The sequence below is a fragment of the Macaca nemestrina genome, chromosome 14 (genome assembly GCF_043159975.1).
Source record: "Macaca nemestrina isolate mMacNem1 chromosome 14, mMacNem.hap1, whole genome shotgun sequence".
Taxonomy (NCBI): domain Eukaryota; kingdom Metazoa; phylum Chordata; class Mammalia; order Primates; family Cercopithecidae; genus Macaca; species Macaca nemestrina.
In genome coordinates this window covers 66,778,100-67,298,509 of record NC_092138.1, presented here as the reverse complement: position 1 = coordinate 67,298,509, position 520,410 = coordinate 66,778,100, and the positions used below count along the sequence as shown (strand labels likewise).

The 520,410-nt window shown below is 44.1% G+C and overlaps 10 protein-coding genes, 1 long non-coding RNA gene and 3 pseudogenes across 38 annotated transcripts; 6 read left to right on the top strand and 8 right to left on the bottom strand.

Annotated features, from left to right (window-relative positions):
• The first annotated feature begins 14,739 nt into the window (after nt 1-14,739).
• On the top strand, nt 14,740-41,896 carry LOC105477173 (solute carrier family 25 member 51). 5 transcript variants are annotated; one of them, XM_011733557.2, is made up of 4 exons: nt 14,740-14,875; nt 15,386-15,412; nt 19,729-19,853; nt 29,699-41,896. In XM_011733557.2, exon 4 carries the CDS (start codon nt 29,741-29,743, stop codon nt 30,632-30,634), a length of 894 nt encoding a protein of 297 aa, XP_011731859.1. In that variant the 5' UTR covers nt 14,740-14,875; nt 15,386-15,412; nt 19,729-19,853; nt 29,699-29,740; the 3' UTR covers nt 30,635-41,896. The 5 variants fall into 5 exon arrangements, with proteins under 5 accessions (XP_011731859.1, XP_011731860.1, XP_011731861.1 ...); XM_011733559.3 differs by lacking the exon at nt 14,740-14,875 and adding an exon at nt 25,296-25,337 and having other exon boundaries at nt 14,908-15,412; XM_071078037.1 differs by lacking the exon at nt 14,740-14,875 and adding an exon at nt 25,224-25,337 and having other exon boundaries at nt 14,908-15,412.
• LOC139358169 (bifunctional phosphoribosylaminoimidazole carboxylase/phosphoribosylaminoimidazole succinocarboxamide synthetase pseudogene) lies at nt 32,836-37,448 on the bottom strand (annotated as a pseudogene).
• LOC105477174 (bifunctional phosphoribosylaminoimidazole carboxylase/phosphoribosylaminoimidazole succinocarboxamide synthetase pseudogene) lies at nt 37,463-38,181 on the bottom strand (annotated as a pseudogene).
• A 12,739-nt stretch (nt 41,897-54,635) lies between the features above and the next one.
• Nucleotides 54,636-120,552, bottom strand: LOC105477169 (DDB1 and CUL4 associated factor 10). 2 transcript variants are annotated; one of them, XM_011733545.3, is made up of 7 exons: nt 120,014-120,552; nt 101,915-102,028; nt 74,484-74,681; nt 61,776-61,978; nt 59,367-59,477; nt 56,395-56,540; nt 54,636-55,448 (listed from the first exon to the last, which is right to left on the bottom strand). In XM_011733545.3, the coding sequence occupies exons 1-7, from the start codon at nt 120,550-120,552 to the stop codon at nt 55,080-55,082; spliced, it is 1,680 nt and encodes a 559-aa protein (XP_011731847.1). In that variant the 3' UTR covers nt 54,636-55,079. The 2 variants fall into 2 exon arrangements, with proteins under 2 accessions (XP_011731847.1, XP_011731848.1); XM_011733546.3 differs by lacking the exon at nt 74,484-74,681.
• On the top strand, nt 120,551-157,278 carry LOC105477170 (exosome component 3). 8 transcript variants are annotated; one of them, XR_011612709.1, is made up of 6 exons: nt 136,003-137,169; nt 137,853-138,002; nt 139,783-139,934; nt 141,042-141,264; nt 141,578-141,661; nt 156,469-156,812. XR_011612709.1 is itself a non-coding variant. In XM_071078038.1 (5 exons), exons 1-4 carry the CDS (start codon nt 136,846-136,848, stop codon nt 141,241-141,243), a joined length of 828 nt encoding a protein of 275 aa, XP_070934139.1. In that variant the 5' UTR covers nt 136,003-136,845; the 3' UTR covers nt 141,244-141,264; nt 148,723-150,856. The 8 variants fall into 8 exon arrangements, 5 of the variants coding, with proteins under 5 accessions (XP_011731852.2, XP_011731853.1, XP_070934139.1 ...); XR_011612710.1 differs by lacking the exons at nt 141,578-141,661; nt 156,469-156,812 and adding an exon at nt 140,209-140,401 and having other exon boundaries at nt 135,993-137,169; nt 141,042-141,176; XM_071078038.1 differs by lacking the exons at nt 141,578-141,661; nt 156,469-156,812 and adding an exon at nt 148,723-150,856.
• LOC105477171 (tRNA methyltransferase 10B) lies at nt 143,324-167,002 on the bottom strand. Of its 2 annotated transcripts, XM_011733552.3 has the most exons (10): nt 166,929-167,002; nt 164,953-165,065; nt 158,280-158,494; nt 157,694-157,802; nt 156,635-156,759; nt 153,954-154,106; nt 152,157-152,235; nt 151,422-151,489; nt 145,708-145,831; nt 143,324-144,423 (listed from the first exon to the last, which is right to left on the bottom strand). In XM_011733552.3, the coding sequence occupies exons 2-10, from the start codon at nt 164,963-164,965 to the stop codon at nt 144,317-144,319; spliced, it is 993 nt and encodes a 330-aa protein (XP_011731854.2). In that variant the 5' UTR covers nt 164,966-165,065; nt 166,929-167,002; the 3' UTR covers nt 143,324-144,316. The 2 variants fall into 2 exon arrangements, with proteins under 2 accessions (XP_011731854.2, XP_070934136.1); XM_071078035.1 differs by lacking the exons at nt 157,694-157,802; nt 164,953-165,065; nt 166,929-167,002 and having other exon boundaries at nt 158,280-158,386.
• Nucleotides 167,003-172,433: 5,431 nt separating this feature from the next.
• LOC105477167 (FERM and PDZ domain containing 1) lies at nt 172,434-317,082 on the bottom strand. 4 transcript variants are annotated; one of them, XM_011733543.3, is made up of 16 exons: nt 316,862-317,082; nt 226,135-226,239; nt 211,194-211,351; nt 210,265-210,367; nt 207,360-207,405; nt 199,424-199,531; nt 194,862-194,957; nt 189,448-189,573; nt 188,200-188,319; nt 186,866-187,002; nt 185,710-185,836; nt 185,474-185,569; nt 183,564-183,746; nt 182,084-182,231; nt 178,454-179,260; nt 172,434-174,949 (listed from the first exon to the last, which is right to left on the bottom strand). In XM_011733543.3, the coding sequence occupies exons 2-16, from the start codon at nt 226,233-226,235 to the stop codon at nt 172,569-172,571; spliced, it is 4,737 nt and encodes a 1,578-aa protein (XP_011731845.2). In that variant the 5' UTR covers nt 226,236-226,239; nt 316,862-317,082; the 3' UTR covers nt 172,434-172,568. The 4 variants fall into 4 exon arrangements, with proteins under 4 accessions (XP_011731845.2, XP_024647174.2, XP_011731843.2 ...); XM_024791406.2 differs by lacking the exon at nt 316,862-317,082 and adding an exon at nt 279,727-279,825; XM_011733541.3 differs by lacking the exon at nt 316,862-317,082 and adding an exon at nt 270,895-271,035.
• Nucleotides 184,302-200,145, top strand: LOC139358168 (uncharacterized). The gene is made up of 3 exons (XR_011612707.1): nt 184,302-184,371; nt 191,288-191,388; nt 200,063-200,145. It is a non-coding gene; the product is annotated as an uncharacterized lncRNA (long non-coding RNA).
• A 12,299-nt stretch (nt 317,083-329,381) lies between the features above and the next one.
• LOC105477166 (translocase of outer mitochondrial membrane 5) lies at nt 329,382-333,696 on the top strand. The gene is made up of 2 exons (XM_011733540.3): nt 329,382-329,579; nt 333,181-333,696. The coding sequence occupies exons 1-2, from the start codon at nt 329,459-329,461 to the stop codon at nt 333,213-333,215; spliced, it is 156 nt and encodes a 51-aa protein (XP_011731842.2). The 5' UTR covers nt 329,382-329,458; the 3' UTR covers nt 333,216-333,696.
• Nucleotides 333,697-347,543: 13,847 nt separating this feature from the next.
• On the top strand, nt 347,544-415,254 carry LOC105477165 (F-box protein 10). Of its 5 annotated transcripts, XM_071078028.1 has the most exons (12): nt 347,566-347,714; nt 348,213-348,347; nt 382,577-383,167; nt 386,756-387,589; nt 393,291-393,440; nt 396,385-396,521; nt 400,462-400,532; nt 402,784-402,936; nt 403,918-404,187; nt 407,569-407,882; nt 410,084-410,265; nt 413,431-415,254. In XM_071078028.1, the coding sequence occupies exons 3-12, from the start codon at nt 382,583-382,585 to the stop codon at nt 413,603-413,605; spliced, it is 2,871 nt and encodes a 956-aa protein (XP_070934129.1). In that variant the 5' UTR covers nt 347,566-347,714; nt 348,213-348,347; nt 382,577-382,582; the 3' UTR covers nt 413,606-415,254. The 5 variants fall into 5 exon arrangements, with proteins under 5 accessions (XP_011731841.2, XP_070934129.1, XP_070934132.1 ...); XM_011733539.3 differs by lacking the exon at nt 348,213-348,347 and having other exon boundaries at nt 347,544-347,714; XM_071078031.1 differs by lacking the exons at nt 347,566-347,714; nt 348,213-348,347 and adding an exon at nt 347,795-348,032.
• Nucleotides 415,255-419,538: 4,284 nt separating this feature from the next.
• Nucleotides 419,539-440,177, bottom strand: LOC105477375 (RNA polymerase I subunit E). Its single transcript, XM_071078033.1, has 12 exons — nt 439,994-440,177; nt 439,320-439,423; nt 438,144-438,220; nt 436,371-436,456; nt 433,235-433,293; nt 432,248-432,392; nt 430,667-430,774; nt 429,948-430,044; nt 427,732-427,865; nt 425,082-425,163; nt 424,185-424,316; nt 419,539-422,988 (listed from the first exon to the last, which is right to left on the bottom strand). The coding sequence occupies exons 1-12, from the start codon at nt 440,067-440,069 to the stop codon at nt 422,829-422,831; spliced, it is 1,260 nt and encodes a 419-aa protein (XP_070934134.1). The 5' UTR covers nt 440,070-440,177; the 3' UTR covers nt 419,539-422,828.
• An 8,441-nt stretch (nt 440,178-448,618) lies between these two features.
• LOC105477160 (zinc finger and BTB domain containing 5) lies at nt 448,619-498,854 on the top strand. Of its 5 annotated transcripts, none has more exons than XM_071078024.1 (3): nt 448,893-449,037; nt 489,126-491,218; nt 492,765-498,854. In XM_071078024.1, the coding sequence occupies exon 2, from the start codon at nt 489,130-489,132 to the stop codon at nt 491,161-491,163; it is 2,034 nt and encodes a 677-aa protein (XP_070934125.1). In that variant the 5' UTR covers nt 448,893-449,037; nt 489,126-489,129; the 3' UTR covers nt 491,164-491,218; nt 492,765-498,854. The 5 variants fall into 5 exon arrangements, with proteins under 5 accessions (XP_011731838.1, XP_070934125.1, XP_070934124.1 ...); XM_071078023.1 differs by having other exon boundaries at nt 492,725-498,854; XM_071078020.1 differs by adding an exon at nt 450,283-450,321 and having other exon boundaries at nt 489,126-498,854.
• LOC105477163 (glyoxylate and hydroxypyruvate reductase) lies at nt 494,108-508,734 on the bottom strand. 4 transcript variants are annotated; one of them, XM_071078027.1, is made up of 10 exons: nt 508,581-508,701; nt 506,892-506,995; nt 506,487-506,617; nt 505,469-505,541; nt 504,814-504,930; nt 502,938-503,026; nt 501,669-501,773; nt 500,862-500,997; nt 499,394-499,524; nt 494,108-494,229 (listed from the first exon to the last, which is right to left on the bottom strand). In XM_071078027.1, the coding sequence occupies exons 2-10, from the start codon at nt 506,987-506,989 to the stop codon at nt 494,165-494,167; spliced, it is 945 nt and encodes a 314-aa protein (XP_070934128.1). In that variant the 5' UTR covers nt 506,990-506,995; nt 508,581-508,701; the 3' UTR covers nt 494,108-494,164. The 4 variants fall into 4 exon arrangements, with proteins under 4 accessions (XP_070934128.1, XP_070934126.1, XP_011731839.2 ...); XM_071078025.1 differs by lacking the exon at nt 494,108-494,229 and adding an exon at nt 494,576-494,885; XM_011733537.3 differs by lacking the exons at nt 494,108-494,229; nt 506,892-506,995 and adding an exon at nt 494,576-494,885 and having other exon boundaries at nt 508,581-508,734.
• On the bottom strand, nt 496,816-497,601 carry LOC139358167 (mitochondrial intermembrane space import and assembly protein 40 pseudogene; annotated as a pseudogene).
• Nucleotides 508,735-520,410: the final 11,676 nt, after the last annotated feature.

Here is a 520,410-nt window from a genome sequence, read left to right as displayed (position 1 = left end):
TCAGCACTGCTCATGTCTTTAGAGACTGTTTGGAGGTGATTCCAGCTCACTGTTGAGATGCAGAGACACAGGAGGACTTGCCAAGGCCACGTGTTGAGCTGGGACAGAGCCCTGCCCCTTTAGGTAGCTGCACAGACTTCAGCGGTTTGTGCAAAGCCCTGCCCTTGGCGACCCGTCTTTAGGGACCAGCCGCCTCTTGGGTCGTCCTCCCGGGTCCTGTCTGGCAGTCCATGTGGCCCAGCCCTCATGGAGACCATGCTGGCTGTGGCCTGGGTCTAGTCTCCTAAAGAAGCCAATCCTTTCCTTGCGTGTTTGGCATTTCCTAGAGCATCCCTCAATGAGGGAGGATGGCGGGAATGCCCTGGAAGGATTCATGCTTTCCTTTTGGGGAGTGGGAGGGTAGGTGGGAAATGACAAGATTAGTGAGGAGTTGGCACTTGTCCAAACAGAGGAGCCTGGACCCCAAGGCTTGTCCTCAGAGGAGGTCCATGAGAGGCTGAGGAAGTGGGGGGACAACCCTCCGGCAGGGCAGGAGGGTGAGACCTCTCACCCTGGCAAGTTCAGGTCCGGCCACTTCCTGAGGCTGCTGGGTGGGGCCGCACCTCATGGTCCTTCTCTGTGGACAGTCTTCCCGGGCAGATCGCTCCTCAGGAAAGGCTCTGGGAGGCTCTCAGTGGAAGCTGGCAGCTGTACCCTCTGGCCCTGACTTGGCCTCTTAGGGTATTCCTGGGACCCTCCCTCTGTCCCCAGCCTTCATCTTCCTGAAGTTTCCCTGGGAGGCCCAACCTTCTGAGCCCCTCAGGGACAGAGGCCAGCAGAGGAGCCAGCTTACAGGATGGGAGCTGCTGAAAAGAATTTTTTTTCCTTAATTTTATGAACCTCTCCCTCTTCTTCCTCTAATTGTGACCGTTTCCTCTGTCAGCCTGTATTCATGTTTTCTTGGACATCTAACAATTGAAACAGCTTTTCCCTTTCAGAAACACTCACATTCAGGTTACTGGCGTTGGTTTGGTTTTTGTTTTGGGTTTTTTTTTTTTTTTTTTTTTTTCATCTGCTGCCAATTAATGGGGGAAAAAATTGAGCTGGATTTCTTTGAGAGAAAAGAAAAGCTCCTGCCACACAACGTCGCGCCCTCGGCATTTTGTCTGAGAACCTCCAGCACTAGCGGCTGTTTCTGTATCTCCCTTCTTTGCTGGCTTTATTATTGACCATAATGCCTGACCACTTGAGTAGCTCTGTCCTTGAGCGCTGAGGAGTCAAGGGCCCTTCTGGCAGTCCCCCAAACAGGATGGCGCCCGCAGAAAGAAAGGAGGCTTTGTAGGGGAAGAGGGCCCCACTGCCTGCCAGTCCTGTCCTGAAGTCAGAAGAATGGCCCAGGCTGACACGCTCTCCTTGAGAGAGGCTCACAGCGCAGCCCTTCGCAGGAAAGGGGTGCAAAGGCTCCACGCCTCAGGAGGCAGGCCCTGTCCTCACAGGGCGGCTGTGGGCCGGGGCGCCTCTGTGGCCTGAGTGTGAGCAGGAGGGAAACCTGAAGCAGCTTCCCACAAGGCGTCCAGTCCACAGGGTGGAGCCCGCAGGCTCGCTCTGCCCATTTCCAGAACCAGCGGCCCCCTTTGTAAGATTTTGAACATGAAGTTCCAGTAGCTCCCCAGACGCTCTCTCAGAAGTGGTGATGTCATTGACCAAGGGCCTGGCAAGGACCAGCAGCCAGGGTCACCATTTGCTGTTGCAGCCCTCGGGACAGTGCAGGTAGAAGCCCTGCCAGCAGAGCAGGCTGGCATTTGGTGTTGGCTCACAGACACCTGTGAAGGGTCCTGGCTGAATCAGGCAGCTGTCCAGCCAACTCTCTCTCCACCCTTCTGGAATTGGTGAACAGCAAAGACCAAATTCGGCAAGCTGTCCGGAGGGAGTGCAGGGCCCACAGTCTTCGATGTGGGCGCACCTCCCAGAACCCCACAGGGACCTGTTCACAGGCGCCCTCAGGACACAGGTGCCCTTCAGCCTTTCCACCTCCCTCCTTAGGGCTGTTTGCGTCCCCGCCAGGAGGCTCAAACCAGCCACCTACTTCTGAAGTCTCTTGTAACATTCCAATTCTATGTGACACACTGTATAATGATGAATATTTAATGTGAAGCTCTTAATATACTACAAGTGTCTTGTTTACCATTGGTCTTTTTTTTTCTCTCTCTTTGAGATAGGGTCTTGCTATGTTTCCCAGGCTGGGATGCAGTGGCACAATCTCCACTCACTGCAACTTCTGCCTTCCAGGTTCTAGTGATCCTCCTACCTCAACCTCCCACATAGCTGAGACTACAGGCATGCACCACCACGCCCAGCTAATATTTCCATTTTTATTAGAGGTGGGGTTGTGCCATGTTGACCAGCCTACTGGTCTCAAACTCCTGGGCTTAAGGGATCCTCCCACCTTGGCCTCCCAAAGTGCTGGGATTACAGGTGTTTGCCTGGCCACACAATGTCATTTAAATGCACCTCCTTAGGCATGCATGATTTTTGTTTGTTTGTTTGTTTTTAATGCAGCCATGTGCCCCAGGAATCTAGCTGAGCTCTTGCCATCAGCTTCCAAAGGTGGATCGTTAAAGGTAAAAGCAACCTTTCTGCTTCCTAATTATGAGGAAGAAAGAGGCCTGATGAGCTCAATGGAAATAAATGAATTTGTTCAGCAGACATTCCTTGAGTACCTACTGGTCCTCAGGTCTAGTGGATATAGGGGTGAATGGGACTCAGCCCCTGCTCTCAAGAAGTTTCCAGTGTGTAAAAACAGCCCAAGGAGCTGTGGGATCCCAGATGAGAGAGGCTTCAATCTGTCTGCAGCAGTCAGGGAAAAGCTGGGCCTTGGGAGATGGTAGGAGTTCAGCAGGGAGCCTGGTGGGGTGCATGGTCTGTGCAGAGGTAACAGGGTGGTAGAATCATCAGGGTGAGTGCATCAGAGCCTGATGTGGCGCAGCCGGCCTTGAGGGGAGGTGGCCAGACTCCTGGGACTCCAGAGGCCTCATCCCGCAGAGGCAAATGAACAGGGCAGGGCAGGGAGGATCTCCCTAAAGACGGGGAGATGCTGGCCACCTGTTTCCTAGAGGAGTCGAATTCTTAAGGAGAGAAGGGCAGGACATGAGTCTTGGCACAAAGTCTGCCATTGTTTGCCTGCCACCATCGCCATGATGCCACCATGATGACAGCATTAGGCAGCCCAGGTCCACCGGGAAGGTCTGCGCCCAAGCCCCTCCTCACCTACACCTGAGGGGGCACAGCCTTCCCCAGCATGTTGGGGACCTGCTCTGGAGTGATTCCCCGCCCCGCCCCCGCCGTCCCCACAGGAACTTACCTGCCACTCTCCTCCCTCCTTTCCTTCTCCTTTTCAAGAATGTGACTGTCTGTCTCCCCTGCTGCCCCCCTTCCTCCCCAACTCCCCAGGACTCTTGGGCTTTGGTTCACCTCTTCTCCCTCTCTCCCCCACCTCCCCAACACATCCCAGTGTCCCCGAATCCACACCTCTGACTGTGAGACTCCCTCAGAACATTGACACCAACACCCCCATGTCCCAACATATGCACGCACACACACATGCCTGGGGAACACCTGTGCTCGGGGAGGGCAAAGCCCTGGCACATGGTCCTGGTGACAGAAAACATTCATGAGCTTGGTCAGGACCAAGCGGTCACAGGCAGTGCCAGTGCTCAGCCACCAGGAATTTCCTGAAGGGAGGGAGGAAAGGTCACCTCTAGACTGCGTTATGCGTGGTGGTGGGTGGTGGTGGTGATGGGTATTTCTCTTTCAGTTCAATTTAACACACGTTGAGCATGAAACAGACGGGACAAGCTGGTGACCAGGAGCAGGAGACTGAGCACAGGAAACCCCTTCCTCATCAGAGTCCGCAGGAAGCGGTGGGCCGTCAGATGCCTTCATCCCTGCACAGAGAGCCAGCAGGGTGGGCCAGAAATAGAGGCCTAGACAGGGACAGAGGCACGCTCAAGGCCACACAGCAAGTCCCTCTCCATATGCCTTGGGGTGCTTGAGAGCGACCAGCTCCAAGGGTCACCTCAGCCAGTGCAGCTCTGGGAAGACTAGGGTAAGGCTGGGGGATTCTTCTCAGACAGAGTTAATGAGCCATTTCTTTCCTCATTGGCTCCCCGGGTGGCAGCATCCCAGGCCTGTAGTGACTGGTGTCATCTCTGGCTTGGGAGACAGTTTCCAAAGCCTGATCATACCAGGATGGCAGGAAGTCACCAGTGTGGCTCTAGTGCCCTCGTGTGGTTTTCTTTAGTATTGCAGCCAGTCCCAGGGAGTGGAAATGCCGCCTCCAAGTCACCGTGTCGGTTACAGAAGGAGAAACTGAGGCCCAGAGAAGGAAGAAGCAGGCATGTAAACAGATAAATGGCAGGCAGTGCAGAGTGATGAATGATGGGTGCTCCAGCAGAAGGGACAGTAGAAGTGGCATCTGAGCAAGGCCTCCTCACCTGCAGGAAGCAGGGACATCCTAGGCAGAGGAAACAACTTCAGCAAGAGCTGGGAGGCTCCCTCTGACTCCCGATCCGGGCTTTTCCCACTACAGTCTACTCTAAAGCCGCGTCCATTCATGCCCACTGGGAAGGGAGGTCAGGCCAAATCAGAAAGGCTCAGTACAGAACAATTTTATGCAATATTATTTCAAAGTTACTGACTTCCAATTATAAAATTAACATGTACTTTGTGGTCTGGCACAGTGGTTCACACATGTAATCCCAGCACTTTGGGAGGCCAAGGCAGGCGGATCACTTGAGGTCAGGAGTTCGAGACCAGCCTGGCCAACATGGCAAAACCCTGTCTCTACTAAAATTACAAAAATTAGCCGGCCATGGTGGCTGGTGCCCATAATCCCAGCTACTCAGGAAGCTGAGGCCAGAGAATCGCTTGACCCCAGGAGGCAGAGGTTGCAGTGAGCCAAGATTGCACCACTGCACTCCAGCCTGGGCAACAGAGCAAGACTCCATCTCAAAAAAAAGAAAAAATACAGTTTGTGCTTGTGGCCGGGCACGGTGGCTCATACCTGTAATCCCAACTCTTTGGGAGGCTGAGGCAGGCGGATCACTTAAGGCCAGGAGTTCAAGACCAGCCTGGCCAACATGGCAAAACCCCATCTCTACTAAAAGTACAAAAATCAGCTGGGTGTGGTGACAGGCACCTGTAGTCCCAGTTACTTGGGAGCCTGAGGTAGGAGAATCGCTTGAACCCGGGAGGCAGAGGAGCCAAGATTAGGCCACTGCACTCCAGCCTGGGTGACAGAGCAAGACTCTGTCTCAAAAAAAAAAAAAAAAAAAAAAGTATTAGTAATGGAAATTTGTATTTCAGGAAAATATAAAGAAGAAAATAAAAATTACCCGAAACTCAAAGAACAGTACATTCACGTTCTGAAGTATCGCCTCAGTCTTTTTTTCTATGCACGTATATAATTATTTTAAATAAAAGCGGGCTCAAGCCATGTTTACATAGTTCTATAGCCTCCATCTTCCGCTTAACATAGTATCATGTCCCTTTTTTTTTTCTGTTATTAAATCTCCTATAATATGATCTTTTTTTATAGCTGTATGGTATTTTCTACCTTAATTTTTTTTTTTTTTTTTTTTTTAAGAAAGTTTCACTCTTACTGCCCAGGCCGGAGTGCAATGGCATGATCTCAGCTCACTGCAACCTCTGCCTCCTGGGTTCAAGTGATTCTCCTGTCCCAGCTTCCCAAGTAGCTGGGATTACCGGCGCCCACCACCATGCCCAGCTAATTTTTGTATTTTTAGTAGAGATGGGATTTCACCATGTTGGCCAGGCTGGTCTGGAACTCCTGACCTCAAATGATCCACCTGCCTCGGCCTCCCAAAATGCTGGGATTACAGGCGTGAGCCACCGCACACGGCCTCTACCTTAATTTAACTTATTCCAATTTTTGTATAACCAGCTCTGCAGGGAATTGTTCAGAAATCTTTGTTTCTGGGTTTTTGTAAGGAGAAATTCATAGATGGGGCATTATGAGGTCAAAGGCTAGGTAACATGTTCAAGACTTCCCGTCCTCCAGAGATGCATCAGTTCCTCTTCTGCTGCTATGTCTGGGAGTGCCCCCACAGAAAAGCCGTTCTTTTACCTTTAAAGACTTTTAGCGGCCGGGCGCGGTGGCTCAAGCCTGTAATCCCAGCACTTTGGGAGGCCGAGACCGGCGGATCACGAGGTCAGGAGATCGAGACCATCCTGGCTAACCCAGTGAAACCCCGTCTCTACTAAAAAATACAAAAAACTAGCCGGGCGAGGCGGCGGGCACCTGTAGTCCCAGCTACTCGGGAGGCTGAGGCAGGAGAATGGCGTGAACCCGGGAGGCGGAGCTTGCAGTGAGCTGAGATCCGGCCACTGCACTCCAGCCTGGGCGACAGACCGAGACTCCGTCTCAAAAAAAAAAAAAAAAAAAAAAAAAAGACTTTTAGCAACTTGGACCTTGCCTAAAACATGAGGCACACTGTAAGTAGTTTTTCTTCATCAGGGACAGCATGAGTTCAGGCTACCCATGGGGTTGGACAGGAGACGGGGCTCTGCATGTAGGGTGAGTAGTTGTCCCTCTAAGAGAAGCTTTTCAGGGTACAGGACTCTGAGGGCTAACACCAGGATGGTCCCAGCAAGCTGGAACAGTTGTCCTGTTACCCCAGGGGCAAGTCCCTTACCTCCCATTCAGTAGACCCTCCCTCTGCCCCTGTGAGAGAACCAGGGTCTGGGGCTGGAGCTGGGGCTGGGGAAACCCAGAGAAGCTCAGAAGGAGCCCTGCCCTCCTCAGGTCCAGGACGTGGGTAAGCAGAGAAACAGCCATCACCCAGGGGGAACCCAGTCTAATTCTATCCCTTTCCAGCTGTGCAACCTGGGTAAACTGCAAAAGCTTCCACTTCTTCTGCTGCAAAGTGACACAAAACCAGCAGCCTCACGGGGTTGCTGCAAAGATTACACACAGTGTTGAATGACTGCCCTTAGCAAGGCTTAGCGTTGTCAACCTTCAGAGGTCAGCTAGGATGAGAACAAGGTGTGATGGCAGAGGCCAGTGTAGCCACAGGATTTCAAAGCAAAGAGGGACTAGGGCGCCAGAAAGGCTTCCTGTGGGAGGTGAGAAGTGGAGTCTATTTTATAAATAAAAAATGCTCCAGCCCCACTGGACATCTCCTGAAGTTAGGACCACAGCTCTTAAGATCCTCTTCCTCTCCAGCTGGACGTCCCAGAGCAGTGCTCACAGAGTTCTCTCCATCCCCTCACTCAGCATCCTCTAACATTCCATCTTTCTCTGTTATTTACATTAATTCTAACACACTATAATTATTATCTAAATAATAAGCATCTGTTGGCCAGGAGCGGTGGCTCATACCTGTAATCCCAACACTTTGGGAGGCCGAGGCGGGTGGATCACATGAGGTCAGGAGTTTGAGACCAGCCTGGCCAACATGGCGAAACCCCATTTCTACTAAAAATAGACAAATTAGCCAGGCATGGTGGCAGATGCCTGTAATCCCAGCTACTTGGGAGGCTGAGGCAGGAGCATTGCTTGAACCTGGGAGATGGAGGTTGTGGTAAGTCGAGATGGGGCCAGTGCACTCCAACCCGGGCAATAAGAGCAAAACTCCGTCTCAAAAAAAAAAAAAAAATAGCCAGGCGTGGTGGCATGCACCTGTAATCCCAGCTACTTGGGAGGCTGAGGCAGAAGAATTGCTTAAATCTGGGAGGCAGAGATTGCAGTAAGCCGACATGGCACCACTGCACCCCAGCCTCAGCAACAGAAAAAAAAAAAAAAAAAAGCATTTGTTGTGTTTACTATTTAAATAATTACGTTTATTATGTCAATATTAAATCTATTGTCTTTATTGTTTAAATGTTAAATCTGTGCAGCAGCTTTATTCTTTAAATATTAAACAGGTATTGTATTCATTATCTATTGCCTGTCTCCACGCACTAGAACGGAACCAGAATGCAGACTCCACACAAGCAGGGATCTAGGACAGTTTCTGGCATACAGTAGGTGCTCAATAAGTATTTGTTAGCTGAAGTAACAGTGATAAAAGATCCTATCTGTGGCGGGTTTACTCTATGTGTGCCTCACATTGTGCTTGCATTGGTCTCCCACAATGGGAGCCCTGCTATGCAGATGAGAAACTGAAGTTCAGGCCTGGTATGGTGGCTCGTGTCTGTAATCCAAGTACTTTAGGAGGCCAAGGAGGGAGGAGCACTTGAGTTCAGGAGTTCAAGACCAGCCTGGGCAACATGGAGAAAACCCATCTCTACAAAAAAAATACAAAAATTAGCCAGGTGTCATACTGCACACCTGTAGTCCCAGCCTCTTGGGAGGCTAAGGTGGGAAGATCACTTGAGCCCATGAGGTGGAGACTGCAGTGAACTGAGATCTTGCCACTGCACTTCAGCCTGGGCAACACAGGAGGCCCTGTCTCAAAATAAACGGGCCGGGCATGGTGGCTCACATCTGTAATCCCAGCATTTTGGGAGGCCGAGGCGGGTGGATCACTTGAGGTCAGGAGTTCGAGACCAGCCTGGCCAATGTGGTGAAACCCTCCCCCCTACTAAAAATACAAAAATTAGCCAGGCGTGGTTGCAGGTGCCTGTAGTCCCAGCTACCTGGGAGACTCAGGCAGGAGAAGTGCTTGAACCCAGGAGGTGGAGGTTGCAGTGGGCAGAGATTTTGCCACTGCACTCCAGCCTGGGCAATTGAGCGAGACTCTGTCTCAAAAAAATAAAACAAAATAAAAATAAAAAATAAAAGAAGTAAACAAAAGTATCAGAAAAGTACAAAGAAACTGAGGTTCAGAAAGGTGAAGCGATGCTAGGAAACAGAAGTTGGATTTAGTGGTGGAGGCTCAGAGGGAGGTCACGCCTGGAGGTGAATGGGATCTAGAGAGAAATTCCATGGTCCCTTCTGCCCCAAGAACAAGAGACAAGGGTGGCATTTTGAGTCCTTGAACACCACTGCTCCTCCATACCTGAAGGAGAATGAGCTTCCATCACACTGGATGTGCTGTCATGGAGAACCTCCCTCAGGGTCTTGGAACATGGTCACCAGGAAGGACCCTCTTCCTGTAGATGGAGATATTGAGGCTGGTGGGGGGCTCCCCAGTAACATCACTAGGAAGTGGTGGATCAAGGATGCAAACCCAAGTATTCTGACCTTGCAGCATACTACATCGAGTTCAGGGTTTCCCAGCTTGCCTGACCTAAGGTTTACACAGGTTCTTATAAAAATACAAATTCCTAGGACCTCTGCTTGGAGATTTTTACTCAGGAGGTCTTGGGTCAGCCCTGGAAGCCGATATTTTTCACAAACTCCCCAGGGGTGTCTTATGATGAGGGAGCTCAGGAGATACTCCCCTGGGGTCAAGGCCAGGCTCCCCACCACCCTGCAGCTCACCATCCACCTGGGCCTTTGAACAAGTGCCAGGAAAGAGGAAAGCATCAACCATCACACTGCGCATCTGTGGCTAGCTCCATCCCCCGAAACAATAGGAGTGGCAGAGTCCCAGCCTCATCTCTTACTAGGCACGTAACTCAGATAGGTCATGGGACTTCTTTGAGGACACAAAGTATGTGAAAATCAGAGGAAATGACATATTGTGTGACTGCTTGGGAAACCCACACAGTATTGTGCAACTGCTTCTTGTTACATTGACTTGGCCCTTGGTAGGTAAAAATGTGTTTGTATTTCACAAGTATGTGTCACTCAGACAACAAGGAAGGTGTCCCTGATCTTACCCAGAGGTCACCAACCTTTCCGAGCTCTGAGATCTGTCAGGGGGCATAAACTTTGCCTGTTGGTGTGCTGGGAGAAAAAGCTGGGGTACAGAAATGATGTTAGGGAGAAAGCCACCTGGTGTCTTCCTCCTTATACACTTTTTCTCCTCCCATGCGTTTTCTGGAACCTACCTTGTTTGAATCCTAGTTTTCCTTTACGGATCACCTTTTCCAAGTAGCCTTCCCTTATTGCAGCTGGTACAACTTCCCTGTCCTATTAACACTCATAGCACTTGGTACGTGCGGATCTCAAGAATGCTGATCATTTTTCCTTAGGACTGGTTCCCCTCTGGGCTGCAGGCTCATTCATTTACACATTCCTGAGCCCTGCAGGACCCTGTGTTTCAAACCACAGGTCACTATTATGGGTCAGGATGTCAATTTAAAGCTATAATTTCCCGAAGTTGCCTGAGAAGAATCAGCTGGGGCTAGTGTTAAATATGCACAGGCCAACTGGCCTCTCTCCTGGGGATTCTGATTTAGACTGTCTTGGAACTGATTTTATATATATATATATCTCATATGTATATATCTATATATGTCTATATTATATATACATGTATATCATGTATCATATATCATGTGTATATATTGTGTGTATGATACGTGTATCACATGTGTATATGATACATGTATATGTGTGTGATACATGTATCATGTGTGATGCATGTATCGTGTGTGTGATACATGTATCATCTATGTGTATATATGATTATATATATGTGTTGGGTTTTTTTGAGACAGGGTCTGTCTCCCAGGCTGGAGTGCAGTGGTATGATCACAGCTCACTGCAGCCTCAACCTCCAGACTTAAGCAATCCTCCCACCTCAGCCTCCCAGGTAGCTAGGACTACAGATGTGTGCCACCACGCCTGGCTAATTATGTTATTGTTTATAGACAGGGTCTCACTGTGTTGCCCACACTGATCTCAAACTCAAATGATCCTCCTGCCTCAGCCTCCCAAAGTTCTGGGATTACAGGCATGAGACACTATGCCCAGCCTGGTGATCTATTTTTTAACCAGACTTCTAGGACCTAGGATCTAGGTCAACGCTTTTCGATCTGTAATGTGCACACAGCACACCTGGTGAACTTGTTAAATACCAATCCTGGTTTCCTGGGGACAGAATTCTGCATTCCTAACAAACTTCTGGGTGACTCAATGCTGGTGCTGTAAGCATAGGGCCCATAGGTAGTTTGCCCAAATTCAAGAGATTCTTATCTTCAGGCACATTAGGGAAGCAAGTATTGAGTGCTATTGTTCTCAACCTCAGCAAACCCAGAAAGCTTTTATACTAAGGTTCAGGTCCCACTGCAAACCAATTAAATCAGAACCTCTGGGGCAGAGGAGTGGGGCGGGGATGGGGGGTGTTGTTTTGTTGTCAAAGCTTCCCAGATGATTCTAATGTGAAGCAGGGCTAAGAATCACTGATTCACTGGGTCCCCACCAGTATTAAAATAAATGAATGAATAAATTGAAGAGAACAAACCATCTCACAGGCTTGCAGGGTAAACCCTGGGTCTCCATTGTACGTTATAAATACAGATGCACGTGAGTTGCTGGATCAGAGCAGGTTTGGACATGAGTGAAGCAGAAAGGGAGAAGGTCCTAGTGTTCACAGACCAGCCATGGGGACAAACCGCAAGGACATGGGGTGGGGGCCAGGGAGGGTGGGGCTGACAGCACCGAGGGGCTCTGCAGCAGGAGGCAGTGAGGTCAGATGGGGCAGCAGTGACCAGAAGCCTCTGAACTGAGCCATGCAGGAGGAGCAGGACATTGTCATGAAGCAAGCAAGACCTTTTAGGCACAGAGGACAAAAAATACGCAAGCATGGGGCGGGGGGCGTGAAAAGAATGCAGCAAGTTCAGGGAAGGGAACACGAAGTGGCTGACTGGCCCTTGGCCATTTGGTACTGGGGGTGTGAAGGGGAGTGGCAGAGATAGGCAGGGGCCTGATTGCAGAGGCCTAGGAAATGTGAGCTGAAGAGAAAGGAAGGTCAATGACCCCTTGTTAGGGAATGACCTCAGGTGATCTTGTCTGGGCAGAGCCACTCAGTTTCTGAGACTCCACTGACAGCTTGCATAAGGCTGTTTTCATGCACCATGAAGAGCCCATGAAGTCTGAGGGCACCAGACAACTTTTTAGAAAGCATTTTGAGAGAAGGAGTGGAGGGTGATTAAGCAAAGATCCACCAGCAACCTTCCTATGGCCCCTTCCCCCAAGAACCCAGGCCCTCCCTTCCAACAGCTCTGCTCTCCACCCGCATTTCATTTCAGCAAACATCTCCTAGGCACCCTTTTTGCCAAGCACTGAGTGGGAGAGCCAGGAAAAATCCAGACAGCTCTGCCCTCATGAGCTGGAGGTGGGAAAGATCATATTTTCATGAGTGACTACAACATAGGACAGGACATCAGAAGCGCCCCAAACTTTGAGCCATGGGAAGGCAGGGGAAAGAACAGTCAATTTTGCCTGAGATGATCAGGGAAGGCTGCTAGGAGGGAAAGGCGGCAAAAGGACCTTGAAGGGCTGTTTGGTGAAGGGCTAACACGTATCAATGGTGAAAGGGGGAAACAGGCTTAAGGAACACAGGTTTTGCAAAACACTGAGACTGCATATGGCAAAGGCACAGAATATAGTTGGGGTTGAGGTAGACAGACTGGCAAAAGGGCCAGGACAGGACAGCCCCGTGCACCAAGTTAAGGAGTTTGGATTTACTGGGGGAAGCAAGAGGGAACCATTGGAGATTTTTAAGCTGGAGGATGACATGATCACAGCTGGGTTAGAGGATATCTGGCAGCTGACCTAGTGGCTGGAGGTATGGAATGCAGCAATGGGTGGATAAGGACAGAAATGAAGGACTAACTTTAAGATGGATCCGGGCCGGGCGCGGTGGCTCAAGCCTGTAATCCCAGCACTTTGGGAGGCCGAGACAGGCGGATCACGAGGTCAGGAGATCGAGACCATCCTGGCTAACACGGTGAAACCCCGTCTCTACTAAAAAATACAAAAAACTAGCCGGGCGAGCTGGCGGGCGCCTGTAGTCCCAGCTACTCGGGAGGCTGAGGCAGGAGAATGGCGTGAACCCGGGAGGCGGAGCTTGCAGTGAGCTGAGATCCGGCCACTGCACTCCAGCCTGGGCGACAGAGCAAGACTCCGTCTCAAAAAAAAAAAAAGATGGATCCGGAATCCAAAAATAGAGGGTTTTCATCCCCAACATTCATATGCCCAAGAAGAGCCAATGAAGGGCCTGGGGGTTTCTGACAAGGAACAGAGAGCTGGAGGCGCAGAGGCCTGTGCTGTGACTGCAGCATAAAAGAAACAGACTGGCTCAGCTCCAGACCTGAGCTTTCCCGTTAGCCCGGGATTTTCTGAGTCTGGTGTGCCCCAATTGTGTGTTTCAGTCTTTTCCTTCTTGTTCAGGTTTTACCACAGGAGAATAACCTCTCCATTCTAATCTGAAATTAATTATTTATGCTTATGAACACGCTGGATGCCTGCCTGGTTTATTTATTTTTCGAATAATACATCTGAATAGGCATTCACACAAGACAGGGCAAACATAATTTTGAGGCAAAGGCCCTTTCCAACTGTTGCCCGATTAATTGTTCTAAGCCATTGTATAGCCTTATCCTTATCCTGTGGAGTCCAAAATTTATCCCTTGCATACTAATTAGATGGCAGGTGCCTGTGTCTGACAGTCAAGATTCGCACTATCCAGCCCCACCACCTGACCCTTACGGTCTTATCTCCTGCTGCTATGAGTTTCTCCACTGGGCCAAACTCCACCCATCCACCCTCCAAGGCCCAGTTCAAACGTCTACTCTGTGAAGCCATCTCTGGATCTCCCTCGAGGGGGGAGGCCCCCCATGCTTCTGAATTTCCACTCTTTTGTTTTTGTAGCCTTCATCAGACGCTAAGCTCCCCAGGACCTTGCACGCAGTAGGTTCCTCAATGGAGCGTTTGCTGGAATAGGGGAGCCTGGTCTCCAGCTTCCCGAGAGGCAGCTAAGTACGGCAGCCAAAGCGGAGCTGGGCAAAGACCAGACCCGCTTTTGGAGTCAGTGTCTACAAAGTGCTCTCGGGGGAAGGGGGCACGCGGCGAACGTCGCCCACCCGGAGCCGATCCCCCCAAGAACGCTTCACTGGGGTGGGGTTACTGCTTGGGCTGTCCCCAAGCACAGTGCACACACTTCACACATCCACAAGCCTCCTGAAACGCCTCTCCCCTCAGACCGACCTTTCCGTTTCCTTCAACGCCTCCCATCTGTTGTGTGGGTTCCAGTTTCCAACTCAGAGTCAGAACCCTCATTTCCAGAGTCTCCTACAACAGCCCGGGGACGCACACAAAGCACGGGTTACTTTTCAGACGGGGATTTGGGGCTCAGGGTCCAGCGACTCGTCCAAGGTCACTCTCAAGAAGTATGAGGGCTATGACTTTGACCCAGGCCTTCTAACTCCCCGGGCAGCGCTCCTTCCAAGCCCCCCGCAAGCGGTCTGAGCTTCGAAGGAAAAAGAGTTAAAACGTTTAAAAGTGATTCGTATGTTCCAAAGCACGCACAAAGTGTGTTCTTCTGTGAACTGCGGAATGGGTCGCTGATAAAAGATCCCTCTGAAGGTTTGAAGATACCCAACAAGGCTCCACAGAGGGCACTTTGGAGTCTTCCGCGAAGGCGCTAGCCCCCTAAAACCGACAATGCCCCTAAAACCGACAATGCCCAGACGCCCCCTGCAGGCAGCGCGCTAGAGAACGCGCGTTGGCTGTTTCTGGCACGCTGAGGCCACCGTACGGCATTAAGGGTGAAGCATCGAGGCTAGCAGAGCCCGCAACCTGACAGGTGTGCTGGCGTGGCCCTCTACCTGCCCCGCCGCGGCGGCCTGCGGCCAGGAAAAGCAGGCTGGCGACATCTGGCGGGCCGCGGGCCGAGGGAGAGGAGGCGGGGCGGCGTCTCCCTCACGTGACCCCAACGGCGCCTGGCGCGTAGTTCTGCGCCTCAGCCCCTGGGTCGGTCACGGTCTGCGCCTGCGCGGGCGCCGGCTCGCTATCGGTCCTGCGGGACGCGGGTGGCGATGGGTGAGTGCGGGGCGGGCGTGGGGAAGCACCGGGTTCCCGTAGCAAGAGGTTGGAGGGAGGGGAAATGCGCCGAAGGCCCCGTTGGGGTAGCCTGCCGCCCTGGGGGCCCATCCCCGTCTTCTGCGCGCTCCAGCTGCGCTGGCTCGGCCCCTGCGGGCCCCACCCAGGCGGCGCGCACTGAATCAGTTCTGAGCCTCCTCGGCTCCCGGCTCCCCCGCCTGCCCCGGGTGTTTGTCCGGCTGCTGGGCGACCTTTCCCGCGAAGGCGTTGTCCCTTCATTCGGGCGCGCCCGGGGCTGGGGAGTCACCTCCCTAGTGCACAGGAACCGCAGGGGTGGGGAGGAGCCAGGCGCTACCTGCACCCGGGGGAAAGCGGGGCTGGCACCGCGCAAGGGCCCTTGCCTCCCGGGAGACTGGGATTTCTGCCTCACCTCGGGACCCCTGGCTGTGGAGTGTCAGAGACGGAAGAGGACTTAGTGATCTTGTCCATCCCCCTCCCCGCTTTTCACAGGTTGGGGAAATGGACGCCTGGAGAACGGTAAGTTCAGCTACATAACCTGGCAGTGCTTGTTCTGCGACACCATGTTGCATCGCGTTGTAGGAAGCTCACTTGTACAAGGATTTTCGGGGACGATGGTGGTGGTGGTGTTAGTCTCCATCCATTATTTGGTGTTCAGTTTAGCTAGATGGAGTATGTCAGCACCTCAACTTTCTGCATAACCTTTGTTTTGCACCTCACAGCTCTACCTAGCTGATCTTAATTCCCACCTTCTGTTTCTCTCTACTTGTAATCTGTGAAACAGAAGCCCTTGAAATGTGTAGTGACCTTGCCATTTTGAGCCTCCTCTGCCTGTGCTTTGAAAGGATTCCGTAGGATCAAAAGATGCTTGGACTCTTGAGGTCCCATAGTGGTTCAGAGCACAGGTTACCGCTTTGGAACTGGGGTCACCCTTAGCGTATCTCAGGGGAAAATAAGCTAGGAGTTGATTTGTCTGATCTCTCATTTGGTAAAGGAAAGCAAACTCAGATTAGTGGATTTTAAAATCAGATATTGCTTTGTCTTTGTATTGGCAAGATAGTGTCATAACTAGGGCTAGACCCAGGCTGTTCTTGTTCTGAATGCTGACTCAGACCTGCTGACTAGTGGAAATTCACATCCTTTGAGAATTGGAGTCACCCTCTCCCCAGTTTTTGCAGAGACCTTTGTATTTGAATCATATCTGGATCATGCTGATCCATGTAGGCTGTACATTACAGTAAGGTTTTAGAGTTTACACTGTTTTCTTAGTCACAGGAGCTTGACACTTGTAGTTGCTTGAAAGTCAAGTTCATTAACCGCTCCCTTATGATGAGATAGTTTTACGTAGCACACAAGCGTAAAGTTATGGTAAATAAATTTTGCAATAAATTGCAAAGAATTATCCACATTAATGAATAAAAGTATAAAGATCAATTTAGCAAAGAAATTTAACTATGTTCACAGTATAGGTAAACATGCAAAATTCTAAACTGCACTACCAAATAATGCTGTGCACATTATCCTTCTATTGCTAAATTAAGAACCTGTTCACACTATCCTGGTGTGTAGGATTAAACTAGAGAAAAAGCTTTAAATCTGTGAAGTCCGAGAGGGTTTCATAACATTTTTTTTCCCCCATCTAGGCCTGTTTTTTAAATCTGAGAATCTTAATGTACAGTAATGTTCTTAAAATAGTTTGATATGGTGGTCAATAAATGGTTAACTTCTGTTAGCTGTAATTTTCCGCTTGTTTAATAACAGTCCCCATTCTCAGAGTCATAAATAAACTAACCTTTATTTGCAAAATTTCAGAAAGTAATACAAGTAACATTCCAGTAAAAGTGAACATGGACAAGATTTTTATTGTTGTTCATATACACAAATAACTTGGCTTGTCCTGTCAAGGAGCGTATGTAAACAGCTTGTAGGTGGTGACTTTAGAATGTAAAATATTTCGTGTGCTCAGTATGTAAAAATAAAATGGTTTTGACATTCATAAATTGTCACAATATCATGTAATCATGTACATTAATCTAAATATTCTTGTTGATTTAACATTGTTTAATTCTGAAACTGAAGAAGTGCAAAGCATTACATGGGTATCAGGCATTTCTAGACTAAGTGTTAGGACTTCAAATATTGATTAATCTTAGCTTGTAAGTGTACTACTAAGAGTTTTTAACTCATGCCTATCAGCTGAAACAGTAAAAAGTAAGGATGTAGTAGACTAGTAATTATCAAACTCAATACCCGGACAAACTTCAGTGTCTAGAACATATCTTGAAGTTAATCCTATTAAGCCCCAAAACTGCGTATATTAAGAAAGGGAGAGGAGAGAGGGAACAGATGATGTTCTGGAACCTTTTTGTTTTCCTTTTAATCCTACTTTTACTGTGAATAACAGCACTAAACTGACTAACTGAAGATTTTGGGACACTTATAAGCAAGTAGAGTTAAGACGAAATGCCAGCTCTCTTAAGTAGTAGTAAAAGTTTTGCTCAAAGGAAAGTACATAGCCTTAAACAGTCAAGTTATGAAACAAAGGATAGAAATAGTTGTCTCACTTAAGAATTACAAGAAAAAAAGCTGGGCACGGTGGCTCACGCCTGTAATCCCAGCACTTTGGGAGGCCAAGGCAGTTTGGATCACTTGAGCTCAGGAGTTCAAGACCAGTCTGGCCAACATAGTGAAACCCCATCACCACTAAAAATACAGAAATTAGCCAAGTGCAGTGGCACGCCTGTAATCCCAGCTACTCGGGAGGCTGAGGCGGGAGAATCACTTGAACCCGGGAGGCAGAGGTTGCAGTGAATCAGGATCATGCCACTGCACTCCAGCCTGGGTGACATAATGAGACTCAGTCTCAACAAACAAACAAACAAAAAAACAGTACAAGAAAATAAACCCAGACCAAGTAGGAGAAAGATAATAAAGAGGAAAAGCGGCCGGGCGCGGTGGCTTAAGCCTGTAATCCCAGCACTTTGGGAGGCCGAGGCGGGCGGATCACGAGGTCAGGAGATCGAGACCATCCTGGCTAACACGGTGAAACCCCGTCTCTACTAAAAATACAAAAAAAAAAAAAAAAAAAAACTAGCCGGGCGCGGTGGCGGGCGCCTGTAGTCCCAGCTACTCGGGAGGCTGAGGCAGGAGAATGGCGTGAACCTGGGAGGCGGAGCTTGCAGTGAGCTGAGATCCGGCCACTGCACTCCAGCCTGGGTGACAGAGCAAGACTCCGTCTCAAAAAAAATAAATAAATAAATAAAAATAAAGAGGAAAAGCAATTAAAAAATGTTTAAACTGCTGGGTGCGGTGGCTCACACCTGTAACCCCAGCACTTTGGGAGTCCGAGGCAGGTGGATCACCTGAGGTCAGGGGTTCGAGACCAGCCTGACCAGTGTAGTGAAACCCTGTCTCTACTCAAAATAGAAAAATTACCGACGCGTGGTGGTGTGCACCCATAGTCCTAGCTACTTGAGGGGCTGAGACTGGAGAATCGCTTGAACCCGGGAGGCAGAGGTTGCGGTGAGCCGAGATTGCGCCACTGCACTCCAGCCTGGGCAACAGAGTGAGACTCTGTCTCAAAAAAAAAAAAAAATTTTTTTTAAACTAGGTGGGCACAGTGGCTGATGCCTATAGTCCCCTTTGGGAGGCCAAGGCCAGCAGATGGCGTGAGCCCAAGGAGTTTGAGACCAACCTGGGCAACGTGGCGAAACCCTGTCTCCACAGAACGTACAAAAATTAGCTGGGCTTGGTGGTGTGGGCCTGTGGTCCCAGGTACTCAGATGGCTGAGGAGGGAGGATTGCTTGAGCCCAGGAGGTCAAGGCTGCAGTGAGCACACAGAGCTGTGAGGTAGCCACTGCACTTCAGCTCAGGCGACAGAGCAAAACTCTGTCTCAAAAAAAAAAAAAAGAAAACAAAACAAAACAAAACTGAGAAATAGTAAAATTGGTAATTCACAAGCTGCTTCTTTGCTAGGAGTGGGAAGGTTATCAATTAGATAAACTGATAACTCTGCTCAAGAAAAAAGGGAACATATGTACACAGATTAGAAATAATTTTTTAAAACAGCAAGTGTTGGATGGGTGCAGTGGCTTGTAAATCTCAGCATTTTGGGAGGCCAAGGCAGGAGGATCACTTGAGCCCAGGAGTTCAAGACCAGCCTAGGCAACATAGCGAGACCTCCTCTCTACTAAAAATTATTTTTAAAAGTTAGCCAAGCATGGTGGCATGCGCCTGTGGTCCTGGCTACTCAGGAGACTGAGGCCCCGAGGGTCCAGGCTGCAGTGAGCCATGATCGTACCACCGTACTCCAGTCTGGGTGACAGAACAAGACCTTGTTATTTTCTTTTTCTTTTTGGATGGAGTCTCGCTCTGTCGCCCAGGCTGGAGTGCAGTGGCGCAGTCTTGGCTCCCTGCAACCTCCACCTCCGGGGTTCAAGCGATTCTCCTGCCTCAGCCTCCCAGGTAGCTGGGACTACAGGTGCGTGCCACCACGCCTGGCGAATTTTTTGTATTTTTAGTAGAGATGTCGTTTCACCATGTTAGCCAGGATGGTCTCAATCTCCTGACCTCATTCATGATCCACCTGCCTCGGCCTCCCAAAGTGGTGGGATTACGGGTGTGAGCCACCACATGTGGCCAGGACCCTGTCTTTAAAAATAAAAATAGGCTGGGAGCAGTGGCTCATGCCTGTAATCCCAACACTTTGGGAGGCCAAGGCGGGTGAAACACTTGAGCCCAAGAGTTTGAGACCACTGTGGACAACATAGTGAGACCCTGTCTCTACAAAAAAAAAAAGGCTATATGAATTAAACCAGAATTTTTTTTTTTAAAGGAAATCCAGTTATCAAAATTGACTCGAGAAGAGAGAACCTAACAGAACAATAACAATGGAAGAAATTGGGAACATTATCACAAAGCTGTCATCCTGCCAAACTCCAGGCTCAGGTGATGTCACAGGTGAATTCTTTTAAACTTCAAGGAACAGATCATTTTGATAAGGTTTAAATTGTTCTACAGTATGATGGGGGGGTCGGGGAATCACATACTCTTCTTACAAAGCCAGTGGAACATTGATACTGGCACTTAATGTGAAGATAGCATTAAAACTGGAAACTTATCTGAGTGCTAAGGCTTATGCCCATAATCCCAACACCTTGGGAGGCTGAGACAGAAGGATTGCTTGAGCCAAGGAGCTTCAGACCAGCCTGGGCAACACAGAGTGACCCTGTCTCTACAAAAAAGTGAAAAATTAGCCAGGCATGGTGATGCACGTGTGTGGTCCCAGCTGGGAGAACTGCTTGAGTCTGGGAGCTTGAGGCGGCAGTGAGCCATGATTGTACCACTGCACCCCAGCCTGGGTGACAGAGGAAGACCCTGTCTTGTAAAAGAAGAAAAAAAAAATGACAACATGATCTGTTATGAACAATAATATGAAATTTTAAAATATTACCAAATGGAAGTTAGCAGTATGATAAAAGAATATTTCACCACAGCCAAGTAGCATTTATCTACATATTACAAGGGTGAGTAATCACCAAGAAATACACTAACATAATACACCAAATGAATAAGTCAGAAAAGACTAATAAATTAGCTTGCCTTTGTTGAGTACCTACTGTACACTAGACTGTTCTCCTGGGCACTTTACATGTTATTAGCTCAGTTAATTGAGCTAGTCTATGAGGTAGTTAACAGCCGTGTTTTATAAAGAGAGTAAGCTATAGAGTGACTTGTCAAAGGTCACACAGTACGTGTGTGGTGGAGCTAGGATTTAAACCCAGGTAATTAGTAGGTTCCGGAGGCTGTACTCTTAAATATTGCACTGGCTCTATCTCCAGTGTTTGTATGATCATCTCAGGAGCTTCCTAAAAGCATTTGACCAAAGTTTAAGATAGACTTTTGAGTTATTGGTGGTGGGAAGGTGTGGAGGTGATTGAACTTCAGTACAACAATAATAAATGTATATTTCCTTCCCACGTTTGAAAATTCTCTCAGTTTGACTTATCAGTTGACTAGAAAAATGGAATCCTTTTTTATTTTTTTTATTTATTTATTTTTGAGACGGAGTCTCGCTGTGTTGCCCAGACTGGAGTGCAGTGGTGCAATCTTGGCTCACTGCACCTTGCCTCCTGGGTTCAGGCAGTTCTCTTGCCTCAGCCTCCTGAGTAGCTGAGATTACAGATGCCTGGCTAAATTTTGTATTTTTAGTACAGATAGCGTTTCTCCATGTTGGCCAGGCTGGTCTCGAACTTCTGACCTCAAGTGATCTGCCTGCTTCGGCCTCCCAAAGTGCTGGGATTACAGGTGTAAACTACCGCGTCTGGCCTGGAATCCATTTTTAATGGGAAGCACAATTTCATAGTTAATAGTTAGGGGCAGAAGCTGAAGTTATAATTGCAGCTCTCCTAATTCTTAGAATGAATATAGATTGAAGACTTGGGGTTTTTGGCATAATTTGTGAGATGAAATTATGTGATAGCAGTAGGAAGGCCTCTTTCACTTCACGTTTACAGTACAGTCCTACAGATGGGCGGGGGTGGATGATAAACAGGGAGGAGGGATACTTGAGTGAAAATAAATCTTATATAACTCAGCTGATCAGTGAACGTTTTTGTGTCTTGATGATTTGTTTCCCTGTATAAACTTGAAAACTGCTAGGACCTGGATTATGAACACTGAGATGACAAGAACTTCCTGTTTAAAACCAAAAGCCAACTAATGATAATCCCTAGGGAGTTCCCACAAGTGTCAAGAAAAATATAAGAACTATGATTATATATATATGTAATTGGGGATTATAATGATTATAATTTATTATAATCCTTTATTATAATTTAACTTTGTTCAGGAAGTATTTGTCCAATAAGAAGAAAGAATTACACATAAAAGAGAAGGCAAAATTTTTTGCAAGTGATCTTTTACATTGTGGAAACTAAAACAAATTCACCAAAAAACTGAGACATAGTAAGAATTCAGTAAGTTAGCTGGTTCTAACCTTAATACCCAAGAATTGTTAGTTTTTTTCTTATGCAAACAAAAACTAATTAGAAAATTGATGGAAATAAATAGCCTATGAATAATAATAATCAGGCAGGGCAAAGTGGCTCATGTCAGTAATCCCTCTTTGGGATACTGAGGCAGCAGGATCGCTTGAGCCCAGAAGTTGAAGACGAACCTGGGCAACATAGTGAAATCCCATCTCAAAAAGAAAAAAAAAAAAAAAAAAAAAAAAAAAAGATCTATGTGAAGAAAATCTTAATGCTTTAAGGTTTGCAAAAAGTTGTAAGTAAATAGGAAGATACCAAGTTCTTGCAAAGTTAACATTCAATTTTGAAAAGATGATCAGTATTTAAAATTAAAATAGACTTGCCATGTCGTGTCTGTCATTCCCTCCAGACAGCTAGTCAATGACCTCCTGCTGTACGTGGCCTTGATACCTTCTGTGATTGTACTTATCTCCCTATAGTGGCCAGACTGGTCTTGAACTCCTGACTTCAAGTGATCCGCCCACCTCGGCCTCCCAAAGTACTGGGATTACAGGCATGAGCCACTGTGCCCGGCTACCTGGCCTATTTTTACTATATATGCATCATTTTGTGGATACATCTTCCGCCATAGAACACCAACAGGATTTTGGGAAAGAGTACACGGAAGTTTACCTGAGAAAAGTGAGAGGACCAGAAAAACTGTAATAATTCTCTTTGGAGGGGAAGCCCTACTAGGTGATGAACTGTATTCTGATGCTGCAATAGGTTAAAACAGGTTAGGACTAGAGAAGAAGTACTAGGCTCTTTGTGGAAAAGAATGGAGTGCAGAAATAAACGCGAATGCCCATGGGTATTTAGATTATGCTGCGACTACTGGAAACAAAGTTCATCAGTGATGTTGGCAGTCTCTTGTCTTTGCCTCACTTCTTATACTGATATGCCAGAGAGATTACAGTGTATGTGATAAATGAAACCATAAAAATTATGGAAGGGCCTGTAATCTGAGCACTTTGGGAGGCTGAGGCTGGCAGGTCACTTGAGGCCAGGAGTTTGAGACCAGCCTGGCCAATGTGGCAAAACCTTGTCTCTACTAAAAATATAAAAATTAGCAGGGCATGGTGGCACACACCTATCATCCCAGCTACTTGGGAGGCTGAGGCAGAAGAATCACTTGAACCAGAAAGGCAGAGGTTGCAGTGAGCCGAGATCATACCACTGCACTGCATCCTAGATGATAGAGTGAGACTCTCTCAAAAAAAAAAAAAAAGGTTGTGGAAGGAAGCCTGGATTACTTGTTTATAGTTTTGGAGTAATGAAGACCTTCTGAGGAGAACAGGAAATCTAGAAGTTGAGATATTTAATATCCAAATTAAGAACTTTAGTGTATAAAAATGATATAGACATGGAAAAATTATTTGCCATAATTTGACTAATATAACTAGATTCATTTTCTTCATATCCAAAAGGTATTTTACAAATCAGTAAGACAACCAAAGCGCCAGCAGAAAAATGGGCAACATATATGAAAAATATAGAGTAAAGAAATGGTCAGTAGAAATGAAAGATGCTGAATCATATTCAGAATTTTAAATGGCAGGCAAGGTGGCTCACTCCTTGTAATCCCAGCACCTTGGGAAGCTGAGGCATGAGGATCACTTGAGGCTAGAGGTTGGAGACCAGGCTGGCTAACGTAAGACCTCTTCTCTACAAAAAAAAAAAGTAAAAAAAAAAAAAAAAAAAAAAGGTGGAATGTGGTGCTGTGTGCCTGTAGTTCCAGCTACTCAGGAGGCTGAGGCAGGAGGGTCATTTGAACCTAGGAGTTCAAGGTTATGGTAAACCATGATTGTTCTACTGCATCCTGGCCTGGGCAACAGAATGAGACATTGTCTCAAAAAAAAAAAAAAGTTTTTAATGGCAAAAGAATTCACATGGTTTAGGTACAAGGTTGCCCATTGCTGTGTTGTTTAAAGGCAAAATAGAAAAAAATAATACCCAAAGGAATAGTTCTACTATAAGGACACATGCACATCCATGTTCACTGCAGCACTATTCACAGTAGCAAAGACATGGAATCAACCTAAATGCCCATCAGTAGTATAAGGATAAAGAAAACGTGGTATACATACACTATGGAATACTATGCAGCCATAAAAAGAACAAGATCGTGTCCTTTGCCGGAACGTGGATGGAGCTGGAAGCCATTATTCTTAGCAAACTAACTCAGGAACAGAAAACCAAATACCACACGTTCTCACTTATAAGTGGAAGCTAAATGATGTGAACTCACGGACACATAGAGGGGAACAACGCACACTGGGGCCTATAGGAGGGTGAAGGGTGGGAGGAGGGAGAAGATCAGGAAAAATAACTAATGGGTACTAGGCTTAATACCTGGGTGACAAAATAAACTGTACAACAAACCCCATGGCACAAGTTTATCTACATAACAAACTTTCACATGTACCTCTGAACTTAAAATAAAAAATTTTTTAAAAGGCCAGGCCAGTGGCTCATGCCTGTAATCCCAGCACTTTGGGAGGCCGAGGCGGATGGATCGCTTGAGGCCAGGAGTTCCAAAACCAGACTGGCCAACATGTTGATACCCTGTCTTTACTAAAAATACAAAAATTAGCCAGGCATGGTGGCAGGCGCCTGTAATCCCAGCTACTCGGGAGGCTGAGGCAAGAGAATCACTTGAACCCAGGAGATGGAGGTTGCGGTGAGCCGAGATCGTGCCACTGCATTCCAGCCTGGGCAGGAAAGCAAGACTCTGCCTCAAAAAAAAAAAAAAAAAAAAAATTAAAAAAAGAAAAGGTGGGTGGGGGCAGGTTTAATTAGACCTTTCCTCTAGATACTTCTGGAAGGTCTTGGAATTAAAAACATACAGCTTTTATAAACCCACTCACACACTTGGCAAGCTGAATTGTCCACAGACTTTTCCAAACCTTAATAATACAAAATAAAACCATAAAAAATAGTAATAAAAAAAAGCAACCATAAATAGGAGATAGAATAAATTGTATGCAGTGCAGTCATTTCAGAGTACGGTGCAACCATTCTAAACCCTGAGGTATCTCTGTGCTGATGTTAGATTCCAAAATGCATTGTTACACACCTCACTTTTTTCGCTTGGTAGTGTGTGTGTTTCTTTTGAAAATGATGAGTAGGTTGGAAGAGGGCAGGGAATAGGGGTGGGTGAAGGTGAACAGAGTCCAGCTGATTGCTGCAGAGTCCCTGGCATTAGTTCAGGTGAGATGAGACCCGAGTAGGCCAGTGAGCCTGGAGGAGAGGCTTTCTGTGTGTTTAATTGATTTCCAGCTTTTTTTCTCTATTCATTTAGGTAATACACATTTCTTTTGTGAATTTTTATTTAAATTTTTGTTGTTGTTGTTGTTACTGGATCTACAAACAGCCCAACTCCAAGGAATCTGGCGTCTCTCAATGGAGCATACAGGTGACTTCATAATCTAACCGCACTAGTAACTGGCAAAATTGGAAGTAATTTCTCTCTGTTTAAATGGCAGTGAAACAAATTTTCAGAGCAGGTTTCTTCAACTGAACAAAATATTTTGAACCTTAGAGGTGGTATGGCTCTCCTGATCAGGGAGGGACTGTGAAAGGTTTGAGCTCTGACACTGCCCAGCTCTCTGGATACAACCAAGTGACTTTCTTTGAGTGGGGAGAAGTTTCCTGACTCCTCATATTACCTTCCTTAGGGTAGACTTTGGGCCTGCAGTGATATTAGTCCTAACTTGCTCTTAGTTAAGAAGAGTTCATCTTTAGAAACATGACAGCAAAGCAACTCAAACTCCAAAGAGGCATTAGGCCATAGATTGTACAGATACCTACATTTTCTTAATAATAGTCTATATGCTTAGAAAAGGACATACAGATCTTAGTGTAACATACTTAAATAAAATAGTTTCTTTCATCTGCTTCACAAGAGAAAGCAAAATATTTTGGCCGGGCACAGTGACTTACGCCTATAATCCCAGCACCTTGAGAGGCTGAGGCAGTTGAATCACTTAAGCCCAGAAGCTCGAGACCAGCCTGGGCAACATGGTGAAACCCCATCTCTACAAAAAATACAAAAATTGGGCCGGGCGCTGTGGCCCACACCTGTAATCCTAGCACTTTGGGAGGCCAAGGCAGGCGAATCACCTGAGGTAAGGAGTTCGAGACCAGCCTGGCCAACACGGCAAAACTCCGTCTCTACTGAAAATACAAAAACTAGCCGGGCATGGGTGGTGTGCACCTGTAATCCCAGCTATTCAGGAGACTGAGGCAGTAAAATCGCTTGAACCCAGGAGGCAGAGGTTGCATTGAGCCAAGACTGTGCTACTATACTGCAGCCTGGGCGACAGAGTGAGACTCCATCTCAAAAAAAAAAAATTAACCAGGTGTAGTGGCACGTGCCTGTAGTCCCAGGTAGTCAGAGGGCTGAGATGGGAGGATTGCTTGACCCCAGGAGGTTGAGGTTGCAGGTGAGCCAAGATTGCACCACTGCATTCCAGCCTGGGCAACAAAGTGAGACACTGTCTCAAAAAAAAGAAAAAAAAAATTATATATATATATAATGTAGTATTATATATATATAATGTAGTATTGTTCAGAGGGTCTTGGGATTTTCCTGAGGGTCCTAACCTGCTTCTCTGTCCTCATCAGCTACCCATCCTTCTCCACCTACGTTGTGCCCCTGCAGGCACACTCAGGTAACCTCCAAGAATGCAGTGCCGGTGCTCCTTTAGCCCAACACCTATGCCTTAGCCTGTGCTGCTCCACTGGCTAAAATGTGCTTCACCTTTACATGCATAGTGACACTTATTCAGCTTTCAGAGTCGAGCCCAGGGGTCATGTTCTGCCTGTCATTCTCTCCAGACAGCTGATGAATGACCTCCTGCTCTACGGGGCCTTGATACCTTACATGATTTCATTTATCTCCCTGTTGTCTAATTATTTGCATGTTTTATCTCCCCTGACATAGGTACCTGACATAACTATTTAATTTTTACTTTCCATCTAAATACCACTAAAAATTCAAAATTAATCCTACACTGAACCTTAAACACTTCTTTATTTTTAATAACTATATGTCTCATCCTGTGGATACATCTTCACTTACACATTATGTCCTTTACTGTTGAGCATTTGTGTTCAGTATTTGCTGTTAAAAGCCTGGCTGTGACTATCTTATGGCTGAATCTTTGTGTACATGTTGTGTGAATTGTTTTCTTAATCTGCCGTCTTAGAAGGAAAATTATGGTTGTGTATGTGTTCCATATTCGTTACACATCGGTGGCTCCGGCAGATACATGCCCCTTAGGAACTAATGCTTTCTGATTCTTTCTGTGCCTCAGCTCTGTGCTTTTTACTTTGAGAGTGATCATGGTTTTCCTTAACATCTTTTGTCCTGAATGTTGAGCAGTTCACCACAGCATGTGTGTAGTATGAGGAGGAAAAAAAACATAAGGAACTTGGCAATTTTTTGTTCCAAGTGAAAGACCTAGACAGTTTTTTGTTGTTTTTATTATTTCCCATTGCAACCCTTAAATATGGTTTGGATTGCTTCCACCTCGTGGCTGTTGTGAATAGTACTTCTGTGAACGTGGGTGTGCAACGTCTTTGAGGCTGCGCTTTCAATTATTTTGGTTATATCCCCAGAAGTAGGATAGTAGGATTGTTGGATCGTATGTTCTTTTTTTGTTGTTGTTGTTGTTGTTGTTGTTAGCAGGGTATTACTCTTTCACCCAGGCTAGAACACAGTGACATGAACACAGCTCACTGCAGCCTCAACTTCCTGGGCTCAAGAGGTCCTTCTGCCTCCACCTTCCCAGTAGCTGGGACTGCAGGTGCACGCCACCATGCCCTGCGAATTTATTTTGATTTTTGTAGAGGCAGAGTCTCACCATGTTGCCTAGGCTGGGCACAGATTTGTGGCCTCATGCAATCCTCCCGCCTTGGTCTTCCAAAGTGCTGGGATGACAGGTGTGAGCCACTGCGCCTGACTACTATTTTTAATTTTTAAATTACTGTTATTTTTAAAAACAAGAGTCTTGCTCTGTTGCCCAGGCTAGAGTGCAGTGGTGCAATCATGGCTCACTGCAGCCTTGACCTCCCTGGCTCAACTGATCCTCCCACCTCAGCATCCCACATAGCTGGGGCTACAGGCATGTGCTACCATGCCCAGCTAATTTTTAACTTTTTTGTAGGCATGGGATCTCTCTATGTTGCCCACGCTGATCTCAAGCTCATGATTCAAGCAATCCTCCCGCCCCAGCCTCCCAAAGTGCTGGGATTACAGGCATGAGCCACCATGCCTGGCCAGTCTCTTACTGTTAAGGAATTAAAATCCAGTTAAAAAATATTTAGCCTCATATATATATTTCTAATATATAGAAGTTTGTATATATTTCTATTATATCTAAAATATAATACAATTGTCATGTTATCCCCCAAATAAAGGTGATCTCCAAGATCAGCACTGGAAGGTCGGAATTGTTCGGTATGACCCAACTATTTGGATCTGGATTTTTTCAGGGAGGAGGAATCAGATTTAGCAGACTGGCAAGGAAAGATCGTACATTTTACAGAAGGAGGTGTTTTATAGGGGTGGAACTTTGGCTTAGTTCCTATCATTTTCAGCAGTATCTAGTATAGCTACCTCTTATCTCAGGGCAGCCTCACAAAGTCATTGCCATCTGTGATATGGTAGCAGAGATATGAGCCCTGGAGTCAGTCAGACTTCATTTCAGAATGCTGACCCCACCAGTTACTAGCTGTGCCTTGAACAGAACAAAAGAGAATACTGGTTTTGTTCATTTGTAAAACTGGAAAAATACTTTATGGAGTTGCTTTGAGAATTCATATATGAAAATAGAGTGCATGGTACATACCTGCAGGCCCTCCTTGCACCCATCATCCCACACCTCCACCTTCCAAGGTGCATGTTCAGTGTCCCTTACCTGTGTTCCCGCAATGGTTGGTTATCATAGAAGCTGTCACATTGGTGTACTTGTCCACGTTGGCACATTCTATTAGTTTGTGAGTTCCTTATCTTTGAATCTCTAGCAACTTAGCAGAGGACCTAGCTCATAGTAGGTACCAAAGAAGTGTAAATATTAATAGAATGAATGCATGTCTTGCTGTTTTACTTCTCATGGGAGGAATGTGTGCCTATTTCAGCAGGACGATAGATACCGTTATATAGTGTAGTCAGTAATTACGAACTAGTCTAGTGGCTCTGAAAATTATTGCTGTTAGGACTCCTTTATACTCTTAAAAATTATTGTGGGCCCCAAACAGCCTTTGTTTATGTGGACTGATATTCAGGGTCTTTAGGAATTTAAAATTAAAATATGAATTTTGAGGTAATGATAAACATGTTAATCATTTGAGGTAATGATTACATGTTAACACATTTTCATGAAAAATAACACTCATGCCTCCCATTTTTTTCTAATGATTTTACAGTCATTAGAAAATATTTTACAGTTTTCTAAGCCTCTTGCATGTCTAATTTAAAAGACAGATGGAGTTTACTGTTTACTGCAGTCTGTTGTGATAAGTCGTTTTGATTAAAGTATATGCAAAAAATCGAGCCTCACATAGATATGTAGTTTGAAAAAGGAAAACCTCCTGGACTCCCAAAAGGATCTCAGGGACTTCCAGGGGTCTTCTGAGAACGCTTGAAGAATCCCTGATCTAGTCTGAAAAGGAAAGTGTGGTGTCCAGATATTAGAGGATGGATTAGGGAGAAATCCCATGTGTTTAGCTCTCTATAAAACGGGTTTACCCGTTGTCATTTATTATTTGTAGGTTAAAAAAAGTCCTTCATGAAAAAGAAAGATCTTAAGCAACATGATGGATTCAGAAGCTCATGAAAAGAGGCCACCAATACTAACATCTTCAAAACAAGATATATCACCTCATATTACAAATGTTGGTGAGATGAAGCATTACTTGTGTGGCTGCTGTGCAGCCTTCAACAATGTCGCTATCACATTTCCCATTCAGAAGGTCCTCTTTCGACAACAGCTGTATGGCATCAAAACACGGGATGCAATACTTCAGTTGAGAAGGGATGGATTTCGAAATTTGTATCGTGGAATCCTTCCCCCATTGATGCAGAAGACAACTACACTTGCACTTATGTTTGGTCTCTATGAAGATTTATCCTGCCTTCTCCACAAGCATGTCAGTGCTCCAGAGTTTGCAACCTGTGGCGTGGCGGCAGTGCTTGCAGGGACCACAGAAGCAATTTTCACTCCACTGGAAAGAGTTCAGACATTGCTTCAAGACCACAAGCATCATGACAAATTTACCAACACTTATCAGGCTTTCAAGGCACTGAAATGTCATGGAATTGGAGAGTATTATCGGGGCTTGGTGCCCATTCTTTTCCGGAATGGACTCAGCAATGTCTTGTTTTTTGGCCTTCGAGGTCCCATTAAGGAGCATCTGCCTACCGCGACGACTCACAGTGCTCATTTGGTCAATGATTTTATCTGTGGAGGTCTATTGGGTGCCATGTTGGGATTCTTGTTTTTTCCAATTAATGTTGTAAAAACTCGCATACAGTCTCAGATTGGTGGGGAATTTCAGTCTTTCCCCAAGGTTTTCCAAAAAATCTGGCTGGAACGGGACAGAAAACTGATAAATCTTTTCAGAGGTGCCCATCTGAATTACCATCGGTCCCTTATTTCTTGGGGCATAATCAATGCAACTTATGAGTTCTTGTTAAAGGTTATATGAAAAATACCATCAGTTAAGTGCCATTTATCAACTGAATAGACCTTCTAAGAAGAATGCAGTTTGACCTCTTTCTTAATTGGCCGAATACAAGTTGGTGTCATGACTCCAGGGCACAGTGAGTTATGGGCAAAGCTATTTTCCTTCAGCATCAACAAAACAGAATAAAAGGTTCCAGTAGGAAAATACAAAGTTTTTTGTTTTGTTTTCTGTTTTGTTTTGTTTGGGTTTTTTTTTTTTTTTTTTTTTATCATTACCTAAGAGCTTTAGGCTAATTGCCTGGAAAATAGCTGTCCATCTGATGGCCTTTGACAGGGAACCTAATCCCCAAGATAGGATTCTTTTTCTCAAACCGGTCTTGAAGTCTCCTGCATTGAAACATAAGTGGCTGTGACTGGCCAGAGAGAAGGTCCTCAGGGGCCAGGGGCTCCTCAAGCTTCCTTTGTTACTCCATTGCTTGCTTCTCTGCCCTCAGGAGCAGCTGCAGAGGACTTTCTTCATTAGGCTCAAGCATATGACAAAGGGGCAGAACAGAGAAGACAAACAGCTTATTAGGTATAGCCTTTTCATGATAAATTGCTTGTATTATTTTTGAAACTAAGCACCTGTTGGATAGTCATTGTACTGTCTCTGTTTAGATATGGTAGATCAAGGAGCTATGAAAGTTCCCGTTTTGCTTTCTAGGTTTGGAAGTTTTCTGTTTGATTCTGACTGTGACCTTCAACCCTTCCAAAATGTCCTTATAATTTCACTTATTTCATTGCCAAAAGATGGAGGGACTTAAATTTTGTTATAGGTGTTCCATCCTGTTAACAAGTTTTCATTTTGTGTATAGATCAAATTCTGTTTAGCTTGGTTCCTTTCAGTTACTGGTGCCATCTCAGCAAAGGTCTGTGGTAATTTTTCCCCTTGAGTAGGAGTTGGTCATATTCAAACATCCTGTTCTCTTAAAACTCTCCTTTTAAAAAGTAAACGCTTCCATAACATTTTGTTTTGGAAGTCTATTAATGGAATCCCACTTACTTCCCCCTAGTTTCTAAATGTTACAGAGGGGGGAAAAGACTCAGGATAGTTTTAACTACCGCCCCCCCCCTCCCCCGAGTGTTTGCTGTCTTTTATTTTACTCTTGGAAATAGAGACTCCATTAGGGTTTTGACACTTTGGGAACCCCGTTTTACCATTGTGTCAGTAAAACAGTAAGATAATTTGAGAGCATACAATCTAAATAAAGACATTTGAAGGGTTAGTTTGAATTCTAAAAGTAGGTAATAGCCAAATAGCATTCTCATCCCTTAACAGACGAAAACTTTGTCAAAGGAATTAGAAAATGTGAAAATATTTTTTCCAGATGAAACTCATATGCCACTTCCAATTGACTAATGAAATACAAGAGACAGACTGAAAAAGTGGATTATGAATCTTAAAACCCTTTCTGTAAATATTATGTAGCTAAAGATTGATTTCCAGCTTCTGACATGACGGTAGGTTTCTTGTTAACCAGTTTTTCTTCTTTCTGGGTAATTGCATGTGAATATATGCACATACTGACCAAAATAAAATCGGGGCCGCAACTTGGTAGTTTACTGAAAGTTCCTGGGCAAATAGTCCATAAAAGCTGTTTACCTCTAAATGCACTATGGCTGGTTAAATACAGTGAACATCCTTCTTCCAGCTGTAAAGGATGAAGTGTATTAAGCATTGGCCAGGCAGTAATAAAGGTAAATAGCTCTACAGCAGCTCTGTCTGACAATGTTGTGCTGGATATTGCAGTTTGTTTTCAAGGTGCAGATGTAAGGATTTAAAAAAAATAATAATTTGGCACCAAATAAATATGAGTAGCGTCCTTTGGCCTATTAAATAGAGTCAGGATTTGAAGGGAATTGAGTTTGAGAAATGAATAAATAAAGGCACCTTGGTGCCTGACCCCCTCGTTCATGTGTGTGACTCTGTCAGTAGGTGTGTCCAGCTCCTCAGCCCAGGGCAGGTGGGTTAGCCTGGGAATAGACACCATTGGGCCTTTGGTTTTGTTGGGCTTCCTTTTGACTTTACACTCCATACAGGTGGTAGAAATCTGAGTTCTAAAGCACTTTTGTGAAATACAAGCAAAGTGAGAATTCTAAGGAAAATGCTTTGGTTTCTGCTGTCTCAAATAAGTGGCGTTTAAAAACAATTATTAATAAATATTTTTAATAGTTTTAACTCAGTTTTTTTTTTTTTTTTTTTTTTTTAATTTCTTTGTCACTCTTTACAGCTTTTGAAGACCAAACTGCAAATACATTACCAGGGATGGTTTTGTGTTGTCCTATAGGCTTCTTAAATTTGACAAAAAATTTAGCAGAACTTGTAACCAACAGCTTTGAACTTGAAGTCAAAATGTATTGGTAATAAGAGATTCTAACTATTGCTTTTACCTTCAGTGTGAACTAGTGTGGTAACAACTTTGAAAAGGCAGGCCAGGCGTGGTGGCCCATGCCTGTAATCCCAGCACTTTGGGAGGCCAAGGCGGGTGGATCACTTGAGGTCAGGAGTTTGAGAACAGCCTGGTCAACACGGCGAAACCCCATCTCTACTAAAAATACAAAAAATTAGCCGGGTATGGTGGCACATGCCTGTGATCCCAGCTACTCGGGAGGCTGAGGCAGGAGAATCGCTTGAACCTGGGAGGTGGAGGTTGCAGTGAGCTGAGATTGCACCACTGCACTCCAGCCTGGACGACAGAGCAAGACTCTGTCTCAAAAAAAAAAAAAAAAAAATTGAAAAGACAAACATGATTGAATATCTGAAAAGCTTTAAAAGTGGCCTTTCTGTTACGTATGTGGCACAAATGGCTCATGAGTACAGGACACTTATGGTCTTGTGTTCTATACTTCATGTGTGATGCCACCAGAAATGTTATGGATTCTGTATTGAACACACTGAGAGTGGTATGAGCCCTCAGGACTGCACCACAGAGTAAACACAACCTTGATATGGTGACGAATATGTGTGTCTTTCTTGTTTCATTTGTGCTTGGGGACAAAATCGATGTCTTTGTCTAAATAGTCGATATTCATCTTAACATGGTTGGCTGTATAATCACCGGCTATATTGTGAACTGTGCAATAAAACAGAATCGTGTGTATATAATTACCTTTGGATACCTGAAATTCCCAAGCTTGGTTACAATGTAATCCTCAGTATAAGGCTGTGCAAACATGTAAGGGAATAATGGTGGTCGATGGGATATATGAAATGGGATCTAGAGGGCTTCGAGTGAAGCCAATCATGTTGAACTAACACTGTTTCAGTGTAGATGAAGTGGAGTGAGGCGTATGCAGTCATAAAATGAAGGGTGGGCAGGAGTTTACATTTGAAGAAAGGGTAAGCACTCAGACTTGGTTTCTTTTAAATTAAAATATTTCTTTTATCATGTGCAAATGCATATCAAAAACGAACAGGTATTCTCTTGAAATTTGAGGAGTTTTAGTTTTTAATGCTGTCTTTGCTTAATATTAAATATGTGTTGTGTGGGAGTCTCTAAATGTTTCCTCTTGAAGGTTCATTACTGAAAGTGGTTAAGCGCACAATGCTATTTTTGATAGTTTGAGTTTTATGACCATATGAGTTTAAATGAAATATGTTAAATGTTTCAGAGTTAACAATTTTTTTTTTTATAATTTGGAATAAAGTTTGTTTTTGTTTTAAACAAACAAAGTTTGTTTCACTCTTTTTGGTCTTCTCTTATGGTTGAGTAGTTCCTTAATACTAGTACGTTCCTTTTTTGTGGTATTAATAGATTAACCTGTTAGTCTTTTTATTGAGAAAACAGCACACTACCTTGGCTTTTAGCAACTTAACCTGGGAATGTGGCAGGTAAAACATTCCTTTGTCTATCCATCTTATTTGGTCAAGAGGGTTTCATGTAAGTTTTTTTCCAGGTAGTTTAACTGCAAAGCTTTTTTTTTTTTTTTTTTTTGACAGGGTTTCTGTTGCCCAGGCTGGAGTGTAGTTGCACGATCATGGCTCACTGTAGCCTTGACTTCCTGGGCTCAAGCGATCCTTCCGCCTCAGCATCCTGAGTAGCTGGGACTACAGGCACGTGCCACCAAACCCAGCTAATTTTTGTAGAGATGGGGTTTCACCATGTTGCCCAGGCTGGTCTTGAACTCCTGGGCTCAAGCAGTCCGCCCACCTTGGCCTCCCAAAGGTCTGGGATTACAGGCGTGAGCCACCGTACCCGGCCACACATTTTATTTCTTAACGGTCTTCCTCATATAATAAACTTCCCTACTGAGTTTAAACTTTCTTGGTTTAGCTTCTCAGTACAATGTTTACTCCCAAGTTAAATAGTCTGGATGTTTGTCCTTTTCAGTTTTTTGTTTGTTTGTTTGTTTGGTTTTTTTAAATACCTACTTTTGCTTTCAGAGCTGGTTAGGAGAGTGTGAAGCTTTAGCCACATTGTGAATTTGCTTGTTAAGTTTTAGGTTGTTTCCTGGCTTTAGAGATCGTTGGGATTGCCTGATAAGGACAGCAAGGTAAAGGAGCAGTCGCTTCTAAAAGTCCTGTTTTGGATGGAAATCCATCATAAAGAGAAAGTGCAATATCCTGAACTTGTAAATTTAGATTTGATAAAAAGGGTGTTTAATCATCATATCATCTGGTGAAATCTGTTAACCCACCTGTAGCAGCCTCTATAGAGTTCTAGCAGCCACTGTAGAGTTCTAGACCTCCAGAGTGAGGAGTAGGTGTGACCAGGAACGGCCCTGGGGGATCTCTGCTTAGCTACAGAGCTCTCCCAATCCCCAAGAGACTGGCTTCCATCTTAAATCTTTTTATTTATTTATTTATTTACTTATTTATTTAGAGATGGGGTTTCACTCTTGTTGACCGGGCTGGAGTGCAATGGTGTGATCTTGGCTCACTGCAACCTCCGACCCCTGGGTTCAAGCGATTCTCCTGCCTCAGCCTCCTGAGTAGCTGGGATTTCAGGCATGCGCCACCACGCCTGGCTAATTTTATATTTTTAGTAGAGACTGGGTTTCTCCATGTTGGTCAGGCTGGTCTCGAACTCCTGACCTCAGGTGATCTGCCTGCCTTGACCTCCCAAAGTGCTGGGATTACAGGCATGAGCCACCGCGCCTGGCTACCTTAAATCTATCTGACGTTCCCAACTAGGAAATTTTTTCTCCAAATGATTGTATCTGATTTTAAAGTAGAAATTGAAGGTAAAATAGGATTTATCTCAGTTCTTACCTCCCTTCAATCTATTCTTCATATTGTCAATTTTTTTTTTTTTTTTTTTAAAGATGGTCTCTGTCGCCCAGGCTGGAGTGCAGTGGCAAAATCTCGGCTCACTGCAACCTCCACCTCCTGTGTTCAAGCAGTTCTCCTGCCTCAGCCTCCTGAGTAGCTGGGATTGCAGGCATCCGCCACCACACCCGGCTAAATTTTTATTTTTTCAGGAGACAGGGTTTTGCGCCGGGCTGGTCTCACACTCCTGACCTCAAGTGATCCACCTGCCGTGGCCTCCCAAAGTGCTGGGATTACAGGCATGAGCCACCATGCCCGGCCGTCAGTAATTTTTTAAAATGTCACTTCAATAAGTGCCTTTCCTCTGTCATAAAGACCAGACACCTTGCTGTGGCCTACAGGAGACAGGATGATCCAGCCCTTGCCTCCCTTGCTCTCATCTCTAGCTAAAACTGCACTGCTGTCTCTGCACTCCAGCCACTGGCACTTCCTGATTACTTGGGGCATGCTGTACTCATCTTGCTCCCAGCTTCTGCCCATGTAGGTGCCCTCTGCCCTCAGCACTACCTTTCTCTACTTGGTTTATAGACTGCTGTCCTTCAGATCTCGCTTGAAATGTCACTTCCTTGGGGAAGCTGGCTTACACTCTCAGGACTCGGTTAGGTTCCCCTGTCGGACTCCTCCTATGTCACCATGTTTCTATTTTTCACAGCACTTAACCTGTTTTAATTACATCGTGAATAGTTTTTGTTTGGATCTTGGGGAGCATGTATTCACTAGTACATTTTATTTGTGTTCTCTAATTTAAAATTTTTTCATCTTGCTTGATTTTTCTGCAGCTAAATTAGAAATTTGTAGTTTTCCCCCTAAAAAATGCAATGATGTTCTTTCTGTGATTTTCTGGTCACCTTTCTTCCAAGAAATCCATGTGCTCAAAGTGCTTGCTTGCAGTTTGCCCCATAATAAGTCATTGTTTAATCCAAAGATCTGAGCAGCAAACTGAGCTGATCCTTCTGGAGAAAGTATGGTTGAACAGCCGAGACCACTGGGTAGTTGAAGAGGAAACCACATATCCTGAACTCCTCAGTCTGGTGTGAGGGGAGGACAGCAGATAACTGAATGTGCAGTGTTCCCAAACATCACTGATCCCAAACCATTGCTTCTGCCTGCCACTGCCACAAATACAGTACGACTGCCACCCCTTCATACTCAGCTTTAATCCTCAGAGTTTCATCTCGTCCTTTATGTGCAGATGTTACTCGAAGTCCACATGGAATGCCAAAATTTCCACAGGCCTTGATTTTTTTCATGGTGACTAAGGTCAGAAGTAGAACCCATCAGTACTATAACACTGCACTGACTTTCTGATTTCAAAAGCAACTGTAATCTCTACAACCCATGCAAAGTTTTTCTGTACCATTTGGAACCCTTCAGGAGTTACACTGAAGCCTTGATACGACTGTTTATCTTTTGGCCAGAAGTGGTGGCTCACGCCTGTAATCTCAGCACTTTGGGAGGCTAAGGCAGGAGGATTGCTTGAGCCTGGGCAACATGGCAAGACTCTGTCTCTATTTTTTTTTAATAACATTTTTAAAAGGATGATTAAAAGACTGTCTTTCTGTATTGGCTTTGATCTCCTGATGGTCACTGTCTCTAGGAATCATTATCAATAACATCAGTGAGAACAATTTCTTTGCTGGTCACATCAACACCAAATTCATTCTTCATATCAACCAGTGTACAGTTCTAGGGGGCAACCAGGATGTCTCCAGTATTTCAAAACAACCTATGTGGCATGACTCAGGATACCCACTTCAGTTTTATACCAAGTGCAGCAAAGCCAAATTTTGCTGCAGTTAGCTGTTCCCTAGACCACTGTGGGTCATGATTGGTATCATCCTTGAAAAACATCTCCATTTTAGGTGGGTAAAACTCATAGCCTTTCTTGGCACCAGGATTTCTTTTGAGTAAAGAACCAGTTGCTATTCTTCCGCAAACCATTCAGTTGGAATTATTTCACACTGGGGCACAATGAAAGCTGTCTCCTCACATTTTCTGGTAAAAGCAGTTTTAATACCTGCTTCCTGTAACAACAGAAAAATGCAACTGGTAATTTTATTTGAGGTTGCAACTTTTCCTTCCAGGTGATTCTGACTGCATTTCCTGCTGTCATCTGGCCCTTAGACTGCAGGAGGACTTTTCCTGGCCTATTTAACAAACAATTCATAGACCTCTTTTGTTTTACCTTCACACAGTTTTTTAGCAATGTTCAGTACCTCAGCCATCACCGTTATCCTGAGTGGGATGAGAGTTGCACCCATGCTGAGAGGCAGAAATCTCTGTTGTGAATATTTGATACCTGTTGCTTTATTTATTTATTTATTGACACAGATTCTCACTGTCACCTAGGCTGGAGTGCATTGGTGCAGTCTTGGCCCACTGCAGCCTCAGCCTCCTAGGGTCAAGCGATCCTCCCATCTCTTGCCAGTACCTGGGACCACAGGTTTGTGCCACCACACCCAGCTAAATTTTGTAATTTTTTGTAGAGACAGGGTTTCACCATGTTGCCTAGGCTGGTCTCAAACTTCTCAGCTCAAGTGATCCACCCACCTCACCCTCCCAAAGTGCTGGGATTATAGGTGTGAGCCACCGTGCCTGGCTCTGTTGCCTCTTTAAAAAGCTAGTCCTGGCAGGGCACAGTGGCTCACGCCTGCAATCTCAGCATTTTGGGTGGCCAAGACAGGAGGATCTCTTGAACCCAGGAGTTTGAGGGTTCAAGTCCAGCCTGGGCAATGTAGTAAGACCTTGTCTCAAAAAAAAAAAAAAAAAAATCAAGAATGATGGGACACATGGATATTCAGTATCACAGCATTCTGGAATATCCTATGAAATGACCAAATGAAGGTCAGCTTTCATTTGTTAATGGGTCATGGAGGTCATCTAAGGAAAAGGTACTTTTTACAATACATCTCAAAGTACTGAATTGTTTTAGCTTGGGCTTCTGTAACAAAGTACCATAGACTGGATGACTTAAATCAGGGTTCCCCAACCCCCTGGGCTATGGACAGGTACACATCTGTTCAGAGCCAGGCCACACAGCAGGAGGTGAGCAGTGGGTGAGCGAGCAGCCTGAGCTCTGCCTCCTGACAGATCAGTGGCAGCATTAGATTCTCATTGGAATGCAAACCCTATTGTGAACTGCAAGCAAGAGATCTAGATTGTGTACTCCTTATGAAAATCTAATGCCTGATGATCTGAGGTGGAACAGTTTCATCCCAAAACCATTGCCTCGCTCCACCTATCTGTGGAAATACTGTCTTCCATAAAACCAGCCCCTGGTGCCAAAAAGGTTGGGGACCACTGGCTTAAACAACATTTATTTTTCACAGTTCTGGAGGTTGGGAAGTCCAAGATAAGGAGCCAGCAGATTTGGTTCCTGGTGAGGGCCCTCTCTCTGGTTTGCAGAGGGCTGTCTTCTTGCTATCTCCTCACATAACGGAGAGAAAGTTCTATAAATTAGTTATCTTTATAAGATTACTGATCCCATCATGGGGCACCTCTCTCATGACCTCTTTAACCCTAATTACCACCCACAGGCCTCACTTCCATACACTATCACATTGGAAGTTAGGGCTTAAATATATGAGTTCAGTCTACAACATAAGCTGCATGATTGATGAGACTGTTCTTTATTCTCCTTTAGTTTCCAAACACTGCCAGCGATCCCTGACTCAGAAATGTCTAGCCAATTTGAGCTAAAACACTTGTGCATGAGTCAGGATTCAGAGGTACAGGCACTCCATTTTTCTTATCCCTCCTGTCACTGTTTCTGAATTGTGGAACTCAGTTGAATGAAATGGACTAGGAAAAGCAAGAAGAAAGTATTGTTTAGAATAGTTTGTCGTGGGCCCCTGCTTTGTTACTGTTAGAAGCACCTTTAAGGCAGTGACTGTTTACACTATATTAGGGCAGCTCGCCTCTATAGCTGCTCTGCCTTTCATCAACAGAAACAAACTCAGTTCAGGTACTCTTTATTAAGCAATTCCTTCCTTCTGATGTACACTAAAAAATGCATTTAGTTACACTGAGAAGCTCTCTATTTGTTTCAGATAATATGAAGAAAAACTATTTCTCTTTCAAGGGTCATCATGTCTATAATAGGTGGTTTATAGTAAGTAGCTTTCTCGCTTCCTTGGGCAAAAGAAGCTTCAGAATTTTTCTTAACCCTCTCAGTTTTCTGGGGAAAGTGGCTAAACAAATTTCCAGCTTTTCTCGGGCTTCCCCTCCTCACTAAATAACAATGAGTTCTGAGATGGACCAAGAGTAGGAAAAAGTGGGTACAGTTGGAAACTGAGGATCTTTCATTTGTAATCTGTGTGTAAAATATGGAAGTAAAGAGTAAAAAAAATTAGGAGATGAGGGCCTCAGTTTGAAGATACAGTTGATTTGGTTTTTGGTAGAGATGGGGTCTTGCTATGTTGCCTAGGCTGGTCTCAAACTCCTGGCCTCAAGTGATCCTCCCGCCTCAGCCTCCCAAAGTGCTGGGATTATAGGCCTGAGCCACCATGCCCAACCAGCAACAGGTTTTATATACCTTGAGAAAGTTAAAGGGGAGTCCAAGAAGATTAAAGTTTTGCTGTTGCTATCTAGAGCTCTTGAAAGCTTCTGCCACTTGTGATCAAAGAACAGGAATGCATGTTGTTTGTGTCTGGGAGCAATACCACACCTATTTGAGTCTATTTCAACTCAAACTAGAGGAAAGCAGAATCCCCAAATTTCAATTTGTGCCTTTTACAGTTTTTTCCTCATTTATTTAGCGAATTTGTATTACACCTACTCAGTATTGTAAAACTGCCATTTCAGGACAAATCATTTTTAGTTAAGAGGTTCTAAAATTATGGAAAATAAAGAGCATTGGCTGCCCCAGACAAGTTCCAAAGTAAAAATTAAATATCCCTTGATTGCTCCATTACCTCCCAGGCTGGATTAGGTCCCTTCTGTGCCAAGTGATAACTGTTTCTTGCCTGTCTCTAACTGCATGTTTGTACTGTATCTCCCAGGACAGTGTGATCTCCTGTTTTTCAGATTTCTGTATCCACAGATTAGAGGTTCTCATAATAAATGTATTTAATGAAGTAATGAATCTGATCTCTGATATTTTCTTTATCAATTATTCTCCTTGTTTCAGAAACACTTTTAATTTCTTAAGAATTTCTTTTAGAAATCATCAAGAGGAATACATAATGGATAATTTCACTTATATGGAGTTCTAGAAGAGGAAAATCTATAGCAGGAAAAAAAAAGAACAGTGGTTCCCTCTGGGAGGATAGGGGCAGAAGTTCACCTGGAGGAGGCAGGAGAGAACTTGCTGGGATGGTGCTCGTGGTCTATATGTTGACAGGAGTTTGGATCACACAGGTGTATACATTTATATAAATTTAAGTAATGTAGAGTTAATCTGTGTACTTCATTGTATGTAAATTTTATAACAAAAAAATTTTAAACTCTAGTCAATGATGTGCATGTGAGGACTTTTAGAAGGATGAGTACAGGTGTCAGCAATCTAAAATGCATCAAAAAATAAGATGGATTAGGCTGAGCGCAGTGGCTCGTGCCTGTAAATCCCAGCACTTGGAGGCCGAGACAGGTGGATCACCTGAGGTCAGGAATTCGAAACCAGGCTGGTCAACATGGTGAAACCCCATCTCTACTAAAAATACAAAAATTAGCCAGGCATGATGGTGGGTGCCTATAATCGCAGCTACTTGGGAGGCTGAATCAGGAGAATCACTTGAACCTGGGAGACAGAGGTTGCAGTGAGCCAAGATTGCACCACTGCACTCCAGCCTGAGTGACAGAGAGAGACTCCGTCTCAAAAAAAAAAAAAAAAAAAAATTAAGATGGACTGATGGATCTAGTTAGTTAAGGGATAAAATAAGTAAAATATTAATGGTAAAACCTTGGTAAACAATGTTCACTGTAAAATTCTTTTAACTTTGCTATTTGGATATTTTCATAATAAAATGTTGTGAAAAAGCATTAGGGGATTTATCATTATTGCTGAATACTTGAGAAACTCAGTTTAACTCTTTTAGTATGCTATTCTTAGATTGCTATGAAGTTATAAGATACCACTGAAATACTTGCAGGAAGGGAATATAAGCCTGTGGCCTAGCAATTTACTTGTCTTCCCCACTAATGATAATAATACAGCAGTTCCCTCCCACTCAGGTCTGGACTATCCCCCTCCCCCCCCCCCCCCCCCCCCCCCGCCGCCGCCGCCGATTGTGACAGGGCTGGTGGCTAAAACAGAGGCTAATCTTTCAAACATTCTTTCCTGCCGGGCGTGGTGGCTCCCGCCTGTAATCCCAGCACTTTGGGAGGCTGAGGCAGCTGGTGAGGTCAGGAGAGTGAAACCATCCTGGGTAACATGGTGAAATCCCGCCTCTACTAAAAATACAAAAAAATTAGCTGGGCGAGGTGGCGGGCGCCTGTAGTCCCAGCTACTCAGGAGGCTGAGGCAGGAGAATGGCGTGAACCCGGGAGGCGGAGCTTGCGGTGAGCCGAGATAGCGCCACTGCACTCCAGCCTAGGTGACAGAGTGAGACTAGGTCCCCCAAAAAAAAAAATCTTTCCTAAGACTGCCCAGCGATAAGGGTAAGTCTACCCACCTCCTGACTAGCAGGGACCAGGCTGACCAGGAAAATTATGATTTTCCTGCAATACACTGCAACTTTCAATAAATGCCAGGAAATCTTTCTTTTAAGTACATACATTTATTAAGTACGCAAGAAAAAAACCATTTAGGTAATAACTGCTTAAGAATAAATGCAATGTGTCCAGAACAAATCTGATGCTCTGTATTTTAACTTTTAAAAAAATCACAGTTAAACTTGTATCCTTCATTTTACCCCAACAAAAACTAACTTTTTTATAGAGAAGGACTTTAACAAGTAATGTCAACAAGGCATTCTAAAATACTCATAATTTAAACAGCTTGCAAGGAGACAACTATTTTTTTTTGAGACAGGGTCTTGCTCTGTCGCCCAGGCTGTAGTGCAGTGGCGTGATCTCAGCTTACTGCAACCTCTACCTCCCAGGTTCAAGTGATTCTCCTACCTCAGCCTCCTGAGTAGCTGGGACTACAGGCATGTACCACCACGCCCGGCTAATTTTTTGTATTTTTAGTAGAGACAGGGTTTTGCCCTGTTGGCCAGGCTAGTCTCGAACTCCTGACCTCAGGTGATCTGCCTGCCTCAGCCTCCCAAAGTACTGGGATTATAGGTGTGAGCTACTGCACCCGGCTCCTTGGAAACAACTACTTAAAAAAACAAAACAAAACTTTTTTTTAAGGCTAAAAAGTGTTTTGAGTTGTGTATGCCCTGCTTAAAGTTTCAGTTGTTCCTTTTCTGGATTTATTGCTATTGTTAGCAACAGTTGCAGCTATTTACAGTTCATACCAGGGAGTGTTAATTTCTGTAGCTGCTCTCTCATTTTGAGTTAAAAGATAAACTACACAGTACCAGGTCTGTTCCTGAGAAGGTAAGAAATCTGAGCTTAGTTAACTGCCCAGTAATGTAAATATCATGTTTTTGTTTTGTTTTTTTTTTCTGAGATGGAGTTTCGCTCTTGTTGCCCAGGCTGGAGTGCAATGGCGCGATCTCGGCTCTCTGCAACTTCCACCCCTCAGGTTCAAACAATTCTGCCTCAGCCTTCTGAGTAGCTGGGATTACAGGCATGCGCCACTACACCCGGCTAATTTTTGTACTTTTAGCAGAGATGGGGTTTCAACATTTTGACCAGGCTGGTCTCGAACTCCTGACCTCAGTTGATCCGCCTGCCTTGGCCTCTCAAAGTGCTAGGATTACAGGCATGAGCCACTGCACCCGGCCAATATCATGTTTTAATCAGGGAACTCTTAGCTCCAGTTCAAGAAGTGTAAACCTGATAATGTACTGACAATGATGTAGCTGAAGGGACATACTGTTGTTCTTCTATACTGGCCTCAAAAAGGTAAGAGGTTCTCTAAATGGACTTCTGTTATCTACACAGAGATCCATGGCATCTGTCATCCATGGAAGCTCTAAACCTTAACTGCATTTTCTATATCAGTGGTTCTCACATTGTGGTCCCTAAGATCTATAGCATCAGTGGAGGACTAATTAGAAATGCAAAACTAGGGTTCCCACTCCAGACCTACAGAATCAGAAACTCTGGATGTGGACCCAGCAATCTGTATTTTAACACATTTTCCAGGTGATTCTAATGCACGATAAAATTTGAGGACCACTTTTTTTGTTCTCTGCCAAAAGGGAGGAGCCTGGAGGAGAACTCAGTGGACAGGCCCAGTGGTTGTTGTACAAAAATTGGACTTTCCCAAGAGGGGATGAAATGCCATGAGGTAGGAGATAGCATGAAGTCTCTCCAAAGAATGAGAATGACACTCCCTGACTAGAACAAAGTCAGAGCTAATTTAATGCGGTATTACAGCAGATGCTTCTAACACTTGGTGAGAGGACAATGATAAAGCTCCCAAGAGTGCCTGCCCGTTGTCTTGAGTTCTCCTGTAGGGTGGGGGAGTCAGGGATAAGAACCTGATTCTAAGGCCTAAGATGGCAGTCTATTTCTGCCCAGCATACTCACTGGGACACACTGCCAAATAGAGATGATGCATAGTTTCCTTATCCTAGACACCAGATCACCACTGATGACTGATAACATCTCTGTTAATACATCTACCTTTACCCCATCAGGAACCAGGCAATCCTATAATTATCCCATTATTGTGGGAAAAAAAAATATGTGATTGAAGCCACACAGATCAAGAGAGAAACTTCTAAGATTATGGCTCTGGAAGCCATAAACCTTAAGTTTTAAGCTTGCTTATCTTTGTCCTTTAATAATATTGTGGATGTTTTTTTCCACCTGGTATGTAGTTTTTGCAATGCAGCAACCAACTGTACATAATGTTCCATAAATGTACATTGTCATGATTTAAATACCTGTTTCAAGTTGATATCCTAAATAGTTACTAGCTTTTATTTAGTTAGTTAGAGACAGGGTCTCACTCTGTCACCCAGGCTGGAGTACAGTGGCATGATCAAGGCTCACTGCTGCCTCAACCTCTTGGGCTCAGGTGATCCGCCCACCTCACTGCCCGCCCCTCCCCCAACCTTCCCCAATAGCTGGAACTACAGGCTCGTGCCACCATGCCCAGCTAATTTTTTGTATTTTTTGTAGAGATGGGGTTTCACCACGTTGCCCAGGCTGTTCTCAAACTCCTGGGCCCAAGCAGTCTGCCCGCCTTGGCCTCCTAAAGTGCTAGGATTACAGGCATGAGCCACTGCGTCCAGCATTATTTGTTTTAAAAGTAGCATATGACAGCTATAAACCACAACAGCTAAGCCCTAGTAGATGAAGGTCTGGGGAATAAATGTACTTATGTGTTACAAGACAACTCTGAAAATGTTACTGGCCCTATACATGTAAGCAGCAGCTTTTCAACTTTTTCACAATGATATTAGAATAATTTTACCTAATTACAGAATACAGCTGCAATACATTTCTCTTACAGTATGACACCTGTATTCACAATGTTCTACATAGTTTGTAAGCAGGAAACATTTTCTCACTGAATTATCAAAGCTGTATAGCAACTGAAGTTAGGCTATGAAGTCAGACAGAACCAGGTAGGAGTCTGACTCTGAAACTTACTAGGTATATGACTTTAGGTAAACTAAGCCTCAGTTTCTTCCTCTGTAAAATGGGAATAACTGTACCCACTTCATAAGAATGCCTTAAGGATTAAATAGTGCCTGTGAAGCACTAAGGCTAGTACCCAACACTAGCACACAGTAAGCAAACAGAACAATAGCCCCTAAAGATGTCTATATCCTTAATACTCAGAACTTGTATGTAATGTTAAGGGCAAGTGTTAGTTAAGGTTATAAATGGAATTAAGTTTGCTAATCAGCTGGCCTTAAAATGGAGAGATTATCCTGCATTATGCAGTGGGCCCAATGTAATCACAAAAAGTGAAAGAGGGAGGCTAGAGAATAAATGTCAGTGTCAGAGAAAGAGATCAGAATATGCTATGTTTGGCTAGGCACGGTGGCTCACACCTATAATCCCAGCACTTTGGGAGGCTGAGGCAGGAGGATCACTTGAGCCCAGGAGTTTGTGCCCAGTCTGGGCAACATAGTGAGACCCTGTCTCTACAAGAATAAAAAAAATTAAGTAAATTTTTTAAAAAAAATAATATGCTTTTCTGCTGGCTTTGAAGGAAGAAGGGGCAATGAACCAAGGAATGCAGGTGGACTCTAGATGCTGGAAAAGGCAAGGAAATGAATTCTCCCCTTAAGCTCCCAGAGGAAACACAGCCCCACCAACACCTTGATTTCAGCCCAGTGAGATCCATTTCTGACCTCCAGAACTGTAACATAAATTTTTGTTGTTTTAAATAACTGAGTTTGGTAATTTGTTACAGCTGCAATAGAAAACAGATATATATTGTTGATTCATTATTATTAATGCATGCCAAATAATTATTTCCCTTTCAATTAAAAATATATTTCTAAATAGCCCAAAATATGACAGTCATAAAGATAACAAAATGGTGATAATTAGTGCTATAGTTAGTTAAATCAGTTTATCTGAATGATTAATTTCACAAAATAATTTGAGTTCAAAGGGATTCACTCTTTTTTTAATCTCCAATGATTTACCAAAAAGAGTGTCCCAGATATGATTATAATATTCTGGTGAATGAAAATAATCTGGCAAAATTAACCATCAATCACACTGTTAAGTAATACAACAAGAAAATGAAATTCTCCGGAACACTGTGAAAAATAGCATGTTCTAAGTTTATATAAGATTCAGTCACTGTAAACAGCTTGACAAAAGTAAAAATCTAAGAATGATGCTTCCTATTGATAAGAATACAATTTTCACTGAATAAAGAACTAATTTTTAAAACTCTACAAAACATATTCATACCAAATAAACTTGTAAATGGCTAGAACATTAGTGAACATATGTGAAAAATGCAATCTTAGTAAATGTGTTTTTAGTGTAAAATGCCAATTCTACATTTTAGATAGTAGCCTTCCCAAGATGAAATGTCTGTATACCAGCTGAGGCACAGTTTATCCCTGGAAGTACAGGAAGAAATTTAGAACTTTAATTTTTAAAAACCATATCCTTTTAAACTTTCAATTTTCCTCTGTGTATGTTTTAAAATGTACTTAACAGATCAGTACGATAGTATACCCATCATTTATAGATAATCAGAATTTGGATCTTAAATATTTTCTGATGGAGAGTGCATGATTGAAAAAGTCCGGGATATCACTAACAAGAATTACCAAGCCACTTCCTTTGTCATAGCCTTGTACTTGATTTTGGTCTAAAAATGCACATATAGGGAGTTCAAACAAAAAAATCTCCAGCAATTACTAAATCAAGTTTGCCGTCAACCTTTTAAACAGGTTAGCCACACACAAAGTGTGTCAAATGTTTCAAAGTAGCATTTATTTTTTAAAAAGCATGTTATGAGGTAGACTTATATCACATATTCACTGCATGTATAATATAAAGGTTTTTTTAAATTAAAACCTTATATTTTTATGTAGGTATGTATATAGATAAAATAAACTCATCTATAACTCTACATTCATCCATTTGAAAGACTCAAAACAATTCAATTAAAAAGGTAAAAATGATAGTTTTAGAAAGCTTTTGTAATTCTGAAATGAAGAACATTTGATCTGTCCAAAAATTTGTGGGAGCAAGGTGGTTTTAATTTTAGAAGTTATTTTACTAAATTATACATTTTATAGCTAATTCTCAATGAATGTGAATATCTTTATTAGAAGGTAAGTGAAAGATACTATAATTCTTTTATTATTTTGTACCCATCATGTCAAAATGATTACATCTAGGTAGGACCAGCTACATAACTTGTGAGCACAGTACAAAATAAAAATGCAGTGCCTTTGTTCAAAAAGTTGAGAATTTCAAGATGGCTATAGCAGACCATTAAAGTAAGCATGAGGCCTTTCAACTTTTTTTTTTTTTTTTTTTTTTCCAGACAATCTCAGTCTCACTCTGTTGCCCAGGCTGGAGCGCAGTGATGTGCTCTCAGCTTACTGCAGTCTCAACTTCCTGGGCTCAGGTGATCCTCCCACCTCAGTTTCCCAAGTAGCTGGGAGTATAGGTGCATGCCACCATGCCTGGCTAATTGTGCGTTCATTTTTTGTAGAAATGGGGTCTCATTATATTCCCCAGGCTGGTCTCAAACTCCCGGGCTCAAGCGATCTTCCTGCCTCGGCTTCCCAAAGTGCTGGGATTACAGGCGTGAGCCACTGCACCCGGCCTACATGGAACCTTTCTAAGTATGGGGCACTATGTAACTGCACATGTGCAACCCCTTTAAAGCCAGCCCTGAACAGAAGTCTCTTTCAGCGACAGCTATGGAATACAAGACGATAGTTATCTTTGTCCCTTGAGTTCCCAGTACTAAACTAGGCATATAATAGCTATTCAAATGTTTGTGGAATGAAAAACTGAGTCTTAACTTGCAGTTTGCCACGTCAATGAGAAATGTTTGGTTGCTTATGGTTAGAACAAATCTTACCCTGATGAATATAGTCTGTTAATTATAATAATAAATGATGGATTCATCTATTACTGAATAATCTGCACACTGCATTCTGCTGGCTTCATGAGAGCTTGAAGCCACACATGGTGAAGGTTCATTTGATTAATTCAACAAATATTTATTGAATAACTACTATGTGTCAAGTCCTGTACCAGGCACTGAGAATACAAGAATAAATAAAACAGTCTGCCCTCAAGGAGCTTACAGTCTAGCATAGGAACTTAAAACACCTCAGAACCTACTGAGAAAACTCTGGTTATCTAGTATATTATCTAGAATACTCCAAATTTCCTAAAAATGTGAATCTAAAATTTATCAGAAAACACAGTTGGGCAATTGAAGATGCAGTGAAATTTAAAAGAAAATTCAAATATTCACCCTTTAATGTAAAAACCATGACATCTAAATGAGGGAGAAACTTAAGAAAGCTGAAAATTCTACCTATTTTAAAGACTTTGGACCAGATTTAAACTTCAAAAATTATTTTATTATCTCTGGGTGACATTTTCATTTATAATGGCATTTATATACACATACATATAGGAGGTGTATGTGAGATATATTCCTTGGGGCTTTTGATAAAACCCATATCTTTATCTCTAGTTCATTTACAACTAAAGAGAGCAGCATAATGGTAACTTTGAGATTTTCCTTTTGATAGTAATTTCCATTAACATTTGGGAGAAATTCTTAGGACATGATTTAGAATCATTTCTAGAATATAAATTTCAGTATAATCTTATTCTATAATGAGATAAAACTGTGTCTTTGTAACAATATTTGATAATTTAAGCCTATGTTTTTATGGTTATTGAAAAAGTTTAATGGCATCCAAAATACTCTTTTGTCTATCTGAATTTTTTTCCTGTACTCTTCTTCTTTTTTCTTAAAAGCATGATAGACCCCTCTGCAAATACAGAGCCTTTGTTGTTGCTTTGCTGTACTTTGGTACATTGCTGTTTATTCCTTAATCTAGCAGCATCCTTAGTTTGTAGTATATCTTACTTAGTTGCAACTAAAAAAAATTGGTGGCCTGGGCTTTAACTGGGAGTTTCTATTATCTAGAAGGTTACTGGGAACCTTTCAGAAAAGTGGAAAGCAACCAAAAGAGCTGTCTCAAAGACGTGTGCCCCCCAGAGTTTTTCCAGCTCTTACTGTAGACACTCTGGACAGGCACAGTTATCTCAAGTCCAAGCTCATAACAGCATATTAGAAGAAAGTGGGGAGCCTGTTAGAGGCAGGCATATTGATAGTGTGGGAGGAGACATAGCAAATTACTTAGCAGATATTTAAAAAATTTTTAAATCCAACAGCAGTCTGAGGCAAATGATTCTGTATACCTCAGGGCTGAGAGAATCACTTTATAGCATATTTGTTATAGCCCTTTACATTTTACGAAGTGTTTTACATACATCAGAGCTGGATACTTATAATAATACATTATGAATATAACTTCAACTTTTCATTATGAAAATGTGAATTATACTGAGCATGATGTTTAAGAAGAAGGCAGGAAGGTATACTAACATACCTAAAATACTCACATCAAAAATAATTACAAGTTTTTAATTTTGGCACTTAAGAGATATACATTAGCTATCCAAAAATTAATATGTACGGTTTCCTTCAAGACCAACACGGGGTATCACTGAGTGAATTTTCACAGCACTCAGTGACTGCTGGTCATTAAATGGGGATGATTGTCATCAGTATAAGTATCACACTATTTGTCCTGCTAAATACAAGTTTAACAGATACTTATGGATGCCAGTACCACATATTCTGACAAATAAGGGAAACACTAGGCTTTTAAAAGATTCTCAGAGTGTTTTCCCTATATTGCACTTTCTAGATAACACAATTTTAACAATGATATAATGTGATCTTGGTTCTAGACACAGGAGTGGGGAACACATGAATTACCTTTTTCTTGTTCCTTTTCTTAAAATTTTTAGTATAGTCTCAGGAATATAGCAAGGAGAAATAACAAAATGTACATGTGCTTTGGGCCTCTGAGGAAAAAAGACCACCCACACACATTTTTAAAAGACTAAAATAGATGTCTCTTCTGCTTTAGCCATTTCATTTTCACAACTGAAAATAAGGAACTACTATATATTTGATGTCCCTAACTCATTAAACATAGCATTGCCATAAATGCACTGTTCTGCAGAAAACTTTTTAAAACAGGAGCACAATTTGTACTACATTTACTAACAATTATACTACATTACCAATTATAAATTATGAATAAAACTGAATAAAATTCAGAGTAAAAAACATCAGATTAGATTTTACACTCAAGTGAAATGGGGCTTTGAAATGTTAAGTAATTTCCTCCAATACTATAGCATTCCTGATGCCGTTTAATTCCTTGATTAATATTCCTTGATAACTTTTTGATCGTCCCCATACCTCAGGGAGGACAAAGGTTCTTTTGAGTTTGCTGGCTGTTAATTTTTAATTCTCATCTGTGTGGCTCTGTTTTTTTCACAAGGCCATTTATCCTTCATTTTTTTTTTTCTATTTTACAGCTGCTTATTCTGCTTGAAGTTTTTTAGTTAGGAATGGCCAGAATGTGTGCCCTGAGTTTATGATAGTCTCATGGAAACTGTTAATCTTACAGTTTTTTTTTACATGATACAAATGGTAAGCTAGCTCTATAATTAAAAAAAAAAAAAATACTTCCAGAAGATACTAAACAAATAACAGGCAGGCTTACCGTACTTTACAAATTAAAGAGCACAATGGTAAAGCAGTAAGCACAGGCTTTGGAAAAAGAAACAAACCTGGGTTTGAATCCCAGTGCTGCCTCTCACTGCCTACTCCATGACTTAAGGCAAGTCATTTAATCTTTCTGACCCACTATTCCCTCCAAAGTAAACTGGGGCTCATTCCACCTACCCTGCAAGTTTTTGTGAGGGTTAGTAGTGAAGTCTGTACATTATTTGACACATGACAGGTACTCTCTATAGTAGTTAAAGAATCATTGGCTGAATTTTGAGTTGGGCAACTTTGCTGGTCTAGCATCTGATATGGAACTCTTTCCAGAGTTGATACAATTTATGAAATTTCTTTTGAATATCAATATGACCACTGTACTTGGTAGGTTATTTTTAAATAATAACATAGTTTGGGCCGGGCGCGGTGGCTCAAGCCTGTAATCCCAGCACTTTGGGAGGCCGAGGCGGGCGGATCACAAGGTCAGGAGATCGAGACCACAGTGAAACCCCGTCTCTACTAAAAATACAAAAAATTAGCCGGGCGCGGTGGCGGGCGCCTGTAGTCCCAGCTACTCAGGAGGCTGAGGCAGGAGAACGGCGGGAACCCGGGAGGCGGAGCTTGCAGTGAGCCGAGATCGCGCCACTGCACTCCAGCCTGGGCAACAGCGTGAGACTCCGTCTCAAAAAAAAAAAAAAAAAAAAAAAAAAAAAAAAAAAAAACATAGTTTGGGTGTTTTCACCTCCAAAACTAATTTTATTTTATCTATTTTTTTTTTTTTTTTTTGAGGCAGAGTCTTGCTCTGTTGACCAGGCTAGAGTGCAGTGGTGCCATCTCGGCTCACTGCAACCTCTGCCTCCCAGGTTCATGCGATTCTCCTGCCTCAGCCTTCTGAGTAGCTGGGATTACAGGCGCCCGCCACCACGCTTGGCTATGATTTTTGTATTTTTGGTAGAGACAGGGTTTCACCATGTTGGCCAGGCTGTTCTCAAACTCCTGACCTCAAGTGATCCACCCACCCCAGCCTCCCAAAGTGCTGGGATTACAGGCATGAGCCACCATGCCCAGCCTATTTTTATTTTTTGAGACAGGGTCTGGGCCCACGGTGGAGTGCAATAGTGCAATCTGGGCTCACTGCAGCTTCCGCCTCCCAGGCTCAAACCATCCTCCCACCTCAGCCTCCTGAGTAGCTGGGACTATAGGCGTTTACCAACATGCCCATCTAATTTTTGTATTTTGGGTAGAGACGGGGTTTTGCCATGTTGCCCAGACTGGTCTGGAACTCCTGGACTCAAGCGATCCTCCCACCTTGGCCTCCCAAAGTGCTGGGATTACAGACGTGAGCCACCGTGCCCATCCCTATTTTCTTTAAAAAATGTGTTTTTTACAAAATGTATGGCAAGTCTATGTATTTACTGTGCTTTTGTGGTAACTTTCTCAATGATAAAAAATTTCCGGTTTTGTTAACATCCATGGTAAAATGATCTAATTTCAAAAATTTGTTTTAGAGCCAAGATCCTTTTAACCTCTATAAATGTGTGTGAATAGTTAGTTGGTAGGTCCTACAAAGAAATGTCATTTTTATTCATGTATTTTGGGTTGTTTAAACATTTATGTAAGATTTAAAATACTTTTCTTCTTATGGCTAGAAGTCTCAGCTTCTACTCCCATGCCTGCCTTTTTAAAATCTATTGGCCAGTTTAAGGGTATTAACAATAATACAACTTAAAGACAAAATGTCCATAAGTCATTGTTTCTAACAGACAGCATAACACAGTAGAAATTGCCCTGAGCAAGGAATTAGAAGACTGGAATTCAAGTCCCAACTCTGCCACTAACTTTGTGGGATGACCTTAGGCAAGTCACGTCACTTCTCTCATTTGTCAATTAATGCAAATGATTCCATTCTAAGTTATTTTCCACCTCTAAAATTACTTTCATTTACTGTTATTGTTTATTAAATAATGAAAACAGTTTCTGGGAATTGTCTTAAGCACCAAATGGGTAGAGAATAATTTTTTTTTTTTTTTTTTGAGACGAGTCTCACTCTGTTGCCCAGGCTGGAGTGCAGTGGCGCAATCTTGGCTCACTGCAACCTCCACCTCCCAGGTTCAAGCGATTCTCTTGCCTCAGCCTCCTCGGTAGCTGGGATTATAGGTGTATGCCGCCACGCCCGGCTAATTTTTGTATTTTCAGTAGAGATGGGGTCACCATGTTGGTCAGGCTGGTCTCGAACTCCTGACCTCGTGATCTACCCGCCTCGGCTTCCCAAAGTGCTGGGATTACAGGCATAAGCCACCGTGCCTGGCCAGGTAGAGAAGAATTTACTGCTAATTAAGGTTATGTTTTTCAACCTGCAATCCAGAGACCCTCAGAATAAAGATTACTTGAGGTTCCTATGAAAAACGCAAATTCCTGTCTTCCCCCTGGCTGAATCAGAATCTCATAAGGTCAGGCTCAGGTTTCTGCATTTTTCACAAGCTCTGTAATGGGTACAATACACCCTAATGTTTGAGAACCAGTGGCCTAGAGAGAATGCAACCTAAGAGGGCAAGGCTAGTGCATAGCTTAAATTGCTCCAGCCTTTGGTAATCCCTTCTAAACACAGTGCCACCCATGTGGAGGAGACTGCAAGAAAGCTGTTATTCAAAGAAGAACAGTCAGCCTTGTGCTTGAGTCCTGCTTTATACTTATGTATTTCATAAGAAAACACAAGGCAAGTCTTCATATCAGCACTTAGTCTTGATATCCAAGTCACTGACTACCATACTTATGGTAACAGTTTGAAGAGGACTGCAACTCTCCCCTCACTAATGGTGACAGAGTTGGCTTGTGACACCTGGCTCAGGGAAGAAAAATGAGTAAACCCCTACCTCTACTCTTAATTCCTCTTCCACCCCAATACTGTTAACACATCATCCTGTGTGATTCAAATAATCTGGCAGATGAAATACAGAAAATCTAAGTCACATTGTTCTTATCACTCTATGACCAAATATTGTACTAATCTAATTTTAAAAATCCTTTTCTGTGCAATAGAAATAACTAAAGCCCATTCTGTCTCCTTTCCTTTCTAATGCTGTTGATAGGAACAAAATATCAAGTAAGGATACATGCTAGAGATGTTAAATTCATACAAGTAAAGTAAATTACAAAGAGAGGTGGTAATATTTGCTTCTAGAATTTCACAATAAAATCCCTCTCGCCATGAAAATCTTTTTATAATTTTAACAGGAAACTTAAAAGACATTTTGTTGCAAGATTATCTTAACAATTATAAGAATAATGCCATTATCTGTGCTCAATATGGATAAACATAACAGCAACTTTAAAAGACCAAGTATACTCATAAGTGAAGATGAAATTTCTTTTTCAACAACCAATATGCCAATATCCAGTTTCTAGGTTTTATTCAATTCTAATGTCATGGGTTTCTCCTACTCCAATCAAAACTCCTGCCAAATTCCACAAAATTGACACCAAAATCAACACAAAGAAAGAGAGGGACAGGGAGAGGAAAAGAGAGAAATAGTGAGGAAGAAAGGAACTTGACAAGAGCTACCATGCAAAATGACCAGAAGAACTGGAGTTCAGTGGCACAGATCAGCAGGAGCAGAGGAATGCTGAAAAAGATGATGCTGCATAGAGTCTAACTTGGAGATGCCTGTATGATGCTGGATGACCAAGTACTAAGGTCACAAGTGTGTTCATGGACCCATAAGAACCAGGATCTTGACCCAAACTTATAAGATCTTCTAAAAAGAAAATACTTCATCTAAATTGAAGTAATTCCTAAGTCAAACACCAGAAGAGTTCCTTATTTGATGTAAGTTGTGCCTAAAACTTTGGCTGATACAAAGAAACCCGTCCACTAAGGCACCCTGAGGCAATCTGACAATGTGTTGGAGAGAACTTTGTTGTCAGTACCACATCATTATGAGAGTACAGAGAACGGATCACCCGCAAGGGACTGGCTTCTTTGGGCAAGCAGTCAACAAGTTCACTGCACTGTTTGTCAAATCCCAACAAACGAATCCCATAGCCATGTGGGGAAGAAATCATTCGCCCATCGGGGCTGAAGCAAAGTTCTTTGATGTAACCCCTGCCTACATTGGCTTCTTCAATGTAATGAGTCAGTCGTAGAGAACAGCGAGGTGAGACAGGTCGCACTGGAGCTCCTTCTTGGAATTCATAGACACAAGTACACTAGGGGGAGAGAAGGGAGACAAACCAAGGTTACAGAGCCCAAATAGTTCTACAGATATTCCTTATTTTTAAAAAGCTCAACAGATTGCCAAAGCCACAGAATTGTTACAAGAAATCACTCAGAATAATGCTATCCCCCTCCCAACTAACAAAACTTGTAGGCCCCGTACTTTATTATCTTCATAAGCTAAGGTTATTCTGTGTTATGATGCTTTAAAGCCTTTTGTTCCCTGAGGCTGCCTGTGACTTCTGTAGTAATACATTCTCTTTTCTAAGGGCAACAACAATGTTGATATTTTAAAAATTCCTGGAGTACATCCAAGCCCTAGAGTATCTTACCTCTTCCCCTACACAATTCAAAGGCTCTTCTCTTCTCTCCTTTCAGTTGTGGCCTCTAGGACCAGTGAGATCCTTGGAAGACTCTTGCTTTCCAGAGTGATGAGAATCATAAAGTCATTTAACACCTTTCCCCCTAGTCATCAGTATAGTCCCTTCCTTTCCCAGAGTTTCCCCTGGTTTTTAAAAAAAGAAAATTATGATACTCAATTGGCTTAGTAAAATCTCACATTTAGCCAGCTTAGCTGAAACATTTCAGACCTATGTTTATTATACAAGGGTTTTTTTTTTTTTTTTTTTTTTTTTGCGGGGGGGTGAGATGAAGGAGGCAAGATTTAAGAAGCTGGGCAAAATCTGAGCTGATGCTGGCCTTTAAAGTACGTCCCACCTTGTTCAACTCCAGCAGGAGAGGAATAAGAAGAGTTTGGAAGGGATAATGATACCATATGAAGCAAGAGAGGACAGAAAAAGGAGAGTCGAGAAGCAGGATCTCTAGCAGTATGCCCTTGAAGGCAGAGACTGCAGTCAGTGATCGGCCTAAGGTCTGCACACACGGCAATGGCAATTTGTCCAATGAGCCCTGTTGAAGGTGGAGTGCTGCTGCCTGTACCTCCTCATCATCACTGTTGCTTGAGCACCGAAGAAGAGTGGCCCAGCCTTTTGGGTGCAGCTGTAAGGATGTGATGCAGTTTCCGTGGTCACTCTCACCAAGAACTTCAGGGGTTACGACTTCAAGACTGTTTCGTGGTGAAACTCCTGAGATACAAGAAAAGGAGGATGTGGAATTTGTATTATCAAAAAACTAAGGCAGTTCATCAAAGCTTTTATTTCTGGCAGCCACCTCCCATGCCATCATTCCTTAGTCTGCCCCTTATGCTACCATATGTTAAAGAGCATGGTACTCCCCAGTGTATGGTGTGTGAGTTTTGGCAGGGTGAAGGTGTGGGGAAATGGTATAAATAGAACGAAAGAATCCAAGTTCCCACAGCAGTAATCATCGCCGACCTAAGGCTAAGGCATAGAAGCTGACTAGGGGTTCTTACATCTCAGAAAGCTCTTTATTTAAGTAAGAACCAAAGTTATGTGACATGAAAGGACTCTAGAAAGGTAAAAGGTAACAATTCTCATCTTATTGGACCTGGTGCTTTCTGGTCCAGAGAAGGAAATACCTGGAAGCCACGAGAATTGCCTTTAAGCAAATAAAAAGATCAGGAATTATGCCCCCGCAACAACAACACTATAAACAAAACAAATTTTGGAGGTGAGGAAGGACACCTCACATAAAGGCATGTCAAAACAAGGGACGGGAGACATTGCCAATCATACATCTTCCTGGTGATTCTACTATGCCTCATCATTTCCTTCTGCCTAACTCCCAGTGAAAATGACTGCTGGAGTAAGGCACTGTTACTAATGGGAGTGTGTTATGTCCTTCAGGTGCATGAAAAACCACTTTCATAGACACTGTAAGGAAGCAACTTAGAAACTTAATAGCAAGAGAAATATTTCAACACTTCTCTGACTGCAGAAGGAGTTACTTTGAAGGTAATGAGCTCCCTCTGTCAGATCCTTTGTGAATTGCTTGTCAAGAAGATGTGTTAACTTCTTTTTAAAGATTCCCTTTAGATTACTACATCATTAACAGAAACCTGTGAAGCTCTCAATTACACTGCTATAACAAAACTCTACTGAAATGACTATTTCACATGTGATTGAACTTTAACAATTTTAGAGAAAAACGCTTAAGAATTAATTTGGAAAACCTATAATAAAAGCAGACAAAAAATGCATTCTAAGTAGGTGGTTTGCTAACTGTGCCCCTTGGGGTTCCTCAGGAGCTGGCAAAAGTGGGAAACCACGTGTGAGCTAAGGTGGAGATGGGGTGAGGAAGACTGGAGGGTCAAGAGCCTCCCTAATTTTTCTTGAACCAGAGCTACTTTGATTTTATTTGTGCTACATCTCTAAGAATCCACAGCAGATTTCATGTCACAAATAGAGTTCTAATGCTGAAATGTATTTGAAAGCCTCTGCTCTATACAGCTGTTATATCTGCCAAAGGATGGTGTTAACATACTCTGACATCTGAAGATGCAGGATTTCCAACATTTAGAGCAACTTCACCTATAAGCCCCACCTTCTCCCATGTTTTCCCTCTCTTTCCACCCTCTCATTTTCCTCTTCTTTCCAGCCTTCTCATATATCATCTCTTCCCTCATTCTCAACTCTCTGTGGCATAGAACTGCTGTATATTTGTGTTTGTGTGTTTACCACTGGTCAATAACAAGCAAGCATGTTAACTATTCTTTTCTTCTTAAATTAAGTTTCTTTTTCTTGTGGATGGTGTAGTCAATCAATAAAGATTTTTCTCAATGATTATTAGAAGCCTTGACTTGTTTCCCATAGCACAAGGAGAAGGAGAACAGGAAGAATCTGCAAAAGATGTTTGTGTTACAAATCAAAGGAAAAATGTTATACTTCTGGGCATAAATCTTTACATTTAAGATGAGGAGCCTTTAACCTTAAAGTGAAATATCACAGACTTCAATATCCAGAGGCAAGTGGATAGGCCATAGGTTAGGTTAGAAAGAGCTCTTAAACCATTCTACTGACATAAGTAGCCATGCAAGATAACCAGCATCTTCCAGGCAAAGCTACCCAGTGAAAACACAAATTAGAAGCCTGAGATTCAGTCTCTGCCCAAAATACCAAGGTAGAGAAATCTCTATTTCCAAAAGTGACTCAAAATGACAAAAAACAAAAAAAGCCATATCTGGCTGTTAATACTCAGTTCACGAAGAGAAGAACAAACAATAAATAATGTAAGAGCTTAGATGTGGATTAGTATGAAGAGGAATAGTATGTGGAATTTGTATAGGTAGAAACCATTTCAATTGGGGGGTGGAAGGTATAGGGCACAGCACCTAGTTCTGCCAGAATGGCTAGGAAAAAACTGGGAAATACAGAGTGGAGCCAGATGGTATCTTTATCCTACAAACCCTTTGAAGCTGTCAGGCATTGCACAAAGAAATGGCAGAGCAAAAAGTCTGAGGGTAGCCAGGTGACTTTCACAATTACCTGAAAATTCATGCCTTATATTTATACAGAACTTTCACATGCATAATCTCATTTAATTTTCACAACAATCTTGATTGAAATCTACATTTCTGAACTACTTGCTCTCCAAACTAGACCAAACTAAGTCCAGCTAATAAAACCAAAACTCATATTCCATTAAGATTTAACTAGGCCGGGCGCGGTGGCTCAAGCCTGTAATCCCAGCACTTTGGGAGGCCGAGACGGGCGGATCACGAGGTCAGGAGATCGAGACCATCCTGGCGAACACGGTGAAACCCCGTCTCTACTAAAAAAAAAAAAAAAAAAAAAAGATTTAACTCAAGATATTCAACCCCAGAGACTCTCGGTTAGCTTTTTGAAGATGATGACTGAGGGATTAAATCACCTCATCTCCATTGCTTTTATTTTTATGGATCAAAACCATAAAGTTGATTTTAATCAATCAATAATTAATCAGATTGGCAGAATCTGTTGTTACAAGATTATAAAATCCAACTTTTAACCTACCTTCTCTTTGAGAGGCTCGTGACATGTGTTTCTCAGAAGAATTAGAATCACTATGATGACAAGGTGAGCCAGAAACTCTAGGACCAGATGAACTTGATGAAGTGGTCAAATCTTAAAAATATAAAAAATTCTGACAATAAACCTAGCATAACTCTGGTAGTGGCTTTTCACTTTTTAATTATTCTGCTCGAACCATAGTTTTAACATTTTAAAAAAATGGTCATATATAACTGGCCTATAAGACTGAGGAAGGCAAGACAGCTCTTTGAAGTGTTCTAAGATCTAGTCCCTTTCTGAATCTTTTATATCAAAGACTTGACTATGTGAAATAAAAATGAAAAACAAAATAATCATAGGAGCATCTTTGGATCCTCATCATTTCTGTACTAAAATGAAACCCAAAAATTCAATGCAAATGAAAACTAAGCTCTTAAGCCTATTGTTTTTATGTTAAAATAGGGTCCAAACATCAGGCCCATTACCAGAAACATGAAGAGATTCTTCTTTAAAGTATACCAAAAACTTCCATTATCATTATTGAAATTATGTGAATAGTCTTTTTTTTTTTGAGACAAGGATCTTGCTATGTTGCCCAGGCTGGACTCCTAATTCCTGGGTTCAAGTGATCCTGCCACCTCAGGCTCAGCATCCTGAGTAGCTGGGCCTACAGGCATGCACTACTGTGCCAAGTTTATGTGAATACTCTGAAATGTGACACAAAGTTTACATTGAAAAAAATAAAATGAGGATCAGGTAGTGGAGTCTGATATATTACTCCAAATAGCAATGTCTATTTCATCATCACATTTTGATAGTGGTCCCACACCTATGTTAAGAATTCTTACTAGTCTAATATCCTGTGATGTTATTATCAGAATTACCGTTAGAAAACTGAAAACTTTGTTGGTTTTTGAGTTGAAATAGGCCAACTAGACATTCAAAATCACTATTTCTCACTAAGTTAGAGTTGCTTATCATGTTTAACTTAAAAGGCAAATTTGAATCTAAAAGGATTATACTCGTATATTTATGAAATCCCTTGTTTGCAAGTAAGTTGGTAAAACTTAAATTTCTAGTTTTAGCAATTACACCAGGCACTGTAGTACAATGATGTCTGTACTTTCCCAAAGGAATCTTCGGAAGTGGTCCTGTGCACATGGAGAAAGATTCCTTTTTTTTTTTTTTCATTTTCTTTTCTTTTTCTTTTTTTTCTTTTCTTTTTTTTTTTTTTTTTTTTTTGGACACAGGGTCTCTCTCTGTTGCCCAGGCTGGAGTGCAGTGGGGCGCAATCATGGCTCACTGCTGCCTCAACCTGCCAGGCTCAGGTGATCCTCCTGCCCCAGCTTCCCCAGTAGATGGGACTACAGATGCATGCTAGCATATCTGGCTAATTTTTGTATTTTTCGTACAGACAGGGTTTCACCATGTTGTGCAGGCTGGTCACAAACTCCCAGGCTCAAGCGATCCGCCCACCTCAGTCTCCCAAAGTGCTAGGATTACAAGCGTGAGCCACTGCGCCTGGCTAAATTTTTAAGTTATTTGTAGAGATGAGGTCTCCCTATGTTGCCCAGGCTACTCTTGAACTCCTGGGCTCAAGCGATCCTCCCACCTTGGCCTCCCAAAGTCATGGGATTACAGGTGTGAGCCCCTGTACCTGGTCCCAACCATTCGAAGCTGCCTTTTAATAGCAATTTATTAGCATTCTATGTTCCAAATGCTTACGTCTTTTTTCCCCTGGATTTTGTTTATAACGTAAATTATATAAATTTGTTCATAATGTAAACCACTCACCTCTTTCCCAAAGGTAGATGAAATATAGTCTTTTTTAAATCACATAATGTTGATAAAATACAATACTTAAGTTTTTCTGAACCCTAAATTCACTTAAGTCTAACAAAATCAGCAATGGGAGAAGAGACAGAGTTTTAGCAAGAGAGTGTTTAGAGAGTAATGAGATAAGATGGCACCAACTATCTGTGTCTGGACATCTATAAGTCTAGGACACAGATAGACTTAAAACTAAAACTCTGTATTGACCATAACTTAATAAAAGCTCTGCTTGATTCCAGAAGGACTTAAGACCTTGTGCCATCACTAATTTTTGAGATAGTGATGATTTAAAATTACTGATGAAAAGATCCTGTGGCTAGCATAAAGCTAAAAGAAAATACGTTAGGGTTGGCAGTTATTCCTCCTAGTCCATTTGTGATTCAGAGGTACATATGAATGATATGTCAGAGATACATACAAATCATTACACTTGCTTGGATAAAAACCCATCACTGAGCTTTCTAAAGAATGCCTTTTGTCTTCCCCTTTCCTGCTATCATTCTCAGAAAAGAAACATATATTATCTCTCTGTTTGAGATTCTTGAGAAAAATCTTTTTGACTAAAAAAGAAAAGCTTACCTGAACTTGAAGTAGTTCTTCTTGCTCTTAAAATGGGATAGCTGCCTACTTCTAAAGACTTAGTTAAGTCAAGATCATGCAAAATTAAGAGATATCCAGAGGACGTTGAAATCAACATTTTGGAACAATCTGGTGTTAACCTCATTCGCATAAGAAAACGTGTGTGAAAGAATTTCTTATGTGGACACCCATCTTCTGTATACCTACAGGAGAAACCAAGCCAACAAAATCTAGAGTTATCATAAATATAACGGTTCAGTAATAATCATATTTTTGCCCTTCAAAATAAAATTTAGGGAGGATGACGTGAGCTTGGTCAGTGGGCTCAAAGTTACAATTAGGAGGAATAAGTTCTAGGGTATTATATTTCACAGTAGGGTGATGATGGTTAGTAGTAAGATATAGTATATTATAAAATAGCTAGAAGAGTGACTGTTACATGTCCTTACTGCAAAGGAATGATAAGTGCATGCTAATACTGATTTGCTCATTATACAACATACATGTATCAAGACATCAAATTGTACCCTATAAATGCATACAGTTACAATGTGTCAATTAAAAAATATTTGAGGCCAGGCATGGTGGCTCATGCCTGTAACCCCAGCACTTTGGGAGGCCAAGGCAGGAGGATTGCTTGAGCCTAGGAGTTCAAGACCATCCTGGGCAAGATGGTGACCCCATCTCTACAAAAATTTAAAAAATTAAAATAAATTAGCTGAGTGTGGTGGTGTGCACTCACAGTTCCAACTACTCAGGAGGCTGAGGTGGGAGGATCACTTGAGCCTAGGAGTTTGAGGCTGCAGTGAGCTATGATCACACCACTGCACTCCAGCCTGGGTGACAGATAGATAGACGCTATCTCTATTCAAAAAAAAAAAAAAAAAGGAAACTTCAAAAATGAGATGTCTTTCCAATAAATTTTATTTTATGTTAATAATTATTATTTAAAATAATATATGTTGTTTTAATCAATTGTAGGCTAATAATATTGTAATGATCATTAAATCCAGAAGAAATGTAACACTAATAGCCCTGTGGTCACAGAAAACAATTTTAAAAATTAATGTCAGTTTACATGCATATTTTTGATACCGATAAGAATGATCAGTAGGCTGGGGGTGGTGACTCACGCCTGTAATCCCAACACTTTGGGAGGCTGAGGCGGGAGGACAGATGGAGCCCAGGAGTTCAAGACCAACCTGGGCAACATAGCAAGACCCCGTCTCTACAAAATATTAAAAATTAGCTGGAGACTGAGGTGGGAGGATGGTTTGAGCCTGGAATGTGGAGGGTGCAGTGAGCTATGATTGCGCCACTGTACACCAGCCTGAGCATATAACAGGATATAATTCTATGAGAAAATATAGTGAAAATGAGTACCAGAAGAAAAAGTTGTAAAACTTCAGGCTGTTAAAAAAATAGAATTTACAGTCAATGTATCTTTAGATTTACACACATGCTTAATAATGTTTTTGCTCATTATTCCTTCATTCATCTCCAACATTCCTTTTTGATCCTTTCTTTCTGAAGTGCATTCCTCAGAATTTTTTTTTTTTGTTTTGAGATGGAGTTTTGCTCTTGTTGCTCAGGCTGGAGTGCAATGGTACTCTCTCGGCTCACTGCAACCTCTGCCTGCTGGGTTCAAGTGATTCTCCTGCCTCAGCCTCCCAAGTAGCTGGGATTACAGGCACATGCCACCACACCCATGCCTGGGATTACAGGCATGAACCACTGCACCCGGCCAGAATTTTTTAAAGTTAGACTTTGTTGAGGTAAATTCTCTCATTTTTTATTGTTCTGAAAATCTTTTTTATTTTATTTTATTTTTTTTGAGACAGAGTTTCACTCTTGTTGCCCAGGCTGAAGTGCAATGGCACAATCTTGGCTCACTGCGACCTCCGCCTCCCGGGTTTAAGCGATTCTCCTGCCTCAGCCTTTAAAAAAAGATAAATTTTTTTAATGGTGTACATGATGTTTGAAATATATATATATTGTGGAATGGCTAAATCAAGCTAATTTTTATATATATATATATATATATATATATATATATATATCCTCACATACCTAGCATTTATGATGATAACACTTAAAATCTACTTTTAACAAATTTCAATTATATATAATAACAGTAAATTGTTATTAACAGTGGTCATGTTGTACAATATAAATCTCCCGAGTAGCTGGGATTACAGGCATCTGCCACCACATCCAGCTAATTTTTCATATTTTTAGTAGAGACAGGGTTTCACCATGTTAGCCAGGGTGGTCTCAAACTACTGACCTCTGGTGATCCACTGCCTTGGCCTCCCAAAGTGCTGGGATTACAGGCGTGAGCACCATGCCCGGCCTGTTCTGAAAATCTTTATTTCACTCTTTTTTAAGAGACTGGGTCTTCCTCTGTTGCCCAGGCTGGGGTGCAGTGGCACAATCATAGCTCACTATAACCTCAAATTCCCAGGCTCAAGGGATCTTCCCACTTCAGCCTTCCACGTAGCTGGAACTACAGGTGTGCACCACCACTCCTGACTCATTTTTAAATTTTCTGAAGAGATGGGGTCTTGCTATGTTGCCCAGGCTAGTCTTGAATTCCTGGTCTCAAGTGATCCTCCCACTTGAGAGCCACTATGCCCAGCTCAACTCATCTTATTGAATAAAGGTTTAGCTGAGCATATAATTTTAGGTCGTTGTTGCTTTCTGAATATTTAGGATAATTTTCCACAGAGTTCTATCTTCCATTGTTACTATTTGTGAGTCTGCTATTAGTCTGACTGTTACTTTGAGTAATTTATCTTTTTTCCCCCTCTGGTTAATCTTCTCTCTGTCTTTAGACATATTTGCATATGTCTAAATTACATATGAAATTTACATACACTGCAATTTCACCAGTATATGTAAATTTGGATCTTTTTTTATTTATCTTTATTGGGATTTGTTTGACTTTCCAAGTCTTAAGATTCATATTATTCATATATTCTGAAAGTTTCTCAGGCATTATTCCAATATTGTCTATCGCTGATTTTCTCTATTCTTTTGGAGCTCCAAATATATGTATGAAACATTCAGGTTTGACTCTCCTTTTCTTATAACTTGCTCCTTTATATTTTCTATCTTTTCATTTCCATATGTTATATTCTGGGTAACTTTTCAATATCTATTTTCTCATATATATATATATATATATATATATGTCTTTTTCTCATATATATATGTGTCTTTTTTTTTTTTTGAGACAGAGTCTCACTCTGTCGCCCAATGCAGTGGCATGATCTTGGCTCACTGCAACCTCCACCTCCCAGGTTCAAGCGATTCTCCCACCTCAGCCTCCCAAGTAACTGGGATTACAAGCACCTGCCACCACGCCCAGCTAATTTTTGTGTTTTTAGTAAAGACGGGGTTTTACCATGTTGGCCAGGCTGATCTCAAACTCCTGACCTCAAGTGATCCACCTGCCTCGGCTTCCCAAAGTGCTGGGATTACAGGCATGAGCCACTGTGCCCAGGCAGTTTATGCCCTTTATTTTAAAATTTCCTTGTTGGCTAGGTGCAGTGGCTCATGCCTGTAATCCCAGCACTTTGGGAGGCCAAGGTGGGAGGATCACTCGAGCCAGGAGTTACAGACCAGCATGGGCAACATAATGAGATGCTGTCTCTATGAAAAAATGTAAAAGTAGCCAGGCAGAGTATCGCACACCTGGGGTCCCAGGTACTTGAGAGGCTGAGGTAGGAGGATGGCTTGAGCCCAGGAGGTCAAGGTGGTAGTAAACTATGATTGTGCCACTGTATTCCAGCCTGTTGCCCAGGCTGGAGTGCAGTGGCACAATCTCGGTTCACTGCAGCCTCCTCTTCCCAGGTTCAAGCAATGCTCCTGCCTTAGCCTCCCGAGTAGCTGGGATTACAGGTGTGCGGCACCACACCCGGCTAATCTTTGTATTTTTAGTACAGACAGGGTTTCACCATGTTGGCCAGGCTGCTCTCAAACTCCTGACCTCAAGTGATGCACCTGCCTTGGCCTCCCAAAATGCTGGAATTATAGGTGTGAGGCACCGTGCCAGGCCTAAAAAATAAATTTTTTTAATGGTGTACATGATGTTTGAAATATGTATATATTGTGGAATGGCTAAATCAAGCTAATTTATATATATATATATATATATATCTCCTCGCATACTTAGCATTTATGATAACACTTAAAATCTACTTTTAACAAATTTCAATTATATATAATAACAACAGTAAATTGTCATTAACAGTGGTCGTGATATTGTACAATATAAATCTCTTGAACTTATTCCTCCTAATTGAAATGTTGTATTTTCAAAATTTCCCTCCACTGTACTTCACCTACCTGTCCCAGTCCCTGGTAACCACCATTCTACTATCTGCTTCTATGAGTTTTTGACTTTTTTATATTCTACATGTAAGTGATATTTGTCTTTCTGAGCCTGGCTTATTTTGCTTAATATAATGTCCTCCAGGCTCATTCATGTTGTTGCAAATGACAATTTTTCCTTCTTTTTTAAGGCTGAATAGCATTTTGCTGTGTATATTACAACATTTTAAATCCATTCATTCATTGATGGACGTTTAGGTTAACTCCATATCTTGGCTACTATGAATAGTGCTGCAGTGAACATGGGAATGCAGATATCTTTTCGACATAGTAATTTAATTTCCTTTGGATATATACCTAGTAGAAGGATTGTTGGATTTATATGGCAGTTCTATTTTTAAGTTTTTGAGGAACCTCCCTACTCTCTTCCATAATTTATATCTAATGACCTTTGTTAATTCTTACTAATTCTGGTAATTTATCTGAGAAATTTCTAAGATTTTCTATATAGATCAAGGATTAGAAAACTTTGGCCTATGGGCCAAATTTGGCCCACTTACTGGTTTTATTTATTTTATGTTTTAAAGACAGGGTGTCCATCTGTTGCCCAGGCTAGAGTGCAGTGGTGCAATCATGGCTCACTGCAACATTGAACTCCAGGGCTCAGGAGTCCTCCTGTCTCGCCCTCCTGAGTACCTGGGACTACAGGTGCACACAGCCACATCTGGCTAATGTTTTAAGTTTTTTGTTGTTGTTGAGACGGGGTCTTGCACTGTTGCCCAGGCTGGAATGCAGTGGTGCGATCTCAGCTCACTGCAACCTCTGCCTCTCAGGTTCAAGCAATTCTGCCTTAGCCTCCCGAGTAGCTGGGATTACAGGCACCCGCCACCATACCCAGCTAATTTTTTTTTGTATTTTTAGTAGAGATGGGGGTTTCACTATGTTGATCAGGCTGGTCTTGAACTCCTGACCTTGTGATCTGCCTGCCTCAGCCTCCCAAAGTGCTGGGATTACAGGCGTGAGCCACCGCACCTGGCCATGTTTTAAAATTTTTTTGGAGATGAGGTCTCACTACGTTGCCTAGGCTGGTCTCAAACTCCTGGGCTTACACAATCCTCCCACCTTGGCCTCCCAAAGTGATGAGATTATAGGCATGAACCACTGTGCCTGACCACTGCCTGGTTTTATAAAGTTTTTATGAACGCAGCCACATGTATTCATTTATGTACATCTATGATGGCTCAGAGACTGTGTATCATACAAAGCCTAAAATATGTACTACCTGGTCCTTTACAGAAATAGTTTGCCAACCCCTGATATATCATCTGTGAATAATATTGTTTTCTTCTTTCTAATCCATATATAATTGTTTTCTTCCTTCTTTTATTGCACCAACTAGTACCCTCCCCCACTTCACCCACCCCATGACACTGATGAACAGTAGTGGTAACAGTGAGCAAGTTCTTCTTCCAGATTTTAGGGAGAAAACTTCTTAAGGTTCACCATTTTAAAATGTGCTGTAATTTTTTAGTATATACGTTTGGTAAATTTCCTTCTATCTCTAGTTAATTAATGATTCAGGAGTTTCATTGAGGTATAACTTACATGCCATAAAACTCACTCATTTTAGGTATAAATTAAGTAATTATTTATTTATTTTTATTTATTATTTATTTATTTATTTTTGAGACGGAGTCTCGCTCTGTCGCCCAGGCTGGAGTGTAGTGGTGCAATCTTGGCTCACTGGAACCTCTGCCTTCCAGATCAAGCAATTCTCCTGCCTTAGCCTTCCGAGTAGCTGGGATTACAGGCGCCCACCACCATGCCCTGCTAATTTTTGTATTTTTAGTAGAGACGGGGTTTCACCATGTTGGCCAGGCCGGTCTCAAACTCTTGACCTCAGGTGATCCACCCATCTCGGCCTCCCAAAGTGCTGGGATTACAGGCGTAAGCCACCATGCCAGGCCACAATTAAGTAATTTTTTAGTAAATTTACAGGGATGTGCAATCATCAACACAATCCAGTTTCAGAACATTTTCATCACCTTAAGAGATTCCTCCTGCCCATTAGCAATCATGTTCCCACTCTAGCTCTGGGCAACCACTAATCAACTTTCTATCTCTATAGATTTACCTGTTCTGGATATTTCATATAAATAGAATCGTACAGTAAGTAGTCTTTTGCAAATTGGCTTTTTTCACCCAGCATACTTTTTTGAGGTTCATCCATGTCGTAGCATGTATCAATTCTTTGTTTTCATTGCCAAATAGTATTCTGTTGCATACATATACCACATTTTGTTTATCTATTTACCACTTGCTGGATATTTGGATTGGTTCCATTTTTTGCTTATTATGAGTGCTACTATAAACATTCATGTATAAGTCTTTGTGTGGCCATATATGTTCATTTCTCTTGAGTAGATATCTAGGAGTGGAATTGGTGGATCATATGGTAACTCCATGTTTAACATTTTATGAAACTGCCAAATTGTTTTCTAAAGTGGCTATTCTATTTTACATTCCCACCAGCAATGTGGGTTTCAGCAATGAGGGTTCCAGTTTCCCCACATTCTTGCCAATACTTGTTATTAATTAATAATATGGAGTCTTCCAATCCACGAACATGGACTATCTCCCCATTTATTTACAACTTCTTATATTCCCTTCAGCAATGTTTTATAGTTTTCAGTGTGCAAATCTCATACCTCTTTTGTTAAATTTATTCCTATGTATTTTACCCTTTTTGATGCTATTGCGAATGAAATTATTTTCTTCATTCAATTTTGGATTGTTCATTGCTTATAAGTAGAAATACAATTGATTGTATATCCTGTGAATTTACTAAACTTGTTTATTAGGTCTAGTGGATTTCTTGGTAGATTCCTTACTATTTTCTATATACAGAAACATACCTCCTGCATATGAAGACAGTTTTACTTCTTCCTTTTCAATATGAATGCCTTTTCTTCTTTTTTTTTTTTTTTCACCTGATTGCACTTCCAGTGCAATGTTGTACCTCCAGTATAATTTCAAATAAAAGTGGTGAGAGCCTTGCTTCCAATCTTAGGGGGAATGCATTCAGTCTTTCAATGTTAAGCAAGATTCTTAGCTGTTGAATACATTCCCTTTTATGCCTAGTTTTATCACAAGGAGATTTTGTCAAGTGCTTTTCTGTCTTGATGATCATATGGGTTTTGAACTTGATTAGTATGATGTATTACATTAACTGATTTTGGGAGTTAAACCAACCCTGTATTCCTGGGATAAATTCCACTTGGTGATGACATAAAAATGTTTATATATATTGTTAGATTTGCTAATATTTTGTTGAGGATTTTCCATGAGTTTTTTTTTTTTTTAAGGAATATTTGTGGCTTCTATTCCTTTTTTTTTTTTTTTTTGAGACGGAGTTTCGCTCTTGTCCCCCAGGCTGGAGTGCAATGGTGTGATCTTGGCTCACTGCAACTTCCACCTTCTGGGTTCACGGGATTCTCCTGCCTCAGCCTCCCGAGTAGCTGGGATTACAGGCATGCACCACCACGCCCGGCTAATTTTTGTATTTTTAGTAGAGATGGGGTTTCACCATGTTGGCCAGGCTGGTCTTGAACTCCTGACCTCAAGTGATCAGCCTGCCTTGGTCTCTCAAAATGCTAGGATTACAAGCATAAGCCACGACACCCAGCCCTGTAGTTTCTATTCGTATGGTATCTGTCTGGTTTTAGTATCAGAATAATACTAGACTCAAAGAATGAGTTGGAAAGTATCCTGTCTCCTCTATATTCTGGAAGAGTTTGTGAAGGATTGTTATTATTTACTATGTAAATATTTGGTAGAATTAATCAGTGAAGCCATTTGATTCTGGGCTTTTCACTGTGGGAGTATTTTTAAATTACCAATTCAGGCCAGTCACAGTGGCTCACACCTGTAGTCTCAGCACTTTGGGAGGCCAAGGCGGGCAGATCACTGAGGTCAGGAGTTTGAGACCAGCCTGACCAACATGGTGAAACCCTGTCTCTAACTTTTGTAAAAATACAAAAGTTAGCCGGGGTGGTGGCGGATGCCTGTAATCCCAGCTACTTAGGAGGCTGAGGCAGGAGGATCACTTGAACCCGGGAAGCAGAGGTTGCAATGATTCCATCTTAAAAAAATAAAAAAAAATTACCAATTTGATTTCTTTACTTGCTGTAGGTCTATAAGTCTATAGATTTTCTATTTATCTTAAGTCAGTTTCAGTAATTTGTGACTACCTAGGTGTCTACCTGTTCATCTATGTTGCCGAATTTGTTGCTATAAAGTTGCTCATAGTACTCCTTATTAATCCTTTTAATTTTTGTAAGGTTGGTTATGATGTCTCCTCTCTTGTTTTTAATTATGACTGAATGTTGAATTTTATTCCTCATTTGAAACAATCATACAAATTTACCCATTTTATCTGTTAATGGGGATAATTATATTAATACAGTTTCTATTGATAAACCATCTTTTCATTCCTTGAGTAAGCCCGACTTGGTCATGATATTTTCTATAATGTAGGGTTCAATTTCCTTGCATTTAGAATATTTGTATTTACATTCATAATGCAGATTTGCCTTTCTTTTTTTAAAATATTATCTTTGTTAAGTTCAAGTATCATGGTCATACTAGTTTTATACATGATGTAAGAATTCCCTTTTTCAATAATCTGATCAGTTTAATAAAATTAGAATGTTCTCTTATTTGCAGTATTTGGTAGAAGTCACCTGTAAAATGTACAGAACTGCTCTTTTATTAGTACTGTAGGTAGGTTTTAATTCATTTTTTCCATTTCTTTAATGGCTGTGGCAGAGGTGATATTCAGAATATTTAAATAACAAGCACTGCACAAACACTTGCCAGTCAGAATAGATGCAGATGGCTGTGCTGGAACAGGGTCCTGGAATCGCCATATTGTGTAACGGGGGCTTTTGCTACTGAATCATGGGAAGGTTTTGAGGGAGGTATTTCTAGAAGAGGGGCCTGGGTAGTCAGAGGGTGTCAGAGGGTAACTCAGGGCACTGCCTATTTACGAATTAGTATGGAAGAAGTTCAATCTTTTCACAGTGCTTCAGCTGAACCAGTACATATTGGCTAAATATTAGTCCTAGTAATAGGTGTATTTCAGGTTTTCTATTTCTTCCTTTGCCAGTTTTGCTAAGGTGTATTTTTTAGTAAACTGCCTATTTCATCAAAGTTTTCAAGTATATAGGGAATAAAGCTCATCTATCGTCTTATTCTATACTGTTGTCTCCTTTTTTGTTGCTGATATTAGTTATTTTTGTCTTTTTTTTCTTGATGAATCTTGCCAGAGAATTGCCTATTCAATTAGCTTTTTTAAAAGAGCAGGCTTTAAAAAATCCTCTATTATATTTTCATTTTTAATATCATCAGTTTTGTGCTTTTACACTTATCATTTCCATACATCTACTTTCATTGGGTTTATCCTTTTACTTTTTTCCAGTTTTTTGAGGAAGATGCTTAGTTCATCAGTTTTCAACCTATCTTCAGTATGATTTCTTCTTTGATTCATAAATTATTTAAAAGCGAGTTTATAAGTCTCTAAACATGAGACTTTTTAATTAATAACTAAATGATACTAAGAACAGGGAAAATGGTTTGTATAATAATAGTTCTTTGGTACCAGCTGAAACCTACTTTGTAGTTCAGTACATGCTCAATTTTTGTACCTGTTCTAAGTGTGCTTCAGAGGATATTTTTACTAGTTGTTGGGAGCGGAATTCTAAATATGTGTAATACATCAAGCTTATTAATAATATTTAAATCTTCCACAGCCTTATCCATTTTTCTTTGTTTGTTGTTGTTGCTGTTTAGACGGAATCTCACTCTGTCACCCAGGCTGCCTCACTGCAACCTCTGCCTCCCAGGTTCAAGCGATTCTCCTGCCTCAGTCTCCCAAGTAGCTGGGATTACAGGCGTGTGCCACTAGGCCCTGCTAATTTTTGTGGTTTTTTTTTTTGTTGTTGTTGTTGTTGTTATTGTTTTGAGACGGAGTCTCATTCTGTGGCCCAGGCTGGAGTACAGTGGTGCAATCTCAGCTCACTGCAACCTCCACCTCTTGGGTTCAAGTGATTCTCCTGCCTCAGCCTCCCAAGTAGCTGGGATTACAGGCGCCAGCCACCACGCCTGGCTTTTTTTGTATGTTTAGTAGAGATGGGGTTTTGCCATGCTGGCCAGGCTGGTCTCGAACTCCTGACCTCAGGTGATCCACCCACCTTGGCCTTCCGAAGTGCTGGGATTACAGGTGTGAGCCACCACACCTGGCCTAAATTTTGTATTCTTAGTAGAGACAGAGTTTCACCATGTTGGCCAGGCTGGTCTCCTGACCTCACGTCATCTGCCCACCTCAGCCTCCCAAAGTGCTGGGATTACAGGCGTGAGCCACCACACCCGGCCCATTTTTGTCTATCTTATCTATTAGTAAATGAGAGAATGCTGTTAATATTTTCCACTGAGATGGAGATTTCTCACTTCTTTCTTGTAATTCTCTCCACTTTTGCTTTTTATATTTTTATGCTATGTTTTTAGGTGCATATAAGCTTTTATATTTTAGTGAAATTAATCTTTTGTTATAGTACCTTTTTATCAATAATGCTTTTTGCCTTAAACTTTATTTTGTCTGCTATTAATGTAGCTACAACTGTTTTGTCTTTGATGTGTAATTCTGTTTTTTCTCATCCTTTTACTTTCAACTTTTCTGGGTTTGTATGTTTTAACTATGTCCCTTACAAAGAAAATACAGCTCTGTTTTATTTTTAATCTAATCTAACACTGTCTATTTTTAACTGGACAGTTTAGTCCATATACGTTTATCACAATTATTAATATTTGGATTGAAGCTTAGGTTATCTGCCTACCAGTTTTATGCTTTGTGAAATAACAAAAAATATTTTTCCTGAAATTAAGGAAATTTATTTTATAAGCCAGTTTTCATCATGAACTATACAACTTGGTCTCCTTCCTGTATAATTTTCTCCAACATTTTTAGTTGCAGTATATGACAGTTTTGTGCTTCTTAACTTATCTTTTCTTTTAAATAATTCTCTTTTTTCCTTCCCTTCTCTGCTTCTATGGGATTCATCATGTTTTATTAGTTTTTTACCCTCTACTAATTTGGAAGTTATCATTTATATTTCTATTCAAATTTTATTTCTAAATTTTAGTAAACAAATTCATTTAGTAGGTATGCTTGTCTTTGTCTAAAGATAACCAATAGTTTTGTCTTCCACTCAAAAGTATGGGTAGCTACAAGTCTCTAAGAATAGCCCCTCTCTTTTTACATATGACCTCTAAAAAGAATATTCCAAACATGATGGCCACACACAGTGGCTCATGCCTGTAATCCTTGTACTTTGGGAGCTGAGGCAGGAGGATCACTAGAGCCCAGGAGTTCAAGACCAGCCTGGGCAGCATAGGGAGACCCCGTCTCTACAAAAATTAAAAAATTAGGTGGGCACGGTGGCACATGCCTATAGTCCAAGCTACTCAGGAGTCTGAGGCAGGAGGATCACTTAAGCCTAGGAGATCCAGGCTGCAGTGAGCTGTGACTGCACCACTGCACTACAGCCTGGGTGACAATGCGAGACCCTGTCTCAGAACAACAACAAAAACAAATACACATAGAAATGATCATGGTGTGTTTACTGTATTATCATTTCACCATGGCTAGCAAAACAGGCATGTTTCAATTATTTTTCAAACTTCAACTCTGTAAGTATCAATTTCTTTAAAAGGAGACATTTTGTTGGAATGTTTCACAACAGAGGCATAACTGGCATTTTAGGTGGGACAACTAGTCCACTCTGCACACTGACCTGTGTACTGCAGGATGTTTAGAAACTCTGGTCCTTGCCGACTAAATGCTAGTAGATAGCTGTCTTTCCCCGTAGTGACAACCAAAACTGCCCCACGCTTTATTTCTAAACACTCCCTTTGAGATCAGTACCACTCCAAATGAGAACTACTCTTTTAATGCATGAAAACAAAAGAACAAAAATTGCAAAATAAATATATGTAGAATTGAAGGAAGAAAAAGTGAGAAACAGTTTAGTTTCGCAGGAGAAATAACAAAAATATTTTTCCTTAAATTCAGGAAACTCTTTTTATAAGACAGTTTTCATCACTAACTATACTACTTGGTCTCCTTCCTGTATCATTTTCTCCTAAAATTTTCAGTTGCAATATATGAGTAAGTACAATTAACGATATCATCACTTTTTGGTTGTTTTTCCTAAAGCCAGTTTCTTTCTTGAGGCTAGGACAGAACACTGAATTTGTTCATCATCTTTAAAAAAATGTTTTTGTTCATAATCCTAACATGGTCTCCTATTCACAAACCTGTTAGTGTCCCAAATAATGACATTTCCATCAAATCCTGATGTTACTAAGAGTCTTGTATTAGTATCATATTCGATGTTCTTCACCCAGCTAGTGTGACCATGTAAAGTGCATACTTTGGTGTTCAATTTTCTCAGATCCCATAGTGCTATTGTAGTGTCATCAGAGCAGGTAGCAAACAGCCGGTTATCAAGAAATCTATAAAAGCAGAAAAACAAAACCCTGGTTCATTTAGTCTCTTTTTAAAGGAAAATTGATTTCAGAAACAGTCACTATATTACCTAGTCAAGAAAGAAAGAAAAAAAGGACTACACACTCACTATATAAACCCAATGACTCTGATATACTATAAAAAGTATACTTTGCATAATCACAGAGCCAGGATACTATGATTTAATGGCAGTCACATTGCAATTGGATCCATTTGCTTTAAATTACTGATTTTTATTTGAAATTGGAAATAGGGGTAAGTGTTTGGAAAACAGTGACAGAAGGGAAAAAAAGAACTTCAGAATCTCTATAGGAAACAAAAATGATGAGAGAGAATTTAATAGGAGATAGAGAAAGTTTTGAAGACTTGATTGCCGAGAGGGACACATTACACATAATCAAAATCATGAGAAATATTTGCTCTGCTATAAGTAACATCTTTTTCTATTTAAAACACATTTACACACAAAAATTGATGTAAAAATTGCCATTTTTAAAAATCTTTTAACTCAAAGGTATTTCCCACATAATCTTTTAGCAACATTTTATTAGGACCAGTCAAGATTACAAAATAAGACTTAAAATACTATATAATTCAGACTTTTTATTATTTTACACTAACTTCTCAATCCTTAGTGAGAATATATTTAATACAAATGCTTAAAAAATAAACTACTATTCACACTTGAATTTTTGTTCAACATTAGGATGCCTTCTGTAATACATGCTGTTACCCTAATCTCTTACCAAAGAAATGAATTCTGGTGCTTCTTCCAAGATAAATTTACATATAATTGTCAGAAATCAACCTCAATATCCACAAATACCATAACGACTTTCCTAAAATTGATCATGGTTTTCAAATACCAGGCGTTTACACAGGTTGTTTCTGCTACCTGAAACAACCTTCCTCCTGCCCCTGGATGTGGCTAATTCTTGCTTTCTTTTTAATACCATCATGTGTCGCTTAATGATGGAATACATTCTGAGAAATGTGTCCTTAGGTGATTTTGTTGTTGTGTGAACATCATACAATGAACTTACACAAACCTAGATGGTACGCACTGAGGTTATATGGTATATATGGTATGTAGCCTATCACTCATAGGCTACAAATGTGCACAGCATGTTACCGTACTAAATACTGTAGGCAACTGTAACACAATTGTAAGTATTTGTATATTGAAAGATAGAAAAAAATACAGTAAAAGTACTGTATAAAAGATTTAAAATGTTACACCTGTATAGGGCACTTACCATGAATGGAGCTTGCAGGAGCAGGAGTTGCTCTGGGTGGGTCAGTGAGTGAGGGGTGAGTCAGTGTGAAGGCCTAGGGCATTGCTGTCCATTACTGTAGACATTATAAACACTGTACACTTAGGCTACACTAAATTAATTTAAAACTTTTTCTTCAGTAATAAATTAACCTTAGATTACTATAACTTTTTTTACTTAATGAATTTTTAATTTTTTAAACTTTTGACTCTTTTGTAATAACAGCTTAAACACAAACACATTGTACAACTGTACAAAACTATGTTCTTTCTTTATATCCTTATTTTATAAACTTTTTTCTATTAAAATGTTTACTTTTTAAACTTTTTTGTTAAAAACAAAGACACACATTAGCCTAGTCCTACACAGGGTAAAAATCATCAGTATCACTGTCTTCCACCTCCACATCTTGTCCCACTGGGCAATAACAGGAACAGAGCTGTCATCTCCTGATAACAATGGCTTCTTCTGGAGTACCTCCTGAAGAACCTCCCTAAGGCTGTTTTACAGTTTACTTTTTTTTTTTTAAGTAGGAGTACATTCTAAAATAATAATAAAAAGTATAACACAGTAAGTATTAGGCAATAGGAATTTTTCAGCTCCATTATAATCTTCTGGAACCACTGTTGTATATGATGTCACTCACTGAAACGTTGTTATGTGGCATATAACTGTATTCAGCTGTTATCCCCTCCAGGAAGCCTTTCCTGTTTAACCAGCCTGGTAGACCTACCAATTCTCTGAGCTCCCAAAGCATTCTGGGAGCTTCTATCATAATACTTAATATTATACTGTTGGTGAAACCCCGTCTCTACTAAAACTACAAAAAATTAGCCGGGCGTCGTGGTGAGCACCTGTAATCCCAGCCACTGGAAGGCTGAGGCAGGAGAATGGCGTGAACCCAGGAGGCAGAGCTTGCAGTGAGCCCAGATGGCACCACTGCACTCCTGCCTGGGCAACAGGGCGAGACTCCGTCTCAAAAAAAAAAAAAAAGGCCGGGCGCGGTGGCTCAAGCCTGTAATCCCAGCACTTTGGGAGACCGAGGCGGGTGGATCACGAGGTCAGGAGATCGAGATCATCCTGGCTAACATGGTGAAACCCCGTCTCTACTAAAAATAGAAAAAACTAGCCGGGTGTGGTAGCGGGCGCCTGTAGTCCCAGCTACTCGGAGGCTGAGGCGGGAGAATGGCGTGAATCCGGGAGGCGGAGCTTGCAGTGAGCCGAGATCCCGCCACTGCACTCCAGCCTGGGAGACACAGCGAGACTCCGTCTCAAAAAAAAAAAAAAAAAAAATTATACTGTAAGGAACAACTTTACTATAAACTCCTTGAAGGCAGAAGGAACCTGTCTGCCTCGGGTCATGGTTAGATCTGCAGTATACAATACACATGGTGCCAGACACATACGCACTCAACAAATACTTATAAAATAAACAAAAGAGGAGTTCACTGCCTAGCAGAAAAGACAATGTAACTACATAATTACACAAAATAATTGTGTGGAATAAGCAAAGAGGGTGGTTGGGAAGGACTTCATGATGTTATCATTTGAACTGAATAAAAGACGAGCAGGAACTACCTAAGTGGCCGGGGGTAAGCAAAGGTACACAGGCATGTGAGCGGATGGTGCCCTCTGAGAAGCGGTGTTAGGAATGCTGTGTATGGGAAAGTAGAGATGACTAGGGATTACATTATGGATTTATTCTATGGTGATTCCCAGTAACTATTTTTTAATTATAAAAATACATTTCTTGGCCAGGCGTGGTTGCTCATGCCTATAATTCCACTTTGGAAGGCCAAGATGGATGGATCGCTTGAGCTCAGGAGTTTGAGACCAGCCTGGGCAACATGACGAAACCCCATCTCTTATTTTAAAAATAACAATAACAAAAAACATTTCTATTGAAAATATTTTTGGGCCGGGCGCGGTGGCTCAAGCCTGTAATCCCAGCACTTTGGGAGGCCGAGGCGGGCGGATCACAAGGTCAGGAGATCGAGACCACAGTGAAACCCCGTCTCTACTAAAAATACAAAAAATTAGCCGGGCGCGGTGGCGGGCGCCTGTAGTCCCAGCTACTCAGGAGGCTGAGGCAGGAGAATGGCGGGAACCCGGGAGGCAGAGCTTGCAGTGAGCCGAGATCGCGCCACTGCACTTCAGCCTGGGCAACAGCGTGAGACTCCGTCTCAAAAAAAAAAAAAAAAAAAAAAAAAAAAAAAAAAAGAAAAGAAAATATTTTTAATGAAAAAAAATCCATCACCAAAAATAACCACTTTATTGATGTTTAGCTTAATTTCTATGTTTTAAACCTAATATTATCTCAAAAACATATTGCCATGTTATTAAAGATTTATTGACAAAATCATTTTTAATGGCTGAATAGTGTTCACTGTATGAAGAAACCGAAATCTTTTTTCTTTAAAAAAAATTTTTTTTTTTTGGAGACAGAGTCACGCTCTATCCCCCAGGTGCTCACTGCAACCTCTACCTCCTGGATTCAAGTGATTCTCATGCCTCAGCTTCCAGAGTAGCTGGGATTACAGGAACCTGCCACGACGCCCCGCTAATTTTTGTATTTTTAGTAGAGACGGGTTTCGTCAGGTTGGCCAGGCTGGTCACGAATTCCTGACCTCAGGTGATCTGCCTGACCTCAGGTGATCTGCCTGCCTCAGCCTCGCAAAGTGCTGGGATTACAGGCATGAGCCACCGTGCCCGGCTTCTTTTTAAAATGAATATGCAATTTTTGGGTGTTTGGATTGCTTACAATTTTTTACTACTAAAAAACACTAAGATGAGCATACTTACAGCCAAATATTAATCACATCCCTATTTATTTCTCTAAGTATATTCCCAGAAAAACATATTGCTAAGTAAAATGGGATTTTTTTTAATGTAAGTTTTTTTTAATATAGCCAAATTGTCCTCCAGAAAAACATACCAATATAGAGATCCATCAGCAGTTAGGAGAGTGTCCATTTTCCCAAATCCTTGCCACATAGGTCTTTAAAAAAACTTTCTCCTAAGTGCTAGGAAAAAATATCACTTGTTTTAAGTTGAAACTTTTATTTTTAGTAAAGTTGAAACTTTTTCACATTTATTAGAAAGATATATTTCTTTGCTGTTCATGTTCCTTGCTGATTTTACAACTGCAGTATTAATTACTGTGTTGTAAAAAAAATCTTTAAAGATAATATATCAGTTTTTCAAATACTATGCATTGTATATATTTTCCACATATTTCTTTTTTTTTTTTTTTTTTTTTTTTTTGAGACGGAGTCTCCCTCTGTCCCCCAGGTTGGAGTGCAGTGGCGCGATCTCGGCTCACTGCAAGCTCCACCTCCCGGGTTCACGCCATTCTCCTGCCTCAGCCTCCTGAGTAGGTGGGACTACAGGCGCCCGCCACCGCGCCCGGCTAATTTTTTGTATTTTTAGTAGAGACGGGGTTTCATTGTGGTCTCGATCTCCTGACCTTGTGATCCGCCCGCCTCAGCCTCCCAAAGTGCTGGGATTACAGGCGTGAGCCACCGCGCCCAGCCTACATATTTCTTTTATATGGTTTATATTTTCTTACCATATCAAAATTTTAATTTTTTTTTCTTGAGACAAGGTCTTGCTCTGTTGCCCAGGCTGGAGTGCAGTGATGATTATGGCTCACCGCAGCCTTGACCTCCCAGGCTCAAGCAACCCTCCTTGTCTCAGTCTCCTGAGTAGCTGGGACTATGGGCACACGCCACCATGCCCAGCTAATCAAAATTTTAATTCTTATATTGTCAAGTCCATTTTTCCCTTATAGGTTTACCTTTACTGATAATGTGTTGTTGTTGTTGTTGTTGTTGTTTTGAGACTGAGTTTAGCTGCTGTTGCCCAGGCTGGAGTGCAATGGCGTGATCTCAGCTCACTGCAACCTCCGGCTCCTGGGTTCAAGCGATTCTCCTGCTTGAGCCTCCTGAGTAGCTGAGATTACAGGCACCCGCCACCACACCCAGGTAATCTTTTTTTGGGGGGCGGAGTCTCACTCTTGTCTCCCAGGCTGGAGTGCGGTGGCGCGATCTGGGCTCACTGCAACCTCCACCTTCCGGGTTCATGCCATTCTTCTGCTTCAGCCTCCCGAGTAGCTAAGATTACAGGCACCCGCCATCACGCCCAGCTAATTTTTGTATTTTCAGTAGAGACGGGGTTTCACCATTTTGGCCAGGCTGGTCTCAAACTCCTGGCATCAAATGATCTGCCTGCCTCAGCCTCCCGAAGTGCTGGGATTACAGGAGTGAGCCACCACGCCCGGTTCCTGCTAATTTTCTTTACATTTTTAGTAGAGACAGGGTTTCAACATGTTGGCCAAGCTGGTTTTGAACTCTTGACCTCAACTGATCTGCCCCTTCGACCTCCCAAAGTGCTAGGATTACAGGTGTGAGCCACTGTGCCCAGCCCTGATGATGCTTTCTAAAGTAAAACTAGTTAAATGACTTCCATACTTGACAGAAATTACGTGACTGAGACTGGGCACAGTGGCTCACACCCATAATCCCAGCACTTTGGGAGGCCGAGGCCAGCTGATCACTTGAATTCAAGAGTTTTGAGACCAGCCTGAGCAACATGGTGAGAACTCGTCTCTACGAAAAATACAAAAATTAGCCAGGTGTGGTGGCACGTGCCTATAGTCCCATCTGCTCAGGAGGCTGAGGCAAGAGAATCGCTTGAGCCAGGGAGGCAGAGGTTGCAGTGAGTCGAGATAGCACCACTGCACTCCAGCCTGGGCGACATGAGTGAAACCCTGTCTCAAAAAAAAAAAAAAAAAAATTACATGATTGAGAAAAATACATGCAAAAAATATTTTCTAAAAGACTACTGGAAAGTTAAAGTTTTAAAATAAATTGAGCATATTCATACTTTTGAAAAGTTTTTAAAAAATAACAAAGATATTTTATTCAGTCTACAGAAAATACTTAATGCACTGATGGATTTAAAACCCCAATGGGGTTATATTGCTGCAGGCCACAGTGGTCTGAGAGTCTTAAGGAAGAGAGATTATTAGAATGAGAGTTTCAGAAAGGTCTCTGAACTGGCTAGATTTCCAGACTGTTGGACTTTCATAAAAAATAAAAAGGGGGATTAGCTTTTTAATTTTTGTTAATAAGGTCATTTAAAAAACGATAATTGTTGCATGAAAGGATATTTTAATACCAAAAGTATAGAAAAATATAAAGTTGGAATAAAAGCAAATAATTTTGAAATGAATAAGTTTAATGAGAAATTTAATACTTTGACTTTAATTGGCTCATTTTCACCTCAAAATATTACTTGTTAAAAACTTTGATATTGGAAGTTGCTGTTTAGTAAAATATAAATTTAAAAAAAGATGGCTGGGCACAGTGGCTCACGCCTGTAATTCCAGCACTTTGGGAGGCCAACAAGAGTGGATCTCCTGAGCTCGAGTTTGAGACTAGACTGGGCAACATGATGTAACCCGTCTCTACTAAAAATACAAAAGCTAGCCAGGTGTGATGATGCATGCCTGTAATATCAGCTACTCGGGAGGCTGACGCAGGAGAATCGCTTGAGCTGGCGGGGCGGAGGCTGCAGTGAGCCGAGATGGTGCCACTGCACTCCAGCCTGGGCAGCAAAGCAAACAAAAAAAAACTTTGGTATTGGAAAATCACTGATAAAGAGAAAAAAAAATGTAGAATATTAAGAATGTACACTAGGAGATAAATTAAAGCACCTAGAACAATTTTTATCCCAAAATCAACAGATGCAGAGAATGTAGCGTTAGACAAATCCTTGGATATGTGGGCCTCGTCCTCTCAAAATAAAACTTAGTCTAGCTTAATAAGTTAATAATTGTAAAATATTTATAACTCCACAGACCCCAATAAATAGGAGACAACCCTTCAAACACACTGAAATCTATGTCTCTGAATCACAGAACTCCAAATGTCCCCATCAAACCCCAACATACATGACTGTAACAGCTATGGGTAAGATGATATCTGGACAAATTCAAGGTCTTCATTGTCAGAGGATATGGTAAAGGATAAAAGAAACTGAAAGTGAATTATATTAAAACACGTACCAACATTTCATTGTATAAATGAAAGTGTTGTTGAGTCTATATCTTAAAAAAAATTAAACAAAAACTCATGAAAATAAACATTTTCCTGTTTATTTAACTACAGATGATCCCCGACTTATAATTGTTCAACTAACAAGTTTTTGACTTTATGATGTTTATCTGGGTATTAAATGCATTTTGACTTCCAATATTTTCAACTTACAATGGGTTTATTGGGAGATAATCCCATCAGAAGTTGAAGAGCATCTGCATATGCAAATTCTCAGAACAAGAATAAATTAAATGTTTGGCATTTTTTACATAATCTCCCCAATGAAATTATGATAGCAAAATATGACATCTTTACTTCATATTTGAATTTGTAGTATAATCAAAAAGAGGGTCATTTCAGCTCACGCCTGTAGTCCCAACACTGGGAGGGTGAGCCAGGTGGATTGCTTGAGGTCAGGAGTTCAAGACCAGCCCTGGCAGCATAGAGAAACCCTGTCTCTACAAAAGATTAGCCAAGCCTGTAGTCCCAGCTATTGAGAGGCTGAGGCAGGAGAACTGCTTGAGCCCCGGAGGCGGAAGTTGCACTGAGCCATGATCGTGCCACTGCACACCAGCCTAGCCTGGGTAACAGAGCAAGACCCTGTCTCAAAACAAAACAAAACAAAACAAAACCCAAAACAGAGAGTCATTTCTATATAAACATTCAAGGGCCTCATCAATTTTGCCAAGAGCCTTTTTCCTTAGTCCTGTGAGATATTCACATAATGCTTTGAGGTCTCTATCATGTCATAATTGATGTCATTTTCTTTTATCTAATTGATCACTACTCTAACTCTATGATATCATTATCTGCCAGTGATTTTATATTACTTGACCAGTTCTCTAACATACTTTTCAGGGTTTTGCAAAATTCTATATCCTTTGTAAGATAAGAAATTTCATGTTCCCACTGATGCAGCACTACATTTGCATGATATAGTTTGACATTTAACAATAAGCAGCAAACCAACAAAGACAGTGGGAGGGAGAAATAGATCCTGGGATATATTTAAATGGGTATTAATTTTTTTTTTTTTTTTTTTTTTTTGAGACGGAGTCTCGCTCTTGTTACCCAGGCTGGCGTGCAATGGCGTGATCTCGGCTCACTGCAGCCTCTACCTCCTGGGTTCAAGCGATTCTCCTGCCTCAGCCTCCCGAGTAGCTGGGATTACAGGTGTCTGCCACCATGCCCTGCTAATTTTTGTATTTTTAGTAGAGATGGGCTTTCAACATGTTGGCCAGGATGGTCTCGAACTCCTGACTTTAGGTGATCTGCCCACCTTGGCGTCCCAAAGTGCTGGGATTGCAGACGTGAGCTACCGTGCCCAGCCTAAATGGGTACTAATTATTATTATTTTTTTTCATATGGAGTTTTGCTCTTGTTGCCCAAGCTGGAGTGCAATGGCGCGATCTCGGCTCACTGCAATCTCCACCTCCCGGGTTCAAGTGATTCTCCTGCCTCAGCCTCCCCAGTAGCTGAGATTACAGGTGCCCGCCACCATGCCCAGCTAAATGGGTACTAATTTTTTTAAATGTAATATCACTAAATAAATATTCTTATGATAACCTCGGGGCTTCTCCCTGCAACTTCATAATGTGGGGGGGACCTATATCTTTTTTTTGAGATGGAGTCTCGCTCTGTCGCCCAGGCTGGAGTGCAGTGGCATGATCTCGAGTCACTGCAACCTCCGCCTCCCGGGTTCAAGCAATTATCTGCATCAGGCTCCTGAGTAGCTGGGATTACAGGCGCCCACCACCAGACCAGGCTAATGATTATTAAATGAGCTCTGAATCCACATACAGATCCCTCAGGAATGAGAAGTAAGCCTGTATAATGGTGTAAGTATTTAAATTACAGACTTTTCCCACTACTTTCCCAAAATATGAACAGAAAATATTCTCCATAACTATCAATGTTATTTTTTTATTTTACAAGATAATAAGCAAACTACAAAACTAAGAAATGAACTAGAAGATATTACCAAGTATGTACAAAATGACTAGAACCAAACCAGAAAATGCATGCCCATATCTCTGAACAATACAGTGAGGTGATCTAATGGAACTGAGTATGAATTCCAGCTCTACCACTTACTATATCTAAGAACTTGGGCAAATCTCTTTATTTGAGTTATAGTTTCTTTATTCCTTAAATAGCTACAATATGTGTCTCACAGAGGGATACTGTAAGGATTAAGTAATATATAAAAAGTGCTTCACAGAAGGTTTGGCACATAGAAAGCATTCAAACAATAGAAGTTAGTATTATTAATAAATAATGCAGGCCGGGCACGGTGGCTCACGCCTGTAATCCCAGCACTTTGGAAGGCCAAGGAGGGCGGATCACGAGGTCAGGAGATCGAGACCATCCTGGCTAACATGGTGAAACCCCGTCTCTACTAAAAATACAAAAAATTAGCCGGGTGTGGTGGTGGGCACTTGTAGTCCCAGCTACTCCGGAGGCTGACGCAGGAGAATGGCATGAACCCGGGAGGTGGAGATTGCAGTGAGCCGAGATCGCGCCACTGCACTCCAGCCTGAGTGACTGAGCCAGACTCCGTCTCAAAAATAAATAAATAAATAAATAAATAAACAAATAATGCACACTTAAGCTCATGCACCAAAGACTCTTCAGATTCTCACTCAAAACTCTTTTTTTTTTTTTTTTTTCCTGAGACAGAGTCTGGCTCTATTGCCCAGGCTGGAGTGCAGTGTTGCAATCTCGGCTCACTGCAACATCTGCCTCCTGGGTTCAAGCAAGTCTCCTGCCTCGAGAGTAGCTGGGACTACAGGCATGTGCCACCACGCCCGGCTAATTTTTGTATTTTTAGTAGAGACCGGGTTTCACCATGTTAGCCAGGCTGGTCTGGAACTGCTGACCTCAGGCAATCTGCCCACCTCGACCTCCCAAAATGCTGGGATTATAGGCGTGAGCCACTGCACCCAGCCAAAACTCTTAAGTTATGTATACTTCTAAACGAGCTTCAAAATCGATTTCTCTAATCAACAGATCAGAAGAAGCAGATTCAAATTTGTAGGTATGAGTTGCTATGGCAGGCACACTGGCAGCAGCAAATGAAGGCTAACATTGATAAAGAATACATTCTAATAGCGGATTAGTCAAAGGTCATTTTGAGTAAAGGCAAACAACTTTGCACAAGTCTTATCTTTCTAAGAAATTTTTAAATTATAAAATATTAGCAACATAGAGAAAACTATGAAAAATGTAACAAACATCTGGGATACCACTCAGCTTTATCAATTTTAACATTTTATCTTTCACATATTTTTGAACATTACAAACACAGTTGAAGTGCCTTGTGTATCCCTCCCCAATCCCTTCCCTTCTCTTCCTCCCCAGGGGGAACCACTATCCAAAATTTGTTGTTATTCTATATAAATTTTTAATACCATGAATTCATATGTATATAACCACAAACACTTTATAGTATTGTTTTGCATTCAGTTTTTTCTCTGTAAATGTTGAATAAGCACCCACCATATGCTAGGCACAATTCTAGATGCTGGAATAGAGCACAGAACAAATACATGCCCTCACCAAGCTTATGTTTGTAATGTTTTCAAATTTTATGTAAATGGTATCACACTATAAAGCTCATTCTACATTTTTTTCTTTTCTACTTCAACTTTAAATTTCTGAGATGTGTAGCAGATGCTGATGCTTTTAGTTCATTTATCTTAACTGATGTATAGTATTTCATTGTATAAATACACCAGAATTTATCTATTAATTTCCTCTTGATAGACATTCCAGTTGTTTCCAACTTCTATCACAAACAATGCTATAATGAATCTTCTTTATATACCTCCATGTCCACATTTGCATTAATTTCTTTCTTCTTCTTCTTTATTCTTTTTTTAAGAGACAGGGTCTTGCTCTGTCACCCAGACTGGAATGCAGTGGTGCAATCATGGCTCCCTAAAACCTCGAACTCCTGGGCTGAAGCAATCCTCCTAAGCTTTCCAAGTAGTTGGGACTATAGGCACATGCAACCACACCTGGCTATTTTAAAATTTTTTGTAGAGACGGAGTCTCACTATGTTGCCCAGGCTGGTCTTGAACTCCTGCCCTCCAGTGATTCTCCCACCTCAGCCTCCCAAAATGCTTGGATTATAGGTATGAGCCACCATGCCCAGCCTGCATTAATTATTTAAAAAAACATTAATCTTCAACTTTACCATATATGGCTAAACTGCCCTTCAAAATAATGTTACAAATTTATACTTCATCAGTAATATCTAAGAGTGCCTATTTCTCAACATTTTGCTGCCAAGAGAAATACCAAGTATTTTTCTGCCAATTCTTGGTATTTATTGTTATTTTTATTTGCACATCCATAATAAATAAGCTTGAACATCTTTCTGTAGTTATTGTTCATTATAGTTTTTTACTTTTTGTTTTTTTTGAGATGGAGTTTTGCTCTTGTTGCCTAGGGTGCAGTGCAATGGCGCTGCCTCGGCTCACTGTAACCTCCGCCTCCCGGGTTCAAGCAATTCTCCTGTCTCAGCCTCCTGAGTAGCTGGGACTACAGGCATGCGCCACCATGCCTGGCTAATTTTTGTATTTTTAGTAGAGACGGGGTTTCTCCATGTTGGTCAGGCTGATCTCGAACTCCCAACCTCAGGTGAACCGCCCACCTTGGCCTCCCAAAGTGCTGGGATTACAGGCGTGAACCACCGTGCCCGGCCTGTTCATTGTAGTTTATCTTACGTGATTCTCTGCCGCTTTTGCTAAAATATAATAAATATTATTATCTTATATACTAATACTTTTCTGGTTATGTACATTGAAAGTACCTTCTCCCACCAATTATAGCCTATCTTCTCACATTGTTATGATGCATTTGGTTACAATGAAGTTTAAAATTTTTATGCAGTTGAACTGATCAATCCTTAATGATTTATGCTTTTTGTATCTAAAAAACATCTTTTCTTACACTTAGATCACAAGTATAATCTATACTTTCTCCTAAAACTTTAAAGGTTTGGTTTTATAATTAGATCTTTAATATAACTGGAAGTTATTTTCACTTATGGTGTGAAGTAGAGATCTAATTTTATTCTATTTTTTCATATATATAGCCAAACCTCTCTTTTCCATTTCCCCCCCACACTGATTCATAATGCCCCTGCTATCATATACAACATTTTTATAGATACATAGGTCTGTTTCTGGGATACTCCACTATCACTTAATCTACTCCTGTTTTAAGACTACATACTATAGGCATGCACCACCATGCCTGGCTCTTGCTGTTCTATATAAGTTTTTAAATCAATTTTTTTTTTTTTTTTTTTTTGAGACGGAGTCTCGCTCTGTCGCCCAGGCTGGAGTGCAGTGGCGCGATCTCGGCTCACTGCAAGCTCCGCCTCCTGGGTTCACGCCATTCTCCTGCCTCAGCCTCCGGAGTAGCTGGGACCACAGGCGCCACCACGCCCGACTAATTTTTTTGTATTTTTAATACAGATGGGGTTTCACCGTGTTAGCCAGGATGGTCTCGATCTCCTGACCTCGTGATCCGCCCGCCTCGGCCTCCCAAAGTGCTGGGATTACAGGCGTGAGCCACCATGCCCGGCTAAAATCAAATTTTATGAAAAACTCTGTTGGTATTTTAACTAAAACTACACTGAATTTATAGAATAATTTGGGGAGAATCAACTTCTTTATGATACTGACTTTTTGCCTCCAGAGAAGATTTGAATTTGTTTGGTTTCCTTTTTTTTTTTTTCTTTTTTTCTGAGAGGGGGCCTTGCTATTTTGCTCAGGCTGGCCATGAACTCCTGGGCTGAGCCTTGGCCTCCCAAGTATCTGGGACTACAGGTGTGTGCTACTGCACCTGGCAGACTTACATTTGCTTTTACAGGTACATGACAGCACTTCCAACCTGAATCCAATTGAAAATTGTTGGCTGGAGATTTTGAACTATACAGTAGTGTGAATTTGGGTCCCACACATGCATGAGTGCTGGATTGTGGTTAGATATTCAGAGGAGGGCCAGGCACAGTGGCTCATGCCTGTAATTCCAGCACTTAGGGAGGCTGAGGTGGGAGGATCACTTGAGGTCAGCAGTGTCAGGCCAGCCTGGGCAACATAGCAAGACCCTGTCTCTACAAAAAGAAAAGGTATTGTGGTATTTGGGTGTATGTTTTATTTGCATAAATGATAATGATAGTGTATTACATATTCTGCTTCTTACTATTTCTTCTCTCTAAAAAACTACTAGGTTCTGAAATCTCATACATGTGGCACAGGCATATCTAATCTGGGTTCCCGTTGCCTGGCATCATGTGCCACATTTCACCTGTGCATTCTCTCATTGATGGTGGACACTCAGCTGGCTCCAGTGCTCTCCCACATACATACACCACACCAAACAACCTCAAACCTGTGGGCTCTTGTGGATCCTGTGAGAGTGTCTCTGGACTGTATATTCAGTAGCATAACTGCTGGGTCATAGCATTAGTAGCCCCAGATCCTTCCAGAAAGGCGATAGCATCCACACCCCATCAGCCATCATGATACAGAACCCATCCATGCCAACATTTGGCTTATCCAGCTTTTAAATTTTTGCAGTCCAGTAGATGTAAAGTGGCATTTTGTTCTAATTCTCATTTGTGTGATTACTAATAACTTTAAGCTTCTCTTTACATGCATAATAGCTGTAGGGGTTTCCTTTTTATCAATTGTTCGTCCATATCCTTTGCCCATTTTTCTACTGGGGTTGCCCTCCTGACTTTTATTTGCAGGAATCCCTTGTATATTCTGGGTATTAGTCTCTTGTCAGCTTTTAACATTGAAATACCTTTTCTCATTTGTTCAGCTATGCATTAACTCTGTTCATATTGCCTTTTTTTTTTTTTTAAGAAATATTCCACTTTTTAAAACTTTTTTCTTTCTCTTTTTTTTAAGACGAAGTCTTGCTCTGTCACTCAGGCTGGTGTGCAGTGACACGATCTCAGCTCACTATAGCCGCCACCTTCTGGGTTCCAGCGATTTTCCTGCCTCAGCCTCCGGGTAGCTGGGACTACAGGCACTCACCACCAAGTCCGGCTTCTTTTTTTTTTTTTTTTTTTTGTATTTTTGTAGACATGGGGTTTCACTATGTTGGCCAGGCTGGTCTCAAACTCCTGACTTCAGGTGATCCACCTGCCTCTGCCTCCCAAAGTGCTAGGATTATAGGCATGAGCCACTGTGCCCAGCCACTTTTTAAAATTTTTAAGTTCAGGGGTACATGTGTAGGTTTGTTATATAGCTAAACTTGCGTCATAGAGGTTTGCTGTACAGATTATTTTGTCACTCAGGTATTAAGCATATAGTACTCTAGTTATTTTACCTGATCCTCTCCCTCCTCCCACCCTCCACTCTCTGGAAGGCCCCAGTGTCTGTTGTTCCCCTCTATGTGTCCATGTTTTCTCATCATCTATCTCCTACTTCTAAGTAAGAACATGCAGTATTTGGTTTTCTGTTCCTGCATTAGTTTGCTAAAGATAATGGCCTCCAGCTTTACCCATGTTCCTGCAAAGGACATGATCTCATTCTTTTTTACAGCTGCTTAGTATTCCATGGTGTATATGTACCACATTTTCTTTATTCAGTTTGCCATTGATGGGCATTTAGGTGGATTCCATGTCTTTGCTATTATGAATAGTGCTGCAATGAACATATGCATGCATGTGTCTTTATTCCTTTGGGTATATACCCAGTAATGGGACTGCTGGGTCGAATGGTAGTTGTTTTTAGGTCTTTGAGGAACCAACACACTATTTTCCACAATGGTTGAACTAATTTACACTCTCACCAATGGTGTATAAGTGTTCCTTTTTCTCCATAAGCTCGCCAACATCTGTGTGTGTGTGTTTTTGGTTTTTTTTTTTTTTTTTGACTTTTTAATAACAGCCATTTGTTCAGGATATTTTTAAATCTTCTACTGTCTAATTTTTATCTGCTTGATTTATCAGTTTTGGACAGAACTGTATTAAAATATCTCACTATAATTGTAGACTTCTAATTCTTTATAATTATATTTTTGCTTTGTGTATTTTAAGGCTATATTTAAGATGCATTCAAGTTCATAATTATTTTATCTTCTTGGTAGACTTTTCCTTTTATTAATGTGTACTGTTTCATTTTATCTTTATTAAAGGCCTTGGTCTTTCATCTGTCTGATATTGACAATTTCTCTGTTTTCTTTTCCCATTTCTCAGTGGTTTTATTTTTGGTATTGCTAAACATCTATTGACAGATCAACAGATAAATCATTTAGTTTTTTATTCAAATTGTTGACTCAATAAAGAAAATTAATCTATTTATATTACTTTGAATTACTCATATATTTGAAACTTTTTCTACTTCTCTTTTTCTGTATTCTATTTATCATCCCTTTTCTTTAGTTAATTTTTTTTTACTTTTTTAAACTCTCCTGTCTTTTACTGAACTGATTTAAGTTTCCAGTATTCTCTTTTGCCCTTCTGCAGCTTTGAGAGCGATAATGGTTTGTATTTCCATTATTTTAGTTAAATCTTTTCAGTTTTTTCATCGCATATATTTAATTATACAGTTTTCTAGAAGAGTCTGAATTACTTACTATTTTTATCTTCCTCTCGAACATGAAGAGGGCCTTAACATATTATACCTTTCCACTTAACAAAACTCTCCTATGCATACAACCTATTTGTAGTTACTGTCTAGAACCACACTGTCCAATTTGGTAATGTAGCCATTACCTGCATCTGCTTTTGAGTCCTTGATAGGCAAGCAGTCTGAATTAAGATGTGCTCTAATGACTGGGTGCGGTGCCTGACGCCTATAATCCCAGCACTTTGGGAGGCTGAGGCAGGTGGATCGTTTGAGGTCATGAGTTCAACACCAGCCTGGTCAACATGGAAAAACCCCATCTCTACTAAAAATATGAAAATTAGCTGAGTGTGGTGGCACATGCCTGTAATCCCAGCTACTCGGGAGGCTGAGGCAAGTGTATCATTTGAGGTCAGGAATTCGAGACCAGCCTGGCCAACGTGGTGAAACCCCCTCTCTACTAAAAATACAAAAATCAGCTGAGTGTGGTGGCACATGCCTGTAATCCCAGCTACCCGGGAGGCTGAGACATGAGAATTGCTTCAGTGCAGGAGACAGAGGTTGCAGTGAGCCGAGATCATGCCACTGCACTCTAGCCTGGGCAATATAGCAAGACTCTGTCTCAAAAAAAAAAAAAAAAAAAAAAAGAAAGAAAGATGTGCTGTAAGTATAAAATACAAACTGGATTTTGGATTTTGAAGACTTAGCATGAAAAAAATGAAAGTAAAATAGCTCAATAATTTTTATATTGATTACATGTTGAAATGATAGTATTTTGGACATACTGGGTTAAATAAATTATTAAAAATTAATTTCACCTCTTTTTTCTTTTCTAATGTGACTACCATAAAATTAAAAATTACATATGTGACTAGCATTACATTTTTATTGGATAGTGCTAATCTAGAGTTTTAGTTTTTATTTTGTTTTACATGTACCCCCCCCAAAAAAAAACCTCATAAATTCTTTTCTTTATGTTAATAACAGTTAACATTTTACCTAATAAAAATTCTTTAGTCTGGATTAACAGTTTCCCTGGACATAACATGGTATTGAACATTATTTTGCCTTCATACTGAAGATATTAATATTACTCCATTTCCTCCTGATATCAACTATTGCTAATGAGAAACCTGTTTCTGTAACTATTTTACTTCTGTGGGTAATCTGGCTTCTAACTTTGGTGGCTTCTAAGATTTTCTCTTAATTTTTGGTATTCTAGAGTTTCACCACAACCTGTCTAGATTGGATTTATGTTTATTTAAACTGCTTACACTATAAAGTTCGCTTTTGATTTGATGTCTCAGGCCCTTCAGTGCTAAAAATTCTCAGCCATTGTTATCTTCAAAAATTAGTTTTCTACCAATATTTTTCTATAACTCTATATACACTGTAATCTCTCAATTAATCCTGTCTTTCAACTACTTTTTCATATTCTAACTTTTTTTATGTGTTCTGTGTGAATTTTTAGTCCTATATTCTAACTCATTAATTAATTTATCAGTGGTGTAAAAGGTAAAGTTCATCCCATCTATTGAGTTTTTTATATACCAGCTACATAATTTCTTTTTCTTTCTTTTTATAAAGATAAGAGTCTTGCTCTGTCTCACCTAGGCTGAGAGCAGTGGTGCAATCATAGCTCACTGCAGCCTTGAACTCCTGGGCTTAAGTGATCCTCCTGCCTCAGTCTCTCAAGCTGCTGAGATTACAGGTGCAAGACACCAAGCCCAGCTTGAATTTTTAATTTTTTTTTAATTTTATTTTTCCATAAGTTATTGGAATACAGGTGGTGTTTCGTTACATGAGTAAGTTCTTTTTTTTTTTTTTTTTAATTATTATACTTTAAGTTCTAGGGTACATGTGCATAACGTGCAGGTTTGTTACATATGTATACTTGTGCCATGTTGGCGTGCTGCACCCATCAACTCGTCAGCACCCATCAACTCGTCATTTACATCAGGTATAACTCCCAGTGCAATCCCTCCCCCCCCCCCATCCCCGTGATAGGCCCCAGTGTGTGATGTTCCCCTTCCTGAGTCCAAGTGATCTCATTGTTCAGTTCCCACCTATGAGTGAGAACATGCGGTGTTTGGTTTTCTGTTCTTGTGATAGTTTGCTGAGAATGATGGTTTCCAGCTGCATCCATGTCCCTACAAAGGACACAAACTCATCCTTTTTTATGGCTGCATAGTATTCCATGGTGTATATGTGCCACATTTTCTTAATCCAGTCTGTCACTGATGGACATTTGGGTTGATTCCAAGTCTTTGCTATTGTGAATAGTGCCGCAAGAAACATACGTGTGCATGTGTCTTTATAGCAGCATGATGTATAATCCTTTGGGTATATACCCAGTAATGGGATGGCTGGGTCATATGGTTCTTCTAGTTCTAGATCCTTGAGGAATCGCCACACTGTCTTCCACAATGGTTGAACTAGTTTACAATCCCACCAACAGTGTAAAAGTGTTCCTATTTCTCCACATCCTCTCCAGCACCTGTTGTTTCCTGACTTTTTAATGATCGCCATTCTAACTGGTGTGAGATAGTATCTCATTGTAGTTTTGATTTGCATTTCTCTGATGGCCAGTGATGATGAGCATTTTTTCATGTGTCTGTTGGCTGTATGAATGTCTTCTTTTGAGAAATGTCTGTTCATATCCTTTGCCCACTTTTTGATGGGGTTGTTTGTTTTTTTCTTGCAAATTTGTTTGAGTTCTTTGTAGGTTCTGGATATTAGTCCTTTGTCTGATGAGTAGATTGCAAAAATTTTCTCCCATTCTGTAGGTTGCCTGTTCACTCTGATGGTAGTTTCTTTTGCTGTGCAGAAGCTCTTTAGTTTAATGAGATCCCATTTGTCAATTTTGGCTTTTGTTGCCATTGCTTTTGGTGTTTTAGACATGAAGTCTTTGCCCATGCCTATATCCTGAATGGTATTACCTATGTTTTCTTCTAGGGTTTTTATGGTATTAGGTGTAACATTTAAGTCTCTAATCCATCTTGAATTAATTTTCGTATAAGGAGTAAGGAAAGGATCCAGTTTCAGCTTTCTACTTATGGCTAGCCAATTTTCCCAGCACCATTTATTAAATAGGGAATCCTTTCCCCATTTCTTGTTTTTCTGAGGTTTATCAAAGATCAGATGGCTGTAGATGTGTGGTATTATTTCTGAGGGCTCTGTTCTGTTCCATTGGTCTATATCTCTGTTTTGGTACCAGTACCATGCTGTTTTGGTTACTGTAGCCTTGTAGTATAGTTTGAAGTCAGGTAGCGTGATGCCTCCAGCTTTGTTCTTTTGACTTAGGATTGTCTTGGAGATGTGGGCTCTTTTTTGGTTCCATATGAACTTTAAAGCAGTTTTTTCCAATTCTGTGAAGAAACTCATTGGTAGCTTGATGGGGATGGCATTGAATCTGTAAATTACCTTGGGCAGTATGGCCATTTTCACGATATTGATTCTTCCTATCCATGAGCATGGTATGTTCTTCCATTTATTTGTGTCCTCTTTTATTTCACTGAGCAGTGGTTTGTAGTTCTCCTTGAAGAGGTCCTTTACATCCCTTGTAAGTTGGATTCCTAGGTATTTTATTCTCTTTGAAGTAATTGTGAATGGAAGTTCATTCCTGATTTGGCTCTCTGTTTGTCTGTTACTGGTGTATAAGAATGCTTGTGATTTTTGCACATTAATTTTGTATCCTGAGACTTTGCTGAAGTTTCTTATCAGCTTAAGGAGATTTTGGGCTGAGACAATGGGATTTTCTAAATATACAATCATGTCATCTGCAAACAGGGACAATTTGACTTCTTCTTTTCCTAACTGAATACCCTTGATTTCTTTCTCTTGCCTGATTGCCCTAGCCAGAACTTCCAACACTATGTTGAATAGGAGTGGTGAGAGAGGGCATCCCTGTCTTGTGCCAGTTTTCAAAGGGAATTTTTCCAGTTTTTGCCCATTCAGTATGATATTGGCTGTGGGTTTGTCATAAATAGCTCTTATTATTTTGAGATACGTTCCATTAATACCAAATTTATTGAGCGTTTGTAGCATGAAGGCTTTTCTGCATCTATTGAGATAATCATGTGGTTTTTGTCTTTGGTTCTGTTTATATGCTGGATTATGTTTATTGATTTGCGTATGTTGAACCAGCCTTGCATCCCAGGGGTGAAGCCCACATGATCATGGTGGATAAGCTTTTTGATGTGCTGCTGGATCCGGTTTGCCAGTATTTTATTGAGGATTTTTGCATCGATGTTCATCAGGGATATTGGTCTAAAATTCTCTTTTTTTGTTGTGTCTCTGCCAGGCTTTGGTATCAGGATGATGTTGGCCTCATAAAACGAGTTAGGGAGGATTCCCTCTTTTTCTATTGATTGGAATAGTTTCAGAAGGAATGGTACCAGCTCCTCCTTGTACCTCTGGTAGAATTCAGCTGTGAATCCATCTGGTCCTGGACTTTTTTTGGTTGGTAGGCTATTAATTATTGCCTCAATTTCAGAGCCTGCTATTGGTCTATTCAGGGATTCAGCTTCTTCCTGGTTTAGTCTTGGGAGAGTGTAAGTGTCCAGGAAATTATCCATTTCTTCTAGATTTTCTAGTTTATTTGCGTAGAGGTGTTTATAGTATTCTCTGATGGTAGTTTGTATTTCTGTGAGGTCGGTGGTGATATCCCCTTTATCATTTTTTATTGTGTCTATTTGATTCTTCTCTCTTTTCTTATTAGTCTTGCTAGCGGTCTATCAATTTTGATCTTTTCAAAAAACCAACTCCTGGATTCATTGATTTTTTTGGAGGGTTTTTTGTGTCTCTATCTCCTTCAGTTCTGCTCTGATCTTAGTTATTTCTTGCCTTCTGCTAGCTTTTGAATGTGTTTGCTCTTGCTTCTCTAGTTCTTTTAATTGTGATGTTAGAGTGTCAATTTTAGATCTTTCCAGCTTTCTCTTGTGGGCATTTAGTGCTATAAATTTCCCTCTACACACTGCTTTAAATGTGTCCCAGAGATTCTGGTATGTTGTATCTTTGTTCTCACTGGTTTCAAAGAACATCTTTATTTCTGCCTTCATTTCGTTATGTACCCAGTAGTCATTCAGGAGCAGGTTATTCAGTTTCCATGTAGTTGAGCGGTTTTGATTGAGTTTCTTAGTCCTGAGTTCTAGTTTGATTGCACTGTGGTCTGAGAGACAGTTTGTTATAATTTCTGTTCTTGTACATTTGCTGAGGAGTGCTTTACTTCCAATTATGTGGTCAATTTTGGAATAAGTGTGATGTGGTGCTGAGAAGAATGTATATTCTCTTGATTTGGGGTGGAGAGTTCTGTAGATGTCTATTAGGTCTGCTTGCTGCAGAGATGAGTTCAATTCCTGGATATCCTTGTTAACTTTCTGTCTCGTTGATCTGTCTAATGTTGACAGTGGGGTGTTGAAGTCTCCCATTATTATTGTATGGGAGTCTAAGTCTCTTTGTAAGTCTCTAAGGACTTGCTTTATGAATCTGGATGCTCCTGTATTGGGTGCATATATATTTAGGATAGTTAGCTCTTCCTGTTGAATTGATCCCTTTACCATTATGTAATGGCCTTCTTTGTCTCTTCTGATCTTTGATGGTTTAAAGTCTGTTTTATCAGAGACTAGGATTGCAACCCCTGCTTTCTTTTTTCTCCATTTGCTTGGTAGATCTTCCTCCATCCCTTTATTTTGAGCCTATGTATGTCTCTGCATGTGAGATGGATCTCCTGAATACAGCAGACTGATGGGTTTGACTCTTTATCCAGTTTGCCTGTCTGTGTCTTTTAATTGGAGCATTTAGTCCATTTACATTTAAGGTTAATATTGTTATGTGTGAACTTGATCCTGCCATTATAATATTAACTGGTTATTTTGCTCATTAGTTGATGCAGTTTCTTCCTAGCCTCGATGGTCTTTACATTTTGGCATGTTTTTGCAATGGCTGGTACTGGTTGTTCCTTTCCATGTTTAGTGCTTCCTTCAGGGTCTCTTGTAAGGCAGGCCTGGTGGTGACAAAATCTCTAAACATTTGCTTATCTGTAAAGGATTTTATTTCTCCTTCACTTATGAAACTTAGTTTGGCTGGATATGAAATTCTGGGTTTAAAATTCTTTTCTTTAAGAATGTTGAATATTGGCCCCCACTCTCTTCTGGCTTGGAGAGTTTCTGCCAAGAGATCTGCTGTTAGTCTGATGGGCTTTCCTTTGTGGGTAACCCGACCTTTCTCTCTGGCTGCCCTTGAGATTTTTTCCTTCATTTCAACTTTGGTGAATCTGGCAATTATGTGTCTTGGAGTTGCTCTTCTTGAGGAGTATCTTTGTGGCGTTCTCTGTATTTCCTGAATTTGAATGTAGGTTGGGGAAGTTCTCCTGGATGATATCCTGAAGAGTGTTTTCCAACTTGGTTCCATTTTCCCCCTCACTTTCAGGCACCCCAATCAGACGTAGATTTGGCCTTTTTACATAATCCCATACTTCTTGCAGGCTTTGTTCATTTCTTTTTCTTTTTTCTTTAGATTTCTCTTCTCGCTTCATTTCATTCATTTGATCCTCAATCGCTGATACTCTTTCTTCCAGTTGATCGAGTTGGTTACTGAAGCTTGTGTATTTGTCACGTATTTCTTGTGTCATGGTTTTCATCTCTGTCAGTTCGTTTATGGCCTTCTCTGCATTAATTATTCTGGTTATCAATTCTTCCACTCTTTTTTCAAGATTTTTAGTTTCTCTGCACTGGGTACGTAATTCCTCCTTTAGCTCTGAGAAGTTTGATGGACTGAAGCCTTCTTCTCTCATCTCGTCAAAGTCATTCTCCATCCAGCTTTGATTCGTTGCTGGCGATGAGCTGCGTTCCTTTGGAGGGGGAGAAGAGCTCTTATTTTTTGAATTTCCAGCTTTTCTGCCCTACTTTTTCCCCATCTTTGTGGTTTTATCTGCCACTGGTCTTTGATGATGGTGACGTACTGATGGGGTTTTGGTGTGGGTGTCCTTCCTGTTTGTTAGTTTTCCTTCTAACAGTCAGGACCCTCAGCTGTAGGTCTGTTGGAGATTGCTTGAGGTCCACTCCAGACCCTGTTTGCCTGGGTGTCAGCAGCAGAGGCTGCAGGAGATAGAATACTGCTGAACAGCGAGTGTACCTGTCTGATTCTTGCTTTGGAAGCTTCCTCTCAGGGGTGTACTCCACTGTGTGAGGTGTGGGGTGTCGGTCTGCCCCTAGTGGAGGATGTCTCCCAGTTAGGCTACTCAGGGGTCAGGGACCCACTTGAGCAGGCAGTCTGTCCGTTCTCAGATCTCAACCTCAGTGTTGGGAGATCCGCTGCTCTCTTCAAAGCTGTCAGACAGAGTCGTTTGCATCTGCAGAGGTTTCTGCTGCTTTTTGTTGTTGTTGTTGTTGTTTAGCTGTGCCCTGTCCCCAGAGGTGGAGTCTACAGAGACTGGCAGGCCTCCTTGAGCTGCTGTGAGCTCCACCCAGTTCGATCTTCCCAGGGCTTTGTTTACCTACTTAAGCCTCAGCAATGGTGGGCACCCCTCCCCCAGCCTCGCTGCTGCCTTGCAGTTAGATCACAGACTGCTGTGCTAGCAATGAGGAAGGCTCCATGGGCGTGGGACCCTCCTGGCCAGGTGTGGGATATAATCTCCTGGTGTGCCTGTTTGCTTAAAGCGCAGTATTGGGGTGGGAGTTACCCAATTTTCCAGGTGTTGTGTGTCTGAGTTCCCCTGGCTAGGAAAAGGGATTCCCTTCTCCCTTGTGCTTCCCAGGTGAGGCGATGCCTCACCCTGCTTCACCTCTCGCTGGTCGGGCTGCAACAGCTGACCAGCACCGATTGTCCGGCACTCCCTAGTGAGATGATCCCAGTACCTCAGTTGAAAATGCAGAAATCACCTGTCTTCTGTGTCGCTCGCGCTGGGAGCTGGAGACTGGAGCTGTTCCTATTTGGCCATCTTGCTCCGCCCCCCCATGAGTAAGTTCTTTAGTGGGGATCTGTGAGACCCTGGTGCAACCATCACCCAAGCAGTATACACTGCGCCATATTTGTTGTCTTTTATCACTTGCCCAACCCCCCACTCTTCCCCTCAAGTCCCCAAAGTCTATTGTATCATTCTTATGCCTTTATGTCCTCATAGCTTAGGTTCCACTTATCAGTGGAAACCTGTGATGTTTGGTTTTCCATTTCTGAGTTACTTCACTTAAAATAATAGTCTCCAGTCTCATCCAGGTCATTGCAAATGCTGTTAACTCATTCCTTTTTATGGCTGAGTAGTATTCCAACGTGTATATATATACCACAGTTTCTTTATCCACTCATTGATTAACAGGCATTTGGGTTGGTTCCATGATTTTGCTATTGTGACTTGTGCTGCTATAAACATGTGTGTATAAGGAACTTTTTCAAATAATGACTTCTTTTCCTCTGGGTAGATACCCAGGAGTGAAATTGCTGGATCAAATGGTAGTTCTACTTTTAGTTCTTTAAGGAATCTCCCCACTGTTTTCCATAGTGGCTGTACTAGTTTACATTCCCACCAGCATTGTAGAAGTGTTCCCTGATCACTGCATCCCCACCAACATCTACTGTTTTTTGATTCTTTGATTATGGCCATTCTCACAGGAGTAAGGTGGTATCGCATTGTGGTTTTGATTTGCATATTCCTGATCATTAGTGATGTTGAACATTTTTTCCTATGTTTGTTGGCCATATGAAGAATTCTTCTTCTAAGAATTGTCTATTCATTTCCTTGGCCCACTTTTTGATGGGATTGTTTTTTTTCTTACTCATTTGAGTTTGTTGTAGATTCTGGATATTAGTCCTTTGTCAGATGTATAGATTGTGAAGATTTTCTCCCACCCTTGTCTGTTTACTTTGCCAACTGTTCCTTTCGCCATGCAAAAGCTCTTTAGTTTAATTAGGTCCCAGTTATTTATCTTTATTTTTATTGCAATTGCTTTTGGGGTTTTGGTCATGAAATCCTTGCCTAAGCCAATGTCTAGAAGGGGTTTTTCAATGTTATCTTCTATAATTTTTATAGTTTCAGGTCTTAGGTTTAAGTCCTTAATCCATCTTGAGTTGATTTTTGTATAAAGTGAGAGATGAGAATCCAGTTACATTCTCCTACTTGTGGCTAGCCAGTTATCCCAGCACCATTTGTTGAAAAGGGTGTCCTTTCCCCACTTTATGTTTTTGTTTGCTTTGTCGAAGATCAGTTGGCTGTAAATATTTGGGTTTATTTCTGGGCAGCCTGACATTTTTAATTTCTAAGAGTTCTAGCTAGTTCTTTACTACATTGACTTTTTCTTGTTCAATCTCTTTTATTTGTTTCAGTCTTTAAGCTCTCTTTAATTGGAAAGTATCTCTTAATTTATTTCTCTGAGCATCCTAAAAAGGCTTAAAAGTTTCTCCCAATCATTGGAATACCATGCAGCTGTTAAAAATAATAAGGTAGTCCCATGGGTATTAATATCAAATGATCTCTAAACATGTTATTAAGTGAAAAAGGCAAGGTAAATAATAGCATGTGTAAATAGCATATATAAATTTATATAAAAATGTACATATGTGTGAATGTGTGTGTGTGTATATATATGTTTGTATATGCAACAATTATCTAGAAAAGACAGCAAGAAATGGGTAACAGTGGTTGCCTCTGGGGAGGGAAACTGGGTGGCTAGGTGAAAGAGGTGGAGATAGACTTACTTTTCACTGTTTACCCTTTTTGTACCTTTGAATTTTGTACTACATGCATCTATTACCTAGTCAAAAATAAATACATAACATAATTTATTTTTAAAAATAAAGTCTTTGTTGAACTGCTCCATAAAATTAATTTCATCCAGAGAAATTAATGTTTTTGGTGGTTGATTTTATGATGTTAACATTATATGTCTTTATAAATTTTAGAATTTGAGTCATAGGTTTCTTTTGAGTAGAAAAGGTTTTTAATTTCTCTCTCCTCCTATTTAATGGTTTCAGAGTTTCTCCCACTTGGCCATCTGGGCCCCCAGTCCACAACTAGGCCTTATAATGACATTTCGGGGCTCCAGTTTAATAATGATATTGGAAATATCATACATACACATTCAGTTACTGATTCAGCAAGTGGCTTCATTCGGTAGCTATTGATGAGGCTGTGTCTTTATCAGCTGAAACCTATAGTCTCTGGTAGTGAATAGCTTTTTTCTCTTTTCAGCCTCTCATAAATAAGACGTATATTTTAACCAAACCCGGGCTTCATGTAGTGATTCTGGCTCTGGTTCCTGCCTCGCATGAAACAGTTAAGCACTTTTTAATCCTTTTACCTGACAGGAGCAAAACTACTAGATTTCAGTGCTAGACCGAAAGCCAGCTGTGGTTTCAGCCCTATTTAAAACTTGGTGTCCGTGTTTCATTTCTGGCCCACAAAGATGTTTATGTTGTTCAGAATCTGGCTATATTTTTTGTGCTATTTAACTTATTGTTCTATGTGTTTGGAGCATAGGAGTTACATCACAACACCCAGTATGTTACTTTGGCTAGTAATTTCCATATTTCTTTTTTGAGAAAATTAAAAGTAATAATTATAAAAGTAATATCTCATTACATAGAAAAAATAGAAAATTACTCATATTCCATCCGTTCTAATACTGTTAGAATTTTAAAATATTTCCTTTTAATCTTTTTCTCCTGTATCATCTCCTATTTGTATAATTTGTATAACAATTTTAAACTGTGTCATGCCAAGCATTTGTCTGTGTTGCTATGTAGTCTCTATGACCATCATTTTAATAACTGAATACTAATCACCAAACTACTCAATTATAATTCACTTCCCACATTATTAAAAATTAAGGAGCTTCCAATGATGCTACAAAGAAATTGTCTATGCATGTACTTTTTCCTCTTAACAGTCTGTATTTGGAGGGTGGAGGGTTGGAAGTGAGAGGTGCTAAGCAATGGGACTGCCATCATTCTGCAAAGATGATTAGCACAAAGGCATTACAGGACTAGCATAATACATGGCTGAGGTTCATAATGATGACCCTAATATATGAAAAGGTAAAATTATATAGAAGTTAAAAATGTATTTCAGAAACATTCCAAACCAACATAGCTAAGAGTAAGTTTTGTAATTAAAGGATTAGTTTTACAAGGGATTAGATTCACAGTTCACAATGTGGATCATCTAACACTGCTGGGTAAGGCATCACATCTTCACTAACTTCCAGAACAGAACATTTTGGGCCACACTGATAAAGTTCACTTTTTCACTATAATACTAACCTGATATTATTTACACAGTCTTCATGAGCTTCAGAAAGTGTTTTTATGTGCTTTGAAGATATAGGGTCAAAAAGCAGAACTTCAGTTTGTTCACAAGCAACTGTCAGCACTGACCTGAAAGTAAATGACACATTTATCTTGTTTAGTTTTCTAGCATTCACTGGTTATTGATGTTCACTCATTTATAACGACACAAGCTATAGGTAAATGACTTTTTTTTTTTTTGCCCATGTTAGCAAATGTTTAAAAGATTGATACTGTCTGTGGTTGGCAATAGTAGTAGGAAATGGTACTCTCATACATTATGGTGGAGTGTAATCTGGTACAGCTTATGTTTGGACAGCACCTCTAAAGTATCAGAATTTAAAATGGGCATATGTTTTGACTCAGCAATTTTTTCTGGTAATTTAATCTAGAGAACTAATCACTTACAAATACCAAGAGACATATAAAGATATGCTTCATTGTAAAAAGGAGAAATTTCAAGTATCTTCAATGTACATGACAGAGGGAATGACTGATTATACAAGCCATGGTACACAATACTTTGAAATACTGTAGAGAAGTTAAAAAGAAAGGGGTGGCTTTATATGAATATGAAAGAACTCAAAAACATATTTTTAAATAAAAAAGGTGGTTGCCAAAAAATGTGCATTGATGAGACAACTTAGGGGAAAAATCATATACAACCAAATTATATATTTCTTCATCACTATCAATAAAATGCACTGGAAAATAGTTGGCATATAACCTATCAGACCAGTTAAACATAGTGAAATTTATCGGTCTTTTCATTCATGGTTTTTTAGGTTTGTCTCTTGTTTCAGGCCTTCCCCACTGCAAAGTTATATTTTTATAAAACTTGTATAAACCTCATTTTGATTTGTGAAAGTCTATTGTATTTTATTTATTTTGATTAAGTATTAGTGTTTTGTGGGTGCTGCTCTTTCAGATTCATTTCATTTCTAGCAAATGAAATCCTGAGTATTTTATACAACTAAGATGAATGTACATAAGATAGAATTTTAAATAGCCAAAAACTTTTCTATTAGGAACAAACTTTTTAGGTAAAGTGGGAGATTAAAAAACAACTGTTAAACTGAAATCTTGGCTGGGTGCAGTGGCTCACGCCTGTAATCCCAGCACTTTGGGAGGCCGAGGTGGGTGGATCACAAGGTCAAGAGTTCGAGACCAGCCTGGCCAACACAGTGAAACCCTGTCGCTACTAAAAATTCAAAAAAAGTTAGTCGGGCGTGGTGGTGGGCGCCTGTAGTCCCAGCTACTTGGGAGGCTGAGGCAGGAGAATCACTTGAACCCAGGAGGTGGAGGTTGCAGTGAGCCAAGATCATGCTACTGCGCTCCAGCCTAAGTGACAGAGTAAGACTCTGTCTCAAAAAAACAAAAACGTTGAAATCTTTTCTCTATTTAGTAATCATGGACTTGTCTGCATAAACCCTTTTTTAAGACATTTGAACTTCAAAGTTTAATAATATCTGAAATTTTTTATGCTAGTCATTGGGAGTAAAAATATTCAAATTAATATTTGTAATTTTTGAAGACATATAAATAGCTATTTCTTTTTGTAAGTCAGAAGAACCCTGAAATGAAATTTTTCCCTTTTGTGCATAGTAGTGAATCAATGATTCTGGGAGACTTTTTTTTTTTTTTTGGTGGAGATGGGATCGCACTACCGTTGCTCAGGCTGGTCTCAAATTCCTGGCCTCTAGTGATCCTCCCACATCAGCCTCCAAAACTCTGGGATTACAGGCGTGAGCCACCAGTCCCAGACTCTGGGAGATTCTTTTTTTCTGAGACGAAGTCTTGCTCTGTCACCCAGGCTGAAGTGCAGTGGCACGATATCAGTTCACTGCAACCTCTGCCTCCCTGGTTCAAGCGATTCTCCTACCTCAGCCTCCTGAGTAACTGGGATTACAAGCACCGCCACCATACCCAACTAATTTTTGTATTTTTAATGGAGACAGGGTTTCACCATGTTGCCCTGGCTGGTCTCAAACCTCAAGTGATCCTCCTGCCTCAGCCTTCCAAAGTGCTGGGATTATAGACGTGAGCCACCACACAAAGCCAACCTCTGGGAGATTCTTAATCTTGAACATTGTATAAAAGGGATCTATAAAATTGTTAGTTATTGTTTTGCTTGAATCAAACTATAGTATATTTTTGTACATGGTATGATATGTATCTTTTAAAAGATATGTTTTTGTTTAAAAGATACATACTGCTTTGTTTATTGCTGGTATACAATTTGTCCCAATATCAAGGCTGATCTTATTTACATTGGTTTGTAATGCCATCTTTACTACATACAAGTTTTGTTCTTGGACTCCATATTGGTATTCTATGCAACACCACACTATCTTAATTTCTACAAGGTTTATGGTATATTTGTTATGTGGCAAAGCAAGACTCCCTCATTTGCTTTACAAACACTTTTTCTTGGCTAATGCTATGCTTTCTCTTCAAGTAAATTTTATATATACCATGTCAAGTTCTGCTAAAATGTTTTGTTGAAATTTTATTGAAATGCACTGACTTTATAGATTACTTGGGTAGAATTTATATGATACAAGTTTGATTTACCTTATACAGCAGTATGCACATTTTCCCACACATTAAAGATTTTCTTAGAGTATCTGAGCAAATCTTGGACCTTTGACCATCCTTATACGCTTAGAATCAATGTATCAATTTATGTATACATACACACACACACACATACACACAGAGACACACACACCAGGTGCAGATGTTAATTGAGATTATATTAAATCTATTAATACCAAAAAGTTGTGTTGTTTTTTTTTGAGACGGAGTTTTGCTCTTGTTGCCCAAGCTGCAGTGCAGTGGCATGATCTCAGCTCACTGCAGCCTCTGCCTCCTGGGTTCAAGCCATTCTCCTGCCTCAGCCTCCCAAGTAGCTGGGATTACAGGCGTGTGCCACCATGCCCAGCTAATTTTTTGTATTTTTAGTAGAAATGGGGTTTCACCATGTTAGCCAGGCTGGTCTCGAACTCCTTACCTCAGGTGATCCACCCACCTCGGCCTCCCAAAGTGCTGGGATTACAGGCGTGAGCCACCGCGCCTGGTCCAAAAAGTTGTAATGTAACTGCTATCTTGACAATATGGAATCTTCCAATCCATGAACTTAATATATCTCCATTTATTTAAATCTTCTGTAATTCTCTCAATAAAATTGTATAGTTTCCTCCATATAGCCCATGCCTACCTTCTGTTGAACTTATTTCTGGGAACTTGATTTTTTAAAAATATATTTGAATAAATGTTCTTTTAAACTTTTTGCTGATGCTGGACACAGTGGCTTATTCTTGTTATCCCAGAATTTTGGGAGACCAAGGAGGAAAGATTACTTGAGCTCAGGAGTTTGAGACCAGCCTGTGCAACACAGTGAGACCTCGTCTCTACAAAAAATTTAAAAATTAGCCAGGCATGGTGGTGCACACCTGTAGTCCCAGCTATTTGGGTGGCTGAGGTGGGAGGATCAGCTGAGTCAGGGAGGTTGAGGATGTAGTGAGCTATGATCATGCCACTGCACCCCTGCCTGGCTGACCAAGACCCTGTCTCAAAAAAAAATTTTTTTTGACTTTGCTTATTGCTGGTATACAGAAATGTAACTGATTTTTTAATACTGATTATTTATCCATCAGTCATACTATTCTATTATTTGGGGGTTTTGATTGATAATACCATCTAAAAATAATTGCTTTGTTCTTCGTTTTGTTTGTTTGTTTGTTTGTTTGGAGACGGCGTTCCACGCTTGTTGCCCAGGCTGGAGTGCAGTGGCGTGATCTCAGCGCACTGCAACCTCTGCCTCCCAGGTTCAAGTGATTCTCCTGCCACAGCCTCCTGAGTAGCTGGGACTACAGGCGTGTGCCACGATGCCCAGCTAATTTTTGTATTATTAGTAGAGACAGGTTTCACCATGTTGGCCAGGCTGGTCTCGAACTGCTGACCTCAGGTGATCCACCCGCCTCGGCCTCCCAAAGTGCTGCGATTACAGGCATAAGCCACCATGCCCAGCCTGTTCTTTTTAAAAACCTGTTTCCTTCTCTTTTTCCTTGTTATACTGACTAGGACTTTCAGAACAATGTTGAATAGAAATGTTAATAGCAGGCATTCATCTTTTTCGTGATCTTTAAGAATACAATATTTCATCATTAAGTACAATGTTTGCTGTAGGGTTTTTGGGCAGATTCCTACTATTAGATTAAGGAAAGGTCTGTTTCAATTTTGCTAAGCTTTCTTTTCATGAATATATGTCAAACTGTATAAGAGATTTTTCAGCATTTATTGAGATATTCCTATATTTTTCCTTTCATATATTAATGTAGTTGTTTACATTACTTTACTTTCTAATTTCAAATCAGTCTTTTATTTTTACCTCATTGCTAGATTCAGTTGACTAATACTTTGTTTATGATTTTTCTATCTTTATTCTTCAGTGAAATTGTATGGTAATTTTGCTTTCTTGTGCTATTCATGTCAGATTTTGGTATAACGTGTATGCTAACATCACAGAATGAGTTAAGACTGGCCCTTGTTATTTTATACACTGGAATAGTTTACGTAAATTGGGATTATTTATTTCTTGTAAATTTGGTGGTACTAGTCTGTAAAGCCATATAGACCTAACTACTGATGCAGTATTATTGGTTACAGTACTACTTGGGCTTTCTAATCTTTTACTAATGTCAGTTTTGGTAATTTCTACTTTTCTAGGAATTAGCCTATTTCATTGAACTTTAGAATTTTATTGGCATGAGGTTGTTCACAATATCTTGTTTCTATTTTTAAACTTTAATGGCCAGACACAGGGGCTCTCACCTATAATTCCAGCACTTTGGGTGGCTGAGGCAGGAGGATCACTTGAGCCCAGGAGTTTGAGACCAGCCTGGCAACACTGCAAGACCCTGTCTCTTAAAAAAAAAAAAAACTGAAGGCTGGGCACGGTGGCTCACGCCTGTAACCCCAACACTTTGGGAGGCCGAGGCAGGCGGATCACAAGGTCAGGAGTTTGAGACCAGGCTGGCCAACATGGTGAAACCCCATATCTACTAAAAATACAAAAAAAAAAAAAAAAAAAAAAAAAGCTGGTGTGGTGGCACACACCTGTAAGTCCAGCTACTTGGGAGGCTGAGGCAGGAGAATCGCTTGAACCTGGGAGGCGGAGGTTACAGTAACCCAAGATCGTGCCATTGCACTTCAGCCTGGGTGACAGAGTGAGCCTCTGTCTCAAAAAAAAAAAAAAAAAAAGAAAAAGAAAAAAGAAAAAAAGATAGTGACAAACAGTTTCAAAGTGGTTCAATTGCACTCTGATCTCTATTCCTTCTTTTTACCTTCTTTGGGTATAATCTGTTGTTCTGTTTCAGCGTTCTTGAGATGGATGCTTACTTAGCTTATTGACTTTCAGCCTTTCTTCTTTTCTAATATCTGCATTTAGGGATCTAAGATTTTCCTCTATACATGGCTTTAGCTGCAATTGCATAAATTTTGATAGTGTTTTCGTCATTCAGTTTCAACTATTTTATAATTTATACTGTGATTTCTTCTTTGACTCACAAGTTATTTAAAAGAGCATTTCCAAAAATAAAGAGATTTTCTAGTTATTTATTTCCTGAATTTTCACTGAAAAACAAATTGCTCAATCTCAATGCTTGGAAATTGTATGAATTTGCTTTCTGTGCTGTCTGATATTAACACAGCACACCAACTTTCATTTAGTTAATGCTAGCAATGGTATGCCTTGACATCGTTTTACTTTAAAACTTTGTGTATCCTTACATTTCAGTTATGTCTTTTGTAAGCAGTTTTCAAAAATCTGATCTGACAATCATTGTCTCAAATTACATTTAATGTAACTACTAGCAATCTTTGAGTTGAAATCTGTCACCTTACAATTTACTTTCCATTTGTCCTGTCTGTTCTATGTCCCTTTTCAGTTGCTTTAAACATTTTTTTGGCCAGGCACATTGGCCCATACCTGTAATCCTAGTGTTTTAGGAGTCCAAGGCAGGAGGATAGCTTGTGGTCATGAGTTGGAGATCAGCCTGCACAACACATGGAGACCCTATCTCTATAAAAAAATAAAATGGCCAGGCATAGTGGCTTATGGCTGCAGTCCTAGCTACCCAGGAGACGGCGGGAGGATTGCTTGAGCCCAGGAGTTGGAGGTTGCCGTGAGCTGTGACAGCACCAATGAACTCCAGCCTGGGCAACAGTGCAATATCCCATCTCTAAGAATATATATTTGCTATTGATATCTCCCCATACACTATGTAGTATGTTAAATATATTCTTTTACTATTCTTTTAGCGAATATCTAAAGAGCTAACGTCATGCATCAACTTTTTAAAGTGAAGTACAAAATTATTACTTCCTGGATGATGCAAGAACCTTAGCTCAGTTCACCTTCCTTTAACCCTTCCTAATATTTAATTTTTTAGGTATAATTATATATAAATTTAATACTCTACTAAAAGTTCTCATTGTTTTATACCATTCCCAGCCTGGACAACAAACTGAGACCCCTTGTCTCTACAAAAAATAAAAAAATTAACCAGGCATGCGGCCGTGTGCCTGTGGTCCCAGCTACACAAATGGCAGACGCAAGAGGATTACTTGAGCCCGGGAAGTCAAGGCTGCAGTGAGCAGTGTTCATGCCACTGCACTCCAGCTTGGATGACAGAGAAAGACTCTGTCTAAAAAAAAGAAAAAAAAAGTTAACATTCATTTTGATTTACAAGCATATTTACTTTTTGTTCTTTTCATTATTTCCTGTACCTCTGGTCTTCCACCTTTTTCCTTCCTCCTAAAGAATAATTTTGTTATCTGTTTCTGTGTAGACCTGATAGTGGCAAATTATCTCAATATTTGTCTGGAAATATCTTTGTCTCTTGACTTCCATTGTTCTGCAGTGAAATTAACTGTCTTTTTGAGCCTCCTTTGAAAGTAATCCATCTCTTTCCTCTAGCTGCTTTTAAGATTGTCTTTGTGCATGTATATGTATTATTTTGGTTTTAACAGCTTTACGCTTGTAGCTAAGTGTAGCTTTATCTTTCTTTCTTTTTTTTTTTTTTTTTTTGTTTTCGAAGCAGTTGGGAGGGATTTTTGTTTTTGTTTTTAAAGCAGTTGGAAGGTTTTTTTGTTTTTGAAGCAGTTGTTTCAGAAGGTTTGGAGTGTGGTGGCGCTGCAAAGAAGTGGTGCAATCCCAGCTCACTGCAGCCTCAACCTCCCAGATTCAAATGATCCTCCTTCTTCAGCCTCCTGAGTAGCTGGAACCACAGGCGCATGCCACCACACCCGGCTAATTTTTTTGTTTGTATTTTTTTGTAGAGTCAGGGTTTTCCTATGTTGGCCGGGCTGGTCTCAAACTCCCAAGCTCAAGAGATCCAACCACCTCAGCCTCCGCAAGTGCTGGGATTACAGGGGTGCACCACCATGCCTGGCCTACTTTTTTTGTCTTTCTCTTGCTTGAGATATATAGCCCTTCTTTAATCTACAGTGTGTTTTGTTAATTTTTAAAACTTATCCATTATCTGTTCAAATATTGATTTATCTCCATTCTCTTTAATATCTTTCTAAACTCCATTTATATTTATAAGATCTTTTCCCTGTATTTTACGACATGTCTCAGTCTGTGTCCCATTTTGGTAAATCTAAGCTTTATTCTGTATATTTTTTTCTCATCTATTCTCAAGTTCACAAATCCTTCAGCTGTGTCCAGTTTGCTGTTAAATCATCCAGAGTTTTTATCAGTTACTGTACTTTTTAGTTCTAGGGTTTTCTTTTTATAGCTTCTAGTTCTCTGCTAAATTTCTCCATCTAATAATTGTCCCACCTGAGTAGCTGGGACAAAGGGGCACGTCACCACAACCAGCTAATTTTTGTACTTTTTTTGAACATATTAAATAGTTTTAATGTCAGATCTCCTGTGGGTCTATTTCTATTGTTTGCTGATTTTCTTGGCTTTTCAGACAACGAATCTCCTTGTATGAGTGCTCGTCACTGTATACAAAAATTACAGGGATAATTTAAAGCACTGAATGATATATTATCTTTTTTTAAAATTTCTTTAGAGACAGGGTCTTGCTCTGTCACCCAGGCTGAAGTATAGTGGTGTGATTATAGCTCACTGTAACCTCAAACACCTGGGCTTAAACAATCCTCCCACCTCTGCCTCCAGAGTAGCTAGGATGGCCGGCGCACACCATATTGCCCAGCTAATTTTTAAATTTTTTGCAGAGATGGGATCTCTGGCTGTGTTGCTTAGACTGGTCTTCAACTCCTGGCCTCAATCAATCTTCCCTCCTCAGCCTCCCAAAGAACTCGGATTAAAGGTGTAAGACAGGGCACTCAGCTGCATATTTTCTTCTTGCATAGAAGATTCCTATTTAATTGTGGCAAGTAAGCTAGAGTACAGGTGCCGGCAATCTGAGGTCTTCTTAATCTACCTAGGGAATGAGATGATTCAAAGCTGACCTTTAGTCTTGATTCACCTTTACTCCTAGGGTATATTGGGTGGGGGGAGAGGAGTTTCAATGCCAAACCTAAATTGCGATTCTTGTAATCTCATCTATCCCACCCATAAATCCATTTGAAATACCATTCAGAGGCCAGGCGCAGTGGCTCACGCCTATAATCCCAGCACTTTGGGAGGCCGAGGCGGGCGGATCACCTGAGGTCGGGAGGTCGAGACCAGCCTGACCAACATGGAGAAAGCCCGTCTCTACTAAAAATACAAAAATCAGCCGGGCGTGGTGGCTCAAGCCTGTAATCCCAGCACTTTGGGAGGCCGAGGCGGGTGGATCACAAGGTCAGGAGATCGAGACTATCCTGGCTAACATGGTGAAACCCCGTCTCTACTAAAAATACAAAAAACTAGCCGGGCGTGGTGGCGGGCGCCTGTAGTCTCAGCTACTTGGGAGGCTGAGGCGGGAGAATGGCGTGAACCCCGGAGGCGGAGCTTGCAGTGAGCCGAGATCAGGCCACTGCACTCCAGCCTGGGAGACACAGCGAGACTCCGTCTCAAAAAAAAAAAAAAAAAAAAAAAAAAAAAAAAAATCAGCCGGGCGTGGTGGCGGGCGCCTGTAATCCCAGCTAATCCGGAGGCTGAGGCAGGAGAATCTCTTGAACCCGGAAGGTGGAGGTTGCCATGAGCCGAGATCGCGCCACTGCCCTCCAGCCTGGGCAACAAGACTGAAACTCCGTCTCAAAAAAAAAAAAAGAAAGAAAGAAAAAAGAAAAAGAAAAAAGAAATACCATTCAGCCTCATTGCTGCTGCTGCTGCTTTTGAGATTGACAGATGCCTCTCAGAAAAGTGAGCTCAAATGCTGGGCTCACATCACTGGCTTTCCTATTTTGTAGAACTTGACCCTGCAATATCTTCATTGCCCTGATAATGCTCTAATCCCCTCAAACATAAGCTTTCTATATCTTACATTAAATATTTAATATTTCCTCTAGCTTTTCTGATTATTCTCAGTTGGAAGTTTGGTCCAAACCATCTACCTCTTGCATATAAAATTGTCCCCCCAACTTTTTGTTTTTTTAAGACGGAGTTTTGCTCTTGTTGCCCAGTCTGGAGTATAGTGTTGCAATCTCGGCTCACTGCAACCTCCGCCTCCCGGGTTCAAGCAGTTCTCCTGCCTCAGCCTCCCGAGTGGCTGGGATTACAGACGTTTGCCACCACGCCCAGCTAATTTTTTTGTATTTTTAGTAGAGACGGAGTTTCACCATGTTGGCCAGGCTGGTCTCAAACTCCTGACTTCAGGTGATCCAGCCGCCTCGGCCTCCCAAAGTGCTGGGATTACAGGCATGAGCCAACGTGCCTGGCCGCCCCGCCCCCCACTACCCTTTTTTTTTTTTTTTTTTTGAGACAGTTTCGCTCTTGTCGCCCAAGCTGGAAGTGAAGTGGGGCAATCTCGGCTCACTGCAACCTCCGCCTCCTGGATTCAAGCGATTCTGCTGCCTCAGCCTCCCGAGTAGCTGGGATTATAGGCGCCCACCACCACGCCTGACTAATTTTTGTATTTTTAGTAGAGTCAGGGCTTCGCCATTGTAGCCAGGCTGGTCTGGAACTCCTGACCTAAGGTGATCCACCTGCCACGGCCTCCCAAAGTGCTAGGATTACAGGTGTGAGTCACAGTGGCGATCTATGTCCCCCTTTTTATTCTGAATATTGTCTGTGCATTTTCTCAGTATCATGAATGTTTTTCATTTTTATAAGTGTTTTCAAAGACAAAACTTTGTCCCTATTCAGTATTTCTATTGGTTTTTAAAATTTCACTAATTTCTATTTTTTTTTTTTACTGTATTTCCTTCTGCTCTCTTTAGATTGATTTTCCTATTATTTGCAGATAACTTTGCTATTCTCTTTCTTGAGATGAATACTCTTAGCTCATTAATTTTTCTTATCTTCCTTTCAGTTTATTAAAGACTATAATTTTCCTACTAAGTACAGCTTTGCTTGTATCCCACAAGTTTTGAGACATATGATTTCATTATCATTTCGTTCTGAACATTTCTAGTTTCCATTATAATTTCCCCTTTGACCCATGAATTTATCAAATTTTTTGAAAATGTATGACACTTTTCTAGTTTTTTTGTGTGTGTTTTTTTGGTTTTTTTTGAGACAGAGTCTCAATTTGTCACCCAGGCTGGAATGCAGTGGCAACCTCAGACTCCCAAGCTTGAGCAGTCCTGCCTCAGCTTCCTGGGTAGCTAGGACTACAAGCACATGCCACCACACCAGGCTAATTTTTAAACTTTTGTAGAGACAGTCTCTCTTCCTTGCCCAGCCTGGTCTTGAACTCCTGGCAGATCCTCCCACCTCAGTCTTCCAAAGTGCTGGGATTACAAGTGGGAGCCACTGTGCCAGGCCTCTGGTTATCTTTTTAATTATACTTGTCTCTTGACTAACAAAAATATATTATAATATATTTTTATATAATATATATTATATTTTTAAATATATATTATATATTATATTTTTATATAATATATATTATATTAAATATATTTTTATATAATATATTATATGCTTTATATAATATATATAATATTTTTCTTGAGACAGGATCTCATTCTGTCACCCAGGCTGGAGTACAGTGGCATGATTTTGGCTCACTGCAACCTCTGCTTCCGGGGTTCAAGTTATCCTCCCACCTCAGCCTCCCAAGTAGCTGAGACTATAGGCATGAGCCACCACAAATGGCTAATTTTTGTATTTTTTGTAGGGATGGTCTTGAACTCGCGGGCTCAAGTGATCCACCTGCCCCAGCCTCCCAAAGTGCTGGTAACACTGGTATGAACCACCATGCCAGCTAGTTATCTTTTTATTTACTTCTAGTGATCACATTGTAGTGAGAAACTGTATTCAGTATGATACTAATCTTTTGAAACTTGTGGTCTCATATGTGAAAATTTTATAAATGTTCCTTTTGTGTTTGAAAAAAATAAGGATGAAGCAGCTGTTATGTACAGTGAAGTGTGATATTCAAAAAGGTTAAAAATTCAGGCCAGGCACAGTGGTTCACACTTATAATCCCAGCTCTTTGGGAGGCTGAGGCGGGTGGGTCACCTGAGGTCAGGAGTTCAAGACCGGCCTGACCAACATGGTGAAACCCCATCTCTACTAAAAATACAAAATTAGCCAAGCGTGGTGGTGCATGCCTGTAATCCCGGCTACTTGGGAGGCTGAGGCAGGAGAATTGCTTGAACCCGAGAGCTGGAGGTTGCAGGGAGCCAAGATTGCACCATTGTACTCCAGCCTGGACGACAAGAGTGAAACTCTGTCTCAAAAAAAAAAAAAGAAAATTCGATGGTAATATAAATTAACATGAATAAAATTTAAAAACATTTTCTAAATAAATTAACCTATATAGATTATTAAAATGCTCACCAAGTGATAACCATTGTAGCTCAAATTGTTCATTAAATAATTCTAGTAATTTTCAATCATTTATTAATTTTTCAAATTGTAGGCATAATCTTTTATTTGACACAGATACCCTTGTCTGAACCATATTGACATAGGAAACTAGATAAAGCCCTTCTAAGAATATCCACGTTAAATTTATAGTCATTAAGTAACTTGTAGTCATGATAACATTTTAAAAAATCACTCTTTTTAAAAATTTTTTGTAGAGACAAGGTCTCCCTATGTTGCCCCAGCTGGTCTCGAACTCGAGCTAAAGCAGTCCTCCACCTTCAACCTCCCAAAGTGCTAGGATTACAGGCGTGAGCGGCCACACCTGGCCTAAAAAAAAGAAATCACTCTTAACATCAACAGAATTATTTATGGGAGCTGAATCCTCTTTTTGGCTTTTGCTGAAGTAACAATAAGTATATTTAAAAATGTTTTTAGCCCTTCAAATGCTTGCTGTTAGTTTCATGTATTCAATATTTGTTTAAATGTATTAATAACTAAGTCACAAAAATAATTTATTGATATACTTAATTATATTAAACCTAATCCCTCAGTCCAGGTGAGAGGTAATGTAACATGGCAGTTAAGAGCATACACCAGGGTATAGAACCTTCATTTAATAAACTTTCTGCTTCTTAATTCCCCCAACTAAATTTGTCTGGTAGAGAGAAAAAGATGCACTTTGGTAGTCATTTTCATTTATAACGTGAGTGTCATTAATGCCTACTGTAGGCAGGTATTCATTGGGTGTTGGCACACTTATCCTATCTAAATAATAGGGAAATTAAACAAGAATGATTAAACTAAGGATGTGCATCCCAGAAGTTATTCATCCATAAACCATCCCCATAGGCCTCGATCATCTGCTGTAGATTCTATCCTGCCATGGGAGTGTATACCGTGCCAAGAGAATTAATATATTTTGATGATAACTGCCGTAGTACAATACTATTACTCTCATTTGACTGCTCTCTTCTTTCTGGATCTCCCAAGGCTGCAGTTCCCAAAGGGGCCATGTGAGAGTAACATGAGAAAAGTAGGCAACCCTACTCTTAGGAAAGCCAGATGGTCACTGGGCCTATGGATTTTTTTGTGTGTGTTGGAGGGTGCCAGGCATGGGTCAGTAATAATTAGAATAGGTGCTGCCCTGTAGTTCTCCAGTAAGATGTTTGTTGACAGCCTCTTGCTGTCCCAGTTCTTAACTCTTTAGTTGCTATATAATTGGTTACTAAAGGAAGTCCCAAGGAAGGCAATGAAGCATTAAGATGACACTTAACAGGCTTGGGGCAGTAACTATTCGACCACTATGGATATATCAATATTTTAACAACCGTTACAGCTGAACCAGTATCAGCTGAATAGCAGGCCTGAATGTAGTCTATAAATGCCATTAAGAGTAAGATTTTAAGAGGTACTGTTCTTTTATTTATTTATTTATTTATTTATTTTATTTTTTGCAAGACAGGGTCTCTGTTGCCCAGGCTGGAGTGCAGAGGCACAATCCTGGCTCACTGCAGCCTCTACCTTCCGAGCTCAAATGATCCTCCTGCCTCAGCCACCTGAGTAGCTGGGACAAAGGGGCACGTCACCACAACCAGCTAATTTTTGTACTTTTTGTACAGACAGGGTCTCCCTATGTTGCCCAGGCTGGTCTCAAACTCCTGGGCTCAAGCAATCTGCCTTGGCCTCCCAAAATGCTGGGATTATAGGCATGAGCCACTGCACCAAGCTACTCTTTGTCTTTTATTGGAATATTTAGTACCTTATAGTTATTGTAACTAGTAATGTTTGGATTTATTTTCAGCTATTCTTTGTGCTTTTTATTTATTATACCTTGTCTTTTTTTATTTTCCTTTCTTGCCTTCCTTTGGAATTTTTTTTCTCATTCCGTACTTTTTCTTGTACTAGTCTGGAAATTATAATCTTTCTTGTCTTTTGGTTCCTTGAAAATTTTAAATACCTATTAAAGCCTAAAGTTAACATATATAATTATCCCCCCAAAAACATAAAAACTTAGAATATCACCTCATCCTTTATTTTTATTTTACTTTGAGACAGAGTCTCGCTCTGTCACCCAGGCTGGCGTGCGGTGATGTGATCTCCACTCACTGCAACCTCTGCCTCCCAGGTTCAAGCAATTCTCCTGCCTCAGCCTCCCAAGTAGCTGAGTTTACAGGCGCATGCCACCACGCCTGGCTAATTTTTTTGTGTTTTTAGTAGAGACAGGGTTTCACCAGGTTGGCCAGGCTGGTCTCACACTCCTGACCTCAAGTGATCGCCCACCTCGGCCTCCCAAAGTACTGGGATTACAGGCATAAGCCACCACACCCGGCCTCACTTCATAATTTATATGCTATTATTGTCTTCTATTTTTGTTCCATCTCTGTTAATCCCAAAAGACATTATCAGATTAACATGTGCATACATATTTAACACTTTTTGTTCTTCATTCCTGCTAGCTTCTCAGACCTTCCGTTTGAAAACAATTTCCTTCTCTCTGAACTTAGAATTCCTTTATTGAAGGTCTGCTGGCAAACTTACTCAGCTTTGCTTGTCTGAATATGTATTTATTTCATCTTTGTTCTTGGCAAGGACAAAGAACCTGTGTTTGCTGGGTATAAATCTAGACTGAGGTTTTTTTCCTGGCATATTGAAAATAATTACCACTGTCTCTAGATTTCTATTATGGTTGATGACTAATTGGCTATCACTCTCATAGTTACTCCTTTGAGGACTTTTTCTCTCTTTTTTTTTTCTAGACGGAGTTTTGCTCTTGTTTCCCAGGCTGGAGTGCAGTGGCGCGATCTCGGCTCACCGCAACCTCCACCTCCCAGGTTCAAGCGATGCTCCTGCCTCAGCCTCCTGAGTAGCTGGGATTACAGGCATGCACCACCATGCCCAGCTAGTTTTGTATTTTTAGTAGAGACAGGGTTTCTCCATGTTGGTCAGGCTGGTCTCGAACTCCTGACCTCAGGTGATCCGCCCACCTTGGCCTCCCAAAGTGCTGGGATTACAGGTGTGAGCCACCGCACCCTGCCCCTTTTTTCTCTATCTTTTAAGATTTTATATTTATTGTCCCACAGTTTCACTACAATAGGTCTAGAAAGAATTCTTGCTTGGGTTTGTTGGGCTTCTTAAATCATGGCTTGGTGCCGTTCTTCAATTCTGGAAAGTTCTCAGCTATTATGTCTTCAAATAGTCTCCCTTATACCATATGATACGCTTATATGGTATAAGCGTACCATATAGTTTGCCAGAGTTCCTGAAGAAAGTGGGACTATTTTCTTTAGGAACTCTGGCTAACTATATGGTACGCTTTTTCTCTCTATGCTCTATGTTACTAAATCTTTTCATATTTTCAATGTCTGTGTTTTCCAGGTCTGTATTCTAGTTAGTTTCTTTGCTTCTATTTTCCAATATGTGAATTATCTCTACAGCTGTGCCTAATGTGTTCTCATGGAGGACAGCTTGACAGGGTCTGACATACTATAATTTATTAACATTATCAATTTTACTTTTTCAAAATGTCATTTTAGAAGGTGATACACTTATTTTGACAATGTTTCTATCACTTAAAACATTTTTTGAATTCTTTAGAAAATACCTTCTAGTCCTTTTATCTTTTTTATTGCCAAATTCCTTATATTCTGGTCTCTATTAAATTCATAATTTTAATTTTTACATTCTGTGTCACCCCCTCCTTCTCTGTATTGAGAAGTCCTTGTAGGTAACAGTGGTTAAGCTACCCGGTAAGCTGATTTAACTCTTATTTAACTGAAGGATATGATAAATTATCTCCTTTAACACAGATATGTCATCTATCTGTAAAATTACTTTCAGTCCTGCACAAATGTAGGGCATACTAGATGAAGTAAGAAGACTGAAAAATTAAAACACTGAAGTATTTCCACTCATCACCCTGATAAAGATGAAAAAGAACGGCAGTATGCAGTGTTGCCAAGGGTATGAGGAGACAGGCACTTCCATATGTGTCTAGAATGTAGGAATCAGAATATAGTAATGAGAATTAGTATGATCTTTGCAGAGGGCAATTTAACAATAGGTATAAAAATCTTCATAACAATAACTCATTCTAGGGATTTATCCTAAAGATATAAATACAAAATATTTGTTCAAAGAGGTTTTATTTAAACTAATGAAAAATGTTAAATAATGTTGTAGGAATATATTTATTAACATAAGCAGTTCACAATATACTGTAAGGAAAAAAGCAAGCTACAAAACACTGATTCCATGTTTATATTAAAATAAACATACACAAAGTAAAAATTTCCTTAAATATCCATTTAATCTCTGGGATCATAAGCGATGTTTAGGGTATTTTTTGCTCATTTATTGTCTAGGTTTTACACAATGAGCATATATGTTAATTGTGTAATTTAAAATTATTGAATTAAGTGCAAGAGTTCCTAACCAACTTTTACAAAACTGTTATGAGAAAATGCATTCTAGATTCAAACAAAAACTTTAAGCAATATATCCCTTATTCTTACAGCTCTAAAATCTGTTCTTCTCATTATACTCCCACCTAAAATCCCACATCCAAAAAGTAGAAATAGCTACCTCTGAATTCCTGAAAGTATCGGTAGGAGGCTGGGAGGAAAGGGGCCGGGATATGAAGAGAGAAATTCAATATTTGAGAACAGACTGTTAGTGTTTTGAGGGAAACTTTAGGAATAGGGCTTGGCTGAAGGAAGGAGGCTGCGAGGTTCCATGAATAAGTTTCAGCAAAATAGTTTCTCCTCTCACCAGTTTTCCACCTTATTCAGGTGTGCATCCACTACTACATGCTCCAACCAATTGCTGTTGAGACCCCCGAGATCCCAGCACCACATGTGATTAGGAAGCACTTGCATCACTGAAATGGAAGAGAGTCTACTTGTGCACAGTAATTCCTGCTTCTATTCCTTTGCTCCTTCCTTAGCAACTTTAGGTCTTTCTTCAGTAAACTTTTTTTGCTTTGTAAACCTATTCTTTTAACCTTCTGTAACATGACATGCTGCCCTTCTACGACCTTTGACATACCAATCATCTCCATTTGAAATACTGTATCCCTTTACCAACCCTATCTTGACTAATTTATTTCCTACTCATTTTTTTGATTTTGATTTAGGTGTCACTTCCTCAGGGAATCCGTGAACACAGAGTCCTTAACAGGTTCCTTCAAGACTTTATCTCAATTAACAAATATATTTTATGCATTATTTAGTAAGGCTGTCTACTATCTAGTTGAACCATTAAGTCCCAGGCTCAATGAAAACAGTGCCATTAGCTGGTTTTGCTCAGCACGGTTACTCCCGCATTTGGAACACAGCAAGTGCTCAACAAATACACGCCGAATGAGAGAATGAATGAATGAACACCTGGGTAAACAACCAGCAACCGAGAGGCTTTGATGGGATAAGAATTACATTAACTATGTCACCTCATGGTGGAACTGTGCAAATTTTTTCTTTTGATGGCGGACTTGTGTACTGACAAGAAAGTTTTAAATAGATACGATTTTGGAAACTTCCTGTTAAACCAAAGCCATACAATAAATATTTAATCAGCCAAGAAAAAGGCTGTAGTCTAGCCTGGAGACTTCACAAATGACCCAAATCATGAGAGCCACGTCTCTACAGTGTCTTAGTACTGTATCTTCCTTGAGCAAACGACGCACTTGTCCCATCATGGCAAGTTCAGGTACAGAGTGCAAGGAATCTACAGCCTTCCTACCCCGACAGAGGTTTAGGTGGGAAAACGCGAGCCTAGGATGGGGAGAACGTGGACATTTATTCAAAATGTATGTACTGAGCACCTACTGTGTCCCAGAATGCCCTAGTTGTGGGTTGGCTCTGACAGGTCCGCTGTGTGGCTTCGGGCATTTCTCCTTCACGGAGCCCACGTCCTGAAGGCGAGCAAGTGGGGCCCCGCCTTCCTGCCTCAAAAAGCTGGGCTGGGGGTTCCAAGGGGCGAGAATGCGCTTCAGAAAGTGCCAGGAGGCACGAAGGCCAGTGGCTCCAAACGGCCTTGCTAACCTCGGCCCGGGCCGGGGGAGCGAGCCCAGGACTGCCGTCCGCTGGCAGCTGAGCCGGGCGGAGGCGGGCGCCCGCCCTCCGAGGGGCCGCGCTTACCCGTCGGGCGAGTACTCCAGGTTGAAGACGGCGCCGTGGGTGCGGGTGCTGAGGTACACCGAGTCCGCGGGGTGGATGGAACCGTAGAGGCTAGTCATGGTGCGAAAATTGTCCCGCGCCGGGTCCACGAACAGCCCGCGGCCCAGGCTGCGCTCTTTCAGCCACCCGAACAGCCTGGCGCCAGGGCCGCCCAGGCCCGCGCAGAGGCCGTGTCGGCCCCGGCTCTCGGCCTTGCAGTCTGGCCCGGGCCGCCGGCGCGGAGGGGAGGGCGGTGACGGCTCTCCCTGGGCGGAGGCAGCCGAGGAATCAGGAGCTCCGGGCAGCCCGAGCTCTCCGGAGCGCGGGGCCGGGGACAGCGATGGGGCGCCGGGGCGGCGAGGGCTCCGGGCGGGTGGAGGGGGATGGGTCGCATCAGCCCCGGGATGTAGCGGCGAGGGCGGCCTAGTGGCTGCTGCCTGCCCCTCGTGGGGCGCCGGCTCCTCAGCCCCGGCTCCGGCCGATCCGTCCCCTCCAGGGCTATGAGGCCCGAAGGGAAACATGACCAACGCCCCCGCCCCCCACTCCGGGCCACTGCCCCGCCGGCCGACACCTCAGTGCCCCCGTTCAGCTGCCACTTCCGGCGTGCAGCGGCCTAACGTCACCGGCTGGAAACCCGCGCCGCCCCCCCACCCCCCGGCCACCGTCTGCCGGGGACCGGGAAAGCTGAGACACCGCCGGGCTTGGGGCGCCGCAGCCCCGGGAACGGAGGTAGGGAGCGAGCGGTTTCCTGTGTGAGCGACTGAGGATGCCGGGGGCTGGGCTATATGGGGCGTTAGCATCTGGGCACCTGAACTGGGTGGCAGAGAGTCGGTCTGTAGTTGTCAGTGAGTGGTGGCCGTGAGCCTGGAAATGAGTGACCTGACCAGTCAGTCCTGTGAGGCTGAATATGTACTGGTGTCTCCACTTTACACTGGGATCAGGGAGGGATTAAGAATTAGTGCATTATGTGCAGGCCACACAGAATAGGTGGCATGCCATTCTTTTTTTTTTTTTTTTTTTGAGATGGAATCTTGCTGTGTCGCCCAGGCTGGAGTGCAGTGGCTGATCTGGCTTCACTGCAACCTCCGTCTCCTGGGTTCAGGCAGTTCTCTGCCTCAGCCTCCCGAGTAGCTGGGATTACAGGCGCCGGCCACCACACCCAGCTAATTTTTTTTTTTTTTTTTTTGTACTTTTAGTAGAGACGAGGTTTCACCATCTTGGCCTGGCTGGTCTTGAACTCCTGACCTCGTGATCCACCCGCCTCAGCCTCCCCAAGTGCTAGGATTACAGGCATGAGCCACTGCACCTGGCCAGTGTGCCCAACTCTTAAAGGCACAAGTTCAGGGTGACCACAGGCAACTTCTTCCAAAACCTATTTGTCACAAGACAGAGAGACTCAGAGGAAACAGGTTTGGATGTGCTACCCAAGGAATGGCTGAGATAGCCAGTCTGTGTATCTGGGCTTAAATGAAAGATGGCAAATAGGTGATGGTTACTTTTATGGATCAACTTTACTGGGCTAAGTGATGCCCAGATAGCTTGGAAAAACATTATTTCTGTGTGTGCCTGTGAGGGCATTTCCAGGACAGATTAGCATTTGAATCAATAGAAGATCTGCCCTCACCGATGTGGACAGGCACCATCCTATTCATTAGAGACTGAAAAGGAACAAAAAGGCAGAAGAAGGGTGATTTTACTTTCTCTTCTTAAGTTGGGACATATCCATCTTCTGCCCTTAGACATCAGAACTCTTGGTGCTCCTGGCTTTGGACTTGGGGACTCATCGTCAGTTTTCGGGCCTTCAGTCTTGGACTGGGAGTTTTATACCATTAGCTCCTCTGATTCTCACACCTTCAGACTCGGACTGAATTACACCACCAGATTTCCTGGTTCTCCAGCTTGCAGACCGAAGGTCATGGGACTCTGCTACAACGATATGAACCAATTCCCATACTAAATGTTCTCTTGTATGTATATCTCCTATTGCTTCCACTTCTCTGGAAAACCCCTGGATGGGTCCTATCTACTGTAGCAGCCTACTTGCCTGGCGTTCACTCTCTTCATATGTATGCCAGCACGTGTGTCCTACTGAACCCATCCTAGAAGGCCTAGGCTGTCGAATTTTGTAGCTGTTACCTAGCTTTCCTTGCCTACTAGCCAGAGTAGGACAACTATTTGAGTAACCAGTCTATAGATTAGCCACTGGTCCAGGAGGCTGCCAGACCAAAAGTCTTTGCCGATACAGACTCATGCTTTTGGGAATTTGAATTGGGAAATCAGAAGTGAGGCAGTTGGCCATGATGGTTGGGACTGAAAAGTCATAAGGCAGAGTGAGGCCACTGGAGTCCTGAGCAAACCAAAGGAATAAGAGAAATCATGAGAAAGCAGCAGCCATGAGAGAGAACAGACTCGGGGTAGAGGGTGAGGAAGAAAGTTGATGGCAGGAGGAGATACAGATACATAAAAAGAGACAGACTCAGAACAGGCTAGACTTGTTCTTGGCAGAGTCCCCTAGGGTCTTCCTGCAGAGTCCTTGAGGTACCAGAATGATGGCTCAGTTTCAGTTTCAGTTTCCTGTGGGATGATCACTTGATTTCACAATACCTGAACCAGGACTCATGCACTGACAAGAAGAATCAAGGGCCAGGCACAGTAGCTCACACCTGTAATCTCAGTGCTTTGGGAGGCCAAGGTAGGAGGATCTTTTTTTTTTTCCCAGGGTCTCACTCTGTTGACCATTGTAGAGTGTAGTAATACAGTCGTGGCTCACTGCAGCCTCAACCTCCCAAGCTCAAGCGGCAGGAAGATCCTTTGAGGGCAAGGAGTTTGAGACCAGCCTGGGCAACATCATGAAACTCTGTCTGTCTATGAAAAATAACAAAATCATTCCATTGTGGTGATGCATGCTTGTAGTCCTAGTTGCTCGTAAGGCTGAGCCAGGAGGATCCCTTGAGCCCAGGAGTTCAAGGTTAAACGAGCTATGATCACCCCACTGCACTTCAGCCTGAGCAACAGAGTGAGACCCCATTTCAAAAAAAAAAAGAATCGGAATGACAACCAGGAAAACAAATGTGTCCTTTCAACCAGGGAGCCTTCTGTAGCCCAAAGAAAACAATGTACTCAAGGAGTAAGTGATCCTATCATATAAGCTTATTGAAAAATAAAAAGCAAACATTCATATAATGTTTAGTATGTGCCTAATATTATGCTGAGTAAAGAGATCCTATCATATTAACTTATTGAAAAATAATAAGCAAACATTCATATAATGTTTAGTATGTGCCTAATACTATGCTAAGCTGGTTCATATATATTAACTCAAAACTCAAGATATGTTGGTACGATTATTATCCTCATTTAGAGATGAGAAAACACAGACACAAAAAAGTCAGCCTGAGAGTGATAAAGCCAGTAGTCAAATCCAGGCAACCTAGGTCCAGGTTCCATGCTCATAACCAGGTGCTATACACATATTTGTAGACTGGCTTGGATCTACAGCGATCACTGTACATACAAGCTCCTTGCCAAGGATGGCAACTCAATAGTATTAAAAAAAAAAAAATTCAAGCCAATCTACAAATATCAGCTCTAGCTCCCCTTTTCTTCTGAACACTTTTAAATTCTGAACCTTTGAATAACTGTAATCCCATAAAAAAGAACAACTTCTATTTGTTGAGTAAGTGCTTCACCAGGCTTATTGGTAGGAACTTTGCAAGCATTGTCTCTAAATCTCCCTTTACTGGGGGCAGCCATAACTTGGCTACTATGAGGAAATGCAAGCTCAGTATTGCCACAGCTACAGATTTTTCAAAAAATGCCACATGTGGAAGTTCAAAATGAGGCCTGCTGTAGGCTCAATGATGCCACAAGAAATAGGACATAGGATGATATACCTAACACAGCAAGGAGATGCCTTGTGTGGCCATGAGTAGATCTTTGAGAAAAGACAGAGTCACTCTGTTTTACAGGCGTGAGCCACTGTGCCTGGCCTCATATTCTCTTTATTTAAGAAGATACTTGAGGTTATGGACCTCTACCAAAATGGACAGGCAAAGCAAGAAAGTGGAATAAAAGTGATCTAAGTGGATCTAAGAAGGAGAGCAGTGCAGGAAGGTACAAAAGACAGGTGTACAAAAAGGGAGGGAAATATGACACATGCTGCAACATGTATGAACCTTGAGAACATTATGCCACGTGAAATCAGTCAGTCACAAAAGGACATATATACTGCATGGTTCCACTTCTATGCAGTACCTAGAGTTGTCAAATTCACAGAGACAGAAAGAAGAATGGTGGATGCCGGGAACTAGGGTGAGGTGGGGATGGGGAATTATTGTTTCATGGGTACAGAATTTCAGTTTTGCAAGATGAGAAGAGTTCTGGAGATGGATGGTGGTGATGGTTGCACAACAGTATGAATGTACTTAACACTATGTATGTACTGAATGTACAAGTAAAAATGGTTAAGATAAATGTTGTTAGGCATATTTTACCACAATTAACAAAAAGACAGCTGTGCAGCAGGCCTGAAGAGCAGCGCCCCCAAAGTGGGAGGAGCACAGAGTGGGAAGTCTCCAGAGGAAAAATGGAAATGGAAGTTTGGAATCTATTAAGGTGAGGCAAAAGACTCCGATGCCAGAGTAGTAGAAAAAATTAACAAAGTATATAGAATAACAAGCAACGAACTGAAATAAGGCAATCACCAACTCCATGAACAATAAAGGATTGTGTAAAATGTACAATCTGTCAAGGCAGATAACAATATTTGCACTGGTAATATTGTAAAAAATGGCTTCTGATTTAACCAGAAATTATGCTGTAACTATGCCATGTGTTAGCAAAGCGTAGAAAGGGAAGGATGAAGAGTGTGGAAATAGGAAGAGCCAAAACCACATCTACCTTGTCAGGAAGTCAACACATTCTCTTAAAATTAAGAAATCAAGCAGTATCAGTGTATTATATTTAAACACTGAGGTAAAATATCAGATAAGGCTGGGCGCGGTGGCTCAAGCCTGTAATCCCAGCACTTTGGGAGGCCAAGACGGGCGGATCACGAGGTCAGGAGATGGAGACCATCCTGGCTAACCCGATGAAACCTCGTCTCTACTAAAAAAATACAAAAAAAAACTAGCCGGGCGAGGTGGCGGCGCCTGTAGTCCCAGCTACTCCGGAGGCTAAGGCAGGAGAATGGCGTGAACCCGGGAGGCGGAGCTTGCAGTGAGCTCAGATCCGGCCACTGCACTCCAGCCTGGGCGACACAGCGAGACTCCGTCTCAAAAAAAAAAAAAAAAAAATCGGATAAAATTGCTGTAGATGAAGGTAGTTGTCTTTTCGGATGGGAACTGGAGGGTGGCAATGGGTAGGAATTTTCTCGTCTTCTCAGACTGAAACTTCGTATCCTTAGGCATGAAGTCCCGTTTCCACCCCCATTCCCCACCCCCAAGCACCTGGCATCCACTGCTGTTTTTCAGAAGCCTTGTAGACTCAAAATTACCTGCACTATTTAGGTGAAAACTAAAAGTGGATATTTTCAAAGGTGTAAGTCATGTTACTGTTTTTCCTCAAGTATACTGTTTTCAGCCTAGAGCAAAAGTAAACTTTTAAGTGGTCTCTGCAGGGATATGTGACATTAAATGTTCATAAAGCTGGAGAAACACCTAGCAAGTTTAAGTTAGTGGAGCTTTTCCTGGTACAGAAACTCCTTCACAGAGTTCACAGAATGCCTTTGATATACTGGTTTCTAGGTTCTCGGGATCTGAGTGTGTATGTGCATTTGCACAAATTTGGTTGTTTCAATCTGGTGTGTTTGATGCTATGATAAATTATGGACAGTGAGCTATGGAAACACAGATGAGGGACAGTTCAACAGAGGGTCAGAAGATACTCCTTGGAGGAGCTGGTGATCAAGCCAGTTTTTAAGGAGAGGTTAAGCAGAGGGAGGGAGACTGGATTGTTAAGCAGGGTGCATACAAGGCATGAAGAATGGCACAGATCAGGGCATGTTTGGTAAATTTACAAGGGATTTGGTGTTGCTCAAGAAATGGAAGTCAGGGAGAAACAGAATGAGGTGCAAGGTGAGCAGAGGAGAGGGTCACAGAGTCTTAGTTTTTTCCCTGTAGGTGATATGATGCTCTTGGAGGGCGTTCAGGCAGGAGAAAGGCATGGTCGAAGCTGTGTTTGTTGTTTACTTTGCAACAAGTTTTTCCATACATTTGCCCCATCAGGCTGAATTGTCATCAAGAAGGTATCTATTTTAACTGTCTCCATATTATGTTTTTAGTTATGAAAAATTTTCAAACAAAATTAGAGAGAAGAGTATTAAAAACGTAACTATATGCCCATCATCCAGATTCCATTATTAGGATTTTGCCACATTCAATTCATCTCTTTCTCTCTCTCTCCCCTTTTTCTGTGAAAATAATTCTTTATTATGGTAAAATATATATAAACATAAAATTTACCATTTTAATCATTTTAAGGTATACAGTTCAGTGATATTAGGTACATTCACATTGTTGTGCATCCATCACCACCATCCATATCCAGAACGTTTCGTCTTCCCAAACTGAAACTCTGTACCCATGAAACAATAACTCCCATTGCCCCGTCTCTCCAGCCTCTGGCAACTAAATAGCAACTTTGTGTCTCTATGGTTTGAAGGCATTTCATATAAATGGAATAATACAATATGTGGCCTTTTACTTAGCATATTTTTAGATCAATTTTACATTGTAGTACATATTAGCATTTAGTTCCTTTTAGGTTTAAATAATATTCTGTTGTATGATATACCATGCTTTGTTTATTCACTTATCAGTTGCTGGACATTTGCATTATTTATACTTTTGGCTATTAATCATTATGCTATGAACATTCATGTCTAAGGTTTTGTGGAAACATAAGCTTTCAGTTTTCTTGGGTATATCCTAGAAGTGGAATTGTCTGCCTGCCTTTCTTTCTTTCTCCCTCCCCTCCGCCCCCCTCCCCTCCGCTCCCCTCCCCTCCCACCTCCCTTCTGCCCTCCCCTCCCCTCTCTTCCCCTCCCTTCCCCTCCCTTCCCCTCTCTTCCCTTCTCTTTTCAGAGATGGGGTCTCTGTTACTCAGGTTGGTCTCAAACTCCTGGGCTCAAGTGATCATCCTGCCCAGCCTTCTACAGTGCTGGGATTACAGGCATGAGCCACCAGGCCCCTGGCTGGAATTGCCATGTTATATGGTAACTTTATGTTTGCATTATTTATACTTTTGGCTATTAGGAAGTGAGCTATGGGAAGGGAAGGGAAGGGAAAAAGAAAGAAAGGTAGGCAGACAATTCCACTTCTAGGATATACCCAAGAAAACTGAAAGCTTATGTTTACACAAAAATTTAGACATGAATGTTCATAGCATAATGATTAATAGCCAGAAGTATAAATAATGCAAACTTTATGTTTAAGAAGCTGCAAAACTGTTTTTCAGTTTTCAAAGTGGCTGTACCATTTTACAATTCTACCAGCAAGATGAGTGTTCTGAAATTTCTATATCCACAACAATACTGGTTATAATCTGTCTTTTTTATTGTAGCCATCCTAGTGGAGGTGAAGTGATATCTCATTGTAATTTAATTTGAATTTCCCAGATGACTAATGAGACTGAGTATCTTTGCATATGCTTATTGGTTGTTCATATATCTTCTTTGAATAAATGTCTATTTGGATCCTTGGCCCACCTTTAAATTGGGTCATCTATCTTTTTATTATTGAGTTGTAAAGTTCTTTATATATTCTAGATACATGTCCCTTATCAGACATATAATTTTAAAATCTTTTCTCCTGAATAGTGAGTTATCTGTTCTAATTTTGATAAAGTCAGATTTTTCTATTTTTTCCTGAATGTGATTTTGGTGGTATAACATCTAAGAAGCCACTGTCAAATCCAAGGTCACAAAGATTTGCCTCTGTATTTTCTTCTAAGAGTTTTATAATTTTAGTTCTGAGATTTAGGCCTTTCAATCATTTAATGTTTGTATATAGTTTAAGATAGGGGTCCAACTTCATTCTTTTGCATGTGTATATCCAGTTGTGCCTACACCATTTATTGAAAACATTGTTCTTTCCCCATTGAATTGTCTTGGCACCTCTCTCAAAAATCAGCTAATCATAAGCATGAAGGGTTTTTTAAAAATATTTTTTCCCATCTCTCAACTTTTAGCTGAAGATGATGGGTTATTTCTGTATCTCAATTCCATTTCATTAATCTGTGTCTATCCTTACACCTATACAACATTGTCTTGATTACTGTAGCCTTGTAGCAAGTTTTGCAATCAGAAATGTAAGTTCTTTTGTTCTGACAAAAGAAGAACTTTGTTCTTCTTCAAGATTGTTTTGGCTATTCTGAGTCTCTTGAATTTCCATACAAACTTTAGGAGCAATTTGTCATTTTTTGCAAGGAAGGCAGTTGGAATTCTGAGAAAAATTGGATTGAATCTGTATTTCAATTTTGGGAATAGTGCTATCTTAGCAATATTTTTTAAAATTATTATTTTTTGTGGAGATGTAGTCTCACTTTGTTGCCTAGGGTGGTCAGGAACTCCTGGGCTCAAACAGTCATCCTGCCATGACCTCCCATTAATAATATGAAATCATCTGAACCATGAAAATGGGGTGGGGTGCCTTTTCAATTATTTAGATCTTTGTTAATTTCTTTTAACAATACTTTGTAGTTTTCAGAGTTTAAGTTTCTGACCAGGCACAATGGCTCACGCCTGTAATCCCAACACTTTGGGAGGCTGAATGTGAGGATTGCTTGAGCCCAAAAGTTCAAAATCAGGCTGAGCAACATAGTGAGACCTCCATCTCTACAAAACTAAAAAAAAAAAAAAAAAAGTTTGACATTTCTTTTGTTGAATTAATTCCCAAATATTTTCTTTTCTTTGATGCTATATAGTGGAATTATTTTTAAAGTTTTATTTTGGGGTTGTTCATTTCAAGGGTACAGAAATATAATTAATTTTTGTATATCCTGCAAGCTTGCTGAACTTGTTAGTGTTAGTTCCAATGTTTGCGTGTGGGGGGGGTTGGAGGGGTGGGTGTCTTAGGATTTTCTATATACCAGATCACATCACGTGCAAATATAGATGGTTTTAATTTTTCTTTTCCTATCTAGATATCTTTATTGCTTTTACTTACCAAATTACCCTGGACAGAACCCCCAGTATAATGTTGAATGGAAATGGCAAGAGCAGACTTCCTTGTCTTATTCCCGATCTTAAGTGCAAAGCTTTCAGTCTTTCACTATTAAGTGTCATCTGTGGGTTTTTCATAGACGTCTTTTATCGAATGGAGGAGGTTCCTTTCTAATCCTAGTTATTGAGGTTTGGTTTTGTTTTTGTTTTTAAATCATGACAGGGTGTTAGACTTTCTCAAATGCTTTTTCTGCATCCTTTGAGATGCCATAATACATTAATTGATTTCAGATGTTAAAAGACCTTGCATACTTGGGATTAATTCTACTTGGTCACAGTATACAGTCCTTTCTATATGTTGCTGGATTCAGTTTGCTAGTGTTTTATTGAAGATTTCTGTGTCTGTATTCATAAAGGATATTGATCTGTAGTTTCCTTTTCCTATGATGTCTTTAGTTTTGATATCAGGGTAATACTGGCCTCATCAAGTGAATTGGGATATGTTCCCCCCTCTTCTGTTTTTTGTAAGAGTTTGTGATAACTGGTATTGATTCTTATTTAAATGTTCGGTATAATTCACCAGCGAAGCCATCTGGGAATGGGCAGACTCTACCTTATTGCTATTACTGATGAGTTTGATATTACCACCTGATCTGGTTTGGTTGTGACCCCACATAAATCTCATCTTGAATTTTAACTCCCACAATTCCCGTCTGTCATGGGAGGAACCTGGTAGGAGGTGATTGAATTATGGGGTAGATCTTTCCTGTGCTGTTCTCAGAACGCTGAATAAGTCTCACAAGATCGGATGGTTTTAAAAACAGGAGTCTCCCTGCACAAGCTCTCTTTGCCTGCCACCATAAGATGTGACTTGCTCTTCCTTGCCTTCCACCATGATTGTGAGGCCTCCCCTGCCATGTGGAACTGTAAGCCCATTAAACCTCTTTTTCTTCCCAGTCTTGGATATGTCTTTATCAACAGCATGAAAATGGACTAATACACAACCTCATGAGATCTTGTGCCAGTTATCCATGTATTGTCTCTCAGGTCCAAATTCATCCTTCACTGCCTGCTCTGAGAAAATGGATCTGAGCCTTACATTTTTTTTTCCTTTATTCTCTTTTGTGATGATATGCTTTATAGGTAGAAGGCCCTGAAGAGCCATTTCAGGAGGAATGGGTTTTGCTTCCTGGTCTCATTGTGCTCACTGGCACACTTCTGCAGCACAGCACCTTCTCCAGCATCTGTTCCTGCTTTGATTGGTGGCCACAAACACTTGCCAGCCAGCAATATTCCTTAGCACCCTATTGGGCAGTTTTATAGCAGAGGCTTCCAGGAGACTCCTCCCCATGAATACGTTTCCTCAGCAACCTAAAAGTGCCAGAAAATTCTAGAGGGTGGATTTATGGGAAGTTCCACTGGCAGATTCCCAATGACTTCTTGCCATTTAATGAGCCATAGCCGTACTCTCTTCAAAAGGGTCTCAATCAGCCCTGGCTGGAGGCGAGAGGCTCCTCCTTGGGAACTCTATCACAGCATTAGAGTAGCAGCTGTTCCTTATATCTGCTATTGCCATACTCTTTAAAGCTCTCTAGTTCTTATTAGCCAGTGCTTCTTTATTCCAATACCCTGTTATAGCTAATAATTCCTCATATATTAAACTGTCTCTATTCAAATGAGCATGGTTTGTCTCCTGATGAGACTTTGACTGATAAAGATATATCAAGCTTTTCCATGGATCCATCTATGCCTGGTCCTTGTATATAGAAGGCATTCAATGAATATAGTCCCTTAATAACATCATGACACACAGTTTTCTTATGTAGTTGTCACAATTTCAGGCCCTTTCAGCCTTATATTTATTGAGGAGTTACTGTCTGTGCTCAGGAATTTTACTGTGTGGCAGGAGATAAGAGGAGAGAATCAGTAGCTAGAAGAATACAACAGCTAAAGTGGCCTTGGTGAATAGTCCAAAATGATAAAAAAAAAAAAAAAAAAAAAAAAAAACTTAGAGCATTAAAAAAAATTGCATGAGATGACACTGCAGAGATAAGCTAGAATCAGATGATGACAGGCCTTGACTTCTATTGGGAAAGGCAGTCTGCTGTGGCCTTGAGCATCTCTGCATGTGCTTGCTAAGTATACCAAACACAAGGCCTAACTTTCCTCTAATACTGAACCATTTCTAGCTAGTCACATTGGCATTTAAGTAGGTTAAGATGACCACAGCATAACTACCATGCAACAGCTCACTCCCTCAGGGAAGGAGGCTGGTTTGTTTGCCACTTGCTACAAAAGATGCTAGGCCCTTGGCCCTGGATCCCTCAGTTGTGGTGCAAATTGCTACATGTGCAACCACTGTCTGGGCCCATTGCATTTACTCCATAGGACTTGAGGACAGGCCAACCAGTGCTATACCATGCTGATACTTCCACTGTATGCTGTATTGAATAATAAATTTCTTCATCTGATCCACCAAATTTCATCTACATTGTTACCAATGGAGTTGTGGCAGGTGAACCTGCTTTCTTGCTTAGTCATCTCCTTTGGAGTCTTGCTATTTCTTGCTATTCTCTAGGAGGTTGGGGCTCTTCTCTAACAAAGGGTGCCATGACACAGGCACACACACACTACAAAATGAAAATAAACATGAACTAGAAAGATGTTTCCTTACTTGAGAAATGCAGATAAATGTCAAAGCTATTGGAAACCAGAAAACCAAGTAATTTTGAGTATTTAAAATCAGTCCTGTATTGTGATACACCAAGACCAAACTTGAATGTTATTCCACATAGGAATCTAACCAACAGAATGTAGTTCAGATTTGGGGAATGATGGTGAGGAAACTATATTTTATGGAATTGCTAACACATTTAAAACTGTAGTTGGTAAGAAAAAGTGTGTTCTGGGCTGGGAGTGGCAGCTCACGCCTGTAATCCCAGCACTTTCGGAGGCCGAGGTGGGCAGATCACCTGAGGTCAGGAGTTCAAGACCATGCTGACCAATGCGGCAAAACCCCATCTCTACTAAAAATACAAAAATTTAGCCAGGTGTGGTGGTGCATGCCTGTAGTCCCAACTACTTGGGAGGCTGAGGCAGGAGAATTGCTTGAACCCGGGAGGTGGAGGTTTTCTGTGAGCCAAGATCGCATCACTGCACTCCAGCCTGAGCAACAGACCAAGACTCCATCTCAAAAAAAAACAAAAGTGTTCTTTTACTTTTTACAATAAATCCTGTTTGAGAAGTTATGATCCTTGTGTAAAAACATCTGTAGCAAGTAGTCTCTCATTTGTGCAGTGATAACTGTGGGCATTTATGTTTTTAGATTAAATCCTGTATTTGAGTAAAGATGTTAACAATACTTTCATGGACTTTTATGGTTAATTTCAGTATGTAAATTAGCATGTAGTTCATTTATAATTTTAGAAACTAGTAAACTAAAAAAAAATTTCACTCAAATTATCACTTCCTTTGTAACACCTATCCTGACCCCTGCCTTCCTTCCTTGTAGAGATAACTATTTCATCCTCTGTACCCTCAGGGCTGACACTCTATTCAGGTTGTTGCATCCACCTTAACACTTGCTATCTTCATGTGGAGACAGTGAACTCCCCCAAGGGCAGGGACCAGGACTCAGCCGCCTCCCCAGCTCAATTCCTGGCTGAAAGCAAATGCTCAACTAGTGTTGTTGGTTAAAAGGAACACATGCCCAACCTCACTAGTCTGTAAAGAAAAGCAACCATGAGATGCCACCTTTCCAACTTCTAAACTAACAAAGATTAGTTATAAAGAGGAAGTTCTGGGAGGGGTCCAGAAAGCTACATTCTGGTCCAACCTTTCCAAAGGTCAATTTGGCAATTTCCCCAAGTGTCATACTAATGTTATGTAACCCCAAATTCAGGCTCATGTACCTGATGCAAAGCTGAAGCCAAACACTAAGACACAGGTGCTTGGAGATAGAGAAAGGATTGTTCAATTGGGCCAAAGCAAGAAGGCAGAAGAGAAAGATCTCTCAACTGTAGCTTAACAAAGAGATGACAGCAGGCGTTTTTATGGGGTAGGGTGTAAAGGAGGGAGAGTTGCCAGGAAGATAGGGGAAAAGTCTGTGCCTCTACAGTCTCAGATAAAACTTTGAGCAACCAGACTTATAGGTGCCAGCAGCTGGTCGAAAAGTCCTTAATGGCATTCATTCCTTCTGCAAAATATTTTCATGATCCTGAAAGTTATCTCTCCTGCTAGACAAAGAAACAGGACATCAGCAGTTTATAATTATATCGTGGGAACAAGAGATATTGGGCAAAACGCGAGCACTTACTATGTGCATGCAAGCAAGGGCCTGATCAGAATTTTCACTATGGCCGGGTGCGGTGGCTCACGTCTGGATTTCCAGCACTTTGGGAGGCCGAGGCCCGCAGATCATTTTGAGGTCAGGAGTTGGAGACCAGTCTGGCCAACATGGTGAAACCCCGACTCTACTAAAAATACAAAAATTAGCCAGTCGTGGTGGTGCATGCCTGTAATCCTAGCTACTTGGGAGGTTGAGCCAAGAGAATCACTTGAACTTGGAAGGTGGAGATTGCAGTAAGCCGAGATCATACCACTGCACTCCATTCTGGGCGGCAGAGCGAGACTTGGCCTCAAAAAACAAAGCAAAACAGAAAAAAAAAACAAAAACAAACAACAACAACAAAAAAACACCAAACGGAATTTTCAATACCTCAGTTACTAAAAATGCCAGAGAAAAATGCCAGAGTACTTAAATCTCAAGGAGCCTGGTTACACTCTGAATGGGGAGACGTAGGCCAGAGGCACTGGAAAGGTGAGCAGTGCTTTGGCTGGAAACCCGTCAGCCTGACAGAGAACTGGCATAATCTACCTCGCGATCTGCAAGGAAACACACGGGCCGGCAGAGGGCAAATCGCGCACGCCGCCTGCACCGGGCTCCGGCCTCCTCCGCATTCCACAGTTGTTGCACTTTTCCCACTTTTATAACCGAGAGAGGAAGTACGCGCTGCTCGAAAACGCGAAACGCGCATGGGACCCTAGGACCGACTCGCGCGCCCTCGACGGCTTGAAACCGGGTTCCAGACACTCGTTCGCGCCCTAGGGCTCCCGTCGCCCAGGTCCGGGTGCTCACTCTCTCCAGGGCGCAAGACCGCGAGGTGGCGAAGCACCTACTTGGCTGCGCGTAACGTGGCGGGGATGCTGCAGGCGGCCCCACCCGCTCTGGGCGTGTCAGGGTAGGCGGTGTTCAGGAGTAGAGCCCCGCCCAGCCACCGCCTTCGGGTCCTGAGAAGACTCTCCTCCCGGCCTCCCTGTTTCAGGTGTTGACCTGCGAGAGAGCTACACCGCTCGCCACGTGCGGTCCCCTCAGGGTAGTGGGCCTCATAGGGCTCCGCCGCCAGATCTGGGCCAAGTTTCTTCCAGAGACTTCACTACCGACATGGGGTGTATGAAGGACGGTCCAGAGAACATTTCCCGACCTGCCTGTTTGCCTGACCTGAATGTGAGGTCCTTGAGCGCCCTTGAGCCGTGGCCTTGGGCCTGCCAAGATTGAGGCAGGCGTGGTCACCGAATACTTCTGGAGTGGGGAAGCGGGCACAATTTACACTGTCCCTGCCACAGGAGCTTCCACTTTTGCCAGGGAAACTAACCTGGAGGTGGGAGCTCCACCTTTTATTATATTGTTGGCCTTTTATTATACCCAGGGGAAAATAGTTTATATTTATAAATATAAAATATTATATTTTATATAATATATATTTTATATAATATTTTACATTATATATAAAATATTATATAGCTATAAAAATATTTATATAGCTATTATATAGCTATATAAAATAGCTTATATTGTTTATATATATTGTTCGCCTTTTATTATACCCAGGGGAAAATAGTTTGCCAAATTTGGAGGGTGTGTTAAAAATGATCTGTCTTAATCATCCTGAAAAATCTAAAAATTTGGCTGGGCATGGTTGCTCATGCCTGTAATCCCAGTACTTTGGGAGGCCAAAGTGGGCCGATCACTTGAGGTCAGGCGTTCAAGACCAGCCTGGCCAGCATGGTGAAGCGCTGTCTCTACTAAAAATACAAAAATTAGCCAGGTGTGGTGGTGCACTCCTGTAATCCTAGCTACTCGGGAGCCTGAGGTAGGAGAATCGCTTGAACCTGGGAGGCAGAGGTTGCAGTCAGCTGAGATGGTGCCACTGCAGTCCAGCCTGGGTGACAGAGCAAGACTCTGTCTAAAGAAATATATTTATATATTATATATATTTATATGTTATATATTTCATATATTTTTTATATATATAACATTGGAAGCAAGTGCCTCAAAGAGGTGAGCAGCAGAAAGGGAGGACAGTTAAAGGCCATCAGTCAGTCATGGCCTCCCAGACCCTGGGAACTCTACCACTGCTGGAGAATCTGATCAAGCACTAATTGAAGGTTCCAGTTGACAGAGAAAACGGTGATTTCAAATAAGAACCTCAAAAGTCAGATGATTGGAAGCTCTGTGGATTTGGAATTCAACTGCTTCTCACCTGGGCAACTAAGTGTGCTCCAGGGAAATTTGAGTTACTTATATTCCAGGCCATGCAGGACTATCGCAAGCATGTGAAATATGTATATTTGCAGGAGGAAAAAGTCTAGGGAGAAATACACACCAAAGGAATACATTCGTTCATTCATCAGGCATTACCTATTTCATGCCACACCTTGGGCTCTAAAGAATCAGAACTACCACGTAGCAAGGGAGAAAAACGGGTAAGAATAAAACATCATTTATTTCCTTATTTTATTTTTGTCTGTGTTTTCTAAATGTGACTAGATCTCTAACAACCAAGAAGGTTTTATTTATTTTGAAAAAATATACTTTCCCTGTTAAAAGGTGAGCCACTCTTCTGAGGGCAGAGTCGGAAAGAAGGGTCCAGAAGCCCACCTAGCGTCCAATTTCCTTTTTTTTTGTTTGTTTGTTTGTTTGTTTGTTTGTTTAACAGAGTCTCGCTCTGTCGTCCATACTGGAGTGCAGTGGCGCCATCTCGGCTCACTGCAACCTCCGCCTCCTAGGTTCAAGTGATCTCCTGCCTCAGCCTCCCGAGTAGCTGGGATTACAGGTGCATGCCATCACGCCCGACTAATTTTTGTATTTTTAGTAGAGACAGGGTTTCACCATGGTGGCCAGGCTGGTCTTGAACTCCTGACCTCAAATGATCCACCCGCCTTGGCCTCCCAAACTGCTGGGATTACAGGCGTGAGCCACTGCACCCGGCCCCAGCGTCCAGTTTTCAAAGCCCCTCTGCTCAGCTTCCAGAGATCCCAGGAAACTCTAAGTGGGAGCATCTCGTATCCCCACGATGCGACCGGTCACAAAACACGGGACCCGAGACACTGAAAGTGGAGGCTTCTTGATGGATCAAGCTGCGCAGTTCTCATACCGACCCGCGGCCAGGCTGTAAGACAGGTGGTCGGCTACAGACACAATCACAGCCACCTTGGACAAGAACCCGTGAGCTGACAGCCATTAAGCTTCATAAACTTGTCCAAATCTTAACGGACCGCTACTGCCGGAAACGGAAAGTCCTCAAGGGCGGGTGTTGGAAGCAGAGCGGAAGCGGAAGGAGAGTACCGGAAACGGTGTTTGGTGGCGCACGCGATGGCCGAACCTGTGTCTGTTGCGGCTGAATATCTCGCGGGCAGCAGGGCGCGCGCTGCACGCACAGTACTAGGTCAGGTGGTGCTGCCGGGTGAGGAGCTGCTCCTGCCGGAACAGGAGGACGCGGAAGGCCCTGGCGGTGCTGGGGAGCGACCGTTGAGCCTGAATGCTGGAGCGCGCTCGCGGGTGCGCGTTGTATGCGGCCCGGGCTTGCGGCGCTGTGGGGACCGCCTGCTGGTCACCAAGTGCGGCCGCCTCCGTCACAAGGAGCCCGGCAGTGGCAGCGGCGGCGGTGTTTACTGGGTGGACTCTCAGCAGAAGCGGGTGAGCTGGGACTGCGGAGGGGTGGTGCGGCCGTGAGAGTGATAGCCCTGGTTTGAGAAGACCTCCCAAAAGAAGAAGGGATGAGATCCTGAGGCCCTCTTGTTCAGGCAAACCTAGAGCCACCGTAGTCTTGTGCCCACTTCTGCATGTCCTTTAGAGGGACCGTGAACAATAGGAACATAGCCTGAGAAGGGCGACCAGGAGAGAAAAACGTTTGGAGACCGTGAGTCATGATTATAAAGTCTTCAAAACTCCAAACGTCAGGGAGCAGCAGGCTTGCCCATTCAAGTCTCAGAGGGCAAGACCAGGCTCAATGAGTGGATGTCATAGGGAGTTAATTTCTCCTAGAACAGGTAAGAACTTTCATACAGAAAAAAATTGTCTAACTATGGAATGGGCTTCCTTGGTTGTAAGGATTCCTTTGCCACTGAACTTATGCCACAAAGCTAGGAACTTACTGGTTGGGGTGCTGAAGAGATAATGGGGTTTGGACTCAATTAACAGACTACCAGAAGCTGCACACCTGACACTTTATGATGTGATTTTCTTTTACCGAAAGTGGCATATGATCAGATTTCTTTCTCTTTAATGACAATAAAGTAACCACGAAGGACGTGCTGAAGGTATCTTCCAATGGTATCTTCTCATTTATGGCTGTTTTCTCATTCTATTTCCTTTTGTAGTATGTTCCAGTGAAAGGAGACCATGTGATTGGCATAGTGACAGCTAAATCTGGAGATATATTCAAAGTTGATGTTGGAGGGAGTGAGCCAGCTTCTTTGTCTTACTTGTCATTTGAAGGTGCAACTAAAAGAAACAGACCAAATGTGCAGGTAATTATGGGAGCCTTTGGCTTCAAAGTAAGAAACATCCCTTCCCTAGAACACTCAGATATCCAGAAGGCTACCTGAATTGTCTCCGAAGTATGACCTAGATCTTTGAGCATGTATATAATTGCCCCAGGCTCCAAGAGTTTCTTCAGATGCTGCAGGATCAGAGCCACATAATTTTTTTTTTTTTTAACATTTACAATTTATTTTACATTGGCTACATTTGTTCTTGGGATGTTTCATTTCTACTGAGTTGAAAGGTTGTATCTGTCATCACCATTATTTGTTATGTCCATATCCTCGGGACAAGGATGTCTGCTGTAGGCTTAGAGGAGTGACAGGTGGTGCAAATTGACATTATCAGCTATCCATCCATCCTGGCTGTAGGTCCTAGAAGCTGATAGAGGAGTAATACTGTTACCTTGGGTTTTCAGGTTGGGCTTTTCAGGTAGCATAGCCACACGCTTCTTGTCTATCCAGCCCGAAATCTAGTGATGTCTTTGCCTCTTCACATTTACTTCTCATGCAAATTTATTTGCTTAATCTTATTTGATTCTGTCTCTGATTTTTGGCATGTCTATCCCTTTATCTCCACTTTGCAAGTTCAGGCTTTAGCTCCCTCTTGACTGGTCTCAGTCACTTCTTCATTAATCCTTGCCTCCACGCTTTTACCTCACCATCCAGGGTTTTGAGAGCTGACATCCTAACACAGTTACTTTCTCGAAAAGGAAAAACAAGATTCTCCAAAATCCACAGAATTCCTTGGCATTACACTCCAGGTGTCTTTCCTCATCCCTAATTATATCCTTCATACAGCCATACTCTAATCACACCAAACGCCATTAGACTCAATTTCCTGCCCTTATTCCTTTACACATGCTGTTCCCTCTGTCTTGATTGCACTATCCCTTCGCAGCCTGTGGAACACATTCTCATCCTTTGAGACCTAGGCTAAACACGACCGCCTTTGTAAAGCCATCCCCAGTTGTGACTTTTCTCATATTTTTGCTCTAGCACTTACTGGATTTAGCCTCGACTGAGGTTTGTTTATATGTACCTCCCCACTGCCCTCCAAGACCAAATGCTTCTGAAAAGCAGAGAATGTTTTGTTCCTCTCTAGTTTACATAGTCACCAACAAACAGTGGGTACTTAATATGTTTTGAGTGAACAGAATTGAGTTCACTCTCCATTTCCTCAGTTTCATCCCTTTAAAGTTTAGCTCTATGAGGTTTTTAAGTAAATCTTGCAGGGAGAAGTGTCAGTGAATTATTGTTTTGTTTTGCTTTGAATAATTTGCATGCCGGAGTTCCTCTCTGTAAATTGTAATTCTCTAGGGTAGTGCCACCTAACATAACTTTCTACAGTGATGCTGTTTTGTATCTGCACTGATTAGTATGGTAGCCACTAGCTGTTGAGCACTTGAAATGTGGCTAATGCAACTCAGGAAATTGATTTTAAATATCTAATTTTAATTAATTTAAATATAAGTTTAAACAATTGGCTACCTACCATATTGGATAGTGCAATCCTAGAGGTGTTCTCTGGCCTTGAGATGGGCTCCTTGTCTGTGATTTCCTGGTTTGTGAAAGGGAATGATACATGTGTTCCTTTTTTTCCCCAAGACTCAACTTCAAAGTGACTGTGGGAATCCTGTAGTACAGTCAGTCCCTTAGCCACAGAACTGTAGGTGGCTGGCATTGATGCCTGTGAGAAAGAACCAATAGCAGCACCTGTAGAGTAGTTTGCTGAGAGGAAATGAACTGGTTTTTAATATCATTGTAGGTTGGAGATCTCATCTATGGCCAATTTGTGGTTGCTAATAAAGACATGGAACCAGAGATGGTCTGTATTGACAGCTGTGGACGAGCCAATGGAATGGGTGTCATTGGACAGGATGGTCTGCTTTTTAAAGTGACTCTGGGCTTAATTAGAAAGTAAGTCCTGATGTCTGCTGCCTTGCCTGCCTTCTTTTATAATTACACATTCTTGGAAAGTTGGTTAATCTTCAGGATTCAGATTATTTGTAACATTTAAATTTCTCCTCAAAGTTAAAAATCAATATCCATTTTAACACATTTGGAAACTCATGAATTTAATCCTATCTTCTTGGAAACGTATCAAATTCAGATGTGTTTGGCTGTGTAGTTTCTGGTGGGCTAATACTTCATGCTTTAAGCTCTTACTCTGTATTCATGTCTTCCCTCCCAGGCCTGTTCCTTAGTTGACTCAGCCCAAATGTGAAAACTGGCCTTTCCCCTGTTCTGAGTCACTTGAATACAGATGCAGTCTGCAGTTGTACAGAATTATCAAATTTTTCTAATTATGGGGGTCACACGCAGCTTAGATCGTGATGTTCAAGGTTATGTAGCCATTCACAGAAGGCTTCTGACACTTGGTCCTGGTAAGTTTAACAGTTCCCACTGAGGCAGATTCTTTTTTTGGTGTTTACAAATTTACCCACCCAAAGCTGTGCCATATTCAGGGGCTTTACTCCTAGAGCCCGTGAAGTTCAGAGCTATCTTGTATGCCTCTCCTTGCTCCGTATCCTAAAGATCTGGAGAATTAAGTTTGGACATCAGAGAAGCATGTTATTAACCAAGAAACATGTTATTAACCAAGCACCACCCTTATGGTTTGAAAGAGCCAATGTTCCTCTCCAAGTACTGTATTTAATGCAAGAGAATAATATGGTCAGGAAAGTAAGTTTAAAGTGTCTTTTAGCACTGTAGGTAACAAAAAAAGTTATGATTCTCAGTCTAGAATTAAAGTGCTCTAACAATCTAGTGGAATGACTTTTACATTTTTTGCAAAGTTGGTAACCTAGGGAGTTTGACTTCTTCGTAAGGGATAGCTCACCTCTGTGATCTCTAATATACCTTTGAACATTATAAAGTTTCTTGGAAGGAGGCAGCAAATGTCATCATGTGCCTTGTTCTTGTTGAACAACTACGGAGAACTCAGAAAAGGAATCACATTCTAAAGGAGACTCTGGACACCTTCGCCGCTTTATTAAATTTCATTTCCTTTTCTCTTCCCACCAGGCTATTAGCTCCAGACTGTGAAATCATACAGGAAGTGGGAAAACTCTATCCACTGGAGATAGTATTTGGAATGAATGGAAGAATATGGGTTAAGGCAAAAACCATCCAGCAGACTTTAATTTTGGCAAACATTTTAGAAGCTTGTGAACACATGACGTCAGATCAAAGAAAACAGATCTTCTCCAGATTGGCAGAAAGTTGATATAGGTGGACTTTTTTACAGGTCAGTTGATGCAAAAAACTATGGGTTTCCTGGGGAATACTTTCTTCACGTGAACCTCTCCCCATTTAAATACTCAGAAGATAAGGTGTGAATGTATATTATCAGAGTCCTAAAATATTTTTATAAGTAAGTTACTGGTTTTCACCCACGCTTTAGAGAGAAAATCATTGCAAAATCATATTTTCTGTTTCTGTACAATAAAGTTTACTAAAAAACAGTATTATGGTATATTTGGAGTTAACTCCCTTAGTATTGCTACAGCTTCCATAATTAACTGGAAGTCAACAGTAAAATAATTTTCTGATTATAATAGTAAGCCAGGTTCACCAGAGGAAGTGCAGACTACATGAAAAGTATAAAGCAGCAAAACGTCACCTGTAGTCCCATTATTCAGGGGGTGAGTATATAACAATGAAATACTGTGTGTTTTCCATTTACCAAGTATTGTGTTTTGCATGGATTAACTCCTTTATTCTTACTAACTGCAGAAGACACTTATCCTCATAATTGAAACGGAGGTACAGAATTTAACTTGGCCTACATTCTCTGTATGTTCATCAAATTGAAATTATATTATAGCTTATATGCTACTTTGTAATATACTTTTGTCTACTTCAAATAGCATGATACATTTCACAACTTCCATTAAAAATTCAGTCACATATTTCATGTTATAGGATATTTTTGATGTAGTATATTTGATATATTTTGATATAGTTTATTATTATGTAAATAATGAGGATTTCTGAATCCAAATCTGGCCAAGTCTTATTTTGCTAAAATCATTTCCTAGGAGCTCAGCACAGAAAACTCTTCTATGCTATTTAGTATATTAACCAAAACCTTTAAAGGTAAAAAGACTGCCAGGCGATCCACATCAGTGATTCTTGGTTTCTAGACCTCTTTGAGAATATGTGAGATATAGATCCGCTGAAGCCTATCCATAGAAAGTCCTTTTTGGATGAAAGAGATTATAGAACTCATTGTTTATATGTTGATAAAGACCAAGGAGCTTTATGTGTTCCTAATGATGTTTTCTGAGGACTGGGCGGTTTTTTTACTTCAATAGATTTTAGGGCTACAAGTGGTTTTGGGTTACGTGGATGAATTGTATAGTGGTGAAGTCTGAGGTGTACCAGTCACCTGAGTACTATATATTGTACCCAATATGTCGTTTTTTTATCCTTCCCCTTCCCCCTTCTGGGTCTCCAGTGTCTTATACCACTCTGTGTGCTTACCTGTAGCTTAGCTCCCACTTACAAGTGAGAACATTTGGTATTTGGTTTTCCATTCTTGAGTTACTTCACTAAGAATAGCTTCTAATACTATCCAAGTTGCTGCAAAAGACACTTGGTTCTTTTTTATAGCTGAGTAATATTCCATAGGATATATATATACACCACATTTTATCCATTCATTGGCTGATGGGTACTTAGGTTGGTCGCGTATCTTTTATGATGAACTATCTGGCCGGTTTTTAAATAATAGAAAGATACTGGTGTAATTTATTAGGTGATCACAGTTCCTTAGGAATTAAATTGTGAAGGGGAGGGGACAGAGCAGAGAAGTAATCTTTTGGTTCTTTTGAGTTGTTGAATACATTTCCTGAATTTGCTAGCTGCTTAACTAGCAAGTTAACTAACCCAAACTGTCAGAGTAACTGAAGCAAATATGTCCAACTGGGACATAAGGAACATGAGATTTGTGTAATAAGCAGGTTATCTAACATGCTCATGTGTCAAAATGTAACACTTTCTAGCCGTTTTCAAGACAGACTTTTATCAATACTGTGTTTGCTTTACAATTTAATCTGTTACAAATACATATGAAGAATCTAGTTGGTACCGGGCTCAGAGAGGATAGAAAGATAGGTACACAGATCTGTCCTGTTAGGATCCTGCCATTAGGAAGAGAAGTCCTCCATGTGCATACTCCACAGGGTAAGAGCCATAGGAGGGAACAAAATGCTATGGGGACTCAGTAGGGATAGGTCAGAACAGGCTGGATCCTGCAAAGCTTATTACAGAGCTGGGAGACGATAAGCATGATCAGACAAGGCTGGAGAAAGTCATCCAATTTTATGATGCCAGTTTAGTGAATATTAAACTCTTGATATAACCATTTAAACAATTTCAAGAGGTCTCTCACAAATAGATATACAACAGTTCAATTAGCACATCCAAAGCCATGTGGTTTTGGGGCTAATTCCTTGTTACATAAATTTCTTTTTTTTCTTGAGACAGTCTTGCTCTGTTGCCCAGGCTGGAGTGCAGTGGCACGATCTCAGCTCACTGCAACTTCCGCCTCACAGGTTCAAGTGATTGTCCTGCCTCAGCCTCCTGAGTAGCTAAGACTACAGGCACGCGCCACCGCGCCTAGCTAATTTTTGCATTTTTAGTAGAGACAGGGTGGTTTCACCATATTGGCCAGGCTGGTCGGGAACTCCTGACCTTGTGATCTGCCCGCCTCAGCCTCCCAAAGTGCTGGGATTACAGGCATGAGCCACTGCGCCCACCACATTAACTTTTTATTACTTATCTGGGCACTTCCTGTGAGCCAGGCACTATGGGAAATTAAAAAGCATTCAGTGTGGTCCCGGACATTAGCTTACTGTGAAGCTCTGAGAATATGTCATGCAAAGGCAATTATGTGCCACTGACACCCTCTGCCCTGCTCTTTGGTCAAGGTTAACTCCAGCACCTCACTCTTGCAGCTGCAATTTTTTTTTTTTTTTTTTTTTGAGATTGAGTCTTGCTGTGTCACTCTTGTCACCCAGGCTGGAATGCAGTGGCGAAATCTCGGCTCACTGCAACCTCCACCTCCCGAGTTCAAGTGATTCTCCCACCTCAGCCTCCCAAGTAGCTGGGACTACAGGTGCATGCCATCACACCTGGCTAATTTTTGTATTTCCAGTAGGGACAGGTTTCACCATGTTGGCCGTGCTGGTCTTGAACTCCTGACCTCAGGTGATCTGCCCGCCTCGGTCTACCAAAGTGTTGGGATTAAGGCGTGAGCCACCACACCTGGCCACGCACCTGCAATCTTAGGCCCATCATTCCACTGAGTTCCGAAGAATATAGCCTTTTCCTGAAGTAACTCCTTTCTTCAATGCTTCAGGCCAGTTGCGAGTCTCTAAGTAAGTCGACAGGATATCAAACACTGTTAGAGAGTAAACAGAAAACACAGTGACCACACAGAGGAAAAAAAGAATGAGTAAATGAAATGAAAAGGATGTTCTGTAATATTTCATTGAACCTATTCTGCACCATATGTGGTACTAAGGTCCTGCGGGGAGAGAGGCAAGGACACAAGCTCTGCTTACTCTCAAGGACCTCAACCTACTCTGAAAGATACAGGCCTGTAGGGAGTAACAGAAAGGAACACAGTAAAATGGGAACACAGAAGGGCCCTGCCATGGCCTGGGATGGGGAAGGAAGCCAAGATGTTCCTGAACTGAACCCTGAAGATCAAACAGGAATTCAGTGGTCAGTGAGAGGTTAAAAGCAGGGCATTCTAGGTCAAGGGGACAATTTCTTTTCTTCGTCTCCTTCTCCTCCTCCTCGTCCTCCTCCTCCTTCTTACTGTCTCTCCCCCCACCCCCCACTTCCCTCTCTCTCTCTCTCTCTCTCTCTCTCTCTCTCTCTCTCTCTTTTTGAGGCGGAGTTGTGCTCTTGTTGCTCAGGCTAGAGTGCAATGGCACGATCTCAGCTCACCACAACCTCTGCCTCCCAAGTTCAAGCACTTCTGCCTCAGCCTCCCAAGTAGCTGAGATTACAGGCATGTGCCATTACACCTGGCTAATTTTGTATTTTTAGTAGAGACGGGGTTTCTCCACGTTGGTCAGGCTGGTCTCGACCTCCCAACCTCAGGTGATCCACCTGCCTCAGCCTCCCAAAGTGCTGGAATTACAGGCATCAGCCACCGCACCCAGCTTTTTTTGTTTTTGTTTTTGAGACAGAGTATCACTCTGTCACCCAGGCTGGAGTGCAGTGGTGTGATCTCGGCTCACTGTAACCTCCACCTCCCAGGTTCAAGCGGTTCTCATGCCTCAGCCTCCGGAGTAGCTGGGATTACAGGCACGCGCCACCATGCCTAATTTTTGTATTTTAGTAGAGATGGGATTTCACCATGTTGGCCAGGCTGGTTTCAAACTCCTAACCTCAGGTGATCCGCCCACCTCAGCCTCCCAAAGTGCTAGGATTAAAGGCGTGAGCCACTGCGCCTGGCCAAGGGGACAATTTCAACTATCTTTAACATAGTTGGTGACAAGGAATAAAACAAAGAATGCCTCTTGGTGGCCAGAATATGTGTCACGAAGTGCATGCAATAAAGTCCAAGCACATTAGTTAGTCACAAGAGACTGACTCAAAGGCCACTTAAACACAGTGCAAAGCAGCAGCACCAGAACTCACACACGCTGGATGGGGGCCGTGTAAGAAGTACCTTGATTGATGGCCAGGATCTCTGAATGATAGTTTTTCCCATTCTGGTTTCTGACCATGTATTCCTGGATTGGCAAGCGTGCGGTCTTGACAGAGTACTCCCAGGCCTTTTGAAATGTCACCTTCTGTAAATACAGTTAAATCTTTTTCTTATAAAAATTATCCATGAGTATATTCCCAATGTAATACAGCTTTAAAATTAAGTACGCTATTGTGGAATGGAAGAAACTGCAGATAATGAGTTAACTGTCTCAAGAGATTATGTGACAATATCTTACTTTTGGGGGGTCACTTATCCACAGTCCTCCACTCACTACCACTTAGAACCAAGAGGGAAATAAGCAAAAGAGGCACATCTGCAGCTACAGTAGACATCAAAAGGCCCAAGAAGTCGAATCAATCAGAGCCCATTCTGAGCCCTAACTCAGTAAGACCCAATTCTGGATATCTGGAACTTCCAGCTCACTGCCAAAAGGCAGCATCAAGAGAAAAGGTAGACAAGATTCAAGACGGGTGCACCACTGCAACAAGTGGCATTAAGGTGTGAGAACAGACAGCCCAATTAAAAGAAAGGGGCCAGGTGCAGTGGCTCACACAACACTTTGAGGCCAAGGCCAGAGGACTGCTTGAGCCCAGGAGTTCAAGACCAGCTTGGGCAACAGAGGGAGACCCTGTCTCTACAAAAAAAAAAAAAAAATTAACAGGGTGTGCTGGTGTGTGCCTGTAGTCCCAGCTACTCTGGAGGCTGAAGTTGGACAATCACTTGAGCCTGGGACATATGTCAAGGCTGCAATGAGCTGTGATTGCACCACTGCACTCCAGCCTGGGTGACAGAGGAGACCCTGTCTCAAAAATAAAAGGAAGGGCTCTGAAAACTGCAAAAAGGAGTCACAAGAAGTCCATCAACTTGAGGCCATTTAGTGGCGGAATACAGAAACTGATGTCCCTTTATAACATGTTCCTCAGTCATGAAGTCCCTCAGACTGAGTCTTGACTCAGTCAAATTACATTGCTGCCTTATAAGAAGCACAGGAAAGATTTTCCACCTAAGATTTCAGGATTAAAGAGAAAGGTTCAGATTACTGGGATAATTAACATGCCGAGGCTTGGAAGGGGTCTCAATAGTGAACTATCTTACTCTAACCACCCATCCAATGTCTGTCTATTCCCTATGACTTCTCCTCCAAGAGGCCATATGGCCACTCAATGAACAGCTCTTGTGACAGGGAGTTCATGAATCCTGGGACAACCCACCCAACTTTGATAGTACCAGCTGATAAAAAATTCTTACTGATCTTGAGCCAAATTCTCTGTTTTCTCTGAGACTTCCACTCCTTCATCCTAGGTCTGTTCCCCCAAGGTCAGACTATGCAAGTAAGATGGCCATTCAGAAACCTGAAGGCAGTGATCATGCCCCTAGGAATCCTCTGGTCTCCAGATTGTAGCCTCAGTTCTGTCAACTCTTCTTTGACTATGACTTAGTTTCAAGTCCCTTCATCATTCAGGGCAAGTTCTTCTGAACTTGTTCTAAGCTAGTCAATATCATTTTGTTTACAGTCCCATAACTGGCCATCGTGAGTGTGGTCTAACCAGGTGGAATAGAGTGAAGTGGACCTAATACCTTTTTGATGCTGACACCTGCTTCTCACTCACATGAAACAAAATTTTAAGAGAGAACTTCCAAAAATGTTTTAAGAGATGCAACTCTGATAAGACAAGGGCTTAACTGAAAGGATAAAACTCCTTTGCATATATGAGCTATGATACATTTTATAAAAAGTCATTCCTTTATAATCACTTTGAACTAGAGTACAGAATTCAAAATTAGTAGGATATTTGGGTGTTGCCCTAGAAGAGCTTACAATTTAGTTTATGTTCTTTGCACAATGATTCATAATAAAATGAATCTCCTTGAAGAAATATTGTTCTTAGCTTATTTCTGTGAAGAAGCCAAACTCCAATAACAACCAAAAAGTTCTAAACATCTCACGAATCTTCCAGTTATTTTTCAGTTTACAGGTGGACAGATAACACAACGTATTAAAACTGCACATCTATAAGTCATGCACTTCTCACTGACCCTCTGAACTTAACTGCCTCAAAAAAGGGACTGTTGGCCAGGCACTGTGGCTCATGCCTGCAATCTCAGCACTTTGGGAGGTTGAGGCAGGTGGGCAACTTGAGTCCAGGAGTTCGACACCAGCATGGGCCATATGGTGAAACCCCAACTCAACAAAAAATTAGCTGGGCTTGGTAGCACCCACCTGTGGTCCCAGCTACTTAGGAAGCTGAGGTAGGGGGATCAATTGAGCCTTCGAGGTTGAGGCTGGAGTGAGCTGTGATTGTGCCACTGCACTCCAGCCTAGGCAGCAGAGCAAGGCCCTGTCTCAAAAAAAGAAGGGGGGGCTGACACCCTGCTGCAGGTAAGACTAATAAACTTTTAATTAATTATTATTATTTTTTAGAGACAGGGTCTCACTGTGTTGCATCACCCAGGCTGGAGTGCAGTGGTATGACCACAGTTCTCTGCATCCTCTAACTCCTGGGTTCAAGTAGTCCTCCAGCCCTCCAAAACTTTTTTTTTTTGTGAGACAGAGTCTTGCTCTGTCACCGGGCTGGAGTGCAGTGACGCAATTTCGGCTCTCTGCAACCTCCGCCTCCCCGGTTCAAGAGATTCTCCTGCCTCAGCCTCCTGAGTAGCTGGGATTACAGGCACACACCACCATGCCTGGCTAATTTTTATATTTTTAGTAGAGACAGGGTTTCACCATGTTGGCCAGGATGGTCTCGATCTCTTGACCTTGTGATCTGCCCAACTTGGCCTCCCAAAGGGCTGGGATTACAGGCGTGAGCCACCACGCCCGGCCCAAACTTTTTACTTTGAAATATTTAAAACCTAAGAAAAGTTCAAAACAATAATACAATCAATATTCATTCCTATAATCTAGACTCACCAGTTGTTAATATTTTGCATTTTTTCTCTCTGTATATAAATACGTATTTTGGGCTGGACAAGGTGGTTCATGCCTGCAATCCCAGTGTTTTGGGAGGCTGAGGCAGAAGGATTGCTTGCAGCCTGGAGTTCAAGACCAGCCTGAGCTACATCAAGAGACTTCGTCTCTAACAACAACAACAAAAAATAGCTGGCCATGGTAGCACGCGCCTAGGTACTCAGGAGGCTGAGATGGGAGGACTGCTTGAGACCAGAAGTTCGAGGTTGCAGTGAGCTACGATCACACCACCTCACTCAGCCTGGATGACAGAGCAAGACCTTGTCTCAATAAAAAACAATTTGCCGAACCATTTGAAAGTAAGCTGCAGACATCACAATACTTCTTCACTAAATACTTAAGCATGCATCTAAGAACAATGACATTCTCCTACCTTACCACAATACCATTTTCACTTCAAAGAAACTTTTTAATAAATCTGTAATTTCACTTAATACACAATCTATATTAAAATCTGCTCAACTCTCCCCAAACTGTCTTTTATAAAGCTTTCCTCTCAATACAGAATTCAAACGGGCTCACGTGCTGCATTTGGCTATTACGGCTTTTTAACCGTTTTTTCTTTTCCTAATTGTTTTGTAGAGATAGGTTCTCACTATGTTGCCCAGGCTGGTCCCAAACTCCTGGCCTCAAATGATCCTCCTGCCTTGGCCTCCCTAACTACTGGCATTATAGACATGAGCCACTGTGCCTGGACGAACCTCTTTTAATCTAAAACAGCCTCCTGCCTCAGTTAAGTCCAGTCCAATTGTTTTGCAGAATGTCCCACATTTTGATTTGTCTGTTTCCTCATGATTAAATTCAGCTTAACCATTTTCTGGGCCAGGTGAGAGGGTTCACACCTATAATCCCAGCACTCTGGGAGGCTGAGATGGGAGATTGCTTAAGTCCAAGAGTTCGAGGCTGGACACAGTGAGACCTGTCTCTACAAAAAAATTTAAAAACGAGGTTGGACACAGTGGCTCACACCTGTATCCCAGCAATTTGGGAGGCTGAGGCAGGAGGATTGCTTGAGTCCAGGAGTTTGAGACCAGTCTGGGCAATGAAGTGAGACCCTGTCTCTACAAAAAAATTCAAAAATGAGGCCAGGTACAGTGACTCATGCCTGTAATCCCAGCACTGTGGGAGGCTGAGGTGAGTAGACTGCTTGAGTCCAGGAGTTCAAGACCAGCCTGGGAAACATGGCGAGACTCTTGTCTCTACAAAAAATATAAAAATTAGCTGGGCATGGTGGCACATACCTGTAGTCTCAGCTACCCAGGAGGCTGAGGCAGGTGGTCTGAATGAGCCCAGGAGATTGAGGCTGCAGTGAGCCATGATCACACCACTGCACTCCAGCCTGGGCAACAGAGTGAGACCATGTCTCAAAAAAAGAAATTAATAACTAACTAGGTGTGGTGGCATGGGCCTGTAGTCCTAGCTACTCAGGAGGCTGAGGTGGTGGGAGGATTGCCTGAGCCCAGGAATTTGAGGTGAGGTTGCAGTGAGCCATCATCACTCCACTGCACTCTAGCCTGGGCAACAGAGCAAGGCCCTGCTTCAAAAGGAAAAAAGAAAAAACATTTTCTGGCAAGAATACTTCACCTCAGGAGGCAGAGATTGTACCTCTATGGGTGATACTAAGTTTGATCAAGTTTGGATAAGATGGTGACCACCAGAATGCTTTATTGTAATGGTAAATCTTTGCCTTTGTTATCTGTAGGGTGATACTTTGAGACCATGTAAATAGCCAGTTCCTCCACAACCTTTCTTTCAATTGTCTGAGTCAATGATTATATTAGGAGTGACAAAATGATGATTTTCTAATTCTATTATGCATTTCTTATTAGCTGGCATTCTTCTATAAGCAGCCCCTGCTCATTTTTTAGATGATCACTATGGAGTCATGGAACACTAATGTTTTTAAAATAAATTTAATTAAATTAACCTATCATCTGTGTTAAATATATGTACATCTCATACATACAGGAACAAATAGCACACATCTACATATATGTAAAATATACCCACACATATTTTGTGATCATATAATGTCTCAAGAAGGATACACAAGAAAACTTGACATTGGTTGCCTCAGAGGAAGGGAATTGGAAGACAAAGGTAGGAAAAAGACTTATTTTTCACTCTACTCTTTTATATTTATATATCAATCTTTATTATTTATCTATGTAATATGTTAATTAGTAAATATAAACAAGCTTATCTTGACAAATAGCTATATAAAAGAAACATATTTCAAAATTCCAGTGACAACCCAATTATTCCTCTAAAACTCCAACCAAAAAGAATGTGGATAATTCTAGGAGTTTGAAGTTTTGGGATAGAAGACTATTTCAGCAGAGAGGTCAACGTGAGAAGGAGCAAACTACTCTCTCAAAGAACAAACAGCCAGTAAGAATGTTGAGTCGATGCTTACTTGTCAAGATGAGAGTTTTCCTTGCAGAACTGGAGAAGCTCAACAATGGCTATTTATGTAATTACCAAATAGTGCCCAGTCTAGTTCCCAACTCTTGATTTTGCTGACATTGCTCATGAGGAGAGAGGGAACTTCACCGGCTAGAGGGCCAACCTCATGGGGATGGCTTTCTTCCTGTTCCCTCTGAGTTCTTAGATCCTCTAGATGAGATTATGACAGAGCACATGCCTCTAAAAGTAAGCACTGCTTTTTAAAACACAGATGTTGGGGCTGAAATGTAATACTTACCTTCTGAATGCTTTCATCCACAAGCCCACCGAGGATGTAAACTTTGTTTAGATCAACATCTTCAAGAGCTAATGAAAAAATGAAGGCCAATGAGATCAAATCTGTTTTATAATTTGTAAATCCAAAGAAAGCAAAATGAAAGAATTATTAACAATAAAAGTAGAAATTCAATAGAAAACAAAAAGAAACTTGCTCAATAAAACCAAAAGCTAATTTTCTAAAATGGCCAATAAAACAGACAAACTGTTGGCATAGCTAATCATGAAAAAGGCAAGCAGACCCAAATCAACATTAGATTCAGAAAGGAAACAAAATTAAAACTACAGAAGAATGTGAAATAATTATATGAGAATACTATGATCAACTGAATACCAATATATTTAAAAATTACGTGGAATGAATGATTTTCTAGGAAAAAATAGATCTAATGTTGATCCAAGAAGGGCTAGTGGGACAGCTGACCAAGGATACTGGGAAAGACTGGCAGGCAGTACACAAGGCCCGGATGAGCATGGAAACCCTAAGTCTGTGAGCTGTGAGCCACACAGTAAGACATATCAAAGCATCCAGCAAGGCACCTGCCCATAAGAGGAGCGCAGCTCATGTACATTACTTTTTTTTGTGGGGGGAAGGGGTGTCCTTCTTGAGGGGCTTTAATAAATTCTGCCACAGGGAATAATGAAACACAGTGTTAGGAACAATGGGCTATACGAATCCATGCATTCAACTACATACCATGTTCTGAGTCAGGAGTCAGGTACACAAGGGTTTCCAGAGGAAATAAACTAAAGCAGTCTTCTTCTTTTATATCTAGCTGAAAATGCAAACAGTCCAATGTTAAAACAGCTCACGGCCAGGTGGGGTGGCTCACGCCCATAATCCCAACACTTTGGGAGGCTGAGGCGGGAGGATCACTTGAGCTCAGAAGTTCAAGACCAGCCTGGGCAACATGGTGAAACCCAGTCTCTACTAAAAATACAAAACAGTTAGCCAGGCATGGTGGCATGTGCCTGTAGTCCCAGTTATAATACTTAGGAGTCTGAGATGCGAGGATGGCTTGAGCCCAGGAGGCGGAGGTTGCAGAGAGCCAAGATCATGCCACTGCACTCTAGCCTGGCTAAAAAAAAAAAAAAAAAAAAAGCTCAAAGGTCAACAGCTAGTTACTGGGCTTTGAGTTTCTATCAGGCATAGCTCTAGGTTTATCAAGGAACTGCATGTGTGACAGACTGACAGCTGCTTCTCAGAAAGTACTTAGTTAGGAGGGAAAGTAGACACAGACATTCAAACCTATTTGAAATGAGACAGCGACATGGGGTTCTGACAGAGGTACGGGGAGCATGTTCCAGGACTACCGATGAGGGAGTAACAACATCAGGATGACCTTCTGGGGAAGGAAATGCTGGAACTGGGTTTCTGAAAGGAGATTTAAAAAAAAAAAAAAAAAAACCACAGGGTCTGGCTCTGTCACCCAGGCTGGAGTGCCATGGCACATCTAGGCTCACTGCAACCTCTGCCTCTCAGGTTCAAGTGATCCTCCAGCCTCAGCCCCCTGAGTAGCTGGGACTACAGGCACGCACCACTGTACCCAGCTAATGTTTGTATTTTTAGTAGAGGTGGGGTTTTGCCATATTGCCTAGGCTAGTCTCGAACTCCTGAGCTCAAACAATCCACCTGCCTCAGCCTCCCAAAGTGCTAGGATTACAGGTGTGAGCCACCATGCCTGGCCTCAAAAGAGATAATACTGACATACACAAAAGGAGAAGAACTCAAAACTGAGGGAATCACCTAAGAAAGGCAAGAAGACAGGAAAGTAAGGGAACTATGTGGACCTGTAAAAGGAACTGTTTGGCTTCTGAAAAATAATCATTTTAAAAAGTACATAGAAGAAAACTGGAACTAGCTGCACCACAAGAGAGACTGTGAAGACAGTAACAGCAAAACAGCTGGCTGTGCAGCCCTGTGCAATGCACCCTTCACATTCATCTTCCGTGGACCTTCCTGGGGAAGGCCACAACTGCTGTCTCAGCTACACAATGCAAACACACTGGGCATTTTCAGTGACATTTCTGAGAAACTCATCTGGGTTCTTGCATGTATATGTATCACTAAATGTATGAGATCCTAAAGAGAGGTGAAAAGTACCTTAGTACTCCCTAAAACTTATCTTAAATTTGCATTACTTCTAAAAGGATTCCTTCTCTTCCCCCAAAACTCATGTTTCCCAGTTCACCATTAATGAGAACAAGAAAGGAGTCACGGCATTTCCCAAAAATATTCCTGGAGTATACAGTCTAGCATAAAATATACAGGATACAAAATATAGTCCTAGACTCTGGTAACAGTACTTTGCCAATGCAGTAGGAGGATGAGAAAAAATTTTAAATGTAAGACCTAATGAGAGGTTCTGAACTTTTTAGACTTCAATACTGAAAATATAACATTATATATATGAAAAAGTACATTTTAAAAAATGCTATTACCCACAAAAACTTTTCAGATGACAATTCAAATAATATGCAAAAAGAGACTTACCAGGTAACTAGAAAATCCATCATTCATCCTCACACACTCTTCATAAAGGGGACTGTCTATTGTGAATCCAGTGAGGCAGATCCAAAATGGCCTGTCAGCTTTTTTGTTTGAACCATACAACCTTCGAATCTGTCCAGCCAGTCTACTTAATTCCTTCAAAGAAGTAAGAACAACTCAGGGCGAAAACATGGCAACTCACTCTAAATTAGCTATCAAGAAATGGCTACAATCAGTTCACTGAACGCTACTCCAGAAAACCCCATGAACTAGGAGTACATGTGTGCGTGTGTTATACCTTGTGGTATTGCACCTTACAGACAAAAGATAATGATACGAGTCCGGAAACAGTGAGGTAGTGGAAAACTGAGAATTTGCCCTCCTGCTGGCCTTGCTGTTAAATGTTTAATATATGAAATTCTTATTTTAGCTTTTATCTAAAATCTTATGTAATACTATTTAAGTTATTAAAGAGGTTTGATTAATATACAGAAATGTTTATAGAACATCAGATAAATTTGGTACCTTCTTCCTAACTTCAGGAGATGCAATAGGGTTGGAAGTTTTAACTTTTTACCCTGAATCACAGACAATGCTCTTACATAAAAGCAGTTTCACAATTTAGCTTGATTTGTTGGATAGGAAAAAAAGACTCTGGGTTTGATTTAATCTGCTATCTTAATTAAACAGTATGGATTTTTTTTTGAGACAGGGTCTGGCTCTGTTACCCAGGCTGGAGTGCAGTGGTACAATCATAGCTCACTGCAGTCTCAAATTCCTGGGCTCAAGTGATCCTCCTACCTCAGCCTCCTGACTAGCTGGGACTACAGGTACAGGCCACCATACCTGGTTAATTTTTAATTTTTTAGAGACAGGTTCTTGCTGTATTGCCTAGGCTAATCTCAAACTCCTGGCCTCAAGTGATCCTCTTGCCTTAGCCTCCCAAGATGCTGGGATTATAGGCAGGAACTCCTGGCCTCAAGTGGTCCTCTTGCCTCAGCCTCCCAAGATGCTGGGATTATAGGCAGGAGCCACTGTGCCCAGCCTAATAGTAGGGAATTCTTGGTTAACATTTTTAGAGGGCTAGAGTTAGAAGTTTCAGGTAAGAACCTCAGATCTGCAGTTTTCCTAACTTATCTGAAAAATATGCAAACACTAGCACATACAATAGATGTCTGAAAAGAGAGTTTAAAATTTACATACTGTGATATAAGGCCTAAAATTAAGGCCCAATATTATGTGCTGCCTTGACATCTGTCAGAACTGGGAATACTTCAAATAGCCTAATAGTAAGCTCCCCTCCCAACTCTGCTCCCGTAAATAAGGTCTCCTAGCTTTAAAAAAAAATCCTTTTTATCAAGGGTCCAAGGCATAGTCTCTGTTTATCCCTAAGGAGTGAGTTTTAGTTCCCTGCCAGCCCATGGAATTCTCCAAACAAGCCAATCACATCCTCCTATAGTAACCAGGGGGCACCTCACCCCCTAGATACTACAAAGCCCACCTCACACAGCCCCTTGTTGTTCATTCTGTTCTTGATTACAATCCCCACTTGGCCCTGTATGGTATACAGTATCTTTCTCCCCGGGCTGTAAGTATATGAGACTCAGGAACTGCTGTGAATCGCATCTGTCCAGTGTCAGGTGTCATGCATTCTGCCATTCTCAGAACTCTAGTGTGGGAATCCTTCCCTCATCAATGGGGTGAATGAGCATCAGTTAAAACGCATACATTGAGGCTGGGCATGGTGGCTCATGCCTGTAATCCCAGCACTTTGTGAGGCAGAAGCGGGCAGATCACCTGAGGTCAGGAGTTTGAGACCACCCTGGCCAACATGGCAAAACCCCATCTCTACTAAAAATACAAAAAAGTTAGCCACGCATAGTGGCTCACAAGGTCAGGAGATTGAGACCATCCTGGCTAACATGGTGAAACCCCATCTCTACCAAAAATACAAAAAATTAGCCAGGTGTGGTGGCAGGCACCTGTAGTCCCAGCTACTTGGGAGGCTGAGGCACAAGAATGGCGTGAACCCAGGAGGCGGAGCTTGCAGTGAGCCAACATTGCATCACTGCACTCCAGTCCAGGCCACAGAGTGAGACTCCGTCTCAATAAAAAAGAAAAAAAAATTAGTCGGGTACGGTGGTGGGTGCCTATAATCCCAGCTGCTCAGAAGGCTGAGGCAGAAGAATCGCTTGAACCTGGGAGGCAGAGGTTACAGTGAGCTGAGATTGTGCCATTGCACTCCAGCCTGGGTGACAAGAGCAAGACTCCATCTCAAAAAAACAAAAACAAAAAAAACACACACGTTGCAAAAAATTCTTCCACCAGCTAATCTTCCCACAACGTGCTACCAAGCAAATACTCCTCTTCCCAAAGATTCAGTGTCTGGCAAACTGAACCTGAAAGGTTCCATCCAGACCGAGGACATCATGAACAAAGAGGCAAAGATGTTGGGCTTGAAACAAAAGACAAGGTAAAAATTTGCAAACTAAACCAAACTACATATATTCTCTTCCAGATTCTTTACAACAGCCACCTTGGAACTGAGTAATCCAGTATAGGAAATCAAACACTTTCCTAGTTTACTAAGGAATCCCAGAAGCTGGAGTTGGCCATATTCTTTGTGAAAGCTGCACCCTTCTGGGCCTCCCTCATGCGAGCAGGAATTCCAGTGGATGTTCTACCTTCTTTGACATGTGGTGGGTCATACTCAAATCGATACACAGTCTTGGTCCTGAGTGTTTGGCTTCCAAAAGTTTCTCTTTGGTTAGAGCTCTCAGGAAACGTTTGCTGTGCTGGGGGCAGATGCCTAAAGCAGAAAGATCAGAAAGAAATAAAAGTGGAAAACCAGAGGAATAATACTATATAAGAAACAAATCTCCCTAGCCAGGTGAGTTTTGTTTTTGTTTTTGTTTTTTGCATATAAAGAGAAACTTGATAGCGGTATAAGGTATTCGTTCATTAGGAGATTTACACATAGCAGAGCGGGGAGGAGTATGGGCTCTGGAGCACACAGCAGGGTTTAAATCCAAATTCAGTTTGTTCACTGATTAGCTAAATTATCTTGGGCGTAATTATGTTACTTAATTTCTCGAAGCCTCAGTCTCTTCACCTACAAAATGGGAATGATAATAATAGCTCCTCTCCACTGAGGTAATCCACGTAAAATTCTTAGAACTGAACCTAGCACAGAGTACTGAATAAATGATACTGTTGCTGGTATCATTCCATCTATTCTGAGCTTATAAACACATACGCTAATCAGACAGTTTATATTTGAAACGCAACCTTAAATTTTGCTTCTTTTTTTTTGAGACGCAGTCTCACTCTGTTGCCCAGGCTGGAGTGCAGTGGCTCAATCTCGGCTCACTGCAACCTCCACCTCCCAGGTTCGAGATTCTCTTGCCTCAGCCTCCCGAGTAGCTGGGACTACAGGTGCCCGCCACCACACCTGGCTAATTTTTTGTATTTTTAGGAGAGATGGGGTTTCACCATGTTAGCCAGGACGGTCGTGATCCACCCACCTTGGCCTCCCAGAGTGCTGGGATTACAGGCGTGAGCCACCGTGCCCAGCCGCAAATTTTGCTTTCTTTGATGTTTTGATTCCCAAGAAAATAGGACAGTGGGTCCCACATCCCAGATGCCTCTTTTTACTTAAACAAAATTCCTACTCTCCTTGGAACATGCAGACACGTTTGCTAAAAAATAAATATGATTATACCAGCAGTCTCATTTATTGTCACCTGGATTTTCTGCACGATTGGCTTTTCTTCGTTCTTTTTCTTGCTTTCTTTTGCTCTTCTTTGCTGCAACTATCTTTTCCCAGTGTCTCTGTTTTCTCTGGACATTTTTCTTATATTATCCAGAAAACAAAATTGTTTGAGAACTTCATAAGCACCAAAAAAGGAAAATGAACATTAGAAACATTTACTTATTTTTTCTCATTTATATATAAAGTTTGGCGAGAAAAAGGAAATTACTCATAAAAACAAACCTAGATTGGATCGTGTTTAGAGAAAACAGAGCCCCAGAAAAAGAGATGTGACCTGGTCAAGGTCACAGAAAATTCATTAGTGACAGGGCCTGGAGTTTAGATTTCCTGACCTTTCAGAGGTGTATCAAAAATTCCTTTTGAACTTTATTTACTTTTCCTATGACTCAAATGAAACTAAAACTTTAAACCAGTTAGCAGAAAATTAATTCATCACTTAGAATACACAAAACTCATTCCCAGTTTCTCTTTTCACTACCAATATCCATCCTTAAAACAGGGGTGTCTGAGACATTCCATCATTCAAGGCCAATGGCCAGGCAATTCACTACACTCACCGAGCACCATACTGTACTGCCTGTGGCCAGGGTCTCTCCCTCCTGGCACTCGCCTTCCGCATCAATCTGCAGAAGCTGGAAGCCTTCAGGAAGTCCATCTTCACCTGTCTCCTCTAGGATGCCTTCTTCCCCCTGCAGCACAGGTGATTCTACTTTCTGAGTACTCCCTTCCAATCTCCAGTCCATGTGCTTAGTCCTCTGTTCTTTCAACCAGACTGGAAAAAGGCACAATTATGTAAGCTATTACATTATTTCACTAACATAGGTATCTCCCTACATCCAAATAACAAAGTGTTATTGTGTTACCAAAAGATCAGAAGTGTGTAAAATACTGAACCAGATTTACTGGACTGAGAAAAACTTGTGTCTTCCAGAGAAATGATTCAGCAGAGAAACAGTTCAGTAGTAAGGAAGCCAAATACACTTTTTTTTTTTTTTTTTTTTTTTTGAGACAGAGTTTCACTCTTGTTACTCAGGCTAGAGTGCAATGGCGTGATCTCAGCTCACTGCAAACTTTGCCACCTGAGTGCAAGTGATTCTCTTGCCTCAGCCTCCTGAGTAGCTGGGATTACAGGCGTCTGCCACCAAGTCCAGCTAATTTTTGTATTTTTAGTAGAGACGGGGTTTCACCATGTTGGCCAGGCTGGTCTCAGACTCCTGACCTCAAGTGATTCACCCACCTCAGCCTCCCAAAGTGTGGGGACTACAGGCATGAGCCACTGTGCCCGGCCCCAGATGCACTTCTTAGAGGACATGCACAACACCTGACATCTCCAAGCAATCAATGATTATCTACTGCTGCAGTGACACAGATAACCAAGTTATTTATTGTGTACTTTAAAATGCATTATATGATTTGAGAGTAGGACAGAGATTGCAAAAGCCACGTCACCTCCCCCATTATGTTTCAACCAGTTTATTTTCAAAATCCTTCCTTTAGCAAATATTTATTGAACACCTATTATAAATAGGGTACTATACTAGAGACATTCTGGGAGGATGAACCAAAATATACAGTAGAGTGACATGAAACCAAGAATTCTTTTAGGTAGTTGGTATGTATCAGACTTAGTTTTTTTAAACTATGTATTCCCTCCAACTCAGCTGAGTACCACCTGCAGTAGAAAGCCACAGTCACCAATGAAAATATTTAATATCCCTCAGAAGTGCTGAGGTTGAAAACTATGGACAAGCACTGTTACAGAACACTTAACAAATGATGTCATAATTTCAAAGTGGAGTTCAAAATCTAAGAATGATATGAGTGAGAAATGCTTTAGTCGGCCGGGCGCGGTGGCTCACGCCTGTAATCCCAGCACTTTGGAAGGCCGAGGCAGGTGGATCACCTGAAGTCAGGAGTTCGAGACCAACCTGACTAACATGGAGAAACCCTGTCTTTACTAAAAATACAAAATTGGCCGGGCGTGGTGGCACATGCCTACAATCCCAGCTACTAGGGAGGCTGAGGCAGGAGAATCCCTTGAACCTGGGAGGCGGAGGTTGCGGTGAGCCGAGATCATGCCATCGCACTCCAGCCTGGGCAACAAAAGTGAAACTCCGTCTCAAAAAAAAAAAAAAAAGAAAAGAAAGAAATGCTTTAGTAAATGGTCAAGTGTCATAGACCAAGAATGATGTGACCATTACCTATGGCTGGTCCTCTGAGTGTAGTCACACAACCACTATTTTATGAAAAATACATCTTAAAAAGTGTAAGTCTATGCAGTATGATTCATGTACATGGTAAAAAGACCTATTTATAATGAAAAGTAATAATCCACACTCCTATCCCTTCCACCTCTAGTGGCAACCCTTGTTAACCAGTTGTTTTTCGTTCTTTTGGTACTTAACTCCTTAACCTGAACTCATATGCTTATATCATTATTTCATGATTCATCAGCTTTGAATGTATTGACTCGCTATGAAACCTAAGAATTCAAATCGCTTAAATCAGTCCCTACTATTATTATTACTATTTTTGAGACAAGGTCTCACTGTTACCCGAGCTTGAGTGCAGTGGCATAATCATGGTTCACTACAGCCTCAACCTGCCGGGCTCAAGCAATCCTCCCGCCTCAGCCTCCCATGTAGCTAGGACTACAGGCATGCATCACAATGCTTGGCTAATTTTTAAATTTTCTGCAGAGATGGGGGTCTCCCTATGTTGCCCAGGCTGGTCTCCAACTCCTGAGCTCCCACCTCGGCCTCGCAAAGTGTTGGAATTACAGGTGTGAGCCACTGCTCCCAATCAACCCCTATTATTTTTATTTATTTTGAGACAGAGTCTCACTCTGTCGCCCAGACTGGAGTGCAGTGTTGCGATCTCAGCTCACTGCAACTTCCGCCTCCCAGCTTCAAGCAATTCTCCTGCTTCAGCCTCCCCAGTAGCTGGGACTACCAGGCCCGGCTAATTTTTGTATTTTTAGTAGAGATGGGGTTTCACCATGTTGGTTAGGCTGGTCTCGAAGTCCTGACCTCAGGTGATCCGCCCACCTCGGCCTCCCAAAGTTTTGGGATTACAAGTGTGAGCCACCGCACCTGGCCTATTATTTTTAATTCTTCATTAGTTACCTTGATTTTGAAATTTTTTTGAGATCAGGTTACCTTGATCTTTACATTTCTCTGGCAAAGATTTTAAGAGTACAGTTTAATGAATTTGTGTGTGTGGTAAAATATATTAACTCAACGAGCTTTAACAAATGTATAAGGCCTGTGTTACTGACAATCCTGTCAAGATATGGAACATTTCCATCACCCCGGAAAGTTTTTGTTGTTTGTTTTTGAGACGAAATCTCACTCTGTTGCCTAGGCTGGAGTGCAGTGGCATAATCTCAGCTCACTGGAACCTCCACATCCTGGGTTCAAGCGATTCTCCCACCTTAGCCTCTTGAGTTGCTGGGACTACAGGCGCGCACAACCTTGCCCAGCTAATTTTTGTATATTTGGTAGAAATGAAGTTTCACCATGTTGGCCAGGCTGGTCTCGAATTCCTGACCTCAAGTGATCCACCACGTTGGCCTCCCAAAGTGCTGGGATTACAGGCGTGAGCCACCGCGCCTGGCCTCACTTCAGAAAGTTTAACTTTCTTCTCCACTTTCCAAATCAGTCTTCATCCCATTCCCACAACTTGCCAAAGGCAACCACTGTTGTTTGCTATAACCATGAATTATCTGTATCTATTATACAACTTCATATAAATAGATGCAAACATTATGTGCTCTTTAGCACTTGACTTTTTTCCCCTTAAAATATTTGAGATTTACACATGTATGTATCAGTAGTTGCTTTTTTATTGCTGAATAGCATTCCACTGTATGACTATATCACAATTTATTCTGTTGATGGGCATGTGAGATTTTTTCCAGCTTGGGGAATAAATCTGCTATGAACATTTTCATAGATGTGTTTTTGTGGACATATGTTTTCACATCCATTGACTAAGTTTTAAGAGTAGAATTGCTAGGTCATAGGATAGGTGTGTATTTAACTCATAAGAAACAACCATCCATTTCCCAAAGTATTATACCATTTTACACTGCCTGTCAGCAATGTATGAGCATTCCAAATGTTCCACAGCATCACCATCTGGGGACCCCTACGCAGATTTCTGGAGCTCCTTTGCTACACAGCTCCCTCCTTGCCAGTACCCTGCTGTATGCAGCCATCTCAGCAGCCCTAAATTCAACTGTTTCCTCCACTCAATGACACCGATGCACTCTGTATGGGCTCCATGTCACTATATACCCTCAGGTAGAAAGCCAGGGTGACTGTGGGGCTTCGCTTGTGTGATTCTTCTCCCTCAAGGATTACAGTCTTGTCCTGACTACTGCCCAATACCTGAAAACAATTTCTTCATATCCTTTGTCCGGTTTTATAGTTTATTGTAGGAAGGTAAGTCCAATACCCATTCCTTCTGTCATAACAATTACCAGAAGTCTTTAATACTTTTAAGAATATTTTTAAACTTCTGTTTCTTGTTCAAGACATAGTATTTCTGACTCCCCAATATCTTTAGGCTGTGAACATAAACACCCTTATATTTCTATCTCTGTTCCTCCTTTAATTTTCCAACTGAGCCTTTAATTTTATATGGTCAAGGTAGGTTTTACATTTTGCCCTGACAAAACAATTAAGTGCTTTGTCTATCCCTGTGGTATTTTCTAAAATTTGTAAACCAAATTTGTAAACTATTTTTTGAGATAGGGTCTCAACTCTGTTGCCCAGGCTGGGGTGCAGTGGTGCAATCACAGCTCACTGCAGCCTTGACCTCCCATGCTCGGGTCATCCTCCCACCTCAGCCTCATGAGTAGCTGGGACTACAGGTATGCACCACCATACCCAGCTAATTTTTGTATTTTTAGTGGAGACAGTGTTTCACCATGTTATCCAAACTGGTCTGGAATTCCTGGGCTCAAGCAATCCACCTGCGTCAGCCTCCCAAAATGCTGGGGTTACAGGTGTGAGCCACTGCACCTGGCTGTAAACTGCATTTATATTATTATAACTCCATAAATATCATTCACTGTAGAGATGGCTAGTGTCCTAGAATTATATTTTCTTTTCCATTTTGACTCCTGTGTTTGGAAAACATTTCTAGTGTTGAGTTCACATTGCCTTTTTTCTTGTACTCCATCAAATGCTCAAAATTGGGCCAAATTGTAGTTGTTTTCAGTTCAGACACACTTAAATAGGTTTAAGTGGAAAAATAGCATTCTTAGAATTCAGACACACTTCCTAGCTTGCCACTTGTGAATGATGGGACAATATCTAGAAGATTTAAGTCTCTGCCATAGAGTCTCTCACGAAATGGGATAAAACCACCTCCCAGGATTGTTGCAAGAATTAGATACCTTTCACTTACTGATATAAAACAAGTACTCACGAAATACTTGCTGTTGTTAACTACTATTCACAACCCCTTCAGTGTTGTTCTTACAGTTGTTCTTAAAAGGTAAATCTTCTGAGTAGTTTTGGTTATTTGTGACATATCATGTGAACATGTGACCACCAGATACATTCCTGAAGATGACCAAGTAAATTACCTTCCAGATTTTCAGAATTATAGATTTGAAATTTGTATCCATTTGTCTGCCTAGGCTAAAGTTTATTTCTGTTTAGAAATCCTTTAAAACCCAGTACAAATTAATTTTTAAACATATTTACAACAGACTCTATCACAAAGAATTAGTGGCATGTATAAAATTTCATAATGTATGTCATATTTCCAGAGAAATGAGGAAAATGCCAAGCTGGCTGGGCGCAGAAGCTCATGCCTGTAATCGCAGCACTTTGGAAGGCTAAGGAGGGAGGATCAATTGAGCCTAGGGGTTCAAGACCAGCCTGGGGAACAAAGTGAGACCCCATCTCCATAAAAAATAATTAGATGGGCATGGTGATGCACACCTGTAGTCCCAGCTATTGGGAGGCTGAAGCCAGAAGATCGCTTGAGCCCGGGAGATCGAGGCTGCAGTGGGCTACAATGAAGTGCCATTGCACTTCAGCCTGGGTAACAGAGCAAACCATGTTTCAAAAACAAAACAAAAAATCCAAGCTATTCTTAAACATTTCAGAAGCACTCCACATGAATGAACAGTGAAGTTGATTTTTTATTTATATATATATATATATATTTTTTTTTTTTTTTTTTTTTTAAGATATAGGTCTTGCTATGTTGCCCAGGCCAGTATTGAACTCCTAGCCTCAGGCCATCCTCACACCTCAGCTTCCCAGTCACTGGGTAGAGGTGTGAGCCACTGTGCTGGTGCATATATATATATACACATATATATATATATAAAATATATATATATATATATTTTTTTTTGAGACAGAGTCTCGCTGTGTCTCCCAGGCTGGAGTGCAGTGGCGTGATCTCGGCTCACTGCAAGCTCCGCCTCCCGGGTTCATGCCATTCTCCCGCCTCAGCCTCCCGAGTAGCTGAGACTACAGGCGCCCACCACCACGCCCGGCTAGTTTTTTGTATTTTTAGTAGAGACGGGGTTTCACCGTGTTAGCCAGGATAGTCTCGATCTCCTGACCTCGTGATCCACCCGCCTCGGCCTCCCAAAGTGCTGGGATTACAGGCTTGAGCCACCGCGCCCGGCCTATTTTTTTTTTTTTTGAGATAGTCTTGCTCTGTCACCCAGGCTGGAGTGCAGTGACATCATCTCAACTCCTTGCAACCTCTACCACTCAGGTTCAAGTGACTCTCATGTCTCAGCCTCCCGAGTACCTGGGACTACAGGCATGAACCACACCAGGCTAATTTTTTGGTATTTTTAGTAAAGACCAGGTTTTGCCAAGTTGGCCAGGCTGGTCTCGAACTCCTGATCTCAAGTGATCCGCCCACCCCAGCCTCCCAAAGTGCTGGGATTACAGGAGTGAGCCACTGCACCCAGCCCATAAACATGTATTTTTAACAAAAGATATCTAGACCCCTGTTATGACAGTTTTTTTGGATGACTGAACAGACTGTTATGCCAACCATCAGTCACCTGCATTTTTCTGCATATAGGCATTCAGAAAAGAACAAATGAAAAGATAAACTAATCCTTAACTGACAACTTCATTTTATTAGGGTGAGAAAACCAACACCAATTTGTTAAATAAATGCTAATTTGTTAATAGCCATGTGATCTCTTCCTCCTTTAAACTTCAAAGCATTTCATATTTTTACCTGTGTTGACCATTCATTAGTTCATAAACATTCCACTGAGCTCCTCCTGTATGCCGGGGCCTGTTGGGGAATGACTGGGAGGCTCTCTGGAGCTCTCTCTGGAGGTAGTCTCGCTGAGGAGGAGAAAAGAGATCGAGGATAGGAGATCCGAGGAGCTACAGACTTCCACTGTTGTTCTTAAAAACTGGAAAGTCTGTGCTGGTATTTTCTCTCCTATCAAACTGAATTCCTTTGTAGGAGGGCTTATACCTACATTTACCTAAACACTGAAGAGTTCACAGTATAGTTCCTTGAAAACAGCAGTGTTTATTTTTTGTTGAATTGAACTGAAATTTACCGCCACCACTCCCACTCCCTTCCTTTCTTTTCCCCTCGTTTTACCTCATGCTTCTCCAAATCTCTGTAGTCCCTGAGAATGTTTCTTAGACCAGGAACTTGGGATGCAATAATCTTGAAAATCAAATAAAAACAACTCCAACCACCACCAGAAGAGTAATAAAACAAGCTAACACTCCTGAAGGCAGAGCCCACCCCTTTTGTATCTTTGTATATCTGTTAACTGGCATAAGGCCTGGAACAGAATGGAAGCTCAGTAAATACTGATTAGGTGATTGCCACCTAGGGATCCTCAGAAAGCAAAGGTGAAGTTGGACATCACAGAAGCAGAGATCTGCTCAATCTGTGTGGGGCATCTACGCCCAGATTTAGTTTTTTTTGTTTTGTTTTGTTTTGTTTTGACACAGGAATTAGCATTTTAACCATTTGTAAATGTGCAGCTAAAAACACACTAAGAGCATCCACATTGTTTGCCACCATCACTACTATCCATCTCCAGAGCTTGTTCATTTTCCTAAAGTGAAACTCTGTGATCTTTATGTAACTGTCCATTACCCAATCCTGGCAGCACCTTTACATTTCCTATCTGCATGAATCTGACTGCTGCTCTGGTTTGAATGTTTGTCCCCCTCTCACATTCAGCTTGAAATTTAATTGCCATTGTTAACAGTATTAAGAAGTGAGATTTCATTTATTTCCCGTTTCTTCACTCAAAATCTTTTCTGAGTCTCCATTGTGGGTCCAGTGCTCAAAACTGGGACTATTCCTTACTTTCATTCAACAAAGTTACTAAGCACCTGACAGAACAGTACATCCTGGGTACTTGGGGATGACATTCGTTCAGCTTTCATGGGGCTCCAACTATCTGACCCAGCCTTGCATGACAGCTGCCTGTTTCCCCACTAGATTATAAAGCCAGGGAACAATTCACCTGTACACACTTAGTGCTGAGCCTGTGAGCATCCTAAGTGTTTGATAATCACGCTCTTCTGCTTAGAACCCTGCAGTACTCTCCATTTCACTTAAGGTAAGTAGCCCAAATCCATACAATGACCTATGCAGATCATTAAGGTCCACCTTCCAGTTTCCCCTGCACTCTCTGGTTTGCTGTTCCTCAAACATACCCTTCAGGGCCTTTGCGTTCGCCGTTCTCTTTACCCTCAATGCTCTTCCCTCAGACACTTACAGACTACCTTCCTCCCCTCATTCAGATTTGTACTATCCAACATAACTTATTTTATTTATTTTTTGTCGGAACCTCCTCCATCCCTACAAGTGTTGTTTGCTTATAGACGCTCATTAAATACTTGCTGAGTTCATAAATACTCCACTCCGCACCCTCACCCTAGGTTGGCAAAGGCCTCAGACCTTTGCTAGCCCAAGTCCCACCTGATGGGCACCTACGCTGCCGCTAAATGATGGCACATCGACTCCAGCCCGAGAGCACCCCGCCTGCGGGTGCCTCCCAGCCCACAAGCTGCGGCGCGTGCGAGTAGAGGCAGGAAGGGAAAGCCCAGGAAGGTAGTGTACCACAGGCCACATGACTGCTAAACGCTGCTTTCCTAGCGTCCGCCCTGCCGCGAGGGAGGCAGCTGTCCCAGGCTGAACCCCGCAGCCCCCAGTCAGCCCCCTAGGCTTACCTGATCCCGTCACCCCAGGCAGCAGCGGCGGCGGCGCCTTCGGATTTCGCCTCCGGCTTCGCTTCCGCTTCCTAACCCCGCTCGGAATGGCATCCTGGGAATTGTAGTTTTTCATCTGCCGGCCGCGCGTGGGGCCGGGCCGGCGCGGAGGCTGTGGCTTCTGCTCCCAGCCCGGGCTCTGGGGAGCTGCGTCCAGCCGTGGGGCCGGGCCGGAGCGGAGGCTGCGGCTTCTACTCCCAGCCTTGACGCTGGGGAGATGCGTCCCGCCGTGGGGGTTGCCCTCCTTCTCTGAGCCCCGGTTTCCCCGTCTGTTAGACGGCGATCACAACACCAACCCCTTGCCAACTTCACAGGGCTCCTGCAGGTGACCAGGTGCTATGTTGGTTGTCAAGGGCTGGACATTATGGATATTGCGAAACTGGGGTGTGTGAAACAAAAAGAAAAACAAAATTCTAAGCCCCGCAGCCGACTGAATGGACCTCCCTCTCGGCCAAGGGGATTCCAAAGAAACATTAAAAACTAGTTAAGGCCATATTGGGAAGCGGGAGCGGAGCGGGGCCGTTGGGCATGTCTGATATTATATCCCGTCCCTTTCGGAGTTTAGACCCAACTGGGACTGGCAGAACAGAATCTTTGTAGCAATAAGATACCAAATTCCAACCTGACATCACATGACAGAAAAAGAAACCAAAAACTTTTACCCCAAAATATGTTTCATTGCCTTAATTTGAAATGGCCCTGCAAAGCTGTTTTGTGTTGGGGGTGCGGGAGGGATTTGCACCTGTAAAAACATCTCTATTACCATAACTAGATCTTTCCCCTCCCAGGTCCTCCCAATTCTGAAGAGATTAACTGAGTCTAGCACCTTTTTTCCCCTTCGTTAACAGGTGAAACCAAATTTGGATCGCCTATCATTCCACAGCCTTGCCCTTCCCCAGGCTTTGCCATAGCCAGCAGAGCCCTCGAGCTGACACAGCCCTTTCCTGAGCACACAACCTCCCTCTCCACTGCCCCAGCGCACAAGAGAGATGTCAGGGCTTTGATCAGGATGATTCCAGCCCCTGGGCACTCTTCTTCCTCCATCAAAGACACGAATCGGCTTGCCCAAGACTTGGCCTTATCAGCCACTCTTCCTTCACTCCTGCAGTCCTAGGGGTCTCACCCATTCAGAGACACTCCAACCTGAATGAGCCCGAACTCCTGTTCAAGAAACTACAGCCTGGTTGGATTCCTCCTTGGCCCAACTTTCCCTCTCTGGACTTTTCTTTCCAGGGCTCCTCCAGCACCTACCACCCATCCCCAATCCATGCTCCAATCCATCCTTTATCAGTTTCCAGGGCGATTTCTTTCTTTTCTTTTCTTTTTTCTTTCTTTTTTTTTTTTTTTAACAAATTTTTCTTTTTCTTTTTTATTGTTATTTTTATTTTTTTTTTAAATAGAGATGGGGTTTCACCATGTTGCCCAGGCTGGTCTTGAACTCCTGGGCTCAAGCGATCTGCTCGCCTCGGCCTCTCAAATTGCTGGGATTACAGGTGTGAGCCACTGTGCCTGGCTGCGATTTTTAAATACTAACACTAAACACTCATTCCCGACCCCCTCCCCCACCCCCATATGGCTTTTTCTAAAGCCCAGCTTTAACATCTCTGCTCTGCTCTGCTCTGCTCAGAGACGGCCCTGGCTTCCCACTGTCTGCTGAAATGCCCCAGTGGGGCTTGCACAGTGGCTTAAATGATCTTCAATGACGCCTTCAGGTTTTAGCTCACACTACACCTACCAGTCCCTGCACCTCACACTGAGCCATGCTGAACGCTTTCCCCCACTCCCTGCCACCACTCTTGTGTCCTTTGCCTCTGAATAAGCTCACGGCCACTTTCCAGTGGGAGGAAAAGACCTTCTAGCTGGTCTCATTGCTTTCCCCAAACCCCACTCCATGCGTTTGCCATATGATTATGTGTCTCTCCTGATGTAAAATCTAACCCCCTTCCCGAGGTCTTGTATTACACAACCCAGCTCCTGCATGCCCCTCCCAGCTTCATCTCCTATCACTCTTCCTCCAGCTTGCTATGTTCCAGTTGTACTGATCCTGAAATGCTTCAAACGCCCTGTGAGCCTTGCAAATACTGTTCCCTTTCCTCTCACTTTTCCATGGCTGGCTTCTTATGCTTTAGGCCCCAGCTTCAGCATTCCCTCTTCAGAAAGGCCTTTCCTGACGACCACTCTGGCAAGATTGGTTCATTGTATCCCTGTCTTGGCATCTTTTTTTTGTTTTCTTTGTTACCTCTCAGTCAGTAATGGATTTTTTTTTTCTGTGTCTTTTCTACAATTATAAGTTCCTTGAGGAGACTATGTCTGCCGTGTTCATGGTTGTATTCCCAGCGCCACTACATAGTAAATATTTGTCGACAGAGTAAATGAATGATTTTTCTCTACGTTCTTGACATATCCAAATTCTATCTGTCAAATCCAGGACCTGACACACAGTACTCAATAAATACCTCTTGACATGCTAGTTTTAATTAATGCTGCCTTCTGCAGGAAGCCTTCCCTGATTACTACTCTGCCCCTTACCCAAAATGACTTCTCTCTCATTAGACCCCTCACAGCACTTTATCTGTTCTCTCTGGAGGCCTTGAGTGAACCGTGCCTTATGTTGTAAGCCTCTATCTCCACGTATCACCTAATCTCTATCAGAAGCTTTTCAAAATATAATAAGATTCTTCCCCAATTAGTTACATTCATAATGCTGCATCAGGGATCACCTGGCATGGGCATCCCATGAATGTTTGTTGAAGGAAATGAATCAGCCAATGTGATGGTGGGTGGGAAAAAGAAGGAAAGGTGTAAATGTCCCATCATTTCTTAGTCACTAAACAATTGACTCTTGCATTTCAGGGTAGCAAGTCCCCGTTCTGCCTATCTCATGTTGGAGGCTGCGTGACTCTAAAGAAAGTGCTAAACAGTGCAATTTCCCCTGCTTCTTTAGCTTTTCAACAAACAGTGAAGGGTTTCCCAGCAATTCTGGAACTTAGTTCTCCTCATGGGAACTGTAGAGAAAAATAGCAGCTCCATACAGTAGCAACTCAAGACAGTTAATGAATTTGAGGGGAGGAGAAGCAAAGAAAAAGGAAACAAACACTTATTGAGCGCTGAGCTGGAAGCTTCAGTCTTCTTTCTGCCTTCCATGATTATGTATTCTTCACAATAATGCTGAATATATGTTATTCAACAATCTCTAGGGTGTTGGCCATATTAGAAAAATGCATTCAAGGTATCTAAATAAGGCATCTGCCACATCGTAGGCCCTCATTAAATGAAAAGTATTATTTCCTTTATCCAGATGGGGAAACAGGCCCAGAGAAACACCTAATAACACAGGCTAAAGCCAGGATTCAAATCCTCATTGAGGCCAGGTGCGGTGGCTCGCCCCTGTAATCCTAGCACTTTGAGAGGCCAAGGTGGGCAGATCACCTGGGTGCAGGGGTTTGAGATCAGCCTAGGTAACATGGTGAAACCCCTCTCTACTAAAAAAATACAAAAATTAGCTGGGCATGGCAGCAGATGCCTGTAATTCCAGCTACTCAGGAGGCTGAGGCAGGAGAATCGCTTGAACCTGGGAGGCAGAGGTTGCAGTGAGCCAAGATCACTCCATCCTGGGCAACAAGAGTGAAACTCCATCTAAAAAAAAAAAAATTATTGTTGAGTGAAGTCCCGAGCTCCTCCCCTAAACTTGTGAACACATAGGTTGTGTTCACATAAATGAGTGATTTACCTCTTCAATGATTTCTGCTGGCAAAAGTTTCAAGTCCTGTTTAACATTAGGCAATTTTTATTATTTTGGTGTCCTGTAGTTCCTATTTTTCATTGCCATGAAACTGCTTCCAATCTGTGTTCAAGAGCCTCATTTAAATTGTATTCAAAGTATTCTAAGAAACAGGCCTCTAAGAAAATATGTCTTTTCCTGGCACAAGTACTGGTTAACTGGTTTCTAGTTATTAATAACAAGTCATTGGTAACAGGAGATGGGAAGGATGCCTTTTCACGTCTTCTCTCAGGTATTGTTTTCCTTCTGATTGGAGAGAGCTGAGGTGTGTGACTTAACACTCTCCTCTCTGTTCCTGCTTTTGCTGGATGGAGAAGAGGAGCCCTAGGGAAAAGCCACGGGGGCAGCACTGAGCCCACAACTGGTCAGGAGCACCAGAGGGACAAGGGACTCCTTTAATGAACTCTAAGAGCCTAAGGTGAGTGACTAAACCACCTTTGGCCTGGACAGAGAAGCCAGGCAAAGAGGCATCCCAAGGGAGGCTTAAAATCATTTTCCCTGGGGTCTAAAAACAAAATGCAGGGTATGGTTTCAGACTAGAATAGACATCCATAAGAGCTGACAGTTATAACTAGCATTTATCATTTACTAGATTGAGTACTTGCTGGATTTCTATCCCATAAAATGGGCACTATTAGTATCCCAATTTGCAGAAAAGAAAACCAAAGCACTGAGAGGTGAAGTGGCTTGTCTAAGGTCCACTGAGATGAACTGGGATAAACTGGCTCAACTGGGGTAAGTAAGGTATCCAATATATTTCTTTTGCTTTAATATTCTTAAAAAGGCAAATCTAATTCAAGGCTTTAATGTTCAACTTTTTATTTTTATTTATTATTATTAATTTTTTTTGAGATGGACTCTCGCTCTGTCACCCAGGCTGGAGTGCAGTGGCACAATCTTGGCTCACTGCAAGCTCCGCCTCCCGGCTTCAAACGATTCTCCTGCCTCAGCCTCCTGAGTAGCTGGGATTACAGGTGCATGCCACCACACCCGGCTAATTTTTTGTATTTTTAGTAGAGACGGGGTTTCACCATGTTAGCCAGGATGGTCTCCATCTCCTGACCTCGTGATCCGCCCGCCTTAGCCTCCCAAAGTGCTGGGATTACAGGTGTGAGCCACCGCTCCTGGTCAATGTTCAACTTTTTATATATTTAAAACATGAATAAGGTGCAAGATTCAGGGATGCAATCAATTTCAGATAAAGCACATGTGTGGCCTTGCAAGTAAAGAACTTCCTGCCACCTAGTGGCAATCTATGCTTGCTGCAGCGGGGCAGCCAAGAATCCCAGGCCTCCTGGTGCAGGCGCTGCAAACAACTTGTGAAGGTCGAATCTATTAAATATCACCGGTATTCACTCCTATTTGCAAAGGTTATTGCCAAATAAGTGTGATATGAGAAGTCAAGACTGTTTTTCAGTGACCCCCACCTTTCTCCCTCACCCCTGCCTTCTTGAGTATTCCTTTTGCTTCTACACTCCTTGGGTATGCTCCTTTTACGATAAACGCTTTGCTAATAGTGATCTAAATAATCTGTGCCCTTGAGAGTCTATAAGCATCCTGACCAGGGGTAGAGACTTGTCTTACTCATCTGTAAATCCCAAGGCCTGGCACAAAGGCAGTACCCAGTGAATGTTTGTTGAATGAATATAAGTGAATGCTTTTGACTCAAACTCTATGATTCAGGCCAAGATTAAGCAGCAGTTTATTTGAATACTCTATATAGTAAACATTTGAAGAGGGTGGATGGGAAAGTGGAAGGGGCTTCTCAGGGAAGTGTCCAAGGCAAGAAAGGGCAGGAGGCCCTTGGGCCATTGACCTGCTTACAGGGCCGTGGATGCCCGGAACTTCTGGGTCAAACAGAACACAGCGGCTGTGAGGGCCGTGCACTGACGGGCCAGGAGTTTCACACTCAGGTCATGGTAGCCCCTCTCGCAGGTCGATTTAGCAGCCTCTACAAACTGATGGTAGGTGTACACCACATCCCTCAGGTTCCCCGCTGCCTCCCTGTGCCGGGTGGAGCAGCGGCTACAGTCCGTGAACTGAAAGCACAGGCCAGCCAGTTGGACCAGGTGCTGGAAGGTGTCACGCACGGCCCCCTGCATCTCTTCGGGGGACTGGTCCATTCTGATCACATGCTGACAGCTCGACAGGAGCTTCTGGGAGCCCATGCAGAGGCGGCTCCGGCTTTCGGTAAAGTGCCAGGTGCACTTCTCTGGGGGATGTTTGTTTCCAATCCCCCAGGACGTTTCTAAAATGTCTTGTAGCTCCAGCAAGCTCTCCATGAGCTGGATGAAGCCCTCAGGGGTGCTGGCGGGGGTGGCTTTCAGCTGTCTCAGTGCCCTGGAGCAGTACTCTGGCCAGATGTGGCTTTTCCTCGACAGGGGTGCAGTGCTGCAGCTGTGGGTTCGGGCAGGCCTCCAGGGCAGAACCACCGGGCTTCCCGCAGAGGGCGGTGAAGTGAGGGGGGCCGTGGGGTGTGCTTCCAAGTCCTGGTCTTCCTCCTCTGTCTCAGGCTGCGGGCCACGGAAGCATGTGGCATAGGAGAACTGACAGCTGCACTGCTCCATCCCTATCCTGGGAGCCACCATCTCATTCATGCCTGCAAAACCCAAAGATGTAGCCATCCTGAGACTGGCAGAGACTTCAGGACGGCTTTCTGGGGCAAAGCACAGAAAAGACTTCTCAGCAGGAAGGCAGATGCTAGAGCTGTCACTTTTGCCTTCTGAGAGTAAGCAATGGTTTGAAGTTTCTAAGTGAGGATCCTCTTGTGGACGTGGTAGTGGCTCTGGCAGGGAAGGCCCAGGATTAAAACAGACCCACTCAGGGCTGTCCCTATGGGCTGTATCTTCCCCTGTCACATGGTTAGGTGTCTCTGCCTTGATCCCCTCTGGAGGGAGGGCTGATGAAATTGTCTGCTTCCCAAGAAAGAAATCAGGGTCTAAATCCAACTCTACGAATAGTTTTTGTTCTTGAGCCTGGCAGGCTTGCCCTGGGGGTTCTCTGCTCTGTCCTTGAGGGTCTCGAGGGGCATGTGGTGGGATCTGCTCAGTCCCTGTTACAGGAGCATCTAAAGAAAGGGAGGTTACTATTTTACCAGCTGGAGAATTAATATCAAGAGTCTGTGAAACATTATCTGACACATCACCCAGGGAGTCACCTGAATCCTTCCTAGATTCCTCCTGAAATATCTTGGTGCCATTTTTGTTTGTAACTTCTCTGTCTCTTTCCAAAGATAGTTGTCCTTGTTGCTCTTCCTTTGTAGGGATAGAAGCTATCTTCTCTCCTGGATTTATTCCACATTCATCACTTCTAGGCTCATCTCCAGGAGACAACAAAGGCTCTGTGTATTTGGGGGCAGTTTCTTGTATATGATTTGTACAAAAAGATTCCAATCCCATTTCCAACTGGACATGGGGCTCCAACTGGAGCTCTAGTGTGTCTCCTTGAGAGACATTATGTAGCCCTGGGTTGCTGGCCAGGCAGACTCTGTCTGGGTTAGGGTCGCCACTGGAGAGGGAGAAGGAGCTGTCCCCATGCTCTATGGTGGGTTCTTTGGGGGCAGTGCCATCCAGGTCTTGAGATAGAGGTAAGATTTGGGAAGGCCTTGCCTGAGCAGTATCTGGGCCAGATGAACCTGGATTAGAACTGTGAGGAGTGCTTGCTGAGGAGCTGGCAACAGGGACAACACCAGAATTCTCTTTATTGTTGGGGTCAATCCGGAAGCGAATGGCAGAAATAGAAGACACTCGAGAGTCGATGACTGATTTGGTTTCCATGGTCTCGGGCTCCATCTCCATGACCCTGGAGGCTGGGTTTGTGCTCTTGGTCTCCCTCAGGGGAGCTAGCAGCCCCAGGGCCTTTGTCTCCAGAAGGCCAGGCTCACCCTGCATGTCCTGCAGAGAGGACACAGTTGGGGAGGGTGCACCAAGGGCCAGGTAGGGCTCCCTGTCATAGTAGCACACGTCGTCTACACTCTCCAGGGAGGCTGATGGCACCAGGGGAAATGAGACCTGAGAGGTGTAGTCGGTCTGTAGGAAAGACCTTCTTTTCCTCAGGGTCTTGGCGTACTTCTTGACTCCTCCCCTCCTGCTTGGCTCTCTTCCATCTGGCCCACAAGGCAGGCTGCTCTCAGGGCCACAAGTGCTGGCCTTATTCCGCAAGCTTGTGGCACTGGGTTCTGCGGCAGAAACATCTCTGGGCCCTGGGAGTCAGGAAAGAAAAAATATATTAAAAAGCAGAAAACCAAAGAGGTTTATAGAGCTTGGGGCTCAGGCCTTGGGCTTGCCTGGGTTCAAATTCTGGCCAGGCTGTGTAACCTTGAGCAAGTTCAATCCTGATCTCCTCAACTTCCTCATCTGAAAGATGGGTATAATAATTGTGACAGACATTGTTTTATTTTTTTGAGACAGAGACTCGTTCTGTCACCCAGGCTGGAGTGCAATGGCACGAGCTCAGCTCACTGTAACCTCCGCCTCCCAGGTTCAAGCAATTCTCCCGCCGCATCCCCCTGAGTAGCTGAGAGTACAGGCATCTGCCACCACGCCAGGCTAATTTTTGTATTTTTAGTAGAGATGGGGTTTCACCATGGTGGTCGGGGTGGTCTCAAACTCCTGACCTCAAAGGATCCGCCTGCTTAGGCCTGGGATTACAGGTGTGAGCCACCGCGCCTGGCTGACACTTTTTTTTTTTTTTTTTGAGACAGGGTCTCACTCTGTCCCCTAGGCTGTAGTGCGGTGGTGCGATCACAGCTCACGGCAGCCTTGAACTCCTGAGTTCAAGCAATCCTCCCACCTCAGCCTCCCAAGGTGCTTGGATTATAGGATTGAGCCACCGCACCCAGCTGTGATAGACATTTTTAAATTTTTGGCTCCCTAAGATCCATTTAATTGTCTTTTGGTCACAGCACCTCAACTTCGATTTAGGGAATGACATCTCCCCAGTGGTTAGAACCTGCTGGAAGTGTTCATGAAGATGCTCTGTTCACGCCAGCCAAGTCACTCAGCCAATCAGCTACAAATTCCCCACAAGTCCAAACTCAAAGACATTGATTAAAAAAAAAAAAAAAAAAGCAGTGCCGTTCTTTCCAGCCACAATATCTTGATAATACAGGTAGGGAATCCTGTTACTAGACTCTTAGCCTGGTTGCTGTCTATTTCTGAATCCACAGTTCTTTAGGTTTGCCAGCAATTCTATAAACAATCTTACTTCCTAACACTTTTTCTTTGTGCTGATGTTAACCCAAGTCTTTTAGTGCCAATAGTGCCAATCAGTGCTGCCGTGCAGGTTAAATTAATTAGCGCATTTTTATAAAGCACCCAGCACAAGGCCTCTGCCTCATTAGGTATTCACTAAAAGGAAGCTATTCTTGTTATTGCCATTTCATGTCTGAATGCAAAGGGGCCACGACTCTGTCACAGGCATCGAGTTTTGTGCGTCCCAGGATGGATCTTTCTGGGAGGAGAGGCACTATTGTGAAGAACCCTTGGGAATCAGCCAGAAGGAATTAGGATCAGAGCCTAGCACTTGAGAATCAGATAGCTTGTGTAGTCAGACCAGTCATTTCTAACCTGGCTGCAGGCTATTAGAAACCCTATCAAGTCCTATGCTGCTCCCCAGAATCTCTGAGGCTAGGGCCTAGGAATCTATAACGTCTGGGTTGTTGTCGTTGTTTTTATTTATTTATTTATTTTTTGAGACAGAGTCTTGCTCTGTTGGCCAGGCTAGAGTTCAGTGGCGCGATCTTGGCTCATTGCAACCTCCACCTCCCGGGTTCAAGCAATTTTCTGACCTCAGCCTCCCAAGTAGCTGGGATTACAGGCATGCACCACCACACCCAGCTAATTTTTGTATTTTTTGTAGAGACAGGGTTTCATCATGTTGGCCAGGCTAGTTTCAAACTCCCGAACTCAGGTGATCCGCCTGCCTCGGACTCCCAAAGTGCTGGGATTACAGGCATGAGCCACCGCACCAGCTGAATCTATGATTTTCAAACAAGGTCCCTCAGGTGATTCTGATGCCCAGCCACGTTTGACTGCCCTAGGCTACTGACAGCCACTGACCAAGGAGTTTCTAAGTCCCAAAGACAGAGAAGCTCCAGTAGTGAGTCAGGGGCCAGATCAGAACCTAGGCTGAGGAATCCTAGTTCTGGCTCTCTTCTCAGCAACACACTGGCTCCCTATAAAAAAAACAACAACAGTGTCCGGTATGAACCCGGTATGTCCCTGACTAGACTCCCATAAAAGGGCCCTGACTGATGGTTTCTGCCACACTTCCATCCTGCCCCCAGCACAACGGCTGGCCCTGCAGGGCAAGGCTGGGGGCACGGAAAGTGGTTGTCTGGGTTCTTTGGGGAGCAGTAAGCAGTCTGGCCATGGTTTCTCCTTTCCTTAGGGGCATAGTCAGTAGAACTCAGTGTAGATGGTGGAGACTTCATTCATTCATTTAGCAACAATTGCTAGACACTGTGTGCTGGAGACACAGTGAGAAACACACAGTTCTAACGCTCAAAGGAGTTCTCGGTCTAGTGATGGAGAGAAACATCAACACAGAATCATACAAGTAAATATGTAATTTACATCCTGTGCTAGGTGCCAGGCAGGGAGAGCCTCAGGTGCTGCAAGAACATGTGACAGGGATGGGGAGACCCGCCCTGGGCTGGGAAGCCTGGGAAATGTTCTCTGAGGAAGTGAATTCCAACTGGAATCTGATAGATGGATGGCACCAGCAGCCACGATCAGGGGAGGGGTGTTTTGGGCAGAAAGAGCATGTGCAAAGGCTGGAGGAGGGAAAAAACAGGCACTTGTAGAAAGTGGCAAGGAGGGTTGTATGGCAGGAATGCAGGAGGAGGGAGAGACACAGGCAGAGGCCATGTCACAAAGGGCCTCAAAGGGCCTGACAGGGCTCCCAGAGGAGCTGGCCTTTCTCTCCAGAACAGTAGGAGAGCACAGGAGGGCAGGGAATAGAGGATCAGAGAGCAGCAGGAAAGCACCGAGACAGGAACAAGGGCTGCAGCTCTCCCAGCTCCTGGCAGGTCACCTTCAACATCCATGTGCTCTTTTCCAGTATGTTTCCTTCAGAATGCAGTGTGTGTGTGTGTGTGTGTGTGTGTGTGTGTGTGTGTGTGTGTGTGTGTGTGTGTGTCCTGCCCGGATCTCAGTTCTGCTTGGGAAGTCATCCTACACGGAAAGACCCTCCACACTCGCGGTGGAGGAATGTATGAGGAACCTGATTGAAACACAGCCACCAGATCCCCTACCTTCTGATGTCAGGGTCCCTTGGACCCCAGACGGCCTGTCTGTCTGGTTCTTCTTGCTTCACGGCCTCCTTTAATGCAGCCTCAGGATCAGTGATGACATAGCCACTTCGCTCTGCCCGGCACTCCTGCCAAGCCCTTTTCTTTTGTGTAAATTCTGTCCCTCCCACAAGGCCCAGCCCATTTGCCCCCTCTTCTGGGAGGCCTTCCCTGATTCCCACTGTTGGACGAATCCCTTCCATCTCTGCTTGCCACAGTTCTCTGAACTTCCCTTGCAGCCCTGCCACGATGCCTAAAATTTCGTCCACAGAATCTGTATCTACCTCCTCAGAAGTGGACAGGGACCCTGTTTCACTCATGTGTCTTCCTCTCAAGCTTGGCCCCGGGCCTTGGCCCCCAGGAGGCACTCAGGAGCTGCCTGCTGTGTCTGCAGACCTGCAAGGGAGGGCTCACCTGAGGGGGGGCCTGGGGGAGTGAGCTTATCAGCCGCATCATAGTATTCCTCATCTGAGCTGCCATCCTCAAAGGCCAGTGGTGGGTGCAGGGCCAGGGATTCCAGCATGGAACTAGGCTGGGCCTCAGTCCAGCCCTGCTGACCCCAGGCTGGTGGGGCTCCCCCTTGCCGGGAAGCTGTGCTGTCGGAACTGTCACTCAGGTAGCTGGCCGGGGAGACACTGGAGCACAGGCTATAGTAGTCGGCGCGGCTGCCTTCATACAGCCTGGGGTCCAGCCTGACTGTGCTCAGTTCTGGTGCCCAGCCAAATGTCTCCAAAGCGGCACTCTCGGAAAACTCTGTCTTCTGGCACTGGGGGTTGGCTCTCTGGGCCAGGTCCAGGAGACAGAGGAAGCCACTGGTTTCAATCCCGCTTCTCTCCTCCTGGCTGTCAGAGTCAATGCTCTCTGGGAGGCTTGGCGAGCCGAAGTGGAAGAAAGCGGACCTGATGGAGGAGCAGGTATCTAAGTCATCCTCTTCCAGAGCGTCCATGGATTCGCTCGAGCCGCTGGTCCTGTAGCCGCGGCTCTCAGTGTTGGCTGAGTCGGACGCCTCAGACTCGGCACTGTCTGTGGTGCTGCTGGCCCCGCAGGTGCTGGGGCCCCTCCTAGCCACCTCAGGTGTGGGGCTGTTCCCAGGAGGCTGCTCCTCTTTTATGAGTGATCTGCAGGGTGCCAGCTTCACCAGGCGCCTGTCAGAGAGAGGTTCGAGTACGCAGTCCACCTCAGAGGACTCCTCTGAGTCACTGCAGGCCCTGGATTCATAGCCTGCAACACAAGGTACACCAACAGTTACACAACAGAACTCTCCCGCCTGTGTGTCCTTCTAGCCCCCCCGACCCCCACACAAACCTGCCAGATGAGAAAACTGAGGGCCAGAGGGTGGCTGGCCTAAGACCGTGCTATACTGACCAACACGGGATCTGAGGGACTCCACCTTCCATGTTCTCCCCACAGTATCAGACCACCTGTCCCACATCTCTCTGAGCTAAAGGAGGCTGGATTAACTCCATCCCCACCTCCAAGAAGAACTGTCTGTTCATGGAAATGTGGTATTTACTTTGATTCCTCTTTGCAGGGGCAGCACTGCCCAGGTTTGCTAAGCCCCTCCCCAGACCTCAGTTCTGTCCTGTCTGGGCATCAAAGTCAGATGGGGAATCATATTTTTAAAATACAACAGATCCTTGGCCCTACCCCTGATGTACTGAGTCAAATCTCTCGAAGTGGGGCCTGAGAATCTATATTTTTAGCAATTTTATGGGGAGTATGAGGCTGCTAGGCTGGCACCATTCTAAAGCCTGGCCTTCTGGATCCATGGGTGCTACGGGCTTTATAGGACAGTGAAAACTTATCCAGCTGCAGGTTCTCAGGAAGGATTAATGGTAGGAGGGTGGGGAGCACTGAGCCAGGTTGCAATCTCTTTATTCCTGTAAGCCTCCAGAATGATCTTTCTCAAACTTCTCTCTGACCTCATCACACCCTGCTTACACCTTCTGATGGCTGCCCTGCCCATGGGGAAGAGCCTGACCGCCCCCACAACAGTTACAGACTCTCACAATATGGCCTTGTTACCCTTCTCACAGGATGGCCATGGCGCCTCATGCACAGTCTAGTCCTCCCTTCCCTCAAAGGATGGCCCTAAGGCCTCCTCTGCAGGCTCTTCCCCCTCTCCCGGGATGGCCTTGAACCCTCCTCCATAGTCTAGTCCCCCCGACAGGATGGTCTTGATGCCTCCCCTTCAGTCTAGTGTCTCCCTCACAGAACGGCCCTGAGGTCTCCTCTGCAGTCTAGCTGCCCTTCTCATGGTGGGGCTCCTATCTCTTTTCACCATCTCCCTTTTCCCCTCTGGCAATGTGGTCCAGCCCCTCCTCAGGCACCCAGTCCCCCACAGCAGCCTTCCCTGCCATGTTCCAGCCACCCATAGGGAGAGCTTCTTTCAGGTCATGGCCTTTTCCTCAGGTCATTCCTCCAGGGTCCCTCGGCCTTGAATGATCTGTCTTCCTTTCTGTGCCTGGTTAACTCCAGCATGTTCTTCAAGATCTACTTCTAATACCTCTTCCTCTAGAGGACTTTCTCTGACAGGCAGCAGCAGTCACCCCCCAGCCCCTCCACAACAGCCCTGTTCCCACTCTGTGTTGTCTCCCTGAGCAGACTCTGAGGAGTCACCCTTTGTTCATAAATACATTGTGTAACAACAAAGGTAACAGGCCGGTGTGGTGGCTCACGCCTGTAATCTCAGCACTTTGGGAGGCCGAGGTGGGCAGATCATTTGAGGTCAGGAGTTTGAGACCAGCCTGACCTGCATGGTGAAACCCCATCTCTAGTAACGTACAAAAATTAGCTGGGCGTGGTGGCATGTGCCTGTAATCTCAGCTACTCGGGAGGCTGAGGCAGGAGAATCACTTGAACCCAGGAGGCGGAGGCTGCAGTGAGCCAAGATTGCTCCGCTGCACTCCAGCCTGAGTGACAGAGCGAGACTGCCTCTTAAAAAATAAAAATAAAAATAAAAACGAAGGTAACAGATACTCCAAACTCATCACTTTCTGTTTTACTTACTGTATTAATACCTATTCTCTTGAGCTGATTTCTACTTTATCCATATAGAGGAAACACTGCAATGGTGTGCTACTGACCACCTCTTCCCATCTCCACATTCAGTGACATCATGTGGTGGTAGCCTGAAATTAGCCACGGTGAGAGTGTTGACACCATGGAATTGGGCAATTCCTTCAAATTGTTTTTTGTCCCCCTGCAGGGAGTTGTTAAACATTTATCAGCATAGCCCTGGGGACATGCTGCATCAATGATGCTGAAGCAAAAGCCTGGCAGAAACTGGGAGCTGGCCTGGGGGAAACTGTCTTACCTGCCTTGCAGAGATGTTCTTTTATACTTCAAGAGATTGCAAAAGAGTGCATAGGTATGGAAGAGAAGCCAGGTCATCTACTTCCTGAACAAATAAGTGACATCGCTTTTTGATGAGAAATAATGATAATCTATTTTTTTTTTTTTTTGAGAGATGGAGTTTTGCTCTTGTTGCCCAGGCTGGAGTGCAATGTCACGATCTCAGCTCACTGCAACCTCCACCTCCTGGGTTCAAGTGATTCTCTTGCCTCAGCCTCCCAAGTAGCTGGGATTACAGGCGTGTGCCACCATGCCCAGCTAATTTTGTGTTTTTAGTAGAGATGGGGTTTCACCATGTTGGCCAGACTGGTCCCAAACTCCTGGCCTCAGGTGATCCACCCGCCTCAGCTTCACAAAGTGCTGGGATTACAGGTGTGAGCCACGGCGCCTGGCTGAGAAATAATGATAAAATGCAGTGGATCTGAGACGATCTTAGGAAATACTGCAGGGAACTAGAGCTCTTCCACAGCATTCCTTGGTTTCAGGAAAATTTCAGATACAAAGAAAGCTTCTTTGTTTAGTATTTATGAAAGATCAATTGTTTACTAGGAAATAAACAGAGAAATAGCTCTCATCCACTGGAGCTGAAGCCTCGGCTCAATTCAATTCACCACCTCCCTTTAGGCTGCCCTTACCTACAAGGCCAGTGAAAGGGGCCTGTCCTTACTGGGGCAAGACTCAGCGCCTCACCTTCTTCTGTGGATACACGGTGCGCTTGTTGTTTGTTTCCAGGCCAGAGGAAAATGGAGGTAACTGGGTCAACCAACAGCCTGTAGTACCCAGCAATCAGGCAGGCTAGGTCTTTTGCACTGTTGGATTCCAGCAGCAAAGTCAGCATCTTGGAAAGCAAATAGAAATCTCATGTTTATCAAGGACCAAGGGACAGTCTGAAGACTGACAACAAAGCCATGTGGGACCAACGAGAGATTCCAAGTAAATCCGGCCATGGTCCACCGATAGATCTCCTGGTGCCCCATATCCTCACCTGCAAGGCTTTAAATGAGGATCTGCATGTACTCATACACGGACACCATTGCACATGCATGCACGCACGCACACACTCACACACACACACAGTGGGCCCTTCCCACCCAATCTGTACAGTGTCTTCTGGCTCCTCATCCTCTACCCCAGCGCCATATCCAAACTGCCCTATCCCACCCTGTTCATTCCTGCAAGAGGGACCTTGCAAGACTAAACTTAGAAAAGAAAAAGGAGCAAGAACATGTGGAGAATGAGGGAGAGGGTGATAAGAAGAATAAAGCACCACTCTGGAGTATGTTGGGATTAAATCAAAGGAGGGCAGAATAAAAGTAAGACCTTCGAGAGAGGCTCAAGAGGTACCCTGCACTAGTGACCTTTTTTTTTTTTTTAGACAGAGCTTCGCTCTTGTTGCCTAGGCTGGAGTGCAGTGGTGCAATCTTTTGCTCACTGCAACCTCTGCCTCCTGGGTTTAAGTGATTCTCCTGCCTCAGGCTCCCAAGTAGCTGGTATTACAAGCGTGAGCCACCACACCTGGCCCACTATTTACCCATTTTAATGCCCACCACTCAAAGCTTTTGGGCAGCAATCTGATCCCATGCATGTGATAAAATCCTCTAGTGGGCTGGGCGCGGTGGCTCACGCCTGTAATCCCAGCACTTTGGGAGGCCGAGGCAGGTGGATCACGAGGTCAGGAGATCAAGACCATCCTGGCTAACACAGTGAAACCCCGTCTCTACTAAAAAATGCAAAAAATTAGCCAGGCGTGGTGGTGGACGCCTGTAGTCCCAGCTAATTGGGAGGCTGAGGCAGGAGAATGATGTGAACCCAGGAGGCGGAGCTTGCAGTGTGCCGAGATGGCGCCACTGCACTCCAGTCTGAGCGACAAAGCGAGACTCTGTCTCAAAAAAAAAAAAAAATCCTCTGGTGTTCTCCATCTACGTCTCTAACCCCTACAGCAAAGCACATGGTCCATCTCAGTTTGTATAAAAAAACCTTTTAGGACTTCTTCAGGAAAATGTACCATTTACCACTTTCCCTTTGATAGAAGAGGACGGACAATTCGTCCTCTTAAGCAGATATTGGACATTAGACTTTATTATTATTTAAAATTCATATAAACTAGCCTGGCCCCCATTTGGCCCCAGATTCCAGCAGTTGAATTCAGAATCTCTCCCCGTTGTGTTACCTTGACGTCCTGAAGATACACTTTGACCACGCTCACTTTCTCAGACTCTTCTGTTAGCTCTACACGGCTAATGTTTGCAAACTCTGCCAATGTGGACATGATGTTGAGTTTGCTATTGATAATTTGGCTAATCCCATACTTGGCTCCAACTAGAAGGGCAATGTAGGATTCTCTATCCTGTAACTGCAGAGGGTGGAAGGGGAATTAGTTTCCATTCGCAAGCTAGTGGAAATACATTTCACATGTAAGCAATAATACCTCTCGCTGCAAACTCCTTGATTCCTGCTTTAGGTCCTAACCACCAATCCTCCAGACTATTGCCTGATGGAGCCCCATCAAGAGCTAAATCAAAGTGTAAATTTATCTCCCCAAACTCTTTCCAACACAGCCCTGAGCCACAGCCATAAACACATCTGTATTTTCACAGCTATGTACCTATCTTCCGGCTCTATGAACCCCTTCCCTGCCATCCTTTCCCATTTAAATCCTGATCCTTCTTTAAAAGCTTACATCAAAACCTACTGCCTATGGAAAGCATCTGCCTGATGTCAGCCTCCTTAAGCCAGAAATATCCCTTTCCTCTCTGTTGTTCCTGTGCCACTTCCTCTTACTTCTCTACTAGCACTGAACACTTATGACTTCTTATTTTAATTATTTGTATTAAGTCTCATTTTCCATGTTAAGTTTCTCAATAACAGAGTCTGTATTTATCTCTATTTGTAACCCGCAGTGCCCGGCAAGCACCCTGAACCGGTTCCATGTCGCTGGTTGCTTCTCCCACTACCAGTTCTTTCCTTAGACAAGAAAGGTAAAGCGAGATTGGGGACTGGAACTGGACAGCTGGGAGAGGGCAGAATTAGCCCTTGGAAAAATTGGGAAGTTTTTCTTGTACCTTCAAAACTGTCCTTTCTGTGATCTAGTCTCTTTTCCACCTTTTGGGTCTTCTACTTAAACAAAGAATCCATCTGTGTCTCCCCTTCCCCTAACTATCTGATGCTCTTCCTTTCTTTCAAAACACTGATTCTCTTCTTCCATCTACGTTGTTAGGTTAGCAATCTGATTACATTGGCCCATCACTGTAAATGACTGAGACGCACACCAAATCTTTTGAAAGGACTTTGGTTAATATTTTTTTTAAACGCCACTCTAATTGGTAAGTTGGTTTTGTGCGGCAGGGTCCTGGGGCTGACAGTGCTGGAGGAAAGCTCTCTGAAACCACACTCCCGAGACACTGACTGCCGAGAAGCACATGCTCTAGGCCTAGGCTGAGAAAAGCAGCAGCAGGAGAATGGGAAGAGAGCCCAGGGCTTTTCTGCTTCTCTTCTTCCTTCTCAGGCCCACCCCTCATTCCTCCCTTCTTCTGAACAATCACTGACTCAGCTTGGCAGTCAAACACTCTTATTTTTCTTTCATGATTTCCAGTTTTCCTCTTCACCTTCGTATACCCAAAGCTCCAGCGTGAACTGCTTACCATCCCCTTCTGACCCAGAAGGCCTTTTCCTCTCTACTGAAGTCTGGCCAAATTCAGCCTTCCTCTTGCCTCTTTCCTTAACCCCTTCTCCTTCCTATACTCTACTGAAGCAAGTAGTGCTACCTTCTGTCTCCAAACTCCACAGCAATAGGCCGGAACCTGTCTCATGGCTTTGCTTCATTTTGTTGGGTAGCTTGTTTCATCCTTCAAGGATGGAAATCACCTCTTATTCAGCCCTGCTTCCCCTAGCATCTATCACAGGGGTAGCACCAAGCAAGGGCGTGATAAATATTTTCCAGTGGTATACTATTTAGTTTCCCAAACAAATTCTAGTACATGACAGAGTCCTCAGGAATTTTAGGCTAAAATATACATTGGTTTTCAGAGGATCTCTAAGGTCCCTTATGTGAGTAGCATTTCACAGTTCTTTAATACATACCATTAAAGTAGCATTAAAGATTCTTCCACCATATGTCTTGAGTTCTCCGAGGATCTGTAGATAATTTAAACGTAGCTGGGCAGCAGAAATAAGTTGCTTAAATAGAAAACAAAAACGAAAACAAAAACTTGAAGTCAGAGTTATTCATTGGTCTAAAATCCAGGCGATGTTGGAAATGCTTTCCCTAAGGTTTCACAGCAGACTGCTGGGTGGGTCGGCAGAGGCACCTTCATTACCTTCTGTCGGGGTTCCAGCAAATTTTGGTTCCTCTTCATGTGGAAGCTAATGGCTTTCTTGATGTCTTTGCCTTTCATGTTTCGGAGTAAAGTTGGAGATATAAAGTTCTCTATTCCCCAGTCTTTCCTGCCATGAGACATTGGAGACAAGGAGGCCCATTTCTACAGGGTACTTGGCTCTAATGAAGAGCATAATTACATTTGATTCAGTACTTAGTATTCCCATAATACAGCAATTATGAGCCACTTTCTCCTCCTCTCTTTTTCTCTCTCACACACACATACACACACTCTCCACAAAAATCCCTACAGGCACTCAGGAATTAAACCCCACTGATCATTCTGGGAGCTCATCACTCTTGGCATGGTGTGACATTCTATCAATCAGAGCAGGGGTTCTGAATCTTTTTCACTACAAAATACGTGGCAAATAATGACAGCATATGTACAAGACACTCTCATGGGGCAACGCATAGCTCCTGTGAATCCCTCAGGCCAAGCTTCAGCATGGTGCCAGCCTAGCAGCCTCAGAATCCCCCAGAAACTTGCTAAAACTACCGAAGCTCAGGCCCTGCTGCTAGAGATTGGACTCAGTACATCAGGGACAGGGCCAAGGATCTGCTGTATTTTTAAAAATATGATTCCCCATCTGATTCTGATGCTCAGGCAGGACAGAGCTGAGATCTGGGGAGGGGCTTAGCAAACCTGAGTGATGCTGTCCAGAACAATTCTAAGCTAGGAATCAGAAGGTGCTGAAATTGTAGGACTTGAAACTGCCCTAGTGGAGACATAATGCAATAGGAACTGGTTCATATCCATGGGAAAAATTAATTTCAAGGCATTCCCACCCCTAGAAGAGCTTAACACTGATGCTGGCAACTGATTTCCCAAAACATCTTCCCGGGAACTGGGAATTTACAAGGGGATCCTGTGTCGTTCCATCTGGAGTTGGCTTCTGTCCCAGAGAGAGCAGCCAGGTTCAGACATCTGGGGGAGCCAGGTCGGATTAGAAAGGGTGCAGAGGGAAATGGATGAAAAGACAACAGACAGATACATGGGTAGGTGGGTGACTATCAGCTTTCTGTGGCATCTGGCCCTCCTGGCCAGGGGCCAGCAAGTTATAAATGCAATGCAGCTGCCATCCCCTGCCACTCACTCTATATACTTTAAAGAGATCTTCTGTGGCTGGGCACAGGCGTAGATCCGCTCCTGGATGTGCAGAGCCGCGAGTCGGAGTGCAGAGCTACATTTCATTTCTACAGCAAAGCGCTCCTGGAGCACATCACTGCAGCTCTAGAAGAGATTAAATAGAGCAGATGGGAAACAAAAGCAGACGTATTGTGTACCCTCGTTTTCTCAGGTGAAAGGCAGCAGGACCAGGAGCTCCGCTTTGAGAGCTGGCTCTCACAGTTCTTTGCTGTGTGACCTTGGTTAAGTTGCCAAGACTCTCTGAGCATTTGATGTCTGGTAAATGAGGATAGTAAAATCTACCTTACGTGGTTTCTGTGAGACTTAAATTAGATAACGTATATGAAAGCAGGTACAAGGCACACAGTGTTATACAAATACAAAATATTGATGGCATTGTTATTGCTATTATTATTATTATTTTCTGCCACCATTTCTGTAAGACTTGGGGCAGTCCAATCCACCTAGTCTGAGTTATCTCATCTGTAAAATACTGATATCTGCCAAATGATTCTTTTTCTTTTTTCTTTTTTGGAGACAGAATCTCGCTCTGTCACCCAGGCTGGAGTGCAATGGCATGATCTTGGCTCACTGCAACCACCACCTCCCAGGTTCAAGTGATTCTCCCACCGCAGCCTCTCAAGCACCTGGAACTATAGGTGTGCGCCACCATGCCTGGCTAATTTTTTGTATTATCAGTAGAGATGGGGTTTCACTGTTTGGTGAGGCTGTTCTCAAACTCCTGACCTCAAGTGGTCCACCTGCCTTGGCCTCCTAAAGTGCTGACATTACAGGCATGAGCCACCGCACCTGGCTCCAAATGATTATTTTTCATCAGAATAAAAATGACATAATAACTCTCATCTAAGGAGGTAGAATAGGAGGAGCACCAGGCCCCAGATCAAGAACTAGGTTTTGGCTCTGCCACTAAGTGGGTGACCCAGACAAATCACATGACCTTCCCAAGACTCAGTGTCATCATTCTAAAATGAGGTTTTGAAGCACTAAGGCCCCTTTTAGCAATAAAAACTGTAATTCTAAAGATCCTAAAATGGTATTACAAAATGTATCATCTACATTGGGGACTGAGCCTGAATTTCATTCTGATATTACACATCTGCTAAAACAGCAACTTAGTGACGGAAAAGGCAATTCTGAGCGATGATCAGGCCCATTCTCCTTCAGATGAAGATAATCCCTACCAGGGAGTTGTTTAATGGCCTCGAGCTCACGTTCAAAATCACCCAGTGCGCCATCTCTGAGAACAACCACTGTTATTTTAGGAAGCACAGACCCAGTCACCTGCAGATAGAGGTATTCAAAGGCCACGGGGTCTTCTTTCAGGAGGTCCAGGGGGTCCTTGGGAACAAAACAGACCCTGAAGAGGCAGCGGTAGTCATGTGACTCCTCCCTTTCTACCACCTGCGATGGGTAAGGGAGAGATTATTAATCTCCTAACTGCCTTTGTCCTTGCAGTCATTCCACAAAACTACTCTATAAAACACAGACAGTGAAAGACAGTCCCCAGAGATTTCAATTCTAGTGCTTCCCAAGACAGCCATAGACTTTTGCTCCTAATTTGACTTTCTTTTTCATGGGTACAAAAGGTAAAAGGTTCAAAAGGGCAGCATTTCCCACTCACCCATCTTCCAGTTTCCTTTTCCAGAGGAAACTCCTGCTTTCAGTTTCTTGTGTGCCTCTTCCAGAGACAGTTTATGTATATTTGTACTTCAGTATAAGTCTATTCTTTTATCTTCCACAAATAATAATATAGTATATATACCATTCTACGACTTACCTTATTTCACTTAAACTGTCTTAGGAATTTAATTTGATTTTCTTTCCCAATGCAAATGGAATAGAAGTAATTAAAAAGTCTACAAGCAGTAAACTTTCTAATCGGTGAGTGCATTGGGTAAGAATTCATCTGCAAAGAGGAATGTTCAGGGTGGCTTTTATGAGGTTATGTCTTACTCATTTCCAACTGTTAAAATCCTCCTCATCTTTGTAACAGACTCAGAAAGATTTGTTGAACTAACCTGTGTTTAGCTTTAAAAAGTTGGTACAACATATTGTTGAATGGTTGGGAGATTGAGTGGTATAGACTGTTTGGCTATGTTTACTCTATTTTGCCATCAGGAACCATATCAGGGGGTAAGTCCCACAAGAAGGGCTTAGACACAGCCACAAATGCTTCCCTAATGGCTCAAAGGCAGCAAGTGCAAGGGAAGATCATCAGAGCTAGAAGCAAAAGATCAGGGTTCTATCAGCTATGTTACCTTGAGAAAATCACCTTACCTCTCTAAGCCTTTGTCTCCACATCTGCAAAATGGAGAGGACCTTAAATCTGTGTCCTGCCTACCTCATACTAGCAGATGAAAATCAGGCTTGTCCCATAACCCCCAGGCTGAGTGAGCTCTGTGCCTTCTGGGGCAAGAGAAAGTGCATCAAACCTGCAGATGTGCTGAGCCCTGTCCCCAGAGGTTCTGGTTGAGGCGTGCAGCCAGCCCAGCCCATGCCTCCCAGGAACAGGCGGTCAGTCCTCCCTACCTGCTGGATGAGCTCCTCTTCGTGTAGCAGGTGCAGCCGGGAGATGCTGTACTGCTCTTCCAGGGCCAGTGCAAAGTACTCGATACTTCGGATGGACAGCTTCTCCTTCACAGTGAGGATGATGTCCTAGCAGGCACAGAGAGGTGGAGGGGTTACTCAGGGAACAGGGAGGACTTCCCTAGCCTTCCTGCCATTCCTTAGTGCAGCTAGGGAGAGAAAAGCCTGCACTGACAGGCCCAATGCTGACTTAGGCAGGGCTCTGGTCCCCCTCATCAGGCCCCTTACAGCCCTGCAGCCACAGCTCCCCTCTCCTCAAGCTCCATCACCATCCATACAGCCACCCTGTCTTGCTTTACTTGGAAGGCTGAGTCTATCCAGTGGAGGCTTCTGCCTCTCTCCTATGTCTCTAGACTTATTCTCCCTCTGGAGTTCCCAGTCTCTCTTTTTATTTTTTTATTTTTTTGAGAGAGTCTTCAGGCTGTCACCCAAGCTGGAGTGCAGAGGCATGATCTTGGCTCACTACAACCCTTGCCTCCTGGGTTCAAGCAATTCGCCTGCTTCAGCCTCTCGAGTAGCTGGGATTACAGGCACATGCCACCATAACCGGCTCATTTTTGTATTTGTATTTTTAATAGAGACAGGGTTTTGGCATGTTGGCCAGGCTGGTCTTGAACTCCTGACCTCAAGTGATCTGCCTGCCTCAGCCTCCAAAAGAGCTGGAATTACAGGCGTGCACCACCACACCCAACTAATTTTTTTGTATTTTTAGTAGAGACAGGGTTTTGCCACATTGGCCAGGCTCCCAGTCTGTATCTTTGACTGCTTACTAGACAAAATCCCACCACACACTCACTATGCAACTGAGGGAAACAACTTTTTTTTTTTTTTGAGACGGAATCTCACTCTGTTGCCCAGGCTGGCATGCAATGGTGCAATCTCGGCTCACTGCAACTGCCACCTCCTGGGTTCAAGCGATTCTCGTGCCTCAACCACCCAAGTAGCTGGGATTACAGGCGTGTGCCACCGTGCCCAGCTAATTTTTTGTATTTTTTGTAGAGATGCAGTTTCACCATGTTGACCAGACTGGTCTCAAACTCCCGACCTCAGGTGATCTGCCAGTCTCAGCCTCCCAAAGTGCTGGGATTACAGGCATGAGCCACCACATTCGGCCACAACTGAGGGACACTTCTGAACCTCAGTCGCTTCCTCTCCAAATAGAGGACAATAATGCCTACTTCCGACTTCCGAGAGTGGCTGACAGGACGGAATGGTCGTGAATGCTGCGCTGAGGCATTCTGGTTGCCACGCCACTCTTCTTGCTCACTAGAGAAGCCCTCTGTGACCACAAGGTCTTTGCTGCCTCGAAGCATTCACACACGCTGTTCCCTCTGCCCAGTACACTTTCCCCATTACTCCTTCCAGGTCTGTTTCTTTCTCTTCCTTCGAGTTTCAGCTCAAATGTCGCCTCTTAGAGAGGCCTTCTCTGGCCAGCATACATAAATGTAATCATCCCTATTATTCTCTGTCCCAGTGTCCTGTTTATTTCCCTCACCATTATTTAATATTATTTTCTTCAATTAACAGCCATTGTAAAGTTAAGTGAATGGGTTCTAGACCTCCACTCCCAATTCCTAGCTGTAATTGCTTCTTCTCTCTATGCCTCAGTGTTTTCACCTGTAGAATGGGAATAATATTAACACCTATCTCATAGGGTTGTTGTGTACATTGAATTGATTTCCCCTTAGAAGGCACTTAGAACAGCACCTAGCAGATGATATGTATTCAACGCATGCCAACTGCTAATCTCTGTTTTCTTGCTTATTGTCTTTCACTTCACTAGATGGTAAACTCTCTGAGGATGTGGGCCTTGCCTGTGCTGTGCTCCATTATGCAGTATATCCCATGCTTGGCACATAGTAGATGCACACAAACTTTCACTTGGTGAGTAAACAACAATCACAAATGTCCTGCCAGAACCTCAAATGTAGTAAGTCTCACACCATGAGGTGCTACTCCCTCCTCATGACTCCTGATTCGGAACCCTCTCTCCACTCGTTCCTCACCCCCATAACTACCCAGTGACTAGTCTCAAAGGGTCCATTTGCTTCTGCAGCTCCACACCATTAATTCAGTGCTGCCTGTGTGCCTGGCATTGTGCTGGCTCCAGTGGAAAGCCTGTCTCTTGACTCTGTCCCTTCTCCATTCTCCCATGTCTACCTCGGCTTGCGCTCATGCATTTCTCCTGGCTTTGTACAGGGATGTCCTGTGAACCCTCCTGCCACCCATCTGTTCTCCACCTTGCATGTAGAGCAAACGTTGGTAAATGTAACCTGTGGAGCAAATCCAGCCCACTGCCTGTTTTTGTAATTAAGGTCTTATGGGAATATAGCCATGCGCATTTGCTACAATGGCAGAGTTGAATAACTATGACAGAGACCCTGTGGCTTGCAAAACCTAAAATATTCACTATCTGGCCCTTTACAGAAGGTTTGCAGACTCTTGATCTAGAGGAATTTGTCTAAGCCTTGTACTGGGCATGCTCTCCCTTGCTCAAGAACATTCAGTGGCTCTTGATGGCTCACTGGCCAAAATCCAAACTCCTTAGTTTAATATCCAAGACTCTCAAGGTATCAGTTGTCAACCCACTTCTCCCACTTTATCTTCGGCTGCTTATCCCAATGCGCTCTGCCCACAGGAGCCACGCACTTGTCAAACCTGCCCATTTCTGGATCTTTGTTGGTGCTGTTCCTCATGCCTGGATGTTGCCTTCACACATCACTCCTGGCCCACTCCAGTCAAAAGCCAATCTATCTCTCTACATCTGCCATGCAGGCTACCACTCCATTCCCCCAGAGGCCTTTACTTGCCACCCAGCTGGAAGCTTGCTTTCCCCTGAGCCTGCACCACATGGCTTCTGTCCTGCTTTCACGGTCTTAAGCACACTGTACCTCATTTCACTGGGATTTGTCCCCAAGTCTCATCTCCTCACCCTACCCCCACCCCAAGACTTCAGGCTTCCTAAGAGTATAACCCTGGGTAATTTATTTATTTATTTGTTTATTTTATTTATTTTTTTGAGATGCAGTTTCGCTCTCATCGCCCAGGCTGGAGTGCAGCAGCACAGGTTCAAGCAATTCTCCTGCCTCAGCCTCCCAAGTAGCTGGGACTACAGGTTTGCACCCACCACGCCTGGCTAGTTTTTGTATTATCGGTAGAGATGGGGTTTCACCATGTTGGCCAGGATGGTCTCAAACTCCTGACCTCAGGTGATCTGCCCACCTTGGCTTCCCAAAGTGCTGGGATTACGGGCATGAGCCACTGCACCTGGCCCCTGGGTAATCTGTTGCCAAGTTGTTGGTGATACAGAAATGCCTGGCACATAAAAAGTGTTAATAAGTTTTTACTGAGTCAAATGACATATTCTTTTTCTTGAATTAGAGAAAAAGGATTTTCTAATACAAGAACTTTTCTTCCCTTAGTAAGGGAAAGGGGAAGATAAGTCACTGATGAGCTGACAGTAATTTTTCCTTTTTTCACTCATAAGATTTATTTTTATCCACCTCTCTCTGTGTGGATAAAGGCTTTGCTTTAAAAAATTTGGCTACTACAGATAAATAAGATTAACCAGTATTATACTGGCTAAGTCCTTGTTCATTTCCCCAACTCTCTATCATCTTAAGTTTAATTCCCCTGTAACGTGAGCCTTTATTGTAAATTACCTCAAAGTCCTTTTGGCCACCAAAGGGGGACTTGCTTTAAAAAAATCAACCCTTCTATTCCAATCCACTTTGATCAAAGATGATGAAAGTAGAACTCTTGTCTAATCCATTTGCAGAGCTTCCCTTTTCTGCAGAATGGCAGAGTGACAAGATCCAGCACAGGGTTCAAAAACAGAACAAGTTTGAAGCCAGTTATGAGCTAGCTGACCTTGACAATTTTTGGACCTCTTGGGCCTGTTTTCTCACCTGCAAAGTGGGGATAACACTAGTTACTTCACAAGGTTGCTAGGGCATTAAATGAGAGCGTGCACAAGAAAGTGCCCAGGAAGAGTGCCTGGCATGTAGTAAACACTTAAAATCTATTCCTCCCTTGCCTTCCTCCTCTGGACTTGGAGTTCCCCAGGTTCAGAAAGCCCTTCTCCAGCTTCTTCTAAGTCACATTTAGGAAGAAATAGAACAGAGCATTTGGAGCAGCTGTAAGAATTGCCAAATGAAGGTGCCAGAGAGAAACACTAGATGTGTGCATGCAGGTGTATGTACATTGTACATATGTGTGCATGCATATGCGTGTGTGAATGTACTGTGCAGATGTATGTGTGTGCATGTGTCTTGGCTACTGTTTGTCACCTATAGATGCATGGGCCCTCCTGAACCTGCTCTCCCGCTTGTACCAGAAGAGCTGGGCTCAGTGTTTCCTCTTACATGGTTTTTAATGTTTGAACAACTTTGCTTCTTCACTGCAGCCTCACTCTAACACTATTTTCTCCCTTGTTTAAGAACTGTTAGCACCATACATTATTATCTATGGATAAAACTCAAGCTCTGTTGTTGCCTGGCATTTGAGGCCCTCCACAGCCACTCCTTCCACAAGAAAACAGCCTGTGCCCCAGTCCTGCTGAGTGGTTTGCTATCTCCTGGGCAATTCCCATTTTTCTGGCTGTGTTAGTTCACGTGACTCTCTGATTGACACGTACCCTACCCTCAACTGCCCTGTCCCTACCAGCCCTTGTTGAAATCTCAGTTGTCCTCCAAAGCTCAGCACAGGTCCAGCTTCTTTTCCAAGCCTTGTCTGATGTCCGGACAGGCTGGAACAGATGGTACTCTTCCCCTTGCACGTGGCCTTTATTTCATCCTGCCTTGGACAACTGAGCATTCCCTGAATGTCCACCCTCCCTCAACTAGACTGCAAGCTCCTGAAGACAGAGACCACCTTTGACTAAGCTCAGCAACCCCTCTCAGACCATCTCATATGGGGAAACTTGTGAAGTATAAGTTCAATTGATTTTAACAAAGAACAGAATAGGTAGCGCCTGGGCCTTTCCTGACATCTCACCTGGGTTTTTGGCTGCTCTAGTGTTTGGGGTAGCAGGTAGAGTCACAGACAAATGGCAGGGAAGTCTGGGGGTTATGGGTGAAGGCTTAGGAGTTCTAATCTGACCTTTGGGCAAGTCACTTCATCTCTGTAAGTCCTGATTCCCACCCCCTAACCCCCACTCAGTTAAGATGGTGGTAAAAATACCATCTTTCTGGGTGGTTGTGCAACTAAATGACATAACATGGTACTTGGCTTATTATTACAGGGTCTCAGACCATGGTGTTTGTGAGATCACCAAGACAGATGCGGGGCAAGATGCCTGAGGGTCCTAGCAGCCAGACATTCTCTTGGGAAAAGAAGTTCAAGTTTATTCTTAATACCTTCACGGTTGTGTTTGCCTCAAACTTGAAAGCTTTGGTCTGTCCATTCTCCAAGTATAGCTTGAGCACGTTGGGCATGCACAGCAGAGAATTACCCTGGAAAACACAAGAGAATTGTTGTATCCCTGTCTTTTTTTATTCCTTGTGGAGACAGGGTCTGATCTGTCACCCAGGCTGGAGTGCAGTGGTGTGATCTTGGCTCACTCCAACTTCCACCTCCCGGGTTCAAGCAAATCTCCTGTCTCAGCCTCCCGAGTAGCTGAGACTACAGGTGCACACCACCATGCCCAGCTAATTTTTTTTTTGTTTGTTTGTTTTGTTTTTTAGTAGAGATGGGATTTCACCATGTTGGCCAGGCTGGTCTTGAACTCCTGACCTCAGGTGATCCACCTGCCTCAGCCTCCCAAAGTGCTGGGATTACAGGCCTAAGCCACTGTGCCAGCCTAATTTTTGTATTTTTAGTAGAGACAGGGTTTCTCCATGTTGGCCAGCTGGTCTTGAACTCCTGGCCTCAAGTGATCTGCCTGACTTGGCCTTCCGAAACACTGGGATTACAGGCTTGAGCCACCGTGCCTGGCCTGTTGTATCCCAGTCACAGCTTTCCTGCCCCTGGGTATGACAAATCCTTGACTGTCTGGACCTGCCTGGTTTCGAGAGTAGGATCCTCCCTAACCTCCTCACCATGTCAGAGGTTCCTTCTTGGCACTTGGGAATTTCTCCAATGCACAGGCATGCTTTGTCAAGGGATACCCATGAGGACTGTTAGATATGACAAATGGTGGAGAAGAGTGAGCCCTTCCACGAGCGTACTGATAGCACTGTGCGAGCCTGTGCAATGTCTCATGACCATCAGTTCGCATTTTACTGCTGGCTGTACCCTTATGGGATCCAAATTGGCAAGCCAGATGACCAACATGTACACTGTTCAACATGGGCCTTTCAGAGATTCTTAGACTCTACTTTATAGGATTGGGGTGGGAGGGGGAGGGTAGGAAAGCCTCTCCTACCCTCATTTTATTGCTGCATTCCCTGTAATGAAATATCACCAAAGGGCGGAGGGATGCTCTCCACTACAGTCACCCCAATTATCACCCTTGATGCATGAGGTCCCCTAAGGGGCTCTGCCACTCTCGTAGGGCTGTTTGGGGAAAAGGCACAGGACTGGTCTGTGTATGGTGGCCCCATGCCAGGTAGAACTCCTGGGATGGAGCAGGAGAGGGTTTTGGAGAATCTCCCAGTTCTCCTAAAAAGTGAATTCGGAGTGTTTGGTTGCAAATACAAAGGGCCCTTGGGGCTGGTGTCCTCCAGAAGCACAGAGAGATTTTAGAGTTCCCAAGATCTGAGCTAGAATTGCCCCCCTGTACTCATCTCTATAAAGAGTTTGGGTATAAAGCCCACATATGGTGAAACTTCATCTCTACTAAAAATACAAAAATTAGCTGGACGTGGTGGCAGGCGCCCGTAGTCCCAGCTACTCTGGAGGCTGAGGCAGAAGAATTGCTTGAACCCAGAAGGCGGAGGTTGCAGTGAGCCAAGATCACACCACTGCACTCCAGCCTGAGCGACAAGAGCAAAACTCCATCTTAAACAAACAAACAAACAAATAAACTGCCAGTTTTTTCAGATGAGACTATTGAATCTTCTAAATATAAAGGTGCTTATATCTTCTAAGCAAGATTCACAGTCATCACTTTTTTTTTTTTTTGGTGACAGAGTCTCACCCTGTTGCCCAGGCTGGAGTACAGTGGCACCATCTCGGTTCACCGCAACCTCTGTCTCCCAGGTCTATAACTTTTTAAAAAAAAAAAAAAACACAGTATTTTTACGGAAGAAAAAGGAAGATGTTCATATTCCAGTGCCATTTCACACTACATCAGGATGAGGGATTTCAGACCGCTTACTCTGCTGCCATCTTACTTCTCTGGCTTGGAGTTTTTAGAAATCTGAATTTTGGGGTGTCCCAGGTGGGAAATTTTTTCCTTAGTACTTTCTTTGTGATTTAAAAGGTTTACAAAGAATGTATTCATAGCAACATTACATAACTACCACCACTTACTTTTCCCTAAGACGTCTTCCAATTTTTATCTATATCTGTAAATAGTTTTTAGAGATCTGCAATAATTTAATATGCATGATTCTATGTTCATTTTCTACCCAATGTGCATTTCATATACAATTTTTAGGTAGGTTTAATGTTCATAATTGTAATGCCTTTATAATATTCTATTGAGTTGAAATATCAGAACTGATTTCACAATTCCTCTGCCCTAGACAACTGAGCATGTTTTTCCATTTTGGGAGCTATTTAAAATGTTGATACTACAGATATCTTTAAATATATGGATTTTCACATTTAAATTATTGTATAGACTAATAGGAATGCAATCTCTGGGTCACTTTTTATGGCAGTCATTAAATTTTGTTTTTCCACTCAAAAACGTTTAAGCCAATTTATGAAGCCATCAGTAGTGCATGACTGTAATTACTTTCTCAGCACTGGGGCTTACATTTTTTCTCTGTGCTCGTTTGCTAAGTATAAAGTTTTACTTTTTAACATTTTTCCTTTGTATTTGTTTAACTGTGAGCAAGTCAAACACATTTCAAATGTTGGTTTACTATCTCAGATCCTTCTTAACACAGTGATTGTGTATCTAAGGCAGTCTTATCATGTTCCAAGGGGAAAAGTTTAACAGCCAGTTTTATCATCTTTTAAACACTTGAAAGGATGAATAGACAGGTTACAGGGATGAACTCTTACTTGTTTTGCTACCTCTGCCTTGTGCGGCTGATGCAGAGACTCCCAAAGATTCCCTGAGGTGCCCCAACCTTCCAAGTCTTCCCAGAGACAACTTTTTAGAACGCTGTTCCTTTAAACTCCCCAACCCCACCAAAACTCTGAGCCAGTTTTGTAGCCAGTTCAGGTGAAAGTTGTCCTTATCTGGTCCCCTCAGCATAGACAGCAGTGAATGGGAGGTCATGGCCATTTTAACAAATCAACCAGGTGACCCTGTCCACACCTGTAGTGCCTTTATTCTCTGCCTGTCCTGCTAACTGGTTCTCACCCTTACTACTCATCACTGTGCATGACTCTTGAGATGAAGAGTCATGTGTTGAATTGAAACTTAATTTTTTTTTTTTTTTTTTTTGAGATGGAGTCTGGCTGTGTCACCCAGGCTGGAGTGCAGTGGCGCGATCTCAGCTCACTGCAAGCTCTGCCTCCCAGGTTCACGCCATTCTCCTGCCTCAGCCTCCCGAGTAGCTGGGACTACAGGCACCTGCCACCACACCCGGCTAATTTTTTTGTATTTTTTAGTAAAGACAGGGTTTCACCATGTTAGCCAGGATGGTCTTGATCTTTTGACCTCGTGATCCGCCTGCTTCGGCCTCCCAAAGTGCTGGGATTACAGGCGTGAGCCACCATGCCTGGCAGAATCTAAACTTAATTTTCTAAAGAGACTCAATCCAATTTCACAAACATGACTCAAATATTGCCAACTGACAGGTGATTTCTGAGTCATGCATTAGGCCTCCCACTGGCCCCTTCCTGAACAAGTCTACCTTTCTCACTCAAGTCTATCTGAAGGTATGCCCTATTAAGTAGCAGGGCAGGTAGAAAATAAGTGCTCTGTAGATGTGGACCAGGTCGCCTGGATCCTTTGTTAAAATGGTCATAGCCCCCACCCCCTCTAACTCCCCCGGCCTTTGCTGGTCTCTATGGTGAGAAGACAAGATAAGGACAAGTTTTGACTTTAAAGTTTCAAAGTCTAATATTAAGAAATTCAGAATGGCAATAGTTATAGACTACTGGGGGGAAAATGTACAAATTATGAATAAATGCGCCTTTTATCCAGCACTCCACATTAAAATCAAACTCTAGCCAACATTTTCCCTTTACAAATTTGTCTTCTGAACCCCCAATCCTGGGTCTCTCCATATCAAAAAGGACTAGACAGCACGTCACAGTGAAAAACCAAAGAATCAAAGTCACATGGACCTGGGCTCCTGCATTTTCCTGCCATGTGATCTTAGAGTTAAGTCTCTTAATCTCTCTAGGCCTCTGCTTCCTCTTTTGTTAAAACATCTCCCTTGCAGGGTATTGTGATGACTAAGGACTGTGTACACATAAAGTTTAGGTCACATAATAGAGGTTCAACAGATGATGGGCTCTTAAAAATAAAAAGCAATCCCATCACCACTGGCACGATTATCAATAGATCACCTTCAGAGGGGATAATACATTTGAAGATGCACAATGAGAAATTAACTATTGGAATCTGTTGAAATTTCTTTGGCAGAAGAATGGAGTCACAGAACAATAGAGGGCCAAACCCAGTGCTCTTCTTCCCAGTCCCCACCCATGGCCCAGAGCTCCCACCAGCTCTCCCAGTCCAAGGTCTGCAGGCGTCTGACTGGGAAGGTGCACAAAGCCTCTTGCAAATGCACTGCACTTCCTCTGCATCATCTCTGTGCTGTGGAATTCCAGAGGTTCAGGGAGTTATGTGCCAGAAGGCAGCTTGCCAGCTTCATAAGGAGTAATTTCAATCACTTGACTAGTGACACACCTGGCTGTGTCCACTGATGAGCACTTCTTCAGCAAAGTGCACCTTCACAGGGTTGGTCTTCAGCCTGGCTCTCTTCTCCTCGGTCAGGAAGGACGATTTAGGGACTCCCTGAAAAACATTAACATGATACATTTTGGAACAGTGCTTTCATAAAAGCCAGGTATATCTATCTTCTCATTTCTTAAAAACAGAAACTTTGATAGCTGTTGCAGATTCAATTTAAACCCACAGGAAAGGAGGATATCCCATTATAGGTATTTTCATAAAATCTAGGGATCCCAAGCCAGATAATGTTCTCATGTATCTGAGAATAGTTGGACATTCAGCATGGTAGCAAAATAGCTGTGATATGATGAAGACAAAGAGTTCTGGCCTGTGAACGGGACGATCTCAATTCCTACTCATGTTTTACTGCTTAATAGTTGTGAGAACTATCTCAAACTCAAATTCTTATGAAAGAAAACCAGGTAGGTGTGTAAAGCACAACAAAATAACTCTGTGTGACTTTGGTCCAGTCCTTGCCCCTCTCTGGCCTTCAGAGTCTTCCCATCTGTATAATATAGGAGTTAGTTGGGGTTCCCTGAAACTCTGACCCTTATGACTTACCCTTGGCCCCATTTTGCTCTTATCTTTTGTCAGGTACCCTCTTTTCCCAAAGAAGTGAAGGGAGTCATCACAGGGTATGAGTATATGGTGAAATGTTTGGACTAGAATGTATCAGGCCAAATTGTGACACTTGCTGAATAGCATCTTACATGATCTTCTAGACCAACAGGCTGTGACCTTCCTGGATGAAATCCTGATACACTATTTTCCAGCCTAACATCCTATGTTCCCTTGGTGTGGACAGTCCTTTAGGCCAGCCTCTAGAATGTTTCCATGTGTAAGAGTACGAAGATGAAACTCTGGGCCACATTCTGTGAAGACGGGAGAAGAGATAAACAACAATCAGGGAAACTCTTAGAAACAATGTTCGTAGACTCAAATACCAACACACCAAATCCATGAAGTACATGAAGTGAACAAGTAGCCCTGAAATTTTAATGCAAAAAGGTAAATGTGATTCTCACGGATAATGGCAGGACAGGATTCATGACTATGACTCAACATCTCAAATATATAATTTGCTTTAAAAAAAATTAGTAGAAAAGCAGGGAAGAAATAATGTTTGCAGAGAAGAAGCACACCTGTAGAAATTAGAGAAGGGATAGAAGGAATAAGAGAAAGAAAAGCTACAACCCAAAATTAGTGATAAGACTATCAGATTGCTTTGAATGAACTCAAGACTCCCATACCACTTGAATCTAATGGGCTTGTGGACCTACAACATGTAACAGCTCGTATCATCCATGGAACAGAGAATGGAAGAAATGTTAGGAGACTAAAGATGATCAAATATCAAGTTTTCCAGAAAATGAATATGGAGGATTTAGGAAAACACATATTGGTAAGTTTGTCGTTAATTCTTGGCAAAATCAGGCCAGGTGTGGTGGCTCCTGCCTGTAATCCCAACATTTTGGGAGGCTGAGGCAGGCAGATCACCTGAGGCCAGGAGTTTGAGACTAGCCTGGCCAACATGGCGAAACCCCGTCTCTACTAAAAATACAAAAATTAGCTGAGCATGGTGGCACATGCCTTTAGTTCTAGCTACTCGGGGGGCTGAGGCAGGAGAATTGCTTGAATCCAGGAGGTGGAGGTTGCAGTGAGCCAAGATTGCACCACTGCACTCCAGCCTGGATGACAGAGCAAGACTATATCTCAAAAAAAAAAAAAATATATATATATATATATATTCTTGGCAAAATCCAAGATAAGAGATGGAGTTACCAAGAACAAGTCAGAGCCAACCAAGTTCATTTTTCCTTTGAAGATAGAAGTCCATATTGGTAGACCAGGGTTCTGTAGATATAGCAGTATTCCTTCATTCTTGCAAAGCATTTGATAAGGTCTCCTATAATCCCCCTGTGGAAAAGGCCAGATGCAGTGCCATTAGGTGGATTCATAAACTAGTTGACATATACTCAAAATAGTTCTGATTTCTAACTAAGTAACTTAGTCTCAATCCTCAACAGTGATGTTTAGCAATGCCTTGGTTGAAGCCAGAGAGAGTGAACTTGCCAAACCTGTGAAGGACAGAGCTGCAAGGTGTCATCAGATATCAGGCAGCAAGAATTTTGGGGGCAAGATCAAGGAACTGGGAATCTATAAGAGGGTGCATGGGAAACTTAAGGACCAGAGATAGCTATGGGTCAAAGGCCAGGAAATCACTAAAAACAAATATAAGAGGGTATAAGGAGCTGGACTGTCAAGAGCTGCAGGGAATAAGATAAAGTGAGTGGTCAACAGGTACAATCACCACCATCCCAAAGACTCAAAGGAATAAGAAATCAGGGGCAGAACAGAGGAGAGATGCAGAGAGAAAAGGAATCTGGGCCGGGCGCGGTGGCTCAAGCCTGTAATCCCAGCACTTTGGGAGGCCGAGATGGGCGGATCACGAGGTCAGGAGATCGAGACCATCCTGGCTAATATGGTGAAACCCCGTCTCTACTAAAAATACAAAAAACTAGCCGGGCGAGGTGGTGGGCGCCTGTAGTCCCAGCTACTCGGGAGGCTGAGGCAGGAGAATGGCGTAAACCCGGGAGGCGGAGCTTGCAGTGAGCTGAGATCCGGCCACTGCACTCCAGCCTGGGCGACAAAGCGAGACTCTGTCTCAAAAAAAAAAAAAAAAAAAGGAATCTGCAGGAACACTGTTGTCTCTCACCTTTGGGAAATAAATCCTGGAAGAATTGGGCCCAGAACTGGATCATGCTCAAGAAAATCAACTGGCAGGAAACTGAAGGAACTGGAGTGGACTTAGGCAGAGGAGGTTCCCTGACAGGAAGTCACTGGAGAATGACTACAGCTCTCAACTGTACAAATAAACCTTTCAGCCCCACAGTTCCCTGACTGTAAAATCTCAGCATGCCAGAACACTGGGCAAAAGCAACATGACAGGGATTAATGTGAAGTGTGGCATTGAGCATCCAAAAATCAATTGCACAGAATTCAATTCAATTGCACAAGCATGGAATTGAAGGGACGTGGCTTGGAAGCTATTCCTTTGAAAACAAGCTCAGGATTTAGTTGGTCACCAGTTTCACCCAAGCCGACAGTGTGATTGAGCCTGCGAAAATGTTAACCCAATTTTGGGCTTTACTAGCATTCCTGGTGCATGTCCACTCCCCATGGTACTCAGCATTGGTGGAACTGTGTTCCTTTCTGGGTGCCACTATTTGGGAGGGTCACCATGAAATTGGACTCTGTCCAGAAAGCTCTCAGAGAAGTGAGAATTCAGAAAAACGCATCTATGAGGAATGGTCAATGGAACAGCTGTTTAGCCTAGAGGTCACTCTTCCAAATCTTTGCCATTTCATACAAAGTGGACTTGCTTGGGACTAGTTGGTGGGAGTCATAGGGAAGAAGGGCCATTCTTACATTTGGAACCACCCAACCATGAAACTGGCTGCTTTGAGAAAAAAACATGCTGACATGAAAATGCCCAACACACAGGCCCCACTGTGGCTCCTGTACTTTTATACCTGAATATATTGGCATCTAGAACATATAAATCACCTACTTACATCCACTTCAGCCATCTAATATTTTAAAGAGACAATTCAAAGAATATGAGTTACTCATTATTCTAGAACTTCTAAGTTCTCCCTGGATTCTAAATTAATTCATCAGAAAGCAGCAGACCTCAGCTGATAAAATCTCTTTGTGCATGTTTTTTTGCTGAACTAAGAGTTAATGTTTAAAAGGGCACTGAAAGGGACATGTTGGAAAACATTCCTATATCTTTTGGCAGTACCCTCTGTCCTGGGCTACACGCTGTCACTCATGAAGGCAGCAGGGATTACAAAGATACAATAGCATAACACTAAGGAATGTGGGTTCTGGAGTCTACCTGGAAAACAACACAACTTCACTGATTTCTGCATGTGAGACTGTGGGCGTGTGAGGCCCATGGCATCCTCATCTGTAAAGGGGGGATAATGAGTGTATCTTCCTCGTAGCATTTCCTTTTGGTGCAAATTAAATAAGACATTAAATACTGGCATTAATATTATTACAAATAATTAATGTATTATAGACAATGAATATAGACAATACAGATCTACAAATTTAAATCAGAACCTTTTTCATAAAATTCTGTGTTCTAGAGAAGCAGTAATTAATGTTGCAACTGTGGATTTTAACATTCCTAATCAGTTTCAAGTAATTTGAGGACTCTAAGAATCGACCACAACAACGAGGCTCCTTGCTAAAGCAAGATATATATGATCATTTTGCAATGTTTTTAAAATTCTTCGGGGCCAGGCGCATTGGCTCACACCCGTAATCCCAGCACTTTGGGAGGCTGAGGCAGACGGACCTCTTGAGGTCAGGGGTTCGAGACCAGCCTGGCCAATATGGTGAAACCTCGCCTCTACCAAAAATATAAAAATTAGCTGGGCATGGTGGTGCATGCCTGTAATGCCAGCTACTCAGGAGGCTGAGGTGGGAGAATCGCTTGAACCCAGGAGGCGGAGGTTGCAGTGAGCCAAGATCATGCCACTGCACTCCAGCCTGGGTGACAGAGCAAGACTTCATCTCAAAAATAAATAAAATAAGATAAAATTAAATTAAATTAAATTAAATTAAATTAAATTCTTCGGAGCAGTTCTGGTGAGAGGCCCAGGAGCAGGCTAGCCAATATTTAGGGCATTTCTCAGAGGTACTGATGGCCACAGACTGGGCTAATGGCAATTCTCCCTGAGAGACCTCCAGAGCACAGTATTTACGTTCCTCTCTTCCTGGAAATCTTGTAGGAATCTCAGGAGTGGTACTGGACACATACCAATTTTCACCTTCCCATACTTTTTATTATTTAAAGGATTCACCTCTATGCTGTTTCCCTCGCTCCCTGCATTAAGTATTTTCTTTTGCTCATTTCTTGGAAACAGATCAGGAAAAAACCTGCCTGATTAAGATTAAAATACTCTCCAATGAGAGATAACCAGCTAAATAAAAAGGACATCCCAACACCTGCACTATCATTTAAACTGATTAGATTTCCCTGTTTCCATATTGGTTTCATATTATTTAACAGACAAATTATGTTAAGAATAGAAGAACTTCCATTTATCGATACATAAAATACTTGGTCTGACATATGGCAAACATCTTCATTCTAATTAGGTGGGTTTTTTCCTACTCTATTTCCAAGAAATAAAAACAAAAGATAACACTTGTCAAATACAGAGAGGAGACAACAATTTCTCTGCTTTCTAGTGTTATGGAGTGTTTGGACCACAGAAGGTTTATATTTTCATGTAATCAAATCACCTTTGTTCCACTGTGCTTCCTTCCATGCCCTAAATGTGTAGGCAACCTTTCTACAGCCTGTGACCAGACAGACATCCATCCATATTGTTTGCATTTTTAGAGCTGAGACCAGATTTTTTCCAAATACTTAAACAAATGTCCAAGTTTGATTTCTTGAATAATTGCCTTTTCTCCCACAGATTTGGAATGCTATGTTTTTCACAAACTATACACATACACACACACATACACACATATAGTTTTTTATATATATATATATATAGTCTCTCTCTCTCTATATATATATATATGGTCTCTCTCTATATATATATATATGGTCTCTCTCTCTCTCTCTCTATATATATATATATGATCTCTCTCTCTCTTTCTCTCTCTCTCTCTCTCTCTCTATATATATATATATATATATAGTCTCCGTCACCCAGGCTGGAGTGCAGGGGTGCGATCTCAGCTCACTGCAGCCCCGACTTCCTGGGCTCAAGTAATTCTCTCACCTAAGCCCCTGCCAGTTATAATCATTTTGTTTTTGTTTTTGTGTTTGTAGAGACGGGATTTTGCCATGTTGCCCAGGCTGGTCTTGAACGCCTCAGCTCAAGCTATCCACCATCCTCAGCCTCCCAAAATACTGGGATTACAGGCATGAGCCACTGCACCCGGCCTCACATACTATGTTCTTATACTAGCATCTACTCTTGAACTTTTTATCTGATTACATTGACATGTTCAACATTTCACCAGTATAATACTGTTTTAATAATTGTAGCTTTGTTCGTTTTTAAATCTGCCTGTCAAGGCCATCCTCATTATCCTTTTTAAAAAAGGTTTTCTTGATAAGTCTCACTTTGATAAACTTTGTTAAATCCAAATGAAAGTCCCGTAAGAGTTTGCTTGAATTTGTATTAAGTATATAAATATAATAACTGATATATTAATAATACTTAGTCTTCCCATCAAGGAACATAGTATGTATCTCCTTTTATGTTAATTTTTTTGTATATGTCAGAAATATTCTAGTTTCCTCCACATGAGGCTCACCTATCTCTTTCCCTTAAAGTTTTTGCATTTTATATAACCTTTGTCCTTAAAGAAATAGCTCTTAGCCTTAACAACATTACAATCTTTCTGTTTTCCAGAGGATCATTTATATTGTAATTTTTATTACTTTATTCTGTTTTGTGTTTGTTTTATTAATCTTTTCTTCTAGCTTCTTGCACTGAATATTTAATTGATTTACTTCTGTATTAAATGATAAAACCACTCAAGGCTATGAATTTTACTCTGAGTATAGCTTCAACTGCACAAAATTAGTTTTAAGAAGTACAGTTCTGGCCGGGCATGGTGGCTCACACCTGTAATCCCAGCACTTTGGGAAGCTGAGGCAGGTGGATCACCTGAGGTCAGGAGTTCAAGACCAGCCTGGCCAACATGGCGAAACCTGTCTCTACCAAAAATACAAAAATTAGCCCGACGTGGTGGCAGGTGCTTGTAATCCCAGCTACTTGGGAGGCTGAGGCAGGAGAATCACTTGAACCCGGGAGGTGGCGGTTGCAGTGAGCTGATATCATGACATTGTACTCCAGCCTAAGTGACGGGAGCGAGAGTCCATCTCAAGAAAAAATAAAAGAAGTACAGTTTTAATTTTCAATTATTTTCTAAATAGTCTATAATGACAATTTTGCTCTTTCTATTTGACTCCATCTTTACTTAGGAAATTACATTTTTATTTCCGAATGGCTGAATGGTTTTTAATTAAATTTTTAATAGTTATTAGCTTCTATTTTATTATATTCAGAAAAAGGGACCTGCACAGTTTTTCATTTGGGGAATTTATTGAGTTTTCTTGGTAGCTTGGTATGTGGTCAATTAAATTAGGTTATTAAATGCATTATTAAAATTCCCTATGCCCCTCTTTTTTTATTTTGGTCTATTTGTGGCCAAGGCTAAGAAGTACATATTAAAGTTTCTCACAATAAAAATTTTCTATCAACTTTTGAAAAACTATCTCCTTAGTAGTTTTTCCTTTGAAAATTTGATTATATACTTTCCCTAAATAATACATGAGGAGCTTCTTGGCCTGTGGTGGTTTAGGATCATCTATGCCACACCTTGCTGTGTGGTGAAACTCGGAGCCGATAAAACACTTTCATATCCAACATCTCATTTGGTCCTCCTAACAACCCATTAGACAGACAAGGCAGTTATTGTCATGACCACTATTTTACAAAAGTGAAACTGAGACTAAACGATTTTCCCAAAGTCATGCCACTCAAACCTGTCTTAAAAGTCCAGTTTGGTGCACTTACCATCATCCTACTGTGTATAATCATAGATCTATCTCCTCAGCTGGGCCAGACATTCTGGAGGCCTGCACCATATCTGTTTCCTCCACAGTACTTCCATGGAGGAGGTCTTCAGATAACATGGACTGACTGGCCACCCACTGCCGGGCAGCTGTCACCCTCCACCCTCTGTCTTCCCTGCTTACTTTATGAGGGATATCCTCTGGGGGAACAGGGTCTTAGGGCCAAGAATGGTGAAACTAACACACAGGACATAGAAAGAGATTTACCGACGTGCAGCGAACAACTGTGATTGAAAGAGACTCTTCCGCTTCCCTGAAAAAAGAAAGAATAAAGAAAAAAATTTAGTCATTCTGTGTGATGGATGCACGTGCATGCACACATGTGTGAGCGTGTGTGTTAGGGTCAAAAAGACTGGCAGAATGAGTATAAAGCAGCTTCCTTTGCCTTAGCTTTTTTGGCTCAGCAAAACCGAGAAAGATATTGGGAAATGCAGCAACCTACAAAGGAACTTAAGCTGACCCAGAGAGCTCCTCCCACCTGGAGGGAATCTTCATATGGCCACCTCCACCATCTAGTCTATATCTACAGCCACAACATTAATTAAGGCACTTAGCCTTAATTTAGTCCCATACAATGAAGAACTCATCTAGTGACTACTAGTTATATTTATGTCCCCCAATTTTTTTTTTTTTTTTTTTTTTTTGGAGACAGAGTATTGCCCTATTGCCCAGGCTGGAATGCAATGGCGCAATCTTGGCTCACTGCAACCCCTGCCTTCCCGGTTCAAACAATTCTCCTGCCTCAGACTCCCAAGTAGCTGGGACTACAGGTGCCCGCCACCATACCCAGCTAATTTTTGTATTTTTAGTAGAGATGGGATTTCATCATGTTGGTCAGGCTGGTCTCAGACTCCTGACCTCATGATCTGCCTGCCTCGGCCTCCCAAAGTGCTGTGATTACAAGTGTGAGCCACTGCTCCTGACCCTAAAATATTTTTAAGAGAAAATATGGCAATAACACAGATAACTTAGGTTGCTATTTCAGAAAACTCATGCTAAGCATTTCACTAAATGGAATGAATGTCTGTGGATAACATTTATCAGATAAAAGCCAAAGGGTTTATGGTGTTTGGGCACACAGAGTGTAATGAGCCCAATCATATAATCAAGATAGTGAACATCTCTGTCTTGCATTATCTCTTAGATTTCAAAAGTGATCAAATCAAGCAGATAACTGCCGAACCTCTACTTTATATTAGCAGGCAGAACAGAGAAAATCGATTCATATTTTCCTTTCTCTTTGCCACTGCTATCATGGAGAAGCAGTTTGCAAAATAATTTCATTTGACTTCTTGTAATATGAACATTTAGGCCAATTGCTGCTGGTATGTTATTTCCTCAAATGGAGAAACTCAACCCAAGATGTCTAAGTGTCTGGGGACTTCCTCTTTTCCATTTTAAATGAGAACAGGACTTTTCTGAGATAAATCACAATAAACCAAAGTGCAAAGGCTCTAAAAGGACATATCGGCCTCGCAGCTATTTGGAGAAATCTGAGATGTTTTCTTGGCATTGTTGTATCATTTTGTTTTGCTTTGTGTTTTACCTTTACACGTGACACTGAATAATACATGCTGTTTTTAGACACTGGGAGCTAAGCTAAAAAAAAATGAAGGCATCCTGGGATTCTCACATGCAAAACACAGCAGAGGTCACAAATGCACAGCACACCTCAAGTCACGCACCCCTGCTCAGAAGCCTTCAACTGCTCGCCCTTCCAGGGGGAGAATCACACTGAAACGTGCTGTGCTGGCATTCAAGACCCTCCATCACCTGGACTTCACTTCCTAGAATGTTTCTTCAGGCAAACTGAACTGCTCAGCAGCCCCCACTTCCCACCCTGTTGCTTCTGCTTACCCCTTTGCCTGAATCACCGTTCATCTCCATCTTTTGGACCAAATTTTACCCAGCATTAAAGACACAACTGAAATATTTCTGCGCCCTTCTCTGTTTTGTCAACTTACAACTTCTGCCCAAGTTGGAGGACTCTCCAGCATTTACAGTGTATTTCCTCGGCTTTTCTTTTTCTTTTTTTCTTTTCTTTTTTTTTTTTTTTTTTTGAGATGGAGTCTTGCTCTGTCGCCCAGGCTGGAGTGCAGTGGTACGATCGTGGCTCATTGCAACCTCTGCCTCCCGGGTTCAAGCGATTCTCCTACCTCAGCCAACCAAGTAGCTGGGATGGGGAGACCACTTGAGCCCAAGAGTTCAAGACCAGCCTGGGCAACATAGCAAGACCCTATCTCAAAAAAAGGGGAAAAAAAAACAAATTAATACCATCCCAAAGCCAGATCAGCCATTCATAAAAAAGTACAAACTGAATTGTATATATATCTTCAAGTTAGCTTTCACCTACCTCTGCTTCTCATCTCTCTTTATATTAGTCATTAGAACAATGTTGAATGAAAAATTTTAAATCCAAAGCTTGCATGTGTCCTTAAAATGTCTGCTTGTCCTCTTTACTCCTATTAATGGCACTCCTCCATCTTAAAGTCTAGGTTGCCAATTCCCAGCGCTAACCATATTCACTCATTTAACTGAGCACCCACTGAGCCCTGGTCTCAGGAAACCATTGTCTAGGTAGAAAGTGAGGCATTTCCATAAGTCACAATGACACCAGGCAGAAGGTTTGGAGGTGCTACATCAATGAAACTACATATATGCCAACCAAGATGCACCTGCAATTATATTTAAGAAGAGATATCAAGAGGGATAAAGAAGAACAGATTTGGTATCAATTTAGTTCAATCTTTGGCATATGTTACAATGTGTCTATAAATCTTTAGAGGGTAGGGCCTATGGGTTATTTATGATCATTGCATTCCCTGCAGTGCTTAGCACGGTGTCTTGGGCATGGCAGGGCTTTGACAAATACAGCACTCTGTGCCCCCCAAGCTCTTTTGTAGCCAAGTGAGAGAGACTGGACTACAACAGCCACTAACAAGAAGGCGTTTTAATAGATAAAAATAGCCGTTCTAAAACAAGGCTGTTTTTGCTGCTTTAAAGGATACTTAGCCTTATTAAAATCAGGGGATCAGTTATGCCATTCCTGTTGCCCATCTTTGTTCTTTGATAATCTGTGCAATTCTGTATATGATGGAAGACCATTTAGTACCTGAGAATATCAACTGCTCGTTCCCAGGAAAGGTCTTCAGCAGGCTCATTGTTCATTTGGAGGATCTGATCACCAGGGAAAAGCTTGCCATGTGCAGAGCCTCCTGTTGGACAGAAAATAAGTAATTGGTGCTCACGCCGGGAGGACCCAGACTCCATGTGTAATAGCAGCACAGCTAAATGGCAGCCTGATCCAGTCCCCAGGGGCACTAGCTCACTACCCCACCTTCAGTCAGGCTTGGGCTCATGTGGATCTTAATCTTCCTGTTTATAAACCATGGATAAGATACCTATTATCTATCACCAACTTCCGGGGATGTTAGAAGACTGTCCTGAGAAAGAAAACTAGCCAGAACCTTCTAAATCAACAGAGTTGGCCAGTAAATCCACTCCATTCATCTCTAAAAAGCTCTGGTGTGTATGTGTGTGTAAATAGAAATTAATACATTTTAATGAATCCCAGATTAACACACCTCAAGTATGAAGACAAGCACTGGACTTTCCCCACCTGCTCCTCTCCTCCCTGGTACAGCCTATATTTCACAAGGTTCAAGTGAAAACAAATCAATAGTTTCTATTACTGTCTGACCAGAAAGTATCCCCAGCTAGGAGCAGGTGGGGTTCAAAGAGGAGGGCTAGCTTAGCCAAATATTTTCACTGCCCCTGAGACCAGCCAGGGAGCCATGGGTGGGCAAAGCCCTAGCCAAGGCCAGCGGGAGCCTGGGGTTTGGAGCGGCAAGTGCGCTTGAGGCTGCTCCCTCCCAGCATCAAAGTAAGGTGCAAAGCCCAAGACAGAATTAGGTGTGCCTTTTCTAACTTCCCAGGGTAGGATTTTCTGCATTTTGTTGTAGGATAGAGAGATCAGGGAGATTTGGGGCTATTTCCCCTTAAGAAACCAAACTTCTTTCTCATTTCCCAGTCATCCCCTACCTGCTGTGACAGCCACCACTGTAAGGGGAAGGCTCTCAGAAATGTGAAATCCGTAGTCCTGGAGGAGGGTGTCTTTGTCTATCTTTACTGTGTGCCGCACAGGGATGAGGGTCTGAGTTGGGTTCCTGGCGGGCCCATCAGCTGCAGCAACTTTAGCCCTGGAAGAGAATGACTATGTAAAAAACAGAAAGAGAAGACTCTGGTTGTTGGTCATGGACTGGGTCAGCCCTAAGCATCATGGAGAAAGATGCAAGCTGAGCAGAAACCATCTCTCCTCTTGAGATAAATAAGACACAAATGCCACTAGCAGAACTTAGGACTGTCCTCTAAAAGAGAAGTCATACAGACAGGCATTCTTAATGAGCTAATGTTAAATATCTAGAAAGCACCCATGAAGTGCTATGGACACACAGAGAAGGGGGAGAGCAGTTTCAACTTTGTAGGGCAGGGAATAGGGAATCAGGGACACATTTGGTACTCAGAAGAAGAGGTGGCATTTGAGCTGCACTCTGAGACATGTCTAGGGTATGCCTATATAGCCCAGATCCTGGCACACAGAAGATATTCAATAACTGCTGCTGAGTGAATCGACGGATGGATGGATGGATGGATGGATGGATGGATGGATGGATGGATGGATGGACTGACAGAAGGACAGGCAGACGGGCATCCCAGGCAGGATGTACTGCTGGAGTCAGAGGTACAGGAGAGGAAAAACATGGACAGTGAACAGAAACAAGGAGTTGTCAGGTTCAGATGTTTGATGATGGATAATTTTATAGCAAGATTTTGTCTTTGGTGATTTTTTTCTTTGTTTCTTTATGATGAATTTCGCTTCCCTGTAAGCTTTGTAACTGCAAGGATTCCAATATAAAATCTCGGATAGCAAGGACTCCCTCTATATCAATCTTTAAAACATGTATGTTCTTTAAAAGCAGGAAAGTTATATTTTCTATCTCTCAAATATTTTTAGGGAGTGACAAAGCAAGTCACAAGTTATTCTTCATTTGTCTGTGGTAAATGATTTTTCCCTCTAACAGTCAGTGGTTCTTTCTGAGGAAGATCAGATAGTGATGGGATGAGGTGTTTATTGTCATTATAAACAACAGAAATGTGAAGGAGTAACAGCTGTCTTGGGGCTCTGCAGTCAAGGTCTATCATTTATTCTCATCCATTTACCAAACACTGTCAGGAACCCTGCCTAATGCAATAGGCCCTCACTTATCTGAAAATCATCTCTCTCTTTTATAATGATCTCCAGTTTCAGCAAGGATCCGGAAATATGAAAAACTGTCTCACAGAGCCAAAATGTAAGTGACAAGCACAAGTCCAAAGTCTTGTGTACACTATCCACCAAGGACCCCCCCAGGCCCTGACTTAGAGCAAATTTAGGCTGCGTATGAAGAGATGACCCAGCCCACACAACCTAGAAGCAGACAGAGCCATTCTTGGAGGCCAGCATCAGGTAATACTGAGCTGGAGCAGCAGAGAGACCTAACGAGAGGGAAGAAACAGAAAACTGAAAATTCACACTGAATAAAGCCCATAGCTCTTCCTGATTTTTTTTTCATTCTTTCTTTTTCTTTTTTTCTTTTTTATTTTTTTGAGGCAGGGTTTTACTCCGTCACTCAAGCTAGAGTGCAGTGGCATGATCTCAGCTCACTGAAGCCCCCCACTCCTGAGTTCAAGTGGTTCTCATGCCTCAGCCTCCCAAGTAGCTGGGACTACAGGCTCGTGCTACCACACTCAGTTAATTTTTTGTATTTTTAGTAGAGACGGGGTTTCACCATGTCGTCCAGGCTGGTCTCAATCTTCTGAGCTCAAGTGATCTGCCCCTCGTCCTCCCAAAGTGCTGGAATTACAGGCATGAGCCACCACACCCAGCCTATACCTGATTTTTAAAAAACTTTTAAAGCTATAAAAAGGTTTTTCTAAATGCAATAAACAATACTCTACACTAAAAGTCACAAATCAACATTTGACATTACAGGTGCAGTGTCTCATGCCTGTAATCCCAGCACTTTGGGAGGCTGAGGCTAGCTAATCACTTGAGTCCGGGAGTTCAAGACCAGCCTGGGCAACATGGCAAAACCCTGTCTCTACTAAAAATACAAAAAAATAGCTGGACGTGGTGGTGTACACCTGTGGTCCTAGCTACTCAGGAGGCCGAGGTTGCAGTGAGCTGAGATCACACCACTGCTCTCCAGCCTGGGTGACAGAGTGAGACTATCTCAAAAACAAACAAACAAACAATTTGGTGTTAAATTTTTTTAACATCAGGATAAGGATACCCTAGACTTACTTCTATTTAATGTAGCAGGTTAAATGTTAATAATAGTTATCAGGGAAGGAAAAATGAAAAAAGAAATAATGAGCATAGGAATGGAAAAGTACCACCTTATTTTTTGTTTTGTAGCAGATGACATTCACACAGAAAATGATGAACAAAGAAAATTTCTAGTGCCAAAAGATAAGTTTAGTGGAGATGCAGGATAGAAACACAAAACACAGCCACAAAAAGCATTAAACAATTCATTAAAAGCACATTAGCTAAATGTACATTTGTTGTTAGGCATTCTTAATGAGTGAATGCTAAATATCTAGAAAATGCCAAGAAAGAATTCAAGTAACAAAACTAGTGAGGTGTACTAATGTAATGCAGGGGAAGAAGGATTTATTTAAAGTAAATAATATAACTTTCCTTAAAGCAATAAAGGAAGACACAATAATTGGGTTAAAGTTATGCTGGGTTCCTGGATGGAAACACTAAGTATCAAAAAAAGAAAAAAAAAAGTTCTAAATTAAATAGAGATTTAATGTAATATCAATAAAAAATTCTTCCAGATTAAAAAACAACTTGACAAATTGATGGTAATCACAGCAATAACAACAATAATAATAACATTTATGAATACTAACTATATTTTAGGGAGTGATTTACCATATATATATATATCTCACTCAACCCTCAAAATAAACTTGTGAGGTGGGTACAATTATTATTCCTGTTTTATAGTTAAAAAGACTAAATCTTGCTCTGAGAGATTTTAACTTGCTTAAAGACACACAGCTGAGAAGCAGGTGTCAAATTGGGGTTACTTTCTTCAATAGGCACACTAGCGCAACTTCTAGAGCAGTGCGGTCCAAATGAAATACACACACCACACACGTAAATTTAAGTTTTCTAATAGCTACACAAAAACAGGAAAAAAAATAAGTGAAATAAATTTTAATAACATATATTTTATTTAACTCGATATATCCAAAATAGTATCATCATTTCAACTTGTAATTAATACACAAAATTATTGATGATTTTGCATTCTTTCATATTAAGTCTTTGAAATCCAGTGTCTATTTCACACTTACAGCACATATCAATTTGAACTCTAAATTTCTATCAGAAATACTTAGATTTCAGAAAAGTTACAGTTGAAAAGTAAGCACTCCTTTCAGACAAAGGCAATAATCGAAACTGCATGGTGTGGCTTTCACCAATGAAACTGAATAGAAATTCTAGAAAGTCCTTTAAGTGTCTGGAAGTTTCCTAAAAGACTAAACATGGTGTACAACACGATCCAGCAATTCCACTCCTGGGTATGTACCGGAGAGAAATGAAAATACATGTCCACACAAAAACTTGCACATGAATATTTATAGTAGCATTTTCTATAAATATCCAAAAGTGAAAACAACTCAAATATCCATCAACTAATAACATGGATAAATAAAATACAGTATTCCACAACAGAATATTTGGCAATGAAAAGGAATGAAACATGGATGAATCTGGCTAAGTGAAAGCCAGTCACAAATGACCACATATTGTATGAGTCCATTAATGTGAAATATCTAGAATAGACTAATCTATAGAGACAGAAGGTAGATTAGTGGTTGTCCAAGGCTTCAGGGAGGGAGGTTTGGGAGGTTTGGGAGTCACTGCTAATAGGTATGGGTTTCTTTTGTGGGGGATGAAAACCTTCCAAAATGGACTCGTGACAGTTGCAGATCTCTGTGAATACACTAAGAACCATTGAACTGTACACTTCACATGGGTGAATTGTATGGTATCTAAATTATCTATCAATAAAGCAGTTGAAAATAAGTAAATAAAAAAATCCTGAAGTGGGGAAAGCTTATAATACAAATATATGAAGAATGGGCATAAATACATATAGTAGATACCCACATTTCACATGCTCAAAGCAAGTGAATTGACAACTCTCACATGAAGAAAGCAAGCTGGAAATTGACACAGAAAATGTACAACCTTATTAAAGAAGCACACCCGAAAGGGCTATGGAGTACTATTATGTGTCATACCAAATATGAATAAAAATAATAAGGCCCAACACATACTAGTCCTGAGATTAAAGCATGACAATACAAACTGGCAATTCAATCTCTCTAGGAAATCATTGGTGAAACTGTAACATTAATTTAAATTTTAAATTTGATCTTCTGTTTCCATGTTGACTGATATTCCTTGAAGTGATGACCACAAAGGAAAAAATATCATATTGTTTATCCTGGACCATGAGTTCCTAGAAGACAAGGGTGGCACCCATTCATCTCCGTGTCTCCCATGCCTAGTAAAGTTCTAGAACAGAGTATGAGCTCAATAAACCCTGGCTCTTGAGTATTGAAAAATATCAATCTCAGCTTTATTTAGAATAGTGGGAAAACTCAAAACAACCTGACAGGGAATAGATAAACCAAACACAACAAAGAATGACCTCGAAGACCCTACATCAAAAAGTATTATGGGCCTATAAGCTTCAGACATACAAAGAAACACAAGCTAGAAAATACCCTTCCATAGCACTATGTAAGCTATTGTTTACCTTTCCTAAGTGAGAGCTGGAATTATTCTCCTCCTAAGAATTCCCCACCACCCACAGAACAAAAGCCAAACTCCTCAACTTTGCCCTCATGGACCTGTGTCCTGAGGCTTCAGTCCCTAGCCAGCATCCACCCACCACTCCCCTTCCCAGGCCTTCACTCCAGACTGATCTTACCTACTACACCAGTTTTACCCCTGGGCCTCAGCTCACACAACTACCTCTGCAGAAAGTATGAGGCCAAGTCAAGGTCCAGCTCAAAGGTCACATCTTTTTTATCTGATTTCCTAGCCAGATGTAAATTCTCTCATCTTGGAGCTCTGACCCTCTCTTATGGCCCCGAGTACCCCAACCTTTATTTAAAGTTATCTGACTCCATATAGTGTTACTCTTAACAGACTATTTATTCCTTGGAAACAGGAATCACATTTTATCCACCTCTGCATTTCTCACATTGTCAAGTGAACATCTTTGCTCACAGGAAGCAACAGTGCTTATTGGGCAAATAAATGAGCAAAATACTGTACACATCTAATATGGTGCTATATATAATATAGTTGCTATATTAGTTGTACCTCTAATATAATTAGCAAAAGGTGAAAATGCATATACAACAAGTAATAAACAGCAATTTGAATATAAGTAACAGAGATGAAAGTTTGTCATTTTTCTTTTGTTTGCTCAACCCTATGACTATTGCCCTAATCAGAACTTATCTTCTCCAGGTCTCAGAGCTCAGTAAATGGTATCATAGGGATAATGACAATTGCTCAAGCCAGAATCCCAGAGTCATCCTTGACTTTCCCTGACTCTCATCCTTCAAATCACTCACAACATGAGAAGATCTCAAAAAGGGTCAATTTCTTTCCGTCTCCACAGCCACCATTCTGTTTCGGGCCCCCCATCACCAGCCCTATTGACAGGTTTCTACTAGGCTACTAACTGGTCTCCCCACTTTCCATTCTTGTCTCTCCTGAATGATTCTCCATCTAGCCGCCAGACTGATTTTATAAACACAATTCTGTTCCTGTGTCTCCCCTGACTGAACGGCCTAATCCAAAATCCTGAATATGGCTTAATACAGCTCCTGCCCATCACTCCAGCCTCCAGGACCAAGCCATTCATTCTCTTTGATATTTTTGTTCCAGCCAAACTAGTCTCCTCTAAGTTCCTCAAACACGTTGGCCTTTGGACAAGCTCTTCCCTCTGTCTAGAATAACTCACCTGCCTCCAAAACACACACACATACACGCGTGCGTGCTCGCGCGCACACACACACACACACACACAACTTCCCCAACATATCCAATCATGCTCTCTACCTGCAAAACTCCTATTCAGTCTTCGGATTTTGGCGGAAACATCTCCTTCTACTAAATGCACCTACAGACCAGTGCAAAGTCTCTTGTCCTCTCTGGACTAGTTTGTGCAGCAAGAACCACATATTTCTTGTCCCATGTGCTGAACTCAGTACCAGTCATAGAGTAGGGCTTAATAATTGTTTGGAGAACAAAACAAAGAACAAACCTTACTACAGGGTTTCAACAGAATCCATTTTGATGCTTTTCAAATGGGCAGGCTCCGTTATCTTCCATTTGGAAGACTGCGGTCCTCCACAATGGTGGACAAATGACATTGCACTGTATTGACTAATCCCTGGACAGTGTCAGTGGCTTTGGCCCAAAGTCTGGATTTGACATTTTCCCCAAAGGCCATGTTCTAGCTTTTGTTTGGAAAGGGATTAACCTAAGTACATGACCAAACCGTGGCCTCTCCTCATAGAGAACATTTAATATTGACAGTAAGCTAAAGGAAATGATCTCTGTAACAAAATTTCCTCCTCTGAAGCATCTTATAAATATCAAACTAAGCACTGATCTCAAAACATATTTCTGCTGCCTTTGTAATCGCTTCAAACCATAAACGTGAGGTCATTTCTGTGATCTTACACTGGAAGAACAGAAGCCCTACAGTTACACTAATGAAATTCCTGCCAGATAACTGGATCTCCCCTAAGGTAGAACCAGAACAAACATGTTACATTTATCATGAAAACAGTCTCATGTAGATGAATTCTACTTTTCATAGCTCATAAGTTTATATTGAGGTGCTTAATAACACTGAAAAGGAAAGCTACCAGATGGATACTGATTGCACTTCAAATATTCTCTGGCTTTCTATCTGCTCTCTGATATGTCGGAAAATATATTCTACCTCTATCCTGTAACAACAAAGAATTCACCTCCGAGTTCCAGCAGGATGTGGAGAAACAATTTTGAATCTATGTTTAAACACTTTATTATGTTCAGCTTGAGTGATTTTAAAAGCTAAATCTGGTATAAACTGGATTTCATAATGTAAAGACTATTCAGAGAAAGCAGAAATAGAGGCAGCAGTCTGTACCAGAAGGAAATGTAGCATGTAATCACAATCATAGGAATGTGCTTGTGGTTGTAACAATTTCTAGGGGGCCATTCATGGTGGAGATTGTGAGGGTAGTGCTCCTACAGTTGAAAGGAGAAATTCTTCCATTATTACTTTAAAAACAGGATTCAGGAAATAATGGCAACTCTGCAGATGTAGTCCAGGAGCCTTCCAGACTATCCTCAAATCTTTCTACTTTTGCCTGTGGGTCAAGACACAATAAAAAAAAATTGGTGCCTGAAAGGGTCTTTCTACACCATTAAAAGTATTAGAGGCCGGGCGCAGTGGCTCAAGCCTGTAATCCCAGCACTTTGGGAGGCCGAGACGGGCGGATCACGAGGTCAGGAGATCGAGACCATCCTGGCTAACACGGTGAAACCCCGTCTCTACTAAAAACTACAAAAAACTAGCCAGGCGGGCACCTGTAGTCCCAGCTACTCGGGAGGCTGAGGCAGGAGAATGGCGTAAACCCAGGAGGCGGAGCTTGCAGTGAGCTGAGATCCGGCCACTGCACTCCAGCCTGGGCGACAGAGCCAGACTCCGTCTCAAAAAAAAAAAAAAAAAAAAAAGTATTAGAAAGGTCAATAGTATTAGAAAGGTTTTAACAAAACCATTTTTAAAATTAATACATAGACTACTTATAGTTGTAATAACCAAGTAAGTTTGGAAAGTGTGTAAAACCAGCAGCAAGGGCTTCTGAAACTAACATGCCAATATGTGTGTATATGTGTGTGTGTGTATGCACATATGTGTGCATTGTGTGCCTGTGTGCACACATGCGTGGTTGTGCACACATGTATGCATGTATGTGCCTTGTGTCATTGTGTGTGTAGATATGCATGTATGTTCATTAGTATTAATATTCAAGATAAGTTCAAAGAAATCATCTTTTCAAGCCCTGAGGATACAACCAAGCAGTGAAGAAAGCACAAAGTTGCATTAAGTTCTTTATGCTTCTTTAGATCTTGCTCTATAAAACTAACATTTCTAGATTAAGCATAAGAGAATTTAGTAAATCTTGGTGGGGTGCGGTGGCTCACGCCTGTAATCCTAGCACTTTGGAAGTCTGAGGTAGGCAGATCACTTCAGATCAGGAGTTCAAGACCAGCCTGGGCAACATGGTGAAACCCTGTCTCTTCCAAAAATACAAAAATTAGCTGGGTGTGGTGGTGCATGCCTGTAATCCCAGCTACTCGGGAGGCTGAGGCACGAGAATCACTTGAACCCAGGAGGTGCCAGTTGCAGTGAGCCAAGATCACAATACTGTACTCCAGCCTGGGCAACAGAGCAAGACCCTATCTCAAAAAAAAAGAAAGAAAGAAAGAAAGAAAGAAAGAAAGAAAGAAAGAAAGAAAGAAAGAAAGAAAGAAAGAAAGAAAGAAAGAAAGAAAGAGAAAAAAAGAGACAATGAATTCAGTAAATCTCATGCTTATTTGTTTTAATAGTATAATAAAATGATTCTAAAGTTCATATGACAGAATAGATGGGTAAGAGTAAAAGCATTGAAAATGAAGAGTAATAAAAGCTTAGTTTAATAGGCAATGAGGCTGGTCACGGTGGCTCACGCCTGTAATCTCAGCATTTTGGGAGGCTGAGGCCAGTGGATCACTTGAAGTCAGGAGTTCGAGACCAGCCTGGCCAACATGATGAAACACTTCCTCTACTAAAAATACAAAAATTAGGCTGGGCATGGTGGCTCACGCGTATAATCCTAGCACTTTGGAAGGTCAAGGTGGGCGGATCACCTGAGGTCAGGAGTATGAGACTAGTCTGACCAACATGGAGAAACCTTGTCTCTACTAAAAATACAAAAATTAGCCGGGCATGGTGTTACATGCCTGTAACTCCAGCTACTCGGGAAGCTGAGGCAGGAGAATCACTTGAACCCATGAGGCGGAGGTCGCGGTGAGCCAAGGTCATGCTGTTGCACCCTAGCCTGGGCAACAAGAGCAAAACCCATCTCAAAAATAAATAAATAAATAAATACAAAAATTAGCCGGGTGTGGTGGTGCATGCCTGTAATCCCAGCTACGCGGGTGGCTGAAGCAGGAGAATTGCTTGAACCCAGGAGGTGCAGGTTGCAGTGAGCCAAGATCGCACCACTGCACTCCAGACTGGGCTACAGAGGGAAACTATATCTCAAAAAAATAAAAGGATAATGAGATGCATAATACTATTATGATGTAAGTAATTTTAATACAGCTGTGTAAAAGTAGGCAGTTAGATCAATGAAACAGAATAGCCAGCCCACAAACAGGTCCAATCTCCCACTCACAGATGCCAGAACTTCACATACAATAAAGGAGGGGTCAGTAAAGAATGAATCAAGAAGGCAAAGATCACTCACAGTTAATGGTGATATGAATGACTACTTACTATTTTGGAAAAAAACCCAGTTAGATCATCATCTCCTAGCATATACTAAAATAAACTCCAACTTAAATAATTAAACATAAACATTTTAAGCTGTTAAATTGAATTGAAAATTAAACTTTTATTGGATGAAGATTTTTGTAAGCTTAGAAGCAATGAAAGAAATTGTGAAGGAAAAGAATCCCATTTAACTATGTAAAAATGGAAACTTCTGGAAAGAAAAACTTGGTATTATTATTATTATTAGTTTTGAGACGGAGTCTCACTTTGTTGCCCAGGCTGGAGTGCAGTGGCTCACACAACCTCCGCCTCCTGGGTTCAAGAGATTTTCCTGCCTCCGCCTTCTGAGTAGCTGGGACTACAGATGCGCGCCACCATGTGTGGCTAATTTTTGTATTTTTAGTAGAGATGGGGTTTCACTATGTTGGCCAGGCTCGTCCGAACTCCTGACCTTGTGATCCGCCCACCTCGGCCTCCCAAAGTGCTGGGATTACAGGCTTGAGACACGACGCCCAGCCGAAAAATTGGTATTATTAAGTGGAAAAATATATTATCATCAAGTCTTTGTCATTTTATCACTTCTGTAGTCACACAAAGCTAATAAGAAGACAACAATTTGATTGAAAGCAAATAGTTAAAAATTAGTTTATGATGTAATGTCACTGTGTTGCAGCTTTTATTAAGCAGTTTGCATTGCATGGTTTACATAGAAATTCAAAACACGTCACAGAGACCGTTTGGGAGGTTAGCTATTTTTAAAAGAACACTGATACTGTAAATGTTATTTTCCTGTTGGAAAACGAAATCGAGTGGTAACAGAGGAGTCATCCTTATCATATCTGCACAATTTCCCATTCCTATAATTATAGGTCTCACCAGTTCACTCCTACCCAAGCATGGACACTCATTTAAACTAAGGGCTACCAACTGAATTTGACTAATGAATGTAGCAATAACCACCTACTGAAAATTAATCTAAAATGTAAGAAATCACAGGAACTTTGAAAGTTGACACCACTCCTCTGTAAAATACCTGTTTAAGTCTCTATAAAGCTCTAACATTACCCTGTGTGTATAAAAGTTATCAATTTGTTTAGTAATGCCTGGCAATGGAAATGGTTATTTTTGACTAATTTACTCCTAGACAACTCACTTAGGGCCACAGATAAAGTTTAAATTTTATGGGAAAAAATGCCAATGACAAGTAAAGCAAGTATAACTGGCTGAAATGACTGAGTTTTTAAAAGTCAGAAAAAAACAGAATTGCTAAAATATGCATGTAAAATTATGTGACTACAGATGCATATCTGTGTTTCTTCTTTCTGCACTATAGAAGTCATTTCAATACACTTCCTTGATTTCTTGCCCCAGCTACCAGGAAATTCAGGGCTAATGTTAGTATTCAAATGCTAAATCCTTAAGTCTGATTGGTTTGCAATCTCTTTCTAACATTTCTTATTTTAATTTTCCCATGTTTTAAAACTGTAATCATTAAAAATTCCTTTTGGAAGAAGGAGGGATGGGCATTTAAAATATATTTCAATGAATAATACAGTCCCCTACTATGAAAGCCCTTAATCAGTAAAAATTTATTGAATGTCTGTTACATACTATGGACTCTGTTAGGGCTGAGGATACTTTGTGAAACAAAACAGTCAGGGTCCCTGGTCTCATACATGACAGGAAGGTTGGGGGAGAAAAGCCATATGATGGCGGAGGTGATAATGAACAGGTAAATAAATATATACATAATTATAAAGTGTGATGAGCAGGTAAGTACCCTGGAGGAAACAAGCAAGAGAATGGACTCCCTGTGCCTTGGGTGGTCAGGAAAGGCCTCTTAAAGAAGGTGATGTTTAAATTTAACCTGATGAAGAAGGACCTGCCATAAAAAGGGGAAGTAAAAGAACTTTCCAGGTCAACTGAACAGCAAGTACAAAATCCCTGAGATAGGAAAGACCTCGATGAGTTCTAGATACTTTTAAAAAAGCAAAACAATGGAGAATGGTGGGCAAGGAAGGAAGCGGAGCAAGGTGAGGCTGGACAGTTGGGCTGGGGACAGACTGTGAAGAGACTTGTAGGTTATGGCAAAATGGTAGGTGAGCCACTGAATGGTTCGGGGTGGGGTAGGGTGGGGTAGAGCTGGGAGCTAGCATGGGACAGGAACATTTTACATTTTGAAAAGTCCACTATAGCTGCAGACTAGAGAATCAGCTGGAACAGGGAAAAAGCAAGTGAGTGATCCTTGCAGGGCTCCCAGGGACAGAGAGGTGGACAGTTCTGAAGGCAAACTGACAGGAGCTGCTGATGGGGTGGGTGCAGGGGATTCAAGGAGTCAGGATGATGCTCAGGTTTCTTGACTAGGCAACAAGGTGGTAGGTGGTACCATTTAGTCTATCCCTAGGAAATGAAATTATGTACCCCACACTCAGCTTTTTCAGTTATTGATCATTTTCTAGTAATCTAAGGACACCAAGGATTAGAGATGAGAAGAAATTCATACAAGGCTACAAATGATTTATCCTAGAAACATGGAAATTATGTCTTCCATGGGCACTGACAGGAAACTTTCTCTCTTTGTTTTTCTCTTTCTCAAGCACTTGGAAAGCAAAACTCCCTAGACACAAGGGAAGATGTTTAATATCATTAACCACCAGGGAAATGCAGACAAAAACCCCAATGGGACACCACTCACACCCACTAGGATGGCTACAATAAAAGAGATAACAGCAAGTGTTGGCAAAGATGTAGAGGCACTGGAACTCTCATATACTGCTGGTGGAAATGTAGAATTGTATGGCCACTCTGGGAAACAGTCTGGCAGTTCCTCAAAAGACTAAACACATAGTTGTTATGTGGCCCAACTATTCCACTTCTAAGTATATACTCAGGAGAACTGAAAATATATGTTCAAACAAAAACTTTTACACAAATGTTCATGGCAGCATTATTCATAATTGTCCAAAAGTGGAAACAACTCAAATGCTCATATCACATACATGTCTATCTATCTATCTATCTATCTATCTATCTATCTATCCTTATTTGGCTTTATATATCAACCCAAATGTTTATGTTAAATCAACTGATGAAATGAACAAAGAAAATATTCCATAATGGAATATTATTTGACAATAAAACAGAATGAAATACCAATTCACACTATGACATGTCATACTGATCCATGTCAGTATGATAAGCAAAATAAGATAAGCAAAAGAAGAACACATTATGCTAAGTAAAACAATATTTTATGCTAAGCGAAAGAAGCAAGTCACAAAAGAACACATACTGTATAATTCCATTTATGTGAAATATCCAAGATAGGCAAATCTATAGAGATAGAAAGTAGCATGGTGGCACGTGCCTGCAGTACCAGCTACGTGGGAGGCTGAGACATGAGAATTGCTTGAACCTGGGAGGCAGAGGCTGTAGTGAGCTGAGATTGCACCACTGCACTCCACCCTGGGCAACAGAGTGAGACTGTCTCAAAAAAGAATAAAAGAAAGTAAATTAGTGGTTACCTGGGACTGGCCGAGGGGAGAATAGGAAGTGACTGCTAAGGGGCACAGGGTTTCTTTTTATAGTATTGAAAATGTCCTAAAATTAGATAGGGGTGATGATTGTCACCTTTCATTTACAGTCTGTGAGAAGGCAAGATGTTAAGAGAGTTCCAAGGTCAAATATCTAGGCAACGTCAAGTTAAACAGGTCTCTTTTTCTGCAGGACTTCTCAGAGCCTTTAATCTGTATTATGTGCATAATGTGTATAATAAATCACCAAGTCAGGGGAGGCAGAAGTAGGATATAAGATGCATCATTTCTCAAACATATATGGCCACAGAATCTCTTCTAATGGAGCAGCATCACACAGCACTAGGTTTTGCAGACCCCACTGTGGGAAACAATGTGCTTAGCAGCTTTTCCATTCATTCATCAAGCACCACCTGACCACCTACAACACTCACGCAAGACAATCACTTTTGGGCTATAGAGATGAGGCCAGTCCTTCCCTGACCTCACAGAAGGCAGGTCTAGAAAGGAAATGAATGGGCTCCAATAAGTTGAAGGCACCAGGGGGAGCACAATGCCAATGCTACAAATAAAATACTATGGGGTCCCATGGAGAAATTCATCCTGACTCTAGACTGAGGAACACTTCATGGAAGACCCAGCACTTCAGCCAGGCCTTCAGCTGTGGGGGGTTCTGGCCACATGGAGATGGGAGGAAGGGATCTGGCCCAGGAGCCCAGGTCCAAGGGGTGAAAGAGAAGACAGGGTGCTTGTAGTAGAACAATAAATGTTCCCTTTAGCTGGAGCACACTGTGAAGGAAGCAGAAGACAAATAGCTGGAAAGGATTGCGGCTTCAAATGTCAGACCAAAAGTGTTTAAGCTTCCTCCTATAATAAATGGGGACCCATCCAAGCTTTCTGAGCATGGGGTAAGAGTGGTCCTAAACAAGTCACTCTTTGAGCCTGAGGTGTTTCATCTGTAAAATGGAGCTAATTCTACCAGCCCCATTTTATCTGACCTCGGTGAGTGAGGATCACAGAACTTGGCCACAAGGCAGTGGAGCCCTGAGCAAAGTTTATTACTCAGCAGCAGAACAGCTGTTTCCAGTTCCTTTGGAAGAATGTGTGTCTCAGAAACACCTGACACGTGATATTTCATCTCTGTGGCAGAGCCAGATGGGAAATCCAAGCAAAAATGAACGCTTGGAAACAGAACATATCTGAAAGTTCTCCTGTAGCAGACAAATCAGATCTGTATTTGATTTCATTTTATTTTCTTTAGAATGACATAGGGACTGCAAGGAAGGAACAGCCACTGGAAATGAAGACACGGAAAGAATATAAACAGCAGATTGCCTGACTTTCATGTCAAGTACGAAGACAAGAGGTGTGTGTGTGTGTGTGTGTGTGTGTGTGTGTGAGACAGAGAGATCAAAAGAGTGTATGTGTGAGTGTGTGCTCCAGAGAGTGTATATGCATGTGTGTACAAGTATGTATGAGTGTATTTCTGTGTGTATGTCTGTGTATGAGTATGTTTGTAAATGTTGTAAATGTGTATGAGAGTTGCAGTAAGTATGTCTGTGTGTGTGTAGGTACATGTTCGGGGTAGGGTACAGGGAAAAGCACTCCAGCAAAATTGCTGACTTATTTACACTGCTCCCACCATATGGTGTAAGAACAAAGCAAGCCGGAGACAGCGATCCCAAGGTGCGGCCAGGACCGGCACAAGCTCCTCCCCCTGAGACTCCAAACCTTTATAGATAGAAATCTCTGCAAACCCAGGAGCCTTACCGGGCCGAGCTGTCCCGGGAGCGCCGAAGCCATCTTGCCACCATTTGTTCTATTCTATGTGCTTTCCGTGTCTGGAATAAACTGGTCTCCAGCTCTTCCATTTACCTAAAAGGAAGAAGAGTGTTCTTAAGGTGCTAACCAAAATATTATAAAGAGGATTTTGATAAATCAGGATGATGCTTCCTTTATTTGCCCATTGTAAGACACACTGATAAAATAACTAGCGTTCTCCTTTTGTCTAAAATCAACATAAACAGGTGCTCAGTGTCCACAGAGTGAACAACTTGAGCAACCCCCAATCTTGCAGCAAACAGACTGACTGGGTTTGTGTCTTAAACAGTTAAACATAAGGATGAGAGAGTAAAATAGATAACATTTCTCAAACTTTGTGACTGTGACCCATAGGGAGAAATATGCCTTACCATGTGACACTGTCCTTCCCTCTCCCAACTATGTGTGCAACCCTGGACAATGCGGTTCAGTTTTGCCTGCATCAGGAACCCCATGGACATGGAAGCATTCTTCATCACGTTGTGCAGATTCCTCTGAGCGCTGCTGCTTTTGTTCAATCTTTTATATTTAATTTTTGAATAAGTATTTCACTTACATAATTCAACACTAGCTTATAAAAAAGATATACAGTTACTGTATTGTGTGCTGAAAAATTTAAGAGGGTAGATCTCAAGTTAAGTGTTCTTATCACAATAAAAAATATGTAGACAGTGAAAAGTCTGTCTTATACCCTTCCTTGCTCCCACCCACCCAGTTCCCATGCCCATACGTAATCACTGCTCTTGTTCTCCATTTGTCCTTCCAGAGTTTTTCTTTCTTTCTTTCTTTCTTTTTTTTTTTTTTTTTGAGATGGAGTCTCGCTCTGTCACCCAGGCTGGAGTGCAGTGGCACAGTCTTGGCTCACAGCAACCTCCACCTCCTGGGTTCAAGTTATTCTCCTGCCTCAGCCTCCCAAGTAGCTGGGACTACAGGCACATGCCTCTGCACCTGGCTAATTTTTGTATTTTTAGTAGAGATGGGGTTTCACGATGTTGGCCAGGCTAGTCTTGAACTTCTGACCTGAAGTGATCTGCCCTCCTCGGTCTCCCAAAGTGCTGGGATTACAGGCATGAGCCACCGCATCCAGCCTGTCTTATTCTTTTAAACAAATTATCTTGGAACACTTTTAGATGTATAAAAAGGTTACAAAGATAATACAGGGTTCCCATATCCCTTCATTCAGCTTTCCCTAATATTAACATCTTACATAATTATTGTACCTTTGTAAAAATTAAGAAATTAACATTCGGACAATATTATTAACTGAACTACAGGCTACGTTCAAATTTTACCAGTTTTTCACTAATGTGCTTTTTCTGTACCATGATCCAATCTAGGACACCATGTTGTATTTAGCCAGCTTTGCTAATTTTCCCCCAGTGCCATTTCATCTGCTCTAGAGCAGCAGTCTCCAACCTTTTTGGCACCAGGGATTAGTTTTGCAGAAGACAATTTTTTCCCCAGACAGTGGGGGGATGGGATGAAACTGACATCATCCCAGATTATCAGGCATCAGATTCTCATAAGGAGCGTGCAACCTAGATCCTTCCCATGTGCATTTCACAATAGGGTTCGGGCTCCTATAAGAATCGAATGAGCTGCTGATCTGACAGAAGGCAGAGCTCAGGCGGTAATGCTCACTCCTGCTGTGGGTCCTGGTTCCTAACAGGCTGCAGACCAGTACTGGTCCACGGCCCGGGGGTTGGAGAACCCTGCTCTAGAGCATAAAAAGGTAAGATTCCTACATCTTTTTAAGGTACCAGTATAACATTGATACAAATTCTGACAAAAACAATATAATAATATAAAAATACAATCTCCCTTATGAAAATAAAAGTAAATACACCACATAAAATATTAGCACAGAGAACCCAACAGCAATCAACAGAGGAATCATGGGATCTATACCAGGGATACAAGGAAAGAGAACTAACCAGGTTATAAGAATGAAAACACCCTAACTGATCACTTTGAAAACCTGGAGACACACTTTTCAGGCATATGGAAGCCAAATACAAATTAGTGGGTAAAAAGGCTAACATGAACATAGGCTGTAACCAAAAACAAATTCCATTTAGATCAATGATAGTCAGTCTAGCTTTACTCTACAATGGGGACATGAGACCCGAACACTGTCTTCAGTTCTAGGCATCTCACTTTTTAAAAAATATAAAAAGAATAACAGAAAGTAGATTTCTGATTAAACACTGTGAATTGAGACAAGGTCTTAATTTCTTCTTCCTAAATCCTATAAATCACAGTAAAGAAATAAAAAACATGTAAACCGATAGGATAATGAATACAGAAGAGAAGACAACAATAGATGACAGATGTCGATAATGTTTGGAAGAGAGGCATCTGAAATAGAAGGAGTAAGTAAAACTCTTCGGTTTTCAAAACAAAGAAAACAGAAAGCTATGTTCCCTCAGAGGGGGATTCTGATGAAAAATGAGCTGGTGGCTGGGCATGGTGGCTCAGGCCTATAATCCCAGCACTTCGGGAGGCTGAGGGGGAAGATTGCTTGAGTCCAGAAGTTCAAGACCAGCCTGGGTGACATGATGAAACCCCATCTCTACCAAAAATACAAAAATTAGCCAGGCATGGTGGCGCACACCTGTAGTCCTAGCTACTTGGGAGACTGAGGTGGAACGATTGTTTGAGTCTGGGAGGTGGAGGTTGCAGTAAGCTGAGATCATACCTCTGCACTCCAGCCTGGGCAACAGAGTGAGACCCTATCTCAAGAAAGAGAAAAGGGAAGGGAAGGGAAGGAAAGGAAAAGGGAGGGGAGGGGAGGGGAGGGGAGGGGAGCGGGGGAAGAAGTGCTGATTTGCCCAGTGGCTCAGGAATTAGGGGCAGTAAGTACAGGAGAAAGCAAGGATGAGCATAAGGCTGAAAATATGGAAATACCCACCTAGACAACTATCTCTTTCCCATCCTGCTGAAGACAAGAGGCTTATTTTTTGGAGAAAATGAACAAGAGAAGCTTGGGGAGACTAGGCACAATAGATGGTATAGGAATGAAAATAGAAGAAGTAAGTAAAACTATTCTAACTGAATGACAAGACCTCTAGCCCCTTCCTGTGCCCAGTTCTCTGAATACTGTCAGCGAGTACTTTATATCCTGCTATGGTTTGAATGTGTCCCTGAAGTTTATGTGTTGAAAACTTAATTTCCATTGCAACAGGGTCATGAAGGCTGTGTCCTCATGAATGGATTAATGCCATTACTGTGGGAGTGAGTTCCTGATGAAAGGATAACTTTGGCCTCTTTCCACGCTCTCTTGTGTGCTCTTTTGCCCTTCCACCTTCTTCCATGGGATGATACAGTAAGAAGGCCCTTACCAGATGCCAGCACCTCAATATTAGACTTTCCAGCCTCCAGAACTGTCAGAAATAAATTTCTTTTCTTTATAAATTACCCAGTCCGTGATATTATATAGCAACACAAAACAGACTAAGACATGTCCCAAGCAAAAGATTAAAGAATCCTTCTCTGGAGGACTGAATAGCACCAGAGAAAAGACCTTCAGATACTGACATTTTCAAGATCCCTGCAGGGAAAAGGTAACTTGCTGCCAGATCATCTTGCATTGAAATGTATTAATCAGTGAGCCAGACCCATCATACAAAGTTTCCAATTATTTGTTTTACTGCTTTACTCTTACTTATGAATAAACATTTAAGGAAAGCATGCATTATAAAAAACAGACCAAATCAAGCAGAAAAGTTCAGAAGAAACAGAGACAATGTAGAAAACAGATGGAAAAAAATCAATCTATAACTTAAATCTTCAAAAAGATAAAGTATTATATTCATGAAACAAGAAGACGATTTTTTTAAAATAAACTATCAGAGAATAAGCATGAACACTTGGAAATTAAAAATAAGACAGCTAGAATAAAACATTCAATTATTAATAAAAACAGAAAAATATAGTCAATGAAAGACTGCAGGAAGAGAAACCAAAGCCAAAGACAGAGAAAACATAAAAGACAATAAATGTATAGTATCTGTCCAGGAAGTGTAATATTCATCTAATAAAGTTCCAGAAATAGAAAATAAAGGAAATGGAGGTAAGGAAACTGCCAAATAATTTGATAAAAATTTCTCGAAGAACTTAAATTTTCAGATTAAGAATATATACTAATTGCCCACCCTAGAGAATGAAAAAAGACCCACATCAAGTAACAACATTGTAAAATTTCAGAAACTAGAAACAGAAAATATCTTCTAAACTTCCAGAGAGAGAAAAAAAAAGATCACATACAAACAATTGAAATTAAAAATGGCACTAAACTTCTCAGTAATAACAATGGAAGCTGGGAGCCATTGGAGTTCTCACATTTTTGAGGGAAAAGCATTCTCAATCTAGAATTCGATACCCTGTCAAACTACCAATCAAGTACAAAAGACATTTTTAGATGTTCAGGTCTCTAAAATTTTACCTTTCATACATCCTTTCTCAGGACGCTGACACAGGATGTGCTTCTGCAAAACAAGGAAGTAAGGAAAAAAGAAATGAGATCCAGGATATTAGGGATGGAACATAGATAAGAGGCAAAAGAAGCATCCCGGATGACCGTGAAGGGATGCATTGAGGTAACACCTGTATAAAAGACCCAGAGAGCAACTATTGAGATGCGTGAAGACAGAGGTCTTAGGGAAAATAAATAGAAATGGATAAGTTGTCTGATGTGTTTGTGTAGAAAATTTCACTGAGAGGCTGTTGGGGCGTATGGGAGAATTAGCAATAAGCACATGAAAAACTAAGCCTATCAAAAACAGAGGGAATTATGAAATCCAAGGAAAATAAAAAGTTGTATAAGAAAATAAAATTATATTTCACTGCTTGGCTCAGCAATTAACAATATTTACATTGTCATGATAATGTAAACACTGAAAAATGGTTTCTCAAGAACAGTGATGTAATGACACTGGAATGATATGGTGAAGGGAAGCAAGTGTAGTAGCCTAAGAGCTAAATCCTCATTTATCATAATAATTAGATAATGTCCAAAATTAATAAATTGGAAAATAAGAATGCAAGATATTTCTTAGAAATATGCAGGAAAATACCAGAGGAAATGACTAGAAGAGTTGAAAGAGCTTCTAAGAACAGAAATTAAAGGATGAGGAGGAGTGGGGCAGGAAATGCTGATTTCTATTATAAACCCTTAATACTATTTTATTAAATGATTTTTAATAATTTTTAACTTAGTTTTAAAAACTGAAGTAATATATACTTCTGGTAATATACACAGAAAAATATAATGAAAATAAAATCACTTACAATTAGCTACAATCACTACCTCCCAATTAGTAAGTTAATTTTTCATTTTTCATGCTTACACATGTATATATGTTTCTTAATTAAAATGATATATTATACCTTCCCACTTATGATTTCATAAACATCATTCCATGTTAATATTTAAGCATTTACACCATCATTTAAAATGGTTATATGGTATTATTTTCTCTGACCATATCATAATTTATTTAATAAATCTATCATTGGACATTTATGTTGTTTCCAATTTTTCACTATTATGAAAGCTTTACAATAAAAATCCTTATTCATGGCAAATGGCTACTACTTCCCAGATATTTTTGGGGGGATAAATTCCTAGAAGTGAAATTACTGGACATAAACATATGTTCACTTTTAAGAATTTGGATGTATATTGTTGAATTGCCTCCAAGAAGTTACCAATTTGCACTCCTGCCAGGACAGACCTTTTGAATACTATCCCTTAAAAAAATTTTGCCAGTAAGATGGAAATTATTTACTTAAATATTTATATTTTGAAAACATAGAAGACAAAAGTAAATTACCCTCTATATTCTTATAAAAACTAGACATTGTCATTTTTTAAAATATTTGCTAATGAGATTGAAAGTAACGTTCAATTATTGGTTTAAATATATATTTATATATAATTAAATATATATTTGTATATAGGAAATGTATATACTTATATATATGTTTCCCATATAAAAATATATTTCCTGTATATATAGGAAAATATTTTAAAAATTAAGTATCACACATAAATCCATCACATTGAAAATTATACAAAATAAGCATCCTACTTCAAGTATCCAACCCATTCCCCTAGAGGTTAACACAGTTAACAATTTGGTATGTATTCATACTATCTTTGTCCTGAATTAATAGAGACCTATATCATGTATATTAACACATCTTTTCTACAAAAATAGAGTATTATACTCAGTAGTCTGTACTTTGTATTTTTTAACTTGCAAATATATCCTGTATATCTTTCCAGATCAGAACTATGTACAGCTGTGATTGGAAGTTATTTGATTACTAGCACAGCTCAACATTTTTCATGTGCTCCTGACCATTTGTGTTCATTTCTTATTGCTTTACTGTTTCTGATTTTTCCTTATTTTTCTGCTGGAATGTTTGCCTTCTTGTAGCCAATTTGTAAAAGCTCTTTCGTATAATAAGGATTATTTAATGTTCCTTTGCCGAGGATACAAAATAACATCATATTTCTTTGAGACTTACCATGGAGGATCAAGAATGTAGGTTATAGTGTCCTGACAAAACAGAGACTAAACACAGAAGACAGAAGAATAAATGTCTAGCAAAACCCATGGGATATTGTTTTCAAATATCAACTGCCCCAGTCAGGGCCCCTCTAGGATCAAGTCCATTGGAAATTCTGGGATATTGATATTAACTTGGTCTGTCTTACGTCTGAGCATCACGCTTTCCTATGGGGTCTAGGAAAGGAGATTTAAAAGCAAGTCATATGAAAACACATTGAAAAATCAAAGAATGTTTATTAAATAAAAACTTGGAGGTGGCCCACATGATCATGGTTCACAAAGAGCCCAAGGGCCACCATGTGGAAGACACATATTCTACATGATTCTGGAATTTAGAGACAGGATTAATGGGGAAATGCCACAGTGCGGGGGACTCCAGCTCAGACTAAGGCAAGAAATTCATGTTCCTGGTAGATCCAAGCATGGAATGAGTGTCCTCAAGAATTGTTAAGATCTCGGACACTGAAGGTATTTCCAGGGGAGGCTGCATAAACTGCATGAATATAGCAGAAGGGACACAAGGATGGCATAGAGGGACATATCCATGGAATACATGGAGCAGATGACTCCTACAGTTCCTTCCATTCATGCAATCTGAGGTCTCCACTAGATCTAAGAGCCAGGCAAGATGGTCTCTGTTGCAGTCTGTCTCAAAATTCAAAGCCCCACATTACCCAGAGTAGTTGGAAATCCTGAAGTAAGCACAGCACTGGAAGAAGCGCGATGTCTGACCTCTACATTGTTATAGTTTCCACATGATTGCAGAGTTGTCAGGGATCTCAAACATATCCATCAGACTGAAGGCCATCGAGCATTTCCATTCCTTTTGAAGGTCTTCAAACTACAGTGGTTACTTTTTAAGTAACTGCTGCCAAATACAATTTAGCTAATTGGTTTCTATAAACATACATGGTTCTAATTAAGAGAATTAATTTGTGTTATGTATCTGGACTGTGGGTAGGCAGGTACCTTCATCCAGGGATCCCCAAAGACTAAACAAATGCCTACATCAACCAAGCCATTAAAAGTGCTCCATGACTCAGCAAGGTCTGAGCAGGAGAGTTTAAAGTCAAGAGAATGACCTGCTAATGGTTTTAATGTTAGCCTGTGGATTGCTGGGCTAATGGAAGGAAGTAAATGTCCATATCATCCAAAACGTTTGAATCTTCTCTACAGTCCCACTGCCAAGAAGTTATCTGGCCTCTTATGTTCTGTCATTCCCTGTTGAACCCATCTTATTGTTAGAAAGTTTCTTTACATAAAGCTGAATTCCATTCATCTACAGCTTTAGTCTTCCACACCAGTGCTGCCCTCTGGCCACTCCTACCACCACTGCCCCAAATAAATCAGCTCCCTTTCTGGATTTGAACATAGAAATCTTTCAGCCTTTCAGTCTCCTTTGTCCCAAATTAAACATCCTCAGCTCCTTCAACAGTTCCTTGTAATACAAGATCTTTTTAGAGCACACATCAACTTGGAAAAATACCTTAAAAGGCATGAACCCTCAAACTGAACACAATTCTGGTTGCCTGGAACAATGTGAATATAAAAAGGCAAACTCTCTCAAAATATTTTGTAAATGGAGAAGAAGACTAAATATGTCAAGGTGATAGCTATTTTAAATGCAAACAGACAATTAAAAGGGATACAAAAAGGTGATAATAAAAGACTTCAGGAAACTAGCACAAGCTATTGAGAAATGAAAACATCAGTGGAGGCAGCAAAAGATAAAAGAGAAACTGAAGTGCCCAAAATCACTTGCACTAAATTGAAATTGTAAATAAAACTAGATAGCACTTCAAGAAAAACTGTCAGGCATAGAACCAGATTGAGGATTTCAACTTACAAATAATAGGGCCAGCAGAGAACATGGAAAAGGAACACACAAAATTGTAATCAAAGAAATAATGAAAGGCAAATTTATTAAGCTGAAAAATAGGTTTCAAAAATAAAGAGCACAAAATACAACTCTCAGATGTGCCTCAAGGAAGACTCTTCACATATCAACTCAAATTTTTAAACTGCAAAGATTAAAGAATCATCCTTAAAACCTGTGTTTAAAAAGGAAAAGAGAATGATCATTTGAAAAAGATTATGTTCATATATTTTGCAGCATATTATTCAGGCATTGACTCAAGTTCATTATCTTTCTCTCTGGGAGAGGTAAAAGTTTTATAAGTGCTACTTGAGACACTGTTCTTGAAAGACATCTCGGCTGGGCACGGTGGCTCATGCCTATAATCCAAGCACTTTGAGAGGCTGAGCAGGGAGGATTGTTTCAGCCCAGGAGTTTGAGACCAGCCTGGGCAACATAGTGAAATCCTGTCTGTACTGAAAATAAAAAAAGTTAGCTGAACGTGGTGGTGCACACCTGTAATCCCAGCTAATCGGGAGACTGAGGTAGGAGAATCACCTGGGCCCAGGAGGTTGAGGCTGCAGTGAGCCATGATCGTGTCACTGCACTCCAGCTTGGGTGACAGAGTAAGACCCTGTTTCTAAATAAATAAATAAATAAATAAATAAATAAATAAATACTGGGGAATCATGCTTGACTCTTTTCCTGTTTTGTGTTCCACATGGATTCGGTCACCAAATTCTGTTGATCTTGGTCCCAATTGTCTTAATCTGTCACCTCCTCTCCTTTCTCAGTGCTACTGCCTGAGTTCAAACTTTCATTCTATCTGAAGTACTACAATAACCCCCAGCCAGTCTCCTTACTCTTCATCAATCTGTCCTCCATGTGACTGCCAGAGTGATATAAAATGTAAGTCTAATCACATCACTTTTATTTTCAAAATCCTCCAGTGGTTCCTCTTCATCTTTAGGATAAAGTCTGAGCTCAAGAATTATAGTAATATCAATAGCACGACTATGCCAACAACATTACCACTTACTATGTGCCAGGCACTAGGCTAAGCAATGTACACAGGTTATCTTATTTAATGCTTTTAATAATTCTCATTTACAAAAAAAGGAAACTGAGGCATGAAGAAGTTAAGTAACCTGGCTAAGAGCACACAGCAAAGAAGTGGCAGAACTGGAATTAAAAATCAGATTAGCTTGCTTGTCTCTGAAGCTGGACTCAGCCATTCCATCCCACTGCCTCCCCCCTGGCCTTGGGATGGCAGCCAAAGCCCTTTGTGATCTGGCCCTGCCTACCTGACAACTTCATCTCCCTCACACAACACTCTGCAGAACTGTATTACCTGTTGTTCCCCCGAAAGGCCTTGGTTTCTCATGCCCTCATGTCTCTGCAGATACTGTTCCTTTGCCTAGTCCATATCCCCTGCCTGCACACCCATCAAATTCCTACTCGCACTTCAATGAACAGGCACAGTAGTGGACTGGATTAGCACAGAACACTCCCCTCTCCAGCTTGTTTTCTCATCTGTAAAAACAATGATAATGATCCCTGCCCAGCTATCCATCAGGGTTGGTGTAAGGCTTACATTGCATTATGCTGTGACAATGCTTTGAAAACTATAAAGTTCTATGGAAATGTGCCCAAGAAACATCTCTTTTTCTGAGGTAGTGTGAGCTCAGTTGTGTGACCAAATTTGTGTGTGGCAAAAGTTTGAAGTAGAAGAAGTCGATTTCTGCCACAAAAAGGAATGAGGTCCTGATGCATGGTACAGCATGGATAAACCTTGAAAGCATTATGCTAAGTGAAAGAAGCCAGACACAAAAGGCTACATGATTTCATATAAATGTCAGACTCCATTTATATGAAATGTCCAGAACAGGCAAATGTATAGAGATAGATAGAAAATTGATTAGTGGTTGTGAAGGCAGTGAAGAAGAGAAATGCGAACTGACTGCTAATGGGTAAGAGATGTCTTTTTAAGGTGACAAAAATGTCCTAGAATTAGACAGTGGTGATAGCTGCACAATTTTGTGAATATTCTAAAAACCAATAATTGTATAATTTAAAGGGTCAATTTGATGGTATGTGAATTGTATCTTAATTTTAAAAAGAAAAGAAAAAAACGCTTATTTCTGGTGCCCAGCTTCACCCTTCTGTCCTCCTTTCCTTGCCAGTAAGTAATAACCCCAACTCTGTAAGGAATCTGTTTTTCTCACTTTTCCCCCATTTCATCTTAATAAAACCCTATAAGCATTAGAAGCACCTGGAAGACTGGTTAAAGCATAGATGTCTGAGCCACAGAGTTTCTGGTTCCAGAGGGCTAGGGTAGGGCCCAAGAATTTGCATTTCTAACGTCCCTCCAGATAAAACCTAGGGAATGCTGAAAAGAGCACTGAACTAGACATCAGGACACCTGGTTTCCTTCCTGGCTTTGCCATTAATTAAGCCTAGAATTGCACAAGTTGCCAAGCCTCTGGTTATCCCTTTATCTCAACATTGCATTTCTCTAAGTATCTGCCGATTGTAAAATTGTATTATGTTGTCACTGAAGTCTTCCAAGGATCCCCATCCTTAAAATCCAACATCTTCCTGGATGTCCAACTCCGTCTCCCACCACTGCCCCCAAAAGACTGCTCTCTTGGCCAATTTGGGGAAGGAAGGAAACTAACACTTTCACCTGTAGATGTCACTCCTCATGACAACCCCACGTAGTAGGAATCCATAACTCCATTTGGAAGACAAGAGATTGAGGCTTGGAGAGGTTAAAAAACTTCCTCAAAGCGGCCTAGGGGAACCCAAGGCCCATCCTTCTCCCATCATGTAATTCTCTGTTTCGAAGCTTCTCTGTCTCTCAAAAAAAGCCCCTAGGTAGCCCCTCTTGAGTCTTTGTTCTGATCTCTCCCACTTTCCAGGACTTATTCAAATCCTATGTAACTGTCAACAGTTAGCTCAAAGCCACCACATTTAGGACGGGTTCCTGGCCACCCACCTACCATGATTCACCAGGTTACCCAATCACAGAGCTGCTATGTGTAGTCTTGCTCTTCCAACAGCCTGTGACCATCTCCTTTATGCTCTTGTCTTGTGTTTTCTTTTTTTTTTTTTTTTTTGAGACGGAGTCTCGTCGCCCGGGCTGGAGTGCAGTGGCCGGATCTCAGCTCACTGCAAGCTCCGCCTCCCGGGTTTACGCCATTCTCCTGCCTCAGCCTCCCGAATAGCTGGGACTACAGGCGCCCGCCACCTCGCCCGGCTAGTTTTTTTTTGTATTTTTTTAGTAGAGATGGGGGTTTCACCGTGTTAGCCAGGATGGTCTCGATCTCCTGACCTCGTGATCCGCCCGCCTCGGCCTCCCAAAGTGCTGGGATTACAGGCTTGAGCCACCGCGCCCGGCCTGTCTTGTGTTTTCTAACTTCATATGGATTCAGGTCTTGTTTTCTGTCCCTCAGATTGTAAACTCCTTGAGGGTAAGGGAGAAAAGTACCCTGCTTCTTTACAGTCCCTGCAGAGCCTAGCAGAATGCCTTCAGCTCAATCAAGATTTGTTGAATTAATAACAGCAGGTTACAGATGTCTGAAATGCTATGCTAAGACGAGAACCCCAGAACAATAAGCAGCTATAACTACTGAACCTTCTAAGCCCAAAGAAAAGCTATTGGCAGATATTTTAGGGAAGTTCACATTACATTTCTAATGTCAATCATTTGATGTTGCCTTGGTTCATTACCATGATCATAGCTTAGTGAGAGATAATGGGCTCACACATCTCCATGAATTTCTTAAAAAGAACTCAGATTACGATGATGCTTCATCAGAAAAATGACATTCTTAGAAAGCAAGGAAGGGGGACTTATCTATTAGACCACATGATTATTCCTCAAAGTGCAGTTACAACCAGGACCCCAGGAAGGAGTTTCAAACCTCTCTTCCCTACTCAGGGATCTCAGCCAAGTTTTTCACAGTATCACAGGCACTGATAGTTTAACCTCACAAGTCATTTCACCTGTAGCCATAAGAAGCCGAGGTAAAGCCAATTATTTCTTTTCTTTTCTTTTCTTTTCTTTTCTTTTCTTTCTTTTCTTTTCTTTTTTTTTTTTTTTTTTTTTTTTTTTTTTTTTTTTTTGAGACAAAGTCTGGCTTTGTCTCCCAGGCTGGAGTGCAGTGTCCCCATCTTGGCTCACTGAAGCCTCTGCCTCCTGGGTTCAAGTGATTCTCTCACCTCAGCCTCCAGAGTAGTTGGGATTACAGGCACATGCTACCACACTCAGCTACTTTTCTTGTATTTTTAGTAGAGACAGAGGTCTTGTTATATTGCCCCAGCTGGTCTCAAATTCCTGGCCTCCAGTGATCCACCTGCCTTGGCTTCCCAAAGTGCTGGGATTACAGGCATGAGCCACCGTGCCCAGCCCAAACTGTTTATTTTCATTTCTTATTTTGGGATGGCACTACATATCATTCTTGTTCCTCCTCCATCTTCCCTTCCCTCCTTTAAGCCTCTCTCTTCAACAGGAACCCCTCCCCTCTTTTTATTATAGAAAAGGGCATTGAATACCTGTAAGGGGGTTTATCATGGACCAGAGAAAAAACAAGGCTCACAGCTGGTTCTCTAGGTTTTCTGAGCCCTTCAATCATGTCAAGAAGTTCTGGCTGCCTGCATCCTCTGCCATCTCACCTTGCCTTGCACACCAGATGAAAAGGAGACGCAGGAGGTGGGAAAGCACCCGGACCCCTATCACCCAGGGCGGCATTCCCCAAATGACAATTGACCTCAAACTGCCCTCCTGGCTTTTGCCATGTTAGCAAACTGCCAGAACACCACACCTGCAAAACACGGTCTGCGTAAAACAGATTCTAGAATACAGTGCCTCCCATTTTAGCTTCATCCTAGACAATAGTACTCATTCAACCACAGGTTTGATGATGCTGCATATGTTTTTTTCTTGGTGCACATTAAAATAAATATATAGCAATTTAAACAAAAAGCACTCATTCACATATCCACTAAAACAGTCTTGAGTGTCGTGTGGTACAAAGACAAGCCTTTGGGAACACTAGTTCAGGGCATCGTCACGCCCCTCAGATTTCCCATCTGCCTAACAGGATTAGACGTCTCTTAGAAAGGGCTTAGCCTCTTATCTAGCTCAGTACAGATGGCCTCTGCATGGCCCTTTGAGAGCTACAGGGTGGCAACAGGAACAGACAGCTCTAATGGGGATCCAGGCTGTGCCTTTCTCTTGCTAGGGATCTGAGAGGATGGGGACCCCAGACCACTCCTAGTAGAAGACTGGAAGTTGGTCACACAAGTCATCCACTTTGCCGGATGAACAGTATCCCTAGAAAGGATGTGGGAAAGGGCTGAAACGAACACCAATGCCAACATTGGTGTTGCTGATGTGACCTGCAAGGCCTCACCTCACCATGTTTGTCTTACTGCTTACCCTCAAGCAGCCTCAGTGATGGACGGCAAATAACATTGCTGAGGCAGCTGCGGCTGCTGAACCCCTTGCCTCCACCCTGGTGCAGGGAAAGAGCACTGTGCAGGGAGACAGGAGACCAGCAACCAGCTTCCTGCTCTACTCCCAGCTCGACACGTGACTCAAGTCACATCCCTTCCCTCTGTGGCTGTTTTCCTACCTGTAAAGGTAAGAGTTGCACATGGATAAAATTTGAAAATACTGTGCTTCATGAAAGGAGCCAGTCACAAAAGACCACATATTCTATGATCCCATTCATATGAAAGCCCAGTAGGGAACTCTGTAGAGACAGAAAAGAGATTAGCGGTTGCTTAGGGCTGGGGAAACAGGGCGTGGAGGAGTGATAGTGAAAGAGTAAAAGGTTTCTTTTAGAGGTGATGAAAATGTCCTTAAGTTGACCACGCTGATGTTAGTACATATCTGTGACTATACCAAAACCTCTGAATTGTATGCTTTGAATGAGTAAATTTCATGGTATATGAATTAGACCTCAATAAAGGTGTTTTATAAAAACAAATGCCATAAAAGGAGAAAAAGAAAAGTGATGGGGTTAGAAACATGACCTCAATGCTCTTTCAAACCAGAAGTTTCTGACTCTCTTTAAACAAACTACAGTTCCCCAAATGCTTCTGGCCACCAGACTTCTCATCCGTTTTGGGCAGACTGCTGCTCTCTCAAAAGATGTTTGTCACCCAACAAACATCTGGCCCTATGCCAGTGTCTGTGGGGAGCAGGAAGATGCATCGGCCGCAGTGTCTGTCCGCCAGGAGCTCTAACACACGGTAGATGGCAAGACCATGAGAGCGGGCTGCATGGAGGGGAGGGGCTCAGAAGAAGGGGGATCACCTCTAGGTCAGGGGAGCACCAAGATTGGAGGCTTCTCCATGCCAGAAGCACCTGTGCTGGGCCCTAAAAGGCTGATGAGGACCGTGGGGCCTGAGTAGCCTACTTGGAAAAGCTAAGGGCCCAGGCTGAATGCAATCTACCTGGGGCTATTCTGGGCCCTGCCCTGACTTGGGAGGCTCACACAGAACATTAGGTTCCTGGAAAGTGCTTTGATGGCAGAAGTGCAGCTGACTCTGCAGTGACTGCAGGTCTTGCGATACCTTCACTTCCTTCATTTATTCTATAGATATTTATTCAGTATCCTCTATGTGCCTGGCACTGTTCTAGGTCTTGGGAGTCATTAGGAACAAAAAAAGATGAGAGTCACTACCCTCCTGGAGCTTACATTCTAATACAGGTTCTCAATTAGACAAGAAACAATGAACAAAAAGGAAATTAATTAAGACTGTCAGAAAGTGGTAAGTACGCCGGGTGCGGTGGCTTGTGCCTGTAATCATATCACTTTGGGAGGCCGAGGTGGGTGGATCACTTGAGGTCAGGAGTTCGAGACCAGCTTGGCCAACATGGTGAAACCACGTCTCTACTAAAAATACAAAAATTAGCCAGATGTGATGGCACATGCCTGTAATCCCAGCTACTTGGGAGGCTGAGGAAGACAATCACTTGAACCTGGAGGTGGAGGTTGCAGTGAGCCGAGAATGCACCACTGCACTCCAGCCCGGGCAACAGATTGAGACTCCATCTAAAAAAAAAAAGAGACGGCCCCGTCTCTACTAAAAATACAAAAATTAGCCGGGCGCGGTGGCGGGCGCCTGTAGTCCTAGCTACTCAGGAGGCTGAGGCAGGAGAATGGCGTGAACCCAGGAGGCGGAGCTTGCAGTGAGCCAAGATCGCGCCACTGCACTCCAGCCTGGGCAACAGCGTGAGACTCCGTCTCAAAAAAAAAAAAAAAAAAGAAAGTGGTAAGCACTAGAGGGGAAAAGAGATAGAATTAGCATCAATGCCTTGAAGCTGGAGGTCAGGGGTAGGCGGAATTTTATTCACTCTGAGATCACCCGCACATATCTCCAGGGAGCTCTAGGGTTCTGCCCTTTCTTTCCAATTCTCTGAGTCAAATCTCTAGCCAAGGGCTTAGCCATGATACATCTGGACAAATGTCACCATGGGTCCTGTTTCCATTTCTTCCTCTCTGAATCAATGCTAATATCCACAGATTCAAGAAACACTCAATGATCATCAACAATGTGCCAAGTACAGGGGCTGTGGGGGACACTGAGATAAGCAGGCACAATTCTCACCCTCGAGGAGTCTGCAGTTCACCGGGGAAGTCAGACACACACACCTAACCAGAATTCAAAGCAAAAGAAAGGAAGTGATCTGCTAGCAACATGAGCAAAGGCTGCAAAGTTTTTGAACCATTAGCTATAGTTTTCAAAGCACTCTCACGGCAGATGATCTTGTTTGGTGGTCACATCATGGTATTCCTCCTTCGAAGCTTTCACAGTGCACTACTGGATTCACAGTTCTTCCCCAGTGACCTTTCATGTCAGCAGCACAGGCCTTGTCATGCCCTGGTTCCAACCCTGACTCTCACTAACCTTATGCTAACCTTGCATCCTTGGACAAGTTACCTTAGCCTCCCTGAGCCTGTACTGTCATCTGTGAAATGGGGCTGACTTCACCTGCCCCACAGTAAATTAGATAATATATGTGAAGCTCTACCAGAATGCACGGCACAAAGGAAGTCCTCAATGACAGCAGCTATGATGTTATTCTTCATTTCAGAAGGCTATCCTCTTGAAGCTTAACTATTTCATCTGTCTTTTTTGTCTTCCTAACTCAATTCCTAAACTGCATTTCTCTCCAATTGCCCTCAGTCCTAACCACCGGGTAATGAGTTACTGAATGAATGAATCAACCAACCAACCAACTGGAAATTGGAATATGGGAGAGAGAAAAGGCATGGACAACTCTCAGGTTTCTGGTTTGGATGACTGGGGATGGTGGTCCCTTTCACCAGGAAAGAAAACACTAGGAGAAGTGTGGGTTTGAGGAGTAAGATGAAGAGTTTGGTTGGGAAATGCTGAATTTGCAGTACTGAAGGACAATCATGTCCAGTAGATAGTTTGAGCTAAAAATAATAATCTGACAGTCATCAGGTTGTAACCATGAGAATGAATAATTATCCTAAGAGATGCTGCATATCAAAACTGGGGCCTTTTACATAAGACCAATGCCCAGGTTCCACCCACCTACCCCCAGATGCTGATTCAGCTCAACTGGGGTGGGGCCTGGGCAGGGTTTGTTACAGGAGCCCTTGGTAATCGTAATGTACAGCTAGCGTTGAGAACCATTAGGGTAGGATGAGCAGAGCTGAGGAAGGAATGACGGTGACACCATTATTTTAGGGGCTGCAGAACCAAGGAAGTCATGGAAGGAAACTGAGAATGAATGATTACAGAGGCCTGATAAAAATCAAAGAAGCCTGGGGAGAAAAAAGGTTCAGAAGACTACGTAGGCAGTTTGGTGGCGCCTCAATAAGTTACACATAGAATAACCTTGACCTAGCAATTCCACTTCTTGGTATCTACCCAAAAGAATTGAAAACAGATGCTCAAACAAAAACTTGTACACTAATGTTCATAGCAGCACTATTCACAATAGCCAAAAGGTGGAAACAAACCAAACATCCATCAACAGATGAATGGATAAACTCCTTGTGATATATCCATACAATTGAATGTTATTGTATTGTATGGAATTTACGCAGCCATAAAGTGCAATGAAATACTGATACATGCTACGACATAGACGAACCTCAAAAACATCTATGTTGAGTGACAGAAGCCAGACACAAAAGGTCACATGTTATATGATTCCATTTAGATGAAATATCAAGAATAGACAAGTCTGTATAAAGACAGAAAGCAGATTCGTGGTTGCCAGGGATTGGAGGAGAAGGAAATGGAGAATAACTGATGAATGGATTTGGGACTACTTTTTGGGGTGATGAAAAATTTCAGAACCAGGTAGTGGTAATAGTTGTATAACATTGTGAATGTACTTTATGCTGCTGATCTGTACCCTTTCACATGGTTTTAAATTGGTAAATTTAATGTTATATGTATTTTACCACAAAAAAGTACATAACCAAGCATGTCAAATACAGCCAAGACACCAAAAGATCCATCAGAAAAGGGTCCACAGACTTGGCAATTAGGACCTTCAGATAACACATTCTCCTCGATGCCTCCTGTTACTGTACAGCCGCACAAAGTAGCTGGGAGCCGGGCTAGAAGCCTCCTAGGGCCTTTCCAGCTCAGAGGTTATAAAATCTGGTGGTCTTTAGTGTTCCTTTGCCATAGTTCTTTTCCTCTCCATAGGCTTTTTCATTATTACAAATGCCCTGAATCTGTTAAAATTCTCTCGACAACCATCTGGGCATAATTCAACAAAATTGTAGAATGTGAATTCAAAGTCTAGATTTGTTTTTTTAATACTATCAAATGATTCATCTAATGTCATTACACACCAACTAATTTTTAACAGCCTCTGGGCATGTTTGATACCACACACACCAAAAACAAAACCCACAGCAACTACAGTACTTGGGAAATTCAGACTAAGGACTCCCAGAGTTCTAGCCCATATGAAGCTGCTTGCCACACTGGTGGGCTGAGATTTGACTCCACATTTCTGTGCCTGGGGAAGGAAGGCAGGATTATAAACCTATCACACTAATAAACAGTAACCACCACCACCACAGCACAAGCAACCAAGAATGGCTTGCAGGGCTGGGCCCAAGACATGCCTCGCAGAACTCTTGCCCATTACTACGACATCAAGACTGTCTTGACTTTGAGGTTCCTTCCCTGAAAGTCCTCACCCTTTTCATAGACCTACTGCTGGCCATGGGTTTGCAGGCCCCTAGACTCTGCATTTTTCAATTCCAGTCCCTGGACTCTAGACTCCACTTTACAGGTCTGCAGCCATCTCAAATCAAGGGATTTGGTCCAAAAGTAAATGCAATTCGTTCCATTAGATCCTCTTTCCACTGGGATCTGTGCTGGGTGTGGTAGAGGAGATCGAGATTAAGCAGACACAGCCCTTGCCCTTGGGGTGTTCATCGTGTTATAGAGAAGACAAGCCACCTAGAAAACTCCTAACCAATATAAGGCAGAGAGTGAGCCCCATAAGAATGGGCTGTCTAAAATGCTATAGGGAGTCTAGGAAGAGCTCCTGCCAACAGCAGGGCAGTGTGTGTCTTGCTCATCTCTGCACGGGGCTCAGGAACGGCTGATTGCTGTCAGGCGGCCAAGAACGCCAGGTGCCGCCTGCCAATCAGGACCCTATGCAAGGGTTCAGGCCAACGAGCCACTCTGGCTGTCTTAATTAAGCCCTAATTAAGCATTCTACCCGGAAACCTCTTCTCCCTCCTGTAGAGCTGCCCAGTTTACAGCAAACAATTCAGGGAGCCCGGTCAGCTGTTAGGAGGTGGCAGCCAGTAGGAGCGGCACCAACAGCTGTGAATGAATGCCGACTCGATTCAGAGATCGCCGAAAACCGCAGGACCCAGGAACTCAGAAATTCAGCCCTAATTAAGCACTCTGCCCTCTGTCTCTAACCTCAGTAGAGAAAAGTGTCCAGTTTGGGTCACCCCACTTTAAAAGTATATAGAGATGATCAGGGCTGGGAGTTCTGCCTAAGGAAAACAGGAAAACACTATGCAGTAAGATGCTTCCCAAGACACGAGCTCTAGGAATGAAAAGCAGAACAACTGGCCACAGAAGCATGTTTAGGTAAGTTACAGCATGTCTTCTTCCTTGAATTTCCAAAAAAGGAGAACCAGAAACCATGTAACGTTCCAGAAAAAGCCTTTGATTTAATGTAGAGTATAAACCATAGGCCATAAAGCCATATTTATGCTCTGGGTACAACTGTAAAAGTGATGCGGGGCACAGACAGGCAAGAACACAAAACAACAAGCTTGATCTGATGGATGCTAGGTTTAGGCTGCCAATTCTTTTTGTTTCTACTTTAATTCCCATTGTTACTGTTTGTGCAGCAATGATACCTCGTTTAAGGATCAGAGAGATGATCTCTCAGAAGAGAATCAAAGCTTTATGGGTTGAAGCAAAGGTTCCCCAGGGAGTGGCAACAGGACAGACCAACACACACCAGTTCGAGCAGCAGCAGGTGCACTCCTCATTTTGCCCTGGCACTGCACCCTGTGTGGCTCTCAGCAAGTCTCTTCTTCTAATACCTCCATTTCCACCTCTAGATCTAGAAGTATTCTAAGGCCCCTGCCACCTCCAAATTCATGATTCTGACTGGTGGAGAGGTCAGATCAGAGATCTAATCTATTCTCTCATGTGCAGGCACTGACCAGCCCACGCTGGGTCACACCTGTGGCACCTACATCATGAGCACCATTAAACACCCTACTCTCCCCACTTCCCAAGCCCAGAATCCAGGCACCCACCTGAGAGTCTGTGTACCCTCCCCCATATCCAACCACTTTCCAGCTCCTGTAAATGTGACCTCCTTAACATCTCTCAAGTTTCCACTTCTTTCCATCCCCACCACCATCACACACACATTCAGGCCGGCATGCCTTTTTTTTTTTTTCTTTTTTTTTTTGGACAGTCTCACTCTGTCACCTAGGCTGGAGTGCAGTGGCACGATCTCACCTCTCTGCAACCTCCATCTCCCAGTTTCAACTGATTCTTGTGCCTCAGCCACCCGAGTAGCTGGATTACAGGTGTGTGCCACTCCCCCGATTCATTTTTATATTTTTAGTGGAGATGGAGTTTCACCATGTTGGCCAAACTGGTCTCAAACTCCTGACTTAGAGTGATCCACTTGCCTCAGCCTCCCAAAGTGCTCAGATTATAGGCGTGAGCCACCATGCCTCACCATGATCTCTTTCTTATGTGGATCATTGTAGCACCTGGTCTCCCTGCCTTCAGTCTTGCTCTTCTTCCAGTCTATTCCACACACCACAGAGTAACCTTTCTCAAAGAGGAAAGTCTGACCTTGTCACTTTCCTGTATATAACTCTATAATGTCACCCCATAACTTTTAGGATCATTTTTTAGGGCCCATGATGTGAATTCTAAAGCCAGATCTCTTGGGCTCTGATATGGTTTGGTTTGGCTGGGTCCTCATTTAAATCTCAACTTGAATTGTATCTCCCAGAATTCCCACATGTTCTGGGAGGGACCCAGGGAGAGGTAATTGAATCATAGGGGCCAGTCTTTCCTGTGCTATTTTCATGATAGTGAATAAGTCTCACAAGATCTGATGGGTTTATCAGGGGTTTCCACTTTTGCTTCTTCCTCATTTGCTCTTGCCACCACGATGTAAGAAGTGCCTTTCGCCTCCTACCGTGATTCTGAGGCCTCACTAGCCATGTGGCACTGTAAGTCCAATTAAACCTCTTTTTCTTCCCAGTCTCAGGTATGTCTTTATCAGCAGCATGAAAACAGACTAATACAGTAAATTGGTACCAGTAGAGTGGGGTGTTGCTGAAAAGATACCCCAAAATGTGGAAGCGACTTTAGAACTGGGTAACAGGCAGAGGTTGAAACAGTTTGGAGGGCTCAGAAGAAGGCAGGAAAATGTGGGACAGTCTGGAACCTCCTAGAGACTTGTTGAATGGCTTTAACAAAAATGTTGATAGCAATATAAACAATAAGGTACAGGCTGAGGTGGTCTCAGATGGAGATGAGGAACTTATTGGGAACTGGAACAAAGGTGACTCTTGTTACGTTTTAGCAAAGAGACTGGCAGCATTTTGCCCCTGCCCTAGAGATTTGTGGAACTCTGAACTTGAGAGGGATGATTTAGGGTATCTGGCAGAAGAAATTTTTAAGCAGCAAAGCATTCAAAATGTGACTTGGGTACTGTTAAAGGCATTCCATTTTAAAAGGGAAACAGAGCACAAAAGTTCAGAAAATGTGCAGCCTGATGATGCAATAGAAAAGAAAAACCCATTTTCTGGAAGAAATTCAAGCCAACTTCAGAAATCTGTGTAAGTAGCAACCAGCCTAATGTTAATCCCCAAGACAACGGGAAAAATGTCTCCAGGCCATGTCAGAGACCTTCATGGCAGCACCTTCCATCACAGGCACAGAGGCTCAAGAGGAAAAAGTGGTTTCATGGGTTGGGCACAGGGTCCATGTGCTGTGTACAGCCTAGGGACTTGGTGTCCTGTGTCCCAGCTGCTCCAGCCATGGCTGGAAGGGTCCAATGTACAGCTTGGGCTGTGGCTTCAGAGGGTGGAAACCCCAAACCTTGCCAGCTTCCACATGGTGTTGAGACTGCAGGTGCACAGAAGTCAAGAATTGAGGTTTGGGAACCTTTACCTAGATTTCAGAAGATGTATGGAAATGCCTGGATGCCCAGGCAAAAGTTTGCTGCAGGGGTGGGGCCCTCATGGTGAACTTCTGCCAGGGCAGTGTGGAAGGAAAATGTGGGGTGGGAGCCTCCACACAGAGTCCCTACTGGGGCACTGCCTACTGGAGCTATGAGAAGAGGGCCACCATCCTCCAGACCCCAGAATGGTAGATCCACCAACAGTTTGCACCAGGAGCCTGGAAAAGCCACAGACACCCAATGCCAGCCCATGAAAGCAGCCAGGAGGGAGGCTACAAGCCACAGGGGTGGAGCTGCCCAAGACCATGGGAACCCACCTCTTGCATCAGTTTGACCTGCATGTGAGACCTGGAGTCAAAGGTGATCATTCTGGAGCTTTATAATTTGACTGCTCCGCTGGATTTCAGACTTGCATGGGACCTGTAACCCCTTTGTTTTAGCTAATTTCTCCCATTTGGAATGGCTGTATTTACCCAATACGTGTACCCCCATTGTATCTAGGAAGTAACTAGCTTGCTTTTGATTTTACAGGCTCATAGGCAGAAGGGACTTGCCTTGTCTCAGATGAGACTTTGGACTGTGGACCTTTGGGTTAATGTTGAAATGAATTAAGACTTTGGGGAACTGTTGGGAAGGCATGATGGTTTTGAAATGTGAGGATATGAGATTTGGAGGGGCCAAGGGCAGAATGATATGGTTTGGCTGTGTCCCCACTCAAATCTCAACTTGAATTTTATCTCCCAGAATTCCCACATGTTCTGGGAAGGACCTGGGGGAGGTAATTGAATCATGGGGGCTGGTCTTTCCCATGCTAGGCTCATGATAGGGAATAAGTCTCATGAGATCTGATGGGTTTACTGGGGGCTTCCGCTTCTGCATCCTCCTTATTTTCTCTTGCCTCTCGCCTCCTGCCATGATTCTGAGGCCTCCCCAGCCTGTGGAACTATAAGTCCAATTAAACTTCTTTTTCTTCCCAGTCTCAGGTATGTCTTTATCAGCAGGGTGAAAACAGACGAATACAGGCTCATATCTCAGCCATGCCACTTGCTAGATCTGTGACTATGGGCAGGTTACTTCACAATTTTGTGCTTTGGTTTTCCCACTTATAAGATGCAATAACAACAGTACCTGCCTCATAAGGTTGTTGTGAGAATTAATGAGGTAATGCATGTAAACAGCTTAGAACAGTACCAGGCATTTGATAAGCCCTTCGTAAGTGGTAGCTGCTGTTATAATTTACAGGACTTCAAGGACCTACCTGTGCAGGCCCCAGGAGAGAGGGGACTCTCCAGCCTCTTCACTTTCCTCTGTCTTACTGCTCTCCACTTCCCAAGAGGTTCCAGACCTAGTGAATCTCTTCCTTTTTTGTTCATGGCACGGAGCCTTTGCATGTGCTGTTTCATTGCCAGGTACACCCTTCCTGCTGCTGGCTTCCCTAGCTGACTTTTTAAACAGGTTTATTGAGATATGATTCACATAGCATACAATTCAATTTAAAATACACAATTCAATTTAAAGTACACAAGTCAATGGTTTTTAGTATATTTATGGAGCTGTGCAACCATCACCACAATCCATTTTGAAGCATTTTCATCACTCCAAAAAGAAACCTCATACTCATTAGCAGTCCACTTCCCCCCAGTTGTCTCCCTGCAAGCCTAGGCTAACTAACCTACCCCAATTGTTTTGTTTTTTTGTTTTGTTTTGTTTTTTGTTGTTGTTTTGAGATGGAGTCTTGCTCTGTCACCCAGGCTGGAGTGCAGTGGCACAATCTTGGATCATTACAACCTCTGCCTCCCAGGTTCAAGCGAGGCTCCTGCCTCAGCCTCCCAAGTAGCTGGGATTACAGGTGCCTGCCACCACGCCCGGCTAACTTTTGTATTTTCAGTAGAGATGGGGTTTCATCATGTTGGCCAGGATGGTCTCAAACTCCTGACCTCAGGTGATCCACCCACCTCAGCCTCCCAAATTGCTGGGATTACAGGAGTGAGCCACTGTGCCAGCCCCCAGTTAGTTTTCAGGTCTCAGTTTATACCCCACTTGTGAAGTTTTCTCTGACCTCTACTCTGGGTCAGTGCTTTCACAGTACCTAGTATCTTCCCTCTCTCAGACTATATTTGACTATTTACTTGTATATATCCCCTGCTAGAATATAAGTTCCACATTGAGCAGGGCCGTGGTTGTCTGATTCACCATGATTTTTCAGTGCCTAATAGATGTTCACTAAATACTGGCTGAATGACTAAAATCAATGGGGCGAATAAGCCAAAGCCAAGGCCCTATAAAGACAGCCCTACTGAAAAAATCAACAGTAACAGAGCCTTCTCTATACTACAAATACTAGAAGTCACAACATATTTAAAAATTCATGACATTCAAGTTTCCTACAACTATTCCCATTACAGCCACCGCTGAAATAAGGCACATCCTTGCAAAATGAGTTTGATTTAGGCACTTTAACAAAGTAAGTTCTTGAGTGAGAGGGAAAACAGCTCTGGAGGCTGAGTAGGAAAAGGCAAGAAAGAGCCTTTAGGTGTTCAATAGCCTTTAAGTGTTCAATACTTGTAGATTTTATGTGATCTAGCATTACCAGATCATTACTGGATAAAATGAATACGAATACATTTTGTTTAAAAGAAAATGTTCATAAGAAAAGAAGGAAGGAAGAAGTTAGTTCTGGAAGTTTCCTATAAACCCATTCTGTTAAGCAATTCTTATTTTCCTGCAGATTCCCCATTTTAATGTTACAGCTGCATTCCCCAGACAATAAACTATGTCCTGGATGCTTATTTCAAAATCCAGTGATCACCAGAAGAAAGGCAATTACCTCCCAATTAAACATTAAGACAATTTTTCAATCTATCCACAAATTGCTGCAAAACAGTTACAAAATAAAAACAACGAAAGTCTCCCTCTCACGCACTTCAATCTACTTCATAGGCTGATGGCAGATTAACTTTACTGAAAGCACAGCTTGGTCATACCTCCCCCTTATTCAAAACCCTTCAATGGCTCCCCATTGCCTTCAGGATAAAGAACAAACTCCTAAGTGAGTATTTGAAGATCCTTCTCCTTCTGACACTGACCTACTTACATGGCCTCATTTCTTTCTAATCATCTTCACATAACCCCCATCCTAACAAATTGCACTGAGCCTCCCGCCATGCTTTGATCTTTTTGCACCTTTGCCTAGAATGTTATTTACCCACACCCAAACTCTCAATGTCAAATTCCACCTCCTTTTAAGCTTCGTCTAAATGCTGCTGATTTCATGAAGTCCTCCCTGATGTCCCCCTCCCTCACACATGCTCTCTACCATCTCTAGGCTTCCGTAGCCCTTTTACTAAAGATGATTCTCCTGTATTTATCACTGGCTAGCTTGGATTACAGTTACTTTTGAACATATTGTCTACCTCCTGATAAATTCGAATACATCTCCCCCAGCACTTAACATGTGCCATGCAAATACAAGGTACAAAATATCTGCAGAATGAATGAATAAAATAACAAATAAATGATAGAAAACCCAGTATAATTACAGTTAGACACAGTCTAATTTATCAGTGTACTTAGAGAAGTAGCAAGTTTTAAACACAGAAAACATACCTCAGTGGTTGAGACATTTTTTTCTATCTGTAAACCTGTTTTTGTTGAAATTCCCTATTTATTTTCTTTCTTTTTTTTTTTTTTAAGATGATGTTTTGCTCTTGTTGCCCAGGCTGGAGTGCAATGGCGTGATCTCGGCTCACCGCAACATCTGCCTTCCGTGTTCAAGCGATTCTCCTGCCTCAGCCTCCCAAGTAGCTGGGATTACAGGCATACGCCACCACGCCCGGCTAATTTTGTATTTTTAGTAGAGTTGGGGTTTCTCCATGTTGGTCAGGTTGGTCTCGAACTCCCAAACCCAGGTGTTCCACCTGCCTCGGCCTCTCAAAGTGCTGGGACTACAGGAGTGAGCCACTGCGCGCCCAGCCTATTTACTTCCATTTTTGGCCCACCTATCTTTCAATCCTGCTAGGTGTGTGTGTATAGTAGTAATGCAGAGAAGCAGAGTAGAGAAAAGGGATCATAATTCAAAGCTGGCAGCAGCAAAAGAGAAACTCTCTCTTCAGTAAAGAAAACTCAGAATCCACAAAAGAGACAAAGTGAGTCACTGCCCTGGGTGTCAAACACATGGAGAGGATGACTTAAGCCATGGCAGGCAGTGATTCTGTAACTTCACTGCCTATCAGATCACCTGGAGGACTTGTTAAAACACAGGTTGCTGGGCCCCACCCCCAGAGTTTCTCTAGGTCTGGAGTGGGGCTAAGAGTTCGCATTTCTCACAAGCTCTCGACAGGTGGAGACCACACTTGAAGAATCCTCAATGCAGAGCATCAAAGGAATCAAGCGAGTCAAGGTCAAGGGATCAGCTGTGGCATAGGCATTTCTAAAACTGGAAGATTCATTTTAATTAAATTAAGACATACGGAAAAGTTAAATTAGGTAGTAATTTTTTTTCCCCTCTTCTCACTCACTTGTAATTCAGAGGCTAAATTCTACAGAGCTGACCAGAGAGGCATGGACAAGGAAGTTAGGGGACCTGGATCCAAGTCCTGATTCGGTCACTAGTTAGCTGTGTAACCAAAGATCGCTCATTACCCTCTCAGGACATCACTGCACCCATCTGAAACAGAGATTTATTCAATGTGAAAGTCTCTAGTCTGGGGTCTCACATCCTATGATCCCCCAATTTTGAAAACCTGTTGGCAAGTTAGTTCCAAAAGTATTTAATGATTATCCTATTTATATATATAATGGTTAAGGATGCTGCCTTTTGAAAACACAAAACAAATGTGAGAAATAATTACCGGTTAAATTTGAGAAGAACCCATAATAAATAAATTGCAATTATGAAGACTGAAAGAATCTTACTCAAACAGGTTTCATAAAGGGTAAGTGCTAAAGAACAAATATACCATGGAAATAGATTTTTTAAAGATATGGAGAAGATATCACAATTGAAAAGAACCAAAACAATTCCCTTTCCAAGAACAGTCTAGAGAAAGCAGCACACATTACAGAATGAGCAAACACCAACTTACCAGTGGCGCAGAGCTGAAGGGACTCTTCCACGGAAAGAAATCCACACCTCTTCCCCCTGCTGGTACCTCCCCTCCATCCCAGGACACTGCTCCCGGGCCTCCCAGCACACAGCTATTTTTAAAGATAAAAGGCCACATTCCCAACATTGCGGCCACAAGAATGTGAATATCAAATGACCTTCCCATAGCTCATCGATAAGCCCAAGTAAAACTGACTGCCAGGCCATGTGGGCAAAGTTGGGTGGTATCTCTGTGGCACAGGCCCCCTCCTCACAGGACCATGACCCTCCTCATCTGCGGATACTGGGCAGCTGCGGCTATGCCTCTCAACAAGTCTGGCTTCTCCTTTCAGCACGACAGGCACAGAAGTCCTGCAGATGCCATTCTCATCCTCAAGACCTCAACCACTTGAGCCAGTTGAGAGAGGAAACCCTAGAGGTCCTTGATTGGCAAACTGGCTTCCTCTGTGCCAAGGGCAACACAGAAGATGACACGCAAGGTCTCAGGATGCATCCATTTTATAGTTGCAGAGTTTATTCTGTGCCACATAATTCTTGGTCTCCTGCTAGTTCTGCCCAGTCGTGTTCAGTTAAATTTAATAGCAATGGCATTAGCTCACTAAGCCTCACAGCAACCCAGGGAGGTAGGTCACCCCCAAGCACATTATCCCCCCTTAACAGATGGGGAAATGACGCCACAGGAAGATTAAATAACCTGTCCAGGCTCACACAGCCTGCCACAGGTGGAGCACAGGATGATCTCAGCCCCCGTGCCAGCTCATGGACAAAGAATACTCTGGATAAAGCCCTTTGCAATTTTAGGATCCCATGCAGTGTGGGTGGTGTGCATTACAGAGGTTGAAAAAGAAATAAGCACAGGGGTAACCTTCTTTTTTTCTTCTTCTTTTTTTGAGACAGAGTCTCCCTCTGTCACCCAGGTTGAAGTGCGGTGGCGCGATCTCGTCTCATTGCAACCTCTACCTCTGCCTCCTGGGTTCAAGTAATTCTTGTTCCTCAGCCTCCCAAGCAGCTGAGATTACAGGTGTGTGCCACCACACCTGGCTAAGTTTGTTTTTTTTTTTTTTTAACTTTTTAGTAGAGATGGGGTCTCACCATGTTGGCCAGGTTGGTCCTGAACTCTTGACCTCAAGCAATCTGCCTGCTTCAGCCTCCCAAAGTGCTGCGATAACAGGAGTGAGCCATCATGGCCAGCCCAGGGGTAACCTTAAAACTGCTTCAGGCTAGGCACAGTGGCTCACGTCTGTAATCCCAGCACTTTGGGAGGCTGAGGTGGGCAGATCGCTAGAGGTCAGGAGTTCTAGACCAGCCTGGCCAACATGGTGAGACCCTGTCTCTACTAAAAATACAAGAAAGCAGCTGGGCTTGATGGTGCACACCTGTGGTCCCAGCTACTTGGGAAGCTGAGGTTGCAGGATCGCTTGAGCTCAGGGGAGTGACAGTTGCAGTAAGCCAAGATCAGGCCACTGCACTCCAGTCTGGGTGACACAGCAAGACCCTGTCGCAAAAAAACAAAACAAAAACAAAACAAAACAAAACAAAAAAACCATGCTCCAATTGTCTCTCTTTTCCTATGTCTCCCCAAAATACCATAAGAGAGGAGTACTGTTTAATACACAGCTATGAACTGAAAGATGGTATGGGCACTGATGCAAGGTAAGGACAGAACCGACTGGGAGGCAGCAAAGGGCCTTAGTGAAGAAGGATCAAAGGAGAGGGGAGGCCAAGTAGGGTTCTATCAGTGACTCTGTACCTCAGAAGGCTAAGCACAAACTGGTGACTGCCAGCCTGAAATTATGCCCATTTCATTCCTTTATGCATTGAGCACTTGCACATCTCTTCAGTCAAGAAGCTTGAAAAGTCATCAAGGAGTGCACATAAATCACTAAAATACAAGTAAAAAAGAGTAAGGACCAGTGCAGAGAGGCTAGTAGAATGCCTGGGAGTTTGATGGTAGGAGATCCCCTCCAGCTGTGGATAAAGTAGAGTGAGCTATCAGAGAAGGCTTTGTGCAGGAGGTGAGCAGAGCATGAAGGACAGGAAAGTAAGACCTGCAGGGGTAGGGAGAAAGGCAATGGGGGCAGCACCTGGGGAAGGGCATAAAGTGCACAGAAGGAAGATGGCACTGGGCTACCCTGAAGACCAAAGGTTCAGCTTAGGATGAAGACGATGAGGCATAAAAGGTATGTGAAGTAGGGCGGAGGTATCGGGGTACAAGTGGCAGGTGGAAGAAGCCAGATCACCAAAGGCCCTAAGTGTGGGACTAAGGACATTTACATTTCGCTCCTAGCCGCAGTAGTCAGCACTGTGCCTTGCTCACAGTAGACACTCGATAAGTGTTAGGGGGGCAAAATGCAGGAAGGCAATTTCATTTCTGAGTAATGCAGAACAACTGTGAAGAAGATGCCCAAAAAATGTCCCCATTTTCTTTTACCAATTGATATCTAGTCAGGAGAACTCCTACTACCTACCTAAAATTTGCTATGTTCTGCCCCACACGGAGACCGGGGAATACTTGCCATCAGCTTCTCACCCAAGAACACTGTGAAAATTAACGATGAGGTAATGTCTGAAACGCTCAGAGCTCTTTGGAGATGTGTGGCAAAAGGCATCACTATCTTTAATATTTAAAGAGATTCTACCCAGCTCTGATCTCTTTTTCTGCAGACTAATGTTACGTCCACAGGATAAGGTGATGCCAGATTGGCCCCTAAATAAACCTCTCCAACAGACGGTGCCAACACAGGTGCATACTCCTGAGCCCCTCACATGTGGCTGATGGGGTCCGGAACCATAAGGCAGGAGTGGTTTCTGACCACCCCAACATTGCCAAAGAATTCAGGAGCAAAGTGCATTAGGTAGAAAGTGATCTTCTGTGGGACCCCACTTTTAAGCATGAGAAAGCCCAGTGAAGACTTCAAGGGGAATCATTTTAGCAAAACCCACATCCTAAGCCAGTTAACATTTTTAGGTCTAACACAGTGCCCAAGAAAGGAAGAAATAAGAATAGCTCCCTGGGCTCAATTACAAATGGAGTGGAAAAAATAATTTCAAAAGTTCAAGGGGAAAAAAAATCAATCTATTTCCTTCTCCCAAAGCTTTCACTTCTATAAATATACTCACACAAATGGACCTAAGACCACTCTTCCTTCTGAAAACACTACCTGTCTGGAATTTGCAAGATAAATGATGTGCCCATTTAGTTTTCCACCTAGTGATGCTCAAACAATGCTCTCCAAAAGCTTCTCTCTTTTTCTTAATTGACACTTGCTTCCCCTCTCTTATAAACGTAATACATGTGGCTGGTAGAAAATTTTGAAAGTTTTCTTTTTTAGAGAGAAGATAATAAAAATTGTCCACTAAAAGCTGTAAGTTGCTAATTACCCTTCTAGTCTTTTTGTGTGAAAAGACACATTTTCAACATAATTGGGAACTTACCATATATGCTGGTTTCTAAACTGAAAAACACACTGTAAACACTTCCCTGTGTCTTTATTATTCTACAACATTATTTTTTATTTGCCATAGATAAGAGTGCCATTTTTAAAGCTGAGCCCCTATTGCTAGATATTTGGTTTATTTTCGATGTCTGCATTACAAATACGTGGAGATAAACATCTCTGATAGTACATCTGTAATTATTCTCGTAGGATAAATTCCTAGGAATGGCACTGCTGGGTGAAAGACTATACAAGTTTTTAATGATTTTGATATAGCCAAATGGCCCCCCACAAGGCTATCCCAATTATGCTCTCTCAGTCAGTAGAAAATTACTTCCCCCAATTACTCAGTCACCCCTAATTTATTAGATTTATAAGGGGGCTTCTGTTTGCAGTTCTTTTCCTTGCTTTCATTGCTGATTTTATTTGTAGTTCTTTGATTATTCCAGAGTCAGGTTTTTCCCCGAATGTTTCATGTCTGTAGTATATCTTAGAGAATATTTTTATTGTGTGCTTCTATTCATCAAAAAGTCGATGTCCTTGGATGAAGCTGGAAGCCATCCTCCAGAAAACTAACACAGGAAAAGAAAACCAAACACCGCATGTTCTCACTCATAAGTGGGAGTTAAACAATGAGAACACATGGACACAGGGAGGAGAACAACACACACTGGGGCCTGTGGGGGGTGGGGTGAGGGGAGGGAGAGCATCGGGACAAATAGCTAATGCATGTGGGGCTTACAACCTAGGTAATGGGTGGATAAGTGCAGCGAACCACTATGGCACACGTATACCTATGTAACAAACTCGCACATTCTCCACATGTATCCCGGAACTTAAAGTAAAAGTAAATAAATAAATAAAAGTCAATGTCCTACACTCCCTCCAGAGGGTATCTCCCCCACCCCACCACCAAGAGCAGCCCAGTGGTCTCCCTGCTCTGAATCTGTCACCCACATTTTCATCTCAGTGCCTTCCACTCCTCTCCCAGGAAACATTTCACAGTTCCAGCAGGTGAGTCAGACACAGAACTTAATAACCAGTCATTTATTCAGTTATTCATTTATTCAGGTGATATCTCTTGGGCGTCTGTCATGCTCCAGGTACCAAACTAAAACAGAAGTACAGTCAGCCCTTCCTATCTGTGGCTTCCACATCCATGGATTCAACCAACCTTGAACGGAAAATATTTGGGGAAAAGGTGTATGGTTGTGCCTCTACTGAACATGTACAGACTTTTTCTTGTCATTATTCCCTAAACAATGCAGTATAACAACTATTTACATAGCATTTACACTCTATTAAGTATTATAAGTAACCTGCAGATAATTTGAAGTATACAAGAGGATATGCATAGGTTATATGCAAACATCACACTATTTTATATGAAGGACTTGAGCATCCATGGATTTTGTTATCTGCAGTGGGGTCCTGGAACCAATCGCCTGTGGGATTCTGAAGGATGACTGTATAAACAAAACACTATGAGAAGCCAGGAGAGGCAAAGTCATGAGGTCAAAACAGCAGAACAACACCAGAATTGAAAAATAACTAGGAGTTTTACTGGTAGATGGAGTGGGGCAGTGGAGAGGCTAAGCAAAGGGAATAGCACAAGCAAAAATCCAGGCCTGCTAGAGCCTTGTGCATTGAATAAATGTTTTCATTATTAAGGCACGAGAACAACGAGTTGAGGATGAGACTGGAAAGTTAGCTCAAGCCGAATACCCATGCTAAGTTCACCTGCTGATCGGCCCCCTCCCCCTGCATCTCCACTCTGGCATGCAATCCCCACCTGGTGCATCTCCAATGCAGACTCCTCCAAAAGACTTCCTGGAGAATCATCTTCAGCATCCATCTATCCAGATCTCTCAGCCTGGGGCAGAAATCCTGGCACTCACACCAATTTACTCAGCAATCCCCAATGAACAGATCATTCTGTTCACTGACTCTTGGGTATCAGATTTATTAGTCCAGCTAGAAAAGAAATTTCTGGCTAATGATGTCTCTCATACCCCTAGGCTGTCAACACTAGGCTAAACTTCTAAGGGGCAATCAATAAAAGCCTATGGAATCTAAACAAATTAAATTGGGCAGACTAAATACAAAAGAGGGATGAGTATGCACAGGTTGTATGCATCTAACTGTCACCCAGACAGCTAGGAAAATTGAAACTGTCTTTGAAAATCAGCTTCTGAACACAATCATGGCAAAAGATAGATTAATTCTCTTTACACATGTGATTCTGCATCTTCCCAGACATTTCTCAGGCACACAAACAGTACTTGTTAAACTGAGCTGCGTGTCCCAAGAGCTTCTGTACATAAAGGTCAATCTATTCTGAAGACTTGGATACTTTTTTTTTCTTTCCAGGAAGGCAGGAGACTAAGAGAGGAAAGAAGGTCCCTCACATAGGTCATCTCTGCTGGGATTTTCCATACTGATAATTCCAATTCAAAGCAAAAAATCCTAGTGCCACATGGGAGGCCCTGGTCTCCATCATTCATGTTTTTATGCAGTGACAAACATTTCTAGACAGCTCCTCCCTGAGGGCAATGGGCCCATACATTGATCAAGTGGCTAGGCTCTCCCTGTTCCGGTTCGGATCCCTCAGTCCTGTATTCATCCCCTACCATAGCATTCATGATGCTGACTTCTTATTTGTCCCCACACTAGGTTGTGACCTTTATAAGGCCAAGGACTGTAACTCCATCTGTATTTGCTCTGGGGCCTAGAACATCACTTTCCAAATAATGAATGGCCATGGTTTGAATATATCCCCCAAAGTTCATGTGCTGAAACTGTGATCCCCAAAATGGCAGTGATGGGAGGTGGGGCCTAATAGGGGATGTTTGGAACATGGGAGCACCACCCTCATGAACAGACTAATGCTGTTACTGCGGGAGTGGATTTATTATTGTGGGATTGCGTTCACTCCTCTTGCCCGCTCTTTGCCCTTCTGCCATGGAATGACACAGCAAGAAGGCTCATGAAAGATACGGGCCTCTTGATTTGGACTTCTCTGCCTCCAGAACCACAACCAATAAATCTTTATTTATTATAAATGCCCAGTCTGTGGTATTCTGTTATAGCGAAATGGAAGTGAGGGCAATCTGGCTGTGACATCTGTCACCCCACTAGTCACCAGGGTTGATTCGGCTGATCTGGCTGGCTAGGCAGATGTCCCCTTCCTCCCTCACCATTCCATGTGCATCCTTCCCAAAGCTGCGTGCTTGGGCAAAGAGGACGACCATCCCTGATAGAGGAGGACTGGTCTTCAGTCAAGGGTATACCAGTAGCTGTGCTCCCCTGCTAGAACCTCCAAACAAGCTGTTATAGCAACACAAAACAGTCTAAGACATGGATTATCTATCTATGTCGTGAAATTAAATGTAGTGTCGAAGCTGTAGAGGACCTTGGATATAACCTAGTCCACAGATAGGAAACTGAGGCCCAGACAAGGGGAAGCAACCTTCAAATTCACACAGAGAGGTGGTGGTAGTTTGCAGGTGGAAGAGAATAAGAAACAAAGATGTCAGGAATGCTGTAAGCTTGAGGAATTAGGACACTGGGGGGCTTTATGAAATTTGGAAAGGATGATAACTTGAGGCAAAATTAAACTTTGTTCCAGACAGCCTCTAACACATAGAACCAGTTTTATGTCTCTTCTCCATGACAGCCCTTCAGATAATATAAAAAGAATATTAACATTTATTGAATATTTACCGTGTGTAAGTGGAAAACAGGGACCATTATATATTCCCTGTATCTTCTTTTCTGTAAGTTTAACATGCACAGATAATCAATTAAGAAAGCAAGTAAACAACGGGCCTCAGATCATGCAGCTGGTAAACTCAGGCCTGATGGAGTCACCTGGGTGCTTCCCCCTGCACCCTCCTGCCTCTGTGGCTCTAGTACTAAGACTACAAAGCACCAAGAAGAGCCAGCTGGCCCCAGTAAGCAAGTTCCCAGGTCAGTTTGGCCATGTCCCAGAACAACAGGCAGCAGTTCCAGGGGCTGGACATTAGGTCCACAGCCTCCCCATCGTTTCAAAGTGCAGAGAGGGGGCACCACCCCTCTGAGTCTCTGCTAGCACTTGGCTGATACAGCAAACCAACTCCAGGAGAGAATATAAGATGGAGAAACACAGAGGCCCACATATGCTCTTGACTTAGCCAGGACACTACTGATGACTGTAGAGACCAATGAAGACACCTGGGAGCCAGATGCAGCTAAGGAAGTTGTCATAGTCATGCATTCATTCATTTTATCAGTCAACACTGTACCCCTCAAGCCTCATTCCGGGCTCTGTATTGAATGAGCAGCAAGGCTCAGTCCCTGCCCAGGAAGCTCATAGTCAAGTGCGGAAAGTTACACAGCAACACCCCATGAGCACACAGTCTGGGGAGTATTGCCTTGCAGAAATGAGGGGGCAGGAGGGAAGGCTCCCTCAGTCTGGAAAAGATATCCCAGACAAAGTGTTATATTTTGGTGTGGGGATATTTTGAAGTGGCTACACCAAACAAGCCTTGTCAAAATGGAAAATCACTGTTCTTTAAACCCAGCAAGAGAAATGAGAAGTGGAGATCTCTAAGCAGTGCAGTCTGAATATCTTCCTTACTAGATGGTCCTTAAGGTCCCTGTCACACCTGAGCTTCTTCCAGTGCAGCTCCATTGGATGATGACCAGGAAGGGGGCCACCTGAGGTCAACTTTGGATATACTGTTCTATCCATCTTTCTCTTCTTTATCTCTTAGTCACCCATTAGGGCTCGGTTCAAATGCCAGTCCCTCCCAGAAGCCCTCCTAGATCTCCCTGCAAGGCATGGCCAGCCCTTGCTAGGTTCCCAAGGGTCTCTGCAAAGCACAGTACCCTGCCCAGCACTGACTTACTTCCAGCCGCGGGTGGGGCAGGGGCTGTCTGATTCATCTCTCTCCTCCCTCCCCACCTCTCCTCCCCAGCCCCCAGCCCCACACAGGCCTTTCTTAGCAAAGCACATTGAAATGAGTGGAGCATCTAGGAGGATGCCATCAGACAGGAATCCTGGGGGCAGCAATGAGCAGAGAGTCTGGAGCTGCTCAGTATCCAGACCCTGCCAGGCCACTACCCTCCCCCTGCTTTCCCTCAGCTCCACTACCAGCTTCACCAGACCCAGCTCTTCTGCTTGCCCCTCGGCACTTTTTTTTTCCCCAGTGCTTGAAAAGTCAACTGCAAAGAAAGCAGCACACTCCCTTTGTGGAGAAAAGCACGTTTTAGTGGGAGTTGCATTTGGAGAGCCCAGAAACCAGCAGCAGATTGGAGATCACACTTAAAGGACCATGGAACTTCTGAAACAGGCTAGTTGTAGGGCAAGAAGATGATACTACTACGCTCTTACAGCGTTGCTAAGGAGCATTTCCTGATTTTTTACAGAGTATTTGGGCACTGAGAATATAAATAATTTCCCTCAAATTCAGTGACCCAATCTCAGTCTAAATTAGGGGGAAAATGTGTCCCTTCTTTGTACAGAGCACATTCACTGTGGGATCTTCCCTAAGTCTAAGAACCAGCAATGAATATTTTAATAGCCACAGCTTCTCCTTCCCACTGACAAAGCCTCCACTGACTAGCCACAGCATGCTGGTAGAAATGAGGGTATGCACCAGGAAGACCTGAGCTTTCTCCTAGGCAGCCTAATCCCCGAGGGCCCCACCCACATCTGTACAAGAAGAGTGACTGGAAAAGCCCTGGCACCCTTCAGAGCAGCAGCCAGGATGCTGAAAGAAGGAGGAGACAGAAGACATGTGGCCTGAGGATCTGAGGCCAGTGACCCTGGAGAGCTGGGTTCAAATACAATAGAAACAAAAGGGAGTTGCAAAAGTAGAGGCAGTAGAGAGCCCACGGTTGAATGGCGGCCACCCTAAAAAGATATCCAAGTCTTGGCTGGATGTAGTAGCTCACACCTGTAATCCCAGCACTTTGGGAGGCTGGCGCAGGAGGATTGCTTAAGCTCAGGAGTTCCAGATCAGTCTGAGAAACATAGCAAGGCCTCATCTCTATTAAAAATAAAATTTAAAAATTAGCCAGTTGGTGTGCGCCTATAGTCCCAGCAATTGAGAAGGCTGAGGTGAGAGGATCACTTGAGCCCAGGAGATCAGCACTGCAGTGAGCTTGATCATGCCACTGAACTCCAGCCTGGGTGACAGAGCGAGCTCCAGTCTCAAAAAAAAAAAAAAAAAAAAATTCCAAGTCCCAATCCCAGGAACCTATAAATGTGATCTTATTTGAAAAAAGGATTTTTACACCTGTAATTAAATTAATGGTCTTTAGATGAGGTGCTTATCTTTGGATTATCCAGGTGGACCCTAAATCTCGACAAGTGTCCTTATAAGAGTGAAACAAGGATTTGAAACAGACAGGAGGAGACAATGTGACCAGGGAGGCAGAGACTGGAGTGAGGCAGCCACAAGAAATGCCAGTGGCCACCAGAAGCTGGAAGTGACAAAGGAAGGATTCCCCTTAGAGACTCCAGTGGGAGAGCAGCACTACCAACATCTCGATTTTGTACTTCTGGCCTCCAGAACTGTTAAAGGACACAGTTCTGCTGTTTCAAGCCAAGATTGTGATGATTTGTTACAGCATCCACAGGAAAAACTACAGCACCTAAGAAGTAGTCAGACAGATGAGGGATCTGAGTCCCAGAGAGGGGGCTAACTCACCTGGGGCCACCCCACGTCAACCACTGGGCCAGGACACTCGGGGCTCTCTGACACCAAAGAGCATGCAGTTCCCTAGTGGCCCAGTGCAGAGCCCAGTAGGAGGACCCACCGGGCGCTAACTGGCCTCAGGCTGTGCTAACGCAAATACAGACTCTGAAGTGAGGCTGCAGTGGGCTTGCTCCTCTCTGGGAGGATCAGACCCTCACCTGCACAGCTGTGTCCCATTCTTAGCTTTTCAGGGGGCCAGACAAAGTGGGTATTCTGCCTGAAGAAGTGAAGATGTGGGCGCCTGATCCCTGTCTCTGAAGGTCCAAGTGGCCTAACTAGCTGTCATAGGGAGGAAGAAATGGATTTTTTGTGTGGGGCTTCAAAGAGCAGGATCCGGGCCAATGGGGCAAACATTGCCCAGAGGAAGATTTTTGGCTTGAAATAATGAAGAACTTTGTAATAACCAGAGCCAACGGAGGATGGAATAGGAGGGTGGTGGGCGTTGGCAGGTCCAAGCAGAGGGAGGCTGGGTATGCTAGGGGAATTCCTGTACCACACAAAGGCTGTACTTGATCATCTCCGGAGCTGGCGGTCTTGTTTGAGGGTCTATGACTGGTAGCTAAAATATCTGGAAACATATATGTGAATCTAGGTTTTCAGCACATAAACAAGGCACACTCTCACTAAGACACTTATTACACAGCTTTTGCAAAGAGCTAAGTACTGAAAATAACCAGGAATGAGCTTGAGAAAGAGACCATCTATTCTTCCATCTCCTATACACAAAACGTCCCTCACCCCAGGGGGTAAGAAAGAGGCGAAGTATGTATCTCCACAGAGACATCATCTTCTAACCAGACCAGGAACTAACAGCACATTCACAGGTACCAGGGGAGCCCTGGACAGTCTGGACTGGTGTCTTTTTCCAGGGAAAGCCAGAGAGAACAGAGACTGCAGCTACCAAATAAATTATTTTTATAAGAACAAATACATGCCATCCTCATTTTTAATAATTGCTTTTCCTTTTGCATCCTTCTGAATTCTACATCGGAGCAAAGAAAACAACAAAGCAGTAACTCAGAAGCTTCACATGTGAATGGCCACAAGTCAGCATCAGACAGGGGTTTCAATTGGCAGGGGAGGTGGGATTGTTATCGTTGGTTTTAATACAAACTGTAGCCTACACCCTATATTCTAGACACTCAGAGAACAGGAAGCACAGCTTTTCTCAGCTGCCTGCACATCTGTCTTCTCTTAAGTCAAAAATCTCAAAGAATGATGCACTGTTGCATCCAGATGAATTCCTCTGAAGCTCTTTCCATTCAGGATTTTGAAATTTTGCCATATCACCCTTTTACTGAAGCAGCTGAGGTTCTCAGATCATTCCTTGAAAGAGGTCAAAAGAACTTTTAAATTTACCATCTTATCTTTTCCAACTTGTAATTAGTGGTTTCTTTCTTTTTCTTTTTCACCAAAACAACTAACATTAAGGGCACATATCATTTAGCAGCCAGCTTGAGAAATGATTGGTGGCCTGAACTACTTTTAACTGCTGGCAAAAAGGTCTCTAAACATCAGGTGAGTTCCTGAAAACACTGTGTCACTTAATGAAAATAATGGCTTTTGTCCTCATATCAATCTGCCAAGCACCAAGTCTGGCTTCCCACTGTCCTTCAGGCAGATAGTTAACTTAAAAAAAAAAAAAACCTCAGATTTGCAAACCTGCATAATGTAATCTGTAGTTATCAAAACAAATTTAAGCCACTGTTAGTACTGCTTCCATGAACATATATTAAGTTTAGTGTATATCTCAGGATACAGTAAAGTACAACTACAATCACTGTGGATAAATCAAAATTTTATACATTGAATGGTATTAAGTGCATAGGTATATTTGGTGTTTGAAAGCTTTCTATATTGATCTTTTTTACAGTTAAAGAATGCTTTTGTAATATAAACAATGATTGTCAAAAGCTTCAAGGTTCAAATTTTACATAGTATATTCCTTTAAAATAGGCACACTGAAAGACTAAATTTGAAACTCAGATTCATCTTGGAGGTTGCATCAACCCATCATCAAACGAAGGATCTACATCTTGAGGGATCAGAACGCCACGAGTGAGTTCAGCTGAGAACCATATGCAACCCCTAAGCATCAGCCTCATGCTTCTGGCTTGACTCAAATCATTTCAGATCTCGGGAAAATCACAGGCTTTTGTCAATCCAGTACAGACCTGCATTAGGGCTAGGCTCTGTGAAAAGGGCTGTGGGCTATAAAGAAGAAGGACATTGTGCCGGCCCTCCCAAGGACTTTCTGTGAGCTGTGGCCACATACACAAGTAACCGCACACAAAATCCTTCAAGGCTGACAGCAATGACTTCTCCATGAGAGGTACCAAGTATCAGGGGATAGTGAAATCCCTGGGATGAGGGGATCTGGAAGACAGCTTCCTAGGGGTGGTAGGATTTGAGCTTAGCCTTCAGGCATAGGCAGGACCACCAAGGCTAAAGCACACGCTAGACAGAGGGGCTAGACGGGGGAGCAAAGGCCTAGAGACCTGAGGCCAGGGGTATTAAGAGTGGGGGAGCTGGACACGGGGGCTTATGCCTGTAATCCCAGCACTTTGGGAGGCTGAGGTAGGCAGATCACAAGGTCAGGAGTTCGAGACCAGCCTGGTTAATATGGTGAAACCCTGTCTCTATGGAAAAATACAAAAATTAGCCAGGCATGGTGGCAGGTGCCTGTAATCCCAGCTACTGAGGAGGTTGAGGCAGGAGAATTGCTTGAACCCGGGAGGCGGAGCTTGCAGTGAGCCAAGATCATACCACTGCACTCCAGCCTGGGTTACAGAGCAAGACTCTGTCTCAAAAAAACAAACAAACAAACAAAAAAGAAAAGAAAAGAAAAAAAAAAGAGTGGGGACAAGGTGCAGAGGAGGGGGTGTGAGAGAAAGGATGGAGGTAGCCCACCATGCCTGCTGGGCTGAGGACTCGGGACTTCAGTATCCATACAGGGAAGACCCACTGAAAGGCTCTGAGGAGGAGCATGATGAGATCAGAGCCACACTTTACAGTATACAGCACCGAAGCCAGATGCTCAGAGAGAATGGAAAGATGGGGGCATATTTGAGAGAGATTTTGGAAGTAAAAATAACAGGGCTTGGTCGCTGTTACTTTACAGGGCAAGGTCACTTGGTTCTTACTGAGTAGATTTCAGTAATGAGGGAACAAGGGAGATGGCACAGATGATTAGCCTCCCCTGCTGTAGTTTCCAGCTTGGGAGGAGGAGGGGAAGATGGCTGAATGGTACCCCACAGCAAGCGGGCAGAGCCAGTACTTTCGTACCAGGGCTGGTGGCACCAGGGGCTCAGCTCCACTCCTGCTTTCCCTTTATGCATCAATGAGCACCTCTGGGGTCAGGGAAGGAGGGAGGGAAAGAGATCCTAAAGAAGGATCTACTGTGCAATGTCCCCAAAGCAGCAGCAGCAGCAGCAGCAGCAGCAGCAGCAGCTCACCACACTATTCGGCCTGATCCTGCAAGTGAAAGTGCCGTGGGTGGTCATTTCTTCAAAATTCCTAAAATATATAATTCTGTATTGAAGGGGCAGAGAGCCTGCTCAGGAATCTCCCTGATAACTGTGAGGATAATACCTGCACACACAGCCTGTCTAGTTGTACATGCACCAAGCCCCTTCAGGCCTCCAGGCCTTAGCATTTGCTGTTCCTTCTGCCTGGAACAGTTTCTTCCTTCTCTCACCCTCAATTGAATTTTATTTGGTGCTTACTATATAACTGGCACTATTCTAAGTACTTTACATGTATCGACTCATTCAGTCCTCCAACAACCCTCTCAAGGAGGTACTGTTATTATCCCTAGTTTACAGATGAAAAAACTGAAGCTCAGTTTAAAGATTAAATAACCTGATAGTGTAACACATTTAGTTAGCCAAGGGGCAAGTATTCAATTCCAGGTGGTGTGGCCCCAGAGTCTGCATTCTCATACACAGAACTACCCTATCCTACCTCTTACAGATGCAGAGCTGCACTGACCCTCACCCAGCTCCAGGCAAGACTGGCTCCCTCTCTCCTGCGACTCTCACTGGCTCAGATAGGCCTGCCCTGACCATCCTCCAATGGAGTCCCACTCCTACTACTTTCTCTCACATTTCCCCGCTTATTTTCTTCCCAGCCTTTGGCACACCCTGTAATTACCTTATTTATGTAATGACTTGTTCATTATTTTCTCCAACTAGAATATAAACTCCAGGAAGGCAGAGACCTTGCCTTTTGTTTCAATGTATTCTCGAGGTACCTAGAACAATTTTCTGGCAGACAGCAGGTGTTCTATGAATAACCATTGATTGAAAAAAAATGAAGGACAGTACCATAGATGCTACATGGTACTACACAGGGTCATAAGGTATTGCAATGTTATTCTTCACCTTCCTGTCCTTTTTTTTTTTTTTTTTTTTTTTTTTTTTTTTTAGAGATGGAGTCTCACTCTTCTGCCCAGGCTGGAGTGCAGTGGCATGATCATAGCTCACTGCAGTCTGAGTGAGGCTCAAGTGATCCTCCCACCTCAGCACCTCAGCCTCCCAAATAGCTGGGACCACAGGTGCACACCCACTACACCCAGCTAATTTGTAAATTTTTTGTAGAGATGGGGGTCTCACTATGCTGCCCAGGTTGTGTCCTATTCTTTGAAACCATTGCAAATCTAAGACAGAAGGGAGCCATTACCCCGCTCCCAGCTATATGGACAAAGCTGATATATTTAGAGCTGTGTCTGACTGTCAAATCTGCACCCCCCACCCAACCAACCTGGGTTCTTGAGCACATAGTGATAAGCTTGTGTGAGGCAGGGATTGAGACTTCTGATTAGCCTTCTGTGACCTCCCACCACCTAACAGTATTTACAGGGCATTGCCTGTTGTTGATGTTAGTATCTGATCTGAACACCCTCCAAATAACAAAAAGCCCCTGCCCCTTGAATCAGGAGGCACCTCGAGTACACATCACATTGTCACAAGAACTCTCTGCTGGTGGTGAGGTTCAAAACCAATGCACATACTTAAACAAAAAGCACTATTTACTCCAATGGTGGCTTCAAACACTTATTCAGCTTGCCTATGAACCCTCTGATAAAAAGAATTTACTTTTATCCAACACCTATCACATGGAAACACCCTGTTAGACACTTTTACACATGATCTCATTTAATCTTGTGAGTTTGGAATTATTATTATTCCCCTTTCACAAATAAAAAAAGTGAGGCTCAGAGGTCCAATACTCCACAGCCAGCAAGGATTCCAGCCCAGGTTCAGAGTCTCCAGAGCCTCTTCCTGCTGCCCTTTCTCTGAAGTGCTCTGCCTTCTCTGTGCTTCCACCTGGCTCACTGTTCTCATCTGTCTCATGCTTTCCCAGCTCTCACCAGTTCCTTGCTCGTACCAGCTCCCTGACCTACACATGGCCTTTCTATTCCTCACCACCTGTTGAAATCCTCTTCTTCCACCTTCCACTGGAAAGCCTTCTCCAATATCTCCAGTTGGAATTCACCCTCCTTAGTGTTCACAGGGATCCCAGGCGATAAAGCCCAGAATGAAGATCCTGTGGCACAAGCCTCTTTATTCCTCACCAGAACCTGAGCTCCTTGAGGGTAGGGCCTGTTGGTAATTTTCATGTTTGTGCCTCCCGAATGAGTAGTGAGAAAGTGCTTGCTGAACCAATAGAGAATGAAGAGGGAAAAGACTGGTGGCATTTGAATGCATCAGAGAGATAAAAGGCTGTGGACAAATTAGCTTCGAGGATGGGGTCTCATTCAGGAAAGGCAAACAAGTACCACAACTCTGCTCTGGTCACCAGGCACACCTTCACCAGCTCTCTGATTTCATAATGCTTGAAACTTAAAACCAGGATGTCGAGGAAGGACATAAAATCATAAAATCACTTCTGCGAGAATTCTTTCATGGTAACGCGTTTCACCCACACACTGGCAACACACTAATTGCAGCACAAGGGGAACAAGATATCGGGCAAAAGAATAAAGTTCTCCTTCTAGCATCACACAGTTAACTACCTCGTGCTTGTTTTGCTGTGGCTGTGCCAGAATGCGTCGGTCCTGGAAAATATGAACTTGGCTCCTTAACCGTATGCACACTCAACACCGACCAAAGGATGCCCGAAATTGTCTCGATTGGAAATCATCTCAACCATCATCTTAAACTAGAAACAAGTAGATGCTGGCCTCTAAGTCAGGACCCCTAGAACAGTGCATTTTTTTCCCCCAAACAACCATTCTGAGGTTTTTACAAAAATAACCGACTCACAAACAGAAACGCTTCCTGATCTATAAGTCACTTTGAAAACAAATCATTATGTTGTTGAATATTTCATGATGGTCCAAAGCACTGAAGAAGGCGAGCTGAGCGTTCACCAATCCTCCCCATGCCTATTTTGGGACTTCCAAAGCAAACTGCAAATGCCTCCTTTATTTTCTAAACGCTCATTTGCAAGTGCTAGATGGATTCTTGGTGAAATATTGCCTCCACCCAAACTGACTAAATGCAGAGAACCGGAGGTTCCGCTTCTCCAGAGTTTACAGCTGAAAGAGACAGTGAACATCTAGTGAACACGACTTCCACCCTATTTCATAGGTGGCAAAAGCAGGGGGCACTTGCCCAAGGTCACACAGACGGTGGGTGGATGGCAGAGGAGCCACCAGAAGCCAGAGTCTTGACTCCTAACCCTCGGAGTATCCCCTGCTCCCCGAGGCTGACTCAACGCCCCTCCTAAATCTCAGCCAAAGCTGCTGCAAGTTAGCGACACGACCCCAAAGACTCACTTCCGTGGGTCATTCCTCTCCACCTGCCATGAGTTCTGGACCTGAGACACTCAGGGATGCCCCTCTACTCAAAAAATAACAACACAGGCATTGGCACTGCAGCTGATCTTCCCTAGCGAACCCCTTCTGGTTCAGGTGTGGCCATCGAGGACGGGCAGGGAGGGTTGGTCTGAGGTCACTCAGAAAGTTGGCACTGGCCGCGGCCGCACCTGAACCCAGGTCTCTCCCCCTCCAGCGTTGCCGCTCTTTCCACTCACTACACCATGCAGATCTCGGAAACTTAAACACACATCGCTACTGTGCAAGCAGTTCACGGTGGCAGCTCCTTAGCTAGCCTACGGACGCGCCCCCGAGCCGGGCTTAGGGACACGAGGACCGGAGGTGGGCGCGGGTCACCCGGGACTGGTGGTGCAGGCGGAGGGCGGCGCGGAGGAAGCCTAGGCGCAGGCCCGGGGTGTGGGGACAGGCGGTCTCCCCAAAACTTTGCGGTGCCGGGACCCCTCCCTTACCTGCAGAGGAGGTGCCGCCCGCGCGGACAAGGACCTAGCGGGCTGACGCTCTCGAAGAGGGGCGGCCCCGCCCAGCGGCGGGCACGGTCGCGGCCAAGGCTCGGGCAGCAGCGCTGCTCGGGCTCGGCTCGGGCTCCGCCTCCCGCGCCGCGGCTGCAGCCGGAGGGGGTGGCCAGGCCGGGCCGCGCCCGCGCCCGCGCCGTCTGGCGGCGGCAGGTGCTGAGGCTGCAGCTGCGCGGCCGCCAGCTGCCGGCGCCGCGACCCCAGCCCCGGGGGAGGAGCCCCGCGCACAGCCTCCGCGGGCTCCCAGGTCCCGGCCCGCCGCAGTGGGCGGTCCCGCTCCCACCCGGGCCCTGCCTCCGCCGCCTGCCTCAGCTCACCGCCGGGGCACGCAGCGTCCGCTGAGTACCCAGGGGGAGACTGAGGCTGGAAGAGGAAAGGGACTCCCCAAGGTCACCCAGACCCGTGGGGTTGGGCCAGAACTGGAACCCCGAAGAGTTCCCAAAACGACCCTCTTCTCACGCCTCGCTTCCGCCAGGAAGAGCCCCAGCTATGGGGAACCCTGAGGGACGGAGATGACTCTGACTCGCCCCCTGACCCCCATGCCCTGCAGGTGTTCGGCTGAAGAGAGAGGGAAAGCGTGGGCCCACGTTAGGCACTGTGGACCACCGCCGCTGCCTCTCTAAACTCCTTCCGCACTGGGAAACCGTTCTCCCAGCTTTCCTCGGCCCTCTCCAGTCACTCTCTCGGTCTCCTTGAGGGTTCCTCAAACCAGAAGCTCTAAAATGCTGGAACGCCCTGGGACTCTGCACTCAGCCCTTTTCTGACCCCCTGAGCCATCTCGTCCACTCCCCTGATTCTGGTCCTACCCTACCACCTCTCTGACCATTATACCCAAATGCGTGTGTCTATGCACGAACTATTTTCTGTGCTGAACTCTACTGAACACCTACTAGGTCCATATCCTGCATTAGACACTGGAGATACAATACACCTTTAATAAAGCAGTCCCTGTCCTCACGGAATGTACAGTCTAGGACTATTAAAATACAGTCCAGTTCCTGTAACAATAGCCAGATCCCATAGGGCCAAGGGCACCACATAGGCCTGCACTGACAGAGTGAAGGCCTCCTGGAGGGGACATGCTCTAAATGGAAACCTGAAAGGCCAGTGGAATTGGCCAATGAAAGGGAGGAGTGTGGAGAGAGCCTTTCAGGTTGAGACCACAGGAACAAAGACCCCAAGATGAGAGAGATCCCACAGAGGGAGTGGCAGGAGTTGAGACATAAAGCAGGGGAGTGAGCAGGGGCCAATTCCTGGTCAAGGAGTTTGCACCGTGTTCTCAGTGCACTGGCAGGTTCATGGGAGCAATTCTAAGTAGGGATGAGGCACCACCAGATTGGGATGTTAAATCATTCTGGGGATGGTGCACAGGCAGATGTTAACAAGTGCATCCTTCATCCAAGGGCAGTAGGGGGAGACTAGCAGCACTTTGGAGCCAAAGTCTGGATGAAGGCAGGTGCTCCTCTTCTGTGACCTTCATTTCCAAATCCAGGAGTCCATCCAGAAACTCCTGAGTGGCTCCATCGCTGAAAGACCTCCTACATAACTGCACCCAAAGCTCCCTTTTCTCTCAGTGCCCCAGCCCTCTGCCACCCAGATCCACGGGCTGAGTGAGCCTTTTGCTTTCCTCAGGGGTCTTTGCACTAGATGTAGTATACAAAGTTCTGCCCCAGGAGACAGAAGAGCCGTGAGGGTGGAAGAATCTGAAGCCATAGTGGGAATAAAGAAAACTTTTTAAAAATCAAGTATTCTGTCTCTCTGAATTATTTTTTACAATTGCATGTGAATCTACAATTTTCTCAAAATAAAGTTTAATTTTAAAAATTAGTTTGTAGATAAATATTAATCATCAAATTACTCTCTCCAAGGCAGTTAAACACCAAAAAGCATAGCACTTGTCAGAAAGTAAGATAAGAACTATTCTCCTGTCCAGTGAGCACAAATGTTCCCCATGGAATTTTGCCCTGTCCCCCTCCATTTCCTAGCTACCTGCGTCAGTGTCAGCCTCTCTAGGTGCTGGACCCAGGCCCTGACCCCGCTCTCCTCAGATTCTCATTCTGGTCCCTCTTGCCCCTCAGCCTCTTTTGCCATTGCCCTCATGCCCCTCCTTGGCCTCTTTTCTCCCTTCACTCTCACAGAGCAATTCTATCAGCTGTATGGTTTCAGCCAAACCTTCTGTCTTCCAAACCCAGAGACACAACTGCCTGCTGGACATCGCCTAAATGTCCCTCAGGTGCCCCAGTCTCAACAGAGCCAAAACCAAATCCACATCTTTCCCCCAAATTACCCTTTCTGCATTGCTTCTCTATCTCAACTGGTAGCAGCACTTCCTTCCTCTGGGCACCTAAACTAGAAACCAAAGGGACAGTCTAGACTCTTCCCTCTTCCTGGCCTTCATACTCTACTGGCCACTAAGTCCAATCAGCTCTGTCTCCTTAACTTCTCTTACACATGTCTCCTCCCCCTCATCCTGCTGCCCTTGCCTTCGTTGGAGCCTCACCATTTCTTGCCAAGGCTGTAGTAACCGCCTCCAGTCTTTCCTATTTTCATCCTCCACATACTGCCAGTGATCTTTTTCAACCACAGACCTGACCAGTGACTCTCCTGCTGAAGACACCTCCATTGTTCCTTCTTGATCATGCAGCAAAGTCTTAACTCCTTAGCATCACATGAGTCCACAGTGATCCTATTACCCCTGTGGCCCCATCTCTACCTCCCCCCACACCTGCACACCAAACACCTTATGTTCCTAGGGTATCTTATGTAATAAGAGGCACATAACATAGTGTTAAAAAAAAATGTAGTCTTGAGTCAAACTGCCTAGGTTCAAATCCCAGTGCTGCTGCTTTTTAACCTATGTAATTTTGGAAAAGTTCCATTACCTCTCAGTTCTCGGTTTTTTCCCTTTGCAAAGGGAGCATAATAACAATGCCTAAAACCTAGGAGTGTTCTAAAAAATAAGAGTTCCTGGAGATGAAACAGCATTCATTACTTGCTACCCAGCACTATTAAGAATGCATCTAATCATTGTATGCAGTAAGGATTACTCTACTTATTTTACAGAGAAAGAAACTGAGGCTCCAAGAAGTAAAGTTGCTTGGCCAAGATTCCACAGCTTTAAAATAGCTGCACTGGGCTTCATGTGAAATTCTAAATCCTATACTGCTAAATACTTTACATAAGCTATTATTGCCCTCTGGGAGGCTTCCTTGTTTTTCTAGCCTTTAACCCAACCTGCTGGACAAACTTTTCTTCTTCCTTTAAATCCTGGTCAAAAATATCTTGTCCTCCATGAACTCTTCTCAGTCCTTGCTTTGAGCCTCTGCTATACTTATGTACAGCATACAGCAAATTAAGCACCCAGCACACCCATTACAATGATTTGTTTACATGTCTGTCTTCTTGAGACCTTCTTGAGAAAGACAATGTCTTATTTATTTTTGCCTTCCCATAATTCCATAAATATTTATTGAATGAATGAATAAATCAACAAATAAAATATATATGTTTCTCAAGTTTTACCCTAACAGCTGTCATTTGGATATAGATTACTTTTAATCTCTGTTTTTGTCACTCTGAAGAGTCATGTTTGGTGAGGGGATAGCATCAAATGATCTAATATTAATATAGAACAAGATATAGCAAGAATGAAATTTCTCATATTGCTATGTGGTTGTGCCTTGTCCCTCTCTGATGTCTCTCTTTTTTTAGTGACACTATGTCATAGCCCATAATGACAAGCTATGTTGCATCCTAATGAGACTTCCTGACTCAAACATCTGAGATTCGAATTTATTTCCCATAAGTACCATTTCAGCTAAAAGTTTGCTTTCTCTATGGCAACGATTATGCCATTTGTCATCTGCTAAGTGCCCATACCTTCCCCTTACCTGTATTAATCTCCTTTGCCCTCAAATACTTCTGAGACCTGACTTAATAGTTGGCTTTTCTATACAACTTCCTTCTTAGAATGCCTAACTCTTCCTGACTTCATATCTATTGTTCCCAAAATAGAATCATTTACTGCTTCAAATTTCAGCTTTACTGTCTGCAGTGACTTAAGACAAGTTTCTGTTCTTCTTCAGAATGATTAAATTCCATATGGTTTAAAAAAAAAAAAAAAAAAAACCCTGACCCTGTCATTTTCTATGGAGTAGTGTTTTTAAATGTTAAGTGTTTTAGATGTTAGAAATATTTATTTTGTTTACCAGAACACAAGTAAATTGGCAATTTTAATGCTTCCAGATCAAATTGATGAGAAGCAATATGGGTGAAAGAAAGAACACTGTATGGGAAGCAGAGGGGAAAAGAGCTATAGGAGTGCTCTGCCACCGCACCCGAGTCCTCTCACTCTTCAAGTCTCAGCAGAATGGAGGAATGGGACCAGAATGACCTTCCAGGTCTCTTTCAGATCAAAAACGACATGATTCCTTAATGGGCCTCTAAGTGGTTATTCATTCATTCAGTCAACATTGTTGAGTGCCTACTACAGACTTAAGACTTCTGAAGTGAATCCACAGTGGATAGGGGATGAAATGGTTTGGTGAAGAGAGTGTTATTACACCACATAAACTGATTGTATGTTCTTAATATTCAAGGTCTTATGCAGAAATATAATGAGACAGTTACATCAAGGCTTGGGTGAGCCACGACTCAGGGACTATAGGAGTACTAGGGTTATTAAAAACAGCCCTATCTGATATCTATGCCAGTACTTCTGCTGAGCTACTTGTAGAAAAGCAGTGCCCTAGAGTTCTGGACCCTAGTTCTGTCCCTGTCTTGCTATGTAGCTATGAGAAAGTCGCATCACCTCTCTGAGCTATACTTTACTCCTCTATAAGAAGTGGCAATTATACCTGATGACAACCAATGTACCCTGAGCTCTAAACCAAATGATTCTTTGAGATTAAGGAAGCTGAAGTGTTAACAGTCACGAAGAGAGGTACTGCTCTTGGCAAAAGAAATTGGGTGATTATCATGAGGATTATATTACCTCTTAAGGACAATTAGATTGTTGCTCTACAGAGAGAAAATTTGACATAAAAACAATATGTTCTTACTCCCAAGATTCGAGGACACCAAAGCAGACATTCACTGCTCACTTCTTAAAAACGAATTGTCCAATTCACTGCATAATACTAAGAATAGGGAGTTGAGCTAGCAAGTTCATTATCTGTGTACTGGTGAAGAGAGATAAGTCTCCCAACACCCTCCAAAACTTGCTTGACTGCTTATCACAGTCATTCTCCCAAAAATGATCTATTTTTACCTTTTTTTAAATGGTAGGGCAGGAGGATGGAAAACACATCTCATTTCTGGATTGCTTCCTTAGCTCTCATCTAAGCCTCGTCTGCTTATATTTCTTTTCCTGTTCCTAATTGCATTCTCTGCTCCTTGATAAAACTGGTATTCGAATCTATTGCTAATGTAATGGACATAACAACTCAGTTAGAAACAGAGGATGGCAATAAGATATTTGTATAGAATTGGGAATGATTATCACAAGTTTTAAAAAATATTCAAGCTCTTTATGTCTCTTGTCAGATGAATTTTTATCTCATTCCTCAAGTGATAAATCTTTCAGTGTTTTGAGAGACAGTTTGAAAAGATAGGACTAGGTTCAGCATTCATTACTCTTGCCTTTTTATCTCTTTTTAAAATTCTCTCTCTCTCTCTCTTTTTTTTTTTTTTTTTTTTTCCTGCTGGCTCAGCTCCTGGGAGATCAGCTCCCCAGAAGAAGGCACGTCTTGAGGTTGTGGTCAGCGTCGAGTGTGGCCCTACCCTGGTCTTGACAACTACATCTGGCCACTTCCCAAAGGCTTCATTCTGCTTTGCATCTGCTGGGTGACTGCAAGTCCCCAGTGCCACTGTGCTCCCCACAGCCCCCAGGGGCAGATGCCACCCTCTCTAACACTATTCTTTTCACCTCTTTACTTTTGCATAGCACTTTTCAGTTTGCAAAACACCAAACACAGCAATCATCTCATTTGATTCTCTCAACAGCTCCTTGAGTTATGCAAGACACACATGACAATCCCCACTTTACAGATGAAACTGAGGCAAGCTCAGAGAATTCAAGTGACTGGTATGAAGTCACAGAGTTGGCAAATGGGATTCAGATTCAGGTTTATCTGGGAAACAGAGCTCTACTGTTGGGGAGGAAAGATGGCTGCAATAGAACTGTGTTATAGAGAAACTTCCTAAATCACCTTAGCATGCCTACCCAGGGGGCTTCTCTGAAGATGGGGGGCCTGCCTCCTGAGCCCCTCTCTCACCCAGCTCCCTGCTGAGGGGACCCAAATTGTGAGCCATCCAGTGAATGGGGCATAGGACACTGTTGCCTATAGCCAGAGCCCAAAGGAGATTCCACACACACAATCCTAGTGCAGGACTGGCAAAGGGCAGTGGGGCTGCCACACTGTCCACAATTGCAAGAAGGACAAAGGCCCAGGAGCTGGGAAGTAGTCGGCCTCGCTAGTGAGTCTGCAGTAAAGGCTTTCAATCCTGGGCTACCTGAGGGGCCCAGCTGACCCCAGCTGAGCAGGGCCCCTCGACAGGTGAGGAAGAACTGTCCCTGCCCGCTTCCTGCACATAGCTCTGCGGGAAGACCCCTGACTCTGTCAACACCTGCCGCTATAGAACGGAATGTCACGGGTGGGCCAAACTATCCCCTGAGGGTCACGCCTAGCCCGCACAGCATCTTTATGTGGGTTGGAAAAAAGCTTCCCCCCTCAGATACCTTTGTGAAAATGAGAAAATATGCTTCCTTCTTCGGGCTGATGTAGCTCCACACCAGGGTACACAGTTCAGCAAGTGGATGTTAGCCCCTGTTAATCCTCTCCACCAGATGCCCTTGCAATAAACAAACTACACAATGGCACACAGCAGCCCAACCCCACCCTACTAATTCTGGGAGTGTCCAAAGATCCTAAAAGCCTCTTCCACCTCACCTCAGCCTGGTGGACCCAGCCAGGTAGCTTTGTTCACCACCAGGCCACTGGAGAAGCATCCTTCTTTCCTTTCATGATCGCTGAACTATGGTACCCAAGAAGCCACAAAAGCCCAACCTGCCCAGGCGTTGATGGAAGTAGCCAAAGCAGATCAGAGATTATTTAAGGGGAGTCAATAGCTTGAAGGAGCACAATCAAGACGAATAACTAAAAGAGATGAATCACATTGAGATCAATTTAATAGAAGAAAAACTAACTTTTTAGAACCAAAAATGTAAGGAGATTCAAGTAGAGGTTAGAAAGAAATGATCAAAATGAGGAAAAATGGTTTTTGAAAGTTAGACACACAATCTTTTAAATTTTCAATTGTGGAAATGAAAAATGTAATGAACACCACTGAAAACTGATTTAATGATGAGTACCAAGCCAAAAATAAAAAGAAATAGAAATTATGAGTCAGAGGATTTTCAAACATTGATGAAATATCTAGAAGATATGCAAATAATAGTACCAAATGGAGCAGAAGAAAAATAACAAAGGAACAAAGCAATAACCAAAAAATAACAGAAAAAAAGACTAAGCCCATAGTCTTGAATTATCAGATCAAATTTATGCACTTGAATTACCTATACATTAAATGTATGGACTTGAGTTATCAGGTAAAAAAGACTCTAATTTCTACACTGTATTAATTTTAAAACACACACCTAGAACTTCCAGTCCCAGGCATTTCACTGAAAGGGGTAAAATGTCAGGAGCAGTAGACTGGAGTAAGATATTTATGTATGGTTTAATACCGGAGCAACAACTTTAAAAACTACACAGAGAGATACACTCAAAATTACTTTAGATAAATCAAAGTAGCATTCTTTAAAAAGCCCAAGTAGCCCACAGGGAGACAGGAAAAAGAAAAACGAGGAGTGAGAAATGGGGAACAAACAGATGGGAGAGAAGACTTCCAAGAGTTTCCCCTGTGCAGAAAGAAAACAAATAACAACATAGCAGAGTTAAGTTCTAACATTTTAATAACTATATTAAGTGTAAATAATCTAAATACACCAATCAAAAGACAAAGATTGGCAGAATGGATATTTAAAAATATATCCTGGTGACATTTCTGAACTCCAAGAATAAGGAGTAAATGTCATGAGCTTCCAGGCAATGTGAATAGCTTACCGAAGGAGGAAAAAGAGCCCTCTGGAATTATGGATCCCACAAATAGTCCTTGCCACATTTTATTGAGACCTAATATTTGTTAGGCACTGTTCTAAGCAGTTTATCTCTTTTTAATAACCCTATGGGTTATATATTAATACCCCCACTTTATAAATGAGAAAACCAAGGCTAAATGCTCCCCTGGTCACTCAACTAGTAAGAGCTTGGATTCAAATCCAAGAAATCTAGTGAAAGAAACATTTAAATAAGTCCAAGTCAGCTACCTGAAGGGGAGAAGGATGATAGAGCTTCCAGGCAGAGAGAACAGCCTATGGGAAGGCTCTAAGGATGGAAAGGAACACCTATTAGATGCTATGTATTTTTAATATACTAACACAAAAACTCCAACAAGCAAGTATCATGTGTCTTTTTTGCAGATGAAGATACTCTGCATGGTTAAGTAACCTGCTCAAGATCATCCAGATAGCTGGTGTTGGTGATGGAGTCAGAATTTAAATCTGGTTCTGCTACCCTCCTCTGTTCTGTCAACAGGTGAAAACAGCTTTTGGAGCATATTTCCCGTGGTGATTGTCTTTCTCACCCCAATAGTTTTGCTGTAGTGATCCAGAAATTTAAAATTTAAAGAGCAAAGGACCTGTCCTACCTTTCTAGGTTATTTTGGTCAAGCCTGCTCTGGGTCCGAGAGATCTTCACCTATAAAACATAGAATTGGACTATGTCAGTGTTTTTCCAACTTTGGTAGAAAAGAGACCAGTAGAATCCTTTATTTAACTCAAATCCTACTAAACAGAAGCCTCTTGTAGAGGACAGGTATAAGCAGAGTAAACCTGAATGAAAGTAACTGGGGGATGTCGGGGAGGCACTAGACTAATCTGGACCCCCTCCAGCTAACACATTCCCTAAATTCTGGAAACAGTGCATGGACAGTCTCCAGACACAGGGGAAAATCTTGGAAAGTTTCTCTCCTATCTTAGGTGTAGGATAGGGAGAGGGAGGGATAATCTAGATTTTCTTAAAAACAAGGCTTTATTCATGTTTTGTTACTATGTACCATGTACTGCAACACTGTGTTTCAGCCTATTCTTTGAATCAGGGGGTGATGTCCTGGAAAGGATCTGGGCTGTGGAGTCAGATGTAGCTTGAATGCCAGCTCTTGTTAGCTTTATGACCTTGGACAACTAATGTAACCTCTTGGTTTTCTCATCCTAACACACAGATAATACTGACCTTGAAGGGTGTTGTGATAATTAAATTAACCAGTAAGGATAAAGCACCTAGCACAGGATCTGGGGTGTTGCAGGCATTCAATAAATGGCAGCTATTGTTATACATTTTGAAACTCCCAGCTCTTGACAGTTTAAGTCTGCCTTTTCTTTTGCAATTGGTGGAGTTTGGGTCTTTCTTTCATCCTTTTTTCCTTTCATTTTGTTTTATGCAAACTGACTGGTATTAAGAGACATGATACTTCTTGCAAAGGAAATTTCCATAAAAATCACATGGTCTGTAATCCCAGCACTTTGGGAGGCTGTGGTGGCAGATCACGTCAGCTCAGGAGTCCAAGATCAGTCTGGGTAACATGGCAAAACCCAGTCTCTACCAAAAATACAAAAACAAGCTAGGCCTGGTAGTGCGTTCCTGTAGTCCCAGTTACTCGGGTGGCTGAGGTGAGAGGATGGCTTGAGCCCAGGAGGACAAGGCTGCAGTGAGCCCAGATTTTACTGGGCTCCATTGCACTCCACCCGGGGTAACAGAGAAAGACCCTGTCTCTAAATAAATAAGTAAATAAATAAATAACATGGTGACTTATGAAAAACCATGTACTTATTAATGCCACTGAAGACATTATGTATTATTATCATAATCTGGATCCCGATTAATGACCAGTACACATGCTGGTTAACCTGAAACCAAAGAGCAAATACTCACAAAATAATTCATTGTTAAAACATATTTTTTTTTCCAAAATAAAGGATGATTTTATGAGTCTACTATTGACAAAGATAACCTTACTTCACAGACTTCCTGTCTTAAAATAAGTAATGTCTTGTGCATCATTATGTAGTTGAAGGCAAAGCCTGAACTTCCAAAGCCTAGGAGGCCTAAGAGTACGCTTTACTGAAGGCTAAAATCATGGCAGATTTCCTATAATGGACCATGAATTCCTGCCACCTCCCATGAAGCCTAATGGGAGAACATTTCAGAGCATATGGTACTTTGTCAACTGATACTAATGTGTCCATTAGTGCAGCTCCAGAGGGAATTTCAGTCTGTGCCTAGATAATGGTCACTTGGGGAAAAGAAACAGCTACTTATAACCCCTTCTTCTCCCATAACTCTGTCCTCGGTTCAGCCACCCCTCCTCCTTCAGCCCTACCAGGAAGAGGCATAGAATAGGGGTATGCCATTAATGGTATTTGTGTTACCTACACTGAACCATAATCCCTTGACACGCACCACCTTGATGTCCTTTGGAGCCCTTATGCAGACAATATCTCATTTGACCTTCATAATACTCCTAAGTGAAGCATCGTTATCCAATTTCACAGTTGAGGAAAACAGGAACACACAGCAGTTAGACCATTTGCTTGAGGCCAGAGGTAAGTGACAGAGCTATGCTTGGCCCCAGTGCTGTGCCCCAAACTCATGCTGGCTGTATAGAGGCATCTACTTGGCCTGAATGGGTTCTATGAATTGTTTTGCAAGGTGTGGCCCAAATTAAGTATATGCAATTCTATTCACTCATTCAAGTAAAATTGACTGGGAGCTTATGGGTAAGGCACTGTGCTAAGTGAGGTGGGATAGTGTCCTGGGAAGTGCATGGACCCTGGAGTCATCCAGCCCATGGATGTATGGACATCCTGGCCTTAGTAAGTGCTCATAAAATGCTAGTTACTTTTACTGAGAGGTGTTATGGAGGATACAGAGATGAATCAGACATGGTCCTGACCTTCAAAAAGCTCTACTAGGAGACATAATGTATGTCTTCAAATAACTGTGATAGGAGGAGAATGTGCTTTTTATCATGAGAGGTACAGAAAACTTCTAGGGCCAAACTATGGGTTGAGGTGTCCTGCAGAGCCACAGCAAATTCCCAGGGTTACAATGGGATATTTAATTTTTCAAGGGAAACATGGCGACACCCAGAATCTACTGGACATGTGCAAACTGCTGGCTCCAGGCAGTTCTCAGATCATGTTACATTCCTATGACATCATATCTTTGCAAAGCTGAGTTTTCGTTAGTCGCTGTAATAAAAAAAAGTCGCTGTAAAAAAAAACCCAATAAAAAGTTGGGTTTTTTTTGCACAAAACCCAACATGGAACAGGAAATGCGTCCAACCTGATGCAAGGTTTGAGAAGTTGTACAGCATCCAACAGGCACACACATCCCTTTAGTAACTTACTGTGGTTATTTTAAAATTAAATAAAAATATAATATTTAAAATGTATGTGCACTTTCTTTCAAACAACTACTGAATTATTAGGACTTCAATGCTTATTAAGTTGTTTGGATCTAACTACTTAATATATGGAACTGTTACACATTTATTTTTACCTGGGGGTGCTATGAAAAATTACTGTGGGCACCATGAAACGAGAAAGCTGGGGAACCTCTGCTCTCAGGGCTTTCATAGCAGGAAGTCACTTTGAGAGGGGAGAGCTGGAACTGTGAAGATCAGGATAGACTTTGAGGAGTAAGTACAGCCAACATTGGAAGCAGGTACTTTACCAAAGTAGGGGTGCTAGAACACATTATAACTGTTTGAAATGGCTCTCCCCTGGGAGCACCCAAGATCTTACTAAGTGGGGAACTTGCAGAATTTTTAGTAAGCCCATCAGTTGAAAAGGCCTTATTTTCTTATCAATTTTGAAGAGTAAAGGATTTAGAAAATAACTCCCATGAGGTTGCAAGCAGGAGACATCCTTGACTTTTTGCACCATGGTCCCAAGATAAGACCCCCTCTCTTTGTGATGATACACGAACAAAAGTTGCTTAAGACATCAAAGATTTATTAAATGGAATCAGTTCCTGAAAGTCTGTGGGCAGAGTTTTATAATCAGGTGGGCAGCCACCTCCCTGACATTATCAGGCTGCTCTCCGGGCCACAGAGACATGGACTGCTCATAACACAAGCCCTTTCATTAAAAACCATAAACCAGGCCAGACGCAGTGGCTCACACCTGTATTCCCAGCACTTTGGGAGGCCGAAGCAGGCAGATCACTTGAGATCAGGAGTTCAAGACCAGCCTGGCCAACATGGTGAAACCTGTCTCTACTAAAAATACAAAAATTATCCAGGCGTGGTAGCAGGCACCTGTTATCCCATCTACTTGGGAAGCTGAGGCAAAATAATCGCTTGAACCTGGGAGGCAGAGGTTGCACTGTGCGCCGAGATCACACCAATGCACTCCAGGCTGGATGACAGAGCAAGACTCTGTCTCCAAAAAAAAAAAAAAAAAGAAAGAAAGAGAAAGAAAAGCATACACCATTTTCCTTTGAAATCAGAATTAAAATCCCACAGTTGTTGTGGGTTATTCAAAAGGTAACACCCAATGATCTCTTTTCTCTCTTGGCACACCTTTTTCACTCACTATCAGCACAACCATTTGTCCTTGTGTAGCATTTTACACTTCTCAATGCACCTTCTTACCTAGCATGCCCTTCTACCCTCACAATCATTCTGAAAGGCAGAGAGGACAGATGATATAGATCCTGTCTTACAGATGAGCAATGCTGGGCCTGGAGAGATTAAGTGATGGCCCTGCAACTTTTCTAGTCTAAGTTTATGCTAAGTGAAAGAAGCCAGACTCAAAAACTACATTCTCTATGATTCCATTTATTTAACAAAGGCAAAACAATAGGGACAGAAAACAGATTGGTGCTTGCTTGCCAGGGTATAGGGGTTAGCAGAAGGGTTGACCACGAAGAAGCAAGGGGGAATTTTGGGGACTGATGGAACTATTCTGTATCTCTATGGTGGTGGTGGTTACATAACTGTGTATGTTTATCAAAACTCACAGAACTGTGTACTAAAAAGGGTGAATTTTATTAAATGCAGTTTCGATTTCTAAAATTGAGAAAACATCAAACCAGTTCAAAAAAGGGGGAGTCAGAATGTCTAATGAGGAATTAAATTGAATGCCAACTTCTGGGCAATACTAATCTCCACCTCCGTTTCCGCTAGAAAATATCGACTAAATTCTATGTTGAACATTAACGGTATATAAAATGGCTCTCTTTGGAGGGGACTTACAAAGAAATTTTGAGTGCTTTCTTCAAGGTTAGTGCAAGCTTAAAAGAGAGGCTACCCATAGGGGACAGCCAATACATGGACAATGCAGTTCATTTTCAATGCAAATTAAAATGAATTCTCATTTCTCCACTGTCATAATGGCAATTTCAATGGTATCTGAAGAGTGAGAATGAGTCAAAAGACAATGGATCAATGTCTTCAAAATTCTGAGGGAACTGTTTTCCACCTAAAATTTCATAGCCAGCCAAACAATTGGTCAAGTGGAGGACATAATAAAGATATTTTCATACTTTAAAAATCTCCAGAACAATAAGAACACATGCACCCAGAGAGGGGAACAACACACACCACGGCCTGTTGGGGGGGTTGGGGGTGAGGGGAGGGAACTTAGAGGGTGGGTCAATAGGTGCAGCAAACCACCATGGCACATGTATACCTATGTAACACACCTGCATGTTCTGCACATGGATCTCTTTTTTTAAAACAAAAAGAAGAAAAAAAAAGTCTCCAAAATTTTACCTTCCACATATCTTGTCTTAGGAAACAACTGCAAGAGCTTCTGTAAAAAATTGAGAGTAAACCAAGAAGGAAAAAAGACATGGGTTTCAGAAAACAGAAGTGCAAAATAGAGGAGAGTTGGAGGGAAGTGGGAAGCAGCAGGACAAGAGCTGTGCATTGCAGCAGGGCTGGAAAACAACCATTCCAGATTAGCACAGGAAGGACAAGGACTATGAGAAGGAAGTTTGCAGGGCGGGGGGCGTGGAAAGAACCACTGGTGTGTTTAAGCAGAAATCCAAATGTTGATAGGTACATCATATACATTTTGGGACACTTTGGGAAAACTAGTAATAAATACAGAGAAAATTAAACAAATGAGAAAAACACGCTAGAGAAAATACACCAAGAAAAGCTAAGGATTGTAAAAGAAAAGCTAAAGGTTGTATAAGACATGTACTTCTTGGCATAGCAGTGAAGGAAATGTGCAAAGTCATAATAAGTAAACACTGGCTATCAACTGAACAACAACAACAACAAAAGCAGTTAAATCTGGGGATTGATGAAGGTGGGAACTGGGGAGACAGTATAAGAACTAAGAGCTCATCCTACCATAGTAGGAAATACATTTCTATTATTTCTATAGGTAATGTTTAAAATTGATAAATTAATATATAATATTATAAGCATATGATTTAGAAATGTGGAGGCAAATAAAATAGAAAAGAGAATAATTGGGTGTGGTTCTCTCTGGGGAGAAGAACAAGGTGTTAGAGAGAGATGGGGCAGAAGACTGCCATTTCTTTTTAAATACTGTTGTTAAACACCTCTATTATGGTGGGAACATTTATACTACAGAAATGTGTAAAAACTCCAACTCAGGGCTTCTTCTTTTATTTATTTCTTTATTTAGAGACAGGGTCTCACTCTGTCACTCAGGCTAGAGTACAGTGATGTGATTATGACTCACTGCAGCCTCAACCTCCCAAGCTCAAGTGATCCTTCCACCTCAGTCTCCCAAGCAGCTGCGACTACAGGTGCATGCCACCATGCCCAACTAATTTATTTGTTTGTTTGGTTGTAGAGACGGGGTCCTGCTATGTTACCCAGGCTGGTCTTGAACTCCTGGACTCAAGCAATCCTCTTGCCTTGGCCTCCCACAGTGCTGGGAATACAGGCGTGAGCCACTGCACCAGGCTGCCTTTTTTCTTTCCCAGAGACCTAGTTTACAGCACACCACTGGTTCTCACTGGTTTCTTTTATAGAAGTATTACTTGGATACAAATAAAACTATTTTAAAAATAGGATAGGCTGGGGTGGTGGCTTACGCCTGTAATCCCAGCACTTTGGGAGGCTGAGACAGGCAGATCACGAGGTCAGGAGATCGAGACCATCCTGGCTAACATGGTGAAACCCCGTCTCTACTAAAAATAAAAAAAAATAAAAAATTAGCCAGGCGTGGTGGCAGGCGCCTGTAGTCCCAGCTACTCTGGAGGCTGAGGCAGGAGAATGGCGTGAACCCAGGAGGCCGAGCTTGCAGTAAGCCAAGATCGCGCCACTGAACTCCAGCCTGGGCGACGAGCAAGACTCCGTCTCAAGAATAAATAAATAAATAAATAAATAAATAAATAAATAAATAAATATAAAAATAGGATGGTATTGCCCAGTTGTTATGAAGGCTTAAGAAAAAGAACTTTCTCATACATTGCAAGTGAAAGTGAAAGTTGTTACACATTTCTGGAAAGAAATTTAACTATATGCATTAGAAGCATTTTAAAAATAGGCCAGGAGCAGTGGCTCACACTTGCAATCCCAGCACTTTGGAAGACCGAAGCGGGCAGATCACTTGAGGTCAAGAGTTCGAGACCAGCCTGGCCAACATGGTAAAACCACCATCTCTACTAAAAATACAAAAATTAGCCAGGCATGGTGGCAGGTGTCTGTAATCCCAGCTACTTGGGAGGCTGAGGCAGGAGAATTGCTTGAATCCGGGAGCAGAGGTTGCAGTGAGCCAAGATCATGATCATGCCACTGCACTCCTGCCTGGGAGACAGAGTGAGACTCCATCTAAGAAAAAAAGAAAAGAAAAAAAAATATATATATATATAGAAAGAAATATATGTATATATTTTTATATATAAAAGAAAATACATATACATTACACATCAGAAATTTATCTTCAGGAAATTTGTGGGGATTTTTTTAACCTGTCTAGCATCCTTCCCTTTGAGAACTCATCCCTTTCTTACTCAATACTAATCTTGCTTATCTATGTGATTTTAGGGTAGCTGACCCCACCCACAAGGTGCACTAAGGACTCAGTCTTGGCTAATTCTAGTACTCCAGCCCTGGCTATAATGATTGGTTCAAGGATGGCGTGTGACCCAGGCTGGGCCAATCAGTGTTTCCTTGAGACTTTTGCAGGAGCTGTCACAAAAAGTTTTTTCTCCAGAATGGTGAGTTATGAAGACTACATAAGCTTGCAGCTGCCAGTGACGACCTTTACCACTTTGTGGAGAGAGAGCCTGCCTGCGAATAAAACCTGCACAGAAGAGAGGAAAACTGAGATAGAGAAGGAGAAAGCTACAGCGCTTGATGGCATCGCTTGAGCACTTGAATCCAGCCATCTCTGAAGCCAGTGTATTCCTGAATTTATCAGGTATTACCACAGTAAATTCCATTTCTGTTTAAAATAGTTTAACTTGGTTTTCTGATAATGAACAGCCTAAAGAGCTCTAATACAGAAAACACCATGAATAGGTCCAGTGATTTGTTAACAAGAATGTTCATCAACATATTGAACAGAATATTAGGAAATTGAATACAGGTTCAACAATAGGATACTGTTAAATTATGGTACATCCATTAAGTGGCACAATAAATGCCTTATTGTAGAAGAATAACTAATGACATGGAAAAATGTTCCCAATATATTTTTGACTAAAAAAAGTAGGTTTAAATAGATGTGTTAAATAATCCCATTATTGTACATACCGTTTAGCCCATCCATGTACATAAAGACATTAGATACTGGCATGACCAGTAATTTTTCTTATTTTTATGACCAGTATATGTATTGTAATGAACATGTATTACTTCTGTTGTCAGGAAAAAAATCATTAAAATTATTATCTTAACTTTTACTCAAGTTAGTATAAAGAAACACGGAGGCCAGGCACAGTGGCTCATGTCTATAATCCCACTACTTTAGAGAGGTCGAGGTAGGAGGATCACTTGAGGCCAGGAATTTGAGACCAGCCTGGGTGACATAGCAAGACCCTATTTCTGCAAATAATTTAAATATTAGCTGGGTCTGGTGGCATGCACCTGCAGTCCCAGCTGCTCAGGAGGCTAAGGCAGGAGGATTGCTTGAGCCCAGGAGGTCGAGGCTGCAGTGAGCTATGATCATGCCACTGCACTCTAGTCTGGGTGACAGAGCAAGGCCTTGTCTCTGAAAAAAGAAAAAGAAGAAAGAAATATGGAATTTGTGAATGTGTTATTCTAAACTGTATTGTTCAGTGACTCCAATATCAAGGCGCACATTGGAAACGCTTTAGAGTTTACTGCTAAGAAAATTATTTGTCTCTTTCAACAAACCTCCATGCTTCCCTTAATCAGTTAATAAAAGCTATTTAACTCATCACACATTTCTTTTCGCCCAGGCTGCCAAGAAAATCAGAGTTACTTTCAATGCTAAGCGATGGCAAGTGGTTTGCTGATAACGACAAATCCCATAGCTTCACAGCCTAACCTGCTGGTTTCCAGATCTGTATTTACATACCATGCCATTTACCCATTGTAGGGATACTCTAAGTGCTTTTTTGCTTTTTTATTATTTTTTAGCTTGTTATTTTGTTTTTAAGTTTCTTGCTTTTAACCATTTTTTCAACATCGAAGTGCTTTTTAACATGCTGTTCTTCCCTTCCTTTTCCATTCAGTGATCTCTTCTTCTTCAAGACCCAGGTGACATCACCTCATCTGTGAAGTGCAGACAGACTTAATTTTTCCCTTCTTCTGTAGGACTTTCTATTTACCTCTATTACAGCATTACAGCACTTAGCACATTACATTATAATTGTTGACTTTTGTGTCACTAGAATGTGAGCTCCTTGAGGTCACGGTATGAGTCTAAGGCCTTTTCTAACCACGACACTGTCCAGAACATTAATCATTGCCCGGAAAAAGTCAAGTTATCTAAAGGAAGCTATTCATCCCTACACTGAATAACAGGAGACACCAAAATCATGGGAGCTCTACAAAGAACCAACTAAATACCTTCTGGCTGAGTTTGTCAGAATGCCTAAACCGGGATGTACACTGTCCATGGTGAACTCTAATTCCAGACACAGGGATCACAAGAAAGTTTTAGACTTCTGAAAAAGCTATGCATGAAATCTGGCCTCAAGCAATCTCACCACCTCAGCACATTGGGAGGCCGAGGTGGGTGGATCACTAGAGGTCAGGAGTTCAAGACCAGCCTGATCAACATGGTGGAACTCCGTCTCTACTAAAAATACAAAAAATAGCCAGGACTGGTGGCCCACGCCTGTAATCTCAGCTACTCTGGAGCCTGAGGCAGGAGAATCACTTGAACCAGGAGGTAGAGGTTATAGTGAGCTGAGATTAGGCCACTGTACTCCAACTTGGGTGATGGAGCCAAACCCTGTCTCAAATAAAGAAACCCTGTCTCAAAATAAAATAAAATAGAAAAGAAAAGAAAAAGAAAAAAGAAAGAAAGCCTGACATAGAATAGCTTCTAGGGAACATCAACAGTGCCAACATTTCATTGGACTAAGGCACCATCAATTGTAAGACATATTCCAATCTCAGAAGTTAAAAAGGTGTGCTTCTTAGAGAGTCAATAAGGTATGGCAAGTGCTACGGACCGAATGATGGTGTCCCCCCAAAATTCATACGTTGAAATCTAAACTCCAATGTGATGGGGATTTAGAAGGTGGGGCCTTTGACAGGTGATTAGTGAATGAGGGTGAAGCCCTCACAAATAGGCTTAGTGCCCTTATGAAGGGGCTGAGGAGACTGGAATTATCACCTTCCACTCCATGAGGATACAGCAAGATGTCAGCAGTCTGCAACACAGAAAAAAGTCCTCACCAGAACCCAACCATGATGACACCCTGATATTGAACTTCCAGCTTCCCGAGCTGTCAGGAATATATTTCCATTGTTGATAAGCCACTCAGTCTGCAATGTTTTGTTATAGCAGCCCCAAAAAACTAAGACAGTAAGTTGCTTAATGCATGCCTCCAAGAGAAGCCAGGAGGAAGGCAGGGCAGGCTGGGGAACTCTAAATACTCTAAACACTCTAAACTCTGAAAAGGTTATACAGGCCCACCAGGTCCGCATTCCTGCCCAGAGAATTTCAACATTTTTTCAAAAGCACTGAACTATAAACTAAATATAAAGAGGTCCAATAAAGTTCTGATATTTCCTATGAGGATTACTTTAATGTTTTTAGGAAAGCATCAGGTATCAAATGTTTTCCAGACAAAATGATGTTGGTGGGTGGCCCTGCACTGCTAGTGCCCTGAGCATGCAATTGGTGTGCCTACAATAGGTCATCTAGTACTGGAGGAAGGGAAGGATGGGGACTGCAGCTCAGTCCACTCCATATAGAGCAGCCCCCACTCCACTCCATGACCAAGCAGCTGTGAATGAGTGGCCTCCAGCACCAACATCTGCCTCAATTGCCTACATCTGCTTTGTGTGGGCTTCAATTACTTCATTTATAGAAATGTAGACTGACTAGTCCAGTGGGTCTCAAACTTGAGTGTGCATTAGAATTCTCAGCAGGGTTTGTTAAAAGTCAGATTGCTGGGCCCTACCCCAGAGTTTCTGATGTAGTAGAATTTCTTTTTCTTGGAAATGGAGTCTTGCTCTATTGCCCAGGCTGGAGTGCAATGGCACAACCTCGGCTCACTGCAACCTCCGCCTCCCAGGTTCAAGCAATTCTCCTGCCTCAGCCTCCGAGTAGCTGGGACCACAGGCATGTGCCACCACACCTGGCTAACTTTTGTATTTTTAGTAGAGACAGGGTTTCACCATATTGGCCAGGTTGGTCTTGAATTGCTGATCTCAGCTGATCCATCTGCCTTGGCCTCCCAAAGTGCTGGATTACAGGTGTGAGCCACCACGCCCGGCCTGATATAGTAGAATTTCTAACAAGTTCCTAGATAAAGCTGATGTTGCTGGTTCAGGGACCACACACTTAGAATCACTGACCTGATCTCCATTATTTATCTTATCGGGAAGACGCTGGAGCACCAGGAAGGGAAGGAGCTTGCGAAAGATCACACACTAAGATTTTGGTAAAGTCAAGCCTAAATCCTTTCTCCTCATTGTGCTACATCAAGTGGCCATCCCTCAGGTAGGTAGGTTCCCTTAGCTGCCAACCAAGAGGGGCATGGTTAGGGGCTGATAAGCACTTTACATCCACAAAATTTGTTTTATATTTAAATTTTAAATACAGTTGCTAATAATCAAATGAGACTCCTGGGAACATCAGGCTTATTAAGAAAACAAATCCATCCCATCAAAACTATTATTTCTTTTTGCTTTTAAAACTTGACTTCTCTTTCTTCCTCCTCCTCCTTTCTTTTTCTCTGTTTTTCTTTTTTCTCTCTGTCTACATTCTTCAGAGCAATTTGCAGTAAGATTTCCCCAAAGACTAATATGTTTACAAGTTCTCTTTTGTCCTGAGTCCAAGTGTTTCCTTCACATTTTCCAGTAAAACTCCATCCTGCTATTGCCTCATCCATTATCACAGGAGCAGAAGAAAGACACCTAGGGCTGGAAGTATTGGGGCACACAGCCTTGCAACATTACGCACTACAGAAAGCCTTCTGCAGAAATCCAAATTCACAGCAATTAGGTGAAAAGACATACCCAAGCAAAGGCTTGTTAGTCTGAAAATTAATTTTGCCATTTAACACAGATTTTCTTAAGTGTCTATTATGTGCAAAACAGCATGCCTCGCTAGTAACTGGGGTCTGCCAGTACCAGGTTTTCCTTTTTGTCTGAGCCTTATTCTGCTTTTAAGCATGCCAGTATAAGTCACGGTCCTATTCCTGAGCATCTAATACATGTCCTATGCATTGTTTAGGAGCTCAATAAATGTCTGTTAAATTGAGTTGAATTTAAGCCTGGGTGGGCCCTGCTAATTCTTAAGGACCTCCCATTTTCCCCATTACTTGGTAGCCTGAACAGGCTATATCACAGTACCTAAGTAAGAATCCTCCACCACCAAGCATCCCAAAACTAAAGAGATTAAGTGCAACCCACTTGGGAGAAGGCATAATAAAATAAAATTGAGCTGTTTAAAATGAAAACTATAGCCTGGGCAACAAAGTGAGACCTGGTTGCTACAAAAAAAAATTAAAAACTAGCTGGGCATGGTGTGGCATGGGCCTATAGCCCAGCTACTCGGCAGGCTGAGGCAGGAGGATCCCTTGAACCCAGTAGTTGGAGGTTACAGTGAGCTGATTGTACCACTACACTCTAGCCTGGGTGACACAGTAGAGAGCCTGTCTCAAAAATAAATAAAATAAAACAATACAATAATCCCAACAATGACTGGAGATGAAAGGAGAGGACTCTAACTCTTAAGACTTACTTGCACAGTGATGCAGGAAGGTGCCAGAGATATAAAGAGCAACAAATACAATTTTGTCAGGAGAGCTATTATTTCAGAAATTGAAGAAGGTAGAGGATTAAAAAGTAAACATGAAACTTATGGGGAAAGCAAAGAGGTGTCCTGGGGATTTAACATGGCCCTTGAACCAGGAAGGAGGAAGATGAGGGAAATTCTGCAACTTGGGAAATTGAGGTAAGAGGCTAAAGTTGGAAGGCACAGGACTTTAAACTGGAGCTGAAAGAGTGGAGCATGAAAAGATTATGCTTCTGCAGGACCATAGGAGCCTAAAGAAATGGCTCTGGGGAAATGCAGGAAAACCTGAGTCAGCAAAGATCGCCTCGGAGGTGGAGTAACTGGCAATGACTACAAAAGCCCAATTATGTGTGGAGCTCAGTTACATTAAAGGGAATGAAGACACACTTATGATCACCTGCAAAGCAGGTGTACTCTAAACCAGGGCTGCTCCAACTTCAAAGTGCACACAAATCCCCTAGGGGCCTGCTAAAAAAGAGATTTCAGGGTCCCACACCCCAAAGATTCTGATTAAGTAGGTATGTGGTAAAGCCCATAATTTATTTATTTATTTTTTCTCTCTCTCTCTCTTTTGAGACAGGGCTCGCTCTGTTGCCCAGGCTGGAATGCAGTGGCCCGATCACAGCTCAATGCAACCTCTATCACCTAGGCTCAGGTGATCCTCTCACCTCAGCATCCCAAGTAGCTACGACTACAGGTGAATGCCACCACCTCCAGCTTTCTCCCCCTCCCCCCCCCCCCCCCAAGATACCGGGTCTGGCTATGTTGCTCAGGCTGGTCTCAAACTCCTAAGCTCAAGTGATCTGCCTTCTTGGCCTCCCAAAGTGCCGAGTCCTTCATTTAATTTTTTTTTTTTTTTTTTTTTTTTTTTTGAGACTGAGTCTCTGTAGTCCAGGCTGGAGTGCAGTGGTACAATCTCAGCTCACTGCAACCTCTGCTTCCCAGGTTAAAGCGATTCTCATACCTCAGCCTCCCAAGTAGCTGGGACTACAGGCTTGTGCCACCACACCTGGCTAATTTTTGTATTTTTAGTTTTAGTTTTTTTGAGACAGAGTCTCGCTGTGTCGCCTAGGCTGGAGTGCAGTGGCACAATCTCGGCTCACTGCAACCTCCACCTCTGGGGTTCAAGCAATTCTCCCTGCCTCAGCCTCTCGAGTATCTGGGATTACAGGCACCTGCCACTATGCCTGGCTAATTTTTGTTTTTTTTTAGTAGAGACGGGGTTTCACCATGTTGGCCACGCTGGTCTTGAACTCCTAACCTCAGGTGATCCACCTGCCTCGGGCTCCTAAAGTGCTGGGATTACAGGCATGAGTCACTGTGCCCGGCCATTTTTGTATTTTTAATGGATACAGGGTTTCACCATGTTGGCCAGGTTAGTATCGTGGCCTCTCAAAGTGCTGGGATTATAGGTGTGAGCCACCGCTCCTGCCCTCATTTACATTTTTAACAAGCTTACTGGTAATACAGCTGCTGCTCATCTGCAGACCCCTCTTTGAGAGGTGCTGCGGACAGCCACCCAGGTGGGAAGGAGTGCCCTGGGCCTGGAGGGGCAAAGCTGTGGACACGAGGAGGGCTCCTCTTTGGAAGAGATGCACCACTCCAACCCCTGAAATAGCTGCAGGGTGAGAACTGCATCCTGCCCCACACACACCCCAGTTCTCTCTTCTCCATGCTCTTCACCTGTAGTTTCCTTCAGCTCCTTACCTATTTTCTCCAGGTCCTTTGGCTTTGGAAGCAATTTAAAGCAATTATGTCAACAGGACCCTGGGACAGGTCCATGACCAGATGACCCTCTAAGCACTTAGGAAATGTCCAGGGTCCCAGAGTCATTTAGATGGCTTCATTTATTTGTGCTGATGTCTGGGACCAGCAAATGGGGAACACTCCTGCGCGTCCACCTGTGCTTGAGGAAGTGAGCAGTACGGAAGACTTCCCTCAGATGACTTCCTGGCAGGGAGCTCTCTGCCTGCATTTCATCTAATGCACTTCAGAAAATCAAGGACCTGAATTCTGAGGCAAAATCATCAGTATTAGAGATGGAACAACCCTAATATCTCATTTAGGGCCTATCCCTGAGGATCAGACCAAGAAAAGCAATTACAGTGCAAGAACTGAGTCTTTTCATGCATGGGATTTAGCGATTTCAAACAGCTTTGAAGAGTTTTTCATCTTTCAAACTGCTACCTCCTCCAAATCACAGTGTGTGCAGCTGTTGAAAGCTGTGAAAGGAAACTAGTGCATTCAGATGAGAAATCCCGTGTTCAGACTTGGGATACTTAGTCAAAGCTACTAATGATGTCTCACTCCAAGAATATCTGAAGAAATTTTTCTTTGATGAAAGAAGTTAAATATTTCTCTACTACTTTAACCCTGAGTGGTCTTCATTTTTTTCTGACATATTGTTAGAGGGTATAGTATGTTAAGGGAGGTAAAAAGTCTCACAGTAAGAAAACTGATTGAAAGACATCATGCCTGGATTATGAGAGAAAGGGTGTATGTGTTCAGAATTCATTTCAAGTTAATTCAATGCCATAGCCATTGATTGAACAGCCCTCTGGGTAGGCACTGTGCTGATAGGGTGGAAAGTACCAAAGCAAAAAGTGGAATGATCCCAGATGAGGATAACAATCCCTCACATCCTTTCAGTGACTTACACCAAAAATTAATTTTAAAAAGTTTTACTCCTGTATCTCATTTTCTTTTCATAATAATCATAGAGAGTAGGCATAGCAGGAATTAATATAATGAATCTACAGATAAACTGAGATTCTAAAATTAAATTATGTCCCCTCACCCTTCATTATTTAGATTTTATTACTAGCTTTTATTTTCAAGAGTGTGAACTGGAATCAGGTTTTGAGGGAAACCCCTTTCTTTGAAATCCTTAGGATTTAAGAAGCTCCAAGACATGAAATATAAAAGCAAAAATATGGCAGAATGTAGCACCTTAGGTTGGTTAGTCTCCATTTGCTCCCCCTTCCCCTCTCCCTCATGTATATTTCTGCCCATTGTCTCCTGTCTCCTGCTCTGTGTCCTGAGAGGCCCACCTCTGTAACTGCATTATGCAGTCACATTTCAGGTGAGTCTGACCAATGAAAGGAGCCAGCAGGAGAATAAAGGGCAGTAACTAAGAGACATAGGGCTAGTTCTTTTCCCACTCCCTTATTTGTCCTTCCTAGACTATAGTACCTGCTGGGTGGCTCTTGCTCTATGGCTCCAGCTCTCACTAGAAACTGATACTACTCCTTTCTTGCCTTTTCCCTTAAGGATGTTAACAGCTTCCTACTCTTGGTTCCCTTGACCTGGTCCACACCTCTGCAAGCAGTGCCTTCATTACCATCTCTCGAATCACCTCAGCTAGATCCTGTCTTCCTGCTGGGGCCCCAAACCATACGCACCTCTCCCACATCACCCTAATCTGCAAAAATAAATCTAATACCACAAGGAACGTAGTGAGCCTAAAATGTCCACAGTCATAAATTCATTGATTTTTTTCCCTTTTAATAATTAATGTTTGTTTCTCCAGTGCTTATCTGTCAGAATCCTACCTTGGTTCCTTGTTTATCCCTGGCCTGAACTTTTACGATGGTCTTAGTAGACTCCCGTCTCTAAAGCCTCCTACCTTCAATCAATTCTGTCTATAGCCTGCTACAGCATTAAGCTTCTTGGTGCACAATTTTAATCATATCATTTCTGCAATGGCTCTCGAATGAATAAGGGATAGGGTTCAAACTCCTTGGCCCAGCATGCAGGGCTGTCACTGGTGTGTCCAGCCATATCTGTGACTCCCCTCTGTCTTCTGTGCTCCTCTAGTCCCCAGCCCCTTGCCAAAATGTATAATCTTCATTTTTGTTCACAGTTTCCTTAGCCTAGAAGGGTCTTTACTTTGAAACTCTTCACAGACTTCAAGGTTCAGCATTAAGGCTGCCCCTTGCCTGAAGAATGTCTGTTTCCTTAAAGAGATAAACAACTGCTTTTTCTTCTACACTCCCATGAGTCTTTTGTGTTTCTTTGTTATGGCACTTAAGACGTTGAACTTCTCAACACATACAGTTATCTTTGTCCATCTTCTTTCATATCCCATTCCAGGCACCTTTCCCAACCAGAGGCTGTCTCATTCATGGTGGTACCCATAACAATAAGAACAGGACACAGCACACAGTGGTCTCAGCACACATACCTCCACGAATGACTGCATCAATGAATGCAACATCCCCTCATCACCCAACACAGTGTCTACCATGTGGTCAGACTTTAAAATATTCCAATGATCTACTGAACAGCAGGTTAATCTATACTAAATGTCGTATGTGAGATCTGCATATCTGCCTATTTTGTATAATATATATTCATATGAATATATATTATTTTATCATATGTCATTTTTTAAAAGATCACTCTTTGGAGAAAGTATTACCACATACATAAGCATCTCTTTTTTTTTTTTTTTCTTTTTTAACTAAATGTGCTAAAGCTGAACAAGGGCCTAGATGAGGTTTCTGAAGGGCAATTGGCTGCTTGCAGCTTTGAAATATCCTACTTCTTTCTCATTTCCTATCAGTCAGTCCCATCCTCTCCTTGCATCCAATTTTGTTTAATGAGACTACTGCAATGTATTTATTTTGGGGTGATTGAATTTAGAAAGACATTCATCTAACACGCAATTGCTGCCACAAGCTGAATGGCTGAATCATAACAGAGATGATGGCATTAATCCGAGGACAGCTGTTTCTTATCATTTCTAACACAAAAAAAGCTCAGGCCAGGCTGGAGTTTCTGCCTCAGTTGCAAGGTGGGACTGATAGGATCTGGAGCAGAAATGCTTCCGGACAGGTGGCAGCAGACAGGGAAAAAGAAGAAATGCCCTGTGAGGGACTAAACGTTCAGTTTTTAGAACTTTGTCTCTCTGATGTGTGAAGGTTGCTTCTGACCCTCTGGGATGCTCAAGAAATTCCAGTTCTAATGAGATAATCTGATAAGGACAGCAGAAGTATCTGTATGTGTAATTAGCATTTTAAGAGTTTACACTTCTGTTGGTAATTCTTTGCAGCTATTAAAGCAAAATGATAACAATGCTGGCTTACATTTGCACAGCATCTTATAGTTAACAACATGCATTCGATTCACTGTCTCAGGCAAGATAAGCAGCCGCCACCCATGTGCCCAGAACTCAGGGGCATACCCAACATGGTGCCCAGGGAGCTGGGCAGCTCCTTCTAAGGAAATCTCCCATGGCATTTGCCTGCTTCAGATACCCATAATCCACTATGAAAGCATTACTCCTTTAAACTCAGGCACTTTTAGTGTTAAAGCAAAAACGTCCCCGGAAGCAAGCATATAGCCAACTCTGCAACTGATTTACACCTGAGTATGAATGCATTCTCAGCAGAACAACTGGCTGAGGTTTTGAGCAGTTGTGTCAAACTGACTTCCTCTTATGTGGTACTATTGTGAGCTCTCGCTTGAGGACCCCTCGACCTGAGCAAAAGTATCCTGTTCAGGAGATTTCTCCCCAGGCCCTACAAATCCCAGCAGCCCTCACCCAGCTTCTCATCTGCTGGAGCCTATTCACTCCCTCGTAAATGCATCTAAGGTGCTTCCCACACTGGCTCTCCCCTACTGGGGCCCATATCTGCTCCCTGAAGCATTCTTTGCCTGAACAAATTCTGGGAGTGTTGGCCAATCCTGAAGCAGCTGCTACTCCTTGCTCCGCAGCCAAAGCATTAGCCAGCCCTGCTCTTTTCCTGTAAATTTCCAGGGCGGGAGTCAGACCCAGTCCCCTGGGGCCCCAACTGCAGGAGACACAGCTCAAGCTGTGAGTGGTCCCGCTGAAGTGAGGTGAGATAGGCACCCACACACCCCTTCCTTATCCCCTGGGCCCACGAGCGGCACTTAGCACACCATGCTCTTATCAGAGCATCATAGGGGAGTAGAAGGTGCAGTGGCATTGCTGAGAACCAAAAATAATGAGCAGTTTCACCACTGACAAGGCATACAACTTGAGGCAGGTGCCTTCATTACCAAGGCTCATTTTCTTCATCTATAAAATGGGAATAAATAGCATATTCTTCACAGGGCTGCTGTGAGAATTAAATAACATGCACCGTAAATCACTTAGTCCAGCACCGTGCATAGAGAAGGCCCTAAGTAAATGGTTGCTACTGATCATCATGATTTTTTTTAAAAAAAAAACTATTTGGGGTAATGTTCAAGGGCTTAGCATAGTAGACAGCTGTTATATGATATCCAAAGAAATCCTCTTCAGAAGCCTCCAGTCATTCTATCCTTCGACCCTTGGTGAGGATGACGGTGCAAGAGTCATGTAACCACTTTCTGCTAAATCCTGTTTTAACCACTCTGGGTGGTCTGTCCCATTACTTTGGGTATCTGATAGCTGTGTCTGAATTCTCTGTGGAAATTCCTAGTCTAAAATCCTGTTACAATTCACTCCTTTATTCAGTGAACAATTAATGAAGGTCCACCCTAATGCAGGCCTTTCCTGTCCCCTGCCTCCTTTATCCTCCTCACTTACTCATTCTTTGCCTTCCTGATATGAAATATTGTGATGAAGAATCAGTCAGTCACTCCTTCTCTCTTTATCCCTTCTTCCCTCTCCACCAATTTCTGGCTATCATTTTGGATACATGTGAGAAAATCTTTTTATTTTCTAAACAAAAATAGGTAACATGCAAACTGAAAAGAATTAAATTAAAACTACAATAAATAATGAAAATATTGGATGTCAAGTTATCTTATGAGCCTAGCACTTTTCTTTAACAGAAAGCATTGAAGGCTGACTCTTGGGAATTAGGTTCTTCAAAATGCTATTGCAAATACACACCACTAAAATATTACAGTAAAGAAGGTGCTTTATCATCTCTTCCTAGTACACAGTGCCTGGAATAGTAGGAAACAAGATGAAAATAAACAAGGGCCAGAAGATATTTCATTATTGTTTAAAAAAAAACTGTGCCATACTTTCTATAGCATATAAATACAGATGCATGAAAAGGATACAATGAAAACAGGAGTTGAAACGAAGACCCAGTGCTCCAAGACTGCTCCACCAGACAGCTGGGACATCAAACAGGATTTCAGAAATATCATATAACAGCTGTCTACTATGCTAAGCCCTTGAACATTACCCCAAATAGTTTTTAAAAAAAAAAAATCATGATGATCAATAGCAACCATTTACTTAGGGCCTTCTCTATGCACGGTGCTGGACTAAGTGATTTACGGTGCATGTCATTTAATTCTCACAGCAGCCCTGTGAAGAATATGCTATTTATTCCCATTTTATAGATGAGGAAAATGAGCCTTGGTAATGAAGGCACCTGCCTCAAGTTGTATGCCTTGTCAGTGGTGAAACTGCTCGTTATTTTTGGTTCTCAGCAATCCCAAGCCACTGCTCCTTCTACTCCCCTATGATGCTCCGACCTGGAGGCAGATAAACACGAGTGTTCCACTTCTAATTTTGCCTATTTGTGTAGAAATGAAGGGCAAAATGGAATTCTAGCCTCATCTGGAAGTCTTTGGTTTTTGTGTTTTTAAGAGCTACCTTGACTTAAGCGGGCCTTGGACTGTTCTTTGTGTTAGTGAAACTTCTAGCGATCACAGTGACCCTCTGTTACAGGGTAAGGATGGAATGCAGCTGCCAACTGCCTCCCAGTAATCTCCTATTGAGGAATGTATCACAGCACCAACTCCAGGATGTGGGGGAGGACGGGGACAAATGAATCTGAGAATACAGGGTTTTTTTTTCCCATCTACTCACTGTCAATTGGCACCTATGAAAAGCAGTATGCAGCTAGTAAGCACCTTCACTATATCAAGCGAACCCACCAAGACTACATGGCAGGTCCCAAGTAATATATGACTAAACCTTTTTAGGTTTAATTTCTTTTTTTGTTTTGTTTTGTTTTGCTTTTTCTGAGATGGGAGTATCACTCTGTCGCCCAGGCTGGAGTTCAGTGGCACAATCTCAGCTCACTGCAACTTCCAACTCCCGGGTTCAACTGATTCTTCTGCCTCAGCCTCCCAAGTAGCTGGGATTATAGGTGCCTGCCACCACACCTTTCTAATTTTTATACTTTTAGTAGAGATAGGGTTTTGCTCTGTTGGCCAGGCTGGTCTCAAACTCCTGACCTCAGGTGATCTACCCACCTTGGCCTCCCAAAGTGCTGGGATTTCAGGCATGAGCCACTGCACCAACCTTGATTCAATTTCCCTGCAGCTTTTGCCCTCCTCCATTTCTGCATGAATACAGCTCACTTTTTCTCCCTCTGACCTTCTTTACCTTTCTCCCACAAACATTTGTTGAGCATTTACTATGTGCCAACCCCTGAACTAGGTACAAGGAAATAACAAAGATCTCTGACCTCAAGGATTTTCCAGTTATAGTCCTGGGTTGTGAATATCACAATGGGGGACAGGTACTGGAGGCACGCATGTCACAGAGGAGATGTCAGGAAAGGTTTACATGGAAAAAAAAATGGAAACGTTCCCAAGTCTTCCCTGTTTGGAAAACATTTTATCCCTGCTGCAACCTAAATTCTATTCCACTTTAGAGCTCTGTCATAGAACCCTATGGCATGTTGGCTTACATTAGTCACTTGGGGCTGGGTTTATCTCCTCCATTCCATTCAGTATAATTCACTCCTCATAAATCCTGTGCTAGGCTGTGCTGTGGGAGAGGAAAATGATAAAGTCAATCCCAGGACTGGCTCAGCAGGGAGCTCACAGGAGGAAAGCTATGCAACAGAAGGATAAACCAAGTGCAACAGAGGATGACATGGACACAGATTTGCCTCCTCCCACTAAAGGAGGCAAATGCCATGGAGTGCTTTAGGGAAGAAGTGGCATTTGAGAGGAGCTTTGAAAGGTGAGCAAGATTTCTCTAGTCAGAGACCGAAAGACAGACGATGCTTTGTAACAGATTCAGAGAAGGCAAGAAGAAGGGGAAAGAAAGAGACAGGGTGTTTGAAGGAACTGCAGTAAACCAGTGAGGCTGGCATATAGGGTATATGGTCAGGGAGAGGTGTATGATTGGAAGAAAAAAACCTGGAAACGTTAATTTGGACCAATCTGTGGGGGCTTTCAATACTTGTAAGGTATTGATACTTAATATGTAGGCTATTTCCCACTCAAAAATGCTTCCCATTTGGGGAAGTGGCAGTGGAGATGCTGGTGAGAAGTAGCAGCGGAGATGGAGAAGTGCCACTCTTGGGTCAGGGACTGAGTGTCACCTATTCATGTGTCCCCTGTAATAGCCAGCACTGCTCCCCCCTGTTCCATACGTATTTGTGAGACTGAACTGTATTAAAGATTCGATTTGAAAGTATGAATTTATGTCTTGCAGATGTCTTGTCCTTTTTGTTTTAATCCTGTCATAAAAGTCATTCAGTTCCAAGTCACACTACGTCCCTGCCGAAGGCTATCATTATCTGGCAGTTATGTGGCACCTCAGAGCAGTTGCACCTCATTTGCAGTCCTTAATTACCTCATGCACCATTTTAATTGGTCTGTGATTGTCTGTGTGGACAGACTTCGTATCCTTTCTGGAGTCAGCTGGGGCTGCCCCACCCTTTCCTACAAGCTCAGTCATCTGAACATCACTAACTGAGAAGACTCAGGAAGCCTGCTGATCTCCGAAGCATGCAAAGAATGGGCCCTCATGGGGAGTTCTAAAGACCAGAGGGCTGCTGGGACCCACCAAAGGGCAGCTGTCCAGTGAAGTCAAGAGTCACTTTAGGCAGGCCGTGTTAGGAAAGTAGGGAGGAAAGTACAACAGGGGCAAACTGTAGGGACCGCCCACAAGAATTCCAGATGAGGTTTGATAATTACATCAGTAGGGATCTTTAAAAATGCTTAAGATGACCCATTTAGAAAGCAATCCACCGCAAGAGATGGCTTAGAATTATGGAATTAATGAGGACACAGTGTCTCCCGAATCCAGTCAAGTGGTCAGATTGGATTGGGATCATGATCTCGATTTAATCAAAAGATAATAATGGCTAATTTTACTGAGCATTTACTATGTGCCGGATACTTTTCTAAGCACTGGATCTACATTAGCATATTTAATCCTCGCAATAATTCTATAAAGTGAATGCTATCATTTCTCCATTTTACAAGTGAGGAAACAGGCACAGAGCCAGTAAGACTTATCCTAAGTCACACAGTGGGCAAGTGGTAGAGTCTGAATTTGAAACCAGGCAGTCTGGCTCTGGCATGTGCTGAATGCAACACTCTCCCACCTTTCTGAGGTCAGAGTGTCTCTTGTTCTCATCACTCCGGCCAGCAGAACTGGAGGACAGAAGAGGCCTGAATTGTAACATCTCATTCTGAGATATGAAAGTTTGTCGTCACGGCATAAAGGGAAAAGCTTAGTTCTGCAGCCAGACAGAACTTCTTAGAAACACATTTCCATCATATTAGTGATCTTGGGCAACTTACTTAGCCTCTAAAGGTTACAGTTTCTTGGGCGTAGGATAGAGATTAAGAGCAAAATCACATACCTAGGCCTGAGCCTGGCATAGTGTGGGTGCTCAATAATGACTCTTATCGTGGTCTGTGTGCAGTCTGCAGAAAGCAAGCAATGCATAAGAATGGGTCCTTCTACATCCAGCAGTGTTTAGAGGAAAAGACTTCTGAGTCTAAGAGGGATTGTTCAACCCTATGTTTCCTGTAGCTTGGTGGTAATATCCCCCAGGAACATCAGCCCCCTTTATTCTAACTCTAGGATAACTGTTGTGCCTTCCAGTCTATGATTCGGTCTTTGTTCCTGCCAACTCTGCCCTGAGGGGTCTGTCTAATCCTGCTGTTCTATCTCCTAGAGATACAGAGGGACCAGACCCATCTACAGTACTGCGAATCAAGCCCTACTTCTGATACTAGAATTTTCAATCATGGTTTCATGCTAAACCTCAACATCTGACTTCTGTGCTTGATCTTCAAGTGGGTAAATCTAACAATAGTATTATCTGTTATTTCTTCTCAGTGCAGGTGAAATTTATAAGAAAACTCTGTTCTTTTTCATGGTGCAACAGCAGGATGCAATAGAAAGTGGCCTGTCTCTCTGAGCTCTGTCTCTACCTCTTATGTGTGACCATGAGCAACTCCAATCCCTGCCCTTTCCCTCAAGAGTTCTTAGGATGATGGAATAAAAGAACAGACGTGGGCCGGGTGCGGTGGCTCACACCTATAATCCCAGCACTTTGGGAGGCCAAGGTGGGTGGATCACTTGAGGTCAGGAGTTTGAGACCAGCCTGGCCAACATGGTGAAACTCTGTCTTTACTAAAAATACAAAAATTAGCCGGGTGTGGTGGTGCACACCTGAAATGCCAGCTACTCAGGAGGGTGAAGCAGGAGAATAGCTAGAACTCAGAGGCGGAGGTTGCAGCGAGCCAAGATTGCACCACTGCACTCCAGCCTGGGCAACAGAGTAAGACTCTGTCAAAAAAAAAAAAAAAAAAGAGACGAGCACAGTGGCTCACGCCTGTAATCCCAGCACTTTGGGAGGCCAAGGCCGATGGATCACTTGAGGTCAGGAGTTCGAGACCAGCCTGACCAACATGGTGAAACCCTGTCTCTACTAAAAATACACACAAAAAACTAGCTAGGCATGATGGTGGGTGCCTGTAATCTCAGCTACTTGGGAGGCTCAGGCACAAGAATCACTTGAACCTGGGAGATGGAGCTTGCAGTGAGCCGAGATCGCGCCATTGCACTCCAGCCTGGGCAACAGAGGGAGACTCTGTCTCAAAAAAAAAAAAAAAAAAAAAACAAACCAGAACAGATGTGTTCATGTGTTTTGATGACAAAGAAACACATGAATGGAATGGAAGGAGGGAGTTATTATCACTGAGGTTTTATCTAGTTTGGGAAATCCTGGAAATGTTAAATAAGATTGCTTTAAGCCATCTGGGGCTTGGGGTACCCTAGAATCTTGAGGCTGTAAAGTGTTGTCAGTACTAAGGGCAACAGTGAGTGATCCTGAAAGAATTGGAAATGAGATTGTCCTCTGAGAATTAAATAGGACATCAACACATAATGCATTAGAGATTTGCTAAGTCACCTTAAAGAAACAGAATGGTCCTCAGACCAGGAAAGCTTGATGAAATCTCATTGAAAATAGTAATACAGATAAAGAATAAAAGCTCAATCAGAAGGGAGGTTGATGAGCTAAGAAAACGCTAGAAACCGGTGCAGTGGCTCACGCCTGTAATCCCAGCACTTTGGAAGGCCGAGGTGGGTAGATCACCTGAGCTCAGGAGTTCGAGACCAGCCTGAGCAACACAACTAAACCCCATCTCTACCAAAAAATACAAAAAAATTAGCCAGGCATGTGGTCCCAGCTACTCAGGAGGCTGAGATGGGAGGATCACTTGAGCCTGGGAAGCCGAGGTTGCAGAGAGCCGAGATCACGCCACTGCACTACAACCTGGGTGACAGAGTGAGACCCCTGTGTCACCAAGAAAGGAAGAAAGAAAGAAAGAGAGAGAGAAAGAAAGAAAAGAAAGAAAAGACTAGAAAAGGTAGCAACCCTGCAAGGTCAGACAAGCAAGTCTTGGCAATGTTCACCTAATACCATCCAGGGCAGAGGGGCTCTGGTTAAGAAGGAGATTTGGGTAATTCTAATGACAAGTATCTCCCTATTATAGAGGTCTAGGCCAGATGCCTCTAAACATTCTTTTAATTTTTTTCCCCTTATTTTAATTCCAAACTTATCAAGCAATCTAATTATAGTTTAGCTTCTCATGTAGATCCACCTACAAGAAATAAATTCATTAGCCATTGGACTTAGGCATCCCTTGGCAATTGTATTTCTTACCATGAGTTAATAAACTGACACCTGATTATAATATGACTTCTCATGTGGCCTACTTAATTGGCTAGAATGCTCTAGTCATAGGCCTTGAACATTTGAAACCTTCAGCAATTCTAGTTTTCCTTGTAAATTAATAAGCTAGCGTCCTGGTTATGTACAGTAGCCTTGTGAGCCTAGACACCCTTGAGTGCTGACAAATTAGACTTCTTAACCTCAGGGACAAAGGGCCAGAACCTGGACCCTGCCAGCTCATTAAGGTAATGCCCCACCGTGAAGGTTTTTTGGGAAACGTTTCAGCTGGCCTTTCCCTGGAGTCATTCAGTCAATTTCATTGCCCACACCATTCCTTTTGAAACGCTACAGAAGGAACTGACTCCCCCGTGCAATGCAGGGATTCCCTCTATGGCAAAGCCTACCAACAGATGAATACGAATAAGCCCATATTCTTCATCCTGCCTGTCTCATTGGGGTCCCAGCCTGCCTTCCCCATGTTATTTCCCAATTCTTCTCTATATGCACTCTGAATTCCAGACTTGGTGTCTTTGCCTGTGTTGTCTATTTCTGCCTAGAATAATCTTTTTCCCTCTACCCCTTAGTCCCGTATGCCAAATCCCATCTTTGATTCAAGACTTGGGCTAGGTGTCTACGCTTCCACAACCACTTCCATGATTGCTACCCCATCTCTGAAGTCCCATAGATCATTCCTGTTCACTTGCATTTTCTACCTATGTTAGAGTGATGCCATAAAAGGTCTCTAAGAATCTCAGAAATAAAGTCCCCTCTCTGCTGACAGCATTTTTCCCTTGTAAGAAAATCTTCCCGGGAAGTCAGATTCATTCAGTCTTTCATGTATTTATTCGGTCATTTGACAGATATTTCCTGAGTGCCTCTATGTGCCAAGCGGTAGGAGGCAAGGGTGGATAAGATGGACAGGGCTTGTGTCCTCATTGCAGTTTCCAGTCTAGTGAGAGATGACATACACTAAATAAATAAACAGTTAATAAATTATGGCTGTAATAAGTGCCACGAAGCAGTACATGGTACACAGTTCTCTGAGAGTACAGAAGAGGCTTTCCAGAAAAGTTATCTTTAAGTTAAACCTGCAGGTACATAGGAGCCAAGAGAAGAGAAGGTGCTTGAAACAGTGTGAGTTGAATGATCTCAGTGGCCAGCGTCACTGAGCTGTGGCAGCCTGATGTTTTCAGTCCCTGGTTGACCACCCTGTCTTCAGATAATGCTAGGAACAAATTTAAAAACATTTTTCCTCTGCCCCTCTGTTTTCTAGCTCCAAGCAGACTATCCCCTTTACACAAACAGCCAGCAAAGTATCACATGATTTGTTGTATTTAAGCTCTCTTAGTTATAATTACATTCCTATCAGCCAATTGATTTTGTTGGTTTGTTTCACATTAACTTTTCCTAATTTCATTCTCAAAGGGTAACATTAACTTCATGCTTTAGGGAATCTTATTGTCAATCTCATCTACCACCTGTAAGGTACAAAAATCTTTGTTTTGTTATCTGCTGCATCTGCAGTGCTATGATGCCTGTCACATACATAGTAGGTGCTCAGTATATATTCACCAAGTGAATGGATGGATGGATAGATGAATTTTATCTTCCCTCTTACACCAGGAGCACACTACTTGCCTAGTTCACATTTGGGCTCCTCTAGCACTTAGGACAATGTCCTGCACATGGTAGGTAATCAATCAATAAGTTATTTGAAAATGAAAAATCACCTTGCCTTTGCTTGAACGTTTTCATGACTGGAAAGAACTTCTTGCTTTTTCAGGCAGTTGGTGCTAGTTGAACTGCTCTAGCTATTAAAGTTCCTCCCATTCTCAGGTTAACATCTACCTCCCTACTGGTCCTAGTTCTGTCCTCTGGACCCATGAAGGACAACTCCTCATCCTCTGCCCCGTGGCAGTCCTTCTGATATTGGGAAGAGTGACCAGGTTCTCGTAGTCACTTAAAAACAGGACATCTCTCCAGTGTGAACTCAAATCCTTTAAAATACTTTGAAGTAGGCTGGGCACAGTGGCTCACGCCTATAATCCCAACACTTTGGGAGGCCAAGGCACACGAATCACCTGAGGTCAGTTCGAGACCAGCCTGGCCAATGCAGTGAAACTCCATCTCTACTAAAAATACAAACATTATCCCAGCTACTTGGGAGGCTGAGGCAGGGGAATCGCTTGAACCCGGGAGGCAGAGGTTGCAGTGAGCTGAGATCGTGCTACTGCACTCCAGCCTGGCAACAGAGCAAGACTAAGTCTCAAAAAAAAAAAAAAAAAAAAAGGAAAAAAAATTAGCTGGGCATGGGGGCACATGCCTGTAATCTCAGCTACTCAGGAGGCTGAGGCAGGAGAATTGCTGGAACCCGGGAAGCAGAGGTTGCAGTGAGCTGAGATCATGTCACCGCACTCCAGCCTGGGCAATAGAGCAAGACTCTGTCTCAAAAAAACAAAACAAAACAAAAAAAACTTTGAAGTACTCCTAGCATACTTCAAAGGAGGACACAGCCCTCATAGGTTTGTGGGTGTTCTGAACTCTCACAGAGAGCCACTGGGCAAGCAGGTTCTCTCTCCAGGTCAGGAACCCAGACCGGAAACAGTGCTAGCAATAATGAATGTTTACTTCACAATTAATAATGGTTTACTGGTCAATCCACATCACACCCCTGGGATATAGGTCAGGGTTTCTAGGCCTATAAATGGTCGAGGAAATGAAGCAGAAGATAAGGGCTTAAGTGTATTTTGCATACGTGCTGGGGCCTGAGTGGAGGAGAGAACCACTGAGCTGAGGGCTCAGGAAATCAAGAGCCTATATCCAGGCTGATCCATTGGGAATCGCCACTGGCCTCTCTCCTAGGCTGAGAGAATCACTGTAGGTCCAATGTCACTATAACCAGATCTGTGAAATGCTGCACGTTCTAAGATAAGGAGTAAAGGGAAAAAAGAAAACAGAAGATAGACATTGAAGGCTTACTGTGTGCCAAGCTCTACAGTAAGCTCTGTGCACTAACATATGTCAAAAATGTTTCCAAATACAGCACCTTAAACATAACAGACCCAAAGCTATGCATACAGGTTTAATATTATTTGAAATAAAGGGTGTATTACCTGGAGGCTCAAATATCTTTTTGTTACACATAGCTTTTATTGTAGTGGGATTTGCTCCAAATCCTCTTAGAACCAATACACTTGGGCAAAAAAAGAGTCTACCAAATAAAATAAGTGCACATCTTTGATTTCATCAATTTCATTGTATCGTAAATGCACAAGACATTTTTAGTGATTCCCTTTGAAAATCAGAATCCTTTCAAAATCATTTTATAATTTGAAGAAATCCCTTCTTTATATTAGATCTTCAAGAGTAAGGCTTCCTGCAAGCAATGATTCTTAACCTGTTGGGAAATTTTGAGTCCTTTGAGAATCTGGTGACAGCCCCACGGGCTGTCCCCAGAAGAACATGTAGATTTGCATAAGCACAAAAAAACTGCTTATACAATTTCAGGGTCTGTGAACTCAAGGTTAAGGACCTCTAACCTCTCACATACATTGCTGATGAGAATATAAATTTTTACAAAAATCAAGAAGGGAAATTTGGCAATAGCTATCAAAATTACAAGTGCTAGATCGGAGGGCATTTGTTCATCAATAGGGGACTGGTTAAATAAATTTTAGTTAAATAAATTTTAGAATGTCTATACACAGAATACAATGTATCTTTGTTTTAAAAAAAGAATGTGAGGGTGGGCGGAGGTGGCTCATGCCTGTAATCCCAGCACTTCAGGAAGCTGAGGAGGGCAGATCACCTGAGGTCGGGAGTTCGAGACCAGTCTGACCAACATGGAGAAACCCGATCTCTGCTCAAAAAAAATACAAAATTAGCCAGGTGTGATGGCGCATGCCTGTAATCCCAGCTACTCAGGAGGCTGAGGCAGGAGGATCTCTTGAATCCAGGAGGCAGAGGTTGCAGTGAGCCAAGATCACACCATTGCACTCCAGCCTGGGCAACAAGAGAGAAACACTGTCTCAAAAAAAAAAAAAGAATATGAAAGTTATTAATGTACTGATATAACACAATCTCTAATATATATGATATGATAAATGAAAAAAGAGAGATATAGGACAGTGTAAACAGTATACCATTTTTTGTTGTTGTTGTTGTTTTGACACAGTGAAACTCCGTCTCTAAAAAAATAAAATATAATAAAGTCAAGCAAGTCCTAAGCCTCACTTTCCTCATTTATTCAGTTATTCAACAAATGGAGTGTCTCTTATGTGCTAGACACTGTTCTGGCCACTAAAGATACCGCAGTAAAAAAAAAAAAAAAAGAGAGACAAAAATCTCTGCCCTTGCTTGAGGGATGGATATCCCAATGACTCTGATTTGATCATTATACACTGTATGCTTGCATCAAAATATCACATGTACCCCGTAACTATGTACAACTATTATGTATCCATAATGATTTAAAACTCAAAAAAAATCTCCACATTCATGGAGCTGACATTCTGTTGTGAGGAGAGAGACAACAAATTAAGAAAACTATGTAGTATGTTCAATGGTGGCAAGTGCTGGGAAGAAACAAAAGTTGGGAAGAAACATGAGGACTCCTGGAGGGGGGAGTTGTAAACTAAATGGGGCTTCAGGGCAGGCCTTTCTGGGAAAGTGACATTGGACCTGAAAGTGAGGCAGCTCTAAACCCTGTGGATAGGGTGGTGGGGAAAGCAGTCCAGGCAGAGGGAAGAATCAGGGCCAAGACTCTGAGGCCCTGAGTGGGCTTGGCTTTCCTGAGGAAGAGCAAGGAGGCTGGAGCCCAGGAAGCTAGTGAGGAAGGCTGGGGGAAGGACAGCCAGAGAGAGAAGACACGGGCCCCTGTGGAGCCTCTGCAGCCACTGTAAGGGCTTTGATTTCCACTCTGAGTCAGATGGGAAGCCGCTGAAAGGTTTTGAACTTGCATTTTAACAGGAGCACTTTAGCTACCGTGATGAGAACAGACTTGAAGGGGGTGAGGGTGGAAGGTTACTGCAATCATCCGGGTGAAAGGGGATGGTGGTTTGAAGCAGGGATGTAACAGTGGAGGAGTGAGAAGTACTCTGATTCCGGATATGCTTTATGAAGGTGCAGCAACAGGATTTGCTGACCAGATTGGATGCAGGTGTGACAGCAAGAGAGGAGTCAAAGATGACTCCAAGGTTTTGGGCCTCAGCAACCTGAAGGCTGGAGTTGCCACTACCTGGGATGAGGAAAACTGAAGGGGAGGAAGTTTCTTGGGGGCAGAGGAACGAGAAGGAAATATTAGGAGCCAAGTTTTAGACGTTTTAAACTTGAGATGCCTTTTTTTCTTTTTTTCTTTTTTTGACGGAGTTTCGCTCTTGTTGCCCAGGCTGGAGTGCAATGGCGTGATCTCAGCTCACCACAAATTGCGCCCACGGGTTCAAGCGATTCTCCTGCCTCAGCCTCCCCAGTAGCTGGGATTACAGGCATATGCCACCATGCCTGGCTAATTTTTTGTATTTTTAGTAGAGATGGGGTTTCTCCACGTTGGTCAGGCTGGTCTCAAACTCCCGACCTCAGGTGATCTGCCCGCCTCAGCCTCCCATAGTGCTGGGATTACAGGCGTGAGCCACCGCGCCTGGCCTGAGATGCCTATTAAACATCCAAACAGAGATGTTGAGTGGACAGTTGGATGTTTGGTCAGGAATTCTGGAGCATGGTTGGACTGTAATAATATTCATCTGTAAAACTGGGATAATATAATAACACCTACATAATAATACTTATTATTGGGAGGATTAAACAAGACAATCCATGTAAAACTTTCAGTGTACACAGGGCCTAGCACACAATATGCCCCCAATACATTTCAGCTATTATTCTTATTGAAATTTAAATACTGTCAGTATTTTTATCATTACTATGAAGTTATGAATATGGTTGCTTTTAAGATTAATAAGTTGTTTCTGTGTCAATTCCCAGGAATGATTTGCAAAAGAAAACTAAGTCTTGCCAGGCACAGTGGCAAGTGCCTATAGTTCCAGCTACTTGAGAGGCTGAGATAGGAGGATCACTTGAACCCAGGAGTCCAAGTCCAGCCTGGGCAACATAGTGAGACCAACTACCCTCCTCCCATCTCAGGAAGGAAGAAATATAGTGGAAGAAAAGAAGGGAGGAAGGAAGGAAGGAAGGAAGGAAGGAAGGAAGGAAGGAAGGAAGGAAGGAAGGAAGGAAGGAAGGAAGGAAGGAAGGGAGGGAAGGAAAGAAAGAAAAAAGAAAGAGAGAGAAAGAACAAAGAGAGAAAGAGAAAGAAAGGAAGAAATGAAGAAAGAAAAGAAAGAAAGAAAGAGAAAGAAAGAAAAGAAAGAGAGAAAGAAAGAAAAAGAAAGGAAGAAGGAAAGAAAGGCAAGAAAGAAAGAAAGAAAAGAAAAAAGAAAGGAAGGAAGGAAGGAAGGAAAAGAAAGAAAGAGGAGAAAGAAAGAAAGTAGGCAGTGCCTTTGGAATTGGTCTCTAGGCCCCAGAGTTTAAAACTCTGAAGAGCTGGGCATTCATCCTAGTCCTTATAAGTTATGCCATGTTTCTTAAATAATCAGTATGTTACTTCATCAACCCAGAATTTATGTCAAGCTTTGAAAAGGGAGGATGAGACAGTTTATCAGGAGAAATTGAATACCAGCAAGGACCCTGTGGGGAAGACATTCCCAGCCTGTTCATGTAGCCTTGGTGACACAGGGTTTAAACGGAATGAAGCATGAGAACTGACTACCCCATCTCGCCTTCAATAGCTATAGATGTTATCTCTGGCCACAAGTTTATCTGGCTCCTTTTAAAATTGATTCACAAAAGCCACGACCCATGTCTTCCTGAAATAGCAAGCTTCTCAGAGGAACTTCCCTTGAAGAAGCACACCCTCGCTATCGTCTATTAATTTATTCAGTGTTCTTTAGCTGTTTTATGTCGGGGAAGTAGAAACGAGAGCTGGTATGGTTTTATTACACATTTCTAGATCTTTGAAGCAGCGAGCTTCTAACATCAAAACCTAAACAATGAGGTTTCTCATTATTTTCACTTCTCTTTGAATTTTGACTATAAATCCTTGACTCTGTAATTCTCCTTAATATCTATGACAGGCTTGATGCTCAATAACTACCTATTAAGAACCCTCCTAATCTCCATTTATATGCAAAGGAAAGAGATGTTGAAGTGGTTCAAACAGTCCAAAAATGCTTGTGTAACAAATAGATGATGAAGGTCACATATAATCACAGATCTTGTTTGATGAATTTAGCAATGGCAACACAACCACACGGATACAGATGGATGTACCGGTGAGAGAGAGAAGGAACAGTAACACGAAGGAGGCGCTTTTTCCCCTAATCCTTATTTTTCTTCCGTCTTTAAATGAGGCCATGTAAACTGAACTGACTGCCGCTAATGAGGAGGTCATTGCTCAATTAAACCTCATGAAACACCACTTTCATTTCTTTCCCCTGATTCTTTTGTTTCTAATGATTTTTTTCTTTTTTTTTTTTTTTAGATGGAGTCTTACTTTGTCACCCAGGCAGGAGTGCAATGGTGCGATCCCGGCTCCCTGCAACCTCCGGCTCCCTGCAACTTCCGCCTCCCGGGTTCAAGTGATTCTCCTGCCTCAGCCTCCAGAGCAGCTGGGATTACGGCACGCGCCACCACACTTGGCTAATTTTTGTATTTATAATAGAGACGAGATTTCACCATGTTGGCCAGGCTGGTCTCGAACTCCTGACCTCAATGATCCACCTGCCTCGGCCTCCCAAAGTGCTGGGATTATAGGCATCAGCCACTGTGCCGAACCATGTTTCTAATGATTTCTATATTCACGGTTACTATGCTTCAAGCAGTGGCTTCATGTGAAAAAATAAAAATAAAACAAAACCCTTCTCCCTTCTCCCAGGAGTCAAAGACTAACCCCTCAGGGTCTCATAGCCCAGAAGGACATGTGAGGGGCCAAGGGTTCCCTTACATCTCTGGTTCCGTGTGGACACCCCTACTCCAGCCTCTCTCTGGCTGTGTGTCCCAGAACCCTGGGTGGAGGAGAGCTAAACAATCCAAGAACTGACCATTCTGAACTGAGCCCGTCAAGCTGATCTGTGGCAAGAACTTAATAAATTCCTATCTTGTATCTGTTTTTCTGTTTTAAAGGGAATCATTTTTGTTTTCTATTAATTTTAAAGTAAATTTTGGTTTTATATTTCCAGCAAAGCTAAGAGGGAAAAGGAAAGTTTTATGCATATTCAGCATCGTCGTGACAGAAGAAAATGCTATTTAGCAAGCGGTGCTTTATACACCAACCTCCCTTTGGCTTTAAAATTTGAACTCAGGGCCACCAGAAAAATACAGGTGTCTTTTTTCCCATGGGCAGTGTGGCCATAAAGTTTGTCATCCAACCCAGAATACTGCTGAGAGTGAAACAAAGCAATACAAAGAATGCCACCAGTACAACAAGCAAATCAGACATCACTTTCATCACCAAATAAGTCCCTAGTCTACAACAATTTTTTCATTGCTCAAGAGGCTTGATCCAATAGACGGTTCCATGGCTAGCACACAGAATAAATGCCCTCTTCCACCAGGATAAATATGCCCTACTGTTTTAAGAATACAACAGCAGGTTTCTTTCCTTCTCCTTTCTCTTATCCAACCATCTCTACTGCCATTTTAATTACAGAGTCCTGTCGCAGATTCTGTCTAACCAGACCTGCCATAACCTTAGCCCCTACATCCTTGCTCCAAAAAGTTCATCCAGGGGTCTAAAGATTATACAACCCATCTCCTGAATTCAGTTAGTGGGCAGTGAGCTGAACATTTAAAATTCCATAAGGCTGAGTGTAGCAGTTCATGCCTGCAATCCCAGCTATGTGGGAGGCTGAGGTGGAAGGATCATTTGAGCCCAGGAGTTCAAGACGGGCCTGGGCAACAAAGTGAGACCCTGCTTCTACATAAAATTTAACAACTAGCTAGGCATGCACCTGTAGTCCCAGCTACTCAGGAGGCTGAGGTGGGAGGATCCCTTTAGCCCAAGAATTTGAGGTTGTGGTGAGCTATGATCATGCCACTGCACTTCAGCCTGGGTAACAGAGTAAGACCTTGTCTCATTAAGTAAGTAAGTAAGTAAGTAAGTAAGTAAGTAAGTAAGTAAGTAAATAAATAAATAAATAAATAAATAAAATTCCACCAGAGTGACAATACAATTTAGAATTAGTCTTATCTGCTATATAAACCAGGACAGAGGTGTAAGGCAATTTCCAAAGTCCTATCAGATAGGTGGCCTTTCTCACCATTAGCAGGGGGCTCCTCTAAGGCACAGAATATGCACAATCTAATTCTATATTCACGGTGGCTAGTGCCCAGAGCAGGGGCTGGTGTAGAGTGAGTTCTCAGTATGTGCTATGGAATGACCAGGCTGCTTTCTCATCTCCATCACCTCTGGGTTTTTGAGTGCCCATGCTTTTCCTCCCCCTTTCAATGCAGTGAAGGAGAGTCCTGCCATGATCTGTCAGCTGGCTGGGGTGGGCTTTGTTCAGCCCTCAGGGACTGGCTAGCATTCTGCATCTCCCAAGGATTGTGCTGAGCCAAAGAGAGCCTCCCACAGACTCCAGGTACCAGGTTTGGGCACAGGCTGAGTCTGCTGGGTTCCATTCAGTTCAGGAACATCCAACAAAGTCCATTACCTTCCCAGCCCCAGGCTGGGTACTGGAAGCACAGCCTGAAAGTCATATACAACATTGAAAGGTTATATATGCACTGAAGCACGGTGACTAACAGCAACAACTCCACAGTCGGTTTGTATTCCAGCTCCACAATGTACTATCTGATTATCCCTGGGTGAATATTTAACCTCTCTACGCCTGACTTTTCCATTTGTAAAGTGGAAATAATAGAGCCTGCCTCAGAGGGTTGATGTGAGAATTACACACAATGATTTAGAACCATGCTTGGCACAGCAGAGATGCTCAATAATGCTAACTATTACTATTTTGGGGTTTTGGCTCCTCTTCCTGCGGCCCTAATGCTTGGCCCACTTCCCTTCATTCTCCCTGGTTCTGGCTGGTTCCCCCATTTTTCAGGAGGGTCTTTTCTTTGCTCCTGGCAATGCTGAGGACCAAAGACACACATCTTCACGCTAACATTTGGCTGGTGCCTTGTTCGTCAGGATTTAAATCTGAAACCTTTATGAGGTTAAGCAATTATCTACCATCCCTGAACACAAGTGAATCATTACATAACTATTTTTCTAAGAAGGAAAGAAAACTTGGTCCACACAGAAGGAGGACCAGATTTGGAAGGAGTTGCTCTGAGCCAGAAGCCCCTGTTTCTAAGCATACCTTGTGACTACATATTTCCAGTTCTTTCAGGGACAAAAGTGGGCGTTTCCACCCACCTCTCAGAAATTCTGATACCAGTGAACAAAAAGAATCTTCTCAGGATTTTTAACAATCAGGCTGTTATTTCTTCTCTACCCACCCTAAGTTCTCTACCAGGTACTAGATCATCTTAACTAGTAATGATTGGTTATATTTATTCAATTAGGCAAATGGACACTTTTCTTTGTGCTTCCCAAGAAATCTTTAATATAATCACCAAAGCCACTACTACCTAGTCAAGAAAGGTAAACTTTGAAATAAACTGGATATTTTTCACTTAGATTAAGAAAATTCTGAATTTTTATAATTTTATAGTTCATAGCCTCAAACTCCAAATAATTTTAATTCACACACTTAACAGCTGCATTCAAAAACACTGCATTGCTGCCATGCTTGCCCTAGCCAAGTTCCAGGTGGTACCCTTTGTATCATCTCCAACACTTAAATTATAGATAATTTCAGTGAAAAGCAAATAATCAAAACTATTAGGCCAGGCGCAGTGGCTCACTCCTGTAACCCCAGCACTTTGGGAGGCCAAGGTGGGCAGATCACCTGAGGTCAGGAGTTCAAGACCAACCTGGCCAAAATGGAGAAACCCTGTCTCTACTAAAAATACAAAAAATTAGCCGGGCGTGGTGGCACGCACCTGTAAGCCCAGCTACATGGGAGGCTGAGGAAGGAGAATCATTTGAACTCAGGAGGCAGAGGTTGCAGTGAGCTGAGATCACGCCATTGTACCCCTGCCTAGATGACAAGAGCAAAACTCCGTCTCAAAAACAAAACAAAACAAAAAACTTATTAGCCAATAAATATAAAAACCTCCCGAAATGTGATCATTCTATTAAGTATAAATCACCACTGCTCTGCCACCCACCTCCCCTACTCCAGTCCTTAGGAATGTTTCCTTCTGATGGATCTGGATTAAATCCTTAAGACACAACAGTTGAACTATTGTGTCCCAGAAGTCTCTACTTCCAGGATGACTTAAACACATCTCTGACCTAGCTCGTTTTTTTTTTGGTTTTGTTTGTTTTTTTGCTAACGATGTCTGCTGACCTGAACCAATGGTCAGTTGCCATATGCTCCTAACACACACTTACCTCCTTCCTTCCACCAGTGTCCACAGTCTTCACACTGATCACCAAATCCCAGCATCAATCCTGGAAGAGACTGTAGAGACCGGCCAATCCAAGCCCTCATTTTACAGATATGGACTCTGGAGCAACTAAGAGATAGACACTTGGCCAGGGTCATGCAGCTCATTAATGCAAGAGCTGGGACTAGAATTGCTTAACTGGAGATTCATCTCCCTGTGGTGTCATTCTTCTTCCAACTGGTTCTTTTGCCCTCTGCCCTAGTTGGCTTTCCTGCACTCACACACAGTCCACGCCCTCCTGGGATTTGGCAGCAGCCTGTGAGGCTCACCTGGAGTGAACTAACCCAGCTCAGCTGGCCTGGGACTCTACCTGCAGAGGAACAAGGATCACGTGGCTCTCCCGGAAACATAAATATTGTGTGGGGATGCACAGGATGTTCAAGTATATCCATCACCACAGGTCTGCCAAGTCTGCCATGCTGGGAAGCAAACAGAGCTTACAAGTCATTTCTAATATCTGAGACTGTTAAGTTCTTTCTTCCTATAATTTCAGGTTACCCTGCAATAAGAGCTTTGGTAGTGTCCCCTAAAATAAACTTGTTTACAATAAACATTTACTTAGGAGATAACCAAACAGCTGTCATTTGCTAGGCACTGTGTTAGCATCAGAGATACAAAAATGAGAAGACGTGATTCCCACCCTTATTTTGGTGGAAGAGAAAGATGCATAGACAATGGTAAGATGTTATGCTAGGTGTTTTGACGCTTGGACAAGAGTAGGCACAGGTCTCACAGACATGCAGAAGCAGCAGCTGAGCCAGCACAGGAGGGCTAGTGGAATTTTTTTCATGACCTTTTTATTTAGAATAATTTAAGATTTAGGCCGGGCGCGGTGGCTCAAGCCTGTAATCCCAGCACTTTGGGAGGCCGAGATGGGCGGATCACGAGGTCGGGAGATCGAGACCATCCTGGCTAACATGGTGAAACCCCGTCTCTACTAAAAAATACAAAAAACTAGCCGGGCGAGGTGGCGGGCGCCTGTAGTCCCAGCTACTCGGGAGGCTGAGGCAGGAGAATGGCGGGAACCCGGGAGGCGGAGCTTGCAGTGAGCTGAGATCCGGCCACTGCACTCCAGCCTGGGCGGCAGAGCGAGACTCCGTCTCAAAAAAAAAAAAAAAAAAAAAAAAAAAAAAAAGAATAATTTAAGATTTATAGCAAAGTTGCAAAGATAATGCAGAGAATTCCATATACTTCTCACCCTGGTCTCCCCAGTATTAACATCCTATATTACAGTGGTACCATTGTTACAACTAAGGAACCAGCACTGGCATGTAACCATTAACTAAACTAGTAAAGACTTTTTGGAAAAGGTGATATCTAAGGTGATTTCTTTCATTTATTTATTTATTTATTTATTTATTTATTTATTTATTTATTTTCGAGACAGAGTTTCACTCTTGTTGCCTAGACTGGAAGGCAGTGACTCAATCTTGGCTCACTGCAACTTCTGCCTCCAGGGTTCAAGCAATTCTCCTGCCTCAGCCTCCCAGTAGCTGGAATTACAGGCTTCTGCTATGACTCCCGGCTATTTTTTTCTATTTCTACTAGGGGCAGGGTTTCACCATGTTGGCCAGGCTGGTCTCGAACTCCTGACCTCAGGTGATCCACCCGCCTCGGCCTCCCAAAGTGCTGGGATCACAGGTGTGAGCCACCACACCTGGCCAGGAAAAGGAATTTTAATCAGAAAGAATTCATGTACAAAGACCTATCTTCCTCAACAACATCATCCCTTTTTACTCTCTTCCTCAACCTGTTGACTCTTCTTCACTCTTCTTCTATTCTTCTCTTTTCCCACTCAATCTCCCACCTCTATCTCCACATCTGCTGGATGTTCCCTGAACTCACCAAACTCTTTGCTTTGGGTCTTTGCACTATAAAATGTATATTTAGGAAGATCACTCAGGCTGCAGGGTAGAAAATGCACTAGCGAGGATAAGACAGAATAAAGAAGACCAATTAATGGGTGGCCTGAGCAAAAGTGGTAGTAGTGGGAACAGAAAGAATATAATGACTTTTAGAGATATTAAGGAGATAGAATCAATGAAACTTAGTGGTTAATTCAAGGTAGGGCCTATGGGTGGGGCAAGAGTCAAGTCGACTCCCAGATTTCTGGCTTTAACAACCAGAGGGAATGGATGGTAGTGCCAGTCATTGGGCTAGACAGCACAAGAGTTAAGATGGATTAGAAGAGTGCTATGGTTTGAATATGTCACCAAAAATTCTTGTGTTGAAAATTTAATCCCCAATGCAACAGTATTAGGAGGTGGAATCTAATGGGAGATTTAGGTCATGAGGGCTCCACTCTCTCGAATGGATTAATGCTCTTATGAAAGGGCTTTCAGGAATGGGCATTCTCTTCCCCTCCCACCTTTTGCGATGTGAGGATACAGCAAGAAGGCCCTCACCGGACCAGATGCCACCACCTTGATCCTGGACTTCCCAGTCTCTGTAACTGAAAGAAAATAAACTTCTGTTCTTCATAAATTACCCAGTCTCAGATATTCTGTAACAGCAGCCCCAAATGCATTAAGACAGATGGGAAGAGGATTGGTTCTGCCTTGAACAGGTGAAGTGTGTACCCACGGGACATCCGAGAAGACGGTGAAGTTAGGAGGTTGGTTGGATATACAACTCTGTGTTTCTGGAGAGAAGTGAGCTGGAGACATATGTGGTAAATCATTAGCCTAAATACGGCATTTGAGGCCAGGCGAGATTACACATGAGTACAGAAGAGAAGGGGATCCAGGAGAGGTCCTTAAAGAATGTTGCCATTTAAGTGTGACCCAAGGAAGAGTGTGGAAGGAGGCTATGGAGCATCTAGAGAGGTGAAAAGAAAGCTAGAAGAATGTGGTATCCCTGACGCTAAGAGGGGAGGCCTTTCCTCAAAAGGCCACATGGCCAATAGTGTCAAATGCTGCAGAGGGTTTGAGGCCCACAAGAATCTCCTGGATTTGGGAATAAGGACTTCTTTCAAAGGAGGAGTTTCAGAGAACAGATGGGGCCAGAAGCCCAACCTGTCCTTAGGCTGCAGAATAAATAGGAGGTGGCTGGGCATAGTGGCTCACGTCTGTAATCCTAGCACTTTGGGAGGCCGAGGTGGGTGGATTACTTGAGGTCAGGAGTTTGAGACCAGCCTGGTCAACATGACGAAACCCCATCTCTACTAAAAAAAAAAAAAAAAAAGGCCGGGCGCGGTGGCTTAAGCCTGTAATCCCAGCACTTTGGGAGGCCGAGATGGGCGGATCATGAGGTCAGGAGATCGAGACCATCCTGGCTAATACGGTGAAACCCCGTCTCTACTAAAAAATACAAAAAACTAGCCGGGCGAAGTGGCGGGTGCCTGTAGTCCCAGCTACTCGGGAGGCTGAGGCAGGAGAATGGCATGAACCCGAGAGGAGGAGCTTGCAGTGAGCTGAGATCCGGCCACTGCACTCCAGCCTGGGTGACAGAGCAAGACTCCGTCTCAAAAAAAAAAAAAAAAAAAAAAAATTAACCAGGCATGGTGGCATGCACCTGTAGTCCTAGCTACTTAGGAGACTGAAGCAAGAGAATCACCTGAACCCAAGAGGTGGAGGCTGCAGTGAGCCAAGATCGTGCTACTGCACTCCAGCCTGGACAACAGAGTCTCCATCTCAATGAAAAAAAAAGAATAAATAGGAGGTGAGGAAAAGAGGACTGTGGGTGCTCTGCAACTTTTTAAAGAAGATTTACTGTGAATCAGAGGCCAGAGATAATTTAAATGGGACTGGCAAATGATAGTAGATACTGGGAGTTTTTTGGTTTGGGTTTGACAGGGTCTTGCTTTGTCACTCAGGCTGGCATGTGGTGGCACGATCATGGCTCACTGCAGCCTGTATCTCCCAGGCTCACATGATCCTCCCACCGCAGCCTCTGGAACAGCTGGAACCACAGGTGTGTGCCACCAACATGACCAACTAATCTTTTTATTTTTGGGTAGAGATGGCGTCTCACTTTGTTGTTCAGGCTGGTCTCAAACTCCTGAGCTCAAGTGATCCTCCCGCCTCAGCCTCCCAAAGTGCTGGGATTACGGGCATGAGCAACCATGCCCGGCCTTTTAGATACTGTTGTGGTAAATAAATAAATAAATAAATAAATAAAATAAAAATAAAAAACACCTTCTCCATTTAGAGTATGCTTAATTCATAATTTTTCTATTGAAAAATTATGTCTTATGGTTAGTAGTAGCTACTACCATTTATAAAGTGTCCACCATAAGCCAGGCACATTATGTACATAGTGTCCACCATAAGCCAGGCACATATTGTTTTATTTCACTCTTTAAACAACACTTTGAAGTAGCTACTATATCCTTCTGTTACAGTTGAAGAAACTAGAGCCCAGAAAAGTTAAGCATATGGCACAAGGTCTCAAAACAACCTCAGAGGAGCTGGAACTTAAACCTAACCTTCACTCCAAAGCCCATGCTTTTTCTACTGCAACTGTATTACCTCTCCTAAATACTTCCTACAGCTGGCCTTCATTTCACAGTGCAAAACACAAGCACTAAGCAGGGGCCAGGAATTTCACCCACCACTGTGAGAGACCTGAGGGAAGAGATGGATAACCCAGACACACACTTCTTGTTCAAGGACAATCTCTGAGTAAGGAATAAACAGTCTCTGGCTTTGAATCCCAGAGCTCCTTGCGGGGGACTCAATATGTCCCTTTGGGGGTTTTTTTTTGGGAGGGTGGGGGGAGGCTTGCGCATGTACATGAGAGGAGGTAGAGCCAGAGAGCTCAGAGTAAATCAATCATTGTTAACTAGAAAAGTGGAGGTGTGAGTATGGGAAAATTGCAAAATTTTATGAGAATTTTGCAAAAATTGTTTTTCACCTGGAGAAAACAAGTGTCAAGGAAGACCCAAGCTGCCATGAGGAAGAATGATAAGCCTTGCATTTGAAACTCTGGAGGACATAACTGGGGCCAGTGGGGACGTGGTATGGAAAGGCAGGTTTGACTCTAATAAGAAGAGTTGCCCATCTAATAAGAAGAGTTGCCCATCTAAGGGTGGACAGAACTGCACCACAAAGTGGTGTTTCGTGTGACTAGAGATAGTCAAATCGAAGCAGGGGTGTGGAAGTTAGGGGCCAAGCATTAAAGAAGGCTTGGAAGGCATTTTAGACTATCCTGGATCTGAGATTTTGAGAGGCCCTCTGAAGAAAATGGTTAAGACAAGGTTTCACATACAAAGGCCTGGCCTTTATTCTCCCCAAATGAATTCTAAATATTATGTAATGGGAAGATTGGCATGTTCCTTTATTCGCAATCTGTACAAACAATGTATAGCAATTTAACTTTGCTAAGAAAGAAAGAATGTCTTCCTACCTTTAGGAAGCTCTGTGTCTTTTCTAAGATGAGACGAGTGGTTATCTACTGGTATTTTTAGCCAGTAGATAACCCTGTCATCCTGATAATGTCAGGGACAGAGTGTGGACAATGGATACTGGTAGCCTTACCCTTGTTTCTCATGGAGATTAGAAATAAGGAGTTCATTTCCTACTTTCTCAAAGGGCTCTTGACAGGGGGTTACAGCAAGCCTAACAGAATAAGAGGAAGATCTATAAGCACTAAATCAATAAACGATCCTTTTCTTCTGTCTCTTTCTTTCACTGGATAAATATTAATTGAGTACCCTCTATATTACAGGCTCTGCATTTTTATGGAAAGGCAAGGAACTATACCCAGCTGTATAAGCACATTTTCATAACATATGCATGTATCTTTTGTGTAATAGGGATGGGATGGAAATGATGGCAAAATCAGCTCTAACTTCTGCAGGGAGATGGCTATAAATTAGTATGTGCTCTAAATGATGTCAATGCAAACTAAGCCCTCAGTACATTTTACTTTTCCTGCTGCAAAATAACTTCTAGCACAAGAAAGCAAACCTCTTCTAAAAACAAAATCTTCCATTCCCTTGTTTGTAGTTCTAAAGGCCTGGAGACCTGACATCTACACCCTTGGTCCAGAAAAAAGAGGGTCACCAGGAAACACTGAGAACTCTGAATTTAAGGTAGTAATTCTAATGATCAGGGAAATTTTTAAGTTTGCACAAAATTAGTGCTACAAGGATGTTCACTGAAGTATTATTTATACAGAAAATATGGAAGCAACTGAATACCCAAAGGAAGAGATTTAGTAAATAAATTATGGTAAATCCATATACTGGAATGCCATACAGCCATCATTAATGATGTTCAGAGGAATATTTAAAGATATAGGAAAATAGTCAATATCACTTAATGAAAAATGCAAGTAAAAATAGCATATACTAAATGTTCTATTTTTGTAAAAATACATAGATACAAATGGGTATGGAGATTATATATATATATATATATGCCTGCACACACACACACCACACACACACACACACACACACACACACACACAAGAAAGAGCAAGAGCTATACATGTATATGATAGAAGAAAGGCCAAAAGAATTACCACCAATGTGAGTGGCTGTAGTATCATGGGGAATTACTTTTTTTTCTTTAATTCTGTATTGTCTAAATTTTATTATAGTAAACGCATTTTTTTGTAAAAAAAAAAAAAAAGCAAGTTATTTGAAGTTTGATAAGGGTTTATATAATTATATTGCTATAAATAAATACAAGCAAATACATTTTAAAGTTCATTCTATAACTCTGCCTATGACAGACTAAAATTATTTAATTGATTTTTATTTAGTCAAACAAAAACAATCTGTTCTAAAAGAGTGAGAAATAAGTAACTATATAAAAATAATATGTAGGGTCAGGTATGGAGGCTCACGCCTGTAATCCCAGCACTTTGGAAGGCCAAGGTAGGTGGATCACTTGAGGTCAGGTGTTCAAGACCAGCCTGGCCAACATGGTGAAACCCCATCTCTCCTAAAAATACAAAAATTAGCAAGGCGTGGTGGTGCACACTTGTAATCCCAGCTACTCAGGAGGCTAAGGCAGGATAATTGCTTGAACTCAGAAGGCAGAGGTTGCAGTGAGCCAAGATTATGCCACTGCACTCCAACCTGGGCAACAGAACAAGACTCTGTCTCAAAATAATAATAATAATACTAGTAGGATTTGGGGGAAATTTCTTTTGGGGACAATTTCCTTTCAATCTAATATACAAAGCCACCAATTTTTAAATTCTAAACACTAGTAGATATGAAATGCATTCATTCACTCATTCACTTGGGGGTACTTACTGAGTTTCTACCATGTAAATATCTGTATTTATCCTTGGTTGCTTGGAGGATGACAGAATGAGCAATGACATGTTCCCTGTACTTGAGGTACTTACAGTCTACATGGCAAGAGATCAAATATTCATGAATTATCCAGACAACAAAGCGCTAAAGGTTAGAACTGAGAACGGGGTGTCATAGAAAGCAAATGCCAGTGAGGTGAAGGTTATCAATATTCTACCTCTCCTTTAAGGTTCAAAGGGCCCCTCTTCCTGAAGAGGCATCTGTCTCTTAGTGAGCAGTAATTTCTAGAAGTAAGTTATCCTCTCTGCTAGGTGAGGACTCTGGTTAGCATCTATCACAAAACAACCCTTACTGAGAGCCCAGGGTCCTTTCTTTGTCCTGACCCTTATTTCATTCATCTTGGGTCCAGAGTGAACTTTAAAGTCAAGTTTATTTTAGGAATTCCAGGCCATGTTCACCTCCTGAAGGAATGAGGAAGGAGAGGTGTGGGGCTGGATAATAACACAGTCCAGATTAACAACTGGTGATGGGTGAGATAATGTGGAAAGAAGGGCTGCCTTTAGTCTCTTGATGAGTAACAGCCACCTCTTATCCTGTCCCTCCCAAGCCCGGGTTTAACAACACTCCATTCTTTTCATCGTTACCTCTGAGGGGAGGATTGTCAATGAGAATATTCACAGTTAAAGTATCGAAACCAACAAGGTGCAATAGGGAAAGGTGCTAAACTGGGAGCCCAGAGACCTATCCTAGTCCAAGCCAGTTCTAACTAGCATCCCTTTGGGTCTCAGTTTCCCCATTTTCCAAATGAAGGGGTTGAATTGTTCAATACTCAAAGCCTATATAGCTCCCTATAAATTAGGAATCACAAGCTTCCTGTGATTTTATGTTGGATTTATTCCCCAATCATGAGTCATCAGTCAATCTCTGACTTTGCAAATACAAATTCCTCACCAATGATGGAAATTAAAGCACTTAATTCTCTTATGAGTAGGTTGCACACTCTGAATGGTGTGTACTGTACTGTCTGGGAAGTTGAGGCAAAGGAAATGGCTCTTTAATCCCTCCTGGGATCTAAATGGAAAACAAGACAGGCTGTGACATCAGCTCCCATTTCCTCTGCGATCAGACTAAATAATACAAATATCAATATTAAATTATGTGTGCATACTTTTTATTTTTGCCTTCCATGGCAAATCACAGTGAATCCTTTGCTCTTAGCTTTTAGTTCAAGGTTATGTAGGAAGAACAGGAAAAATGAACACAGAATTACAGCATATTTAGAGCTGCGGGCAACTTTAAAGATTAGTCCCAACCTCTCATCATCCCATCATTGAGGAAAAATGAGGGGTCCAAGATGTGAAATAGCTCCATCCAATGTTGACTTCCTGAAGCATATTTTCTCAATTTGCCTCACCTAAACCCACTGTCATTGGACAATACCACCACCTACATGCCAAATACATAAGCACTTTTTTAAAAAGCCAAAAAAGAGAAGCGAATCTCTTTTCATGAGTTTCCTTCATTACAACTAGATGAACCATGCAAGCGGAAAACTGAATTCACCAGGAGGAATGTATCTGAGACAGGAATGGGTCATCCTCTTAGACTGTATCCAACACCAATTCTTCACTCCAAGATCTAGCTACTCCATATTTCTATCCCCTACCTACTTCTGTCTCTACAGGTATGCAAGCACCAGACCTAAGGAAATTGTTATGAAAATAATATTGCCCTTTAACAGGCTAGCCATTTGCTACCATATCACCTACCGGGTGTAAAGGTGCTGCTTTAGCTGGGCATGGTGGCGGTTGCCTGTACCCCAGCTACTTGGGAGGCTGAGGCAAGAGGATCCCTCGAGCCCAGGAGTTTGAGACTAGCCTGGGCAATATAGCAAGACCCTGCCTCAAAAAATTAATTTAAGAAAGTACTGCTTTAATTTAGGAAATAAAATTCAAATGCTTAAAATCTGTTCTTTTCACCAAGAAGCATGATTTCTGCTAATTTACCCCATCTTTCATTTCCTGTGAAAGTTACTCAAAAGCATCTCTGCAGAGAAAATAAATTAATTGATAGTTTCATATGTAAGCTATTTTTCTAAACTTGGTCAGCATTAGGGGTTGAAGTTACTGGAACCACGTAACAAGATCTCATCCCTTCCCAATCACTTTGCCTCACTATTCGGATGGATGAGATATGCCTTATTGTTACATCCATCCTATTGTGGAACACACACTCTTATTTTTTAACAGATGAAGTTTTGCTCTGCCACCCAGGTTGGAGTGCAGTGCTGTGATCATAGCACACGGCAGCCTCACACTCCTGGGCTCAAGCAGTCCTCCTCCTGCCTTAGCTTCCTCAGTAGTTGGGACTACAGGCATGTGTCACTACCCCTGGTTATTTTTTTCTATTTTGTTAGAAATAGAAATATTTCTGACCACATTCGATGACATTTTCATAGTCAAGCGCTCCATACCAGAAAGTTCAAGATGACAATAAAATTCAAGATGCATAGGTTGTTTTAAAAAATGCATAGACTGTTAGAACTGGAAGAAACTTTCAAAAGCGTCTCAGTATATGCCTTCCCTTTCCAACTAAAGAAATGGAAGAACTGGGTGCGGTGGTTCATGCTTTGGTCAGGAGACTGAGGCAAGAGGATTACTTGAGCCCAGGAGTTTGAGACCAGCCTGGACAACACAGCAAGACCCTATTTCTAACAAAATAGAAAAAAATAAGCAGGTGTAGTGGCACATGCCTATAGTCCCAACCACTCAGGAAGCTAAGGCAGGAGGAGGACTGCTTGAGCCCAGCAGTGTGAGGCTGCCATGAGCTATGATCACACCACTGCACTCCAACCTGGGTGGCAGAGCAAAACTTCATCTCTTAAAAAATAAAGAAAACTAGCCAGGCCTGGTGGCACACACCTGTAGTCCCAGCTACTCGGAAGACTGAGGCAGGAGAATCATTTGAACCTGGGAGGCAGAGGTTGCAGTGAGCCAAGATCGTGCCACTGCACTCCAGCCTGGGCGACAGAGCAAGACTCAGTCTAAAATAAATAAATAAATAAGAAGAAAGAAATGGAGTTGCAGTGAAATCAGATACTCATCCCTCATCACACCGCTAGTTGGCAGCAGTGCCAGATCTAGTGTCCATGTCTCCAGTGTTCATGTTCTTTCCACAGTCCTTGCTGCTTTCAGCATCACTGTAGGCTTTCTAAACACTCACGAAGGGTTGGCTGGAGGCTATTCCTTGGGAGTCAGCCACTCCCATTCCAGAGCTGCCTCTGCTATTCCACTGCATGAATTACAGATGCAAAAGGTTGCTAAAGCTGGAATAAGCAGATGAGTTTCCTTTCTTGCCCCAGTGTCTTACATTCTGTCAACCAGAAAGGTGACTGTGCTTATAGTTTTTAGTTGCTCTCATAGTAAATTATTGTCCTGATTTATCCAAAGTCCATTGCTGCTATGCAATATGCAATCAAGAAGGAACATTCTGGTTTTGAATTATGTGAGCAATTCAGTCATCTGGGCTTGTGTGTAAGAAGTAGATATGGCTAGTTGGCTTGTGTAACTTGGGGCAGCAGCCTACTCACTCGGTTTGGATGCTTCTGTGACAGGAAATCTGGTTGCATCAAACTCCTAACTCCAGCGATGTCCATTCATGTGGGCACTGTTAAAGACTAACAGATGAGCAGTAGGGTGCAGGGGAAAGATAATTCAACTTGACATGATAATTTTCTGCATTAGAACCCTGTCCTGTGCATCACCAGCAGAATGACTTCAGACTTTAGTGCACTTTAGACTTCAGCTGCGATGTTCCAGATCAAGGGGCTCACACCAAAGCTGGACTTGGTTTCTGAGCCTCCTTCTACTCATCTGTAAAATGCTGATCAGATTTGAACTTGCTTTATACATATTGTGTTACTTGGCTAACAGTATTTTAAAGACCTCTGTGCTTCAATAATCTGTAAAAAGGCCAGGTGCAGTGGCTCATGCCTGTAATCACCGCACTTTTGGAGGCCGAGGTGGGCAGATCACCTGAGGTCAGGAGTTTAAGACCAGCCTGGCCAACATGGTGAATCCCCGTCTCTACAAAAACTACAAAATTTAGCCAGGCATGGTGGTGCGCACCTGTAATCCCAGCTACTCAGGAGGCTGAGGCAGGAGAATCACTTGAACCTGGGAAGCAGAGGTTGCAGTGAGCTGAGATCGCGCCACTGTACTCCGGCCTGGGCGGCAGAGCCAGACTCTGTATCCAAAAAAAAAAAAAAAAAAGTTTCATCTTTGTCTCTTTGTTTTAACTTATGTAAAATTTCAAACACAGTCAAGAAAGACTAGAATAATTAACTAATATGAAGTCACCAGTTTTTAATATTTTGCTGACATCATTTATCTCTCTCAATACTTTTTCCCCTCTGAGGTATTTTTAAGCACATTTGGGGGCCGGGCGCGGTAGCTCACGCCTGTAATCCCAGCACTTTGGGAGGCGGGGGCGAGAGGATCGCTTGGATCCTGGAACCCAGGAGTTCCAGATCAGTCTCAACAACAACAATTAGCAATAAAAAATAAATAAAAATCAAAGCACATTTGAGCAAATTGTTTTAAAGATCTCTGTGCTTCAATTTTCTAATCTAGGAAATGACGATTATAATATCGAATTCACAGGTGACAATTATACTGAATATTCAATAAATGTTAGTTATCACTGTTTACAGTGGTACCTTATGTGCACAGCCCCCTCCAGGGCGTAAAAGCACTTTGCAGCGCAGCGCTCCAGGTTCAAGACAGATGTTATTGTTGTTGTTGTTGTTGTTGTTGTTGTTATTATTATTATTATTATTATTATTTTGAGACGGAGTCTCGCTCTGTCGCCCAGGCTGGAGTTATTATTATTATTATTATTATTATTATTATTATTTTGAGACGGAGTCTCGCTCTGTCGCCCAGGCTGGAGTGCAGTGGCGCGATCTCGGCTCACTGCAACCTCCGCCCCCTGGGTTCAAGCGATTTTCCTGCCTCAGCCTCCCGAGTAGCTGGGATTATAGGCACGCGCCACCGAGTCGGGCTGATTTTTGTATAAGATAGATGTTATTAAAGACAGCGTGGAGAAACCCAAGTCTGCGTTGCTGAGATTGCTGCCGCCCGCCTCAGACCGCACTTCAGATCCGCTGGGTCAGGACGTGGAATGTCCCTTGCAGGCATCCATCGTCCAGTGTGGCAACGGGGGAGGGGGGGCGGGAACAGGAAGTGGGGATAGGCCCAGTTCCGGGCGCGAGGCGGCCACTGGGAAGAGGAGAGCGCGGCATCTGGAAACTGCAAAGTCAGAGCCGCGATGTTCCGGATTGAGGGCCTCGCGCCGAAGCTGGACCCGGAGGAGATGAAACGGAAGATGCGCGAGGATGTGATCTCCTCCATACGGAACTTTCTCATCTACGTGGCCCTGCTGCGAGTCAGTGAGTGTCTCCCGGGCTGTGACTGTGAGACTAGCGGGGAGCTCACCGGCGGGCACCCCTTAACTCTAATCCTACAGGCCATCGGGGCCCTTGAACTGAGCTGAACGGTAGCGGGGAGCAAGGAGGGTACGCGTTGAGGGCGACGGGCATATGCGCGGTTTGAGGTCTGCGGGTCAGGGTCGGGGCACTGAAGTGCACGTGGTGGCCCGGCGCGCGTGGTTAATCATCCTGGTTCTCCCAGCTTTAAGAATGTTTGAGCTGCCAGGCGCGTTGGCTTACGCCTGTAATCCTACCCAGCACTTTGTGAGGCCGAGGCGGGCGGATCATTTGGGGTCAGGAGTTCGTGGTGGCGGGCTTCTGTAATCCCAGCTCCTCGGGAGACTAAGGTGGGAGGATTGCTTGAACCCAGGAGGCGGAGGTTGCAGTGAGCCGAGATCGCGACACTGCACTCCAGCTTGGGTGACAGAACAAGACTCCATCTCAAAAAAAAAAGAATGTTTGAGCTGAAAGAGCTTAAGTAATGATCCCTAGAGGAACTCCCTCGTTTTGCAGACAGAGAAACGGAACCAGAGTAGGGAAGGTCACTCAGCGATTCAGTGAATGATCTTGACCTAAAATCCAGAACTCTTAACTCAATACCAGGTTCCTTCCCTCTCTTTTCTCTTTCTTTCTTTCTTCTTTCTTTCTTTCTTTCTTTCTTTCTTTCTTTCTTTCTTTCTTTCTTTCTTTCTTTCTTTCTTTCTTTCTTCCTTCCTTCCTTCCTTCCTTCCTTCCTTCCTTCCTTTCTTCCTTTCTTCCTTTCTTCCTTTCTTCCTTTCTTCCTTTCTTCCTTTCTTTCTTCTCGAGACAGTCTCGCCTGTTGCCCAGGCTGGAGTGCAGTGGCGCAATCTCGGCCCAGTGCATCCTCTGCCTCTCGAGTTCAAGTCATTCTACTACCTCAACCTCCCGAGTAGCTGAGATTATAGGCGTGTGCCACCACGCCCGGCTAATATTTTTATTTTTAGTAGAGATGGGTGTTTCACCATGTTGGCCAGGCTGGTCTCGAACTCTTGACCTCAGGTGATCCGCCTGCCTGGGCCTCCCAAAGTGCTGGGATTACAGGCGTGAACCAGCGGCCAGGTTCCTTCCCATTCAAAAGTGCTGACCTTTGAAATCCAAAAAGTTTTGCTTCATCTCTGTTTCTTTGTATAGAGGGTGAAGTAAATGATTACTTTTTTGGAAGAAATGGGAAAAAAGAATATGAATCTATAGGATTAATGCAAATATTTGAGGGTTTTTTTTTTTTTCTATATTTTACAATTGACAGGAAGTTGCTCCCATTATATAGTCTTGACAGTGGACCTTTGAGGGAGGCAGGGCCTAAGATTCTTCATATCATTTTACATATGAAAACCTGATTTTCAGAGGGGACTTAGCAAGGAAGGACAGTATCAGAGTTATAGGAACACTGAACATAAGAACTGGAAGCAGCTTTATGATCAGTTCTCGAATGCCCTGCCTTCTCATTCTCAATTCAGTATGCTTTCCATTGTTCCTTGCAGTATATTATTGGCCAGCCAGTCTGGATGGAGTGGCAGGGATGGTTCAAATAAATGAAGGCCATACCAAGGTCATCCTATTGAAGGCTCATGTTCGGCCTAGGCTGAGATCTCCCTTATTGTGTGTCTCTTTCACTGTCTGTGGTATTACTCTGCTTTCACAGGAGATCAAGTCTTGGGGAACAGAAACACCCATGTCATCCTACTTCAACAGCTTCTTGCAACTCCCAAATTTACTTATTTCCTGCCTCCTGCCTTTTTCATTGATCTAGCTGCCAGTAAAATATTTGCTGCTTCTCAGTGATCTTTGTATTTGATATGAATTGTTTATTTTCACTTTTAAGTTGAAATATAATTTGTACATTATAAAATATACCCATTTAAAGTGTACAATTTAGTGGTTTTTAGCAAAGTCAGTTGTGCAGCCATCACAATTTGACAATATTTTCTTTCCCCCTAGAAGAAACACCATATGCATTCATTGTTACCCCATTTTCACTTTTCTACAGCCTTTCACAGCTACTAATCTACTTTTTCTCTATGGATTTGTCTATTCTGGATTTTTTTTTTTTTTTGAGACAGGGTCTTGCTCTGTTGCCCAAGCTAGAGGGCAGAGGTGGAGGCTGCGGTGATCGTGACTCACAGCAACCTCGACCTCCTGGGCTCAAGTGATCCAACTACTTTCAGCCTCCTGAGTAACTAAAACTGCAGGCACACGCCAGCACGCCCTGCTAATTTTTGTAGACACGAGGTTTCATTTTGTTGCCCAGGTCGGTCTGGAACTACTGGGCTCTATCAATCCTTCTCATTTCTACCTTCCAGTGTGTTGGGATTACAGGTGTGGCCCACCACACCTGGCCCTGGATATTTCATTTAAATGAAATTGTCAAATGCATGGCCTTTTGTGTCTGGCTTATTTCACTTAGCATAAGGTTTTCAAGATCCATCCATGTTGTAGCATGTGTCAGAACTTCATTTTGATGGCTAAATAAGTTTCCATTGGAAGGATATATCGCATTTTGCTTATCCATTGATTATTTCACGGATTTTTTTCTGTCGTTAAGAATTAGTAGAAAAGGTTGGATATACTGCTGACTTTATCAGCTTCTGACAGATCTCAGTGTCTTCAGTTTAATATTAACAAATGGAGCTGAGTGCAGCGGCTCAATGCCTGTAATTTCAGCACTTTGCGGGGCTGAGGAGGGCAGGTTGCTTGAGCTCAGGAGTTCAAGACCAGCCTTGGCAACATGGCGACCCCGTCTTTTAAAAAAATACAAAAATTAGCCAGGCATGGTGGCATGTGCCTATAGTCCCAACTACTCGGGGGACTGAAAAAAAAAATAATAACAAAGTGTTCTATTTGTATGAGTATTGAGAAAGAAGGTGATTTGAGTAACTTTTTTTTGGTCACAACACTTTTACACCGAACAGTAATATCACTTCTTTAGATCTATATGTTGACACTTACTTTTCTAGACATTTCTATATACATGATCTTATTAGACCCTCTTAATGACTGAGGTAGGACTGTATCAGATGTAATCAGAGTATGTAAGTGATACAGAGCTAATCAGTAAGAGACCCAAAACATATTTTCCTCCTTTTTTCTCTAGCAGTGTCCAGCTCTTCTGGTTCTCTAGTCCAGTGTTTTCCCATAACTTCTGCCTTTCAAATGAGTTTTTAAAGGTGAAAAATACCCATTTGTTTCCTCTAGAGTTCCTTTTACAGTTAAAATAAATCGCCAGAGTAAAGGATTGTCATTTAAAAGAGAATTGGATTTATACTTTATCGTCCTAAGGGGCAACCTATCTGGAGAAAAGGTTTTACATAGTATAAGAATGAAATTTACAGTAATAGATGAATGACAGTAGAATGGGCTGCTTTGGAAGGCAATGAGTCCCTTTTGCTGGGTTGTACAGGCAGATGCTTGACCATCCCTTGGAGTTATTTTCAAAAACATTTTGAATAAACCTATAAGGTTTCCTTCCCCAGTCTTATAATTCTATAATGTAGCCTATGGACTAATAGATTTGAAAACTAATTTTAGATTTATTTTCTTTCAGCTCCATTTATCTTAAAGAAATTGGACAGCATATGAAGACTGGACATCTCATATGAATGCACGATATGAAGAGCCTGGTTACAGTTTCGACTCCTCTCTGCAAGTGAATAGGCCCAGAAAGGTGTAAGAGACTCTTTGAATGGACATAAAGTTCTGCTTGTTAAGAACAAGTTTGGCTCTGGTAACTGACGTTCAAAGCTAAAATTTAAAACTATTTGGGAAGTATGAAACGATGTCTCATGATCTGGTGTACCCTTATCCCTGTGACATTTCGCCTCTGACAATACTGGTATAATTGTAAATAATGTCAAACTCCATTTTCTAGCAAGTATTGAGGGAGCTGTGTCTGAAATGGCACTGTCTTGTCAGTCATTTCTGTTTACCTTTTCTGCCCAGAGTATATTTGTGAAGAGTCTCTTAATAGTTATATTTCGTGGAAATCAACACATAACCACAACGACTTTTAAGCACAGGATCATTAGTCTATGTTTTTAATAAACATATCGATTAAGAAAAATTGGGTTTCTATTTTTCTTATCCTACTTTTTGCTGCAATCACTAGTGAGACTATTATAATATTGAGATTATTGCAAGCTTCAGTAAGTTCGTCTTATTTTGGACTAGAGAATTTGCCAATCCTGATGAAGCGTCATTGTGTTTTATTGCCAGGCAGTCTTAATGAAAGGTAGCATTACTGCTTGATGCTGAGTATATGAAATATTAGTACCACCAAAGGAAAAAAGTACTATATTTTTAAGCCAAATAGTTCTCCAAGTTTGTTGTGTCGGTGGGGGGATAGTCCTTAACCTTCTCCCCAGGAGCAACTACATACACCTCTTTTTAGCTGATTTTATTGGTATTTACCTTTTTGTCTCTAAATAATGTGATGGTCGTGATTAGGATTTAGGTGTCTTTCCTCTCTTTAGCTCCATCACTCACATATCTTGTCATCTCTTCCTTTCAAAGGATAACTGTGGGGAAAAGAAAGAGAGATCAGACTGTTACTGTGTCTATATAGAAAGAAGTAGACATAAGAGACTCCATTTTGTTCTGTATTTGAGATGCTGTTAATCTGTGACCCTACCCCCAACCTTGTCCTTGCAAGAGACATGTGCTGTGGTGACTCAAGGTTTAAAGGATTTTGGGCTGTGCAGGGTGTGCTTTGTTAAAAAGGTGCCTGAAGGCAGCTTGCTGGTTAAAAGTCATCACCATTCTCTTAATCTCAAGTACCCAGGGACACGTACACTGCCAAAGGAAGGTCGCAGGGACCTCTGCCTAGGAAGGCTAGGTATTGTCCAAGGTTTCTCCCCATGTGATAGTCTGAAATATGGCCTCCTGGGAAGGGAAAGACCTGATTGTCCCCCAGCCTGACACGTGTGAAGGGTCTGTGCTGAGGAGGACTAGTGTAAGAGGAAAGAAGGCCTCTTGGCAGTTGAGATAGAGAAAAGCATCTGTCTCCTGCAGGTCCCTGGGCAATGGAACATCTCAGTGTATGTTCTGTTTACTGAGAAAGGAGAAAACCGCCTTAGGGCGAAAGGTGGGACTTGCTAGTGCAATGCTGCTCTTTGTGCACTAAAAAGATTTATGGAGATGTTGCCATATGCATATCAAGTCACAGCACTTTTCCTTAAACTTCAGTCACAGAGATCTTTTTTCATATGTCTTACTGCTGACTTTCTCCCTACGATGATCCTATTATCCTGCCACTTCCCTTTTTCTAAGATGGTAAAGATAATGATCAATAAATACTGAGGGAACTCAGACGGGGCAGGCATGGGTCCTCTGTATGCTAAGGGCGGGTCCCCTGGGCCCACTTTTTCTTTCCCTATACTTTGTCTCTGTGTCTCATTTCTCAAGTCTCTCGCTCCACCTAAGGAGAAACGCCCACAGGTGTGGAGGGGCAGGCCACCCCTTCAGATAACATAGTGTGATTTGAGTAGGTCAGTATCATTAGGAATGATTCTGAGTATAGTGCCTGGTTTTCTTTTGCTGTATATCCTTTTGTTTTTTTTCTAGGCTTGGTTTTTCTATGGAATCTCCACTAAATCAACTAAACTTTTTGCCATTTATCTAAATCATTCACAGCAATCAGCTTTATTAGGTACTCTGTTTCATTTTCCTGAGTAAGCCTTTCCTGGAGTCTTCTGACCTGCCCCTGACTGGACTGATAGCCTTCTATGCCTGATGTGTGGCTGTATTCTGGGAACTCCCTTCACTATTGTCCGGGAATTCTTTTTCTTCTCTTTTATTGTATCTCATGTTTTCTGTTACCTAGTGTCTTGGTTTACTCCATTGTTTGATGGAGCATTTTTTTCTCTAGCAGTGTCTTCCTGAGAAAGGTGACATAGGAGGTGAATGACCTTGCTGGTCTAAAAATGTCTCTATTTTTTTTTTTGACACAGAGTCTTGATCTGTCAACCAGGCTGGAGTACAGTGGCGTGATCTTGGCTCACTGCAACCTCCACCTCCCAGGTCAGTTCAAGCGATTTTCCTGCCTCAGCCTCCCAAGTAGCTGGGATTACAGGCACGTGCCACCACACCTGGCTAATTTTTGTATTTTTAGTAGAGACAGGGTTTTGCCATGTTGGCTAGGCTAGTCTCGAATTCCTGACCTCAGGTAATCTGCCCACCTCAGCCTCCCAAAGTGCTGGGATTACAGGTTTGAGCCACCATGCCTGGCCTTAAAAATGTCTTTATTCTATAGTTTGCTGAATATAGGGTTCTAGATGAGCAATCATTTTCCTTGAGAATTTTAAAGCAAAACGTCTAGCTTTCAGTGTTACTGCTGAGAAATCTGAAATCATTCTGATTCCTGATTTTTTTGTGGGACTAAATTTTTCGTCCTGAGAAACAAGGATCTTTGTTCCTAGTATGCTTGTGTTCCATGATGACATCGCTTAGTGTGTGTTTATTTTAATTCACTGTGGTGGGCACTTGGTGAACCTATTTAAACTTGATACTTGTATCTTTTAGTTCTCAAATTTTGTAGGTTTTAAAATAATTTTATTATTTTTTATGGGTACGTAAGTATATATTTATGGGGTGCATGAGATATTTTGATACAGGCATACAATGCGTAATAATCACATCAGGATAAAGGGATTATCTGTCACCTCATTTATAATTTCTTTGTATTACAAACATTTCAGTTAAACTTTTAGATATTTTTAGATGTACAGTAATTATTGACTGTAATCACCCATTATGCTATCAAATACTAGAACTTATTCATTACATCTAACTATATTTTTGCGCCCATTAGCCATCGGTGTTCCTCCTCTAACCTTTCCCAGTCTCTAGTAACCATCATTCTACTCTATCTCCATGAGTTGAGTACCTCCCACCAATGAATGCTTGTAGGTTTTTATTGATTTCCTCTCCTTCTTTTTCCTTCTGCTCTCTTTTTAGAATGATAGTACTTTTAATGTTTTCTTTTTCCTTTATAGTCTATTTTATCTATAATTACTTTTCTTTTTTTTTGTTTGTTTGTTTCATATTAGATGCTTCCATTGGTTGTCTGCTCACATTAAAAAATTGGGAACCAACATGGATTAAAGGCTTGGAGTAGAGCTTGTTGATGTTGAACTTTGCCAAAGGGCCATCTATTGGGCCATTTTTGTTGAGAAAACTTTTTGTGTCTGTATCTTTAGTTATTCCCTATTGAGCTGGTCATTCCTCAGAGAACAAAGACTCTTCCAATTTCCCAAGTGCTGAATGAGGCCGTGCCAATGTTCTGGGATTCAAAGGAATGGGGCTGTGGTGAGGCTCAGGAGAGAGAGGTGTGCGTATGTGTTTCAGTATCCAGTATGCATTTGCTCACTGTGTCTCTCTTTTGAGTATAATAACTCTGCGCAAACTACTTGGCATCCTGTAATCTAGAGACCTTCTATTTTACCCTTTTCAGAAAATAAACTTTTTATTTTTTGGAGACAGTTTTGCTCCAGGCTGGAGTGCAGTGCATGATCTCGGCTCACTGCAACCTCTGCCTCCCTGACTCAAGTGATTCTTGTGCCTTAGCCACCTGAGTAGCTGGGATTACAGGCGCATACCACCATGCCTGGCTAATTTTTGTATTTTTAATAGAGACCATGTTTCATCATGTTGGCCAGGCTGGTCTCGAACTGCTGGCCTTAGGTGATCTGCCCATCTCAGCTTCCGAAAGTGCTGGGATTACAGGCGTGAGCCACTGCCTGGCCAAAAAAAAACCTTGTAATTTTGAGAGGGCACTGTGTAATGCAGGCTGTTTAGCTGCATAGAGTTGCAGAGAGCATCTGATTACTTAAACCTTGCACCAAGTCTTATTTTAATGTGTACCCTTCTACCCCTTATTTCTAGAGGCACCTGAAGCCACCAGTTTCTGAGCCTTTTAGGGATTCCATGATATAAATTAGGTTGTGAGTTTTTTGTTGTGTGCGGGTTCCTGTGGGTTTTTTTTTTCTTTTCCTACTGCTGGCTCAGAATTCAGTTTTTCAGTCTACTACATTACTTACTGTTGATCTACCTGTTTTCCAGCTTCTAACATTTTATTCCTGTTTCCTCTTTTCTTCCATCCTTTTAGGTTTATATCTTAAGACAAAACTTTTACTGTCATTTAATGGGATTTTTGGGAGGGAGTGGAGGTAGATACATGTGCTTAATCTACCATCTTTACCTGGAAAGCACGTATTTTAATTCTGTGGTTCTGCATTTATTTCTTAAATTAAGAAGGTGTAGTGTGTGGCACTGTGGTCATATGAATACTGGCTCTAAAGACAGGCAGATTTGATTTTGAGTGTTGGCTCCAATACTTACGAGATGGGTGATTTTCAGCAAGTGAGCCTCTCTGAATCTCATTTTCTTTATTTTTATTTTTTTTTGAGACGGAGTCTCGCTTTGTCGCCCAGGCTGGAGTGCAGTGGCACCATCTCGGCTCACTGCAAGCTCCACCTCCTGCGTTCACGCCATTCTCAGCCTCCGAGTAGCTGGGACTACAGGAACGCACCACCACGCCCGGCTAATTTTTTGTATTTTTAGTAGAGACGGGGTTTCACCGTGTTAGCCAGGATGGTCTCGATCTCCTGACCTCGTGATCCGCCCACCTCGGCCTCCCAAAGTGCTGGGATTACAGGCGTGAGCCACCGCGCCCGGCTGAATCTCATTTTCTTTAACGATAAAAGTAGGATAATAGAAATCTCTACTTCAAAGTGTCATAAGGATTAAGTGAAAAAAATGCGAGTAGAGCAGTTGGCACAATTGCTTGACATTGGTAAATGTTATTAATGGCTAGTCTTTGGTATAAGGCATTTAGAAGTGATTTGTGCTGGCATTCATGGCATAGATAGATCTCATTGCTGTTTACAGATGCTCTGAGATAGCATACTCATCCTCTAATTGTGTACAAACTTCAAACTTACCAAACACTTAAGTTCATTATCTAAAAATAGCCTTAACCAATCAATATTAAAGCCATTTTACAAATGGAGAGGTTGAGACTGGAAGTTTCAGTGGCCAATGAGTAACAGCTGGCCAAGGCTTAGGGGACTTTTTTTTTTTTTTTCATTAAAAAAAATTATTTCTAGTCAGTCTGTGCTTATCCAGGGGACTTTTAATGTTTGTTTATTCCTTGTACCCCATCTTTACGTGCTTTTCTTGGAGGAAAATAGTGTAATTGTTACCCTGGATTCCAGTGTATGTTCAGGCTGGAGTAAGAGAAGATGTGATGGTTGAGTTTTTATGGCCAACTTTTTAACATTTAGGCCATCAGCTCCACAGTGGGGTTCAATACTTGGAATAAACAGTTCTGAAATACTATAGTAAGAAACAGTTGGAGAGATATATACAGTTTGTTTGAATATGTAATGTGAAATAAGAAAGAACCATAGCAAATCTGAATTTGGTAAACTCTTGAAAGGGTTGCATTGAAAGAAATGGGGATAGTGAAAAATGTTTATTCTCCACAAACAGGTTACCAGCTTAGTAGGAATGTTGCTCCTAAATTAAGGTAGTGTTCTTCCTGCTGTCAATGCAACATTAAAAAAAAACAAAAACTGCTTTATCATTGCTCTGTATAGTTCTTCTGTGAAGTAAGTTAGCATTACAATTAACAATGTGTTCAGCAGTTCACAGGCTGGAAAATTTGGGCCTACATTTGGAATGAAGAACAAGTACAGGAATCAGGACTTCTTTTTCTCTTCCCCCTCTTTGCTTGAGCTAAGCTTGTCTCTTATAAGATCCAGGCACCAGTCTTTTTACTCTCTTTTGCTTTTATAGCTTGATCGTGTCATAAATTCTGTATGTAGCTGTCGTCAAGCCGCTAAAGCAGGGGTTGGCAAGCTTTCTGTTAGGGTCAAATGGTAAATATTTTAGGCTTTGCGGGCTCTTATGATCTCTTTTTTTTTTTTTTTTTTTTTTTTGAGACGCAGTCTCGCTCTGTCGCCCAGACTGGAGTGCAGTGGCGCGGTCTCGGCTCACTGCAAGCTCCGCCTCCCGGGTTCACGCCATTCTCCTGCCTCAGCCTCCCGAGTAGCTGGGACTACAGGCGCCCGCCACCTCGCCCGGCTAGTTTTTTGTATTTTTTAGTAGAAACGGGGTTTCACCGGGTTAGCCAGGATGGTCTCGATCTCCTGACCTTGTGATCCACCCGTCTCGGCCTCCCAAAGTGCTGGGATTACAGGCTTGAGCCACCGCGCCCGGCCTCTTATGATCTCTTAACTCTGCCAACTGCGGTTGGTAGTATGAAAGCAGCCACGGACAATATGTAAATGAGTGGGTGTGGCTGTGTCCCAGTAAAACTTGATTTACAGAAAAGATGGCTGACCAGATTTGTCCTACAGGACATCTAAAGTAAGGAGCACAATTTGGCTAAGTGTGAAATGGTCACCAAATCACTGTTTTATTACTTTAAAGATTTCATTCTATCATAGATCAAAGCGCTGAGATTACAAATTCATTCATCAGCGTTATTGAGTTCCTGCTATGTGCCAGGCACTGTGCTAAGAGTTGAGGATATGGATGGGCAGGGGGACTGCCTTTTTGAGGTCTATAATATGCCATAAGATGCCATGTGAGTAAATATCTCAAAGACCTGAAAACCTTGCTGGAGGCTCAGAGAGAATTTCCCTGAAAACATGACATGTAAAGGAACCTGAAGGGTTAAGTTCAGGTTATCTAGGGGGAATAGGTAAAGGGAGAGTCAGGCAAAGATCATGTTGATCAAGGTGGGGAGTTCAGAATTGTCCACTTAAAACAATATTGGATGCAATATGGGTACTGTATTAGAAGGAGAGGTCAGAGGGGTAAATGAGCAGCTCAGCGTTTATTTAGATATGTGTAGTGAGGAAAGAAAGGCATCAAAGAAGACTCCCTGATTTCTGGTTTAAGCAGCGGGGTTGATGGTGCCATTTGCTGAAGTAAGGAACAAGTTTCAAGGGGAAAATAATGGGTTCAATTTTGAGCCTGGGAGGCAGTAGGGAGGACTTCCTTAGGAAGAGACACATAAAGTAAGGTTTGGGTGAATAGGAATTGGCCAGATAGAGTGGGGAGTCTTTGAAAAAGTGTTAAAGCAGATGTATTTGAGGAAGAAAGACCAGTGTGACTGAAGTGTGTTGTGCACAGTGCAAGAAAGCCTCAGTCCTTCCAGAAACTCCTGTTATTTATTGTGTTTTCATACTTGAGTCTTAAGAGATTCCATTCTGACATCTGCTGGCTATTTTATATACTGCAGTTCCAAATTCCACTACACAAGAACAACCTTTAATAACGTATTTCTTGAAATTTGTCATAATAAATTTGAGATAAAACACAAGACCTTCTCCATGTTATGGACATTACCCAGGAGACAGTGAACAGTTGTTACTTACATGCTACTTGTGTGCGCTCAGTATTACAGATATGCATATGTGGTGCCAGTTGCCTACTTTAGTATAAGTACACAAAACATAGAAATCACATATATAAAAGTTGAATGTACTTGTTACTGAGATGTAAAACATTACAAAATCATTTATGCACTTTGTCTTTTAAACATATGAAATATTTTCAGAGTTAGGAAATGTGTTCTTAAATTGTTTCTTTCCTTCAGAAATACAACATAGCTGGTTTTAGTCCAACAGTCATTATAAGGCTAAAAAGATCTACTTTAAGCATGTCTAATAGTTTTTCATCTTTTTCTCAGTCACGTTAGTAATAGAGTTGACCCTCGAACAACACAGATTTGAAGTGCACAGGTCCACTTACATGCAGATTTTTTTCAATAAATACATTGAAAAATTGGAGATTTGCAATAATTTGAAAAAAAAAGCACACATATGTAGCCTAGAAATATTGAAAAAAATTAAGAAAAAGTATGCCATGAATGCATAAAAATATGTAGATCATAGTCTATTACTGCCATAAAATGCATACATCTATTATAAAAAGTGAAGATTTATCAAAACTTATGTACACAAACAGACCATATATAGCATGATTTGAGTTCAAGAGAAAGATGCAGTATTAAATCATAACTGCATAAAATTTTGTTTTGTAATAGTGTACTACAGTAAATCCATAGCCACCTCTTGTTGCCACTGCAGGGAGCTCAAGTGTTGTAGGTGTCCACTTAAAATGCCATGTGACTCTCATCTCTGCATGAGCAGTTCCTCTCTCCAGTATATTGTGAATCAAAGTAAAAGTGATCCCTCTCTGTTCTTGCGTATTTTTTGTGTTTAATGCCATACCATAAAACCTTGAATAACTCCATGAGATCCATACAGAGTGCCACTAGTGATGCTGGAAGTGCTCCCAGGAAGCAGAGAAAAGTCATTACATTACAGGAAAAAGTTGAATTCTTGATATGTACTATAGATGGAGGTCTGTAGCAGTAGTTGCTCCGATTTCAGACAAGACTAATCTTGTAAACAGACAACCTAAACTTACAATCTAAATAAATACAGTATAGTACTGTCAGTGCTTTTTCTCTTTGTAATTTTAACATTTTCTCTAGCTTACTGTGTTGTAAGAATACAGTATATAATAGATAGTGATACAAAATATGTGTTAATCTATTTTTTATGTTATTGGTAAGGTTTCTGTAAGTTTTCGGGGAGTCAGTTACATGCAGATTTGTGACTGTGCAGGTGTCGGGGCCCCTAACTCCCACGTTTGTTCAAGTGCAGTGTATTTTCATTTCCACTTAAGTCTACAGAGGCCAAAAATGCAAAAAAGAAAGAAACTATTAGATAAACAGATGTACAAAGATACTACTGCAATTGAAACTAAACGTTCCACAGGCAGCTGCCTCACCATACAGTCACTTGAAATGTTCACTAATCGGATTACATATCCAAGTATAAATTCGGTGAACAAAATGATTTAGGGACATCAATATGTAACGTAGAAATTGTGGGTTGTTGACAAGTAGAGATCTGTCTACATGAAAAGAACACTAGAATTAGGATTTCAAAGTCCTAGATTATAGTTTCAGCTCTGCTATTTTTTATGTGACTGTGTGAGTCAGATTTTTTAGTTGCAAACACCAAAAAAATTTTGACAGAAAAAGAAAAGTATTTTATTAAAAGGATAATAGGGAGTTCAGCATCACCAGGAGGCCTAAAGAATCAGGCTTGGAGAGTAGGCAACTGGAACATCACCCTTTGTTCCTTGGTCATACTCCACAGAGCTAGGGCAGTGAGGACACCATTTCTGCTGAACATTAGGTGCCACCGCTTACTTTGCCAAAGCCACATGCACAGAACCCTGGATCACGGCCACCAGTGTTGCTCTAAGAACTTGCCGCACTTGCCATGGTCCCAGAGAAAATTGTTCCAGAGACTTTACTGTGTCTCTAGTTGCTAATTCAAAATCGAGAGTAATTTGTAGCATTATAGGATCACAAGGAGAAGCAGATAAAATATGCGGAATTTCCACTTCTATAGTGAAAGGCATGTTCTGCTTCCCAGCAAACTCATAAACAAGGAATTCCCAAGTGTAGGAAGGGACCTCAGATCCTGGGCAGCCAAAAAGCATGGCATGTCCACTATGTTGACCATGGACACCACTCTGTGTGAACCTACTTTTTCTGGAAAGCAGAGTAATTAAAGCTCCCATGGTTGAGGAGATTGTGCGTGTTCACTTACTCATTTGCCAGTAAACACCAACCAGGTGCCAGGGATGAGTAAGTTTCCTCTTGAGTTTAATGGTAGGACAGAGGCATGCAGAAATGAGATGAGGGCAGAAAGAAGAGAAGGCTCAACTGTAGTTTATGAATGATGTTCTTATATTTAAGTAGTTATATTTTTGGCCAGGCGCGTTGGCTTACACCTGTAATCCCAGCACTTTGGGAGGCCAAGGCAGGTGTATCACCTGAGGTCAGGAGTTTGAGACCAGCCTAACCAATATGGTGAAACCCTGTCTCTACTAAAAATGCAAAAGCCTGTAGTCCCAGCTACTCGGGAGGCTGAGACAGAAGAATCGCTTGAACCCAGGAGGCGGAGGTTGCCGTGAGCTGAGATCAAGCCACTGCTCTCCAGCCTGGGCAACAGAGTGAGACTCCGTCTCATTTAAAAAAAAAAAAAAAAAAAAAAAGGCCGGGCGCAGTGGCTTATGCCTGTAATCCCAGCACTTTGGGAGGCCGAGGCGAGTGGATCACGAGGTCAGGAGATTGAGACCATCCTGGCTAACATGGTGAAACCCCGTCTCTACTAAAAAATTACAAAAAATTAGCCGGGCATGGTGGGGGGTGCCTGTAGTCCCAGCTACTCGGGAGGCTGAGGCAGGAGAGTGGTGTGAACTTGGGAGGCAGAGCTTGCAGTGAGCCACGATCAGCGCCACTGCACCTCCAGTCTGGGCGGCAGAGTGAGACTCCATCTAAAAAAAAAAAATCCCTGGCCAGGTGTGGTGACTCACACCTATAATCCCAGAGCTTTGGGAGGCTGAGGCAGGCGAATCACCTGAGGTCAGGAGTTCAAGACCAGCCTGGCCAACATGGTGAAACCCCGTCTCTCCTAAAAATACAAAAATTAGCTGGGCCTAGTGGCTGGTGCCTGTAATACCAGCTACTTGGGAGGCTAAAGCAGGAGAATCGCTTGAACCTGGGAGGCGGAGGTTGCGGTGAGCCAGGATTGCGCCATTGCACTCCAGTCTGGGGGACAAGAGCGAAACCCCATCTCAAAACAAACAAAAAAAATTCCCATGTGGCATGTGATGCTTGCACCACTAATAAGGAGGACATATTGCTCTTGTAGGACGCTGCTGTAGCACTTTGAAAGTCAGCTGTTTTATAGAAACACCAAAATGATAATGTTAACTGGCACAAATCCAGAAACTCAAGCTTTTGATTGTTTATTGACCATCATATATGAACTGCCAGTTTCATGGAGTAGGATACTTTTCAAAGGATTAAATATGGCATAGCTATTCCAGTCAGCAAGGTAAATCATCAGGCTCATTGCAGTGTGAGACTACCCCTGTGGTCTTTCTACTCTACCTAGCTACTGCACAACTTTGTGTCTTAAAATAAATTGTTGGCTTTAGGTTTTAGTGTTTGGTTTTCCCATTTATAAAAGAGAACACTACATGGTAACTTAGACCTCACCTAGAATCATACCACATTCATCATATGGTAATAATAGATGGAATACATTTTTATGGAATATATTCTATAGAACCAGGGACTGAAAAAGGTCAGTAGGACCACGGGGTCAGTTATTTCAGTCCACAATTTGGTGTAATAATTTCTTTTTCATAGTATTCTTGGTAAATTATGTTTCTGTAGCTGATATTCTCTCGTAAATTCCAGAGGTCTATATCCAACTGCTTTTTTTTTTTTTTTTTTCCCCCAAGAGACAGGGTCTTGCTTTGTTGCCCAGGTTGGTCTCAAACTCCTGAGTTCAAGTGATCCTCCTGCCTCCTGCCTCAGCCTCCTGAGTAGCTGGGATTACCTGTGAACTGCTTTTTTTTTTTTTTTTTTTTTTGAGACGGAGTCTCACTCTGTCGCCCAGGCTGGAATACAGTGGTGCACAATCTTGGCTCACTGCAACCACCAACTCCCAGGTTTAAGCGATTCTCCTGCCTCAGCCTCCTGAGTAGCTGGGATTATAGGCACACGCCACCACACCCAGCTAATTTTTGTGTTTTTAGTAGAGACAGGGTTTGACCATGTTGGTCAGGCTGGTCGCAAACTCCTGATGTCATGATTCATCCGCCTCAACCTCCCAAAGTGCTTGGATTACAGGTGTGAGCCACCACGTCCGGCCGTGAGCTGCTTTTTAAATCACTCCACTTGGATGACACACAGGCATCTCAAAATTATTTTTAATTGATAATTATATATATTTATGGGGTGCATGTGATATTTGACTCATGCATACAATGTGTAATGATCAAATCAGGGTATTTAGGATATCCATCTCAAAAATGTATCATTTATTTGTATTGGAAACATTTAAATCTTTTAGCTATTTTGAAATATACAATAAATTATTGTTAATTATAGTCACAGTCACACTACTGTGCTATCGAATGCTAAAATTTATTCCTTCTTTCCACTTCTGTACCCATTAACCAACCTCTCTCTATCCCCTTCCCCTCCCAGCCTCTCTGGTAACTGTCATTCTACTTGCCAACTCCATGAGATCAACTTTTTAGCTCCCACGTATGAGTGACAACATTCAATATTTGTCTTTCTATGCATGGCTTATTTCACTTTACATAATGACGTCTAGTTCCATCTGTGTTGCTGCAAATGACAGGCTGAATAGTATTCTGTTGTGTATATATGCCACATTCTTTTTATCCATTCATCTGTTGATGAATACTTAGGTTGCTTCCATATCTTGGCTATTGTGAATAGTGCTACAATAAACACGGGGATCCAGGCATACCTTTGATATACTGATTTACATTCTGGATAAATATCCAGCAGTGGGACTGCTGGATCATATGACAGTTCTAGTTTTAGTTTTTTGAGAAACCTCCATACATTTTTCTATAATGGCTGTATAATTCAGTGTATGAGAGTTCCCTTTTCTCCATGTCCTCACCAGCATTTGTTATTTTTTTTGTCTTTTTGTTAATAGCCATTCTAACTGACAGTGTCAAATTTAACAAGTTCAAATGGGAGTTCTTGATCTGCCCCCACTTCCAAATATGTTCCCCTTACAATAGTTCCCATTTCAATAAATATCACCTCCATGGGCCCAGTAAGTAGGTTAAGCTACCAATCTCTGCTTCCACTCTTAACTCCTGTCTTCACATAGTAGCTGACATACTGTTTTAAAAGGTATCAAATCCTCCACCCCTTCAGTGGCTTCCTGTTACATACAATTTTAAAATCCTTATCATGGCCTACTAAGTGCTGCATGATCTGGCCCCTGCCTACCTTTCTGATCTCACTTCTCCCCGTTAAAAAGCTTCAGAGAAGCTAGACGTTTTCCATTTCCACAAAGAGCAATCTTTTCTCCTTCAGCCCAATCCACTTGGCCCAAGAGCTTTCACAGGGCTTACCCTGCCCCGCTTCCATTTGGCTCTTTATCTTACTCTGAGAGGTCTTCCTTGACTACCCTTCCTTGGTCCCTAATTTATTTAGTTTTATTTTTGAAACAAGAGGCTCACCCTGTCACCCAGGCTGGAGTGCAGTGGCATGATCATGGCTCACTGTTAACCTCGAACTCCTGGGCTCAAGCGATCTTTCCTCCAGCCTCGGCCTCCAAAAGCGCTGGGATTACAGGCATGAACCACCACACCTGGCCCCTATTTATAAATTACAGTTCCTTCCGTACATTTTCTACAATTTTAAAGACATATTGGTTTAAATGACGCTTGATTACTGTCTACTTTCTCCACTACAGAATTAACTTAAGGAGAATAGGAACCATACCTGCTTTGTTCAGTTTTGGGCTCGTAATAGTAACGGCACCAGCAGCAACAAACATACAGCATTTACTTTGTGGCAGGCATTATGCTAAGCGCCATACATACAACTAATTTAATATGTACTCCTAGTATATTGTCTGGACGTAGCCAATGGTCAGGTTGTTCAATGAATGAACCCAGCCCCTACATGCTCACCTACAGGGAGCCTAGCACCCCTGGAAACTGCTCCTTATACTGTTAGATAACTGGTGCTCGCAGGAATCTTATTTACACCGTATTGGCCTTAGCATGTCTCCCTGCAGTTTCCACCCACTGGTTCTATTTCTGCCCCTTCTGGGGCCACGCAACACGAGCCTGAATCGTCCTTCCGCAAGCTCGCCTTTGCAGTACCCGAAGACCCACGCGCCCCCTCCTGGTCTCCATTCCTCCCACCTCCCGGTGCCCCTCCGGCAGATACAGCTTTTCTGCGCGGTGGTCGGGAAGCCCAGCCCCGGCTAGCCAGCTGCTCCCGGCATCCTTCGCCGCCTTGCGCGTCACGTGACGGCCGCGGCCCCACACGATCCCCAGGCAGCTGTCCGCCCCCGGGCGGGGCTGGCCGCACGCCGCAGTCCTACCGGCTGCTGCGGCTCCGGGGCGGGTGGCGGGTGGCTTCCAGGGCACGGGCGGCCGCGGCCCGGACTCCGTGGTGGGCGAGCGCCCTGCGAGGTAAGCGGCCGGTGCGCAGAGGCTGCGGGCGAACTTGGGCGTCGGGGGAGGGGACCCGGGGCGCTTCCCCAGGCGACCGACCCAGGAAACGCCGTTCGGTCCTGGCCGAGACTGAGCGTCTGGTCGGGCTTCGGGCATCAGGGGTCTGGCAGAAACGTGAGGGGTGCCCTGAGGCCGCCCGCGGCTCCGCGCTCTCCCGGCACCCGGAGGCTCAGGCACCCCGACGGAGAGCTGTGCCTTGGTTTCCCCTCCCGTAAAACTACCGGACGCCGAGGATGTATCTCAGCGGTGCCTCCAGCCCTGAGATTTTTCGAGTGTGTAAGTGAAGTCGAAGAAGAAACTGACTCTTGGGATGGGGAAGACCCTTCACCTAGGAACGCAGGGGCAAATATGGGGCTGGGCATCCACTGTGTGTTTTATGCAAATCGCAAGCCTCTCAGAGACGGTTTCTTCATTTTTAAACAAAAAGTGATAACGCCTGTCCTGCCTCGCTCTTAGGACTGCAGTGAAGAACAGAGGGGAAAGTCATTTGAGGAGCCAGAACTCGAGTCAGCTGTGGGTTCAGATCCCAGTTCTGCCACTTATTGGCTTTGTGACCTTGAGCCAGACTGATTCCTCATCTGTTAAAAGGAGGTAATAAGCTCATAGGTTGCTGGGAGGATTAATTGTAAAGGGTTTAGCACACAATGTCTAGCTCAAAAGCCTCAGTAGATAATGCTGTTAATATAAGCATTATTAGTAAGCTAGAGATTGCCCCACGTAAGGGTTTTTTTGGTTTTTGTTTTGTTTTAGGCAGAATAATCACTTTTGTTTCTATATTTTTAGTCCTGAAAACTGCCGTTTTGGTTTTAAGACCTCTTCCCTTTTTCTCATTCTGGGCCCCTTTTGCCTTCTCTTTTACAATTGGCATATGAACCTGTTGTTCCTACTATATGAGTCAGGCTGGATGGGAACGTCAATTTACTTGAGCAGATGGGTATCAGATTCCCTCTGAGGGGAGAGAAAAGTGCCAGGCATGTGTTGCCACCAAAAAAAACCAGAGTACAGTGATTGACTGTCAGAGCTGGAGGATGCCTGGGAAACCATCTAATCCAGCTGTCTCCTTTGCAAATGGAGAGACTGGACCCAGAGGGACGACAGGACTTTGATTTTGCTCAGGACCCAACAGAGTGTTGGCAATGGGTAGTGGAGAGGACGGACCTTTTACCAGGCGCTGTGCTTTCCCTCAGTTCTAATCTCATTCTGCGTTTATTCAGCAGCTATATGGAACCCCTACTGTGTCTTGTACACCTACTAGGATCTGGACATAGAGCAGTGAACAAGACACACATGGTCCCTGTCCTCACGGGGCTTTTTCTAGAGCTAGCTGTGTTAGTTTGAGGTTATATAATGTTATATATATATATATCCATCTCCCTGCCCGTTCTCATTACATTTTAAAATAACAATAAGCTGCAGCTCGCAGTGAGCTTACCTCATAGCAGCTGGCCTCCAGGGATAGGAGCACACAGAGAGACCTGAATTATTTCAGGATCCCTCACACCAGTTCCAGAGCCCTTGTTGGAGCCTGGTGAGATTTGAGAGACTGGAGAAAAAGCTGCTCTGTCAGGGCTTTTAAGAAAGGATTTCCTTCTGCCCTGGAGCACTTGGATTTCTTTGTATTTCTGGTTTCAGGCCTCTTATTGTTTTTAGATTTCTGAAAAGAGCCGACTTCACCGTAGTGCCTTCATTTTGGTTGCCGTGGTTATCAGGGGAATTGTATTTTTGTGATCGCACAAGTAGCTGTTAAGCAATAAATGGTCAAGCAGTCACCAGTTCACCATGAGTTTCCGTTCTCTGGTTTGTTTCAGTTGCAGTGCAGTTACACTATTCCTTCCTTCCCTCCCTCCTTTTTTCCTTCAATAAACTTGCATTGGTGGCCGTGCCAAGCGGAGTGGGAGTGAGTAGAAATAGATAAAAACATACGTAGACTTTGGCCTTAGGGACCTCAGATTCTTTGGCAGGGATAAAACTGAGGGCAGATTAGTGGGGGCTCTAATGATGTAGATAGGGAGTCAGCAAGAGCTCTCAGAGATGGGAGGGATGGTGTCCTGGGCAACCAAGAAGACATCACTTGCTTTTCACAGGATGATGTGAAATAAACAAATTCCTTTTACCTGCTTCAGTCAGGAAATAGATGGAACAAGCTTTGTTCTTTCAGTTTGCCTTAATGAATGAACCTATTCTTGAGTTACCTGTCCTGGCTTTTGTTTGAAATGTCTGCTAGTTTCTCTCATTACCCTCTTTCTGTTAGTTTAGTGATTATTAGTTTCCCAGTCGTCTAAAATGTTTGATATTGTATACATAAAGGAATGTATACAAAGAGACATTTGATTAAGATTTTTGTCTATTTCAGTTTAGATGTTTAACATATATGTCTCATTTCACAAGTTGGGTTTAAATTCACTCATATATTTCCTTATTTTTTCTAAGTAGACTCCCAAGTCCTCTGTAATGCCCTTATTAGTGAGAATTCCAGTGTCTCCTTCTCCAAGCTCTCTGGGGCTTATACATTCCAAAGAGGTCAGTCTTACTGTCACTCTCCAGAGGGGAGAGAACTGCATTGTCTGAGGAGTCCACACACATTGTCATTCCTGACACCGCTATATGGCATCACTGTTGAGCTGTCCTACACAGTCCACGAATGTGTGATCACTGCTGTCCAACGCCCTTATTGGACTAAATCTCTGCTAGCATGATTCCATGCTTGGTTTCCAAGGTTAGAGCTTGTTTTATTTATGCTTGCGTGCTCAGCCATTCTCCCCAAAGCACCTCACTCTGGGCTTTTTGTTGAGCTTTTCACCAGGCTGGGTTCCCCTGCTCTCCTGGAGAGTTCTCTTTTAGGGCATTTGGGGCCCTTCCTGCTAGCAGCCTTGGTCATGGTCATCTAGACCACCCAAGAGATGTCTCTGTTTTCCAACTTCTTATCAGAGTTTGCGGACTTAATCCCTTCTCTTCCTAACCTTAACCCAAATCCCTTTGGCAAATTGGTTCCGCATACTCTCCCGGGTTCTGCCTACCAAGGATTCTCAGGAATGACAGCCTTCAACAAGGTATCTACCCCAGGACTTTGGGTGCCTACTCACCCTACTTTTCCATATGTAAAGTGGGGTCCTCAGGTCACCCTGAGCAACATAGATTTAGGCATTCTGGAAAATTTACTTGGCGTGTACCCCGTTAGGGATTTTGCAGGCAAGTTTTTAATTTAAAAATAAAGGATTTTAGTTTTATCAATTTTTCTAAGAAACAATAATCAGTATATTTATTTCATTTATTTGTCTTAAACTTTTTGAATATGAAATACAGCAAATATGCATTAAAAAACTACAAATATATAGTTTAGCAAATAACTATAAAGGAAATACGCATGTAATCACCAACATGTCAAGAACCAGAACATTGCCAATACTCAGTGCCTGCTTCCAAATCATAATTTCCTCCCCCAGAAGAAATCATCTTGACTTTTGTGATAATCATTTTTTTTTTGCTTTTCTTTGTAATTATATCACCTATGTATATATCCCTAAACAATATAGTTTAAGTTTTTTAACATCACACATATAGAATCATACTGTTTGCATTTTGTGTTTTGCTTCTTTTGCTCAACTTGTTTGTGAGATGCATCCATGTGGCAACCTCACTTATTTTCATTGCTAACAGTGTTTCATGGTATGACTGTGCCACAATAGATGTATTCATCCTGTGGTTAATGGATACTTGAGTTACTTATAGTTTCTGACTGCCAAGTACATCCTTAGATATTTTCTGTTGTATTTGAACAAGTTTCTTTAGGTTATATATGTTAGAGTAGAATTGCTTTACTAGATAGTGTCAGACAGTTTACTTTCCCACCAGGAGTATATGAGAGTTCCAGTTGCTTCATATCTTGGCAAATAGTTGGTTTTATTGGTTTTAATGTTTTAACTATTTTCATGTGTGTATCATGATTTTCTTGTGGTTTTAACTTGCTCTCATTGCTTACTCTTGAGGTTGAGCACTTTTTTCTTTTCTTTTTTTTTTTGGAAACAGGGTCTTGCTTTGTCACCCAGGCTGGAGTGCAGTGGCATAATCATGGCTTACTGTAACCTCAACCTCCTAGGCTCAAGCGATCTCTCCCACGTCAGCCCCCTGAGCAGCTGGGACAGCTGGATAATTATTTTAATTTTTTCTTTTTGTAGAGACCAGGTCTTGCCATGTTTCCCAGGCTGGTCTCAAACTCCTGTACTCAAACTTGTCTTCCACATCAGCCTCCCCAAGTGCTGAGATTATAGGTGTGAGCTATGCCCAGCCCTTGAGTAGTTTTTTGTTGGTTAATTGGATTGCCTCTTTTGTGAACTGTCTATTGTCTCTTGCCATTTTTAAATTTTTTAGCCGGGCACGGTGGCTCAAGCCTGTAATCCCAGCACTTTGGGAGGCCGAGACGGGCGGATCACGAGGTCAGGAGATCGAGACCATCCTGGCTAACACGGTGAAACCCCGTCTCTACTAAAAAATACAAAAAACTAGCCGGGCGAGGTGGCGGGCGCTTGTAGTCCCAGCTACTCGGGAGGCTGAGGCAGGAGAATGGTGTAAACCCGGGAGGCGGAGCTTGCAGTGAGCTGAGGTCCGGCCACTGTACTCCAGCCTGGGTGACAGAGCGAGACTCCGTCTCAAAAAAAAAAAAAAAAAAAAAAATTTAAATTGATTTTTCAATAAGGAAATATATAAAGGAAATCTATTTCCTTTATTTTTTTTTCAATAAAGGAAATATATATCCTTTATATATTTTGGTTAGTGGCCCCCCTGTCCGTTGTACATTTTAAAAGTATCTTCTTATACTGTATGGCTCTCTTTTCACCTCTGAAATGGTGATATCTTAGATCCCATTCTGTAGAAGCAGGGCATTATTAAAATAGGGATTCTTGTTCAAGTGGGACTGTGGGAGAAGCGCTCAGGAAGAGGAGTATGAGGAAAGCTGGATTGGGGGAGGAGAGGCACAGCCTGGTGAGGGGGCAGTTGCAGTTCTCTGGAGAAAGGGACATCTGTGAGTTGTTCTCAGCTGATACCACATCTGAGTGACAGGTGTGCTAGCCAGTAAAGAGGATCTGGGTGGAACCAGTAGTATTCTCCACAGTCCACTTCTTGCACCATACAGATAGGTTTGCTTCTTTTTTTTTTTTTTTTTTTTTTTTTTTTTTTTTGAGACGGAGTCTCGCTCTGTCGCCCAGGCTGGAGTGCAGTGGCGCGATCTCGGCTCACTGCAAGCTCCGCCTCCCAGGTTCACGCCATTCTCCTGCCTCAGCCTCCCGAGTAGCTGGGACTACAGGCGCCCACAACCGCGCCCGGCTAATTTTTTGTATTTTTAGTAGAGACGGGGTTTCACCGTGGTCTCGATCTCCTGACCTTGTGATCCGCCCGCCTCGGCCTCCCAAAGTGCTGGGATTACAGGCGTGAGCCACCGCGCCCGGCCTAGGTTTGCTTCTTATATTAAGTTCACTCTATCCAGGTACAGCTTCTCCAGGATTTAGGTTAATCACAAATCCTGGGAAAACTTATAAGAGGAAGGTAAGTGAGACAAATTACAACCGTTGGTCCAGAAATCTAACACATGCCCATATCATCCTCTTCCACCATCCATTTTAGTTTCCCCTCCTTTGAGCCTTGAATGTATGATAGAACTTGGTGATGAAGCCACCTGGGCTTGGAGGTGTGAAGTGTATTTTCTTTGCAATCTTATTTTTGACCACAGATTCAATGTCTTTAATGGTTCCAGGGTGATTTTGTTTTTATATTTCTTAACTAAGTAATATTTTCCTGGGAGTTTATCCCTTCATATTTATTTACATAAAGTTGTTTATAATATTTTCTTTTTTCGAGACGGAGTCTCGCCCTGTCGCCAAGCTGGAGTACAGTGGCGCGATCTCAGCTCACTGCAACCTCCGCCTTCCGGGTTCAAGCAATTCTCCTGCCTCAGCCTCCTGAGTAGCTGGGATTACAGGCACGCACCACCACACCCAGCTAATTTTTTGTATTTTTAGTAGAGACGGGGTTTTACCACATTGGCCTGGATGGTCTCGATCTCTTGACCTTGTGATTTGCCCACCTCGGCCTCCCAAAGTGCTGGGATTACAGGTGTGAGCCACTGCACCCGGCCGTTTATAATATTTTCTTATCCTTTGGTGTACAACATCTGTAGGGATATCCCCTCTTCCATTCTGATTTCATTTTAATGCTTTTTTTTTTTTTCCCCTTCTTCGTTGGTTTTAGTAGAGGTTCTTTTCAGAGAACCTGCTTTGATCATCAGTGATAGTCTTCATAATAAATTTGTTTTCTGTTTCCTAAGTTCTGCTCTGTTCTTTATTTTTCTCTTCTATTTTCCTTGGATATATTTTGTTCTTTTTCTGACTTCTTGAAATTGATGTTTAGTTTCATTAATTTTTATCTTTTTGATTCTTTCTATTTAAGGTTATACATTTTTTTCCAAATTCTGTTTCAGCAGGAGTTCACAAGTTTTGATATATGGTATCTTTGTTGTTTATTTCTTTTCTTCTTTTTTTCTGAGACAGACTTTCACTCTTGTTGCCCAGGCTGGAGGGCAGTGGCACAGTCTCGGCTCACTGCAACCTCTGCCTCCTGGGTTCAAGTGATTCTCCTGCCTCCTCAGCCTCCCAAGTAGCTGGGATTACAGGCATGCGCCACCATGCCCAGCTAAGGTATTTTTGTATTTTAGTAGAGACAGGGTTTTACCATGTTGCTCAGGCTGGTCTCGAACTCCTGACCTCAGGTGATCCACCCGCCTTGGCCTCCCAAAGTGCTGGGATTACAGGCATGAGCCTTCTTAGTTGTTTATTTCTAAAAATATTCTAATTTCCATTGTAATTCTTTCTTTAACCAATAGGTATTATATTCGAGAAATGTGTTTTGTAATTTCCAAACATACTAACATTTTCTAATTATCCTTTTTTTTTTTTTTTTTTGAGACTGAGTCTGGCTCTGTCGCCCAGGCTGGAGTGCAGTGGCCGGATCTCAGCTCACTGCAAGCTCCGCCTCCCGGGTTTACGCCATTCTCCTGCCTCAGCCTCCCGAGTAGCTGGGACCACAGGCGCCCGCCACTTCACCCGGCTAGTTTTTTGTATTTTTTAGTAGAGCTGGGGTTTCACCGTGTTAGCCAGGATGGTCTCGATCTCCTGACCTCGTGATCCGCCCGTCTCGGCCTCCCAAAGTGCTGGGATTACAGGCTTGAGCCACCGCACCCGGCCAATTATCCTTTATTAATCAACTGTGGTCAGTGAGCTTGTTCTGTTTTTTGTTTGTTTTTGAGACAGCCTCACTGTCTCCCACATTGGAGTACAGTGGTGTGATCATAGCTAACTGCAGCCTTGACCTCCTGGCTCAAGCAATCCTCCTGCCTCAGCCTCCCCAAGTAGCTGGGAGGACTACAGGTGTGAGCCACTGTGCTCGATGCTGTATAATTTTAATCCTTTGAAATTTCTTGATACTTCTGTTAGGGCTGTGTTTATGGTCAGTTTTTATAAATGTTCCATGTGTATTTGAAAGTAATGTGTATTCTACAGTTACTGGATTCAATGTCCAATGAACTGCCATTAGATCAAGTTTATTAATGGTGTTCAAATCTTCTTTATCCTTACTGAGTGATTTTTTTTTCCTATGTATTATAGAGAGATGTGTTTAAATATCTAACTATAATTATGAATTTGTCTACTTCATCTTTTAATTTTTTATTTATTTATTTATTTTTGCTTTATATCTGTAAGGCCATATTATCAGGTACATACAAACATAAAGTTGTTTTATCTTCTTGGTGAATTAATTTACTTTTTATCATTATGAAGCTGCCTTTTTTGTTTCTAATACTTTTTTTTTGCCTTATACTTTATCTGACAGTATAGCTATGCCATCTTTTTAAAAATCTACACAAGGTATATTTTTTCCATTACTTTTATCTTTTCTGTAACTGTGTTTTAGGTAAGTCTCTTATAATTGGGTTTTGGTTTTTTAAACCCTGGGAAAACTTAAAAGGAAGTTTTTGGGTTTTGGTTTTTTAAACCTTGGGAAAACTTATAAGGAAAATTTATAAGGGAAAACCCTGACTTTCTTTGTCTTTTAGTTAGAACATTTAGTCCATTTTCGTTAATAGCACCACTGATGTATTTTTGTTTAGGTCTGCCTTATTTTATGCTTTCAATCTGTTTGTCCTGACAGTTCTCCATTTCATTATAGCTGTCTTCCCTTCTTTGGGGCTATTTTTCATCATTCACCTTTTTTTTTTCTACTAATGTGGATGTGATACACGTTTTCTTAATGATTATGCTTGAAATTTCAATTTGACCAAAGTTGATAGATTTCGGTTATAAGTGGTGAATATCCTTACTTTTTTGGACAGATAGGACAGCAACCTTAGACCACATGAACTGCATTTATCCTTTTTCCACCTTAGGGTAGATGAGATGTAAATACAATGTATCAACCTTGATTAGAGTCTTACTAGCCTACAGAGAGAAAAAGGAAGTGAGTAAAGAATTCACCTGAGAATCAACAAAGTAAATTGGGCCGGGGGGGGGGGGGGGGGGGGGGGCGGGCAGGGGTGTGCCAGTGGCTCACACCTGTAATCCCAGCACTTTAGGAGGCTCAGGTGGGCGGATCGCCTGAGGTTGGGAGTTCGAGACCAGCCTGGCCAGCATGGTGAAACCCCATCTCTACTAAAAATACAAAAATTAGCGGGGCGTGGTAGCAGGCGGCTGTAATTCCAGCTACCCGAGAAGCTGAGGCAGGAGAATCACGTGAATCCTGGAGGCAAAGGTTGCAGTGAGCCGAGATCGGACCATTGTACTCCAGCCTGGGCAACAGAGCAAGACTCCATCTCAATAATAATAATAATAATTTACTTGAGAAAACTGTATATTTGTCAGGATTTGTTTGCTTGTAGGTGATCAGCTTAAACTATCTGAACTTGAAAAAGATTATCAGCTGGCTTTAAAAAGAAAATGTTTCTGTGTCCCTGGCCCTTTCATCTCTTGCAGTCTCTCACCTTGATTGTCTGAGTCTGGCTTCATTCCTCACATGGACTCTTTCGAGTTGCCCCATTCCTTGCAAGGGGATGGGGGATTCTTACTGTCTTCTTTGGGTTAAGTATCCATCCTGTGAGGCAGAGGACTGTACCACTCTCACTGGCAGCCCCAGCAGGACTAAATAGAGTGGAAGCAGGGTTTCCCTGATGATGCAGAAGAGGGAAGATGCTGGGCAGACATAGCTAAGGCCAGGTACAGTGGCTTGTGCCTGGAATTGCAGCACTTTGGGAGGCCGAGGCAGGTGGATCACCTGAGGTCAGGAGTTCAAGACCAGCCTGGCCAACATGGTGAAACCCTGTCTCTACTAAAAAATACAAAAATTAGCTAGGTGTGGTGCCTCCTAGTTCCTTTCTTGGAGTACTGGGGTTCCTAACTTGTGAAGTGATGATATACGAACTTCTAGCCTCACCATCACATATATATAAACTCATAGATCATGAAATAAGAATGAATTTGATCCTGCAGTTGTTATGCACTAAAATATCACTACACAATAAATGTTTACTCATAGGAATTGAGGATAAACATACTACATTTTGGTTGTTATAACTGCTCATTAAGATGATGTGTAAGGCTGGGCATCGTGGTTCACGCCTATAATCCCAGCACTTTGGGAGGCTGAGGCAGGAGGATCACTTGAGCCCAGGAGTTTGAGACCAGCCTAGGCAACATAGTGAGTGACACCTCATCTCTACAAAAAAAAAAAAAAAAAAAAATTAGCTAGGTGTGGTAGCGGCTGCCCATAGTCCCAACTACTCAGGAGTCTGAGGCTGGAGAATCACTTGAGCCCGGGAGATTGAGGCTGTAGTAAGCCAAGATCACATCACTGCACTCCAATCTGGATGACAGAGCAAGACCTTGTCTCAAAAACAAAACAAAACAAAAAAGACATATAAAAAACACCTGGCATTTAGTAAGCCCTCAAAACACCCTTGCCTGCCCCTTCAAGGACATGCAATAAATTTATGTGAGAATCAGTACTAAAACCCAGATCTGGGGACTCCCCCTACAACTCCCCTTCTGTCTCCTAGGTAAACCAAAATGAACAGGCAGTGCATTGAAAGGAGAGAGGGTCCTTATATGGCTCCAAGCCCACTCAGAAAGCACTATCAGAACACAGCTTTCTGGTTTATGTCATCAAATTTCAAAGCTGAAAATAAGAAACAGATGGTTATTTCTCAAGCTAAAGAGAGCTATGGTTTGAAGAAATGATAAGCCCAGCTGAAGTTTTTCTCATCTTCAAACTTAGGTTTTGTCTCATTTTCTTTTTTTTTTTTTTTTTTTTGAGATGGAGTCTCGCTGTGTCTCCCAGGCTGGAGTGCAGTGGCGTGATCTCGGCTCACTGCAAGCTCCGCCTCCCGGGTTCACGCCATTCTCCCGCCTCAGCCTCCCAAGTAGCTGAGACTACAGGCGCCCGCCACCACGCCCGGCTAGTTTTTTGTATTTTTAGTAGAGACGGGGTTTCACCATGTTAGCCAGGATAGTCTCGATCTCCTGACCTCGTGATCCACCCGCCTCGGCCTCCCAAAGTGCTGGGATTACAGGCTTGAGCCACTGCGCCCGGCCTTGTCTCATTTTCAATGGTGTGTGTAGGTGTGTGTACAGGGCTCTTTGGGGTTATAATATTTTACTATTACTTTAAAACAGTTTACTCCACAAACTAAGGACATTTACTTTGATTTGAAGAAAGATTTTAAATCATTAATCCATTACAGTTGCTCAGTTAATGCAGTTTGTAGTTATTTACACTGGTGCTTGTGTGCTTCATAATGTTGGAAGAGAAATTTTTTCGTTTCCTGTCAATACTAAATAGAGTTCTGAGCAGCCCTTGATTTATTTTTTTTCCACTTTTTTTTTTTTGAGACAGAGTCTTGCTTTGTTGTCCAAGCTGGAGTGCAGTGGCATGATCTCAGCTTACCGCAACCACCGCTTCCCAGGTTCAAGCGATTCTCCTGCCTCAGCCTCACAAGTAGCTGGGATTACAGGTGCCCACCACTATGCCCGGCTAATCTTACCTTTTTATTAGAAACTAAATTCCAACACTTTGATACTAATATGGCCCTCCGTGGGTAGAAAGTGTGTTTCCCTTGTTAAACAAACGCGGGACATGAAGCAAGAGTTAAGTCACCTGCCCTCAAGATTAGTCTGCAAGGGAGAGGCAGAGCCCAAACTAGAGTGTGAATGAAGCCTGTTGGGTCCCTTTCGTCTGAGTCATTTCCGCACGCATAGGGCCTTTTGTGCTGGGACTTAAGGCAGCTCCCCATGGTCCCCCAAATTAACTAGAAACTGTTTACCTTTGGCTAAGGGTGTTCCATGTGAACTGATACAACTGGCCTTTCTCACTGATCCCTTCAGACTCCTGGAGCTGCAGCCAGACTGAACCTCCCAACATGTCCTAAGCCCAGCTGAAGGTTTTCTACCTTGGGGGCTTTTGCTGATGCTGTTTCCTCTGCTACAGACCCCTTTCTTCCTCCTCTGAATGTCCCAGGCCTATGCAAATTTCAGAGTCCAGTTCAGATACCAGCTCCTCCATGAAGCTTGGCTTAGTGGTTAAAAACAGAGTCTTTGGGGTCAGGTTGGGCTTCAGCGGCTCTGTACCTCTCTAACAAGTGATTGGGGCAAGTCATTTGTCACGTTAAGTTCTCTTGGGCTTAGTTTCTTGAACTGAAAAATGAAGACAATATTAATTTCAGTCATTGCTTCTCAAATTTAGGGTGCACATAGGTTCCCTGGTGATGTTGTTAAAATGCCAAATCTGATCCAGGAAGTACAGGGTGGTGCCCAATGCCTGCCACTTCTAACAAACTCCTAGGTCCTGGGAGCACATTTTGAGTTGTAAGGCTTGAAGAGTTCTTCAGGGAATAAGATGAAATAATGCATGAAAAGCATTCAACATTGTGCCCCTCAAATAGCAGTACTTAGTAAAAGGTACCTGCTGCTGTTTTTGTTGTCTTCCATTATTATTGATTTCCCTAGCTGGAGGTCACATTTTTATTCTTTAAACAAGGACTTTCCCTTTTTTATGGCACTGTATTAGTCTGTGCTCACGCTGCTGTGAAGAAATATCTGAGACTGATTTATAAAGAAAAGACGTTTAATTGACTCAGTTCAACGTGGCGGGGGAGGCCTTAGGAAACTTACAATCATGATGGAAGGCACCTCTTCACAGGGTGGCAGGAGAGAATGAGTGCAAGAAGGGGAAATTCCAGAGACTTGTAAAAGCATCAGATCTCATGGGACTCACTATCACAGGAACAGCATGGGGGAAACCACCCCCCAGGATCCAGTTACTTCTACCTGGTCCCTCCCCTGACACATGGGGGTTGTGGGAATTATAATTCAAGATGATGTTCTGGGCAGGGACACAACCATATCATTCTGCCCCTGGCCCCTCCCAAATTTCATGTCTTCATATTTCAAAACACAATCATGCCTTTCCAACAGTCCCCACAAAGTCTTAACTCATTCCAGCATTAACCCAAAAGTCGAGGTCCAAAGTCTCATCCGAGACAAGGCCTATCCCTTCTGCCTATGAGCCTGTAAAATCAAAAGCTAGTTACTTCCTAAATACAGTGGAGGTACAGGCATTGGGTAAATACACCCATTCCAAATGGGAGAAGTTGGCCAAAGGGGCTACAGGCCCTATGCAAGTCCAAAATCCAATAGGTTAGTTATTAAACCTCAGCGCTCCAAAATGATCTCCTTTGACTGCATGTCTCCCATCCAGTTTATGCTGATGCAAGAGATGGGCTCCCAGCCTTGGGCAGCTCCAGCCCTGTGGCTTTGCAGGGTACAGCCCACCTCCTGGCTGCTTTCACAGGCTGGTGTTGAGTGTCTGCAGCTTTTGCAGGCACATGATTCAAGCTCTCGGTGGATCTGCCATTGTGGGGTCTGGAGGATGGTGGCCTTCTTCTCACAGCTCCACTGGGCAGTGCCCCAGTGGAGACGCTGTGTGGGGGCCCCGACCCCACATTTCCCTTCTATATTGCCCAAACAGAGGTTCTCCATGAGGGCTCTGCCCCTGGAGCAAACTTCTTCCTGGACATCCAGGTGTTTCTAGACATGCTCTAAAATCTAAGTGGAAGTTTCTATACCTCAATTCTTGACTTCTGTGCATCCACAGGCTCAACACCACGTGGAAGCCACCAAGGAGCAGGGCTTGCACTCTCTGAAGCAATAGCCTGAGCTATACCTTGGCCCCTTTTAGCCACGGCTGCAGCTGAAGCAGCTGGGATGCAAGGCACCATGTCCCAAGGCTGCACAGAGCAGGGGGTCTCTATGCCTGGCCCAGGACCATGAAACCATTTTTCCCTCCTAGGCCTCAGGCCTGTGATGGGAGGGGCTGCCTTGAAGGTCTCTGACATACCCTGCAGACATTTTTTATCTTGGTGATTAACATTCCTCGTTACTTGTGCAAATTTATGTGTTGGGCTTGAATTTCTGCCCAGAAAATGGGGTTTTCTTTTCTGTCACATCCAATAGGCCAGTCATTAAACCTTAAAGTTCCAAAATGATCTCCTGCAAATTTTCCAAACTTTTATGCTCTGCTTTGTCTTGAATGCTTTGCCATTTAGAAGTTTCTTCTGCCAGATACACTAAATCATCTCTCTCAAGTTCAAAGTTCCACAGCTCTCTAGGGGAGGGACAAAATGCTGCAAGTCTGTTTGCATAGCAAGAGTTACCTTTACTCCAGTTCCCAAAAAGTTCCTTATCTCCATCTGAGACCACCTCAGCCTGGACTTCATTGTCCATATCACTATCAGCATTTTGATCAAAGCCATTCAACAAGTCCCTAAGCAGTTCCAAACTTTCCACATCTTCTTGTCTTCTGAGCCCTCTAAGTCTCTAGAAGTTCCAGAATTTCCCACATTTTCCTATCTTCTTCTGAGCCCTCCAAACCATTCCAGCCTCTGCCTGTTACCCAGCTCCAAAGTCGCTTCCACATTTTCAGGTATCTTTACAGCAGCTCCCCACTCTCTGTGGTACCAATTTACTGTATTAGTCTGTTTTCATGCTGCTATGAAGAAATACCCACAACTAGGTAATTTATACAGAAAAGAGGTTTAATTGACTCACAGTTCCACATGGCTGGGGAGGCCTCAGAAAACTTACAATCATGGCAGAAGACATGGCAGGATTGTGAATGAGTGCAAGCAGGGGAAATGCCAGATGCTTATAAAACCATCAGATCTCGTGAGACTCACTATCACGAGAACAGCCTGGGGGAACCGCCTTCATGATCCAATTACCTCTACTTGGTCACATCCCTGACACATGGGAATTTTGGGGAGTATCATTCTGGATGAGATTTTGGGTGGGGACACAGCCAAACCATATCAGGTACTAAGCATTTTTCCCCTTGAATTGTGGGGTTTCTTTGGTTTTCTTTTTGTCTTTCGGGTGTTTTTTGGTAGACATATCTTTGTTTTGCCAGACTTGAGAGCAGGGTCTTTATCTGATTCCCACTGACTCACAAGGTGCTAGCCACTTGGTCTTACACACAGCAAGTGTTGAATACATACGTGGGTTCTTATTTACTTCTTTTTTTATTCCACGGGGATCTGTGTGGCAGCAGGGAATCTATAGCTAATGATTTGAGTAGTCTCAGCTCTGCTAATATACCAGATAATGATGAGGGTGATTATTTATTCAGTAAATGATTGTAGAGCACCTGCTATGGGCCAGGCGTAGTTCTGAGCATAGTACGAAGCAGTGATACAAAGTTTCTGCCCTTCAGGAGCTTACATTTTACTCAGGGGAGACAGACAATAAATGAAGAAAAGCATTTAATTCCACAGTGAATTTCCTCCTAGAGGTGCCCAGGCTCTGTCACCCGGCGCCCTAGGTCCACAGGTGTGTTTCCTTTTTCCCATGGTTCATCCCTGTGGAATAACTCAGCACTTCCTGTGTCCCCTCTGCCCCCTCACAGATCCACTCACATAAAAGCATTCGTGAGCAACGGAGACATTATTAGAGAGCTTGTGGGGAGCCAAAACAAGGGCTTCACTTTATACTCAACTGTTAGTACCAAAGAGTTCCCCTGTTGCCACTTCCTCCCACCACACAGTTCCCAAGTGCAGCTCCCTGAGGGATGTTTTTATTCCTGACCCCAGCCTGCCTGCCCGTCTTGGTGCCTGGTGAATGGCACATGGAGCCCACCCTTCCCGGAAGCAGTGGGAGTCCAGATAGCAAATGAACAAAGCAGCAGCCTTCCTTCCAGTGCCCCACAGGTGCAGAGCTCTGGACAGTGCTATGAGGGAGGTTGTTCCCACTTTCCCCTTTACAGATGTGTTTCCATTTCATCCCTTTAGATGTTAGACTGGCTGAGGGCTTGTTCATCAGACCACTTCTCTCTCTCAACTCCTTCACTAGTGATCTCAGTCCATGCCATGGCTTTAAATGTCATTCAGGTCTCTATTCAAACGTCACTTCCTCAGAGACCTTCCTTGACAACGCTGTCTGAAATAGCACATGCGTGCATATATACCCCTTAACCTGCTTTATTTCTCTTTGTAGCATTTATGTTAATATCTTTTTCGTTTATTGTCTGTCTCTGAAGGTAGGGACTTTCTCTCATTTACTGTTTTTCAGTTCTTGGAACAATGCCTGGCACATAGTAGGCAATCAACGAATGTTTGTTGAATAAATGATTTTTTTTCTCTGGAAATTCTTAAAGTCTTCATGAGGTGTATCAGGCCAGCCATTGTCAGCCTCAGTTTAGAGGCAAGGAAATAGGTTCAGAAAGGTTCAAGGACATGCTGAAGTCACAGGGCGAGGCAGCAGCAAGAGCCTGCTTGTTGACAGCCGAGTCTTATGGGACTTGCCTCCTGAGAGGGTGGCCTCTGCCTCTCCCGCTGAGGCTGGGACACCAGGTGGCCCAGAGGCATGTGGATACCTCCAGTGGGAGGTTAGGAGAGTGCTACACAGAAACTCTGAGTTCGAACACTCTTGGGACCATAAAAAATGGAACCAGGCTGGGCATGGTAACTCACGCTTGTAATCACAGTATTTTGAGAGGTTAAGGTGGGAGGATCACTTGTGGCCAGGAGTTCAAGGCTGCAGTGAGCTATGCTCATGCCACTGTACTCCAGCCTGGGCAACACAGAGAGACCTCATTTCTTAAAAAAAAAAAAAAAAAAAAAAAAAAGATTTTTTAAATCAAAAAATGGAACCACTTGGGGCCTACTTCAGACCGTGCTCCCTCCATCCCAGACAGGCTCCCATCATTGTTTTTCCAGTTCTTCACAGGCATCATGCTCCAGGTGCACAGGCTCTGGGGACATTTGTTACTTTTAATTCCACATGCAGAGGCCCCAGTGGTAAAAAGGAAGGGCAAAACTTGAATGCATTAAAAAAAAAAAAAAAGTGTCACCTTGTTCTAAGAAATCCCTGTTGCTTCATGGATATCCATGGATTAGTGTAAAGATACAGTAAATAAAGCCAAATGGAATGACAGGGAATGTGCTTGTGTGCTCGGAGTCCAGAGGGAGCAATTGTTGGCTTCATTGTAGATTCAGAGCCCTGGAGTTGGGCACACAGGCAAGTCTGGGGGGAAAGCAAGTGCTGAAGGGTAGACAGTAACCTGCTAGGAAATCCCCCTTCCCCTGAGAGGCCAGTGACTAAACCATGTACTTCCTACTATAGGTGGGCTTCTTGGAACCCCAAGAAAACGGAAGCTCCAGTAGTTTCTACCTCAGGTGGCTTGGCCCAAAATCCCCCAGACACCCTCACGTCATCCTAAGGGAAAGAAATTATAATTAATATTTGCAAAATTGTGAGTTCCTGCCCTCACTGTTCCACCTAAATACCTCTCCTGGATGGATCTCCTTAAAGTACAGCTCTGGTCAGGCCACTTCCCTTCTGAGGAATCTATAATAGACAAGTACAAGCTTCTTAGTCTGGCATTCAAGGCCTTTCCCATCGTGCAACTTGTGTAAGAGGGTAGAGCACCAGTGGCTCCAAGGGGTCAGAACTGATACCACCCGGGGGAGAGTAGTGCAGTCAATCTCAAGGTGCCCAAGGGCTTTATAATAATGCCCTTTAGAGTTTCACATGCTCTTTCAGCCAGAAATGGCTGGGCTCTGCTATGATAACAAAGAATCTGCAAGTTCTTAGTACCTTAACCCAAACAAAGGTATATTTTTCATGCATGGTGTATGTCCATCTTGGCTTGGTCAGTGTCTCTGCTTACTCTAATCATGTAAGGATCCAGGTTCCTAGAGTAACTGTCATCTCAAATGTTGCCAATTGCTGTGCCACAGAGAAAAGCAAGCTCTGAATGATCTTGCATAGGCAATGAAGTGCTCTAGTTGAGAAGTAATGCACATCTCTTCTACTCAAAACCCATTGGCTAGTACTAGCCTTGTGGCCCCATCTGACCTCAGGAGGGATCAGATATACAATCTTGTCATGTGCCCAGAAGGAAGGAAAACTGGAAGTAGTTGATGAAGAGCATTGATTCACAATACAATGTGCGTTGGATTTTTTAATCATCACAGCAAGGCTTTGGGGTGCTATCAAGGACCCCAATTTATATGTGAGGAACCTGAGGCCAGAGAGGTTAAGTGACTCATTCAAGGTCACCTGCAACTGGACCCCAGGTCTTCTGGCTTTGAAATGATTGGTCTTTCCATGATACAGAGAGAGCCGCGTCACTGAAAGGGTTGAAGCTGAGGAAGAAGGATGCTGCATCAAAGTGTGGGTGGGGCCCTTTATCACAATCACCAGGGAGCTTGTTAAAAATGCACATAATTGGTTCCACTCCAGAGATTCTGATTCTGGAGGTCTGAAATGGAGCTAGGAATAGGCCCCAAGTGATTCTTAGGTGATGGTTGAAGAGCCACAATTAAAGAATCTCTGCTATGGGAGATCCTACTAAGTCTGGCTTAAAGAGTTTCTTTTTTCGGCCAGGTGTTGTGGCTCACGCCTGTAATCCCAGCATTCTGGGAGGCCGAGGCAGGTGGATCACCTGAGGTCAGGAGTTGAAGAGCAGCCTAGCCATGGTGAAACCCCGTCTCTACTAAAAATACAAAAAATTAGCCAGGCGTGGTGATGCGCACCTGTAATCCCAGCTACTCAGGAGGCTGAGGCAGGAGAATTGCTTGAACCCAGGAGGCGGAGGTTGCAGTGAGCCGAGATCATGCCATTGTACTCAAGCCTGGGCAACAAGAGCGAAACTCCATCTTAAAAAAAAAGAATTCTTTTTTCTTGATCTCTATAAGCTGCAATAGTGCTTAATTCTTTCTGTCTCACATTGTTATCAGCTGTGACAGCAAAGGTTGCTATCACCTAATGGGCAATACATTAATTATTCACCTAAAATTTGAGGTGGGGGCACGATGGGGGCTCCTTTCTGCTTATTCATTTACTTAAAAACACTGTTATTAAGCATGTACTTTGTGCTGCATATTCGATGGTATGTGGGGTTCTTGCTATATTCTCTATAACTGAATTGTGATAGCCTAGGGTATTCCTTATTGATATGGGAAACGTGGCAAACCCATCTGGAACAGAAATTGTCAGTGCTGAGTACTATGGGATGTCACATGGGGCACACGATGCATTGACTGGGTTGAACACTTATAGAGTAAAGTAAACCAGGCTCAAGTTGACAGGGAAGCAGAGATGCATTTATGAGGGTTGGTGGTTGCGATTTGGGTCTCTCTTATAATCCCTCCTGAGACTTAGAATACTGACCATTAGCAATAAATTCCAGGAGAACCCTACTGGAAAGTCCTGCAAAAAGACCATATGGAAGCCTCTCACCTGGAAGGCTGTGTAGGTTAGGTTCCTTTAGTGTTAGCTGATTTCACTCTTGAACACCTGTCAGAGTTGCCGCTTGTGGAAGGAAAGAACATCATGGATAAAGCATCTCAGAAAGCGCACAGTGTGGCGCTCCCTGAAAGAAGAGTATAGGTTATACTCAGAGGAGCCGAGAAATCAAAAGCAGACGGGGGATTATGAGAACACAGAGCCTAACAAGTAGGTCAGAGCTCTTAGCAGTGATTAAAGATACTCCTTTCAGATGCAGCAGTTGGTCCTGGTTAAGATGAGATCGCCCACTGGGAGGAAATGTTTGGGTAGTTTGATGGTTAGCATACTTTCATATGGAAGGTTATGAAAATGGGGATAATGATGTCCTTTTGGTGGTTTTAAATTGAAGTGGCTAAATAATAAGGAAAGAAGAAATGAAACCAGGACAGCTAGAAAAGTGTTATAGATGAGCCCGTCTTTATAGGGAGATAGATAAGAAATGTAGAAAGATAAATGTAAATGGTGTGGGGACATAGTATATGTAAGCTGTTATGTGGGAGGGAGATTATCTGAGCTAGCTAGAAATGGATTTTGTGAACAGTCAAGGCCAGCTAGATGAAATGTAATATGTGAAGTAATTGAATTCAGAGAACCATGCATAGGTCACCAAAACTTTATGGAAAGACAGCAAAATAACATTTTAAAATTACTTCTCAAGTGAGGCAAGCCAAGAACATGGTTGGAGGAGAGGGCCTAACTGAGGCTGAGCTGCATCTACCCCACTCAGGGGTCCTGGCAGAGCTCCTTCCTTATGAGAATGACTTTGTGAGGAGAAAAGCAACATTCAAATTAAGTAATTAGAGGCAGAGCCATCCAAGGCCTCCGAAGGGGTAAAGAGGTCTGGGGTAAGGTTCAGAAGGGATGTAGAGTGCAAGGATATGAAGTTGTGAAGGAAAGAGTGAGTTATGTGAGAGTTCAATATAAAAGGGTTCATTTGAGCTGCCAGAGGTACTGCTCTCTTGTGATGATGGTCAGATCAGTTGTAGGTAATCATAAATCATCACTTACTGGCATCATTGCCTGAAAGAACCCATAGCCTGGGGAAAAAATCAGAATCCTACTCTCATAGTGCATGGACACGTAGACCCAGTATTGGAATAATCTAGGCACCCCGTAGCTAAGAATGCTCTCCTTATCTTTTCTGTTGCCCTGAGTAGTTGTAATAGAGAAAGGAGTCAACACCAGGTATTGAGTCTTCAGAAAGAAAAATACCCAGTCCCTATCGTAAACAATCCAGTGGAGGACGCAGAAGGCTTAGAAACAATGACCAAGCCAGTAGAAAAAGCATCTCTAATACCCCCGTTGTGGTTTTGACATATTCCATTAAAGAATACAGAACAGGCTGGGTGTGGTGGCTCACACCTGTAATCCCAGCCCTTTGGGAGGCCGAGATGGACGGATCACCTGAGGTCAGGAGCTCAAGACCAGCCTGGCCAACATGGTGAAACCCCCATCTCTACTAAAAATACAAAAATTAGCCAGGCGTGGTGGCACATGCCTGTAAAAACAAACAAACAAACAAAACAAAAATATCTTCAACCGACTTATTTTTTGACAATACAAAAGCAATTCAACAGAGAAAGGATAACCTTTTTAACAAATGGTCCTGGGACAGTTGGATAGCCATAGGCTAAAAAGAAAAACTTCAACATAAACTTTACACTTGAATAAGAAATTAACTCAAGATGGACACAGGCTTAAGTATAAAGTGTAAACTATAAAACTTTTATAAAAAAAGACAGGAAAAAATCTTTTTTTTTTTTTTGAGATGGAGTCTCGCTCTGTCGCCCAGGCTGGAGTGCAGTGGCGCGATCTCGGCTCACTGAAAGCTCCACCTCCTGGGTTCACGCCATTATCCTGCCTCAGCCTCCTGAGTAGCTGGGACTACAGGTGCCTACCACCACAACTGGCTAATTTTTTGTATTTTTAATAGAGACGGGGTTTCATCGTGTTAGCCAGGATGGTCTCAATCTCCTGACTTCGTGATCCGCCCACCTCGGCCTCCCAAAGTGCTGGGATTACAGGTGTGAGCCACTGCGCCTGGCCAGGAAAAAAATCTTTAAGATCCAGAGCTAGGTAACAAGTTCTTAGACTTTACACCAAAAGCATAATTTATAAAAGGAAAAAAAGGTAAAACGTGGTGATACTGTGGTGCTGGCGTAAGGATTGACAAATAGATCAATGAAACAATAAATAGTCCAGAAATAATCCCACACTACCATTGTTTGATTTTTTTTTTTTTAAAGGCACCAAAGCAACCCAATAAGGAAAGGAGACTGTTTTCAACAAATGGTGCTAGAATAACTTGATATCCACATAGAAAAAGAAGGAACCTCAACCACTACCTCATACCATGACAAAAATTAATTCATGATGGATCATAGAACAGTATGTAAAAGTCAAAACCACAAAGCTTTTAGACAAGAGAGTATATCCATGACTTAGAAATTAACAAAGCTTTCTCAGAGCGAAGAAAATAATCATAAAAGGAAAGAAATGGTAAGTTAGACTTCATTAAAATTAAAAACTTCTCACCAAAAGATTCCATTAAGACAATGAAAAGGCAAACCACAGATTGGAAGAAAATATTCAAAGAACATATATCTGGCAAAGGACGTATAAAGAAGTCCTATAATTAAATATAAAAAAAAAATTAAAAATAGACAAAAGGACCGGGCTCAGTGGCTCACACCTGTAATCCCAGCACTTTCGGAGGCCAAGGTGGGAGGATCACCTGAGGTCAGGAGTTTGAGACCAGCCTGGCCAACATGATGAAACCCCATCTCTACTAAAAATACAAAAATTAGCCAGGCATGGTGGTGGGCACCTGTAATCCCAATTACTTGGGAGGCTGAGGCGGGAGAATCACTTGAACCTGGGAGGCAGAGGTTGGAGGTTGCGGTGAGCCCAGATCGCACCACTGTACTGTAGCCGGGATGACAAGAGCGAAACTCCGTCTGAAAAAAAAAATAGACAAAACATTTGAACAAGTACTTCAAAAAGGAGATATATGAGTGGCCAATAATCACATGCAAAATATCTCAACATCGTGTGTTATGAAGAAAACGCAAATTAAAATCAAAATGATATACCATTACATACCCACCAGAATGATAAAATTTTAAAAACCAGCAACAGTTGGGCATGTTGGTTTGCTCCTATAATCCCAGCACTTTGGGATGCCGAGGCAGCAGGATCACTTGAGCCTGGGAATTCGAGGTTGCAGTGAACTATGATCACAACACAGCACTCCAGCCTGGGTGACAAAGTGAGACCCTGCAAAAAACAAACAAAAAACACCACAACAAATGTGGAGCAACTGTGCTGCTTATTCTTTCTTGGTAGGAGTGTAAAATAGTATAGCCTCTCTGGGAAAAGAACCTAGGAATTCCACTCCTAAGTACTGACTCAAGAAAAATTAAAACATGTCCACAAAAACACTTGCATAAGAATATTCACAGCAGCATTATCCATAATAACCCCAAACTGAAAGTAATTCAGGTTTCCATCAAGGAGAATTAATTTTTTTTAAACTGTTTTATATTAACACTTAATACAATGAAATACTACTGAGCAGTTAAAAAGTGAACTACATGCAATGAAATGAGTGAATCTCAAAATATTATGCTGAATGAAAGGAGCCTTACACAGAAGAATACATACTGCATGATCCCATTTATATGCAATTCTAGAACAGACAAAACTAATCTGTAGTAGAAAATCATGATAATGGGAATTTGAGGAGATAAGAGAAAAAAAAACAGTGGTTGCCTCTTGGGGTTGGGGTTGGAACTTGACAGAAGAGTCATGAGAGAACTTTCTAGGGTATTCCATTTCTTGATAGGGAGTTGTATTGCACATACGAATGCATTTGTCAGTTCTGCAAATACACACTATGGTACATCCATAGCACGGAATAGTCCTCAGCATCATAAACTTTTGATGCACACCTCAAGTAGGATGAGCCTCCACTGAATTACACTGAATGAAGAAAAGCCAGTCTCAATAGGTGACACACTGTATAATTCCACTTATATAACATTTTTGAAATGATACAATTTTAGAACTGGAGGACAGATTAATGGTTGCCATTAATTAATTCTGTTAGGGACAGAAGAGAGGAGGCAGGATGGAGATGTGTATAGTTACAAAAGGGCAACACAAGGGATCCATATGGTGTTGGAACCATTCACCATCTTTACTGGTAGTAGATACACAAAGTTACACAGGTGATAAACTTGTATAGAACTTAATACACATGCACAAGTGAGTACAAGTAAAACTGGAGAAATCTAAATTAGATGTTGGACTATATCAATGTCACTATGCTAGTGTGATATTATACTATAGATTTGCAAAAGGTTACCATTGGGGTAAACCAAGCAAAGAATGCAAAGGATCTCTATTGTTTCTTATAACTGCATGTGAATCTACAATTTTCTCAATGAACATTTTTTAAAGACAGCTTCTTAAAGAAGCTGTTATGCTATCTTGACATACCACATAGCAAGGAAGCTATCAAAGGGTACAGGGGTTGTGCCAGAAGGACTGAGGAACCAATGTGGGGCCAAAGATAGCTTTGTTTGAATTTTAATAAAAGTAGGTATTTCAAAGACGTGAAACTCATAAAGTACGTTTTAGTCCATGACTTCATAATAATAGTTTTAAAATATACACTTGGCCAGGCGCAGTGGCTCACTCCTGTAATCCCAGCACTTTGGGAGGCTGAGGCAGGTGGATCATGAGGTCAAGAGATTGAGACCATCCTGGCCAACATGATGAAACCCTGTCTCTACCAAAAATACAAAAATTAGCTGGGCATGGTGCCCCGTGCCTGTAGTCCCAGCTACTCGGGAGGCTGAGTGAGGAGAATCGCTTGAACCCAGGAGGCAGAGGTTGCAGTGAGTCAAGATTGTACCACTGTACTCCAGCCTGGTGACAGAGCAAGAATCCATCTCCAAAAAAAAAAAAAAAAAAAAATATATATATATATATATAACCTGAATTCCTGAATTGTTCACTGCTGGTCTGAATATGTCCCCCCAAAATTGATGTGTTGGAAACCTAATCCCCAATGCAATAGTGTTGGGAGGTAAAAGGTCATAAGGGCTCTTCCTCATGAATGGAAGGGTTTGTGGGGATGCATTCTCCATTCTTCTGCAGTGTGCAGACACAGATTTTTATCCCTCTTGCTTTTCTACCTTCCACCATCTAAGAACAGAGCGAGGACGTCCTCACCAGGTGCCAGCACCTTGATCTTGGACTTCCCAGGCACCAGAACTGTGAGAAATAAATGTCTGTTTTGTTTTGTTTTGTTTTTTTCTTTTTTTGAGACGGAGTCTTGCTGTGTCATCCAGGCTGGAGTGCAGTGGCGTGATCTCAGCTCACTGCCAGCTCTGCCTCCTGGGTTCACACCATTCTCCTGCCTCAGCCTCCTGAGTAGCTGGGACTACAGGCGCCCGCCACCACGCCTGGCTATTTTTTTTTGTATTTTTAGTAGAGATGGCATTTCACCGTGTTAGCCAGGATGGTCTCAATCTCCTGACCTCGTGATCCACCTGCCTCAGCCTCCCAAAGTGCTGGGATCACAGGTGTGAGCCACCGCGCCCGACCATAAATGTCTGTTCTTTATAGATGAGTCAGATTCAAGAATTCTGACACAGTTGCACTAAACAGACTAAGACATAAATTGGTACTGGAGGAGTGGGGTGTTGCTATAACAAACACCTAAAAATGTAGAAGCAACTTGGAAACAGATAATGGGTAGAGGCTGGAACAGTTTTGAAGCAAATGCTGGAAAATACTTCATTGACATGAACGCCACATTAAGGGTGGTTCTGGCCAGAGCCTGGGGAAAGAAGGGATATAGGGGAAGCCTCATTCTTCTTACAGATTACTCGAGTGGTTGCAACAGTGAAGACTAGTCTGATGAGGTCTCAGACAGAAATGAGGAATAAGGTACTGGAAACTGGAAGAAAGGTTATCTTTCTTATAAGGTGGCAAAGAATTTGGCTGAATCAATGTCTGTGTCCTAGGACCCTATAGAAGGAGAAAAGAGAGAAAGCTAGGAAAGCTAGGTGATTTGGCAGAAGAAATCTCTAAGCAGCAAAACATTCACAATGTTGCGAGACTGCTTCTAACTGCTTATAGTAAAATGGGAGAAAAAAGGATTTAAAGACAATTTATAATTAAAAGGGAAGCAGAACACAAAGATTTGAAAAACTCTCAGTCTGGTTATGTAAAGAATTTTTAACATGGTTTAGAAGAGAAAACCAAGGGTGTGGCCAAGTGACCATTTGATTTTCAAGGCTGCTTCTGCCGTCACAGGCCTTGAATGCTAATGCTATGAGGGCAAACCAGCTTAAAGGGACAGGCCCAAGGTACTCTTGGAACCTTGGAGCTCATTGCTTAGGGATGTTTCAGGCCTCTGTTCCCTGGTCACCCCACTGGTGGCTCAAGCAGGCCCAGGTGTGGCTGGGCTACAGATCCCAGGGCACAAGCAGTCTACCTTGGTGCTATCCCCGTGGGGCTAACTGTAGACTTGCCGAGTGCAAGAGCTGTGGAGTCATGTGTGCCTCTACCTAGATTTCAAAGGATGCTGCAGGGAGCCCCTATTTGGGCTCCAAGTAGAGTGACCTAGTGGAGTCTTGGAAGCAGGGCCACTAGCACATAGCACCAGCCTGGGAAAGCCACAGGTATTAACTGCAAACCTTCAGAACTGTGTGGGCTATTATGTCTAGCAATGCTGTGGAGGCAGGGCCTTCCAGGGCCTTGGAGACCCAGCCCCCAACCCATTGTGTCCAGAAGGTTGGACATGGAGTCAAAGAAGATTATTCTCCAGCCTTAAGATTTAGTGTTGTTTGCCCTGTTTTGGACTTACTTCAGACCAGTGACTTTTTTCTTCTTGTCTGTTTCTCTCTTGCAGTGGGAATGTCTATCCTGTGCTATCCCACCATTGTATTTTGGAAGCACATAGCTTGTTTGATTTTACAGGCTCACAGCTGGAGGGGAATTTGCCTTAGGATGAATCATGCCTTGACTGTCATCCGTATCTGGTTTAGATGAGACTGTGGACTTAGACTTTAAAATTGATGCTGGAACAAGTTAAGACTTTTTGGGGCTATTGGGATGGATGCACTTTGCATGTGAGAAGGACATGAATTTTGAGAGCCAATCACTTTCAGAGAACAACAGGGAACCCATTCATTATCTTGAAAACTGAGAAATAGGCTGGGTGCAGTGCCTCATGCCTGTAATCGCAGCACTTTGGGAGGCTGAGGTAGGTGGATCACTTGAGGCCAGGAATTCAAGACCAACCTGGCCAACATGGGTAAACCCCATCTCTACAAAAACTACAAAAATTAGCTGGGCATGGTGGTGGGCGCCTGTAGTCCCAGCAACTTGGGAGGCTGAGGCAGAGAATCGCTTGAACCTGGAAGGCTAAGATCATTGAACCTTCCGTGAACCTGGAAGCCAAGATCACGCCACTGCACTCCAGCCTGGGCAGCACAGCAAGACTCTGTCTCAAAAAAAAAAAGAAAAAAGAGGCTGGGCACGGTGGCTTATGCCTGTAATCCCAGCACTTTAGGAGGCTGAGCTGGGCCAATCACTTGAGGTCAGGAGTTTGAGACCAGCCTGACCAACACAATGAAACCCCGTCTCTACTAAAAATACAAAAATTACCCATGCATTGTGGCAGGTGCCTGTAATACCAGCTACTCAGGAGGCTGAGGTGGGACAATCACTTGAACTTGGGAGGTGGAGGTTGCAGTGAGCCAAGATCATGCCTCTGCTCTCCAGCCTGGGCAACAGAGTGAGACTCTGTCTCAAAAAAAAAAAAAAAAAAAAACCAAAAAACGGAAACAAAACAAAAGAAGAAAACTGAGAAATGAAAGGAAAGCATCAAGCTGGCTCTTCCTGTATGTACTGTGCCACTGGATAACCAAATAGTGGATGAATAGAATTACAAAATCTCCTTATAAAATTATTTCAGCTAATCAAAGCCAAATGAGTTTTGATGGGGCTTGGTTTTTGTTTTGTTCTGTATTGTTTTTGGTGTTCTTTGGTAAATTAAGAGCATTAACATTTCGTTACCACCAATGAATTGCTGGATAGAGGCATTGAGCACCACTGGCTACTAACATCAAAAAAGAGACAACCAGAAATGTGGCTCCTAATAAAAAGGTGCAATGCCACTTGTAGTGTTGCTAAAGGGGTTGAGCCTGAGTTTGAGCAAGCCTCTGGATCCAGCTGCCAGCATGCAGGAAGTGCAGGTGACAGGAACAAGTGAACTCTCCTTCAAGTAATGCGTACTGTCAGCAAAATTCAGACCATGAGAAACTCTGGTCAGATGAGTCAGGGTTTTCAACAAATAAATTGTAAAGAAAAGATAGAGGGGAACCGGCAGATGAAATGAGAATCAAAAGACCTATCAAAGCCACAAACTTGGCCGGGCGCGGTGGCTCACGCCTGTAATCCCAGCACTTTGGGAGGCTGAGGCAGGCGGATTACGAGGTCAGGAGCTCGAGACCATCCTGGCTAACACAGTGAAACCCCGTCTCTACTAAAAATGTGAAAAAATTAGCCGGGCGTGGTGGTGGGCGCCTGTAGTCCCAGCTACTCGGGAGGCTGAGGCAGGACAATGGCGTGAACCCGGGAGGCAGAGCTTGCAGTGAGCCAAGATCCCGCCACTGCACTCCAGCCTGGGCGACAAAGCAAGACTCCTTCTCAAAAAAAAAAAAAAGAAAAAGAAAAAGCCACAAACTTAAGGACAAAACTAAAAACTCTGGCCTCTAAGGATGCATAATGAGGTGATAAAACCATAAAGAAATGCTCAGATGTGAATTCTACACAAATCAAGACTGAACTTACTTTTTGAGGAAGGGTTGGAATGGGGGACACAGAGAGGCTTTTAGGGCACTGGCAACATTTTGTGTTTGATCCAGGTGGTGGTGAACAGGATACTTGCCTTGTAAAATGATTCCCTGAACTACACATTTGCTTTGTGTGATCTGTGTTTTGTTTCACGTTTAAAATGTTGGCTAGAGCTGTTCTCCGGGTGCTATAGGAGCCCAGGGGAGTCACTTAATTTCTGAGGGGAGAGGATAAGGAAAGGTCCTCTGAAAGGTATTATTGGGAAGGCGAGGGTAGGTTGGGAGCAGTGTCAGAGATGAGGCTAGAGAAAGACAAGCTCACAACTGATCTTCTGTACTAGGCTTGACCCAGGACTCCATGGGGAACCACTGAGGAATTTTAAGCCAACAAGTGACAAGATCAGATTTGTATTTTAGAAAGATCCCCGGGCACGGTGGCTTACACCTGTAACGCCAGCACTTTGGGAGACTGAGGCGGGCGGATCATGAGGTCAGGAGATCAAGACCATCCTGGCTAATACGGTGAAACCCCATTTCTACTAAAAATACAAAAAATGAGCCGGGCATGGTGGCACATGCCTGTAGTCCCAGCTACCCAGGAGGCCGAGGCAGGAGAATCGCTTGAACCCAGGAGGCAGAAGTTTCAGTGAGCCAAGATGGCACCACTGCACTCCAGCCTGGGCAACAGAGGGAGACTGTCTCAAAAAAAAAAAAGAAGAAGAAGAATCTGTCATAGTAATCCAAACCAAAGAAGTAATGCAGGGACAGGGAGGTTAGTGAAGAAAGTATTGATAGGAGAGATTGCTTAAGGAGGCAAAAGCACAGGACTTCAGAGAATATTGCGTAGAGAGGGAGGGAAGGAGGGAGAAAAGAAATCAAGGAGGTTTCTCTAGTTCTGTCTTGGGCAGCTAGGTGGAAAATGATGGTGTTATTATTAACCCAGGAATACAGTACAGGTGGTGGAGCAGGGATTGGGAGAGATGATAATATATACTATTTTAAAAATGGAGATGATGTTTACATGCAATGATATGCACAGAGCTGAAGCATACAATCCAGTGAGCTTTCTATTTTTTATTTTTTATTTTTTGAGATGGAGTCTCGCTCTGTCACCCAGGCTGGAGTGCAGTGGCACAGTCTTGGCTCACTGCAACCTCTGCCTCCCAGGTTCAAGTGATTCTCCTGCCTCAGCCTACCAAGTAGCTGGGATTACAGGCACGCACCATCACGCCTGGATAATTTTTGTGTTTTTAGTAGAAACGGGGTATCACCATGTTGGCCAGGCTGGTCTCAAATTCATGACCTCAGGTGATCCACCCGCCTTGGCCTCCGAAAGTGCTGGGATTACAGGCATGAGCCACCGCACTCAACCTCCAGTGAGGGTTTTTTGATGTATGCACCCATATAACTAACACACCAGTCAAGATATAAAACATTTCCTTCACCCTGAAGTTCCCTTGTAACCCCTTCCAGTTAATCTCCACCTTGCTGGCAAGCACTGTTTTGTTGTGTTTGTTTTTTGAGACAGGGTTTTGCTGTCGCCCAGGCTGGAGTGCAGTGACACCATCAGCTTATTGTAACCTCAAACTCCTAGACTCAAGGGATTCTCCCACCTCAGCCTCCTGAGTAGCTGGGACTACAGGTGCACACCACCATGCCTGGCAAAACTTTTTTAACTTTTTTGTAGAGACAGAGTCTTGCTATGTTGTCCAGGCTGATCTCAAACCGGACTCAAGCTGTCCTCCCACCTCAGCTTCCCAAAGTGCTGGCATTATAGGGGTGAGCCACTGTGCCTGGCCTAAGCGCTGTTTTGATTTTTATGACCAAGGCTAGTTTTGTCTTTTTTGTTTGTTTTGTTTTGTTTTTTGAGATAAGTGGCTTGCTCTGTCACCCAAGCTTAAGTGCAGTGGCTCAATCCTGTTTCACTGCAGCCTTGATTTCCTGGGCTTAAGTGATCCTCCCACCTCAACCACCCTAGTAGCTGGAACTACAGGTGTGCGTCACCACACTCAGCTAATTTTTTGTTTTTTGTTTTGTTTTTAGAGATGGGGTCTCAGCATGTTACCTAAGCTGGTCTCAAACTCCCAAACTCAAGTAGTCCACCTACCTGGACCTCCCAAAGTGCTGGGATTACAGGCATCTGCCACTGCGCTCAGCCCCAGCATATTATTTTTGAGGTTCATACATGTCCTTGTCTACATCAATGGTTTATCCCTTTTTATTGCTGAATAGTACTCGGTCATACAAATACACCAGAACTTGTTTATCCACACTTCTGTTGATGGACATTTGGGTTGTTTCCAGTTTATTTGTTTTACTATTATGAATACAGCTGCTGTAAACATTCTTGTCTAAGTCTTTGTAAACACCTATTTCCATTTATCTTGTATAAATAACTAGGAGTGGAATTCCTGGGTCATAGGATAGGCCTGTATTTAACTGTAGAAGAAACTGAAACACTTTTCTAAAGTGATTCTAAGGCCAGACGTGGTGGCTCACACCTGTAATCCCAGCACTTTGGGAGGCCAAGGCAGGCGGATCACTTGAGGTCAGAAGTTTGAGACCCGCCTGGCCAATATGGTGAAACCCTGTCTCTACTAAAAATACAAAAATTAGCCAGGCATGGTGGCACGCACCTGTAGTCCCAGCTACTTGGGAGGCTGAGGCACGAGAATTGCTTGAACCTGGGAGGCAGAGGCTGCAGTGAGCAAAGAGCATGGCCACTGCATCCAAAAAAAAAGAAAAAGACATCTCTAGGAGTTACTCCATGATTTCTCAACCTATTAGTGAAGGTCTTTTGCCAACTTTGTTTTGTTTTGTCTTTCACTATGTCTTCTCCCCTCTTATTAAACTGTCAGCAACTTGAGCACAGAGACCATGTCTTAATCCCGATTTATTAATATTTTCTCTTAGGATCTGTTACATAATAAGGCTTAATAGATGTCTATCGGATGAGTGAACGAACAAAATTAAACACAGAAGTTAAGTGGAAAATTAGAATAATTTTCATAGCAGGTGATCCCTACTACATCCGATGAAGTCTTGCCTTGAACATGTGCAGCCCAGCCTTCAGCCTAGGAACTGCCCCTCCTCCCCCACCCCCTCTGTGCTATTCAGTCTATTCTGGTACCTCGCCTCACAAATGCAAGCCTCTTCAGCAGCACAGAACTCAAATCTGCCTTCCTGGTGGGACTGCCACTCTGCTTGGGCTCCATCTCTTTACACCATAGTAAGAAAGTGCCTCAGAATGAACGCCAGGATGTTCTTGGCACTCACCTTCTATGTTTCCTTTCTTTCAAAACTCAGTCTTTTTTTTTTTTTGAGATGGAGTTTCGCTCTTGTCCAGGCTGGAGTGCGATGGTGTGATCTCAGCTCACTGCAACCTCCGCCTCCCGGGTTCAAGCGATTCTCCTGCCTCAACCTCCTAAGTAGCTGGGATTATAAGTGTGCACCACCACACCCGGCTAATTTTGTATTTTTAGCAGAGACAGGGTTTCACCATGTTGGTGAGGCTGTTCTTGAACTCCTGACCTCAAGTGGTCCACATACCTTGGCCTCCCAAAGTGCTGAGATTACAGATGTGAGCCCCCGCACTCAGCCAAAAGTCACAGTCTTGAGCAGCTTACTGTTCAGTGCCTGAAAACACATATTCACTTGCCTCATATATTTTGTCCAGCTTTATAGTTGTTTATGGCAGGAAGGGAATATCCAGTTTCAGTTATTCTGTCATGGCCTGAAGTGGAAGTGAGGGTTCCATTTTGGACATGATGTTCAGTTTTTGGTATCTATGGAACATCCAGGTAGAAATGTCCAAAAGAGAATTGGATATTCACGTGTGGAGCTTGAAAGATGATTGGGGCTAGACATTTGGATTTTGTAGTCATGCATTTCCAGTGGTAGTTGAAGCCAAGGGAATGGACGTGAATTGCTCAGCTACAAAGTGGATAGAGAATGAGTAGAAGAACAATTTTCTCTTAAAAAGCCTGAACGGCCAGGCATGAGGCTCATGTCTGTAATCCCAGCACTTTGGGAGGCCAAGATGGGCTAGATCACAAGGTTAGGAGTTCGACACCAGCCTGACCAACATGGTGAAACCCCATCTTTACTAAAAATACAAAAAAATTAGCTGGGCATGGTGGTGCACACCTGTAACCCCAGCAACAGCTACTCAGGAGGCTGAGGCAGGAGAATCACTTGAACCTGGAAGGCAGAGGTTGCAGTGAGCTGAGATCGCGCCACTGCACTCCGGCCTGGGTGATACAGCGAGACTCTGTCTCCAAAAAAAAAAAAAAAAAAAAGCCCAAGAATGTATAACTAAAGAAATAAATGAAGAACAGGAAACATCAGTGTCATAGAAGCTGCCATAAATAAACTGGTGTCCATCTTGGGGAGTGGCAGATGCCAACTTTTCTCTCTTAGTAAAGTCTCACTGGTGATCATTAGAGAAGAACCTACTCACCTGGGCTCCAGTATGAATCTGCAGAATTAAAGCCACGCCTGTCTTGAGGAAGCTCAGCATTTCTTCCAGACATAATCATACATTTGTGCTCCTAGCCTTCTTGGGGCTTAGATAACTGACAAGTATGATTAGCATTTTCATAAAATTGAGAGGATACCCAAGGCCCTAGAGAGGTCAACAATTTGATGAAGGTCAGTTGTTTCTAGTCCTACTTTATTTATTTATTTATTTATTTATTTATTTATCTATGAAATGGAGTCTCACTCTGTCACCCAGGCTGGAGTGTAGTGAGGCAGTCTTGGCTCACTGCAACCTCTGCCTCCTAGGTCCAAACGATTCTTCTGCCTCAGCCTCCCAAGTAGCTGGGATTACAGGTGGCCACGACCACGCCCAGCTAATTTTTGTTTTGTTTTGTTTTGAGACAGAGTCCTGCTGTGTCGCCCGGGCTGGAGTGTAGTGGCACGATCTTCACTCACTGCAACCTCCACCTCCCGGGTTCAGGCAATTCTCCTGTCTCAGCCTCATGAGTTTTTGGGACTATAGGCACACGCCCCGAAGCCTGGCTAATTTTTTTGTATTTTTAGTAGAGGCAGGGTTTCACTATTTTGGCCAGGCTGGTCTCGAACTCATGACCTCAGGTGATCCACCTGCCTTGGCATCCCAAAGTGCTGGGATTACAGGCACGAGCCACTGCACCCAGCCAAATTTTTGTGTTTTTTAGTAGAGACGAGTTTTCACCACGTTGGCCAGGCTGGTCTGGAACTCCTGACCTCAGGTAATCCACCCACCTTGGCCTCCCAAAGTGCTGGGATTATAGGCGTGAGCCACCATGTCCGGCCATTTTTCTAGTTTCTACTTTCTAGTTGTCTAGGGACTTGGGTTTCAGACTTGGAAGTTGCTCTAGGTCATCTACTCGGTCCCCTTGTTTTTTAAGTGGGAAAATTGACACTCATAAATGAGAGACCTTGAACTAGGTATAAAAACAAGTAAATGAAGCCAGCTTACATTATCAGGGATATCTGATGGCATTCAAAGGGCAAGGATAAAGCTGGGCTTTGAGAATAGACTAGAGCCATGACCTGCAGTGCTATAGAAAACTGGACGCCCCTTGCTTCTGCCCTTTTCTCTGCTTTTTTCTGTGTCTCTAATTTATTCTTCTCTCAATGTAGATCAGCTTCTTCTGTCTTTTCTCCTCCTATGCCCCAGCCTGGGGAAAATGATCACCAGAGGCTATTCCTGAGTTTATAGCTTAGGAAAGAGGCCACTCATTCCCCACCATTCAGGAATGAGGCCAGCCTGATTCTAGAATTGCAACTCCTGTTCTCCTGGGAAAGGTCTCGATGGCCCCTTTAGAACCATCCAGAGTCCAATCAGTAGCCGTCAAGGGGTCGGGGATCCTTTGTTCTACACACACATCTGCTGGGAGCCTTACCTCTATAATCATGTGATTTAAATCACTGGTAGGGGAGAAGAAGATTTTCCAGATAAAGCAATAGGTAGATGGCTGGGCAGCCAGCCCATAGGGGTTCAGAATAACCAATTAACTGCTCAGGATAACCAATGGCAGAGCCAGGACCAAAACCCACAGCATCTGATTCAGCAGTAGTCTTTCCTGGGGCTGCCCCACATGGGGAAACAGTAATTACTTGATCTGGGAATGAGCAGAGACAGACAGATGGACAGTCACTGCCTCAGTTCTTTCCTAATAGTATGAAGAGATAGAGGTCTCTTCCCTGAGAGTGTAGGGGATCCAGAGCTCTAGGAGCCTAACAGCCAAAGGTGTGTTCCCTCTTAGGAGTCCAGACTCTTCTAGTTGCAAGTCATAGAAACCCAAATCAAACCAGCTTGAGCAAAAGGGGGATTTAGTAGAAAGCCATTAGGATATCCTACAAAATTGAAGGAAGAACTGTACATTCTAAGATATCTTTAAGAATCTGGAATCGGTGCTATCAGGACACACACACGCATGTGCTCACCTTGTTTTCTTCCTCTTTTTAAAGTGTCATATTTCTGTTTGGCTTTTATACCACAAAGTTTCTTCCACACGGTGGTGAACCTGGTAGTTCTGGAGTCATAGCCTTATAACATCTGACCATAGAGAAAAGAGAGTCTTCCTTGCTAATTCCAGGTAGAAAAATCTAGAGTAGGATTCACATTGAAAGGATGGGTCCTCTGACTGGCTGGGCCTTGTTTATTTGCTCACCCTTGGGCTCAGGAGATGGCAGGGGGTATTTTAAGAAAAGTACTGGAGGCCGGGTGCGGTGCCTCACACTTGTAATCCCAGCATTTTGGGAGGCCAAGCCGGGCAGATCACCTGAGGTTGGGAGTTTGAGACCAGCCTGACCAACATGGAGAAACCCGGTCTCTACTAAAAATACAAAATTAGCCAGGTGTGGTAGTACATGCCTGTAACCCCAGCTACTTGGGAGGCTGAGGCAGGAGAATCGCTTGAATCTGGGAGGTGGAGGTTGTGGTGAGGCTGAGATCGTGCCACTACACTCCAGCCTGGGCAACAAGAGTGAAACTCCATCTTAAAAAAAAAAAAATTTAAAAGGGGGACTGGTAAGTAGGGTAGACAGAGATCTCTTTTGTTTTGTGTCTGTCTCCTAGGTGACCATGGAGGCTGGTGGCCTGCCCTTGGAGCTGTGGCGCATGATCTTAGCCTACTTGCACCTTCCCGACCTGGGCCGCTGCAGCCTGGTATGCAGGGCCTGGTATGAACTGATCCTCAGTCTCGACAGCACCCGCTGGCGGCAGCTATGTCTGGGTTGCACCGAGTGCCGCCATCCCAATTGGCCCAACCAGCCAGATGTGGAGCCTGAGTCTTGGAGAGAAGCCTTCAAGCAGCATTACCTTGCCTCCAAGACATGGACCAAGAATGCCTTGGACTTGGAGTCTTCCGTCTGCTTTTCTCTGTTCCGCCGGAGGAGGGAACGACGTACCCTGAGTGTTGGGCCAGGCCATGAGTTTGACAGCCTGGGCAGTGCCTTGGCCATGGCCAGCCTGTATGACCGAATTGTGCTCTTCCCAGGTGTGTACGAAGAGCAAGGTGAAATCATCCTGAAGGTGCCCGTGGAGATTGTAGGGCAGGGGAAGTTGGGTGAAGTGGCCCTGCTGGCCAGCATTGATCAGCACTGCTCAACCACACGCCTGTGCAACCTCGTCTTCATGCCAGCCTGGTTCTCACCCATCATGTATAAGGTGGGTGTCCACATCAATAGACGGCCTTTCTAGTCCTGACCCCAGGGGCTTGGCCTCTTTTCTGGGTTTTTAATCCCTTTTTTGGTTGGAATTGAAAGTTAGGAGTTATTATTATACTCCTACTCCTCTGAGGGCTGAACCAGTTGAGAAACAGGCACAGTGATCAGTAGAGCTCAGAATTCTGCTTTATTCCTGGTAAAGCTGTATTTAAAAATGGCTTGGGCTTGGAACCAAAATTCTTTTGCACCTCTTCCCTTTCCAACTGGACCAACTGGAGCCACCAGTGGAGCAGCTAGGCGGGAAAGCCGGGTTCTGGGAGCATGCCACTTAGTGACAGGAAGCAGAGAGCACATTAGCTGCTCATGGAGGCAGGCCCGAGCGAGAGCCACAGAGGAAAAAGGCTATACAGGACTAGTCACCTTCAGCACATGAACCCCACACCCTGTATGGGATCAAGGGAGGGCAGGCTTTTACCATGATTTGCTAATTCTCAAGGGCGATGGTGAGAAGGTCAGGAAATATTTGTCCAACACATTCCTTCTGTGAACGCAGAGCCAGAAGATGGTTCAAAGTAAAGCAGGTATCCAGGTGTTGGTAGTTCCTGGAAGAACAGTCTATAGCTTATACATTGCCTAGAAACTTGGATTATGTAGGCAGTCAATTACATCGCTTTCCTGCCTGCTCATAAAAAATAAAAGATTTTTGGCCGGGCGCAGTGGCTCACACCTGTAATCTCAGCACTTTGGGAGGCCAAGGCAGGTGGATCACCTGAGGTCAGGAGTTTGAGACCAACATGGTGAAACCCCGTCTCTACTAAAAATACAAAATTAGCAGGGCATGGTGGCAGCAGGAGAGTAACGCAGGAGAATCGCTTGAACCCGGGAGGCGGAGGTTGCAGTGAGCTGAGATCCTGCCATCACGCTCCAGCCTGGGGAACAAGAGTGAGACTTCGTCTCAAAAAAAAAAAACGGCCAGGCGCGGTAGCTCAAGCCTGTAATCCCAGCACTTTGGGAGGCCGAGATGGGCGGATCACGAGGTCAGGAGATGGAGACCATCCTGGCTAACACGGTGAAACCCGTCTCTACTAAAAATACAAAAAAACAATTAGCCTGGTGTGGTGGCGGGCGCCTGTAGTCCCAGCTACTCTGGAGGTTGAGGCAGGAGAATGGTGTGAACCCGGGAGGCAGAGCTTGCAGTGAGCTGAGTCACTGGCCACTGCACTCCAGCCTGGGTGACAGAGCAAGACTCCGTCTCAAAAAAAAAAAAAAAAACTATATATATGTATATATATATGTGTGTGTGTATATATATATAAAAGATTTTTTTAAGTATATTGTCATTATTACCAATAACAATTGTCTCTCATGTTTGTAATGATCCTTATACCATTGGTCATTTATAACAGACATATGTCATATGCATGCCATATGCCTTATAGCCATTATCTCATGGGTTCCTCTCCACATGTCTATGAGATAGGTAATGTCATCTGATTTTATAGATGAGGAAACGGAGGCTCAGCAAATTGTCATATCAAGGTCTCAGACTTAGTAAGATCCAAAGCCTATTCATAATCTAAGTGACTTTCCATCTGTCACCTCATTGGACCCCCACAGCAAACGTGTGTAGATGAAGTAGATGTGGTATCCCTATTTTGCAAATGAGGGCTACTGAAGCTCAGAGATGGTAAGTAACTTTCTCAACTGGGTAATTAGGGAAGTTAGATCCCAAATTCAGGCCTTCTCATCTAAATGCTTATAAAATTACATCATGCTATGTTACCTAAAAGCTTAAAAGCCTATGTTTTAGCCCTAGAGTATTTCAGAAGAACTGATGAACTTCCCGGTGCTGCTCTGCAGGCCCAGAAGGAGAGTTTGTTTCTGGAAAGAAACAATGTTCCAGACCCTTCACATTTTGTAATGCATTTATTCTTAGAGTAATATTTTGATTTCAGCCTCTACTTCTCCCTCAGAAGTACAACCATAGATCCTCAAGGGATGAGGCCTGGCATTAGACTTGTTCGTAGCCTGCCCTCTGGCTTAGTGCTTAGCATATAACATACGTTAGTTAGTATTCAGTCCGTGATTGTTTTTCAACTAAAGCAGGCACGGGGGCCTGGGATGGTCTTGCCTGAAAAATGCAAAGGCCAAGGCGATTTCACAGCAGTTTTCAGTGACTTCCAAGGAGAACCTTAGCAGTGGCTCTGCATCTTCAGAGAGCTGGCTTTTATCTTTAGAGAGAAAATGGATTTAAATAGCAAGGAAAAATTAGGTTAGCCATAAGGAAGAACTTAGAGAAGTTAAGGGGACTTAAATTCTGGGACAATCTATCAAAGATCACTGCTAGAGAATTTTAAAAATTGTTCAAGGGGTAAGTACGTCTGGATTATTAAATAGAATCATGAGATAGTCCCTCATTTGATGGTTCAAATACATCTGATGAAATACGTGTGAAATCCAGAAACAGGTCTTTTTCAGGAATAGAGAGTGAATGGGCCTCAGTAAGACTGCTTCTCAGTCGGGCCCAGAGAGCCAAGGGGGCCAAATGAATTAGGCAGGAGAGTTCAGCACTGCCCCATCTCCACCCCAGACTCTTGAGGACACTCTGCTCCTTGTGTCCCTGACCCCAGATGATAATAACTGACTTTGACTGAGTGCCAAGTTTGTGCCTAGCATGGTGCTTTGTGAACTAGTGAGCCCCATGCTGCAGACAAGGAAACTGAGGCTTAAAGAGGTGAAGTCATTTGTCCAAGATAACACTTGCAGTCAACCCCCAGAGCCCATGCTTTTTTTTTTTTTTTTTTTTTTTTTTTTTTTTTTTTTTTTTTGACACTGAGTCTCGCTCCGTCGCCCAGGCTGGAGTGCACTGGCGGGATCTCGACTCACTGCAACCTCTGCCTCCCAGGCTCAAGCTATTCTCATGCCTCAGCCTTCCAAGTAGCTAGGACTATAGGCGCATGCCACCACACCCGGCTAATTTTTGTATTTTTAGTGGAAATGAGGTTTCACCATGTTGACCAGGCTGGTCTCGAACTCCTGACCTCAAGTGATCTGCCCATCTTGGCCTTCCAACGTGCTGGAACTACAGGCATGAGCCACCACACCTGGCAGAGCCCATGCTTTAAACTACTGTTCAATGCTTCCTGGCAATGGCAGTATACTTTGTCCCCTCTCTTTAGAGACATATTTTGCTGTGCACCACATGCATCAGTTGCCACACAGAACTCTTTGCCAGCACATGTGGCCAGGCCTCTCTCACTGCCTGTCCCAGCCCTGGTGCATGGCTTGAGACTTGAGGTTTTAGGAGGAGTCATGATGCAGTGTGAACTTCTCTGCCATCATCTACTTGTCTCCCTTCCTTTGAGATTAGAAGGATGGAGGTGCAGGCAGCTCCAGTTTCCCTCCCTCTCCGATGCAGAGCAGCTCCCCAGTTTGTTTTGGGGACAGCTGACGTCCAGACCCCAGTGGGGAGGGGAAGATGATCAGCAGAACAAATGGCCTTTCCATGTTCTACCCTCCTTAAAGGGCAGCTAGAGTCCAAAACAAATCTCATCCCTCTTACAGCCATTTTCTTCTTTTCATTCCCCAGACAACATCAGGTCATGTCCAATTTGACAACTGCAACTTTGAGAATGGGCACATCCAGGTCCACGGTCCGGGTACTTGCCAAGTGAAGTTCTGTACCTTCAAAAACACTCATATCTTCTTGCACAACGTGCCCCTGTGTGTCCTGGAAAACTGTGAATTTGTGGGCAGCGAAAACAACTCTGTGACTGTTGAGGGCCACCCATCTGCAGATAAGAACTGGGCCTACAAGTATCTACTAGGGCTTATCAAGTCCTCACCCACTTTTCTCCCCACAGAGGACTCTGACTTTTTAATGTCCCTGGACCTAGAGAGCCGGGACCAGGCCTGGAGCCCAAAGACCTGTGACATTGTTATCGAGGGCAGCCAGAGCCCTACCAGCCCAGCCTCTAGCTCCCCAAAGCCAGGCTCCAAGGCTGGCTCACAGGAGGCAGAAGTGGGTAGTGATGGTGAAAGGGTGGCCCAGACCCCAGACAGCAGCGATGGAGGCCTGAGTCCCAGCGGTGAGGATGAAGATGAGGACCAGCTGATGTATAGACTATCCTATCAAGTGCAGGGCCCACGCCCTGTATTGGGGGGCTCATTTCTGGGCCCACCTCTACCAGGAGCATCCATTCAGCTGCCCAGCTGCCTAGTGCTGAACTCACTGCAGCAGGAGCTGCAGAAGGACAAGGAGGCCATGGCACTGGCCAACTCTGTGCAGGGCTGCCTCATCCGCAAGTGCCTCTTCCGCGATGGGAAGGGAGGCGTCTTCGTCTGCTCCCACGGCAGAGCCAAGATGGAAGGAAACATCTTCCGGAACCTGACTTACGCAGTGCGGTGTATACATAATAGCAAGGTGCTGTCATGACTTTAGATTGGTCAGGGGGCTCCTGGGACTATGTGTAGGAAGGGTTTGATGGGGCTATTTTGCATTTTAAAAATAATTTTCTTTAAACTTATTCACACACACTTGACGTCATGTCCGTCATCTGATTTGGAAAGGGCAGAAACAATTTTTCTCATTTCACAGAAAGAGAGGCCCAGAGAGAGAACGTGGTTTACTCAGGGTTACATAGCAAGTTAGGCAGAATTGAGACTAGAAATGCGGGTCTCCTGCCTCTTTTCACTAAGTCACACATCTCACCCATGTCGGAGTAGGAGAAACAAAGTCTTTGGCCTGAATAAGAGAAAATTCAGGGAGATATGATTACTGCCTTCACTCCAAACTGGAGTAGGGTTGTTGAGAAGGCTTCCCAGAAGAGGAAATGTGTGTGCTGGGTACAATGAGTACAAGGTCCAGAGAAAATTGGACACGTGATGAGAAGGGGTGGAGAGTGAGGGTGTCCCAGCAGCAGGAACATCCTGTGCCAGGGCCTGGGTGTGAGGTTGAATTCAACCATGCAGTGGGGATAGGTTGAAGGATGAAGCTGGGGGTGAGTAAAAACTACCTTACCCAGGCCTGGAATCCCCCTTAAGACATTTGGACCTTATGCTAAGAACAGTCCTAGCCACTGCTGCAATCGGCACCTTGTATGTGCTGGGACTTAGGGCACCACAGGACCATCTGCAAATCCTGTAAATGGCTGATGACAGGAAGGCCTTCCGAAGGGAAAGACAACCCATGCAGAAGAAAGCATGGCATAGCACCTAGGTTCGAGTCTCACTTCTCCACTAACTCGCTGTAAACATGACCTTCACTTCTGTAAAATGGAAATAAGCATCCCTATTTTTCTCCTCTCACTGGCTGTTGGAGGTCCCATGCCGGAAGTACTCAAACTAAAGAACATTGTACAAAGGTCACTCATGAGTGTTGCAGGCTTCTAAAATGGTTCATAGCAATCGCATTTTAATTAATTTAAATTTAATTGTGTTTTCCCCAGCCCACTTCCAAAGAGGATTTCAGGTGATGTTACTCTGAAAGCATAATGCAAGACTACTGTACACAGAATAAAAGAAAATGGCCAAATAAAAAGGGAAAGGTGATATAGCTTTGCTGTCGTGAGTACCATGATGAAAGGATCTGGTTGAAGCCCTCAAGGAAGGCATTCTTCCTTGCATAGTTATTGAGAATAAGGCTTTCTAGTTAAATTCTGGCTCTGCCCCTTAAGTCCTGTGGACTAATGTTACTACCTTTCTCCAGGACGTGATGAGGATTAGCTAAGGTCACAAATGTGAAGTGCTTAGCAGTGTGCCTGTTATATAGCAAGTGCTTGATAAATGTTTTAATTGACTTATTTTTTTAAGATTACTGCAGTCCAGTTTGAGAGGCCCTATGATAGAGGTAAACCATGGGTGGCATAAAAGCCCAGAAAAGTGGGTACCTGACCCAGCCTGGAGGAACCACAGATGGTTTCTTGGAGGAATGGTGCCTGGACTGAGCTGCCCAAAAGAAGAATAAGAGTTGGCAGGGGCCGGGCGCGGTGGCTCACGCCTGTAATCCCAGCACTTTGGGAGGCCAAGACGGCCAGATCACGAGGTCAGGAGATCGAGACCATCCTGGCTAACATGGTGAAACCCCGTCTCTACTAAAAATGCAAAAATATTAGCCAGGCGTGGTGGCGGGCACCTGTAGTCCCAGCTACTCCGGAGGCTGAGGCAGGAGAATGGCGTAAACCCGGGAGGCGGAGCTTGCAGTGAGCCAAGATCATGCTACTGCACTCCAGCCTGAGTGACAGAGCGAGACTCTGTCTCAAAAAAAAAAAAAAGTTGGCAGGGTGAAGATGCGAGGCAAAGGAGGTGCGTGTGAAGGCCCAGAAGTGAGGGGAGACGCACCCTTTCACCCTTTCAAGCAAGGCCTTGATCCTTGCTCCTCCGCAGAAGGCTGTCACCTCTCTCTGTCCTCTAGAACATCCCAGGAGGGTAAAGGCTGGCAGGAGGAGCCTGATTGCTTGAGGCTCCAACAGGAAAGGTGTTGGCCGGGTGCTATGACTCAAGCCTGTAATCCTAGCACTTTGGGAGGCCGGGGCGGGCGGATTGCCTGAGCTTAGGAGTTCCAGACCAGCCTGGGCAATACGGTGAAACCCCATCTCTACTAAAATACAAAAAAAAAACCAAAAAACAAATAGCTGGGCACGGCAGTGGACATCTGTAGTCCCAGCTACTCCGGAGGCTGAGGCAGGAGAATTGCTTGAACCTGGGAGGTGGAGGTTGCAGTGAAAGCCAAGGTCGCGCCATTGCACTCCAACCTGAGTGACAAAGCAAGACTCTGTCTCCAAAAAAAAAAAAAAAAGAAAAGTGTCACTGACTGTGATTTTCTTCTTTATGTGTCATAAATTTTAGTTGGAAGTCAGATAGCTCGTGTAGGACAGTGGCGACTGAGGTCAGTAATACTTTGTTTGGAAATGGGCACACCTCTTCTTTTGCCTGGCTTTTCGGGGGTCTATCTAGTTAGGAGCTGAGCCCGTTTGAATTATGGTGATGATAGGATTATCCTCGGCTTCCTGTAGGCTTCAGCTGCCTCCAGCATTACCTCGTGCTAGTTTTCTCCACTTCAGGTCATCCTTTGCACCCGCTCCTCAGAGGTGATCTCTCGCTGCTCTCGCCCTCCCCCAGCAGTAGACTGCCATTATTTATCACCCTGCATGATGGCAGGGTTTCCCTCTTGTCCTGGGTCATCCTTAGTCTAGGTAGGTGCTGTGACTGTGGTCTTGAGAGCAGGACTTTTTCAGTGACCCTGGCTCCTCCCCAGCACTAGGGGACCTCTGATGATCTGGCCTAAGTCGCTTTCCTCCCGACATCCCCAGAGATAAGAGTTTTTCCCCCTGTTTCTCGATGCAAAAGGTTTGTTCTGTAAGAAAATTAGGGGGAAAGAACACATGGGGGGCTTAATGGCTCTCTCACTTTCGTCCCCAGCCTGCATCAGGAGGGTGCTGTCTCCAGTCTCTCATCTGCCCCCGGTTTTCTCCATGAGCACCTAGTGAAGGCCACAGAAAAGTGAACAGGTGCAGCTACTCCGAGAGTTTCTGCACTCACACTAGTTCACAACTGACCTTTAACAGTGTTAGCTGAGTTCTCCTCACTGGCTTGTGTGACACATGCAGCCCTGCATTCAGCAGGGAAGTGCTCAGGCCTCGTCTCCTTGGAGGCGCCTGTCTTTTTGCAGCATTCAGGCTAGCTAGTTGTCCAGCAGCCTCAGCTCTGATGGGTTCCAAAAAAGCTATGTTTGTGTATATCATCTTCTTTCTACTTTCTCCATCCTAAGCAGAAGCTGAAACCTTACAATTTATACTCTTGTTCTACTTTAGTCTTCACAGAATTTTATCTTAATGCAACATATTATTAGTAGCACACAATTTATAATAATGTATTTTATTATTAATCTGTAATTGTTTAAGACAACATAGATAGATGTATTCCAGATTTTTTATATATTATCATGCTTTGGTATCCGTAGGGGCTTGGTTCCAGGATACTAAAATCCACAGATGCTCAAATCCCTTATATAAAATGGTGTAGTATTTGCACATAACCTGCACACATCCTCCCACAGTTCAGTCATCTCTAGATTACTTATAATACCCAATACGATGCAAATGCTATGTAAATAGATCTTCTACTGGGTTTTTTTTTTTTTTGTTTGTTGGTAGGTTGGTTTTTTTTGTTGTTTTATTTTTTTTAATTGAGACGGAGTCTCCACTGTGTAGAGTGCAGTGGTGCGATCTCAGCTCACTGCAGCCTCCGCCTCCCGGGTTCAAGCGATTCTCCTGCCCCAGCCTCCCAAGTAGCTGGAACTACAGGCATGAGCCACCATGCCCAGCTAATTTTTTGTATTTTTAGCAGAGATGGGGTTTCGCCATGTTGGCCAGGCTGGTGTCAAACAACTGACCCCAGGTGATCCGCCCACCTCAGCCTCCCAAAGTGCTGGGATTACAGGCATGAGCCACCGCATCCGGCCTATACTGTTTGTTTGTTTGTTTTAATTCAGTTTTATTTTATTTTTGAGAAGGGTCTCACTCTGTTGCCCAGACTGGAATACAGCGGCGCAATCTCAGCTCATTGCAACCTCTGCCTCCTTGATTGAAGCGATTCTCCTGCCTTAGCCTCCTGAGTAGCTGGGACTACAGGCGTCTGCCACCACGCCTGGCTAATTTTTGTATTTTTAGTAGAAACGAGGTTTCACCATGTTGGCCAGGCTGGTCTCAAACTCCTGACCTCAAGTGATCTGCCCACCTCGCCCTCCCAAAGTGCTGAGATTACAGACATGAGCTACCACACCTGGCCTGTTTTTTAATAAATTTTATTATTTATTATTTTTAATAATGTATATTCAATCCGCAGTTGGTTGAATCCATGGATGTGGAACCCACAGCTATTGGGAGCCAACTGTGCTTATTAAATATAAAAAGAAAATGTCTGGGAGGCTGAGGCAGGAGAATGGCGTAAACCCGGGAGGCGGAGCTTGCGGTGAGCTGAGATCCGGCCACTGCACTCTAGCCTGGGCGACAGAGCGAGACTCTGTCTCAAAAAAAAAAAAAAAAGAAAATGTCATTGGAAATATATCCCTTTATTAGCAGGTTGCTGGGTTATGGTACCTTGTTTGAAGGAGGCTTTGTTATACCAATATTTCTAATCATCTCTTGGTTTGGCATCTCAGTAGTTTTCCACCCGAGGGTGATGCACCATGAAAGATTTAGGATGTGGAAGAACAGGTCTTTGTTTTATAAAGTGGAAGGGAAGGTGGGAGCGGAAAACCTGTGTGGTACCTTATTGTCCATGCCGTCTCAGACAGGTGGATTTTAGTGGAGGTGCATTGGAAGTGGTGGACCTGGAACTTTTTTTCATTAAAAGTAGCTGCACCCTTGACCCCTAGGGAAATCTTCATGCAACCTTAGTGCATGTAGAGTTTGAAGACCACTCAATCCCATCTTCCCCTAAGCGTCCTTTCTATCCCATCATCCCATTGTGCTGCTTGCAGGTTCTGAATACGGAGCACAGGGCCATGCTTCGGTCCAGGTTTTAGTTAAAGGACCAGTGTGGGCCAGGTGTGGTGGCTCATGCCTGTAATGCCAGCAGTTTGGGAGGCCACGGTGGGAGGATCACTTGAGCCCAAGAGTTCCAGACCAGTCTGGGCAACATAGGGAGATTCCATCTCTACAAAAAATAGAAAAATTAAAAACAAAATTACTACAGCCCACATCCATAGTAAAAATAAAAATAAAAATCCAAAAATTAGCCTGTAATCCCAGCTATTTGGGAGGCTGAGGTGGGGAGGATCACTTGAGCCTGGGAGGTAGAGGTTGCAGTGAGCCAAGATTGTGCCACTGTACTCCAGCCTGGGCAACAGAGCAAGACCCTGTCTTTAAAAAAAAAAAAAAAAAAAAAAACCAATGTGAAGACTGTTAAGGAGCCTGCAGGGCAAAGCCAGGCAGGGCCTGGAGATGGCTGTGTCCTGGGAGCACACAACGGGAGCATGGCTGTGCCAGCATTGAGGCGTTTCTCTCGCCTATGGGGTAAATGGCATGGATGAGGTGGTGAGGAAAAGACTCAGGTGTTCCTCCAGTGGTTTCTAAGAAAATATTTGTAACAGGAAAATAAATGGCTTTCTCTTTTCTTCTTAGATCATCATGCTCAGGAACGACATTTACCGCTGCCGAGCGTCAGGCATCTTTCTTCGCTTGGAGGGCGGTGGCTTGATTGCCGGCAACAACATTTACCACAATGCAGAGGCTGGTGTAGACATCCGGAAAAAGTCCAACCCACTCATACTGGTACTTTGTGTTCGTTCCCTATTCAGGGTGACTCTTGGTTTTCAGAAACCTTTTGTGAGGATATTTAAATACACGTGGCCCTCTTGTATTTACATGCTTCCTGTTTGCAGGTGGCTCCTGCTCTGTGTGTCCTTGTGTATTAGCAGTGACTTTGGACAAGTCATTTTCTGGTCATCTCCCCATTAATAAGGAGGAGGACCAGAAAGACAGGAAAACCTCACAGGGCCCTCAGCCCTTGTATGCTGTGGTTGGCTTTGAGTTTGATAAGGATAAAGAGAATGATGTCTGCCCTAAAGACACTTGGATCCAAAAACAAACAACAGCAGCGAACCCCACCAAGTTAGTTTATTCATTTGTATAAAAGCACATTTCGGATATTTAGTTCTGAAGATTATTTGTTTCATGGTTATTGTGAGGCCATATTGAGTTCAATTTTCTACCAGTGTGAAAACCACTTAAAATCCTAGAGTATGTGGCCAATGACATGAGAGCAGCTTCTTTTCTGCTCTGGCTCTTCCTGAGAGGCAGGTTTGGGGTTTGGGGGTTTTTTGTTTTGTTTTTACACAGATTTATGGGGTATGGGAGAAATTTTGTTACATGTGTACTGAGAGACAGATTTCCCAGAAGTTGGGAAATGTAACAGAATTTTTTTGTTTGTTTGTTTGTTTTTTGAGACGGAGTCTCGCTCTGTCGCCCAGGCTGGAGTGCAGTGGCGCAATCTCGGCTCACTGCAAGCTCCGCCTCCCAGGTTCACACCATTCTCCTGCCTCAGCCTCCAGAGTAGCTGGGACTGCAGGCGCCCGCCACTATGCCCGGCTAATTTTTTTGTATTTTCAGTAGAGACGGAGTCTCACTGTGTTAGCCAGGATGTTCTCGATCTCCTGACCTCGTGATCCGCCCGCCTCGGCCTCCCAAAGTGCTGGGATTACAGGCATGAGCCACCGCACCCGGCCTGTAACAGACTTTTTATGGGCTTGAAAAAATAATAGCCACCATTAATACATAATGCTTATTATATGCCAGATACTTTTTTAAGCACTTTGTAGATATTTACTTATCATTTAATGCTTACAGAACCCCGTGAAGAATTATTATTATCCCTATTTTGTAGTAAAGATATAGAGCACAAAGAGGAAGAGGATCCTGCCCAAAGTCCTACACCTAGTGACAGAGCTGGGATTTGAATCCAGGCAGTCTGACTCAAGGGTGATGTCTGAACCCATTATATCTTGACTGCCTATAAAGATACAGAGAGAAGGCTGGGCACAGTGGCTCATGCCTGTAATCTCAGCACTATGGGAGGTCAAGGCAGGAAGATCCCTTGAGTCCAGGAGTTTGAGACCAGCCTGGGCAACATAGCAAGACCCTGTCTCTACAAAAAATTTTAAAAATTAGCCAGGCATGGTAACTCACACCTGTAGTCCCAGATACTTGGGAGGCAGAGGTGGGAGGTGGGAGGATCGCCTGAGTCTGGCACGTCGTGGCTGCCATGACTATGGCATGGTAGTGAGCCATGATTGTGCCACTGCACTCCAGCCTGGGCAACAGAGCGAGACCCTGTCTCAAAAAAAGAAAAAGAAAATACACCCAGCTAGCCAGTGTCTCCTGCCCACCCCTTCCCCTCACTGTGTTTCTGCCACGCAGCTAGTGGTAGATGCATGGCCTTGGCTTAGGAAACTATTGCCCCTCTGGCTAGAGAGATGAGAGGGGTTTGCCCTTCTGAGGATAGAGGGACAGCAGGTGGAGGGGGGAAGGGAGTGGTACATTTTAGTCCTGGTGTTGTAAAAGGGTACGGGGATGGAAACACCACTGTGCACTCCTTTCGGAGCTCTTCAGCCCTGTGCGGGACTTCCCTTAGGCAGTGGTTACCCTGATGAGCCTACCAAGTCCTTCAGGAAAAATCCAGAAAGAGTAAGAATAAGGAGAGTTTGCACACGAAACACTTTAAAACCAACTAGAACTTTATTTCTGTGAAATCGTTTTGGAAGAGATACAGCTAACTTCCCAATTTGCAAAGTATAGAATTGGCCTTCCGCTATAAATTAACAATTAGAGTGAGACAATAGTATTATTCTAATCTAAAAATATTAAGTCACTGTGCAAAAGCAACTAACTGGAATGGGAAAGAGAAAAACTAGGCTTCAGATCTGGCTCTTCCACAAATGTACTTACTATATAATCCTGCACCTGTTTTCCCATTCACACAAAGAGATATCAGAAATGAATATCTTGCTGGGTGTGGTGGCTCACACCTGTAATCCCAGCACTTTGGGAGGTCAAGATGGGAGGATCACTGGAGGCCAGGAGTTCAAGACCAGCCTAGGCAACAAAGCAAAAACCCTGTCTCTACCAAAAAAAAACAAAAAAACCCAGAAAGATATCTGTTGGCATCCTGTAGCTCATACACCTTCTAAGACCTTATGCCCCATGGGACAGCTTGGCACCCCAGTGTCTGCATCTCCCGCTGACCCTTCCTAAATGAGAAAGGACTAGAAGTCAAATGACTCTGACCCCTCTGTGGATGTGGCCCCTTTAGGACTGCACTTGGCCAACATTTGGTTGCCCTGGGGTGCTGCCCTTCCCCAAGAGATGGCCTGGAAGTTATGGCCTGGCCAAATGATTGTGTGTTTGGGGGACTCATTAGAGGCTCTGAAACTTTCAGTAGCCTGCCTTGCAGGTGAAGACCAAGAGCCCTCCTAAGAGGCTGGGCAGCAAAGACTCCAATCTTCATAGTCTCCCTTACAGGTTTTGATGTGTGTACTGGTGCAGGAAGGGCATGGTGGCAGCATGACCCGTTCCCTTTGTCACGGGCTAGGGATCTTAGAGTGACGTCATTTTTTCCACTGTGTTCATCCCGCCATGGCGATGTGGGCGGCAGTTGGGCACTCTGCTTCTCACCGGCATGTCTGATCTGGCTTCTGTGGTGTCTCATTTTCACTTGCAGTGTAACCAGATCCACCATGGCCTTCGCTCTGGCATTGTCGTCCTTGGCAATGGGAAAGGCATCATCCGGAACAATCAAATCTTTTCCAATAAGGAGGCTGGCATTTACATCCTGTACCACGGAAACCCCATCGTGAGGTGTGTGCTGCTGTTTCCCTCCTTCGTCTTTGTTAACCTCCTCCCTGTCTCTCCTCCATTTGAAAACACTCTTTACAGAAACAACTGTACAGATGCAAGCACAGAAGCGACTTCACTCATCATCCCACGCCAGTAACACAGCTGCTTTTGTGTTTATGTGCCCTTCCAGTTAACTCTGTGTAGGCGTTCTATTTGGCAGTCACTACTGAGCACTTTCAACATGGGCAGAGTCTGCTCCCTGGGAGCTTACTCTAGCCTGGAGAAATGGGCACAGAAGTACCCCAAGGCAGGGATGGAACATAGATTTCAGCTCACCTAACAATTTCAGTTAGTTCCTAGTGGTGACTGGAGGAGCTGTGTCAACATCCTGGTGCTGGCCCTGGCCTCAGCACGAAAGCATGTATGGTCAGGGACTGATATAAGTGATAGGTGGGAGGCGGCAGTGGCAGTCCTGGGACCCTGTCTGCCGTCGCAGCTCTAGTATGGGGCAGACTGTGATAAATGCTGTCAGAGTGGTACCAGAAGGAGAGACTCATTCTGACTAGGAGGATGTGGGAAGGCCTTATTTAGGAGGTAGCATCAGAGTCAGGCTTTGGAATATGGGTAAGACTTGACTCATGCAGATAGAGGCAGGGAGGGGTCGGTGGATGTTCCTAGTAATGGGAACAGCATGAGCAAAGGCAGCAGGGCACAGCAGATTCAGGGGTTAGCAAACTGTTCATGGTGGCTTGAGAAAAAAATCTGACATGGTGTGACAGTGCTATAGAATATTTTAAATTGGGATGGTCCCAGAATATCTTGGGCCCTGTGGTCACCACAGCATGACCCTTGATGTCCTTGTGGCAGACCATCTGTGCCACACAGCAGAGTGGAAAGGAATGATGGAAAGAAAGGCTTGGGCCAGATGAGGAAGGCCTTACGTAGACCAGGCTGAGGCTGGGGAGCCTGTTCTGTCTACACAGCAGGGACTCATTAAAGGCTCTGAGCAGAAGGCTCACACAGTTATGTCTGTGCTTTAGGAGAATAGCTGGCATTAATGGGCAGCAAGTATATTCAGAGCGCTTTCCCCCCTGCATTATTCCATAGGTACTTTGTTTCCATGTTGCATGCATGGCCTTTCTATTCATCACCTTGGAAGGTTTCACCATATTCCAGTATTTTGATATGCCATAATTTTTGAACCAGACCTAATTGCTGGTTCAAAAATTATGGAATTTAATCCTGTTTTTCACTGTTACAGACAGCTTACTAAAAACAATTAGTGGTCATAGAGCTCGTTCCTTTCTTCTGCATTATTGCCTGAACAGAAGAGTATTTGTATGTATGTGTGCCGTTCACTGAACACACATTCCAGCCACCCTGTATAAGGGGGCAGTGATACACAACATGTATAAGAACAGTCCCTGCCCCGTGGAGTTGACAGTCTCATGCTGGAGACGGACACACACTCACACAGCCATGATAGAAGACTCACCAAAACGAGCACTTTACTAGGCATTCGTGCAGACTGCCTGAAGAGCTCAGCCGTGATCTCAGCTGAGCATGTCAGGGAGCTGACATTTGAGTTGTGCTTCAAAGATAAATAGGATTTTATGGCCAGGGGAAAGGCATTCTGGGCCAGAGGCAGTGAAATTCAGGGTATGTCTGAGAAAATGGTGAGAAATGTGGTGTGTCCGGGCACGAGATGCCAGAGGGATAGTGCAAAGGCAGGCTGCTGCTGGACGGCAGAGGACCTCGAATGCCAAGCGTGACAGGCAGAATAATGGCCCCAAGGATGTCCATGTCTTAGTCCCTGAGCCCTGTGCATATATTGCCTTACAAGGCAGAAGGAACTTTGCAGATTTGATTGAGTGAAGGACCTTGGAGAAAGATGAAGGGAGGTTATTTTGGATGATACAGGTGGGCCCAGTGTAACCACAGGCCCTTATGAGAAGGAAGCAGGGGAATCAGGTTAAGAGAGCAGGGGCCGGGCGCGGTGGCTCACGCCTGTAATCCCAGCACTTTGGGAGGCCAAGGCGGGCGGATCACTTGAGGTCAGGAGTTCGAGACCAGCCTGGCCAACACGGTGAAACCCCATCTCTACTAAAAATACAAAAATTAGCCAGGCGTGGTGGCAGGTGCCTGTAATCCCAGCTACTCGGAAGGCTGAGGCAGGAGAATCGTTTGAACCCGGGAGGTGGAGGTTGCAGTGAGCTGAGATCGTGCCACTGCACTCCAGCCTGGGTGACAAGAGCAAGACTCCATCTCAAAAAAATAAAATAAAATAAAATAAAATAAAGTAAAATAAATAAGAGAGCAGGAGATGTGAGGACAGAAGCAGAGGTCAGAGTGATGAGGCCACAGCCCAAGAAGTGCAGGCGGCCTCTAGGAGCTGGAAGGGATGAGGAATGGATTCTCCCTGGAGCCTCCAGATAGAACACAGGTCTGCTGACACTTTGATTTTAGCCCTGAGAAACCCATTTTCAACTTCTGACCTCCTGAACTGAAAGACAGAAATTTGTATTGTTTTAAGCCACCAAATTTGTGGTAATTTGTTATAGTAACAATAGGAAACTAATACACCAACCTGAAAAGTCTGGGCTTTACCTTGGAGATGCTGGGGAACCATTAAAGAGTTTTGGGTGAGGAACATCATAATCAGATCAGTGTTGGGTTTATAAAACATAGTCATCTTGAGAGAATAAGTTGTGCTTTTTTCCTTTGTTTCTTTGCAATGAGAGATAAGAGTTTGGAGCAGGATACAGAATGAAGTTTAAGATCCCTGAAATGGCCTGGATGAGACAAACCATAGCATATATTTTTGCAACAGAAAGTTACATAACCTATTATGTTTCTCTTTTTTCCTTGGATGCAGAGAAGCACAGGACTCAAATTGTGCTCATCTGCAGTTAATATCCCATCCCGGGCTCTTAGTATGCTGATCTGTCTGCTTCTTCTAAATGTTTTCTCATCCCTCCTGTATCTTTATTCTGCTTGCCCCATGTACACACATACACGTTTCTCCAAGTGGCCACGGATCCTTTCTGGAGGTGAGATTTATAGTAAAAATACGCCAGGGCTCAGTTACTCACGCCGGTAGTCCCAGCTACTTGGGAGGCTGAGGTGGGAGGATCACTTGAGTGCAAGAGGTCGAGGCTAGCCTGAGCAACATAGCGAGAACCCATGTCTTAAAAAAAAAATTGTAAACATTTTCTGGCTCAAACATTTGAGGGTTGGATAAAATACATATAAGGCCAGGCGCGGAGGCTCATGCCTATAATCACAGAACTTTAAGAGGCTGAGGCGGACGGATCACTTGAGGCCAGGAGTTCGAGACCAGCCTGGGCAACATAACAAAACCCCATCTCTACAAAAAATACAAAAAATTAGCTGGATGTAGTGTTGCACACGTGTAATCCAGGCTGAGGCACGAACATCTCTTGAACCCAGGAGGTGGAGGTTGCAGTGAGCTGAGATTGTGCCACTGCACTCCAGCGTGGGTAACAGAGCAAGACCTCAAAAACAAAACAAAACAAAAAATATGTGTGTGTATGTATATATATATATATATATATATATATATATATGCATGGGTATATATGTAGATGACAGTCAGGTGAGGCTACAGTGAACTGGATATCATTGTGCGTGTATAGCATAGTTGGGGGTTTAGTTTTTGGTCAAGCTGTCCCAGTGACAACTAAACATTTTATATGCCTGGATTATAAAGGGACTTTGGGAAATGCTTTTATGCCGCTGTGGACTTGAGCCATAGGGAGGCTCAAGTGATCCTCCACCCCAACCTCCCAAGAAGCTGGGGCTACAGGTGCATACCACCACACCTGGCTAATTTTTTGGATTTTTTGTAGAGACAGGGTTTCCACGAAAGAAGGCGGTCTCCTGGAAGCATGACATTGATGCCCTGGGCTCACCTCTTTGTTTTGTTCTCCTTCCACTTTAGCGGGAACCACATCTTCAAGGGCCGTGCTGCTGGCATAGCAGTGAATGAGAACGGCAAAGGCCTCATCACAGGTATGGATGGAACTGCCTGGCACCTGGCAGCCAGGCCAAGGTCCCCTGGCATCACCTCCCAGCTTCAGGACCTCACACTGTTCCTTTACCCCCACAGACGACGGCCTCTTTCTCTGACTGTGGGCTGGAGCTCAGGGACGCCAGCTGCATGGTGGCCGTGCTTCTTACAGGAGGGCCTAGCACAGAGTGGGTGTCTGTTCCTTCCAGGCCCAGAGTCGACAGGCCATCACCAGGTGCCTCACAGATGTTTCAGAAGCACCAATGCCCAGCCACCTATCCGAATCCCTCCTCAGTCTTTGTTCGGACCTCTGCCTGCTCTGGAAACCTCCACCCGGCTAACCCTTGCTTATACTTTGGGACTTAACTTAATTGTCACTTCCTCAGGGAAACCTTCCCTGACTTCCCCATCATACACAGATACACTCACTATACCCAGGATGCCTCCTCTCTAGGGCCTTTGACTTAATTTCTTAGTGGTTTGTGGTGTCCATCTCCTCTGTTATAAAGCGGTGAATTCCACAAGGCGAGGGTCAAGTCTGGTACATCAGTGTAGCCTCAGCACAGAGCAGAGCTAGGCCTGGGGTATGAAAGGGATTCCACAAATGCTAGTCCAGGGAATCCCGTTGACTGTACTTACCAGACATAGATTGAGCACGTGTTGCATACAGGCCGTATTCCAGAAGCTACAGGTGCAGCAGTGAACAAGGCTCTCAGCCACTGACATTTTAGGAGAGGAAGCAAATAAATAAATCAAAGCCTACATATATGAGCAGAAAATATCCTATCTGAGGGTGACAAGTGCTCTATGGATAATTAAGGCAATAGAGGGACTGGGTGGGCATTTGGGATTGTGTGGTCAGGGCAGCCCTCTGAAAAGATGACAAGGAAGCCAGATCCCGAGTGGGAGTGGCTGGAGGAGCTGGGAAAGAACCTTCCGTGTAGGGCCGCCTGTGAGAACAGACTTAGCATGGCCGAGTGGACATCACTTGTGGGACTGGAGTGTGGTGCGCAAGGGGCCTGCAGTGGGGTCATGGAGACAGGAAGAGGCCAGTCACACAGGCTCCTGAGCCATTGCACCTCAGTCCCAAGAGGCTGCGTCTTCCCTGCCAGTGTTGGAGCAGCAGTGTCATGGACTACCCTTCTGACCCATGACTCTTTCACCTACCCCTGAGAGATGGTGGCTCCCAGGAGGAGGAGGGGATGGGTGTGGTCAGAGCTGAGGCTGAGAAGGACAGGTGAGGCTAGCGCCTTCTCACAGGCTTGTGGGTAGATAGCCACATTCTGCCTCTGAGGGCTCTAAAGCCAGTTTATTCTTTTTTTTTTTTTTTGAGACAGAGTTCCATTCACTCTTGCTGCCCAGGCTGGAGTGCAGTGGCACAGTCTCGGCTCACTGCAACCTCTCTACCTCCCGGGTTCAAGTGATTCTCCTGCCTCAGCCTCCCGAGTAGCTGGGATTACAGGCATGTGCCACCACGCCCAATTTTGTATTTTTAGTAGAGACAGGGTTTCTCCATGTTGGTCAGGTTGGTCTCGAACTTCTGACCTCAGGTGATCCGCCCACCTCAGCCTCCCAAAGTGCTGGGGTTACAGATGTCCAGCCTATTCTTTGTTTCGTTTCCTTTTTGTTTGGTTGGTTGGTTTTTTGGATACCAGTGTCACTCACCAAAGCTAGTTTATTCTTTTTTTTTGAGGCAGGGTCTCAGTCTGTCATCCAGGCTGTAGTGCAGTGGTGCGATCATAGCTCACTGCAGCCCTGACCTCCAGGGTTCAAGTGATCCTCCCACCCCAGCCTCCCAAGAAGCTGGGACTACAGGTGCACACCACCACACCTGGCTAATTTTTTTGTAGAGACAGGGTTTCACCATTTTGCCCAGGATTGTCTGGAACTCCTGGGCTCAAATGATCTACCCGCCTTGGCCTCCCAAAGTGCTGGGATTACAGGCATGAGCCACCGTGCCCGGCCAAAACTAGTTCATTTTTAATCATCAGTCCTCAAGGCCATTGGGTAAAGTAGGTGCCGGGGAGATAGGAGTGCACAAGATAGACACAAGCCTTGCCCTTGGGGAAGGGAGTCAGCAGATAAGTCCCTGAAACGTCAGACAGCAGACAAGATTTACAGTGCTAATTGCTGGCAGGGTAAGGCCAGGGCCTCCTCGTCTGGAGTGGCCTTGATCGAAACTGTTCAAGTCCTATTTGCCAGCACTGGAGCTGGCCCTTGGGTACTAACCTTCTTTTCTGCTTCTCTCCATAGAAAATGTCATCCGTGAGAATCAGTGGGGAGGTGTGGACATCCGCCGTGGAGGGATCCCGGTTCTGAGGAGTAACCTCATCTGCTTTGGCTATTCAGATGGCGTGGTTGTGGGAGACGAAGGCAAAGGCCTCATAGAAGGAAATACCATCTACGGTGAGGAGCTTGTTCCCAACCGGGCCAGGGAGGCAGGAAACCCAGTTTCCATCTCCAGTTTGTGGGTCCTGAGAAGGTCACTGCCTTTCCCCGTGCCTCAAAGACCTCATCTGAACAGGCATTCTCAGGCCACAGTCACCCAGGCCCTCTCAGAACAAAGAGCCTCTTATAAATCATGTTGTAGTCCAGATTGACCCCGGGGGTTAGCAAAGCAGAAGGCTTTATCCCCTTTTAAAATAGCAAAAGACAGGAGTTGTGTCATGTCTTAAGAACAGGACCATTTCAGCCCTGGCTCATGTGCATCTAACTCCTCTCATCCTTTCTTTTGATCCAGAGAACTGAAAATATAATGGGAAAACAAGATAATCACAGGAAGAAAACTATTCTCACTCAGTGACTTTGGGCAGAGCCTTCATCTGTCTGGACTGTAGCTCTAATAATACAGTGATGATAATAAAGGTGACTCAGGCCCACCTCTCTGCTCGGCCCTTTCTATGCACAATCACATTTAATCCTCATGATTGCCTTCTGAAGGAGGCACAGTTGTTAACCCCATTTGAAAGATGAGAAAACTGAGGGACAGAGAAAGGTTTGGTAACTTGCTCAGGGTCTCACAGCTGGCAAGTGGTAGGGCTGGGATTCCAACTGAGGCTGCCTCCTATGCAGGGAAGGATTGGTGCCCCCTTGGCACTGTCACTGTGGGTTCATGTGCTTCTGATGTGGACATGTGGCCCTGACAGTCCTCAGAGCGCTTTCACACTGTGTGGAACGAGCCAAGCTTGTGAAGTTCACCTGATCCTGACGACCTCTCTTGTGTGAAGGTGAAGTCTGCAGCTAGAGCTATCAAGTGGCTTGTCCGAGGTCATTAGCAAGTCAGGGACTCTCTCCCAGGCCAGTGGCTTTTGCTTCCCCTCTCAGGGAGACTCAGGTGCCGCTTCACCTGAGTTCAGTGTCGGTGACCAGCTCCTCTCACTGTTCCAGCTAACAAGGGCTGTGGTGTGTGGATGATGTCGTCCAGCCTCCCCCACGTCACCAGCAACCACGTCAGCTACAACGGCCTGTATGGAGTGGCAGTGTTTAGCCAGAAGGATGGCTCCAGCGAGTTACCTCGAGGCCATAGGGCTCAAGAGAACTTCAGCGAGGATGGGGACGCCATCCTCTGGGAGACAGAGCTGGAGAAGGAGGACGACCCACTGCGCCGGCCCATCACCATAGCTCTTGTTGAGTCTAACAGTATTAATCACAATGGAGGTGAGTGTACCCCCTCAGCCCCTGCTCAAGAACCTTTCATGGCTCCCCACTGTTTTTTTTTTCTCCAATTTAAAACTCTTAATTTAATTTTAATTTAAAACTTTTAATTTAATGTTAATTTAAAAGTAAACTTTAATGTCAAAAATGCAAACTTGGGGAGGGCAGAAAGATCACACACAAGGTCGCCACTTCACACTTGGAGGGTTGCACAGCGGCCAGGGAGAGGCGCTCCTCACTTCCCAGACAGTGCAGGGGCCAGGCAGAGGCGCTCCTCACTTCCCAGACAGTGGGGTGGCTGAGCAGAGGCGCTCCTCACTTCCCAGACAGTGTGGGGGCCAGGCAGAGGCGCTCCTCACTTCCCAGACAGTGTGGGGGCCAGGCAGAGGCGCTCCTCACTTCCCGGACAGTGTGGGGGCCAGGCAGAGGCGCTCCTCACTTCCCGGACAGTGTGGGGGCCAGGCAGAGGCGCTCCTCACTTCCCGGACAGTGTGGGGGCCAGGCAGAGGCGCTCCTCACTTCCCGGACAGTGGGGTGGCTGAGCAGAGGCGCTCCTCACTTCCCGGACAGTGGGGTGGCTGAGCAGAGGCGCTCCTCACTTCCCAGACAGTGGGGTGGCTGAGCAGAGGCGCTCCTCACTTCCCGGACAGTGGGGTGGCTGAGCAGAGGCACTCCTTAACTTTTATACGGTGCAGCCACCAGGCAGGGCCTTCTGCAGACTGATCCCAACTTGCCCTCAGGCCTCATCAGCCACTTCCAGCCTGATCCCCAATCCCTCTGCATTTATTCACTAAACTTGAATCCATTCTTTCCTGCCTCCTAACCTGCTGACCTCACTCATGCCGTTTCTCCCATCCACATGTCCCAAACTAACGTGAACTTCAAAACCTGCTGTGAATGTATCCCTTCATTCCTTCCTCCTTTGAACCAGGCCCTCCCCAGCCCCACTGGCATTTGTTATGGGGCCTCATGGCTGTATTTATTTCTGTGGCTGTTCCATCAACACTGATAGGCCATGAACTTGAGACAAAGAACTGAAGTCCACCCAGCTCAGTGCCCCTGTCCCTGCAGTACCAAATCCCACCTCTGGCACATACACTTTTAATCAATGCTAGGATACAGTTCTCACAATTTAACACCTCTCCTGAGATGCATATCATGGTTGAATTGGCAATGAGTTTTCTTTCCTAGGCAGAAAATAAAAATGTTTTAAATCTATGTTATCCTAAACCTGATGAAAAATGGAGGCCAGGTGCCAGGGATCACGCCTGTAATCCCAGGACTTTGGGAGGCCAAGATGTGGGGATTGCTTGAGGCCAGGTGTTGAAGACCCGCCTGGGCAACATAACAAGACCTGGTTTCTTAAAAAAAAAAAAAAAAGAAGAAAAAGAAAAATTAGCTGGATCTGGTGGCATGTGCCTGTGGTCCCAGCTACTCAGGAGGCAGGAGGATCACTTGAGCCCAGGAGCTCAAGGCTGCAGTGAGGTATGACTGCACCACTGCACTTTAGCCTGGCAACAGGAGTGAGATCCTGTCTTTAAAGAAAAAAAAAAAAGATGTTAGAAGATGTTTGATATTTCTTGAATTAAAAAAAATTACTGTGTAGTTCATCTAACTCCAGGGCTCCCAAAGCTAGCTGATTATCAAAATCACTGTGGGGTGGGGGTTGGAGGGTAGGATGGATGGGTGGGTCAGGAAATGGAGGAAGGCTTATTAAGAACAGATTCCTGGGCCACGTGCAGAGCTCACACCTATAACCCTAACACTTTGAGAGGCCAAGGCAAGAGGATCGCTTGAGTTCAGGAGTTCAAGACCAGCCTAGGCAACACAGAGATCCCCATCTCTACTGAGATAAAAAATTTTTTCAAATTAGCTGGGCGTGGTGGTACATACCCGTAGTTCCAGCTACTAGGGAGGCTGAGGTGGGAGGATGCTTGAGCTCAGGACTCAGAGTTTGAAATTGCAGTGAGCTATGATGGTGCCACTGCACTACTGCCTGGGCAATAAAGCAAGACCCTGTCACAAAAATAACAAAACAAAACAAGATTCCTGGGCCTGGTAAGCACTTGCCTGTGGTAGTGGTAGAGGACAGGGAGATGGATAACCAGCAGCCCTAACCCAATTATTCGGAAAATGAGTTCTGTCCCCTCCCAGGTCAGTTTCCTCCATGTGGCCATGCTGTCTGTCCGGTACGACAGGCAAAGCCGGCTACATTCACAAATACTTATTTTTGTTGTTCTCAACCAAGCCAGGAGAAGCAACAGGCTGGTGCCACGAAGAGATTTGAGCTTGCAGGCTCGTGGCTCCACACTGCTGCAGGGCCCCAGTCATCGTCCTGCACACGACCTCCCCCAGCACTGCCCCAATAGGGGCTAGGGCAGTGGTGGGCAGAGGGACCTACTGCAGAGCCCTCCCCTCCTCACCCCCAGATCTGGCTGCCCTACTGTCTTTTCCTGGCAAGCCATGGGGCTCTAATCCTGCTGACTTGGGGCTTTTCTCTTTTTTTTTTTTTGAGACGGAGTCTCGCTCTGTCGCCCAGGCTGGAGTGCAGTGGCACGATCTCGGCTCACTGCAAGCTCCACCTCCCGGGTTCACGCCATTCTCCTGCCTCAGCCTCCCGAGTAGCTGGGACTACAGGCGCCCAAAACCGCGCCCGGCTAATTTTTTGTATTTTTAGTAGAGACGGGGTTTCACCGTGGTCTCGATCTCCTGACCTTGTGATCCGCCCGCCTCGGCCTCCCAAAGTGCTGGGATTACAGGCGTGAGCCACCGCGCCCGGCCTGGGGCTTTTCTCTTAATGTACCTAGTGTCTCTGAGTACACACAACCCCAAGCATCAGTTTCCCTTTCCCAAATGTCTAACACATTTTTGACACATATTTCTTCGCTTAGTAAGTTTTCTACTCCAAAATTACAGAATTTTCATTAAGAAGAAAATTTCCCCAAACAGTAGGGAGGCAGATTCCAGCTTAGTGTAGGAAGGAGAGCAAAGCAAAACCTTCTAACGAGTAGATCTGCCTGTCCAGAGGGGGAGTGGGCACCCCGTCAGGGAGGTGGAAGTGGCAGTAGGATGGCGGTGGTGCTGGAGGCATTCAAGCACATGGTGGGAGCTCAGGCCAGAGGAGCCTTCTCACATCATGTTTCCCTGGCTACACTGAATAAGGACTTCATGCAGAAGAACCAGAGTTTTGTTGATGCACCTGGATTTCCTCCTGTTTCATCAGCTTGGAAGATGCAAACTCAAGGGGTGGTTCTGAGTGTTGCTACCTCTTCTTCTCCACTCTGTTCTCCTGGAGTGCACAATTCAGGGAAGGCTTTTCCTGACTGCTGGTGTCAGGGCTGACCCTGGGACCCCCCCTGTGCTTTCCAACCCCTCCACCCATAGCCTCAGGACTCTATATCCAGAGCAGCGAGGCACTGCATGTCATCACCAATGTGATCCACGCGAATGGGGACAGAGGCATTACTGTGGCCCAGAGCAGCCAACCCACCCGAGTGGCCAACAACAGCATCTCCTGCAACCGGCAAAGTGGGGTCAAGGTTGAGGCCCAGTGCAAAGTGGAGCTCCGGGGCAATGGTATCTATGACAACAGAGGCCATGGCATTATCACCAAGGGCGACAGCACCATCGTCATTGAAAACGATATCATTGGCAATCGGGGCAGCGGGCTGCAGCTGCTGCCTAGGTCCGACACTAAAGTGAGTATGTGTGCGTGTGTGTGACATGTGGTGCCCACACAGGGCACAACCCTGGGACAGTCCTCGTGGCCTCTGCTGAGAACAGAACCGTAATCACTCAGCACTACAAGGGACAGTATCCCTCCTGCCAGGACTCAGCCTGGGAAATGTGGGTGGGACTTCCCACAGGAGGGGACAGAGAAACCGAGTCCTGAAGGATGAACAAGGGCTCACCAGCAGGAAGCCAGGGATGGGGTGTCACCTTGTCATGGCGTTGGGAGCCTCCTGAAGTATCTTCATGGTCTCCAGGTCAAGGTCAGACTATTTCAGCTCTCTTTCCTTAACAGAATCTTGCACAGTGCCTGGTGTACAGTAGATGCTTAATGAGGAGAGAGATCCTGCCTTGGGGACTTTGCACACACTCTTCCCTATATACCCCACATATCCCCTGCCCCCCTTGCACTACAGTCCTGCAGCTTAGCTGTGTCTGTTCAGGAAGAGTACCTAAGCCCCCACCTACCACCCGAGGCTGTTTGAGGTACCCCTTGTCTTGTGCTTTTGCCCACCCCTACCTCACATATCACTCTCCACCGTGCTCGGTCCTCACAGCACTCTCCGCCGTGCTGGGTCCTCACAGCACTCTCCGCCGTGCTCGGTCCTCACAGCACTCTCCGCCGTGCTGGGTCCTCACAGCGCTCTCCGCCGTGCTCGGTCCTCACAGCGCTCTCCACTGTGCTCGGTCCTCACAGAGCACTCTCCACAGTGCTTGGTATCTCTTCCTTTACCTATTTGTCTCCCCGCCAGACTGAGCTCTGAGCACCTTTCTATGCAGAGCCCTGTTTCATTGTGGAGCCAAACAGACCTTGTCCCTGCCCTTGTGGAATTATGATCCCAAAGGCTCTATTTTTATTTTTAGTTTAACAGTTTTGGGGGTACAGGTGGTTTTTGGTTATATGGGTAAGTTCTTTAGTAGTGAATTCTGAGATTTTGGTGCCCCTGTCACTCAAGCAGTGTACACTGTACCCCATATATAGTCTTTTATCCCTCACCCTGCTCCCACCCTTCCCCCCGAGTCACCAAAGTCCATTATATCTTTCTTATGCCTTTTCATCCTCATAGTGTAGCTCCCACTTATAAGTAGTAAGCAAGTAAGGACATAGGATATTTGGTTTTCCATTCCTGAGTTACTTCTCTTAGAATAAAGGCCTCCAAGTCCATCCAAGTTGCTGCAAAGGTCGTTATTTCATTCTGTTTTATGGCTGAGTAGTATTCTGTGGTGTGTGTGTATATATATACACACATATATATACCACATTTCTTTTTTTTGTTTTTGGAGATGGAGTTTCACTCTTCTTGCCCAGGCTGGAGTGCAATGGCATGATCTCGGCTCACTGCAACCTCCACCTCCTGGGTTCAAGCCATTCTCCTGCCTCAGCCTCCCAAGTAGCTGGGATTACAGTCATGTGCCGCCATGCCCAGCTAATTTTGTATTTTTAGTAGAGACAGGGTTTCACCATGTTGGTCAAGCTGGTCTCAAACTCCTGACCTCAGCTGATCCACCTGCCTTGGCCTCCCAAAGTGCTGGGATTACAGGCACGAGCTGCTGTACCCAGCCTGTACCACATTTCTTTATCTACTCTTTGGCTGATGGGCAGTTAGGTTGAATGCATATTTTTGCAATTGTAAATTGTCCTGCTATCAACGTGCGTGTGCATATGACTTTTTCATATAATGACTTTTTTTTTTCCTTTAGGTAGACATCCAGTAGTGGGATTGCTGGGTTGCCTAAAGCCTTTTTACAGTTCTGCAGCTTCATAGGTTAGTGACTTTAGGCAGGGAGTGAAGAATTCTGGGGCTTTGCCTCTGAGCACTGCGGGAGCAGAGGAAGGGAGAGAGGGACACACTTTTGTCTCAGCTGGGTTGTCAGTGGCCCTGACTTCTGACACTAGGTCCCCTCTCTGCAGGCCTTTGCATATTGTTTCTCCTTCTGCAGCAGCTCTCCCTGTTCTGCATCTCATAAATGCCTACAACTTACCTATCACCTCTTCCAGGAAGCCTTCCCTGGCTCCCCCAGACTGTTCTTGGTGCCCTTCTTTGAGCTCATAGGCTCTTCATTGACCTGCCTAGCATGTTCCTGCCCCTCGGTTTTAGAACTGATCATTCACTTGCCTGCTCAGTCTATGAGTCCCTGAGGTGTGACAATCTTTGGCTGCCTCTCCCAGGTAATAAAGAACCGGATCCACTCATTCCGGGCCTATGGCATTGCAGTGCGGGGCCGTGCCAAGGCCCTGGTGCAGGAAAACATCATCTTCCAGGGCAAAACAAATAAGACCATCTTTCAGCAGATCTCAAACAACCGAGAATGTGTCATGCAAAACAACAAGTTCCTGGTCTTCAAGAAAAAGTGAGTGCCTGGGGTTGCCTGAACCAGTCCTCTAGAGCCACAGTAAGCTCCCCGAAGAAGCCAGGCCCACACCCGGGGATTATGGTTGCCCGGGCTCCCTGCAACACTGCCAGCTGTCGACTCCAGTCAGAAAAAGGCCTGTGCCTGGCTCTGTGTCAGGCCGGGGCTGAGGATTCGCCGGGAGGGAACAAGCTTTTTAAGAGTCAGGGGTACGTGGTTTCAAATCTCAGCTCTGCAGGTTACTGGCTGTGTGACCTTGGGCAACTTACTTCACATCTCTGAACCTTAGTAAAATCCATTTAATAAGATCACGCGACCTGTCTGAATCTCTGAGGGGTTGTAAAAATGTTAGTTGCTGCTGCTGCTGTCCTTTAGTCCCTCTGCCTCAGTGTATCACAATTGCTGCCACCCATCTTCCCCAGACCTCTCTGTCCTTTCATGTTCCCCATTTCAGCGACATCACCATCCAGTGTTCTCACAACAAAACTTCTGCTCCCTTTTTCTCCCTAATCTGAAGATGTCCAGTCACTCACCAGGTCTTGTTGATTCTGCTTCTAAAATGTTCCCTTTTCTGGCACCTCCTCTTCCCCAACTGCTGCCACCCTACTTCAGGTCTCAGCACCGCTTACCCTAACCTGTACCGCCTATATTACTGCAGTGCACAGCTGTTCCAGCTGCCTCTGCACGGGCTGTGTTCTGATTGGTCCGTGCTTTTGCTTTCCCATTCTGGTTGTAAAATCACACTGATATTTGCTGTAGTTGGTATCACTCCTGCACTGCCAATGTCACCTATCCCCCCGCAGCAGCCTCCTGCCAGTCTCCCTGCCCATGACTACCCCCTGCTCCACTCTGGAAGTTGTCCCATGTATCCCGCCAGTTTAATCTTTCTAAGTGAGAGCTCCGGTCACATCGCACCCATGGTTAAAAACCTCTCATGGATCTTCACGTTCTGTAGTAATGATCTCCATACTTTTTGTATTACACACACACTCAGGAAAAAATATTCTTTGAAGAAACCCCCTGATGTAGGGATACCTATTTATTTATTTATTTATTTATTTATTTGGAGACCAAGTCTCGCTGTGTTGCCCAGGCTGTAGTGCAGTGGTGCAATCTCGGCTGACTGCAACCTCTTCCTCCCAGGTTCAAGCAATCCTCGTGCCTCAGCCTCCTGAGCAGCTGGGATTACAGGTGCCCACCATGACTCCTGGCTGATTTTTGTGTTTTTAGTAGAGATGGGGTTTCACCATGTTGGTCAAGCTGGTCTTGAACTCCTGACCTTATGTAATCCACCTGCCTTGGCCTCCCAAAGTACTGAGATTACAGGTGTGAGCCACCGTGCCTCACTGGTATACCTATTTATAACTTCTATGTGTTTATTCTAGCAGTATATTATTTACATTATAAACTATCTCCAAAATATAAAATGTTAAAGTATAAAGTTAAAAAAAAATCAAAATTCTAGTATTTTCTTCCCACATCCCAGCAGATTATATTGTGGACTCCCTGGGATCCACCTCCTCCTCCCCTTTGGAGACTCCAGGGTACAGGGTACAGCCCAGACTTTGCCAGAGGCAGCGCTGGTATTGTGCACTGTGTACCCTGAGGTCCTAATTGTCTTTTCCAGCCTCTCATTTCATCTCCTTTTCAGTACTGATCCCCTGCTGCCAAACTCAAATATACACAGTCCTCCCAACATGCTTAGGCCTTTTTACTCACATGCTAGTAACCAACCTCTGATTCCGTCCACAACTTTCTAATCCTTTCACTGTAACATCATTATCATAAAAATACATATAAGACAACGTGTTGCCTTAAGCAAATGGAGATTTAGCGTGTAAAGTTGGTTCCTTGTAACTCAAGCATTAGAAAACTGTGACCACAGCTTCACTGTCATTTTATTTTTCCCGGCCCTCCATACTCTCTACAAGAGTTTGGGTGACTGGAAACCCACTAAATTCTATCCTCCGTAGATTTACATTTTCCCAGATGTCATATAAAAGAAATCGTGGCCGGGTGCAGTGGCTCACGCCTGTAATCCCAGCACTTTGGGAGGCCGAGGCGGGTGGATCACCTGAGGTCGGTTATTTCGAGACCAGCCTGGCCAACATGGTGAAACCCCGTCTCTACTAAAAATACAAAAATTAGCTGGGTGTGACGGCACGCAACGGTGGTCCCAGCTACTTGGGAGGCTGAGCCAGGAGGATCACTTGAACCTGGGAGGAAGAGGTTGCAATGAGCCCAGATCACACCACTACACTCCAGCCTGGGTAACAGAGCGAGACTCCGTCTCAAAAAAAAAATAAAAATAAAACCCAGAAATCCTGCAGTATGTAGTCTTTTGAGTCTGGTTTCTTTCACTTAGCCTAACATGCTGGAGATTCATTCATGGTGTTGCATGTAAGGCATTCATTCCTTTCGATTGCTGAGTAGTCTTCCCCTGTATGGGTGTACTGCACAGTTTATTCACTCATCAGCTGAAGGGTATTTAGGTAGTTTCCAGTTTTTGGTGATTATGAATAAAGCTTCTATAAACATTTGTGGTCATACAGCTGAAAAGAAATGAAAGAGGAAAAGTTGGGCACTGTTGCACACACTTGTAATCCCAGCTACTTGGGAGGCTGAGGCAGTAGGATCACTTGAGCCCAGAAGTTTAAGACCAGCTTGGGCAACATAATGAGACCCTGTCTCACAACACCCACCCTATGATCTTATCCAGATTCTTATTTAAAGAGGGGAAATCAGCTGGGTGCAGTGGCTCAAGCCTATAATCCCAGCACTTTGGGAGGCTGAGGTGGGAGGATCACTTGAGCCCAGGAGGTTGAGGCTACAGTGAGCCATGATTGTGCCACTGCACCCCGGCCTGGGCAACAGAGTGAGACTGTGTCTCAAAAAAAAGTGGGAAAATTTAGGCCTGTAGGGGGACCTTGTCCAAGGCTACATGCAGAGTTGAAGGCAGAGCTGGACGTGGAATGCAGGGCTTTTGCCCCTTAGTTTCTTATCCTCCCACCTCTTTGGGCTAACACTAAACTGGAAGATAAAACCTACATCCAGATTTAAACACCTGGATCCACCAATCTGGAACCAAAGTTAAGATTGTGCAGGGCATTCAGCCAGCACTGCAGACCCCTCAGAAGTTCACTGACTTTTGTTTTGCACCTCCAGGTCTGATACGTGGCGCCTGGTGAACCCGCCAGCACGGCCCCACCTTGAAACCTCTCTGAGACGCCCCTCGGCAGCCCACAATGGGCAGAAGGTGACAGCCATGGCAACAAGGATCACGGCCCGGGTGGAAGGTGGTTACCACAGCAACCGCAGTGTCTTCTGCACCATCCTGTGAGGACCCAGACCTGCTTCAGGGCCAAGCCTGGATGGGTGCTCAGAGGAGCTGAGGTGGAAATAGTGCCTGAGAAGACTCCGCCCCTCCCCTCCCCCCCCCCACCAACAAATGGGTCCCAGGCCTTCAAAACACAGTACCTCCAGAACACTTCAGCTCCACAGCCCGTAACAAGAAGGAAGTGGGAAATGGTTTTCAAGAAGGGATAGAAGTTGGTGGGTTTCCAGTCACTCAACGTCTGTAAAGATTGTGAAGAGCTGGGGAAGCTCAAATGCTGAAGCTTTTGGTCAGGATTTTCTTTGAGTTCTAAGGAACCGTGTTTTACACACACCAAACCCAGACTCTTCTCAGGAAAGAACAGATTTACTTCTGATGGTGGGAAGTGATTCTAGTGAGGTGGAGAGAGACAACTGCCCCAGAATTTTCCCCTTTGCTGGACCTGTCTCCCTCTCAATCTCTCCAACGACCCTACCACACCCTCCCAGTTGTCTCTGGAGGCTGGAGAAGTTGAGTTTGGTTGACTTGAGGACTTGGACATGGACCTGGGAGGGAGGGAGGACGTGGGAGCAACAGGAGGCCGCACGGAAAGGCTGCCCAGGGATGAGAGAGGGACACACTGAAACAGGTGGGGCTCCAGCGTGCAGGCAGGTGCTCGGCTGGGTGGACAGGGATGCACAAGGCTCTACTCCATCCCCAAAGGCTCCCAAATGCAGGAGGTTTCAAACCCCACGTCAGCACGCCCACACCAGCCACCCTTCTTGGCACCAGGCTGTCCAGATGGGGGAACCTGGGCCTCTCGTTTGCATCTGTGTTCTCATGGATGAGCGCTGGCCTTTACTGACCCTCCCGAGCCTCCCGACTCTGTGCCTTGGCTCATGCTTTTTCCTCCTCCTGGCATGCCCTTCTCCCCCATCTCCGTGTCCTCCTTTCCTCAAGGTTTAGCCAAGACACTGCCACCTCCACATAGCTCTCCTCGCCCTCTTTCCCCCTCTGGGCCTCAGTAGCCTTCTCTGCTCCCTCTCAGGGTACTGAGCACTTTCTGCCTTGTCCTTGAGCTATCTGGGTCCATAGCCTGACCCCCCACTCACCTGTGTGCTCCCTTAGGTAGGGCCACATCTGACTCCGTGTCCCCAGATCTCAGCTCTGGGGCTGGGGTGCGATGAGCGGCCTGAGTGAGGAGAGGAAGGCCAGCTCCCAGAGGACTTTACTGAACCGTACTGTGAATATGTCCAAGTCCCAAAGCCAGGCGAGCTCAGACCCCACTGCTTGAGGAAGGGGCCTGGATGCAGGGCCAGCTCAGCCTGAACAATCCCCTCCCACTCGGCCTTTCCTGTGGGGCCTTCACCAGCCTGCTGGGGTCACTGTCGTGCACATGGCTGCATGGCTGGTTCTATTGGCCCTAGGTGCTGCTCTGTTGGGTGGGATGGGAGAGGGGAGAGGGAGCCAGGAGCACTGGGTTCTCCCTGAGAACACTGGGCACAAGAGTGCTGGCCTCTTCTATCCCTGGCGCTTCCTTTGCACTTGTTTGGTGGCCCCAATGTGAGTCGCTGTAGAAAATGCTGCCTTTACTATTTTCTAAGAAATGACTTTTCTGTGAACCAACAGTAACAAAAACCTCAGTAACCAAAATAAAGTTCTATATTTTAAAAGAGGCACTTTGGGAAGCCTTTCCTTGGTCTGGGCATACCCTGGGGCTCCCAGACGGCCAGGTCCAGCACTGTTTCCTCTGGAGGAGACAGGAGAGTCCTGGGGCTATGTTGTTGGGTCCGCTGGTTCCTGTGACAGTTCCTGTGACAGCTCCTGATAGAGAGCTGGGGGGCTCGATCGGGCTATAATTCCATTCCTGCCTGCTTGCCCAGTGGGCTCTGTGAAACAACAGAAACAGGCTGTCCCCGTGGATCACTGGACCGTCAGCTTAGGGACCTCAGACCCGGGAGCACACTTCTCCAACTTCACTTAGAATTTTTGCTATATCCATATGTCACCTGAGAAGTTAGTACTTTTTCCTTTAAATCTACTTAATTTTTAGAACTTTTAAATATGCAGAAAAATTGAGCAGATCGATGGTTACGACAGAGTTCCCATACTACCCTTGCCACCCCCAGGTTTCCATGTTATTAACATCTTATGCTATCAGTGTACATTTGTAAAAATTCATAAACTAGTACTGGTACATTACTAACTAAAGTCCATGGTTTATTCAGATTTCTTTCTTTTTGAAATGGGATCTCACTCTGTTGCCCAGGCTGGAGTGCAGTGGCGTGATCATGGTTCACCGCAGCCTTGACCTCCCCAGGCTCACTCAGGTGATCCTCCCACCTCAGCCTCCTGAGTAGCTGGGACTACAGGTATGCGCCACCACACCTGGCTAATTTTTGTATTTTTTTGTAGAGATGGGGTTTTGCCATGTTGCCCAGCCCAGTCTCAAATTCCTGGGCTCAAGTGATCCACCTGCCTTAATGCCCCAAAGTGCTGGGATTACAAGCATGAGCCACTGTGCCTGGCCTTAGATTTCTTTAGTTTGTTACCTAATGTCCTTTTTCCATTCCAGGATCCCATTCTACAACATGTCTTTTTTTCACACACTGAAAAGACTTTTTATATAAATAAACGTTAAACTATTAAAATGAAAATATTCTCTTGTTTTGGTAGTTACTAATATTTGCTGCCCCTCAGGGAGAGTAACATGCCCTATCATGTTGCCATGTAACCTGATTTGCCCAGTGAATGTGGGCAGAAGTGGTTAACGGTCACTTCCAGGCAGAAGTTTAAGGGCCATCAGAACTTGCCCCGATCGCGTGTCCCTCTGCCGTTAGACCGCCACGTGTCAGACACGGCAGCCTGAGTCCAGGGCTGAAGCTAACCCAGAGCAGGGCCCCAGCTGCCTGCTGGCTGACAGACATGTGCAGATGAACTTCTGTTGAAACCAGACATTTGAGGGTCATTTGTCACTGCAACTTAGCCTAACCAGCAGAACACGAGTACTTTGCTACATTCCTGAGCCACCTACAATCATCTTAAGTTCTGTCAATAATATATTAAACATTGACTTGGCGAGGTCATTGTCCCCATTTTGGAGGCTGGGAGTGCTGATGCTCCTGAGACCTGGTAGGGGCAAGTTCCCTATCAGATGTTAAGAGCTTGTAGGGGAGAGGTGTGGGGAGGGCTATCACCTGGGGCATAGGTGGCAAGGAAGGGAACAGCTGGGACACAATTTCCCTCCGGGTCATTTGGAGGCAGAAGTGGGAAGAACAACACCCACCTTGGCTCTTGTGCATTTGGGGAAGAATCGGGGAGTGAGAGTGCTTTGCACAACAGGTCAGACCTGCCCAAGAAAACCCAGCCCATCTAACTGTTTACTTGAGCCAAAGTCTCTCTCCCTGGCTAAATTCTACCCCTCCTTCAGAAGCTCCTTAGTCACTACTTCTGTGGAACACCTTCCCCGGTCTCTGCAAGTATCAGTTAAGTGCTCCTTCTCCATGCTCCTGTGCCCACTCAGCCACACACCACCTGCAGATGGCACAGAATCCTCTGTATTTTCAGTCTGTTGGTTTAGGGCAGGGATTTTGCCCATCTTGTTCACTGTTGATTCTCTATGCCCAGCACAAAGCTCACTAAGTGTTGGATGGATGGGTGGACAGACAAGCAGACAAATGAGGAAACAAACCCAACCTCATTCCTAGAATCTCTACCTCCTGGGGCCCCCAAAGGACATCTCTTCACTCTGTTCTGTGACAACTCTTCAGATATTTGCAGGCAGCACCCTCATCCCCCTGGGGTCTGCTGCCCTCCTGGGTTCCTCTCATATGTGCCAGTTTGCAGGGTGTCTCTTCACCACTCTGGTCATTTCTCGAGACTCATTCCAGTGGCCTGGGTAGGTCTTGGAAAGCCCAAAGCGGCAAAATGGAGGAGTCCTGTCCTGCGTCTTAGGAGGAATGGCCCAGCTCCATGGGCAGCACTCATGGATCTAAAGAGAATTCTCTAAGGTACTGTGTTTCCTTGGAATCATTTGCTTTCAGTCTACAGTAGCAGCTTATACTGTGTCCTCCCTGGACTTACCTGTTGGTCAGTCAGGCCCCAACATTGATGTCTGCTGATGGGAATGTACAAGCACAGTAAACAGCAGTATGATTTCATCATCTAAGCCTCCTGGTTTTGGTGAGGCCACTGCCCTGGTGTCCAAAGGAGGTCCTAAGTACAGCACATGGTGGACGTGGTATGGCCAGACCAGGCGAGAGCCAGAGTTGGGCCTTGGAACAGCACATGAGCCTATACTGTCAACAGCACCCCTGGGCTCCCCTTCTTCAATCTCCCTTCCAACAACAGAGAAAGCTCTCTCCAAATGCTTCCTCATGGTGGGCTCACTGGGGCATGCTGGGCTTATTCCTACCCTGATCAGCCTCCTGACACAGGCATGCTCGCCCCATTGGGACCTTCTCACTACCCTCCAGACCTCTGCAGGGTGCCCTTCATGGAGCTCCTGAGCCTATCAGCTGTGGTTAGTGTGCTTTTAAAATGAAGTCAAAGCTAGCACGGCCTCCTGGTGCAGCCTGAGCTACCCATCGTGGAGCTGTCACCTCTACTCTGAGCCCAGTTGTTGCCTGAGTGCAGCTGAAGATCCCATCTGTCTGGCAGTCAGGATTGCATTTCACTTCCTGCTTTGGGGCCATCGTTCATGTCATCTGCTATTCTCCACTAAAAGGCCAGAGCTCCTTGGATAAAAGACTGATTCAAAGCTGGGCATGGTGGTACATGCCTATAGTCCTAGCTACTCAGAAGGCTGAGGCAGGAGGATGGCTTGAGCCCAGGAGTGCAGTGAGCTGACTGCACCACTGCTCTCCAGCCTGACTGACAGAGCAAGACCCCGTCTCTAAAAATCAAAACCAAAACAAAAGACTGACTCCAGGGCTGCAGCAGGGAAAGTACAAGGTAGGCCTGGAATATCTTATGTCAGAAAGGAAGCACCCTTAAAATGATGGGATCCAGGAGGTTTCCTGAAGGAACTCAAGATTGGCCAAATACGTACAATCCGGGCATCACAAGGAATCACAGTAACAGACTCAACTCCACACAGAACACAAGACTCTTGAGTCTATGCCGATAACCAAATGAACACAAAACTTCTAAGGGCGAGAAACAAGCTCTGCCTTATAAGAGCATGCCAATAATTAGAATAATTTACAAAATCACCATTTTGCAACCATCTTCGGAATGCATTCAGCAAGAATCATCCATTGAGGCTGAAACTAGTAGGTGAAAGTTTGATGAGGAACAGGATACTTAGTTTCAAAGTATCCCTCCACAAATTACTTATGAACTAAAAAGGAAAAACAGTAACTTCACAAAGGGGAAAACACCTTAACTAATACAAGTTAACAGCAGCAAGGAAAGCACAGCCCCACATCCTGGGCCCCTAATGTGATGCACTTGGGTGAAGCATCACTTCTGTGCTATCCTGCCAAAAATGGAAATCCTGATCCGATCACAGGGAAGCCCCAAATGTCAACTGACAGACAACCTACAGAATAACACCTCACTCTCCAAAATGTCAAAGCCAAGAAAATCCAATACAAATCTGAACTGTTTCAGATTGAGCAAGACCAAAGAGGCATGGTGATTGGTGAAATTTGAACATGAACTGTGGGCTAAGTCATAGTATTGTATTAGTGTCTTATTCCCTGCATCTGGTAGACCGTGGTTATGGAAGAGAAAGTCCTGATTCTCAGGATGTATACACTGAAAAGTACTTATGGGTAAAAGGGTAGGATGTTTTCCTCAAATAGTTCAAAGAGAAATCTCAAAATATCTAAAGCAAATAGTAAATGGGACAAAGTATTACTAGTTGGAGAATCTGGGTAAAGGATATACAAGAGTTCTTGCAAGTTTTCTGTGTAACTGTACCAAAATACTTTCTGAAAAGAGAAGACACTTGAAAGAATGTTATGTAATTCACTATTTCCAGGTTAGGGTCTCCTGCAAATGTGGTAACTATGCCTTCTTGACCCCATCCCAATTAACAGTGTCCAACAGGTCAGGGCAGCAAGCAGAGACTTCCCTCCAAGGAACAGACTTCATTCTGTTAATCGAACCCTGCAAGTTAAGACTATCCCACAAATTACAAATCTTCAGGGCACCAGCATCTGGCTCACAGTCCCCCTTTCTTCAAGGAGGCCATCAGGAGACATTCTGGCAAATAGCTTGGTGAGATCAAGGTATCTTCTGGGAAGCTATTAGTAAACAAATGGGCTTCTACAGCCAGAAGAAACCCTAGTACAATTCCATTATTCTGCAAGTGTTTTCTACCTAATAACCCTGCCAAGGAAAGTCTGACTCATTCTGCAGACACTGACCACTTTTATGTCAGGTATTGTGCTAGGTAGAGCCCTCTTCTGAGCCTTTCCTAAGGATTCACAATGTCCTAATATACAGAAATTTGCTTTTTAGCCCTGGGAATGTGTCCCCGACATTTAGCAAGATACACCTGTTGACAAACATGACAAGTATTTGCCCGCCGAGTCTTTCCCTATCCATACCACCAGTCATTACCACCTGCTTCTCCACTAGGTCAGAGGTTGTTCAGAGGGTCCCAGTCACATGCTCTGTCCAGTCATTTCCAGAAATTCAGCCTCAAAGTGTCAAACCCATCTGAATTTTAAAACTAATCACAACCTGAGGATGTATTAGAAGTCCTTTTCTGAGATTATTTTTTCCAAGAAAGAGTCACATACTTGATTTTCACAACGGCTTAAAGAAAAACAAGAGGTAAGTAGATTCCCTGCCCACACCTCTGCTGGAGGAAGACAAAGTATGCTCCAAGTGCCTCCTACCCAGGGCCAGAGGCAGTTGGGGACAAAGCAGAGGAGCACGGCTCCGAGGGCATCCCAGAGCACAAAGAAAAAAAGGTGCACCTGCCCCAAAACTCAGCCAAGACTCCTTTCCACCGTGACTCCCAAATGGAGGGCCCCAGGTGCTGTGTAAACTTCTCCTCTCAGAGGAGCTGAGCTCTGTCTCCCTTCCTTCACTGACCCGGCCTCCCAGGCACTGAGTATCACAGATCTCAACTGCTCCCACTTGAAGCAGGACCCTGGCGATCTGAGACTGGGCTCAGGCCACGTACCTAAGCCTTCCTGTGTCACACTTCGGTCCTTATAGCACCCCTCTGGACACAGCTTCTCCATCTCCTCAGTGGCACATACAATTGGTTGGCAGTTATAACCCATTCATGTCCTTCCAGAATGCCTCCTGTAACTAGAGGCTGGCGAGCTGAAACCCATTTCAAAGACTCCCTTGCTGCTAGGATTCTACATGCAAATCAGGCTCCTACATATGCGCACCAGAAGGAAGCAAGGTGGAGGCCAGCTGCTTGACCTTTGGCTGTCTCTGGTGACAAGGTGGTAGAAATACAGGACCTTTGAAAGTATAGGTAGGCTGGGTGCGGTGGCTCAGGCCCGTAATCGCAGCATGTTGGGAGGCCAAGGTGGGTGGATCACGAGGTCAGGAGTTCAAGACCAGCCTGGCCAACATGGTGAAACCCCATCTCTATTAAAAATACAAAAAGGCCGGGCGCGGTGGCTCAAGCCTGTAATCCCAGCACTTTGGGAGGCCGAGACGGGCGGATCACGAGGTCAGGAGATCGAGACCATCCTGGCTGACACAGTGAAACCCCGTCTCTACTAAAAAATACAAAAACTTAGCCGGGCGAGGTGGCGGGCGCCTGTAGTCCCAGCTACTCGGGAGGCTGAGGCAGGAGAATGGCGTAAACCCGGGAGGCGGAGCTTGCAGTGAGCTGAGATCCGGCCACTGCACTCTAGCCTGGGCGACACAGCGAGACTCCGTCTCAAAAAAAAAAAAAAAAAAAAAATACAAAAAAATTAGCTGGGCATGGTGGCACATGCCTGTAATCCTAGCTACTCGGGAGGCTGAGGTAGGAGAACTGCTTGAACTGGGACCCGGAGAGCAGAGGTAGCAGTGAGTAAGATCGTGCCACTGCACTCTAGCCTGGGCTCCAGAGCGAGACTGTTTCAAAAACATAAAAAGAAAAAGAAGAAAGCATGGGTAGCTGAAATCAGCAGCCCTGTGGTGAATCTTCAGCTTCGTGAATTCCAGGAGCAGTTATGGGGCAGAAGTGGCTTCTGAGTCCCCGAAGGCAGCCCCAGCCGTGTGTTCTTGAATTCAGCAGTCCCGACGGCAACCTTCCAATTCCCAGTCTTCTGGCCCTTCTCACGATTCTACAGCACCTTATCCGTACATTAAAATCCTTTCTTCTTAAGATACCGAGAGCAACTGATTTTCTGAACTTAACACTGATTGATTCATTCTCTTCAAAGTGTGGCCTTCAGAGCTGACCCCTGCCTTCTATGTGGCCTCAGCCAGGCAGAGAAATTGGGTCACCACTTCCTCTGACTTGGCTCCACCCCATTACAACAGGCTGTATCCTACTGGCCTGTGGCAGCTCCCCATCACACTGGTGACCCAGTTACCTTCTGATAAAGCCTGAAGTGTCATTTCCCAGGCGTGCTGAGCCAGATCCTCCTTCCTTACCACGTGCTCCACTGATCCTTCCAGACCTACGAACACCACTTCACATTTCTCTTTGGAAACCTTCATCCATTAGGTTTGACTCAGCCTGGTGAGATCTTTCCCCCAAGCCCCATCCTCCCAAATCCCCACACAGGTGAACCAACATGAGAAACATCTGCCATTTATAATCACAGCAGTAATGCCAAAGGAGAGAGATGAAGTCCAACCTGGCCATCACTTTATATTTCTGCATAAGACAAACACAATTGAGATGCTCGCTTCTGGCTTCATACCTGTGCCAAAGCAAGGCTTTTTTCCTTATTTTACTTTTTTGAGACAAGGTCTCACTCTGTGACCCAGGCTAGAGTGTGGCCACGCAATCATAGCTCACTGCAACCTTGATTTCCCAAGCTCAAGTAATCATCCTGCCTCAGCCTCCCGAGTAGCTGGGATTACAGGCACATACCACCAGGCCTGACATTCCCCCACCCCCACCCCCCACGGATGGGGTCTCCCTATGTTGCCCAGACTGGTTTCAAACTCCTGAGCTCAAGTGATCTTCCCGCCTCGGCCTCCCAAAGTGCTGGGATTTCAGGTGTGAGCCACCATCCCTGCACCTTTCCTTTTTAAAACATAAAAATGGAAATGAATAGGACCAGCCAGTGGCTATGATGCAGCCAAAATGCCGTGTCTGGAAAGTATGCATCTAGGTAATCTTCCTCCGCTTTGCCAGGCGGTCTGAGGTCTGGGCTGGAGGCAGTGGGAGGGACAGGGTGCCCAGTTTGTGATCTTCTTCACTGCCGGCGGCCACAGACACCCTTCTTTTGGAGATCTTCAGCCTCATGGCTTTGGCTATCTCCATCATCCTAAGGAAGACACAAACAGAACAACTGGAGAGACCCCTCAATGTGACTGTTCAGGGGGCTTTGGCAAAAGGTAGCACACATTCATGCTCCAGGCCATAAAGACAGAATCCCAAAGGTTGCCAGCAGGCACAAAGCCCCTGGCAGAGAGGCAGGCAAGGTCCCCTCACCCACTGGGAACCATTAGCCAATTTCATTTTAATGTGCTGCCCTTCAAAAAGATCCATACTGGTGATGAAAAACCAGGGTATCCAGAGCCCTGTGAGCAAGTTTTTTTTTACCTCCCATAACCAAACTTTTAGCAACCAGGATTGAGCACTCGGTAGAATCTGACAGGTTCCAAGTACCTGTTATCTTTTTTCAGCCTCACTGCCTGTGGGTACAGTTTGTGGACAGCCCTCAGAACAGTCCCTCCATGGACTGCTACAGAGTCCAGACAGAGGTGTGTTCACAGGCTCTCCTAGACACCCTCTGGGTTCCCGGATGTCAGATGCCCCTAAATCACTGACAAAGATCAGCTGACCCCACGGTTCCTGGGCAGCTCTGCCCCTACTGTCTGAATCTCCTCTACGAGGCCAGCCGGAGCCGAAAAGGTCACCTCCACCACCAGCTCTCCCAGTCTGGTCAGAGAAGTGCAAACATGACATCCCTGCCAAACGGAGGTTCCACCTGGCCTTGAACACGTCCCCTGGCAAACCCTTCCATCTGATTGTGAGGAAGCTCTTCTTACTAAGCTCAAATTGGGTTATCCTACAACTTCCACCCTGGGCTGCACCCCTCAGACCCATACAGAATCCCGCTCCCCTGTGACAGCAATTCAGAGAATGGAGGCTGCCTGGTTATTCAGGAACAGAATGTTATGGAAAGGCTCAGGTCTCAAGGCCAACTACTCCCCTCTTGGTTGTGTAACCTTGAGAAAGTCATGTACTTTTCTGAGCCTGATTTTTCAATTGTTTTCTAGGGAAATCAGTGAGATAATGACATAATTTAAGACCGTGCCTAGCACAGAGAAGGCACTCAGTAATGTCTAGTTACTCATTCAGTCAATGATTCATTCACTGAAAATAGTCCTCTAGTTCCAAGTTGTTCCCACATTTAAACATCCTCAGTTCCCTTGGTGGTGCCTCATGCTTTCCAGTGGTACCAGAAATAAGACATCAAGGCACCCTGCAGGGAGCTCTTTATTCTGTTGTGCTCACCTTTTCTCACTGAGCTTCAAGTCCCCCTGTAACATTGTCAGGTCAATTTGGAAGTCATGTATGTGCAAGGCAAGTATGATCACATATGCAGTAATCTTCGCCTTCATAGAATCCGAAATTAAGTTCCGTAATCTAGAAAATCAGTGGCAATAAAGGAGAAACAAAATTAAACTCTCAATTTCTCCAAAAGCAAAATAAGAACATCCAACCCTATTCTCATATGCACTGAATGTCTTCCCAATTTCAGGAAAGGAAAAGGAATGTGGGTGACTTCTTTGCCCTTCCAAGGTTCCTGGGCCTCACGCACAGTGGAGCAGTGGGCCAGTCCATGTTTCCCTCTGAGGCAGACAGAGAAGGCTGGGCCTACACTCTCCCTGGACACCGCTAGCGCTGAGTCTGTCCCCGCCTGCTCAGCAGGGCTGCTGGGAAAACAATCATCCCGAAATCAGCTGTGCTGATTCTTCCAAGCACACTCTAGAGCAGAAAACATACTCCAGGCAAATGGCAGGAAGGAAGCCCGGGGCAACGCTTGCGGGTCTTTCCTGAGTCACCGAGTTGGGCTGCCCTTTTCTGCAACACTGCCTTTCCGCAAACACCAGCTCTGTGGGACATCAGGAAGGGCTCTTCAAAAGTATGTGAAGTAAAACAAGTCTTTATTGGAGGACTTCCCAGAGCTTCTAAGATTCCCCAAAAGTAATACTTTTCCAAAAAGGACAGAGTATGTCATATTTAGCGTTTGCTAAACTTACTGGGGCCCCAGGAGCCTTCCAAATGGCAGCAGTCTCTTCAGCACTGCATCTCTGTGGACGTGGAATTGAGTCCAAGCCCCTGCTGCTCACTCCCAACCCTCACCCACTTTCTCCTGCACAGGAAAAATCCCAGAAACCACCCCCTGACCTGCCATTGTTGTACGTCAAGCAGGTAAAGTGCTTCAGCAGTTTGGTGTTGATGATGTGGGGAACTCCAGGTCCCAGGGCACCTACAACACAAAGTTGAGTTTGATCATTTTCTCTCAAAACCCTCAGGCCACACCTCCACCATGAGTTGAGAGAAAAGCCAGGAGCTGGGCCACTGTAATGACCAGAACCAGGTGGTAAGAGAAGCAGGGCCCACAAAGCAGAACGGCCACATCGAAATGAAAACATGCTTGGTGTGCTTTAGCCTGCAGCTTGCCCTGCACAAGAGATGCTGGTGATGGGGCAGTGACAAGAAAACACAGCCGGAGGCCTAAGGACGTAGATTTAACATGACCTTAGAAAACAAAAATTGTGCTGAAAGCTCAGGGAGAGACGGGGAAAGCTGGAATTGGAATGTGAAAATAAGAACTAAGTGACCAGATGCAGTGGCTCACACCTGTAATCCCAACACTTTGGGAGACCGAGGCAGGCAGAACACCTGAGGTCAGGAGTTCAAGACCAGCCTGGCCAACACAGTGAAACCCCACCTCCACTAAAAATACAAAAATTAGCTGAGTATGGTGTAATCCCAGCTACTCAGGAGGCTGAGGCAGAACAACAGCTTGAACCTGGGAGGCAGAGGTTGCAGTGAGACGAGATTGCGCCACTGCACTCTAGCCTGGGCGATAGAGTGAGACTCCATCTCAAAACAAAACAAAACGAAACAAAACAAAAAAAAACTGGCTGGGCATGGTGGCTCACGCCTGTAATCCCAGCACTTTGGGAGGCCAAGGCGGGCAGATCATGAAGTTAGGAGTTCAAGACCAGCCTGACCAACATGGTGAAACCTTGTCTCTACTAAAAACACAAAAATTAGCCAGGTGTGGTGGCGGGCACCTATAACCCCAGCTACTTGGGAGGCTGAGGCAGGAGAATCCCTTGAACCCAGGAGGTGGAGGATGCAGGGAGCCAAGATCGAGCCACTGTATTCCAGCCTGGGTGACAGAGCGAGATGCCATCTAAAAAAAAAAAAAGAACTAAGCAAATACAAGCTGAGTGCGGTAGCTCACACCTGTAATCCCAGCCAGCACTGTGGGAGCCCAAGGAGGGTGGATCACCTGAGGTCAGGAGTTCAAGACCAGCCTGGCCAACATGGAAAAACCCCGTCTCTACTAAAAACACAAAAATTAGCTGGGCATGGTGACGCCCGCCTGTAATCCCAGCTACTCAGGAGGCTGAGGCAGAACTGCTTGAACCCAGGAGATGGAGGTTGTACTGAGTCAAGATCATAGGTCTGCACCCCAGCCTGGGTGACAGAGCGAGATCCTGTCTCAAAAAAAAAAAAAAAGCATGACTAAGCAAATACAGTCATGTCCCACATTACGTTCTTTTGGTGAATGACAGGCCACATATGTGACAATGGTCCTGTAAGATTTTGTTTGACACAGGGTCTTGCTGTCACTGAGGCAGTGGTGCATTCATAGCTCACTGTAACCTTGAACTCCTAGGCTCAAACACTCCTCCTGCCTCAGCCTCCCAAATAGCTGGGAGTACAGGCGTGCATCACCCCAGCTAATATTTTTATTTTTTTGTAGAGACAGTGTCTTGGTATGTTGCCCAGGCTGGTCTCAAACTCCTGCCCTGAAGTGATCCTCTCACCTTGGCCTCTCAAATTGCTGAGATATAGGCATGAGCCAACATGCCCAGCCGGTCCCAAAAGATTATAATATCATAGTTTTACTATTCCTTTTCTGTTTAGATACATTTAGATACACAAATGCCATTGTGTTACAATTGCCTATAATATTCAGCATAGTAACATGCTGTATAGGTTTGCAGCCTAGGAACAGCAGCTTATAGCATATAGCCTAGGTGTGTAGTAGGCTATACCATCTAGGTTTATGCAAATATACTCTGTGATGTTTGTACAATGACAAAATTGCCTAAGGATACATTTCTCAGAACATATCCCCATCATTAAGTGACACATGACTATACTGAAAAACAGGAGTATAGACTATTGGATGCCCAATCACAGTAACAACTAAATATGCCTTGTGCCTAAAACCACAGACATCTCCTGGGTTTCCAACTCTGGGTAGGTATGAGGGTGTGACCCACAAAGCGTCCTGGCTACAGGTGACACTGGGTTACCATCAGATTGACGCTCTCCTGTTAGAAATAAGCTGACACAACACAAACCTGCCACAAGCTTTCAAGATACATATGTGTAACTCATAAGCGCTCTCTCCACACACACACACACACACACACACACACACACACACACACACACACACACGGCTGATGTTTGTTCTAACAGTCCCTTAAAATTTTCATTTTATTTGACCTGGATATTCTACCTTGCCTAATGCGGAATAGAAGTAGCAAATGTTAGCTCTGGAAGGACCCTGAACTCTCATATAATCCAACGTGGCCCCAATTTTCAGATGAGAAAAGGGAGATCCAGAGAGAAAAAGGGGCCTGGCAAGTCCCCTCGACATGTCAGCAGTACCAGCAGGAATCTCACAGTTGACAATAAAGACCTGGACAGACACATTGATTTTCTTCTCTCATTAGAACTGATCTAAGAATTATAGACAAATAACAGACTGGAAACAATTAGAATTAAATGTTTACCATAGACTTACTTTTCCGCTTAACTACCCTCTGAGCTCGAAATTTGATGAGGGTATCCAGAAACCATATGCATCGGGCCTGGCGGTCTCGGCTCTCCACGTCTGATGGCAAAGACTTCAACGCTTCTATCACAAAGGTGCAATGGCTAAAACAAGGAAAAGAAAGAGAGGCTTGTGTCAGGGTAAGATGGGCTCTGTCAGGAACTATTTCCCTCTCACAACAAGAGCAGCAGGCGCCTCTCACCCCTGACACACTCAACAGCTAATGAAAGCCTGGGCAACAAGGCAAGACCCCATCTCTACAAAAACTTAACCAGCATGGTGGCACACTCCTGTGGTCCCAGCTACTCGGGAGCCTGAGGCAGGAGGATCACCTGAGCCCAGGAGGTCAAGGCTCCAGTGAGCTGTCTGCGCCACTGTACTCCAGCCTAGGTGACAGAGCGAGACCCTATCTCAGAAACAAAAAAACAAATGAACAAAAGCAGCTGATGAAGGCCAGTACACTCAACACTCCTTGTAACAGGAGGAACATGGTTTAGTGCAGGGATCAATACAGGGCTAGACAGTAAATATTTTAGGCTTTGGAGGCCATACAACCTCTGTTGCAACTACCTGACTCTGCCATTGCAGTGCAAAAGCAGCCACAGATATTACTTAAGTAAATGAACAGGGCTGTGATCCAATAAAACTTTATTTATACTTTACTTACTCACAGGCAGCAGGCCAGACTTGGCATGTGGGCCGTAGTTTGCTGACCTGTTTTTATAGTCAGGAGCATACACTCTGTAGTCAGCCTGCCTGGGTTTCAATCCTTTCTCTGCCATTTAATGTCTTAGGCAAGTTTCTTTTTTTTTTTTTGAGACTAAGTCTCACTCTGTTACCCAGGCTGGAATGCAATGGCACAATCTTGGCTCACCACAACCTCCATTTCCTGGGTTCAAGCAATTCTCCTGCCTCAGCCTCCCGAGTAGCTGGGATTACAGGCATGTGCCACCATGCCTAGCTAATTTTGTATTTTTAGTAGAGATGGGGTTTCTCCACATCGGTCAGGTTGGTCTTCAACTCCCGACCTCAGGTGATCCGCCTGCCTCGGTCTCCCAAAGTGCTGGGATTACAGGCGTAAGCCACCACGCCCAGCCAGGCAAGTTTCTTGACATCTGGTACCCTAGTTTCTCCATCTATAAATTGGGGCCGATAGTACAGGTACTTTTCTCCTAAGGATTTTTTCTAGATTAAGAGATGATGCCAGTAAAGCTCTTAGAACAGTGCTTGGCAATAATGTTAAGGCTCAGTCAATGCTCACTATTATTTTCAGGCACTGTTCTGCTAGCAAGACCCTGGACTCACAGAGATAAAAAGGCTCTTCAAGATCATCTCATAGCTGCCTCATTTTACAGACAGAAAAACTGAGGTTTCAAGAAGGGAAGATTAGGACAGAGCTCGGGGACTCAGTTTTCAGACTCCCTGCTCAGAGTTCGTTCCTGCACCGGCCCGAGTCACAATCACATTAAGACAACTATGAACCATTAATGAGCTCTTTTTTGGAAATATCTTTGAAGAGAAAAGAAAAAAAAAAGTAGTAATAATAGTAATTCCAAGGCACTGGAAAGGTGCTAGAGTTCAATGACAAGCAAAATTTAAAAACAAAAATTAGAGGAACAAACCTCAGATTGACAACTCTTCATCAAAATCAAATTATTAAAAGAAAAAACTCAAAAGCAAAAAAAAATCTCACCATCATCCTAAAAGAAGCTGTTTTAATGGGAAAGAGGAGGGAGAAGGAAATAATCTCTGATTTAAAATATACAGTATTTTAAATACATAAATTGAATGTTAGAAAAGCTCGCCTACCATATCATCACAGAGAAACCATCACTTTGGACAGCACCCATTCCCAGGCCAGCATTTGGGCCCTGTCAGTGACAATCAGCATCAGCATGACACTGGGTGACACAGGCCAGCTCTGGTTCCCAGCCCCGGAGTAGAAGGCCTCACCACCCTTTGCCCTGTCGCAGGTCCCATGCACTCAGAGACCAACCATCTCCCCTGAATGTGACCCACAGCTCCTGGAAGCCCAAACATTCAAGAAAACACTGGCTCACTAATGTTCAAATGCTGAACAGACATACCTCCTCACTGACTGACACCCAAAGGACCTGCACAGTGTCTGACTACTGTTGTGTCCCAACAGCACTCCCCAGAATCCCCATCTGCTTAAGTAAGGGTACCTGTTCTCCTCAATCATCTTCAGTATTTCTTCTGATGTGACGTTCCTGAAAGCTTCAGATGGGCTCTGAAGAGCTTCATACTCAGCAGGGGAAAGAACTAGTTACAGGTCAAGAATATAATCCAACCAAAATAGAAACATCCAACTAGCTAGATCATCTCATAGCAGTGTCATGTCACAGACAGGTAAACTGAGGCTCAGAGAGCCGAAGATCACACAGGGCAGATCACATAGGGGCAGAGCTTGGTGACTCAGTTCTCAGACTCCCAGCCCAGAGCCCATTCCCTGCCCAGGCTTTTCTGCCTTTTCTCATCACAAAGCCACTGCAGACATTTTCCTTCTAACTGGACTCATTGAGTGGTGACATTCTAAGTTCCAACCCTTCCTTTTACAAAAAAGGAAGGGTTGCCCTAGACTTTGGGCATTTGACTGGTTCAAAAGTCTTATTTTGACTATCCATGGAGAGTGACCCCAAAGGTCTGAGCTGTGGGCATTTGGCATTTTGCTGAGGAATGGATTTGAATCCCAGGGGCTGGTCCCTCAGCTAGTGAGGAAGCCAAGTTAACCTCCTGGCAAGAGCACTGAGCAACTGCAAAGGTTTGGATGGAGCTCTTGTGAATGTCACAGAACACAGACACCCTCAGAAAACCTGACTATGCACTCACATGCAAACATCTCCACTTGTGAAATAACGCAGCTTTTCTACTGCAAGAAGGATACGATCTTCAAATTTATACACGTCTTCAGGCTTGGTTGCATCATCATAGCAGGGAGGAAGGTAGAGGGAGTCATCTTGCAAGTCATTGTGGATAGCATCACTGACCAGAGCTTTTCAATAAAGAAACAATCCACGTATCACCCTCTTTGTTTCCAGTTCCCCAACATTCTTTTCAGTCTGTACACTTGAGACCACCAACAGTCCAGAAACCCCAAGTGTTCTGCCAAAGTGCTTCTGCCAAAGTGACTTGGCCTTTCCATCAGGCTGACTGCTTCAAGACTGCCATGTTCACTCATGAACAAACACGAGCTAGGCACTGGAGAAGGTGGAGGTGGCAAGATTCCCCTCAGGTAACTTAAAATAGAGTTGGGACAGACAGCTGTGCTAATACAGAAACATTTGTAATACAAAATGAGAGAAACTAAAAGTGAGGGACGTCCAAAATAGCCTTTAATGGCTTAACTTCTAGAAAAATTTGCCACACATTGTAGGTGGAACAAAACTTTCAGAATATAACGCTGTAACTGTCCTACAAGAATAACTATGAGGCCAGGTGTGGTGGCTCACACCTGTAACCCCAACATCTTGGGAGGCGAAGGTGGGAGGATGGCTTGAGCCCAGGAGTTTGAGACCAGCCCAGGCAACATGGCAAGATCCCGGTCTCTCCAAAAAACTAAAACTAAAAAAATTAGCTGAGTGTGGTGGCACACATGTGTGGTCCCAGCCACTTGGGAGGCTGAAGTAGGAGGATCACTTGAGCCCAGGAGGTTATGGCTGCAGTGAGCCATGTCTGCACCATTGCACTCCAGTCTGGGTGATAGAGCAAGACCCCTTCTCCAATAAATAAATAAATAAATTTGTGAAAGTGTTGAAATCTATATAATCATAGGGTATGGAAAGATTTTCCAAAAATTACTAGAATTCCATTCTTAATAGAAAAACTGCTCTGCCCAGGGCACAGTGGTGTGTGCCTATAATCCTAGCTACCTGGGAGGCTGAGGAGGGAGGACTGCTTGAAGCCAAGAGTTCAAGATCAGCCTGGGCAACACAGCAAGACCTCATCTCCAAAACTGGTAAAAAGAAAAGCTGCTCTTACACAAACTTGCTTTTATGTTCAATTTGAACAATAAATACATTTTAAAATAATACAAATTAAATACTCCAGGGGCTGAATACCGGAAACAGAGCCACCGATCCCAAAGTGAAATGCCACCTCTGGAGGCTCACTTCCATCAACACATCAGCCTTTTTGACCAAAGCTTCCCTGCAACTCACAAGGAGAGACCTGAGGCCTTCTCCCTCCTCTGTGCCCTGTAGGCTGTAACCCCAGCGCCATGACCTTGGCAGGCACGTATCCATTCCATGTCTGTCCCTGTACTTGACTGTGAGATCACTAGAAGACAAGGCCATGTCGGATGTTTCTTACTACTTTCAGAGCCTGTCCCTGAGAAGGCCTTCAGCAAGAGGCAGAAAGGAATCCAGCCCTAGATCCCAGCATTCCATCTGTGGATAGGTAAAAGATCTCAAGAGAAGAGAAAGCTGTCATTATGGGCAGACTCTTACGCCAAGTTCCAACTTCTTACCAGTCACACCCTTCGTATCAATGATAGTCTCTGCAGCTTTAGCCACCGCCTGATTCAAAGATTCATTGCCAACTCTGTTCATTCTCCTGGCATTCAGAGCTCGCTTCTGTTTGGTGGTACCAAAGGCTTCAATACAAGAATCCATCTGTGTAAGAGATAAACCTGGTTACTGGGAACAGGGCAGGTAGGCGCTGCCCCTCCTAGCTGTGTCACTATGGGGACACTCTCAGCATCCCAGAGCTATCACTACCTCACCTGTGAATAAGACTGAATCGCACCTATTTACCTCACAGGACTGCTGTAAGCACCAAATGATATTAACAGATTGGCCTATCAGTAGCATCTCCATCAGTAAGATAAAAAGACTTGACTAGGATTAGGGCTGGGAAATCTGTAGCACACAGCTTACCATTCTCCCATTCTATACCCATAACAGACAGGGATAATAGATTTACCATTCTCCCATCCTATACCCGTAACAGACAGGGCTAATAGATCACTGACTCTTTCCCCTGAGCCAAAAGGTAGCCTCACATCCCTTCTCAATACAGTGCTCCACATAGCACCAGAGACTCAATCAATTTGCCATCTTGGGGTGAGATGACCTTTGTAGGGACCTTCTACATTGAAAATCCTCAAGTTTACTTTGTTTTAACATGAATATTTTCAGGCTACAACCAATATATTCTAAAACTTGGACTAAATCCTAAAAACAAGCATTATGCTACACTTGTATCAGCCCAGAGAACCGACTCCAAACATTGGCACAGAGCTGTGTTCAGCTGCCCGAGATGGCAGCAGGATTGTTCTCTGTGGGACCAAGGAGGCTTCTGCAGGCACAAACTAACTGTCCAGAGAAACAGACTGAATGAGTTGGGAGCAGCCAGGGAGACCCTTGTGTTCAACAAGCTCATTTCACTGATGGAGAAACCCAAGGTGTAGAAGGAACTTGCTTAAGGTCCCACAACTTAATTCTATCACACTCACCTTTTCTCTGTAAGTTTTGGTCTGACTGTCTAGTGCCAGTTCACTCTCAACTGATACATCTATCAAAACACACAAAAACAGAGAGAAAGAAAAGTCAATTGGGAGGCCTACAAATAGTAATAAATATTCATTTGTCTCTCTAAGAATAATAGATTTCTTTACTATAGGACTTCCCTGAGCCTAACATGAGTGTACACTGTGAATATTTAATATGTAGCTTTAGTACACAGTTAAAAAAACTTGGAGAATAAATTAGAGAGCTAAATCAAGGGGTCATCTGGCCCAACCCCTTCATTTTAGAAATTAAAAAACAGAAGGCCCACAGATGAAACGACTTGCCCCAGGTCAGTTCACCAGGTAGAGACAGGATTAGAAAACAATCCTTGGCTCTTTCCAGGAAATAATTTTGCTTTCTTGGTGAAAGACCTAAAAGCAGGCATAAACATGAGGTATGTGCTACTTATACGATGCTCTCTAATCATCTACAAAGTACTCAAATAAGGGGCAGTATAACCTACTAGACAACAGCACAGGCTCTGGAATACAAGCTCCGCCATGCCTGACAACAGCACAAGCTCTGGAGTGGCCTTGCCTGTTATCTCAGACATCACCCCTGATAAGGTCATCTAACCTCTGTGCCAGTTTCATCATTGGTAAAAAAGAAAAAAAAAAGAACAACAGTACTTACTCCAGAAAGTCGGTGTGTGCAAGGAAAGTGCTTGGAACAGTGACTAGCATACAGTAAGGACTTAAATGTTATCTCTGTGTGTGTGCTAGCTAGAATAAACTCATATTTACTAATTTCTTACATATAAAAACAAAAATGTGTTTAATCAACATGTTAAATTACAATTTTCCTTGCCTCCTTGGATTTTACAAGAACAGTTGGAGGATGACTTAAATATAGTTATATATGTTTGCAAAGCAGGGGGACACCTAGGAAATTCACAGATGGGTGTCAGGACTCAAGAGTCCTTTAAAATTACGTGTAGGGCCAGGCACGGTGGCTCAAGCCTGCAATCCCAGCACTTTGGGAGGCCGAGACGGGCAGATCACGAGGTCAGGAGATCGAGACCATCCTGGCTAACACGGTGAAACCCCATCTCTACTAAAAAATACAAAAAACTAGCCGGGCAAGGGGGCGGGCGCCTGTAGTCCCAGCTACTCAGGAGGCTGAGGCAGGAGAATGGCGTGAACCCAGAAGGTGGAGCTTGCAGTGAGCTGAGATCCGGCCACTGCACTCCAGCCTGGGCGACAGAGCCAGACTCTTTCTCAAAAAAAAAAAAAATTATGTGTAAAATTTGGCCGGGCACGGTGGCTCACACCTGTAATCCCAGCACTTTGGGAGGCCAAGGTGGGTGAATCACTTGAGGCCAGGAGTTTGAGACCAGCCTGGCCAACGTTGTGAAACCCCATCTGTACTAAAAATACAAAAATTAGCCAAGTGTGGTAGCACACACCTATAACCCCAGCTACTCAAGAGGCTGAGGCAGGATAATCGCTTGAACCCGGGAGGCAGAGTCTTCCATAAGCCCAGATTGCACCACTGCACTCCAGCCTGGGTGACAAAGTGAGACTGGGTCTCAAAAAAAAAAAAAAAAATTATATATGAAATTCCATATTTAAAAAAAAAACCCCATGTATTTGTGTATTACATATGTTTCTCAGAAGTAGGTCCAGGTCCTTATCAGAATCTCAAAAGGGATGGAAGAACTGCTTTGAGGGAATAAAGCTGGAATTAATGTCCCTGAGGTATCAGGCAGATTCACAATGCTCCCAGTGATTCTTTCTTGTCTGCTACCCTATCCTGCCATGGTTCTCAGTATTTAAGGGCATCACTAAGATTCAAGTTCTGAGATTTAAGGAACAGAAGCCCCTTGAACAGAAGCCCCTTGGAAGATCTCACTCTAGCCCTGAGCATTTGAAGATGACAAAGCAGAGAAGTAATGTAAATTCTTCCACTGGATTAGGGGAAAAAAATAGATCTTCCCCAAATTAGTGTAGAGACTTGTCCTCAACATGAAAGTTACTATACAACTTAATAAGCAATTTCCTTTGTCTACCAGAAATTCTAAAACCTCTTTACCCCAACTATAACGGTTAAGAATTAAGAAAGATCCCTTTCAGCCAGAACCACCATCTTGCAGTAATTCATCAAAATGACGAACAGAAAGGGAAAGAGGAGAGGAACCCGATATATGTTCTCTAGGCCTTTTAGAAAACATGGAGTTGTTCCTTTGGCCACGTATATGTGAATCTATAAGAAAGGTGATATTGTAGATGTCAAGGGAATGGGTACTGTTCAAAAAGGAATGCCCCACAAGTGTGACCATGGCAAAACTGGAAGAGTCTACAATGTTCCCCAGCACACTGCTGGCATTGTTGTAAACAAAGAAGTTAAGGGCAAGATTCTTGCCAAGAGAATTAATGTGCAGCACATTAAGCACTCTAAGAGCCGAGAAAGCTTCCTGAAACACGTGAAGAAAGATGATTAGAAAAAGAAAGAAGCTGGGCCGGGCGCGGTGGCTCAAGCCTGTAATCCCAGCACTTTGGGAGGCCGAGACCGGCGGATCACAAGGTCAGGAGATCGAGACCATCCTGGCTAACACGGTGAAACCCCGTCTCTACTAAAAAATACAAAAACCTAGCCGGGCGAGGTGGCGGGCGTCTGTAGTCCCAGCTACACGGGAGGCTGAGGCAGGAGAATGGCGTGAACCCGGGAGGCGGAGCTTGCAGTGAGCTGAGATCCGGCCACTGCACTCCAGCCTGGGCGGCAGAGCGAGACTCCGTCTCAAAAAAAAAAAAAAAAAAATTAGCCAGGTGTGGTGATGTGCGCCTGTGATCTCAGCTACTCAGGAGGCTGAGGCAGAAGAACTGCTTGAATCCGGGAGGTGGAGGTTGTAGTGAGCCGAGATTGCACCACTGCACTCTAGCCTGGGTGACAGAGTGGGACTCCATCTCAAAAAAAAAAAAGTATACATATATAAAACCATTTTCTCAACACAGACAAAGCAGAAAAAACAGAATAAATAAAAGTAACTACAAAATGTGTTTTGTAAATCTAAAACTCAAGCCAACTCATCCAGCAAACCCAAACTATGCATTGTTTCTGACAGCTTTCATGACTGGGACCTACCTGAAAACAGTGGCTGCATGTTGAATAATTCAGCATCGTATACTTCCATTTGGCCAGAGGTCTTGTTCAAAATTCCCACAAAATGCCTGAATAAAGAAGGAATAATACAAGTAATAACGGATTATTCAAAAGTATTATTTGTACAGCTTCCTTTTTTTTTTTTTTTGAGACAGAGTCTTGCTGTCGCCCAGGTTGGAGTGGAGTGATCCTGGCTCACAGCAACCTCACAACACCTCCCGGGTTCAAGCAATTCTCCTGTCTCAGCCTGTCGGGTAGCCGGGATTACAGGCACATGCCACCATGCCTGGCTAATTTTTGTATTTTTAATAGAGATGGGGTTTCACCACGTTGGCCAGGCTGGTCTAACTCCTGACCTCAGGTGACCTGCCCCTATCAGCCTCCCAAAGTGCTGGGATTACAGGTGTGAGCCACTGCGCCTGGCCCTTTTTCCTGTTTAAAAGTTCTCAATCTTGCCGGGCGCGTTGGCTCAAGCCTGTAATCCCAGCACTTTGGGAGGCCGAGACGGGCGGATCACGAGGTCAGGAGATCGAGACCATCCTGGCTAACACGGTGAAACCCCATCTCTACTAAAAAATACAAAAAACTAGCCAGGCGAGGGGGTGGGCGCCTGTAGTCCCAGCTACTCAGGAGGCTGAGGCAGGAGAATGGCATAAACCCCAGAGGCGGAGCTTGCAGTGAGCTGAGATCCGGCCACTGCACTCCAGCCTGGGCGACAGAGCAAGACTCAGTCTCAAAAAAATAAAAAAATAAAAAAATAAATAAAATAAAAGTTCTCAACCTTCTCTCTGCCCATACACCTGAGAAATGCATCACCTACTCATGGGTAACAATAATCTCCCTCTACCCCTACCCCCCAGCAATTCTCTGCATAGAGAGGGAAAAGGAAAGGATGGATGGGATGGGAGGATATGAGGTGGTTCTGGAAAACAAAGAAAAAAGCTACCAGGTGATTCTGGTAGTTGATCACATTCGGGCTCGCTGCTGTACTGTAATGGAAAACTCTTTTGGGGTGTAGGAATCTAGAATGACACTAGAATTTATGGCACAACAGTTTTATGGAGGCAAAATCAAGTAAACGGGAAGGAGACCAGTTGGAACTAGGGCATCGTTGAGAGGGGAGAGTGCAGGGTTAGTAGTTCTCAGCACCTATACAGCAATCTGACCTCTATTGGAGTATGGTCCAGTAAGGCTCAGAAAGGGCCTGGTTTGTAGTTCATTGTTGGGTACCATCACAGGGCCCTGTCTGCATCATGCCAGCCCCCGAGAGTGATATAGTTGAGGTTGGACAATCTTCATTGTACAGACGAGGGGTCAGTGATGGGCAGTTACCCAGCCACTCAGTCAAACAGCAGCACAGAGGGATGGGAATCCCAGGCTTCTCTTTCCCAGCCCAGAGCCTTCAACACTACCAAGTTCTTTACCTGTCGTTAGTTCCCAGGTAAACGTCACACAAGCTTTGACCTACTAGTCACACATTCCAAATTAATGGAGAGAGCTGCCTTTTGGAATAAGACAGCTATAAACAAACAAGGTTACAAATGAGGTTTTTAGGAAATTCAAGTTATCTTTCCTTTCCAGCAATGTCTACAGGTGAGGGGAAGGGCTCTATGTCTAATAGGAACACAGGAATCACCTAGTAAACCGCTCTAGATGGCTCCTACTGCCCTTAAAACAGACAGGAAACAGCAGTGCCAGTGCTGCCACCACTCCCAACCCCATCACCCTTCCCGCTGTCCCTTCCCCTGCCATTACCTGCACAAAGTGTTGCATTTGAGGGCTCCAGTACCAAAATTGTTTCCCACATAGGAAAGTCTATCTGTTTCAGCTGCCTAAAATGCAGAGAGGAGAAACTCCATTTACAACCAATGTTGAAAGGTATTAAGCATCATCTCTCTTTTCTACATTTGCTGAGGCTTTTGAATCCAGACTCACAATGGATTAGAACTAGTTCATCTCTGGCAGATGATCCAGCTCCACTCTCTCTAAGGGAATATGGGGTGTCCCTGCGGGGGAAGCAAGACAACTTTTGGAAGAGAAGCCTCAGATGGTGCTAGCTTCTAAATGGTATGAAAAGCTCTTGGGGGAATTCTATCACAAGACTTGAGAGAGAGGCCCTGGGCTTCTAGCACTTATAGGCATGCAACAAAGTGATTCTGTAAGCAATCTCTCTTTGGCCCAAAGTCCAAGCCCTTTTTCACCTTCTTTGCCCATCTCTCCCATGACTGTTCTTTGTATACTCTCAGGACCATGGCTGATTGACTCCCCAATCATAAGCAAGCTTTCCTGCTTCTCTGCATTTGTCCTCGCTATCCTTTTCACTTAGAACACCAAACCTTGACTGCCAAACCCTCGTTCCAGCCTTCAAGGCTCAGCTCCAACATGACCTCCCCAAGGAAGGCATTCTGGCAGAGACCTCTCCTCCCACTGAGCTCACTCTGCCCTGTAATCTTCCGCACGTGGCCTCAGAGCTTTGTGTAAAAGTGTCCCTCACAGCCAGTTCTCATCTCTCTAGAGCAGAGGTTCTCAATCCAGGGAAATCCACTCTGGTGCTACTGGCATCCAGTGAGTAGAGACTAGGGATGCTGCCCCCACAGCAAAGAATTATTGGCCCCAAAAGTCAATAGTCCTGAGGTTAAGAAACCCTGTTCTAGAGTATGAACTCCGAGTGGGGCTAGGCCTGATTTGGCTGTTTTCCTAGAAGCTTGCAGCACAGGGATACAGAGGAGGTTCCATAAATGCTTGTTGAAAGAATAAATGAATGAAAGATGGAGCCTGTCCCCACATCCCAAGTTGCTGGGCATCAGAGTTCTTCAAAGGTCCATTTGCTACTACTCTCCTGTTTCTCCCCTCACTCCCTCCCACACCACCCACTCCCAGGCGCCTTCTGAGCCCTGCAGAGTGGAGACAGCTGGCAACTGCTTCACTTACCAGGATCCGTTGATTCCTCTTCCTGGGGTTGGTGGAATCTTTGTTCTCATACAAGGTAAAGCGCATGTTGCCCGGACTCTGTAGCTTCCCGTTGGAGAACTGGACTGTAAGAGTGCAGCCCAAGAATCAGGTGAGAGCAGAAGGCCACACAATGTACGGTGGGACTAGACTGTCACTGGGAGGGAGTGAGTGTCAGAATGGGGATGGCAAGGAAGCTCGGGTCCTGACCCAAAGGGAACTAGAGGAGATCCGGGGCCAGCTGAGAAGAGGGGTTAGGGAGGTGGGAGAACCCTGGGGAGGGGCTGTAACAAGGGGGAATGTCTCGCGGAAGGAGGCTGACAGCAGACGCCTGGTCCACACCTAAAGTGACAGAAGGAGCCCCTGCCCAGTGAAGAGAGGGAAACGGGGGAGGTGGGAGACCTGGTGGGTGAGGGAACAGCAGGGTCCTGGACACAGCCCTGGGGAGCGGGTGAGTGGGATGTCCCAATCCGGCTGGGCGGTAGTGACAGAAAGACGGACAGGGCAGCCCCGACCGAGCCCAGGAGAGTGGTGGAGACTACAGGCGTCCTGGCCCCGCTGGGGAGAAGCCTAACGGAGTGCGAGGGGACAGCTGAGATACCGAGACGGAAGGGGGGAGGGTTAGAGGAGCACTGCTCCAGCTCTGCAGTCTTTACCCAGTACAGCTCTCTGGCTCCCGTCGGGCGCCCCACAATACTGCCACCTCGCACTCGGCAACACCTCCGCCGCCATCTCGCCTGTCTGTCCGCCAAGTACAACAGTTAAGACAGCAGTAGCCACAAACCCGCTTTTAAACACGCGGGAGCCTAGGCCGCGCGGCAGGCCGGAAAAGGCGTGGCCCCAGCCGGGCACCGCCCACAGTGCGCGAGCCGCGTGTCCCCGCCCCCCGCGCGGAGAGGCGCGGTCTCCGCCCACAAGGTGCCACATACTCGCGCGACTGGCCGAGGCGCAGCACGTGATTAGCTCAGCGCTCGCCTGCACTCTGGGTGTTGTAGGTCCAGAGCCTGAGGCGTCCTACGGCTTCAGCCTAAGCTTGCTGTGAGCCTTCTTCCGGCTCAGCACAGTCTAGAGAGAGTGTCGTCTCTCTCCTACCGTGACAAACACGTCTTCCCAAGACCTGAAAGACCAAGTTCAAATTTAGAATTATCTAACAGGAACTCCTTGAGCCCCAACTAAATGTGGCCGCTGGCAAAAAGCCGCCCCTCTCTAGGACCTCCCACCCACCCACGTGGACATCCAGTTCTACGTACAAGCTTTGTCCACAGTCCGACAAACAGCGCCCCGCAATGCGCTGTGGCGTGCACACATGTGGCCCGATCAACCCTGAGGTGATGGAACAGAAGCCCAACCAACCCCAGAGCCTTTGGCCAGGAGATTCTGGACTGAAATAGAAGAGGGAGTCCGAGCTGATAGACATGTCCCTTTTTCACTGCGGATTCAACCATTCTTCTGCACGGGGAGTTTTCAGAGCAGAAAAAAGGCAAAAGCAGGACCTTTAAGCATGGACCCTGGCCGAGGCCCCCTTTGCCCAAAGATGCGTGCTATTGAAGGGCAAGAACTCAGGCTGACTCCCCTCTGTCTTCCAAATCACCTTCTTTCAGGACTCTTTTCCTTCCACACATCCTCACACCCGCCTCCAACACCCAGAATCCTAGGAATAATCTTAAAGCCTGCAACTTGTCACTCTTTTCTAATTACCCAGTCTCAAACTTAAAGAAACACTGCAAGAACTTTTTTTGCCCTGAACCATTTAGAGTAAGCTGTCAACCTGATACCCTTTCACCCCGAAGACTATAGTATTTCCTACAGACAAGGACGTTCCCTAAATAACAACACAGCCATCAGCAAATTGCCAGGCGCAGAGGCAGAGGCAGTTCTATCCCTTGATTCTAGGAATTTGAGACCAGGCTGGGCAACATAACAAGACCCTGTCTCTACAAAAAAATAATCATTAGTCACGTGTGGTGGCACACGCCTGTCGTCCCAGCTACTCAGGAGGCTGAGGTGGGAGGATTGCTTGAGCCTAGGAGGCAAAGGCTGCAGTGAGCTGTGATGGTGCCATTGCACTGTAGCCTGGGCGACCAAAAAAAAAAAAAAAAAAAAATTAAACAGAAAACAATCAGGAAATTAACACTGGTACATTACTACCATGTAATCCTCACATCCCATTTAAGTTTACCATTGTCCCAGCGTTTGTTGTTTGTTTGTTTTTTGAGATAGGGTCTCAGTCTGTCACCCAGGCTGGAGTGCAGTGTTGCAAACAGGGCTCACTGCAGCCTTGACCTTCCGGGCGCAAGTGATCCTCTCACCACAACCTCCGAGCTAACATACAGGTGTATGCCACCACAGCCAGCTTTTTTTTTTTTTTTCTTAATTAAAAAAAATTTTTTGTAGAGACTAGGTCTCACTATGTTGCCAGGGCTGGTCTCAGACTCCTGGGCTCAAGTGATCCTCCCACCTTGGCCTCCCAAAGTTCTGGGATTACAGGTGTGAGCCATTGCAGCTGGCCCAATCATGTTTTTATAGCAAAAATGTCCTGTCAAGAATCATGTGTTGCATTTAGCTCTCATAGCCCTTCCTCCCTTGGAAGGCTACCTTGCTTGGCCCCACTTCATGATTTTGGATTGAATTGTTCAGGGAAGGAAAAGGGAAGAAGAAGAAAGAAGAAATAAGGATGAAGAGCTTAATTGTGTGATTGTCTCCCCCCATTGATCATTTTTCTCACTAAACTTATTTGGGGTTAACAATAAACACTTTGGGGGTTAATAAACAAATTTATGTTTGTTTTGATCACTGCTTTATCTCCAACTCCTGAACATAGTAGACCCTCAATAAATATGGAATGAATTAATGAATGACACGGCAAAGAATGGGCCTGAATTATCACTAATCTTGGAAGCCTAGCACAGGGACTGGAACTCAAACATGTTTGGTAATGTTGGTTGAAATCAACTAGCATAGGGTTTACACATAACAGACTCTATAAATGTTTTTTGGTTGAATTAAAATGTGAACAGTTAAATCAAAGTTAAAGGTGACCAAGATAACAGTGGCTATGATGAGCCAAGTATAATTCTTAAGAGAAGTATCTTGGTCCCTTGTGATATAGGAACACATTGTATGGCCTTGTTACTCAAAGTGTGGTCCATGGAAACAGCAGCCTTGACATCACCTGGGAACTTGTTAGAAATGTAGGATCTCCAACCCTATCAAATCTTCTGAATGAGGATCTGCAGGTGATTCATGCGCACTTGAAGTTTAGGAAGCACAGTTGTACCAGACTGATTTCCTTTTAAGGCACATCTTTGCCAGTCAAATAAATTCTGTGAAAGTCCCCTGGATTGACTGTTTTGTAGCAAGGAGAAAAGGTGAAGAGTACAATACACCCACTGAAGCAAAAACTCCTAGAATTACCACAGGCAAGAATTCCAAATGACAGATATTCTATCCATGGAAGCAAAGTGTTGATGGTCGGGTAGGTGGGAAGGGGATCATACTATACCCCTGTGTTGTTTAATTATTTAACAGTTATTCAAAAGACACACCTATCACACCATGTACATATACATACGTGCCTGTATAACTGGGATGGGGCAGGATGGAGGGAGCCCTTCTTAGGCATTAACCAAAATGCAAAAACCTATAGTGGCCTCTTTTATTTTTTTATTTTATTTATTTATTTATTTATTTTTTGAGATAGAGTCTCATTCTTGTCGCCCAGGCTGGAGTGCAGTGGCGTGATCTGGGCTCACTGCAACCTCCGCCTCCCGGATTCAAGCAATTCTCCTGCCTCAGCCTCCTGAGTAGCCAGGATTACAGGCACCCACCACCACGCCTGGTTAGTTTTTATAGTTTTGGTAGAGACAGGGTTTCACCATGTTGGCCAGGCTGGTCTCGAACTCCTGACCTCAAGTGATCCACCCGCCTCAGCCTCCCAAAGTGCTGGGATTACAGGCGTGAACCACTGCGCCCGGCCAAGTGGCCTCTTTTATATTCAAATCGTGGATAATCACAGGCAGAATTTAACACATAATATTTTTTTGGAAATTTAGTTTGGAAATAATTCAGAGACACCTGGAGTTCTCTTTTAGTATCATTTTTCAGAGAAGGAAAATGGTTTTCCAGAGGGGGAAAGGAGAGGGAGAAAAGCAAAGTCCTCCTTTCCTTTCCTGGGGTAATATCTCCATCTGCTGGTGTTTCAGAATAACACTAACAAAGACCTGAAAAGGCTAGTCAGATTCCATAAAGCGACTCACCCTGTACTCTGGTCACCTAGGCTGGAGTGTAGCGGCGCGATCTCAGTTCACTGCAACCTCTGCCTCCCGGCTTCAAGCAATTCTCCTGCCTCAGCCTCCCGAGCAGCTGGAATTACAGGCGTGTGCCACCACGCCCAGCTAATTTTTCTATTTTTAGTTGAGACGGGGTTTCAACATGTGGATCAGGCTGGTCTCAAACTCCTGACCTCATGATCCGCCAGCCTCAGCCTCCTAAAGTGCTGGGATTACAGGCGTGAGCCATTTTTGTGTCCTGTTCTATGAATTCTCTATTTGTATCCTTTGCTTACTTTTACAGTTGGTTGTTGGTCTTACTGAGATACAGGAACTCTTTATATATTAAGGAACCTAGCCTTTTAAATCTATGTTATGGCCGGGCACATTGGCTCATGCTTGTAATCCCAGCATTTTGGGAGGCTGAGGCAGGAGGATTGCTTGAGGCCAGGAATTTGAGACCATCCTGGGCAACACAGTGAGACCCCATCTCTACAAAAAATAAAAACTTGCCAGGCATGATGGCACATGCCTGTAATCCCAGCTACTAGGGAGGCTGAGGCAGGAGGATTGCTTGAGCCCAGGAGGTCGAGGCTGTGGTGAGTCTATCATGCCACTGTACTCCAGCTTGGGTGACAGAGTGAGACTGTCTCTAAAAAAATTTTTTTTAAGTCTATGTTATATGTTGCAAATAGTTTTCTCTGTTCTTTGTCTTTCAATTATGGAATTTTTTTGCACAATTGAAAAATGTAAATTATTGTTTAGCTTCGTTTATCAGACTTTTTCTCTCAGGTTTTGTATTTTGTTTAAAAACGTCTACTTTACTCCAAGATTATAAAATACATTGTTTGGCCAGGTGCAGTGGCTCACATCTGTAATCACAGCACTTCGGGAGGCCAAGGTGAGCAGACCACCTGAGGTCAGGAGTTCAAGACCAGCCTAGTCAACATAGCGAAACCCCACCTCTACCAAAAAATACAAAAATTATCTGGACATGGTGGCGTGACCCTGAGTTCCAGCTCCTTGGGAGACTGAGGCAGGAAAATTCCTTGAACCTAGGAGGTGGAGGTTGCAATAAGCTGAGATCATGCCACTGCACTCCAGCCTGGGCGACAGAGCAAGACTCTATCTTTAAAAAAAAAAAAAAAAAAATTGTTCCAGGTTTTCTTCTTTTGCTATTATGGGTTAGTTTAAAAAATATCATATTTGATTAAATTGATATTAAATTTGTTGTAAAAAGTCAGGTGTTACCACTTGAGGGTAGTTGTCCATGTTCTCTGGCATTTTGAAGAATTGGACAAAGCACACAAACAAAGCAAGGCAGTGAAAGCAGACATTTATTTATTTATTTAATTATTGAGACGGAGTTTCGCTCTTGTTGCCCAGGCTGGAGTGCAATGGCATGATTTCGGCTCACCACAGACTCCACCCCCTGGGTTCAAGCAATTCTCCTGCCTCAGCCTCCCGAGTAGCTGTGATCACAGGCATGTGCCACCACACCTGGCTCATTTTTTATTTTTATTTTTGTTCTTTATCTTTTTTGAGATGGAGTCTCGCACTGTTGCCCAGGCTGGAGTGCAGTGGCGTGATCTCGGCTCACTGCAAGTTTTGCCTCCAGGGTGAACGCCATTCTCCTGCTTCAGTCTCCTGAGTAGCTGGGATTGCAGGCGCTCGCCACCTCGCCTGGCTAATTTTTCTCCTTTTGGTAGAGAAGGGGTTTCACCATGTTGGCCGGGCTGGTTTCAAATCCCTGACCTCAGGGGATCCGACTGCCTCGGTCTCCCAAAGTGCTGGGATTACAGGCATAAGCCACTGCACCCGGCCGGTATTTTCATATTTCAACTGTCAGGCAGAAAACGGAGGGCTTACAACTGCCACGGAGCAATTGCCACGCAGAAAAAGGTAGGGGTGAAAAGGAAGTAGCCTCTGATAACCAGTCAGCAGCAGTGGGTCTGAAGGTCACTGCCTCCAGATCCTGTTCCCCTGCCTCACAGGTAGATATCCAACTTACTTTTTCCATGACTGTCTTGCTTATTCTTTCAATATTATCTCCCCTTATGAATCTTAGAATTTAGTTGTCTAATTTCAAGAAGTATCTTATTGATACTTTTTTGGGGAAATATATAGATTACCTTAGGAATAATTTTGTCAGTGATTTGAAAATCTAAGCAACCTGAAATTCCAGGTTTTCCTAAATACTACTAAAGTAACAACACCTGTTGTAGGAACTAAATTGCTACATCTGTCTGTAAAACTAAAAATTAAGGAGGCCCTCTTTTTTTTTTAAACAGAGTCTCTCTCTCTCGCCCAGGTTGGAGTGAAGTGGCGCAATCTCGGCTCACTGCAACCTCCGCCTCCCGGGTTCAAGCAATTCTCCTGCCTCAGCCTCCTGAAAAGCTGGGATTACAGGCATGCGCCACCAAGCCCAGCTAATTTTTTGTATTTTTAGTAGAGACGAGGTTTCGCCATATTGGCCAGGCTGGTCTCAAACTCCTTACCTCAGGCAATCCACCGGCCTCGACCTCCCAAAATGCTGGAATTGCAGGCGTGAGCCACGATGCCCGGCCTAAGGAGGCCCTCTTAAAACGTCTCACCACCACCTCCACTCCTTCCCTGAATGACATTATGAACATTTGATAGTATCCTTTCACACTCAGCCAGCCATACATTCACAAACTTTTACGTGTACCTCCGCATGCAGGTACCTGTATGTATGTATGTATGTAAGTGTGTGTGTATATATGTATTTATTTATTTTTCTGAGATGGAGTCTTGCTCTGTCCTCCAGGCTGGAGTGCAATGGCGAGATCTCGGCTCACTGCAACCTCTTTCTCGCTGGTTCAAGTGATTCTCCTGCCTCAGCCTCACGAGTAGCTGGGATTACAGGCGCCCGCCACCATGCCCAGCTAATTTTTGTATTTTGTTAGTAGAGATAGGGTTTCGCCATGTTGGACAGGCTGGCCTCGAACTCCTGACCTCATGATCCACCCTCCTCGGCCTCCCAAAGTGTTAGGATTACAGGTGTGAGACACCGCGCCTGGCCGCAGGATTTTATTACTTTCGTTTTGCATCTATGGGAGCCTCAGTCATGAAGGAGTCACGATACTTACCAAATTTTTGTAATCTTTAGTTGCACATTTAGGTTTGTTCTCCACTCCCCCTCTCCCCCCACCCCCGCCCCTTGTACTAACAAAGCTGTGGTAAAGAGCCTTGGGTTTATTATTCCACATCTTTGTATTTGGGTAGCATATATTTCTAGAAAGGAATTGCCAGCTAGAAGGGAACAAACGCATGTTTTAAATTTTGATAGATACTACGAAGTGATAGTCAAACAGGGCATCAGTGATACTCCCGACCACAATATAGCAGGTGTCCACTTCCACACACTCCTAAGTTCTGAATATACAATTTTAAAAAGTTTTGTGAGCCTGTAAATCTGAGTAATCTAGGTCATGGCATTTACCTTTGAGAGCCACATACGCAAAAGAATCTCTCCTATTGGCTGGCTTACTGTCATCATTCCATATTTTCTTTATTTTACCAATGAATCTGGCAGTAAAATATGTGTGATGGCTATAGAGTGTCAGCGAATCTTAAGGAAAAGAATTAAACATCAGACTCCACCGAGGCCTTCAAGAAATCCATGCAAACAGGTTGCTTTTTGATATCAACACATCCAACCGGTAACTGAAGGGATGGAATCAGCTGTAGGGGTATCCGGTGTGTTCAATTCTGTAAAGCGGAGAGTTCCTCCCCCTGCCTCTCGCAACGAAATCTCACTCTGTGGCCTAGGCTGGAGTGCAGCGGCGCGATCTCGGCTTACTGCAACCTCCGCCTCCCGGGTTCAAGTGATTCTCCTGCCTCAGCCTCCCGAGTAGCTGGCTGGGATTACAGGCGCCCGCCACCTAATTCTTGCATTTTTAGTAGAGACGGGGTTTCACCATATTGGCCAGGCTGGTCTCAAACTCCTGACCTCAGGCCATCTGCCCGCCTCAGCCTTCCCAATTGCTGCGATTATAGGCGTGAGCCATCGCGCCTGGCCAGGAGTTCCATTTTTATGGGAGCTCCTCCAAGACCCTTAACCCCCACCCCCAGAACACAGCCATGTTCGCGAGCCTGCCTTTGTCTCCAGAGCCAAGCAGCGCTCCCAGACAAGCTGCACAGGAGAAGGGAGCTTTTTTCTGCCGTCCTCACCCGAAGAAAGGGGGCTTCTTCCCTGGCCCCTGTGCCCGATGCTGAGGGCTCGGGTTCTCTCTCCCAGTGTGCACCTGGAAACCCGAGCGTCGCCGCGGCGCTCGCACTTTTCAGATCGCGTCTCATACAAGTACGCGACCCTTCCACGTTTGGGACATGAATGGGAGAGCTTAGCGCTTCCTATTTTGTTTTTTGGGGTGCGGGTGATTATGAATCTGGGCACGGAGACGACAGGCTTATATGACCTGCGGCCCAGTGCGGGGCCAGGCGCCAGGCTCCTGTGGCGCCACCGTTTCCAGACGCGCAGCCACCCGGCTGGACGAGGGGCGGGGTCCGACCTTTTTTATTCGCCGTTTTTACCCTGGACTTCGGCTTAGTTCAACCTAAAGAGCCTCTTGGAATCTTATCTTTCCCAACATCCATGAAGTGGGAACTCAAATCTCCAACCCCGTACTTGTGTGTGTTCAGCGAAGGGAATTCACCCCGGGAGAAGAGCCCTGGGTCACTAAAGGGCCGGGCACCACGTGGGTGGAAAAATCCTTCAGGACCAGCCAATGGCGGTAAGGCTGCCCTGAGGGCCCGCCTCTCGGGCGCCCTCAGACTTCACGCAGTCGTTGTTATGATTGGCGGAATTAGGCGGAAAGCCCGCTTGCCTAAACCACAGAGGGTTTTGATTGGTTGCAGCGAACAGCTGCATTTCTATAGTCCAAACCTGGAGCGGTTTAGTGATAAATCCCGCCCTAAAAGGCATTTGTTAACCGTTGTACGTGTTGTAAGGCAAAGGGTGATTGGTCAGAGAGCTCACGGAATCAGTCGGTAGTAAACACAACCAGACTCCAGGGACCGTGGATTGGTCAGTTTTTCTGGGGGCCAAAGAAATTCCTCCGGGTTCCGCGCGCCGGCTGGCTGCATTCCTACCCCGGCCCCGCCCTCCCCGTTGCTGATTGGTTGTAACCCCACCGGGGGAGGAGGAAAAGGGCGGAGTAGGCGCTCTTGCATTACGTCACTTCCGTTTATCCTCAGGCGCCGCCGCGGTGTTCTCGGAGTGCCGCGGCGAACTGGCTGAAGGAGCTAGGGTACTAGAGGCGGGGTGGGAGGGGGGCGGGCGGAAGGGGGAGGAAGTCCCATAACGGAGACGCAGGTCTGGACGTTCCCACCTCCTCTGACACTGCCGAGTCCGATCGGAGAGGGGTCACCGCCTCCTTCAGCGAGGAGGAGGGGGGCGGAGCCCGGCTCAGGTGAGGAGACCCCGTCAGGGAGTGTCGTGATGGCGGGCGCGCTCACGTGGGGAAGGTTGAGCACCAGGGGCGCGCCAAGGCGTCGGGGAGCGCGCAGACGTGTACTGGTGCCCCCAGCCTACCCTGACTGTGTTCCTGAGGGGGCATTGTTACCGTCAGAGCGAAGGGGCCAGGCGCGTTCTTCTGCGCAGGCGTCCCCGGTGTCCCGACGCCAGGCTGTCTGCAGGCTGGGGCGGGAGCTGGTACCCCTGCGGATCTCTGGCTGGCTACGTAGGTTCCCGAATGGGGTGGGAAAGGCCTCAGGCCCAACGGCCTGGTGGAATGAAGAGAGGATCTGCTGCCTTGCGGGATGGGGTCGGACGGCTCCCTTGCCCCCATCCTGGGTCTTCTTGAGCGACGAGGTTTGATTTCACCAGAGCAAAGCCATAGGCAAACTGCCATCGGGAGCCGGCGGCCGATCCTGGAGGGGTGGAGCCAGTGTTTTGGAATGCACCAACTTGTTAAGAGAGGATTGAAGTGTTTAATAGGCATTTATTGAATGCCCATTACTCCCAGGCTTCGTGCGAGGAGCTGTGGGGGATGCGGTGGTTAGACACTGCTGTCCCATGTTCTCCTGTTTGGAGGACAGATTTGTATGTCAATAATAAAAGGCAGTGAATTAAGGGGAGTTGAAGGTTAGTTTTTTCCTTTAAAAACGGCCATTTTTTAATTAAGTCAGCATTCTGGCATAGTGAAGGGTACTATGGAAACTAATTTTCTGAACAGAAGACAAATCCTAAATAATTTGGAGGAAAAAATTTAGGTGAAAGCACAGTAAAGTCTTGATTCCTAAGTAGTAGTCTCTGACTCTAGTTAACTTGAATAGAAGAAACTCTTCACCTTCAAAAATTGAAGCAAAAAATATTCCAAAGCATATTCTCTTATTTTTCACTTGTATTAAGTAGAAGACGTTACAGGCTTTTCTTTAGAAGTTGAAGAGAATGCTGTGCCTTAGTCATTATTGGTAATTTGTTGTGCTAGTATGGGCTGTTGTGCCTTAGATGTAAAAGGCTGGGTAGAACTTGCTTTTCATTTGCCTAAACTCTTGTGATATCTGTGGTGACGGTGGTTGGCAGTAAGCTAATAGTTCAGAGGGAAAAGACCAGATGGGAAGAAGAGAAGGATTTTAGAGAAAAGCCCCTAAGCCAAAGGAAACCGTTCACTGTTCCTTTTAACCCTTCTGGAAATCTCATCAAATTTGGGAAGATTGACCTGGCCACCACAGCCAGCTTGGTGACCTTACAGGTAAGACTGCCTGGGTGGGGACCTGTTCTGGGCCCTTGGGTTTTGCTGAATAAGCAGACTCTTTTTTTGAGGAGTCCTGAAGTCAACCTGTTTACTAGAGATTTGCACCTTTCCCTAAAAGTTGTGTCAAAACTTTTAGTTAGCTGAAGATGCTGGATTTTGGTTAATTGATATGTCTGTAGCAAAATTCTGAAAATGGTAAGATTTGGAGGAAAGGCATCTTACAAGCTTAAGAGTGAACGCTCTCAAAAGAGACTCACAAGACTGTCCCCAAAGTGGAAGTAATAAAAAATCACTAGGATATCAAATAGTAGTTAAAGAACTCAGCATGAATTATATCAAATTGGAGACTTAAAAAAATCTTGTGTTCAGTGAATTTGACAAAACCTGGTGTAGTGCTGACAGAGAATTTTGAATCTGGCTCACATTCGTTTTGGAAATGGAAAAAAGAACCCAAGGTATTGATTCTATGTTAGGTTTCAACTTTTTTTTTTTTTTTTTTGAGACGGAGTCTCGCTCTGTCGCCCAGGCTGGAGTGCTATGGCCGGATCTCGGCTCACTGCAAGCTCCGCCTCCCGGGTTCACGCCATTCTCCTGCCTCAGCCTCCCGAGTAGCTGGGACTACCGACGCCCGCCACCGCGCCCAGCTAGTTTTTTGTATTTTTTAGTAGAGAGGGGGTTTCACCGTGTTAGCCAGGATGGTCTCGATCTCCTGACCTCGTGATCCGCCCGTCTCGGCCTCCCAAAGTGCTGGGATTACAGGCTTGAGCCACCGCGCCCGGCCTCAACTTTTTTTTTCATGTGAATTAATTTTAAATACTTTCCCTCTGTCAGTTTTAAGCATGTGATTTTTCTTTTACTGTATGTAATATTTCTCAAATATGGATGTTGTCTAGTAGAGCCAGTTTTGTTAGCGTAGCGGGTGGGATGGAATGTAGCACTACACTGCCTTTTGTCTAAGTGTGAAGTGAACTTCTCATCTCCTAAAAGACTAGCTGTTTCTGAGTGAACTATTGTTCTTTACATATGTTTTCATCATTTTCACCACTGAATAGTGGCTTTTAATTTCAAGATCCAGTTTTGGAGGTGCCTTTCATTTTATTAGTTATACATATATTTCCTAAAAGCTTTGATTTATCTTGACATCCCAAACAGATTAGGAACTGTGTTGGACTACTTACTATAATAGATATTCTTACTCTCCAAGATTATTTTATTGGTGATGTTGGATTTTTCTTAACCACTTTGCCAACAGGAGTGATGCGCCACCCACCACCCTCCACCCACTCGGACCACTTGTGTTACAGCTTGTACCCGCATTTAGTGGTTCCCAAACCCTTGTCCCTTGTTCAAGAAGAACGAGATTACTCTGACAATTCGAAGGGTGAGGAGGGCAGAGAAGAATTTTATTGAGTGCCTCAGAGAAGAGGACATTCAGGGGTGGTCCCCCACCCCTGCAGTCAGGTGGCTTCTTTCCCAGTGTGGCTGGTTCTGGGGCTTCTTAGGGACTCAGAATGGGGAGTGTGTGCTGATCGGTTTCTGAGTATGCAAAAAGGTTAAAGGGAAGGCCGGTATGGTGGCTCACGCCTGTAATTGCTGCAGTTGTGGAGGCTGAGGTGGGCAGATTGCCTGAGGTCAGGAGTTCGAGGCCAATCTGGCCAACATGATGAAACCCTGTCTCTACTAAAAATACAAAAATGAGCCCAGCATGGTGAAGTGCGCCTGTAATCCCAGCTACTCGGGAGGCTGAGGCAGAAGAATCGATTGAGCCTGGGAGGCAGAGGTTGCATTGAGCTGAGAGCCTGCCACTGCACTCCAGTCTTGCAGACAGAGTGAGACCCTGTCTCAAAAAAAAAAAACAAGGTTAAAGCAAAGACACCACTCAAAGGTGGGTACGACAGTGTAGAAAACCAATTAGGAAAGGGGTAGGTATATGTAAAATAGGTGAAAGTTGGGGATCAATCAGAAGAAAGCACATCAAACGGGAAGACAGGTTCTCAATCTGGTCCATGGATTTGACTTGTAGCTTGGCTTTCAGGCTTTAAACTGTCTTTGGCTTGGAGGTAGGGTTTCCCTGGGGATGTGCCCCTATCTGCCTAGGCATTTGTCTGTCTCCTGCCTCTATCATTAGTAGTCATTGGCAGTCGGTTTTCCTTCTTCCTTGAAGACAGGATACCGTAACTAAGCATTATGCCATAGCTCAATTGGCAGTTTTTTTCCTAGTGTTACATGAAATAATGCGTTTTATAATCACAGACATCTTAGATTTTTTTTTTTTTTTTTGAGACGGAGTCTAGCTCGCCCAGGCTGGAGTGCAGTGGCCAGATCTCAGCTCACTGCAAGCTCCGCCTCCCGGGTTCACGCCATTCTCCTGCCTCAGCCTCCCGAGTAGCTGGAACTACAAGCGCCTGCCACCTCGCCTGGCTAGTTTTTTGTATTTTTTAGTAGAGACGGGGTTTCACTGGGTTAGCCAGGATGGTCTCGATCTCCTGACCTCGTGATCCGCCCGTCTCGGCCTCCCAAAGTGCTGGGATTACAGGCTTGAGCCACCGTGCCCGGCCGTACAGACATCTTAGATTTAATAAAATTTAGTAAAATTAATAGACTTTTAGCCCAGGTGGCACACACCTGTAGTCCCAACTACTTGGGAGCCTGAGGCAGGAGGATCACTTGAGTTCAAACCAGCCCAGGCAACATAGTAAAATCCTGGCTCCCTGCCCCCCATAAAGAGTCTTTTGTACCCAACTAATTCATTATAATTGTAACCAGTGAATTTTCCTATTTTCCTAACTTGCTTTCCTGCTCTGGAAAATGTTTGTCACTGAAAAGAAGCCTATCGAGAGTGATATTTTTCCTTATATAAATGGAAATTAACAAATAAAATGTTCATTTTACAGATTTTAAAGGATGACTAAGTGATAGGTCTACTCTTTGGAAATTATACTTGGTCATCTGTTACTTTGTATGATAACAGGTTTACAAATGCCTTTATTCCTAATTTATTTTTTTTTTGAGACAGCGTCTCACTCTGTCACCTAGGCTTGAGTGCAGTGGTGCAATCTGATTTCAGCTCGATGCAACTTCCGCCTCCTGGTTTCAAATGATTCTTGTGTCTCAGCCCCCCGAGTAGCTGGGACTATAGCTCGTGGCACCATGCCCCACTAATTTTTGTATTTTTTGATGGAGACAGGGTTTCACCATGTTGGCCAGGCTGGTCTTGAACTCCTGACCTCAAGTGATCCACCTGCCTCAGCCTCCCAAAGTGAGTGATTGCGGGCATGAGAGCCACTGCACCTGGCTGATTGCCAATTTCTTAAGTTTAAAATGCTTAAGGTGAGTTGCTCCCCTTTTTTTCTATGCTTGATATTGTTGACATGGTATAATTAATTTTTCAGTACATCTTAATTAGTCAATTATAATGTAAAATCCACTCAACCATCTTCCTCTAAAAATGCAAGGCTTTCACCTTTATAGTCGTTATGTTTTAGTCTTTTTTGCAAAGAGAATTTGAGGAAGAAAGACCGGGAAAAGAAAATCCAGTGTTTGGGCATTCCGTTGTGGGAGGAGCCCAGAAATGCTACAAAAATCTAAACACGTTTAAGTTACTTACATTGTACTTATTTTGAATAGATGATCAAAAGCAATTCTGCAGGTCAAGTATAGGTCACTTGCTGAGCATTATTGATTTGATAAATGATTGAGAAGTGAAGGCATATACTGCTTTGAAAGTAAACTAGGTGTAAGAAATGGATTAAGTCCATTTTCATCTTCTCTTTTGGAAAGGCACCATAATAATAGTGCTCCAATGCTTTGTCATAGTTTTCATCTTGATAAAAGTTTAGTTTTTTTTTTTTCTTTCTACTTTGTTCTGTTTTGCTTTTGAGATAGGGTCTTGCTCTGTCACCCAGGCTGGAGTGCAGTGGGATGGTCATAACTCACTGCAGCCCCAATCTCTTGGGCTCAAGCAACCCTCTCACACCCAGCCTCCCAAGTAGCTGGAACTACAGGCATGCACCACCACGCCCAGCTAATTTTTGTAGTTTTTGTAGAGGTGGGGGTCTCCCTATGTTTCCCAGGCTGGTCTTAGACTCCTGGACTCAAACATTTCTCCCACCTTGGCCTCTCAGCATGTTGAGATTATAGACGTGAGCCACCATGCCCTGCACCCAGCTAATTAAAAAGTAATTTTGTAAAGAAGAGGTTTCACTGTGTTGACCAAGCAGGTCTCAAATACCTGGCTTCAAGTGAGCCTCCCGCCTCAGCCTCCCAAAGTACTGGGATTACAGGTGTGAGACCCTGCATCTGGCCTAATTTTTTTGGGAGGGGGGAGTGTTCGCTTTTGTTGCCTAGGCTGGAGTGCAATGGCGCGATCTTGGCTCACTGCAGCCTCCCCCTCCCGGGTTCAAGCGATTCTCCTGCCTCAGCCTCCCAAATAGCTGAGATTACAGGCGTGCGGCACCATGCCCGGCTATTTTTTTATTTTTAGTAGAGACAGGGTTTCTCCATGTTGGTCAGGCAGGTTTCGAACTTCTGACGTCAGGTGATCTGCCCACCTCAGCCTCCCGAAGTGCTTGGATTACAGGTGTGAGCCACCGTGCCTAGCCAGACTATTTTTTTTCATTAAGAAATAAGTTTCTTGGCCAGGCCCAGCTCTTTGGGAGGCTGAGGTAGGTGGATCACAAGGTCAGTAGCTTGAGACCAGCCTGGCCAATATGGTGAAGCCCTATCTCTATAAAAATAAAAAAAAATTAGCTGGGCATGGTAGTGCACGCCTGTAAGGCCAGCTACTCGGGAGGCTGAGGCAGGAGAATTGCTTGAACTGGAGGTTGCAGTGAGCTGAGATTGTGCCACTGCACTCCAGCCTGGGTGACAGAGTGAGACTCCACCTGAAAAAAAAAGGAATAAGTTTCTTTATCTGTCAGGGGCAAAAGACAATGAAAGACATGTTTAAAAATTGTTTGTGCTACACATCAATTGGGATCGGAAAGAAAAGAACAATTTTTTTTTTTGAGATGGAATTTTGCTCTTGTTGCCCAGGCTGGAGTACAGTGGTGCGATCTTGGCTCACTGCAACCTCTGCCTCCCAGGTTCAAGCGATTCTCCTCCTGCCTCAGCCTCCCGAGTAGTTGGGATTACAGGCATGTGCCACCACGCCCCACTAATTTTTTGTATTTTTAGTAGAGACGGGTGTTCTCCATGTTGGTCAGGCTGATGTCAAACTCCTGACCTCAGGTGATCCACCTACCTCAGCCTCCCAAAGTGCTGGGATTACAGGTGTGAGCCACTGTGCCCTGCCAAGAAAACATTTTTTAAAATTGTTTAAAGATTTTGGGGGGCAACTGGGATGGGTGGCAGACAGCATTTTCTAGGGTGTCAAGACATTCAGATTTCTTAAACATATTAAAATACATGTCTCAGATTTACAGGCAGCTAAAAGAAGCCACTAATAGTTGGTTTTTATGGACTTTTAGATGCGTTTGTGAAACTTTTATGATATTTAAAGTGTTAACTGGCTAAAGATGTTCTTTGATGTAGCTATTAAAGTGGCAAGCTAGTTATTTAAAATTTTAGGAAAATGTAGCACAAGAGAAAAGGAAATTTCTAGACAGGTACAGTGCAAGTATAAAATTCTAGCAGGATGGGCCAGGCCCAGTGGCTCATGCCTGTAATCCCAGCACTTTGGGCGGCTGAGGCAGGCAGATCACAAGGTCAGGAGTTCAAGACCAGCCTGACCAACATGGTGAAACCCTGTCTCTACTAAAAATACAAAAAAAAAAAAAAAAAAAAAAATAACCGGGCATGGGTGTGTGCGTCTGTAGTCCCAGCTACTCGGGAGGCTGAGGCAGGAGAATCACTTGAACCCGGGAGTCAGAGGTTGCAATGAGCCGAGATCATGCCACTGCACTCCAGCCTGGTGACAGCAAGACTCCGTCTTAAAAAAAAAAAAAAAAATTCTAGCAGGATGAGGCAGTTACATTTGCCATAAATTATTTTGAAGTTTCAATGTAGTGCTTTCAGACTCTATCATGTAAGTGACTTCCTGTGGCATGTCAGTCTTTAAGGCAGCACTCTGCTAGTGGGTCACTTCATTGGTCTGTTCTTGTGTTGCTATAAAGAAATACTGGGTAGCTTATAAAGAAAAGAGGCTTGGCCGGGCGCGGTGGCTCACGCCTGTAATCCCAGCACTTTGGGAGGCCGAGACGGGCGGATCACGAGGTCAGGAGATCGAGACCATCCTGGCTAACACGGTGAAACCCCGTCTCTACTAAAAAATACAAAAAACTAGCCGGGCGAGGTGGCGGGCGCCTATAGTCCCAGCTACTCGGGAGGCTGAGGCAGGAGAATGGCGTGAACCCGGGAGGCGGAGCTTGCAGTGAGCTGAGATCCGGCCACCGCACTCCAGCCTGGGTGACAGAGCGAGACTCCGTCTCAAAAAAAAAAAAAAAAAAAGAAAAGAGGCTTAATGGCTCACAGTTCTACAGGCTGTACAAGCATGGTGCCAGTACCTGCTTGACTTTTGGGGAGGCCTCAGGAAACTTTTACTCATGGCAGAAGGTGAAGTGGGAGCAGGCGTGTGACAAAGAAGTGTGGCACCTTCCTACCCTCTCACTGCAGCTTGCTCCAAAGCACTGAGACAGTGAAAGAGATCTAACCTAACCAACTCCATCTTGGTTCTAACTCCAAACTGTCCTTGTTCATTCCTGGGCATAGGCTGAACTAACTTTGGGAGGAACTTAGGTTATAGTTTATAGTTTTTGAAAACAAAGACAATAACAGTCCTTTCCCAAAACCTCCTACTTGCCTGGGGAGGACTGCCTTTGTAGGACTAACAGTAGCCACGAGATTAGAAATTATGGCTCATGCCTGTAATCCGAACACTTTGGGAGGCCAAGATGGGTGGATCACCTGAGGCCAGGAGTTGGAGACCAGCCTGACCAACATGGTGAAACCCTGTCTCTACTAAAAATACAAAAAATTAGCCGGTCTTGGTGGTGTATGCCTATAGTCCCTGCTACTCAGGAGGCTGAGGCAGGAGAATCGCTTGAACCCGGAAGGCGGAGGTTGCAGTGAGCCAAGATCATGCCATTGCAATCCAGCCTGGGCAACAAGAGTGAAACTCCATCTCAAAAAAAAAAAAAAAAAAAAAAAGAAAAGAAATTATGGTTTAGGAGTCACGCAGCTGGAGGCTACCAGATTCTGACCCTCCCTAAACTGCTCCTAAGATCAATGCTTGAGATATCTTGCAGACCCCAGCATTTGATGAATCAACTGGCACCACCCAGATCAATAAACTGGCTCATCTAATCTTGTGGCCCCCACCCAGGAACTGACTCAGCAGAAGAAGACTCCTTTTGATGTCATCTCTGACCTGACCAGTCAGCACTCCCAGCTCACTGGCTTCCCCCCAACCCACCAAGTTGTCCTTAAAAAACGCTGATCCCCAGATGCTCAGGGAGACTGATTTGAGTAATAAATAAAACTCTGGTCTCTTGCACAGCCGGCTTTGCGTGAATTACTCTTTCTCTATTGCAGTTCCCCTATGTTGATAAATCACCTCTGTCTAGGCAGGGGGCAAGGTGAACCCATTGGGCAGTTACAGTGGGAGAAGATAAAGCTCGTCCTGCTTCCTCCTAGTCTTCCAGACTGAGATCTGTTGACATTGGGGTCTGTGGTCTGTGATGGTAGCATGTGGTATTAGCAATGAAAGGATTTAAGTAAAAGAATGGGAGAAGAAAAACCCTTCCTGCCACCTCTTCAGAGCACTTGCTCTCATTTTCATTCCCTTCACTGTCATTTTATACACATCTTTTCACCCGCACCTCCAGCCCTTAACCCTGACCCTGCCTTTCAGCTCCATCCCTTTACTCCCTCCAGTTCCCTAGTCCTTATTCCTAGCCCTTGTTCATGCTCACAACTACATTCTTTTTATTTTTTTATTTTTAATTTTAATAGAGATGGGAACTTGCTATATTGGACAGGGCATTCTTGAACTCCTGGCCTCAGTCCTCCCACTTTGGCCTCCCAAAGTGCTGGCATTACAGGCGTGAGCCACTGTGCCCAGCCTCAGCTACATCTGTTCCCTCCCCTGAGTGTCCTCTCATCAGTCACTGAGCCCATGTCTTATTGGAGGTTGTTCTCATTACAGCAAAGTGAGATTTTGTACCTGGACATGGGTTCATACAGCTTCTTCTTCAGTTATTGAACTAGTTGGGTAATGTTGGTCCTAGAAATGAGTAGACAGTCACTGCTTGGGAGTCATACATAAGAGATAATATTTGTAAAGTACCTATAGAACCTGACTTTTGGTAGGTATTCAACCTTCTCATCTTCCCCCTGCATCACCCAGCTAATAGAAACATAGTAGTAAGTGATGGTGCAGTGTTAATTAACAAGGCACTGGTGCTTTGGCAGTTTGCCACCACAGTAACAGGTTTAAAGGATACTCTGTGAGTGATCCCAGGAGGCTACGTTATTGCCAGGGAAAGGCTGGGCACTTTATTCCACAAATTTGAGTAACTCAACATATGTGTAAGTTGAAGGCTGCCTTTGCACTAAAGTTTCATTTATCTTATATATATGTGTGTATATATACACACATATATATAAGCACACACACATATATATTATTATTATTATTATTATTTTTAGAGAGGGTCTCACTCTGTTGCCCAAGGTGGAGTGCAGTGGCATGATCTCAGGTCATAAGCCTCTGCCTCCTGGGTTCAAGCGATTCTCCTGCCTCCGCCACCCAGAGTAGCTGGGATTCCAGGTGTACGCCACCACACTCAGCTAATTTTTGTGTTTTTTAGTAGAGATGGGGTTTTGCCATGTTGCCTGCCCAGGCTGGTCTGGAACTCCTGAATTCAAGTGATCCACCCACCTCGGCCTCCCAAAGTGCTGGGATTACAAGCACAAGCCACTGCACTGGGCCTATCCTAAATTTTTGAAGAATGAGAGTCTGCGTACATGAGTTTCTTCATAAATGTAAAACTTAAGTGGTAGTCAGACTTTTGCCCTTAGAATTCCATTACACATGTAAAAATTATTGATGACTCCAAAGAGCTTTTTTGCAAGTTATAGTTTTCAATATTTAACATATTGGAAATTAAAGTTGAGAAAAAAATTAAGTACTGCATTTATTTGTTAAAAAAGTATATGTGAACATAAAAACATTTTTATAAAAAAGCGGTTTTAAAAAAGTAGTGAAGAGAGTGACTTTTCTTTAAGTAAACTTTATTTTTTCTAATAGATTTAGATTTACAGAAAATTGCAGATAGTAGAATTTCCATATACCTACACCTTGTTTCACCATTAACATCTTAACATTAGTATGGTATGTTATAATTAATGAACCACTATTATTGTAACATTATTACATAATAACTTTATTAACTAAGGTTTATTCTTTATTCAGATTTTGTTAGTTTTAATGTTCTTTTTCTATTCCAAGATCCCATCCAGGATACTGTAACCACCCAGTAGGTTCACCTTGCCCACTGCCTAGACAGAACCGATTTATCAAGATGGGAATTGCAGTAGAGAAAGAGTAATTCACGTAAAGCTGGCTGTGTGGGAGGACTGGAGTTTTATTATTTGTCAAATTAGCCTCCCCCAAAACTCAGGGATCAGAGTTTTTTGTTTGAGGGTTTTTTTTTTTTTTTTTTTGAGACTTTTTTTTTTCTTTTTTTTTGAGACAGGGTCTTGCTCTGTCACCCAGACTAGAGTACAGTGGTGCGATCTCGGCTCACTGCAACCTCTGCCTCCCGGGTTCAAGTGATTCTTCTGCCTCAGCCTCCCGAGTGGCTGGGATTACAGGCGCCTGGCTAATTTTTGTATTTTTGGTAGAGACGGAGTTTCACCATCTTGGCCAGGCTGGTCTCAAACTCCTGACCTCGTGATCCATCCACCTCAGCCTCCCAAAGTGCTAGGATTACAGACATGAGGCATCGCGCCCAGCCGGGGATCAGAGTTTTTAAAGGTAATTTGGTGGGTAGGGGGCTAGTGAGTCAGGAGTGCTGATTGGTTGGCTTGGCGATGAACTCATAGTGTGTCCAGAATTTATTCCTTTCGGTGGGTTCTTGGTCTCGCTGACTTTAAGAATGAAGCCGTGGACCTTTGCGGTGAGTGTTACAGCTCTTAAAGATGGTGTGTCCGGAGTTTGTTCCTTCAAATGTTCAAATGTGTCTGGAGTTTCTTCCTTCTGATGGGTTGGTGATCTTGCTGACTTCAGGAGTGAAGCTGGAGACCTTCATTGTGAGTGTTACAGCTCTTAAAGGTGGCACATCCAGAGTTGTTTGTTCCTCCTGGTGGGTTCATGGTCTTGCTGACTTCAGGAATGAAGCTGCAGACCCTCATGGTGAGTGTTACAGCTCATAAAGGTAGTGCGGACCCAAAGAGTGAGTGGCAGCAAGATTTATTGTGAAGAGTGAAAGACCAAAGCTTCCACAGTGTGGAAGGGGACCCGAGTGGGTTGCTGCTGCTGACTCAGGTGGCCAGCTTTTGTTCCCTTATTTGGCCCCACCCACGTCCTGCTGATTGGTCCGTTTTACAGAGTGCTGATTGGTGCATTTACAGTCCTTTAGCTAGACACAGAGTGCTGATTGGTGCGTTTTTACAGAGTGCTGGTTGGTGTGTTTACAATCCTTTAGCTAGACACAGAGTGCGGATTGGTGCATTTTTACAGGGTGCTGATTGGTGCGTTTACAATCCTCTAGCTAGACAGAAACGTTCTCTAAGTCCCTACCCGACCTGGAAGCCCAGCTGGCTTCACCTCTCAATAGGGAGTCAAAGCTGTTCTCTTATGCTGAGTCAGTTCCTGAGTCAGTTCCTGGGTGGGGGCCACAGAACTGGTTGGCAGGTCCAGGTGGGGCTGTTCTGTTGTTAGAAATGTAAAAATCTGAAAAGACATCTTAAAAGGTCAATCTTAGGTTCACAGTAGTGGTGTTATCTTCAAGAGTAATTGGGGAAATTGCAGCTCTTTTTTTGTTGTTGTTGAGACTGAGTCTTGCTCTGTCACCAGGCTGGCAGTGGCATGATCTCAGCTCACTGCAACCTCCACCTCCCGGGTTCAAGCGATTCTCCTGCCTCAGCCTCCCAAATAGCTGGGATTACAGGCACACGACACCATGCCCAGCTAATTTTTATTTGTATTTTAGTAGAGATAGGGTTTCACCATGTTGGCCAGGATGGTCTCTATCTTGACCTTGTAATCCAACCGCCTTGGCCTCCCAAAGTGCTGGGATTACAGGTGTGAGCCACCGCGCCTGGCCTGGGGAAATTGCAACTCTTATGACCTCTGAAATAATAGCTGTTAATATTGTTATAAATAAAGTTTCGGTGCCACAAAAGAAATAGCACTCGAACATAAAATTTTCTTTTTAATTCTGAGCAAGGCAAGTTACTTCAGTAGAAGGGTGCACCCTTACAGATGGAGCAATGGTGAGCACACATTTGGACAAGGGAGGGGAAGGGTTCTTATCCCTGACACGCATGGCCCCCGCTGCTGTGTCATTCCCCTATTGGCTAGGGTTAGACCGCACAGGCTAAACTAATTCCAATTGGCTAATTTAAAGAGAGTGTTGGGGTGAGTGGTTTGGCGGGGAAAATGGTCTTGACAGAGGAAGTCATCAGAATGAGTCAGGGTGGAGCAGGTAATCAAAATGAGTTGGGTGGAGTAGGTAATTGGGATGAGGGTGGAACAGGTAAAGGGAATGAGTCAGGGTGGAGTAGGTACGAAAAAGGTTGCTTTACGAGGAAGTTTACAAGTAGAAGGCAAATAATTGAACATACTGACATACTGATTCTTTGAAAAGAAATTTGGAATTTATATCTAACAATTCCTCCCTTTGCATTTCCTTACAGTTCTTTTTAAATTTTTTAACGTGTCTTGGCTTAATTGTTTTGCTTGATTTTCCAAAAGAAGATGCTTCTCTGGATAAGGTGGAAGATAGTTAAGGGAGGTTTTACTAAGTGCCGTTTTTATGAGCCTCTGCACCAACCCACAGATGCATGGTATGACGCAGCACCCAACCAGAATAAGTACACCCATTACAACTGTGAGGGAAGTATGAATTGAGACTATTATTCCTTTCTATTTACTGAACCACTTTTCTGGCCATCCTGTAAAGGGGTCATTTACCCCTGAGTTGTTGGCTAACTCATTGGACAGAGCAGTCAGACCTTGCAATGCCTTTGTTGTACTTCCATCGGGGTGGTGGTATTTGGGATGAAGGTACAACATTGAGTTTTAATCATAATGCAAACTCCTCCTCTTTCTGCTAATATCATGTCTAAGGCTATCCTATTTTCTCAAGTCATCTGGCTAGTAGCCCCTAATTGCTCAGCTATTCCTTTAACAGCATCTCTAGTGTAGTTAATAAATCGCTGTTGGTTGTAGTAGGTGTAGTTTATTCAGTCTTCATTTTGATTAACTGTCATCTACCAAAATACTGACTCAAATCCTGCAGCTATTTGATTTCAGGCATTAAATTGATGTGATATTCCCTGTGGGACTCTAATTGTGTCTAAATAGACGTGAGAGTCAAAAGACCCGTAAGGGGCTTCTCTCGCTTTACAAAGATCTTATTTTTCCTTCCTCTGGTTGATGAAATGCCAGGGTGAGATAGCCAATTGGACTAAAGCACAAGTGCCACTCCAGTTATTTGGCAGAGTGTCCAGTAAAGGTCCACCACAATACCACCGAACATCCGCTTGGGGATGAACAAGACCTGACTGATTGATAAGTTCTTGAAAACTCTTAAGCTCACTGGATCCCTTTGGGTCTCCAAGGAATGCCAAGTTTCCTCCCTGTTGTGAGAGACGCAAGGTGAACTTAGTATTGGGAGGTGGAAGCTGGATGGCCCTTGGAGGCAGACTGGCAGGGTGTCGGACTTCGGGATATAGCAGAGAGAGAGCTTGGCACAACTTACTACTCCAGGCTATAGAATCCTGGAAAAGAGCTGCTATGCAGCCCACACCTGGTTGACTGGAGGACCACTTTAGTGGAAAGGGGATAATCTGGGTCTCTGGCCTGCTGTGCACACAGCATAACAATTGTTTTTGTTTAATGTGCAGACAGAATATTTGGTGTGTTCCATCCAGTATTATGCATCTTGGTATCCTGTCTTAATTGCCAAGGTTTAAGTCTAGCTTCTACGATGCTCTAGTAAAATGAATGTATGGTTTTAGGAAATTACAAAAACCGGTTGGGGCAGTCCATCTTTGCTCTTTAGTGGTCTACAGAATGTTGGACCAACTATAGCATAAAAGCTCAGCCAGCATTGCAGGGCAAGACTCCTGGTTGACACTGGGGTCTTTATCAAAATTTCTCCGGATTAAATGGTCCCAGTTTACTAAGGCCCAGTCTAAGGAGAGTCAGGAGGGACAGAGGTACTTTTCTGAAGTAGAGAGCTGTCAACTTGGCAAGTCCCCCACAGGGAATATAACAAGGCAAGCATCAAATGCAACAGTTTGAAGGGAAATTGACTTGGTTATAACTAGATGGTCAGCAATAGAGTGAGGAAAGAAGGAAGAGTAATAGAATACATGAAAGACAGTTAAATTTTTCTTAGCCTTAGTTTGGAAGGGTTTTCCCCTGGGACCATGGCCCAACACTCTGGGGAGGGTGGCACTTTCCTGACTCGGGTGTGATGAGTCCATCCCATTTCCACTGTATGAATAGCAGTCTCGGTGGTTAGCAGCACAAAGTAGGGTCCTTCCCAGGCTAGTTCCAGTTTTCCTCCTTTTCACCCTTTGATGAGAACATGATCCTCAGGCTGGTGCTGGTTTACCAGAAGTTCTAGGGGTGATACCTGTGCAAAAAGACTTTTAGTTTTGAGGGAAAGGAAAGTTGAAGATAAACTAAGTATATAATTCTAAGAAATTGATCTTTTGTTTTAAATGTGGGGACATCAGCAGTGGACTTTATAGTCCTTGGTGCCTTCTGAGAAATTTCCTTTAGCACCTATTTTTATTAGTTTTTAGACCAAAGAAAGCCAAACACCATTTTATATTTGACAATGCTTCCTGTATGATTTTTATACCAAATAAGCTAAATTTCACCTTTATATTAGTGTGTTATTAATGTTAAACTCAATTTTAATAAAATCTTGTAGACATATTTATCCAATTTTAACATCTGACCACAAGGTAAGATTTTTATAGACTGTTTTTAACCTTTTATAATTTTTGTTAAAGAGGAGGTTCGTGCTTTAAGAAAAACCCGTTGTGCTTTTATTTTAATGCCCAGTTCACAGAAAAACTGGATGATACCCTTTTAACTTTAGCCAGTATGTTTACACACACAATTTCCTTTACGATTAACATTTTAAAAGTTGCCTAAACCTTCAAAACAAAAAAATTTTTTTAACCTTTTAGTATAGGTAAAAATTTACATTCTTATGCCTTCTTATAATCCCTTTACCAAAAGTATATTTTACTTTCCTTATACACCTTGCACATAAACTGTTTCTTCAATAGTTTTACATTCAGGAGGCCTAATTACTTTTAAATTATACAACGTTTCTTGCTTAAATTCCCTTTTATAACACTTTTTTTTTCACGCCTTTCATAGACAATTCTTCGACATGCCTCAGCTTTCTGACTTGTGGCAAACATCCCTTTCTTTAAACAACCAGTTAATTTATTTTAGGACAAGAATTTATCATATAACATTCTTTTTACATAAATTCTCCCCCCATGCTTTTTTTCCCCAAAGATGTTAACCATTCTTTTCCAAAGTGAACTTCCTTCATGTCTGTGGACTAGACTGCCTAAGACCACAAGATTAGAAGTTAGGATAATACATGTTACACTGTTAACTTTTAGCAAACTTTACTTTTGTTGAAAACCGTGTAAGTTTGGGATTTCAGTTATCCTTTGCTATTAAGACGACCTTGTTTAGACCTAATTAACTTAGAATTGGTATAGATGGTTCCTTCCTGGTTCTGTAAGCAACTTTAAGGCTTGGCTGAGTGCAAACAGTTCACATGTTTGAGCAGACCAATTACTAAGTAATTTTCCTAACTCTGCTTCTGCAAGAGTTTCCCTGTCAATTACTAAATACCCATTGTGTCTTTTTCCCCTCAGTCACCTAGGAGGAACCATCTAGCCTCCTGTCCTGAAGGGAGATCCTCTTAGGTCTGGTCAGACCTTCATATGGTAATTAATTAAGATTTAGATCCCCTGTTAGGAAACCTGCTGGCTTAAGGGAATTATCAATGGTTATTGTTAAATCATCTTTTTCTAATAGCCCCATACTTTAAGATTTTTGAGTTAGTAAGCTACCTTTCTCTCTCTTTTTTTTTTTTTTTTTTGGACTTAAGATAGTTATGAACTGGTGAGGTGTGTTCACAGTGAGGTTTCCTCTAAAAGCTATTTTTCTACTTTCTTCTGCTAGCAAAGCAGTTGCCGCTACAGATTAAATGCATTTGGGCCATCTGAGGGTTACTGGGTCAAGGATTTTTTGATAGGAAGGCTTCGGGTTGTCAGTGGCCTCAGTGCTTTCAGGCTACGCCCTTGTTTACACTGACAACAAGGTGGTATTGAAGTGTTACAGGGTCACCAAGAAAACCTTCAATTATCAATTACAGGTTTTAAATTTACCCTGGCTTTTTTTGTTTGTTTGTTTGTTTGTTTGTTTGTTTTGAGACGGAGTCTCGCTCTGTCGCCCAGGCTGGAGTGCAGTGGCACGATCTCGGCTCACTGCAAGCTCCACCTCCCAGGTTCACGCCATTCTCCCGCCTCAGCCTCCGAGTAGCTGGGACTACAGGCGCCCGCCACCACGCCCGGCTAGTTTTTTGTATTTTTAGTAGAGACGGGGTTTCACCATGTTAGCCAGGATGGTCTCGATCTCCTGACCTCGTGATCCACCCGCCTCGGCCTCCCAAAGTGCTGGGATTACAGGCTTGAGCCACCGCGCCCGGCCTACCCTGGCTTTTAAAGGAATAGGGTATGCTGTTTTCTCTTTACTACTCTCTTGGTCTGCAGTCCAGTGCTCTAACCCTGAGCTATACCCCCTCCTGTCTCTTTACTACTCTCTCTTTTTCTTTTTCTCTTTGACTTTCTGTCTCTCTCTTTTTCTCTCTTTGACTCCCTCTTTGTCTCTCTGTCTCTCCCTCTCTCTGTCTCTCTCTCTCTGTCTCTCTCTCTCTTTCCCCTCCCTCTCTTTCCTCTCTGCTGTTCTTTCCCTGCTTCTGCCAGCTGCTTATGCTGCTGTTCTCCCCTCTCCTTCCCCTTCCCCTAGAGGGACCGGCAGGAGTGGAGCTACTCTTTCTTCCCCTGAGCAGAAAGGAAAGGGGAGTTCTGAGTATTTTTCTTACTACGAGAGGTTTTTGTGAGGTTCAACCCCCGCCATGGGGATTTCTCACCTCTTTGTGAGGTTCAGCCCCCCTTCATGGGGATTTCTCACCTCTTTCTGAGGTTCAACCACCCACCGTGGGGATTTCTCACTGTTTTTTTTTTGTTTGTTTTTTAATGGAGTCTCGCGCTCTGTCCCCCAGGCTGGAGTGCAGTTGTGCAATCTCAGCTCACTGCAAGCTCCGTCTCCCGGGTTCATACCATTCTCCTGCCTCAGCCTCCTGAGTAGCTGGGACTACAGGTGCCCACTACCATGTCCAGCTAATTTTTTGTATTTTTAGTAGAGATGGGGTTTCACCGTGTTAGCCAGGATGGCCTTGATCTTCTGACCTCGTGATCTGCCCGCTTTGGCCTCCCAAAGTGCTGGGATTACAGGTGTGAGCCACTGCACCCGGCCAAACTCTCACCTCTTTTTGAGGTTTAACCCCCCCCATGGGGATTTCTCACCTCTTTTTGAGGTTCAACACTCCCTCATGAAAGAGGGATTCCTCACCTCTTTCTGAGGTTAACCCTTCCTGCCCCCAATGGGGATTTCTCACCTCTTTATAACTTCCAAGACCGACTAAGGAATACTTCACTGCCCCCCGCGGCTTTCTTTCCCTAGTCCCGACTAAGGAATGCTTTACCGCCTCTGCGGTTTCTCTTTACTTGGTATGTCCTAACCGAGGAATGCTTTACCATCTGTGGCTTTTTCCTTAGTCCCGACCACCAAGGAAATACTTCACTGGCTCCTGTGGTTTCTCCTTACTTGGTCTGTCTACAGAGTGTTTGCCACAGTATGTGAGGATCCTTTACACTAGGTTGCTGGCCAGTTTTTTTTTTTTTCCGTGTTGCTGAGAGCTCGGGTTATTCTTTGCACTGGGTGGGTCTTGATTTCTCACCCCTGGGGCTGCCACAAAGGGGCGGGGTGCGCCTCCTCAGGAGAGAGAACCAGAGACCGCCCCCAGAGAGGAATGTAATCACGGGCGAGCCCCCAAATTGTTATAAAGTTTCGGTGCTGCAAAAGAAATAGCACTCGAATATAAAATTTTCTTTTTAATTCTCAGCAAGGCAAGTTACTTCAGTAGAAGGGTATACCCTTACAGATGGAGCAATAGTGAGCGCACACTTGGACAAGGGAGGGGAAGGATTCTTATCCCTGACCCACGTGGACCCTGCTGCTGTGTCGTTCCCCTATTGGCTAGGGTTAGACCGCACAGGCTAGACTAATTCCAATTGGCTAGTTTAAAGAGAGTGTTGGGTTTGGCGGGAAAAATGGTTATGACAGAGCAGATAATCAGAATGAGTCAGGGTGGAGCAGGTAATTGAAAAAGGTTGCTTTACGAGGAAGTTAAGTTTAAAAGTAGAAGGCAAAGAATTGAACATACTGAAATACTGATTCTTTGAAAAGAAATTTAGAACTTATATCTAACAATATTTAGAATTCCAGCTGTTCTCATCCTAACTTGGTGGCTGGTGGCCTTTCATTTGTTTTACTGGAAGAGCCTAGCTTTGGGGAAGGACTGTTATTTAAACTATAAACTAAATTCCATCCCAAGGCTAGTTCAGCCTACACCCAGGAATGGACAGTGGTTTGGGGGTTAGAAGCAAGATGGAGTTAGTTACGTTTGATATCTTTTACTATCATAATTTCTTTAGTTATAATTTTACAAAGGTGGTTTCAATAACACATCATATTTAGTCATCATGTCTCCTTAGGTTATTCTTGGCTGTGAAAATTGCTTATACTGTAAACCAAAAAGTATTTGAGACAAGTTTCAATCAATTTAGAAAGTTTATTTTGCCAAGGTTAAGGATGTACCCGTGACACAGCCTCAGGAGGTCCTGATGACATGTGCCTAAGGTGGTTGGGGTACAGCTTGCTTTTATACATTTTAGGGAGACATAATACACCTCTGTATGTATACATGTACGATTTACATTGGTTCAGTATGAAAGGGCGGGACAACTCAAAGGTAGGGGGTGTTCCAAGTCATAGGTAGATTTAAACATGTCCTGATTGGCAGTTGGCTGGAACAGTTGTTATCTGCAGAAAAGAATGTTTGGGCTATGCTGAGGGGTTGCAGAGATCTAAGTTTTATCATGCACATGAAGCCTCCTAGTAGCAGGATTTAGAGAGAATAGACTGTAAATTTTTTTTTTTTTTTTTTTTTTAAATCAGACTTAAGGTCTGTGTTCATGTTACTGCTGGAAGGGTATAATGAGGCATGTCCAGCCCCTACTTCCCATCATGGCCTGAACCAATCTTTTTTTTCTTTTTTGAGATGGAGTCTCTGTCTGTCGCCCAGGCTGGAGTGCAGTGGTGCGATCTTGACTCACTGCAAGCTCCACCTCCCAGGTTCACGCCATTCTCCTGCCTCAGCCTCCCAAGTAGCTGGAACTACAGGCACCCGCCACCACACCTGGCTAATTTTTTGTATTTTTAGTAGAGATGGGGTTTCACCGTGTTAGTCAGGATGGTCTCGATCTCCTGACCTCGTGATCCGCCTGCCTTGGCCTCCCAAAGTGCTGGGATTACAGGCGTAAGCCACCACACCTGGCCTCAACCAATCTTTCAGGTTAAATTTTAGGATGCCCTGGCTGAGGAGGGAGTCCATTCACATGGTTGCAGGGGTCCTTTTAACTTTATTTTTGGTTTACCATGCTTTCCTTGTTTTCAATAACTTTGATAGAGTACCAGTCAGGTATTGTAAATAGGGAAAAACTCTCTTTAAACCATGATTTTCCCCTGTTCTTACACCACAACAATCATTAGCACAGAGGAAGACTTCTATGGCCTAATGTGGGTTTTTTCCCCCCACACAAGGGGCGTGGACAACAACTTGGTATCCTCCAATTCAGTTCCAAATATAGGAAACAGGAAACTTACCTTGACCCCTTCACGGGCCTTGTGACCTGGGTGCCTCACTTACTTGGCTCACAACTCTCAACCCCTCATGGGAAGGGTGAGTGGGTGCCGGAGCCAGAGCAAGCGCTTTTGGACACCGTCAGGGGCAAAACTTCACGTGGCCCTGCGGCAGTGTCTAGGTGGCTACACACAACCCCTGAAGCCCCAGAGGGTGTGTGTTACAGTGTGTTCTTTTAGCTTTGCCATCCACAGATGGCTTAAGTGTTAACAGCTCAGTGTAGGGTCAGTGTGACAGCCTTTTGCACCCATGCCGAAGTCCTTGTCCGGCATCCACGAGGAATGAGGTCGCACAAACAAATTGAAGGGTGGTGAATGGGGCACCAAATTTACAAAACAAGCCTGGAGTATCTTGTGGCACAAGAAAGTAAGTGCTTAAAAACAACAAAATAACATGAAAATGGGAGTATGAGAAAGGGATGCAGGCTCCAACAGGAGAAAGACTTCCCAATGGCCAAAGCTGGAACAATGTGAGCAAATAAATAAATCAGTATTTAAAAATACTGACGTAAGTGACTAAGTAAATAGACAAAGGAGTCAAATCTGCCATAAGAACAGCTAGACTCCAGGGGATTTTATTGCCCTACTCCTAGAATCAGCCATTTCTTCAAGGAGCCCTGGCTCTTTTTATTGAAAAATAGAATTTAAAACCAAGGTCTGCATACTAGGAATGCTCAGAGTGGCATTATTATACTTTTTGTTTGTTTGTTTTTAAGAGATAGGGTCAGGCATGGTGGCTTACGCCTGTAATCCCAGCACTTTTGGAGGCCTAGGCAGGCAGATCACCTGAGGTCAGGAGTTCGAGACCAGTCTGGCCAACATGGTGAAACCCTGCCTCTATTAAAAATAGAAAAATTAGGCCAGGTGCAGTGGCTCATGCTTATAATCCCAGCACTTTGGGAGACTAAGGCAGCCGGATCATCTGAAGTCAGGAGTTCGAGACCAGCCCGGCCCACTTGGCAAAACCCCATCTCTACTGAAAATACAAAAATTAGCCGGGCATGGTGGCATGCGCCTATAATCCCAACTACTTGGGAGGTTGAGGCAGGAGAATCACTTGAACCCGGGAGGTGGAGGTTGCAGTGAGCTGAGACCTCACCATTGCACTCCATCCTGGGCAAAAAGAGCAAAACTCTTAGATAAGTAAATAAATAATAAAAATTAGTTGGGCATGGTGGCACACATCTGTAATCCCAGCTACTCGGGAGGCTGAGGCAGGAGAATTACCTGAACCTGGGAGGCAGAGGTTGCAGTGAGCTGAGATCGTGCCACCACACTCCAGCCTGGGTGACAGAGTGAGACTCTGTCTCAAAAAAAAAAAAAAAAAAAAAGACAGGGTCTCACTCTATCACCAAGGCTGGAGTACAGTGGCATGATCATGGCTTGCTGCAGCCTCGAACTCCTAGGCTCAATCTATCGCCCCCCTCTGCTTCCTGAGTAGCTGGAACTACAAGTGTGCACCACTACACCCAGCTAAGCTAATACTTGGTTTTTGTATGTATATATGTATGTATGTAGGTATGTATGTATGTATGAGACAGGCTCTGACTGTTGCCCAGGCTGGAGTATAGTGGTTCAGTCATAGCTCACAGCAGCCTTAAACTCCTGGGCTCAAGTGGTCCTCCCTGGCCTCAGCCTCCTGAGTAGCCAAGACTACAGGCACTCACCACCACGCCCAGCTATTTTTTTTTTTTTTTAAGAGACAGGGTCTTGCGATACTGCCCTGGCTGGAGTGTAGTGGCAGGATCACAGCTCATTGCAGCCTCAGCCTCAGTCTCTTGGGCTGAAGCCATCCTCCTACCTCAGCCTCTCAAGTAGCTGGGACTGCAGGTGCACGCCACCATGCCTGGTTTTTTTGGTTTTTTTTTTTTTTTTTTTTTTTGTAGAGGCAAGGTCTTGCTATTTTGTCCAGGCTGGTCGCCACCTCTTGGCTTGAAGTGATCCTTCTTCCTTGGCCTCCCAAAGTATTGGGATTACAGGCATGAGCCACATACTTATAAAAAAATTTTGTAGAGACAGTGTCTCATTGTGTTACCCAGGTTTGTCTCTAATTCCTGACTTCAAGTGATCCTTCTGCCTTGGGCCCCCAAAGTGCTGGGATTATAGGCTGAGAAGCAGGGGCTGGCATGCCCATGCCCTGTTTTACATTTTCTGTAGATCTCTTTAATATGTAGTTTAATAGAAGACAGTTGGATTCTATTAAATGCTTCTGCGTTCAATTTGCTGTGATATACTACTTTGATTAAAATATACCAAAAAACTCCAGCATCACACAAATATGTAGTTGGAAAGGGAGGATTATTTCAGTAGCTTTTTCAGATAATTTTGGATATTCTTACTCTGATACCGTACCAAAACTCCACAAGTGGTATTTTCTTAAGTGATTAATACATTGTGGAATCTGAAATTATGTCAATGAACTTTTCATATTCTGTTGCATTAAAATACATTAGCTTTTGTTTTGTACCTTGAATGAATTTTTACCTATACGTTATTTTATAGCATTGTTACATGGCTATATGGTCATTTGGAAAATACTGATTTCAGAGTTATGCAGATCTTCCAAATGTGGAGACATTTATTATACAATGTAAAAAAATCACATTTCATTAATATCACCAATGATCTGTCAGAATAATTTGAGCATGTGGGAAGCTGTCAAGCTCACAGTGACAGATACAAGTTTTCCAAAATACTAATTTTCACCTGAATTCTCAAACTTTTTTATTGGCAGTAAGTACTAAGTTATTTTATTTAAAATGACAGGCTCATTTCATTCATTTTTTCATTCATTTTCAAGAAAATGGCAAATACTTCTAAATAACCATAATTTGTCATTCGTTCTTTCAAGTAAAAATAGTGTCCCATGAGAAAAGCAATTAGTTGAGCTCCCACTTCAAAAACTGCACAAGTACTTTTCCTTGAGGCAACTTGTATTTCAGAATACAGGAGGAAAACTTCAGGTATACTTCCGATTTTATCACACATGTTGAAAACAGGTACTCAAGAGTCGAGACTTAATAACAAATGTAGGGAAGGGGAAGCTGGGTCTCCGTTGGAGTGAGCATTGGGGTAGTAGTAGCTGTGTTCAGCATAGATGTTTGGCATTCTGACTTGATTGTTCCTGCTGCCTAGCTTAATTTCTTCCCAGCTCAATCTCACGTATCCAGCCTTCCCATCAATTCCATGATCAAACTAATAGCCTTTCAGTAAATTACTTTTATGTTTAACTAGGATCAGTTTTTTTTCTGCAACCAATAACTCTGGCTGATACGCTGCTTAAACTTTTTTTTTTTTTGAGATGGAGTCTCGCTCTGTCACCCAGGCTGGAGTGCAGTGGCTTGATCTCAGCTCACTGCAAGCTCCGCCTCCCGGATTCACGCCATTCTCCTGCCTCAGCCTCCTGAGTAGCTGGGACCACAGGCGCCTGCCACCATGTCCGGCTAATTTTTTGTATTTTTAGTAGAGACAGGGCCTCACCGTGTTAGCCAGGATGGTCTCGATCTCCTGACCTTGTGATCCGCCTGCCTCGGCCTCCCAAAGTGCTGGGATTACAGGCGTTAGCCACCGCGCCTGGCCGCCAAAATACTTTTTAAGGAAGTAATCTGAAAAGTGATGATAGTCTGTAGTTCAAAATTATGTGCCTCACGGTTATCCTTTCTGATGACTTGTAATTATTAACATCAGTTATGAGCAGTCACTATCCAATACCTACCTTTCTAGCCTATTTTCCAGCCAAACCAAATACATTGTTTTACCCACCTCAACCCCTTCTCCACCTTTACCTCTGTCTAGAATGTACTTTCCCTCTCAGTTTGTCCAAATCCAACCAAGACCTAGCTCTGTTGTCAATGCCACCATGAAGCTAGAAATAACCGTTGCCTTCTCCAAACCATTGAGAGGTTCCTTCACCTCTTATGTGGCACTTAGTGCTTTCTACTTTGTAATATCATTATTCATGTATATCTTATTCCACTAAACATCTGTGACAGTACTGTCCCATACAAATCTATGCTCCACAGCACTTAACCTTGAACAAGTAAGCACTTTAAAACATTAGATGATGCTGGCATGGTGGCTCACACTTGTAATCTCAGCACTTTGGGAGGCCAAGGCAGGAGGAATGCCTGAGCACAGGAGTTCGAGACCAGCTAGAGCAACATAGTGAGACCCTTCTCTACAAATAATAAAAATTTAGCTGGGCATGGTGACATGTGCCTGTAGTACCAGTATTTGGGAGGCTGAGGTGGGAGAGTCACTTGAGCTAGGGAAGTGGAGGCTACAGTGAGCTGTGATTGCACTGCCACACTCCAGCCTGGGTGGCAAAGCAAGACCCTGTCTCAAAAACAAAACAAAAAACATATTACATGGATGGACTTGTATACAAAAAATACACAAGTACCTTTATGGGCTGTTGAAGTCCCCTGAGCTGTATATCCCCTCTACTACCTAGCTCCAAGCTGCTGGGCCTCTTTTCCCCCTTAGTGGGTCAGCTGTCTCTTTTTGCAGCTATCAACTTAACCTCATTTAAGCAGCCACTCCTTGCCCTCATTCTGGAGTTGCTGCTTCAGTTAGTTAGGGAACTAGAAAAACTTGAATTTTGTTTCAAACAAAAGACTGTGTGAGGGCTTGAGGGACTTTCCTGTGAGGAAATCTTTAATCCATAGTCTTTGATCTTTATTTTGGATATTCTGAGACTTTTTCTTTCTGGTTTTTGGCTGATTTAGAGATAGTTGTGATTCTCAGAAAAGTGATTGTTCGGTAATATGTTACAATTCATCCATATATAGCAAAAGTTTATTCAGCAAATAATTTACTGAGTATTTTATGTCAGGCACTTAGAGAGAGAGAAAATACAGTTCCTGCCCTCAAGGTGTTTTAGTAGAAAAAGCATTTGAGTTCGTACTGGGAATGTAAGTACGGTACTAATACCTTTTCTTATTCAAACTGAGTTATAGAGTTCTAGGTCAATTCATCCCTAGGGATTTTGGCCTGGAAAAGTGGCAATGTGGGGAGAATTGGAGAGTTAGGTGGATGGTAAGGGCTTCCAGCATTAGCTCGCCTTCCTCAGTCATGCTTATCTTTAGTCCCTAGTGGAATTTTCCTGTTTTATAGAACTAATCTGTTCAGTTTCTGAGCCAACCCTGACAGAGCAGAACCAGAGATACTATGACATTAGTCATGCTGACATGTCTGGTTTCTTGGGGTTAACCTAGGCATCATTGTCCCCACCTAGTTCCAGCTTTCCTTTACTCCCACTTTGCTGGTCAAATAAGAACAATGGATGTATGTTCCAGTATCCTACTCTGTCTGACTTGGAGCCGTGTCAAAATTCCTAGCCTGAGCCAGATGGGTGACTCATGCCTGTAATCCCAGCACTTCAGGAGGCTGAGGCAGGTGGATTGCTTGAGCCCAGGAGTTTGAAACCAGCCTGGGCAACATGGCAAAACTCCATATCTACAAAAAATACAAAAGTTAGCCAGGCATGGTGACACGCACTTGCAGTCCCAGCTACCCAGGAGGCTGAGGTGGGAGGATCACCTTGAGCCTGGGAGGTCAAGGCTGCAGTGAACCGTGATCAGGCCACTGTACTCCAGCCTGGGTGAGAGAGTGAGATCCTGTCTCCAAAAAAAAAATTCCTAGCCTGCACTTTGGGAGCCTGTGATGGGAGGATTGCTTGAGCCCTGGAGTTCAAGAGCAGCCTGGGCATATTGAGACCTCATCTGTATTTTAAAACAAAACAAAACAAAAAAAACATCCTAGCTTTCTTGAGTGGGTCCTTGCTTTGTTTTGCTCTCTGACATTTGTTTTTATCTATATCATCTCTACAAGTGGAGGAAATGTTCTGTCTAGTTATTTTTCTGCTGATGAAATGGGAGAGTTCCCTGACTCCCCTCGCAGGATGCGTGACAAGGGTGTGGCTCGTCTGTTTGGCTACTGCCACTGCTAAAACCCCTTACAGGAGGAGCACAGAGACAGGCAGGGGCAGGAACTGGGGCAAGCTGTTTTAGGGTCTGGCCCCACAGTGGCGTCTGGGGTGGGTGCCTGTAGCTCCCGAAGCCCCACTGGGCATGCTAAAAGTGTTCTTTTAGCTCTGCTGTCTGCAGATGGGTTAAGTGTTAACCAGCTCAGTTCCTTCTTGGTATTTGGGTTCTTGTCCGGAATCCAGGAGGAATCAGGTCACACACAGACTTGAAGGATTAAGTGTTAACCAGCCCAGTGCCTTCTTGGTATTTGGGTTCTTGTCCGGAATCCAGGAGGAATCAGGCCACACACGGACTTGAAGGATGGTGTATGTGGGGATTTTATTGGATGATGGAGGTGGCCCTCAGTGGGATGGATGGGGAGCTGGAAAGGGGATGGAGTGGGAAGATGATCTTCCCCTGGAGTTCAGCTGTCCTGCGGCTGATCTCCTCTCTGACCATCCCCAGGTGAATGGCTCTTGACATTCAGATGCTCCTTCTCTTCTCTCCTTCTCTGCCAAGCTGCTCTTTTGCTCCTCTGCACTTCTGTCTGTCTGCTCATCTGCCTGTGGAACCTGGGGTTTGGGGTTTATATGCATACAGGATAGCATGGCGTGGCAGGCCAAAAGGCAACATTTGGGCACAAAAACAGAATGCCTGTTCTCATTTAGGGCCACAGGTTTCCAGGCTTGACGGTGGGGCCTTAGCTGGGGTACTGCCCGCTTCCCAGTATTTCCCTGTCTCTTGTCCGTATTACTAGGGTTTTTGTTTTTGCTCAGCCCACACAGAAGTAGGATCTGCTAGGGTTTTATCTAGATTGGGCTCCTGAATGTTAAGGATTCCTTAGAATGTTAATTTGCTTTCTGCAGGTGACAAGTGTGGATCCTGCCTGGCAGACAAGCAGCAAATTACTTGATATGGTAGTAGATGATGTTTGAGTATGGGTGCAGTTTTTGTTATGAATAGTATAGTATTGAGAAGCATGTGGGTATATCAGTGTATGAATTAAATCGTTTAAAACGTGCTGGCTTGTTCTCCGAAGACACAAAGGAACTTTTTTCTTAGCCTAAGTAAAGCATTATTAGAAAAGTAAATCTATTGAGAAAAGTCAACTTTTGATTATTGATGTTAATGTAATGGACAGTAATATGAGTGTGTTTTCTTAATTATATTTAGTTTTGAAATTCCTAAATATTTGTTCCTGCAGATAACAAATACTGAACTATACACTTGCTTTGGGTCAGACACAGTTATACATCAGTGAATTGCTTGCCACACTCTCCTCTCCATACTCTCCTCATATATTGACTCATATTGTCACATTTTGGAGCCTTTTAAAGAGACCTGAAGCCTTTTTCCTTGGTTAGAAGGCTTCAGACAGGCAGCGTTGGGTAAGACTCTTACTTACTCAGCCTGAGCTCTGTTAAGGCTTTTAGACTGGCCCTCTGACTTTGCTAGAGTTACTTGAGAGTTCTGAGTAACAATGATCTTGATTCATGATTCCCTTCCATTAGAGTAAATAACAAATTTTATACCCCCCAAACGAACTGAATTTTAAAAATAATCCCTCTAGATGCAAAAATATTCTAAAGATTTTGAGATAGCTGTATTATATGGGTTTTCCTGGGAGATGTAATTTGAACTTCATGTTTGACTGTGTGGCAGAGATCCAACATAAACCAGGTTAAGTTAAAGGGGAATTCATTGGCTCTTGAAACAAGTTCTAGGGTGGTGCTAACTTTAGTCATGCCTGGATTCCAGAGTCTTGATATCTTCTGAACACTATTTTTGGTATCAATTTCTTCTGTGTTGGCTTCATTCTCAAACAGGCAAAAATGGTCATTCTCAGTGCTGGATTTATATCTCCCTCACAGTTTGTTATCTGGGTGAAAATAGTCTCTTTCTTGATAGTACCAGCAGAAGTCCACAGGCAGACTCCATTGGCAGAACTTGGGTCACATACCCATGTCTGAAACAATCACTAATCAAGGAGAGTGGGTACTAAGTTGGCTGGGTCTCCCTGGATCCTCCATCTCCTGGTAAACTAAGGGGTTTGCGGCAGTTCGATCTGTACCACATGGACACATGGACTCATGGACTAAGAATGGATGGGAAGTGATTTCCTCCAAAGACACAGATGGACCCCTCCTCCCGGAAAAGGTGGAGATAGTATTTGAATGTTGATTTGTGGGGAAATGGTAAAAAATTTCATACGTTACAGTTACTTAGTGCTGTGTAACAGATCTCCTGAAAACTTCATGGTGCTCACACCTGTAATCCCAATGCTTTGGAAGGCTGAGGCAGAAGGATCCCTTGAGCACAGGAGTTCGAGACCAGCCTGGTCAACATAGGGAGACCCCATCTCTTAAAAAAAAAAAAAAAAAAAAAGCTGTGTGTGGTGGTCCGTGCCTGTAGTTCCAGCTAACGGGAGGCTGAGGTGGGAGGATTGCTTGAGCCCAGGAGTTCAAGGCTGTAGTGAGCTATAACTGTGCCACTGCACTCCAGCCTGGATGACAGAGCAAGACTCTGTCACTATTTAAAGAGAGAGAGACACAGACAGACATGTGGCATCTTAGAATCCAATGAAGGAATAGAGATTTCTTGTTCACCTAATGGTTATGGGACAGGGGTAGGGGATTGAGAGTGCAACATATATGATGTAAATATACAAGAATATTCCTTACTAATAGACAGTAGCATCTGTTTATCCATATGGTTACATGTTGCTTTATTCTTTAGTATCACCAAGTGTGTGTAGCAGATACTGTGTGGCTCTGACCAGATGCCCTTGATCCCTATTATGGGTTCTGTGCACCCATTCTCTAGCTATTGTGTGCTTAACAGCTTCCATCTGTGACTCTTGAGGACTGCCTTTGGGTGACTGGCATCACTTTGTGCATGGGCCCAGAGAACCAGAAGTGCCTGGCAGTTTACATTGCCCTAGGGAGGCTTTTAGTCATTGACTGAGTGACTGCAGGGCTATGAAAGACCAGCACCTTTGCCTTGAGGTGGCTCAAACTCAGAGGCATTGTTTATACTCCATAGCACACCTGCTAGATCACAATAAGGCTGGGATTTTGCCCCATATCATACCTTTGCTTGGCTGCTGCTTCCTTCTCCTGCTCCTTACTCCCATTTCTCCTGGGAACAGCTTCTTGATAAATCACTTGCACTTGAATCTTTCTCTTATGGTTTGCTTCTGGGGAACCCTAATTAAAACAGTATGAGTCTAAGCCTCCTTTGTATTCATAGTCTTTGGAATCACTTTTGAGCTTCATATTAATAGTGATATACACTGCTATTTCCAACTAATTCTTGGAATATTGACTTTTGGGTTTTGGGGATGGCCAAAACATATATCAAAAATAATGCTAGTATGTCAGCTGCATTTGGTTTAACTCATAACCCCATTTTTACTGTGAGTTGTGCTTCTGTTTCTAGATATTAAATAGCTTATCTTAAAATTCAGTCAGTGCAATTGAAACTGCCTTTGCAAAATCATAACTGAGAAAATTATGACAGCGAAAGATATCAGGCCTAACCGACCCCATCTTGCTTCTAACCTCTAAACTGTCCTTGTTCATTCCTGTGCATAGGCCAAACTAGCCTTGGGAAGGAATTTTGTTTACAATTTAAAGCTAAACTGTTCTTGTAAAACAAATGAAAGGCCACCAGACACCAAGTTAGAATGAGAGGGGCTGGAATTCTAAATATTACCAGCCATCATTAGGTAGGTCATAAGAGTTGCAACTTCCCCAATTACTCTTGAAGATAACATCACTATTCTGAACCTCAGATCGGCCTTTTGAGATGTCTTTTCAGGTTTTTGCATTTCTGACAACTGGATGGCCCCACCTGGACCTGCCAACCAGTTCTGTATCCCCCACTGAGGAACTGACCCAGCATAAGAGAACAGCTTCAACTCCCTAGATTTCATCCCTAACCCAACCGATCAGCACTCCGACTCACTGGCCCCCACCCACCAAATTATCCTTAAAAACTCTGATCCCCGAGTTTTCGGGAAGACTGATTGAGTAATAGTAAAACTCCGGTCCTCCCACACAGCTGGTTCTGTGTGAATTCCCCTTTCTCTATTGCAGTTCCGCTGTCTTGATAAATCGGCTCTGTGTAGGCAGGGGCATGGTGAACCTATTGAGCAGTTACACAACCACAGCAATAGGTTGCCCTTCACTGTGCATGAATCATTCTTCCTGATCCATTCAGAAAGATTGGTATTTACTGTGTTAATAATTGCATTACCTGGTTTGTGATACAATAACTATTTATATCATTATTGTATCATAGGAAGCTTTCTGTCCCTTAAATAATATAAGAATTATCCTCTCCATAACATTTGATAGATATTTCCTACAAAACTATTTAGTACTGATGCCTTTTAGGGGGTGATAAGGACAGTTTTTTCTAATTGTATGTATGTGGTTATAGTCTATTCAGGCTTTCTTTTTACATTTATTATCTTACCAAAAGTATATGTAAATTTGCTAAGTGCATGTCTTTTTTTTTTTTTTTTCTTGAGACGGTCTCACTCTGTCGCCAGGCTGGAGTGCAGTGACACTACCTTGGCTCAGTGCAGTCTCCATCTCCCAGGTTCAAGCGATTCTTGTGCCTCAGCCTCCCAAATATCTGGGATTACAGGCCTGTGCCACCACACCCAGCTAATTTTTTTATTTTTGGTAGAGACAGGGTTTCGCCATGTTGGTCAGGCTGGTCTCAAACTCCTGGCCTCAAGTGTTCCACCCACCTTGGCCTCCCAAAATGCTGGGATTGTAGTCATGAGCCACTGTGCCTAGCCAGTGAACATCATTTAATGAATCAGTAGTTCTACAAGATTTAAGACAAACACCAGGCCTTACCTTCCCTGCTTTCCATTTTCTTTTCTTTTTAAATTTTTTTTGGCGATAGGGTCTCACTCTGTCACCCAAAGTAGAGTGCAGGTAGTATGATCTCAGCTCACTGCACCCTCCACCCCTGCGGGCTTAAGCTATCCTCCCACCTCAGTCTCCTGAGTAGCTGGGACTATAGGTGTGCATCACTATGCCCGGCTATTTTTTTGTGTTTTTGGTAGAGATGGGGGTCTCACCATGTTGCCCAGGTTCCTGTTTTCCATTTTCTCTTCTCCAAGACTACCGCTTTCAACTCTTAGCTAATTCTTTTGGTAATTACATACATAAAATAATATGCTTGGAGCTAATTTTTTTTTTTTTTTTTGGAGATGGAGTTTTGCTTTGTTGCCTAGGCTGGAGTGCGGTGGTGTGATCTCGGCTCACTGCAACCTCCGCCTCCCAGGTTCAAGCAATTCTCCTGCCTCAACCTCCCGAGTAGCTGGGATTACAGGTGTGTGCCACCACACCCAGTTAATTTTTGTATTTTTAGTAGAGACAGGGTTTCACCATGTTGGCCAGGCTGGTCTTGAACTCTTGACTTCAGGTGATCTGCCTGCCTTGGCCTCCCAAAGTGCTGGGATTATAAGCGTGAGCCACCATGCCTGGCAGGAACTAATTCTTAATTTCAGTTTAGGCATTATCTATTGACATCTTCCTTGATTAAAGGTAAGACTGTTACTCTTTATGAATTTGTTAATTTCTCCTTGTAATTCTACCAGTTTTGCTCAATGCATATTACTCATTCTTCTATCTTCCGAATATAATTAAAATTTTTGTTAGATCAGCAGTTTACGAAGTACAGTCCAGTGATCTATATGGGCCCCCCAGACTTTTTCAAGGGGTCTGTGAGGTCAGAACTTTTTATGATACAAAGACTTATTTGCTTTTTTTTTGGAGCAGTTTCCTTGTCTGGGGTAGATACCTGGGGTTTGTTGTCTCAGGTCAAGAAAATTTGGGACACAGACACACACGAGGAGTTTAGGAGTGGAGGTTCAATAGGCCAAAGAAAGAAACAAAGAGAAAGGAAAACAGCTCTCTCTCTAGTGAGACAGAAGGGCTTCTGTAAGGAATTGACCAGCCGGTGGCAGAATTTGCCAGATTTTATAGGCAGGCTTGAGTAGGTGGTATCTGATTTACGTAGGGCCCACAGATTGGTTTGATCACGTGTGACGTTTACATAGCACATGGGGAAGGCTGGCCATTCTATCCTAATCTTATTATGCAAATGGACTTTCTCCTTGGCCTGCCCCATTGTCTGCTCCTTACTGTACACATTGCTGAAAAAGAGAAGGGAAGATGAAGCCACCGTTTTGAACGTGATTGGCACAACTGCTGGCATCTATGTCTGCAGCTTGATTTTACAGGTTGCTCTTTGTTAGAAAGAAAAATGACTTGGGGCTGCTTTTCATTAAAAGGAAAACCTTACTGAGGGCTTCTTTACCCTCACTGTCTGCCTAATTTCTCTTTAATTCCTATGTCATTTTTTACTCATTCTTTTTTTTTTTTGAGAGTCTCATATTATCACCCAGACTAGAGTGCAGTGGGTACAGTCTTGGCTCACTGCAACCTCCACCTCCTGGGTTCAAGCAATTCTCATATGTCTCGCCTCCCGAGTAGCTGAGACTACAGGCATGTGCCACCATGCCTGACTAATTTCTACATTTTTAGTAGAGGCAGGGTTTCACCATGTTGGTCAAGCTGGTCTCAAACTCCTGGCCTCTGCCCACCTGGACCTCCAAAAGAGCTGGGATTACAGGCATGAGCTACTGCGCTGGCCCTTTTTTTTACTCATTCATGAATGTGGAATGGAGTTCCAGAGGCCATGCAATGTGTGATATCACAAACCTGAATGCAGAAGCAAATATGAGAATCCAGTTGTCTTCTCTTAATGCCAAAATATAAAACAATACCCCTCTTATGTTTTTGGAAAAGTTATTTATTTTTAAAATAACCTTTTTTTTATATAGAGATGGAATCTCACTATGTTGCCCAGGCTGGTCTTGAACTCCTGGGCTCAACTGATCCTTCCACCTCAACCTCCCAGGGCGCTTGCTGGTTTTACAGGTGTGAGCCACCGTGCCAGGCCCAGTTATTAAAATGGTATGTTAACATGTAATTGTTTATCATTTGTTTATTTTTATTCTTTTTTTGAGACGGAGCCTCGCTCTGTCACCAGGCTGGAGTGCAGTGGCGTGATCTTGGCTCACTGCACTCTCTGCCTCCCAGGTTCAAGCGATTCCCCTGCCTCAGCCTCCCGAGTAGCTGGGACTACAGGCATGGGCCACCATGCCCAGCTAATTTTTGTATTTTTAGTAGAGTCGGGGTTTCACCATGTTAGCCAGGATGGTCTCGCTCTCTTGACCTCATGATTTGCCCGCCTTGGCCTTCCAAAGTGCTGGGATTGCAGGCGTGAGCCACCGTGCCTGGCTGTAATTGTTTATTATTATTTTTAAATAAGTTGACAAATAGTTTAAAATTTTCTGTTTTAATTTCTTTAGAGTTCCTTTTTTTAAGAAAATTTACCCTACTTCTTTAGCAGTCCATGGCAGAGTAATCAGGACTTAATAAATTGGTACTTGAAGATGTTACAGTGTAACACCAACTCATCTGTCCTTCTGTTGTTTGGTTCTTTCTTTCATTTCTAGGAAGATCACCTCTTACTCAGTAAAACTATGCATTTCCAAAGTCACCTGGATTAATATGTAGAGGGGCCCTGTTTGTCAGAGGGATTCTATGGTGGACATCTGTCATTTGCAGCTCCCCAGAATCTTTGAACACCCCTTCCCCCTTCACTTTTGGATAGCCTGCAAATTGTGAGTCCCACTTTCCCAAGGTGGAATCATACTTACGGTGCAGACATTAGCCTCTGTATTGCCTGAAGATGGTCTGCCAACAAGGTATAACAGGAAGTTCCAAGCATCCCTGAAGTGTTTTGAGAGGAGCGTGGAGAACTTGAGTTGGTCTCAGGGCCTATGATGGGGGATCTAGTGTAGAGCTGAGGATCTCTAGGCTGATGGGAAGTTAAAAGATTGTATGTACTGTTTGCCTATATATTATTTAAACCTTTTATCTTTGTTGGGGTTGTGTTTAGCTACCTTAGCAGCTTCTTTTCAAAGGTCCCCTGGCTCTTGGAAAATTTCCTCAAAATGGTGTTTCTGGGACCACAATTTTTAAAATTTGATGATTGATTTATTTTAGAGATGAGGTCTTGCCATGTTGCCTAGGCTGGTCTCGAACTCCTGGGCTCAGGTAATCTTCCTACCTTGGCCTTCCAAAGTACTGGGAATTACAGATGTGAGCCACCATGCCCAGTCCCATAATTTTTAAGTAACCTCTTTTTCTCATATAAGCTCTGTTGCTTATTTAAAAAAGAGAGAGAGAGAGAGAGAGAAGCATTGAACAGAATATTACTGTCCTTTTAAATCAGTATGCCTGGTTGAAATACTATTTATTTTCAAAGTCAGTCTTTTATGGCCCCCCTCATCCATTAAGTCAGGAAAATAATTCCCACCTGCCACTGTTGTTTTGAAGATTAGAAATAATGTAAATTAAAAGTACTTAGAATAGTGACTGTCAGGCTCTCAGTAGTTACTGTTATACCTGTAATCCCAGGCTGGCAGGAGGATTGCTTGATGCCAGGAGTTCAAGGCTGCAGTGAGCTATGATCATGCCATTGTACTCTAGCCTGGGCAACAGGGTGAAACCCTGTCTCAAAGAAAAAAGCACATTAAAAAATATATATTTTATTACCACTACCATTACCTCTGTTACTATCACCAGTGAGACTTACTACAATGCTGGGTGATATGGTTTGGCTCCTGTCCCAACCCAAATCTCATCTCAAATTGTAATCCCCACGTGGAGGGAAGGAGGCGATTGGATCCTGGGGGTGGTTTCCCCCATGCTGTTATCGTGACAGTGAGTTCTCACAACGTCTGATGGTTTTATAAATGACAGTTTCTCCTTCACACACACTCTTCTTCTGCCACCATGTGAAGAAGGTCCTTGCTTTCCCTTCGCCTTCTACCATGATTGTAAGTTTCCTGAGGCCACCTCAGCCATGCAGAACTGTGAGTCAATTAAACCTCTTTCCTTTATAAATTACCCAGTCTTGGGTATTTCTTTATAGCAGTGTGAAAACAGACTAATACACTGGGTCTGTTCCCCACTGTAGGAGAGAAAGCAATAACGCTGAGTGTCTGGTGTTCCTTGGTTTTGCCTGTTGGGCCCAAGCTTCCATGGTCGCTAAGAGCAACTCTGAGGCTTGTACAACTTCCCACCACAACTCCCTGTTTAATTTATTTTATTCCTCAAACCAGAATGTTTCTTCCCCGTTACTGCTACAGAATAATCACCCCTCTGGAACTTGGCACTTATTCATATATGAGTATACTTTCTAAGGCAGAGCTATAGACTTATGAGCAGTAATTGCATTTCGTTTAATCTCCCCAAAGCCTTGAGCTCTGTGGGCCCTGAGTGAGTTGGGTGGGGACCTGGGATGTGTGTGCTGCTGCCTGCCACTGCTGGCTCTCTGCTTTCTGCAGGAAAGCTTGGTAAAGCAAGAAGGGATGTGGCAGTGGCTGCATCTTTGGAGATCTCATCTCTCACACATGATAGCAAAGAGCAGACACCTCAGTGGGAAAGTGTGCATTTCAGTGATCTATTTTGTTGTTGGAAATTAATCAGAGGTCAACAAACATAGGAGGCAAAACAATATGGCCAACACGTGGCTGCTGCTTTGAGGCATTTTGCTTTTCCGATAGTTAACTTTCCAAGTATAGCTGAATAGCATAATAGTCTCAGTCGCCACAGTAGACTGTTGGGTTTTGTGGACTTAGTTTGCCATTTCAGTTATTTCCCACGATCCTGACCAACTTTGGCCTGTAAGACTGTACGGCTGGGGCATCAGAGCAAGTGGTTGGGCCTGGGGAGCCGCTTGGCACCCATGCTGCCTTCTTATGAAATGCCATGATGGCATTTGTGAATTTTGGAGATTTGCAAAGATCTCAGGTATATCCCTTTAGAATGCCACGGATCTACCTTTTTTTAAAAAATTTTATAAATATGATTATACATTTTTATGTATTTATTTGAGACAGAGACTTGCTCTGTCGCCCAGGTTGCAGTGCAGCGATCTTCGCTGTCTGCAACCTCTGCCCCCTGGGCTGAAGCAATCCTCCCGCCTTAGCCTCCCAAGTACGCTGGGACTACATGGCGGGCACTTGCCACCATGGCCGGCTACTTTTTGTATTTTTAGTTGAGATGGGGTTTTGCCATGTTGCCCAGGGTGGTCTCGAACTCCTGAGCTCAAGCAATCCACCCACCTCGGCCTCCCAAAGGGTTAGGATTACAGGCATGAGCTACCACACCCAGCCTATAGTTCCATAAGTCTTATAGGTGAAAAGAAGCAACAACAGAACAGCAGTCCCCTGTCCCATCCTTTTTCCCCATCAGTTACCCACTTCTCAGAGGCAACCACTTTCAGTTATTTCAGCTATTTCTTCCACTATTGACTTCCTTTTTGTTTGTTTGTTTGTTTTTTGAGACAGGGTCTCACTCTGTCTCCCAGATTAGAGTGCAGTGACGTGATCTCTGCTCACTGCAACCTCTGACTCCCGGGCTCAAGTGATCCACCTCAGCCTCCCAAATAGCTGGGACTGCAGGCACACACCACCATACCCGGCTAATTGTTTTTGTATTTTTAGTAAGAGATGGGGTTTCGCCGTGTTGCTCAGGCTGGTCTCGAACTCCTGGGGGCTCGAGGGACCCACCTACCTCGGCCTCCCAAAGCGCTGGGATTACAGGCATGAGCCACCATGCTCAACCAACTTCTCTACTGCTAAATAACATGCCAAATTACTATTTTTTGAGATAACCTATTTCAGACTGTATTTCTAGATTAATAAGGAAAGCGAAGATTTAACTTTATTATACCTCATCTCCTCTACCCCCTCCCCCCATGCAAAGTTGCTTTCTCTCATCTTCCCAGTATCTCACATTTGGTTAGTGTACTTATTTTATGACTGTGTAAATACTGTCTACAAATGCATTACATATTGTGTCCTACAAGTAAACAACCTTGTTTTTTTCTTGGAGTTAATCGTTGATCCATTTAAAATTTTATTGTCTTTTTTAATGACCCATCTTCACACTTTGATAGAACTGGTAAATTCTAAGCACTCCCAATCACATCAGGTTATCTATCCATTCCTTTTTTTTCCACCCCCCTTGGAGACCCACTCCTTGGAGTCCTTCCTGCTCCAGTCTGACTGCTTTTGCTCTCCAGGCCTGCTGCCTAGTTGTCATCTGGGGCTTCATCATTATCCTTGGGATTCCCTTTGCCTGTCTTCTCCAGTGAGTCTCCTGTTTCCTGCAATCTTAGTCGCTTCCTGAGAAAGGGTAAACCTTTGGGTTCTTATCTGAAAATGCCTTAGTTTATCCTAATTGATTAATAGTTTGGCTGAGTGTGGAATTCTAAGTTGGAAATTTTTTTTTTTTTTTGGATAATTTTGAAGGAACTGTCATCTTCTAGCTTGCAGGGCTGCTATGGCAAAGACAAACGCCCATTTTATTCCTGATACCAGCCTAGTGTGGGGATTTGTATTTTCATATTGTTGAGTACTTGTTGGGCCTTATTAGTCTTAATAAGAAAATTTATTCAGTTCTCAAAATTTAAAAAAATACCATTTCTTGGCTGGGCGCAGTGGCTCCTGCCTGTAATCCCAGCACTTTGGGAGGCCAAGACGGGCGGATCAACAGAGGTCAGGAGTTCAAGACCAGCCTGACCAAGATGGTAAAACCCCCGTCTCTACTAAAAATACAAAAATTAGCCGGGCGTGGTGGCATGCACCTATAATCCCAGCTAGTGAGGAGGCTGAGGCAGGAGAATCACTTGAACCAGGGAGGCAGAGAGGTCAGTGAGCCGACATCACGCCATTGTACTCTAGCCTGGGGGAACAGAGCGAAACTCTGTCTCAAAACAAAAAAAAAAACCATTTCTTACATCATTTTCACCCTCTGTATTCTTTCTTTTCTCTTTCTGTAGTCAAGATATTGGACCTGATTAATTCCTTCTCTTTTTCTTATTCATTCACTTATTTTTATTTTCTGAGACAGGGCCTTGCTCTGTTGCTTAGGCTAGAGTGCAGTGGCCCAGTCACAGTTCACAGAAGCCTTGACTTCCCAGCCTCAAGTGATCCTCCCACCTCAGCCTCCCAAGTAGCTGGGACCACAGGTGCACACCACCATACTCAGCTAATTTTTTTTTGAGACAGGTTTCACTCTCACCCAGGTTGGAGTGCAGCGGTGCGATCTCTGCTCACTGCAGCCTCTGCCTCCCAGGCTCAAGTGATCCTCCCCCTTCAGCCTCTTGAGTAGCTGGGACCAGAGGCACACACCACCATGCCCAGCTAATTTTTTGTATTTTTGGTAGAGACAGAGTTTCACCTTGTTGCCCAGGCTGGTCCCAAACTCCTAAGCTCAGGCAGTCCTCCCACCACAGCCTCCAAAAGTGCTATAGGATTACAGGCATGAGCCACCGCATCTGGCCTAGGGTTGTTTTGTTTTGTTTTTGTTTTTTCTATTGGATAGATTTTCAGCCAGGCCTCCTGCCTTAGCCACACCTTCATTCCATTTCCCCTGGCAAGGGCAACCAGTTCCTTGGCCTTTGGGAATGAGATTTATATGTTAGGTTGTTTTATCCACTGCCAGTTTAGGATTTTCACTTTTGGGGTGTGCTGAGTCAGTTAGCACTGATTTACCTGCTCCCCAGCTTCCAAAATGCTATTGAAGCTCTTCTCATTCTCGTTTTTCTTGTGGGTGTATACCTTTAAAACAACAACGAAACCAAAAAACTTCAGTGTTTTTTTTTTTTCTTTCTTTCTTTGAGATGAAGTCTGGCTCTGTCGCCCAGGCTGGGAGTGCAGTGGCATGATCTCAGCTCACTGCAACCTCCGCCTTCCGGGTTCAAGCAATTCTCCTGCCTCAGCCTCCCGAGTACCTGGGATTACAAGTACACACTGCCATGCCTGGCTAATTTTTTTGTATTTTTAGTAGAGACAGAGTTTCACTATGTTGGTCAGGCTCGTCTTGAACTCCTGACCTCAGGTGATCTGCCCGTCTCAGCCTCCCAAAGTGCTGAGATTACAGGTGTGACCCACCACGCCTGGCTTAGTGTCATTTTAGTGGGGTTTCAAGAATGAACAGGGGGCAAATGCATGTGTGCAATCTGCTACCCTCTATAACTGGAAATTTCCACACTAATATTAATTTGCCCTTTTCACTTATTGAAGGTTCCTAAGATTTTGGAATTTCTTTGCATTCATTCCTCATCGTTAGGGAATGCAAAACTCTAACAAACTTCTGTGGGATAGATATCCATCACTCACACACTGGTCTTTACTAACTTAGCCCCTTAGTGTTATACATGGCTCATATGAAGAGTAAAGGGAAGCCTGTCAGTAGCTGGGCCCACATGTGTGCATGCCTCCTGGGCTGATGGCTGAATTGGCATTTGCTCCTTATATGACAAGCTCTTAGTGTATGTGCCCATTATCAGAGAGATCACAGGCTTCAAAGGTCCAAGCTTGGCCATCCATTCCCCTCTTTTCATCATACCCTTTGTGTTCTGACTTTGAAGCTTTTCTAGGTCTTAACATTTTCTTTGTTTTCCTGTAGAATCATGGATTTTCCTGGTCACTTTGAACAAATCTTCCAGCAGCTGAACTACCAGAGACTTCATGGCCAGCTCTGTGATTGTGTCATTGTGGTAGGGAATAGACACTTTAAAGCCCACCGCTCCGTGCTGGCGGCATGCAGCACGCATTTCCGAGCCCTGTTCTCAGTGGCAGAAGGAGATCAGACCATGAACATGATCCAGCTGGATAGCGAGGTGGTGACAGCAGAGGCCTTTGCTGCACTGATTGACATGATGTATACCTCCACCCTCATGCTGGGGGAGAGCAATGTTATGGATGTCTTATTGGCAGCCTCTCACCTGCATTTGAACTCTGTTGTTAAGGCATGTAAACATTACTTAACGACAAGGACGCTGCCCATGTCTCCCCCCAGTGAGCGCGTTCAGGAGCAGAGTGCCCGCATGCAGCGCTCCTTTATGCTACAGCAGCTGGGACTAAGTATTGTGAGCTCAGCCCTCAATTCTAGCCAGAATGGCGAGGAGCAGCCAGCCCCCATGAGCTCTTCCATGCGCAATAACCTGGATCAGCGCACGCCCTTCCCCATGAGACGCCTTCATAAGCGCAAGCAGTCTGCAGAAGAGCGGGCCAGGCAGCGCCTCCGACCCTCCATGGATGAGTCTGCCATTTCAGATGTTACACCGGAGAATGGGCCTTCGGGGGTTCATTCTCGGGAGGAGTTCTTTTCACCAGATTCTCTGAAAATTGTGGATAATCCTAAAGCTGATGGAATGACTGATAACCAGGAAGACAGTGCGATCATGTTTGATCAGTCTTTTGGCACTCAAGAAGATGCCCAGGTGCCCAGCCAGTCTGATAACAGTGCTGGCAACATGGCACAGTTGTCCATGGCCTCTCGGGCAACTCAGGTTGAGACTAGTTTTGATCAGGAAGCTGCAACTGAGAAAAGTAGTTTTCAGTGTGAAAATCCTGAGGTTGGCCTTGGTGAGAAGGAGCACATGAGAGTGGTGGTTAAATCTGAGCCCCTGAGCTCGCCTGAGCCTCAGGATGAAGTGAGCGATGTGACCTCACAAGCAGAAGGCAGCGAGTCTGTAGAAGTGGAAGGAGTTGTGGTCAGTGCCGAGAAGATAGACCTCAGCCCTGAAAGCAGTGATCGGAGTTTTTCAGATCCCCAGTCTAGCACAGACAGGGTAGGTGATATCCACATTTTGGAGGTCACAAATAACCTAGAGCATAAGTCCACTTTTAGTATTTCAAATTTTCTTAACAAGAGCAGAGGAAATAACTTTACTGCAAATCAGAACAATGATGATAATATCCCAAACACCACTAGTGACTGCAGGCTGGAGAGTGAGGCCCCCTATTTGTTGAGTCCAGAGGCTGGGCCTGCAGGTGGGCCCTCCTCTGCCCCTGGCTCCCATGTAGAGAACCCATTTAGTGAACCTGCAGACTCCCACTTTGTCAGACCTATGCAGGAGGTGATGGGCCTGCCGTGTGTGCAGACTTCAGGCTACCAAGGAGGAGAACAGTTTGGGATGGACTTTTCCAGGTCTGGTTTGGGCCTCCACTCCTCCTTCTCCAGGGTAATGATAGGTTCCCCAAGGGGAGGAGCCAGTAACTTTCCATACTATCGCCGCATAGCTCCCAAAATGCCAGTTGTAACTTCTGTCAGGAGCTCACAGATCCCAGAAAACTCTACCAGTTCCCAGCTAATGATGAATGGAGCTACATCCTCATTTGAAAATGGCCATCCTTCCCAGCCTGGCCCTCCACAATTGACCAGAGCATCTGCAGATGTTCTGTCAAAGTGCAAGAAGGCCTTATCAGAGCACAATGTTTTGGTTGTAGAGGGAGCTCGCAAGTATGCCTGCAAAATCTGCTGCAAAACTTTTCTGACTTTGACAGATTGCAAGAAACACATCCGTGTTCATACAGGTGAAAAGCCCTACGCCTGCCTGAAGTGTGGCAAGAGGTTTAGTCAGTCCAGCCACCTGTATAAGCACTCAAAGACTACCTGCCTGCGCTGGCAGAGCAGCAATCTTCCCAGCACTTTGCTCTAGCTGTTTGTCCTTTCAAGACAACGCTGAGGCCAGTTGTCGGACTGAATTTCTTTTGGTAAGCAGTTAATGCCTTTGGGTTTGAGGCTTCTAGCTGCCCAGTGGCTCTTAAACAGTTTAGCAACTAATAACCAGAGAACTAACATGTAGTAGTTGTGCTGCTGCATTTCTGAATCAAGTGCACGTCTTGGGAAAGGGATGCAATTCCTGAAACCAGGTTCTTCCTTAGGGTTGAGTAATGCAGTCAGAAAGTAGTTTGTAATTGATGTTGAGAGTGGCACATTTAAAAATTTTAAAGTTGAAGTGCAAAAAAAATTTTCTAGCAATTTTTGTAAAACTGTAGCATTTAAATTTCCTATACCTTCTGATGGGAATATTATATCCCTGTACAGTGATGCAAAATGCACTTATGTGTAACCAGTGGTGATTTGGTGCCTGTCTTAAAGGAAGGCCTTTGAGGACACGCCTGTCTGCCACAAATGCTTTAAAGTGTATCCTGAGCTAGTCCTAGGCCTCAGAAAGTACTGTATTTTTTATTTTTACCTGATTTGCAGTCACACACACTGCACTTTGGTGCTGACACTGGGTCCAGAGTGAGCATTCTCTTGGACTATTAGGTGTATATACTTTTGAATACATCACTGTTGGATAGATGTTTTAACAGTTTTTTCTGGTTTAAAAACCAAATTGTAAATGGAGTATGTACTTGTAGAGAGTGACAAGGTATTGTTTCCGTATGTGCTGTTTGAGCAGTATTTTAACCAACTTGTATTACAGATGTTACAGTTCTATGTTAGGAAGTCAGAAAAGAGCTTGTGTTTGTCTTTGTTCTGATGACGTGGAGTCGTTTTGTGGGGTCTTCCATGGCACCTTTACCCATTGCTCCATCCAGATGCTGAGGGCCAGTCTAAGCTGACACATCCTATCCCAGGACAAGCCTGTTCTCCATTTCTTCACTCTTCCCTCCCCATATAGCAGCTCTCCCAGGTTTACTGTTTTCGATGACAAATTAACCAAAAATGCCCCCACACGGGTTTTATTACTGTTACATACTATACTTTAACAGTACAGACCCTAATTTTATTATTTGTTGCTTCCCCAATCTGATACCAAATGTTTAAAATTGTTTGAAATCCAAACATGGTAATGCATGGGTAAATATTTTCTAGCCTGTTTAAGAGTTGACAGCCCATAGCATAGAAGTAATCAAGTAGCATCTGAGACTGTTGGAGGCACTCGGGTCACTGCCCAGGTCCTCTCTGGGCCCTGCAGCCTCACTTCCCCAGCCTTACCTTGCTGTCCTCTGGCACTGTGCCATCGGGGCTGTTAGTGGCACCTGTGTGAGGCCAAGTGTGCGTCCAGGGGAACAGCACAGGTTAATGCATCTCCCTAGGACTCATGAAGTCAGTTTAATTTATGCACGAACATGAGTTTATGTTTTATATGCTTTCTTAGAGATACCAAACCATCATGCATAATTCAGATAAATTATTCAGTTTTTGTGTTTAGAAAGCTAAGTCTGTGTAGCTGGAAACAAAAATAAGCGTGTTTTCTCTCCTGTTAGAGTATGCAGTTACACATCTGTGGATAATTTCATATTCCAGCAGGGCTTGGCATCTCCCATGGACTGATTCCCAGGAAGAAAAGCCCAAAGGGAAACCCGCGATTCCTTTCGAGTAGCCGTGGGAAAGAGCCCGTTGGAGGATATGGGGTCCTGTGAAATTCAGTTGTGTGTGTGGCTCCTTGTTAGCAGTCATGTTGACATAGTATTAGGAGGCTCCCCCATCCACCCTTTACGTGATGTAGGGACCAGTGTCTTGTGAGATTAACCTTGGGACACAGTGGGTTAGCCTGGAGAAAACAAGAGGCCCCACCAGGACCCAGGGAGAGGAGCCAGTGACACAGGGAGAGCGGTGCAGCCCTCTTTCCCTTCCCTGTGGAGGAGGTGGTGCCAGGAGCCTGCCCGCTCACCTCTGCTGAAGCATAAGTGGACTTTGCTTTTGGGGCTTCTCTCTGATACATGCTGGAGCCCTGCCTCTCCACTGCTAGATGGAACCTGGAATCTCTCATCTACCTCTTAGTCGGTCAGTTTCTACGTGTGAGAAGCAAGCTTGTGGGCCAGTGTCCTTGTACATGCTGTAGCACTTAAAAAATAATTCCAGGGTTCCCTGGAAAGCCAGTCCCAGGGTTCCTATGATCTGTAGTTTCTACCTGGATTATAACTGGTATTGGGTACCTGAATTTTGATTGGTTAGCCTTAATTATAGTCTGGCGTGATCATGTAGAATCTTTTCTGGTGATCAGATCATAGAGTTCTATCAAGGCATCCATGTCAGTGGTGCTATGCTGGTTACAACTTGAGATTTTGAAATAAAAAATTTGTCATATTCATGCCTCTAAATATGTGTTATTTTTCTTTAGGTTATTAAGGTTGAAACAAAAGAGGGTAATATCTTTTTGCCACCCCTTGACTAGTACTTTGTTTTAAACCAAACCTAGTAAGTTAACTGGTCATTCCCCTCAAATCATTCCCTTCTGCCTTCCCCTGCCTTCCTTTTCTGTCTTTGAGCTATGCACATGCATGAGATTTTGCTTTCAGTCTACCCAGTTGCTCTCCAAGGGCCTACCTAATCTTGTGCTGCTCCCTGGACCTGCCTCTCAAGTTGGAAACTCCATCTGCCAGTACTGGAAGCTGATTCCTTGAGCACAGAGCAGGGCTTTGGCAATGGCAGTGCTGTGGCCTGACCTTGGAGAGGAGTGGGTAAGGTGGTGATTTTAAAAAAAAAAGCCATCCACCTGGGGGCAGGGAGGGGCTGGGGGGACAGGGTGGGCAAAGGGAACCATGTGTAGGTGCTGAAACTGATTTTAAAATTAAATCCACCTACCGCTAATTGTTCTTGACCAAAATAAGAGTGTTAAACGTCCTTACCTAGTTCTCATTTCTTCCAGTTAACTCCTTTTCTGGAAGGGCTCTTTAATTTTCCTGATGGTCTAGGTATCAGATTCAAGTGCCATGGTCACAACTGGGTTCTGCTTGTCCCGTCCTTGGTGAGGGACAAGTGAAGGAATCTGGGCAGAGAAGATGAGGCGTAAGGTGGTTTGGACAGGTTCCAATAAGGAAAATGCCCAGGGCTGAGGGCTGGGGTGGGAAGCAGAGCCAGGCAGATCATTAGATGCTGTGACTTTCAAACAGATGCTCTTTATATTTTTAAAATTTTTTTAGAAACAGGTCCTTGCTACATTGCCCAGGCTAAGTGTAGTGGCGATTTAAAGAGTGATCATAGCACACTGCAGCCTTGAACTGGCCTCAAGATCCTTCCCACTCAGCTTGCTGAGTTGCTGGGACTATAGAGGTGCATCACCATGCCCAGCCATACACACTTGTTAGCTTCCCCATTTACAGGCCAAGACGGTCTCTCAGAGAATTATTTAATAATAGAATTACACACTTTTGGCTCAAGTGTGTCCAGCCACCAATGTGACAAGTACATCTATCAGAATCACTCTTTCCTCAGAGAATAAGACTTTCCCTTGGCTCTGCCTGTGGATCCAAATCAAGCCTGGGTACGGTTTGCCTCCCGGCCCTCCATCTCTACTGTTTGGCTACAGCATGAGTTCACTGGGCATCGGCTCCCCTCTCAGGCCAGCCAACAGGTTGTTAGCTGCCAACATGGACATGGTGTTGCGGGTTCTGTGGGTGGCACTGCCAATGTGGGGCAGGATCACTGGAAAGAAGAGAGAGAGAGGAAGATAAGAAGGGTGGTTCAGCAGCCTTCAACTGGGCTGTTTTCATGGCTTGGGTTTGCCAGTAAGAAGAATAGAGACTACCTCATGGTTCCATGCCTTGCCTTTTCTCCCTTGGTCACTAAGCATGACACTCCCCCAGAGCTGAGGTTCAGACTAATAGAGTGAAGGGCCTCCAGGCTACTAAAACCCAGTCACAATGTGATGAAATACTTGTATTCTAGGGCTAGGTGCAGTGGCTCATGCCTGTAATTCCAGCACTTTGGGAAGCCAAGGCAGGCAGATCACTTGAGCTCAGGAGTTCAAGACCAGCCTGGGCAACATGGCGAAGCCCCATTTCTACAAAAAATACAAATATTTAGCCAGGTGTAGTGGCCCACACCTATAGACCCAGCTGCTTGGGAGGCTGAGGCAGGAGGATTGTTTGAGCCTTGGAAGCAAAAGTTGCAGTAAGCTGAGATCGTACCATTGCACTCTAGCCTGGATGACAGAGGGATACTCTGTCTCAAAACAAAAAAAGGTGAACCTGGGTGCCAATTTGTGCACCTGTACCATGTGCACCTGAAAATGATGCCACATGACCACAAGGTTTCTGAATATAACTCCAAAATGAAATGCTGAACAGCACAGTTATCTCTGTGCCACCCCAGAGCAAGTGAAGTTACTTGCCTCCAAAGAACTGTCAGCCGGGTGCAGTGGCATATTCCTGTAGTCCCAACTACTCCAGAGGCTGAGGTGCAAGGGTCACTTGAGCCCAAGAGTTTGAGGCCAGCCTGGGCCACACAGCGATACGCCATCTTTTACCAAATAAACCCCACAAAACTGCTTTTGGGTTTTTTCCAGGTAGAAATCATGTTTCCTTTTAATTGAGTACATTTTCTTCTTTAAATTCATCATCATTGTAATGGGGTCTTTGTTGCCCAGGCGAGTCTTGAACTCCTGGCTTCAACTGATTCTGTCTCGGCCTCCCAAAGGGCTGGGATTACAGGTGTGAGCCACCACGCCCAGCCATAATTGAGTACTTAATTCACAGTTTCCTCTCCTCTCTGGTAATTAGATCCCCACCTCTCAAGAACATTGCATCTGATCAAACTGAGAGCCAGCATGAACACGGACCCCAAACCAGAGCTTTCAGAATAACAAAGAATAGCAAAAACCAGCCTTTCCCTACACTTAGGAAGGGACCGTGAATGACAGGGTCCAAATTTTCACCATCCAAATAGAAAACCGGGAGCTCAATGCCAACATGGAAACCAAAATATGTCAGGAATGAAGTATAGTAACCCATATACATACTCAAGGTCAGGATGGGTTTGGAGAAATTTGCATCTGACCATTTGGCCTCTTCTAGTAGAGAAGAATTTTTGAGACAGAGTCTTGCTTTGTTGCCCAGGCTGGAGTGTCATGGCACAATCAGCTTACTACAGCCTCAACCTCCTAGGCTCAAGCGATTCTCCCACCTCAGCCTCCTGAGCAGCTAGAACTAGAGGTACATACCACCACACATGGCTAATTTTTAATTTTTTATAGGGATGGGGTCTCACTATGTTGCCCAGGCTAGATTCGAACTCTTGGTCTCAAGTGATCCTCCTGCCTTGGCCTCCTAAAGTGCTGGGATTACAGGCATGAGCCACCCTAACCAGCCCCATCCCAACATTTTAGACATACAATGAATCAGAATAAATCTGCTCACTCATAAGAAACATTCCCAGATAATGGTTTTTGGTTGCTGAGATTGAGTAGCACATTATTTCAAAGTGGCAAAATTAAGGGCCATCTAGGAGAATTCAAAAGTGGTGGCTACATTTGCCGACAGGTTTACACAGGACACATATAAACAACCCCCATTTTGTTCAGTGTATATGTCAAGAGGCCAAGCCCCCTGATCATCAAAATACATTATTTTGTACGTTACAGTTTACAGGACAACAGAGGAAAAAACACTTTGTTGGGGTGACTAAATGGCATTTTGCGAAAGGTCCGTGTCACTCTGAAGGGGTGGAAGGACTGAGTCCTATGGCCTTCATTAACTTGACCCCTCCTCTTTGGTGCAGTGGCCTCAGTGGGAGCTGCTGCTTCTACATGTTCTGCGGGCTTTTCCTCTACCTCTTCCTCACCTTCTTGGGGACAAAGATCTGGGTATTTCTGCATGCATTCCTGCATGGCCCCACAACTGGTCTACACAGCCTGACCCCTTGACATTCTCCATACTATAGTGGGAGCAGGAAAAGTCCAGTTTGAATTGTTTCCCACAGGGGCCGCTGGCTGTTCCCCCAAGGCACAGGCAGTTCCAGTTAATGTCTCCATTTAGCAGCCTCAATCCGTGCTCCCCTCATAGGGATCACTGGGGTCATCAGCTGCGTTGCTTGGAGCTGCAAGGTCTTTTTTCATCACAAATATGATTGGATCCTTCCCTTCCTGCCGGCAGTAGGACATGGCTGCAGCCCAGTGCTTAGATTTTGCAGAAACAGCAGCGGCGACTGCAGCTTCATGCCCTGACCGCCCTCTCCTCAGACCAAGAACTGTCTTTTGAAGCAGGCCAGGGGCCCTGAGCTGAATTCCAGGACCTGGGGTAGGGGTGGGAAGGCAGTTTTCCTGGCTGTGGGCGACAGCCCTGACATCACACCCAGTGCTCCTTGCAGGCTGGGGTGGGGGGAGGGACGGGAGCGTTTCCAAGGGCTGCGATAATGGGAGCATTCACTGGGGAAAGCAGCTAAAGACCTTTTGTTTAGGTGTCCATTCCAGAATGCAAATTAAAGACAGAGACTGGCCCAGACAACCTAAGGCCCTGATCACTCTGTTAGTCTGGAGGCATAAACTCCACCAGCTACCTGAGCAGATCTTAATATAAAAGAATCATTACGCATAAAGTTGTTAACTCGCTAACTGAGCAGGTGACAAAAATCCAAACCACAAAGTGTGGTCCCAGGACCAGCAGCCTGAGTGGCATCTGGGAGCAGTGAGCACCCTCTCTCAGACCCCACCCCAGACCTGCTGAAATAGAAACCCTCGGGATGGGGCTAGCAACCTGTGTGTGATCAGTCACTCCGCCAGGTGATTCTGACGAACATAAAAGTATGAGAATTGGCCGGGAGCTGCCGGGCGCTCATGCCTGTAATCCCAGCACTTCGGGAGGCCAAGGCAGGTGAATCAGCTGACGTCAGGAGTTTGAGACCAGCCTGGCCAACACGGACAAACCCCATCTCTAATACAAAAATTGGCTGGGCCTGGTGGTGCACGCCTGTAATCCCAGCTACTTGGGAAGCTGAGGTAGGAGAATTGCTTGAACCCAGGAGGCGGGGGTTGCAGTGAGTTCAGATTGCACCACTGCACTCCAGCCTGGGCGACAGAGCGAGACTCTGTCTCAAAAAAAAAACCAAAAAAAAAGTATGAGAACCATTGCACTATGGTAGCACAGAGGTAGCAACTGCCGGAGGCACTTCTGGTGCTGCAACTCAGACTTCTGTGGCAGGGGCACTGACTGGCTGTTGCTTTTATCTCTGAGCGGGGCTCAGTGCAGCTGGTTCACCAAGTGTTGGAAAAACTGCAAACTGGATTCCCCAGCCACTATGGGGAGCAAACTGGTACTGTGAGGTTAAGAAGTGCTGCTGCCACTCCCCCAAAGACAGGAAGGGAGGGCAGGAGGAAGCAGGCCCTCCCACACCCACACCGAGAGGGCCTCCAGTGCAGCTGGCACAGCAGAAATGGGGTGTGCAGAGGCCTGGCCCCAGCCCCACAAAGCAGAAGAGAGAAGGGGGCTTTGTTGTGAAACAACAGCTTGAAAAACTGGCCGAGTTATAAATATTGGCATTGTCATTACACTTTTAATTTTTCACACCTAAACTGGTAATAGCAATTTAGAGTAACAGGTTTTACACGAGTCACTGTGGTATAACACATGTAGACATGTAGTCAGCCCACTTTGTTGTTGTTTTTGAAATGGAGTCTCACTCTGTTGCCCAGGCTGGAGTGCAGTGGCACAATCTCGGCTCACTGCAACCTCCACCTCCCAGGTTCAAGTGATTCTTCTGCTTCAGCCTCCCAAACAGCTGGGACTACAGGCACACACTACCATACCCGGCTAATTTTTGTATTTTTAGTAGAGATGGGGTTTCACTATATTGGCCAGGCTGGTCTCGAACTCCTGACCTCATGATCCGCCCACTTCAGCCTCCCAAAGTGCTGGGATTACAGGTGTGAGCCACCACACCCGGCCCACTCTTTTTTTTTTTTTTTTTTCCCTAAAACAAATCCTCTCACACCTACACTCTGTTCCTTTAGGGACAGAGACCCAGCAGAACATGCTCAAGAGGACTGCTCCTGTCATACACCCATGTCACTAACAGTGTAAACATTTAAAGTCCCTGGTGTGTCCCTTTGGGTTCAGCACTTGCTCACACTAGCTCCACACCCGGCCCCTCAGGACCCCCTCGAAAACACTGGTCCTGCAGGGCAGCAGGGAGTTTGCCTCAGAAAATGCAGTTCTTACCACAGTTCTTCAGGGTCAGGAGAGGGTGGTTTGTAGGCAGTGGTTCTGGGGTCGTCACATCCAGTCCAGCAGCTGCGATCTGACCACTGGCCAAGGCCTGGTACAGGTCGTCCTGGTTTACAACGTCGCCCCTGGGAATGACAGTGGTGACGTGGGTACCATGAAGATCCCTCCACCCAGGCCACCTTTGAGGCAGAACCACCTACAGAATGAATTTTTCCACTCACCTGACACTTGGCACTGACTTTTAAAGCACTAAGTCTTAGGTATACTTACAGTATGTCTATCAGTCTTATATACTCAGAGAACTCCAGCCCTGCCTCCTCCTAGCTGTGTGACCTTGGGCAAGTTTCTCAAATTCTCCGTGCCTCGAATTATCTGTGTCTCAAATTATCTGCTCTGTGACATAAGGAGAATACCACCTAACTCCCAGGCATGTTGGGAGGATTAAAGCTTTCTTACATGCTCTACTGCATGAACAGGGCCCAGAAGGGCATCTGTTAGGCCCCATCCAAGTGTTTCTGATCCGGTTGGCCCCCAGACCCCCACTGAGAAGCACCACAGTGTGCTATCAGGCACCTGCCTAAACCAGAGCAGAGGAATGAGCACACCCCTAACCACATCCATCAAAGGCAGCGGCCACTGAAGTCAAGAACTGATCTTCTAGAGACTGTATATTGTGCACTAAGTAATACAGGGTCCTGGGCTGTCCTGGGTACACGCAGGCACCCGGTACACGGCAGCTATGACTGGTGCCAGCCAGCAGTGCGAGTCCTGTGGTCCTGCATGTTTCACTCTTCCATTCCCAGGTTACCTGTTTTGTGGCTAAACATTGGTAATTACAGGTACCTTTGGGGTGGATAAGTCCTCAGGGTGACCTCACCCAATCCCCCTTCCCCTAAACTTACGTAAACAGGCTCAAGGGGGACCAGCTAGGAAGGCCTTGGAGTGGCAGAGAAGGAAGGTCTGACCCCCATACATGCTCAATGGCCTGACGGCAGCCCTCGGGACAGTGTGAGGAACTACAACCACGTGAGTTTTAGGGTCTGTCTGCCCAGGGGGGTAAGATTCAAAATATCACTGAACCACAGCCAGCCAAAGCCAGGCTCAGCAGTGTGGGAGGCGGCCTCCAGAGGGCCCTTCAGATCCTGAAGTCCAGCCCTTTGTGGTTGAGGACAATGGGCCTGCCAAGGCTCCCTGGGAACACTCCCTGAAGCCACCCTGCTGTGTGCCAGGCCCTGCCAGGCAGGGGCCACTGCTGAGAAGCAGGCAGGCTAGGCCCACTCCGACGGCTCTTCTTCCCTGTGTGGAGCTCTCGTGTATTCCCATGAATTTCTGAGTGGGTTGGTTGGTTTATGGAAACCAGCAAGCTCAGCCTGGGGTCTTATCACGGGGAAGAAAATCTCCAGATGGCAGCAGTGGGGACGGCTCCTCTCCAGGCTTGCTGGGTAAGGTGGCCCTAGGATACCTGCTGATGTTGACAAACACAGCTGTTTCCTTCATCTTCTGGAAGAAGTCCTTGTTGCAGAGTCCCTTGGTTGCAGGCGTTAAGGAGCAGGCCACAACGATGAAATCAGACTGGGCAGCCAGCTCAGGGGTAGACACTGAGGGAGGGCAGGACTCCATCAGGCACTGAGTCCCAGGCTAGGGACAACCAGATGGTGGGAAACCAGCCCCTTGCTCCCGACTCCCATAACAGAGACTCCCAAGATGCTTCCTGAAGGCCGAGTCTCTACCTGGACAACTCTCATGAGTGTACAAAGTCAAATCACACACAGTGGGACCTGGACCACTCTGGCTTTAATCACCTTCAGGGCCCAAAGTGTCCAGGGGCGTGGGGAATGCTTGAGATCCAGCCTGCCTTCTGCTCACCAGGCTGTGGACCCGCCAGGGGCTGGATCCGCCTGGACTAAAGCGCACAGAGGCTAGGGCAGTGCTTGCCAGTTGATGAAGGAAAAGCGAGTGCAAGTGCCCAGCCCTTCCTCACACCCATCACCATCCCCGCTGCTCCGCCCACAACGGGGATGGCAACACAGGACACTGAAAGACGGGAGCCCTGGACTGCTCTGCTGGCACGGAGAGGACCTGGGTAAGTCCCTGTGCCCCTTGAGTGGGCCTGTGTCCAGGGGCAGGGAGATTAAACATCTACCAGACACAGCAGCCCCTGGACATGACTGGAGCTCCTGCCCTCTGCCTGAAAATGCCACCATTGAGAGAAAATACTGCCTCTCAACTGGGCACAGATAGGCTCCTGTGGAAATCAAGCTTCACTTACCAAACTCTGCCTGGAATTCCGCTGCTTCCTCAGGCCTGGGCTGGCGCCCTGTGTATAGAAATCTCTGGACACCAAATGGTTTCAGACGCCGAGCAATGGCCTGGCCTAGAGCAAGGAGAGTCCGCGTCTCGTTCCCAGTCCTGCAGAGGGCACGGGCGCCACCCAGCAGCTCCGGGACAGCGGCCCTCAGGGCAGACCCTTTCATCAGCACAGCCCCAGAGCTGCCTGCTCCTGTCTCCCCCAAAGTGGGTGGGGGGCTGGCTGCCCCGCCGTAACCAGCCCCCGGCCAGCCCGCACTGCTCCAGGGATCTGGAGACAGCACCTCAGCTCCCCTGAGGCTGTCACTGGCTGATGCTGTCCTCACATGGTCCAAGCCATCTGGAAAGCCACTCAGGTTTTTCCTAACCTCTGAGAACTGGAGAGAGTTTTCACAAAGGAGACGCCTGGTCAAGCAGTCCCCTCCTTCATCCTGGACCCTCTGCTTCTGTGAATGCCGTCTCAGACTCCATTTGACTTTTGGTGGCACTGCCAAACTGCCAGCTCACCCCAGACCGACACTTCTCATGTACGCTGCTGCTGAGGCAGATTTGTGCAGTTGGATTTTCAGGCTCAGAACGTGCCCCAAAGCTATTGGGTTCCTCCAAGCAACTCTCTAGTGAGAGGCAGGGCTGTTTGCTGGTTAGACAGTTTCTCCACACTCTCCACCCTCACCCGCACCCCTGTACCAGGCAGGATGACAGAGAATCCCGATAGCTAGCTGCTTGGCTAGGCCCAAGCGCTTCTGCCAGGCTTCTCCAAATAACGGCCACTGGAAGAAAAGTGGCTCTGCCTCATCTGCAGAACTGCAGATCAACTCTGCCCACCGAGCCCTCTGGCCCGAGTTAGGGCTTCGTGAGTCACAAACCTTCCAGAACCAAAGCTGGAGTAGGTGTCGGGGGAATGGGCTCTCTCACAGTAACCACTCCTAAGGGCCCCAACACAGCATTTGTAGTCTTCATCTGTTCTTTACGGAGCTGGAATCATGAAGCCCCCTGACCCTCAGGCAACTTGCTTTTATCACCTAGTGAGTTCTTAAGGAACTCCTGCTTTGGTTTATTTATGTATTTGCCTGTGTTTTACAAAACTGTAACCCTCACTAGAGATACCTCTACTGCAGGCAAAGTGCCCTGACAGCATGTGGGTCTTCTCAGCCTTCAGACACGTGGTGCCAGGGATGCAAACCACAGCTGTGAGAGCCGGGGCGGGCAAGTGGGCAGGTGGGGGCCTCACCTATGCGCCCCAGCCCGACGATGCCGACAGTGCTCTGCGTGAGTCCATAGCCACACAGCCAGAGGGGCTTCCACGAGGTCCAGCCACCACTAGGGGAGAGAGAGTGGCAGGTGAGAAGCCCAGCCTTGGGCCAAGATGAGGGGCCGCTGAGAACCCAGCACCTCTGACTGTGGTCCAAGGTACAAACCCATCCTCCAGGTCAGGGACTGAGAGTGGGATGAGGCACCGCCCCTCAGCGCTGCAGACAAGCAGCAGCAACGACTCCTCCTTTAAAGCCACTAGGGACACAGAACTTGAGGGCGGGAAGGGGCCTTACTGGCTCTCATCCTGTTTTGCAGATGGGAAAACAAACCAGACAGGGTGACCTACCTGAGGTCACACAACCGGAGAGAGCTGAGAGCAACAGGCTGCAAACTCAGGATTTACGATTCCAAAACAAGTTCTCTTGGCACTTTAGGGCAGCAACAAAGAGTACAGCCACAGGGCCCACGCTGCTGCCCTGGGCAAGAGACGGAGCCTGCCCTGAGCCACCTCCCGTAGACATGCTGACTCCCCAGACAGGACAGAGAGCAGGACTCAGCACTGTCTACTCTGCTCCACGCCCCGTGCTGGGGCCCACGCTGCTGGTCACACACTGTGACAGCCTGCGTTTGCACACCTCCCACCGTGACTCAGGCCAGTCCCTCCATCTGCACATGGTATGCTTCCCCCAGCTTTTTTTTTTTTTGAGAAAGGGTCTTGCTCTGTCACTCACCCAGGTTGGAGTACAGTGATATGATCCCAGTTCACTGCAGCCTCTGCCTCCCGGGTTCAAGCAACCCTCCCTCCTCAGCCTCCCGAGTGAGTAGTTGGGACTACAGCGTGTAACACCACACCTGCCTAATTTTTGTATTTTTCGTAGAGACAGGGTTTTGCCATGTTGCCCAGGCTGTTCTCTAACTCTTGAGGCTCAAGCAATCTGCCCGCTTCGGCCTCCCAAAGTGCTGGGATTACAGGTGTGAGCCACCGTACCCGGCCCACTCTAACTCTTGATATACAGGCCGAAATCCCTGATCTGAAACCTTCAGGCTAGATTTTAAAATTGGCCTTTAAAATGGCAGCATGGCGCAGGTGGTAGATTCCACACATCACCCTCTGCAGTGTCTGGGCAGCACCCTGTTTTAAACGGTGTTATGTCTGCAGCAAAACTTAGGAAAGTCACATTAAGTGGGAGAAATAAAAGCCTTAAATAGTCTCCTGTTAGTATGAAAGAACTTTCAGCTGTCCAACGTTTTTAGATTTTTGGCATCTAAGGGACCGTGGACCTGCAGCCTTCAGGACTCAAGCAGACGCCCACCTGCTACTTATTCTGTGAAGCCCTCCCTGATCCACACTCTCCCGGCTAGCCCTCACCCACCAGCAGAACTTGTTTGTCCTCCCTCATCCTCTTCTCTCACCACTTCCCTTCCTGCCTTTATTGCAGCTCTGCCTCGTGCTTTAATTATTTTAGCTGAGTCCTCACTCAATGGGGCACACCTGGGGTCAGGGACTGAGCAGAGCCAATGTTTCTGCCAGGCGTTCACTTTTTTTTTTTTTTTTTGAGACGGAGTCTCACACCGTCACCCAGGCTGGAGTGCAATGGCGTGATCTCAGCTCACTGCAACCTCTGTCTCCTGGGTTCACATGATTCTCCTGCCTCAGCCTCCCAAGTAGCTGGGATTACAGGGGCCCGCCACCACACCTGGCTAATTTTTTTTTGTATTTTTACTAGAGACGGGGTTTCACTGTGTTGGCCAGACTGGTCTCGAATTCCTAACCTCATGATCCGCCCACCTCAGCCTCCCAAAGTGCTAGAATTACAGGCGTAAGCCACCACACCTGGCCTGCGTTCACTTACTTCTTCACTTCCTCGATGGCCTCCGGCAACCGGCGGCAGGTGGTAAGTAGCAGGGAGACTGCAAGTTCCGCGGTGGCATCTGTCAGGACATCTGGGGTGTAGCCAACTCGGATCCCACTACGAATCAAACATGTGGTGGTAACATCAGCCTCAACCACCTTTACTGATGTCTACTGCTGGGATATTTCCATGGAGTTACTTTGTTCCCTCTTTGATCTACCTGCCAGGAAGCTCAGAACTATAAATGAGCACTCAAAAACGGTCAGTCCTCATTCCTATTTAGATTGTCTCCCACTTTGGAAGGATATGAAGATGGAAGATTAGGGTTCAAGGACTGAACAAGTAACTTTCTGAATTTCCTCATCTGAAAGAGAAAGAATACCTGCCTTCGCTACTTCAAGGTATTGTTGTGGGGATCAAAAAAGATAATGAATGTGAAAGGGTGCCACCTACACAGAAGTTACCCACTGTTTCTGACCGCTGGGGTTTATTGTAACTGACCTGTGCACATGTGGACAGATTCTATCATCAGCCACCTCACATTCTCCCTGAATGGCCGAGGGATATGAAGTAAAAACAAATCAACAGCTCCTCTTTCTTTCTCTCATACCCACCCCTCTCGCTAGGCCCCCTCCAGATCCCAAGCTACAGTTACCGCTTCTTGATTTCATCCAAAGCCAAGTGGTCCACGCCCACGGACAGGGTGCTGATGACTTTGAGATTGGCCCCTGTTGTGCACAAAGTGCTTTGTTAGTATCTTTCCTCGAGGAACTCAAAGCCACAGCACTGGGGACTATCATGGGGACACCGCTTATTATTGTTTTCTTAGAATAAGAGGCTGACATCTCTGTTCTTCACTTAAAACTCTGAATAATCCCCTTTGACAGCCTCAGACACTGCATCTCAGGGAGGTGAAGTGGCCTGGCTCAGTCACAGGCAGAGCTGGGTTCACCTCAGGGCCTCTGCCACCAAGGCCCCGCTCTTCCCCACTGGCTGTCCACCCAGTGAGGCCTCGGGTCTCCTTCAGCCATGCTGGGGCCTCCCCCATGGACACCTCTGAGAATGCCAAGGTGGTGGCTGGGACGCGACCCTCTCTACCCCCTCCTGCAAGCAGGACACCAGAAAGCTTCCAGGCCAAGGCCAGGGCACGGGGTGACTCAGCACTGACTCACAAGGGTCCCTTCCCATCTGGCAGCCCGAGTCTGAACCTTTTCTCAAAACTGTCACAACAGCCTCGCAGGGGGAGGCTGATCCTTCCGCGGGCTGAGAGCCATGGCTGCGGCTGCGGGAGGACATCCCGCTGGAGCTCGGCGCTGAGCTGGGTCCTCCCTCACACGACGCACAGGCCCAGAATGGCCAGGGTCTTGCCGGAGGTCACAGAGCAAGGTTGTGGCAGGGCTGGAGAACCCAGGGCCTTGGATGCTCTTCCCCACACCCACAGTCTCCACACCACGGTCTTTGCCTTCCCAGGGCCCCCCCGCCAAGGGGTTCACAGCAGGAGGGAGGGGCAGGGCCTGTGCCAGAGCAAGCTATCTGCCCGCTTAGGCCTGGTATCGCAGGAACCGCCCTCAGAACCCAGACAGCACTGCAGAGCAGCCCAGGAGCCAGCGGCGCAGGCTGAGGGGCCCACAGGGCCAAGCCACCCTCGAGTCCCCTGCCCACCCAGCGCGCACCTGCGGCATCCAGGATCCTCTTGTCCACACGGTCGGAGAGGAGGCAGAGCAGGCCGTGGGCCCCCGCCACACCTCGCTCCAGCTCCTTGACGGGGATGGGCTCATCCGAGTCCCACTGCTCCACCTCACAGCTGCGGGGAAAGGGAGACCCTCAGGAGAAGCAGGAGCCGCACACCTGTCCCCACCCCTCCCAGCTGGGAACCCTGGCCTCTGATGGCCCTGGCCTCAGGCTGCCCGGGGCTGGCTGAGGGGAGGCAGGGTCAGGCAGGGGTGGCCTCAGAACTGTCCCGAGAGAACAGGTGACAGGTGAAGGGCTAAAGGGCCCCCGAGCAGAGCCTAAGCTGCAAGGGGAAGGCATGGGGACAGCTCTCAGGTCAGCACAGAGAAGAGCTTTCCCACACTCACAAGGGCTGGGCGGCCAAGCGGGCAGCCAACTGCAGGGAAGGCCCGTGAGGGGCAGGGTGTGCCTCAGGTGGGGGCCTGGATTCAATGGCCTGTTGCATCTCTTCCTGTCCGTGGAGTCCATGAAATAGAAAACTCTCATAGTTGGACTGGGCCAGGACAGATAAGGTCAAGGCCACCCAACGCTTCCACGGCAGCTCACGGGAACCGGATATTTGTCCCAGTGGTGCACCATGGAATTCAGTACAGCCAGCACGTGTGGAGCCTCTATGCGGCAGGACACAGGATAGCTACTCGCACCTCCTGACCGAGCTCGGGCCACGGACCACTTCATCCACCTCCCCATGAGCAGGATACAGTGTGAGCTACTGTTACCACAAGCGCGGCTGCTGCCTTCCGCCTTCTGCTCTACAAAGTGGGTCCTTGGCAAAGGTTTTGTTGCAGTGAACAAAATGTGAAAATCTCATCTGCCCCTAGAACTGGCTGCTGAGGCGGGGTTGCATCCTCTTCCTATCTAACATTGGAAACACAAATCTGATCAAATGCAGTGATCAGACAGCAGTCAGATGCAGAACTCCCAGGAGTTCCTCCACCTGGGAGCTGCGTGGCTTTGGGAAGGAACTTAACCCTAATACCAGCCTCCAGTTTTTAATTAGTTTTTAACAGTGCTGCCAGGATTAAAAGTTTATGTATATGAAGCACCTGGTAAGGTTGGCCCACAAAAAGGGTTCCATTTAGCAAGGGTGGGCCAGGTGCAGTGATTCATGCCTGTAATCCCAGAACTTTGGGAGGCTGAGGTGGGAGGATCCCTTCGTACAGGAGTTGAAAACCAGCCTGGGCAACACAGTGAGACCCTCGTCTCTGCTTAGCCAGGCATGGTGGTGCATGCCTGTAGTAGTCCCAGCTACTTGGAAGGCTGAGGTGGAAGTATCGCTTGAGTCCAGGAGGTTGAGGCTGCAGTGAGGTATAATTGCGCCACTGCACTCTAGCCTGGATGAGAGTGAGACCCTGTCTTAAAAATAAATTAATTAATTAAAAGGGTCCTCAGGCCGGTCATGGTGACTCACACCTGTAATTCCAAACTTTGGGAAGCTGAGGCAGGAGGATCGCTTGAGCCCAGGAATTTGAGACCATCCGGAGCAACAGAGTGAGACCCCCATCTCTACAAAAAAATCAGAAAATTAGCCGGTGGTGATTGTTTGCACCTGTAGTCCCAGCTGCACGGGAGGCTCAGGTGGGAGAACTAATTGGGCCCAAGAAGTCGAGGCTGCAGTGAGCCACGAGCGATCAAGCCATTGCACTCCAGCCTGTGCAGCAGAGTGACTCTGTCTCAAAAAAATAAATAAATAAAGATAAGTAAATATAAAGAAAAAGAGTCATCAAAGGCCCCTGCCAAACGTCCGAGGGGCCAGGTCAGTGACCGCCACATCCCTGACCCCACGTGCCCTGCGGGAGCGTGGAGAATTAGCCTGGACCTTGCCTCAGGGGCAATCTCCCCCTCTCCAAAGCCGGAACTGCAGGTCCCAGCGTCGTCTTAAGAGTCCTGGAGAGAACTGGGCCCCAGAGAACTTTCTCCGAGCCTCCCCAAAACTCCAAGCCCGCCCCAGCCAGCCACAAGGCCCAAACGCCCCGCCCGGCTCTCCGGTCCCCGGGACCGCCCCGCCCCTCCCCCACGGGGCCCGGGGCTCTTACTCTGCCGCCCGGGCGAGCGCGGCCCTGCCCTCGGGGGGTATCCTGCGGGTGACGAACACCTTCATGAGTAGCACCGGTCTCATCCGCCGTGCAGCCGCCGACTCAGACCTGGCAGGACGGAATCTGACCCCGGAATGGACCTGGGCCGGGGCGGGGCCAGGCTGGAGTGGGCGGGAGAAACGCCGCGCGACGTGCGCAGGGGGGTGTGGCTTCGCCTGCGGGAGTGCGCGGTTGCGGCTGGGCTGTGACTGCGCGTGCTCGGGGAGTGACAGCCACAGTGACCCTACACAGTGTCCTTGTGTGGGGGGGAGCGGGGGGTGTGCGCCTCGTGCCACTGGGGAGTCAGGGCCCCGGGGGAGAGGGAGCAGTATCTTCTCCAAGGCCTCATGGGACCCCTAGTTTCTGTACACGCTCAGTATCCTGTTTCCACAGGCTCAGGCCTTAAGAGACTGAAAGCCCCTACTTTTTCTGTGTCTTGGGTTGGCCCAGGGTGGAAACCCAGGTTCCAGGCTGTGAGGAAGTCCAGGACACACAGAGAGGTCATGTGTAGGTGTTCAGGCCGACAGCACAGCCGGGGGCCCAGCTGACAGCCAGCTCAATGACCAGAGGTATGAGTGAGGAAGCCTTCCGATGACTCCAGGCCAACTCCTATCTGACTACAGCTACAACCACACAAAAGAGCCTTTAGGATAATCACTGGCTGAGCCCAGAGCCCAGTCAACCCCGGAACCATAAAAGATGATAATGCACTGACTGCTGTTGCTCTCAGCCCTTCAATTTTGGAGTAATTCTTTATGCAGCAATAAATAACTGATACACTATGTGTGCGAAACACAGAAGCCGTAAGAATACAACTAATTCTCCATTAAAAAATTAACCGTACCATCCTGAATGCATCTAATCTTGGAAACTAAGCCTGGTTAGGGCTTGTATGGGAGACTGCCTGGAAATACCAGGTGCTACAGGCTTATGTTTATCTAAAAAAAAAAGTAATAACAACAAAATCATAAGACAACAAACCGGGAAAAATACCATATATTTGCAACTCATTTTATAGACAAGGGGTTAATTTCCTTATTGCACAAATAGTTCCTAAGACAAAGATGCCCAGCTTATCTGAATATGCAAAGGATACCAATGGACAGTTTACAGAAAAGGAAATGGCTTTTAAATGTATAGCCAGGCACGATGGCTCATGCCTGTAATGCCAACACTTTAGGAGGCCGAGGCAGGCAGATCACTTGAGGTCAGGAGTTTGAGACCAGCCTGGCCAACATGGTGAAACTCTGTCTATACTGAAAATACAAAAATTAGGCGGGCGTGGTGGTACATGCCTGTAATTCCAGCTACTCAGGAGGCTGAGGCAGGAAAATTCCTCGAGTCCAGGAGATGGAGGTTGCACTGAACCGAATCCCACCACTGCACACTCCAGCCTGGGTGACAGAGCGGGACTCTGTCTAAAAAAAAAAAAAAAAAAAGTGAAAAGTGCTCAACTTGACTCAAAAAAGAACTGCATATTAAAATTACAGCAAGATACCAATGTAAAAAATAATACATTGGGGAAACAGGTGCTTTCATACGTTGCTGGTAGGAGTATAAATCAAGCAACTTCAATAAAGAACGTTTGGCAGTAGCTATCAAAATTTAGACTGCACATCTTTTTTGACCCAGAAATTTTGCTTTTAGGAATTTACCTTACAGACGTATTCACACATGTGCAAAATGCTGTCTGCCAAAGGCTCTTCATTGTGGCATTGTTGGAATAGTAAAATATGGGAAACAACCTAAAGGTCCATTCATAGGGGACTGTTCATTACATATACTTCATTCCTACAGTGAAATATTCTGCATCAATCAAAAGAGTGAGGCAGCCCTGTGCGTACCAGTGTGGAATGATCTCCAAGATGTACTGTCCAGTGAGAAAACAGGGTGATGCAAAGTGCATATGTTACCATTTATAGGAGAAAGTATATGCCTTTTTTTTTTTTTTTTTTTTTTGAGACAGGGTCTCAGTCTATCTAGGCTGGAGTGCAGTGGTGCGAACTTGGCTCACTGCAACCTCCACCTCCTGGGCTCCAGTGATGCTCCCACCTCAGCCTCCTGAGCAGCTGGGACCACAGGCACGCGCCACCACACCCAGCTAATTTTTTGTATTTTTCGCACAGACAGGGTTTCACTATGTTGACTAGGCTGGTCTCGAACTCCTGGACTCAAAGCAATCCACTTCCAAAGTTCTGGGATTACAGGCGTGAGCCACGACACCTGATCACCCATTCCTGTGTGTTAAATATCCCTGGAAAGATGTACAAGAAACATCTTTCTTGTTTCTTTGGGAACAGTCCGGGCACAGTGGCTCATGGTTTGTAATTCCAGCACTTTGGGAGGCTGAGTCAGGAGCATTGCTCAAGCCCAGGAGTTTGAGACAAGCCTGGGCAACATAGCGAGACCCTGTCTCTAAAAAAAAAAAAAATTGTTTTTAATTACCCAGGCGTAGTGGTGTGCACCTGTAGTCCCTGTTACTTGGGAAACTGAAGTAGGAAGATTGCTTGAGCCTGGGAAGCTGGGGCTGCAGTGAACTGTGATCGTGCCACTGCACTCCAGCCTGGGCAACAGAGTAAGACCCTGTCTCTAACAAAAAAAAAAAAAAAAAAGGAAAAAAGAAAGAAAAAGAAAGAAGAAAGAAGAAACTGGGGACAGTGGCTGTCTCTGGGGAGAAGAACTGGTGAAGGGGGACAGAGTAAGAGACACAATTTTCACCCTTTGGGAGTGAATTTATTGTGCATTTATTATCTATTCTCAAAATAAAGAAAACATTCATTTAAAAATAGCACTTGGCCAGGCACAGTGGCTCATGCCTGTAATCCCAGCACTTTGGGAGGCTGAGGCGGGTGGATCACCTGAGCTTAGGAGTTCGAGACCAGCCTGGCCAACATGGTGAAACCCTATCTGTATTAAAAACACAAAAAAATTAGCCGGGCGCGTGGCAGGTACCTGTAATCCAAACTACTCAGGAGGCTGAGGCAGGAGAATCGCTTGAACCCAGGAGGTGGAAGTTGCAGTGAGCCAAGATCACACCACTTCACTCCAGCCTGGGTGACAGAGTGAGACTCCATCTCAAAAACAACAACAACAACAACAACAAACCTCTGTCTCAAAAATAATGAAATGAAATGAAATAAATAAATAAAAATAGCACTTGGCCAGATGTGGTGACTGATTCCTGTGATCCCAGCATTTTGGGAGGCTAAGGCAGGAGGACTAATTGAGGTCAGGAGTTCAAGACTAGCATGGATAATATAGGGAGGCCCCCCCACACCCCTGTCCCTACAGAAAAATCTAAAAATTGGCTGGTTGTGGTGGCTGAGTCCCAGGAGGCTGAGGCAGGAGGATCACTTCAGCCCAGAAGTTGAAGGTTACAATAAGCTATGATTGCACCACTGCACTCCAGCCTGGGCAACAGAGTGAGACTCTATCTCAATAATAATAATAATAATGGTCTCCAAAACACTTCCTGTTGTCATTTTGAGTCCTTGCACACTAAATATCAACTCCCCTGCCTTAACTGTGGCCTTGCCCCTTCATTGCTCAGGTGTCTCCCAGGCTGCATTTCTACACTGATGCCTCTGGAGTGAGCAGCTCCAGCCCCCTTCACCAGCCTCAGCGCCATAAGCCGCCTCTCTCCTGCCTCCTCCACCTGAGCATCCCCAGGCATCTGGAACTCAACACCTGCCAACCCAATTCATCCACCTTCTCCCCAGTACCCTACCTGACACCTGCGCCCCTCCCGCATATCCATCAAAGAGACAGCCACCCCAAGCCAATACCTAGAAGTCACCCCTCACTCGTACATTTCACCCCTCCCACTCCCACAGGCTTGCATGGTGGTTGAGAGCTTGGGTCTGGAGCCAGGATGCTGGGTGTGAATCCAAGCTCGGCCTTTGGTAATAGTGTGACTTAAGCAAATGACTTCATCGCTCTTGCCTTCAGCTTCCTGTTTGTAGACTGGGGAGAGCGACATACGCACCCTACTGATGGTGAAACATGGAAACGTTAGTGAGTGACCATGTCCAGTGCTCAGGGCAGTGTCTGGAACTTACTAAGAGCTCCCAAAATGCCAGCTACTTATTATGATGACTGGTTTTACCCAATGAAGCCCAGGTCAGGCCTCCTCTGCTTAGCAGATCCCTCTTCCTGTGCCCTCAGCTGGTTCCGTTCCTACCACCCAGTAGCACTTATTGAGCCCCAGCTGTGTGCATTGCTTTGGGGGAGGGGACCCACTAACCTTCCACGTCCCCTCCTGGCCCTGGTGGACAGCTTTCTCCCGTGCCCAGTGCCCTTGTTTGTCGTTGTGTGTGGGAGGAGCTGGGCTCAGGATTAACAGAGGACACTCACTGGTTAACAGAGGCCAAAGGGCCTGGCCTGAGGACAGAAAAACACCTCCTTTTGTCAATGTTTGATGTGTTTCAGAAATGTTCCCTAGCCAGGCAGCACAGATAATGGTCTGAGGGTAAGACACTTATTAATGTGTTACTTAAGAGAGGGGGTAGCAGGGTGGAGCTGTGGCCAGGATTCAGGTGGCCCAGGGACTTGCTGTGTGATCTTCAGCGGGTGATGTCGCCTCTCTGTGAATATCATGCCAGTTCCCTCATCTGGGCCCTCACGGAGCAGAATGGATTCAGATCAGATCAGTGAAGAAGAGGTCACTCTGTGGTCCACTGGGCCTCCCAGGCCTAGGAGCAGGTAACTAAACAGCCCTGGAACAGAAGTGAGGTCAGCGGAGCCAAGGGCAGGCCTGGGCCCCTCCGCTTATCCTAAGCTGGCTTCAGCTTCTGTGTCTCTGACCAACGGCCATCCCAGGGCACCCAGGGTTGGTTTCCTTGAATGGATTCGTGTTTGTGAAGTACCCATATATGTGTGTTGTGCTGTTGTAAGCACTATATATAGCACGTCCTCTCCACAAGCCAGGAGGCAGGTACTATTATTATCCCCATGTTCCAGGTGAGGAAACTGAGGCACACAGTAGTTTTTAATAACATCTTGTTAGTGGTAGAGTGGAGTTTAAACCCACTGGCTCCAGAGCCTGAGCCCCTCACTTCTCTCCCCCATAGCTTAAGTGCCTGATGAATGTCTAGTCTAGCAAGGCCCAGAGCCCATGCAAACGCTGCCTTGTTTGACAATCGCAATAACCCTCAAGGGTAAGTGTTATACCCATTGTGTGGCTAAAGAAACTGAAGCTTAGAAAGATGATCTGACCTCACCAAGGTCAAACAGCTTGTAAGCGGGGGAGCCAGGATTCAGACGCAGGTCCCTCTGACTGCAAACCCTGGGGCTGCGGTGGCCTCACATGGTCCCGTGCACTTCCTCCAGCCAGTCAGCAGCTGACCCAGGCCTGGGTGGCTCATAATATTGGGCATTTCATATAGGAACCACACCAAGTATTGAAGAGGTCATTTCTGGACTGAGACTGCCCCGTCCAGGCTCCTGAGAGTACACACATCAGACCGGGCTCAGAGACCAGTCTATGTGACCACAGGCCCCTGCCTGGAACAGCGTGGCCAACATGGAACAGACCTAGCATGGATGGTCAGGACACCCAGGCCCTGGGAATGGGAGTGGTCCCTGACCGCATCTCCCAGCCCATTCTGACAGCTCGTCCACACGGACACAGACACCTTAACACACTCAAAAAGGACCCTCCTAGGCCGGGCGCGGTGGCTCAAGCCTGTAATCCCAGCACTTTGGGAGGCCGAGATGGGCGGATCACAAGGTCAGGAGATCGAGACCATCCTGGCTGACACGGTGAAACCCTGTCTCTACTAAAAAATACAAAAAACTAGCCGGGCGAGGTGGCGGGCGCCTGTAATCCCAGCTACTCGGGAGGCTGAGGCAGGAGAATGGCGTGAACCCGGGAGGCGGAGCTTGCAGTGAGCTGAGATCTGGCCACTGCACTCCAGCCTGGGCGGCAGAGCGAGACTCCGTCTCAAAAAAAAAAAAAAAAAAAAAGGACCCTCCTCGGGATGACCTTCAATTCCACCCCCGAACCCTAAGGCACACCTGCCAGTCCCCCAGCCTCTGGGGCAGTGGGTGTCATTCTTGGCCCCGTCACCCTCCAAACAAGTCTCAAGGCTAGATGGCATTATCATCTCTTCTGGTTCCGGGGTTGACTGGACTCAGCCAGTGGTTCTCGTTCAGGCTCTTTTGTGTGGTTGTAGCTGTAGTCACATAGGAGTTGGCCTGGAGTCATCGGAAGGCTTCCTCACTCATACCTCTGGTCATTGAGCTGGCTGTCAGCTGGGCCCCCGGCTGTGCTGTCGGCCTGAACACCTACACATGACCTCTCTGTGTGTCCTGGACTTCCTCACAGCCTGGAACCTGGGTTTCCACCCTGGGCCAACCCAAGACACAGAAAAAGTAGGGGCTTTCAGTCTCTTAAGGCCTGAGCCTTTGGAAACAGGATACTGAGCGTGTACAGAAAGCAGAGCTCCCATGATGCCTTGAACAAGATACTGCCCCTCTCCCCCGGAGCCCTGATTCTTCATTAATAAGTGTGAGGAAGATGTACTAGAGCAGGGACTAGCGGACGTTTTCTTCAAAGGGCCGGGGAGTCAATATTTTAACACTGTGGCCCACACTGTCTTTGTTGCCACTCCTTAACGCCACCATTCTGGCACAAGAGCAGCCATAGACAATACATAAACAAAGGGTGCAGCCGAGTTCCAATAAAACTTTGTTTATGGCCATTAAAATTTGAATTTGCATGTCTTTTATTTATCACAAAATATTCTCTAGATTTTTCTTTCTTCTTCTTTTTCTTTTTTTCTGAGCAGGACCCATTCTTAGCGTGGGATTCATACAAAACTAGGTGGCCAGATTTGGCTTGTGGGTGTCATTTGTCCCTAAGCCTCTGGACTTGGGCAGAGCTTCTCACTTTAACTTAAAAAGGAATTACCTGGGGATCTTGTTAAAATGCAGATTCTGATTCAGTGCACTCGGCAGAGGCCAGAGAACCTGCATTTCCTTTGAGTTCCTGAGTGTTGCTACTGCTGCTGGTCCACAGACTGCACTTTGAGAATCATCCAGCTTAGTCGGTCTCTCAGGTTCAAAGTGTGGCTCTGCACTGAAAAAATGCTCAGTCAGAAGGCTGGACGCACTCAGGGACCCGGAATTTTCCTTCTTTCCTTCCTTCCTTCCTTCCTTCCTTCCTTCCTTCCTTCCTTCCTTCCTTCCTTCCTTCATTCTTTCCTTCCTTCCTTCCTTCCTTCCTTCCTTCCTTCCTTCCTTCCTTCCTTCCTTCCTTCTTTCCTTCCTTCCTCCCTTCCTCCCTTCCTCCCTTCCTCCCTTCCTCCTTTCCTTCCTTTTTTTCCTTTTTTCTTTCTTTTTTCTTTTTTTTTGGACAGGGGTCTCACTCTGTCACCCAGGCTGGAGCACTGTGGTGAAATCTCAGCTCACTGCAACCCCTGCCTCCCAGTCTCAAGGGATTCTCCCACCTCAGCCTCCCAAATAGCTGGGACTACCAGTGCACACCACCACGCCTGGCTAATTTTTGTACTTTTTGTAGAGATGGGGTTTCACCATGTTGGCCAGGCTGGTCTCGAACTCCTGGCCTCAAGCAATCCTGGGCCCCAGCATTTTCTGTGTAACCTTCATCTCTGTCCCATGTTTTTCCTGCTTTATTTATTTCCTTGTTTTTGTGTCTCCCGCCAGTGCAGCCTCCCCAAGCTAGAACATAAGCTCCTTGAGAGTCGGGCCTTGCTGCTCGGTTGCCCCACAGTCTGGCACCGTGCAGGTGCTCAGTCAATACTCTTTAAATAAAGGAACGAGTGATGCAGGGGTTGCCTTGTTGGCCTCCCTTATCGCCCATCCCCACGGGGACTTCGTCATTCTATCACCACCTAGTGGGCACTTTTGTGTACTGCGAGGTGGGGGAGAAAAATGTCCATGTTTGAGTCTGATCCTGGCAGAAGGTAGAGAGATGTGAGCAGAGAGATGCCCCTTCTGATGCCCCGTATCAGTGTTTTTGTCTGCTGGCACAGAGCTCCTCGGAGAGCCTTCCTGGAGAAGGCAGCATTTGAGCCGAGCAATGAAGAAATATGCTTTGGAATGGTAGGAATGTGAGAAGGAGAAAAGGCATTCCTGGCAGAACAAACCGTGAGCAAAGGCCTAGAGGCTGGAGGGCGTGGGCATCGCCAAAGGGAGGAGAAGCGCCAGCAGCCGAGATGCACAGTGGAAGATGAGGCCAGATCAGGGTGTAAGGAGGTGGAGAGCGGCCCCAAGGGAAGGGAACCTGCACTGAGTGAGTGATCCGTGCCAGGCACTCCACACACAAGAGTTCATTTAATCCCCACAAAGACCAGTGAAGTTGATTTTAGGACTCCCAATTTACAGATGAAGAAACTGAGGCTCAGAGCAGTGGAGGGACTTGCCCATGGTCACACAGCTGGTAAGGAGCAGAACTGGGTTTGAATAGAGATCACCTCCCTACCTCTGGTCTGTGCTTGGTGAGGGGTGGGGCAGGGCACATGCTGGAAGCCCATTATACAGATATGGAAACTGAAGCCCAGACAGGGAGAACATTTTCTGATGACGCACAGCAAGCAAGGCCCAGTGTGGCTTTCACCAGACCCTGCCTGGGCTTTTGTCTGATGGCTGGAAGCTGATGCTCCCATACAAAGGATGAGCAGCTGGCCACAGAGGGTAGCAGAGAGCCCAGTTGGGACCCATTGGCCAGCCCAGACGCCTGAGAAATGTGCTCAGACTTTGGCTCCCAGTGAGGTGTGGCCCTGGGGGCAGGGTGAGTGTGCAGAGCTGCAGGCTGGAGGGGGGCCAGGCCTCTCTGAGGAAGGAAGGGAGGCATAGCAGGACCTGCCCCCAGGCTGTCCAGAAGCCAGCCTCCCAGGGCAGCCGGGGTGGGAAAGAAGGCCACCCAGTTCTCCCAGCTCATCAGCAGACCTGGGTTGCCCCCAGACTCAGCCTGCTGCAGCCTTGCACCCCACACAGCAAGCCACCTGCCCCTTTCTCAGCCCCTCAGTCTGCTCTTCTGGGGAGCAGAGGGCCCCAGCCTGGAAGATTCAGAGGGGCAAGGGAACCACCCCTACTCAGACAGTATCGGGCTTCAAACTATGTGATGCTCACCCTACAACAAGCCTTCAAGTGGGCACTGTTAGGATTCCCATTTTCTTTTTTTTTTGAGACGGATCTGTCACCCAGGCTGGAGTGCAGTGGCGCAATCTCGGCTCACTGCAAGCTCCACCTCCCGGGTTCAGGCCATTCTCAGCCTCTTGAGTAGCTGGGACCACAGGCGCCCACCACCACGCCTGGATAATTTTTTTGCATTTTTAGTAGAGATGAGGTTTCACCGTGTTAGCCAGGATGGTCTCGATCTCCTGACCTCACGATCTGCCCGTCTTGGCCTCCCAAAGTGCTGGGATTACAGGCGTGAGCCACCGTGCCTGGCCAGGATTCCCACTTTCAAGTCGAGACAACTGCAGCTCAGAGAGCCTCAAGTCCTTCCGCCTGAAGGACCTGCCCAAGGTCACCACGCTTGAGCTGGACTCAAATCCAGGTGAAGGTAACTGCTGTGGTTTGAATGTCCTCTCCAAAACTCATGTTGAAATGTCCTCTCCAAAACTCATGCAGCTGGGCATGGTGGCTCACACCTGTAATCCCAGCTACTCAGGAGGCTGAGGCAGGAGAATCGCTTGAGCCTGGGAGACGGAGGTTGCGATGAGCCGAGATGGTGCCACTGCACTCCAGCCTGGGCAACAAGAATGAAACTCCATCTCAAAAAAAAAAAAAAAAAAAAGAAAGAAAAGAAAGAAAGAAATGTGACTGCTATTGTGACGACAGTGTTGTGAAATGGGTCCTTTAGGGTGATTGGGTCATGAGGGGCTCGGCCCTCACGAAGAGATTCATGCAGCTATTGTAGGAGTGGGTCACTTACAGCAAGAGTGAGCTCCTGATGAAAGGATACGTTTGGCCCCATTTCTCTCTCTGTCTTGTGTGCATGCTGGCCATGTGATGCCTTGTGCCACGGGAGGACTGTCTGCAGTTGCTGGCACTATTTTTCTGGACTTCCCATCCTCCAGAACCATGTGCCAAATACGGTTCTTTTCTGCACAAGTTACCCAGTCTGCGGTATTCTGTGATAACAGCAGAAAATAGATTAAGACAGTAACACTGAAGCATGTGACCACAACCCTGATGGCTGCCCTGTCCTGACCTGCCGGCCAACCCCAGTGGCTCCTTAGGCTACATCTGCTTATTCGCCCATAGCCTCAAGGCATCACAGCGGCAGGCCTCTAGCTTTGTGCTAATGTGACCCCACATACATACCCCACTTCTCCCTCGGACCCTCTCCTTTTACCTTCTCAGCTTCAAGCCTGGGAGCGACACAGGGCAAGGACAGGGTAGGGTTCAAGCCTTTTCATGGTTCCAGTGCCCAGCTTGGGTCCCCACATGGCGAACACTCCATAGACATATTCTGTGTGAGTAAATCCCTGTAAATGGGGATACCATTTCCAACTTTTAAGTGGGAAAGCTGAGGATTAACAGGGGACAGTGTCCTGCCTGGGTCGCCAGCAGGTTCAAGGCAGAGCAGCACCCTGTCCAGGCTTCTTGCCATCCAGCCTCAGGTTTCCTCCGTGGGGCGATGCAGCCTAACAAAGCTCCCTCAGCTGCTGGCACTACCTAAAGTCCTGCCGGTGAATCCGAAAGCTAGCACCTCGGGCCGCTTTTCTGCCAGGCATGGGCCGATCGCGCAGATGCCCAGCTGGCCCTCTGGCATGCAAATACCCGGAATGTGAATTGGTTGGAGATTGCCAGGAGAAGATTCCCGTGGCCAGGTTTCTAGGGCTCCCTGGGAGGGAGTGCATTCTTTCTGCTGGGGATTTTTTACCAGAGCAGTTTCCTTAATCCTTCTCAGGGCATAGCTGGGATTTAGTAATGAGTTGTAATAGCCAGAATGGTTGATTCTCTGAGCCGGGACCCAACTGTTCATTCTTGAACAAGCTGGGCTCCTCTTTTCCAGATGTCCTGGCTCAGCTACCACAGGGTGAGGTTGGGAGCAGGAATCCAGAACCAGAGTCACACCACTGCTCACAGGGGCAGAGCCTGTGCCCCCATTGTACAGATGGAACCACGGAGGCCCAGAGAGGCTATGAGGTGCGGGTGGAGTCAAGAGCCAAGGGGGGCAGAACAACTTTATGTGCAGACTAAATTGTGGGTGGAGCCAAGGGGAGGGCTACCTCCCAGGACTGAGGCACCAGGAACAGGGCCTGCCGAGGCGTCATGGGACCTCAGGAAGCTTCCCCCCAGGAGACGAGCTCTGCGTTGCATTCTGTTTTACAGGGGTGCAGTCAGGGAGGATCTGTCCAAGATGAGAAACAGTAGGAGTGACCCCTGGAAGCTGTGTCTTTGGTCAGGTCCCCAGAAGCAGGCTCTCTGCCGAGGATTTGTGAGCAAGTGATTTATTAAGGAAGTGCCCCAGAATAAACCAGGAAAGGAGTGGGAAGCAGGAGAGGGGAGGGAAGGAAGACTAACAGCACCAAGTCTGGCCAATCCAGCAGGGAGTTGCTTCATTGCTATCCCAAGGGCCGCTCTGGAATGTAAGTTACATCTCAGGGTAATCAAAACCCCACCCCAAGCAAGGAAGCTGGGCTTCCATACTCCCCACACCCCATGAGCTAGCATCACCCAAGGAGATCTGGGCAGAGTGCAGCGTCCTGGAGGAGGAGGCATGGGCCTTGCTATGTGACGACCCGGCGGGGCGTGCAGGTTCTGAGGAAGAAGCGTCTGAGCAGAACCTGAGGGAGGAGCTCAGGCATGCTGCTTG

Bases quoted from the DNA above. Each gene is read 5' to 3' on its own strand.
- LOC105477173 (XM_011733557.2), top strand. From the start codon at position 29,741: ATGATGGATTCAGAAGCTCATGAAAAGAGGCCACCAATACTAACATCT.
- LOC105477169 (XM_011733545.3), bottom strand. From the start codon at position 120,552: ATGTTTCCCTTCGGGCCTCATAGCCCTGGAGGGGACGGATCGGCCGGA. The intron at 59,478-61,775 runs GTAAGCTTTTCT...TATATTTTTAAG, and splicing joins AAGAACTACTTCAAGTTCAG to ATTTGACCACTTCATCAAGT. The intron at 56,541-59,366 runs GTAGGTTAAAAG...CTTGTATCTCAG, and splicing joins ACGAGCCTCTCAAAGAGAAG to GAGTTTCACCACGAAACAGT.
- LOC105477170 (XM_011733548.3), top strand. From the start codon at position 136,846: ATGGCCGAACCTGTGTCTGTTGCGGCTGAATATCTCGCGGGCAGCAGG. The intron at 138,003-139,782 runs GTAATTATGGGA...ATATCATTGTAG, and splicing joins GAAACAGACCAAATGTGCAG to GTTGGAGATCTCATCTATGG. The intron at 139,935-141,041 runs GTAAGTCCTGAT...TCTTCCCACCAG, and splicing joins ACTCTGGGCTTAATTAGAAA to GCTATTAGCTCCAGACTGTG.
- LOC105477171 (XM_011733552.3), bottom strand. The intron at 156,760-157,693 runs GTGACAATAAAT...TTTCTGCTTTAG, and splicing joins CAATCGTGCAGAAAATCCAG to GCATCTGCCCCCAGCACAGC. The intron at 151,490-152,156 runs GTATGTAGTTGA...TTTTTTCATTAG, and splicing joins GACTCCTGACTCAGAACATG to CTCTTGAAGATGTTGATCTA.
- LOC105477167 (XM_011733543.3), bottom strand. From the start codon at position 226,235: ATGGAAGAGCTGGAGACCAGTTTATTCCAGACACGGAAAGCACATAGA. The intron at 188,320-189,447 runs GTAGGGAGGACT...TACCCATCGCAG, and splicing joins AAGAGGAGCTCATCCAGCAG to GTGGTAGAAAGGGAGGAGTC. The intron at 185,837-186,865 runs GTGAGTGGCAGG...GTCTCATGGCAG, and splicing joins ATCTCTTTAAAGTATATAGA to GAAAGACTGGGGAATAGAGA.
- LOC105477166 (XM_011733540.3), top strand. From the start codon at position 329,459: ATGTTCCGGATTGAGGGCCTCGCGCCGAAGCTGGACCCGGAGGAGATG. The intron at 329,580-333,180 runs GTGAGTGTCTCC...ATTTTCTTTCAG, and splicing joins CGTGGCCCTGCTGCGAGTCA to CTCCATTTATCTTAAAGAAA.
- LOC105477165 (XM_011733539.3), top strand. From the start codon at position 382,583: ATGGAGGCTGGTGGCCTGCCCTTGGAGCTGTGGCGCATGATCTTAGCC. The intron at 387,590-393,290 runs GTGCTGTCATGA...TTTTCTTCTTAG, and splicing joins GGTGTATACATAATAGCAAG to ATCATCATGCTCAGGAACGA. The intron at 400,533-402,783 runs GTATGGATGGAA...TTCTCTCCATAG, and splicing joins CGGCAAAGGCCTCATCACAG to AAAATGTCATCCGTGAGAAT.
- LOC105477375 (XM_071078033.1), bottom strand. From the start codon at position 440,069: ATGGCGGCGGAGGTGTTGCCGAGTGCGAGGTGGCAGTATTGTGGGGCG. The intron at 439,424-439,993 runs GTAAAGACTGCA...GCACTCTTACAG, and splicing joins GAGCCAGAGAGCTGTACTGG to TCCAGTTCTCCAACGGGAAG. The intron at 424,317-425,081 runs GTCAGGGGGTGG...CTGATTTTCTAG, and splicing joins TTGACGTACAACAATGGCAG to ATTACGGAACTTAATTTCGG.
- LOC105477160 (XM_011733536.3), top strand. From the start codon at position 489,130: ATGGATTTTCCTGGTCACTTTGAACAAATCTTCCAGCAGCTGAACTAC.
- LOC105477163 (XM_071078025.1), bottom strand. From the start codon at position 506,989: ATGCAACAGGCCATTGAATCCAGGCCCCCACCTGAGGCACACCCTGCC. The intron at 501,774-502,937 runs GTGAGGCCCCCA...TCCTTGCTCTAG, and splicing joins CGTCGGGCTGGGGCGCATAG to GCCAGGCCATTGCTCGGCGT. The intron at 500,998-501,668 runs GTAAGTGAAGCT...GCCCTCCCTCAG, and splicing joins GGAATTCCAGGCAGAGTTTG to TGTCTACCCCTGAGCTGGCT.